At 42.6% G+C, this 576,716-nt stretch overlaps 15 protein-coding genes, 3 long non-coding RNA genes and 1 other non-coding gene across 54 annotated transcripts; 11 read left to right on the forward strand and 8 right to left on the reverse strand.

Annotated features, from left to right (window-relative positions):
* Positions 1-17,348: 17,348 nt before the first annotated feature.
* Positions 17,349-22,835, reverse strand: ACTRT3 (actin related protein T3). Of its 2 annotated transcripts, none has more exons than XM_045030383.1 (2): positions 22,603-22,835; positions 17,349-18,407 (listed from the first exon to the last, which is right to left on the reverse strand). In XM_045030383.1, the coding sequence occupies exons 1-2, from the start codon at positions 22,671-22,673 to the stop codon at positions 17,489-17,491; spliced, it is 990 nt and encodes a 329-aa protein (XP_044886318.1). In that variant the 5' UTR covers positions 22,674-22,835; the 3' UTR covers positions 17,349-17,488. The 2 variants fall into 2 exon arrangements, with proteins under 2 accessions (XP_044886318.1, XP_044886317.1); XM_045030382.1 differs by lacking the exon at positions 22,603-22,835 and adding an exon at positions 22,148-22,507.
* A 730-nt stretch (positions 22,836-23,565) lies between these two features.
* On the forward strand, positions 23,566-23,638 carry TRNAV-AAC. The gene has a single exon. It is a non-coding gene; the product is annotated as a tRNA-Val (tRNA).
* Positions 23,639-25,432: 1,794 nt separating this feature from the next.
* On the forward strand, positions 25,433-46,197 carry MYNN (myoneurin). Of its 7 annotated transcripts, none has more exons than XM_045029340.1 (10): positions 26,237-26,360; positions 26,965-27,257; positions 30,966-31,768; positions 33,606-33,765; positions 34,459-34,637; positions 34,990-35,073; positions 35,745-35,831; positions 40,210-40,386; positions 40,467-40,540; positions 44,701-46,197. In XM_045029340.1, the coding sequence occupies exons 2-9, from the start codon at positions 26,992-26,994 to the stop codon at positions 40,502-40,504; spliced, it is 1,794 nt and encodes a 597-aa protein (XP_044885275.1). In that variant the 5' UTR covers positions 26,237-26,360; positions 26,965-26,991; the 3' UTR covers positions 40,505-40,540; positions 44,701-46,197. The 7 variants fall into 7 exon arrangements, 2 of the variants coding, with proteins under 2 accessions (XP_044885275.1, XP_044885276.1); XR_006582041.1 differs by lacking the exon at positions 40,467-40,540 and having other exon boundaries at positions 44,701-44,833; positions 45,265-46,197; XR_006582038.1 differs by lacking the exon at positions 26,237-26,360 and adding an exon at positions 25,433-25,551 and having other exon boundaries at positions 40,210-40,535; positions 43,240-46,197.
* A 1,151-nt stretch (positions 46,198-47,348) lies between these two features.
* Positions 47,349-81,597, reverse strand: LRRC34 (leucine rich repeat containing 34). Of its 10 annotated transcripts, none has more exons than XM_045029364.1 (12): positions 81,579-81,597; positions 78,332-78,397; positions 66,521-66,641; positions 64,411-64,535; positions 57,199-57,263; positions 56,017-56,100; positions 54,647-54,775; positions 53,871-53,966; positions 52,413-52,567; positions 51,089-51,244; positions 49,092-49,218; positions 47,349-48,784 (listed from the first exon to the last, which is right to left on the reverse strand). In XM_045029364.1, exons 2-12 carry the CDS (start codon positions 78,351-78,353, stop codon positions 48,581-48,583), a joined length of 1,284 nt encoding a protein of 427 aa, XP_044885299.1. In that variant the 5' UTR covers positions 78,354-78,397; positions 81,579-81,597; the 3' UTR covers positions 47,349-48,580. The 10 variants fall into 10 exon arrangements, with proteins under 10 accessions (XP_044885299.1, XP_044885296.1, XP_044885291.1 ...); XM_045029361.1 differs by lacking the exon at positions 81,579-81,597 and adding an exon at positions 79,226-79,273; XM_045029356.1 differs by lacking the exon at positions 81,579-81,597 and adding an exon at positions 79,153-79,197.
* On the forward strand, positions 79,058-92,057 carry LRRIQ4 (leucine rich repeats and IQ motif containing 4). 11 transcript variants are annotated; one of them, XM_045029353.1, is made up of 6 exons: positions 79,058-79,310; positions 83,629-84,747; positions 87,884-88,057; positions 89,186-89,324; positions 90,310-90,431; positions 91,713-92,057. In XM_045029353.1, exons 2-6 carry the CDS (start codon positions 83,650-83,652, stop codon positions 91,860-91,862), a joined length of 1,683 nt encoding a protein of 560 aa, XP_044885288.1. In that variant the 5' UTR covers positions 79,058-79,310; positions 83,629-83,649; the 3' UTR covers positions 91,863-92,057. The 11 variants fall into 11 exon arrangements, with proteins under 11 accessions (XP_044885288.1, XP_044885289.1, XP_044885278.1 ...); XM_045029343.1 differs by having other exon boundaries at positions 79,060-79,310; positions 90,310-90,506; positions 91,713-92,055; XM_045029347.1 differs by lacking the exon at positions 79,058-79,310 and adding an exon at positions 79,323-79,393 and having other exon boundaries at positions 90,310-90,506; positions 91,713-92,056.
* Positions 88,514-115,179, reverse strand: LRRC31 (leucine rich repeat containing 31). The gene is made up of 10 exons (XM_045029355.1): positions 114,947-115,179; positions 113,398-113,547; positions 112,840-113,007; positions 106,504-106,671; positions 105,020-105,187; positions 103,451-103,618; positions 101,333-101,500; positions 98,583-98,750; positions 95,653-97,287; positions 88,514-91,778 (listed from the first exon to the last, which is right to left on the reverse strand). Exons 1-9 carry the CDS (start codon positions 115,134-115,136, stop codon positions 96,968-96,970), a joined length of 1,668 nt encoding a protein of 555 aa, XP_044885290.1. The 5' UTR covers positions 115,137-115,179; the 3' UTR covers positions 88,514-91,778; positions 95,653-96,967.
* Positions 115,180-138,914: 23,735 nt separating this feature from the next.
* On the forward strand, positions 138,915-154,916 carry SAMD7 (sterile alpha motif domain containing 7). Its single transcript, XM_045030082.1, has 8 exons — positions 138,915-139,017; positions 142,650-142,776; positions 144,159-144,295; positions 145,601-145,679; positions 147,194-147,876; positions 152,464-152,585; positions 153,346-153,456; positions 154,526-154,916. The coding sequence occupies exons 1-8, from the start codon at positions 138,915-138,917 to the stop codon at positions 154,796-154,798; spliced, it is 1,635 nt and encodes a 544-aa protein (XP_044886017.1). The 3' UTR covers positions 154,799-154,916.
* Positions 154,917-156,802: 1,886 nt separating this feature from the next.
* On the reverse strand, positions 156,803-166,662 carry LOC123377321. Its single transcript, XR_006582173.1, has 4 exons — positions 166,386-166,662; positions 160,002-160,055; positions 157,981-158,031; positions 156,803-157,760 (listed from the first exon to the last, which is right to left on the reverse strand). It is a non-coding gene; the product is annotated as an uncharacterized LOC123377321 (long non-coding RNA).
* SEC62 (SEC62 homolog, preprotein translocation factor) lies at positions 166,641-197,954 on the forward strand. Its single transcript, XM_045030083.1, has 8 exons — positions 166,641-166,786; positions 175,356-175,464; positions 180,998-181,103; positions 186,677-186,887; positions 187,167-187,259; positions 190,642-190,702; positions 192,496-192,615; positions 194,332-197,954. Exons 1-8 carry the CDS (start codon positions 166,751-166,753, stop codon positions 194,793-194,795), a joined length of 1,200 nt encoding a protein of 399 aa, XP_044886018.1. The 5' UTR covers positions 166,641-166,750; the 3' UTR covers positions 194,796-197,954.
* A 16,499-nt stretch (positions 197,955-214,453) lies between these two features.
* Positions 214,454-220,888, reverse strand: LOC123378073. The gene is made up of 3 exons (XR_006582450.1): positions 220,659-220,888; positions 215,904-215,966; positions 214,454-214,961 (listed from the first exon to the last, which is right to left on the reverse strand). It is a non-coding gene; the product is annotated as an uncharacterized LOC123378073 (long non-coding RNA).
* On the forward strand, positions 219,508-236,634 carry GPR160 (G protein-coupled receptor 160). Of its 2 annotated transcripts, XM_045031551.1 has the most exons (4): positions 219,508-219,770; positions 232,512-232,560; positions 234,487-234,594; positions 235,225-236,634. In XM_045031551.1, the coding sequence occupies exon 4, from the start codon at positions 235,288-235,290 to the stop codon at positions 236,284-236,286; it is 999 nt and encodes a 332-aa protein (XP_044887486.1). In that variant the 5' UTR covers positions 219,508-219,770; positions 232,512-232,560; positions 234,487-234,594; positions 235,225-235,287; the 3' UTR covers positions 236,287-236,634. The 2 variants fall into 2 exon arrangements, with proteins under 2 accessions (XP_044887486.1, XP_044887485.1); XM_045031550.1 differs by lacking the exon at positions 234,487-234,594.
* A 14,680-nt stretch (positions 236,635-251,314) lies between these two features.
* Positions 251,315-357,055, reverse strand: PHC3 (polyhomeotic homolog 3). 6 transcript variants are annotated; one of them, XM_045030534.1, is made up of 16 exons: positions 348,017-348,210; positions 342,033-342,180; positions 339,356-339,514; positions 336,045-336,122; positions 332,846-333,004; positions 329,531-329,629; positions 275,956-276,196; positions 273,613-274,487; positions 271,672-271,822; positions 268,816-269,069; positions 267,669-267,828; positions 262,687-262,801; positions 257,287-257,437; positions 256,964-257,195; positions 256,678-256,795; positions 251,748-251,876 (listed from the first exon to the last, which is right to left on the reverse strand). In XM_045030534.1, the coding sequence occupies exons 1-16, from the start codon at positions 348,055-348,057 to the stop codon at positions 251,855-251,857; spliced, it is 3,003 nt and encodes a 1,000-aa protein (XP_044886469.1). In that variant the 5' UTR covers positions 348,058-348,210; the 3' UTR covers positions 251,748-251,854. The 6 variants fall into 6 exon arrangements, with proteins under 6 accessions (XP_044886471.1, XP_044886472.1, XP_044886468.1 ...); XM_045030536.1 differs by lacking the exons at positions 256,678-256,795; positions 348,017-348,210 and adding an exon at positions 356,883-357,055 and having other exon boundaries at positions 251,315-251,876; XM_045030537.1 differs by lacking the exons at positions 256,678-256,795; positions 348,017-348,210 and adding an exon at positions 356,879-357,055 and having other exon boundaries at positions 251,315-251,876.
* On the forward strand, positions 281,355-284,077 carry AKAP4 (A-kinase anchoring protein 4). Its single transcript, XM_045030540.1, has one exon. The coding sequence runs from the start codon at positions 281,526-281,528 to the stop codon at positions 283,899-283,901; it is 2,376 nt and encodes a 791-aa protein (XP_044886475.1). The 5' UTR covers positions 281,355-281,525; the 3' UTR covers positions 283,902-284,077.
* Positions 319,411-322,199, forward strand: LOC123377514 (A-kinase anchor protein 4-like). Its single transcript, XM_045030539.1, has one exon. The coding sequence runs from the start codon at positions 319,540-319,542 to the stop codon at positions 322,006-322,008; it is 2,469 nt and encodes an 822-aa protein (XP_044886474.1). The 5' UTR covers positions 319,411-319,539; the 3' UTR covers positions 322,009-322,199.
* Positions 357,056-357,225: 170 nt separating the features above from the next.
* PRKCI (protein kinase C iota) lies at positions 357,226-412,197 on the forward strand. Its single transcript, XM_045029668.1, has 18 exons — positions 357,226-357,641; positions 371,499-371,620; positions 376,036-376,125; positions 377,941-377,991; positions 380,001-380,086; positions 383,678-383,818; positions 384,993-385,047; positions 387,594-387,652; positions 388,079-388,255; positions 388,548-388,645; positions 393,471-393,557; positions 395,363-395,498; positions 402,662-402,749; positions 404,432-404,557; positions 405,351-405,430; positions 407,277-407,366; positions 407,683-407,798; positions 409,286-412,197. The coding sequence occupies exons 1-18, from the start codon at positions 357,511-357,513 to the stop codon at positions 409,371-409,373; spliced, it is 1,821 nt and encodes a 606-aa protein (XP_044885603.1). The 5' UTR covers positions 357,226-357,510; the 3' UTR covers positions 409,374-412,197.
* Positions 401,645-428,444, reverse strand: LOC123377152. 2 transcript variants are annotated; one of them, XR_006582113.1, is made up of 6 exons: positions 428,387-428,444; positions 420,451-420,530; positions 408,378-408,467; positions 407,667-407,823; positions 404,154-404,199; positions 401,645-401,981 (listed from the first exon to the last, which is right to left on the reverse strand). It is a non-coding gene; the product is annotated as an uncharacterized LOC123377152 (long non-coding RNA). The 2 variants fall into 2 exon arrangements; XR_006582112.1 differs by lacking the exon at positions 407,667-407,823.
* A 223-nt stretch (positions 428,445-428,667) lies between these two features.
* Positions 428,668-464,932, forward strand: SKIL (SKI like proto-oncogene). Of its 2 annotated transcripts, none has more exons than XM_045029667.1 (8): positions 428,668-428,732; positions 430,353-430,447; positions 431,232-432,345; positions 443,881-443,978; positions 449,957-450,195; positions 450,436-450,671; positions 455,724-455,948; positions 462,784-464,932. In XM_045029667.1, exons 2-8 carry the CDS (start codon positions 430,398-430,400, stop codon positions 462,943-462,945), a joined length of 2,124 nt encoding a protein of 707 aa, XP_044885602.1. In that variant the 5' UTR covers positions 428,668-428,732; positions 430,353-430,397; the 3' UTR covers positions 462,946-464,932. The 2 variants fall into 2 exon arrangements, with proteins under 2 accessions (XP_044885602.1, XP_044885601.1); XM_045029666.1 differs by lacking the exon at positions 428,668-428,732 and adding an exon at positions 429,491-429,623.
* Positions 464,933-473,299: 8,367 nt separating this feature from the next.
* CLDN11 (claudin 11) lies at positions 473,300-488,771 on the forward strand. The gene is made up of 3 exons (XM_045029385.1): positions 473,300-473,742; positions 476,660-476,824; positions 487,624-488,771. Exons 1-3 carry the CDS (start codon positions 473,517-473,519, stop codon positions 487,854-487,856), a joined length of 624 nt encoding a protein of 207 aa, XP_044885320.1. The 5' UTR covers positions 473,300-473,516; the 3' UTR covers positions 487,857-488,771.
* A 17,451-nt stretch (positions 488,772-506,222) lies between these two features.
* On the reverse strand, positions 506,223-570,286 carry SLC7A14 (solute carrier family 7 member 14). 2 transcript variants are annotated; one of them, XR_006582030.1, is made up of 9 exons: positions 570,165-570,286; positions 545,627-546,088; positions 525,963-526,199; positions 522,645-522,862; positions 518,960-519,106; positions 517,797-518,005; positions 515,076-515,953; positions 513,070-513,236; positions 507,830-507,869 (listed from the first exon to the last, which is right to left on the reverse strand). XR_006582030.1 is itself a non-coding variant. In XM_045029328.1 (8 exons), the coding sequence occupies exons 2-8, from the start codon at positions 545,925-545,927 to the stop codon at positions 507,547-507,549; spliced, it is 2,313 nt and encodes a 770-aa protein (XP_044885263.1). In that variant the 5' UTR covers positions 545,928-546,088; positions 570,165-570,286; the 3' UTR covers positions 506,223-507,546. The 2 variants fall into 2 exon arrangements, 1 of the variants encoding a protein (XP_044885263.1); XM_045029328.1 differs by lacking the exon at positions 513,070-513,236 and having other exon boundaries at positions 506,223-507,869.
* Between the last annotated feature and the right edge of the window lie 6,430 nt (positions 570,287-576,716).

Consider the following 576,716-nt stretch of genomic DNA (forward strand, 5'->3'; position numbering starts at 1 on the left):
GAAAAAGATTATGTGGATAGCAACGGCACCTGTCTTTCCGTTTGCCTCAGCATCAAGATGGAAAAAACTTAAGTCTTCTCTACATTTTGAAAAATCTACTGTGTTGCAAGAGCTGGTTACAAGGTAGAGCTTGACATTGTTATAAAATCATTCAGTCTTGTAGTTATCCTGCTTTAACCGTGTTCCTGAACCAGGCAACACTCTGGGCAAGGCTGTAGTATAATTCAGGAATATGATTAAAACATGGTTTGAACCCATCTGTGCTGCAAGACTAAACCCTATTTCAAACATGTTAGACATTACAGTTTTGTAACCAAGTCCTACAAAACAGAATTTCATCATGCAGGGGTGACCATCAATTCAACAGACAACTCTATGGCATTATAGCACATATACAATGTTGGTACCACTGACTGAGAAACTTGAGTGTGGTAGAAAAACACTTCAAAATATGTCAGTTCTGCAGTATGTTGTGAAGTCCTTTTAAGAGCCTGGAATACCCAGCACTGTGTGTGCTTTGATATTTTCAGTGTTATGAACAATCATGATGCATGAAATAAATATTTCCCAATAAGAATTTACCATAGAATCAATAATTTGACCACTAATTCATGTATCTGTTCTTGAAGAGGGTATGATGCTCATTGGCTTTATAGAGGTCATATGAGACTTTTGTCCATAAGATGCAGTTATGCTATAGTGAGGAATAGCCTTTCCTGAGGGCAAAGAAATTGGCTATTTTTAAAAGCTTATTAATGTGCATTTATTTTAATTTTATTTATTTCATTTTGTTAGGAATAACAATTTCCATTTAAGCAGAGATGTTAACCATATTTTTTCATCAAATTAATTTGTCATAAAATGTAATTTATGATTAATTGCAAGGCATATAATTAATTTTTCATCAATTACTTCCAATGAAAAATGGTTTGTACAATGTGTTTTTGCGCAATGAATCACTCATAGAAAGGCCAACAGAAAAAGCATTTTCATCAAAACGACTGTCCTTACACCCCAGCCAATTATGCATGCAGTGCTTCTGTGGCTGAGCTATAATAAAGGATCCTCTCTCAGAACATGCCCCCTGAATGTCAAAGTCTGCACAAGGGGAGTTGTTCTCCTCCAGACTTTCTAGGTGCACAAATGCATCTCCTAATGCGAGCAAAACAGGATCTTCTCTCCAGGCAGCCCCTGGGAAAGGCCCCTTGCCCATTACTGTGGATACAATTTTGTCATGGTAAAATTAAGCAAAATTCATGGAACTGTCATGGTAAAAATGTACAAAATCAGGGTAGGGTCACAGCAAGGCTGACACTCAAGCCTGACCACAGGTGGCTTATGCCAGAGCCCGAGCCCCACTGCCTGGGGTTGACAGTCTGAGCCCAAACCCCACCGCCCAGGGCTGACAGCCCAAGCCTGAGCCTTGCCACCTGCGGCTGACCCCGCTGCCCAGAGCTGACTGCTCCAGCACCAGTTCCCTCCCCACTCACCCGCCTGCAGCTGACAGCCCCGGCACTTGGGGCTAAAGCCAAAGCAGTCACAGAGATCTGCTCAAGTCAAGGAATCCGTGACCTCCGAGACCAAATTGTGTCTACCCATTACAGTCTAACCAGTGACTCTTGAGTCCAATGCTCCTCTACTGCTGCTTCCACATCCCTGTTACTGGACCCTCTCTACTACCGTGTAAAGTTTTCTACTTGTAAATTATAAGCACATGTGGTTTTGATATGTACATTTTATACAGTTATATATTTTCTATTATGATTTTATATGTCTAATCTTTGCAAGCAGTAGTTATGGCTGAAATTTTCAAAACCGGCTAGGGATTTTAGGATGTGCAATTCCCACTGAAATTAAAATGAGTTATGCATCTAAATCCCCTAAGTGGTTTTGAATATCTTAGCCTATACATATAAAAGTTAAGCATTTATAGTCTACCGGGGAACACTGGTCAAGTCAGTAAATGGGGAGGAGAAAGTATCTGCCTAGGACTTAAAGCATGGGATGGAAACTGGCTGAGGGTCTTGGAAGCAGAACTGGCTACAAAGCAGCATTAGGGAAAACAGGGGACCAAGGAAGCAGTAATATCTGCTGTTTAAAACTCTTCTCTCCCTGTGGAGATAGTTTTAAATTACATTAATTTTTTCTCTGTTCAGCACTCAAAGCTTTCAGCCTGCTAGGCTCCTGCAGCTTCATATGAAAGTGCCAGACTGAGGAACCTGTAGCATCACTAAAGCTCTTTCCACCAAGGATGCAACGTTTTAAACGTTTTAAAGGGAGATAATAATTTGACAAACCCCCACACCCATCTAGACACTCTCACTAGCCGTTCAGCAAGTTTCCACTTCTGGGTGCCCAGCCTACATACGTATTATTTTAAACTCTAGGAAATTCCACCATACAAAAACATAATTAACTTGGAGTTGAGGTTTCCCACGCATTTTTCCTTACAACATAAGCTCTGAAAAGGAAGGAAATCATAAGTTAAGGCAGCACTCACACCCAATGCAGCACCAGTCTTCAGGCATTAGCCCACTACCATCATGACACTCAATCACCCCAATGCACTAACAACCTCTCTCAGACATTCACTTTCAGATCACCAGTGTTACCATCCTCAATACACATATCAAAGATCTGAAAACATGTTCATGTCATGTTTTTAGAGGAGTTAACTGTTTTTAACATGTAGCCCTCCTGGTTAAGTTTCTTTCTATAAAACAGAGATCCCAATTCAGTAAGCCTGTTTCAGGCTAATTTTTCACTGAAGTCCATAGGCGTTTGCATGAATAAAGAATGCATGAGCAGGATCCCAGTTTGCATTTCCCGATATTTATCATTCATTCTGATGGCTCCAAATGTACAGAAATTGATTGTATTATGGGTCTCATCCTGCTCCCATTGAATTCAATTAGAATTCTGCCACTGACCTCAAACTGTATAATTGAACTCCATAATTTAAGATAAAGGAATGTAAGTCATGTAAATGCAACTTTTCAAAAGTTTTTAACTTTTACCATCATCATGGCAAATCCCAAAGGGACATGGCTGCCTTGCAAATCAAGTACCACCCAGATCGATCTCTGGCAAGGTGCCTAAGTTGGTCTGGTTGTGTATTCAGTGTATTTATACCCATCAATCACACTCTTGTCGCACCACTGAAGCTTTTGATGCCCATGTGATCAGCAGCCAGGTAGTAGCTTTCCATGGTACACACACTTCAGAATTCATTGGTCTTCCAGTCTAATATGTCCATACTAAGAACGCCACCAAAACAGAGCTAGTGTTGATGGAGGCAGTTGCTGGGTTTGGCTTCAAATATCCTCATTTCTGATCTTGTCCTGCAACTTGGCAAGGAGCAACTGACAAAGACAACAAGAATGAAAACATCAATCCAGCATTCTTCAGCCTCTCTCAGCACCCAGATTTCGGTTCCATACAACACAGTTGATATAACCATGGTTCTATAGATCTGTGGCTTCATAGCAAGCTTGACGCCAACAACATCCCCACAGAAGAAGTTGAAGGGCCTGAAACATGGCAGCAGCTGCTGACACACAAGCATCTACATCTTTCGAGTATCTTCCAGTACTGTCTATGACACTGCCCAAATATTTGACACTGCCAAATGCTTGATGTTCCACCCAATTAGTTAATACTAAACTGGTTGTAATCTAGAGCTGGAGACTGTTTGATGGTAATGGTCAGGGACTCCGTTATAATAAGATGAAACTGGCAGAAGCAGGCCGATTTAACTTTCACCAACTATTATTAAACATACTTATAAGAACACAGACCCCTAAAACTAGTCTCATTTCAGCTGAATATTCTTGAATTTTAAGAAAATTGACTATATGGGAGCTTCTTCCTTTATTCACAAATTTCCAGTTAACTAGGTTCACTACAACATTATCCAAACATTGATGCTAAGCTTATATTCATTTCATATTTATTAAATGAATGGCCCAGCCTAGTGAGAGGCTGAATCCTTTCAGCTCCAATCCTAGACAACTCTGAGTACATTTTTATGCACCTCTTAATCCACACTGACAGAGATATACGTGCTTCAGGGGGACAGCTACATTTAAATTGTAGACGAGAGCCAAAAGAATTTATTATAATAACAATCAATTCATCTTAGCTCTCATCTTAAGCTTAAACTTGCTACTATACCAATACAGATGTGTCAAACTTTCAGGGTAACTGCACCTGTAACCCTCCAGGTACCATTCCAGAAGTTCCCAGTCAGGTCTCCTGCTATCACTTGACTCTGGGCAGAGACCCTTGTCCCTTCTGATTGTGGATTTTAAAACTTCACAGCCCCCTGACATACACTGTGATATCTGCAGCAAGCTAGTCTCCTGACAGCCAGCACCTGTGTGTTGCTTTCTCTCCAAGTACTACGAACAGTGTGTTGCCACCAATTACGGTTGCCACACAACTCTTTCTAAGCAAGCACATTTACTCTTAAGGTAAAAGCACTACATAGAAAACACAAAAAAACCCAAATGTTCCTATATGCATGCTAAAAGCTGCCAGAGGTCACCCATCAGTTTTATGGGCCCACTAGAATGTAGGACTGGAGCGCTCCCTAGAACAGAAAGTCCTGTCCATTTGCTAGATATGAAAGGAGGCCTTGAGCCAGTTTAAACTCAGCCTTTTTTATATCAAAAGCCCTTTATTTCTCTGCTGCTCTCTTGAAAACCTAGTTTGAACCAGCATATGCAAGCACACCCATGAGGCGGTACCTCTCTGAAGTTGTTTACAACCTAAGTGATTCACTTTAATCACACCCCACTGTTTTTGGTTCCTGGGGGCACTACACACAATCCCTGGCCCACAGTGATACATCAACTTAATACAATATGGTCCCCAAAGGCATTGCTTGTGGTTGCAGTATCTGTCACAAGATGGAAACTAAACTTATTCTTGGTCACATCTAATGAAAGAGCAGAGTGTGTTTAAACAATGCTCTGTTTAAATACTAAATAACATTTTAGCACATAGAAGCCAATAAACCTCTGCCCTTTAATGAGTCTTATGATTGTCTCCACTGAAAAAATGAGTTTTGTTATGCTTGTCAACTGTGTTGCATCACTGTCCTCTACAAATTGCAACAGCCACAAAAAACTCAGCAGCAAAACAACTACAAACTTTTCTGCTTAATCAGATCAAGATCAGACATGTCCTAGTCTACAGGTTTACCTTTTAGCTATAAATAAAAACACAGTAAAATTAACATAAGTACACAACAAAATTGCTATTCAATACAGCAGTGAGTATCCCTGTTTGCCTGTAACGCCCCTACTGTAATCTCTGATAATTTCTTGGGAGCAGAATCAAAGGGCTGTAGTATGTGACTTCAACGCTATATAAAAACCAGCCAGAATAAATGGAGAAAACACAAAAACAGCGATTTTCTGGCACTCTGTTTAAAAGGAAGAGTTAAATTAATACATGAAAAGATCTTATCAGCCACAATTCGTCTGAGTTATTAATTGAACACCTTCTTGGAAACATGTAGATAAAGAGGTGTACCTTAGAGAATTTGAGATAAGAGTGAAAGAAAAGGGAGGGAAATCAGCAGACTTTTGCCAGTTCACTCCCTTAATTGTCATGCTAAGCTTGTGCAAAGCTTCCTAGAGAAGCATAATATGAAATTGTAACTCGAATGTAAGCTGATGGTGCAGAAGATAAAAACTTCAGAATTATACTTAAACATACTTATCTTTAGACACAGAAGAGGACAAAAAGGCACCTGAACAGCATAAAGCTATTCTAAAACAAGACAAATGTATACTCTATGTGTTGTAAGCAGTTCAAGCTGCTTCCTGTGATGAAAAACATGTACTGTATGGTGGACACACTTAGTTAAATATAGTAGATCCCATGATACAGTTGTTTAAAATAAAATAAAATAAAATAAAATTAGTGTGATGAAAGGAGTGATATAATTCTGCTCTTTAGAAGGCTCTTAAGGCTGAAGGAAACAGAATTTAGAGCAAATACGGTAGCCTGATGGGTTTGTACTGATCCTGAGAATTTGCTGTTAGAAGGTATGTTCACATTATGAAAGGCATGACCTCTCAAAAATAATAGGGGTGTATCAAGTTTTTGCCCTGAGTCAGGGGGATTAAGAGAATAATATCATTAGCACTTTTCATCTGTAGATCTCAAAAGAAGGTAAGTATCATTATCCCCATTCTATGGATGGAGACACCAAGAAGTAAAGTACCAAAGGGCACAACAGGACTCAACAGAATAGCTGGGACGAAATCCTACATCTCCTAATTCCCTGTCTAATCCTCTATCCTCTGTACCATACTTTCCCCCTCACAGACCACAGCAAACCATTCAACTGTACAATTCACTTGACCCAGATATGCATCAAAAAGAAACAAAATCTTAAAGAAAAAATATGTCACCAATACAATATTATCGTTTCTGTGAATGATCCATAATTCACTATATTATCATCACACAAAAGTCTGGTCATCGTCTTAATAAAACTGCAATTCTTGAGACCTGTTGTCTGCTCAGAATGTTAATTATTTCAATAACTCATGAGAACTTTTGAAAATTTTATAACTGAAAACCAGTGCTGTGGAGTGGTTGTAATTTTGGGCGACAGACAGCGAGACCACTCACTCTCACACCTGACATGACTGACATTCACACTTGCGGAGCAAACCAGATATTCCACAGAGTGGAAATCAAGAGTGGAAATTCCACAGAGTGGAAATTCAATCAAAGAGTGAAATTATTTAAACAGTAAAAGAAACTGAAACATATTATATACCTGCATTGGCTTAATTTTTCAATTTTTTTCATATTTAAGTACTAAATAAAGTGACCTGATTTTCAGAAGTGTTGAGCAATAAAAGATCACTGAAGTCAATGAGAGCTGCAGGTACTCAGCACTTTTTAAAAATCAGGCTATTCATATTTAGGTACCTAAACAGAGATTTAGGAGCTTAACTTTAGGTACACAGATTCAAAAATTTTGGCCATTATCTATTTAGGTACATGGTATCCAAACAAATTATTAATCATAATGAGTGAAATCCTGGCCATTAATTTAAAAGGAGCCAGGATTTGAAACTCTTACTTCACAAGGTAAATCCTAAAGTTAAAGGTATAGAAAACATATTCTCCATTTTGCACATTTTCTAAGCAAATGTAACTGGTATTTGAGACAAAACTATTAATCATTTTACTTGCAATCAGGTGTAGGTGCTCAACCAAGATTCCTTAGTCTTTTACAAAGTTTAATGTAAGTATATATTAAGTATATATTAAAATATATGCTTATTCCATACTTCCATTGATTAGGAATGAGGTTTCACAGTGGTGTCCTGCTGCAAAGCTTAACAAACATCCATCAAATCAATATGAGAACTAGGAATCTGCAACAACTGCAACTGCAGTTTCCAATTTCACTGTAACCCCTCCCTGAGTTGGAAAACAAATAATCAGAATCTTAGCATATCAGGGCTCATGTCAATTGTTTCACTTTGAACCTACAACTGTAAATGATCATTTTAAGAATGATTCTATTTCACACTGTTGATATTTTCAGGCTTGTACATTAGGTTGTGTAATGTGTTGAATATTTGTGTTGGATTTTTGCTACAGGTGAATGGATGTTGCCATCTACTGTTCAAAAAATATATGATGGATCAGCCAAGATATATACATCTAGGACAAACTTGCTTCGGAGCACTGATTTAAAAAGCAAAAACAAAGACTTATAAAGTTATAGGAAAGAAACTCATTAAATATAAATCTGCATAACTGTACCATTCTCCTGGACAGAAGGAAGGAGAAAAAGGTAGTTCTGCTCCTAAACCATTATTATATTAGGGGCTGATACAAAACCAGCTGATACAAAACCGTCTCCTAAACCATTATTATATTAGGAGCTGAATGTCCATGGTTGCTTTTTTTGTGCCCATAAAACTGGGTACTCTTAATTACCATTGACTTCAAAAGCTGAAACTCCACTGAAGCAGATAATTAATGTTAAGATAACATGAGTCCTGATCCTAAACTTTTATTTTTATTGTTTTTGTTAGCAGCAAGCAGTAATTACATAGGAAACAATTCATCCCTGTGCTGTCTGTGCAAAGTTTACACACTACTGAAGTCTCACAAACATGCATAGACCTTGTTAGTACTCTGTACAAAGATGAATTTCACCCATAGAGAGGCAACTTGGTCTACTGGCCTGGGCAATAGGAACTCCTGATTTCTAATACTGGGTCTGGGACTGACTTATGTGGCATTAGGCAAGTCTGTGAACTCTGGAGACAACATCCTGGCCCCATTGAATTCAATAGGAGGTTTGTGTTAAACTCAATGGAGCCAGGATTTCACTGAGTTTCAGTTTTCCCCTCAGTAGAGCAAGGACAATACTTACGTTTGTAGTGCACTTTGAAGACAGAAGTTGTTAGGTGTTATAAAGATACAATAGTATTTTTATTTTACTTAATTTCAATTGGCTAGAGTAAAAGCATTAAAGTCATTTCATTACTTTTTGTTACAAATTCATATTTATCCAAATAACATGTAGACAGTAAATACAGGATTAATGAAAGACTGTAATTAGGTAATTCAAGGACCAAAACAAAACAAACAAAAAACCCAGCAATCCACAGAAAGAAGATTAATTTGAACTGTGAGAACAACCTGCACAGCTGATAGCATAATGGACCTACCGGAAACATCCAGCCCTCTGGCCTCAATTTCCTGAATCAAGCATGTCAACTTGAAAATGCAGATCTTTGCAAAGCAAAAAGGGATATATAAATATGAAAAGCCAGCATGTGTTTCAGTTCCTATTTTTATTAGTTATGCAGATTTGATTGAATAACATTTTACATATAAAGATTATTTCCAAAAATCAATACAACGGTTAAAAAAGCTACATCTCTCCCATTGCCTTTTTGCCAATTCATATCTGTATATATGACATCACACCTACATTTTAAAAATTTCCATATACCCTTAGATTAGTCTAGGAACAGGACTAGGTTAATTTCTATTAATGTTTAGCCAGATTCGTCAGTAGTTAATCAATCTTTAAAGAAAACAGTTCTTCGTTCTCTGATAACTATTATTCCTCGCCAGGACACTTTTTTGTTTGTTTGTATCACAAGTAAGGTCAAGCTGTTTTGTTAGACTTTATACTGTAGTTCAGTCTAAACTCTACCTTCATTTTCTTAGACAACCATATGAATATTAGTTTTTAAAAAGAAAATATTTTATTGGAATTTTCTTTAACTATAATAATAAATAATATGAATAAGTAGCCCTTATATAGTATTTTTAAAGCATAGATCTCACTGTTAGGCATGGTCTATACAAAAAGTTGTACCAGTTTACCTACTAATGGTGTGATTTTATATGATTTACTTTAACTGGTACAACTTTATGTGTGGACACCATTTTTATATGATTTAAACCTGGCTTATATTGGTTTAGCATGCATCAGTAAATTTACAGGCACAAACTAAACCAATATAGTTAATTTTAAACCAATAGGAGAGTTCACACATGCACACACACAAGTTGCAGCAGCTTAACTGAATTTTAGCTAAATCTGTGCAGCTTCTGCATATAGATAAGCCCTTAGGGCTTAGCCCTTAGGTGGTTACATATTATTATTCATATTTTACTGATGGGGAACTAAGATTCTGTGACTTGACAGAAGTCACATAAAATCAGTGGCAGACCCAGGCATAGAACATAGGTCCCGTCTCCAGCACAGTGTTCTATCCACTGAACCACTAACAAAACCAAAGTACACATTGCAAAACATGCAGAAAAAAGAGCATATTAAAAATAGAGGGGGGAATGTGCACACTTTTATGTCTCAAACTGAAACAGCACACACAAATTCTTCAGGGCCATCAAGATTCATTTTGTTTCCCTCTGTGGGTTTCTGTCACTTGCAGGCACAAACTGGGCCTTTGTTGTTTTCAATTAAAAAAAAACAACTTTTCTCCAAATTCTTTTACAGGAATTGATACCTCAATGCCTCAACCTGCAGCCCGTTCAAGAACCACACAGCTCTTGGGGGATACATGGGAGGAGAGGGACATCTGTGTAGCACTCTGCACTTGCAAACTAACTTTCTGGTCCCTTTCCTCCTCCAGCTCCTTGGCAGCAGCACTGCCATTTCCACTATCCTGAAAGAGGTATCCCACCACATAGAAGGTCTCTGAAGGAAATTTAACAACAGCCCCAGGCTGTACTTTTTTACAGATGCTCCACAGGGCTGGCGGAGCAATGGGGAATATTTCCCATAGCCTGCCTCTAGCCACAGCATCTCCCTGCCACTATGGAGAACATGCCAAGGTAAAAAGAGGCACAATACCAAAGGCAGCTACCCATCTGCCTTAAGTGGAACATCCATGCATAAATCACCAAGGCACAGTGGGGCCATGTTTTAAAATTAAATCCTAACATGATGCAAACCTTATGAAAGCAACTTCATAACCTTATTGTATGTAAATCCTTCTTTTCCCTCCTTGAGTGTTCTCTCTCCTTGTATCACATCATGTCATATCTATCCTTGATTATGAGGACCTCGAAGCAGTGATCATGTCTTTATTCTTTTTACACACAGCAAGTGTACATATGGCAGTGTACACAAGTGTTAAATAAGTCGTACAATAAGTTATGCTTTAAAAAAAGAATTTAAAACTTGAAACATGAAATGAAGCAAGGGACAATACGGCTGCAGCTCTGCTTCCCCAAGCTGCTCTCTCTCAAGCCTGGTCTACACTAGGCGTTTAAATCGGTTTTAGGAGCGTAAAACCGATTTAACGCCACAACCGTCCACACTAGGAGGCACCTTATATCGATTTTAATGGCTCTTTAAACCGGTTTCTGTACTCCTCCCTAACGAGAGGAGTAGCGCTAGTATCGGTATTACCATATCGGATTAGGGTTAGTGTGGCCGCTGATCGACGGTATTGGCCTCCGGGCGGTATCCCACAGTGCACCACTGACCGCTCTGGACAGCAATCTGAACTCGGATGCAGTGGCCAGGTAGACAGGAAAAGCCCCGCAAACTTTTGAATATTTCCTGTTTGCCCAGCATGGAGCTCCGATCAGCACGTGTGGCGATGCAGTTAAAAATCAAAATAAAGAAAGAGCTCCCGCATGGACCATGCGGACGTGATCGCTGTAAGGGCAGGCAAATCTGTTCTATCAGCGCTCCGTTACAGAAGACGAAATTCAAAATCATTTTTTTAAAATCTCCAGACAGAGCTCCAAATGCTTCTAGGGTCAAACACCGTGTCTGCGGTGGGTCAGGGCATAGCTCGGCAATTTTTGCCCCATCAGGCACTGGGATCTCAACCCGGAAGTTCCAAGGGGCGGGGGAGGCTGCGGGAACTATGGGATAGCTACGGAATAGCTACCCACAGTGCAATGCTCCAGAAATCGACACTAGCCTCGAACCGTGGACGCACACCACCGATTTAATGTGTTTAGTGTGGCCGCGCGCACTCGATTTTATAAAATCTGTTTTACAAAACCGGTTTATGCAAATTCGGAATAGTCCTGTAGTGTAGACGTACCCTCACAGAGGTTGCTGCTTGGTACCAACTGAATTTCAAGGGGAGAACTATCAAGTGTGATTTTCTTCACTTTCTGTGGTGGCTGCCACTAACAAATAGTTTTAAGTTCTTAAGGGGAAAACTTGCTGAGAGCTTCAGTTATTTTGGTTCCTGAAAAGCCACAGCAGTGCTCTTTTGAACCATTTCTGTGGTAAAGCACTAGTGCAGCTGGGAAGGCAGCACAACCACAACAGCTGAATCTTCCCCGATTTTTTTTGTAGAATCATCGGTAGTAACGCCCCAAGGCGGCCATCTCGCACAAAACTCTGCTTGCTGTCATACAGACCAATAGAAGTAAATTTGGAGTAATATACTTCCCAGTTTCCTAAAGACCTCAGTTCCCTAACATTTGTAAATAATTTGTAAACTCCACTAAAATGAGGTACACAAGGAATAGATTTGGCCCAGTGCTATTTTCACATGCTGGACTGAAGATCTGGAAAACCAAATTAAATCTAGTAAGACTAGGAGCCTAAGATTTAAAAAAAATCATGGATAATGAACGATGTAATGAATTTCCAATTTTATTTAAAATTGTTGAAAACAATGTTATCTTCTTCCCTTCTGTGGTCTTCAAGGCTCCTTTCTCTTTCCCTTGCTGACCAGAATGCCACAGATCATGTGGTGACGGATTGTGGTATCGATATGCAAACACACAATCCTAGATCTTTTTACTGCTCCATATGGACCATTCCTTCGCTATTAAACCGCCTAGCCAACATTTTTATGTTGATGAGACAGCTGACAAACTCAAACCAAGTACAACAGGTGACTTTCAGAGCAAAGTGGGAGTATTTTGAGAGTACTCAATTATTCAGGGAGCATACCCCTACTGGCCAGAGAGATGCAGAACCTGAAGAAAGGGAGAGAAGGAACATTCAAGGGTTGGTCTCTTGACTGCTCTCTAGAGATGTTGCTAAAGCAGTCAACTCCAGCACGTGCTTGAGGCTCACTCATTTCTCTTCTACAAAGATCTCACCACACTCACTGCCATCCTCAGGCTAGCCAACAGCAATGCCCACATCACTGAACTTTCCATGCAACTGATCTAGAGGCTGTGATCATTGCCGCACATGGCTGATATCACTCCTTTGCATAGGAATTACATCTGTCTCTGCAAGCTACAACTACCAACATAAAGCCTATCATCACCTAGGCCCCAAGTACTTGAACAATCACATCTTGCCCTAATCATTTTAATTTATAAAACATTCAACCCAACTAGTAAATCAAACCAAGGGTTGTTTCTTAGGCATTAGGTCCTGGCCAGACTGGGACTTTTCCAGTAAAGCATATTTGTGAACTTTTTTCTCCAATTCCACCTTAGGTGGTCCTAGGGCAGGGGTTCTCAAACTGGGGGGTCACAAGGTTATTACACAGGGGGTCACAGCTGTCAGCCTCCACCCCAAACCTCGCTTTGCATCCAGTATTTATAATAGTGTTAAATATATAAAAAAGTGTTTTTAATTTAGGGAGGAGGGGTCACACTCAGAGGCTTGCTATTTGAAAGGGGTCACCAGTACAACTGAGAACCACTGTCCTAGGGCATTTGGCAAGATCCCCTTGTTTCATCTGGACCCTTCTTTCCATCCAGGTTTGCATTTTTACACTTGCCATCTCCCTTTCACCTACCTTGACCAATGGCATGTCTAGAGGTATTTATTTCATCTAGTGCCAGATTTGTTTGACAAAAAGGCATGTTAAACATAAGACTAAACAGATGCACCTTGAGCTGTTCCCTGCTTACTTTTAACTTGCAGGAAATTTGAAAGAAGAAAAAAGTGAGGTTTTTTGTAGAGGGGATTCCAACTATTCAGCGACATGGCAGAGAGACACGTTTACTTTCCAGGAAAGTAAGCATCTTATAGCAATGAACAGTCAAGCAAGGACTGACACTTGTGTAGTTTCAGGTAGGAACCCTATACAATTCTATTTATTATTGTCAAAGGAGGGGTGAGGGAGAGAAAGCCTTGAAGGACAGCAGGGTAGGAACCCTTACTTGAAAATATTTTACTTTGGGCTGTTCTGTTGAGTGTGAGGAAATCTTGCCTTCTCTTTGGTTACCTGCAAGTCCCAAAAGCCATATTTGATAGATGTTAAGCTAAAGTTTAGATGAAAAAAACAAGAGATGATATTCTGAACTTCTCAAATAAAAATTAGTAATGCGGTTACTTTGAACTGAGAAATTGGACCACATGACAATGGTAAAGGGTTGTAGAGGTTTATATTTTTAGTAAGAACAAATTCATTAGATGTGTTATACATAACCTCTATCAAAATGGGAACATGTTTTTTTTTACCAACGAACAGGACACACACATAGTTTTATTACTTTTCTTTTGGCAATGGAGCATGTATTTCCCCACTCACTCCACCTTGCCTTAGTCTACCCCCATTTTACATGTAAAGAAAGAAAACAGCCACTAGGTGGTGCTGGTCAAACATCTATTCAGTTACTAAACTGCAGCTATACAATGCAGTTAGGCCTGCAACGAGTTTTAGGCCTGGTCTTCACTTAAAATATAGGTTGAGAGAGCTATTCACTTAGGGAAGTCAGCATAGGCTGCATCTACACTTTGGGATTATGCCAGCACAGTATAGTCCCATAGTGTTAACATGGCCTAAAATATACATTCATCCAAAATATGATCCTAAAACTTAAGTTGACCTGGCTACATTACTCACCTGGTTGTGAAAAATTAACTACATCTCACACGGCTGTGAAGTCAACCTAAGCCCCAGTGCAGACATCGTGAGGCTGATAGAATAATTCTTCCTTTGACATAGCTACCCCCTCTCAAGGGGATGGATTTACTAGAGCGACAGCAAAACTCCTTCTGTCACTGTAGTGTCTAAACTACAGCAGCACAGCTGCCACACTGCTTGAAGTGTAGATGTACCCTGCCTAAGCAAAACTCAGGCTCTGTAACAAAGAGGTAAATTAGAAGACAAGCCTGAACACTTTCTCCTACAGCCTCATCACACCTCCCATTGCACAGCCCAGGACATTATTTGCAGACAATTTTCCTTTGTGCTTGTATAGTCAGGATTGTTGCATTTCTCCCACAATTAGCCTCCATGTCAGTGATACTTAGGTTCAGGAGCCAGATTAGTGATCAAAAGAGCCACAGTAGTGTGAATTCATTGTTTCATTTACAATAGTACTATATATTCATATTTATAGAGATTATCACAGCAAAATGACTGACCAAGTATTATTTTATCAACTGCAACTGGTTAATAACATGGTTACTGCTTAATAATTAAATCAGTGTTTTAATATCATGAGCCTCGGTTTGAGTATCACTGCATGTATGTCTGAGTTGTAGCACTTAAAAAAATAAAAATCTTGTTTAACTATACATGGCAAGATTGATAGGCAAGTGAACTGAAATCAACTCCGACTTTATTTCCAGACAAAAAGAGGCTTCTCTAGAGACACTGAACATTCGAGGCCCCAGAATCCCTACTTTTGTTTCTACCTGCAGACCTCCTCTTGGATGCAGCAAGTCCACAGATAATGAAATTGCGTCTCTGTGAGCCTCCCTTCTCCCAACAACCCCTTTACTATGCTTTGACCCTGCTACGCACACACAGCCAAGCTGTGACCCTTCTTGCCATACTCACACACTACCAAGCATGGAGAGTCACAGAGTATAGCCCTGTGTGCCTGGGGGGAGGGGGCCAGAGGGGGAAGAGTAACAGATCATGGGTGTTTGGGGGGGGGGGCACACAGAGCAAGACCCTGTGCTCATGTTGGGGTCCCAGAGCAGGCCCCTGGGTGGCCACTGGTCATGGAGCAGGGCCCCAGGGGCAGGTCTGGGGGGGGGTTAGAGAGCAGGGCCACCAGCATGTTTGGGGGGACACACAGGGTAGGGGGTCCCTGGCACATGTATTTGGTGGGATGGGGTCACAGCGTGGGGCCCCAGGCGCATGTTGGGGGACAGGAATACGGGCTCCAGACGTGAGTGTTTGGGGGCAGGGTGGGGATTACGAAGCAGGTCCCTGGGGGGCCACGGGTCATGGAGCAGGGCCCCAGGGGCAGGTTGGGGGGGTTAGAGAGGAGGGCCCCCAGCATGTTTGGGGGAGACCCACAGGGTGGAGGGTCCCCGGCACGTGTATTTGGTGGGGCGCGGTCCGGGAGTGGGGCCCCGGGCGCATGTTGGGGGACAGGCACCCGGGCTCCAGACGCGAGCGCTTGGGGGAGGGTGGGAGTCACGGAGCGGGGCTCCGGCCGCGAGCGCTTGGGGGCGATGGCGGGGGGGCTCCGCTATCCCACCCGCCCGCCGTCGGCCGCAGCAGCACCGCGGCGCAGCCTCCTCACGGCGGAGGGAGTCCGACGCAGATTCCCGCGGCCCCTCGGGAGCGCAGCCAGACGGCGGCTGCGGCCAGGAACGGCCCATCCTCGGCACTGGCCAGCCCCGCCCCCTCCGCCCCCGCTCGGCGTGTCTGAGCGCAGCCCCGACCGCGGGCCCCACAGCTCGGGGAGGGCGGTTGCGCAGGGGCCGCCGCTCACGTTTGCTCTCCCGGCCGACCCGCCCGGGACCCGCCCTTCCACCCCGGCCGCCCCCGAGGCTGACAGAGACGAACTCTTCGCGGCAGCAGTGGCGCGAGCCGGCTGACCGCGGCCTCACCAGGGCGGGGCGGCGGGGACTTCCCTGGCGGGCCCCACACCGGCCCAGGTCGGCGTGGGAGGGGAGGGCCCCTCGCTGACGTTTTTTGGTTGGTGTCTCCGCCCGCTCCCCCCGTCCGCTGAAAGTCAGCGAGTAAAACAGCGGACGGCTGCGGCGGGGAGGGGCCACGTTCCGCTTAGGGTTAGAAAGACTGAGCCCCCCCCCGCCACCGCAGCGATCGAGCCCGCCTTGCGGCGCGTCTTATATACCTTCCACCGCCCCGCCCCCGCGCATGGATTGGCTAGCGGGAGCCCCCTCTGTTCCCATTGGCTCTGCGGGGCACGGAGGGGGAATGGAATCACTGGCGGGAGATTGGAGATGCCTGACTCCGCCCACAAACAAACCACGGGGCCTAAGAGTCTCTTTTCTTTGTCTAGTCTACCCCAGTTCTAGCAGCGGTATATAGGGTAGCCAGCTTGTAATGTTGTTTCCTGACCTGCGCCGTAGGCACAAAAATCACATGGCCAGGAAACCTGTTCTGTTCTCCCCCACAAAACCCACACACTCCAATAGCACCACGTCCCTATAGCCAGAGAGGCTATTGTCTCTTTAACATGGGCATCAAAGCCACATGGCCAGAGTTCTCTCCTCTACCCTATTCTAGGGAGAATTTTCCATAAGGAGGCAGGCCCTTAGTCTGACCTTAGTTCCACCCAAAGGAAAACAAAATGGATCTCTTTATTTTGTGTTCATAACTCAAAATAAAGGAGTTTCTGTTCTGCGAATATCTCCCTTCCAACTAGGTCACTAGAAAAATAATCTACCAAATATGTGCTTAATAACATCGCAATGGCCTGTGTCCCTCAGTTATTTCCTGCTCAACATTACATTTTAGTAACAGAAATGTCTGTTAGAAAGTGTGGGGATATTACACTTATACATAGATTCAGTAATAATGGGATAAGATTGCAAAAGCCATGTTGTAAAACTGTCAATTTCATTTACTTCACTTGTTTTCTGCACTGTTTTGTCCTTGTGTAAAAAACTCTCACTAGAAATCCAAAACATTTTACACATTCATAAAAATATATTCTAGAACAAGCACACCCAGAGTTATTATTTTTATTAGTCTTTCACCAAACAAATACTACTGGTATAGGCCTCCTAGAGTTTTGGGGTTACTATAATTTGAGGTTCTTTTCTTTCCCACAACACTTTCAGTAAGATCCTTTTAAAAACAACTGGATTTCAGAAGCATTTTCTATGCACTATGTTAGGCCCAATTTCCCTGTACTCTGCCATGGTAATCCACATTTGCTGGAAGGCAGAGAGGGAGGAGAGGATGGAGCCCCCCATCCAAACAGAGAGCTTCCTGTCAGGGGGAGCCATGACCTTCACCTCAGTGTCACTGGGGACCATGCGGATTATTTCTTTGGTGATGCGCTCAGCCATGCCAGGGAAGAGGCTGGAACCGCCAGACAGGATTATGTTGGAGTAAAAGTTGGTCCTCAGGTCAATGTCACACTTCATGATGGTGTTGAAGCAGAGCTTGTCAATCCCTGGGGCCTCCATGCCAATATTAGATGGGCAAAAAAGGGTCTCAGGGCAGCGGAACCTTTGATTCTGGACTTTAATAACCTGTCCATCAGGCAGCCTGTAGGATTTCTCTACTTCACTTGGTTTCTTAGCCAACTCCTCCTCTGGATACAGACACACATAACACAAGTTCTCCTTCATGTCTCGTACAATCTCCCTTTCAGCTGTACTAACCAGGGAGACACCGCTCTCTTTAAGGATTCTCATCAGGTAGTCTGTAAGATCACGGCCAGCCAGGTCAAGCCGGAGAACGGCATGGGACAAGCAGTAGCCCTCAAAGATAGGTACAGTGTGGGTAACGCCATCACCAGAGTCCATCACACAGCCTGTGGTAAGGCCTGACGCATAGAGTGCCAGTACGGCCTGGATGGCCACATAAAGGGCTGGTACCTCAAAGCGCTCAAAGAGAATCTTTGTCATATGTTCTCGATTGACCAGTGGGTTGAGCGGTGCCTCGGTGAACAGTGCTGGTCGCTCACTTGCCTTCATCTTCAGGTCATGGTCATAGACATTCTTCCACACAGCCTCCATGTCCGCCCAAGATGTGACAATCCCATGCTCCACTGGATACCTACATGGGGTTCAAGCAGACAAAAAACAAAGGCAGCATTCACCATTTACCAGGTTCACTTTGTCAGGTGTTTCCCAAATATATCATTTCATTAAGTGTACTGCATATAAAACTCTAAGTCACAAGTGTTTCCTTGAAAAATAAAATGAATAATGGCCTGGGCTAAAGAAAGATGGTGATTGCCTCCTGGAGCTGCTGACTCTCAGCACATCTAAGAAGGGATGTAGCACATTGCAGGATTAGGATCTACATTTTAAAAAGTATCTAAACATTATTTAAAAAATATTACTGAAAAGTTCAATATGAATCTTTACAATTTATTAATTTCACTATTGATAATGTATGTTTATTAAACATCATTGTGGGAGTATTTCTTCTGCCAGCCCTCAAAAATTCATCCAGTAGATTAGTAGCTAAGAGATTTACCTTACTCTCTGATAGCACTCAACAAGTATAGAGAGTGTAAAGGGTAGAGAAAAATGATTAAAGATTCTTGGAAGTCCCAGACATTAGCTTTGTCTAGAGAAGGACCTTTACATTGTCTAGAGAAATCTTGCAAAAATTCACCATCAGCGTTGGGAGCCTTAGCATACACTGGGTGCTGGCAGTGTTTTAAGAACCATGTTGATTAATTATGATCTGGAGAGGGCTAGATAACTAGGTATTTAAAACACCGCTGGTGGCAGTGGTCTATGGTAGTTCCCCCAACATTGCTAATACCAGTGGAGCTGAACTAGCATTAGCAGTGGTAGGCAGAAACTGAAGACCAGATTCTCTATTGGCCTGCATCTTGTACAGTCATCTACACCAGAGCTTAGTGACTACAACGTGGGTGCAAAATGCTACTTTTCTGATTTAGTAGAATTTTACACCTATAATGCACACCTTTTGAACTGGCACAAGTTGCAGTGCATGGAGAATCTGGCCCTATACAGTCCTCGATGTTAACACTGAAAAGAAGCAGTTTGTAGCTCTCTAAAGTTGTTTCAGGCTGGCTGGCTGGAAACACAAGGATGGCTGGTCTACTCAGAAATTTGCCTCATACTAATGTTATGCTCTGGGTGAAGCCTTGTTATGGGTTGAATTAAAAACTCATTGAGATTGATGAGTGTGAACACTCCCTTCACTTAAGATAATGATAAGAGTTATTTAAGAGGCCGCACCTAAAACAAAGCCTAATAAAGTCTGCCCAGAAACTAGCACCATGTAGGCGAAGGGTTCAACTGGGTATTGTGTGTATTGCATGTGGTTGTGTGAGAGAACAAACAGACCATGTCTACATTACCGAGATTATAGCAGCATAATCATGTAGTGTAGACTCAGCCTCCATCAATGTAAGGTTTTAATTCACCTCTTTTATTATTCCATGTAAAGTGTGTGTGCATGTGTGTGCGTGTGTGTATGTGAATTGCATGGAAATAACGAAAGGTATTCATTAAAACTAGTTTCATTATATCAGCGCAAGTTTCTGCATGGGTCACACCAAAGAGAGCCCAGCCTTCACATTCAAATTTTCCTTGCAAGTGCTAGTAACCTTTGTCTTTAAATTCCAATCCTGCTGAGGTTGTGGGTTTGTCTAGACTAGAGTTTGTAGTACTGTTTTCATTTGAGGGAATTGGTTGTTTGTGGTTTACCCTGGGCTAAGTCCTAAAGTAAAGTATCCAGAAAAAAAATGTCTGTGGAGTATTTAGTTTAGCACTTTACACCACTTTTGCTAATTTGAACTAATTGGTAAACTAGTCTAGACAAGCCCTAAGAGATCAATGTATTTATCTTTCCTTTTTCGGTCTCCTTTTTTACTCTTCATTGTGTCCAATTTTCTAGTCTGTTCTTTCTTTTAATTCTCCCCAATTTTTCTTGTTCTTCTTTTAGTGCTTCCTTTTCTCCACCAGATCCCTTGAATTCTTCTTTTCCTATTCCCTGCTCTCACTCCTCTCCCTGCTACTGCTCCCTACACAACCTTCCCACCTATTTGTAGGTGCATTGTCAATCAATAGCTTTATCTACATCAGAGAAAACTGCGGAACTGCTGTAAATTGTAATGGTGCAGTGTGCCCACAAACGAGCCATCTTGGCTAATACAAACCTGTTCAGCATGTCACACCACTCCTTCCAATCATTGTACTTCTACTGTAAAATGGGTGCAATGTTTCCAGCACGGGCCCCTAAAGCAGTGTTTTGTAGGAGTTATCCATAACTGGAGAAGTGCTATACCATTTAAAAGAAAACTGGAACTGTATAAGGCAGTATATTTCAATATACAAAGTAGCACATGCTTTATGGAAGCTTCTCTGTTTTTTTAAACAAGAAAACCATGAACATTGCATGCATCACACCTTATTAAACAGAAAACTCTAATGTGTAAAAATAATAGACGCACCAGTAATTTATCACAGGAATATAGTTTGAAATACAAGTGCTAAAGAGATTACAAAAGCAGTAGCGTATTATTGTGTGTAGCTGCAGCCTAGGCCTATGAAAAGGTGCAGCTGCAATTACAGCATTTTCTGTCTACATTAGCAGTGCAATAGGGAAGGGGGATGCAGGACACAATGGTGCTCGGGAAGTACAACTGCGCAGCAGTGCACTCCTGCCACTGCTTTTGTGTGTGGACATGAGGTGTGTTTCAAGCATAATAGGTGTTTGCAATGTTGCTTTCATACCCAAATGCACTAATGTAGCTACATGTCAGAAGAGCTTGTTTTGCACACTTCCCCATGCCCTTTGGAAACCTTCACACTGGCTGCAAAAGTGCATAAAGCTGCTGCAGTCGAACTGCACAGAATTTGAGATGCATCTTTCTCTGTCTCTACCCTCTCTCTCTTTGTTTCTGTGGCTCCCTTCCCTTCTTTTCTGCACTTCCAGCCTCCTCTGTTAGTCTCTACTCTTTCTTCCTTGTTTTGTTCTCCCTCCCACTTTTTGACCTTGTTTGGCCTTGACTCGTGTTTACCTTTGGGATACCTGTATTAGTCTGTGCAAAGCAAAAGCCAATAGCAACAGCCTTTCATTTGGAAAAGGCCCTGCAGGTTCCTTGACAATTTCCTTCTGCAGCCCCTTCTATGATCAAACTGGCACAGAGGAAAACTTTTCCTCTGTCCTGTACCAAACTCTCTCCATGAAGAGAGGCCTGCAAAGGAGACTGCTGTCTGAGGCAATGCTCCCTCCATGTTCAGATACCAGCTTTCCTTTCCCAGCTCATCCTGCATTCACTTAACTGCTGCTTCACAACCTTCCCTCCCACAAGGCTAATGGTACCTGATGGCAGGGCCTCCCCAACCCTGCTTGGCATGCTTCTCCTGTTGAGCAGCGATGGCTGCTCCTCCCTCCTCAGTACCTGATGGACACATTCTTCACTAAACCAACCCACCTTGGGCAGGGCCCCCATCATCTCCTTTCCTGCCTAAATAATATATAAAGATATACTTATCTCATAGAGCTGGAAGGGACCCTGAAAGGTCATTGAGTCCAGCCCCCTGCCTTCACTAGGCAGGACCAAGTACTGATTTTGCCCCAGATCCCTAAGTGGCCCCCTCAAGGATTGAACTCAATGCTGGGTTTAGCAGGCCAATGCTCAAACCATTGAGCTATCCCTCCCCCTCCCAATGAACAGGACCCCCCCCCCACTTGACCTGCTCCCTACCCACTTTCCATGTCCCTCTCTTTAGACCAGGTGGAGAGGACCCGCTCCTTGGCCTGCTCTCCCCATTTCCCCAGGCCTAGTTCCCACCACTCTCTGATACCTGATGGAGAGGATCCCCCGCTTGGCCTGTGCCTCATCCCCAAAGTAAAGGTCCTTCTGGCCTGCCCCCAGCATCACGGACTTGGCTTTAGGCCGGCCTGTTATGTTGCTGTAGATGAAACGTGGTTCCTTGTCCCCAGCTATGCCTGCCTTGATCAGGCCTGAGCCATTATCTATAACCACAGCCGGTAACAGATCCCCCATCCCAGGAGGTGGCTTTCTACCTGCCACTTCCCACTCAGGCCACTGGGGAGTGGTGGGGGCCAGCAACTTCCCCTTCATGTGATAATCCCCTCCTATTGTGACCAAGGCACATACAGGAGTAGTGCCCTTGTTGCTAAGACACCTCCTCAGCCCTTATCAAGCTAAGAAAAGTCCAGCCTGTTCACTACCTGCATGGGAAACTCCCTGACTGTTGGAGGAGCTGGCTTAGAGCCCCAGGATTTAACTTGCTACCTGTCACTGTAGTAGCTGAATGTCTCGTTGCATTCCCCATGAAGGGGAAGTTGCAGCGCGCAGAACTGCATGGGAACGACTACAGCCGTCACATCTCCACGGGCGACCTGTGGCTACGCAGCAGGCTCCTCCCACCCGCGCTATGACTCGGTTGCAATTAATTAGGTAGCCTTTGAAAATGCCAAGGCAGGGACATTATGCCCTTGTGGAGCCCTGCCCCTGGGTCTTTGCACCAAGCACTGGAGAGAGGAGACTGACGCTTGTGGCTGGGTAGGTGTCAGAGAGGAGCCCGCTGCGTAGCCACAGGTCGCCCGTGGAGATGTGACGGCTGTAGTCGTTCCCATGCAGTTCTGCGCGCTGTGCGGTCCCAAAGCGGGTACGGGGCGTGCTGCGGCTGGGCGCACGCTGCAGGCCCGATAAGGGAGGGAACCGGGGGGAATGTGCTCGCGGGGGAGGGGGGGGTGGAATACACACAACACACGTGCAGCGATCGCTTGCAATCCCCGTGAGGCCGGGTGCTGCCCCTGCTGCGCGCTAGGGTGCCGTGCCGTGCCGTGCCTGGGGGGTGGGGGGGACAGTGCCTGGACCAGAGGGGCCAGTCCATAGTCACAGGGGGGCCGTGCATGCTCCGGAAGCGCAGTCGAGTGGAGCCCTGTGGCGGTGGCCCGGGGAGCGCGATCATCACCCACCCACACAACGTGTTTTCACTGTGGTGCTTCGGGCAATTTTTGCATCAGTCTGACCCATATTTGTGTTAGGAGCTCCACTGAGGGCCTGGAGACCTGGTCAGATGCACCTGTCCTCCACGTCAATCTAGGCAGGGGTTGCTTCCCCAGTAAATGTGCCGGTTTCAGGCACTAACGTTGTAAATAAAGATCCCACATATTACAGCTCTTACTAGAACACGCAGGGTCCTCCAGCACATTAATAAAAGAGACAGTTTCAAACCTCTTTACCAGGCAAGTTTCCGTAGTGTAGTGGTTATCACGTTCGCCTAACACGCGAAAGGTCCCCGGTTCGAAACCGGGCGGAAACAGTTTTGTAAACGCACCTTGTTGTAATTTTGTGTTTTAAAACTTCTTTTAAAATACATTCAACTACATTGGATACTGTTGCATTCGAAAAAAAAGTGTACATTTCCAAAAGAGGCAGTTTAAAATCTCTTTGACTGGTACCATTTTAATCCTTTCATTTTGCCAGGATGAGATCTTCGAAAAAGTAAGTTAAATGTTTGATAGCATTGACCAGGCAGCTGTCTGGTTTGTTGTTGTTGTTGTTGTTTTAATAATTAATACTTGAATGTACACTAGTGAATCTGTTTCAAATTAATAGTTTTTTTAGATTATTTTTAAATGAGTGCAAAAATACACAATTTGCAGTTGATTAAAAGTTTTAAGCACCATTTTAGGTTTCAGTTATGTGTATTTTGTAATGATATCATACCTCATATATGAGAAGAGCATAAGGGCAATATCAAAGCCCTGAAAGTAGTGAATAATGTTAAGCAGCTTATTATGTTGCTAGTCTTTCTTTGTTAACAATGAAATTTGTCTCAGTATCAGAGGGGTAGCCGTGTTAGTCTGGATCCCTAAAAAGCGACAAAGAGTCCTGTGGCACCTTATAGACTAACAGACTCATTGGAGCATAAGCTTTTGTGGGTGAATACCCACTTCGTCAGATGAATGTAGTGGAATGTAGGGGAACGGGCACCAGGTTGACACCCAAGAGCTCATTTCTTCAAACTGCATTTAATATTTCTGTGCACTTCACAATTTTAATTATTGACCGTGGCCTCGTATCCCCAGTGTGGAGAGAAGCAACCGCATTCCCATCATTTACAGATAAGATAGCTGAGAGGTAGCATAAAGTCAGAAATAAAGACCTACAATTTCCCTTTCTAGATGAGGCAAAGGAGACCAAGAAGGCTGCACAATCATCTGAGAAGATCTAACTAACTAATCAGATTTTACTATCAAACTGTAACAGTTATGTGTGTGTGTGCACGTGGTTCTATGTGCATGTTTCTCTGTGCATGTCTGTGTGCCTGTGTGTTCTTGTTTGAATATATGTATGCATGTGGCTGTGTGTCTCAGAGGACATATTCCACACTGGAATCTACATCCTGAAACTATGTTTTAAAAGTTCTGTATGTTTTTGCTAGAGAAAGGGTTAAGCCAACCATCTGGAACCAGACTCGCTGAATCATGGCTTGAGATCTGGATCTTAAATTCAAGGTTGGCTCCTTGCTTTAAGAGGCCACGTCTACACAGGAAGGCCCCTGCTCCCGCACCAGTTTAAGGCAAGGTGTGAATTTTTCAGTGTTTCTTGGGAAGTTTAAGCTAACCTGAAAAGCCACTGGGACAGCAGAATGAGAGGACCCCTGCGGGGGTTATACCAGTGTGGCTGCATTGTGTAACTAGTAAACTATCCCACTTAGTCAAGGTCATCCGCAGCTTGGGCTCCTGCCCCTCTGTAAATCACACGTGGGACTCATGGGAACGAGCTGCCCAGACTTTGTAACACGAGCTGCCACATCTCGGCGTTGGAGGCCCATTTCTGGCAGCCCCATGACCCGTCACCCCCACTGACTAGAGGGGCAGCCTTGCCGGGACTACATTTCCCACCGTGCACTGCTCCACGCTGAATCGGGGCTCCCGCTTGCGGTGCTGCGGTGCTCGATGGGAATTGTTGTCCACGCCCTGCCCACCACCTCTAGTCCACCCCCCCGCAGCCCCACGAGACCGAGACCGGAGGATGACGCCGTGCCACTGTGGGAGGCAGGTCCTGTTAGCTACGTAACGTGGAGCCTGGTTGACTCCAATGCGGATGGGGGCAGAGAGCTCCGAGATTGAGACCGGAAGTGATATTCCGGAAGCGGGCCAGCGGTGCGTGGGCTGTCATCGTAAAATGGCGGCCTGAGGTGAACGGACTGGGTCTCTCCTTCCTCAGGTGTGTGTACAGTATCCCCCACCCCACCCGGGCCTGTCAGCTGGCTCCGCCGCTTGGGGGATGGGCAGGCGGGACCGAATCGACCCATCCTGGGGGCTGTGGGAGCGGACGGGACTAAATCGCCCCGCTCCGGAGGGGTGGTGGCAGCGGCAGAGGGGACGGAACCAACCACCCCTGGGTATATGTGGGTGTAAACAGAGCCGCGTCCGCCGCTCCTTGGAGGTGAGCGACTGGGCCGAGCCAGTGGGAGGCTGATGGGGGGGCGGGGACCGGACCGAACCAAGTAACGGAGGGGGGCGGGGGACGCACTGGGCAAGGGAACCACCCCAGGCAGCTGAGGAGTGGGGGGGAGAATGGAGTCGCCTGGGAGCGAGGGTGGCACGAGGCAGGTGCCCCCTTACGCCTCCCTGCTGCCATAGAAGCAAACAGCAGCCCCGGGCCCTTGCTACTTGGCGAAGCCTTGTCTACGCCGGGCGCTTTACTCCCCTCCCCCCCGCTGGGTCGGGGCAGGCCTGCCTAGTGCTGCCCAGCCCCCCAGGGGAGGGGGCACCGTCTGCTTGGGATCGAGGCTGCTTGCAAGGAGCAATTAGAAGAGTGAGATGCAGAGCCCTGGCACTTGTGCTGGCCTTAGGCAGATGTTTTCTTCTCTCTCTTGTTGCTGTGTTAACGACCCGCACTGACAGCTGCTACTGACTGTAGCAAAGTGAGAAGAGGGTCTAGCCAGGGCACTCACGTAGAGCCAGGTAAAGTGATTTTTTACAAAGAGTTGATAGGATCCCTGATCTTCACAGCACTCCTGTGACATAGCTGTAAGTAAACAATATCCCCCTGGTATACCCGGAGAAAGTTATGCACAGAGAGGTTGAGTCTTGCTAAGAGCCACCCACTTGCAGATCTGGCAGAACTCAGTAGCCCCTAGTAACCCCTCCCATGTTCTGTCCAAGGGGTGGGGGGGGAAATCTGTTTCTGTAGGGAGATGCTCCACCAATTAGAAACTTTAACATTCATCTTACAGGACCATTTCTGTAGAAGCATCAGCTTGATAGACTTGGAGCAGTGAATGATTCACCTAGTGTTCAGATTTTGGGTGCAGGGGAAAATTTATATATATATATATATATATATATACACACACACACACACACACACACACACACACACACACACACACACACACACACGTGTCCTTTTCTCTCCCACACCTTGTCTCTGTATGCGTTAAGACTAACCGGTCCCACATTGAGAGGGATCCAATGCTCTGTTTCTGTTTTTTATATTTTGTACAAAGGACACAATATTAAAGTGAGTTGCACTGCAGTGATCATGGGAACAGTATTGGACACTGTCCCACTTAACTTACTGTGTTGAAAGACATGAAATTACAGTTGTAAACAAGTTCCTTTGCTTCTTTAGGCCAAGACGCTCCATCCCTCTACCAAAATGCAGTATTCCCATCACTGTGAGCACCTTCTAGAGAGACTGAACAAGCAGCGAGAGGCAGGCTTCCTTTGTGACTGCACGGTAGTTATTGGAGAATTCCAGTTCAAAGCTCACAGAAATGTGCTTGCCTCCTTCAGCGAGTACTTTGGTGCATTTTACAGGGATGCCTCTGACAGTAATGTGGTTTTGGATCAGACTCAAGTGAAGGCTGATGGATTTCAGAAACTCCTGGAGTTTATATACACGGGAAACTTAAACCTTGACAGGTAACCTTTTTTTTTTTGTTTAAAGTTAAAGAGATCCAGCACTGATTTCTTTGCCATAATTTATGGCAGAACACATTTAATTTCAGATACAATACATACTAACGAATAAAGCTGTCTACTTGGCTTTTAAAATACTGCCCTGCATATGAACCAACTAGGGTTCCTTTATTATTTTCTATTCAAAGTGTGTGATAGTGTCTAGCTTGTTAAAACTGGTTTCCTATTTTCTCTCTTGCCAAGGTATCTAAACTCATTATTAGCCCTTACAATTGCTGTCGCCTAATCATTTTTCAGATTGAGTTGCTGTAGTTCTTCCCCCCCCCCCCCGCCCATCTACTCAATTTCTATACCAAAGCCTTTATGTGCATGCCAGACTCACCATGGTGACCCTGATCGCTCTATTATAAATATAAAAACAATTACAAACTTAGTTTGTGTAAGCCATCCAGAAGCCATTTAGAGTGTCTGTTTTTCACACATCTAACTACTTTGTCAGGGTAGTAACTAGAATCAACTTTCCAAGTGTCTATATAAATCTTCTCCAAACTATATTTGGTCAAATGACTTGCTGGTAGGAGTTTTTGTATTTGTGACTATGACTCTCTGGATTGAGATTAAAAAGATCCATCCTACTTAATTTCTGGGAGGAGAAGGATAACCCCCACAGTAATGTTCGTTATACAGGAGCCCATTTTTCCTCATATACATAGACAGACCTAGCTGCATAAGAAAGGCAAATACCAGCATTTGAGAGAAGATGTAACAGGGCTCACCACCACCAGAGCACCCTCCTGTAATCAACCATGATGGGTCAGGGCTAGTCCTCCCTCAATTTCTCCTACAATCTCCAGGGCTGAGTGAGTTGCCCATCTTTTCCTCCATGGATCACCCTGAAGATCACCTTTCCCCACCCAGGAAAGGACTGTCGTCCTTCTAGGTCTAAATGAAGCTCTTCTTAAAAGGTCTAACTTATTAATAGAATTTCAACCTCCAGCAAGTCCCTCTGAGTAATACAGTTCTCAAAAACCCCAAAATAAGGCAGGTTGAAATGCAGCAATCCTCCGGGTCCACACTCCTGGCTGCCCACACAAGAGTAAACAGTCCCTCTTCTCCAATTCCTATGCCCAGGCTGCCATATCTCTGCCACATAACTATTGTTTCATTTCCCAGGCTCCTTTGCTTGCAAGTCCTACCCTTCTTATGGGAACCTCCCTCTAGAATCAGTTGTCTAGTTCATGGGCTTGGCCTACTCTGAGCTAGTTCTTCCCCTTTACCTTGAGGCTTCTATATGAGTCCTCTATTTCTCAGAGTTTCTTCATCTGGCCAGTTCTTTCCAACAGCTCCCATCTACTTCACTCTCCCAACAGTTTTCTACATTTCTTTCTCTTCACAAGATACTCCCAACTATCACTGTCTTATGTAGCATTCTCCAAGTAACTCTGACGTGCTCCCTTTTCTGAACTGCTGCCATGGTATTTATAGAGGCAAGGTACCTTCTGTCAGGCCCTGTTGGGAGGCAGGTAACTAGTCACAGGTGAACTGGATCCATTTCCTCTTAAAGGGGCTATTCACCCTGTAATAGATAGTTTAGGGACACCATCAATTCAAAAATTGCACTTCTGTATGAATTTGTTTTACCTGTTACTGTTACAGGTAACACCTCTTATTACTGTACCTGAAAGTGATTAGAGAACAAATATCCGCATTTTAGTTATTAACTTTGTGCACTTTACATCACTTTGTGTAGTCAGTTTTTCCTGTTGTTTGTGTGGGGAAAGAAAACAATTGCTTCCATGCAGAAGTAGTTAAAGGATTGGAGCCATAGACAATTTCACTCTGCAATCAGTGCTTGAGAGGAAAACTTGTATAATACAAGGTATTCTAATCACTACCTCTGAGTACCAAAAATAGCAGTTTTTAGTTATTTAGGCTCTGATCCTGCAATTGGATCCACTCTGGCAGAAATTGAATGTAAAACTGTTAATACAGCATCTTGGTTGCACAAATAAAATGACAAAAAGTCAGGCAACGTGAGAGCATCATTAGTTCTGCCACACTGCACATATTTAGTACAGTGGTTATTAAAAATATGGATTTTTTTTTTACAGCACCACTGTATTTACTTTTTATACCATTGTATTTTTGGTAGTCCCTATTAGACCAGATATATCTCATGTACCATGATAAATGTCTAGTTTTTAATAGTTTCCACACTATTTTCTATTCTTTGTGTATCTTTAATATATATTTTTGTGGTAAAATCATGTACCTTACGTATAATAAAATTTAATGTTCCATCAGCAGTGCAGACAAGTTAACGCAATAGATGGAACCTTAGTTTTGTATTTCCTGGCCTATTGTGATTTGAACTGTGCAACCCTAATGCTGAACTAACTTGGGGGTTTGTGTTCAAGATATTATTCTGTAGTTAATATTATCTTTCTAAGCTATTACAATCAGTTACTGCAGTTTTTCTTTAAGAAAGTGCTTTTACAAACCACTGTAGCATCCTTAGAATGCTTCTGTAACTGCTGGCCTTGTCCTTAATGAAGAGAGGTAAAGAGAGGAAGAGGAGGAGAAAATAGATGGACAAGAAGAAAGACAGGAAAGAAAGACAGATAAGACAAGAAAGGAGAATGGGAAGGAGATAAGAAAAAAGAGGTTGAAAGAACACCTGTGGTAAATTCTGTTTTACTCACTTTAGTATTACATATTATTTCACATGAAGGAATATTCAGAATTTGGGCTGACCTTCTGAACTTCACTGCTTTTCTTTTTTTTAATCATCATTTTTTTCCCTTTTGCATTTATACTGAATGCAAGTAAGCTTAGACCAAGGTGATCTGTATAATTCTTAGTCATTTTATTGTTCTGAAATTGCTTTGTATGTTGTGTTGACGGAGAAAAGCTTTATTTAAAACCTGTCCAGTGGGTAACCTATTACCATACTAAAATCACTTTGTTTACCACTGATTTTGTATTCAAGCATTGTTAGGTCAGAGAGAGTTATTTTTTTAGAATAGTGTATAACCCATTTTTAAACTCTTTTTTTTTTTTAAATCACTGTAGGTTGACCTCTGTTCAGGTATAGCAAAAGTATAGTGGCCTAAAGCTATACTTCCTGGGTTTTACTCCTCTCTTTGCCACTGATCCACAGTAATGACCATTTGAAAACAATTTTGTCTGTAAAATGGGGCTAATACCTATTTCACAGAGGTGTTGAGGTTTTATTCATTGTCTGTGAAGTGCTTTGAGATCCTTGAATGAAACCACAATAGAATTATTATTTTTGTCAGCTTGTACGTCTCCTATCATATATCAGTGTTAATTAATCTCAAAATATCAAAGATATAAAGTTAGATTCTCCCCTGACGGTTGTTGTATTTTTTTTAACCATGAAACTATTTTTAAATAAGAGAACAGCCATGTAAAAATCTTAGTACAGCTCTACCCTGTTATAATGCCACCTGATATAACAAGAATTCGGGTATAACGCGGTAAAGCAGTGCTCCGAGGGGGGCTGGGCTGCGTGCTCCAGGGGATCAAATCAAGTTCGATATAATGCAGTTTCACCTATAATGCGGTAAGATGTTTTGGCTCCTGAGGGCAGCATTATATCGAGGTAGAGGTGTATTTATTTATATTGATTCTTAGAGACACATGTTTTCTTTGTCCAGAATATTGTCATTTAGCCTTGTTTCCTTGCAGTTGGAATGTTAAAGAAATTCACCAGGCTGCTGACTATCTCAAAGTGGAGGAGGTGGTCACTAAGTGTAAAATAAAGATGGAAGACTTTGCTTTTATTGCTAATCCCTCCTCTACAGAGATTTCTAGTATTACGGGAAACATTGAACTGAACCAACAGACTTGCCTCCTCACTCTTCAAGATTACGATAATCGAGAGAAATCAGATGCCCCTTCTGCAGACTCAGTTCAGCCACAAGCAAAAAAAGTGGGTTTAGAAAAGAAATCTACTCAGACCAGAAAGCGAAAAAAGACTTTTAACTCTCAGAAAAACATGAAGAATAAACCAGTGCAATATCAGAATGACATAATTGAGAACTCATCAGTCGATATGTTTTTAGATGCAAATAAACTGGCCACACAGATAACGGAACAAGCTGCCCAAGGCAGCGATAACTCAGAGCTACAGTTAGCGTCAGTGGTGGAAAGTGAGACTTTTGCAGCACAAGATGTTTTGGTTCAGACTATTACAGTGAAACAAAAACGGGGGAAGCCACAGCAGAACTGTGCATTGAAAGAACACAGTATGTCTAATATAGCTAGTGAAAAGAACTCTTACCAACTGGAGAGCTCTGGAGAAGAACTCGATCAGAAATACTCCAAGGCCAAGCCAGTGTGCAACACTTGTGGGAAAATATTTTCAGAAGCCAGTAGTCTACGACGACATATGAGAATACACAAAGGAGTAAAGCCTTATGTGTGTCAACTATGCGGGAAAGCATTTACACAGTGTAATCAGCTGAAAACACATGTCAGAACGCACACAGGTAAGCTGTGGTCTTGGTTTATAAGGACTTCTTCCATTTTTAATGATAGCATGGGGAAGCATAACTAAAAAGGAGCCCTGTTTTCTTCTAATATGTTGTTTCAGAAGCTTCGAATCTTCATGCTGACGTTCTGTATATTTGGATGGTAACTGCTGGTCAGTGCTCATTGCATTCCACCAGTCTGTAATATTTAAAAATAGAAACTATGACTGTGTCTAGAAAAATAGTATAGCTAGAAAGGATAGCACTGCAGTCAAAGCACTCTGTAGGGAATACCTTGACTTCCTAAAGTCTCAGCAGATTTGATTCAGTCCTTTATCCTTGTAAGGTAAATAAGTGGAGTGCAATGCAGAAAATGTCTGATATACAAGAGATCAGACTCTCCTTTCTTGCTATGTCACATTAATGGCATTTATAATTTATTAGTTCACTGGCTTTCAGATTTCCATGATGTACACAATATAGTAATCTGTGCAGCTATTTATGTCTGTCAAGTCTTGATGTACCAGAATGAGTTTGATAACATCAGGGGTTGAAAAATCCAATCTCCAGTGGCAAGTAGGAAGCTTCCACAGTGATATCTTGTTTATAGTGCATTGCTAAGCCATAAATTGTTACGGAATTTGAGCTTTCATTTAATTACATAAAGTTTATAGCACATGGTTATGAGAATAACTTTCCAAATATGAATTGATGCCGTGCTGTCTGCAAAGAGCCCTGGTGCCTTTGCTGCTGCTGCTCATAGCCTTCTCAGTAGGTGACAGAGTAAAATTGTCTACACATGGGTGCCTTTTACTGCTGTTATTCAGGACTCTAGGAGAGTAGTGAAACTTCCAAAAATGCTTTTAGTTTCATTATGCTCCTCTTTGGGCAGATTCAGGCAATGGAGCTATTTCTAGGAATCTCAGGACGGAGTAGAGTAGGGGGAAATAAGAGGCTGTAAGGGTGGGCCGAGGGAAGAACTTTTCTTTCCAGTAGTCAAGGGGGAGGGCTTCTTATCTACCAGACGCTGACTAGCCAGAGTCTAATATGAAAGTTGGAGCCCCTGAGCAGGCTTCAAAGACAGTGTTTTTGGGAGAAATATCAGCAGTGCATTTCCCTTTCTGGTTCTTGCACCTGGACTTTGCATGGATGGTTGGGAAACTTTGTCATTTGTATCAACCACTGGATGGCAGGTTTAGTCCTCTGGAGAGCAGGTGTCTGGTCATTTATTTTTTTGTCAAGCCTTGATCTATGGCATTATGTATTACATTTAAGGATCCCTGAAACCTCTGCCTACTAACAGATTCTGCACTACCATAGTAATATAAATTCATGTTCTCCTACTATAGTCCCATGAGACCTAGGAATAGTACTTAGCACATATTTATTAGAGAATGCCCTAATAGCAATTCAAAAATAGTGAATGGTCATGGAACTGCTGTTAGCATGCTGCAGCTGACCCTAACGAAATATTAGCAAGAACTGAAGAACATATTAGCTGGACAGACCAGATGACTTAACAGGTCTTCTCCATCTCAAATATCCAGGATTTTGCATAAGTTAAAATGATTCTCTGCCTACTGACAGTGCAGTGCTAGTATTAATTGTGAAGAATAGATTTTATTAAAACTAATAGTTAATTACCAGAGAATTTTCAAATGGTAATGCTTTTAAAAAATTATCTGCTGCAGTTCTCATAATGTGCAGGCTCAGCTGCTTGATTGTTGGGTGCTATGTGGCATCACTAAACAAAAAGTACAAGGGTCAACCTCTGAGTTTGGGTCAACTAACTTAACTGAAGGCTTTCTTACATAGACACCAAGACAGTGGAAGCGTAACAGTTTCTCTTTCCCAGGGGAGAAGCCATACAAATGTGAATTGTGCGACAAAGGCTTTGCCCAGAAGTGCCAGCTTGTTTTCCACAGTCGCATGCATCATGGAGAAGAGAAACCATATAAATGTGATGTATGCAATCTGCAGTTTGCAACTTCAAGCAATCTTAAGATCCATGCCAGGTGAGTGAAAGTACTAACTAAAGACTTGATCCTGCAAATACTTATGCACAAGCGTAGTTTCATGCATGTGAATAGTTGACTTAAACAACTACTTGTGCAGGAAGTTCAGTGTGTGTGCACGCGCATGCAGAATCAGGCCTAAAGAAATGTTGTACTTGTTTTTGTCATTCCCAGTCCCTTCCCTACTTTCAGTAGTAATTTGGAGCAGTCCATGTGGGATCATTCATCCTAGCGTCCCTGTTGCATTTGGTAATTTCTTCCCTTTCTAACCATACTGAGAGAAGAGAACTTCTCTGCCATTATTGTCTTGGTGAAGGGATGAATCCATTTATATTCTCTGGCAGGGGAGAGAGTACAACATATCTCTCTGCAGTGGCTGTCAGTGTTGGTAGTCAGCTTTCATAGTAGAGTGACACAAGTCTTGCTTACTTCTTAGGGTTGACCTATTGCCTGTGCAATGCCCTTAGCCTGATCCAGCAGCCACTGAAGTCAGTGGGACTCTTTCCGTTGACTTTGGGAATTGGAGCTGTCCCTGAGGGTGAGACACTTCCATCTGAAAACTATACTCTAATCTTACTCCTGTTAGGCCACAAAATATCACCACAGTGAGGCCAGATATAAGATATTAACTGGTGTAATACAAAGTTCCTTTCATCTTGTGCGGGATTCTCTAAGGCATGTGTTTCTTACTAGGAAGCACAGTGGTGAGAAGCCCTACGTGTGTGATAGGTGTGGGCAGAGGTTTGCTCAGGCCAGTACGCTGACGTACCATGTTCGTCGCCATACAGGAGAGAAGCCATATGTGTGTGACACCTGTGGGAAAGCATTTGCAGTGTCCAGTTCTCTGATCACTCATTCTCGAAAACATACAGGTGAGGATAAATGGGCTGCTGAGTGAGCTGGCATAAATTGGGGATCTGTCTTGGAGAGGGTTGGCTGCAGCGGAAGAGGTAAAGGGAGCAATTAGTGATATGGGAGTCTAAAGAGCTGGATTTGGGGAGGAGTGGAGTAATGGAGTCTGCATTAGTGGGTATGGAATCTGTATAGGAGAAAGTACTAGAGTCATGTCAGCTCTTTCCTTGGGGGTTGCTTAGTGTTGCAAATCTGAATTTTCATTGCGGTTTGGGGAGCTCTTCACAGCATTGTACACTGACTCTGTTTAATATGTATTTTACATACACATGTCTGTATATTGAAAAACTAACCACCTTGTGTACCCTTCAGGAGAGAAACCATATATATGTGGCATTTGTGGCAAAAGTTTTATTTCCTCAGGAGAGCTCAATAAACATTTTCGGTCTCATACAGGTCAGTTTCCAGATTTTTTTCAGGATGCTCTTTAGCATTTAAAATACAATGTTCTGTGCTATAATTGAGACATAAATTAAGAGGACGCACTGTGAATCTATGTTAACTCATTTAAAAATTGATAGTTTTTCTTTAAATAAATCTAAACTGTTGTAAATCTAAAATAACAAGACTTCAGCAGAGCAGGGAATCAAGAACTCTGATGCTAAAATGTCTCTGTGAGTCAGCATGCCACTTAACCTCTTGGAGTCTCTGTTTCCTCAACGGTAAAATAGAGATTATTCTTTTTTATCCATTCCTTGGATTATAAAGTGCGGTCTCTTTGTAAAGCATTGTAATATGGAGTAGCATGGGAATTATTTAAATATTAAAGAAAATATTTACGGTGCAGTATTAGTTTTCAGATAAACATTTGTACAAAGACAAGTTAGGTGTATGATCTGCTTCAGATGAAGCAGTCAGTCCTGTATTCACCATTTTCATCTCGTCTTTCTTTGAATGTTTTCATTCTGGATACTGTTTTTAGATGGGTTTAGTTCATAAAGCTGTTAAAGTAATTTTCATTGCAGTTATTTTGCCTTTTGTCCCATAGACAGCTTAAGAAATAGTTTTTCTCTGTTGCCATTTTGCAATTATGTTCTGCAATTCTAACTGTCAAACCCATTTTTCAGGTGAAAGACCATTTATCTGTGAACTGTGTGGAAATTCTTACACAGATATTAAAAATTTAAAAAAGCACAAAACAAAAGTTCACACAGGTAAGTGTTAGTCTTATAAAAATGAATTTTTGGGGTCACAGAATAACAATTCTGCTTTAGTGCTGAATAAATGTTTTTAAATGTAACACAAAATTAGATAAGAAAAGAGGTCTGGCTAATAGCTCTGTTTAATGCCTAGAATATGTGCTCTAATGGCACCCAAATCTTTCAGATGATAAGGATTGAAAAAAGCAGGCTTTAAAATGGAATGTCCTGGCGAGATGTTAAAAAAGAAAATACAGTGACTACAGTGTTAAGCCACTATTGTCAATAGGGAATGGGGGGCTGCTGACAAGACTATTTATGTTTAAAAATCTGGTCTCATCTAATAAAACTGAAAGATTTCTGCTCTAAGACAGCTGTGAAAGTCATCTGGGTCACACAAGACTTTTGTGAATCCTATTCAGTATGGCTCTACCCCACATTCTGATGGCTCTCACAGGTATAGATTTGAGGTGAATGAGACACCAGTTCCAGGAATTACTCTTCCTGATTCTTTGTAGGCCCATTCCTTTATGCAATGGTTAAAGATGGTGGGTTTGTTTGGTTTGGGTGGTTTTTTTTATATAGTCAAAGTTAATCCATATCTGAGCTGGATTGACAGGCACGCAAGCTCAGATAGACAGCTGGTGCAATGCTTACAAGTAGGAATTCTATCCTAAAAAAGACTTCTCAGTTATACCTAGTCCTATTCTTCCTAGATTTACATGCAAGTGTTTGAATGGCAGTAACTTTGGTATACAGATAGCTTACAACTCCTCCATGCTCAGTACTTTATGTGGGCAGTTCAGATGATAATGTAAACAGCCTCCCTCCAGATTGGCTCCACATGCTTTCTTACACTGGATCACATCTGTCCATACTTAAGTGCATTAATACCACAACCTCCTTGCCTCTAGTTGTATAAAAAAGAAATCACAGGGGCTGGCCCAGATAGTACAGGGGAGAGACTAGCAGAATGAGAGGAGAAGTACCGTGCAGCGGCAGCTTTGAGGATCACGGACTGGTGAAACTGCATGTAGAAGATGGGTGGGGAAGATCTAGTAGATAAAGGAAGGGAGTGTCAGGGAGAGACGAGCTGTAAGCTGCTGGGGAGGATTTGGTGGAAGTGGAGCTGGAAGAATAGTGAAGAGACGGGTTGGGAGAGGGATGTAGAGGCTGCCAAGCAAAGGAGGTCCAGGTTGAGGGAGCTGGAGTGTGGTGCAGGCTGAGTATGTGGACACATGGAAGATGAGGTGAGAAATAAGCCAAAGTGGTGGCAGGGAGAGAAGGGAGTTAAAGTAGCATCAACAGGAGAACTGCAAACCTTTGCTTTGCTACTCTGAAACTTTGCTTAGTGCGTGGCCCTTGCATGCTACCATAATATTGTATTAGCCTGGCACGATTAATTAATATCCTTATCTAGCCTCAGCAGGGCCTGACTCAAAGCCCTACAAGGATTCAGGGGCAGGGGAGACATATGTCAAAGTTTAATGGAAGATCTATTGTCACCCATTTCAGCTGAGACCTGAACAAAACTGAGTTTTCAAGTACACTTGTACTCTAGACAGTGACTGTGTAAAAACAATCTTCTCCTGCAAAAGTTTTGTTCTTCCTAACACTGTGTTAATTGAAGAGATAATGCCTGACATGCCCACGGTTCTACAGCCCACTGCTAGAATATTTCAGGGAATCCCTGCTGATTTTCCTCATAATTTCCCATTAACTGTGACATTAAGGATATGTTACTCTACTGTGGCCCAGATAATGGAGGCTCTGTTGTGATGTATCATTTCTCGAGCTGTCATGACCTGGACACAGGCACCAGGGACTTGATTATTTAAAGCTCAGACTGGGTTGGAAGGGACCTCAGGAGGTCATCTAGTCCAACCCCCTGCTCAAAGCAGGACCAATCCCCAACTAAATCATCCCAGCCAGGGCTTTGTCAAGCCTGCAGTTAACACACCCCTACTTATTCCGCAATGTGGTGCCATATAGACATACTGCAAAAGTGCTCAGCATTCAGGATTCAAGGCCACCATTTAGAGACAGCCCAAGAGGAGGTTTCAGGCCTCTTTGAGCTCTCTGCTGGCACACCCCTTCCTTGGATACAGCATATTCCCCCGGCAGGCTTGGGGGGGGGGGGTGCAGCCAAGCCCCCAAGTTCTCTTATCCCTTTGGGACACTGTGTACCCCTAGGGTGGAGTAGCCCGTGAACTCCTTTATGTGGAAAGAGCAGAACCCTGGGAAGGCACAGCCCCAGCTTGTGGCAAAGGGACCCACTTCATTCACTCGATCTACCAACCGTGGAGGAGCGGGGAGCGATGCAATGTGCAGCAAGGCAATGGAACTTGCTGCTGATATGAAACTGGGTGGGCCAGCCAGTATGAAGGAAGCGGAACAATGCATTTGGAGTATTGGGGCTTATTGACATCAACGTACTGTATGAAAAGGAATGAGTAGAGACGGGTCCGAGAAGCAAGGCTCTGACCCAGATCTGAACATCCTCACAATTCAAGGGAACCCAGAGTTTTGAGTCAAGCCCTTCTCTAGTAAATGAAGCTACAGAGAATTAAGGAGGAGGAGCAGCCACATAAACATTGAAGAAGTGGGGTTACGATGGCTGCTGTTCCTCATCAATACAATGCTTAGCAGCAGTAAAACAGACACTACAGAATAATAAAACAGGGACACAGACTGTACAGGAGGGACATTTTATAACTGCATATGCTACCTGAAATATCACATTTATAACACTGCATGCAAACAAAGGGGACCTTAGTCACTGAGATGTGCAGTATTCTAGAAGGAACAGACAGGCTGCAAAGCTACTTGATCTGGCCAGAGTGAAGGGTGTCAACTTCAGCTACACAAATTGGGCAATAAAAAGTCAGAGGAACTTTTTTATACAAGTGTAATCTACAGATTCCAGCTGAGGAATAGAACTTTATCAAGATATTGCGGTGAATCAGAATAAGGTCACAACTTCTTTCTACCCTAATTTATTCATCTTTCAGACAGAGATAATAAACGTATTGAACTGACACGAACAGAGCAAAGCTTAATTAACCTTAGGCATGCAGGAGTTTAACTAGAGGCGTGATTTAACACTCGTTAAGTGAAAAGTCTGTGTGGACACTCATTTTGATTTGAGTGGTTTATAGCTGTTTAGATTAAATCAACTCCTAAAGCCTTGTCTACATGGGAAAGTTGCAACAGTTTAACCTAACACAGGTGACAAACCTGTATAATTAAACTGGTTCATAGACACTTATTTTGGTTTAGGAGTCGCTTAAATAAAAATACCTATACTGGGAAGTGCACCAGTTTAATTAACCTGTCTCATAGGGTTGCCAATCCTACAGGATTGGCCTGGAGTCTCCCGAAATCGGCATTGATCTCCTGGTGACTATTGGAAGCAATCCAGGATATTTTAATAAGATATTTTGAGAAAATGACACTCTGTCCTGTTTGGGAGGGAGAGGAGAGGAGGAATCTCCCAGAATAACTTAAGTCAGAGTTGGCCACCTTACTCTCTCATGTAGACAAGCCCTTAGTTTCTCCAAGTGCTTTGAAAGGCATTATGGTAAGTGTTAAAGGCTAGTGTTGTTACACCATGAAATAAAATGAAAGGGCAGCTTTCCGAAGAAACAGTGGTAAAACTATAGGGTTTTGGGAGGCAGGGGGAAGAAGGGAGTTAGTTTTGTTTTTAATAAAAAGGGATGGATTTGCTGGTTTTCATCCATGCTCAAAATTCCCAAGTTACAGCTTTCAGAGAATCTGTCTGACAGAACTGGTATGACAGGTTATGTAACTCAAAACAAAACAAAAAGTAACCTTGTCGCCAAGTGATGGAAGAGCAGCAACATTATCTGCCTTGTTCAGTCACTGAAGGTTTTTGGTTTGTTTTTTTAAACTCTAACTGAATTACAAGGAGTGAGTTTCAGACACCCCAAATGCTTACACTTAGAGAACTCTTTTTTAAGCCTACCAGCCAGCCGGATGAAAGGGATAGCTTTGCAGTGCTGCAGAGCACCCTTGATTAATTTTGAGCAGTTCTCTATCCAGTCTTTGTTCCCTAGAAGAAAATACTTGTAATGAAGTGTTGTAAGGGGACTGAAGTAGGTGTACTTGTTCCTGCTTCCAGGGTGGGAAGAGAGAGAGACTGGACTAGATGACTTCTCAAGTTTCCTTCCACTCCTGCATTTCTATGATTCTATCATTTGATGGTGGGGGAGTGTTGAGGTTTTTTGACAGATAAAAAAGGTTCATATCTTAATTTACCTCACCCACTCAATTGTTTTTCCTGTCACTAGTGTACTTTTCCTTACATTAATTGCAGGCATTTTACTTTTTCCTCGTGAATAAATGTGTTAAATTTTGTTTGTTTTGTTTCGAGGATCCGAAACCACCCTTGATTCTAACACAGTTGATAATTCCTACAATGAACAAGAATCCATTCAGAATCAGAAAAGCCCTTTGTCAGAGTCTGCAGATGTGAAGCCTTCTGAGATGTCTTTACCACTTCCTCTTCCCATTGGGACAGAAGACCATCAGATGCTGTTGCCTATAACTGGTAATCAGTCTCCTTCTTCAGACACATTGCTGAGATCTGCTGTGACTGGATATTCAGAACCTCAGTTTATTTTCTTGCAGCAGTTGTACTGACTCTGTGCGATATGGGAATCAACTAGACAATCCTGATAGTGAACACACACATTACTGGTAAGGTGAACATCATCATCCAAGCTGTTGGACTTGCTCTTACTCATTCTTTTGAGTGAAGACATTTGGTAATGTATCTACCCTGTGCAGTGCTGTTTCTCACTTCTTGTTAAATTTTGCGAATCTGAAATCATATTTACCATATTGACCACTGACATTTCCTAGGAGGAAATATCTTTCCAGAGCACCTGCCTTAAGAATCGTCTGTTAAATAGATACGTAACTGTACTCTGGAGATCTCCTCCAATGCTCATGCAGAGCTAACATGTTAGTGTCATTTGTGAGCAGACTTTCAAGCCATATTTTTGTTAGTGGGTTTACTTTAAATACCTTAACTCACAGTTGGGATCCTTGTACACAGCCTTATTTTTAAAAAAAAAAATATTGCATGAAAAATGTATTAAACACAGGTTCCCAAACTCGAGGCCAATGTCAGAGGAGTATATGATGACAACTGGGCCAGTTCTCTGGTGAAATGTTTTTGAAGCATTATTGGTATTGATCAGAAGTAGCTTTTGCCAGTCTGAGACAAGATGGAAAGCTTTGGGCAAATGCCACTGACAGGTGAGGGAGGCTTTCCTTGAACAGTGATTTAGAGGCTAGATAGCACAATGCCTTTCCCTTTCCAAGGCCTGGATTTACATTCAGAAGTGACAAAAATGAGTTTGACCCTAGCTGTCATCTCTCCACATCCCCCAAACATCTCTTAGTTTGACAGAAGTGACAGTCTTCTGCTCAGGAGAGGTCAAAAGATGGAATATGATGAATGCTGTAGGTCAGATTGGATTAAGATTATTGTAAGTACGAAGGTGTGTTGAGTTAGCTGTGAGGTGACATGGGTAGCACATGTCTGACTTTTATCATCATAGTTATTAACATTATAGTAGCACCTAGAGCTCCTAGTCAGGATCAGAGGCCTTTTGGGTTAAGCACTGTACAGACACATCAGAGGAGACAGTTCCTGCCCTGATGAGCTTACAATAAATGAGCAATAAATTTACTCTTAAAAAAATTAAGTGAAAGCTAAAGATGGGGGTGTTTTAGTAAAGAAGATTGACCAGAGGCCCTAAACTTTTGGGTTACCCACAATAGGCTCTTACTATTCCATGCCAGAATTCAGGAGGGCATAATAGAAAAACATTTCCTTAAAAAAATAAATGCAGTGTTTATTTACTGCTTTATTTCCCATGCCAGTAGTGCAGTTTTAGGCAGTTCCTGTGGTTTGTAGCAAGACCCATGTGAAAGGTTTTTTTTTTTTTTTTAACAAACATTCTTGTGCCAGAGTTGGCACACAGGGCAGATATTAGGCTCTTCAATTCCTCTCTGTCTTTTGCTGCTGCTTCTATCTGCTCTATGGTGCTGAGAAACTATTCTGCCCTCCCTCTCTGCTAACGGTTCTTCTTAAGGTTTCTCTTGGACTCCTTATTTCCTCACACCAGTTGGTTTCCACTGAACAGCTTCATGTGAAGTTTTTGTGTTGATATCCAGAGTACATGCCCCAGATATGTTCAGGGCTTCCTTCTGAGTGTGGTGGAAATGAGTTGCTGATTGATGATTTCATGGATCTCTTCATTGGTAATGAAGTCCCTCACTCTCCAGAATCTTACATAGGCACTTATTTTCAATGATGTCTAGTTTTCTGTCTAACCATTTGGTAGATCTACATCTGTCACAGCCATATGTTAGCACTGAGATTACATTAGAATTGAAAATTTTCAGTTTTGGTCTGATTTTCTATATTAAGGTTAGTAAATGCTGTGGGTGCCTTTCCTATTCTTGATGTCACTTCCTTCTTGTGATGTCCATTGGTCAATATAGTGCTGCCAAGGTAGATGAATGGGTTTACTTTCTTGATATTTTTGCCTGTAATATCAATATTACTGCTTGAAATCTAGGTTTCAAAGATGTTTGTTTTAGCATGACTAATTTTGAGCCCTGCTTGGCCTGTCGTTGGCGGCGGCAAGGTTGTCTGTCTTTATTAGTAACTTTTCATGGGTGTCATTCAGCATGTCATCAGCAAAGTCTGGGCCTTCTAGACATTTGCCAACTCCCCCATGCTATACCAGTGTTAGTGTTGCTAATACACTTCTTCAGTAGTCAGTCTATGGCAATGCCAAACAACAGCAGTGATAAAATGCAGCCCTGTTTCACTTCAGTGTCCACACTGAACCATTCAGTTGTCTGGGTGTCCACCCTTGCAGAGCACTTCACATCTCTGTACGTGGCCTTGATGATGATTATGACTTTAGCTGGGATTCTATAAGAGTGAAGAATGAATAGTCCATAATGTATGTCTATCTTTGAAAAAAAAAATCAGTGAAATTGTTGAGGAGAGCTTGCCATTCTGTAATTTCTTCTGCGGTAGTCTGTAACTGAATATCTGGTCTACACAGAATCTTTTGGGCCTGAATCCAGCCTGTTTTCTACGCTTTGCATCCACTGCCTCTTTCATCCTGTTTAGAATCACACTACAGAAGGCTTTCCCTGCAACAGAGTAGTGTAACTCCTCTTCAGTTGTTACAGTCAATAAGATCACCCCTTTTGGACATTCTGATGATTCCATATTTCCATTGGTCAGGAGGCTTCTCTTTTTCCCAAACTTTATTGAACAGCTCTGAAAGTTTCATTAAGGTGATGGTATCAAATGTTTTTAGCATTTCTGCAGTGATTTGATCATCTGCTGCTGCTTTGTTATTTTTTTCAGCTTCCTGATTGTGGCCTGTACTTTTGTCATCTCTCTTGGACTGATGTTAACGTCAAGTTGGTCAGGTTTGCATGTTTAAATGGAAGTCTGGTGCTGAAGTCGACCTTGGTCTGTTGATTTCTGTGAATGCTCTGTCCATTTATTTTTTCTGTTCTACCTCAGTTGTAAGCATTTTTCCATCTTTGCTTTTTATTGGCCCATGTCCTATTCTGAAATTGACACACAGGATTTTAATCACTTGGTAAATAGCCCTGATAATCGCTTAATAGCAGCAGCTTCAGCTGCTAGATCTTCAGTGTATCTTCATTCTTCTGCCCTTGCGTTGCTTTTCACCACTCTGTCTGCTTTCATGCACTCCTCTGCTTTTTCCAGTACTCTAGTTGGTTTTAGCATTCAGGATTTTTCCTTTCGGTATCTTTCCTTCCTCAAAAAGAACAGGAGTACTTGTGGCACAAGTACTCCTGTTCTTTTTGCGGATACAGACTAACTCAAACTCCTTCCTTCCTCAGTGAGACGTCATATCTCTTGAGTTATCCATATCTTCTTCTGCCTCTATTGATATCCAACTGTGGCTACTGCAGCTTGAACCATATTGTCTGTAAGCCTGGCCCAAGGAGTTTACATTAGCTTTTTCTTTTACAAGCAGCGTTTCTGGTGTCTGACAGCGTCACTGCTTAAGGTCCATTGTGATTAGTGGGAGTGTTTTTATGCCTCACCAAGTCAATCTTAGACCTGTCAAGAATCATCAAATAAAGAGCCACAGAGGCATGTTTTCTCCAGTCAGACAAACAGCACCTGTGCTATTTTTAAGTGCATTCTTTGTTGGTTGGTTATTTGTTGATAATATTTTATCTGCATTGGTGCCTTGGGTCTAGGCCCTGGTAAACAGAAGAGCATAGAAGATGCCACTTAATAGAATTCCTACTCTACTCCATATAACAACTCATCTTCACCTTAATTAAAAGGGCCTTGTGAAAAATTTCATAGTGGATTTATCCTCTGCAAATGGATTCCTGAATCCTGGGCATGGCTCTGTCTTTTATTTGTTGCTTTCTTTATCCATGTGTCTGTTTTCCTCTTTGTCTGTACATTTTAAATGAAATAGACTTTTCATCTTTTGTTGTTTATAATTTTAAATGTGATGTGTAATACTGTTTTTGATTGTTTAATGCTTAATTACATGTGGTCGATTTGCTGTTGAGGCTTACTGGACATTATGAAGTACAACCAAGTCTCCCAAGAGTCTTCTTACTGCACTGAAGCCAATCCTTGCCATTGCTTCCTGACCTTCACTGTATTTGCTTTGCACTTAGCTCCATTACAGCATTTGCCAGCATCTACTGTCCTTCAGCACATGAGTGTAGGACACTGGATGAATCATTTTGGGTTGTCAGTGGTGCGCAGTGTGGCTTTTTTCATTCTTTTGAAATCTTTGTTTTTTTCCCCTCGTAATCTCTCAAGGATTCCGTGGCCAACTGGTAATTCTGTGACTGAAGAACCGCACCAAAAAGCAGGGCCTTGAATATAAGTGACAAAGGTCCACTCCATGTGACCAGATCTAAGGCTGCATTTTCTGACCAAAAATACAGCAAAGGTATAAGGATGAACGCAGTTTTAGTAATTAGTATTGCACAAAAGAAAAGCCGTCTTAAGCGCTCTGCCAACTCCTATGGTTACACTGCTATTTGGCAAGTTCATCTTTAAATGTACTAAAGTACATCTCTTCTGATGTGCTATTACTATTTTTTTTTTAAAGTTTAACTTGTTCAGAATTACTGAGTAATGCATATATTACCAGAAGAGCAAACTAACTCTGAAAAACACATTCCTATGTAGAATATGCATTCCATAAGAATGCTTGTTTCAACTGTTTTTATATTTCTAAAATTTTAGATTACTACAGTATTCTTACATTTCAGACTTTTTTAAAAAAAATCAGTGCTTAGATTTATACTGGATCCAGTTTAGATATTTATAGAAGTGACATTTGCTTTATATTACTCATTTAGTTTTCTTTATACACAGGAAGATCATCATTTTTACAAGACAACGGTTTTAAACCTCTCTTCACAGAATACACAGGTTCTGATAAAGTTGTTCTCTTGCAGCAATAATTTAATGATCTGTACTCTTGAGTACCAATTCTTAGCCTCAACTTTGATGAAAATGACTCAGCTGCTGAGTTCATTTCCCTTAAATATATTAATTTAATAAACATATAATGTAAAAAACGTGTAGGAGTGGTCCAGCTGGGTGCTGTCGAGCTTTGAGAGAGAGCTCTACTGCATATCTGTGACAATGCCAGGAGTACTTTCCATGCATCTCTTATGTGAAAGCGTTCTGCTCTCAAGTTCAATTTTGAGCTGGAAGTTATCAAGAGGATTGATGGTCCATGTAAAGAGTGAATAGGGGGAAAAACGTGGACATCTTAAATAGTCAAATGCCGTTAATAGTTAACCAAATTTCTCCTTTCTGAAAAATGAAAGCGAGAGCATTAACATTTCTTTAAAATTTTGAAAAAGACTTCTAAAGAATATCTCCAGTGTCCAAATCTCAGCAAGTCCACTAACTTCAATGGAAGTTTTGCCTGAGGGCTTGACTACTCTTGGAAATTTACCAAAATAGCTAGCTATTCCAGAATGGGGAGTTCTACCAGAATAGCTACTCTGCAATAATTATTTTGGTAAGTTCCAAGTGTAGAAAAGCCCTGAGTAAGGATTACAAGATTGGACTTTGTGAGAGGCTGTTCGTAAGACTTACAGAAATAGGTCTAGATAAGAACTAGTAATTGATTTGGGTTAAGTTATTTTTGAAGTATTTTTCCTGTATATACAAAGTGTTTTTCCTTCTGTTATGTATATATAGTTCAATTCTTTTTTTATAATCCCCTGTGGGGGTTTTGTACATACTTAGGTTGCAGTGTTTGTTAGGCTTTAATAAACTTGTTTTGTAATTTTCCCTCAGCTTCTGTCTGGTGTTTGTAATTACAAAGGGTAGTAATTAAAGGAGGAGGAGAGACAGTCTAACATAACCACCATCACAACGCACTACACTAGCGTCACAGAAGGCTCAGAGACAGCCCTTGGCACTGTATACAGCTGTATAAGGGTTATTTGAGAACAGCATCATTCATTACATTTTCCTTCCAACAGAAGAAAACACCCAAGTCCCTTGCTACAAGGTAATATTTTGGGTGTAAAGGAATAAAAACATTGTTCTAAATACACCTCTACCCCGATATAATGTGGTTGTGGGGAGCCAAAAATCCCTACCGCGTTACAGGTGAAACACTGTTATATGGGGTAGCAATGGCAGGGCTGCAGCGGTGATTTTTTTAAAGAGCCTGGGCTTCAGCTGCGGGGAGCCCCGGGCCCTTTAAATTACCAGCGAGCCCCGCTGCCACAGCCCCGGGGTAGCAGCGGCAGGACACCAATGCTGATTTAAAGAGCTCCAGGCTCCGGCCACTGCAAGGAGCCTGGGCCCTTTAAATTGCCAGCGGAGCCCTGCTGCCGCAGCACCGGGGTAGCACTGTGGGGAGCCTGGGCCCTTTAAATCACTGCCCTAGCCCCAGGGTAGCAGTGGCAGTCCTGGATCCTTTAAAGCGCTGCCTGAGCCCTGCTGCTGCAGTCCCGGGTTAGTGGTGGCAGGGCTCCAGTGGTGATTTAAAGGGCCCAGGGCTCCGCAGCCTTTAAAGCGCTGCCGGAGCCCGCTGTGAACCCATGTTATATCAGGTCGCGTTATAGCAGGGTAGAGGTGTACTACTTACTGTAATTAATTTTGAGCTGTGAAAGATTCAAAGCACTGTGCAAAACAATGTAAGTTTTCCCCCATGTTTTAAAGCAGATATAAACTACTTTGCAGTGAATGTCTTCTACAGAGGTTATCTTAATTTTTTTTTTTAAATATCACTTGTATTTTTTTCTATGGAGACAGTAGAGTCTGTTGGCTAAAGCACGGCCACTGACTTGCTGGGTGACTTTGGGCAAATCATATCTTGTCCCAGTGCCTCAATTTCCCCTTGTAAAGTGCTTGGAGTTCCAAAGATGAGAACTATGTAGCATTTTAGCTATTACAGTTTATTCACAGGAATAAAGTAGTAGTTTCTTGCCTATAGTAATTTTTTAATTCAGAAGTATACAAGATAACTTAGTCCTCAGACAGAATTTGTTATTTTGGCTATTTTATTTTGAAGAAACCTGCTGAAATAAGTACTATAATAGATTTAGAAGTAGTCTGGCCCAAGTCATTACAGTGATTCTGATCTGCATGGTATCTAATCTAGAGTGACCAGACAGCAAGTGTGAAAAATCGGGGCAGGAGCTGGGGTGTAATAGGAGCCTATATAAGAAAAAGACCCAAAAATTGGGACCGTCCCTATAATATCAGGACATCTGGTCACCCTAATCTAAACAGGCACAAAAACCCAATATCCCTCTCTCCACTTCCAGGGCTAAGGCTAATTTTGTGCACGCACAATCGGTATCAATACCCTCTTGGATATTTCTGCCTGATACAGTAGGGCCCTAAGTAGTCCCATAGCGCTAGGATAGCAATGTTGTGGCACTGAGAGTCCAACTAACAATAATACATAGTTGCTTTTTAAATGCATTGCTGTAGCTACTTGACAATTTTGCTTTATTTTAGAAGCCTGATTTTCTTGCCAATGTACACTCTTTCTATTTAAGGGCAGTATAATCTGTCACTTAAAAACCCCCACAACTTTCTGCTGTACCTGTGGAAGATATCAGTGCGAAGTACTGCTGTCATAGTTGGTTGTTCTTCCTCTGTTACTCTGTGGGAGGGTGGATCATATTGACTAAATGAGTAGGCACAGAAAGAAGACAGACGCTTGAGACAGAGAGCATCGTGTCTCCTTATATAAAAAATGACAGCAATTAAACCCATGCACTTTCATCATAAGAGTCCTTTAATCATAGTCTGGGCATCATCTACCGAACTTCTGTTTATCTACAGCAGTGGTTCTCAACCTGCAGCTCAATCAGCACACAGCTATGGCCCATATGACATCCTCAGGGCTATATAGGTAGTGTGTGTTGTGGGCCGCATCCACACAATATACAGAGAGAGCTGCATATATGGCCCACAATGCTAAATAGGTTGGGAACCACTGCCTACAGCAACAATATATACTACTATGTTAAAAAAACTCATGTTGGACTCAGTTTGAGTTGGTTTTATCTCTAGTACTTTTCAAAGGTATATTGGCGCACTCCAAAATAACTTTCTCAAGAAACTACATACTATCATTTTGACTTACAAAGAAATAAGACAGAAAAACCCACACGCTGATAGATATAAATGCATCAAGTTGTTACCTTGTTCACAAATGTTCTGCAACTGCTCCTATTGCAAGACTGGCATTAGCATATTTGTTATCAACCTCCCCATAACTTGGTGTCCAATAGTAATGCCTTTTAAGGCCATGAGAGAGTTCTGCAAGATATACATGCCCATCCACTTCATATGGATCCACGTCTGTACAATTCGGTTTCAAGCGGCCAGTTTTAATTAAGTCTGAAAATGCCTGAAATGAACAAATGCAAAGGATTTAAATTTAACATTCTTTAACATGTTCTACCTGCCAGAGGCTTAGAAAGTCCAAAGCAGAACAGTAGAAGATGATGCAGACTGGGTCAGCACTCAACGGCATTTTAATCATTTGTATATTTTTACTGTCCCATAATTGCTTGGTATGAGAAGACCATGCCACAACTACCATAATTTTACAATAAAATACAATATAAAGTTTTACAAATAGTTTTAGTGAGCATACTAGTTGTATACAATGAAGATAAGCTGTGGAAAAGGTCAATGATGAAGAAAACACTTACGACACAGGTGGCCTCATCAAATTTGTTTCCCCAAATATAAATGTAGGAAAGCACCATGTTTGTTTTCATTGAATCCGAAAGAGCAACAAGTCCTTTTCCACTTATATTGTTGCTCACTATTGCTAACCTAGTAAACAGAAGAAATAAAACAACAAATTATATAAGTAAATTCCAAGCCATTTGATTCCTACCTCATAAGTATGGTATTTGGAACAAATCAGCAACAAAAATTATTTTTATAGCTCAAATCTGTTAAGTCCTATATAATTCTAATATTCCTCAAGGCACTTCCTTGATTTGGGTGGCAAAGACTTTGACGATTCATTTCTTCAAAGCAGGTGACCCTATGCTTGGTGGCCGGCTCTCATATTTAGTCTGTTTTGAAGCATGGCCCTGGCTTCTAGCCAAGTTAAACTTTGATCCTGGAGCTAGGAGAGGTATTTTTGTATTGGTGAACCTGAAAGTTTTTCAGAGGCACCTAGCAGACCCTTTGATCTTTACTCCCCAAAACTAATGGCTTCAGGCAAACAGGTATGATCAGTGTTTACATCTAGCCAAAGGTATGGTTTTCTGCAAGACACAAAATATATCCTGTAGGAGAGATTAGACAATCTCCTGGTGAACCTGAAATAAACTAAAAAAAGGCTTCAAGAAAATCCTTTTTAAGACCTGAAACAACACACAGAGACCCTTATTCTTGCAGTGTGTCACACTGACTTAAATGGCACTGAGTGCAGCAATTAGGATTTTTGTTTGCAAATCCTCTGCAAAGCCTAGACAGTCAAGACACTAAGGGTACATCCAGACTACCCGCCCTATCGGTGGGTAGCGATTGATTTATTGGGGATCGATATAGTGCGTCTCATCTAGACGTGATATATCGATCCCGAACGCGTTCCCCATCGACTCCGGAGCGAGCGGCGGTAGCGGAGTCGACGGGGGAGCCGCGGACATCGATCCCGTGCCGTGAAGACCCGAGGTAAATCGATCTAAGATATTTCGACTTCAGCTATGCTATTCACGTAGCTGAAGTTGCGTATCTTAGATCAACACACCCCCTAGTGTAGATCAGCCCTAAAGGAAGCGAGACCCAGATCTGACCACCAATGTTCATTAGAGTGACTTGAGATGTGTACTGTGACCAAATATAATAGAGGAAAATACTATCAAATTAATTTTAGATTCATCCATAAGGGGAAAAGAAGAACTTGCTAAAATATCAAAAGTATGAGAACAAGCAGTAAAAACATTTCCAACAGAAACTACTGTTCTATAACAACAAATAACTTAAACCAAGGGGAGAGGGGAAACCAAGTAAAATGGAAAAAAGGGCTTTTAGTAGAATTGACCATAGGAAGGGTAAACCAGAAAATTTAGCAGCTTGGAAGTGTGCCTGGTGGAGGGAGGAGAGAGTTTGGGACTTTTGCCATGAAGGGAAGGGCTCGGCAGCAGTAGTGTTCCAGGGTTTAGTCACTGACGTGGTAAAGAGTTTGGCCTCCTTTTGCCACGTGGATGATCAAATTTAGGGGTCAGAAGCTGGATAGGGAAACTACTAGGGCTTTGTCACTGGTGGGAAGGGAGCATCTTCATGTTTTCTCCCTCTCTTGCCTCTCTTCCCTCTGCCCCTAGCCTTTCTTGTTTCTCGCATCCCTCCTCCCAAGAGCGGAGAGTCCATGTGACTTCCCTCCCACAGATTGACCCAGCAGTTCAACCCAGCCAGTCCAGACACTCAGGTTTGCTTTGCAGAGTGGGGAGCATTCCTTGGACTGGCATTTCACTGGTTCTGCCAGAGCCCAGGTGAAGCCAAGGGACTGTCATCATCAGTGTCCCCAGCTGTCCCCATCTATGTGTGATTTTGGAAACTGTTTGACTCTGCAGTTTGGATCACTAGCGTAAAAAAGTGATGTATTACATATACATATACTGCTGTGTCACATTTTCCGATTTTCCACTAGTTACACCTGCAATCTCTTTTTGGGAGTTTTATCTATACTAACGCTTGAAGAGTCCTGTTGTACAAAGCCAGGGCTTCACTCAGATAGATGGCTCCATCATCTTCTATCCTGTTTGAATTAAGATCTAGGATTTCCAGAGTTTGGTTCCGTTTCAGCAGTTCTCCCAAAAATTTCACACCATCACGAGTTATTTTATTACTGAAAGAGAAATATTTTTTTTTAAGGGGGGATACTATTGAGAAACCTGCAGTATTACTTCCTAGGCAGAAAATGCCTCATAGGCTGCTGAATAAACTGTTCTGAAATTTACAGCTGTTGAAGCAATGTACAATACATGTACTCTAACCAGATTTTTACTCAAACTGGCAACTATTAACACAAGCTAACAGATTAATGGGATTTTTAGAACCCATTCTAGAAATCCATGTGCAGGCACTTCCAATAGTTGCTGGATACCAGGATCAGGTCCTAAATGTCTTATGTTGTATTTTTCCAATGTTTGATTTTTTACATCTTCTGTAGAGTGGCATAATTTCACACACTGTCTGATTAGTATGTACCGTAGAGTAAGTGCTCTTTCTTCACTCAAGTGTACAGTACTACAGAATTTAAGGCCACAAGGGACCATCAGATTATCTAGTCTAACATCCTCTATATCACAGGCCACCAACACCACCTAGCTACCCTACCCCCACACCAAGCCCAACAACAAGAATTAGACCAAAGTATTAAAGCCCTCAGGAGACTAAACTATTGCGTGACAATGGGTAGAAAAAAAGGAGGGACTGAAATGCACTCAGGCCTGAGGCTCCTGCAAGGCAGGAAAATGATTTAATGAGATATAGCTGACCACTTAGGTTGCAGCTTGTAAATTTAGGATTAGACTATGGCATAGCCCTTAAGCAGCAGGGGAGGGGAGAGAGGGAGACCTCTCTTCTGCTCCTTCTGTAGCCAGAGTCATAGCAGAGTTGACCAGTCAGGCTGGGGAGGGTGGAGGATGCTGCACTCCTTAAAGGGGTGTTATTAATTGCTCCTCCATATACACAGAGGGCACTGCACCTCCCCGAGGCAGAATGTTTTCTGGTGCTCCTTCTGTGGTGGCATATCTCCACCATCCTCACAGCCAAGGCTGTGGCTAAATACTAGTTTATCCCTTAATAATGTTGCACTCCCTCCAACTACGGCTTCCACCTCAACTCTCCATTTCACCTAGAAAAATCACATTTTTTCTGGAGGGAATGGTATCAATACCATATAATACCTCTCATGCCTGCTATACTGATATTGCATTGTGTACAAATTTCACCAGCAACAATATACTCTATGTTTGTGTAATTTAAACAAAAACAGAGGGTGAATCTTTTACCAACTGAGGTCAAGATATCGCAGGCTGCAGTTTTCATACAATGCATGACACAGACGCTCCACACCAAAGTTCTTCATTTCATGTTTGCACAAATGCAGTTCCATAAGACAAGAGTTATTTTTCATCATTAGAGCTGTGTGAACTGTGGTCTCTTCCTAAAAATAAAATCTCAGTTAAACTATAATTTTAACGTCAGATCAGTTTTTAGGGTCAAACACCACTCTTTGGTGTTTGGCTCCAAGAACAAGTTCAACCTTCCCTGCAGTCAACGGTAGATGTCCAAGAGCAGAATTTGGCCTTAACTCATCTTCCTTCTGATGTATTACAACTTGATATACAAAAAATCAGGAAACAATTGCTTATTGTGATCGCTGGGAAAATAGTGAAAGTTACCAAAATGTGGCTGCAGATTTAAGGAACTGTATACCCCTGCAGTGTAAATCTCAGGCAAGTCAGTACTCTAACTACTAGTTCTCTCATCTACCTTGATCATTTCTTTTCCAAGTTTCCATGACACAACGTTTTAGGACTTGATCCAATTCCTATTGACGTCAATGGTGTGACAGAAATAGGTATCAACAATTATTTTATGAAGAGCAGAAGTCTTTGAAAGAGGGATTAACTATAGAAAAAACATATATCCTGCCTCTATAAGAGGCAGCGAATTGGTTTCAAAGTTATCACCTTTGGTTAAGACAATAATTTATATGGGGCTTCAGTCAGGTAGACACAATGGAGAAGCCTACAGACCAGAGAGGATTAACAAATGGGAAGACTCTGATAAACTTCAGTGGGTGTTGGATTGGGCCCTTAGTATAGCGTGGTGTTTATTCTGGTCCAGATTTTTTTCAAAAGCAGGAGACTAAAATTAGGCTTCTAAATCCATGGTTAGGCACCTACGGTGTTGTCTACACAGGGAAGTTTTTTCAGTAAAAGCCAAGGTGTGAATTTAAACGGATGTAGTTATATTGTCAGAACCCCCCAAATGGATACTTACCTCATTTTAAGAGTGACATTTCTTTGGTTCTGTTTATGTCACTTAGGAAAGAGTTTAAGCTAAACAAAAAAAGCCACTCTTACTCTGCAATTCCCATTTAGACAACCCCTAAATAAGGGCTGATCATCCAACTGCTTCTATTGAGATTAAGAACTGAGCACTTTGAAAAGAAGGCTGTTTCTTCATGTGCCTAAATTATGATTCAGGAGCATAACGCTAGGCAAGGAGGTATGAACATTTTGGCTCCTGAGTCTGTCTACAATCCTTTTTCTTGGTGTTCTCTCTTCCTTGGGCAGAAAGACTTAAAAAACAACCCTGGCAGCTCTCACACAAGCATATAAAGAAGCCCCAGAAAGTCACACTGTCCAAGACCATTATAGGCCTCCATAAAGCTATCAGTATTGCTTCTCTGTATGCGTATATCTGTTTAATTGAACTGACCCAACAGTATATACACATACCTCTTGGCTGTACAGTATAGGACGGTTTAGGTTTAGTGCTTTCATCGCTTTGTTATGGCTCATAACTGTTGCTATTGCTATTAGACTTTGTGTACCCTGAAAACAAAAACAGAAACTTTTTAGAAAAACCTGTTCAACATATAAATAAAGCAACATACCAAAGATACCATGCCTCCTTACAGAATGTATTTTTAGAAGATCATAAATATCAAATTGACACGAGTTAGAAATACTATTATTTTTAGCTCTATGTGTGTTGGAGATATTCAGTGGTAATCTGTCTCTGCAGTATTGCAATCCATACAAACATTTCCTGAAGATATCAGCAGGCAAAGGATGTTAAGAGAATGGAACTGAAATAATTGGCATGAATTACTATGAGACCTGCTGAAAATAAACAGAAACTGATACATTACGAAAAATTCTTCTCGTTTATGGGGTAAGACTGTTAGTAACATCATGGGTATGGAGAGCAGAGCTCCCCAGGTTCGGGATAGGGTTGTGGAATGCAGGGCTATCAGGGCTAAGGTTAGGGTTCAGGTAGGTGGGCCTCACTGAGCTAGGGTGAGGGTTGTGGAGGAGAGTGTTCTCTGGGCTAAGGTTAGGGTTGTTTTTAAAGGGACAGTCCCGTTTTTGGGGACTTTTTCTTATATAGGCGCCTATTACTCCCCACCACCTGTCCCGTTTTTTCACAGTTGCTAACTGGTCACCCTATTTATAATACACTTGAAAGGCTATTAGTTTTCAGTTTAAGTTGATAATTTTACTTTACTCACCAGATCACAGTCTCCAAGATCTAACTTCTCTAAGGTCGAATTAATTTGCAGCATTGAAGCAAAGTACATCCCACCTTTGTTTTCAATTTTGTTGCCAGTCATTCTCAGGTGTAGGAGCGTTTCATTCCTCTAGGCAAGAAAATTTAAAAGGATTTCCTTTGGCATAAAGACAAAATGTCATCTTCTGTAAGGAATACAGCCAACTGCTAACAGTAACTAAGTAACTGCCTATCTTTTCACTGGGACTAGTTGCCTGAGTAAAGTCTACGAAGAGCATAAGGGTTTGTAAGGGTGGGAGGGCTCTGAATTATTTATGGGTATCTGTGCTTCCACTATAATCTACCAATGTTCATATGTTTATTAAAGAATTCCAGACTGATATTTGTGTCCAAACTGCTTAAAAATAGAGTTAAATCCATTCATCATTATATTTTATTATAATGCCTGTCATTTCACATATTTAGCTAATAGCTGAATTTTTTAATTTAGAATACTAGAAGTTTGCAGGTCTTTCATCTGCCTTTATCACATGAGTAATCAAAGCCCACTGAAGTCACCTGACTTCAGTGGAATTACTCATGTGCAGACAGTTAAGCTTGTGTGCAGATCATTGCAAGATTGGCCTCTTTTTTGGCAAACTAAGGGCTTGATCCAAAGTCCACTGAAGTCAAGGGAAATATTCCCATTGACTTCAGTGGGCACTGGATCAGGCCCTAAGCATTTAAAGGATCAGGCCCTAGCTGTAATGTATACACAATCATTTTCATTTTTTAATTCCTCGGTGCCACTGTAACAGAAATTGCACTGAAAAATCCATTATGAGTAATTTAAATATGAAATTACAAAAAACACATTTTATAATGCTGCTATGTGAGATTATACAGTCATGTCCTAGACAAACTGATGTCAAGGCAAATAATGTCACCACAAAAAAAGGAAAATTTAAAAACAAAGACAAAAATAGGCATATAAAAGTTAGCAAGTTTCAGAACATAATGGAAAAATAAAAAAATTCTTGGCTATGTATGGAATTGTGTGAAATTTTGCCCCATTAAATTTTGATGAAATTTTTTGTTTTATTCTTCAGTTTAATTTTCACAAAGAGATATCCAGCTATTTTATAGCTGAAATCAATAAATATCAATGGCTGCAGAGGGCAGTTTTCTCTTCTTCTGAAAGATGATCTAAAAGTAGCAGAGATACAGTCTGTCTTGAGAAGACAAAGCAATCTCTTTGTTACAACAAATACTGGATATAAGGAAAGAAAAGGTGTTTTTCAGATTAACTTTGATGCTGATGTCCATCACAAGACACAATATCAAATCAGATGCTATTGTCAAAATTACTATAGTATATCGATTAATACTTACATGCAATGCTTTAGCTATCAGTTCTGCTCCATTGGCACCAATATCATTAAACATCAGATTGAGGTAGCACAGGGTTGAGTTTTCCTACAGTACACAAACAGGAAACCAACACCAAATTCAAAAGTATATTTTACAGAGCATTTTCTCATTTTAAAGAGCTGATGCCTCACACAGTTTTGAAAGACATTTTGTTTAGTAACTGTTTTCTCCGTAATTAATATATTGAGCACCAACCTTTAAAAACAACACAAAAATGAACACAGCAGTGATTAACCAAAAACTAACATCCTTATTAACCAATGCCCCAGCTTCAAACTGCTACATTTGCATATTCAGTTTTCAACATGCCAAAGGTTTTTGTATCTACAACAAATAACCTCATCACGGAAGATGACAAGGGGCAAATCAGAGGTTTAGGCAAATGGGGAAGTATTTGTTTAGATAACTGGGGAGGTGTGGGAGGCAGCTTGGGACTGGGGGGATACCAGTGCTAAAATGCTACTAAAATGATCATCAATAAAAAAGTTAATAGTGTTGATATTTAAATTGTCATCCTTAGGTTTCAGTTCAAAGCCCCGGGAAAAGACTGCAATAGTATATGCCTCAGAGGTACTGTTTCAGGCTGTCTGCAGACTCAGGAAAGCAATACTGCATTGGTTTACACTGATCACATTTTCAAGATTTTCTACACAACTATTAGAGCCAGAGGTATAAATTTTCTTTTTTAAAATGAAAGTTTAGGTTCGGAGCATGATTCTGCACCAATGAGCTAACTCCATAGATGTGGAGTTGCAGATTACAGGGATTTCTGTATATAGCTTGCTTCTGGCTGGCACTAGAAGCCTATGTCTTTAAGTTTCCATACATACTAAGGATATACATTATGTTTTTGTCCATTTCCATTAATTTTGTCATGCACAATATACTACCAAAATGCGTCACAAATGCCTCTTTTTCAGACTGTACTGTAAAAACCACATATATTGAACAACTGCAAAAAGTTTATGATGAATGTAATCTGATATTCTAAATTGATGGATCTGGATATGAAAAGCCAAGATTTCTGGAATTTTTCCAGAACAACACATACTGTCACCAATACATTGCACATAAATGTTATCATGGCCAATGAAACCACAAACTTGAGGTAAAAATCAAATATTTTGGCCCAGAGAAAACTACCTGAAGGAATTTTGCAGCATGCTCTGCTCCAACATCAGTTAATACATTATATCTAAGGTCCAGGCCTGTTGGACCACAGAACAGGAACGGAGTCTGACAGCCAAAAATGCGATTGTAAGCAGAGCTTCCTTTATTCTATCCCAGCATGCTTTTATACATAGTTTCATTCAGCAATCAGGTAATGATCAATTGGTTAATTAAGGTAACAGAAACAACTGTAACTAGTTGGGATAATTAACATCCGACACACCTGTCTAGCTCCTTCTCCTAATTACAGTTAATTAACTAATGAAAACAAACCCAGAGCCAGGTCTTTACACGCAGATCCAGCATAATTAATTTATCTCAGAAGCAAAACAACCTCAGTGTTTCTCATTACTTATCCCACATCTCCCCCCTTTATTCAAAATCAAAAAGAAAAAAGAGAGAGGAAACATTCCCAACTCATAATAACATAACGCTATAACCTATCACACAAAAAAAAAATAAGGATTAATAAAATCAACCTGTATGACCATACAATCCTTGGCATAATTCCAAAAAACATCAAACGAACAAAACAAAGACACAATAAACAGAAGATGAGAAAAATTCTACAACCCCCCCCCCTTTTTTTTTTTTTTTTTTTTTTTTTTTTTTTTTGAATTGTATCCCTCAGCTGTCAGGTGATCAAGCTGACACTGAGGGTGGGGGGTCTTTAAGAAAGACACATCAAATCACATGACAACACGACAACGATTCTGGCCAGAAAACAGACAACACAAAACATAACAGAGAACACAAAACATCATGGTACACTAAATACCTATATAGCCACACAAATTTTCTTTCAGACACAAATCATTCCAAGCGAGTAACTGATTCACGGAGGATCAGACTGAAAAAGTCCTGGCAAAGCTAACAAACAGCTCTCCTCCGGGGGCTCTGGTTCCGCGACGTCTGAGCGCGTCTCGTGAGGCTCCTCCGCATCTGCCTGCCGTCGCTCCGGAGGACGCAGCCAAGGCCGGACCCACTTCGCTGGTATCCACCTGGGACCTGTATCAGTGGCAACACACGCATAACCCCTGCCCCATGTTAGCAAGTCAACTGGTCCTTTCCATATTTGCTGCTGATAGTCAAACCACTTGACCAAGGGTCGGGGGGCCATACCCTGCTCTTCCCCAGTCATCCCGCTGATATGTTTAATTGCAGGGGGTACCTGGTTGTTTTTACCAACATGTAACCAGTTAAGTACATAAAGAGCTTTCAGTAAGCGAGCGGCAGGCGTCTTGTCCAAAGCGTCTGCCCGTTCACTACGAATCCCCCCTTTTTGTCTTAAGAGGAGCGCCTTCAAAGAGGCGTGAGCACGCTCAATAATAGCTTGCCCAGTAGAATTGCCAGGTACACCCGTAGAATGCTGCACACCCCAGTGGGAAAGAAACTGGGCAGTGCGATGAGAAACATAACCCCCGCCATTATCAGTCTTAATGAGGGCAGGAACCCCCATCACGGCAAAGCATGCTTGCCAATGCTTAATCACATCACGAGAGCTAGTAGAGGTCATAGCTGTCGCCCAAGTAAAGCCAGAAAAGGTATCAATGGTAACATGAATATTGCGCAAGGTGCCGAACTCAGCAAACGTGGTAACATCAGACTGCCAAACTTGAAGTGACAATAGGCCACGGGGATTAACACCAGATACAAGGGGCAATACATGCTGTTGACAATCAGGGCAGGAGGCCACGATAGCACGAGCGTCAGTAATAGAAATCGCAAACTGACGTGCTAAAGCACGGGCAGACTGATGAAAAAATTCATGGGAAATCCGTGCCTGGGCAAATGAATTCGGAACATGGGCAACGCCAACTAACTGATCAATCAGCGCATTGCCCTCGGCAAGACCATCTTGTAATCCAGAGTGGCTCCTAATATGCATAACAAAATAAGGGCACCGTCGAGCATTTAAGAGATGCCATAACTGAAGAAGAGCAGTCCATAAAACAGAATTCGTAACACGGCCCAACAGGGAGCGTTCTAAACGCTGAAGCACACCTACAGCATACAGAGAGTCACTGACAATATTCAAAGGGGCATCGGGCCATTTTTCAAAAGTGCGAACAATAGCACGAAGCTCTAGAACCTGCAGGGAGCCTTCAGCAAGAACAAACTCGTGATGCCAATGGCCGTCAATAAACCAAAGAAGTCCTGCACGCTGGGCACTGCCACTGGCATCGGTGAAAACGGTGAGACCAGCAACTGGACTAGATCGCAACATTAGGGCTTTTTCCAGAGGAAGCGTGGTAGCAAAAATTCGGTGTGAGGGAAAATGGCTACTAAAGTAACCGGCGTAATCCATGGTGGCAAGTACAAAAGAAAGGTGAGTAGCAAGCAACTGAGTCACAGTAACATCATCAAAGGGCAAATAAATGGTATGAGGGTCAATACCTGCAATGGCCAGCAAACGGCATCGGGCCATAGAAATGAGGTGAGCAATTGCATCAAGCCGCGTAGTCACAGTTGTGGTATAGTGCGAAGGTGGAAAAAGCCATTCAATGCCCACCAGTGGATCGGAAAGGGCCTCATGCCATTGAAAAAGTAAAGCTTCCAAAGAGGCATCTTTGGAAAAAATTGCCAAAAAAATGGGCAAGTCCGGATAAATACGCCCCGAATAACGTGTTGCAAGTTTATCTGCAATATTTCGTAAGGCAACCTGGTGCTGATTCTGCAGAGAGCGAGGTTCATCCGGAGCACGTCCACCTTGAAGCAGTTGAACCAAGGGTGCAAGATCCTCATTAGTTATACCACAAAGACCGCGAACCCACTGCAAATCGCCCACCAAGCGCTGAACGTCATGTAAATTATGAATATCCATCCGAAAGGTCAAATTCTGCGGGCGTACAATTGAATCCGTAATTTCCATACCAAGATACCGATATGGGGCTTGCCGCTGAAGTTTTTCTGGAGCAATTACCAGCCCAGCCTTTCGCAAAACTGAGTCAATTTCAGCAATCGCCACATCCACAGCAAAATGGGCGCCAGTAAACAAAAGATCATCCATATAATGATAAATAATCCAATCAGGGTGCACCAATCGCAGGGGTGCTATAGCCCAAGCAACATAAGATTGACAAATGGTAGGAGAATTTTTCAAACCTTGTGGTAGAACAGTCCATTGATACCGCCGGGCAGGTGCAGCCTTATTTATAGAAGGCACAGAAAAGGCAAATTTCTCGCGGTCCGCGGGATGCAAGGCAATGGTAAAAAAGCAGTCCTTTAAATCAACAACAAGCAGAGGCCATCCATGCGGAAGCATAGTAGGTGTGGGCAGCCCAGGCTGGAGGGCACCCATATCCTTCATAACAGCATTGACAGCGCGTAGATCTTGTAACAAACGCCAATGCCCAGACTTTTTGGGAATGGTAAAAATAGGGGTATTCCAAGGGCTAACAGAAGGTTCAAGGTGGCCCATAGCCAATTGTTCCTGCACAAGTTCATGCACCCGGGCGAGCTTATCTTTAGGCAGCGGCCACTGAGCGACCCAGACCGGCGTGGTGGTTGTCCATTCCAGTTGTAGGATCGGTCGCCCCTCAGTGGCCGCTAAGCAAAAGGTGAATTTTGCAACACAATGCCCCACTGACTTAAACAGTCCCGACCTAAAAGCCATATCGGAGCCGGCATTACATAGGGGCGAACTTTTGCGCTTGTGGCCGGATCTTCCACATCAGAAATGGTAATGAAATTTACACTAATGCGAGTCAATTGAGTCCCACCAATGCCGGTCACCGGTGTGGCGGCATCCCGCAAGGGCCAAGATTCCGGCCAAAACCGAGCGGGGACTATAGTCACATCGGCCCCTGTATCCAGCAAGGCGTCATGAATAATCTGCCGCCCATCGGACCCTTGAAGCCGAACAGTACGGGTGGGCTTGCGCGAAGTAATGTCCATAACAAAAGCAATTTGGGGAGGGCTAGTGGATCCAAATCCTCGGGACCCACGATCAATCGGGGTCGATCGGGGTACACATCCCTTGAAGGGTATTAGTTGAGCAATGCGCGTACCAGCAATTATAGTTACAGGGGGGCAGAGGGCACGTACCATTATCCCAATGTTCCCGGTATAATCAGCGTCAATAAGGCCAGGTAAAACAAAAATACCCTGTTTTGATGTAGACGAACGGCCAATCAAAAGAGCACTTAGTCCAAATCCTAATGGGCCATCAGTGTTAGAAGGAAGAATTTGAACTTTATCAGTCTCTAGAACTACATCTGATGCTGTGGCCAGGTCCACTCCGGCACTGCCACGGGTTGCTCCGGTGAGGTGTTCCAGGCAGCCGGGTTGGTAGGTGGAGGTACTTGTATCGTCGCGCTCCTCCGAGGGGCGCTCCGTGATCCGTTTCCCGGCAGCGGTGTTCCATCTTTCTTGTAACGCGCCCAGCAATCATTGGCATGATGTCCGAACTTATTACATCGTGCACAAGCACCAGTTGCAGAGTTAGGAGACATATCAGAGGTTCGCTGCCCAAACCTATTACGTCGTGTACAAGCGCCTGTTGCAGCTCTAGATGACATATCAGAGGTTCGCTGCCCATTTTGCATTGGGCAATCCCGCCAGAGGTGCCCGGGTTTTCCACAACTAAAACAAGGGCCAGCCGGCCGGGTCGATCTTTTTGCCCCCCATCGTCGCCCGAGCAGAGGTCGTAACGTCACGGCTAGTGCAGAGGCCTGTGCCTCAGCATGAATTGCTGCCTTATCCGTCTCCTCAAACATAGTGGCCTTATTACATGCTTCAATCATTTCCATTAGGGACGCAGTTTTGGGCAAAGTAGCTAAGATACGGCGGCAAGTGGGATTCGCATTCTGGGTGGCGAGATCAAGGCCAACTGCAGTCCTGGCTTCTGGCGTCAGATTAGGGGATCTATCAATAGCTTCTCGGAGACGATCCAAAAAGGTGGAATATGGTTCTGATAGGCCTTGAGTAATTTTAGCGTAGGGCGGGTTCGGCTTCCCCATCTGGGGCACCGCCTTAAAGGCAGCCAAAGCTAGTTCCTGTGATTGCTGCAGTATTCGGGGGTCCAGACGGGCTTGCAGATGTGGGTCAGCAAAACGACCGGCTCCCAAAAGCATCTCAGTAGTGGCCACGTGCCGGGGATCACCGTCCGGTAGATCCAGATTGTGGACAAGGGCCAAGTCGATTCTCTTGGCCCAATCATCTTTCCACAACAGTTTTTGCGTGGGTGTAAGAAGTAGATCAGCTAGTTTAATTGCATCATATGGACACATCGCCTGGCCCGTAAATACCTGTTCAATAAGAGACTGTACATATAGATTATCTAGTCCATAAGCCATAATTGATTTCTGTGCCTCACGGATCAATTTCCAATCCAAAGGGGCCCATTGTCGGTGATTAGGATGTTGAGGGTCTGGCGTAATTACTGGAAAGGCCTCAGGTGTCAGTCCTTCAAGGATGGCTTCCTTTATGACCCCATGCCAACGCTGTACTGGGTCCGGAGGGTCCCCGGGGTCAGGTGGGGCAGAAGGGCAAGTCGGACGAAAACACTCGTGAAGACTTGACCGTGATGATCCAGCTGGAAAACCTTGTTTTTGATCCAATTTGTTAAAAATGGCCTGCAGTTGTCGACCCTGGCGCTGCAGTTCCTCATAAAGAGCATCAGACCGGGTAAACTGAGTGAAATCAGAACATGGCTGTGATGGCATATGTTTCACCCGAGCCTCCTCTGCTTCCCCGCATTCATGACACCCCCAAGTCCCGTGGATACGGCACGGCTTTGAAAGGGGTGCATATGGCAAAGTTGTCTCCATAGGCTCGGGTGTATCAGGCGGTAGCGGGACCGAAGCAGGATCAATTATATCAGGGCCAATAGCTACGTTGGAGGGTAATGGCATCGTAGCAGAGGCAACATCGTCCATAGGGAAGGGGTCGGAAGCCAAGGGTATTACTGTGTCTTCACCACCAAAAAAATCCCTGGCTCCAACCGGCAAAACGGAGGGTATTCCGGGCGTTGGGTGACAAAGGTCTGAGAGAGCCGCCTGTACTCCTGCCTCGGCTGCAAAGGCTTCCACTATCTCTGTTGTCTTCTTCCATATTGGACTCAGGGAGAAGGCTTCCTTGTCACCCTGAGCCACTGATTTCCAAAGTTCACAGCCCATCCGCTCCCACACAGTTTTATCAAATATGGTATTGGGTGAAACAGAAAGTCCCCTTGAACGTCCCCACTGTAGTAAGCGGGATAATGCATCAGAGGGGAACTTTTCTCCCCGTCGCTCCGTGATGCGTGTCAGAATTTCATGCACCATTTTCTCCTCTGCAGACGCAGCGGCTCCCATTTTTAGTGCTCACCTCTAGATTCAGGTGTGCCCCGTTTTTTTTTTTTTTTTTTTTTTTTTTTTTTTTTTTTTTAAACGCCCTGCAGCTTACCGCTCGGCACTGGGCTTCAGGTGCTTCTCTCCGTTTGGACGCTTTATGGTTCCCAGCCGTACAATTCTGTTCAGATGCGTCCTTCTTCTTTGGACGCCCTGCAGCCGCCGCTTGACACTCAGGGGCGCTTTTCTTTTTCGGACAACCTGCGGCTTTTTTTTTTTGTTTTTTTTTTTTTTTTTTTTTTTTTTTTTTTTTCTCTCTCTCTCTCTCTCTCTTGGACGCCCGACGCTGAAACTTCAGGCGCGTCCCTCTTTTTCTTTTTATCAACTCAGGCCACCAACACTATCTTCAATCATCACATCGGGGTCACCATTTGTTGGACCACAGAACAGGAACGGAGTCTGACAGCCAAAAATGCGATTGTAAGCAGAGCTTCCTTTATTCTATCCCAGCATGCTTTTATACATAGTTTCATTCAGCAATCAGGTAATGATCAATTGGTTAATTAAGGTAACAGAAACAACTGTAACTAGTTGGGATAATTAACATCCGACACACCTGTCTAGCTCCTTCTCCTAATTACAGTTAATTAACTAATGAAAACAAACCCAGAGCCAGGTCTTTACACGCAGATCCAGCATAATTAATTTATCTCAGAAGCAAAACAACCTCAGTGTTTCTCATTACTTATCCCACACAGGCCTGAAAGGCAAAGAATACAGAAATAAATAAGACTAACACCACTTATTAATAACGAATTGATCTTCACATGAAGGGTAAGAAGAAAGAACCAAGACTCAAAACTGTTTCTTGTTTCCAATTTATAAAGAGATATGAAGTAATGAGATGACATACCTGTAACAAATGTGTTATTGCTTATGATGCAGGCAAGCATTCGAAAATCCTCATCTGTAACTTTCTGTACTGGCACCAAGCGGTTATTTCCAGCTATTTTTAATGTGATCCCTTTTGTCAATCTGCTGTAATGCAGAAATACTTTAAAGCATAAGAATGGCAGGAGAAAGAAACACTATACAAAGTATTACACCTCTACCTCGATATAACGCTGTCCTCGGGAGCCCAAAAATCTTACCATGTTATAGGTGAAACCGCGTTATATCGAACTTGATTTGATACGCTGGAGAGCGCAGCCCAGCCCCCCCCTCCCCGCCCCCCCGGAGCGCTGCTTTACCGCATTATATCCGAATTTGTGTTATATCGGGTGGCGTTATATCAAGGTAGAGGTGTAGTTCCATATGTGTCATAGGGTGGAGATGCAATAGTGCTTTCCCCCCACTAGTTTATTTATCAGGATTGTGAAATCTGGATAAAAAAAAATCCATGGAGAACAATGCTCTACTAGCTATAATTCATAATTGTTCATTTTGGCAGCCTGATACCCTGTACTGCCACAAGACCCCACTTAGAATTTTAGCAACAAAATGATTCAGGAGATTATTCTGGAAGGTTCATTCTCTCCTTTTTCCTTTGTTTTACTCCACCCCACCCTCAATAATTGAGCACAGAAGAAAGCAGCTCTCTTTCCATTTTCTCTACATCATCTTTCCTCAGACCACCCCAACACACAAAGAAATCTGTCATCTATAGCCAGCACCCTACACTGGAACCCTTATACAGTGCCATCAAACAACCACAACCCAGACTCAATCAGGACCCACCCCGACCTGAAAGAAATCTTTCCTGAACCTCCACTTCTGGCCTTCAAACTATCCCCCAACCTCTCCAAGCTCATCGTCAGAAGCAAGATCTCCACAGACCAGGATACACCAACTCAAAGCAGCATCAGACCCTGCCAGAACAACAGATGCAAAACCTGCAGACGTATCTCCACTGCCACAATGATCAACATACCTTTCAAGATCCATGGGTCCTATCACAACATGTGGTATATGTCATCCAGCGCACTAAATGCCCAAATAACAATTACGTGTGTGAAACCAGGCAATCACTATGCTCTCGAATGAACTCACATAGAAAAATGATAAAGGACAAAAACACCCTATCACCTGCGGGTGAACACTTTTCACAAAGTGATCACTCTATAACTAACATATCTGTCCTCATCCTCAAAGGAAACCTACTTTCAAAGATGAGCCTGGGAGCTTAAATTCATTACTCTGCTAGATACCAAAAATCATGGGCTGACCAGAGACAGTGGATTTATGGCTTATTACAATGATCTGTAACCCACTAACCCCTTCTTTTTATCCTATGACTGCAGAGGTGTTAACGGGCCACTCTACCTTGAATAAAGAACAGGAGTACTTGTGGCATCTTCTAAAGGTATTCAAACTGTGGGATGCAAAGAAACGTTCGGAGGGATGAGCGGCAACGCCAGGCCCGTCTGGGTTGGGGCGGGGGCACATTCAAAAATTGTAACTCAAAGGGGGAGCTCAGCTCAAATTTGGGTGGCCTGCTGAGGTGACTCAGGGTGGAGGTGGCGCTCCCCACCCCCAAGCCCCGCTGCCTGGGGCTGGCCCAAAGTGAGTCAGGCAGTGGAGGTGGCACACCCTCCCCGAGCCCTGCCAGTTGGGGCTGGCCTGAGCTGCCTGGCATCGCTGCTCACACCTCCCCCTCCCACCACATGAACATTCCTCCAGGGCATGCTCCAGTTTGAGAACCTCTGTACTAAATAAAATGCGTTGTCCGCCATTACAGGATTTTTCTCACATACCTGTTGACGAGAGCTTGCATAGTTTGGAAACTACTGCTCTGTATGTTTTGTACATTTTGAGTTTTCTGCCTGGAAGGAATATGCAACTACAGACTTTTGCCAACCTGTTGTCAACTTGAATTAAACCAGAACTCTTGCAATCTAAACCCAAAAAGAGGGATGTGTGTTTAAACCAGAAAACTCTGCTTTTTCATCATTCCATTCCTGGTCCTGTTACGCTGTCCAAAGCTTTCAGAAGTATTTAAAATATGCTATTTATTATTTCCTTACGTTATATCTGCTTTCTCAGCTTCTTCAAGCATGTGGGCAATGAAAGGGTTTTCTGGATGGCTTGACTCTTGGCAGGCTTGCAAATATTCTTTATGGAGACTTAGATGAGTTGACATGACAGCTTGAAAATAAAAGCAATTTAGTAGACAGTTTTATGCATTTCTAACGTGCCCATCATATAGAATCTGGGGCCCCTACGAAATTGAGAGGCAGCAGTAAGTCAAAGCACACTATAGACTTTTAGTGTCCTATAGGAGTTTCCATATGACCAGTTAGTACATAGCAGGCTAGAGCACTGTAGATTTACACTATTTCCCACACACTAACTCTCCATACAGACAAGCCAAGAGTCATCTTTAGTGTTAACACCAGGTAAGAGTGTGTGTTGCAATAATGCAATCTAGAGAATTCACATGCATGAATCTCTGTAACAAGGCCATAACAGAGGGGAATAGTTCAACCACTTAGCCATTTCTGAATGGAAAAAATGCATTTCAGGCTACTCCTTTTTGAGCATCTAGGACAAGTATTAGGATCTGGGACTATGAACCATCTTGACTTTTTGGCCATGTCTACACTACAAACTTTGGTCAACGCAAGCATAAAGCTGCCACGGTTAGTATTTTGGCTCCTTGCTTCAGTGCTCTGCATATTCACCAGGAGTGCTTGTGTTGATGCACAGCGGTGCACTGTGCATAGGTATTCCAGTGTGCGACTCACCATCATCCAGCACACTGTCTTTTGGGAAATTCTAGCAACGCCTGGTGGGGCAGGAATAAGTTGTGCAGGGATGACTGGGAACAAGGGGTCAAGTTCTCATTATGCAACTTTCTCTATCCCATAATGTCATTCATATCCCTTCATTTTGGTGCCTTTTTAAAAAATCCTACAAAACTGCACAGTATTTCTCACTGTCTGCCATCTCTGAAGTATGGAGCCCACAAAGCTCTACACTCTTATCATGAGCATTGCAAACACAAGGATGTATAATCCTCTGATATTTGCAGAGCTTCAAGAACTGCAGCAGCAGAGGATATAAACATTTATTGGAGGACAGATTATTGTGGGACATAGCAAGAACCAATTCAATGTTGTTGGTGGGGTTCATGGAGCAGCCGCAGACGGTGGAATGCCGCTTCTGAGCCCGAGAAACAAGCACTGACTGGTGGGATCATATCGTAATGCGGATTTGGGAAGACAAGGCTTGGCTGCAGAATTTTCTGATGTGAAAGGCCACATTCCTGGATCTGTATGCTGAATCCCCAGCCCTCCAGCACAGGGACACCAGAATTAGAGCTGCCTGGACAGTTGAGTAGTGAGTGGTGATCGCACTGTGGAAATTTGTAACACTAAACTGATTGCTACCAGTCAATGGGAAATTATTTTGGAGTTGGAAAATCCACCATGGGGGCAGCTGTCATGCAAGTATGCAGGGCCATTAATCGTCTCCTGCTACGCAGGACTGGACTTTTGGTAATGTGCAAGACATAGTGGATGCATTTGCATCACTGCAGTTCCCGAACTGTTGTGGGGTGATAGATGGCACGTATATCCCTATTTTGGCACCAGCCCATCTTGCCACAGACTATATCAACGGAAAGGCTTTTCTATGGTAATACAAGCATTGAGGGCTCACCGGAGACACTTCCCCAATATCAGTACTGGCTGGTCAGGGAAGATGCATGACGGTTACATCTTTAAGAACAGAGGACTGTTCAGAAAGCTGCAACCAAGGACATTCTTTCCTGACCAGCAGATTACCACTGCCAATGCTGAAATGGCAATAGTGATCCCGGGGGACCCACCCAGCCTACCACTTGCTTATGAAGCCGGCCATCTCAACAGCACCAAGGAAAGGTTCAACTAACAGCTCAGCAGGTGCAGAATGACAGTTGAATGTGCTTATGTTAGATTGAGGAGAATCTGGCCGTGTTTACTGTCATGATTGGATCTCAGTAAGAAAAACACAGCAAATGGTTGTAGCTGCCAGTCATATCCTGCATAATATCTGTGCGGCAAAGGGGGAAAAGTTGCCACAAGGATGGAGGTGGAGTGGCTGTCTGCAGAATTTGAACAGCCAGACACAAGAGCTATTAGAAGAGCTCAACATGGAGCTATGCACTGAAGGAGGCCCTGAAAGAGCCCTTTAAGAGTTAGCCACAGTACTGTAATGTGGTGTCGTGGACTGTGCTCTCTACCTGGTCCTGAAGTTTTGGGGGCTGCAGGGTACTGTGCAGTGGTTGATGTACATTTATGAATGTAACACTGTCTGTTAATGCACCTATTAATATGCAGTGATAGCTGTAACTTTATAATTATTACAATATGTTTGTCACTGATCCTATGAGTTCTGTCATCCTGTACAATAACAAGTAGTGGGTGCTTTCAGTAGACATTCTGTAGCATATGTTGTGAAGTAATAAAGATGACAAAAAATAGAATTCTATTGCATCCCAAAACTAGTACAAAAAAACTATGTGCAATTAAAAAACAAATACAATAAAAAATTCTGAAATAAATTAACAGAACTTACAAGGGGAAAATGTTCATGTCCATTTTAGTCGATTTTGCCTACACAAACAGCAACCAGGGCGCTCTCAGTTCAGTTTATGTTAAGCTGTTCTTACTGTTTTCTAGCATGGATTGGGAGCAATAGAGACACGGCTCCTGATGCCACATGGAAAGTTGGGGGTCTAGGGAGGTGCTAACATGGAGTTCTCCATTGGCTGCAAAGGGAGGTGAGCCCATGCTTGTTGAACCTGTAGGTCAAGAGGCTGCAGCATCTGTGTTTTCTGCTGGAAAAGCCCCATTATGTCCTGGTGCAGCTCCCTCTCTCTCCTTTTCCTGCTGGGACTCCTGGGCCTTTCTCCACGCTGTCGGCAATATTCACCCACCAGCCCCTCTGCTCACAGTCTGAAACGGCACTGTCTTGCAGGATCTCAGAGACCATATCCTCCTAAGTCGTCTTCTTTTTCCTCCTTATCCAGGTCAGGCTTTCAACAGGTGTGGAGGGGGACCCCTCCAGGCCACAACCGCAGAAGACAGAGAAAAAATACACAGTGGTATCGTTGTATTTATAAACTGAAAGTTAAGTTTCAGAGCTCCCTTCCCTTGCTCTCCTAAAGTTTTAAACAAGACATGCTTATTGACACTTCAGCTCCAGAGTGCCTGTGCACAGCACTGCTCTCCAGTTTCAGCCATGGTGAGTATGGCCCATCAGGGGCACGGGGTAAATGAGAGGGAATTGTTCTGTAGGATGAAACAATCAAATGTTGGTCCCCATCTCCATGGGTACGAATGTAGGGCAATGGTACTGAGTACTGGCACTATTTTCCACAGGCAGTGGTGATTGTAGCAGGTCTCTTGCTTCTGAGACTAACAAAGGCACAGAGAGCACAGCTGCTGCTGACATCCCAAAGCCACTTGGGCCCATATGCTGCTAGCCTATTAACCGCTATGGTGCCTGACGAAGTCATTGCGGACTGGCGTGGGAAAGTGTCCTACCGCAGAGGAAGAAATAAGACTGCCATCCCTAGAAAGCTTTGGGAGAGGATTGTGGAGATCCTCTGGAGGATCTCTCTGGAGGATTCAAGGGACATCCCTGTGTACATAAACAAAGTGCTCTCCATGGCCTCCCTTGCCTGACTCTACAAGGAAATGAAAACCAGACAACTCTACCTCTGTTTGATGTACCACTACCTCTTCTATTAGTAAACTAATAAAAGTCAATACCTGCTTCCTGCTGCATTGGGTCAGGCACCATCTATACATTTAATCACTGTAATGGGAACTGCATTCACACATTTACCCAAGGTTCCTTTCCCTACTCATCCGAGCTCTGCTGCTGGGACTGACTAGATGGTGGTGGAGCCTCAAACAGGTCCTGGCTCGCAGCATAGTTGGACACCCCAGATCGCATGCCCCCCATCCTCCTCCTCACTGTTCACAGCAGGGATCTGTCTCTCAGGCTCCTCGGCAAGTATGGCATGAAGCTCATTGTAACAGCAGCAGGTCTGCAGCTCAGCACTAGATCAACTGTCGGGCCCCCTGGCCTTCTGGTATGCCTCTTGCTGTTCCTTAGATTTCCCACATCATCGCTGATTCCTGTCATACCCCTTCACCTGCATCCCCCATGTCATCTGTCACATTTGTATGGCTGTTCCATGCCTGCACAGTCTCTTTTCCCCACAGGCCAAGGAGATCTGATACCTCTTGTCTATTCCATGCAGGAGTGTGTCTGGAGCATGCAGCCGGGCATGGTCGGTTTGGCAGTTGCACACAACAATGTGCATGGTGTATCCACAAGCTGGGCAATCAGGAAAAGGCATTTCAAAAACATGTGGGGTTTTTAGTGAGGGTGGGTGGGTAGCTTCGGATCTCTGTGACCCCTGGGCAGCAGAGTTCACACTACTGACCAAAGCAGTGAGTTTCAGTGCTTGTCTACACTGCACTCCATCACCACAGTACCATAGGCGGCAGGTTTGTATAATTTTTGGTGGGGCCCAGAATGGGTGTAATCTCCCTCCCCCCCCCCCCGCCCTGTAAGATGATATATATATTTTATTAAATAGTGTAAAAATGGATTGGAAGCCATAAGCATTTAAGTTTCTTTTTATTGCATAATATCACTATAATAAAAAATTATTTAACTAAGAATATCAGTAATTAATACTCTTTTGAATATGGAAACGACCATACACTGTTTATTCAATAATCCTCAAAACAAATACTTTCTAAAATTGCAACAAATATAGCCCCTTCTTTTGTGATGTGCTTTAGGAGGCAGCAAACACTTTTTGTCGTTGTTTGGTTCTTGAAATGAAGTCATCCAGGAGACTTGCAATGTCCAATTCAGAGGTAAAGTTTTTATGAACGTGCAGAAATGTCAAGTGATTTAGACGTTCTTGGCTCATTGTTGTTCGCAAATAATTTTTCAGTCGGCGCAAGCAACTGAATGATCGCTCAGCGGTGCAGGTTGTAGTCGGAATTGTGTAGAATAATTTCAGGAGAATTGTAACTTCTGACAACAGGTCACTTAAGCCTTCATTTTGTTTTAGAAATTGTTTCACTTCACTCACTGAAGTGAGCTGGCAATTTCTCAATCTGCAAATATCACTCAACATTTCTAAATGAAGAAATAGTTTCTCCATGTTGATGTCACCATGGAATGCTTCACTTATTTGGACAATGTCCTGTTTTGAGCCATTTGCTGCCTCAGTTATAAGCTTCTCCAATTTTACTGCGAATGTAAAGCTTTCTGTTGAAAACCTCTGTTCAATTGCAACTTTGCAAGCATCAATGATCTCAACATATTTTTTATGAAAATAATCTTTAGGGTCACTGAAGGTGTGAGGAAGGCTTCCATGGTCGAGCCATCTTGGAGGTTTGCGTTTTCTTGGGAGTGTAGGCTCATCTAAATAAAGATTTCTTGCCTTCTCTACCGTTGTTTCCCAAAAGCGATTGTATGATGAGTCAGTACGCATCCCACTCAACACCTCTTGCAATAGGCCAACTTTCTTCATAACGCTTGTCAATGACACATTTGGGCTTTGAATTTGTGCATTAGCTTCTTCTACCGGACCCATGGCTTTCACAAGAACTGTTAGTATAAAGTATGTTGAAAAAGATTGAAGTTGCTTTGAGAATCCACTACATTTTAAGCCAAATTCATCAGAAGAGTAACTAAGTTCATCTAGGCAGTTCATCATGGCCTTGTAGTTTTGGAGCAGTGATTTAATGCTACTAATCCTTAGTGTCTATCTTGTTGGGCACAATGGTCGTAAAGAAGGTTCTCCTTCACTCTGAAACTCTCTGAATGCTGCCATACGTTTTGGTGACTCCCTGAAGGCATTGATGAGATCTTTCACCATAAAAAACATATAATGACACTCTTGAATATTATGCAGGGCATCCTGCGTGGCAAGGTTAAGAGAATGTGCAGCACAATGCACAAATTCTGCTCTCGGCTCTCGTTCCTTCACTCTGGCTTGGACCCCAGTAAATTTGCCAGACACATTACTGGCTCCGTCGTAACACTGCCCCCGGCAATCAGAAAAGGGCAAATCACACCTGAGAAGTGTATCTTCCACAATTTTGAAAAGAGAAGCAGCATCCATTGTGTCAGTTTGGTAAAACCCAATAAACTCCTCATAAATCTCCCCGTCTTCACTAGAAAAGAACCTTAAAGAAAAACTTACTTGTTCTTTTCTTGACAAATCGGTAGTCTCATCCATTACAATGGCATAAAACTTAGAAGCCTTTATCTTTTGCACAATTTTTCTTAGCGCCATCATTGCCATCATTTCGATTATTTCATTAATAACCTCATGTGATATCCACTTGTATTTTGTGCGATTGAGCCACTGTCTCAGTTCCTCAGAATCTGTACTGCGTAGCAACAAGAGCTGCATCAAATTTGAATCACTGTCATTATGTCCACGTAGTGCTATTCCTTGTTGAGCTAAGTACTGAACACTGGTAAAAATGTTGTGCAGTGCAATCCTAGCTGACTGAGATTCTTTTCTGTAACTGGCTGACACTAGTGCAGAAACATTTACCTGTGATTGCAGAGCAGCATATTTCATTACTGCTTCCTTGTGACAGGAGGATTTTTCGTGTGATGTAAAACCACGCAATGCATGTTTCCAATTTTGAAATCCAGATGAAATAAATGTTGGTTCAGCCTTCGTAGAAAATATTAAGATCTTCTTTTCAGAACAGTTTTTGCAGACTGAGCAAAAAGCTCTGTTTAATTTGATATTGTACTCCAACCACTTAAATCTTGATAGCCAAGATTGCTGAAAACTCCTTTTCTTATCATCTTGTGGATTTGCCGCTTCTTTCTTTTGTATAACTTCAGTTTCAAAGCTGGGTGTTGAACTCAGGCCATCACTTGATGAATTACCCTTTTCTTCTTTTTCTCTGGGTAACTTTATTAAGAATTTATCCATTGTTGATCATTAATGGTCCTACAAATCAAGAATTTGTTGTTGGGATAAAATGAAGCTACAACACGTCGGTGCCACAAGATTACAAGGGTCAATTAAAAGTGGAAAGTCAGAAGCAGCACTTGCCTGCTTCAATATATTATACTTTGTTGTACCTGTTGTGATGAAGTGGGAATGTTCTTAATGTTTTCTCTGAATACTGTGTGAGTGCCTCAGTTTCCCCCGCAAGGTGCCAACTGAAGGTGTTGGGATAAAGAAATCAGGTGGCCTCCTGGTCTGGAAGAGACACAAAGGCCAGAGGAGGGGCTAGAGGGACTGTCAGTTTGGAGCTGGCTGGGGAAAGAGAGAGGCACCCAGAACTTGGGGCTGGGGAACCCAGCCCCAGAAGTGGATCTGACTGAGGGGTCCTGTTTTCTGTACCTACAAGCTCTGTTTTAGACTGTGTTCCTGTCATCTAATAAGCCTCCTGTATTACCAACTGACTGAGAGTCACGTCTGACTGTGGAGTTGGGGTGCAGGACCCTCTAGCTTACCTAGGAGCCCCACCTGTGCGGACAGCGCATGCTGAATGCTCCGAGGTCAGACCCAGGAAGGTGTAAGCTTCTTGCCCTGGAGACAGTATGCTCAGAGAGAGGAGGCTCCCCCAGAGTCCTGACTGTCTTTGTATGGAGTAGTTCTAGAGCAGGGGTCACCAACCTTTCAGCAGTGGTGTGCTGAGTTTTCATGCATACGCTTTAATTTAAGGTTTCATGTGCCAGTAATCATAGATTATTAGGGTTCGAAGGGATCTCAGGAGGTTATCTAGTCCAATCCCCTGCTTATGGCAGGACCAATCCCCCAATGGCCCCCTCAAGGATTGAACTCACAACCCTCCGTTTAGCAGGCTAATGATCAAACCACTAAACTACGACCCCAACCCTCCCCCCAATACATTTGACTGTTTTTAGAAGGTATCTCTATAAGTCTATAATATATAACAACTACTGTTGTATGTAAAGTAAACAAGGCTTTCAAAATGTTTCAGAAGCTATATTTAAAATTAAATTAAAATGCAGATCTTATTAGTTTACTGTGATCCTTGCCTTTGCTTTTCCTTGTTGAGTTTTCCAATGTCTGGTGGCACCTATTTAGATACTTTAAGTTGCACACAGGCTTCTGAGTTATAATTTGATAACTGGCTGGCAGGAGGTCAGAGGCTGGAACCCCAGATTGGCAGCTGCGGTGAGTGGAGTTGGTGGCTGGTAGGGCTGAGCAGGGCAGGGGGCCTGCGCTGAAACTCCAACTGGAAGCAAGGTGAGTGGGGTTGCGGGAACTCTGGCTAGTAAGGGCCAGCAGAGGGAACCCCAGAACGAGGTTGGGCTGAGCAGCTCAGCCTGCACCACATGCCATGAAAAATCAGCTTGCGGCCAACCCCTGTTCTAGAGCATCCCAGCATCCTCTTCTACACCATGCGCTTCCCGAAAGTCTGCACAGGGCACTGACTCTCCCTCCTCTCTGGCCTTTGTCTTTTTTCCAGGCATTAGGAGGCCACCTGATCTCTTTGTTCTCCAACACCTTCAGTTGGCACCTTGCAGGAGAGTGGCCCAGGCCATCAGTTGCCTGGAGGCAGGGTTGCAGCCCTTCTCTGTGCAGACACCATCACACTGGCCCTCTAGGGCTTTACAACAATCACACCCCTTTATCCCACCATCTAGAGCCTTAAGAAATACATTGGGGAAACTGAGGCACACAGACAGTATTCAGAGAAAACACCTGTATATGACCAGTTACATACTTTGAAGGGTGTAAAATAATCAAATATTGTGCTAAATACAATGATACTCCAAACTGACCACCAAATTTAAGTTGCATGTTTTTCCCCTCAGGTGAGGGTTCTGGGGTGGGGCTGGGGATGAGGGGTTCACAGTGCAGGAGCGTGCTTGGTGGTGGGGGTGCAGGCTTTGGGGTGAGGCAGGGCTGAGGATGAGGAACTTGGGGTGCAGACAGGCTGCCCCAGGGCTAGGGCCAGAGAGGACTCCCCATCACCACCACTGGCAGCAGCAAGCTCCAGGGGAGGGACCCCTCCTCTCCCCCCTGCCCCCCACAGCACACTCACTCTGCACCACAGTCACTGCATATGTTCCTTCCTAGGGCCCCTCAGGTCCAGAAAGCCCACTCACCTCCCCTGTGATGGGTACTAGGGGGTGGGGGTTGCCATCACAGGTGGCCTTCCATGTTGCTGCCCCTCACCATAACTTCACTGTGGATGGGGCTGCCCCTTGCCCAGCATGGGGCAGAAGTGGGGTCTGCATGGTGATGGCTATGGGGCAGGGGAGCAGGGTGTCATAAAATTCACCCAAGCCCCAGCTGCTCAGGTAGGTCTATGAATCCCCCTCCCCCATCTGCCCTGTGGTGGGTGGGTGCTGGAGGGGAGGGGCACTGCCTTCACATATGGCTTCCTGCCTCCCTGACCCCTGCTGCAGCCTGCAGCCCCTCACCGTAGCTTCGGGGGGGGGGGCGGTGGGAGGGGATGGCATGGGGCTGCCCCTTCCCCAGCATTGGGCAGGAGTGGGGGCTGGGGGGGAATCATAGGGTCAAACACGGAAGCCCAGGACCTGCTCAGGTGGGTGAGGTCAGTCTCCGAGTCCTGGCCGGAAGTGCCCTTTGCATCTCCTGCAGGTAGGGGGAGGGGAGGGATGCCAAACTTGGCCAGCCCCCTCCCCTCCCCCGGCCGGTGCTCCAGCCAGCAACAGCAGCCGGCAGCAGCAGCCGGCAGCAGCAGAGGCAACAGGCAAGGCAAGGGAGAGAGACATGCCTGCGTTTAAGCCTCCAGCCTCCGGGGTGGGGTAGAGGAGAGGGCTGCCACCAGCACGGCGGGCCCCCCTCCCCTCCCCTCCCCCTCCCCCTCCCTCGGAGATGGTACAGTCAGCAGCAGCTTGCTGTTGCTGAGACACACAGACGCAGCTGCCTGCGTTCAAGCAGTTAAGCTCTCTGGGCTGGGCCGGGCCGGGCCGGGCGGGGCGGGGCGGGGAGGGGAGGAGGGAAGCTCTCCAGCCCTGGCGGCGGCGGCGCGCTCCAAGCAGGGGAGAAAAAACATTGGTGGGGCAGAGCCCCTGCTTGGGATTTATTCCTGGGGCTAAAGCCCCAGAGCCCCATGTAAGTCAGCGCCTATGCACAGTACATTCACCATGGCTCAATGCCATTTGGGGAGGTGGTGTTACTGCATTGCTTTATCAGCAGGAGACAAATTTGAATGCAGACTCATGCAAAACTAGGATGACGCAAGGCGACTTACGTCAACCTAACTTTGTAGTATAGACCAGGCCTAAGAGGCAGATACTCAGAGAGTGAAATCAAAGTTCCTCAAAATGATTCCCCCAACTGATATACATTATTTCAGTCCTACCTGCAGTGAGCTTGAGATGTGAACTTTTAAAATAACTCAATTAAAAGTAACTGCAACTCTTTTGACAAATAAACAACAGAGCAATTCTGCCCCTGTGGGCTGAGGTTCAATAGGCAGCAGTTCTGATAGCAAGATTGATTCCATTTCCAAACTTGGGGGGAAAAACAAAAAAATACTACCTTGGTAGAAAGACTCTAGACTTAGCACTTTTAATCAATATTCAAAATCAGACAAATGACAGAGTAATACAGATGAAAGACAAAACAACCACTTAAGCATCCCACATCCAGTTTAGGGTTATATTTTGTCCTTGCATATGTACATATGTATTCATACACTTCCCTAGCACTCCACACAGGTCCTTGTCTTCACTGGGGGAAAAAAAGATGTGTTCCTACCTCGAAGTAAAACCCTACTGAAGACAAGGCAATTTGGAGTTTTTACATAAATTAACAGTTTGGCCTGTTAAAGGCTGTGTGTCAGACATTGGAGACAAGGCCCTAACTCACACAGGGGCTGACACAAACAAGCCCACAGAATCAGGAACCACTCCTCTGCTCTACTGCACTGAACAAATCTTGGATGCTTGAGAGAATCTTCCCATAATGTTTACTATAGGATTGTACATATAGGGTATGTCTACACTGCAGCTGGGAGCTACCCTCCCAGCCCAGGTAGACAAATTCATGCTAGTTGGGCTTGAACTAGCACAGGGGTAGGAAACCTATGGCACGTATGCCAAAGGCGGCATGCAAGATGGTTTTCAGTGGCACTCACACTGCCCGGGTCCTGGCCATCGGTCAGGGGGCTCTGCATTTTAATTTAATTTTAAATTAAGCTTCATAAACATTTTTAAAACCTTATTTACTTTACATACAACAATAGTTTAGTTATATATTATAGACTTATAGAAAGAGACCTTCTAAAAACATTAAAATGTATTACTGGCACGCGAAACTTTAAATCAGAGTGAATAAATGAAGACTCGGCACATCACTTCTGAAAGGTTGCCGACCCCTGAACTAGCATGTAAAAATAGCAGCGTGGATGGCTCTGGTGGAGATGCAGGCTAGCCACCCTAGCTCAGATCCAGGGGGTCGGGAGTGCTTGAGAGCCCAAGCCACAAGTTCCACACTGATATTTTTAGTGCGATAGCTCAAGCCTGACTAGCACAAGTCTGTCTGCCTGCTCCCAGCTGCCATGTAGACATACCCCTATGTTCCTCCACGGCAAAAATAACAAGCCCAAGTCTGTGAGTACTGAATTTTTTACTAAGCAAAACCAAGAGAAAGATTTCACTGTTGCAACATACTTGATCATCTTTAATCTACTTTTAAATTAGAACTATATTCTCAAAGGCCTGTATCTTATATTGATATTTCCTTAAATAATAAATAAAGTGTGTCAATATGCAGCAGTGGAGAATTTCAACACAAATTAAATATTAACATGGTATAACTTGTCTAGCAATAAAGTTACCTTCAGAGGTTTGAGCTGTCATTTCAATGTACTCTAGGTGCTTTCACTGATAACTCCGATGTCGCACTACGGGGGGAAAATAGCCTAATATTAAAAAAAAAATGAAAAAAAAATCTCCTTTTACAAAGAGCCAAACACACACACAGACATCTGTTTTAAAGGCTTTCCCCTTATTTCTGTTGGGCAAACAAGCGACTCTTACTAGGCAATTACAAGTGGATATTTCAAACATTAACTATATTCCTCACAGGTTTTAGTTTCAAAAAAAGCTTTTTTTAAAATCAGGCGCAGCAAAGCACGCCTCACATGCATCCGAGGAAGTGGCTATTCCCCCACGAAAGCTCATGCTCCAAAACGTCTGTTAGTCTATAAGGTGCCACAGGACTCTTTGCTGCTCTCACCGGTTAGGGGCCCGATCCAGCCGCGCCCGCCTCGCGTTCACGGCGGATGGAGGCACCCCCCAACCCATGACACCCACCAGTAAGCGCTGCTGGCAGAATGGGGCCTGGGTTAAGTTCCTGGGGGGTCCTTCCAAGCCTTGCCCCACAGGGCCGGTCTCTCCCCAGCACGGAATGGGCGGGGGGGCAGATCTGATCACGCCCAGAGACGCCCTGGAGAACACCCCCCCCCAACTTGCTTGTGCGCCCTACACGCCGGGGTCTCCCACCAGGCGCGGCGCACCGAGCCCCCCGCCCCGCTCCAGGCTGGGGACGGGTCTCCATGGCCGGCGGGCCCCTGCGCTCTGAATGCCTGGGGCTCCCCGGGGCTGAGGGTCAGAGCCCGGGGGCCCAGGCGGCAGCCCCCGTCCCCGCGGCGGCTACCTGCGGCCGTGGCCATGGGGGGGGGGGGGTTCGCAAGCGCTGCCCCGGCCGTGGTTGCCATGGAGACACCGACCGCACGCGCTTCTCTTGCCGCCCGTCCCGCCGGAGGGTTCTCCAGTGCGCCTGCGTCCCCGCATCCCACTCAGCGAGCGCCCCGGGTAAGGCTCGACCCTCGCCCCGCACCGGGCACTGCTCGGGAAGGAGCCGAGCGAGAGTCGCCCTCACGCGCCCCCACGCCAGGGTGACTCCGAACCCCCGCGTAGCCCTCCTTCTGCCAGCAAAGCCCCTCGCTTGCGAGACATGACGTGCATGGGCTTGGGGTATCCCCTGAGAGCCATGAAACCGGGGGTCCCTCCCGGTGAATGCATTGAACAGGAGTGCTCTGCAACGGGGTGAAACCGGGGGGTCCCTCCCGGTGAATGCATTGAACAGGAGTGCTCTGCAACGGGGTGAAACCGGGGGGTCCCTCCCGGTGAATGCATTGAACAGGAGTGCTCTGCAACGGGGTGAAACCGGGGGGTCCCTCCCGGTGAATGCATTGAACAGGAGTGCTCTGCAACGGGGTGAAACCGGGGGGTCCCTCCCGGTGAATGCATTGAACAGGAGTGCTCTGCAACGGGGAGAAAGCGGGGGGTCCCTCCCGGTGAATGCATTGAACAGGAGTGCTCTGCAACGGGGTGAAACCGGGGGGTCCTTCCCGGTGAATGCATTGAACAGGAGTGCTCTGCAACGGGGTGAAACCGGGGGTCCCTCCCGGTGAATGCATTGAACAGGAGTGCTCTGCAACGGGGTGAAACCGGGGGGTCCCTCCCGGTGAATGCATTGAACAGGAGTGCTCTGCAACGGGGTGAAACCGGGGGGTCCCTCCCGGTGAATGCATTGAACAGGAGTGCTCTGCAATGGGGTGAAACCGGGGGGTCCTTCCCGGTGAATGCATTGAACAGGAGTGCTCTGCAACGGGGTGAAACCGGGGGGTCCCTCCCGGTGAATGCATTGAACAGGAGTGCTCTGCAACGGGGTGAAACCGGGGGGTCCCTCCCGGTGAATGCATTGAACAGGAGTGCTCTGCAATGGGGTGAAACCGGGGGGTCCTTCCCGGTGAATGCATTGAACAGGAGTGCTCTGCAACAGGGTGAAACCGGGGGTCCCTTCCAGTGAATGAATTGAACTGGGGTGCTCTGCAATGCCGTGAGCCTGGGGATCCCTCCCCATGAAGAGCATATGGGAGCAGGGTCCCCCGACACACCTATGAAAATACCTCTCCATACAGAGGAGTTCTGTTCTGAAAAGCCATACACTTGAGGTTCCATCCACAGGAGGATGTTTGATTGGGGTCTTCCCTGCAAAGCTATGAACTGTCCACCTCCCTCTCCCCCTCACTTGTACAAGCCTTGAAATTGGTTGTCTCTCATCCTGTGATGGCATCAATTTGTCAGAACTATGAAATTGGAGGGTTGATGGGGTGCCCCTTACAGACTTCACTGGAAGAACTCTTTTTTCTGGTGCTCTGACCTGTTTTGTGTGTCCCTTTAATGGTTGCCTTACATGTTACTTAACGGAGGAATTGTTAGGAGGCAGTGTTTCCCCCTCCCCTGCCCCCACCCGTTTGCTGAAATAGCATCCTGCATAATTGCACTTTATTACTAGGCAATCTCTTTTCTTGTGCCCAGGGTTGCTGGATCATTAACCTACCACCCAGACTTCTCCCCCTCAAGGGAAATTCTCCAACACGGTGGAGCTGAACCCTTCTGAAACCCTACATCTAGGGCTAGCTAGGATTCTGACCCTTTGAAAGCTTCCCCAACCTCCCATTTTTGCTCTCTCCCATGTGATACTCCCACTCTGCTTAGGTCTCTCCCTGGATGATGGCCAAAACCACTTTACTCAACGTTGGGCTCCCACAGGCAGGATCTACAAGAGTGGGTCCGGAACCACCAGTCAATAATTGTCTCTGAGCACAACCAACAGGTAGCAAGGTCCTGTAACCACTGCACCATCTTCTGCACCCAACTTCACCAACCTGTGTTCTCCACCACATGTAGGCCACTGGTCTGTCTCCCTGACCTGGAGGGACTAATACCCAACACTCTCCAGGCCTCCAACTGAGCTTTCTCATCCCTTTATAGGGAGCTCCTACCCTTCCAGCACTGTGTCTGATAATTGAACAGGGCAGGTTGGTCCCTGGCTTCCAGACACCCTTAAAGGGGCAGACTGCCCTGTTACATATAGGTGTCTGTATCTGTCCCTCTCATTTAGTACATTTTTCTACTGTCTGTCACTATCTTAATATTACCCTTGTATACAGGACATGTGCTGCTGCCTTTCACAGGGCAGAAGCAGGGTGTATGACGGCAAAAACTTTGTTTCTACATCAAAAATAGAAAACTGGGGACACTCACTTTGTATTAGAAATTGGTAATCCCAACCTGGATGGTTATGATGGCTACTGCTTTGTCTCCAAATCTGAGCTCCTTTTCCTTGCTCCCCATCTCTTTTTCCATTCATAGGAACACAAGAATCACCATACTGGATCAGATATGTGGTCCATCTAGTCCAATATCCTGCTGAGACAGTGGCCAGCACTAGATGCTTCAGAAGAAGGTGCAAGAAACCCTGCAGTAGACAGATGAGGGATAATTTGCTCCCTAACAATTCTCCTCTTAGCCCCTAATAGTCAGAGATTGGTTTAAATCCCAAAGCATGAGATTTTATATGCCTTCCAAAACTTTTTTTTTATCATTTACTATTATAACTCTGGATATTCTTGTTATAAGTGTCCAATCTCTTTTTGAATCATGCTAATTTCTTGGCTTCAAGGGCATCCTGTGACAATAGTTCTGCAGTCTAATGTATGGTTTGTGTGAAAAAGTATTTCCTTTTATCAGCTTTGAATTTGCTGCCTTTCAGTTTCATTGGTTGTTCCCTTGTTCTTGTTTTATGAGATGGGGCAACAGACATTCCGACTCCAGTTTCTCTATACCACTTGTTATTTTGTATATTTTTCATTCCTCTCTCTTTCTGCTGGTGCTTGCAAACTGCTCATCGTTGAGATTATGACATCCTTTTAGGTGAGATTATGATGTAGAGGTAAATGAGTCAGCCACCAGCCTCTTAGTTTTTTCTCCCATTGCTTTCTCTGCTGCTGCTCTTTGACTTGTGGGATTGTGACATCCACCCCAGTAGGTTTGTGACATCAGATGCAAGTGAGCTAATCATCTCCTCTTCCTATTATTCCCCATTTTCCTTCATTCAGTAACATTCTGCAATCCTAGGTTCTTAAATGCATATATACATATGATTCAAATGACACTTAGCTTGTCCGCATTGGTCAGAAACGATAGAAGTAATATGTGTCATGTAAAATGGTGATGTCATTTGTAAAACTCTGCTATTATCGAATTATTATGTAATACAATAGTGGTCAGAGGCCTCATCTGAGATCTGGGGGCCATTGTGCTAAGGGCAGTATAATCATAAAACTATATCCAACATGATGCCTGTTACACAAAACCCATAGAACAACTCTATGGTCCTGATTCAGCAAAGCATTTAAACACATCCTTAGCCTTATATGTGAATAATCCTGTTCCTATTCAGCAAAGCACATAGGCACATGCTTTAAGTTAAGTGTTTTGCTGCCTTTGAGCCTATAAAGGCATGATGCTACTTGGGTTCATCAACTCCCACTGAAATCAAGGTCATGCCCCAGTTGAGCAAAAATTCCAAAGCAATAGTAGAATATGAAAATCGGGACACTTTAATGATAGAAAAGATCTAATTTCCAGGAGGTATCACTGGTGTACCAGTAAACTGGAAAATTTGAAAAAACACTGAATTTTGGGAGGAGAAATCCAAATTGATCTGTACTGAAAACATTTTAAGAATATAAGCACATCTCCTCTGCTGGTGTAAATTTTTATAGCTCAATGGAGCTATGCTGATTTACACCAAATGATGATGTGGCCCATAAAACTTAAATTCAAGACCTCTTTTGAAGTATTTCAAAACACACTATGTAAGAACTGTTTATTCAATTTAAAATCACTTGACAATATAAGGCCAAATTCTGCTCTTGGTTACACTTGTATAAATTGCAGTAACTGCTTTAGCTTCAATGGCATTACTCCAAATTTACACTGGTATAGCTGAGAACAAAATTTGGTCCATATAATTTTATACCGAGAACTTTCTGGCTCATTGGGCTAAATTCAGTCATGATGTAAGCAGATGCATCTCTGTTGACTTCAGTAGCATTTCATCCACTGAATTTGGCCCTTTGTGCCATTACCAATAGACTAAGGGCCAAAAAATGCCTTCATTTACATTCTTTCAAGCTTTGGATGTCAGTGAGTAACATCAGTTTCAGTGGTATGGGTGCATCTGAAGTCAGAATCTGTCCCTAAATATTGAACTATTTTATTGTTATTTAAGTGGGTTAAAGTTGGACTACTGCTGATTCCTTTTTTTTCTCTTTAGAGTTAAAAATAAGTAGCACAGATGGTTGAGTTTCAGCAGAGCCCTGATGCCAACGCAGTGAATGTTCATTTCTCAAGAGCAGATACCACAATTCTTGAGAAGGACAGTTCGCAGATTTCACAGGAAACACAAGTGACGAAAGAACTAGAGAAGGACGCTCTACCTGTCACAGATCGGATATTTTTTATTGATTTAGCCAATAAGCAACAGACAACTATCCCTTTACAAATCTTTGAACTGGAAGATCTGGAAGAACTGCACTTGGAAAAAAACTTAATTGAAAGCATCCCAGGAGACATCCATCATCTTAAGAAGGTGAAAGTTCTTTATCTGAATGAGAACTACATACACGACATCTGTGAAGAACTTGGGGAGCTGAAATATCTTCAGAGCTTAGATTTAAGTAGCAATCCACTCTCTTACAGTTCACTGCATATCATCAGCAAACTGCAGGCGCTCCGTCAGCTCAGGCTCTATGATGCAAACTTGGATAAGTTCCCAGTGGAGATCTGTAAATGCCTCCATCATGTTGAGCTGCTTGGACTATCTGGCAATAATCTAAGGTATCTGCCTAAAGAAGTAGTGAATCTGAGAAAACTTAAAGAGATCTACCTGCAAAAAAACAGATTTGAAAGCTTTCCCCTGGAGCTTTGTCATCTTCTTAATCTGGAAATAATAGATCTGGAACAAAATCTAGTGAGTTTTGTCCCTGAAGAGATTGTCTCTTTGGCAAACTTAGTGAAACTATTTTTAGCTTTCAATAACCTGTTATCAGTCCCTGATACATTGCATCACTGCCGGAGACTGACTGTGCTTGATTTGTCTAATAACCTCCTGCGTAGGCTCCCTCCTAACTTCAAGCAGCTCACAGAAATGAGCGAGCTTGGTCTGTCTGGTAACAACTTGGAAAAGTTTCCACGTCAGATTTGCCATTGGAAGTCCCTTTGCCTCATTTATTTGAAAAACACTGGCTTGCAAGTGCTACCTTCTTCCTTTACCAGATTAACCTGTATCAAGATATTAGATCTTAGTGAAAATTTCTTTGATGAATTCCCTAAGGAGATCTGTGCTATGGAAAATCTGGAAATATTGTCACTGGATGACAATCAAATATGTGAGGTATTGATTTCTTTATTTTTGGTGTGGGAGTCTATATACACTTCAAATTCACTAGGCTAATCTGCATTTCAAATGTAATAGTATGAGCCACTTAACTCTACAACATAGGGAGATAATAATATGTATGGTCTTTTGGGGCAGGATACATCTTTTTGTTCTGCGTTTGTACAGCACTTGGCACAATGGGGTCTTGGCCCATCACGGTTGTTCCTAGATGCTAAAATAATAAATAGTATTAATAATAATACAAGCCTGAATCCAAGGATGTGAGACTCAAGAATATATAACCCTCTAAAGCGTGCAAACCCCAGCAATCCTTATGCCAGGCAGCACAGCCAAATAGAGATGCCACTAGTTGGGGCAGCAGGAAACAAAGGATTCTGTTCCTGGCTCTGCTATTGTCCAGCTGTGTGATCCTGGGCAGGTCACCTCACCTCTCTTTGCCTCAGTCTCTCAATCTCTAAAATAGAGCTGATGATACTTACTCTCCTTTGCAAAGTGCTTTGAGATCTTTGGCTGGAAAGCGCCACTGTAACTGTTGAATATTATTTTTCAGGGAAGAGATCTACCCAATGCAGAAGCCAAAATGTTTTCAACCACCCATAGAGTGAGACTTCCTATTGTCATTTTTCTTCTCTCTTCCCAACAATACCAAAGCTGTTCTGCAACTTAATTTTTAATCTATTCAGATATCTACCGCTCTCTCTTCTTTAACACATTTCCAGGATGGCATTGAGCTATCTAAGGTTTTCTAAGGGATAGCTCAGTGGTTTGAGCATTGCCCTGCTAAACCCAGGGTTGTGAATTCAATCCTTGTGGGGGCCATTTAGGGAACGGGGGTAAAAATCTGTCTGGGGATTGGTCCTGCTTTGAGCAGGGGGTTGGACTAGATGACCTGCTGAGGTCCCTTCCAACCCTGATATTCTGTGATAATTATTCATTGTTTTCCTTTAACATTAATGGGAGTCTTGAAGCTATATCCCAAGGCATCAAAAATCCTTTCACCTCTAAGTACTCGATGACCCCAATTCGGTAAAAAGGTCCTTGCAGGTACTGGGGTGCAAAGCATGAACTTCACTAAGGGTGGGAGCCTAGATTTCCCAAGAATTATATGATATGGAAGAATTGTACTTCAGTGCTTTACTTGGAGGATATTTTCTTTGATGCTTGTGAAGTGTTTATTATAAGGCAGGGGTGGCCAAACTTACTGACCCTCCAAGCTGCAGACAATAATCTTCAGAAGTTTGAGAACCAGGACCATCCCTAGCTCTTCTGGGACCCTACGCAGCTCCCATGGGGGGTGGGGCCCCAGCCCTCGGGGGAGGGGGGGACGGACTAGCCCCAGTCCTCCACGGGGGTGGGGGGGAAAGACTGGCTTGGGGGGAACCACTCCCAGCACTCACTGGTGGCACGTCTGGGGCCAGGTCACTGCACTTCCCACCACCGGTGAGTGCAGGCCCAGCCCTGCTGCAGTCCTCAGGGGAGTGGGGGCGAGGCTGGGACAGAGCAGAGGTGGGAAGGGGGGGGGCTGGGGCAAGGTGGGTGCCCCAAATTTCCTGGTGCCCTACGCAGCTGCATACTTAGCATATGGGTAGGGACAGCCCTGTTGAGAACCCAGCGGGCCTGCCAGGGATTGAGGCTTCTGCCCTGTGGCGGGATGGTGGGGTCTCAGGGCTTCTGCCCTGCAGGAGGTGCCTGTCAAGGCTTGGGGGTTCTGCCCCAGGGAGGTGCCTACCAAGGCTCAGGGCTTCTGCCCTGCTTCTGTTGAAGCCCTGGCAGGTGCCTCCCACAGGGCTAAAGCCCCAAGACCTCTCTCCCTGCTGGGTAGAAGCACCTAGACGTGGGCAAACTACAGCCTTCCCTACCTGGCCCTCCATACAGTTGTGCAACCCTGATGTGGCCCTCGAGCCAAAAAGTTTGCCCACCTCTGCCCTAACCCCACCACCCCACTGTGGGGCTGAAACCCTGAGCTCCCCCCATCCAGTGGAAAATGTGGGGGATGACATGGTGGGCTCCGCAAGCTGCACTTTAACTATTAAAGACCCACGTGTGGCTCGCAAGCCCCGGTTTGGCCACCCCTGTTATAAGGCATTAGTACAAGCTGTTTGTGATGTGAGACACTGTTATACGCTACCCAAAGGCAGCAAGGTGCTAGAACAACACATTCTTAAAGCCATTGGAGCGGATGAGTGACGGTAGCTTAATTAAAATTGCAGTTAATAAAACTGATAGTTATTATGTTTACAACGTTTGTTTCCTAATGCTGATGTGCATCACAGCCTCACCACCCCCGGTAACCGATTGTCACTGACAAACAGATATTCAGCCAGGAAAAAAGGAACCAAAACCAAACCACTATAAAGTGAAAAGCTAGACATGGTAACCTGCTTTGAATAGTAGAGATTAGATGCTAAAAGGGCCTGGTTCTATTTATTCCTAATTTTTTCTGAAGTAATGGTCTGATAATTGCATTTGCCTAGGATCAATAAATGTGACATACTATTTGAAACAGAGCAGGAGGCAAGTTTACAATGGATGTACAAGTTGTTAATGCTTTTAGATCCATTATTTTATGCTAGCCTAGGGGACAATTATACAGCTGAAACCTGTCAATATATGAACAATAATGGGTGTCTTCCTCTTATGGCATCAAAACCCATTTCCCTTTTGTGATATAATGCAATCCTCCCCATCTTGTGCCAGGAGATCGTGATTCGTTTTATTTTTTTTCCCTTGAAGGCTACATTTGTGGAAGTGGTAATATATGCAAATGACCCAATATAACATTTTAATTTATGTAAATTAACTTATAATACACAGATACTATCAGAGGGATCGGGAGCACTGTTACATTTCATTCTCCAGGCAGCCACTTCTGGAAGGAACATATATATGCTAAGAATTAGCCTAATTCAGATTAAGTTTACACAGAGACACCTTTCAGTAAGGGAAAATAGCAGGGAAACATTTCAAAAATTTCAATCATAATGTGGCAATATTATAGAATGTGGCCAGCATGATATTCTTCGTTGATCTGTAGTAATGTGACAGTGTTTCCCAGAACAACAAATAACAAAACATAGCTATTTAATGGATATAAATTTTTTTTAAAATGTATGTTTTGGAACATGCCTAGATACCTCCAGAGGTGACGAGACTCTCTAACTTAAAATGCCTTGGTCTGACTGGAAACAGATTCAGTGTCTTTCCAGAGGAAGTCTTTCTCCTTCAGTCATTAGAGAAATTATATCTGGGACAAGATAAAGGGATCAAATTCATGACTCTTCCAAGAGACATCAGCAAACTGCAGGTAGGAAAAAGAGCAGAGAGAGGAGCTCAGTAATAACTCTGCCTGGTACCACAAAGAAGCACAGAAGAATTAAGCTGTTTGAAGAGAATGAATCCCAGTCCTACAGGCTTTCCACAAATGCACCTTCCATGGACAATGGGATTTGGTGCACAGGGCCTGTCAACAGCAGGTGCTGAGCACACTAAAGTCCCATTTAATTTGATGGGACACAACAGCTTGCAGAATTGGACCCACTGAGGTCTGGCAGGATTGGGTACAGGGCCAGCTCCAGGTTTTTTGCTGCCTCAAGCAGCAATAAAATAAATAAAATAAAAATAAGAGCCGCGATCACGATCTGCAGCTCTACCACTACCACTTCAGTCTTTGGCAGCAATTCGGTGGCAGGTTCTTCGCTCCGAGAGGGAGTGAGGGACCCACCGCCGAATTGCCACCGAAGACCCGGACGTGCCACTCCTCACCGTTGGCCACCCCAAGCAGCTGCTTGCTGGGCTGGTACCTGGAGTTGGCTCTGATTGGGTAAAACATTTGTAACAAACAGGTCTTGTTAAAGTTGATGGACCCAAAACTTAGATATCTCTATATTATATGTAACCTATTTCACATAGATTCTCTCTATTATTTCCATCTCCCTATGTGGAATAGGTTATGTATGTATATCTTTCTGATCCCCGGCTGTAACATTGTTAAACCCATGTTTTACTGGGTGATCAATCACCACTAAGCCCTAGGCAATAAGCCACTTTACAATTGCTGATGGAATTCATGTTTTCCCTTCTCTCTGCCTGCCTACAGAGCAGCCGCTATACCTTTCAAGAGGTTGCTAGCATGCAGGAGTGACAGAAGGACCACATAGTGCATGTGCATAACTATGAACCAAGGCAAAGGAAGTAAATCCTCAAGCCTTGATAGGTCATGCTGCACTTTAAAGAGATGCTCAAACACTGCTGGATAAATTTATCCAGTTATATCACACTCATTACCATAGTATCTGAGCACCTAACAATGCTATCACCCTAGTCGTATGTTTTGCATTTGCCAATGTTCAGTTGTGCATTGTTCAATGATCTCCCTAAGGAAACAAATCCTTTTTTTTTTTTTAAAATAGAAAATCATGCATTTTTTTTCCAGAATCTGAAAGAGCTGTACCTAGAGAACAATTGTCTGGAGTACCTGCCACCTTCCATAGGCTTACTGAGCAACCTAGAAATAGTTGACTGTCACAACAACCTCCTTAAAGAACTCCCAGACTCCATATGTCAAGTACAAGGTGAAAAAACATCCTATGCATTTCTGTCTGTAAGGGCACAGGTTTAAGCAGGGATTTCAGAGTTCAAAAAAATCTTCCTCTTTTCACCCAGACACCTTTTCTGGTCCAAAAAAGAGACTAGATTGAGTAATCAGTATTATTAAAAATTCTTATTGTTTGATGATCGGTTGAAGACTTTCCCTATTGAATAGATTCAGATCAATATACACCACGGGAAAGTTAATGATCCGCAGATATAAGTGGCATTGTTTTTTCAGATTGGTCAATTTATGACAAAGTAGAACAATTAACAATTCTTGCGGCTTTCTTACCAAGAAAGCATTTTGCTGCTTCACAAAACTCCGAGTCTGCGGCACAGATGCAGTGTGTAGGTGGTGTTTATGTAACCCACACCCACTCAGTGTGGCCTTCTCTCCTCCCCTAGTGGTGGTTGGGCCACAAATAGAGGTTAATAAGCCTGATTCAGCCTTGGCTAACAGACTGGTGTCTTTTAAGCTTAGAGGATCATACTTTAAGATCCCCAGCTCCCAAGTCTATTTCTCGTTGCCAGCGACCCACCTCAGGGTGTGGCGTATCATTTAGGAAATGAAGCTTTCTGTTGAGTGCTTCACTCTAGTTCCTAATTTTGGGGAAAAACAATTTTGTATTCTTGCAATTATCTTGAGCCGAAGCCTAAAAACTTATAAGTCAGGGCTGTGGAAGTAGAAAGGCACAACATCAGTAACACCCTTGTTGATATTTTTGTAGAAAAAAAGAATTTTGATCATACCATTAAAATAAACATATTGGTGTTCTTGAAATCCTGTGAAAAATCTCTTTATACTATAGAATGAAACAACCTATTGATGTGCTGGGAAATATTTATATACACAGAGTAAATATTTCACACCCCAGCAATACATTGTTTAATTGTAAGCACACCCAGGGGAACACTCCAGATTATTATTAGTCTGTGCATTGCAGTTTTGTGATTTTATTTGTTCAGGTTTGCAAAGATTGCTTGTTCAGAACAATCAGTTGTTCCAACTCCCAGAAAACTTGGACAATCTTCAGAAGCTGCAGCTTGTCTTGCTGGATGGGAACCCTATGACAGACCCTCCAATTGAGGTGTGCAGCCAGGGGAACTTGGCTATCAGGGAGTATTTACAGGAAAAGAGGCATCAAAAGGCCAAGGCTACAAAGGTACAAGGCATAAGAGATCTAATACACTGCACAAATTGCATTAATAACCCAGTGTTTTACACAACATTCTACAGGGCATGCATGCAAGGTCCTGAAGTATCTTAAAAATTCTGTCAGCTATGATGGGGCAGTAAAGCAGCAGATACCTCCTTGTGTTCTATGGAGTCTCTATCTCATTACCAAATGGGGAATTGGCAGGGGAATGGCCACTGGGTCCATGCACAATGCAGAGCCATTAAGCCAAATCCTTGCTTGGGGAAGAAGCTATAAACTGCATCCTTTAGTCCCAAGACTGTAGAACCTGGAGGCACAAAGATTCAGCCTGGAATGGCCTTAGATCAGTGATACTCAGACTGAGGCTCAGGAGCCGCAAGTGGCTCTTCAATGTGTTTCCTGGAGCTCTTTGTAGCACATATTAAAACAGTGATAATTAACAACCAATCAGGATGCTTGTACTATGTTATTAACCAATTGTAAAATACTTAGTTGTTTTGCTGTGAGATTCTAATTATATAATATAAGAGAAAGTGAAACAATTACTGTGGCTCTTTTGGGTAATAGTGATTGCTAATTTGGCTCCTGAACCACTGAGGTTTGAGTATCACTGCCCTAGATGGTTATTAGAAGCTCAGTGTACAGCACCAGTAGGCAATAGCATCATTTTGCTCAAAAGATGGGGATGAGGAACAAGGGGCAGGTCCTCAGTTGCTGATTCTCCTGTACTTCAAATTCTTCCCTTCCCCCAGTTATTGTCTCTTATTTCTAACACATTGCTACCCAACATCTGAAAGGAAACAACTTCCCTTTCATTGGATCCAATGTAGGACCATTAGCTAGGTCCAAATTGGCTGTAGGTACATGGGCTAACATAACAGCCAAATAGTGACATTTAAAGTTGGGAAGCTGACTTCTCCACTTGAAGTCCTTGCCTTGACCAAAGCGTTGAGAGAACAACAATGAGAGTGTTCCCTCCCTTAGAGAAATTTTAGTTTAATTTTAAAATAGCACATGGAAATAATCTGAAAAATATAATTTAGTTGGTTGGCACATCTTACTTTAAATTTAGTTTAACCATGAATTTAACCTCAGTTTACTCCAGCAGACCCCAATGCATTCAGCTTTTTGCATCAATACTAGCCAGCAGTGCTCAAGTCAAGTCACCCTCTTCTTCTCTAGGTAACAATATTGTTCCATCCTCTCTTTCAGATCCAGGCTTGGTGGCGTGGGCAGATGGTGCGGAAGGGGCTTGGAATTTTTGCTGAGATTCAAAAACTGTTAAAGAAAGGAAAGAAAGATAAGAAAGGAAAAGAAAAGGGGAAAGAGAAGCCTGGCAAAGGTGCAAAGGGCAAAAAGTAGTAATTCCGTAAATGATTTGTACATCAAACTGTTTAGAACTCTTGTACATTGGGAAGACAGATACTTTCTTGCTTCTCCCTGTAAGGGATAATCAATACTAAAATTTCCAGAACACTGAACATTACAATTAAAAAATAACGTAGGTGTTTTATGGCCAGTTTTGTGCATATGTCAAAATTTGTCCAGTTAAATGAGGTTAGATGGTAAAATTATTTATATGATTGCAAAGCACAAGGGCAGTTGATTAACTGGAAGTGAATTGTATCTGTGGAGCTCTGTGCTGACTACATTCTTTAAAATTTATGTCTTCTGTAATGAGAATGGTCTTACAGTGGTTTAGTGTTTTCATAACATCCCCACTGGGTCAGGCCAGTGGTCCATCTAGCCCTGTATCCCATCTTCTGACAGTGGCCAATGCCAGGTTCTTCAGAGGGAATGAACAGAACAGGCAATCACAGTCTACTCCCAGCTTCTGGCAAACAGAGGTTAGGGAAACCCAGAGCATGGGGTTGCATTCCTGCCCATCCTGGCTAATAGCTATTGATGGACCTATCCTCCAGGAACTTATCTAGCTTTTTTTTTTTTAAACCCTATTATAGTTTTGGCCTTCACAGCATCCCCTGGCAAAGAGTTCCACAGGTTGACTATGCGTTGTGTGAAGTAGGACTTCCTTTTGTTTTAAACCTGCTATTAATTGTATTGGGTGACCCCTCGTCCAGCTGCACTACTATAGAGTTTTAAATGTATGTATACTATTAGACAGCACTTTGCCTACCACTGAGGTGCAGCCACCTCTGGGGAAAAAAATACAACTGTAGCATCAAACAGAGCAATACTACACAAGAGTTTAATGAGAAGTGATGACTGCCTCACTCAGCAATACAAGAGGAATGTTAGGTGAAATATAATTATTCCCACCAGGACATATAAAAAAAGTCCAAAATTTCTAGATTTTTGCAAAAATGTCCCTTTTTAATGGAAAATTTTGAGTAGGTCTAGTCACAGCATTTAATAACTGCAAATTGTCAGGCCCTCAGATTTATGTCTAGTCCCAAAAACAATTCATGCAATTGCAAAATGTCTTCATATAAAAGGCATATTTGCAACACAGTGAATTTGCAAACTACAAAATGGTACTGTGATTTCTGGGTTTCACATATTAATGCCCCTGCTCATATAGAGCAATTTATGGATGTTTCTCGTGCGTTAGTATAACCCATTTACACAGCACGCCACAAACAGAGGGCCAAACTCTGAATCACTGCCTAGTATTGACTTAGTACTGCTCAGGCAATGCCTCCTTCCCTTGACTTCGCTGAGAGATTTATCTGGGTAAGGCCTGAATCCAAATTGAGAGGCAGGCTGTGACTAGCCCATATGCTGCTTCACAGAGCATGAGTGGGTGGTCTGTGTGAGGGGGAGGCAAAAATTGCAGTCCCACTCCCTCCCAGCATGTACTAGAGGTGGGGAGAAGAAGGTAGGGCGTTGGTCCTTCCCCATTGGCTCACACAACGGAGGGGTATGATAGGGTCACCATATTTCAGGTTCCCAAAAATACTGGGAACACTGCTATGGGGGGAGCTGGAGGGGTGTGTGTACTGGGGGTGCTGGACAGGGTACCTGGAGCCTCATTCTCAAGGTGAGGGGCAGTGTCACACCCTGTCAGGGTGACAGAGCAGCTGGTACAGACCCAGGAGGCAGTACCTCCCTGTGGGCCTCTCCCCCGAGCCAGGGCTTGGGCAGGTAGGATCCAGCAGCTGAAAGGCTGTGGCTGAAAGGAAGGGACCAATTGATGCAGAGAGACAGTGCTTTCTGAGTTGTAACAGCTGCGCCGCAAAAATCCTGGACATTGCCTCTTATTTGAAAAATCTGCCTAGGCTGAGGATCAAAAAAGAGTCCTGTCTGGGAAAACTCTAGATATGCAATACTCCCTGAAGGGATGTAGAAGCATGGGCAAATCAGATAGAGTGCTTCCATCCTGGAGCTTTCTATGCAGGGCTGGGCCTACGTTCCACAACTAAGGATTTGGTCAATAGATTGTTGACCTTCAAGACTCCCTGCAAAAGCCATCTATCTAATAGGTCTTCTGATGAAAGCAGGGGCACTTTGGGTGGAGTGGGATGGAGTTTTGCTGCTGTTTGAGTTGCATGCAAATACTTCCATTGTATTGGATTACTAGATGATATTTTAATGGATTGGGGGACATGATTGCTGTTAAGGCCCCTAGATCTTATACAAAGGGGTTTGGAGGTAAGATTTTTTTTTTAAACCAGAAGAACAAATAAATAAGGCATGTTTCTGACCCTTGAAAACCTTGCAGACTAAATAAAACAAAACATGACACAAGACAATAATTCAAGTTAGGGAGGGTACAGGACTGATTGAAGAGGGTGTTGCTGGAAGAGGGGGGGATTTGAAGGAAATCTAGGACATTTGGCAGATGTGAATAGAGACAGGAGGTTACTGTAATCAAGGGAAGAGACAACCTGCATATTGACAAGGGTTTCCACATTAGAAGTAAGATTCTCCTGGCATGATATTTATTGCTAGAAATGGACACATGCTCTTTGCTTCTTTTTAATGTTTGCATCATCAGAGTTCCATGCTCACCTTTACAGAATTTCTTTTCTGAAAACAGCTTTATGCCACGTCTGACCAAACATACAATTTGATCTCTGTTTTGCCTCCTGCGGATAGTAAAGTGTATTTTTACAATCAAGCTGTTACTAGAAAAAGGAAGTTCAGAGATGCCCAAATGAAATCATAGAGTAAACAGTGTAGTAATTCAGTATGGGAAGGGTAAACAAAGCAGCAGTCTATTTGGCAGTTACACATATTGAGCAGCCAGAAGAGAGGATTTTCCTCTACAGAAATTAATGCCCACAGTATAGCCGGTGCTGAAAGCTGCCAAAGAATCTTCAAAATACTAAACTCCTGCACAGAAGGGGTTTCCGGCAGAGGCTCCTTCCTGAGTAAAGTGACTTGGGCTGAGAATGAGCCTAGTGTGTCTTTGCCACTGGGAAAAGCTTTCTACATGGAGGCTCAGGGCTAATTGAGCAGTACTTTATTACTCAATTTGTCCCATGATTTCAATAGGACTCCTCACTTAAGGGGCAGCTTCTGATACTACCACTTAGTAACTGTACCTTACTTTACAAATAATCCCATTGAAGTCAATGGGGCATCTCGTGGATTAAGACGCTACTCAACATGAGTACATGTTGCAGAATCTGGCCCTTTTAAAGGCAGCAATTAACATGAGCAAGGGTGGGTGAATCTGGCCCTATCAAACAAAACAACAGAAGGGTTACTGAACATTCTAGTCAGCTCCTTAGTTTAATGGGTCAGATGGGCTGAGCTCAAGATTGGGGACCAGGAAATCCTAAACTCTCTTCCTGATTATTCTGCCCTGTATGGCCTAGAGTAAAGCACGCAACTTTTTTGTGCTGATTTTCTCCATCTGCAAAGCAGAAAGAATAATAATACTAACAGTACCTACTTCACAGGGTCATTGTGAGAATGTGATGGGAGGCTTGTGCTGCATATCAAACATGTAATACATGCCCTATGGGCCTAAGCCAGGACCCAGAGGCAGGAGCAGCAGAAGCTTCCTAAAAGTTGGGGCCCACTGGCATCCTTCCCCCAAACCCCTCACCACCACCCTTCCCCGGAAGCCCCATCCCTCTCCACCCATCACTCACCCTCCAGCCATGGCCCCCATCCCCCATTCCAGCACCCCTGCTTACAGGAGTCACTAGAAGGACTCTGTCACAGGGGGTGCTCTACTCACCACTGGATGGCACCTCCTGCTGGCAGTTAGCTCCAGCTGGTTCAGCAATCCCTTTCTTCTCTTCCCACATGCCATTCTCAATCCACTCCACAGACTTCCAACACAGCTGCTTTGTGACTCATCCATCCAGCCAGATTACACTGTGGTTTCCCCTTCTAAGGGAGTCTCTTAAGGTCTCTCTTCCACCAGCAGCATTAGGCAGGCCTCAAACCTGCTGTCTTGTCCCACAGTAACTCAGGCAGTCTTCCCATTCACTGCTCCTAGCAGTACCACTCTGCAGTAGATGGTAGGAAAACCCAGGCCCACACACTACTCTAGGTTCCAATTCAGGGTCCTGTAAAAAGCTATTAAGGTCTGTGTTTACACCCACTTTATTGCTCTCATCCCTAGACCCCTTCCTACCATGCTGCTTCTCCCTGGGGTAAGGGAGAAGATCTGCAAACTCATCTCTGTTGCTAGCTTCCTGGCTTTATAGAGGCCCTGCCTCTTCCCTCACAGTTGAGCTTCTTCCTAATTAGTGCCCTCCAAGCAACCTAAACCTCCCCCATTTGGAGCTTAATTGATGGATTGGGCCCACCTGTCCTAATTCAACTCTCTCAGGGCTGGTGTGAGGAGCACACTGCATCACAGAGTCCCATTGCTTTCAAGGAGCAGTGGATCAGACCCTTAATGCTAATGGCTAGACTCCATGGCTGTACCTACTGAGAGAGGCAACACAGAGTAGTCTAGGTAGAGGGCAATAAAGATTGTTGCAGGGGCTGAAGCAGACCCTCACATAAGCAGGAAGAGCCCCAAGGGATCCTGTAATTTGTTGCAGTCGTACCCAGAATGCCTATGGCTTGCTCTGCAGCCCAGCATTGCCATGGGAATTGTCCTTCAATCTGCTGTGGTCCTTTTATAGCCCCCATATGTCATTGGCATAGCATACAGGGGCCAGAATTGTGTGCAGTCCTGAATTATGAATAAGTGTTCCAACGTGCTCCAACCTTTCTATCAGCAAATATGCTTAAGGGCATTACCACAAATGAGGCAGAAGAGGCTCACATTTAAAAGGTAGCTTATTAAAAACAGTTAGATATGTATATAAGAAAGATAGACCTTCCTTACATACCCAGACATTTGGAGTTTATGTGATCAAATGGAGTTATCTGTGTATTTCACACATCAAATAACGTTGTGTAGTTGGGGACTATTTCAAGAGACACGATGAAAACAAATTTACTAGTAAAAAATAGGCTATTTTCTGAGTCAGAATCACACAATACATAATGCATGTGCTACTTGGAAAGGTCTTTTCATAAACCCAGGCCCTGCATCAATAGTCAAAGTGAACGTTCCTTTTGGCGTCCTGCTTAAAGCTTTCCAGTTGTCTCTGCTGTGATTCCAGAAGGGCCCACCTTTGCATCCCTATCTCTGTGAATGCAGGCAGCTTTGACAAATCTGTTAACAACTTGCTAAACCACATTCCACAGTCACGACAAGATGATGGCCGAAGACTGACGTCCAACTCTGAAAGTTCTTTGAGTGCAGTTAAGTCTTGAAAGAAAGTGGCCCATCCTTCATCAGAAACACTGTCATTATAACTCAGGTCTAGGGTCTGTAATTTGGCTAGATGACCAGCTTGGACCTCTAATGCTGAAAGAAATGGATATTGGAATACACAATGAATATATACTTACAAATATTGTTTCAAAAAGCATATGACTAAGAATAGTGCTCTTTAACTACCGTGTTATTTAAGGTCCTTTAGGAATAAAACATGGGAATGTTTGGTTACTAAGTGATATGAAACATGTTGCTCAAACTAATCAGAGATACTTGCTATTGGTCTCACAAACCCTATTTTATCGCAAAAGACATTGTGTAGTTTACAACATGCAATTCAAAGGGAACTAAAGGGATTACAAAGGTGTTAGGTTAAAAGTGTGTGGCAACCTCATGAAGGATCAGTCAGATGGCGTTTAATGTCAAGCATAGGATGAAACTGACAGGAAGATTTTACAGTGAGATTTGGAGAGAGAAAAATGTTGAAAGAGCCATGCCTAATTCTGGAAAGTTCATGGGAGTGGGGGCCACGGTAGAGTCTTGTCTACCCTAAGAAAATTAGGACCTGTAATTTACCACTGGTGCCATTTGGACAGTGGTAGCAATGGTGAAGGCTGTAGGGTCAACAGGGCTCAAGCATTTTTTACCATTGTGTGGTCTACAGGGACCCCAAAAGTTTTAAAGCAGCTGTTACTGTACTGCCAACTCCAAGCATTCAAAAGTCATGTGTCAGGCTCCCAAAAATCAACAGACTGACTTAAAAATCATGAGATTAAAAAAAAATTATGAGAATTTTAAATTTGATTTCTGGTGTTTGAAACTTCAGGGTTCACATTTTCCAGCATTTCTCAGCAACTAAGAGGGCTAGAAATTTACTTTTAAAAAAAGCTGATATTCTCTTCTAATAACATGACTCCAAGAGTTAGGGCTTTCACAAAAAAAAAAATCAAGAGATTTGGCACCACTGCAGTTACGTGTAATGCTGTTAAAATATAATTTAGCTGGAGTTACTGAGCCCAGAAATACTGGTTGTGCAATATAAAACTTCTCAAAAGTGGCTTTAAATCTAGTGTTTGCATTGTACATTTATATTTTTCTAAGTGTTGTATTTGTGAAGTAATACAAATAGCTCAGCTAAAATGGGTCCCTGCATATTTTTCCAGTATTGTCTACACTCTTCAGTTTTTGCCCCCTCGCTGTGTGAAGTACTGAGTAAATATTCCTCATCAGCAAGATGAAAATTCCTTGGTGGAAAGATACTGCCGCATTCTGCCTCCTGTCATCTGATTTATGCATAAATCTGCACTACCCAAGGAACAAGTCTCTGAACTGTGGTCTAAATGCAGCGGCTGCTTGCCTGCTAGTAAACATCACATTATACATACCTAAAAGAGTCAGATCCTCAGCCACCAAATTACAGCTGCTCAGTCTCAACGTTCGAATCTCCGTTGCCAGCTTTAGTGCTTCCAAAAGCAGCTTTAGGTTCCCACCAACGCATTTATTCCAAGAAAGGTCTAATATCTCCAGTTCAGGGAGGTGAAGGGCAGTCTCAGCTGAAAAGATTAACACCAGCAACTTCTGCTTACTAACAGAAATCATCGTGGCCTTAGCAGACATTTCACCATGTATTCACCTGTAAATAGGTTTTAAGTATGTTGCTTACTTACTTGTGCTTAGAACATAGGTTTATTGGATCTCAGTAAAAGTAAGACAAAATAAAATCTCGCATACTCCCTAAAGAGTTCAACATTTGATTTTTTACATATAGAATGGGTATTTAACAGACAAGACCTTGAGTTGTCTTTCTTAAAAGGGGTTGGGATGGTGTGACCCTATTGGCATCCCAGTGTCATATGGCCTGGAGCTCCCTGATATGTAGCAGTGATGAGTATCAGCTGGCCTGACCAGCTCAGTGCATCCAGCTGTGCTGGAAATATGACACTAAAATGTATTCAAACCAAGCATGTCAGGGGTAGTTGATAAACAGGTTTTTCCTGACAAAAAAAGCGGCTGACCCCTCAAGCCAGGTGTGCCCAAGGACAGTGGCCTATTCATTTGTATCACAGGTTGCAGGAAGATCATTTGCATTGTAAAAATCACAAGTGGGGGAGAAGCCAGCATGGCATTTACACCAGAAGCCTGGTGTCTACAGCCCCAGGGGAAAGGAACTTTATTAGGGGATACACTTCAGAAGAATACATTTCAGAGTTTTACTGGACTATAAAGGGAGTAGGAGAGAATCCCTAAATTATCCTTTATCTGAGCAGACAAAGAAACTAAGTGCTGTGAACGTTGTATTTGGATCCTGGCTAAGGACTAGCCATACTGGAAGAATGTCTATGGTGAGAAAACTATGAACAAATGACTAGTTTGTCAAGTTGTGTTTCAGGCTAAGTAAAGTATTTTAACTTTTGTTTGTTTGTAACCATTTCTATCCTTATTCCTTCTACTAGAGTGAGATCACTTAAATCTATGTCCTTTTGTTAATAAATTTGTTTTGGTTTTACTATTAACCAGCTTAGCACTGTGATTGAAGGGAAGGATATGTTAACCCCAGTTAAACTAATAGGCTGTGGGTTTTGTCTCTTGATAGGAGCAGCAAACCTGAAAAGGTTTTGTGAGTACTACGGTGCATGAGGCTGTGTATTGCAGAGTAGGGTTGCCAATTTTGGTTGTACGTATTCCCGGAGGTCTCATCACACCACATGATCTTTAATTAAAGATTAATCTTTCATTCCTGAAGACTCCAGGCCAATACTGGAGGGTTGGCAACCCTACTGCAGAGATATTTTTTCAGGGAGAACTTGGGGCTGGAAGGGTTGTTGAGACCCCCTAGCAGAGTAATAGGGAAGTGAAAGCCAAGATGTGATCAGCAAGCTGTTGGTGTCAAGTCTGTGGGCATACGAGATCATGTGTCCCCTCACAGATTCACTGCTTGGCTTGTATTGAGCATGCTCACATGGACTGAGCATGCTCAGGAACACTGCTAAAGCCAGCTGCCCTCACTCTGCCCCTCCCCACCCTCACTGTCTGCAAGCACAGGTCATTTCTGTCTGTGGGCCGCACAGCAGCAGAGCATTTAGGCACCCAGAGCTGCAAGGCAGGTGTTAACTGAACCCCTTACTGGCCTGGGTGAAACACCCAGATGGGTGTTTTGTTTTACATTAGCAATATTGGCCTGATCCAGCCCCACTGAAGTCAATTTAATGTAAAAAGAGCAATTTTGACCATTTTATGACAAATTAAAGGGAGCAGTTCTTGATGCAAACCCATGAATTAAAGGCAAGATTCATTACATTTTCTGACAATGCTGACTTCAAGATATCAAGAAATCACTATTCAATAATAATATTTTACACTTCTTTAGCACATTGCCTGCAAAGTCCTCAAACTAGTGCTAGCTTGATCCTGCTTCCTCTGAAGTCAGTGGAAATTTTGCTATTGACTTCAGTGGAGCAAGCAGTAATAAACAACAGGTTCTTTTTTCTGTATGCAACATTTTACTATAATCCCTTTTATAAGCTCTTGATTTGCACACTTGCTACTTACTTGGAGGCCAGAAAGTTTCTGTTGGTAACTAGAGATGAAAAAACTTTACTCAAATATAAAGGTATATGCTCACGACTATAGGTCTCTATTATGGGCATGTGTCAAGATCCCTTTGCACTCAGGAGTAGTAAATATTAAGACATCAGTATTAAATGGATAATTATTACAAGGTCTGCCCACTAATGATTAAAATTCCAGCGAAGTATGAGATCATATGCTGTAGCTTTCTTTTCTAAACTTAGTAAATACATTATAGTTCTTTGGAAGATGAAGGATTAATAGGACTACATTAAAATCGGGTATAATGTGGTCAGAAGCGGTTACAATGCACCTAAGTCCTGACCTATAGTACTCCTAGTATTCCACTTTCAGACTTTCCTTTGCAGACAGACCAAATTATGTGATGGTTTTGTGATGTGGGCAGACAGAGCCAAGGGTGAGACCGAAAGATACATTTTTACTCATGACCATAGCCAGAATTCCACCACAGATCTGCTGAGTCCCATCAAAGGACAATGCAAAACAACTGCATTATCGCATCTTGCTGCATACAGAGAATATATAATCGTTTAAAAATCATTCCTACCTAGTGACGCAAAAGAATCTTCCCCTAAGGAGCAACTGCTGACGATCACAGATTTCAACTTTGGTAAAAATCTGAGCCTGCTAAAAAGGTAGTTGGAAGACACTCCAATATTTTTATTGGATGATAAATTCAGCTCCTGAAGACTCGAGAGTAAAGGTATCACCTGTGCTTTAAAAATACACAATATTTATTAGTCATTGTGATCCTAAATTACTATATAGCTGTAGTTTTATTTGCTACAATTTCTTTTATTTATAACTCAACCCAAAACATATTGCCAGATTCTGACGCCCTTGCTCATGCTGAGTAATACTTTACTCCATAAATAGTCCCATTGTTTTCAATAGGACTACTCAAGGAGTAGGTACTATTTTGCGTTGAGTAAGGGTGTCAGAATCTGGCCTCCAATAGATAGAATAGCTGAGATTTTCAAAGCCAGCTAGGGGGTTTAAACACACAACTCCTATTAAAATTAATGGGGGAATCTATGTCCAAATCTCACAGCCTTTGCTAACCTCAAGTAGAATATGTTCATATAATATATACCAGTAGATAGTTATCAAAGTCCTATTACATGTGCATCAAATGAAAAATAAATCACTAGAATTATTACTTAAATGATTAAGTTAACTCTTCTCCTTACTAGTATTACTTCATCAGTAGCTTTTCACATTATCTTCCCCATCAGGAGGACCAAGCCTGTACACTTCAAGTCATGGGATTTTTTTACTCTAAAGGTTAAAATCCATGTCAAAACACAATGGTAACAGAAAACAAAGAAACCAAACCATCTCCTTGGTGGGAGGTGAACTGTATATTTACTGTAACATGAAGTGAAAATAGTGCTCTTGAGAGGGGTTTGTACAACAAGCCCTGGAGAATGAAGTCTTCAGTTTCTTCAAAGAACAGCAGTACAAGCTTCCCTAACACCACCCTGCCATTGTATTTCTGCCTTGATATGTAGTTACCACTATGGGCCACAGGGGAGTTCAATTTTCATGTGCATTCATCTCTTGGAGACATGCCAATTTACACCAGCCGAGGATCTGGTCCTTGGTTTCTCCAGTGTGATCAATTAACAAAACAAGATTGCCTAGTTGGTGCTAGTCAGGGCCAGCTCCAGGCATCAGCGCAGGAAGCAGGTGCTTGGGGCGGCTAACAGAAAGGGGCAGCATGTCCGGGTCTCGGCGGTAATTCGGCGGCAGGTCCCTCAGTCCCTCTCGGAGCGAAGGACCTGTCACTGAGTTGCTGCCGAAGAATGAAGCGGCGCGGTAGAGCTGCCGCCGAAGTGCCGCCGACCACGGCTTTATCTTTTTTTTTTCCCCCCACTTCGCCGCTTGGGGCAGCAAAAAAGCTGGAGCCGGTCCTGGTGCTAGTGTCTATGATGTGGACATTTGTCCAAATGGGCCTATGTCACTTGCATTGAGAAATGCCCCTTTAGTGTTGTGGCCTATCAAAAATAATATTCTAACAGTATTTTCTCTCCATTCAAGGGTCTCAAAGTACTTTACAAACATTAATGAATTAAGCCTCACAAAATCTCTGTGAGGCAAGTAACTGGTACTAGCTCCATTTTACGCATGAGCCTAAGGCCTAGTCTACACCAGAAAATTAAATTGGTTTAACTGTATGAAAAATCCACGCCCCTGAGCGGTATAGTGAAGCCGACCTAAGTCCCCGTGTAGACAGTGCTACGTCACCAGAAGAATTCTTCCGTTAACCTCTTGTGGGGGGTGAATTACCTGTGCCAATGGGAGAATCTCTCCTGTCGGCATAGGTAATATCTACTCTGATGTGCTACAATGCCTCAGCTGCAGTGATGCCGCTGTAGTGTTTAAGTGTAGGCAAGTCCTAAGGTTCTGAATAAGGGAAATTGCAGTTTCTTAGCACCTCTCAGGATCAGCCCCCATGTGACTAACCCATGATCATGACTCTCAGTCCTGTACCTTAACCAAAAAGCTAGTTGTTCTCCACAATCACTGCACTGCCAAATCTGCGTGGATAAACTAGTCCTGACTATTACAATCTGATGGAGGTGGGGTCCATTTTCTGCCTGTGAGAAGTTTTCAAAGTTAAAAACATTTATATTCTTAATGAATTTTCTAACAATGTTCTTACTGAGAACCACCATGTCCTCTTCTGTTACACAGCACTGGTGGAGATCCAGGACTTCTAGGTCTTTAAAACTGGCCAAATGAGCTGCTGAGTCCTTAAACCCTCCACCAATTTCTTTATTGCACGATAGGTCTAATTTGTTTAGCTCTGGTAAGTACTGGAAAGCCCTGTCTAAAAGGAAAAAGGCAGAATTCATGGTCACTGAATATTCTAACACATAAGGCAGACTGTGGACTTAACATTTGTTTACTCTAGTATTAATATTTGCGAAAGGTGTTGGAATGACAGCTCTGGAGAATGAGGTTTTCTGTGTAGTTACAACAGAAGTAAGTCAACATTGCAAAGCTCTTCCCACCAATGTCACTGAACCTTACTCTAAAAGAACCACCCAAAAGTGAGAGAGCAGCTCACCCTTCATACCCGTTAATACTAGTCTATTTACTGAGAATACCGTCAAGGGTGCCAAATAGCACCAACTGTGATACTGAGTTTTGTGTGGTGAATAATTAGTCCACTAGGAACTAGACAAAGATAATCTGGACAGACTTCAGGTGATGACTTTTAGGTTATGTCTATACTGCAATGTAAGCTCATGCTTGAGCCTGGGCATCTACATTATACTACAGTTGTGCTAACCCAGGGCTTGGACCCATGGACCCAGAACCCTGCAGGGCTGCAAAGTCCAAGCTCAAGTCAAGCTGAGGCCCAGGATCTGAGCCCTATTGCTTTACAGTGTAGTCACAGCCCTACTTGACTCAGGTCCCGGGAGTCATCCAGAAGTAACCCACAATTCCATGGGACAATTTACTTAGTCCTCTCTATCTCAACAATTTGCAATCACTCTATTGAAAATGGAAGACCCTCAACCTCCCCTCACCCCGCCTCTCCAGCAAATGGCAGCAGCTCAGGTCAGTGTTAACCCATTCTGTTCTGATCACCAATTTGCAAGCATACTATCAGAGAGCCTCCTGGGTTTGCAAAAGTGAACTGGTCAAGCCTTTTGCAAAGTGAGCTACTTCCTGGTAAGGTGCAGGCCAGGAAGTAAAGTTTCCCCACAGTGCACTACACTCCTAGGGCTAGAGCAGCCACATTTCAGGAGGTAGGGAGGGCGAAGCTCTAGGGACTCTGGGATATGATTATTTTGGCTTGGGTCTGCGCACTGCAGTGTGGATGCCAGAGCCCTAGGTTTGAGCATGGGTCACAAAAGTCTTAACCTAGGGTTAAAATACAGTGTAGATGCTCAAGCCTAGGGTTCCCTAACATGGGTCAGCTGACTCAAACCTCACTAACCCTGGGCTTACATTGCAATGTAGACATACCTGTGTTACTAGCCCCTTAAGATGACTTTGAACCAAGAAACTAGAGCTGAAAGTCTGTTTCCTTTACTAAACAACTTAGTCCCCAAACAGAAGAGAATAATTGTCTATCATTATTTTTGACATTGTTATGATTCTTATGATTTCTATCACACAAAATACCTATTTCATTGCCTGTAGCCTAGACATTTCTTTAGATGGGTTTTAGATTTAGATTTGGGATTCCAAATCTAAACCACACTAAATCTAGACTAACCTAAATACTGGAGGCCATCTTGCTTTAATCCACACATGTGCAAATGTAATTCTTTCAAAACTGGCACATTTTTCAATTCCTGAGCAATACTCTTCAGACTGCAGCCAATGTTTCTGTTAATAGAAATATCTAATACTTCAAGGTCATGGATGACATTTAGAACCTGAGCTGAAATAAAAGGAAAACAGAATTGATTAGTTACCAGATTTACTGAAAGGATATTGCAGAAAACACCACTATAAACAGGAATGAGCCAACTTGTTTTGTCTACATTCAAACACATTCTAACAACATGGGCTCAAAAGTTTGATTTAGATTAATTGGGTTCATGGCCTGCTTAAGAAATGCAGTGAACAAAGGAGTTAGGAGGGACCAGAGAAATAAAATCAGTGAAACAGTAGGGTGAGAAAATGGAAAAAATACAAAGAACTGTACAACAAGGAACAGTGAGGGGAAGAGAGAACACTCTAATGCAAAAGGATGAACTATATATATTGAATACAGACCACCCACTGGAGCTATTCTAGCTTTGGGGAGTGGGAAGAAGGTTTAATCCTTTATCTTTAGTTCATAGCACAAAAGTTTCCCTTTAGACAGAAAAACTCTTTCAAAATACAGAATCACTTCAAAAGAACACAGTATTAAGTCATGGGGTGGGTGTAGAGGGAAAAAATAAGTGTCATAAACTCAACTAGTTTTGCGAACCCCATGAATCCTCCACCAAAAAACCCACAAGGTTCAGGAAATGTTGAACACTGCAAGGATCATAAATGCCAAACTATGGCATCTTTCCACTGACTTCCACGGCTTTGGGTCAGGCCCTACAAGTGAATAAACAACATATTTCTAGTACCTTCGTCCACACTAGCACACTTCTTGGTGAAACAGGTATTCCTACCCCATTTTGGGATGGTAAAAACCATGGCACAGACAGACTTGGGCCAATTATACATTTGGGCCCTATTCATGTAATGAGCTTCACAGCGTTGGGGCTTGGGTTCCCAAATTTAGTCACATAAATATAAATGGCCTGATTTTCAGAGAGGCTTAGCACTTGAAGCTCTCACTTAAGTCTTTCTCTGTTTGAAGAGTCTCCAGACCTCTAAAAATCAGGCCATTTTTATTCACATGCTTAAATACACATTTAATTGTCTAACTGTAGACTCTCAGCTTGGAAAATTTTGGCCTAAGTGACTTGCCCAAGGTCACACAGGAAATCACTGGCAACATTGAGATTCAAGCCCAAATATCCCTCTTCCCAACCTCATGCTATAACCACAAAATTATCCTACCTCATATGGTTAGAAAAAAGGGCTTCTTTGGAAACCAATACAGATAATGTTATAGTGGCCAGCCAGAAATGTAATAACTTTCAATCAACACTAAGCTTAATATTGATTCTTGTAAAATGCCAAAACTGAAACCAAAACAGTTGCAGTTCTGAGGAGCCAGTATTTCAACATAGGTACATGAAATACACTTACCTAGAGATTCTCCATCTTTTGCTGTTAGACTGCAATCTGTAAATTTTAGGATTTTGATCTTGCAGCCTGTCTGGAATCTTTTGGTCAAGACGGATAGTTTTCCACCTATGCTATTATTCCAGGATAAATCCAGTTCTTCAAGGTGAGGAATGGTTTCAAGTGCCTCTCCTGTTACAAAGCACCCAGAAGTCTAAGATGAATCATTCTAGATACTATTTTCAGTACAGGATAAAAATACAGTTTAACACAATATGAAAGGATGTCACTAGTCATTTCATTCTCATTTTAATTATGCAGTTTTGTTGGGTTTTCTTCTTTGAAAAAGAAAGTGCAAGTCAGGAGGTGATTTGCTGTTGCATAAGTACACATACCTGGAAACACACACAACCCTCCTACTCTCCACCCTTGACACTTAGGTCTTGTCTACACTGCCACTTTACAGTGCTGAAACTTTCTCGCTCGGGGGTGTGAAAAAACACCCCCCTGAGCGACGCAAGTTTCAGCGCTGTAAAGTGGCAGTGTAGACAGTGCACCAGTGCTGGGAGCAGCGCTCCCAGTGCTGGTAGCTACTCCCCTTGTGGGGGCAGGTTTTTTTACAGCACTGAGAGAGCTGGTGGATAAAAAGGCAGAGACAAGCTAAAGGGAAAAAATATCCACTGGAACAGATAAAATATAAAACACACAAGAAAGAAAAGAAAGGTAGAGAGTATAAAAAAAGGAATGAGAAAAAAAATCAAACAATAAATTAAAAGCAGACTCAAGCTCATGCCATAGTTTGTGAACCTCCAAAATAATCCATAAACTTGCAGAGCCCCAACTCCACTGGGTTTGCCCTTCCTTTGTACGTACACAATCAACTCACTCACAGTATAAATTCTATGTTCAGTGGTAAGTGTTTGCAAGATCAAGGTCTCTTAGGGTACGTCTACACTACAAGACTATTTCGAATCTACTTAACTCGAATTTGTGGAATCGACCTTATGAAGTCGAATTTGTGTATCCACACTAAGTACACTAATTCGACTGTCTGAGTCCACAGTAACGGGGCCAGCGTCGACTTTGGAAGCGGTGCACTGTGGGAAGCTATCCCACAGTTCCCGCAGTACCCGCCACCCATTGGAATGCTGGGTAGAGCCCCCAATGCCTGCTGGGGGAAAAAATGTGTCGAGGGTGGTTTTGGGTAACTGTCATCATTGAACCGTCAATCACACCCTCCCTCCCTGAAAGCGCCGGCGGAAAATCTGTTCGCGCCCTTCTCTGGTCGGTTACAGCGTGGACGCCACAGCACTGCGAGCATGGAGCCCGCTGCGATCATCGCTGCACTTATGGCCGTTGTCAACTCCTCGCACCTTATCGTCCACCTCTTCCACAGTCAGCTGCTGAGAAATCAGGCGAGGAGGCTCCGTCAGCGCGGTGAGGACAGGAAGTCACAGAGTGGCGCAGACCTCTCACAAAGCAGGGTACGCCGCGCCGTGGAGATCATGGTGGCAATGGGTCAAGTTCATGGTGTGGAACGGCGATTCTGGGCCTGGGAAACAAGCACGGACTGGTGGGACCGCATAGTGCTGCAGGTCTGGGATGAATCACAGTGGCTGCGAAACTTCAGGATGCGTAAGGGCACTTTCCTTGAACTCTGTGACTTGCTGTCCCCTGCCCTGAAGCGCCAGGACACCCGGATGCGAGCAGCCCTGAGTGTGCAGAAGCGAGTGGCCATAGCCCTCTGGAAACTTGCAACGCCAGACAGCTACCGGTCAGTAGCGAACCACTTTGGCGTGAGCAAATCTACCGTAGGGCTTGCTGTGATTCAAGTAGCCCACGCAATCGTTGAGCAACTGCTCTCAAAGGTAGTGACTCTAGGAAACGTCCAGGTCGTCATAGATGGCTTCGGCGCGATGGGATTCCCAAACTGCGGTGGGGCTATAGATGGGACTCACATCCCTATCCTGGGACCAGCCCACCAGGCCAGCCAGTACATTAACCGAAAGGGCTACTTTTCTATGGTGCTGCAAGCACTGGTGGACCATAGGGGACGTTTTACCAACATCTACGTCGGGTGGCCGGGCAAGGTTCATGACGCGCGTGTGTTCAGGAACTCTGGTCTGTTTAAACGCCTCCAGGCAGGTAGTTTCTTCCCGGACCACAAAATAACGGTTGGGGATGTGCAGATGCCTACAGTGATCCTCGGGGACCCAGCCTACCCGCTAATGCCCTGGCTCATGAAGCCCTATACAGGCGCCTTGGACAGTGAGAAGGAACTCTTCAACTACCGGCTGAGCAAGTGCAGAATGGTGGTGGAGTGTGCTTTCGGACGTCTCAAGGGGAGATGGCGGAGCTTACTGACTCGCTCGGACCTCAGCGAAAAAAATATCCCCGTTGTTATTGCTGCTTGCTGTGTGCTCCACAATCTCTGTGAGAGCAAGGGGGAGACCTTTATGGTGGGATGGGATGTTGAGGCAAATCGCCTGGCTGATGATTACACTCAGCCAGACAGCCGTGCCGATAGAAGATCCCAGCGGGAAGCGCTGTGCATCCGGGAGGCTTTGAAAGCTAGGTTCCTCGGAGAGCAGGGTAACCTATGACTCTCCAGTTGATTTACAGAGAAGCTGAATCTCAGCCTGTTTCAGTGACTGTTGACTTCGATCTGCGGTTACATACCCCGTTCTCCAGGTTTCCCCCCTTCCAACACATGTTTTAAAATAAATTTAATGGAACACTGATTATTAACAAAGTTTTCTTTAATTATGAATTCCTGTTCAAGGGTTGAAACATGGACGCAGACTGTGGTGGGTACGGTGTGCACTGATGTACAGACCACTTCTACACTAGAGGAATGACAGGCTCCTGCTCCTACAGCCGTCTCTGGGGGGAGGACGGTTGCAGGTGGGTGTGCAGGAAGGGGTGGGTTTGCAGGAAGGGGTGAGGGGTGCCGTCTTTGGGACGGAGTTTGGATGCAGGCTCTGGGCTGGGGGTTGGGGCGTAGGAAGGGGTGAGGGGTGTGTGGGAAGGGTGAGTATGTGACCGTGGATGAGGGCTCTTGCTGGGGCTCAGGGCATCGGAGAGGCTCGTGGCTAGGGTGGAAGGGCATGGTAAGGGCAGCCTGCCTTGCCATTTGTGGATGGCAGGCGCTAGGACCCTGGGGCAGCATACACCTCACAGACTGACCCGGGGCAGCATACACCTCACAGACTGACCCTGGTGCCTAGTGACTGCAGTCTGTGTGTGTCCTGCTGTTGATCCTGCCCCCAAGTCTGTACCCTGGTAATGGAGGCTGTCCTATGCAATTAAAAAACCCCTCCCCCCCTTCACACAAAGTCTTCTGACAAGGAAAACGTGACGGAAACAGTGAATAACAACAAACTACTCTTAATACTCAACTACACAGTGGGGAGATGAAACTTGGATTTGGGACTGGGTGATCCAGGAAGGGAAGCACTTCTCAAAATTTATGGCATGAGAGCTGTTTGGTACATGAGCGCTCTGCTGGGGTGGAGTGACAGTTTTCACGGTCCCTAGCGCCCCTCCTTCTTGTGATTTTGGGTGAGGGGGGGACAGGACTTTGTGGTGGGGGAGGGCGGTTGCAGATACAGTTCAGGGGGGCTCTCTGCTCCTGCCTGCGGTCCTGCAGAACATCTACAAGGCGCCGGAGCGTGTCCGTTTGCTCCCTCATTAGCCCAAGCAGCGTTTGAGTCGCCTGCTGGTCTTCCTGCCGCCACCTGTCCTCCCGTTCGCTGTGTGAGCGCTGGTGCTGACATAGGGTCTCCCTCCACTGTCTCTGCTCGGCCGCCTCGGCTCTGGAGCAGGCCATCAGTTCCGAGACCATGTCGTCCCTAGTCTTTTTCTTTCGCCGCCTAATCTGCGCCAGCCTCTGTGAGGGGGATGCCGGGGCAGTTCGTGAAAGGGCCGCAGCTGTGTGATGGGAAAAAGGAAGTGATTTCCTTGAAAAGATACATGTTTGCGAACACTGAACACAGTCTACTCAGTTTCTGTGAACAAGACCATACAGGGCACCTAGTCTCACGAGCTCTCAGGACAAGTTCGAGATTTCGGAATACGCTTTCATTGGCTGCGGTCTTGCACAGGAGATTGGACAAGCGGGGCGGTACAGCTGAATCCGTGTAGCAGCCAGGCCTGGTAAGCACTACACTATAGGCTGCTTAACAGTTAATGGATAGCTGTGCCCTCCCGCTGAAGGCAATCTGGAAAGCATAAAGTCTGACCCTGTTCCAGCCCCTCGCGGCTTTGCCCGGGAAAGATCACTGTATGCTTTTCCTCTGCGGCCTCCAACACGTGGCTGTTAAACGAAGGTCATTGCTATGCAAAGTAAAAGTCAAGCATTCACAATAGTAACAGTACACTAATTGCCCTAATTAGATGCAGCAGTCGCCGAACGAGATTACCCTGAGGCGGGTCACTCGGAGAGAGAGAGAGAGAGAGGATGCTGCGAGAATCCCTGCACAGACCAGGACCGTATGCTGCCATGCTGGTGGAGGCAATGATTCCGCTGTACGTTAGGATGGCCTGGCGCGGAAGAGTGTGCTTCCACGGAGCACCAAATAAGGCACCTCTCCCCAGGAACCTCCTGCGGAGACTTTTCGAGCTCCTCTACGAGAGCTTCGTGGAAGTGTCCCCAGAGGATTTCTGTTCCATCCCTATATGTGTGGACCTTCTTTTTATATAGTTTTATATGGAAAAGTTTTTATATAGTTTTTATTCCTGTTTTTTAAAAAATAAATGTTTCCATGTTTATAGCACTTACCGACTGATCCTTCCCCTGATTCTGAGTCCGGGTTAACGGCCGGGGAGAGTTGGTAGGGGATCTCTGTGAGGGTGATGAAGAGATCCTGGCTGTCGGGGAAAGCGGTATTGTAAGCGCTGTCACCTGCGTCGTTCTCCACAAACCCTTCCTCACCTTCCCCATCGGCGAACATCGCCGAGGAACTGCCCGTCGACACTATCCCATCCTCAGAGTCCACGGTCACTGGTGGGGCAGTGGTGGCAGACCCACCCTGAATGGCATGCAGTGCCTCGTAGAAGCGGCATGTCTGGGGCTGGGCTCCGGAGCGTCCGTTTGCTGCTCTGACTTTTTGGTAGCCTTGTCTCAGGTCCTTGATTTTCACGCGGCACTGCGTTGTATCCCGGCTGTATCCTCTGAGTGCCATGGCTTTGGAGATCTTCTCGTAGGTCTTTGCATTCCGTTTGTTGGAGCGCAGCTCCGAAAGCACAGACTCATCACCCCACACAGCGATCAGATCCAGGACTTCCCGGTCTGTCCATGCTGGGGACCTCTTTCTATTCTGGGATTGCATGGACTCCTCTGCTAGAGAGCTCTGCATCGTTGCAGGTGCTGCTGAGCTCGCCCCGATGTCCAACCAGGACATCAGATTCAAAGTGCCCAGAGAGGAAAAGGAATTCAAATTTTCCTGGGTCGTTTCCTGTGTGGCTGGTCAGAGAATCCAAGCTTGGACTGCTGTCCAGAGTGTCAACAGAGTGGTGCACTGTGGGATAGCTCCCCGAGCTACTAAGTTCGATTTGCATCCACACATAGCCTAATTCGAGATAGCCATGTCGAATTTAGCGCTACTCCCCTCATCAGGGTGGAGTACCGAATTCGAACTAAAGAGCTCTCTAGGTCGAATTAAACGGCTTCCTGGTGTGGACGGTTGAGCGGTTAGTTCGAATTAACGCTGCTAAATTCGATTTAAAGTCCTAGTGTAGACCAGGCCTTATACAAATACCATCTCTAAAATGGGACTTCACCCTTTGTTGGGTGGCCTGTTGCAGCCAATTACAGCAAAACAGTGAGAGGACAGCAAATCTTGGCCAAATTTCTTCCAAAAAGCAGAGTGATCTTGAATGCTTACACTGAACAGACAGCCTGTCTGTTTTTAAGGTCTCTTCCAAAAGATATCAGTATCTTCATCTGCACGGAGCTCCCTATATCTGCTGCTGAAGGAAAAAGGCCTAAACTGATCGTGCTATGATTTGATCTTCCAATTCTGAGCAGTCTACCAGCAGGCATTTCAAGCTCGTTGCTTAAAATGTTAAGCCAGTTTGAGTAATTTTGTTGCACTTGCACAAATAGGCGCTGATTCTTCAACCATTCTGCATGTGAGTGACTTTTTGCCCATGAATAGCCCCATTGAACTCAATGGGACTAATCTTATGTATAAAGTTATTCACAAGTATATGTGTTTTACACTTCTTTATAGCTGAGAGTTTACAGACACAGATTGAGATTTTGGCTGCTGTGGTGTGATGGAAGTATAGATTTAATAGCTCACAATAGACCCTTGGTAATGAGTGGTTTGGAAAGTAAACGTAACTGCCATACTATACCTAAAGAAGTAACATCCTCAGCTGTCAACTTGCAGTTGTTTAGTTGGAGGATTTTTAATTTGCTCACATGATGGAGCCGAAGAGCAAGGGGTTTCAGAACCCCTCCCACAAAATCATTCCAGGAAAGATTGAGCTCCTCCAGCTCTGGTAGAAAAGGTAACACAGCAACTAGAGGTAAAACAAACAACAGCAAAAATAACCAACTTAATTTGTGAATGTGTGTGTGTCAATATGCCTTATTATAGACGTGCTTTTCTAAACTAATATGGTAACATGATACAGAGTGATTTGTCTTCAGAATAAACTGTGCCTCCGTTTCCCTATCTGTAGAATGGGTATAAGGCTATCTACCTGATTCACAGCATTGCTTTGTGGCTTAAATTGTTAATGTTTGCAAAATCCTTTGGGATCTTCAGATGAAAATCCTGAATAAGAAGAAAGTATCATTACCAGAGGGGGAGAGGAAAGGAGTGGGGTTGGACTATTTCATTGGCAAATGAGAATAGAAGACTTTGTTCCAGAAGCTTTCAGTAGGTAGGTGGGAAAACTTGTGCTTACCCAGCTCCAATAAATCTGTTGCATCTAATTCACAATTATTTAGGTCCATATTCTTGCTGTTGGGCTTCTTACCCAGTTTCTGCATGAACTGCTTAACGCTCCACATACCAGATGTTGTGTTTGTTTTGGAAATGAGATGTGGAGGTTTGTCTGCATAACCAAACAAACCAGGATTGTGGTTATCTTTAACAGTAATCTTATTGATGAGATTTTGTCTTGTGTAACTACAACTGTCATCTTAAGACATAATGAAACATACTGACCCTGGCAGAACTTGTGGAAATGGCTGCGTTCCCATTTTAGAGATTACTGGTGGAACCTCTGTACCATGTCAATTGTCCATTGTTACCCTGAGTAATGGGAAAAGGTTCACCATGCCCTGGTTGATGGTACCTGATGCCCTGATGTTGATGGTACCTTATGGTATCTGATTCTGTTAGTGTCAAAAGTCTCTAGTGAAGTCTTTGGGCTGGTCTACACTAGAGACTTTTGACACTTACAGCACCAGTTCAAGCACACAAAATGCTTGTAAATCACTAAGCGGATGTATTCTGTGTATCATTACCCCTTCACTAGTCCTGCACAAGTATTATAACCCCCTCAGTTCAGCCTGACTATTACAGTGCTGGTATAGTTTGGAAGTACAGGCAATGGAGCTTCACCAGTTCAATTAGTCCTTGCAGTGCAATCCCACAAGGCTTCTGCTCCGTCCTTCAGCGACAGCTCTGACCACTGTCTCTACCATCCGTTAACCTTGCCGAGTAGGTACTGAGGTGGCTCTTGGCGAGTCTTGGCTCTGCACAGCAACCCCTTTTTCATCTTATTTATTCATTCCAATTCGTACATAAAGTAACAGTGCACCTATCCTGGCCTTTAGGAACACTTAGCAAATATGTAAAAATACTCCTGCAGCAATTTTACTTAATACCCCTAGCCAAAAATGAGCAGCCAAAAGCTGCACAAAAGACAGTAACCCCGTCTTTCTACATTTTGCCTCTCCACCCCATCTTCACCCCTTTTGTAAACCTCACCTTCCACCAGCCTTTCAATAATAGCTTTATTTCTTCCGTGGCACAAAGGTTAATAGCAACCTTGTATACACACACAAATTAGAAGATTGATTTCCAGCCTCACGATATCAAGTGGTGAGAAATATCTGCTTTTGTTGTTGTCTTAAAATTGCTCTAGCAGCAGGGTGCGCAGAAGCTGACCTTGCACACAAGCAAACCAAGCTACCACTTGAGGTGCTGATGTCCCACATAAACTCTGCAACTGATGAGCTGACTCTGATATTGACTTCTGGCACTAGGAATCAAGAGTGAGGTAACTCAAAAGCTTTATCCCTCCAGCCTCAGCAACATGGGTCCCAGTTCTTGATTTATGTCCCTCAGATTATAAGGCACAGCATGATAATGGCTTAATCAGGAGAAAACAACACATACAAAATAAACTACCAACAACAAATCAGAGGATTCTGGCTAGCAGTAAAACCAAGCACTCATTCATCAATACATTTCTAATGCACCCATCACTGTGGTATCAGCATTACCTGCTACATGGGGAGCTTGCTCCTCATTCTGATTATCTGGTCTAGAGTTACTGATTTCTGCTCCTTCACTTTCTCTTTTGCTTTCGCCGTCAGATTTCCCAGTGTGTAAGCCCCTGAAGAATCTAGTGCCTGATGAGCACTGAAGTTTTCCCTTTTCCACAGAGGATTTCTTCCTTTGGATTTGGTTCATAATCAACTGAAATGGGGATCTCTTCAAGATGCCCTCTTCACATCTATCCTGGGAACTCTGGTTTGCTTCTTTCAGAGGATTGACAAACATAGGTAGAACAGTTTTTAGCAACATTTATTAATTGGTTACCTGCCCCCCCCCAATAGTGGATATTATCAGGAATTTCTTAGCTACTCTCACACCATTCTCTCCATGTCAGTATCAATAGTATACGATTCAGTGGACCAGATTCTGAACTCATTGCAATTCCTGTTGCCTTCAAAGGGAGCTGAGGATGTTTAGCAGTGGAGGTGCACAAAATTTTGCACAAGTGGATCTAATGATCCCAAGTCTCTGCTATATTGGTGCCATTTTATGTTAGTTCATTGGGTATAGTAGTCCTAAAAGCCAGTTTATCTCATCAGTGGAGGGGGATACCTGGATGGGTGGCCTCTATTTCACCTCCTGCCTAACAGTCCACATAAAAATTATTTGCAGACATCTCAGTGCCAAGTGTTGGGGATGACATTCTGGAAAGGCTCCCACTGGCTTCAATGGAGTTCGGATTTTACCCTCTGTATTTACACCAGCCAGAAAAGCCTTGTGATTTGCTTTTACCAGCTAATTTCAGGTACAGTGCAAGCATTACTTCTCTCAAAAGAAAAACAAAATTGTAAAGTAGCAGAAGAAACACTGGGTCCTTCATATATAGTTCTTATGCTATTTTACCAGCAATTAGGCTGAAGGAAGAAATGATAAAAACAAAGTCTGTTGGCAAACAGTCCTTTTACATACAGCTAATTTTTATGCCACTTTGTTTTTAAATGTTTTATTTGGTTTTCATGTCTGTGCAGAGGTGGGAAAGGAGAACTTTTAAATACAATTTATTTATTAGTTGATTAGTCACAACTATGTTTCTCATGACCAATGTACAAAACAAATGATATAATATAAAGCAGAATTATATATACATGTAAAGCAATGTTGTTTACATTTGTAACTTTTCATGCATTGGGACTGTAATATTTTTAATAGACAAAGTTACATACCTGTCTTTTCCATTTCTGGAATAAAGGATCCGTTGCACCTTTTAAAGCACTTTCATGGCTTGGAAAACAAATGTACCATGCTCTAGAAGTGAAGTTCTCTCTTCCTTAAATGCCAGATTTGTCTGGGTGGTTTCATTTTTTATTGTTGTTGTCTACCAGAGAGTTTCTGTCTTCACAAATTTGAAATCAGCTGCTCACTACAAACCGGTTGATCAACTGCAATTTGTTGGGCTGTTTGTTCTGCTGATTTTGAACTATCAGGTCTCGCAAAATATTTAGCAAAACCTCTTTTTGTAACCAGGTCCACGAATAATTCATTTGACTAGTCTTGTCAGTTTTCTTTTTAGAATAAATTAATAGTAAAAAAATGAGGAAGTCATTGCATGGACTTCGGTACTGAGCTTTCTACCTCCCACAGGCTGTTGGAAACAGCTGATTTTACAAGGGCTGAGTCAGTTTATAGATCAAATTACACGAGTATCTGAAGAAAAAGCTCTTTGTTTCCTCCACCTCTTCACTCACCCTCGGTACACTCCAAAAAAACTGCAGGAATGTGAGCAAAGCAGAGCATTTAAATAGTTTGCATACTTTGGTTGGAAATGTTTTAGTAAGAGGGATAATAGAGGCTAGCTCATTTTCATTCACCTTAGGTACTCGATTGTCTGGACTGTAAACTGATGCAATTCTATCATGGGCCAAACTTGAAATCCTTGCTCAGTCACAGCTCCAGCTGAAGTCAGTTTTGACTGAGTAAAGTTTGCAGGAGCTGTCCCTGTATATTTAACTGTATGGCAATATCAGTTCAGTTCCTAGTCGACAAGAGTCCACAAACCAAGACACACCACCATGACTACTACTAGCAGGGCCAGCCCTAGATCAAATGGCACCCCAGCCGAGGAGTGTCTTTGGCATCCTCACCCCTCCATTTGTTAAACGTTTGAATACCTTACAGCACCCCGAGCCCAGCACCCCAGGCGGTCACCTGGCTTGCTTGCCCCTAAATTCAGCCCTGACTACTGGTAAGCAATTGTGTCTACAGTCACAGAAGAAAGGCTAAGGACTGTATTACTCATGGAGACTGAACAACCCTCATCTGCAGAGGCAATTCTTCTGGGTCAAGGAGGAAGCATAGGGCTATATATGGAAGCTTGCTCTGCCATTTCCTGCGTTGTACAGACGCTCCCCGGGTTATGCAAACCCGACATGCAAATCTGCACTTATGGAAAAAGTTCTGTAAATTCCATAAGCTAGAAATTTTTATTAATTATTATTATTATTTTTGCATAATGGTCGGGTATACATTCCCAACTTATGCAAAATTCGAGTTATGCAAGGAGTTCTGGAACGGAACGCTTGCATAAGTCGAGGAGCGTCTGTATCTGTTTTGTGGGTAAACAGAGTACCTTCATCTCCAGGACCATGAGAATGGCCCCCTGAGTGAGCATTAAATCCATTCAAATAATACATTAATAAAAATTAAGGAATATGAGTTACTAAATCCCTCCTCAGAGGAGTCTGTGTCCCCAACACACAGAAAGCTACTGTGATCACAAACAGAGGCTCACTGATAATAAATCATGAACCCAGCAAAACCTACCCAAACCACCAAAGATACTGGCAAACCAGAAGGCATTTGGCAAAGAACAAAAAAATTGATCAGCGGGGCTGGAGGGACTGATTTAAAAGCAATTACATAGTTTGGCTAAAAGACAGGTGGTGTGGGTAAACATGATACCAGTCTGTAAATAGCTGCATGGTTTAAACACCAAGGCGAGGGAGGAATTATCTAGGGCGATGCACAGGGGTATAGCTAGGAGTAAACAGGATGAGATTAAGACAGGAAAAACCTGGAGTGAATATCAGGAAAATCTTCTTGACAGTATTAGATTGTGAAAAAGTCTCCCAGTTGTGCTTGGGATGGGGTGTTTACACTAGACTGGAAAAAAAGAATAGAAAACATACTGCAGTGAACTCACTACACTGCTCTGGCAGGGGGATGGAGGAGTTGGCCTAATAAGTCTTTTCCATTTCCAGCTACTATAATTCTCCAAGTAGGTCTCTACTGGCCTTTATCATTCTTTAGTATTATCCTACGCTAGGAATAGTAATGCTATCCTGACTCCCGATGCTAGTTTCTTTGCATGGGTGATGCTCATTCCGATTGGTCCCATTCTGTGAGCTACGCTTTTATCATCTCACTGTGTTCCATCTCATGTCACGTCTCTGAGCACATCATCTCATAGTTGCTGCCACTGTCAGATCAGTCTATCTGTCTCCAGTCTATCCGACCCACTGCTTTGCCTTGCTCTTTTCCTTCCTGCTTGGTAATCGAGTGGTGGGGGTTGAAATGTGGACAAGCTGTTCCCTTCTTTCCTGCAACAAAGGCTCAGGTGCTGATGAAACAGAATGCTGCACTCTCACTGCAATGCCACAGAGCCTGTTAAATTGCAGTTTGTGACAATCTGTGCTCCTGGCATTTGAGTATTTGTTTAAAGACTCATTCAAGTTCTTTAGCTTAAAGCTAACATTAATGCTTTGACACTAACACTTCATGGGGTGCACTGTCCGTTCAAAAATGCTTTCAGTGCTACAGGTTTTTAAAGGATTATGCAGAAAATCTAGTGCCACAGCAACAGCATCTAGAAATGCTGTTTGGCAGTGACCTAATTTCTTCCTCCCTTAGGGTATATCTCTGGCCTTACTTGCAGGAGCTATGATGGGAAAGGGGGCAGCAGAGTGATTCCAGTGCAGAGCAGGATGACTCTGGTCAGACAGCTGCAGAGTGGTGGAGTAAACACTAACATTGCTTTGGAATGGCCCAGTTTGTGCCCTGGATTAGCATGTGCTGCAGATTGCAGTGTATGGGCCTGGTCATGTTCTCCTTACCCAGCAGTGCAATGGTCGACTTTCCCTCCAATGTGCAGTCTTGTGTACTTGTTCTACTGCTGCACGATGAAAAGACTCTGTGTCTTCTTCCCTCAGTAGGGTACCCACACTGGACAGGGCAGGATTGGCTAATGAAAGATCAGATGTATCTCCCAGTTGCTATGCAGGGAGGTGGTTTGTGATCGCACCACTGTTTGAGTGCCCCACGTAAACACACTTGCATGTTCTTTCCACTGTGTAATAACTGGGGTGAGGATAGGAACAGAACCTGCTCTAGAACAAAGTAGTTAAAAATGCATCCTGTTCAGTATCCACTATAGAGAGATTAATTTGGATTTTTGTACTTTGCCTCATCGTGACTCCTTAATCCAGCATATATTCCAAGGGAATAATGCCATTAGAAGATTAATGCCACAAATTGATTTGAAAAAAGGATTTGCAAACACTGAAATCCTATATTCCATGTACTTAATCACTGAGTATCATTTTGGGGATTTTCTCTTCAGTTTAGTAATGCCTCTTCTAACATAAATCCACCCTCCCAATTATTTATTTCATGCACCTATTTTAAAAAATACATCTAGTTAAAATAACACAGAACATAAGTATAGTGGGCCAAATTCACCCCTATTCTTATTCCATTCCCTTCAATGGAGTTCCACAGGGATGAATTTGGCCCAAAGTCTATAGAAAATTTAAGGGATTTATATATTTAATAACCAAGAATTTAAAAAAAGTTATTTTGAATTCAGACTATAGCATTTAATGGCGATGGAGTCCTTTTTCTAATGTGGGCAACTTCTTAAGACAGAGATCCTGTCTTGTAGCTTTGCTCCTACATCTATTGAAGTCAATATAGCAAAGCTCCCATTAACTTCAGTGGTGCCAGATCAGAAATCATCACCTCATCTTAGCAAACAACATCCCAAAACTGGTCCCACACCTTATTTACAGCAATTTCAGGTTCTGGTTATATTAAAATGTTATGCTACAACACTGTTAAGGAGACTGGATGAAAATAAACTTGTTTTAATGTGATTATTATGGCTGCCCATTCTTCTCTCCCCTTAATTTGTATATCTGCTATTTTAGTTCATTTTCCTGGGACAATCTCATTGTCTGCAGCCTTCACTACTATAACCTCTTCATGCCTCTTCCCAGTTTGGTTCAAATTTGTGTGTTGGTGTCATCCACTAATCTGTTGCTGGCTACATTTAAACCAAGGGAACTCCTGCCAAAGACAGATGTGCATCAACTGTGCAAAGTCCTCCAAAAAGTCTTTGGAAACCCAGATAAGTACCCTGGACTAGGCTAGTTAGCAGGAAATGTCATTACTTGAAGATGGGTGCAGAGGAAGCAGCTCCATTGACCCTCACTGGCGTATCTCCATTGATTTCAGTGTGCATACATGAGGACTGAATTCAGCTGAAAGTTTTTGGAGTTTGGCCTTTAGCTGATTCTGCAAGACAATCTGTTTTCTTGGGTGGCTGTTTAAATCAGGTTTCATTGTGTTATGAAAACTTAAACCAACGCCTTATTCTAATATTTATCTAATGTCTTAGAATGACCAGAAAAAGAGTCTTTGAAGTTACACTGATTGTATTACAGAGAACATATCAAACACTCCCACAAACATGTATGCATAGGAGTAATTTTGCACAAGTAATCCCATTGAACTCAATGACACTACTCATGCATACAAGGGTTACAGGAATACGGCTTCAGATTTAAACTTTTCACTATGTTTTTTACATTTCAAAAATACCATTCAAAATGTTCTTTGCTAGAGTTTTTGTAATGTTTTGAAATAACGGTGCTGGTATCCTCAATATTTTTCTCCTGTAGAAGGTTACTGAGATGTTAATACTTACAAACTGAACTTTTTCTTCAGTCCTGCCCGTGACCTTCAAACTGTCTCAGTTAGGACACTGTAGTGGTTTCCTAAGAGTATGAACTCATTAGAGTGCTTATCTGGTCCTCCCAAAAGTTCACTGTAGCAATAAAGGTGCCAGGCATGCATTCTCATATACGTGACACAGGGGCCTTCCCAAAAGTATGGATTTGTAAGATTGGGACTAAAATTCATTCAATTTAAGTATTTTTTAAAAAGAATGGACCTTTTTGCTAAATTCCATTCCCAAGAATCCCATTGAGAATGTGCTTTGATTTCATAAAAGAAAAAAAGTGTGATTGACCATACGAAATGTATCTTTATATTATCATATTTGTGTTCTTCGTGCTTTGATATTAATTATTTTGAAAAATTGCAGGGCTAGAAAAATACATTTACAATTTTTTATACTGTATTACCATTTCCCAGTTTGTCAGAGTAGCTTTTCAGTGCTGGAAAATTCTTTTTGGTTGAACTTATGCCAGAAGTAATCCCCTTTCAGTTAATCATTTACATGAATGGGTAATCTGCTGAGTTCATGCAAGGCCTGTAAACTATATTAATTACTAGAAACCTAATTAGAAATCAAGAGAGTCAAAGGCTCAGTATTTCTTCCATACGGTACCATCTGGTATAACGGATCGGATCCTACAGGCCTCACTTCAGGAAAACTCTCCATTAAATTCTATAGAACTTTAGCCAGAATAAATATTACTGGATTGAGCATGTTTGTATTTGGTGATAAGCAATTCATTCTAAAGTACTTTTGATAGTCATCCTAAATAATGATGTCAGACTGTGTATTTCACTGCGTAGATGGGGAGGAGGGCAAGTCTTCTAAAAACTGACAAGTCTGAATTCATGGATATGCCATAATTTTAAACCCATGATTTTCTACCCTTTTGATTTAATGAGCTGTGACACAATCTCCTTTAAAAATATAGGTTTGGGCTAGAAATCTGGAGCCTCCATTTTAAATTGTAATACAGGTCAGACTAGATGATCTAATGTTCCCTCATGGCCTTAATATCTATGACTCTGTGAACTGCTAAAAGAAAGGAAAGGAACTCAAGTCCACTGCTCTGTGCTCAACCTCTGACCTTTGTATTTGGGAGCAGTCATGGACAGGTTCAATGGCTTCTAGGTATGGTTTTCCAGTTTTGTCTTTGGGTGGCTCCCATTCTTTGTTGCTAACTAGATCAAGTCAGATTTCCATTGAGACTGAGGCAGTTGTGTCATCAGACTATAATCCGCCACGTCGCTCCAAAACCTCCTTTAGTTGCTTTTGTAAACTTAGTAGATCTGCTTGCAGTATAACATGCATGCTGTGTTTCAGTGAAAGTCCAATATATATTCACTGCAAATTTCAACATACATACAAATGCAGAGACATAATCTTCCAAAGAGCTCCACTGAGATCATTGGGAGACTAGGGCATCTGTCCTCTTTTCACAATTAACCAGCTATGAGTCTGATGGTGATTCTGGAAGAATTTTTGAACCCCCACCATGTGCTCTACGACTCCGGTAGGTGTTACTACTTTCTCAATAAGGTTTGTGTTGAACATTGATGTGTCAGATGCTTAGGATGACTGTGTCACAACCTGGCCCAGTCTGACTAGAGACAGTCACCTGTCTGTTGCAAGTGGACCCAATTGCAGTGCCCCAAATGCTTCTAAGGCAACTGGGTCAGAGACTGGGTAGAGTCTAGTCACTGTTCCTAACTCTGGGATTCTAGGGAACACTTCCCTGGCTCAAACCTTCCTTGCGCCATGAGATTCCATAGTCCAGTCATCCTCGCTCCCAAAAACAGGGCCTCGCACCTCTCAAGCCCTTTAGGGTATGTCTACACTGCAATTAAAAACCTGTGGCTGGCCTATACAGCTGAATTGGGCTTGTGGGGCTCAGGCTAAGGGACTGTTTAACTGCAGTGTAGACGTTTGGGCTTGTGCTGGAGCATGGGTTCTAGGACCCTGCGAGGGAGGAAGTATGAGGGAAAGAGGTTTTTTGGTATGCCCAAGCTGAGAAGCTGCAAAACCTGCAGCTATAGTGACACTCCTGTTAGAAAATCCATTTTTCCATGGGATTGGGCTAGTAATTGAGAGACAATCAAAATTAATGTCTCTAGATTGCTCAATGATGGCTTCTCAGTGGTGGATCTTCAATGAGGTGTCAGGCACCTTTCTTGGGCAGGGTAGCTGTCTGGAGCACATCATAATAGACTTGCCTTGGGCAAGGTTAGACATGTGCTCTGCACATAGCTCAAAAATGGGAAGTTATGATTAGGGTGACCAGATGTCCCGATTTTATAGGGACAGTCCTGATTTTGGGGTCTTTTTCTTATATAGGCTCCTATTACCCCCCACCCCGTCCCGATTTTTCACACTTGCTGTCTGGTCACCCTAGTTACGATTCAAAGTGGAATTCACAATTGGACATATTTCACTCTGTTGCAGATTGCACGCAAGAAGTTCATTCTTCTTTCTCATTTTATTTTTATTGTCTTGAACAAATGGCAAAAAGCTTATTGTCACTTTCTTCTCTGCATTCGTGGATGGCACCTTCAGCAACTCAGACACAAAGTTCTCTTCTCAGAAGCAGTATTAATGATATTAAGTAGGAATGTTTGCCCACTGGTACGGATGCTTGCAGACTTTATCAGGCCACCTCTCATGTTTCATCAACCATCTTGCATTAATGTCAATAACAATTCTTTTAGTCCTCTCTTTAATTTTTCCAGTTCCTTCACGTTCAGCCTCGTATTTGCAAGTTTAAATCTCTCTGGAGGAGTCAGACATGACTCCTTAAAACAAATAACTGGTCTGTAGAAGGTGTGTTCCCCTCCTGCCTTTTTCACACCATTTGAACTAGCTTGGACTCTACTGGTTGTGTATCCACTGTGCCATTTATTTGAGTTCCCTACACCAACTCTTACAGTCCCATGCAATAATACTACTGTACTTACAATGTCCTCTGCGCTTTAGACCCTTCCCTCAGGAACTGAGAGGAGCAGAGGTCTCCCTTCCCTGAGGCCTCTGTGAGACTGGGTTCAGCTAGCACTAGTGTTAGCTGCACCTACCCACCTGCTGCACTTCCCACCTGTGTCTCTTTATCAATCTTGAGCTGATGGACTAATTAGCTCATGCGGCCTACCAGCCTGATTAGCTAATTATCTTTAATTACCTCAATCAGCTTTCTTGGAGAGGGAGGAGGGAGGGAAATACTAATTGGTGTCAGAGTGATCAGAGTGCAGGGAGTTAACAGGTTAGCCTGCACTCTGTCACATGGACTCTTAGCGCCATTTGACCTCTTTTACTGAAAGAAGATGGATTAAGGAAACAGACTTCTTTACACAAATTCTAATTATTGAAATTGTATCAGCTTTTCCATACTATCTTATGATTTATGAAAAGTCTTAACTGATCTTTAGCTTTAAACTCTCTTTTCTGTGGTTTATTAGGATAAAAACTTAGAGTCTGTTCTGGAACTAGATAATTAGACATATTCCACTTGGCATTTATGCTTGAGAATTTAAACTGCAATTTTTGTACCTTGCCTTGTTGTATCTTCATGGCTCACTCTTATTTCTCTACAATGGGGCCAAACTTGAGCATAACATCAGAACAGCCCTGAACTTTGGGAAAAATCTGAACTCCAATACAAATCTAGTTCTGAACTTAAAGGATAAGGCCCATTTCTAAATACAGTATGTATTTTAAATTTGCCTCTGCCCTGTTTCGTTCTTTCTTTTTCTAGCAGTGTGGTTATTCTGGAAGGATAGCAACTCCAGAAAAAGCAATAGGGCATACTACACTAACCTAATAGACACAAAGCACAAAAATTGCATTGACTTCCATATGCAATATACAAGAGTATCCTTAATGAGGCATGATCTTTGCATGTTTCTTGTACATATAGCCAGAAACACCCCGTGTAGTACATGTAGTACATGTAGTTCACGTCTGCACTACAATGGCATAGTGTAGACATACCCAGAGTTGTTAATTTTCATGGCTGGAAGTGCTGTGCTGCTTTTTTATCTGAGCTATCCACAAATCCAATTTCACACTGAATGAATTCACTGAATCTGTGTAACATAATTTTTTTGTCCTGATGCTTTTAATTGACTGTCAACTTTTTAGCAATGTCAATCAGAAATGCAAAGTACTCCTCCTGTGATGCACACCAGAAATACCCAGAGTTGAGAGTCACCTCAACACCACCTGCCCCTACCGTAAGGAAGTCTTGTCTGTGCGTCTAGTGGATCAGCTCCCTGAAACACCAGCCTCTGGCAGCACAGGCACTGCCTTCCAGATCTTTGCAACATGCCTCATTTTCTCTTTACAGGTTAGCAAGAAACATATACCAATCCCCGAATCCTCAGAAACCTTTAGTATATAAATTCTGAGGATTCTTAGCAGAACCTATATATTAAGTACTGTGGTGTTAAGCAAAGTGGTGAACCTGAATTCAATCCTACAGCTGGTGTATTCTGTTCCTCTGGCAACACGCTTTCTAGAGAGTAAACTTAGCTGACAAGTTACGCTCCTGTCTAAAGAAGTTTATCTCACCCAAAGTTCTCTCCAGCATTTTCAACTAAGCCTAGACAAGATCCCTCTTTCATTAAGCAAACTCGCTTTCCATTTACTTCCTAGGTGAAAGATGACAGGGTGTCTCCGTTGTGCCCCAAATATATAACAGCAAACCTTGATGTGCAACCAAGATAGGGTTCACTGCCCCACACGCTCCATGATGTTACCTTTTTCTCTTGGAAGTTTTCACAATCCTTCAGCAGCATTCAGTTCAGACTGGAGACAGGAGATCCATTGTGAACCATGCAAAACTTAATTTACATGTAAACAGGCAGATAGATAAACATTTCTTGTCTGACAGAAAACCTGTTTTTCATCTTTCCTGGTACCCAGACCATAGACACAGACCTTTAAGAACATACTTTTCAGTGTATATGCATGACTTCTTACACAACATCCATATATGCATTTCACAATGATATTGATGACCAGTGTGACACCATCTTTTATTTGAGACCTCACATGACACTCTTTGGTGAACTAAAATGTACATACCAGACCCAGGCAATCCCTATGCACCACTTCGCCAGTTAGCATCAAGAGGTTCTCAGGCCACAACTCCTTGTTGGCAAGATCATGTTTCTCCATTTCTTGATTCTATGATCTCAGGTAAAAGACTGAAAAACCTTTGCTAAACTCTACCTTGGCCCAACAATCTCATCTCATTTTGCGTAGGGGGAGACCTGGCTTAAATGGACTTGATGAAACATATTATTCATCATAATGTGCTGGCTGATAACTAAGGCAGTGATCATTTAGAAAATCAGTGTCCGGTCTGCAGCGTGTGATAAAACCTGTTTGGATCCAGTTAAAGCTGATGCTGCATCTGCTTACACAAACCAGGTCCATCGTTACTTTGTTGTAAATAACGTACTTCTTGAACTTTTAATAACTTCCCCTCTTGTTTATTTCTTCACGGGTGACTTTGTCCAATATCTCCCTTTACACTGCTATTTTCAAACACAAATATCACCAGCTGAGTCATGTCAATCATATCCATTGTTTCTGTCAAATTGGAGAAGACTGCTCTGCCTCAAATTATTTTCCCACTGTTGTCAAACCTATTGTGACAACAGTTTGATTCATCTCACCTTGTCTCTGTATTTGCAGCCGGTTGCACACCACCAGCTGAATTAATAATTCTTTGCCTATTTCTAAATTCTTTAAATGGAAGCTGATCTATTTAATCCATTGTTTCTTTCACCAGTGCACCATCACTGACAACCTGGTACGTTTTGCAGATACATGAGCATGTCTGAAACTTAAGACATACCGGGGCAGCCTTCTCTTTTGTAATGGCTTCAGAAAGACACTCTCTTGGGTTCTCAAGGCATCTTAAAGATAACTTACTTACATTTTTTGAAGACTGCTATTTTGTTTTGATAGTCCTCTTCAAATTTCTTATGATACATGATAAAGTGCCCCCCCCAAATTATCCTCTTAGATAATGGTGACACTGACATATGTGGCAGCTTACATGGAGCAGTACTGCTCATTCCATGATCTCTGCATCAGCCTTTAAATAGTTAAACAACAAACACTGAGAATTTGGCTGTCTGTGCAATTAAACAAGCAAAGGAACATAAAAGGTAACTGCTTGTTTGCAGCATTTTAAGCAAAGGCCATAGCCTGCCCTTGGAGTTCTGGGTTAGTATTCAAGCACTCAGTTCCTACACTAACCTCACCCAGCACTCTCCCAAGCAGGTGCAAGAAAGCCTTCTTAACTGGTTTACTGGCCCCTGATTGGTCAGTGTCTCCTTCTGGCCCTTCTAGTCCCCTGGAGGACTAAGTCTTGTTGGTGGCCTAGCCTGAGAGGGTTTTCCTTAAGCAGATGTCAGGGCACTGATGCCTCCAACAGGTGGCAAAGATGGACTGATAGGCTCAGTCACAATGTGACATAAGACGAGATTTCTTTCCCCCCACGTCCAGCTCATGATTACATTTGGTTCCATTAACCATAAATTCCCCTCCATTTCTTTTCTCCCTTCCACATTTCATCCCTTGGGTCTCTCTCGTCTCTCCTTGCTGCTCTCCCCACTTCCCCTCCAATGAAGATGTACAATAGGAGTAGTACTAGAAGCATAAAGAGATGTGAAGACCACTGCATGATTCAGAACCCTGTGCTTCAGGGCTGGTAAAATCAAGCCGAGACCAACTAGACTCACTACTGTTAGATGTGCTTAGTGACTCCTTCAGAAAATGATGTTATCCCACTTCCCTAAAGCATGCAATAATCCTGCTTCTTCTCAAGAAACCAACTCTGGATGCCACTGATCTTGCAAAGTTACTTCCCTATCTCTTCTGTTGCTAGGTAAAATCAAAGAAAAAAGTCATAATTATGTTGCTGATTTTGTTTCAGCCTGAGAGGGTCTTTTTGTCTGTCTGTATTAAACCCTCTTTTTGAAACCTGATTCATGTTTCCCAGCAAACTTTGTGAGAGACTCTTGATGCAAGACCCTGCTTTTGGTCTACTGGGGAAACCGGCCAACTTACCCAATGTTTCCTAGTTTTAGGCTGCGGCCATGCTACTTAAAAATTGCCCAATTAGGAAACATTTTTGCAGATTAGTTCAACTAATTACATTTCAGATGTTAAGGTTTTGCATGTAGGTACCTGGCTGGGTGGATGGGAAATGCAGATGGGGAGAAATTATTCTTGAGCATTAGGATGCTTCCTAGCACTGTCAAGGCTTGTATGGGTTGAACAACTGTATTTAAAAAAGTTTCTCAGTCTATGCCAGCTATTGCCTGCTGGGACAATTATGTTTGTGAAATGAGTTTCAAGATCCGATACTGGAAACTGTCAGAAGATTTTGGACCTGGCCTTCATGTTCTCACTCATCGTGAAACTACATGAAGTTAATCCAGTAACCATGACAATGTCCACAACAGGGAAAATTTACGTTATGCCAACCCCTAAAAAGCCTTCAAAATTAATGTCATAATACTCTTTAGGAAAAGGCATCATTAAAGGTAAATAACCTCTCTTTATTGGTGAAAACTTCTTTCCATGAGCAATGATTAGTGGGAGTGGCTCTGTGTTTTTCCAGGTTTAGCCATTAAGTTAGCAGTTTTTTGGACATTTTACTGTTGCTTCATTTAGGTTCTCTCCCTTCCCTGAACATTAATGCAAGTGCACAGGGGATTAACAGTCACAACAACATAAGCAAGTTTCCCGTTGACTGAGACTGACATTAGAAGAAACAAGTAGATGTCTGACATTTTAAAGTCTGCCCTTTACCATTCATTCACTCTGAGAGGTGTTAATTCACTGACTGAGAATTAAAGAGTAAACTGTCAGCTTGAGCAGTATAACCATCTGATCCCTGTGTTAGCCTCACAATATGCTTAACAGGATTGTCATCCTCTAGTTCCCCCGAATCCAATAGGATACATAATTCTGAGCTATCTGCTTGCCAAATGGCAGAAGTATGTAGCTTCTAAAAATCAATAGGGAAAAAAGTATTATAGATAAGAGCTGAGGCAATTCTGAACCTTCTCTTGTATTTCTTTTGGGAACAGTAAGATTTTAAGTGAATGCACCAAGCATCTTAAAGGCTAACAACAGATTAGCAGGTTAACTGTTGAAATAGGTTTATCAGATCAGCATGGTGCTCTTCTTGTAATTATGTTTTTACAGCCTCTTTAAGAGATGGTATAGGAGAAGGGCTTGTGATGTCAGAGTGGGTAGGGCTTAAAAAGAGGGATGAGAGCTAATCAAGATAAGTTGAATTTGTATTTAAAGCAAAGTCAGCGTTAGTTAAGACAGTTTTTTGACGTGTTAATCTTCATGTGTTTTAAAAGCTGCCAATCATGTGACTAAGGCAGCTTGAAATGAAGACTGATGGTGAACATACAAACTCTTGGATGTTCATGGTGTTCTCCTTTATCTTGAAACTAAGGTCTTCATAATAGGTGTAAGTATACATGTTAATGGAATAAAAAAATGCTAGTTGTTTTAGCATAATGTGGCAGTATAGTCATGGTTACATAATATCAGGACATGTATGATTTTTCAGACGGTGGTATTAAATATCCTCACATCACAACAGAAAAATCATACCTCTACTTAGTCTCCGTTATGGCAAATTTAAACCATGATAACTCTAGATACAGTAACTTTAGGAAGAAATAGGCATAGTATATGATAGTTAATACAGATGATAAATTATGTGTGTTGGGGCATTGGCTATCTGTTAGAAATATTCTCTTGATATATACTCCTTGCACATGTGGCTGGAAGCTTTAAAATTTTTACAAAATCAAACGGATCAGCTTGAAGATTTTTTCAAAATCTTTCATAAATAGAACATGTCCTGTTTTTCTAGATGGTTCATTGTTGCATATACATTTACTCTTCTAAAAAAATGCTGCCATGCTTAGCAGAAAATCTCAGACAGATACAATAGAAAATTGAATGCCACTTATCTTAACCCAGAGGAACTAAAAATATTTAATGATAAAATATTCCTTAAAATTAACTAGCTGTTAAGCGGCTACAACTTAGTCTTCATGTCAATTTCTCTTATTTGAAGTACAGTAGAAAATCTCAATTATTTGCACTAATGACTGGGAAACACTTTATGGACTATTCTGGCTACTGAACCATAAAATATACTTCATTGTTTTATTTTTACAAATGTAGTTTAGGTCGATCTATCTGAGATGTCTCTAGCATGTGTAGCCTCTTGATATCTAATGGGTCCTAATGCTACTATTCTGCAGGATAATCATATTTTGTACATCTTTATACATTGTATTATCTTTTGTAAAAATATTGAAGTCTAAGGTGAAACTTCCTTACATGCAGCTATTAAAGGGAGTGTGACCACTAAAACTTGAAGAGAGTTAATGGATTTGTAGACAGAGAAAGATTGAGGCTCTACTTTATTGCACTGTAGACTTAATATTTCAAGATCTCTGGAATTTCCTTAGCATTTTGGTGAACATGAACTACATGTTGTCTGTTTTCATGGTGAATAATTTCTCTCAAGACCATGGAAAATCAGGATAGTCTCTTCTCTCCACACTCTGTACAACATACTCGTATCTTCCAGTCACCATCTTATGGAGAGAGCACTGTACTTACTAAAGACAGTGTTGACCCAAGTTACCCATGTATGGGTCTGATCCTGTACAGTACTGAGCTGAAAGCCCTCAGCTTCTGCTGAAGCCACTGAATGTTGGGCTGCTCAGTACCTCTCTGGATCAGGCCTGAAGTCTGAGATTTTATGTAGTAATTTCACTGAATAAAATGTAGTTTGGTTTAAGTCTTGTGGCTATGCATATTAACTCAGAAAATAACACTAGTTGTTGTGGGCTTGGTATTTGATAACAGCAGCTTATATATAATCTAAAGTGATCTCCAAAGAATTTTTTTTGGGTTTGTTCCCTTTTTACTTCATGATACATAAAGAATGCCTGAAAAGTTTTTGTTTTGTTGTGTTTTTTTTTAATCAGCTTGTTTTATCTTAGACATACAAGAAATGTCAAGTTCAGTTTTCTCTGATTTTGCTGGAGAAGTTCTGGAAAGTTTTCGGGATGTTTATTGTGATCTCTAATACCTTAACTGAAGGGGGAGAACATTGAATATTTACCAAAGGCTTTCTTTAGTCACACTGTTAGTTAATCACTGCAGTTGAATAGGTGTATAAAAAAACCGCAAACACCAAACAGTTTTAATCAGGCTGAATAAAAGTCCCTTCCTCTTTCAGCAGCTCAGCTTTTATTCTCTTGGCTCTGGTGATGATATTATCTGCACTTGGATAGGATTTTCAAAGAAATTTAAATCAGATATCCAAATCCCAGTGAAATTCAATGGGATTTGGGAGCCTAACTCCCTTAGGTTCCAGTCTAGTTCTCCAGTTGTCAAAGAGTTTTCCAGCTTATCCAGGACCTATATTTCCAATGTTACAAAAGAGACAATATAAAAAACCCAAACTTTTCATGCCATCTTTATAAATCAAAAAAGTTAAAAGGTCACTAGGCTCCATTTTTTTTCCTCTTTGCTGGTCCCCATTAATACAGTAGACCATCTACTGCAAGGTTATAGGTCTGAGGCATTTAGTATGATGTACGAAGCCTGGTAATTATTATTAATTTGTTTTCACTGTATCACACCTTTATGTTTCTGAATAGTTTGTGTTCAGGAGCAGCTCCTTTATTGGGAGTCCTGGTGGATGCAGAATGCTAGAGAGGATGTACACACAGAGACACAAACGTACTGTGCTCTTATTTAAAATTAACTTCCATTAGAGGTCTGCTTGAGCCTAAGTTTATAGCCCAACCTGGACCTGATCTGGACCACAACCCATCTGATTGTACCCAAGTCCAAGAAGGTCATTTTTCACCCTAACCCCTGCCCACCAAATCTGAGTCAGCACCATCACTATCTCTGCCTGTTGGGTTGGCACAATGGCTGTGTGCCCCACTCCTGCCGCCATTGCTCTTTGCTGTGCTGTGGGTGCTACAACTCGTCAGCACACTCACTCCACAGCACACAGAGAGGCAGAGGCCAGCAGGAGCAGGGCACGCCGTTGCCACTGTGAGAACCCCATAGACAGGAGAAGGCCATCAGAACTGACCAGATCCAAGCCCAAGAGGGTCCAGTGGCTTTCTGTCCTGACCCAAACCCAAAATTTGTAGTAGGTTCCCTCTGGGTTTGGGTTGGGTTGCAGGGATCTTATCTTGTTTTGTTATTTCCCTTAATCTAAATATGTAATTCAGACTGATACTAGATTATACACTCTTAGGAGCAGGGCTTGTGTCTTCTTACATGTTTGTAAAGTGCCTAGCACAATGGGGCGCCTCAGATGAAGCCTTTCTTTGCTACCACAAATAAAAATAAATATTAATAGAGCTATGGTTGTGTGAAAGATGGTCCTGTGGTTAAAGCACTACATTGAGACTCAAAACATCTGGGTTGAAGTCCCAGTTCTGCCATGACCTCCTGTGTGACCTTGGCCAAATCACTTAATTTCTCTATACCTCAGTTCCCCATGTGAAAAATGGGAATAATAACTCTTCCTTTCTCCCACCTTTTGTCTGTCTTATCTATTATATTGTAATATCTTCAGGGCAGGAACGGTATCTTACTAAATGTTTGTCAGTATGTAGCACACGGGGGTCATGGCCTGATCTTGGTCATGTCTTTTAGATGCTAGTGTAATACATGTAGCTAAAGATTGCCTTAGAAGTGTGCAGAATAATTAGCCTGCTCCTACCTCCATTAACTTCAGTGGGAACAAAATCAGTCCTAATAATAACTACTATTAAAATCAGCCCCAGCATGTGGAAATTAAACTCCATTTACTTCAGTAGGGGATGCACCCACTAACATCAGGGTTGAATTTGGCTCTAGAATTATTTCTTAAGGCCACTATGCCTAAAAGACTAGATGAATGAACTACAGCTTACAATTTTGGTATTCAGATGGGTTAATAATGGTGTAACATGCTGATATTTTCTACAGTTACATTGTAAAAGTATGCAAACTTCATTGGCGACATACACAGAGTAAATATAGTTATTTTTCTTCCCTGAGGAGGAAAAATTATTCTCAATCCAGTTTTAGGACTAGATTCTAATCTCAGTCTCAGAGCAGTTTGCGCCCACGTATCTGGGATTAGAATTTAGCCCTCTAAATCTAGTCTGTCAATTTGTACCTTACCGCAATTAAAGAAGCATGTTTTATGCTGTTGTCTGATACATCAGCATATTTTTTTCTTTATTTGTTAGAACTGACATTTATTTTGCTAAGTGTGGACTCATGAATCCAGCACAATTTTGAACTTTAGTAGTTATAGGATAGTTTTAAGGCAAAAACAATACAGATTTCAGGTTTTACTGTTGGGACTAAATTTATTTCCTTTTAAACAGAATCTAAACTTGCTATAATTGAGGCAACCAAGAAAGCTTTTCTAAAAGAAGAGGCAAAAAATGTCAGGAGAGAAATATACAATATTTACATCAATATTATGTTGAATACTATTCAAGAATAAGATGTATTTTTTAAAAAATTGTTTCCTTTCTCTTTAACTTACTTGAGGATTTAAAAACTACACTTATGTCCTTCAAAAAGAGTAGAGCAGAACCATTGCAATGATATATTGCAAATTACTTTTTAAATGGTAATTCTGTATGCACATGAAGTATGTCAAAGCAGTATTTAAATTAATGAAATCTTAATTTATATAACTATAAAGAAGGACCGTCTTCCAACAAGTCCATATTATACATGATATATTGTGATTGTTAGAGTAGGTTTTGCCAAAAGCAGTAGATTGCTTTGAATAAATTGTCTAGATACATATGACTGCTATACACATTTTAACACTGCACATAACATGATTGAATTTGTGAGTGCTTTTAGTTCATGAAGTTTGTGTCTTGCCACCTCTTGCCTAATAATTTGAGACAGAATTAGCACTGGGTGAGTGGTTCTGCCTGCTGCCAAGAAGGGTTTGTTGAGGGTAAGAATCCAAAGCTAGAGATTAACTTGTCTTCATCCTTGTAATGTGCTGTACAGCCAGGATTTGTGCAATAGGATCAGAGAAGAGTCATACATGAATGTAGCACTGGACAGCTGGTGTGTATGCATTTTTTATATGAACCCTGCTTCAAAATTTTAAGCAGCCTTTCAGTTCTCACCAATGTTCTAGCTAATATATGAATCAGAAGTATGCTTTCCGTATTTTCAAAGTGGTTTTGTTTTATGTGGCAGTTTGTAATATGATAGCTGCTAGGCGGCAGAGTGAGCCTTTTAAAAGAAACATGAATTTGACCCATGATTTAGGGCACAAGCTAATTGCTGTTTGGTATGGGTAGGAATTTTCCCAAAGGAAATAGCATTACTGAGCTTGCCATGTACATTGTGTGTGTTTTTACTTCTCTCTCAGGCTAGGTCACTTCTAGTCTTGAAGCAGGCTGAACCTAGACAAACTACTGTTCTCTTTCAGTAAGGCAGTTTCTGTGTTTTCAGGTCAACTGAAACAAAACATTTAAGTTCTAATCTTCCTGCAGAGAGAAACCATATGCAAGATTGTGTCAAAATGAACATAGTCCAAATTCACACTAATGATATTCTGAAGTTCAGTATAAAGAATTAGATTTGGAATTTCAAAGACAAGCAACTGGGAAATTTTCCAAGTATAATCAAAAGAAAACCTAATGTAAATTACATGGGATTTATTCAGGCACCAGTAAAAAACAAAATGCCTTCATAGAGCCACTAACATGAAAAACTCACATATGAGTGGAATCTTCTCTCCGGCTTATAGATTTTCAAAGCCTGGTGTTTCACTAAAAGCATCGGGCTACAGCCTTTGTGGAGGAAGCCATAGATTTATAAATGCATCAAAAAGTCCTGTGGCACCTTATAGACTAACAGACACATTGGAGCATGAGCTTTCGTGGGTGAATACCCACTTCATCACATGCATCCGACGAAGTGGGTATTCCCCCACGAAAGCTCATGCTCCAATACGTCTGTTAGTCTATAATGTGCCACAGGATTCTTTGTTGCTTTTACAGATCCAGACTAACACGGCTACCCCTCTGATACTTGACACTACAGATTTATGTTGCTCAATTACATTAGTTAAGACCATAGTGACTTGATGTGGACAAAACCTAAGATTCCTATATTGAGTGTATCAATTGATACTAGTTTGGGTCTTGGTATTTGCTGATCTTTATTCAAATGATAACCACATATCTGCAAATATTTCTCATGCTTCATCAGATTAATGGAAGCTGAATTATTTGCGGCCATATTTCGAGAGGACATTTCCAGTGGAAACATCACCAAAAACAAAAAACAAACCAACAACCCAAAACAAAACAAAAAAAAGCAAAACAAAACCCATCCAAGTTTCCCTAACAGGTGCTTCAAGGCAGTATCTGAAATAGCCCTGGCACTAGCTCACAGAACAATTGTGCTATTTAGCAAGAACATGTTTGTCAGCAGATTGTAACTTTCTATACAATCCATGACCGTAGTTAACTTGTCAAAATCCAAATAATTTTATGAATGACATGGAAACTAGTGCTAATGGTCACCTGCTAACTACAGTCACCTTTACCTGGTCTAAACTGAAAAGTTTTAGTGGGCTAGCTATTTTGGTTAGGGATTTTTTTTGTTTTTGTTTTTTTTACTGAAATAGTTACACCAGTAAAAGTTCTAGTGTGGATACAGTTTATAGGTGATGTGGATGTGCCTTATAGTTATACCAATATAACTTAGTCCTTTTCCCACACAGGAATAGCTATGCCACAATAAAGCACTTTCATACCAATACAGCCATGCCCATGTTAGGGGGTTGTAATGCTTTATTCTGGTATAGGTAAAGCAGAACAACTTTCCAGTGCAGACAAATCCCCTGGCAGCTGTTAATATCTTATTAATGTCAGGTTTTTGTATATAGTTTTTCTGGTTTACTGAAAAGGAAAGCAAAAAGACACTTCCTAGTCTCCAAGCTCTGTCCCCACACCCAGCCCTTGCCACTTCACCTCCCATCTCCAAATACCCCGCAAGCCAAACCCTGAGGAGGTTACGACGAAGCTTCCCCTATAGGCAGGCTGTTTGGTAATTGCAAAGTTTTAGTGCTTTCCTCTGAAGCATCCAATCTGGCCACTGTCAGATATAGGAAACAAATTAGGTAAACCACTGGTCCAATACAGTATGGCAATTCTACATTCCCTCCCGCTAGTTACCAGCTATGCCCTGAGCCATTGTAAAAGTGGTTCAGTTCAGCGCTAAAGAGCTTTAGCACTAAGGCACCTTTGAAAATGCTTTAGCGTCTCAGAAGCACTTTGGCAGCTCAGGTGCACTTCAGCAAACATCCAGCATCCTAAACCACTTTATGACTCAAGTGCCCTAAAAAAAGTGAATGAAAACACATCTCAAGGTGCATGTTCAAACCCATATCTTGAAAACTTGAAAGATACTAAGCTATTTATCTTCAAATTTGTCTTGATTTTCCTCCTCCACAAGGACTACTGTCATGGTCAGCTTGGTGTCTAGTGTTTCAGCCATTTGTGAGTCATGAGACTTTTTTTTTTTAAAAGTAGGTCACATTTTTTCATGGTGAGAGTAATTCCCTCTCCTGCCACCGTATACCTCAAATGGCTGAATTAATTTAATTCACATTCCTTCAGTAAAATTCACTTTGGGACTGAGACCAACTATGGGAATTATCAGAAGATGGTAAGGTTTTCTGAGAAATGGGGGCTCGAATGGAATCCCACACTCATTCCGTCTCACTGAAAAGTATTTGTGATTCAAGCATGACTCAACTATGCATATACAATTTATTATAAAGTAACTAAGGACATGGTTACTCCCTTGTTTTGGAATTGGTTTGGAATCCACACAAATTCTAAGGATTGATTCCCTGAAAGAATATAGATATCTGATAATGAATTACCCTTTTAAAAGTATGATTTTCTGTGGAGAGTTTGTAGATTTTGGAAGTCCATGTTCATTGTCTCTCAAAAATTTCGATAGAAAGTGGGCTCAGTTTACAGTTGAACTGCTTACAGATTGTTTTTTCCTGCTTTCATGCCATCACCAGTGCTAAAGCTTCCTCCCTGGGCCAAATTCTTCCTTCAGTGACACCTGTGCAACCCCACTGTCTTCATGGACTTTGCACCGGTGTAACTGATTGGCCCTATAATTAGATTTTAGTGAAAAATTCTGTTGATGATGACCAGACATGAATAGAATACACGTCACTCAATTTATTGGCTCAGCAGGGATACAAGAATGGCGGGGGGAAGGAGGAATATCAGTAAAAAAACATTTTAATCTATGAAGTTAGCCAGTACAGCATGACTGAATACATGCAAAGGGGTAGATCTAAGTAAGAAGTTGCCAAGACATTTTTCAGAGGAGAATGGCACTTTAATATATCAAAACTTATCACCATATGCCAAAAATAAGTTGGTTAACAAGCCATATAAAATCAGATAAACCAAAGCCCTAAAATGGTTTGGGCCCTGCCTGCTTCAGAAACTATGTCCCTTCTTGTGTGAAAACATGGCTTCTGAGATTAACTGAGGTGCCTTAGATGCCAGCTCCCTGCTTAAATGGGCATGGCTGGTGGCAGGGGATTTTCAGTGAAGGTTCCTTTACTCTGGGGTTTACTTCCTCCACTTGGTCCAGCAGCACATGACCAAGACCTATTTCCTTAGCACTTTAGCACTGGCTAAATAAATAGTAATAGTGGCCTAAACCATAGCTGTAGTTTGACTACCATATTTGGAGGGGCAGCTCCAGTGAGGCCAATGGGGCTGTGCATAGAGAGGCAAATTCCATGCCTGCCCAAGGCTTGCAGTTGTTTTGGGGGGGGGGGCAATATCCCCCACACTCCCCCCCCCCCCCAAACTTTACCCATGGGCCCAATCCTGTTCCAATAGTAGTTATAGCAAAACTCAAAGTGAGTTTAATGGGAGCAGGATCCCTGCCTAATATGAGCAATACAGTATGGACTTAACTTGTCTAGCTTTGGGCTTCATTCCCCAAGGCACGGCTGTGAAGATCCTTGAGTTGAGAACTGCTGATTTAGAATGAAGTTGGTACAGTCTTGTGTTCACAGATGAGAGTGCGGTCTGCCGAGTTTTGATTCAGCACTAGTACAAATATTTTCTGTCTTGTTTTGTCTCCTAATGATAGAGCAGAAAACATCTGATCGTTCTGAAGACCCAGACCGTAAAAAACAGCTTGTGGCACCCCAGCAACAGGTAGGCACCTTAGAGTTATTTTTAAGGATAGCTTATTAAAAGTGTAGCCTAAATTTAGTTGTTTTTGTTTTTTTTTTTCCAAAGAACAGCAACTGTTGTGCTACTGAAGGCTTAGACTCTGGGACAGATTCTGATCTAATTTAAACTGGTATAATTCTGGGGCACCTTCCTTCACTGAACCTGATGAGGATGGACTAAGTTTACCCCATCTCTGTGTGTGTTTCTTTGCTTTATTACCTATGTAAATTTCATGATGTTTTGGTTCACTTCAAAAAATATCCAGGGGCTTTTGGAACACACAGGAAAATTAGTGTTGGTTTAAGTTGAAATTTTAAAAGTCTCAAAGATTTTTTTTTTTTTAGCTTTGGAAGGAAATAGTAGCACTAGAATTCTGGCACCTTTGACATGGCTACTAGTTGTGAAAAGATTCAGAAAGGCAAAATCCCACAATATCTTTCTGTCATATGCCCTATGGTATCTACAAGCATTGCATGTTGGCCTTGCAGATCTATCTGTTTAATAGAAAAACTATATGTGGGACCTGAGCTCTTTTAACTTGTTGAATATTTTATGATCTTCTTGGGCCCTTCTGACTTCATTCTTTACATTGGAAAAGGGAGGTCTGCTGCATCACTTCATAACATGACTCCCCGAGATCACATGAGAAAGATGTCTATACTTGGGGAACAAGGGACGTTGGACGAAAAGCACTTATACCGATTAGCAAGTGGCATGGCAGCAGGAGGTAAGCTAGAACTAAAACTTTCCAAGACCGTGTTTATAGTATTCACAACATGTATTCAATATGTGAGCAATAATGTCTGATAAGTCTAATGTTCTGGAAAGATCCCCTCCAGATTCCTGACCAGGACTTGGGAAAAACTGAATAAATGGCTTTCGAAAAGTTCACAACAAATTTTATATGGAGCCCCAGTGGGTCTTTGGGAGTTTAAAGTTTGATTCTGAGGTGCTCTAGCACCTGGGAGGGCACTGCTCCTGTAACTCCCATAGATCTAGGGCCCAATCCTGCAAGGTGCTGGGTACTGAGTGGAGCCCTGATCTTCCACCATTCAGTGGCAGCTTTGTCACTGACTTCAATGATTGTAGGATTGTGACTTACAGGAGGTACTTATTACTTTGCAGGATCAAGTCTTTAGTCAACTATGCGCAAAGCTGATCATTATGTTCCCCAATGCACAGTCTTTTCTTTGATTCAAGAAACTCCCAGAACTCTGGGACACAATAACAGGGCATGCACAAGCTGTGTGGTACAAACTTAGCAGCACAAAATGTGCATCTCTCTAATAATTTATGGTCATACAGGATTCTTTAATAATAAATATACTATTAAACAATGTTATTTTACTAAGATATTTTTGTTGGTTAATTTGTAGGGGGTAATAATTTTCCAGGGATTTTAAGCATATAATCTGAGGGGCAAATTTTCAAGGAATTGGTGTCTCTTATAGGTACACATTGTACTACACTCTGAGAATGCTCAAGCTCTGTGGGAAAACAGGCTGCTTACTGGTGAGCCCTATCAAGGGCAAGACCAAGTCCTGGATATGTACAGATGAGGGAATTTTGAAAGGAGAGTCTATGACTGTGCCTTTGCAGCCCCATCCTGGCAGACCTAAGAGCAGCAGAAGTGTCATTCAGTTGGTCCTGTTCTCTTCCTCAATTCTCCTTTGTTCCCAGCAGGCTGGTGGGGAGCTTGAAGTTTCCATATATTGGAATATGCCCCAACTAATACTCTGTATATAGTGCATTTGAACCAAATCAAACTTTAATGGTCCCATTTTATATTGGGGGTTCTGTTTATAAAGGGTTAACAAATGGTTAATAAATGTTATAAGCATGTCATAGACATGAGCAGCATATATTACAGATGGTTAAAAGCACATAGGTAGAAAGTGGTGTGGAAGGTTTATAAGCCATGGTTATAAGCAGCTTTTTGACCTGTTGGACTCTATAACAACTGATAACTATTTATTAAAACATCTATTAATCATTTACTATTACCCGCAATGAAAGTGTGACCACTGTAATAGCATACTTCAAATGCTAGCGTCAAACATTGCAACTATTGGTCCTGCAAAATAAATGAATAAGGAGAAGACCATTTCTCAGACCCTACATCTCTGCAAGAAAAAGCAGAGGAAAGAACATCAGTGGAGTTTAACATGACAAACAGTACTGCTGCAGATGCATGTCCTAGCAGCAGAGTAAAAGACAAGTTATATTAAAATCATCCTTTTCCCCCTCTCCACTGTCATCTGAATTTGAGTTTAGTTGAAGAAACTGATACTTCAGGTGCAAAGACTGAGGCTGATGATGGAATCAATCAAAAAACTAGCATCACCTCTCACAGGTTCTAAGGATGTGAAGGGTCCTTGGACCCGTGGAACTTTTAATTCATTTAAAATTTAAAAATAATTAAAAACAATCAAAACAAATAGGAAAAATATATTTCTCTTTTACCTGACTTCAGTGGAAGCCAAGGGTGCACTGAAAATCAAGTACTTATGTCCTATTCCAGAATCCATTCAAATAAATGTGAGTCTTTCCATTGACTTCACTGGACTTTGGATCAGACTCTTATGAGATGCTTATATATGGAATTCTGTATTTACCTTTCAACACCCAAATCTGAAATAGTTCCTGACTCAAAGCCCCATGCTTATTCCATTAGATTACGCTATTTCATATCAGGACAGGTTGGCGGTTTTCTTAGCTAATTAGAGTCTTCCATTTTTTCATAGATCTGCCCTATCATTAAAAATACAAATTTCCACAAACAGCACACTTCCTATACATCACTACTCCTTCATACTTTAATAGTGGTGAGGTATGCATCAACATGGACTGTATAAACTGTCACTGTGTTTACATGAGGCTTTGCACGTCTTGTTTATTTCTGGTGCAGTCAAAGATTGTATAATATTAGGACAGTTGGTTAATTGCAGTTAGCTCACATGATTAACTCAAAAAAATGAATTGCAATTAAAAAAATGAATCACGATTAATCGCAGTTTTAATCAAACTGATAAACAATAGAACACCAGTTGGAATTTATTAAATATTTGTGGATTTTTTCTGCATTTTTCAAATATATTGATTTTAATTACAACACAGAATACACAGTGTACAGTTCTTACTTTATATTATCATATTTGATTATAAATATTTGCACTGTAAAAATTATAAATAAAAGAAATAGTATTTTTCAATTCACCTCATTCAAGTACTGTAGTGTAATCTCTTTATCATGAAAGTTGAACATACAAATGTAGAATTATGTACAAAAAAATAACTGCATTCAAAAATAAAACAATGTAAAACTTTAGAGCAGGGGTTAGCAACCTTTCAGAAGTGGTGTGCCGAGTCTTCATTTATTCACTCTAATTTAAGGTTTTGCGTGCCAGTAATACATTTTAATGTTTTTAGAAGGTCTCTTTCTATAAGTCTATAATATATAACTAAACTATTGTTGTATGTAAAGTAAATAAGGTATTTAAAATGTTTAAGAAGCTTCATTTAAAATTAAATTAAAATGCAGGGCCCCCCAGACCGGTGGCCAGGACCTGGGCAGTGTGAGTGGCATTGAAAATCAGCTTGCGAGTCGCCTTTGGCACGCGTGCCATAGGTTGCCTACCCCTGCTTTAGATACTAGAAGTCTACTCAGTCTTACTTCTTGTTCAACCAGTCGCCAAGAGAAACAAGTTTGTTTACATTTGCAGAAGATAATGCTGCCCACTTCTTGTTTACAAGTAGGACTGAGTGGACTAACAGGCTGTAAAGTTTTACATTGTTTTATTTTTTAATGCAATTATTTTTTGTACATAATTCTACATTTGTATGTTCAACTTTCATGATAAAGAGATTGTACTACAGTGCTTGTATTAGGTGAATTGAAAAATACTATTTCTTTTGGTTTTTACAGTGCAAATATTTGTAATAAAAATAAATATAAAGTGAGTGCTGTACACTTTGTATTCTGTGTTGTAATTGAAATCAATATATTTAAAAATGTAGAAAACATCAAAAAATATTTAAATAAATGGTAGTCTCTTATTGTTAACGGCGTGATTAATCGTGTGATTAAATTTTTTTAATTGCACAATCACAATTAATTTTAATCGCTTGACAGCCCTATTATAATATGCTATATTGATCAATGAGATGCTCAGTGTAGCTAAGCGGGGGATATAAGTCTACATTTTTTAAAATGGCAGTAAGTACTTTGTGTCTTGTTTTCCTTATTAATAGGTGGAATATAAAAGATTATATGCTAATTATTATATTTCTGGTAAGGTTCATACTGGGTATAGAATCACTTACTGAACGTACAATAGAATTTTATATGCTTTGTGTTAGAACTGCGACAGCGACAAGAAGTGCTAATGAGAAACCAGATGATGGCAGTAAACCCTCAGCTAATGGGAGCAGGCCAGCAGAGAATGCAGCCAATTCCTTCACAGTTTGAACCTCGATTTGTAGACAGGTATTTCTCCCCACTTCTCCATTGGATTTAAAGAACGGCAGATCACCTTATATTCATGAATATGTGTAAAGTGTTAAGATTTGAGATTATTTTTAACACAGTCTCTAGTCTCTAAAATAGCCTTAATAACTAAGGGATGGATGAAGCTGTGTGTGTCTCCTTAGCTCTCCCCTATATTTAAATTTAATATCCCTGTCTTTGGATACAGAATACTACATTGCTCCTGCTATGCTACTATCCACCTTTGCGCATAGCCCTAAATTCCACATGGACAATTGCTGAGGCAACTGTCTAATACCAGTTACTCTGATTTGAAACATATTTATTAAGTCCCCCTCAAGTCCTAAGGTGAACATGGAACATTTTCTGACATAACTGGATGGCCTATTCCATCAGTACCCAGAAAGACCAACATTGAAAAGACATGCAATTACTGACTCCTACTGCTAAGGACAGGAAAGTGTTTGAGTTACTTCCCCAGACATAATGCCTTTCCTGACCACTATTGATACAGACCAATCTGCCAGGAGAGATGTCCAAAGGACCAATGGGCATCAAAACATTACACAAACAATACAAACCAAACAGGGCAGTAATTTCTTTGACAAATGTCTGCGGCATCTACTATCTTAGGCTGTGATCTATTCTAAGGAGACTTGTGGTATGTCTACATTGCGATTAAAAAAACCCTGGCATCAAGTCTCGGAGCCCAGTTCAGCTGATTTAGGCTTGCAGGGCTCAGGCTGCAGGGCTCTAAAATTGCACTGTAGATGTTCTGGCTCAGGCTGGAGCCCGGACTCATCTGAGCCCAAATATTTACACTGAAATTTTATTGCCCTGCAGCCCAAACCCTGTGGGCCTAAATCAGCTGACTCAGGCCAGCTGCGGCTATGCCACAGGTCTTTTCTTGCAATGTAGATATACTTTTTTGAGACTTAGCATCTAAAGAGAGTTGTGACTAGTCAGTACTTGCATGGGAGACCTTGAGGAAATGCAGAGTGTTGCTATATGTGGCATGAATGATTCAGTAGATCTTTCCTCTGAGTCACTTAAAAATCTGTGCTCGAGGGGAGTGTTATTGGTGATGCTGTTTTTCAGCTGAAAGGTAAAATTGAACCTGACCACTTCGGCTTGTAAAAACCCCCAAGGCCTTTTACATAAGAATTTAGGTCTTAATCCGAGTTATTTTATTACTTTATTACTTTTTAGCAAAAAATTTTGAGCAAATTCTGCAAATAGCATCCCAGTTCTGCCTCAGTCAAATGTGCCAGTCCTGTTAAAGTCAAAGGGAGTTGAACCAATGCAAGTGAGTGTAGAACATGACATGTTAAGTTAGAGCATATATTTTACATATCTAATTGTAATTTTCTCTCTTTCCCTAGAGATTTGTTGCCTTCCACTGAAATGATGGCACCAGCAGACCCAAGACAGATCCATGTAGCTTCCCACCTTGGACCTTCGGTCCCACAGCATGCAAACATGCCAAACATATTGTCCAATCGGGTTTATCCTGGTCCAGGTAACAGCCAGTTGAATGATCCTGTGAAGTAATAGGGTACTACTGAAAAAGTGGATACTCCTAGTTTTTCATCAGGTTTGTCACTGATGGCAATAAATAAGTTTTATTGTATTTACATTTGTAAAATAGCCTTGAGAAAGGAAGCGGCCTGCCTAGCAGAAATCCCAATCTGCACCAAGATGAGACTTCAGACATGCAAACTAGAATTTATTAGGCACATTGGGCTTTCAAGATCCATCTCCATCCTATATGCTTGTGTGTGTGTGCACACCCTCCCCTTGCTTTTGCATTTTCCAAATAGTATGGCATTTGTCCATCTCTCTCCATATAAGCAGAATGTTCTAGCCAGCAACATTTATCTGACTGGCAATGTTCTTTGTGTTACACACATTTAACTCTCTGTAACAGGATTTTTTTTTGTCTTAGCTGTTTTAAGGGGTTGTTTCACTGGTCACTTTCTTTGATCCTGTTGCCAGGGCCTATGTTACCTGGATATAATTTATTCCCATAAAATGGCTACATATTTGTTTTAATAAAGTTTAGCTTGTGGTGCTCAGTCCTAAAGCAAGGGGTGGATACAGTAGCAAATTTCATGGCTGCACAATTGTGCAACACATGTCATGCTGGAAATAAGAAGTTAATAATGGACCATATCTTGAGATTCTTACTCAGGTCTGAGTAAAAACTGAGCAAGGACCCCAGATTTGCTCAAAGATGAATAAAAAGGCACTAGAAGCCACGATGATCCAGAAACAGGAACTTTTGGCTTCAGCTTCTCACCCTTCTGTGAGTCTCTGACTTTGATTTACCACATTTGGGTCTGAAACAGTTCTCAGAGAGGAAATGCTATTAAAAAATTACATGTAAGACCATTGCAGCTAGCCTGTAAATAGACTTTTAAGGAGTGTTCTTACATTTCTTTTCCTTTTTTAAACTAGCAGTTATTATGTACTCAGTTGTTCCTCCATGTTCTTCAAAGACAGAAGTTATCTCATAAATGTCACTGCTCTCCCTTGCCTTAGAAGTATCGATGACAGGTATTCCTAAGGTCCTGACCCTACAAACACTTGATACTAGGCTTAGTTATTACTACTGTTAGTCCCATTGAAGAGAGAAATGTTTGCAGCATCTGGATTGAAGTTATACCAGTGACTCTGAAAAATATTCCATAGGCTACATTTTCAACAGGCCTTTTAACTGTTAACTTTTAACAATACTTTTAGGAGCATCCAACTATTTCAGGGAATGTCTGAAGTGTGAGTGCAATTCTAAACCTTTCTAACCATATATATTTATTTTTTCTAGGATATAGTTTTCTCCAGCCAGAATCCATGGAAGCTGTGGCCAGAAGGCAGGAGTTGGTTCAAAAACAAAATATTGCCAGGTACATGAATGTAAATTTTGCACTGAGGTGCAGGCCTGGAGTGGGGAGAAAGGAGGCAGACTGGGATGGTTAAGCTGCAGATTTTGTAATACACAACTTTTGGTGCCCCGTTAAAGGTAATTGCAGTACTTGTTCAAACCATCCAGATATATAAAAAATCCTCTGTTTCAGGAAGCCAGGGGCACAGAAAAACTTTCTGCTTCTCTCCCTCATTCTGCTTTTAGCTTTAAATAGCAGATATAAGATATAGGCCCAAGCTGGAACATCCAGAACTTGGTTAAAGATTGGATATGGATCTAGACTTTGCAGCTTGGAACTCTAGATTCAAATACCCTTGACCTTGGGAAAAGTCAGAACCGGATCTGAACTTGGCAGTTTGGACTCATCACTCATAGTATTTTTTAAATTTGGATTGGAGGGTTGGAAATCCCTACACCCTGTACAGGATGCCCAGATGTCCTGGTTTAGTGAAGCAGTCTTGGTGTCATGGATGATTATATGGAAATCTGGTGATTGGTCCCAGTTTCAATGTAATCAGCTGGATTCTTTTTCCCATGTAGCGAACCCCTCACCTTTATCTTCCAAGAGGAACTTGAATCCAAACTAGAGTTACCATAGTTCAGTTTCCCAAAAAGAGGACACTGCTAGAGGGGGGAGGGGAAATTGGGAGAGGTGCAGCTGGGGATGCTGGAGGGAGTACCTACAGTGGGGGTACTCACTGGAGGTGGGAGGGGAGCCAGTCACAGCTTCCTGCTTCTGCACTGGCCTGTCCCCCTAAAGGATCTAGTGCCAGGAGAGGACTGGTATAGCATAGTGGAGCACCACCTGACCATCAGCATCTACCTCCCTTCTCTGGCAAGCCACCCTATGCCAGATACAGTGGTGGCCGGCTGGTACAGGAACCTGTTCCATTGGCTTTATATCAGTGGGTAGTTCCCTCCACAAAGGTAATTCTCAGATTGTCATTTACTGTCAGAATACAGCCCTTTGCACCATCTGAGCATTAGACAGAGACCAAGGTGCATTGGAGAGTTGACCCAAGATCTTTACTTACTGTTAATTGGCTCTGGCAGTATAGTCAAGGCCCCATGCATAATACGATTATATTACTGTATCAATTGCCACATAAGTGCCCTTTTTCAAGGTGTTGTATAATTTTCTGCTTGGAATCTAAGCTTTTTAAGTCTCTAGCCCTTGTGGTGGTGAACTGAGTGTAATTGATGCTGGGATGGCCGTATTATCAACTTACAAATCATGCTTTTGTTGGAAAATATTTCATCCCTTATTGTCACAAGCATAATATTCTGTAAGTTTTCTTTCGTGCATTTGACAACACTTTGTGTATAGTCACTTCCTCTATTTCCTCTGTTGTTCATATGTTTCACACACAGCAACATGGGAAAGAAATATTTTTCTATTCATGTATTATATCGTTCTAGTTTAATCTGTCATTGAAAAAGAAATGACAAGAGAACTGATCAGTCCTCACTGCTAATGCTCTGTTTACCTCTTAGGATGGAAATGGAAATGAGTGCTATTTTTCAACAAAAAGAAATTGAGAAAGCTCATCGTAAAGGGCTACTAGGTTTGGAAGCACCTTTCCTCTACCATGGAATCCCAGCTAGCCCAGTTGCTTTCCGTGGCAGGCACAGACTTCCTGAAGGCCACCTTTCTAGCGACCTATATGTTCATCGAACCACCCTTGATGACCTTCATGGCAATACCATGCTCATGGCAACCAGCCCATATCCTCCAATCAGCAACCTGCAAAGGGAGAGAGGCCGTCGGCCAGGGAGAAGAGCTGGGAATCACAAAACTAGTGATTGCAATGCCAATGGTGCCAAAAGCCAAGCTGAAGACAAAAATGCAGACTCTGCTTCCACCACTGCTGATGATGAGAAAGAGGACAAGAAAGAAACAGAGCTTGAGATGCTGAACAAACATGAGCAAAGCAAAACCCATGTTGAGCCATCTGCTACTGCTGTGAAAAGCTGTAAAGAGTATGAACACAGCCTGAGAAAAAGTTGTGTTACTCATGAAATTTCCACTGAAACAAATGGCTGCAGCAGTGCAAATGAGAAGGATCCCAATAACTCTTGCACAGCCTTTGATGACAAGTATATGTATCCTTCTGCAATCCCATTCTCAGCACTGCCATATAGCTTCCCAGTACCCAGCAATCCATTACTGCCTCCAGGTTTGTCAAGTTGGCCTCTTTTTTTTTTTATTGATTAGCTTTCTCATCATCCTCTTTTTATTTAAACCCCACTTACAATGATAGAGTCAGGGTTTCAAAATGTGGACTTCATTAATCAGGGGCATATGCTGCAGCTAACATGACCTGATACGTATACATCAATGATGGCAAACATAGTTATTTCTCCCATTTATAGAGATCTCCACATGTTATTTGCTGGCATATGAAGGTTTCATTCTCTAAGGCAGCGATGTTCAATCTTGCAGAACCACGTGGGAAGTAGATGGAGTTACAGAGGAGCAAAGTCACAAAGTAACTTCCTGATGCAAACATCACAATAGTGTGTCATGCCATTATGTTGTTGCAAAATGATCTCATCACATGCTGATGGGATACTAACACATATATCATGTCAGGATAATTTTGTGGTTCTCTGCAACCCCATTTGATACATTCTGTCCCCACAGCTCCTCCAGGCTGCCTGGTGGGATCCTGGCAGCAACTGCCCATTTGAGCAACAATCCTATGTGCGTGTCAGGCAGCACAGGAAGTTCTCCTATCAGCTGCCCTCTGCTTGAGACCAAATTCATGCCTCAGGTTTGCTATGTACACATGATAGCTTACATCGGTGTAAATTATGTCACTCAGGGGTGTGAGTAAGGCCTTGTCTGCACTACACAATTTTGTTGATAAAACTCAGCTTTTGTCAACAAAACAATGGAAGTTTACACAATGAAATGTTCCTCTCATCTATGTAACTCCACATAATAAAATCACCTTGACGAATGGCATAGAGCTTTTTGCGACGTAGTTAGAGTGACGCAGCGGCAGTGTAGACACCTCACTTGGTTATGTCACCCTAACTCGCCTCCAGAAGGTGTTCCACAATGCCCATCATGACCACTCTGGTCAGCAGTTTGAACTCTGCTACCTGAAGGTACATAGGTATGCGACCCTCCTCTGTTTAAAGGCCCGGGATTTTTTGAAATTCCTCTTCCTGTTTGCTTGGCATGAACAGTTCACATAGCATCTTCCCAGGTGACCATGCCGGCTGTATGCAGCAGACGTGCTCCCATGTGGAGCACACCAGAGCTGTTGGATCTGCTGAGTATATGGAGAGAGGCAGCTGTGCAGTTGCAGCTTCACACAAGCCGTAGGAATTTCGATAGCTACGGACTGATTGCTAGAGGCATGCAGGAGAAGGGGCACGAAATGGACACACAGCAGTATGAAAAATCAAGGAGTTGAGGCAGGTATAGCGGGAGGCCAACCAAGACACGCTGCTTCCATAAGGTGCTGCACGCCATCCTCAGCGGTGACTCCACCTTCACTGTCAAGAGTCCCATGGATACTTCGAGGGCAATAGAGGCAGCGGCCAGCAGACTCAACTCTGATGAGGAAGTGATGGACGAGGAGGTGGAGCTAGAGAAATATGTGGAGCACACAGCCGGGTTGTCTGATGGTGTGGTGTGTCAGGACCTCTTTTCCACTCCAGAGGGGTCTAGCCAGTCCCAGCACTCCAGCTATGGCACGCAGGATGCCGGAGAGGGGAGCTATGGTAAGTGCTCATTTTGCTTTCATACTGCACGGTGAGAGGAGATTGAGCTCTCATGTACTTTGTTATATGGCAGAGGAGGGATAAGGGACAGAAATTAACACCAGAACTTTTCCATCTACGCCAGTGGTTCTCAAACTTTTGCACTGGTGACCCCTTTCACACAGCAAGCCTCTGAGTGAGACCCCCTTTATAAATTAAAAACATTTTTTGTATAGTTAACACCATTATAAATGCTGGAGGCAAAGTAGGGTTTGGGGTGGAGGCTGACAACTCACGACCCCCTGAGGTGTCCCAACCCCCCGTTTGAGAACTCCTAATCTACGCAGTGAGGCCATGGTGGGAACGTTTGGTAATATACACAGGGATGTCTCTGGAATCCTCCATAGTGATCTCTAGGAAACTTTCCTGTAGGTATTCTGCAATCCTCTGCCAAAGGTTCCTTGGGAGAGCTGCCTTGTTTCTCCCCCCACTACAGGAAACTTTCCCATGTCACCCAGCTCTTATTTCTGCAGGGGCCAATGCGGCACACAGGCCAGCAGCATATGAAGCCAGTCTGAAGCCACACAAATGCAGGAGATGCTCCTTTGCAGCCTAGGTTACCCTTAAGAGTGAGATATTGAGTTTGATTACCCTAGCCTGTGGAAAAAGTACCAAAATTCAGATTAGGCTCCCTACCACCTTATAATAACCCCCTTCACAAACCACCCTTTGTCCCTTCTTGTCCTTTCTGCCTTGCCCACCCCACCTCCCTGGGAACGCATCATAATTGGGACTTGCAGCAACCTGTGTGCTAGCCAAGAGGCGGTGAGAAAGAGGTGTGTGTGACTTTTCTGATTCACAGTTGTGAGCGTACTCACAATACTGTCTCTCTTCATTGTTTCTTTGCATTCTGCAGATGTGCCCTGGAGAACACACTCCTCCATGCCAGTGGAGTGCCTACATCAGATAAGGCAGCAAACCAGGAGCAGTAAGGAGGATATGTTTTGTGAAGTGCTGCAGTCAAGAGATGCAGCACACAGCCAAATAACAGCATGGAGGGAGACAGTGAAAGACTGAGGCTGAATAGCCAGGAAAGGACACAGGGGCAGAAGCAGATGATAAAGTTCATGGAGGACAAGACGGAGATGTTGAAGTCCCTCATTAGCTTGCACTCAGAACTATCTGTGCTCAACTCCCACTCCAACCACTACAGAACTCCAATCCATGCCCTCCGCAAACTCCCACACCGCATTCATCATGTGCTCCCGGTCCCTCACAGTACCCCATGCACTCCATGTCTAGGGACTGATTTCCAATGAAAATGGGAATTTCACCCAGCTGTGAGAGCCCTAACCACAAGACTGTTCCTCATTTTCATCCTGTTTGTTCAAAAGTTTGTGTTTTATCTCTTTATTAAACTTGAGTCTTTGAAATAAAATGAGTCTGTATTTGTGAAATACATACATCACTCAGTGCTAACATTGAAACACAGTGGCTATAGGTAGGAATATTTGCTCCTTGCAATTAACGCTCATGAAGCAAACACTACAGGGATAATTCATGGCAGCAAGTAAACATTGCCTGGTCAAATGCATCAAATAGACACATTACTATGAATCATTGTCAAACTGCTCCTTTAAACCCTCCATAATTTGAATTGCCTCCCGCTGCACTCCTCTAGTTGCCCTTGTATCTTGCTGCTCAAAATCAGCTCAGCCAAACAGCCTCAGCAGCCTATTCCTAGGGAAACTTTTTCCCCTTTGATTCACAAATATTATGGAGAGTGCAGCAGGCTGCAATAGCCATCAGAATATTTTCCTCACTGAGGTCTAACTGGCCACCAGTGACCTTTTAATCAGCTGAAGGCACATTCAATAGTCATTCGGCACCTGCTGAGCCTGTTGCTACAGCACTCCTTGCTGTTGTGTAGGTTCCCCGTGTAAAGCTTCATGAGCCATAGGAGCAAGGGGTATACAGAGTCTCCAAGGATCACTATGATCATTTGCATATCCCGCACTGGAATCTTCTAGTTTGGAAAGAAAGTGCCAGTGTGCCGCTTTCTACACAGTCCAGTGTTCCAAAAGATGCACCTTCCCTGACCACCCTGCATTGACATCAGTGAAATGGCCCTGGTTGATGTGCTCTGTCACATGATGTTTGGGGGCCAAAATTGGGACATGCATTCTATCCATTGCCATGCCGCAGTTAGGGAAAATCTGCCCAAATCTGAGGGCTTCAATCCTGGGTGGCGGGGCTCAGGTTACAGGCTCCTTGCCTGGGGCTGAAGCCTTTGGGCTTTGGCCACCCAGCCTGGGGCAAAGGGGCTTTGGCTTTGTCCCCCTCCACCCAGGGTGGTGTGGCTTGGGCAGGCTCAGGCTTCGGTCCCCACTCCTGGGGTCCTGTAGAAATTTTTGTTGTCAGAAGGGGGTCGCAGTGGAATGAAGTTTGAGAACCCCTGGTGTATAACATGCATTCTGAGCTTTGTTATATTTTTTATGAAGTGCTGTTTTGTGATTTTACAGAAGATGTCCCTAGTACAGTGCTTCACCTAGAGACTGATGTGCCTTCAAACAGTATAGAAGATGTTGCCTTTTAGTATTTACCTGGAGACTGACACACATAATGCAGTTCATGCTTCATCATGATATGAATGAGTGTGACACAGAGCACTGTTATCGGCTTGCCTGTTTGTTCACTTGAAATATTAGTCAGTCAAGTTAAAATAGTGGTAAGGTATAACAAATCAAAAGCATCAGATAATGTAGTCTTTAGAGAAAATGCTGCGGCATGGTAGGCATGTACAGCACCATCAGTAGAGAAAATAAAAGTAATCAAATAAAGGAAAAAACCAAACCCTTCAGAATTAGAAAGTGATGAGCGACTATTTAGTATGTTGCTTAGGACTATGCTATAAGTACGTGACCATATAGTATTGTTAGTATATGAAGTAGGTCCTGTAGATGTGTAAAAACTCTTACTTTTAATAAGGTTTTCTATTGTTTTGCCTGTTGAGATGATACAAACACAACATTTTTGTTTCCTTCTCAAAGGAGCGCATGGCCTGATTTTGAGTGGAGAAGATATTTCTTCCATTGAAGATATTCGCAAATGGACTGTTGATGATGTATACAACTTTATTATTAGCCTTCCAGGTTGTTCAGATTATGCACAGGTGACCACAAGTATTAATCATACTTACATTTTTAGATGTTTAAAGATACATGCTCTGGATTTAAAGTTCTGCTAACATTATTTTATCTACTGAAATTAAATTATTATTACTATTTATTATTTGCAGTAGAGTATCTTGAGGCCCCTTTGTGCTAGGCAATGTGTAACCATGCAGTAAAAGATAGCAAACAATGTAGGTTAATGCTCGTTTGTGGTTGTATGCTGCAATACAGAGTGTTCTATCATGGCGTAATATGAGAATGTTAATAGGAGAACAACTGTATAAGGAAAGTGTTTTAATACCCCACCCTCTGCCAGTATAGCACTTGCACAACTTTCAAACAGGCAGAAGCAATTGCATGGTCCTGTGATGTTAAGCAATGTTTTAAGCAATAGTGAAATTACTTCATTCAATTTCATGAAAAATCATAAGCAGTGTAAACAGGAGGCTGAAAATCTGCATATTCATGGATAAAAAATGAATGACTAAGACACGAGCCTCCCTGTAATTGATCACTTTTGTTAAAATAATAAAACTAAATGATGTTGCAACATTACACAGCTGGAACTCTGAGAGCAAGTGGATGTGCTGCAGGCACAGATGATGACAGCCACATCCATCTGCTCTCAGATTAATATAAAGCTGAATTACTTCCATGTTACTGTTTCCTTCCTTTATTGTCTGGGTATCAGGATTAAAATAGAAGACATAAAAGAGTCTGTTTTAACAAGCCATTGTGTGCATTTTATTGTTTGATAAGGTATTTAAAGATCATGCTATTGATGGAGAAACCCTGCCACTACTCACAGAAGAACATCTGTTGGACACAATGGGATTAAAACTTGGACCAGCACTAAAAATTCGATCTCAGGTACTGAAATGCTAAATGGAGAGAGAATGAAAGATTTGTGTTGCATGGGAAGGTGACAAAATTTTGTTGATTTTCTTTGAAGTTATAACACTCTTTCACTCATAAAATATCTGAAATAGTATTGTGACAGGGTGCACTATCTAGTCCCAGTGGACAGTGCATTAACTCCAATTCAGCTTCCCTTTTCTTTTCATGAGTGCCCCAGGGAAGAACTATGAACAGCTGCTTGAGAGACAGTGATGGAAGAGAATGCCTTTGGGAAGGTTGGGATCCATAGCCAGGGTCATAAGATTGGGTTGAAATTAGAAAGACTTGTCTGATCAATTAGTTCATCTCCCCTTTTTTCCCTCCCTCCTCTGACCAACAGAGGATTGTTCTCTCCTGTAGATTCTCCATTACTTTGACCTGTCCTTTAAAATAACCCAAGTGATGAAGCTTCCATCACTTTCTTTGGGATAGCATTCCACACTGTTACAGATCTCACTGATCAGAAGGTTTTCCTGCCCATCAGTTACAAATGTCCTGTTCTTAATTTCATCCACTGACTTCAAATTTGTTCTCATTTTTCTTTGTCTCATCTATCTTTCTCCTAACCCATGTTCCTTTTCTTCTTCTTCTTAACCCATGTATATCTCTCATTCTCCTCTTATTAAACCTATTTCTCTCTTCTCTTAATCATTTGTCTTATGTACCACCAATAGCCTGCATTATGCATGCTGAAGCGCACCACCTACTGGGAAGAAAGGAGCTTCTTGTCTAGATTCAAAGGGTGCTTGCTCTCCTTCCCCTACAGATTGCGCTGAGCACAGCCAAACCAATTCAGCAGAAGTTGGGCGTAGCTGAAACTGAGAAGCAGGGGCAGTGGAGGACATTTCTGAATTCTTGCTAACCATCCTTAGATCTGGCCCTATGAGATGGCTGGAGGCGATACAACCTGAAGGCTCTGAGGTCATGTCCCCATCAGCCCTGTGGATAATTTGGACCTACATTCAAATTTAAGGTTAAGATGAGCAATTAGTTAAATTGACATTATTTGAAGTAATTATTGTAATTGCTTATGTCTTTAAAGGTGTCTCGGCGGCTGGGCAATGTGTTCTACATGATGAATCTTCCTATGTCCATGCCCCTTCCTTCTGCTACAGGCAAACCATCAGAGCAGCCCTCCGACATGACCTCCCCTATGCACTGCAATAGCAGTGGTGATACACTGGGCAGTCCCTGCTCCCAAGACCCAGAAACTTCAAAAGCAGTGGAGCAGACTGTTTCAGAAAACAGGGAAAATCCATGTGACACAGCTGGAGCCCAGACTGACTTTCAGATGATCAATTTTCAGAAGAGCTGAGCTGGGTCCAACATGTACAATGTTTTCAGTAATACAGTAGAACCCCTATGTTACAAATGGTTTCAAGGAACATCTGAAACCTTCATAAAACCAGGGATAGTGAAATAACCTCCAAATGCAGCAGGACTCAGTAAGGTATTTTTAAAAGCATTTTTTAAAAAGTGCAAATACACATTAGTGCAATTAATTTCAAGTGCAATTCATACAAGTTAATATTAATGTAATTAAAGCCTAAATTTAAATCAAAACTCCAAAAGTATCATTCAGAACTGTTAGGATTCAAAGAAAACTGTCTTAGGGCTTGATCCCACAGGCTGCTGAGTGCTGAGGAACTAGCTGTTAGAGGGAAACGAATAACACTGAACAATTGGCTTTTGCTCAGCATCTCTTAGTGACTTCTGCTGAGAGCCCAATTCTGCTTTGCCAGTCAATGGCAAAATTCATATGGAATTTAATGTGAGTATATGGGAACAGTTTCAAACTATAGAGAAATTTGCCTAGTTCTCTGCAATTTGAGTAAATCTCAATGCCCTCCCTGAACTGAGCACTTGTGTGTAGTGGAGAAGCAGATGCAGGATAATCGAGATGACCCATAGAAGGTGTGAGGATACTTAACATGGGATACATGTAAGTATCCTTCTATGGGTCATCTTGATTTTCACTTCAAAAGTTTTTTTTCTCCTGCTGATAATAGCTCATCTCAATTGATTGGCCTCTTACAGTTGGTATGGCTACTTCCACCTTTTCATGTTCTCTGTATGTATAAATATCTTCTTGCTGTATGTTCCAGTCTATGCATCCAATGAAGTGGGCGGTAGCCCACGAAAGCTTATGCTCAAATAAATTTGTTAGTCTCTAAGGTGCCACAAGTACTCCTCTTCATGTTATATTATGTCTTTGGTCTTGTAGATCATACCTTTGTTCATTAGATAAAGTGTGACAAGATGCTAACAGCAGCAACTAAATGAAGAAGCTTATCTTACTGTATTGTACTGTTCATACTGTGTGGCCTTTAGGAGTATTCTCTTTCTGAAACAGCGAAGTTTTGGGCTAAAAAGAGTAGGGGCCTGATTCTGCTTTCAATGGGAGTTCTGTCATTGACTTCTATTGGAGCAGGATTGGACTCTAATACTGACATATTTGTGTATTTTCTCTACATACTAGAACTAGGGTTTCCGGTTTTAGGGCTAAATTAATAAAACCCAATAAAGCCTATCAATGCATATGTCTGATATATATAGCAAAATACCCCCAATTTGTCATTTTTGCAGTATTTAAAACTATTTATAGTGCTGATGGACCCTACAGTCCTCTCATACTCATGAGGGCCCTGATCCTAATCCTATTGAAGTCAATGGGAGTCGTTCTGTTGACTTTGGGTTTTAGATCAGATCTTTGGAGATCATCCCTGGGAGTAAAGGGCTACAAAGGGGAACAATCTTTGATATAATTCAAATAAAATAATGTTTTAAGCAGAGATTTAAAAAAACCCTCATATTGTTTACTTCTAAATATGAGTAAAAGATTCCCTAAAATTAAACACCTATAATGAGAAAAAAACAAAATAAAAACCTGAAGCCGGAAAACCTAAGTATAACTCCATAAGGTTCTCTACAAAAAAAACAAAACCAAAAAAACTAAGTAAGTGTTATAAACTTAGAATGGCAATTAGTTCGCTGTTCAATTTTTCTCAAATAACTTTAGCAAGTATTGACCTCTACCCTTTTCATTAACTTTTCTGTATTTTTCATGGCTAAAAACTTTCTAAGAAAGGATTTTGGGTTTTTCTGTAAAATAATCAAAATTTACTTTTAAAACTTTTGGATAAAAGCCCACTGTCAACTTAAAAATCACATTCTTCCTGAAACATCTTTACCTAATACTCGAGTCAGTAGTGCCTATGATTACTAAAAGTGAAAGCGATTAGAGTAAAAAATTATTCTTCATTCTTTCATTTGTGCTCTTGACAGCTCTTTATTCATAGTAAGTTTCACTGTAGTCACACATTCCCTTTTGTTTGTGTAGTTTTTCAACACAGCAACAGGAAAGACAGTTTTAAAAAAAATGCAATTGTAAAACCACAAAAATTGTCAGGGAGACTGAAGGACAGGTGTAGTACCTGAAGCTATTTTAAAATTATTTATTTTTTTGTAAAATTGACTACATTTCCAGTTGGCAGTATCCCTTTATCTTATTGAAAACAATTAATGCAATGGTCTTCCAATCCTCCCTTCCTTCTCATTGTATGGAACATTCCGTTTGTGACTTAATTTTAAGTTGCAAGACTTTCAAACTTGTACCTTCATGAAAGCCTTACTGTTTTTCTTTTTATATAAAAAGAGTTTACACAGTCCCCATGAAATTCTCCTCCACATGGGAGGGTAGAGCTCTGCTATTCTCTCAGGTCAATTGGTCACAAGATGTCACTGCAAAGCTAAAAGAGGCTAAGGTGACATCTCTTTGCAGCTGAGAATAGCACCTTTGCAGTACCTATTAAGGATAAGGATAGGAAGGAAGCCAGATTTATTTTTAAAGAAACCAGAGGGGAATTTAACACAATATATTCCATACCGTAGAATAAGATGATTTCAGATCTGGAGCTGAATTTTGGGGTTTAGGCCTATCTTTCTAAATGGGCTCAAATCTGAACAACTCCAAAAGGTGGGGAAAATTGGGACCTGAACTTTGCAGCTTGGACTGTGAAAGAAACATGATCATTTTGCACATATGGGATTATTCTGCCCATAGCTGAAAAAAAGAATTATTTATCAGTTTTCTATGCCTGAGAAATTTCACTTAGGGCAGCCAAAATATAATGAACACTGATTTGCAGGGTGGAAATCTGTGGTGGGATGAAGTGGGAAGAAAGAGGATTCGTATAAACAGACACATCCATTCTCTTTGTATACGAGGAGAAACCTCTAGTGGTGAATGTTCTCTTCCAAGAGTTCCCTAGCAGCTCCTGAAATAAGAATGAAAAGCAAAAAAAATTCTTCACAGCACTACTAGACAGGGCCACATATTCAGCCCTTGTGTGTTTATATATATAAACATTAGAGGCCTTATTGATTCTCAATACCTGCAAATTCTTTCTATATTTTTAACAAATATTACATGCTGCACCAAAGGTGTAACTAGCAGTCTCAAATATGTACCCATATTGGCTAAGCTTTGTAACTTACTGGTGTTCCAGTGTCCATGCCACCTCTGTGTTCTTTTGTTCTGATACGCCACTGAAATCACAATTGAACACAGATGATGCACCTGAATACGTGTGGTAGCACTGGCCATTATTTACTTAATATATCTGCCATATTCAGCAGCAGTGAAGCAGTTAATGAAGGGGTGTATGTCTTATATGTGTTCAAATTATTTTGCCTGTGTCTGCACTAGATGTGTAAGCTAGTAGGGGCAGGGACTGTGACTTTTTGTTTGTACAGAGACAAGCCCAATGACAAGGCTTAATAAATAAAATTTAATACTGGATGTGTTGAAAATCAATCTGTGCTAGGAATAACTGAATTAGAAATACTTCTGACAAGAAGAAAAAATAGAAGTTGGAAAGTCCATCAATACCAGTCTTCTCTCACCCCATATTGCAGAATTTGATTATGTGGACTATGCCCATATAGTCTTAATAGATGATTCCATTCTTAATAGTCTAGAGTAAGGTGAAAAAATCTCTAAAGGAAACTCAGTATGATCAGTGAGAGGAATTCCAACCTGACCCCAAATCAGATAATGATTGTAATTCAGTGCATCAAAGAAAGAACTGCCAGTTAAGAATTACCACTGATGTTTCAGGCCATGCAGTGACCAAATAATTGCCCATTTTTAAAAAAAGAAATCCTAGAATTGTGGAATAGTCTTCACAGGACAGAGAATTCAAAATGTTAATTTTTTTTTGAGTGTGGAGGGAAAAAAAGCATCTGAACTTTTTAACCTAAATTTATGTTTTCTGGGCTGTCCACATATTTTCTTACTGTAGCTTAGTTCAAACAGAGCCTCACCTAAACTTTTGAGGTCTCCTTTAAGTACTGTATTATGATCCCCATAAGCTTCTCTACAAACTCTATATGCTTCTGCTCACCAACCTGCTGTCACAGCTATGACCTTACATAACTTATCAGTTGAGCCGCTCTCCTTAGAATCTTCTCCAGAATTTGAGCATTCCCACAAATGTTTTACAGAAGGTTACTGAAAACTGGACACAGCACTTCACATGGTACTTCCCTCAGATGCTGTACAATGGTATAATGGCTTCTCTGGTTTTGTTTGTAATACTTCTGATGCAGCTCAGGAACTGACTAGTCTTCTTTGCTGCAACTGAATAACACCTTCCCATACAGCTGACTTGAATCCCTATCAGCATAGGCAGCTGGTGGCTAGGGCTAGAGGAGATCAGTCCCCACAAATTGCTCTCTGCCAGGCGCACAGGATCTTGCTGCTCAGCGTCTCTGCCTCTGACCTGTTTCCCCCTGGACACAGGATCAGTCACAGGGGGCAGAGCCTGGGACTAGGAGCAGGAGTCCATGCAGTGTCACCCACATTTGGTCTGGCTGTCCCTTCATCATGCTAGCAGGGAACAATCAGCCTATGGGGAGGTGCTAACTGGAGCTGGGTGGCATGGGGCAGAGTTGGACTCAGTGCTGATGGGAAAACAGAGCTGAACTGAATGGTCTGAGGGAGCAGCAACTTAATGTGCCCCTCAGCGCCCCTGCTCAATCTGGGGTTGCAAACCCCACCCCCTTACTTTAAGCACTTTCCTGGTGCTCAGATTTTGCTGGTCCTGGGTGCTAATAGGAATGGGCCATTGGCCCACCTGCGGCTATCCCCAACTCAGACCCAACCACAAGAATATTTGCACCAGTCATCTATGCCTGTCAGTATATTCCAGCTCTTTACACGGCATCATATGAGTTGCTTTATGATTCTTAGAACCAAAATGCCTCACTTTATATATGCATACATTAAAATCCACCAATCATTACTGATTAAATCTCATGGAATATACTACCAGTTTTACCATTGGTTGTATGTAAAATCTCACATATGGGATGTTACCCCCAATTCCTAGTACCTATTTACTTGTTTTTTATATGTAAAATTTGCCCAACACATTGTGTCCAAGTGCAAATATAAAATTACTAAAGTCATACACAATTTATTGACCAATATAAACAAAAGTAGAATAAATTCGCACCTCCACACTGTGAACTGTGTCCGTCCCTCAAAATCAGTTCCTTGAGATAAAAGCCTACGAAAATAGATCCTAGAATGGTCAACAAACTCTGTTTCTGTTAGACTAACAGAAATATACATATTAGAAACAAAGGCCCCAACTCCAGCTTCAAGATTTTTAAAGCTAAGGAAGTACCTGGCTTGCCTCGACACTCTGAATTACAAATAGTACAAGGTGTCATCTCAGTTAGACAGATCCCAAACAGGAGTCGTATATGGTTTTATAGATCAGGGGTTCTCAAACTGGGGGTCGGGACAGGGTATTACATGGGGGGTCACGAGCTGTTAGTCTCTACCCCATGCCTCACTTTGCCTCAAGCATTTTTAATGATGTTAAATATATTAAAAAGTGTTTTTAATTTATAAGGGGGGGGGGGTCGCACTCAGAGGCATCCTATGTGAAAGGGGTCACCAGTACAAATGTTTGAGAACTACTGTTATAGATCATTGTCAATAACCTTAATTTCACTTGGAAGCAAATAGGAAGCAAAATCAGACTGGAAAACTGGTGTTAAGTTCTCCTTGGAGGTGGTCAGCTGCTTTCTGCAGCTGTTGTAGCTTCTGAGTTGTTTCTTGAGGGTATCCCGTCAAGTGCATTGCAATAAGTAATCTTGGAGGAATGGGTAACAGCAGCAAGGCCTACACCACAGCAAATGGTTACAGTTTCGGTTTCCTAACCAGACTTGGACAAAAAAAAGCATTTTAGGCTGTAGATACCACTTGAGAATTCAGGAGGAAAGTTGGATCCAAAAGTTTCCTCTGCCCAAACTGCAAACCTCATTGACAAAATGTAGTCAGTCCTACTCAATCACGGAGGCAGGCATCACTCCATCTTGCCTTCTGCTAGATGCTGCTCCATCCTACCAGCATCAACAACTTGTCTGGATTGAACTGCAACCACCTCACCCTATCCACATTCAATCCTAGCCAGGCACTGGGAAATCGATACACTACTCCATCTACGCTCAATGAAAATCAGATATAGAGCTGTGTGTCACCTGAACACTGATGGCAGCATAGTCCAAAATTTCTCACTATCTTCCTGCAATGGCCTCACATATTGTACACATTAACCAGAGCAGTGACAGAATAGTACTGGAACAGTGGACCCCATCTGAGAGAACTTTTAGGCATGAACAATTCTGTAACCCCACAATTTAGGATATATTTGAGAAGAATAAAAACTTCCCATCTATCCTAGCCAGTATCTGCAGGTGTGTTAACAGAACTTCACGGGCACTGTTATCAAAAACTGCTGACAAATCTTTAAAAGAAAGAAAATGAAAAATCAGCTTCAACATGTAATTTGTCTATTTCTAGGAGATCATCAACCAATGAGACCACTCTTCCTGACATAATCAGGTCCAAAGCCAGACTGAAAGAGATCAGGGAATCTGACAGCAGATTACACCAAAGTTGCCCAGCTATAACCTTCTTAATAACCTTCCTGGAAAGAGAAGGTTAAAGACTGGGCACAATAGAGTATAATTCACTTGCAGTCATGGCCTTCTCTTTATATTTGATCTATACTTGTAACGCAATGCACAGTATGCATTTTAAAATATATTTCATGTTTTTTGACAAATCTGCATTTATTACTTCAATATCAAATTGCACAAGGATTTTTTTTTAATATGGAGGATTACTGTTTAGGTTGTCTGGATTCTCTGATTAAAGACTCCCTTTCTATACATTGATGCAATACAGCTTTAAAAAAAGCTGGTAAGGCTTAAAGTGCCAGTGATCTGCAGATCAAGTTGTCCTAAAGTATGTGTTACATGATGGACCATACTGGTTCCATTCTTTTGTCTGGGCCCTGTAGTGGGTTACTGGGTGACTTCTGAATCGTCCCTTTCAGTCAATTGTGTATTATTTGTCTTAAAGGATACAGAAAGCTGTGTTAGGATTTCCCTTAAAAAGAAAGACCAGTTTGAAAGTTTGTATGATTGCAAAAGCTTTACACCATGTATAATCTGTGAAATGTATTAGAAAATAGGTTTCTAACTAAAATGGACAAATGTATGTATATGTGTAGTGATAACTGTGACAGGTTAGACCCCCTTTTTGGGATGCCACCTGATGTACTGGGGTTTCACTAAGCCCCTCCTGCTCCACCAGCCTGGCTTCTCTCTCTGTTTTGCTGAATTAGGCTCTCTGGCCTTTTGCAGCGCACACACATAGGTAGGGCCACACCCAGGTGCAGACACAGACTTAAGTCAGCTCTGTGTGACAGTATTCACCTAGCACTCCTGTGCACACTCCCTTTGGTGAATAAGCCCAAAATAATATTGTCTTGCGCTGTATAGAAAGATCTGCACAGTACAAGCTCATAAAAATTCACCCTCTCCCTCAATGTGAAGAGAGATATGCACAACTTCTTGCCCCGCCCAGTTAGAAGTTGTACAAACTTGGTTTAATAATAAACAAAAAGTTATGAACTATAAAAGGCAGATTTTAAGTGTTTATAAGTGATAGCAAACAGAACAAAGCAGATTACTAAGCAAATAAAACAAAACACGCATACTAAGCTTAAGATCTTAAAGAGACTGGTTTCAAGAAGTAATTTCTCACCCTAAATGTTAGTTTAGGCAAGTTGCAGAGTTTCTGTAGCTTAGAGTTCCGGTTATTTATTCTTACAGACTGGACCCCAGTCTGTCTGGACTCACCCCTGCCTTTCCCCTCAGGTTAGTTCCTTTGTCCCTTCAGGTATTTTCAGCAGCCTTTCTTCTTGGGTACGCAATGAAGGAGAGTCCAGATTAACCCCCTCCCCAGCCTTAAAAAAGATTTACCCCAGGCAGGAAACCTTTGTTTGATCTCCATCTGCCTACAGAGGAAAAGTACCAACAGTGTCCCAGATGGTATTTTGTATCAGGTGATCTTATCAACTGGCCTTGCAGTGTCAAAGCAACTATGAAAACAGGTTTATTTGCAATGGCCACGGGAAGGAACTCCAGGCCTTATTGGAAATTCACATCTTCAAAGACTCATTGTCGTTTTCTAATGACCCATTAAGGCTGATTACTTACTGTCTGATGGGTGTTTCCCAAGTATAAACACAGATGTAATTGTTACATAGTCAATATTCCTAACTTTAGATACAGAAATGATACATGCATACAAATTTGATAATCACATTCAGTAAATTATAACCTTTCCAATGATACCTTATATGAGCCACCTTGCATAAAATATATCTTAGTTATGCCATATTCGTATCATAACCATCTTTCTATGAAGAATATGGGGTGTAGCGTCACAATAGGCATCTTGATTTTTAAGAGCAGTGGCATTTGTAAAATCAGAGACCCCAGTATCAGGGATTATAAAGAAGTCTGTAAACACTGGTTCCATAGTTGTGGATATTTTACAAAGACATTGTCTGTGCCCCATGCAACTTACTATCTAAATCAGATAGATACAATACAGAACAATCTTGACTATTTGAACATCACGCATCCAAAACCCACTTTGTAAGCTGCTTGTATTCCTGCTCTACTCCTAACACAATATACAAAATTCAGAACTTAATTCCTGAAGTCCTACGTTGCTGCCAGCAGATCCAGTCTCCTCCTTACCTACAACATTTCTCTTACTATGCCCTATTCAAACTCCAGCAAGGCAAGAGCATGATCCCACTCTCCTAAAGACAACAGGCCATTGGAACAAGGGAGATACTCACATTATGAATTGAGCCATCTGACTCCTTTTACTTGGTGGGAGATAACTACCACCGTAAGTTATACATCTGGAATTCACATGAACACAGATCACCTTGAAAGGTTCTGCTACCTGCAATCACTCAATTTTGACTAAGCCCTATCATACTAATGTCTGGACACACCCCAACTCCATGAAGGTTGATACCATCTCTTTCAGCTGCACTGACACAGGACGTCCCCTGGCAGCACTGGACTTTGTTTTACAGATGTTACAATCTCTTTCCATGGTCAGCTTCCACCATGGGAAATAATTGTTTTATATTCCACATATCCACCACAATAGAAGGCAATTATAGGAAAGGCCAATAGTTCCCTCCTCGATTCTTGGTATGCATTCCTATTCGATTCATTCCTCGTAGTTCCAAAGTCACTTCATTCTTCTCTGGGATGGCTCTACCATCTATTCAACTCTCCTTCAGTTCAAGGCTGTGGCCACAACAGTTCCTCTGTTTTGTTGGCCTTCAGGTAGTCCTCTGTTTGTTGCAGAGCCAAGTTCACCTACGTCTGCATTCTTCCAGGCAGACTTTCCAAGTACTGCTCCAATACCATGAATTTCCCTACGATACAGGTTCCAGAAATTGTGTAAGATGCCTTTTAATGAAAGATCAGTATGTAGGTTGAATTAAGAAACTTTGCTGTTCCACTTATTTAAATTCCTAATGTGATGATGACTCAGTTAACAAGTCTGCTGTTTTAACAGCAGATACATGCTACCTCACAAGCACGACAGAGAGGTATAGCACAGGACATATTTTGCTGTTCCAGGGAGTGAGAGCATTTTCTTTCTAAAGTGTTTTGTGTGTGTATGATTATGTCTCTAACCTGAGTAGCCAAAGCTTTCTTGCAGTATTAGCAGAATGCTTCTCATAAGATAGATTTAAGCATTACAACACATGCCATTTGTCATTATTCTGCATATCAAGTCATGTTTCCACTCAGTGTCCTGTTAGCACTTGTGCATTCCACCACTTCTATGCCAAGTAAAGTGTTGTTATCCTTGGTCATTCAGGAGACGGGCAAAACCTCTTTCACAGGAAAGTTAAACCAACAGCCTCAATTTGAACCTACTGTTTTTTAACTTCAAGAGCTAAGCACATTAAATAATTATTAAAAGTCTACTGCCAACGTAAAAATCACACTTCTGTCTGAATATATTTTACCCACTATTTTTAGAAGAAACACCTAATTTTACTCTATCTAAAATAGATTAAAACTTTATTTCCCTATATTTTCAATTTATTTTGTGTATAGTCCCCTCTACAGTCAGACAGTTTAACTTGTAGCTTGTGAGTTGTCCAGCACCAACGGAGAGAAAAACATTTAAAAAAATAGGAAATTGTGATTATAAAATCACAGAAGTGCACAGGGTGATTCAGGGGCAAGTATATCTGAAACTTTTAAAAACTTTTTACTGTTTTCAATTGACAGTATAATTTTCATTTGCGCATGAATACAAACTGAGACCGGCTGAGCGCTTCCAGATTAGCAGGAGTAACCAGGTACAACAAGGTTTGGTGTGAGTTGCATATTCTGAAACAGAACTAAACATGCTTTGCTAATATATATGGCCTATTAGTAAAAGCATGTGGTGAAACAATCTCAGGTAAAGAGGTATTTGATTTTTATGTAAGATGTATATCTGCACCTATCGCTTAAACTATGGGAAAGGGTCTGACTAACCTAAACTGGTACAATGCCTTCATAACCTGTGGACATATCAACAGGCATCTACAAACGGAGGCATGGTGCATCAACTACTGTATCTTTGCTTTAGTCTAATCTCTCATCTAGGAATGTGTAGTCAATTGTCCATTCTAAATGTATGTGCCTATATTCAAAAGAAAGGGTTATTACTAACCTAGCTTTGAGGCAGACTTTCAAGATAGAGAATAACGTCTATGACCATTTACAGATACTTTTTGGTTTGTTTAATCTATTGCCTGGCATAAAATAGTGTACCTGGCAGAATGTACCTGGAGTGCTGCCACACACATTTGGTACATCGTGACGTGCTTTGTATTGCACATGAATAAAACACATGAGCACAGTAGGCAGAGATGAAAACACCTGAGTAAATATAGATTTAGGAGCTTAACTTTGGGCACTCGGTTTAAAATTTTTGACCAAGGACTTTGTAGCCTTTTGGACCAAATTCTGGACCTTTTCAAAACAAGATGCCTCTAGCCGATGTGCAAAAATGCATGCACAATTGGGCACCTAAATTTGTGGGCTCATTTCAGGCAATTGTTCTAAATTGTGATAGCTGCATACATGAGTTTGTGTATGCTGACACAGAGTCGTAGTTGAAGGCCAGAAGAGAACATCCCATCAGATTCTAGGGTGACCTCCTGTTTATCACCCGGTTATCCCTTGAATTGAACCCAATAACCTGGATATTAGACTAAAGCGTTACAGCCCTCCACAGACCAAACTATTGTGTGGCACAGGAAGAGACTAGCAGGGACCGAGGTGCACCAATGCCCCAAAACGGTGGTGACCCTGGACACAAGGGTGAGAAAAGAACTCCAGGGATATAGCCACACTTGAATGGTTAATTAACGTGTTAATTAAGATGTGTTAACTAACACCACTGTGAGCGCTAGTGTAGACACCACACCAGCACCTACCATCGGTGTCCCGTCCAGGGGCGCTAGGTAAGATGCTAGCACCACAGCTCCGCTCCGCTCCCCTCAGGCGGAGCAGCGGCGGGGCGAGGAAGGAGCGCGCTACTGAAGAGAGACGCTAGGAGGCCGCCTAATACCCAGCGCGGTGCTCGCCCCCGCCTGGCTCAAGCCCCGCCGGGAGCCCGCCAAAACTGCCTCCGCCCCCGTCCGGCGAGCCGGGCCCTAGCCCAGCCCCCACGTCACCCCCTCCCGCCAGTCGGGAGCCCCAACTTAGCTACCAGCCAGCTCCGCCCCGCTTACATAAGGGCTCCCGCGGCCTCTCGCGAGACTCCCGCCCCCACGTCACCGGCAGACCAGACTTCGACAACATGGCGGAGCGGAGGAGACATAGGAAGCGGGTCCAGGTAGTGCAGCTTCCCTCGGGGACTCGTTGTGTCCTCCTGCCCTGTCTCTGCTCCCGCTCGAGCCCCCTGCGGCTGCCCCTGCTCCCCGCCTCCGGCCTCCCGCCCACCCTTGGGCCCCCCACTAGCCTCTCGCCCCAGCCCCCGTCTCCCTCCCTCCCGTAAGGCCCCTCTCCTCCCTGGAGCCCCCCTGCCCTTCCCCCGCCTGGAGCCTGCGCGCCCCGCCGCCTGCAAAGCCCAGCCCCGCGCAGCCCCCCTGGCACCCCGCATCCTGTCAGCCCGCGGGGACCCCTGTCGTGATCTCGTAGCAATACAGCACCCCCGCCCTGTCCGTGCTGGCCTGCGTGCACCCACCCACGCACCCACCTCCTGTGCATGCTCACGAGCCCCCACACAAGCACCCCTATGCAGAGATGCACCCCCCCCCGTGCGCTACACCTGTCGCAACAGCGCAGCTGTGCGCTGCCCATTGAGTTAATGGGAATGACAATTTTCTTCTCTTGGAGGAGGGGACAGAAGGGGTTTCCACATTTAAGAACCAGTATTTTATAAAGAACGTCTGAATTTCTCATACCTTCTTGCAGCTTAAAGACCTATTCAGTTGTAAACCAAAATATGTGGAAGGGATTTTCTTCATAATATGGTTTAAAACGTTTTGTAGTTTTTCTTAAAGAGACAAGGTGGGTGAGGTAATATCTCTTATTGTAACAGCTTCTTTCGGTGAAAGAGATGAGCTTTTGTGAAATTTAGACAGGTAAATGATTACTTTTGTGAATGATGGGTGTTCTTTCAGGTACAGTAAATCACCCCTCCTCCTTCCCCTCACCTCCCCCCAAATCCTACATATTTAAATGTTTATTTAGACAAATACTAATGGGGATGGTGGAGGAGCTTTTTTCAGTAAATATTCAAGTGGGGGAATAAAGTGTTTCTTACAGCTGGAACCATAAAGGCATCTGTAGTTCAGGTTGCCAAAATGTATTGGGTGGGATCCACAAAGGTACTTAGGTTCCTAAATCCCACTTTTGGTGCCACTGAGATCCATAAAACACCCACTAAATGCTGTAGGTGTCTAAACTAATTTGGCACCTAAGTTTTCAGGGTAAAAGTTCTCCTTTGTGCCTATGTTTATGTCTCTGAGAGTGTGCATGTCTGCTTTCCTCAAGGTGTTGAGACACCATCTCCTGCCTAAACCCCAGAGTGATTCACAAGCCTGGGAAAGATAGGTATGTGGCTGCCTATCTCACATGCATGGCCCAAACTGGTAGGTGGCCTCTGAATGTGCCTACCAGATTGGGTCCCATTCAGAATTTGGCCAGAGGAGGAGGAGATGGTGCTCATCTTATAACTTTAGCCCCATGGTTAGAGTATTCACCTGGGACGTGGGAGATCCCTGTTCAATTCCTCCTTCACTAGCAGAGGGAGAGGGAGGATTTGAACAGGGGTATCCCATATCTCTCAGGAGAGTGCCCTAATCACTTATGTGGGGTTCCCTCAAAGTCTCCTGCTGAAGCTGGTCCACTGTGGATAAATAATAAGTGAATGGAGCAGAGGAACTGAAGCTGGGGTCTCCAACTTCCCAGGTGGATGCCTTACCCACTGTACTACAGTCATTCTTTCCCTCTGTCTCTGGCCCAATGACTACATCTCTACCCTGATATAACATGAATTTGGATATAATGCGGTAAAGCAGTGCTGCAGGGGGCGGCTGCGCATGCTGGTGGATCAAAGCAAGTTCGATATAAAGCAGTTTCACCTATAACGTGGTAAGATTTTTTTGGCTCTTGAGGACAGCGTGTTATTGGGGTAGAGGTGTATTTAATGATTTATCCACTGTGGACCAGTCATTGAGTGAGAGTGTGTTTCTGAAAATTTACAAGTTATTTTGTTAAGTTAGTTTAAGTTAATTAAAGACAATCCTTTAAGAAATTAAGCAGCTATCAGTCTTTTCTCTGTCCCAAATGATCTTAACAGTGGAATAATTCAGGCATTTTAGACTTCCCATATAGTTAAAATTAATTGAAATCTTGTGCAGGAGCACAGGGGGAATCCTGGGAGCACAGAGAGTCACTGACTAAGATCTGTTACCCTCCTTCACCTATCACCAGTTTTGCTAATACAGCCCTCTCACTTAATAAGTCAATTGCAAATTAAGAGTCAGATTCTCCAGTATGCTTAATGCTGCTCTGATGATGCAAAGCAGCTGTAAAACCATCTTAACTAGCTGACGTGCTCTGGCTGTTTTGGTGTACTGGTGAATTTGCCCCTAAATTTAAAATTTAAAAAAAAGATTTGAGGTTGATACTGCAGATCTTCAAATAATTAGAAATGTTATATGGTAATATTCTTCTTAGGTTTCTTGTTTAGTATTCATGACTGAAAAAACCCTAGAGAAATTGAGACAAGAAACTGCATTAACATGGAATTAAGTTTGAGAATATATATATCAAATATATCAGTAACTTCTCAGTTGAAAACATTATAGAGAAGTTGTAATTATCGTATACCCATGCATTACAAACCCAGAAAATGATGCCAGGCAGGGAGGGGAATATGTGAAAAAAATCTGTCTTTAAAAATAAATTTAATCTGGGATCACAAATATTACATTACTTCAGGACAGAGATAAGGTTGTTTAGAGTTCTTCACCATGTATTTATTTTTTTTACCTGAATATGTTTGGAGTTCTTTTAAATGTAACCTTAACTCTGAATTTCCTGGGTTTGTAATGTATCTTTTGGGAATAATTACACCATCCCCATAATGTTGTATTACTGATATATACTCTCAACCTTAACTTCATTTTAGCATATTTTGTCAGGGAAAATATATGTGTGTATGCACATTTGTGAACTCATGGATGCAGTGTTCATGTAATGAATTGTAGAGTTGTACAATATGTGTATTTATTCACTTCGATCATCTCATGTGCCCTGTGCCCACTAATGTATCACACTGGGACTTATTCTAGCATGCCATGCCTGTGATCAGTGTCAAACAGCCACCATTAAAAACCACCACCACCACCCAGCAACAAAAAACTGTCAGAGAAGTGTTTTCTCTTTCTTCTTCCCAGTGTGGAATTTTCTGGGGAAAAAAAAATCATACCTGGTTTGAAGCCCAAGAAGGACAGGACTCATTCTTATGCTTGTGACCTATTCTTTTTTTTTAACTTTTAAAAAAATTACTATTAAAAAAAGAAGAAACTGGAAAAAGTATAGATAGAACAAGAAAATAATCAGGTGCTTACAAGTTAGAACTGCATCCATTGCAATAATATGGTACAATACTCTAAAGTGTCAGTGATTTGAATTATTCTTTATATAGCAAACAAAGTACAAACAGGATTTAATACAATCCAGGAAAACACTCACCAATAATAATTTACATATGACATTTAATGTCTGGTGTAATAACAACCTAAGGCTCCAATCCTGCAAACACTCATATGCGAATTTAAAGCATTTAAGAAGTACTCCTGAATTTAACAGGACTATTCACATGCTTAAAGTTAAGTATGTGTATAAGAGTTGGCAAGACCGAGACCTAAATTTGTAACACAAATACGTAGATAAACATATGTTGCCTTAGCAGTTTCTCCATCATATATCAAACAGAATGTAGGAGATGAGTCCACAAAGAAAGTACTCTTTAATTTGCAGAGTTCTTAATTGGCCAAAATGAGTCAATTGTTTTTCTTAGCTTCTTGGACTGTCTTGGCATAGTTCAAAAAGGATCACTAGTTTTCAAAGTAATACTGCAAGCTGCCTCTATTGGATAGTCAATTTTTCCATTATAAGGGTATATCACATTTTCTGGAACCAAGGGTGGAATCCATGAATCAATGTAGGCTCCTAACTTCTATTTAATCAGTGGAAGTTAGGCGCCTTAATATAAGTTAGAAGTCTACATTGCTTTGTGGACTCCACCCTAACTGTTTATTATAGGCCGGTGTTTAAACTTCCAATTATCTGCCAGTGAATAGCTATAAAAAAGCTTGACTTTAAAGTCTGGCATCTTGTGGCCTTGCTGGGCAGTAAGTAGGAGCTTTATCCCATTGAGAAGGGAGAGAGTCCCAGCAATGGGACATTAGATGCAAAGGTAACAGTATAGTCAAAACAATTTTATGTTTAGAAAAACTATTTAAAATAACTTCTTAGGGGGTTTTATGTGTCTGACATTGAATTCATGGTAATTAAGTCAAATGACTTTACACAAGGGGAGAGATGAGATGAAAACAAGCTCCAATAAAAACTTTTAAACTTCTGTAAAATGTTCTTAAAATAGTTCTTTGCTGGTAGCTTTCAATAGAATGCAAGGGCTAATAATATATATTCATAGGGTTTTAAAGAGGAGACTGCCTGGATGCATGGCATAGAGAACAATGTATAATTAACCATGGCAAACATTAAATGGATTAAAAGATGGCTAACTGATGGGTCTCAAAATGTAATTGGAAACAGGGAATCATCAAGTAGGCGTGTCTTTAGTGAGGTCCCACAGGGATCTGTTCTCGGCCCTACACTGTTTAACATTTTTATCAGTGACCTGGAAGAAAACATAAAATAATCACTAAAAGTTTGCAGATGACACACAAATTGGGGGAATGGTAAATATTGAGGACAGGTCACTAATACACAGCAACTTGGATTGCTTGTTAAACTGGGCACAAACAATATACATTTTAGTATGACTAATGTAAATGTATTAATCTAGGAACAAAGAATGCAGGCCATACTCACAAGAGAGGGGAACTCTATCCTGGAAAGCAGTGACTCTGAAAAAGATTTGGAGTCATGGTGGATTATCAGCTGAATATGATTTCCCAGTGTGATGCTGTGGCCAAAAGAACTAATACAATCCTTGGATGCATAAACAGGGGAATCTCAAGTAAGAGTAGAGAGGTTATTTTATCTTTGTATCTGGCACTGGTGCAACTGCTCCTGGAATACTGTGTCCATGGTGTCCACAATTCTAAAAGGATATTGAAAAATTGGAGAAGGTTCAGAGAAGAACCATAAGAATGATTAAAGGATTAGCAAAAGTGCCTCATAGTGATAGACTCTGGGAGCTCAATTTATTTAACTTAACAAAGAGACGGTAATGGGGTGATTTGATTTCAGTCCACAAGTATCTACATTAGGAATACATATTTTTATAGTGGGCTCTTCCATCTAGCAGAGAGAGGTATAACACAATCCAATGGCTGGAAGTTGAAACTAGACAAATTCACACTGGAAATAGGGTGTACATTTTTAACAATGAGAATAATTAACCTCTGGAACAATGTATCAAGATTCATGGTGGATTCTCTGTCATTAGTAATTTTAAAATCAAGAGTGGCTGTTTTTCTAAACAATATGCTCTAGGAATTATTTTTGGGAAATTTTAAAATAAAATAAATAATTGGAGGTATACCAATCTCCTAGAACTGGAAGGGACCTTGAAAGGTCATCGAGTCCAGCAGGACCAATTTTTGCCCCATATCCCTAAGTGGCCCCCTCAAGGATTGAACTCACAACCCTGGGTTTAGCAGGCCAATGCTCAAACCACTGAGCTATCCCTCCCCCTTGTGCTATACAGGAGGTCAGACTAGAGTACTACAGTTGTCGTTCTGGCCTTGGAATCTGTTAATCTAGACAGAACAATGAAGGAGGTTAGGCTCTTGACTTAGGCAAAATAAGAAAAAAAATAAGTTTCTCATATCCCACCAGGATCTATTTCCTTTCCATAGTTATGTAGTCTCTCATTTTCCCCATATGTAGTTCTGGTGTTTTTCTCCCTCTTGAAATCCCACCCTCATGTCTCCCTTTTTGCTCTGTTTCCACTCCGTGGTGTTTCCCTACCACACAGCTCTCTTCTGTGTAGTGTTCTGGCAGCAAGGTGAAATTTATAAGAATTTTGGTCTTTGAAGGATCAATAAAAGGGATTTTGGAGATAAAGATTCTAGTAAATCTTACTTGGGTGGCAGTTTAACTAAGGTAGTAGGAAGAGCACTATATTAAACAAAATATTGAAAGAGAAAATCTGGAGGGAATCAGATTGCTAAAAATGGTGTGATACTTAGTGATATTGAGGTTTCTGAAGACCCAAGACTTTAATTTCTCTGAGAAAGGTGTGTGTGTATGATGTATTTTAAAAAAATAAAAATCTTTTCCTTTACAGACTCCAGGTTAACATCTTTTTAAGAAAAAGTCTAAATACATACGGTCAAAAAAGAAAAACACCACCACAATAACCTTCCCTCCCCCTGAATACCTGTTACCTAAGAAACCTGATCCAAGGTGCTCTTTCATCTCTAGTTAAAAAAAACAAACATGTTTTATAGCCTACAATGAAAGTATTCACTTAAACACAAAGTCGTCTTAGTCCAGTTCATTTGGACAGGTGTTCAGTTGAACATCACAGCTGGCACTTTTTTGGCAGTTTCAGAGACTAAGCTGTTGACTGAATAGGCACTTAAGTTGAACTGCACTGGCCAAATTCTAAAGTGGATAATTATATGGTGCCTACCTGAAATTGTACCTATACTTTCATTTGGATAAATAAATAATACTTATTAAATGCCTCTCATCTTCGTGTCACTGTATTTCACAAATATTAGTAAATATGACCACTATTACATAGATGGAAAAACTGAGGCAACGGTTGTGGTTGGGCAATGGCTCAGTGGAAGTTGGTGGCAGACATGGGAATAGAAATCCAGATTTGACTTTGTCAGTTTCTCTAACCACTATACACAGGCTTTTGGGATTCAACTGAGGTCTTCAAACCGCAATTTGGGGACTTCAATAACTCAGACATAGGCTAGGGGTTTGTTATAGAAGTGGGTGGGTGAGATTCTGTGGCCTGCATTGTGCAGGAGGTCAGACTAGATGATCATAATGGTCCCTTCTGACCTTAAAGTCTATGAGATGAAAGATGTGTTGGTCGTTATTTTTAGAAGAAATTAACATCATAATCCTACAGTTGGTGGTTCTACATTTGGGTTGGAATCTGTGGGTAGGACATTGTACAATAGCTTGCACCACTGTTTCCGTGGTTTACCCGTTCAGTGGATGAATAAAGGACTGGTCTTCAGAAGTGACAATAGAACACTTTTTACTAAAACTAAACCAATTTTCCTATTTGCTACGGCTCTTTTCAGTTAGTTTCATGGTGATTTTTTTTAAAAAGCAGTCAGATGCTGGGTGAAGAGACAGGGAGAGAGAATGGCAAGAGAGAGAAGAGTGTATACGAGATTTCAGATAGTAGAGGAGGAAGAAAAAAAAGAACAAGAAAAACAGGAGAAGTAGCAAAACAGGATATGAAGACAACAATAATTTTTTCCATGATGAAAGCACTTACTGTCAGTCAGACAAGTAGTATGGTCTTCAAAAAATCCAAGTCAGGTGTGGGGAAGGGACCAAATCACCTGGCATAAGGTTAGGAGAAAAAATTAGGCATGACCTTTGCTTTTAAAATGTTGTCTCCTCCTATTTTGTCATTAATTATTAATTTTGAAATGTGATGCTTTTAGTTGTTGCACAACAGAATTAAAGCTATGACTGAATATAATAAATGATTTTTAGTGAGAGAGATTTATATGGGACACGTCAGTGATCAATAGTAGAGAGAGAGGAGTTTGGTGAGGTAATATCTTCAGTTGGACCTTTGGAGGAAGGACCATGCTATTCATTATTTATATATTGCCATAAAAAAACTTGGTGCTTTTTAAAGTAGTTGAGATTTAAGTTCAAATGAAACTGTCTTGGCTAGGGGTGAGCAAACTTTTTGGCCTGAGGACCGCATCGGGTTTCGGAAATTCCCACCCGCCCTGCTTCCCCCTGATCTCCTCTCCGCCCTGGGACTCCTGCCCCATCCAACCCCCTTGTTCCCTGATGGTCCCCCCGGGACCCCTGCTCCCTGTCCCCTGACCGCCCCCGGAATCCCCACCCCTGACTGCCCCCCGCTGCTCCATCCAACCCCTCCTCTCATTTCTGACTGCCCCCCGGGACCCTGACTGCCCCCCCCCGGGACCCCTACCCCATCCAACCACCCCTTCTCCCTGAGCGCCCCCGGAACCCCTGCCCCCCACTGCCCCATCCAACACCCCCGCCTTCCTGACTGCCCCCTAGGACTCCTGCATCCATTCAACCACCCTGTTCCCCGCCCTCTGACCGCCCCGACCACTATCCACACCCCCGCCTTCTGACCACCATCCTGAACTCCCTTGCCCTCTATCCAGCCCCCGCTGCTCCCTGCCCCCTTACCGTGCTGCACCAGTGGCTGGTGGTGCTACAGCCACACCGCCTGGCTGGAGCCAGCCAGGCTGTAGCCACTGCGCAGCACACAGCACTGAGTCAGGCCCGGGCTCTGCAGCTCTACTGCTTGGCCAACCAGAGCATTTGTGCCAGCAGTGTGTCGCGCTGAGGCTGCGGGGGAGGGGAAACAGTGGGGGAGGGGCCGGGAGTGAGCTTCCCGACCCAGGAGCTCGGGGCTGGGCTGGAGGGGCCTGCGGGCCATAGTTTGCCCACCTCTGGTCTTGGCTGTGTGTTTAAACCAGCATTAATTTTATATTTTTATATTATAGGAAGTTGGTGAGCCGTTCAAAGAGGAGAAAGCTGTAGCCAAATACCTACGTTTCAACTGTCCAACAAAATCTACCAACATGATGGGCCACAGAGTTGATTATTTTATTGGTAAGATTACTTGTAACCAAATAATGATACTGCATATTTACAAATATTATACTTTTTAAAAAATTTAGGTTACTAGTATTTTTAATTAGTAAGCTGTATATCATGTATAGCCCAGGGAAATTAACAAGGCACTTACTAGTCAGAAGATTACCTTTACCAACCTGAAGTAGATGCAGAAGACACAGTCAGGAAAGCAGAAGTGAGGTCCAGAGTAAGACACCCTGGTGAAAAGCCCTATCTGTCTTCAACTCCTATCTGCTGGTAAGGGAGGAGGACTGAGATTTCTAACAAGAGTTATCCCAGCACCCTGCTTGGGGGCTCTAATGTTCAAATCAGTCACTGAGTAGTAGGTGTCTGATAAATCTGACACCACATCCCACCTCTAGCTGCTGAAAGGGAGAAGTAGCTTTCTGTCTCTTTCCCCATCCTCTTGAGTATCCTGGTTGCTGTGAAAGGGACAGACTCTGCTACTTTACTTCCCCAGAGCCTTCAAGCTGCTGCAGGGGAAGTGGCAGCAAGTTCCCACTCTCTTAGTCTCCAGTTTTTGGGTCTTTTTTCTCTGTGAATAAAGAGCTTTCTCAAACATCAGTAGCAGCATTAAACTAACATGATTCATGATAGCTTCACAGTATTCCAGTAGGTTCTGAATGGAAGCAGGAAACTAACCAGAATCTTGTTAATTTCATTGTCTTGCTGCCTCATAGAGCTATGAGGAGTAGTAGAGGTACTGTGTGCAGACTTGGCAAGACAGTACTACATTGGCTATTCTATTCTTATCCGGAAACTTACCTTTGTAATGATAAGGGGTATAAATGATCTTTTAATATGAAATTGATGGCTTAGTCTCTCGTGATCGCCAGGGAAACCATCCCATGTGCCATGGCCAGTGATTTTTTTTTCAAACCCTATTTTTAGTTCGCTTTTCATTGTGAAGTAATGTTACAAAAATTCTGAGGTGTTTTGTGTGGCATTAGGATTATTAGACAAGAAGTCCTACTTCTACTTATAACTTCACACAGACTCCTTTCTGTAGCCTTGGACGAGCTTCTGGACCTTCCTGCCCTAGTTTCTCTATCTGTAAAATGGAAATGAAGGTAATAATTATGTACCTCAGATGGGTGTAGTGAGGCTCAATTAAGCTTCATAGTGTTTTTCAGATATAAAGGGCTATGTAAGAGCTATATACACCTCTACCCCGATATAACGCTGTCCTCAGGAGCCAAAAATCTTACTGCGTTATAGGTGAAATCGCGTTATATCGAACTTGCTTTGATCCGCCGGAGTGCGCAGCCCTGCCCCCCCAGAGCGCTGCTTTACCGCGTTATTTCCAAATTCATGTTATATTGGGTCATATTATGTCGGGGTAGTGGTGTACTTGTATTATAGCTTTCTTGGTAGTTTGAATGGTTATATTTTATATTTTTCAATCACTTATTTCCTTGTAACTTTTGGAGATGACACCCTATCCTCCTGATCTTGTATTCACTGGTAAAATTTTATACAAAAATGGCAGTAATATAACAGCAGATTCTACTCTCATAGAATGAAAGCATTTCTTGCTTGAGTGTTCAGTAAGTCATGCTGATGTTTAAAATGTTTATGCTAATTTTTTATTTTTTGAAGGGCATCCATCACTTCCTTTCTCCACCCCTTTCCCATCACCACCCTTAAAAGCCCCAAGTTAAGGTGACCTTCCTGGCTGAGGAGAGCTGGATTTTGTTTCCTTCCTCCAGGGGCTAAGGATACTACTTTCACTTGTACCCATCCCCTGCTGGCTTAGGGTGGTGTGGTAGCAGGATTACTCCACCTGTATTTGGTATAACGGTGCTGTAATACTATAGTAGTTCAAAGTCTCAGTTTTGCCTGGGTAGAAACAAAGTGCTCTGTTGTGTATCCCTCAGTATTATAAGGAAACCTCAACGTGGGCATCCTCCTGCTTCCAACATTAGTAGCACAGGCATAGCCTGCCTCAGTTTCCATTTCAGCCATCTATGCAAATGAGAATTGTCTCTCTCAACATCAAATTCAGGCGCTTTTATTCATATCAAGTGCCACAATCTTCACATCCCTCATGGTAAAAACAGCTTCTCCCCAAACCCCAAAGTAGAACACAGCATGCTTCAGGGTTACAACATAGCACTCTTCAATCCCGTTCAGAGGTCACCATTCTCTGGTTGCCCACCTGAGAGTCGTTAACCCTTCAACCTCAGTTTCTTTATCCCTGTTCCAGAACCCTCACTCTCCAAGGCATTCATCTGAGAGTTCCAAGACGAGTTTCTTTCCCACAAGTCATCTTCTATAGCCGCACATTAGATGCCTGCAGCATTCCACTTCCCAGGCCTCCTTACTTATGAATTTTACCTCTTGTCCTGCGGATCTTCCTCTAGAGTCAACTCCTTGCATCTAGGTCTGGCTTGCACTGATCAGACTGGTTCTTTCCCTCATTCCTAAGGCCTCTGCACAAGCTTCCCTGCAACTCATAAAGGTTCCCCGCGCTAGTCAGTCCTCCCAACAGCTTTCCTCCAAACTAGACACCAGCAGCTCACAGTTACTGTTTCCCTACTGTTCTTTCCCTCTAGCCACTCTTTGCTATTCTTTCGTTTCTCCTCTGGTCTCAGGCTGCTCATGCCTGCTGCCCCTTCCTGACTCTGACATGCTCACACTCTCTCTCTTTGTCTTAGTCTCCTCCTTTTAATATGGCCCTGCTCTGAAGCCCAATTGGAAGGCACAGGTGCAGTGGGTCCCTCTCTGTCTTAAAGAGGCAAGTCTCCCTGTGACTCCCAGAATACAGCCAAGATGATGAGTGTATTCCTAACTGTTTTTTAATTCTTTTACTTCTTACTGTGGGATATTAAACAGGATTGTAAATAGTTTGTAAAAAGGATTACATTAAAAAAGGACAAATGCAAAGTACTCCATTTAGGAAGGAACAATCATTTGCACACACACAAAATGGGAAATCACTGGGGAAAGGGATCTGGTGGTCATAGTGGACCATAAGCTAAATAAGAGTCAACAGTGTAACACTGTTGCAAAAAAAGCGAACGTCATTCTGGGTTGTATTAGCAGGAGTGTTGTAAGTACAACATGAGAAGTAATTCTTCCGCTCTACTCCACACTGATTAGGCCTCAGCCGGAATACTGTGTCCAGTTCTGGGTGTCACATTTCAGGAAAGATGTGGACAAATGGGAGAAAGTCCAGAGAAGAGCAACAAAAATGATTAAAGGTCTAGAAAACATGACCTATGAGGGAAGATTGACAACACTGGGTTTGTTTAGTCTGGAGAAGAGAAGACTGAGAGGGGACATAACAGTTTTCAAGTACATAAAAGGTTGTTACAAGGAGGAAGGAGAAAAATTATTGTTCTTAACCTCTGAGGATAGGACAAGAAGCAATGAGCTTAAATTGCAGCGAGGGAGGTTTAGATTGGACATTAGGAAAAACTTCCTAACTGTCAGGATGGTTAAGCACTGGAATAAATTGCCTAGAAAGGTTGTGGAATCTCCATCATTGGAGATTTTTAAAAGCAGATTAGACAAATACCTATCAGGGATGGTCTAGATAATACTTAGTTCTGCCATGAGTGCAGGGGACTGGACTAGATGGCCTCTCGAGGTCCCTTCCAGTCCTATGATTCTACGATTGACAGAATAGTTCAACAATATATTTTGCCATGAAGCTATTTTAGAGTTCCAACAAACTTGAATTTGGAGTAAGGACTCAATTGTGTTCCATGTGATTGGACTGGATTTTGGAAGTGTTTTCATGACATTTACACTTTACTGGTATGATGCTCTGGCACTGTATGGATTATAGTTCTATGACATTATGCTTTTTTTTTTTTTTTTTAAACCCTCAATAATAAGAGATTGTAAAACAAAATATACGTAATACACCAGACTAAAGAGTGGGAAAAACGGTAACTCTTTTCCTAGCTCTACACACAAACAGCTGCATTTGTGTTTTATATCCATTCAACCTCAAACTGGGAGATCACATGGTATAATCAATAACATTAATAGAATACTTCAGTAATGATCGGCTGAAAACAAAGGCTTTCAGTTCTGAAGGGATAAAATTGGAGTCCAGATTGGCAGCCTGTTTATGCGATAGCTATTGTGCTAAGTGTAAATATTAAAAAAGAAGGGGGAAAAGGATGTATGATCAGCTGTGCCAGAGCTCCAGTCAGTGCAGCTGAAGAGTTGGACAAAGGTAGTTCTGCTGTAAATTACCTTCTCACTAAACGCCTGACTGCAGCAGCCCCCACAGAGCCATTCTGTAGCCCAGGAGTACCAGAGCACAGCAGCACTCCAGCCAGGCCTCGTGTCCCCAAAATGCCCCCTACGATGAGACTGGGAAGCAATGCTATGGGGCTGGCTACAATATTTTTCTGCCATCTGAATATTCCACTATGCCAGAGAAATTTCCTTATACTGGTATCTGGTTAAATTGGCTTGAAGGCTGCATTGTACTACCAGTGCAAAGTAACTTTATTGGGGGCCAGGATCTGACCTGGAGCCTTTAAACTTCTAAAGTAACTAATTGGATCACTCAGAGTTGAGTTATGGGAGTTGAGGTTTTGTTTTGTTTGATGGTTTTAAGCTTTAAAATCTTCATTATGATTTCACACTCTTTCTGAGCCTGTGTGCATATGCTTACACCTTCGTACATGTTTGGACATTTGGTGTCTGCAAGCCAGTTATACAGAAGGTGTGGGACAGCAATTTCAGGGAACAGGCTAATCAGAATTGTCCAGGATAAACAAATAACTCTACGCTTGTTCTTTTTATCTTATCTGCCCCATGATTAGTGTGTTGCTGTTACTTTTAGAGCCTGGACATAACAATCCGTTTCATATTTTGTGCCAGATTTTTGCTTTAGATAGTCACATGGCTCCCTTTCATAGAATTTAACCAAGAATATTTAAAGATTTAACTGTAATGTTAAAAATCAAAAAATCATGCCTTGAAATAAATTTTAAAAATCTGACTTTTTTTTTTTAAACTACTTACATGTTGTACTTCCTGCATTTCAACATGGATAGTAAAAATGGACTAATCAGTTTAACTTCTTTATTTTCATTCACTAGCAGCACAAACTACTGTAGAGGATAATCTCTCTTTTTTTTTTTTTTTTTTTAAGGTTCCATTGGAATTTCTTAAACGGAAAATCCTCACTCCTTAGTTTTGGAATTATAACAAAATTCTTCTTTAGGGTAGGATTTGATCTTGCAATGACCTGTTAAAATTGGTTTGTAATATAATATTGTAAAAAGTATGCATCTGAAACTGGATTCTTTATGCAGGCAAAGTTCCCATTGGCATCAGTGGGAGTTTTGTTGCAACACCGTGGCCTCTCTCTCTAAGAGTGGGGTGTTTTTGTTTCGTTATGCAGGTAGGGTTGTTCCTGTATTTCGCAAAACCGAGAACTAATTACAGATTCTGTTTTTGTAGTATTTGGGTGGATCAAATATTGAAGTGAGCTCTTTCTATATTTTAATCACAGGTTTGTTTTTTCCCTTTTTCCTTTCAGCCTCAAAAGCTGTGGATTGCCTTTTGGATTCTAAATGGGCAAAAGCCAAGAAGGGAGATGAAGCCTTATTTACAACTCGAGAGTCTATAGTTGACTATTGCAACAGGTATGGCCTTTTAGTCAAGATAAATAGTCTTAATAACAAGTACAATTTTCAAAAGCATTAAAGTCCCATTTTCTGAAGGTCCTAAATCACTTGGGCCCTTTTGAAAATGGGACAGATTTTTAAAAAATATTTTTCACTATTTTTCTTAACCTTTTTTGTGTACATTATAATTACTTCAAAAGAGATGCCAAAGCAATGTATGTTTTTGATTAGAATGTTTGAAAAAATATTTGTGGCATTGTATCAATAACATAGAAATAATGTAGTTTAACGACTATACAATTACAATGATTAAAAATTAGAAGAACTTATTGGGTCCAATCCTGTAATAACTGGTGGCTTTGCCACTGGAGCAGCACCCCTGGAGGAAAAAGGAGACAGTAAAATAATAGCAAAGTAAGTATCTTTCTCCCAATTCCACAAACATTTTAATGTTTATCTAGCAGAATAGCTGCTCTTTCAGATGAAGAAAGTATTTCTTTACACAACGCACAGTCAACCTGTGGAACTCTTTGCCAGAGGACGTTGTGAAGGCCAAGACTATAACAGGGTTCAAAAAAGAACTAGATAAATTCATAGAGGATAGGTCTATCAATGGCTATTAGCCAGGATGAGCAGGGATGGTAACCCTAGCCTCTGTTTGCCAGAAGGTGGGAATGCGCAACAGGGGATGGATCACTTAATGATTACCTGTTCTGTTCATTCCCTCTGGGGCACCCGGCATTGGCCACTGTCAGAAGACAGGACACTGGGTTAGACTGACCTTTGAGCTGACCCATTATGGCTGTTCTTATGTAAGAATTCTTGTGGGACTGCTGCTCTGAAGACCTGGGCTCTATAACCCACAAATCTCCAGGAGCAGTCAATCAAGAGCCTATCGGCTGCATCGGAGGGCAGCAAAGATATATTTTAAGTTCCTACTTTATGACTTGTAGGAGCAAAACGAACCTTCCAGTAAAGACTGAAATTGGGAGAAGCTTTAAATGCCTTGTTGTTCAAGTGACTGTCCACATGGATTCCACCTTATGTACACCAGATTGGATTTTTTTGGCCAGCAGTGCTTGTTGGGGGTGGGCCTGTGCTCTAGATGTCATTCAGCCCCCGCATTCATGGGCATAAGGGCAGAGTGGGCCATACAGTTCCTCAGTTCCTACTTATCAGTCACGGCTCTACTGGGCTGCCTGGTGTATGCAACCATATGCCCTCAAACCAATGTCCTCTGCCCTCACGTCTAGGGTAAGATCGCCTTCCCCTAAGACGGAGAAGGCTATAACAGGCAGGGGTAGAGGAACAGTTGATCCCGGCAACAGTTTCATCCTCCTCCCCTGATATGGCAGCCAATCTCTCTACCTTGTCCAACAGATGACTTTAAGGCATTCCAAAACTGAAGAAATGTATGGCCAGACCCTTGACATCCCGCTGAAATTAGTGCAAGAGAAATTGCAAAAGCTGCTAGACATTCTGCACCCTTCCATGTCTGGTAGACTCTATGCTTATTAACAAGGGATTATTAGAACCTGCAGTGGACTTGTGACATGCTCCAGCATCGATACCTGCCACTTACAAAAGCGTGGATAGACAGTATGAAGGTCCTCGTAAGGGCTTCAAGTATTTTTATTTGCTTCTTAATAGGCATCAGGTTTAAAACAAATATAAGGAAGTTCTTCTTCACACAACACACTGTCAACCTGTGGAACTCGTTGGAAGGCTAAAAGTATAACTGGGTTCAAAATAGAATTAGATATGTTCATGGAGGACAGGTCCATCAATGGCTTTAAGCCAAGATGGTCAGGAATGCAAACCCATGCTCTGGGTGTCCCTAAACCTCCAGCTGCCAGGCGCTGGGACTGGATGACAGGAGATGGATCATTCAGAATTGTCCTGTTCTGTTCATTCCCTCTAAAACATCTGGCACTGTCACTGCCAGAGACAGGATATTGGGCTACATTTGTCTGACCCACTATGGCCATTCCTGTAGTGCCAAATTCACTTGTCATAGTGGCTGTTACAGAAAGATCCAAGCAGAAAGGGCCTCCAAAAACATCACCAAGGAAAAAGGATCCTAAGAAACTAGATCAGTTCAGCAGAAAATTTGTCTTCTCTGCCAGTCTCCCAACTATCAGCTTTTGGCAAAATATGACTATCTGAACTGGGACAAATTCTCTCTGTTTATGGAAAGACTGCTGCAGGAGCATAAGGAAGAATTAAAATCCATCATGCTAGAGGCGCAGCTGATGGCTTTAACTTCCCTGTAGGCTGCTTTGGATGTATCTGATACATCCACATGCACCATGATCACATTGGTGGTGGTTCAGAATTGGAGAGGTCCAAAACACTAATCAAAAATGGATGAGGCCCTCCACTGTTAAAGGACTCCTGAGTCGCTGAGTTCTCTGGGTTTGTACAGCTCAGCCCCAAGAAGAAAGCAAACCAGACCTCAAGATTCCCACATAATCGCTCTGCTCCATACTGTTATAACTTTCTGAGGGCATTGGAGCGAGTAAGGGAGAAACAGAGCTTCCAGAATAGACAACCCATCGCTTCTTCCTCTGCTACAATGCACTCAATGTCTTCCTCTCAACAGCAGTTTTCATGCCATAGTTGAGCCCTTTTGGAAACTGCCTTTCTTTTTTCGGGGAAGCCTGGGCTGGGATCACTGGACCAGTAGGTGTTGAGAGATTGTCAGCAAGAGGTATGGCATGCAGTTCAAGTTGCTTACTACCCTTCAGGTACCTTCTCCATTCCTCTTCTGAGACCCTCTCACAAGATACTGTTGAAGCAAGAGTTGTTTTTTCTCCTGCTTCTCTGAACAGTGGAAGGAGGTGCCCTTTAAATTCAGGGGAATGAATTCTTATTCACATTACATTTTCATTCCAAAGAAGAAAGGTGGCTGGTGTCCTGTTCTGGACCTTTGATGTCTCAACAACTTCATCCACCATTTCAGGCTCAGGATGGTGACTCGAGCCTCAATTAGATCCTCAAGACTTTCATGGCTCTAACCTTTCAAGACACCTATTTTTAGATATCCATACATCTGGCTTATAGGAAATATCTCAGATTTCTAGTAGGAACATTTCATTACCAGTACAGTATCTTGTCTTCTGGACTTTCCACAGCACCAGTACTGTTCAAGGACTTGGCAGTTGTAGCAGCTCACTTAAGGAGAGAAGGGATCCAGGTCTATCAATATCCCAATGATGGGTTGATCCAGGAAAGATCACCGCAACAAGTGACCAACTTGATTAAAGTAGCCTTAACTTTCTTTGCCACACTGACTCAAAGCAGAGAGTTCATAGAAGTCTTGTTAAATTTCAGGTCAGCAAGAGCCATCTTCCACAAAAAAATTTTTAAACTATTGTGGCCCTCAACAACTCTCATTTCAACTAATTGGACTGTTTACTAGACCTGAACCAACTTTGGCTTCCTATTATTTCCATAAAGGTTTAGCTAGCAATAATATCTGCACATCATCCTGTTATCCAGGGCCAAACTGTATTTTTTCCATCCTAGAGTAGCTAGATTCCTTAATGGCCCTATTCATTAGTTTTTTTGTGTTTGGTGTTTTTTGTTTTTTGTTTTTGTTTTTGTTTTTGCTCCTTCCAGTTCAGGAGTCACCTGCCTCTTGGGGCCTCAGTATAGTTTTAACAGGATTGATGGGTCTCCTTTTAGAGTCCTTAGGTGGTATAGGGAGCAGGTTGCTATCAGTGAAGACTGCCTTTTTAGTTGCCATTACATCAGCTTGAAGGGTTGGAGATTCAGACTCTTATTGTGGGGACACTTATTCTTTGGCAGAGGCTTCCAGAATGGATGCCTATCTTGGTAGGGCTGTCTTGCCGTTTTTGTTTAAGTAGGACAGCTACAAGCAAATGGATTGTTTGTTTCTCACCTAGTATAGAATCTGTGTGAACAATCACTGAAAGAAAGAGCGCTTACTTACCTTATGGTACAGTAACTGGTTCTTTTGAGATGTGTTGCCCAGGTGAATTCCACACCCTGCCCTCCTTTCTTGCTACTAGAGTCCTACTCTTCTGCGATTCTGTTTTGGCTAAGCACCATGATTGGGGTCGCACCACCCTGATGCCTCAGGTGGGGAGTGGATGGGAAGTGAGGACATCTAGGGCACAGGTGTGGCCTCAATGGACACTGCTGGCCAAAAGAGTCCAATCTTACAGGCATGAGGAACATGTACACCGAGAGTGGAATCCATGTGGAAAACACATCCCAAAGAACTTCAGTTACTGTAAGGTAAGTGACTTTTTTTTCTTTCTTTTGAATAAGGGGTTGAGGTCCTGATTCTACTGCCATTTTACATTAAATATTCCCACTGGCTTTAGTGGGAGTTTGTGTGCATAGGAACTGCAAGGTCAGGCTGAAAGCAATGTAGCTTAGGATCAGATTAGCAGAACTGGACTATTTTTCAAACATATTCTTAGTAAAGTTACTCTGCCTTAAAAAGGAAAAAAGAATGAAACCATGCTTTGCTTTTCTTTTCTTTCTATCTGTTTAATTTTTGTTGTGCCTCCAGCTGTGTGTTTTATTTTAATATCATTCTGCATATAGTTTTTCCAATGAAGTAGTTCAGCTGATTTCTTACCTTGTAAAATATTTAGGTAAATTAGCTCTGACAAAGGTACCTGATCTGTAATAATAATAGTTAAATGAAAGGATGAGAATCAGTTACTGGGTGAAGCAATGGCAACAATTCAAACTAACTAGACCACAAAATAAGGACCAGATTCTCTGGTGTTTTAATCCCTGCCTCCTGCAGCCCCAGTCTGACCTGCCCTTGTCATGGCAAAGGCTATGACCACAGTACTTTATGCTCTGGCTAGCTCAGTTGGCATATACACCTCTACCCCGATATAACGTTACCAAATATAACACGGTAAAGCAGTGCTCGGTGGGAGCAGTGCTCTGGCGGATCAAAGCAAGTTCGACATAACGCGGTAAGATTTTTTGGCTCCCGAGGACAGCGGTATATCGGGGTAGAGATGTACTTGGTTTCTCAGATGTAAAGGTCTCCCCAACACTTTCCCCCTCACTTGGCACCAAGTTTCTGTTTGGGACTGCACAGAATGTGGTTGTCCAAGTGTGTTACCTTGGTTCCAGTAGTACATCTTGGGTCAGCCTACAGCTCTGAACCACACAGCCTGGTAAGTTGTATGTCCACTTCCCATATCTCCTGCTGCTATGAGAAATGCTGACATGTAATTAAAGAGAAGTATTGAAAGGAAGTGTATCAAATGAAAGGGTGTAAGAAAAATAATTTTAACAATGTACCCGATTTTCCACTCTCTTGTTCCTGGTGGTGTCATTTACATCTCTGCAAAATGCAGCCGAATCAGGAAGGTAGAGGTTTTACTCCCACTTTGCACAGGCGTACAAAGAAGGCACACAGGTGTGAGGCAGAGGAGAATCAGGCCCACTATATTTATTAATAATCAGTCCTGCTTGGTGTGACACCGTTTTTGCATCATTCTGTCACAGATATCCAATAACATAATTGTGTTCTAAACATATAACCACACCAGTAACTCCTAAATGATTTAGTAATATAACCTTTTTATTGTAAGACTCCTAAAGAAACAGTTCTTTCACCGAGCATTGAAAGTGATGAAAATGAAGCCTGATAAGGACACAAAAAAAGAAAAAGAGAAAGGAAAGACTGAGAGTGGGAAAGAGGATGAGAAAAAGAGCAAGAAGGAAAGTGGCAAAGATGAAAAGACTAAGAAGGAGAAAGAGAAGGAAAAGAGAAAGGATGGTGAGAAAGAAGAGTGCAAGAAGGTAAGTGCAACCCAAAAAAGAAGACAGTCAAATCTATTAGCAGATACTACAAACTACTGTGGAAAACCTAGTTTTTAAAGGGTAAGGTTGTTCGATCCAAAATGGGGAGTGCTTCTGCAGTAGTATTCTTGTTACTCAGCACTCATAAGCAACTTTGTAATAACAATATATGGATGCAGCCAAAATTTCAAAATGGGACCTATGAATCTAGGGCCTTTTACAGTCTCTAAATTCATTTTTAATTATTTCTTCTGTTTCATGATTGATATATGTTCTTAGGATGAGAACCCAGGAACACCCAAGAAAAAGGAAACCAAGAGAAAATTTAAACTTGAGCCACATGAAGATCAAGTTTTTCTGGATGGAAATGAGGTGAGGTTTGTGTGTAACTTTTATTTCTATACTTCCTGTATTTATCGGTGACCAGTACATTGACAATAAAATACTGAAACTGATTAATTTCTCCAGACTTTTTCCTTCTGCCCTTTTGATAGTTACCAGCATGGGTAGAAACTTGCTGGCCTCTCTTGCTAGTAGGTCATGCCATATTGAAGTATTTTTAAATACTTCAAATTCAGCTTCAAATTCAGTTACAGGGAAGAGAGTCCAAAGTGGTTGCCATCTAGAAGCCTCATGGTCTGAACATGGGCCTGGGAGTCAGGCACGCCTGAATTCTAAACTAGACTCTGCCACCAACTTTCTGTGTGGCCTTAAGTTATTTAACCTCTCCGTGCCTCACTTGCCTCTTCTTTAAATCAGATGATTTACTTCTCTAATTATACCATACTGTCTGGATTCCTGCCCTTGCACTTACATCTTGAGACAAGAGGGAATTTCTGTACTTCTCAGTGATTTTACCCATTTAAACAGAGGGAAATGTGTCTCATACATAGACCAACTGCTGTGTCTCATTGGTCCCTGGAATGTTTCCTTAAATTCCTTTCTGACGGTGGTCAGCAAAGGAGTGTCCCGTTAGGACTGTGACTGTTATGACTGGTTCCAGTTCTCTGCCTATCCTGCAGACTATACATCGAGAGAAACTTTCTTCACAAAATTGGTGAGTACCTACAGTAGTGGGTTTGTATGTCTGGTATGCAGTTGACATAACGGTCACCTTCTTTTCAGCTGTGAAGGTCACCAGTTACTGCTGTCAGGTACTTTGAGTCTTCACTACTAGATGAAGATGGTATCTGGCTTTAATGACATTCATTAATCATACTAGTTCAAAGTATTCCTCACTTTGACAAGAAGCTTTTTCCTTAGGGTGAGTGAATTCGTGGTTCAAGTGGATTGTGTAGTTCCCATGAACACCTTTAGTACAATGTGATGCAACAGTGGGGATTAAGATGACACTGTACTGGGTATAAATTATTGCTCCTAATTGCCATTTGTTTGAGCCTATCAGATAGAACTTATCTCCCTTACCTTAGTTTATTCCTACAGTTGTCTTCTTTTGAGCCTCCTGGCTTGCTGTCTGTTTTCCCTTGATCTCTTTCTCCTGGGTGCCTCTTGGCACCTAGAGCAGTATATATTTTTTCCCTTTGGGAACATGAGTGAGTTTGTTTTTTACTGGAAGTTATTGCTTCATGGCCAGTACCTCCAAAGCTCCATAAACACTTTGATTTAGTGTTATTTCTGAGGCTTTCATTTCCGTGAGTCTGTTACCTAATGTGAACTCCTAGAGAAAACATCTTTCATAAATTATCCTTGGCTAAAGCTTCTTTTAAGAAGTAATGCTTCTAGGAATCCATTCCGGAAAGTGATTTTGTTGCTTAAAAGAAGGGAAAATTATTTACCTGTAATTCTCTGAAGATATCCTTTGATGTGTTCCTACTTCCTTACAGTTGGGAGATGAACCCTTGATGACTTGCCTTTTGTCCATTTAGCTAATTTTTTGCTCACAAATGATTCTTAGAGGTTAGAGAGCTCCATGCTTTCTACTCATTAAAGCATTACAAATGAATGCTCAAGTGGGACATTGAGGCACCACTGGTTGGTCAGTAAATGAGACAACTACCAGCACTGGAAAATGCCAGTCTTTGAGAGCTAGGGAAGTTAATGCCAGTCTCATGCTAAACTTCAAGTCCTAAGTAGACATATACAGCTAAAATGGTATTTTCAAATAAGCCAGATGAAAGTAACTTTCCTTTCTTTACCTCTGATGGAGCTATGAGGATTAATGTTTGTAAGATGCTGAAAGTTTAAAGGGCTATGTATTATTAATGGAAAATAATATACTCCTGGGAGAATTCTGTGCCACTGCACATGTGCAGAATTTATGTCCCCCGCAGATTTCTTTTCTTCCTCGCAGAAAAAATGACTTTCTGACGGGGAAGCCACAAGAGCGGTCATGCGAGACTCCCCAGCAGTATGTTTTGGGTGCCTAGGGCAGCTGGCACACAGGTAAAGCACTGTGGGGCAGAGGGTGGGACTGGGGAAGACCCCAGCTGGTGGCTCTTACCCTGCACTGGGCTCAGCTGCTAGTCTCAGCTGGGCTGGAGAGGACTTCCTCTTCCCCTGCATGGCATCTGGGGCTGTGTTAGACCCACCCCCAGATTTCTCCTCTGGCTGTAGGAAGCTCTGCAAATTCAGCTGAAGAGGGAGAGATCCCTGTACAGGGAGCTGCTCCCCCATGCATCCAACCCCCATGTATCCAGACCCCCTCATACCCAGACCCTCCTGCCAAGCCTCACTCCCCCCACACCCAGAATCTCAACAAGCCCCACTCCCCCTGCACCTGGCCTACCCCAACGAGTCACCTGGGTCCCCACCCTGCTGAGCCCAACCACCTTCACCTGGACCCCCCCTGCAGACTCCCATTACTGTTGCAACAAGAACCACCCCCAACAAGCGCCTGTGCACCCAGATCCCCCACGGAGCCGCCCGCACCCACAGTGCCCCACACAGAACCCACACCAAGCCCCTCCACACTTGGATCCTGCTTTGCTGCGCCTGCCCGCCCACTGGTGCACATGGCACTGAGGGGCATGGTTCTGGGGTGTTTCTGGGGCAGGCCCAGTCCTTGTGCAGTATCAGGGTTGGGTGCAGCCTCACTGCTGAGTCTGTGTTGTGGGTGGGAGCTGCACAGTGATCTCCCACGTCTGGAGCCTCCACATTTATTTGACAAATAAAATTTGCAGAATTTTAAAATACTGTGTGCAGAATTTTTAATTTTTTGGCACAGAATGCCCTCAGGAGTAAATAATACTAGTAAGTCATTAAAATATTTTAAATAAAGGCACCAACACACACCAGGGTGTGAACAATATATTCTAATAAGAACATTTATCAAATGCTGGAAGCTCCCAGCCTTCATCCTTGTGCCTGACAAGATTTGGCACCAGTGTAATATTAAATATTTATATTATACATCCTTCTCCAATAAAAGTACTGTGTTAGGCCTTCTGCTCACTGAGTCAGATTAAGATCAGTGCATTGCTGAGGCAATTTGTGTAGGCTTAAAGGGGTGGTACTGACAAGTTTATATATCTGCTTCTGCAGCTACTTCACTGAGCAGAATTGACATAGACCTTGGCTTCATGTCTCATCCAAAAATACGGAACCTCCAGCTGTACCGTGGTTCAGTGCTGACTTGGAGGACAGAGTGGCACCTGGTGGTGAATGTAACATAGTAGTAGAGTAATATGGTAATAAAGAAACATGCAGATGAGGAAACGAATCTGAAAGCTCTTACCAAAGATCTTTATTTGGGAATATAATTTGTTAATTTTAACCTGATTTATTCTTACTGCAGGTGTATGTGTGGATCTATGACCCAGTTCATTTTAAAACATTTGCCATGGGACTTGTTCTTGGTAAGTAAGAATAGATGTTAATGTTCCTCAAGACATCTGTCTCTTTCCCATGGACAAACCTTTTAGTGTTTACACTTTTTGCTCTAATTTGATACCTGCTTCAGCCTTGGTACCAATGAGAGAAAAGGTGCATGCAGTAAAAACCTCAAAATAGTGAGGCTCCTTTTTATTCTCTCAGATTCGGACACAGAATTAACATTTTTATCAATTTGCACCTCACTTACAGTTACACCTACTAACTGATCTGTAGATTTCAATTACTTAACACTAATAGATTGTGTCCTTAATAGGTACTGAACACTCATAATTGATACCCTTTCCCTTCCACCTCCCAATATTATTTATGTAGATCATTGGCCTAAGCAATTTTTTTTATTTTTTTTACAATCTGGATCAATTTTAATGTTTACACAGTGGTCTATTCTTCATTAGCTGCTGCTGTGTATGCTGTGTAATGGGGAAATGGAAAAAGTTAGGGCCTAAAAGGCACCCAACTTCCCTGAGTTTAGAAATCATGGTAGCACCTTTCTAGAGAATCATGTTGACACTTTATGCCTAACCACCATGGTGATGGGCATCTTGGAAATACCTAAGGTAGATGGATAAATATTTTTGATCAGTATATAGAGGTCCTAGCCATGTTACATGCTACAGCTGGTGGGGATGTTGTGTACAGGATGTTTTGTATATTAGATTCTGTCTACACTTACCAGGGAATACTTACTACTACTATGGTGCTTTTTATCTTGAGAATTATACAAATCATCTTTTTAAACCCTCCCTGAGGTAGGTGAATATTGTTTGTTCCAATTATAAGATGAGGAAAACTAAGCAGAGAGGTTAAGTGACTTGCCAAGGCAAGGCCACATGGGTAAGTCAGTGTCAGAGCTGGCATTAGAATGTAGGAGTTGCTGGCTCCCAGTTCCATCTTCATATCATCTCTCTATCAGCACAATTCTCTATGGAGATATAATTTATATGACCATGATATATTTAGGACTTTGAAAGGTAATGTGCTTAGCTTCTAAAGTGGTGTTGGGAGCCAGTTATGTATTTACACAATCTTGTAGACTTCAGCAAATAGCAGGAGGGCAGAAACTGTACAACTGTAAGGAAGACAAGGGGGGTGAGGGTGGCAACTGAAAAACAAGCAAAAAATGAAAGGGTGGGGATATTCACTTGCTCTCCAAACTTAAGCATGTTCTATTGGGTTTTTATGGCCTAAGCTGGTCATTTATATGTGTGTATTTGTGGGCCAAGAGAAATCCTACTGTTTCTGAATGGCAATCAAATAATGGGAATACCTGGCAGTGGTGTAGCCAGGTGGAGGGAACAGGGAGAGCGATAAAAAAGGTGCCACCCGCTGCGGCGCTTTTACTTACTCGGTGGCGTGCCAGGTCTTCAGCGGCGGGCCCTTCACTTGCTCTGGGTGTCTTTGGTGGCACTGAAGGATTGCCACTGAAATGCTGCTGAAGACCCGTGGAGTGAGTGAAGGTCCCGCCGCTGAAGACCCAGAGCGCCGCTGGGTAAGTAAAATAAAAGAGCTGCAGTGGGTGGCACCTTTTTTTTTTTTTAAATTTGCTCCCCTGGGTGAGTACAAAGGCTCCAAGAAATTGACAAGGCACCACTTGTGCTCAGTGTGGGAGTGGCCACTGCCCCGCTCCTCCCTAGCTATGCTACTAATGCCTGGTCAAAGTCTGTACAAACATTACTACAGGCAACAACACCAGACCACGATAGCCCTTTAATTGGTATCTTATCCATGTTTCTCAAACTCTTATCTTCATTTTTAGTGATTGCGGTTATAGCTGCAACTCTCTTCCCGCTTTGGCCTGCAGAGATGCGAGTAGGTGTTTATTACCTCAGCGTAGGCGCAGGCTGTTTTGTAGCCAGTATTCTCCTCCTTGCTGTTGGTAAGTGTCATTTGTTATCAGTAGAAGTTAGATGAACAGGACAAGCAGGGTAAAATTTTCAGATGTGTCTAAGTGACTTGTCTAACCTGTAAAAGTGGAATAAGTACTTGGGCTCCTAAATCTGTCTGTCAACTTAACGTTTGAAAATTTTACCCCTATTCTTTAAAATAGCCATAGACCAGTGGTCCCCCAATCAGTGAGGCATGCACCCCTTTGGGGAGTGTGGAGGAATGTCTGGGGGGGCCCAGGCCAGCTCCCACAGGGAAGAAAGTGCCACTCAGCCCCACTCTGCCCTCAGCTCTGCTTCCAGCCCTGGCTTGACCTCCCCACCACAGCCCTGCTCCTGGCCAGGGGACCGTGGACACATTCCATTACTGGTAAGGGGGGGCGATACGAGAGGAAAAGTTTGGGGACCACCACCATAGATGAATCTTATGTGAGTAATTGCTTAATGGCCACTATATGTCACTATTGTGGCATTGGAAAAAAGTGTTCCTCAGGGTTCATTTCAGTCTGCAGGCTTACACCAGGGTGCACTCTTGATCTTGCATAGTGGAGATCATAGTCCTTAGGATAGCACAAGCGCTCTGTCTTATCAGAGCTCTCTGGTCCACTGTTCGTGTTAGACCTCTCTTGCTGCTTCACTCTTGTTTTAGGCACTAGATTGTAGCAGTGGCTCTAATGTGAGACATGTTAGTAAGGTTGGGAGATGAAATAAAGGTGGTCATGTTGGTGGGGTCTTTAAACTGGAGGAGAAACAGTGGCCAAGGTGAAGAGAAAAAGTTTGAGACAACAGGGAGAGGAAAAAAGACCATCATCTACGAATTAGAGGCAGTGCTTCTTAGTCACAGAATGTGTGCTTCCTCCTGAAAAGCCAGTTCAGGCTTTTGGCAGAGGTGAAATCAGACCTAGAAACAGTGTGTTACTTATAAACTTATGGGCATTGCTTGTAGATAGAATACAAAGGAAAGTAAAACAGCTTGAGTCACATTCGGGTATGTATTGCATCTTGATATCAGAGGCCTGCATTTTGGCCACCTGCCTTCTAGGCAGAATTAGGTGCAATACCCTAAAGGAATAGCTCAGGACCAACCCATAGGCACTTGCAAAAGAAATAAAACTGAGAACATGACTCACCTGTTAAGGATTTGGGTCCAGATCCTCACATCTGAAATCAGTGGAAGTTAAGAGCTTAATTACCTTAGAGGAGCTGGATGCAGGTAATCAAGCTTGCTTTTTGACTTGAATGGTATGTAGCTGAGCAAAACAGTGCTTAAAAATGCAGATGGGAAATCACTGACCCTCTTTTTCATGGAGACTTACAAACTGTAGTAGAGAAAACTTGGTCTTTGGCTAAGATCAAATGATCGTATCCCATTGCAGGGGAATAGACTTTTCTGTCTATTAGCTGTTTACAGTTTCTAACTTTTATCATCAAACTTTGTATCAGACTTTTATTTTTGGGAGGGTGTTGAAAGATGGCACCTTTTAATTCTCCCCCTTGCCGCCGCCTTGATCACCACCATTAAGTATCAGAACATGCTGTTAGACCCATCCTTCCAGCTCAGGGATTTGGTTTCATTTGTATTTTGTGTGTTTTGTCTGTCCTCAACTTGATTTTGAGTACAGCAGGGGAGAGGCATCTACTGAACACAGTTATGTTACAAGTTATATGTAAATATTTATATAAAATATTTGGGCTTTCTCTCCTCACAGCCCGCTGCATTCTCTTCCTTATTATTTGGTTGATAACTGGAGGAAGGCATCACTTCTGGTTTTTGCCAAATCTGACAGCAGACGTGGGTTTCATTGACTCCTTCAGGCCCCTGTACACACACGAATACAAGGGACCAAAAGCAGACTCAAAGAAAGAGGAGAAATCAGAGTCCAAAAAGCAGCCGAAGTCTGACAGTGAGGAGAAATCAGATAGTGAGAAAAAGGAAGATGAGGATGGAAAAGTCGAAGCAACAGGCAACTCAGGAGCAGATGGCTCTGGAGGAGAGCGGCATTCAGACACAGACAGTGATAGGCGTGAGGATGACCGATCCCAGCATAGTAGTGGAAATGGAAATGATTTTGAAATGATCACAAAAGAGGAACTTGAACAGCAAACAGATGAAGGAGATTGTGAGGAGGAGGAGGAGGAAGAAGAAACTAGGCCTTTACATGAAAAATCCTAACTCACTGTAGTTTTGAGACTGTATATGTGCAAAACAATTGGATTTTCTTCATTGGCTGATCACCAAAATGTAGTTACAGTAACATTCTTTCCATTTGTTTGAAATACACGTTATCCAAACAGTTTTATATCTAGTTTCTTCATTTTAAAAAAACTATTAGCTTGATTACTTGATACAATCTGAAGTCATTAATACACATTTACAAAAGTTGTGTCAATTTGACAAGTTTTCTGTCAGATCCTATAATTTGTCTAGATAGTCCTCAAACATACCGAAGAACATAGTTTCCCTATTGTCATTTTCTGGTACTTGCATAACTTTTCAGTAAGTATAGCCTACTCAAAATAGCTTTGTAAAATGGTAAAAGTTGAATGACCAAATCTCACATTATTCCTAGTATATTCATTTGATAGCTAGTTAAGTAAAGCACTTCTTAGCTCATGGCTCTCTTGACATTCTTCTTGATTTTTATAAAATTGTAAGAAAAAAACTTTAAGACAACTAGTTTTAGCAGAAGGTAATTTTAAAGTATTTTGCTAGACATACAAGCTGGTAGTGCTTATTTGGCTGCAGTGTTTTCAGTTGTGTACAAATTGTGTACCACCAACTTAAGAAATCCAAACTGTTTTGTACATCTGGTTCAGAGAAAGATGTCATCTCGAGGAGGCAAAGGGAACAGCATAGTTTGGAAACTATGGCTGTCTTCTTTTCACCCTCACTTCCCCCACTATCATAATTCAAGAAGAAATTATTCTGTATGTAATTTTAAAATAAAGCAACCCTTTTTATTTTAACTGTTACTTATTATTTAGAAGTTTTATCCAAATTTCAATTTGTATAATTGAAGCCATTTCAGGGTGTGTTTATTAGAGAAATGCAAGATGGAGGACCTCAGAGAATCTGTTTGATTGGTAGATTTGTCCCAGGAGCTTTAGTTTCCTGCCAACATTTCATGTATTTGAGTGAGTAAATTGATCCTTATTAAACAAAAGCAGATAACACAGCTGTCTGTATGCCGTAATGTTAATCTTAACATTTTCTATATTCAGAAACTGGAGTACTATATTAACTGATGAGTAGGCATATCTTGAGAGTATTCACTTGTTCAGAAGTACAGATAACAAAAAAGCTAATTCAAAAGATGACCAAGATCAAATTGTTTTCAAAACTGCTGAAGCACTTTGAATGTTCAGTTTGTCTCTCACATCTCTGATTTGCTAGACTGTTGGAGGACATTTTGTGTTTAGTTATATAAGCATTTAAAAAGTTAAGACAATTCCTCTGAATCATTCAATTTCAGACAAATTGAAATAGTGAATACAGATATTATTCCTCCCTGACACCACTGTGAGGAAAGAATGCTAGTTGTTGCGTGAATTTTCACTAGTTGACATCTTTTTTTTCTTGAATTGCTCTTTTCCATTACCAGTGTTTTGAATGAAGATGTTAATTTTTCTGATTGTGCAAATATATACATTTTACATGTGCATTGATAAGGTCTAATTTGCATACTACTTCTGAATATTTATTGTATGGGGAACAGAAATTGGCTCTGTTATGCATTTTTCTATTGATACAGAAGAAATTTTTATTAACCTGTTCCCTGGCAAACTTTGACATTTGTGTGTTACTGGTGTTTACAGTGACTTTAACAGATCTGTCACTACCATCCCCTTCCTTAGATGTGCATGTGCAATGGGATAGTACACTGGCTCAAAACTCTTCTCTCCACTCAGTTTAGCAGCTCTTTTGAACAACACCCTGCCTTCAGGCAGAAGCTGATATCTACCATGCTTGCAGTTCCAATCTCCGTTGCTAGCATTGGGAACTGAACTGCAGTCCTTGGTGTACAACAGTCTTTAGCTATTTGGTTCTGTGTTGTATCTCAGTACCCCCCTAAACACCCCCTATTATCATATATAAAATGGTACACATGCGTCTTCCTTTCAGATGAGCAAGAACAGCACAGAACCCTTGCTTTTACTATAAAATGCAGGGTGGTAAAACCATTTTGTAGTCTACACTGAAGCTAAATTTGTGTCTTTATTCAAGTAAAACTCCCATTGAGTTCAGTGAATTAAAATCAAGACAGACTGACATTTGGCCTCTATCTAGTTTTTAAAAGCCAGTTGGAGAACAGCACCTGAAGTTTTTTTTTTAAACAAGTGTGTAATACTTAAGTTGAAGATGGTTTTACTAATATTTTTGAAAATAAGGTCCAGCATTTTTCCAAGTAATTGGGCGATCCCTGTTTTGAAGCCTTTAGGGCAATGAATGTATCTCTATGTCCTCAGCTAAAATGAAATGACATCTTAATAATCCTGTTGAAAATTAAGTTTAATCATTCTAAGTTGGAATAATATTAAATACCTTTTTTAGTAAAGCTGTCACCTGCTGTCTGTGCAGTGACCTATTTGAAATAGCCTGCCATCACAAGCTCATTTCCTAGTTAGACAGGTGTCTAGATCTCAAAACCCCTACCAACCCTGGCAGGAGAGTTCATAGTTCCATTTCCGTGCCAAGTTAAGCTATCTTCTAATCTACTGGCTCCCAAACTTTATTGGTTCATATATCACCTTTTAAAAAAAACTGAGCTGGATGGAACATCCAGCTCATGTACACATTGAACCCCTAATTACCCTTAACCCTAATTTGCAGTGCTCAGCTCTGAGACACATTGACGGGGTAAGACGAGAAAGAGTGCACTATTGTTGGGAGCTGTTCTGTGGACAGAAAGCATTTCATTGCCCAATTCTATTAGACATGTCCACAAATACTAAATTCACTGTACTTATTTTAAAAATTTTAGGGTTAGATAGGAGATGAGTGGCTACAATTTGATATGCCAGCAACAACTAAAGAGAAAAAGAATCAGTGGACATGTGACATTTTGCATACACACTTCCAAAACAGACACAGGGTCCAAACAGAGATATGGAAATAACAAAGGTACTGACCAGCATTCAGTTCTCTTAAGATATGTGGCTACTTTTAAAATCAAAGTATTTCAGAGTAAGTTGCCTCTACTCCCCTTACTGGTTTTTACTTAAACTTCGTAACTTATATGCCGGTCTAGTAGGATGACTTTAATGGGAACAATTTTATTTATATTTAGTGGAACATTTAAACAGTTACTCTATTAAAATTTCCTTATTGCAACAAAATGTTAGTGGTCTCATTGATTTTTCTCCCTATAGCTGTATAACAAGTGTAATAAAGTTACTCTTTTCTGATAAAATGTGATTAGTTTAACCAATTTTGAAAATAAATTATTAAACGTAAGCAGAAAACTGTGCAGGTCAACATCTAGAGGTGATGTTATACTGAAACCTGCTCTGGGTACAGGGTAGACTAGAATTTTCAACCTAATTTCTCTATCAACTAGTGCACATTAATTTTTTTCAGATCTTTATCTGGTAATGTATAAAAGACTCAAATATTCAATCAACTCATTCTCAAATCAGTACTGTATGCATTAGAGAGTATGGCAGTGGAGAGGAGGCTTACTAGTAGCTGTGGAAACTGAGCAAATATGATTACTAGAAATTTAGTAGAATTTTAATACATATTAGACAAATGGGACCATGACCATCCTGTGATGTGTGTCTCAGATTTTCTCAAATATTTTAAATATTAGTCTCTGTTGCCCCAGTTGAGGCCTGATCCAACTTCTAGTGAAGCCCATGGGAACTGGATTAGATCCATAGAGTGTAATGTAGCTTCAAGGAGAGACAAAAGGGAAGGGGAATGACTCAAATGACTGGTAAATTACACTTTAGTTATGAGCCTTTTTTTATGTCTGATTAGGGAAAGAGCCTAATGGCAGAGATGCTGTAGGAATACAACATTCTGACTCCCTGAACCTACAAGTTCATAATCCAGCTGTCTTGACTTAACGCAGCGGGTAGGTAACCTATGGCATGCATGCCAAAGGCAGCACAGGAGCTGATTTTCAGTGGCACTCACACTGCTTGGGTCCTGGCCACCAGTCCGAGGGGGCTTTGCATTTTAATTTAATTTTCAATGAAGATTTTTAAACATTTTTAAAACCTTATTTACTTTACATACCTTCTAAAAATGTTAATTACTGGCATGCAAAACCTTAAATTAGAGTGAATGAATGAAGACTCGGTACAGCACTTCTGAAAGGTTGCCGACCCTTGACATATCGCCTCAGCCTCCTGAGACAGCTAAGTTACTTATGCATTTTACCATATTATGCTAAAAATCTAGAAACTTATCGCAAGTAATTTAATTGTTGGTCATTTCCAAATGAGATTTCAAACTTGTGCTGCTGTGAGGTGTTAAAAGTGCCTGTAACAGTCCGGTGCGGGGGCTCGGCCCTCTCAGGTGTGGCCTAAGTTCGTGATCAGTCTCCGAAGGTCCAGGGGTTCCGCCCCTCAGGCAGGGGCTGAACAAAAGGCAAGCAGTCAATAAAGCCCACGCCCTCAGTCAGGGCGGGGCAGCAAACAATAGTTCAAGGGGCTCAGGGCCTTGCAGCAGGAGCTGAGCAGCAATAATAGTTCAGGGCTCAGGTCCTTGTCCCAGGAGCTGAGCAACAATAAGAGATCAGGGCTCAGGTCCTTGCATCAGGAGCTGAGCAGTAACAATCAGACAAGTGCAGGCCTCTGTGCCTGCGCGCTGGTGTGAGGGGGAGACTGCCACCCGTGAGTGGGGTGGCAGGGAAGACACAGGCCCACCCACTCCACTGTGTCCCAGCCTGGGGCCCTATTAGCGGCTATCACTGCCGCTGGTCAGTGGGGTCCTGACCGCAACACACTGACATGGGCACCTCGGTGCCTACAGCCTGACAGGGGTCGGCTACTCCCGGGCTACACTCCATTTCCCCCTCTCTGGGTACCTGCTCATCCCTGGGGTCGAGCGCTGGGTCCCACACCATGGGCTCCTCGCCAGGTGGAGGGCTGGCTAGTTCGGGCTGCTCCTCAGGACTCGGGTCGGGGTAGTGCTCGAACGGCTCCTCGGGGTACCGGGCTCGGGGCAGGCTCAGCCAGTCCTCCTCCGGATATTTGGCTTGGGGAAGGCTCGGTACGTCCACCTCGGGGTACCTGGCTCGGGGCAGGCTCGGTACGTCCACCTCGGGGTACCTGGCTCGGGGCAGGCTCAGCCAGTCCTCCTCCGGATACCTGGCTCGGGGAAGACTCGGTCCAGCAGGAGCGTGGTCCGAAGCGTCTGTCCTCTCCGGCCGCCGGGTTACAACTGAGCGTTGGGGCCGGGCCTTTATACTTCCTGTCCCGCCCCTTGACTTCCGGGGGGCGGGGACAGGTGGTGGTGGCTCCGCCCACTGAGGTGGCTGTTCTGGTTCCTCTCTCTTAGGTGTGGCCGGGAGCCAGGCCGCCTCACTACAGTGCCCATGCCTTGTTTCTAAGAAGAGGGAGTCACCCAGTGTCTTAACCAAACTATCCTCTCTCCCTTCCCTCTGCCATTGTGCAGACCACTCAGACTTTCGCCCTATTTTCAGATGTGTTTCAGGAGTGCTGTATTGGAAACCTTCAGGTTGAAAGATTTTGTGAGATTATTGTTACTGTCTGGAAACCCCACATGCTTAACTTTTTACATCTCTGTTAATTGGAACCAAATTGAATTTGGAATCACACTGGTATCAATCCAGAGTAGTTCTGCTGTCTTCAGTGTAGCTGAGATCAGGATTTGTATCTGCTCCTGCATCTCAGCCACTCTGCCTCCACCTGTGATGGACAGTCAGTGAATGCTGCTTTATAATTGGTCAGAGATTGGTGCCAAAGCTCATTTCTCTTGGAGGCAGCATGTTCATTTGCTAGTGTGGCTTTTTAAATAATTCCTAATTACATGGTTGACTTGAGTTTCATATCTGATGTCTTTTAGTATATCTTAACAGCAATCCCAGAAACACTTGCAGAGGTGCAGGAACAATTTTTAATAGTATGGTGCTGAAACCATTAGACACAACTGTAACCCCCTCTGCATGATGGAAACCATGCATTGAGTTGCTATTATTACTTCAAGCTAAGGGGTGTGTACACACACACACACACACACACACTCTCTCTCTCTCTCTCTCTCAATTTTGGGCTACTTGGAACTATAAACTCACTTGTGCTGTCCTTATTGAGGAATATTTATCAATCATCCAATGTAAGGAGAGTCTTTCTACAGGTATGATCCAAAAAAATAAAATCTAGTAGCTACTCTAGGTTGTAATATTTTGGATTATCAATGAACATTGTAGCATTATGTTTTGTAGGGGTTTTTGTTTTTTAATTAAAGGGTTCCTATCTCCATTGCTAGCATTGAGAACTGAACTATAGGCTTTTGTGTTCAATATTTTTCATACACATGGTACCTTACTATTTAAAGCTGCTGTCAAACCTTTTGAATCCAGAACAAAAAGGAGATAATTTCTATTCAGTGTTCAGAACTAGAAACTCCTGTATTCTGATCCCAGTTTTGATACAGACTCATTCTATCGCACCAGTCAAACTACATAGGGCCAAGTTCTCGGTCAACCTATCCGACATCATTGCAAGTTGGAGGCATGACTTGCAACTGCATTCCAAGTTATATATATGACTGATGGAGAAATAGAGTCTTAACCTCTCTACAACATGAGAGTAATATAGTAGTTATTTACCTGCCATACCGGGGCACTGCGGTACGAATCATCCTTTGTAAAATACTTGGAAGTCAAAATTCATTTTATTGCTGTGCACATTTTTATTTCAGAATTGGTATGTATGTGCTTTACGGCTGAACTCAGTTTATCGTTAATTTTGATCATGTACCTTGAAAAGTTTGTGAGGACAATGGAATAAAATGGTGCAAGGCTGCATTGTACACTGAGTTACACTGTAGTTTTCTTATTTACAGACAAAGAGCAGGACAAAATAACCCAAGCAATGCAAATGAACTAGTCTGTTTTCAATAGACTTCCTGTAACAGCTGGTATAATTTCACAGTTGCTTCCTGCTTTACTTAATGAACATTGGATGATTTTATTCATAGTGTAGCAACTGAACAAATATGAAAAGATATAGCTCCTGATTGTGTATGCAGTCCATTATTCCATTGGTTGATATAGTGGTCATTAGTGCTGAACTTATGTTAATTTAATGGAAGAAATGATTTCAAAGAACATTTATTGCCCCTGCAAAGAACTTTAGAAAAAGTGTTAGCGTTGGTGATAGAATCATGTAAATAGTTCCAGTGTAAGTCTTGAGGGGGGGAGGGGAGAGGGAGAAATACTATACACTTATGTTTCAGAGCGAGATCAAACCACTTCGCAAAAGATCATAAATGATCCTTATTTTACAAGATGGGGGGAAAAAAAGGCACATGGGGCAGATCCTTAGGCATTGCTCCACTCAGCATTGCAATGCCTAAATCCTAGGCAACCTGCCACTCAGTGGAATTTTCAGCCCCAGGGGAAGTACCCTGGCTCCCCCTATAATACACAGGGAGAGTTAGGCACCTACAGAAGGGATTTTTCACAAGCCAGCCAGCTGAGTGGGAAGCTAACCAGGAGTAAAATGTTGAGGAGAGGAGTTTAGGCACCTATGTTGCTGACAGACCAGAGACAGACACCTCCCTCTGTTTGGGGGCTTCAGCTGTGAACTCTCTCCTGAAACAGGGCACCTAAGCAGCTGAACTGACTTAGAGACCAATGCCCTAACAGCTATTTCTCTCTCTCCTGCTCACATTTAATACCTCTCACACTTGCCCTATGTTTCCCTGTGCCCCCAGCTTTCTTCTGTACAGTCCTCTGCTCTCCCTCTACCTAGTAGTGGCCTGCCTCCACTCACTTGATGAGGTGGCTGGTTGGTAACAGCTGGTAGGCATTCTCTGAGCATGCCTGCAGGTTCAGGCCCCTCTGGTGAGAAAGGTACTCTCCCACCCACCTTGTTTGAAGCTATAAGATCTCCTGGCCTTTGGCTTGTGGATCTTGATATAGCCAGGTGCTTGACAGGCAGCAGAGAAATGTGCAGAATCATTTATAATGAACCCAGTTTGCTAAATCCCTTATTATATTTCCAAGCTATGTAGTGCAAATCAGCCATGTATAATAAAATATAAAGTACACGTAGGGCAATTCAGCCTATCTGCTATACATGCAAAATTCTCATGTGACAGGATTACTAAAGATTAGAAGACAATTCTCATTTGGATCAACAGACAACCCTGCCTTATATCAGTGACGCACTGATTCTTCTTCGAGTGCTTGTTCTTGGCGATTCTAATCAAGCGTGTGTGTGTGCGGCACGTGCACAGTTGTCGGAAATTTTTTTCCCTTAGCAGCTCCCGTCGAGTTGGTTAGGGAGCCGCCTGGAGTGGTGCCTTCATGGCGCTCAATATATGACACTGCTAACCTGACCCCCCCACTTCAGTTCCTTCTTACCGTCTTTGGAACAGTGCTCAGCAAGTGCTCCCTTAGCTTTTGTTGTTAGATCTAATTGGTGTTTAGTTTTATTAGTAGTTTATTGTATAAAGTTAGATAGTAGGTGTGGAACGGGGTACCTCCCCAATCCCTATCCCTTCCCTGGGCTCTGGGGCATGCCGTGAGCCCACAGCTTTAAGGCATGCAACACTTGTAATAAGCCCATGCCCATAAGTAGACCCCGATGATTCTTGCCAAAAGCGTCTTGGGGAGGCACACCAAACTGAAAGGTGCAGAATTTGTAAAGCTTTTCTGCCAAGAATGAAGAAGAAGCATGACTTCTGCCTGACACAGCTTTTAATGGAGTCTGCTCTTTGCCAGCAACTGGCCACAGAGTGCCAGGATCCAGCACCGAGCGTGTCCCTACGGAGTGCTCCAGCATCTGTATGGAGTGCTCCGGCATCTGTATATGACACGGGGCTGAGGAAGAGACCCTCGGCACCAGTGGTCTCCGGCACTGCAACCGGGATCAGTGAGCTGGCACTGCTCAACTTCTCCAGTGCCAGTCTGAAATCCTGGCACTGAGCATTGGTACTTGGGACCTCTGCACCGCCATGGTACTCAAGATCAGCGTCAGCCGCCTTGGGTTGCGGCCGGGACATCTCCACCACAGGACCAGCCTCTGGTATCAACTGTAGTGGCCACAACCGTCTGTACTGACCAAGAGGAGGTCAGAGACTTAGAGGGACAGGAGGACCCCAGTACCTCCACTAGCCCCCTTGTCTTCTTCCCCAGACAAAGCTGTAGCAGGGGCATCAGCTTCGGGGCCACCTCCAATAGATCACAGGGCACACCAAGCCCTCTTCAGGCGAATCACCTGCAACATGGGGTTGAAAGCAGAGGAGGTTGTCAAGACCAAGAACCCCATGGTGGACATTCTCACCCCCGAAGGTCCATCACAGGTGGGTCTGCCCCTAATCAAGACTGTGCAGAACAATATAAAAACCTCTGTGGCAGACCCCGGCCTCAGTCCCGCCAACTGCTAGAGGCCTTGAGTGTCAATACTTCATCCCTTCCAAGGGATACGAGTATTATTTGTTCTCACACCCACAGCTATGCTTGCTAGTTGTGTTGGCGGTCAACAAGAAGGAGCATCAAGGATAGCAAAGGCCGGCCCTCAAGTCCAAGGAGGTGAAAGGATGGACCTTTTCAGCAGAAAGGTCTATGCCATGGGCAGCCTACAACTGAGGATAGCCAATCAGCAGGCTATCCTCAGTAGGTACAACTTCAATTCATGGACTACCATGTTGAAGTTCAAAGACATGATCCTGGTGGACTCCAGAATGGAATTCTCCACTATAGTTGAGAAAGGGAAAGCGGTTGCATGAATCAATCTGCAGGTGCCACCAGGGCCGCCCAGAGGGGGGGCAAAGGGGGCAATTTGCCCCGGGCCCCGGGCTCCGCAGGGGCCCCCCAAGAGAACAGCGGAGGCTCCCGCCTCCGCCCCTCTCCTGGAGCCTCAGCGCATCAAGCGCCGAGCCTCCGCCGGGGCCCCTGAGCCCCGCCCCGCTCCGAGCCGCGTGGTCAGGGGGCAGGGCTGGGAGCTCCAATGGGGCCTGAGCTCCCTCCACTTGGCGTGGAGCTCCCAGCCCCGCCCCCTCACCACGCGGCTCTGAGCGGGGCGGAGCTCAGGCCCCGCCGGCCACACGCTGCGGCTGTTCCGGCGAGGTGCTGAGACTCCGGGTGAGGAGGGAGCAGGGGGTAAGAGGCTGGGGCCGGGCGGGGGGGAAGCGGGACCTGCCGCTGAAGCGCAGCCCGGTCTTCGGCGGCGGGGGGCCCCTTCCGTTCCGGGACCCGCCGCCGAAGTGCCCCGAAGACCCGCGGCGGGGACACCCCCCCCCGGCCGAATTACCGCCGAAGATCGGGCTGCACTTCGGCAGCGGGTCCCGCTTCAGCGGTAATTCGGCGGCGGGGGGATCCCGCCGCGGGTCTTCGGGGCACTCCGGCGGCGGGTCCCGGAACGGAAGGGCCCCCCGCCGCCGAAGACCCCGGGCCCCCGGAATCCTCTGGGCGGCCCTGGGTGCCACTGGATTCAGCAGATTCATCCGCCCGTACCCTCTCCTCAGGAATAGGGATTCAATGAACATCATAGCTCCAGGCATCTGGGTTACCCCCAGAAGTGCAGCAAACCCTGCAGGACCTTCCCTTCGAGGGCGCAGGACCTTTTTTGGAGCAGACTGACTCCAAGCTGCACAGTTTGAAAGATTCCAGGGTGACCATTAAGTGTTTGGGGATACACACCCCTGCAACCACTTTAAGCCCCAACCACTGCAACAGCAACGCCCAATTCCTCCTTGGTCGCGGCAGGATTTTTATAGGCAAAGGGGCAGAAATCACAGACGCAAGCTTTCAAACCCACTTTCAAGGCAAGATCAGGGCCCAACTAAGCCATTGTTGGGCTCCAAACAAAGATTTTGAAGGGATGCCCAAGGACGGCGTACCCTCCAATATCCTGGATCCTTCCCGGTGCTTCCTGAATCGTCTGTCCCACTTCTACCATGTTTGGTCACAAATAACATTGGATTGCTGGGTGCTTTGCATGGAAGAAGTGGGATATTCTCTCCAGTTCTGCTCCTCCCCTCCCTCACCCCCCTTCCCTGTCACTCTTCAAGGACCCATCTCACGAGCAACTCCTTGTTCAGGAGGTGCAATGGCTCCTTGCCATAGGGGCAGTGGAGGAGGTTCCTCAGGAGCTAAGGGGAAAGGGATTCTACTCCAGATCCTTCACTTTGGGGATAAGAAAGTGAGGTCTCAGACCCATTCTAGACCTCAGAGGACCCAACCAGTTCATGGTGAAGTTGAAGTTCCGCATGGTCTCTCTGAGCATGATCATACCTTCCCTGGATCCAGGAGACTGGTACGCTGCCATCGACATGAAAGATGAGTACTTTCATATAGCCATTCGTCTGGCCCACAGACGTTGCCTGAGGTTTGCGGTCGGCCATAAACACTATCACTTAACGGTGCTCCCATTTGGTCTATTGACGACCCCCCCCAATTGTTCACCAAGTGCGTGTCGGTGGTTGTGGCCTTTCTCCGTAAGAGGAAGGTATAGGTGTATCCCTACCTCAATGACTGGCTGCTGTGTTGGCGCTCCAGGGAGCAGATGGAGCCCCAAGTCTGGTTAGTCAGACACCTTTGAGAGACTACGATTCCTCCTCAACGTGAACAAGTCCATGCTTTCACCAACCCAAAGAACAGAATTTATCGGTACAGGCCAGAGCAATTCTGCCAGAGTCCAGATTTCTAGCAGTGACAGATTATCCAGACTCTCAGACAGTATCCCACCAAAACTGCAAGGGGATGCCTGAGTCTCCTTGGTCACATTGCAGCCTGCACCTATGTGGTCAGACATGCTAGACTGAGGCTCAGGCTGCTCCAGGTATGGCTCGCCTCAGCTTATCACCCAGGTCAAGACAGCTTGGACTTGGTAGGGACAGTACCGGAGCAAGTTCTAGAAGCCCTTTGCTGGTGGCTAGACCCTCGCATAGTCCGTGAAGCGTCTAGCACCCCTCCATGACCCTAGTAACAGACACGTCAGCTCTGTTTGGGAGGCCCACCTAGGAGACCTACCGTCACAGGGTCGGTGGTCACAGGTCGAGCGCTCACTCCACATCAATATCAAGGAGCTCAGAGCTGTATGTCTAGCCTGCCAGACCTTCCAGGCCAGAATGCAGGATCAGTGCGTGGCAGTGATGACCAACAATACCACCACGTTTTACATAAACAAGCAGGGCGGAGCCCACTCCTCCCCTCTCTGTTGGGAAGCTCTCCAGTTGTGGGATTTTTGTATAGCCCACTCCATTCACCTGGAGGCATCCTATCTCCCTGGAGTACAGAACAAGCCTGCAGACCACCTCAGCAGGTGATTTTGTAACCATGAGTGATCCATCCATCCAGATGTCATACATTCCATCGTCCAAAGGTAGGGGTTTCCCAGGTAGACCTATTTGCCATGAGGAGAAACAAGAAGTGTCCAAAGTTTTGCTCTTTCCAAAAAAAGAACACAGTCCGGGCTCGATCTCAGATGCATTCATGCTACCTTGGGGAGACAGCCTAATGTATGCCTTCCTGCCGATACCACTCGTCCACAAGGTGCTGCTCAAGATCCGCAGGGAGAAAGCAGAGGTAATTCTGCTGGCCCCAGTATGGCCACACCAACATTGGTATACCACGCTTCTGGAGCTGTCAGTGGACACCCCGATTGCACTGCCGCTCTACCCCGATCTGATCACACAGTCCCTCCATCTCATGGCTTGGAATCTTCATGGTTAAACCCAATGGAGCGTCAATGCATGGAATGGGCGAGAGAGGTGCTGCTTGGTAGCAGGAAACCTTCCACCAGGGCCACTTACCTAGCTAAGTGGAATAGGTTCTCGTGCTGGTGTGAGCAGCGTCACGTACCTCCACTTCAAGCATCTATCCCGTTCATTTTGGAGTATACTGCATCTGAAGCAGCAAGGTTTGGTGGGATCATCCATCAGGGTACACCTCACAGCCATCTCGGCATTCCACCCAGGCGAGTTGGGGCGCTTGGTATTCACCAAACCTATGGTGGGCCGTTTCCTGAAAGGCTATATCCACAGTTCCAACCACCGGTACTTGCTTGATATCTCAATCTGGTCATCTCTAGGCTAATGGGGGCCCCATTCGAACCACTGACTACATGCAGTATCCTTTCTGTATCTCTCGTAGAAGGTGGCATTCCTGGTTGCCATCACATCAGCCAGGAGGGTGTCCGAGTTAGAAGTGCTAACCTCTGACCCCCCCTACACAGTCTTCCATAAGGACAAAGTACAACTCAGGGCGCACCCAGCCTTCCTGCCCAAGGTGGTATCCCAATTCCACATTGACCAAGACATTTTTCTACCAGTCTTCTACCCCAAGCCGCATGTGAATTCACAGGAGCAGACTTCACTGACTAGATGTCTGGAGAGCGCTAGCATTCTACACTGAGCGCAAAAAGCCTTTCAGGAAGTCGAATCAACTGTTTGTAGCGGTGGCAGACCAGGTGAAGGGGCTTCCGGTCTCCTCATAACGCATTTCTTCCTGGGTCATGGACTGCATCCGACCTGCTATGACATCACCAAGGTCCCAGCCCCAGCTATTACGTCCCACTTGACACGAACTCAAGCCTTGTCCACCACTTTCCTGGCCTAGGTGCCCATCCAGAAGAGCTGCAACATGGCAAACTGGTCTTCGGTGCACACGTTTACCACCCACTATGCCATCACCCAGCATGCTATGGAGGACACAGCTTTTGGCAGGGTGGTTCTCCAATCGGTGATTCCTTAACTCTGACCCCACCTCTGGGGGAGAGCTTGGAAGTCACTTGATTGGAATCTACGTGAACAAGCACTCAAAGAAGAAAAAACGGTTACTCACCTTCTTGTAACTGTTGTTCTTCAAGATGTGTTGTTCACGTCCATTCCAATACCCACCCTCCTTCGCCTCTGTCGGAGTAGCCAGCAATTAGGAACTGGGGGGGGGGGGGTTAGGTCGGCAGGGTCATATATTGAGCCATGAAGGCACCACTCCAGGGGGCTCCCTAGCCAACCCGATGGGAGCTACTAAGGGAAAAAGTTTCTGACGACCATGCATGCGGTGCGCACGCACCTGATTGGAATAGACGTGAACACCACATCCAGAAGAACAACAGTTACAAGAAGCCAAGTAACCATTTTTTCTGCTTGCAGTGGGTATAATGCAATAGATCTCAAACCAATCTATCTCAGTTCCTATATAGCACCCATCACCAGACAGCAACTTCAGAAACAAACAAGGAGAGAAAAGTTATTGGTAAACTAGTTATTTGAGTTAATGCTCCAGATGCTGAACAAACAACATTATAGATAACTGCACCTCTCATTTAGGCCTGGTCCACCTGCCAGCTCCATCTGTGTTTACCAGTATGATTCTCATGGCAGGGGAGGCAGAGACTTACAGTATGCACCTCTGCCTATCCATCTACCAAAGCCATTATGACCAGATAAAGACAAGCAGAGAAAACTGCAGTGTCATAACACATAGGAGCAATGGTTACATCACAGATGGGGAAACATACTGCAGTTATAAATGTTAAGGAAACTTGCTAGTTCAGTAAATGAAATACTGATCATGATTCAAGACTGGATTTGAATATGATTTGTGACTTGTGTGAAAGATGAGCTGCAACATGCAGCAGAAAAATACACCGATGTACAGTAGGGTTTACTGGTCTTCAACTGAGTATCTGGAAACAGTTTACGACTAAGAGAAGCTTTTTGAATTAAAAGTTGACAAAGGAAATTGTTGAAGTATCTACTTAAGAAAAACAGCCCAGGAACAAATGGTAGGAAATAGGTCTGAACAGGAGCCCTAATTAATAGCAATAAGGAATCCCTTAAGAGACAGATTATAAGAAACAGAAAACATCCCATTAATAGAATAGTAGTGCAGTATTTTTCTTAGATGTAACAATTTTTTTTTTCAAACACATGGCTCTTTTTTCTCTGTCAATTAAATAGTTTATTATGTTTACATTAATACAATAAAACCTTTATCACCACATACTGTCTCAGCCCAACCATTTTTTTTTAAATAAACATACTAGTTTCTCATACAATACTCCTGATAGAAGTTCCTGACACTCTCAGGTCCTTTCATTTCTCCCAGTATACGCTTACATTATTAATCCCTTTGGAAGCTTGAAGCTTAGATATGCTTCTGATCCTATATCTTGCTCCCTGAGGATCAGATTGTAAGATGTCCAATTGCGGGAAGAAGACTCTGTGAGCCTATGCTCACATCAAGGACTCAGCAGCAGCAGGGAAGTCAACTCGTTTCTACACAACAGTCAACAGGAAGCTGATCAACCAACAAACCACAGCTTTTCTCTTGCAACAGCCTTTTGTGCTCTCTGCACTCATTGCGGGACAATGACAGTTTTTAAAACCACCCAAATTTGAGGAAGCTGTGACATGAAATGCACTAGGGCCAGATTCACTGCAGAACCCAGGCTGTGAGCTCCCAGTAGCATGCTGTGCATGCTAACTGCAACCCTGGCTCTATCAGGGCCCTGCCTTGAGCCAGTGCAACAGTACCTGGATGATGCACTGATTCAGCACATCCCCCACTCTGCTGCTGGAAGGGTATTTGCTATGAAGCTCCAGCCAACATTTACAGCTGCTCTCCCCTGGCACAGGTGGCACCACTTCCTGCATGCCACAACCCTGGGTGAATTCCCTCTCCTGCACAGCTACCCCTAACTGCCACCACCCTAAAATGTTTCCACAGTTGCAAGCAGGTGTAAATGCCAACATCCTAAATCTGGAGGGGCAATCCAGCCCATTATTTACAATACTTACTGACAGATGTATAACAAAAAGCTTGTGGGCTTTGTTACATAGTTAAAATCAACATGTTGCTAAATAAAAGATAGTGAAGAAGGGGGCAGTCCTGTGCTACACTTAGGGCTCTCATCTCTCACTGCAATCAAAAGAGGCTGGCAGAGCTCAGCTCAGCTCAGCACTTCACAGGATAGGGCCCAAAATCACCTCTCTTCTCAAGTGCAAGGTATTTAGTTTTTGAGAAACTTTATTCTACATGATCTATTTGTTTGTTTTAAGCACTCTAACATGAGACACCACATTTGGAATAATAGCAATTACCAGATTAATTCTGGGGAGATTAAATAATGAGCAATAAACAAACTTTCAAGCACCTACCACAGTAACTGCTGGGGGAAGCGATGGATAGGGACCCATGGGAAGCAAAGTGGAAGCAGCCTTGAGGCTGCTGTAACCCATGCTGGGGTTATAGCACTTCCAAACAGCCCGAGAGTACATGGAATGAAAATGTGGCTTAAAGCCATCCTCCCTCGCCCCCAGCCACCAATCCATTCCTACACTCAGCACAGAGGAAGAACTGGGACCGAAGTCTCTTATGTAAGTTTTATAGCACACATTCTAAATACCTATACAGGTCACACGGATATTTCTCTCTGCAATACATAAGTGCCAGCTTGTAGCAATGCAAGACTCACCCCTGCGGCACCTCCCGCTGGTTTCTTCCAGGAATTAGCTCTCCAGCCTCCACAGCGCCCTCTGCAGGCCAGTGTCCCACTACCGCTTGGCCCCCATGTCCCTCCCAGGACCGGGTGCCCCTTTATCTGGGGCACTGCCCCCTGGCAGTAACCCCTCAGTCTTAGGGTCTCCCCTCCACAGGGAACCCCCACCCACTATCCCCACCTCGCCTCAGTATACAGCTACTGCCAGTCATTGTCTAGGCCCTGGGGCAGACTGCAGTATCAGCCTACTCAGAGAGAGACTGCTGAGCTCCTGGCTCCTAGCCTCTTTATACAGGCCAGCTGTGGCCTGATTGGAGTGTGGCCCAGCTGCGGCTGTTTCCCCAATCAGACTAGGGTTTTCTCTCTCAATCCCAGCCCTCTCCAAGGGCTGTCTTTAAACCCCTCAGAGCAGGAGCAAGTGACCACCCCGCTACACAGCTATATATTTCTGAGGCTCTGTGGCACCTCCCCTTAGGCTGGGGGGGGTTCCGTTAGCATGGGGCGGGCTCGCCCGCCCCATTTCCTGGAAACCCAATAGATACACAGCTATATATTTCTGAGGCTCTGTGGCACCTCCCCTTAGGCTGGGGGGGGTTCCGTTAGCATGGGGCGGGCTCGCCCGCCCCATTTCCTGGAAACCCAATAGATACACAGCTATATATTTCTGAGGCCCTGTGGAACCTCCCCTTAGGCTGGGGGGGGATCCGTTAGCATGGGGCGGGCTTTGCCCGCCCCGTTTCCCGGAAACCCAATAGATACACAGCTATATACCCAGAAACCCAATAGGTATACAGCTATATACAGTTAGCTCCTGCTCAGAAAATCCTCATTTGATTCCCAACTCTGTCAGTCTCCTAGTCCAGGTGCTGTGTCCCTATGCCCCAATTTTATATTTTCTTCCTTTCCACAATGACTGCAGCCTCTCCTAGCATGTAGGGCCCTACTTCATTCTTATGATGAGGCACCTATGAGCTAGATAGAGGGAGCACGGCAGTTGTGTGTGATTCCAAAGCTCAGAGCCAGGGTATCAAGCTAGAAGCATTAAACTGTCAGAACACTCTTCGGCTGTGATTTCCCTGAAGAGATCACACTGCTGCTAGCTGCCTTGTATAAATTAAGCCTTTGAGATGTCACCTATGCCACATCAGACAGATCTAGAGACCCAGGAGAAAGAGGAGAGAGGAAAACAAATGTCCAATATAACATTTGGGATTTTCATTTATACAGACAGCAGGGCTGCCGGGGGGGGGGGGGGCAAGTGGGGCAATTTGCCCCAGACCCCTCAGGGGCCCTGCAAGCCCTGGCCCTGGCCCAGCGGTCTGGGTCTTCAGCAGCATTTTGGTGGTGGGGGGCCCTTCAGTGCTGCTGAAGACGCGGAGCGACTGAAGGGCCCCCCGCCGCCTAAATGCTCCGTGAGCCCTGGCCTGGCGGCAGTCCGTGTCTTCGGCAGCGGGGGGCCCTTCAGTGTTGCCAAAGACCTGGGTCGCCGCCAGGTGCGTACAAGCGCCGCAGCTCCCTCGCTTTGCCCCAGGCCCCCTGAATCCTCTGGGCAGCCCTGACAGACAGTGACATTGAAAGGTCTGAATCTTCTCTTGATTCTGCACTGAGAAGAAGCAGGTTTTCAAACAGGCTCCTGTAAGTAAGGGAGATGTCTTGGTACCTTCCCTGTTTAGGGAGATAGAGCCATTCACCTCCACCATTTCAGGAGACCTGTAAAAAATCCACATCCAATTTTTATAACATTGTTCCTGAGACATAACACTCAAAAGCTTTAAAGAGAACCCCAGAAGCCTTACGAGATCAACAGAGGCTTCTATGGAAGCATGTGGCCTACATGGTGATAACCAGTTCACAGAATGAGCTGAGTCTGCCCAGCTCAACTCACAATGCATACATGAATGAGCAGAGAGGATTCCTTTTCCAAGAGGTTATCCATTCAGATCTAAAAGGGAGATGGGTCAGTAAGAATCTAAGTGATCCTCAAGATTTCTGTCTTTACAGAATCAATGCCTGACTGGAGGAAATGAGTAATGAGCGACTATCCAGAGACAGAGCTGCATTTAGCTTTTGTATTTTTCTAGGTCAAAGCCATCTGTCTTAGGTACATTCCTTGATTTCAGTTCTTCAATGACCTGAGCTCTCACCCCCACAGCTGAATAAGTTGCAAGGGACCCACTAAAGAAAAATCCAAAAGAGCCACCCAATCAAAGAAAGAAAATCATTTTTGTTTTAAGTATAAAGAAATGCTCAAAAAAAATCAAACATAAGAAACTAGTGGGTTTTACATATGCTGCATTTTATTTCCCTAGGATGGGGCAACACCTCAAGGTCATTCCATTCTGAGAGCACAGTTGAGCAGATGGGGATAGAAGATCAAGATAGTGAGTCATAGACAACAATAGTAAGACAAAGTGGAATATGAACTTAGTTCTCTTCCAGCTGAGTTAGTGACTTGGCTGGACTGGTGTGTGAAGGAAGGGGACATTTTCACTTGAGATTCTTTTTAAGGCGGGTTTTAAGTGCTTCTTTCCTGAGAGGGAGGATTTTGCAACACATTCCAATGAGACAACTAAAATCTCACTCATTCCAATTGTCATAGTTCAACACAGTGGCACACGGGTCATAATGCATGAGTACCTACTAAGTTATAAGATGGATAATACATGTGGCAGATCCACTGATCCGTTCCACTAGAAGGTGCCTTTCCTCTAACTCATTCCTCAGTGTACTGCTTTGTTACATTTTGAGATTTGGTAATAGGAAGCAACAGGAAATGTCACAATGCAAATAAGTCAATGTTTCAGGTGACAACAAGAAAAGCCACACCAATTCCTGAAAAGGAAAGTATCACCTCACAAACTTCCTCTGTAATTTGGTATGTTTTGTGAATTCAAGAATACAGAGAAAAAGAAACTGCGGTGAAGAGGTTTATTTACCCATCAGGGGATTTCAGCAATTTATTTACCCATCAGGGGATTTCAGAGTTCTGATCACTGCTGTCATCCATTACAGGACTTTTTATCTTTAAAGGAGTTAAGTATTTGTAAACTTTCCTGAAAAAATATTAAAATATTAATGTAATGGGTTAAAGACTCAGCTTTTAGCTGTACTAGAGTATGTTAAATAAGAGTTTGTGCTTAAAGAGAAGTCAAGGTTTCCATATGCACTGAAACAATCCCAAGAAGACTTTATTTCTGAATTTCTATAGACAATCCAAAATACTGTAATATCTTTAACATACCATATCAGCAAGTGGCTTTAAAAAAACACAAAAGTCAATAGCTTGATCTGGAAACAGGAAGAAATTGGTTAAGGAAAGTTCTTAACTCGATTTAAAAAAAACAACAGAAGCGACACATCAAAGATAATATGCAATCAAAGTCAACTAGCTTTAAATCTGACACATTTCCTTCCTGAGGTCATTGCAGGAGCTTTTGTGGATGTTCAAAACAAGCAACAATCTCCGAGCTTCATTACTAAAGAGTCCTTAATCTTTCAGAACATCGAAGATGGGAAGAGGCAGCTTGCTTTTTGTTTTTAATGCTAACCATTCCTCTTCTAAAGTTATTATAAACTGACCTCTCAGAGTAGTTATTGTGTTATAATTTGAAATACAGTCAAGGGTCACCCCGTCCCCAAATCACTGACTGGTATAATTTACTCGGCAGGTGAGAGATGGGTGGGTGTTACACTGTGAAAAAAGGTTATTTAATGGTTGGTAAGACAATACAACTGGTTGGGGTTTTTTTTAAACAAAAAAAACACATAACAGGGATTTTATGTAAACCAGAAGAAACAGAACTGGATTCCATCTATCTACAATAACATTAAATATATTAATAATATATATAATAAAAATTATTTGAATACACACACACAATAACTTACTACTAAGTGTACTTAACTATATATAACCTGGTCCCTCAATATATATGTGTATGCACAGGCTAATATCTTATAGATTATTATTATTAGTTCAAGGTTCCCCTTTTCCCAATCTTTCACTAGGTGCTCTCTAATGCCCAAATGAGTCTTTGAACCTCAAGCACTTCTCAGAACTTCCTGTAGAGATGGACTTGACTCCAGTGGTGTTTACTTAGAGGGGTACACAGTAGACTGAACCCATGGGATCTGAAGGACCTTTGGTTCTCCTGTTCTGGATCTCTGGGACAGTATGAAGCAGTCATAAGAGATGGCTGGATCTGATGCTCAAGGAACATGCCATCAAATATGGACTGACTTGATCAGACAGCTCTAAAACTGAAGGGCCCCTCTCCTGCATGTCTCTGTCTGCCCTGCCCCATCTCAGCCTCTCCATCCACTCTCGGTTTCTCTGTCCTGGTTTCCCTCTGTCCAGCCCCTCCCCTCACCCTCTTTCTCTCAGCTACTCCCACACTGTTTCTCTGTCTCTCTCTCTCAGGCGCCCCCTGCTTGCCTCTGTCCCTCAACTGTCCCCATTCTCCTCCAACTCACTTCCCTTCCTCCTGAGGGGAGGGGCCACCTCCTTTCCACAGAACAATGACATTGCATTTGACCTGAACACACCCTAAATCATATATCCCCAGCTAGAGTCAAGTCCCATCCCTTTACCATATTTACATTCTGTTAAAAGAAAGATTCCTGGGGAAAATACCTTCTCACTTGTATACACAGTATTGTTACATGTAAGGGGTTACCAGCTCGATATGACGTTCTCCTAGGAAAGAACAAATATGGTTATGAGATTAGATAACATATGCGCTGTACTATGGATATGAAAACATTCAATAAAAGCACTAAGTAATGTTAATAATTTAATGCCATTGTAACCAGGACACTAGGCAGAATTTCCAAATTTGTTTCCTGGTTTCTTAATCAGTCTTAAGTGTGGAAACATGGTGCAAAAAGGTTGACCTGTCAAGTATTCAGAGGCTTTGCTCTGTAATGGGGAACAGACTCAGGGCCCAATCCTGCCCTCTTCTCCATGGCTCTAATTCCCATTGACTACACAAGAATGACAATATCATGATCATCTTGGTCCAAATATATAGGGTGGGAACCAGTGTTATGCATTCTGGAAATCTTCAGTTAGATTTAGTTGCAATTCCTACCCAACACGCTGTAGGAACAGAAGTCCCTGGCAGTCGAGCTGCCACAGGCTCCCGTGTGCTGAGGGCAGGGGGATGTGGAGAGACCCATGAATGGGATAATCACCTCATGTGCCAGTAAGCCCAGCTGCCACACAGGAGCTTGGGGTTTGAGCAGGCAGATTGTTAATTACTAAGCAGATCCATTGGCCATATCCACTGTATACAAGACTTTCTTTATGGCAACTTAATTAAAAAGCACCTATTATGGGCTACAGGCACTAATATTGTATAGGGGGTATGTCCTCCACTTTGATCAATCACTGTGGGGTTTAAAATTGGTTTCTTTTCATTGCCTTCAATGGACTTTGGATCAAGTTCCTACTGCGCTTCAGTAATTACAAAAAGAACAGGAGTACTTGTGGCACCTTAAAGACTACAGCTCACTTCTTCGGATGCATAGAATGGAACACTATGCATCCGAAGAAGTGAGCTGTAGCTCACGAAAGCTCATGCTAAAATAAATTTGTTAGTCTTTAAGGTGCCACAAGTACTCCTGTTCTTTTTGTGAATACAGACTAACACGGCTGCTACTCTGAAACCTGTCAGTAATTACACTTTCAGGACAGGAAGCAGCTTTAGCAACATGGCAAGGGCCACTGAGAATTGTCTTTCCCATGTTTATGGCATTACAAAATTTTGCATTGAAAACATAAACTTTGTTTCTTGCACATTCATCTACTCTTACTACAGTGTTTATTTCCCATTTCAAGTTGGAATATTTTTGTTTCAAGGGAAACACTCAACCATCTGAAAATCATACAATTCTAACATCTGGATTATAAAATGCTTCCTAAAGTGTTGACAATGAGATTAGATGAAGGCTAATGGACACAGTTGACCTAGAGCTGACTGCACTTATTCTACAGACATGTTTCTGATAATAAATTCAAGATGTGCAGATGCCTAAATTGAGCAATTAGAGATTTGTAATTGTGGAGCTGCTGGTCTGGTTTTGAGGAACTACAGAGAGCTACCATGGGGCTGTTGTGGCTGTCAGGGATTGGCCAGTCCTAACGACTTTCTGGCTACATGCCTTATGCTGGAAAGAAACAATGGGATTGGAGCTGCTACACTGGCTTTATGTTTCCTGGTGATTTACCCCACCCTACTTATGACAACTTGTTTGCTTGCACTGTGAGAGCAAGAGCCGGGCTCTGGTGCCAGTTTTTTATCCGTAAGCAGTATTTGTAGCTTCATCTTTTTCATTCTATGGATCAATTTATAAAATAAATCTTTTCCTGGACCAACATCCTCATCCCTCACTGTTTGGATCTCAACATGTTTCACTGGCAAATGCTGGCAAGTTGCCTGCAGTTTGCAAGCTAAGGATCACTGTAACACAGTAGGAAATAGTATCCACATTCATCTAGAATTATCTTCTCTATCAGCTGAGTGCCTAGAAAAGGAATATAACAGCACATTAAACATTCAAACTCCAACAAAATCATTTCAAAACAAAACATGTACACTCCATATTCCAAACTTTAAAACTCCTGGAGCCTGATGCTGTAGGTTGCTGATTTCACTTGGACTTGACAATTCATTGGCCCCATGACTGACCCCTAGCCCACTGGTTCCCAAACTTTTTACTAAGGCTACCCCCACCTGCATTTTGTCTTTTATTGTGGCCCAGCCAGGGTCCAAATTCATAATGGTGGCCCAAAATCATAGGTCAGCGTCCTTTGCCTACTCTTGCTCCTTGCCCTGTCAAGGGAGCATCCACCATGCACAACAGCACCCTGTGCCTCAGCACTGCAACCCTAAACCCAGCCCACCACAGAGGGGAGGCCCCTGTATGTGGGGAAGAGAAGGGGGCGGGGGAGAAAGTGAGCTCATCCCACAGCAGCACTCACTCAAATGTGGCCTGTTTGCCCCTTCATCATCACAGAGGGGCAGTAGTGTAACCTTGTGCTTCAGGTTGTAGTACCTGGAGTGGGGAGCAGGACCCAGACCTCAGGACTGGAGCCACTGCTGTGGGGTGAGTGCAGGGCAGTCTTATTCTACAACTCCCCTTCCCTCCCAGTTCTCTCCTCCTCACTGGGCCTGTGACCCGTTGCCTAGTGCTTTCTGCAATCCACTGGTGGGTTAGGACCAACCTTTTTGGAAACACTGCCCTAGGCCAGGGGTAGGAGTGCTTGGTTCCCATCTCCCACTCAGGGAGCACAAGCACAGTCCCCAGTCTCTAACTTCAATCTACACAATAATACCTCCATCAGGCTCCCTTCACAATCTTCTCCTCCCAGTCCAGTAGCTCCAACAATGGCTTAGGGTCTCCCCCAAAAGACTGCAGCTACCGTGAACTCCAACCTCTGCCTCCCTGCGTGTGCTTATTGCCACTGCTCCAATGGCCCTGGCTGGGCATCGGAGAGAGGGGTCACCACTACAAGGGTAGTTAAGCTCTAGAACAGGCTTCCACCGAAGGTTGTGGAATCACCATCACTGGAGTTTTTAAGAGCAGGTTGGACAAAACCCCTGGCGCAAGGTTGGTGGAGGTTTAGCTGATTCTGTTGATGACTTCTCCAGGTCCCGGCCAGCCCTACATGTCTAGGAGCCTATGACTAGAAATTGGACAGCCCAAAGCCCTGTACCCAAACACCCCCGTGCCCTATGCTCTGACTTTTGGTGCTTGCTGGGCCCTTCTCTGCTCCTGGGACCTGAAGAGGTGCACAACAGTGGTAGGGTGACTAGATAGCAAGTGTGAAAAATTGGGACAGGGTGGGAGGGTAATAGGGGACCATATTAAAAAAAAGCCCCAACTATTGGGACTGTCCCAATAAAATCAGGACATCTGGTCACCCTAAGTGTGAGGAAGTTGGGCGCCTGTTTTCCCAGCATGGGGCCCTGGGGAGGGGAGAAACTAAGCAAACTATCTTTCCAGTCTGGGCCCCCGCGCTGTTGACCCCGGCCGGCAGGACTCCAGCTAGCTGGGGAACGGCGTGTGACGGGTCTCAACCCCGCCCCGGGTGCAGGGGGCGTGCGGGGGCCAGGCGCCCCCAGGGAGCGGCAGAGGGGCCCTGCGGTGCGGCTACACCCAGTTCTCGTCAGCCCCAGCTGGTTGTGCGGGCCCGCCCAGCGCCGCGGGTGCCAGGCAGGGCAGGGCTGTGTGCGCTGTTCCGCACCAGCAGTCCCCTCCCTGTGGGCGGCTGCTCCTCCGCCAGGCCCGTCTCACTTCCCAGGGCGGAGCCCGGGGGGACCCCGCCAGCCGCAGCGGCCCCACGGGGAAGCTGGGGGAGCAGCCCCGAGCCCCCCCACTCCACGCGCGTGGCCAGCGCGGCACGGGACAGCGCCGGCCGGGGAGCTGGGGGGGAAGGAGGCTGAGGCGCAGCGAGCCACTTCCCGCGGGCTGCCAGGCGAGGAGGCAGCGTCTGCAGGTGGGTTTGGCTCCTCCGAGCTCAGCGAGCAGGGACTTCCCACCACCGGCACAAACCGCCCGTCCCAGCCTTGGGCAGCCCGCCTGCCTTCCCTGCCCCGGCCGGTTGCGGGAGACCCCGGCTCGCCCCGAGACTCCGCCTCACCCGCCCGGGGAGAGCCCCCGCCCCGAGAGCCCCCCTCACCCGCCCGGGGAGAGCCCCCGCCCCAAACCTCGCCCCGGGAGAGACACCCCCCCTCACCCGCCGGCGGAGAGACCTCCTCCTCGCCCGAGACCTCGCCTCACCTGCCGGGGGAGAGACCTCCCCACCCTGAGACCTTGTCCTGAGACCCCACCTCACCCGCCAGGGGACCCTGTCTCACCCCGGGACCCCACCTCACCCGCCAGGGGAGAGACCCATCCCACCCCGCTCTGAGACCCCACCTCACCCGCCAGGGGAGAGACCCTTCCCACCCCGAGTCCTCCCCCCTCACTCGGACTCCAAGACCCCACCTCACCCATGTGGGGAGAGACCTCCCCACCCTCAGACCTCGCCCCGAGACCCCACCTCACCCGCCAGGGGAGAGACCCATCCCACCCCACCACGAGACTTCCCCCCTCGCTCTGAGACCCCACCTCACCGGCGTGAGGAGAGACCCCTCCCACCGTGAGACCTCCCCCCTCGCTCTGAGACCCCACCTCACCCATTGGGGAAGATACCCCCTCCAACTAACCTGCTGTGGCCAGCTTTTCCCACCTCTTTGTCCACAGACCTCAGCTTATCCACTATGAGAGACCCCTATCCCCCCACAACCCAACTCACCCAGCATGAGATGCCCCTTCCCCCCAGTCCTAGTACACCCGCCCTGAGAGATGTCCCCTTCCCCTCCGCCCCCAGAACTCAACTCACCCAGCTGCAAGAGATGTCTCCTACCTCTGCCATAGACTTCAACTCACCCTCTATGGGAAATGCCCCCTCTGTTCCCAGACCTTAGCTCACCCACTATGAGGAAGGACCCCAACCCCTCCATGCATAGGCGGCAGGTTATATACACCTGCGGTGCCCGGGCTCCAGGAATATTCAGGGCCGGGGGCCCTGCTCCAGTAATATTTGGAGCTGGGTCTCTCCCTCGGCCCTGCCTGGATCGGGCCCCGGCCCCCGTGGGCCTCCCCGGCCCGCCCCGCTGCGTCCCTGCCTAGAGCAGGTCTGAGCCCCCCCTGCCACACACCCTCGCCGCCGCCGCCCCCGCCTGACAAAAGGCAGCCGCGCCTCTCCCCTGCCTGCTGGAGCTGTCAGAGATCGGCTGTCTGCTGCCCCAGGGTCCTAGTGCCTGCTCTCCACTCATGGCAAGGCAGGCTGCCCTTACCCTGAGCCTCTCCAATGGCCCAAACCCTCAGCCCCAGCCAGAGCCCTCATCCCCCCGAACCCTAATCCTCATCCCCAGCTGGAGCCCTCATCCCCCCGCACCCTAATCCTCAACCCCAGCCGGAGCCCTCATCCCCCCGCACCCTAATCCTCTGCCCCAGCCCTGAGCCCCCCCACATCATGAACCCCTCATCCTCAGCCCCACAGCCCTCACCCCACACCCCAACCCTCTGCCCTGAGCCCCCTCCTGCATCATGAACATCTCAGCACCAGCCAGAGCCCTCATCCCCCCGCACCCTAATCCTCTGCCCCAGCCCTGAGCCCCCTCCTGCATCATGAATCCCTCATCCTCAGCCCCACAGCCCTCACCCCTGTACTCTCTCCTATCCCCAAACTCCCTCCCCAGAAGGTGCACCCCCTCCCCCTTCCCACACACCCCTTCCCAACCCCAAACTCCATCCCAAAGCCTGCACCCTGCACCTCTCCTACACCCTAATCCCCAGCCCAGGATCTGCACCCCAGACCTCCCCCGCCGAGCCCCCTCCCAGAGCCTTAGGCAGGTGGGAGTGGAGTTTGGGGGGGCGGAGTTGGGGGGCAGGTTCTGGGCACCACCAAAATTTCTACAAACTTGCCACCCATGCCTCCATGCACCTCTGCCCCAGCCCTCAGCTCACCTGCTATGGGGGATGCCCCCTACCTGCCACCTTCCCTCCAGATCCCAATTTTCCCACTGTGGGAGATGTCCCCTACCTCCCCCCGACATCTCAACTCACTCCTTGTGGGAGATGCCCACTGTCCCTTTTCCCCACACACACACACCCCCAACTCTCCTCTCTGTGAGCAAAGTGGAAGGAGGGCTCTCTGATCCCCCTGGCTTGGAGAAAGCAGGCGTGTGAGACTGTCAGCCCCCATCTGAGAGGATGGGCACGAGGGCTGGTGCAGCCTGGCGAGGAGAAGCATTGGTGGGTCATAGGAGGGAAAACAAACAATGGCACCAGGCAGAGAACAAACCCCCAACCAACACTCAGGCTTGTGGTGGTTCTGGGAACTGAAAGTTCAAGTTTAGGTCAGATATGAGGCTGACCAGCTGTGAGAGCAGGATGCTAACACGCTGGGGTTAGGGAACTTCAGAGCATAACTTCTGACCCCTAACCATTAAAGTAATATGGGATTATCAAGAAACACAGTATATGGGTAGCCCAGTGGTATAAAGTCCCATTAAAATAATGTTTCCTATTCTCAGCTCTGAGCTCCAGACTTTGGCCCAGTTCACTCATATAGTATGATAAATAGATATATTGTCCCCTCTGCAACCTGTTTGGGTTTCAGAACTCAGAGTTATGCTGAAGACAGACAAATCCTCCACATTTCAGTCTGGGCTCCTTTCTTATAATGCTGATTATTCGCTCCAGAAAAATTTCTCTCCTAAAATGGCAGATCTTTTGCCTCTCTTCATTATCCTCTGGCTGCACTTTCAGACACAGCCAATTTGTTTTCTTGTTTAAGGGGCATCTGGCTTTAAAAAAAAATCACACTTAGAAAGATTTGTTTACCCATTTTATTTTTAATATGCTAGATTATTAAAAGCAATTTTATAAATATTTTTTACCACTTCTGCTGCTCTTTCATGCTTGTATTTCAGCACAGATGTGAAAATAGACTTGTTATTTCATGTACTGGTTCTAGGCTTGATCAAGGATGTCTGAGTCCATGGCAGTAGAAAGTTTACAAAGTTTTAATTTACTATAATGATGTTTTTGCATTAGGACTTGTAAAATATGTAATCTGCTTTGGTGGCACACACTTCAAGGGACTATTTGTTAATATTGAATTTAAAATGAAACATTTCTAGTATCATATTTTGAAAAAGATTCTTTTTACAAAACCTAAAGTTTGGTTGGTCCATGGCTACAACATAGCTTAATTTATGTAGTGTGGAAAGGAATTGTTTCCCCATAACTGGGCTAAAACCTTGCTCAGTCATGTTTGATAGCCAGGTTTGATTCATACTATGAATTATAACAGTGCTGTAATGTTGTCACCTGACTTAGTTCTATTTGTAGTGTAGATGGGGCCTCAGAGCATTAAGGTAAGATGGCAAGCCAAGCTCTTTGCCTTTGGGCTGAATTTGAGAGAGGCAGACACACATACAGGGTCAAGGAAATTCACTATTGTTTCTAACTTCCCTCCAATCTTTTCCTTTTGATGCTGATTCCTTCCCCCACTCCTCCAAATGTGGCTGCATCTTCCTAGTAAATGCAGATCTAATTCACCACTAGTACAGCTCCACCAATTGTAGAATTGGTGGAAGGTGTAGTTGTGTGTAAAAACACAGCAGTCTTGTTGACTCTACAGTTTCTGTTATTGCAGAATTACAGCTACAAATCTTGTTTGTGTAGATGCAGCCCTGAAGACTGAAGTCTGTCTCTACAGTATAGATGCAGTACAAACTTTGTTTTGCACTTGTGCATCTATGCTGGACCACACCTTATAGATGGAAATACTTTCTAGCACCTGTGATTTCTAAGAGAAGCAATGTGTTTAACAGTCAGAACAGAGTATGCAATGGAACTCCAGGGTTTTACTCCCAGTTCTAGTGCTGATTTTCTGTGTCCAGTCACTTACCTGTGGGTTGGTTAGTTCACCCATTGTTTCTTCCCTAAACACCTCTCTCTGACCCATTACTCTCACTCCAAGACCAAGAAAAAGAAAATATTAAGTGTTCCTACTCAGTGCAACCCTCATCCCTTGTCTCAAATATATCTTAAAAAACAATGTTGTTTTGGTGGCAGTTATAATACAGTAATGTTTGTTTTAAAGTGTTTGGCAAGCGCAAGAGGGGAGGACTCCTGCCTCATACTGAGAAAGCAGAATGATCAGCGAGTTATCTTAATTGCCTATACACAAATGCAAGAAGCCTGGGAAACAAGCAGGAAGAACTGGAATTCCTGGCACAGTCGATGAATTATGATGTGACTGGAATAACAGAGACTTGGTGGGATAACTCACATGACTGGAGTACTGTCATGGATGGATATAAACGGTTCAGGAAGGACAGGCAGGCAGAAAAGGTGGGGGAGTTGCATTGTATGTAAGAGAGCAGTATGACTGCTCAGAGCTCCAGTATAAAACTGCAGAAAAACCTGTGAGTCTCTGGATTAAGTTTAGAAGTGTGAGCAACAAGAGTGATGCCATAATGAGAGTCTGCTATAGACCACCAGACCAGGGGGATGAGGTGGATGAGGCTTTCTTCAGGCAACTAACAGAAGTTACTAGATCACAGGCCCTGGTTCTCATGGGGGACTTCAATCATCATGATATCTGCTGGGAGAGCAATACAGCAGTGCACAGACAATCCAGGAAGTTTTTGGAAAGTGTAGGGGACAAGTGAAGGGTTTCTTCAGGTATGTTAGCAACAAGAAGGTCAAGGAAAGTGTGGGCTCCTTACTGAATGGGGGAAGCAACCTAGTGACAGAGGATGTGGAAAAAGCTAAATGTACTCTGCTTTTTTTGCCTCTGTCTTCACGAACAAGGTCAGCTCCCAGGCTACTACACTTGGCAGCATGGTATGGGGAGGAGGTGACCAGCCCTCTGTGGAGAAAGAAGTGGTTCAGGACTATTTAAAAAAGCTGGATGAGCACAAGTACATGGGACCGGATGCCTGCATCCAAGGGTGCTAAAGGAGTTGGGGGATGTGATTGCAGAGCCATTGGCCAATATCTTTGAAAACTCATGGCAATCGGGGGAGGTCCCGGATGACTGGAAAAAGGCTAATGTAGTGCCCATCTTTAAGGTAAGAATATGAAAACTGGCAATTGAGGGGAGTTTAACGGCTCCAGGCTCTTTGGCGGCGGGTCCCTGAGTCCCTCTTGGCCATTATTGCCGCCGAATAATGAATGAAGCGGCGGCAGCAGGTCCTTCCCTCTGAGGAAAGAAGAAAAAAAAAGGGAAGGGAGGGGGAGAAAAATGTGTTGGGGGGGGAGAGTGGGGGTGAGGAAGGCACCATATCTCTGGTAAAAAAACAGCTAACTTTTTTTTACATATGCTATTTTTTCTTGTGTTTTTTGTATAAATCCAAACTTTAAAAAGCAATCTTGGTTTTATTTTTTTGTTTTTTTTTTTAATTAAAACACATATGTAAACTCCCCTCAATTGCCAGTTTTCATATTCATACCTAGTTGTTGTTTTGGTACTTTAAAAACACTATTTTTAAAAGAACAGGCTAGTATCTTAAGCCTTTTTAGTTCACTAAACTTCTACAAAATATCCCTAAGAGGGGGCCTTGTTTTGTTACAGCTCAGGCAATACTGCTTTTTCATAATAAACTTTAAAAAAACATAATGCTTCAAATAGGCCTCACTGCATACAGAATATCCTTTTAAAAGGTCATGTTATGTTACATTTCAGTCAATTCTGTATTTTCATGTTAAAAACCTTTATATAATAAAACACTATGTTTAGCAAGTGTTAAAAGTATGGGGGAAAGTCAAGGGGTGAGGGTAGTCTTCAGATAGGCTATCTCTAAGCGTCATGCAGTCACAAAGCGATGGTTTTTGTCTTTTACAATCAGTAAATGGAATAAAATACTTATAACTTTCATAAAGTATCTTTCAATGCAATCTTGCCATTTTTTAAAACTTGAACAGCGTTTAAAAAGTTAGGAAAAAAGTCTGTGTAAAAAAACAAGCAAACTGAAGGAGTGACCCCTAGAGCCTTGCTAAGGCAGACTATAGTGCATGAAGCACTGGCTAGCCTAATTAGTCTTACCTGTTTTTAAAATGTAAAAAAAGCTCCAGCTCCAGCCTGTGTTGTATTATTTTAATAAAATCTATGAACCCAAAACAAACACAGGAGCTTGTACCTGTGTCTCAGCACATGAGTTGCAAACATTTAAAAACAAAAACATTCTAATAATGCAACAACAACAAAAATCACACTTAAATCTAAAAGCCCTAGGAAAATAAAAGCTTACTATAACTTTCACATAAATTTGTTAAAAAGTGGGGAGGAAAATAAATTTCTAATCCACTGGATTACAAAATAAGGGGAATATAAACTAGCTGTTACTAAGGTTCTGTGGTCTTCACTCTGGCGTGTTTTCTGCATGCTCTCTTTTTTTTAATTGAAACATGCATGTAAAAATGTTAAATAAAGGGCTCTGGGTTCATATAGGCTTGTCTTTTAAAGTGTTTATTCCTTTACAAAACTTAATATAACTTTCACTTGTATTTGTTAAAAAGCAGGCAAAGAAGCAGCCTTCTTATCTCTGATCTACTGGCTTACAGAGGTTGTTTTTGCTGACAGCTGTTTTGCTGCAAAAGCCTGCTGTCCTTACTTTAAAAAAAAAAAAAGACCAGTGCTAGCCTAAAACCTAGGGGGAAACTTTTATAAACAGGCTTTCTGTGTTTTTAAGCCTGGGTTGTTTCTGCAGGCTTACATGTTATTGAAACACCTATGCCTAAGGAACTAAATGAAGGTATGGGTCTTCAGGTAGGCATGTCTTTTCAAGTGTTTATTCCCTTAAAAGCCTTAATATAACTTTCACTTCTATTTGTTAAAAAGTAGGGGAAGAAGCAATCATCTTCTCTCTAATCAACTGGTTTACAAAATAAGGGGAATATAAACTGTCTGTCACTAAAAACCTGTGGTTTTAAACCTAGGGTGCTTCTGCATAATTTTTTATTACAACATATACAAAAGGGTTGTGTCTTCATATAGGTTTGTCCTTTCAAGTCATTATACCTTTGCAAAATTTAATGTAACTTTAATTGTGTTTGTTAAAAAGTTTGGGAAAGAAGCAGCATTCTTATCTCTGATCCACTGACTCACAGAGGCTGCTTTGCTAACAGGCGCTTTGCTGCAGCTTCACATTGTGCTTACTAAATAAATAACTCGTTAGTTTAAAACCTAGGGGAAAACTTTAAAAAATTGTTTGTTACTAAAAGCTTATGGTTTTAACTTTTATAAAAATCCCCCTGCTTGCTCTTTTTCATTGAAACACTTATGCCAAGGGGGTTAAATAAAGAAATGTGTCTTCATTTAGGCGTGTTTATTCCCTTAAAAGCCTTAATATAACTTTCACCTCTATTTGTTAAAAAGTGGGAGAAGCAGCAATCTTCTTCTTCTTTCTAATTCAATGGTTTACAAAATAAGGGGTTTATAAACTGTCTGTTACTAACAGGGGCGGCTCTAGGGATTTTGCCGCCCCAAGCATAGCAGGCAGGCTGCCTCCGGCGGTTTGCCTGCGGAGGGTCCGCTGGTCCCGCGGCTTGCGGGAGGTCCTCCGAAGCCGCGGGACCAGCGGATCCTCTGCAGGCAAGCCACGGAAGGCAGCCTGCCTGCCGCCCTCACGGCGCCGGCAGAGCGCCCCCGCAGCTTCCCGCCCCAAGCACGCGCTTGGCGTGCTGGGGCCTGGAGCCGCCCCTGGTTACTAAAAACCTGGGGTTTTAAACCTAGGGTGCTTCTGCCTGCTCTTTTTTTATTACAACACATACAAAGGGGATGTGTTTTAGGTTTGTCTTTTCAAGTCATTATCCCTTTGCAAAACTTAAAAAACTTGTTAAAAAGCAGGTAAAGAAGCAAACTCATTAAAAAGCAGGTAAAGAAGCAAACTCCTTCTCTGTGATCCACTGACTCACAGAGGCTGCTTTGCTAACAGGAGCTTTGCTGCAGCTTCACATTGTGCTTACTAAATAAATAACCCATGTTAGTCTAAAACCTAGGGGAAAAACTGTTAAAAATTGTGTGTTACTAAAAGCTTATGGTTTTAACTTTTATAAAAACTCCTCTGTAAAAGGACTACATGGTGGGAAAATGCTGGGGGGTTAATTTGCGTTGCCAGCAGATCGAGGGACGTCATCATTTATTCTTTAGATAAGAATAAAACAGTTAAAAGGGCGGGGGGAGAAAGGAGGAGAAGGGAAAGGAGGGAGTTGGCTCTTGTTTAAAATCTTGGGACTCTAGGATTGGTTCAGGAAAATGAATTCTAAGACGCTGCTGTAAAACAACCTCTAATTGGGTCGATCCAAAGGCGGTGATAACAAGTCTGAGAGGGTCTAAACCAGGGACAGAAAGTCTTAAAAGGTGAAAATTCTCTCTCTCTGACACAACCATGTGCTGTCTTTTGCTCTTTGCAAAGAGGGCTCTCTTTTCTTTTTTCTTACCCTGTTCTTTCTTTTAACCTCTCTTTTTTCTTAACCTACACTGGTATGCCTGACTAACCTAATTGCCTTCTATGACAAGATAACTGGCTCTGTGGATGAGGGGAAAGCAGTGGACATGTTATTTCTTGACTTTAGCAAAGTTTTTGATACAGACTCCCACAGTATTCTTGTCAGCAAGTTAAAGAAGTGTGAGCTGGATGAATGGACTGTAAGGTGGATAGAAAGCTGGCTAGATCACCAGGCTCAACAGGTAGTGATTAATGGCCCCATGTCTAGTTGGCAGCTGGTTATCAAGCGGAGTGCCCCAAGGGTTGGTCCTGGGGCCAGTTTTGTTCAATATCTTCATTAATGATCTAGAGGATGGTGTGGACTGCACCCTCAGCAAGTTTGCAGATGACACTAAACTGGGAGAAGTGGTAGATACGCTGGAGGGTAGGGATAGGATACAGAGGGACCTAGACAAATTAGAGGATTGGGACAAAAGAAATCTGATGAGGTTCAACAAGGACAAGTGCAGAGTCCTGCACTTAGGATGGAAGAATCCCATGCACTGCTACAGACTGGGGATCAAGTGGCTAGGCAGCAGTTCTGCAGAAAAGGACCTAGGGGTTACAATGGATGAGAAGCTGGATATGAGTCAACAGTGTGCCCTTGTTGCCAAGAAGGCTAAAGGCATTTGCGTTGCCAGCAGATCGAGGGACGTCATCATTTTCCTCTATTTGGCATTGGTGAGGCCTCATCTGGAGTACTGTGTCCAGTTTTGGGCCCCACACTACAAGGATGTGGAAAAATTGGAAAGAGTCCAGCAGAGGGCAGCAAAAATTATCAGGGGGCCAGAGCACATGACTTATGAGGAGAGGCTGAGGGAACTGGGATTGTTTAGTCTGCAGAAGAGAAGAATGAGGGGGGATTTGATAGCTGCTATCAACTACCTGAAAGGGGGTTCCAAAGAGGATGGATTCAGACTGTTCTCAGTGGTACTAGATGACAGAACAATGAGTAATGGTCTCAAGTTGCAGTGGGGGAGGTTTAGGTTGGATATTAGGAAAAACTTTTTCACTAGGAAGATGGTGGAATCTCCTTCCTTAGAGGTTTTTAAGGTCAGGCTTGACAAAGTTGAGGATTGGTCCTGCTTTGAGCAGGGGGCTGGACTAGATGACCTCCTGAGGTCCCTTCCAAGCCTGATATTCTACGATTCTATGAAAACAAAATGTTATGACTACATTAATTGAGTTTCACCCCTCAGTGAACCTTTTAGGCCTTTTGAAAATAGTTGTTTATAATAGAAATGCTGACAACTTAACTAGTAGCTGGATAGTTGAAAATGACAGCAACAACATTTGGGGCACGAGCTATGGGCAAAAGTTCTCTCTCTTTGAATAAAGGACTCTGGTATTATTGTTCAGGAGTTAATACCACTAACCCCTTTGATGCTGATTGACCACAGGTCCTTCCTCACATGTTCAGCAGGTAGGAGAATTGATGTATGCAGAATAGTACACATTTTTCATCCATTCATAAGTGCTTTCATTTATATTGTATAATGTTCTTTGCCTACATACACACAAAACTGCTCCTGCCTGACTTGCAGAGGCAGCTCTAGGCATTTTGCCGCCCCAAGCACGGCAGGCAGGCTGCCTTCGGCGGCTTGCCTGCGCAGGGTCCGCCGAAGCCGCGGGACCAGCGGACCCTCCGCAGGCAAGCTGCCGAAGGCAGCCTGCCTGCCGCCCTCGCGGCGACCAGCGGAGTGCCCCAGTGGCTTGCCACCCCAAGCACGCGCTTGGCGTGCTGGTGCATGGAGCTGCCCCTGCTGACTTGTGCACATGCAACAGCCAGTACACAATTACAGAGTGAACTCTTGCATGATATGCACTTTTGAAAATGTGGGCCATGTTGCACACAGTAAATTGAGTTAAAGCCAAAAGCAAAAGGAGCTGTACAGTGAAAGGAAGCTAACGATGCTACCAGATGAGATTAGAATAGAGGTGGAAAAATTCATGAGGTGGAATTATAGATCTAGTTCAGATAACATGAACTTCAGTAGAAAAAGCTCTTGCAACAACAGTGGCCAAACAGGAAGAAACTGGTACTCAAAGAGCAGAGGAATAGGAAGGGGAGTTCAAAAGACAGACTGCAGCAGAATCATAATTCTAGAATCAAAAGCAATATCTTGCGCGTGTGGTTTAAAACGGCTGAGCAACTGAAGTTCCCAGTGACTTCAGTGAGACTTATGGGTAATAAATAGTGCTGTCAATTAATGGGGGTTAACTCAAATTAACTAGATTAAACAGTAATCATGGTTAATCACAGTTTTAATCACACTGTTAGCAATAATGGAATACCAATTTAAATTTATGATAAATATTTTTGGATATTTTTCTACATTTTCAAATATTGATTTCAATTACAACACAGAATACAAAGTGTACAGTGCTCACTTTATACTATTTTTATTATAAATATTTGCACTGTAAAAACCAAAAAAAGTTTTTTTTCCAATTGACCTCATACAAGTACTGTAGTGCAGTCTTTTTATTGTGAAGGTGCAATTTACAAATATAGAATTTTTTTCTCATGAATGCACTCAAAAACAAAAGAATGTAAAAATTTAGAGCCTACAAGTCCAGTCAGTCCTACTACTAGTTCAGCCAATTGCTAAGACAGATAAGCTTGTTATATTTACGAGAGATAATGCTGCCCGCTTCTTATTTACGTCACTTGAAAGTGAGACGAGATGCTCGTATGGCACTGTTGTTGCAAGGTATTTATGTGCCAGATATGCTAAACATTCATATGCCCCTTCATGCTTCAACTTGCACTCTTTTTACACTGCAAATATTTGTAATGAAACGCAGTGAGCACTGTATACTTTTTATTCTGCGTTGTAATTGAAATCAATATATTTGACAATGTAGAAAAATATAATAAATTTAAATTGGCATTCTGTTGTTTAACAGTGCAATTAAAATTTTTAATCTTGTGATTAATTGCAATTTTTTAAAAATCATTTGACAGCCCTAATAATGAACATTTCTGAAAATCAGGACAGTTATACTTAGGTGCCGAAGCATGGCTTTAGAGCATAACTTTAAGTACTCATCACTGAAAATTTTGATCTGAAGGGCAAATTTTTCAATAGAACCAGCCCTCCTCCTAATTTTGTGCGTGCAGTTCTGAAAACACTATAAATCACTTGCATGCACCAGTGACTAAATTTGCACATGCAAACAACATTTCTAGGTGCAGGTGATGGTGCAAACAAAATTAAGAGCCATTTATTAAGATTGGACCTTCTTTTGCCTCCTGATTTAGCAGTTCACCTGTAAAGTATTTTCATTGCTGTTTGATTAAACGTGGAAAGATCTGTCCAAGTGTAACCAGGCTAAATGTGTCCCGAACTTGACAATATGCTTTCAAATGTACAATTATTTTAAAAGTATAGTATAAATGTGTGTATAGTATATTGAAAGCCTTATGGCCACCTTCTAACCTGAGGTATATATCCACTAGCTATCACTAAAGTGGGAGACATAGTAAAATTCAAGCTCCAGATAACCGTCTTCTCTTCCCATTGAGAGTAATATTTAAATTACACATAGTTCACCTATGTTGTCTATTTATGCAAAATGGTAACAAAATGTGGATGGAGATTTATATATGAATAAAGCAGGCATAAAAGAGAATGGAAGAATAATTCTTTATCTATTTACCTTAATGGCCATGACATGAGTTCTGGGGTTTTCCCCTGCAACAGTTGATCACACCAGCCTAATATAGGCTGAATGCTTGCAGCTCTCTTTTACCTGAAGCAGGTGAAAGTACTGACAGACAGATGAGTTTTGCAAGAGGAACATAATACACTGACTAAAGTCTTGGCAGGTAAAAAGTTTTTCAGCTCCCCTGGAAAAAAAAAAATTTTGGACCATAAATTTAACTTGTTAAAAATAGAATGTTGGAAGCAGAAGTTGGTCTGTAGCAGCTGAAAAAAATTGAGAACTGAAGAAGAAACCTCTGAGGGGACAATTGGGGTAAGGAAGAAGAGAGAAGGGTAAAGTGTAGGGAAGATGAATGAAAATGTTTCATGAAAATGTCTCGATCTGATATATGAAGTTATATTAAGATAATTATACATGTTACATTCGCAGTATAATAGAGACTGTAAAGATTTTCTTATTTCTGGAAAAATGCAAACTGATACTGAATGAAAAGACAACTTATGTTCTTTCTCTCACAGGGCAGCTATGGACCATGCTTTCAAGAAACGGGGCTCTTTAATAATGATGGTACAGTATTTATAAGCATCCTATTGCAGTTTAGTAATTCAGGATTAAGTTATAAAACTGCATATCACAGTTACTAAAAACATGACAAATTAATGGGATCCAGAGATGAAAGTAAGCCGGTACGCCCCAGGCAGCAATTTAAAGGGCCCAGGGCTCCCAGCAGCAGCTGGAGCCCCGGGCCCTTTAAATTCCCGCCAGAGCCCCGCTGCCAGCAGAGGTGGCTAGGACCCCCGGGGCTCTGGTGGTGATTTAAAGGGCCGGGGGCCCCGCTGTGGTAGCGGTGGCTGGGAGCCCCTGGCCCTTTAAATCACTGCTGGAGCCCCACCGCCGCTACCCCGGCAGGGCTCAGGTGGCAATTTAAAGGGCCTGGGGCTCCAGCCGCCGCTACCGCCCTGGGCCCTTTAAATCTCTGCTGGCTCCAGCAGTGGGGCTCTGGCGGCAATTTAAAGGGCCCGGGGCGGTAGCAGCGGCCGGAGCCCTGGGACCTTTAAATCGCCGCCCAGGGCTCCAGGCTCTGAAGCTGGTAGCTCTGGCAGTGATTTAAAGGGCCCGGGGCTCTAAAGGTCCCGCCCCCTTCTCAGGACTCCAGCGTACCGGTAAGTCCTTTAAGTTACTTTCACCCCTGATGGGATCCTACATAGGATGAAGAATGGGATTAGATAAATTACAATAGGGAGAATATCAAACAATCTTGGGAAAGTGGTATTTAATTTTTGTGTAAAAGCTGAGAAAGATATGCTTAAAGATGAGTTTAACTATGGAAGTGGTAGCATACAAGTTCTCTAAGGAAATCGAACCACTGTTATTAAAGGCCAAATCCTACTTACCTTACTCAAGTGAGTATTATTGAAGCTAATTGAACTAAAAAATCCAATTCAAAATTAATTGAAATCAGTGGGAGTTGAATTGGAACCTCACTCATGTGAATATGGCACACACGATTTGGCACTAGTATATGCCCACCTTTGCTGCCTCAGTTTTTTAACACAGGAAAATGCCTGTTTTCAAAATGGCCACAGCCTCCAACTGTCCCCAACAGAAATGAAACCAAGATTCCCTCAGAGTGATGGTGGACCCTGACACCCTTGAGGACAGTTGGTGGCTTTAGTCTCATAGTGAACAAGAGGAGGAGATGGCTGCCATTTTGAAAGAGGGCAATTCTTCATAGAATTCTCTATAGTGGAATATTATTCATCAGTCTCTGCTGAAGGAGAAACTGTTATGAAGAATAATGTCAAAAAGTTACCATTAATTTTCCCCAAAATTCTTCAAATGTAGCCGGATGCACAAAATTTGAGTTTTAATTATTTGAAGTGTCTTACTCTGTTCTGAAACCATTAGACACAAAAAGTCTGACACCCAATGCGAATTTTTTTAAAGGACCCACTTTTGATTACTTAACCTAATTAATGGATTTACTTGTAAATTTTCAGAAAATTAATTCTATATTCAAAGTACTGTAATTTAGGGAAGGATACGCTCTGTTTTTCATATGTAACAAAATAGTTGAACATTGGCTGAAAGTGCAAAACTTAACTCCACCTTAACTACAACTGGTACTGCCATACTACACATGCCTCTGTGCACAAGGGCCTAAGAGTGCTCTAGACTCAGGCTGCTTCAATCTGCAAGGCTTCCTCGGCAGATCAGGAGGAGCTACTCCTGGGGAAACTGTGGCTTAAAGCACCCCACACCCTATTTTCTCCAAGAGGCAGGCAGAGGAGAAGGCAAGCGAGCAGACATCACCCACAGGGTTGTAGTGGCTTCTTTGTAAAAGACTGGGTGAGGAGAGAGAGAGCCACTTTTTAAAAAAAAAAATGAAAAAGTGATAATTATTGGCTTTGTGGGATTAGGAAACAGATTTTTAAAATTATATGAGGTGGCAATCTAATTCATTTACTCTTATTCACTTCTCTAAACACACAGATAAGGACAGTTGATCTTACCACATCCTGATTCTCTAGGAACAATGGAGGAAAGCTAAATGACTTCTTCCAGAGGACAGCCTAAGCATGAGGATGTTACCATGCCGATGTAGGTGAAGCAGCCATCCCAGGCTCACTTTGTATAGAAATGAATGTATAAAAAGAAACCCAAAAAATCCAAATGGAAAACAAATAGTGAAATCGCTCAGTAAAAATAAAACCTACATTTAAATTATTTCAGATGACAGATCTTTTAATTCTCAAAACTAAGAACATGTACAGAAGATAAAGGAACTTGCTGTCAATAAAATGGTGTTTCATTTAAGCTTTATTCACAATCAAAGACTTGTGAAAATTCAAGTAGGAGTTTTATAACTGCTCGACTGACAACAGAGTTATGATAGTATGCAGTGTGGTTGTAGCTGTGTTGGTCCCAGGAAATAAGAGAGACAAGGTGGGTCAGGTAATATCTTTTTTTGAATCAATTTCTATTGGTGAGAGAGAAGTTTTGAGATTACACAGAGCTCTTCTTCAGGTCTGGGAAATGTACTAAGAGTGTCACAGCTAAATATAAGGTGGAACAGATTGTTTAGCATAAGTGGATAACACATTTCAAGGGACCATTGAAAGTCAAGTGGCTCGTAATATCCCTTCCAGAGGGGAAGTTATGATTGGCTGGAGAGTTACAACAGTAATCAGTTAATATACTTTCCAAGACTGTCATTAACTCTCTTTTCAGGTATGAACAACTGTGTCCTGTAAGATTTATTTTGCTGGCTCTTATCCTTGAAGACTGGCTGCCATGTCTTGTGCAAATTGTTCCCTTCAATACTACAACCAACTCAATCAACCTCTTGAAGCTAGCTGTATGCTGCTCCTGATTATGCTTGGAAAAGTGTCGCTCAATCTCTTCATGTTGGGAGTTAGAAGATGGGATGTAAAACAAAGTTTTATGGGATATTTCTGTATTTCACTGGCACTCCTTGACTTCACACTTCTGGTGAATATAGCTTTCATCTCCTATTTTGAGGACTTTGCACTTTGGGGTGTGAGATTTACCAAGTACCACATTTGTCTATTCACTCAGATAATTTCCCTTATGTATGGTGTCTTGCATTACCCAGTTTGTCTTGTGTCTGTTCTGGATTATTACATGACTATAGCTCAACCCCCTAAACCTGCTAGCATAGGTCAAAGACTACTTTATATACTTGCTGTGATTTTTATATGGATTTCAGTCCTCTTTTATATTCTGAAAGTTCCAGCTGTTTCTGCAGAGTTAGAAATACAGAACCACTTTTTTACATGCCCTTTCTATATCAGTGTTCAGAGCTACTGGCTATCATTAGCCATCCTGTTTGTTATAGGTGTGGCTCTTGTGATTTGTTGGTCGGAAGTTATAACTATGGTGCGGTCTGTCCGGATTATTTCCTTTACAAGTGTGACTGTTTTAATCTTTTCATATGCATCTGACTGTGATTGCACTGTCTGTAAAAAGCAGCTTTTGACAAGACTCCTCATCTGCTTTCTTGGCACTTGGACACCTTTTGTTTTCCTTCAGATGATCATCTTGTTGCTTGGTGCTCAGATTCCAGCCTACATGGAGATGAATGTCCCCTGGCTATACTTCATAAACAGCTTTCTAATCGCAACAGCATACTGGTTTAGGTGTCATGACATTCAATTGACAGAGGGGATGTGGTCTGCAGATCCATTTGTCAGCTGGAAATTCTGCTTCATCCCATTTAACAATCAAAATACAGAGCAAGCTGAAAAGCCAGGCACAGTAATCATCTGTTAATGAACTGCTGTGTGAAAAGAATACAAATAAGTGCTGTGCATCAGAGGTGTCTGACTATGCAATTTTGATGTCCTCTGTGAACACATGTAAATGGGTTATACAAGGAAATTCCTCAAACTACAATATGAAGAAAAATTCACCAAAATGGAATATTGCATTATAATGTGGAATACTGAACTGTTTTCCAAGCTAGACTTCAAATAAAAATGGGTGCTTACTGCACAAAATATTTTAATGGAATGTGTTATATTTTCAAAATATAGTTGAAAACAGGTAAATAAAAATGTCCAATACTTCTGCAAAAAACTGCCTGATTTTAACATTAAATGCTAATAAACAAAGTTGAGATTGTTTAAAATTGTCTGATTGTCTGATGCATGAACTTGAAAAAAAGAAGAGAGAGGAGTAAAATCTTTAGCTAACCTTGAGACTTCTACAACTATGGACAAGTATTATTAATTGTCAAATGTTTTAGCTTTAAACACCTCCTTTATAATTTATCAGTTCTAAAAAATTTTACTATTTCCTATTAAAAATTGAAGTTTCCCTCTTTGCTTAAGGAAAGAGAAACTGTCTAAAAGGAATGGATATAACTTTTACTACCTTCTCCCCCCAGAAAGTAAATATCATATAAACTATGTTTAAAACTGTCTACAAAAAAGGAAAGGTAGGTGAGGTAATATCTTTTATTGGACCAACTTCTGTTGGTGAGAGACAAGCTTTCGACTCACACAGACCTGAAGAAGAGCTCTGTGTGGCTCAAAAGCTTCTCTCTCTCACCAACAGAAGATGGTCCAATAAAATATATTATCTCGCCCACCTTGTCTCTCTAATATTCTGGGACTGACACGGCCACAACTACACTGCAAGAAAGACCAATAAGATGCACAATTACCAGGGTGACATTAAGTGTGACAGTTTAAACTTTTTGTAAGCACTAACTTATACATTCACAACATACAATTTGCACTGTAGAAGCAAGTGTTATTTATTTATGTTACTTCATTTCAGTCTTTACATTCCATATTTAGTGTTGCAGTAACTTTACCAGTAACATCAGAATGCAGTGGCTTTCCTTAGTGTGCAAATAAATATAGAAGCAGCAAAGAATCCTGTGGCACCTTATAGACTAACAGACGTTCTGCAGCATGAGCTTTCGTGGGTGAATACCCACTTCTTCGGATGCAAGTAGTGGAAATTTCCAGGGGCAGGTTTATATATGCAAGCAAGAAGCAAGCTAGAGATAACGAGGTTAGTTCAATCAGGGAGGATGAGGCCCTGTTCTAGCAGTTGAGTGAAAACCAAGGGAGGAGAAACTGGTTCTGTAGTTGGCAAGCCATTCACAGTCTTTGTTTAATCCTGAGCTGATGGTGTCGAATTTGCAGATGAACTGGAGCTCAGCAGTTTCTCTTTGAAGTCTGGTCCTGAAGTTTTTTTGCTGCAGGATGGCCACCTTAAGATCTGCTATTGTGTGGCCAGGGAGGTTGAAGTGTTCTCCTACAGGTTTTTCAAATTTGATGACAATATATATCTCCAGATCAGTGGCACCGCTATGGGCACCCACATGGCCCCACAATATGCCAATATTTTTATGGCTGACCTGGAACAACGCTTCCTCAGCTCCCGTCCACTCATGCCCCTTCTCTACCTATGCTACATTGATAACATCTTCATCATCTGGACCCATGGGAAGGAGACTCTGGAAAAATTCCACCACGATTTCAACAGCTTCCACCCCACCATCAACCTCAGCCTGGACCAATCTACACGGGAGGTCCACTTCCTAGACACTACGGTGCAAATAATTGATGGTCACATTAACACCACCCTATACCGAAAACCTACTGACCGCTATGCCTACCTTCATGCCTCCAGCTTCCATCCCGGGCACACCACAAGATCCATTGTCTACAGCCAAGCACTGAGGTACAACCACATCTGCTCTAACCCCACAGACAGAGACCAACACCTACAAAATCTCCACCAAGCATTCTCAAAACTACAGTACCCGCACGAGGAAATAAGGAAACAGATCAACAGAGCCAGACGTGTACCCAGAAGCCTCCTACTGCAAGACAAACCCAAGAAAGAAACCAACAGGACTCCACTGGCCATCACATACAGTCCCCAGCTAAAACCCCTCCAGCGCATCATCAGGGAACTACAACCCATCCTGGACAATGATCCCACACTTTCACAGGCCTTGGGTGGCAGGCCAGTCCTCGCCCACAGACAACCTGCCAACCTGAAGCATATTCTCACCAGTAACTGCACACCGCACCATAGTAACTCTAACTCAGGAACCAATCCATGCAACAAACCTCGATGCCAACTCTGCCCACATATCTACACCAGTGACACCATCACAGGACCTAACCAGATCAGCCACACCATCACCGGTTCATTCACCTGCACGTCCACCAATGTAATATATGCCAGCAATGCCCCTCTGCTATGTACATCACAATAGCAGATCTTAAGGTGGCCATCCTGCAGCAAAAAAACTTCAGGACCAGACTTCAAAGAGAAACTGCTGAGCTCCAGTTCATCTGCAAATTCGACACCATCAGCTCAGGATTAAACAAAGACTGTGAATGGCTTGCCAACTACAGAACCAGTTTCTCCTCCCTTGGTTTTCACTCAACTGCTAGAACAGGGCCTCATCCTCCCTGATTGAACTAACCTCGTTATCTCTAGCTTGCTTCTTGCTTGCATATATAAACCTGCCCCTGGAAATTTCCACTACTTGCATCCGAAGAAGTGGGTATTCACCCACGAAAGCTCATGCTGCAGAACGTCTGTTAGTCTATAAGGTGCCACAGGATTCTTTGCTGCTTCTACAGAACCAGACTAACACGGCTACCCCTCTGATACAAATAAATATAAAAATTTACTTTAATGTCAAAGGTTATCTTGTTTTCCATACAGTTATTTGGTACAAATAAATTAAACTGCTGATAGTATAAAAAATGTGAAAGAATGACGTATCAAAATGCACATAGTTGGTGTGAAAGATCTGCAGCTGTATGTAAATCTGCAGAAAGAATCAATGGATAAAATAGGAGCTTTAGCAGAAAAAATATTTTTCTGCACATTGTGTTGCTTAAGTAATTAAGTGGCCAGTGAGAAAAAAAAATGGAATATCTTCACAGAACATTAATAAAAACAAAATAGTGGTCAGTGGATAAAACACATGATTCACCACTATATTATAGTAGTGCTTAATGATACCAGTGCAGATTGTTCCAGGCACTCTGCAAACACATAGTAAGCACTATGAAGATCATCATCCAAATAGATTTCATGGACAAAGGAAGAAAGAGAAGTGACTTGGTTACAGTGACACAGTAGGTAGACCAATGGCATAGCAGATACTTACCTAATGTAAATTGTCAGAGCTGAAGATCTGGCCTCTGGTGTCCTGACTCTCAGTCTAGTGCTCAACCCACTGGACAACACTGCTTCTTTGTACTTCTGAGTGGAGTTGACATAAGAAACTTATTCTGCCTGTCCAGTATGTATGTATGGGATACTGTTCTGGGAAGGAGGAGTGCTGGGAAAAGATGGGGTCCAGCTAAGAAGGGGAAGAGCATCTTTCCACGGTGTGAAAATAGAATGAATTATATTGTAAAAATAAGAATGGATTACAGAAATGTTGTATGTACCTTTAAGCAGAAATAAGAAATGTTGAAATACAGGTGTCAGGAAAAGAAACATTAGGCATAAACAATGAGTCCACTTAAGCTAATGGTGAAACATTAACAGAAGATCAGTAATAGTAAGGAAATAAGAGATGCATGTCTAGCCCAGATAAACTTATCAGATTCTGCTCCCTTTGTTATCTTGTTAAGATCTCGCCCTTTTATCTGTATAAATAAGATAGTTTGTGTCTTGCATGGTGCTCACATTATCTGGGTGTTATTAGCAGAGCACTGTGCTAATAAAACAGAGTGGTCTGACAAACTGTGAGTCCTGAGTCTAACTTGGACAACGGTGACTCACCAAGCTAGTGAGAAGGAATGGTAAATTACTATAGAGTCGTATGAGCAACAGGATGGAATTAAGTGAAAGAGTATGGGGAACAAACAGGAAGAACTGGAAGTTTTAGAGCCTAATCTAAATTATGACTTATTTGGCATCACACATTGGTGGGATACATCTCATGACAGGAATGTTGGTAAACGGGTATAGCTTGTTCAGGAAGGTCAGGCAGGATAAAACTGAAGGAGGTGTTGCATTATACATCAAGAATATGTACACTTGTTCTGAGACCCAGAAGGAGGTGAGAGGCAGACCACCTTAAAGTTTCTGAGTTGAGATAAAAGGGGGAGAAAATAGGAGTGACACCATGATAGGGGTCTAAATCTGGAAGAGGAGGTGGATGAGGAATTTCTAGAATAAAACAGAAATATCCAAAACACAAGACCTAGTAATATTGGGGAACTTTAACTACCACAGATATCTGTTGGAAAAATGATACTGGAAAACATTCAGAAAAGCAATACTGGAGACATTCCAGAAGACTGGAAAAGGGCAAATATAGTGCCCATCTATAAAAAAAGGGAAATAAGGACAACCCGGGGAATTACAGACCAGTCAGCTTAACTTCTGTACCTGGAAAGATAATGGAGCAAATAATTAAGCAATCAATTTTCAAACACCTAGAAGATAATAAGGTGATAAAATAACAGTCAGCATGGATTTGTCAAGAACAAATTGGATCAAACCAACCGGATAGCTTTCTTTGACAGGGAAAAAAGCCTTGTGGATAGGGGGGCAGCAGTAAATGTGGTATATCTTGACTTCAGTAAGGCTTTTGATACTGTCTTCCATGACCACCTCATAAACAAACTAGGGAAATACAACTTAGATGGAGCTACTATAAGGTGGGTGCATAACTGGTTGAAAAATCGTTCCCAGAGAGTAGTTATCTGTGGTTCACAGTCATGTAGGAAGGGCATAACGATGGGGGGTCCTGCAGGGATTGGTTCTGGGTCCGGTTCTGTTCAATATTTTCATCAATGATTTAGATAATGACATAGAGAGAGTACACTTACAAAGTTTGCGGACGACACCAAGCTGGGAGGGGTTGCAAGTGCTTTGGAGGATAGGATTAAAATTCAAAATGATCCAGACAAACTGGAGAAATGTACTGAAGTAAATAGGATGAAATTCAATAAGGACAAATGCAAAGTACTCCACTTAGGAAGGAACAATCAGTTGCACACATACAAAATGGGAAATGACTGCCTAGGAAGGAGTACTGTGGAAAGGGATATGGGGGTCATAGTGGATCACAAGCTAATATGAGTCAACAGTGTAACGCTGTTGCAAAAAAAGCAAACATCATTCTGGGATGTATTAGCAGGAGTATTGTAAGCAAGCCATGAGAAGTAATTATTCCACTCTACTCGTGCTGATTAGGCCTCAACTGGAGTATTGTGTCCAGTTCTGGGTGCCACATTTCAGGAAAAATGTGGACAAATTGGAGAAAGTCCAGAGAAGAGCAACAAAATGATTAAAGATCTAAAAAATATGACCTATGAGGGAAGATTGAAAAAATTGGGTTTGTTTAGTCTGGAGAAGAGAAGACTGAGAGGGGAAATAACAGTTTTCAAGTACATAAAAGGTTGTTACAAGGAGAAAGAAGAAAATTTCTTCTGAACCTCTGAGGATAGGACAAGAAGCAATGGGCTTAAATTGCAGCAAGGGCGGTTTAGGTTGGACATTAGGAAAAACTTCCTAACTGTCAGAGTGGTTAAGCACTAGAATAAATTGCCTGGGGAGGTGGTGGAATCTCCATCATTGTGGATTTTTAAGAGCACGTTAGACAAACACCTGTCAGGGATGGTCTAGATAATACTTAGTCCTGCTTTGAGTGCAGGGGACTGGACTAGATTACCTCTTGAGGTCCCTTCCAGTTCTATGATTCTATCAAAACAGAGAATTCCCAATAAGTTCTTGGAATGTATTGGGGATAACTTTTTTTTCAGAAACTGGAGGAAGTAACTAGGGGGATAGCCATTTTAGACTTGATTCTGACCAACAGGGAAGAATTAGTTGCAAATCTGAAGGTGGAGGAAAATTTGTGTGAACGTGATCATAAAATGATAGATTTAATGATTCTAAGGCAAGGAGGGAGTGAGAGCAGAAGAATAAGGACATAGGACTTAAAAAAAACACTTTGTAAAGCTCAGAAAACTGGTAGATATGATCCCATGTGAAAAAAATCTAAGGGATAAAGGAGTTCAGGAAAGCTGGCAGTTTCTGAAGGAGACAGTATTAGAATCATCGACTTTAAGGTCAGAAGGGAACATTATGATCATCTAGTCTAACCTCCTGCACAATGCAGGCCACAGAATCTCACCCACCCACTCCTGTATCAAACCTGTGTCTGAGCCATTGAAGTCCTCAAATCATGGTTTAAAGACTTCAAGGTGCAGAGAATCTTCCAGCAAGTGACCCGTGCCCCACGCTGCAGAGGAAGGCAAAAAACCCCCAGGGCTTCTGCCAATCTGCCCTGGAGGAAAATTCCTTCCCGACCCCAAATATGGCGATCAGCTAAATCCTGAGCATGTGGGCAAGACTCACCAGCCAGACACCCAGGAAAGAATTCTCTGTAGTAACTCAGATCCCATCCCATTTAACATCCCATCACAGGCCATTGGGCATATTTACCACTTGTAGTCAAAGACGAATTAATTGCCAGCCCATCCCTCATCCTGCACCGCTTCCCGCCACCCCCATTGGCCTGGAGCAGCAAACCGTGGCCAGTAGGAGCCGCGATCGGCCGAACCACAGATGCGGCAGGTAAACAAACCAGCCCAGCCCACCAGGGTGCTTACCCTGGCAAGCTGCATGCCAAAGGTTGTCGACCCCTGCTTTAGATGATACTGATTTATAGATATGGGGAAGGCAGGCAGGCTGATGTAAGGATCTTGGTTGTACAGAATGGGTAAAGAAACTAGACCAGTGTTTTGTTATTTATGCCTTTTTTAAAACGATGCTCTCAGTGACATTTTTTAAGTGTTCCATGATTTGCCAAGATGTGTCAATATGCCTAGTTTATATGCACCAAAAACAATAGATATGTGCATACATTTAAAAAAGCTAAATTGCAATCTGATAGCAGTCAGAAAGGATAGTTACTTCCTGGTTAAAGCTAGAAGGAATATGAAAGCAAATGTTTTAACTAAAAATTATATTTTAAAAAGAGCTACATTAGTGGGAAAAATATTAACTTGTAACTGCTAACCCAACTCAAGTGAATAGATGTTGTTTGTTCTTCTCCTGTTCTTAAAGGTTTATGTAGCATTTGATTTTTAATTTTAAAGTGAAAAAGTAAAACAGATTAAATAATCAAAGTAAACAAATGGAAGTAGCTTTTATTTCTGAAGCACTGAACTCACAATACAACATAGTATTGAAATATAATGATATCAGTAAATGATGCTGTAGGTTGGCTAATTTTCCACTTAGACCCACAGGGAACAATGTTATCACGCAAGAATGTTCAAAAGAAAAAATGTGCAGATAACAAAAGGTGCAATTACAAACAAATTTAAGCAGCATAGTATAAGGTGCTTTGATTCAACATTTGTATAATCAGATTACCCATTCACAGACATGTTGTTAAAGGTAAATTTTACTTCACTCTGTTACAGACTAACAAATATGAGAATCTATAATTCATTCACATGCTAGCTAATAGGAAAGTGCTTTTTCTTTAAAAATGATACACAAAGTGAAGATAATATTTTACATAGATCACTGTGCTCTTCAACTCTAAAATTTCTTTAACTTAATTTTTGGATTAACATTTACATTATTACACTTTAATTATAGACACTGATATTACACTTTAATTATAGACATTGATCTAGGTGCTGAATTTGATGCTACATATGCTAAAACTTCTGGGTAAAGAAGAATCCAGTATGATATCACTCCATGATAAGAACAAACACATATTATTCTCTTTATATATATTAATCTAAAATTTGTTTCTGCAAACAAATTCCAATTGTCAGTTTTAATACATGACTTTACCTTGCATAAAGCTTCTCTCATCCACCGCATGCCACATCTTTCTGAGGTTTCAATAACCAAAGTGTCCTTTTTTTAAGATGTAACTAAAAGGAGGAGCAAAATTTTAAACATATGCAAAATGCTTGGGGGAAGTATGGTTAAAAAGCAAGTGAAATGACTGGTGTCATTTGCTAAATTACCAACAAACAGTTGCATTTTAAGAACTAGTGCAAATAGGAAAAGGCAATATTTAACAATATGTAGTTTGAAATGTTTGGCACCACAATCACAGCTTCATCCCTTATGCTGGCTTCCACAGCATGGAAACATTATTGTATTTGATGTTAAAAATAGGAAAATAACTAAAATACCTTCAAGAACAACCCTGAAAAACACCAACCAATACACTTAATTTCTAGATACTATTTGAAAAGATATAGGGCAAACCCTGCCCTACTACATTTCTGAACACTGTGTTTCTTCAGCCTCTACAAACTGGATACACATCTAAAAGGGCTGATAAAATATTTACAAAAACCCAATGGAATTTAAAAATCAGCATATATCGCAAATGTATTCATGCACCAGGCATTTAAAAAGATAATGAAATAAGTGAAACTTTACCGAATCTACAGGTATATGTATGAAAATACTTCATTTTAACTTCATATGACAATAGATGGAGATTATAAGGTTATATCCTGTCACACCCATTTTAGCAGCTCCTGTTTAATGAGGTTAATCTAATCTCTAGTCCAATAAGAATTCTGATACATCAGCTTCTCAAATGGAACTGGAACTATAGATGAAATTGTAAAAAGTTAGATAAGGTTGCTAACATATTGACAAGTCGGATTTGGCTTTTAAAATCTAGATCTAATAATACATTACACACATTTTTTCTGTCCTGAGATGGCAGCATTCTTTATATTTGCTGCGATCATTTTAAAGCTAATGGTAATTTTTACAGGAAAACGTGACATCATAACAAATCAATTTCAATTCACAAACATTATATTTCAAAGAACACTTTTAAAGCAAGATTTGGAAAACTTTAAAATAGAATAGTTCTTTTTATTTTACCCAAACACTTTGGGAAAAGGTATCAGATTGGCAGCCTGAAGGTTGAAATCCTATGTATCCACTGACCAGATAACAGCAGGAAGACAAACTTCCACATACCATCCTCCTACTGTGCTTTAACCCAGTGTTGGAGGAACCATCTTTAAATATGAAATGGCAGTTTTCTCTTTATCCCCATTTAATCCTTGTCTTCTTATTTAAAGAAAGCAATTAGAATGTGGACACATTGTTCACTAAACCCTAGACTGAGATCATAGACTCATGTCATATAGGATACCAGCTAAAATAATGATTTTTTTTTTAAATCATAGTTGAACCCTAGTGACTTATGATAAAACTATGTGTATGCCATTACCCTTCCACAAGATATCTGTGTTCAAATAAAGGATCTTCTCTCTATAGCCCATCTTCTTCTCTTAGCTGATACTACAGCGAAGCTACAATGCTGCATCTTTAATATAACAATACAACTGCACGCCATGATATGAACAGGGCCGGCTGTAGGTTTTTTGCTGCCCCAAGCAAAAAATTTGCCGCCCCAAGCTCAGGTGGGGCTGGGGCTCGCAGGCGGCGCTGGAAGCGGAGGGAGTGATGTCACCTGCTCCCAATGCCTGCAGGGGCTTTACCCTCCTCCCCCCTCCAGCCATGCAGAGAAGCCCCGATATAAGGGAGGCACAAGGCAGAGCAGCAGCCAGCGTGCAGATGAGGCGGCGCAGCCCCGGCTCCCCGGCAGGCCTCGCCCCCTCCTCCCCAGGTAGCGGCTGGGGCTTCCTCTTCCTGCTGCAGCCGGGGGGCACGGTGCCCTCGCCCCATCTAAGTGGCGCAGCTCCGAGAGTGCAACTGCCCCGAAAAAAAGGATGGCCAGAATGCCGCCTCTTGAAATGTGCCACCCCAAGCTTGTGCTTTCTTTGCTGATGCCTAGAGCCAGTCCTGGATATGATTAACAGGATTACAGATTCACTGCAGAATCCAATAGGAAGAGAAACTATGCTGAGAAGGTGGTAACTGCAAATATTTCAAATACTGGCAAAACAACAAGAGAAAAATCACTGACAAATAATGTGCTTTGTGCATTACTTTATGTGCATGCTTGTGTCAGCATTAAAGTCCTCCTTTAACAGGCCACATGCCATCCAAATGCTGTATAGTCATCTAGCCATCATTATTATAAACATCAAATAAATTCATGATGATGAAGGTGCTACCCTTATTAAGAACCTTCTGTACCCATCTCATCTTAGATTCCATTAAGAAACCAACGAATTGACTCAGATGAGACAGGCAGTGTAAATCTGCTCTTTAATGAGATATTCTATTTGCTTTTCAGCTCCAAATGGAAATATTAGGTACTTATTAATAAACCTTTTATTTTTCTTATTAATGCTAACCCACATCTCTCCTGGATCAAACTGGTTTCATCTGCAGTGCAGTTGTACATAACAGACCATTCTATACTTGTGTCAATTATTTTTGTGCTTCTATTCCTACTTCCTCATCAGGAGGCTGAAATATGCTGATTTATTATGTGTGAACAATGCTGTACTTTCCCACTACAGTTATATAAGAATACAGTACTTTAAAAATGTTCATTAAGTATGAATTAAACATTGTACTTATTTAATATTTATTATCATTGTGCTAATATTTGTGCTCAAATTATCATTCATATAAAAAATCTCTTCAAAAGGCTCCATTTCTAGATGTCTATTTCATATCTAGATGCTATTTTGGATAATTTAGCAGTAAGCAGCTTGCACTGGAAGTCAGTCTCAAATTTTCATTCATCCTCGCAATTTCTCTTGAAATATATTCACACCACTGATTCTTATGCATATGTTTTAAGAAAAGCTGAATCCATATCTATGTCAACTCCAAGTGAACAGCAAGCTTATTGGAAAATTTAAATAATATGCTGCTTTATATTACCTTTCTTCTCAGAATTTCAGCATTTCAACATTAAATTTCCCCCATAATAGCATATGAGATGTATAAATATTACACTCAATTTATAGAAGGGTGAAAACTGAAGTCTAGAGACGTTAACCAAAGTTACACAGTGATTTTAATGTAAGGGATTTGAATAGAACCCAGAGATCCTAATGATCAGTCCCTTGTTCTAATCACTACACAAGAGACACTGGTGCACACAGCCTACACTCATGATGTAAATATCACATTTTTTAATCTCTATGGTGATGCTTGGGGAGGAAATCTGGCATAGTTTAAAACTTCTCCTTAAGATGTGTGGTACGAGAAGACAGCACTATTTCTCTCACTCAGATATAATTATTTCCTAGAATCCAGAACATTTTAGTATTTGCAATGCAATAAGAACACAAATTAAACAAAGAGAGTCAAATTCTTCTCTTCCATAACCAGGTGCAACTCTAGAGAGTTGAATTTGCTTATGCCAGCATTGCCTAATTCACTTAATCTTTCAAGACAAATATTAACGTATCTAATTTTAGTCATTTTTTCCATTAAAAATAGTGAAACTCCCCTCTCTCTTTAAAAATATACTTGGCCATGTTCTCTAAATTACATTTAAAACAAACAACAGGGGGGAAAATTACCTTTTAATCATGTTTACATACAATTTTGGCAAAACTGATAAAACGTTCTTACCTTGTGGCTCAAACTTACCTGATAAGCACACTGCAAAACCTGGCTCAAACTATAACTTATTTCACTATAAATATATATACACAGAGAAATCTTCAACAATTAAGAGAAAAGACTTGCAAATACTACTAGTGAGATTTCTTGACTTAGTAAATTAAGGTTATTTGGTAGTGCACAGTTCAGTAGCACTTTCAAATCCTTCTCTGTTTAGCTTCACTGAAGACCTGATTCAGCACCCATTGAAGTCAAGAGGAATCAACCTTCAAAGAGTGATAGGCCAGCCCCTAAATGCCAAAAGGTACATCCTTTTAGCAAAATAAAGCACAAAACAACCAACTCATAAGTTATTGCAGTAGTAAACAAACAAACAATGCTTGAAAAAACCCTACTATAACTGTACTCACAACTTGAATGAAGGTGTTGACGGGCCCTACTGCATAATGAATAAAAAATAATATAAGAGTATGTCCAAAAATGTATTGAGCCTTTATAACACAAACATCTCTCCTCTGGTTCCACATAATTATTACACACTTAGGCTCAATACAATTTCCCTTGTCTCCAGAGATAGTTGGATCAGGCCCTCTTACTCTTAATTTGTAAGTCATTGGTATTCTAACACTTTAACTGTTTTCTGATGTACAGTGGAAAGGTTTATTTCATGTGCATCCTACTACTTTCAATCAAAATAACGGAGTTGTCTTTTAAAAGGCCTTGCACATGATAAATCAATAAAGCTTTTGTTAGTATGAAGATGCAACAACACCCCTCAAACATGGGTCTAACATTTCAATGTATAGAAGAATCTGAAAATGATACTGGGATTAAACTTTTTAAAATGCCCCCACATTTTCAAAGCAATCTGCAGGGATTTAACCACACAGAGTCTACTGGCGCTAATGGAAGTCACATAACTTATATCCATATTAATTCCTCTTAATATGTAGAAGTTTTATTCTATTTTAAATCTCTTTAAAATATTTCCAAACTGCAACTATAGCTCATTGTGCAAAAGTGACTTTTTTTAAAATTACAATTACTTCTATAGGAACAATAAATAACATTGAAGACTGAAAAATATGAATTTAGAGCTCTGTTCAGCCCCATATCCCAATCAACATTCAATAGTAATGATTAAAAAAAAATACTCCAAAACCACACATATTAGAGAAAACCATAATCTTCTCTTCCTTTTTGATCAACTAGTTTTGAAGCAGCATCAATTAAAAAAAATGGTCTTACTGAATACATTGTGCCAGGAAAAGCCCCGGTGGGTATGCAGTTATACCAATATTAATTACTGTATTCCAAGATAGTTTATTTCACTTTGCCAAACCAGAATAAGCGATATTTTTATACTAATATAACTGTATCTACACTAGCTTTTTTTATTTTGTGCTGCTTTAATTATGCCAGCATAGTTAAAGCAGCAAAACTTAAGTGTGGACCAGGCATACAATCCCCAGTTCTCCAATCCATGATATCTTAAAGCATACGTAGTGTTTTGTGGCTCTCCCTGCTCTATAAGGAATTATGCATAAAAGTGTAGCTCAGCAAAAGAGCCAGAATGAACGTGTACAGCAATCTGGGTTACTTTGAGCTCCTGGCAGTCTGTCAATAATTTGTCAACAAGGATTTATACATATAAAGACTAATATATATATAAAAATCCTTGTTGACATTTATACATATATATATTAGTCTTTATACACATATAACAGCTAACTGTAGAAGTGTTTTTTCTGAAAACTGTCCAACAATTCAAGATTAAAACAATAATGAAACTAACTGTAGATCTAGGATATATGCCTCACAATATAAGATCACACTTTCTAACATACCGTAAGTCATCATCAATTACATGTGTAACACATGTACTTTCTACATTGCCAAACAAAGAACACAATAATCAGACAAAGATTAAAAAATAACCAAGTAGTATTTTTGCATAATCAATCCTGTCTAGTTTTGACAAATCCAAGAGATAACTATCAACATATTTTTAGTCTTCTACTAGCTTATTAAACCAGCACAGAAAAGGATTAAAAAAAAAAAAGCAGCTAAGGAGAACCCAAAGTATCCATTATTTTACCACTGAAATGAACATCGCCAAATATCTGTACAGTACACATTCAGTTAAGGAGTTTGATTTAACCACACTGTGATTAGCCAGATTAGACTGTCTTCCCCACACCATGAGGTGTGCAGAAAAAAATAAATCTAAAAGTGCTTAGCAAAAAAACCCAGCTTTTGGCTGTGTATTTTTCAAAAACTTTTGGTGCCCCACAGGGTGTTAAGCTCTCACCATACATGTTGCATTAGTAGGTAACTTTGGGCAATCCTAACTTCCAGCTTCAGAGGCTGATAGAAAATATCAGAACAGAATCTTTTGAGAGAGTCAGCTCAAGAAGTTATAATTAAATGCAGTGGTTCTAATGCTGACCTCTGGTAGATATCGACAGAAAGTCTGCTGATGGAAACAAAGTGTTATGTCTACTGAAGGAAAGGGAAGTAGACATTTTTCTGCAGGTCCAATTTGCTCTTCAAGGTCATCTGTGAAATAGGAGCCAAATATCAGCACACCTTTGACTAATTCTTTTCTTTTAACCAGCAAGTGTGCATTGGTCTAGGTTAACTAGCAGCAAGCAAACTAGAAGTATAACAACTTAATGCCCTCTTAGTGCATACCAGCATACAAACAACAAAAGTAATGTATGTGCTTCAGTACTCTCTGGGAAGAGTGTCGTGCCATTTGCATGTCAGTAGCTCTACCATTGCGAATGTCAGGATTATGAACATCATACATACATTTTACAGAATGCTTCCAAACGAAGAAAATACTACAGTGGCAAACAGATAAGCTTTAGGCTATAAGAAGAAGAGGTTTGTTACAAATTCCCTTCAAACGATATGCTCAAGACTAAATGAAACTCAGAGAGTATGCCTAAATGCACAGCATTTTACCATAAACAGTGCTTCCATACACTTTGGCCTGGTCTACACTAGAGGGCGGGGTCGATGTAAGATACACAATTTCAGCTACGTGAATAGCGTAGCTGAAGTCGAAGTATCTTATTTCGACTTACCTCCCATACTCACGGCGCGGGATCAACGGCCGCGGCTCCCCCTGTCGACTCCGCTACCGCCGCTCGCTCTGGTGGAGTTCCGGAGTCTACAGGAGCGCGTTCGGGGATCGATATATGGCGTCTAGATGAGACGCGATATATCGATCCCCAATAAACCGATCGCTACCCACCGATCCGGTGGGTAGTGTAGACATACTCTCAGTGGACTCTTCTGTTATTCCATAGTCTAAAAAATGCTTCTGTGGGAAAATCTGTTTTTCTGAACATATGAACATAATTTAAATGATGATCAGATTGTGTTAAAAAAACCTTAATCTTGTATGATACAGACCATGGGTTTTTTTGGGGGGGGAGAATAGTATCATCTACCACAACATATACATTTTATATGTGCCATTCATCCTACCTCACCCTCTGCTTTATTCTAACGATTCCCCAGCATTGCTTATAAATCTGCTAATTACTGGAAGTTTTGGAGGATTATATGATGCAGCTGGAGGAGTAAATTTTAACGTCTTTATGTGAAAAAAAAGATATTTAACAAAACATCACAGTAATAGGTATGCCATAGTGTGTATCAGTCTGTTAGAGAGAGGCTACTGTCTAAAGCTTCCCACTAGGACTCCTTCAATGAGTTGATTCGTGCACAAATTTTCAGTGCAGGTCCCAGCTTAATGTTCATTGCACTCATAAGGTGATCCTCTTTCAGCAAGAGAAGGGCCTGTCCATCAATCTCTTGTGCTCTAAATTCATCTGCAATATCTTGACAACCTGCAGTGGAATAAGAAATAGTAGGTTAGAAATAAATGCTGACAGATGCAATGGCCTTGTATACACTGGAATTTTTCTGATTCATAATTCACAACGGCTGTATTTTTCATTGGTGGAAGTTGTAGTGTAGATAAGAATTAGACAATGATTGCAAGAGCTCCTGAGTTCAGCTGAGTCCTACCTACATTACATCATCGACTGGTGCTACCAATGGTGCAACTGTGCCCATTAGAAATTAAAAATTCTAGTATAAAACAAGGCAATTTTTTCCTATTTTGTTTACAAGAATGATTGCCATGATCTCAGAGTCCTTTGAAAGGATCTGAGATGCAGACTAAAGAAATGCCTATTAAATAAAAACAAAGAATACATCTGGGTTCTCTCCGGCAAGAAAAGATGACATTAGTATTCTGCAGGTGCAAACAGCTCAAATCTCAGAGGCTCAGAAAAAAATTACTTACCTGAAATATCCCCAATTTTTGAGTTCCCGTGTGCAACTCTGATGACTTAAATTTTCAGAATTTTTAGCTATGAAGTTTTATTAGAACTCCCCCAACAAAAATCATTAATATTACAGGCATTGATCGAAGCGCATACTCTATGTCCGAAGGAGGAAAGATACACCTCTACCCCGATATAACGCGACCCGATATAACACGAATTCAGATATAATGCGGTAAAGCAGCACTGGGGGGGGGGGCGCGCTGCGCACTCCGGAGGATCAAAGCAAGTTTGATATAACGCGGTTTCACCTATAATGCAGTAAAAATTATAGCTCCCAAGGACAGTGTTATATTGGGGTAGAGGTGTAGAAGATTGGCATGTCAATGGAGGTGAGCTAAGGTAGTTGGGTGCCTTGTTTGAGGAGAGCCATAATGATGCATTTCCCAGGTTTCTGTTTTGTTTTTTTTCCTTCCTTAACTAACATTCTTGAAAGGTAACAAGCACTCAGCTCACTGATACGTGGCTGCAATCTTAACACAGAAAACTAGGATGTTCAGTGGGAAAGACTGTTTCAAATAACCAACAATCTCTCCCACAGATTGACATTGGGGAAAAGAAAATGATTCTCTGAGAGATGTCCTGATGAACAATTTTCCTAATCCAATTAAGTGGGGAATTCTGTTATATTTCAACCTGACCTGCAACATCCCTGCTATTCCAATTCCAGCCCAGGCATCTGTTAAGCAGAAACTGTCAACTATGCCAAACTGTATGGCAGCTGTGTTCTATGGAGAATGTATAAGTGTCCTCTAGCACCTAGAAGGCCACTCATTTTCAATTGTGGCTTGAAGATTCTCCTTTCCCCTATAATTCATATTTTTATTGTTTTTAAATTAATAAACTTATTTTCTTAATCCACTTGTCTGACATGTCTTCTTCTAGTCTTTCAGATGTTTTCTCCCTCAACCTTCCACCCCCCCATTCCTGATTTTAAATTATTACTCAATAAGTTTTACTTTCTTGATTTCATTTAATGTTTTTGGCCTTTTCCTTTTATAAAGAATCTGTACAGTTAATGGGGAAATCCTCAACATGGAAAAGTCCCTATTTGTGCTCCCAACAGAACTGGGCACCATGGTCCCTAGGATGAGAGGAACTGACTAATTCTGGATTTAGTTGTAACTTCATATTTAAATTCTATAAAATAATGAATATTATCCTCTTTTCAGTCTGATTTATAAATGAGCAAAGGACAGGTAAATAGAAAGTGGTGAAGAAGTGTTAGTTCAGCTTGAGTGGAGTGTTATTGCATATGAAAGCAATAAAATACATGAGTTGAAACAGGAAGCCCTCTATAAAGAGTAAACCCACTTTCTACCTCTGTGTATAGAGTACTAAAAAGGATTTGGTTATGTACCAAATCAACTGACAATTTATTAAGGAGATGAATGAGTTATGGCCCAGGACGATGCAGATTAGACGAAAGTTGAGTTAAATAGTTAGGAAACAGGAATATCTTGATGGGGAATTCCATAGCATAAACTATGTCTTCAGAAACTTCAAGATACAACTCAGTATCACAGTAATTAAGATAGCTACTGTAAAATGGCAGACTGTCTTCTGTGTTAACTGTTTGTATAGCACCTACACAATGGGGCCTTGATACCGGATTGGGGTTCCTGGACACTAACAAGTATAGAGTGGCATAAAAAGGGGAAAAGAAAAATTAAGCATCTCATAATAAGGACTTATAACACATCAGAGAAAGGATTACATATTCTATTGTGTGCATCAAGTGAAAGAACAAGGGGTTTTTTTAGGCTTAGGTCACAAATTTATTACATAACTCCTACTACACCACTAAGCATTTCAGCTGTAACACAGTGATGCTTTTGTGGGCCCTATCTGACTAACAACTAGATCACAACCTGTATGCTAAGAACCATTGATGTAGTTATAACATACTTTTGCCATGGATCCTTGATGGTACAGACATATACAGAATAAAAACAACTTTTAAAAGCATCAGAAATCAACCTTTCAGCTATGAATTGAAGACAATGGCCTCAATAAGCAGAAATGAAATTAAAACAGCATAGACTACTGGTTCCCACACAAATGACTGCCAAACTCACACCCTTGATGATACAACTATTGCAGACAGATGTGATGTTTTAGACATCACTATAAAGTTCTTATTTATTGATTGAATGTAGCTAAAACTCTCACAAGTAAACATTTCTGTGAAAGGATATCATCCTATGTCTAGCATGGGATCTGAACATGGCAGTTGACAGACATTCACATGCATTTACAGAGATGGACAAGAGCAAATGATTATTTTAAAAAAAAATCCAGTTAGAAGAGATTACCTGTTTTTTTGTTTTTTTTATAAAGAGATTAGCTTTACCAGGCGCCCAGATAAGAGTTTTACTAAGAAACCTGTTTTAAAGTCAGTTTTGGAAAATTGAGGGATTAGAGTCTGGATTATTTCAATTCCCTTATTCAAATACATACTAGTATTCACAGCTGCCGAAAGAGTGAATATACTGTATACACCTTGCATTGCACCCAGCTGGTAATGAGCACTTGGGGTTATATAAAGACCACTAACCTTGGAACAGTATATGTGAAAGTGGAACATCTCTGGAGGAGCATAGCAGGTCCAACAGTTCTTCCTTTTCTCCAGGAGAAATTAGTGGCAGTAAAAATGTCACGGAAACCAACAGTCCTTAAAAAAGCTCCAAGGGAATTCAGGAAAAGCTATGTATTGAGGCCAGATGAGGAGACCCTATTCTGTGCTTAGATTTCAGTTCATGGATTCTATTTAGAAGGCTGTAAACCAAAAGGTATCTAATGGATTACCAAAGACAGAAACTGACAAATCAATGCTGTATAACAAGACTGATGGCCTGTATGGAGTGCATTAGATTCATAATCCAAAATAACACATGCAGTCCAATTACTATCCTGATACTTTCCTGTACAAAGGTCACTCAGCTTTGCCAATTCTGTTAGCAATCTAGGAAAACATCTTCTAGAATACTGCTTGAAAACATACTGAAGCTGTGACGAGAACCTGGAAGTGCCCAAAAAGGTAAGAAGTGTAGCCATATAGTAATAAGGAAGCTTTCTGATATGTTGAGACCATCATTTGGATATCTAGAAGACAAATAATTTCCAAGGGGGGCAGAAAACAAGAGCTTACACTGGACTGAAACGTAATGTTAACGCTAGAAAAAAATTTCTGAACAAGTCTCATTTAAATTCAGAAATCAACATGTTTATCAAACATATATGAGGAACAGATTCAGTATCCTGTAGAAACTTCCTCAGGTAATTGTTTCAAAGTAGAGAACTGTACATTAGGATTTTAAGAACAGTGTCCTTGTTTAACACAGTTGTACAGGAATTTCTCATGCCTAGGCTGCGCTGCATGTTTTAAAAACATACTGTAGGGTGATCCAAGGTAGACAATGCAGCTTAACATACATCCATATATTATAGTCACCAGATGGAATGTACATCAAGGGTAATTTCTGTGGATTTAAAACTTCCACCTCTGTATAGAAGCGTCACTTACTGTTGGAGATTAAATTCTTCTACTAAATTTGATTTACTTCATAAAAGACTAGTGGCAAAAAGGCAAGTTTTATCACCCAGGGATGAAGATACTTTCCCACAGAAAATCATCCTACTAAAATATTTGTGTTTCAAAAGACATTGTTTGATATCACTATAAATCCCAGAAGTAAGTAAGCCAATAAGAACAGAGCCAACCTGAGTTTCAATGCGCAGAGATGTAAGTGCCATGTTTTGGTGAGAGAAGAATCTTAGATTGCTTCAGATAGTGAGGTAGGCCTCATCACCAGCAAAGGGTAAGATATGTGCTTGGGGAAAATGACATTCCCAAAGGGGGAAGCAGATATGGGAGCTAGTCACAGAAGAAAATGCCAAACAAATGTAAAATCACAACTATGAACACTGAGCTAAAAGAGAAAATATGTAAATAACGAGACAGGAGACCCATCCTAGATATTAGAATGGAATATTACAATTGTCTGTATGATTTCTAATACATGCATTCTTAGAGGCTACATAGAAAAAAGGCTCTCTGTATTTCAGGTCCTCTGAAAAGTCATACAAAACTATGGATTTAGTTTTATATAGGAAAAAATTTAAGCCAGTCTTTTATATTATAAAAGATCTTTAATGTTAATCTTTCAATAATATATAAGGAAAGAAGAGCCCCTTTCTTGCTCTCTCTTTTAAATGAAGAACGAGTAAGGAGGGAAGAGAATAGAAAGAGAGAAGCATAAAAGGGAGGAAGTGTGTCTGATTCAATCTCTCTACTGACCTCTTGAGAGAAATCAGACTGAAGGGAGGAACACCTTTACTCTCCATCAGCTGGGATGCCACAGCAGAGGTGGGGCTAGCTCTATCGACATGGGGCTTGGAGGGGAAACCCGGTTGTGCTGAGGGAACAAGCAAGAGGAAACAAATCACATTCCAGCCTCTACTACCAATTAACTAGCATCTGAGTGCTGTTCCAGTACCTCTCCATCATAACCATGCTAAAAAAAAGCAAAGAGCTTTCCTGTTGCAAAACAGTAAAAAAAGTGAAAGTACTCTACATTACATACCAGGCAAAGAACGTATGAAGGCCCAAACTTCATCAACTGTCCACACTGATGGGTCAGCTTGTACAGATGGTAGCAAGTCAACATTCTCTGGCATTTTCCTCATTTTTAGTTCCCTAAGTTCACGCTCTCTTTCCCTCTCACTTTGTCTGCGCAGACGAGTGGTCATGGCAGCTGGCACAGCATCATCATGAGAAACCAAATCATCTTCTGCAGATGGATAAGTAATTGGAAGCTGGAAAATGCAATACAAATAAACAACAGTATTATATTTCTTTTGCAATTCCTAAAATGGTGCTCTAGTTTTAAGCAAGTATTCCACAGACCTGTCTAAGGAAGTGCTCTCGTGATGCCCCATCAGAGCCACTTGGTCGACGTGGACATCGTCCAAGACTTTGGCTATCTGACTTCCGATTCCAACGACTGTTCTTGTCTGATGTAAACAGCCCAAATTTTTTAGTGCAACTAACATTGTGCCTAAGGAAACAAAATATATTCAGTAGTGTCCTGATAACTCAGTAGAATTAAGTTAAAAAAAAAATCAATATAAACAACATTTTATGCTTCCTACGGAAATGTAGTCTGCTTGGTGGAACATGTTTGTTCCAATCCTGTTTCCCTAGAAAAGTTGGAGAGCTGTAATAGGGCGTGGCCTGCACACTAATACTTCAGTATTCCCTGAGCTAGCAGTACCCATTATTCAGATTATTCTTAACTTTTAGTAGGGGCAGAATGCCCACTGTGGCTGTACATATAATTGCCATTATCCAGATTACAGGCACACATTAGCACTGATTTTGCAGTGTGTACATTTTGGGGATAACTACACCACTTTTCACTCCCTTATCAGAATTTGGCCATATTAAAAAACAAACAAACAAACAAAATATTTTGAACAGGTGGCATCAAAAAAAAATATCATGCCTTGACAGCTTATGACCAAAAATGATAGGACTACCAGTAACTGAAGATCTCCAATATATTTTCTCTGCAGAGCCACACTGTAGGAGCCACAAACTTACTTCACAGATCATCGAACCATTGCCAGCAGTAGCAAAAATCATCAGTGCTCAGTGCATTTCCCACCCAGAGATGTTCTGGCAGGTAAATCTTGTCTACACTGGGAAATTTATAAGATTAACACAAGTGGGAGAAGTCCCAGTACAGACAATCACTGTCTACACTGGGGCTCCAACTGACACCATCTTTGGGTTTGAAAGGTCCTGCCTGCTAACTGTCCTTCTGTTTCTCTCAATTCAGAAGAGCCTAACACAAATTCCGAAGGTGGAGGGGAAAATGTCTGGGTCCAGTATGGAGTGGCAGAGGTAATATAATTGGAGAACTTCTGTTACTATTATGAAACATACTTTTTTCACCCCTCTCATGAAACCAGCTCCACAGATCAAACAGTGAATCCTCAAGACAAGGGCTTCATGGTACTACATGAACAGAGATAAAAGCACTGGTCCCCTCACATGAATATCCAACCTTGTCGCCAAATAGAGGCAATTCTTTGTAAAAGCAGGAACTGAACTTCACATGGCAGCCTTGCCAATTTTCACAAATGACATTAGTTTAGCCAAAGACCAGCAGCTACCATTCTTCTAGTGAAATGGGCTCTAATGAAAAAATGGACTCTAAGGTGTGTCTTTCCTGTGGCGGTAACTGAGTTAGACACTCAAGTTGCTTTTACTGAATTAGTTTAACATGAGTGAGAGTAGCCGTACTGCAAAATTAATCTCAAGTTGTTGTGTCCATATTAGCATTGCACTCGTTCATGTGTTGCACTAAGACTTGTAGAGGCATATCCCATGGTTCTTTGCACTGCAAAAAGCTGAGCTGCTCTGTGACTTCTTTCCCAAAGAATTGTGGAAGAACATGTCTAGTCTTTCTGGGCACAGGAGGAACTTATGGAATGCCACTGAGGACTAGTGACACTGAAGTGCAGTATGGACTCAGACTAGCTCCAGAATGGTCATGTTAGCAGCTGTTGTGCTAACTTGAGCTGTAGCATGAACCCCTGATGAGTCAGCCAATTCAAGTGAAAAGCACCACACTTGAGTTAAGGGGTTTTGTGTTTGCGCATGGATGGGAAATACTCGAGTTATAACTCAAATTAACAGCAGTGAAGACAAGCCCTAAGTCATTCTGGCACTGGAACACAACAAATCTGAATACATAACTTGATCCATTTTGATGATTTCTAAACTTCAACGGAGACTAGGTTTTCTCACCAATGCCACGAACAAATGAGGTGACTTATAGAAAGGTTTATATTTCTATCTAAATTTAAAAAGAGAGAGACAGCATCCTTGTAACATCTAACCGATGGATTCTGAATCTGGCCTCTCAACATAAATCACAAGGTCTAGGAAATTAAAGGTTACAAACAAAATAAATGGTTTGGGTTGACATTTCCTGTAAGGTACCATAAAGAAGGATCAGCCACAAGGGCATGGATTTATTGACCATTCTAGCCAAAGTAATGGCAATAAAAATGCAAGCTTCAAAGGATAATGGTGAAAGCAGCCACTTATCAGAAGAGCTGGTCAAAATAGTTCAAATTTTGATGAAAAATGGCAAAGAAATTGATTAAATGTTTGTGGTTCCTCCCCCCACCCCCTTTTTAAAAATAGCTCAATTTATGAGTACCCAAAAGAGTTGGTCGGATCAAATTAAAATCCTGAAGACTTCTACAGTTAAAAGTTAATAAATACAAGTGTGACAGCCCCTTAAGGAACAGTTTTTCAGTCTCTTTTCACTCCCTTGTACAGTAACCCACAGGTGCCTGGTAAACTTAAATGACTGCCAGATATACCTTAGACAGAAATCATACCATCTTTGTCATAAAGAGAGGGTAACCAAAGTAACTGTGATTGGACAAGTAGCAGGATCAACATTTTTAGGACTTGACTACTCCTTTAAACATTTCCACTTGGAAGTATAACAGTGCCTAGTGAAATGCTTTCTGGATTTCAAAATAAACTTTCCAACCTCTGTTGAGACCAAAGATGGAATTCTATGTAGCCTCTGAATGACTAGATTGTAAAGAGAATTTAGCCAACCCCCTAAAGCAGATGCATTAGAAGTCTCATAAATGGCATTATGAAAGTACAACTGCCTTTCGTAGAATAAGCCTTGAACCAGACAAGCAGGGATCCTTCTGGAATCCAAAGAAGCTCCTATGAATTGTTGCATTTGAGCTGGACTTAATCCAGACTTTTCTAAATATATCCTCAGCCCAAAAGGGTTGAAGAAGCAGCATGTTATCTTGCTGATGTGACTCAAACCTGATCTGACAGAATTCTTATGAGCCACTTGTCCAAATAAGGATACATCTGTGATCCTTAACAACAAAGGCAGACAGCCACAACTGCTCGAATCACTAGGGTGAGGAGCAGAAGGCTTTGGAGCCTCCTCAGCATGAGGCATCATCTGAGGTCAGCGGAATCAAGAGGTTGACAAATATTCCTCCACTAAATGGACTTTGAGCCTACAAGTTCTGTTGCCTCTAGCTTGGGATGTAAAACCCCAAACAGACTGTAGAGTTATAGTGTGTACACGCCTCACACAGACACCAGAGGTAGCAGTAGAACCTAAATTGACAAAAGAGAGAGGTAGAGGTCACATGGCAACCCTTGATGACAGAAAAAAGAACAGAGGGACGATTAGGAAGCCGGGCCTTTTACCCATACTGCTGTATTTCAAGAAAGTCTGGGGTACGCGTGGCCCTTAGTTTTGTTTCTACTGAAATGATTCAATGGCTTGTAAGACAAAGCAAGGCACTCCTAACAATGGGTATCTGCACAAGTAATTTCAAAAGGAGACCTTTCTGCTATGAAATTTTGTTTTTCCTCACTGGCAAAAGCTTAGTAGGGGGCTCACCTCAGAAGCTTTTTGTGAATGTTCATATGAATCTTTTATCAGAATCTAAACAGAATGATTGAAATTAGACATGGGAAAATCTATCTCCCACCCAGTGCAGGACTATTCCTTACAGTACATATTCCAGTGCTTTATTCTATATATTTTGAAATAGCTCAAGTACTGGGGCTTCATTCAGACCACCTTGGGAGACTATTCCGCAGACTAACAAACCACACCATCAGGCTATTTCCCTTGACATTCAAGATTTCTTTTTTACTTTAATCTCATGGTCCCTAACTATGCCCCCTTGAAGAACATCAAATAATTTTTCTCCTTCTTTGGCCTTCAAATATCTGTAACAGTTATATTCTCTTCATAATCACGGGTTAGTTAGCCAAGCTATACATGTCTAGCTCTTTTAATATTCCACCATAAATCATTCTGGCCAAGCTCCTTAATAATTTTTGTTGCTCTTCTTTCATTTCTCTGAAATTTATCAATACTATATCATTTTGGTAATGTGATGCTCAGAGTGTCCATTACTGCTTTGTTCCTCTGTGTACACTGCCCAAAAAGTGCATGGGACATTTTTCCTGCCACATCACATTTGTGAATTCATTTAATTTAGTTAATAAACCAAGTTCTCCCTGTGGCCCTCCCCCCGTGCCTCGGAGCCAGACCTGCTGGCTATGCCAGCACAGGAAGGGACTAGCCTGTCTTAGCCCCGCAGCACCGCTGACTGGACTTTTAACCACCCGGTCGGAGGTGCTGACCGGAGCCGTCAGGGTCCCTTTTTGACCGGGTGTTCTGGTTGAAAACTGGACACCTGGCAACCCTATTTAGATGCCTCCGTGCCTGGAATCCTGAATCCACCAGAAATCAAAAAGAGTTTAAGTTCTAGGAAAAGCAGAGTCACCAAATCTCATCTCTCCTTGGATCTATAGTACCTATGTCTAGCCTTGAGTTTAATAGATTCTATCTGTTTACTCAACTAATTTGTGACAGAAACTGTCTGACTTTTTTGACTCATGATGATCTCATTCAGTCTTCAACCATTTCAAAAGAAGATCAAATTGGAGAAAAATTACACATACTTTTCGGTTTTAGAACGGTCAGTGGATAAATCATGCTTTCCTCTCTATGCTCTGGAATTAATGAAAGCAGTTCTATGAAAACCTGCAGTAAAATGAATTTAGCTTACTTTTTCATTTTAAATTAAAACTGGTTTTAAACACTCAAACCAGCAAAAAACACAAGATAAAAACTTCTACAGCAAAAGATCACTAAAAGATTAATACCTCTAGCTAATTAAGTGTAACAGTGTAACTGTAGACTTCAATATTAAATTTTGAAGAGCTCACAAATGAAAGTTTGATTTTTTTTTTAAAACAAAGTCAAATATAATCAGACCAGAGAAGGACCTGAAACCACCTGTTACTTTGTTCTTTAAGTAAATAACTAACTGCTGTGCAGCTTGGTTTATTTGGAGCATCAGAGCAGCTTTGGAAAACACCAACTAAACTATACTTGCTAATTATATTTTTTATTTCTCTTTTATGTATGTAAGTAAAGACTATTCCCACTCAGTCTAATAAACAACTAAAGCCCTACCTATTCTGTGCAGCATTTCAGCTATGCCAGAACACATCATTCTATTTTCTGAATTGCTTTTTAATATATACACTGTATCCCCTCATCACCGTAGATTGTAAAATCTTTGGGGTAAAGACCCTGTTTGTTATTTAGCATGGATGGTTTAACTATTTTTCAGGGCCATATACAATTTTAGTGTTATACCCTGATTAATAAATAAATACATTAATAATAATAATAATAATAATAATAATAATGTAGAATACCTTTTGGCACAGGACATGGAGCAGAATCGCTTTGACCGTAGGAACTTATTAGCATATCCCATTTTTCCACAAAACTCACACTTCAGGAGATCATTTTCCATTTCATCTAGTCCCTCTAAAGAAAGGAGTGACACACATAAGAAGTCAGTTTGAACAATTTAAATATGATGCCATTTAGTTTCTTATCTCTTAAGGAGGCACAAAGTAAAATTCAAATATCAATATCAACACATTTAACTGAATGCCTTTAGAAAGGTAAACAGACAATTGATGCCAAACCAGTAGATTATACAAATTATTGTTTGACCAGAGTGAAGTGTTACTTAATTTATCTAATGAATTTAGCCTCTCTTGTTTTGTTTCATGTCATGAGCAGATAATGTCCTCAAATTTAATCAAGCTTCTTTCCCCTTCTATGAACCGATCATAAACAGTTCACTGTGAGCATTTGACAATCCATATTCAAAATTCAAGCTCTGTCACTTAGCTGTAATATGTCACATCATTACAAAGTACTATTTCTCTTCCCTGAATGGATGAGAATAACTCTTATCATCAGGAGCAGGATTGAGGAAGCCACTGAAGCACTGAATCTAATCTATGGAACAGATAGCAATTTAAGAAGAGAATAAGCCTACAGGAAGGGAATTAATATTATTAAGGTATTTTCCTTTTTAAGCCACACAGGCCATGCCCAAGCCAGGATTCCTAAAAATATTAGGCTACTGTAAGATGTATTCCCTATGTTTAGTTTATTTTTTCTTTTCAGATTGCATAATGTAGTGACGTGTGTGATCAAATCTTTGTCAGGCTCATTTGATTGTCTTTGTGCTCTGACAAGTGGTTCGGGGAATCCTGTTCTCTCCTGAATTAAGCAGTGTTCCCATCTTATATAAAATATACTTCATTTGCTGTTTTAATAATATTATTACTTCACATATTTTATCACCATAGTTATTAATGCACATTGATCACCACACTCAGTGATTTAATTATATGTGAATGCATGGTCCTAGTTACAAAAGGAGTGGTCAGAGCTGTTGAAAATTTAAACATTTTTCAGTCCTTTACTTTGATTAATTTCAACAGCAAATTTTCCCATTTACTGACACACAAGAAAACTTAATGCATAGAAATTATCCTTCATTATCCTTTAACTCCCCAAAATATTATAAAAGAAATCAGACTTTAAATCGTGCCTGGAAAGTTAACAAATCCAGGTTCTGCTGGAACCAGGAGGGAAGCAAATTCCAAAGATGAGGACCTGTCATGCTTTAGACACTGCTAGGTTGACCTAGCTACTGCCTCTTAAGGGGGTGGGTTTACTTAAGTGATGAAAAAATCCCTTCCATTGCTGTACCAAGTGTCTACACTATAATGCTGCTGCAACTGTGCTGCTGTAGCCCTTGTAATGCAGACACACCTAATGATGTGGTGACATCTGCCTGCTTTTGCAGCACTGGAAACAGCTTTTAGAGGTGCGATCTGCCCCATTCATCTCAACGGTATCCCGCAGCTCCTGGTCGCCACAGGCAGCGGGGGACCCTGGGAGCTGCAGGTGGCAGGGATATCCCACAGCCCCCAGCTGCTGCAGGAGGCTCCTAGCCCCTGCGAGCTGCCCTGCTTCAAGCAGCATGGGACCCACAGATCTCCATTTTGTCCAGGATATTTTTAGTAAAATCACGGACAGGTCACGGCTTCCATTAATTTTTCTCTTTTGCCCGTGATCTTTTACTAAAAATATCTGTGACAAAATCTTAGTCTTACTTATTGTTAGTACACAAAGAACCCTAGAGAGTTCTGTGAAAAATGAAACAGACAGTATTCAGTGTAACTACCAAATTTAAGATGACTTGCTAATTACTCCACTGAAACTGCAAACACTCTAAAGCGTACATCAAAAGAGAGTAAAAGCCCTTAATATTTTAAAAATATCTCACATGAAGTAAAAAATTACTAATTACTAATGAGTCAGGTAATTGCCATCTTGATAGTCTAACACAGGGGTCGTCAACCTTTCAGAAGTGGTGTGCCGAGTCTTCATTTATTCACTCTAATTTAAGGTCTCGCATGCCAGTAATACATTTTAACGTTTTTAGAAGGAATCTTTCTGTAAGTCTATAATATATAACTAAACTATTGTTGTATGTAAAGTAAATAAGGTTTTTAAAATGTTTAAGAAGCTTCATTTAAAATTAAATTAAAATGCAGAGCCTCCGGACCAGTGGCCAGGCCCCGGGCAGTGTGAGTGCCACTGAAAATCAGCTCGCATGCCGCCTTCGGCACACGTGCCATAGGTTGCCTACCCCTGATCTAACAGCTTAATATAAATCAAGAAGTAGAGCTCTCCACACACAAACATGAGGTAGGAGATTTACAAAGCTGTTACAAGGTAAGTTTTGTCATTTATTTGTCTAGAAGGGTATTGTATACAGTATTGTTAAATTAACAAAAAAAGTCACAAGTAACAGAACTTACCACATATAACAACTTTGAAAGCCTCCTGCCTCTCTTCTGATGGCCAGTCAGTAAAATCAGCAAAGAATCCTGTGGCACCTTATAGACTAACAGACGTTTTGCAGCATGAGCTTTCGTGGGTGAATACCCACTTCTTCGGATGCAAGTGGGTATTCACCCACGAAAGCTCATGCTGCAAAACATCTGTTAGTCTATAAGGTGCCACAGGATTCTTTGCTGCTTTTACAGATCCAGACTAACACGGCTACCCCTCTGAGTCAGTAAAATGGCAGCTCTCACAGAGATATTGGCACCATTCACAATTATGAAGACAACTAAACAGTGATAGATCTTTCTAAAAGCTTTTGTAAAATATTCTGTCACTTATCTTTTCTTTCACCATACTCCATATCCCTCAACTGTTAAGGGACATGCAAGACAAGGAGTTATGTCACTTTCTCAGGGAAAAAGACAGGGATCTGAAGAATCTTGCCTACATATGACACGGAAAGGCCAGAGGCTCAAATCTCATTGGTTGTACACCTTATAGAGTACAGAATGTTCCACTGATGACTACCAAATAGCTGAACATGGTGAAATGTCTGTGTTTTTTAATTTTTATTTTTAAAATATATAGGAAATGTAATTTAAAAAACAGCATTGAAAGAATGTTAAGGTTTCAAAGTGAAGTCCTCAAACATCAGGAAATTACTAAGTTAAGGCTGTCCTTGAAAAATGCAAAAAGGTTTTGGAGGACTTATGAGCCGTATCAGCAATTGTGATCTCTCAAACTAAAACAAGTCAGAAAACCTTGGACTGGAAGCTTAAAATTAATTTTGTATTTAATTTTTAGCTACCATCTCACGTGTTTTGACTTACAATAGGACTGCAAACTACTATATCTCATTTCAATAAAGTGTTTCCAAGATAAATAAGTTATCGATGTGGGTCTGTTCCAATGCGTTACTGAAATGAACTACTAAGATGAGAATTTACATGCAGTTGGAACCTCAAGGCATCTGGCCCCAAATACCATTTGAGCTGTGACCTGAATCTCAGGTTTAAATAAAAATCCAATAGTGATTAAATTTTCTATTATGTCACCATCAACAAATATTCCTCTTAGCTTCAGAACTGTTAGAAACACTATGCTTTTTCCCTCCCCAAACACCTGCAATTCTCCTCTCTTAAGCAGTGGCAAACCATGATAATAAAAACAATTCTAATTGCTAGAGAGGTCTCTGATGTACTTATGAGGAAAGATTAGAAAAAGATGCACATATGGTACAGCTTGGCTAACAAACAACTCATTTGGGGCAGGGGAGAGGACAAGGTAACAATATATGGATATTTGAAGGACAGAAAGGAATTATGGTACAAGGAGGTATAAACTAGAAGCTGAGCTGGAAAATAAAGAAAATCATAGGCTTAGTACCAAAAACAACTTCCTGACAGTGTCAACTGTATTAGACTGTGGAAGAGACACCCCCACCCCCCCAGAGGAGATGGTGGAATTTGGAACTTTAAAATTAGACTGAAAATATATTAGAAAATGCAAGGCAGAGAATAATACACCATTGACTGGGACCTGGACTAGGAGGTCTAAATCTCTTCTCTCTATATCATTTATGATGCTTTCCATACTAGGGCATGAACACAGAATGTTGATGAATTGGAGAGGGTTCAGAGAAGAGCGACAAGATTGGTTAAAGGATTGGAAAATATGCCTCAGTGATAAACTAAACAGACTGAACACCTGGAATCTAACAAAGAGGAGGCTCAAGGCTGACTTAATCACAGGCTACAAATATCTACCATGGGCAACAAATATTTGATAATGGGATCCTCAGTGTAGCAGACATAGGTGTAACAGGATCCAGTGGCGGGAAGTTGAAGCTATATAAATTCAGACTGGAAATAAGGCAGCAATTTTTAACAGTGAGGGTTATTAATCATCAGAGTAATTTAACCAGGGCTGTAGTAGATTCAGTCTTGATTTAAAATTTGCCAGTGATGGAGAATGTTTTTCTACAAGATATGCTCTCATTCAAATAGGGATTATTTTGTGGAAGTTTTATGGCTTGTGTTATGAAGGTCAGACTAGATGACCACAGTGATCCCGTCTGGCCTTTGAATCTATGAACCATGGTAGTAAAATAATCCAAGTTAAAAAAAATGTTTGATTACCAGGGTTCTAACAAAATTGTCTGTAACTGTTTTGCAATGGAAAAAGGAAAGGAAAGGAATTATTGTCAGCATGGTTTCTTTTTTGAGAATGGTGCTAGCCCAAGCTATGCTATTTTACTTAGGTAAGTCAATGACATAGTTTCTTAAAACAGCGTGCATCCATACTGAACACCATTACAATCTGTGTTTGGCTATAACTGTTTGAAAATAGTTTCAAACATCATCACTAGATAGAGTGTCAAAAGGATCTAAGATAGAGAAACAGTCCTGATGTACAGACTGCACAGTCTATGCCATAGCATGACTGGAATAATGTGTATTAAATTAAATCTACAAACCTTCTGTAATTATGTCCTCTATCTCTGTGTCTGAGGAGTTCTCTGCATGTTTTGTATTGTTCTGCAGCTCTGACTCAACACACATGACACTCATGACCTGACCCTCCATTAGGAGCCTTTTTTTCGCAGGCTGCTCAACCAGAAGAGATGAACGACTTACCTGTTATAATAAAAGCAGAGTACTATGAAACAACAATTAGAAGAAAATGGCACATGGTATTTAGCTGAGCCACAACAACAGTGTTTGCATTCTTTAGCCTGTTCATCGTTATGATACATAGTGCTACACATGCACACATCATTTTATAGACAAATAAAAGGACAGGTTCCTGCCCTACAGATCTTACAATCAAAACTAGACTTAACTATAGTAAACAAAGGGAGATGAGAAAGGTGAATGAGAGCATGAGAGTTATCCAGTAAGGTGATTAGCAATGCAGAAGACATCACACTTTTCAAAACTACAGACCCAGTAGTCTGAAACTGGACATTTCTGGCTTTAAAAGTTTCCAGTGCTTAGCAACAATCTGCTCTTACAGGGCTAACTCCTGTCAGTGTTTTGTCAGTGACTTCAATGGGATCAAAGTTTGTCCAACAATTCTTAACACCAAAGTCATAGTATAGGCAGAGCACCATCTCAGATATCTACACGCAGTAATTTTTCTATAAGATGGATAAAAGTAAAGCTAAATATTATAAACAATAATACTAAAATAATTTCATCTCACTATCTACTTCTCCTCACAAAAAACATATATACTTTTTAATAGCCCTCTTCTTTTTTTTTTTTTTTTTTTTTTCCTCAGAAAAATTTTCTGCTATGGTTCTTTAAAAACTAGTAACCTGCCATTCAATTATACAGCTGGATGAAAAAGTAGCATGAATTTGAACTATACACTTAAGATAAACCTGATTCACATATGCTGTAATACATGTAAATATGCATATAACATATGCATATATAAAATATGCTGTAAAAGTGCTGTAATAAATTGGCTATAAACAGAAGGAAAAGAAGGTCAATCCCAAAATTCTGAAAAGGTATTCAGAATATAAGGAACTTAACTATATAATAGCCACAAATAACTGAACCAGATTTGTTTGTCTTTTAAAACATATGTTAATAGCTTTTAACTTTTACACTTACAGGAAATGGCTCTAAACCCTCCTGAATCACAAAGCCCTCAATAACATGAGTCAGGATCTGTGGTTTAACGATAGCCTGTGGAGGTTTGTTTTCTAGGTTAGGAATGCTATTAGGCATTGATGTGAGGCTACTCCTTGTGGCAGCTGCTGGAAGCAAAAGAGGAGGTGGTGGAATAGAGGCATGTGAAGGGTCTGATGGAGATTTAATTACTGAGGCACTGACTGATGATGCCATTGCAGGAAGTCCCACTTGTTCTGGAAAAAAATAATTTAAAATATATTATACTTTTAATCACTGTGTCCAGATATTTTCACAGAGTAATAGAAAGCAGAGATGGAAAACACCTACATTAATGCATTCATGATCTTGTCAATGAAGATTTTTTTCTCCTATAGTTTATATTATAAACTTTAAATTATACCAATGATAGGACAACTTTACTTTCCGTGGAACAGTCTTCCAAGGAAAGTAAAGTTATCCTAATAGCCTGCACCATTAGGACATTTTTCCTGACATTCAACCTGAATTTCCCTTTGTTCAGTATCTCCCAGCTATACTCACCTTTGTCCACAACAAACATCTTTCAAATATTTGTATCATATAGCTCTTAGCCATCCATCTAGATTGTAAATTCACAAGGCAGGAACAGAGACCAACATTTAAAACTTGGGAGTCTAAAGCTGGGCTCCTAAAACCATATTTAAGCATTTCAATAGAAATGGCCTGATTTCCAGTTCCCACTGAGCTGCAAATTCATAAACACATTAGAAAGTCAGGCCACTTCTATTTAGGTGCCTAAATATGGATACAGGAGCCCAACTGCAGGCACCCGGATTTGAAAATTTTGGTCTGTGTCTCCTAGTGGCCATGTAAGATGTCATGCATGCTTATGGCATATAAATAAATTCACTATTATTATTCTAATCTTCATCTCAGTGGGTTAATTATTTGTTACAGTGCATCAATAATATTCACTTCGTCTCTTATTTTATACAAAACCCCCCCGCAAAAGTAACTCAAAACCAACAAGGTGTGCATATGCCTTAAACTAAAAAACCACAAGTGTATTGCTGTTTCCTTCGTCCTTCCATGCCCTAATCCCTCTTTACTTGTTGTCACCCTCACTCGCTAACTCCCTGATAAATTCAGAGGTGTAATGGTCCCCTTGCCAGATACTTCGTCTCATCTTTCCAGCCCAAGAAGCTGATTGGATTGATACAAATCTCTTAAGAGGGCTTAATTAAAATAGTAGAATAACTTGCAGTTAAACAGATTTGTAAATGTGTGATATATATTTGGATTTATAATTTACTCTGTGTTTAGAATAAAAGTGTTTGCTCTGAACTTTCTCATCAAACAAATGAAGGCCTGGGATAAGATAGGGGTTGAAAGTAACAGGAATTAAGTTAGGCATTCTGTACTGTAGAATACTGACACCTGGCTTGATACTTTTTGAGGTTCTATAGTGGCTTTATGCGAGAAACAGACCTGTGGCTCTGAGGAAGAACACAAAGAAATAGCTGAAGGGTTGGAACCTTCTGAATGAGTGGCACTGCAGGTTTGCTTATGTAATTAACTCTTGTGTTTACTAAAACGTGAGGAAAAACACGTACCTGAGACTATTTGGATTCCTCCAACAGACTCAGGCATGTCTGGGCTGTTTCATGACAATTATTCATAACAGTTATACAATACACACAAAGGCTGCTCTAGTTGGAGTGGGAGCAAAACAACAATAGGGCAGCCTGTACAAAATGACTTCTTCAGTCCAGGCAGGATCCCTCCTCGCTTTCCAGGAGGGCATACTATGCTGGCTCGTCCAGGCAGGAGTAAACTATACTTGTACCTGATGTTGGCTAGTATTTGCTTTGGACTGAGTAAATACAGTTACTGATCCTGATATCAGTCAGCATTCTCTCCTGGCATGTGGATGCAATAAATAAATCCTGTCCTGCTGCCTGAGGGAAGAGACTTTCTTATGCCTTCTTCTCCCTGTTCTATTCCAGGACCTGATCCTACAATGTGCCGAGCACTTCCTGCGATGTTCAAAATGCTCTGAACTCTCTCTGATTTAGAAAGGAATTGAGGGTACTCAGCACCTCATAGGAGTATCCATCTACCTGCAGGATCAGACGCTAGTGCAACAGACAAAGTGTATTCTCTATAATTAAACTAAATAAAATTATTTATTGGTTGCTTTTGTCTCACAATACACCATTCTCATGACCTACCAAAAAACAAAGTGAATTGTAATAATTACAATGCAGCTGATATCCTTATAGCATTTTCCAGCTAGAGTCCTTGATCCTGCAAGAAGATCAGCTTGTATGATCAGGGCTGCAGTGTGTTGGGGGCAGTTCACAAACCAATGAAGATTGCTACTGTTATTAATTAATTAATTGTGGTAGTGCCTATGGGCCCCAATCAAGATAGGTGTTCCATTTGCTAGGTGCTATACAAGCGCATGTGGAAGCAGAGTCGCTGCCACAAAGACCTTGTGTCTAAGAGGTCAAATGATATACAAGCTGTAAGTCATTTATCTTTGTTTGTTTTTAATATAAAAATCAATTAAATTTAATCAAAAAACAAACATTCTCACTATATAAATAGCTTTCTTAAAAATAAATATTGTTTTCATATATTTCTTTATAACTGAATACATCATTCTACCATCCTGCTTTCTAGTATATTTCACGAAGCTTCATTAATTGGAGAACTATCCCATTAAACCTTAAAAACAGGTGAAAGTCACATGCTTTTGCTTTAAATATTTCAAGCTAGGAAAAGTACCTGATCAGAAAGAGATTCAGGCAGAAAAGCTGACCTAATTCCAACAGTCTCTGCACTTGTGCTCACCTGACAAAGGCGCCTCTGAAGCAAGCTCCTCGCCATTTCCTAAGGTTATGATCGGTGGAGACAAGGTTGGTGGGGTAGGTGTTCTAACCATACGGACGCATTCAGACTCCTCTGGCATCTCTTCCTCACACACGTTCTCCACTTGGTAAATCTGCATTGAACAGATCATTGCTTTAAGAAAGATTTCCATTCTACTATAACACCCTAAAACAGATACATGAATGTAATCTTGACAAACAAATTGCCAACTGATTTTTAAAAATATACTATCACCTATTAATAATATACTTCAGTTTTTCCACACTACAGACACCCCTCACTCCCATCTATCCATGACTGGATTCTGATGATTAAATAAGCCGGCTGCCCGGCTCCAGCTCTGGCCGCAGCCCTCCCTGGCTCCACCCGGCCAGCCACCTGGCTCTGGCCGCTGGGCTCCCGCCGCATCCTCCGGCTCCGGCCGCGCGACTCCTGTCCTGGCCCAGCCACGTCCAGGCAGCACGGTAAGGGGGCAGGGAGGGGGTGTTGGAGAGAGGGTAGAGGAGTTTGGGGGTGGGGGGGTCAGAGGGCAGGGAACAGGGGGATTGAATGGGGGCAAGGGTCCGGGGGAGCAGTCAGGAAAGAGCAGGGTTGGATGAGGTGGTGGGGGCACTCAGGGACAGAGAGAAGGGGTAGTTGTATGGGGTAGGGGTTCTGGGGGGCCATTGAGAATGAGAGGAGGGGTTGGGTGGGGCGGCAAGGGGCAGTCAGGGGACAGGGAAGGGGGGGATGGGTCAGGGGTCTCGGAGTGTGTGTGTCAAGGAACATGAGGGGTTGGATGGGGCACGACCCCCCGCCCCCCGGAGGGGGGGGGAAGGAGGGAACCCGTTGTTAAAATTTTGGAGGGAGGAGGGAACCCGTTGTTAAAAATTTGGCAGCTCATCACTGGGTGCACATCAGGAAAACCAGATGACAAAGGCTCTAATCCAGCAAAACACTTAAGCATGGTCTTATCTTTAAACATGTGAGTAATTCCACTGTCTTCAATGGGACTACTCATGCTTACTGTTAAAAGCACATTCTTAAGTGCTTTTCTGAATCCAGGTCAAAACGAGTGAGCCACAACTGAAAACAACAACTATTAAAATAATAAGAGCTAAGACTAGCAAAGAACTACTTGGTTAGTGCAGTGGCTGTGAACACAAAGGGGGCATAAACATTCCCTAAATCTCTCTTGGTGGAGAGGCTTTTCAGTTACAGTACCAACTGAACTATCCAAAATTCAGTTACCCATAACTTCTTTTTATGTTCCCTGAAAATTCCCAAAGCCTTGATTAGACAAATGTATTTGAATATTTAAAATTGCACTGTATTTAATATAGAGGGCCAAAATTTCATAGTCTGGGGGGAACTTGACACTGGCATAAAGCTGGTGGAGGCAGCTCTTGCATCAACTGTTCCTCACCCTAGCATAAGGGGAAGAAGCGATTATGTTAATGACATTCCATGGGTATGGTGGAGCTACTGATTCCCTGCGGGACCTTATGTCAGTGGTGTAAGTTACAGCTGCTCCTGTGCAGTTCTGTGTCCCTCCACCTCCTTCAAATGCACTCAAGTGGAATTTGGGGTAGGATGGAGAATACGCCCCAAAACATTTTCTTCAAAGGATACAGTTTCAAAATGGAAAAGTCAGTTCTGCAAAGATAGTAATATTATTTGCTTATCCAGCAATAAAATGAATGTCAGACTGGGAGCCAGTTTTTCAACACATCGCTTTGTTTAGATGCCATGCAGCAATGCCAGTTTTACCAAACCTGTAAATGTTTTTGAGAACAGATTCTTCTTTCCTTATACACACACGAGATTTCTGTCATCTATGGCCATAATAGAATGTTAGTGGAGAAAGCGTTTTTCACTTTTAGTTAAATATCAAAACCAAAAAGAAAATTTCTGAGAGCTTACCACAGGGGTTTCAACAGGTACTGATGGTTGTACTTGAAGGTTTACTGCAACAGTCTGTGGTGGCGGAAGAGTCTGAAATGGCAGTTGGACCAAAGCTTCTGCAGCAGGAAGCTCCTCCTCAGAAACCAAAGTATTTTGCACCAAAACCTGGCCCTGGGATAGAATTTCAGGCTGCATTTGTAAAGATTGCACAGACTGCAAGGGCAGTTGTTGAATCTGGGTTGGAGATGTTGACAGCTGTGGAGGGGTTGCAACTGGGATTGGCACGGACTGTAAGGTCGGATATTGCTGATGTGGTGTTGGAGACACTGTCTGCTGGCCCGGGGACATCAAGTTTGGCTGATCTACTGGCCCAATGTGTACTACTGGGGAAGGTGGAACTGTAAGATGGGATGGAAGATTAAGCTGTTGTGCTACCGGTCGTACTTGACTAGTAGTGGGCTGCTGTGGGTTCTGCTCCGACTGTAGAGCTGATGGCATAAGAGGATGTGGTTGTGACTGAATAAGTGCTTGTGGATGAATTATTATGGTGGGCGACTGACTAGGTGAGTGAGCAGGCGTAGGAGACACCACTACTGACTGCTGAGCTGATGGGGATGGAGTAGGAGATATTGTTAAAGGAGGAGGATGGATGTGAACAGGTGAGCAATGTTGTGACTGGACACTATTAGGAACTGGAGGAAGACCATGGCTTTGGAGTGGAACATAGTGTTGTGATGGAGGTGGTTCCTGATTAGGAGGAGTCTGAAGTGTGATAGGCTGAACTTGCTGCTGTTGTAATATCAGCTGATGATGGGAAATCTTTGGAGGAGGTGAATGAAGAGGTATCTGCTGATGTTTTATTAGAGAATGAGGTTGAATTGCAGAATATGAAGCTGTGAGGGGGGAAAAAATGACAATTAGTATTTGTTTACATAAGTTCAAAGAACATTACAATAAATGTTTAAATGAGGAAAATTTTCACATCAGATGACTAAAGTCTGCACAGAACTTGACCAAGCCTTTCAGACGAGCACAACTTAGAAATGCCTTAGAAAATACCCTCTTCAACCATATACAGTGTCCTAAATGTAACACACAAATGGAATGCATTTATTTTGGTAAATTCCAAAGTGAAATATAGCACTGAACAATTAAATAAAACATGCTTGTTTTAGCTACACAAATATTTCTAGAGAAAGACATCTATCTTTCTGCCACCAGTTCTAAGACTATTGTTAATAAGACTTCTTTTAGTTAAAAAATACTACTCTCAACTTTGAAAAGAACAGCATTTGCCTGCTTTAAAATAGTTGTAATATAAAAGAGGTAAGTACTTTAGAGTCAATAAGGTTGGATTAAAATTGCTAATTTTATGTCAGTCAGTGCTATTTAAAAATAGTTTTTTAAAAATAATGGGCTCAAAAAGTTTTAAATTAGAACATTTAGACTAAGCCTGTAAAAACTAAGTGCCTAAAGTTACGCAACTAATAAATAATTAGGAACCTAAAAAGTGTTCTCATTTTCAGAGACGTACTCCCCTTCCTCCCAAAGGAGCCAGTGACTCCTTGTCATAACTGCCTACAATGGGAAACTGAAGTGCTTGAGATGTTCCTCTGGGGCACACCTTTCCTTTTCTCCATCCCTCTTCCCAGCCCTACCTGTTTTCTCTTTCATTTGAAAAATAATCATTTGAAAGCTAATTTTTTTTTAAGTAGGGGATGGATTACTTTCCTGATTGACAACAATGGGGGGGGTCAAAAATTCAAGAGCTGTCTGCCTTGCAGCCTCTCTCTCTCTCGAAGCCTGAAATTAAGCCGATGTGGCTCACCAGCCCTACTCAGCCCACTTACTATGGCAAAATTTCTACTCTTTGAACCAGCAGGAATTATTAAATTATGCAATAGCCAACCTAAGTGCATAGTCTTAGCTTGGTTAACCTTATCCTCTAGCTCCCCACTTTTTTTCCTTTTGTTTGCCACACTCATTTTCTTGACTTCTTGTAAACTAGATTATAAACTCTATGAGGCAGGGAGAGGTCTACCTATGAAGTTTATGCACTGCTGAGCACAATGGTGTCCTGATCATGACTGGGCCTTTGGGTGCTAATGCAACAGAAATATCGCAACTACCACCACTCTGGACAACACACAGACACACACACTCCTTTTTAAATTCTTTTTCTCTCTCTTCTGCCCTTCTCTCTGAAGGCATAGGAGAATTCTAAGATACAAATATTTTAAGCACCACTGAAATTAATTATTTATTTCCAAATGATTTATTGAGGCATTAGACACTTGTTTGTGGGCTATACATGACAGGGTGAACTTTAACAACCTTTTTAAAGCTAAAGGTTCATCGCACCTGGTGCTATTAACTGATGTATACTTGATGTCCGTGTGACAGATGTACTTCGACACTCAGACGTTGGGCTCTCTCCTTTTCTGTTGCTGTCTGGAGAATCAGGTTGGCTGGCCTTGGTACCGGTCACAGTTTTATTAGTACATAGAGCCAATGACTGAGCTTGACTACTGCTCTTTGGTGGGCCATTCTGTGAACTACACAATACGCCCAACTTCTGACTGCGCAATGTTAAGTTCTGAACCTGATAAAAGAACCAAATATGAAAAGTATAGATAGAAATCTAATACATTAAAGACAAAGATAATAATTATTATTGACTTTATATGATGCATTTCATCAAATGATACCAAGATATCTGTAAAAAAAAATAAAATAAACTACACAAGTTAGTATCAAGGTATTTTACAAATCCCATAATTTCAGGTAAGTAAGACGACTACCATTCAATTCAGCTTTAAACTGATGACAAAGGAAATATCTTCAAAGTGCTGATCTTTAAAAGCTTTATGGCAAAGGCCTCCATTCTTTCCAGTCTTTTGAAAAGAAACTGTAATGGTTGGAAAACAACTTTACTCTAATTTGATTTGGAGTCTGACAAATTGCTCCAATATTGCTGTTTCTTTACAATTGAAAGAGATACATTACTGCATTTTCTTGATACTGTAAAGATGCAATCACCAACATGCGTACATTAAGAGAGGTTGTTTAACTTTAGTCAGGGTCCTGTGTCATACAACAAGACCATATTCTTCTGAAAGTACTCTTAAATTTGGTCATAATTAAATACCCTTTATTCCCAACCCAAACCACAATATATACAACTATGTCTCATGAAACATAAAATTAGTCAATGATTATTGTCAAAATGATTATTTTTGACAATGGATTTTTCTGTTATGTTTTCTAGGTGGCCCTGTCTCAGCACAGATCTCAGCTCCCACAATGTTATCCAGGCAATCCAGCTCAGAAACTTTTTCTCTGCAATTCGTGCTGGAGAAGGGAGAGTTGGTAGCCAGCTTCAGTAGCTCACCTCTCCAACTCTCCAGTTGTTGGTTGCTGTGCCATTCTCCAGGCAACCAGCCAAATGCTCCCTGATTGTAAACTGGACTAACCTGTCTCCTCTATCCCTGGCTGCCTGGATACATGCAACAATGCAAGGAATGTACTCTGTAATCCAGAGGGAAAGCTAGAAATCAAGAGGCAGCTACAGGAAGGTCTAGGCAGGGCTGGGAGACAGAACAACACATCAGGCACATGGCTGCAGCAAAGTGGCCAATTCCATGACAAAAATGCCAAATTTTGTGGCATCTTGGAAAAATATCTGACTTTAAGGCTATGGAATCATAGAGGCCATAGCACCCTGACTGAGATTAACAGTCACAGCTCTGTAACCCAATGGCAGTTCACATTTCTCATAGCTATTTTTTCAGCTTCTCTGCACCAGACAAGCATCGACTTTAACTATTCGCTATTTTTGCCACCACGAGGGATAGAAACCATTTTTAAAAAATGAAGACAGATTCTGGAGCACAATGCTGCAAATGCCACATTTGCAGAACTGCAACCTTAATTCAGGTTTCAGAGTAGCAGCCGTGTTAGTCTGTATCCGCAAAAAGAACAGGAGTACTTGTGGCACCTTAAAGACTAACAAATTTATTTTAGCATGAGCTTTCGTGAGCTGCAGCTCACTTCTTCGGATGCATAGAATGGAACACACAGACAGGGGATATTTATACATACAGAGAACATGAAAAGGTGGAAGTATGCATACCAACAGGCAGAGTCTAATCAATTGAGATGAGCTATCGTTAGCAGGAGGAAAAAAAAAACTTTTTGAAGTGATAATTAAGATGGCCCATAGAAGGTGTGAGGAGAACTTAACATAGGGAAATAGATTCAATTGGTGTAATGACCCAACCATTCCCAGTCTTTGTTTAGGCCACAGTTAATAGTATCTAGTTTGCATATTAATTCAAGTTCAGCAGTTTCTCTTTGGAGTCTGTTTTTGAAGTTTTTTTGTTGCAAAATTGCCACCTTCAAGTCTGTCACTGAGTGGTTAGAGAGGTTGAAGTGTTCTCCCACTGGTTTTTGAATGTTATGATTCCTGATGTCAGATTTGTGTCCATTTATTCTTTTGCGTAGAGACTGTCCGGTTTGGCCAATGTACATGGCAGAGGGGCATTGCTGGCACATGATGGCATATATCACGTTGGTAGATGTGCAGGTGTACGAGCCCCTGATGGCGTTTCTGATTTGATTAGGTCCTATGATGGTGTCACTTGAATGGATATGTGGACAGAGCTGGCATCGGGCTTTGTTGCAAGGATAGGTTCCTGGGTTAGTGTTTATGTTGTATGGTGTGCGGTTGCTGGTGAGTATTTGCTTCAGGTTGGGAGGCTGTCTATAAGCGAGGACCTTAATTCAGTCTTCTTGTGCATATGCATAACAATACACTCTAATTACTTGACCACATACTATTTTTCTTCAGGAACTTGTTTCATTCAGTGCACAGGAGAGATGGCACTCAGTTAATAAGCAGCCTTTCAATATTTTTCTTCTCATTATTCACTGTGTGCCCCCCATGCCTTAGTTACTGCACACTATTCAAACCCTGCTCTAAAGACAGAATTATTAATTTCCTCCTGGGCTTTTCTATGGTGTTCATCACTATAATATCTGCATGCTTCACAAATAACTAATCAATCTTCACAACACCCGTATGAAGTGAGGGGGTGGTGGTATCCCCATTTTACAGGTGAGGAACTGAGGCACAGAGAGATTAAGTTAAAAGTTTCCATTAATTTTGGGTGCCCAATTTGAGACACTTAGGAATTGTGGTGTCAGTACCCAGCCCTGCCCACAGCAACACCCCAGTCCAGATTTGCCCTTTCAATTCTGCTTGGAGCAAGGAGACTCTTCGGGGAATTTGGTTGAGAAGCTCAAGCAAGTCTAGTGAGAAAGTGAAACTGGGATTATTTTCCCAAAGGCTTATACTTTGGCCAAATTTGAGTGGATTTTCACAGGGACAGCAAAAAGGTACATCCCTGATATAAAGATTACCTCCTTTCTAGACCCTGCTCCAAAGCATGTGTACTCTAGAGCATCTCAAAGAAAATATTTCTCAATAATTTTTTTTACTGTTTGGACTGAAATTTCAATGAGAGCAAGAAAGAGACAGAGACAGAGACAGACAGACAGACACACACCATGGAACATTTCAGCTCAAATGGTTAAAGTTTCGCAAAAGTTATAAGCAACTGAAACCAGGGTCTTGCAATGGGAAGTTTTATGCAACCTTAATCACAGGCAACATTACATCCCTACCTGTAATATCCAATCCTTTTGTGAATCCTATAAAGCCCTTAGCCTCAATAATATCTCATAGCAATTTTGAAGTATTTTCATTTACCTATTTCAAATGTGTTCTTTTTAATTCCATCTAATGTCTCCTTGTTCACACATTATGCGAAAGAATAAACAAACGTGACCAGTTTATCTTTGCTAAACAGTTCACTATTTTATACATCTCTGTGTTCTCTACTATTCTCCTCTAAACAATCCCAAACCTTTCAATCTCTCATCCTTCCAAAAGCATTTCCATGCCTGAAGTCAATTTGGTTGCCCATCTCTGAACCCTTTCTGCTACTGTGATATTTGTTTTGAGATTCATTATGAGAACTAAACACAGTATCCCAAACGATTAGGTCACTTGCCTAGCTTCAGGCAACCAAATTTTATCAGTTTGACATCAACCTGAAATGGATATATGCATGGTTACCAGGCAACGAGAGGCATTTTCCACATACGCAGTGAACTAAGGTATCAAAGAAAAGGGAAAAAAATACTACTTCAAAATATAAATAATACTTCAAATTATTTAATTTCAGAGAGTATTCAGTTATGTTAGTGCTCCCAGAATTTTGTCAGCTTTTAATTCTTATGGAAGCTTTTAGTTTTTTATCTCCTGGGTCTAAACTACTCTACTACCTGTACTTGACTAGGGTACCTCACTGTGAACCCTTTTCCTGCATCATCAACATCTGTTATCTGTCAAATGAACTATAATCCACATATTTAGTTGGTATCTGGTACTACACACTGAAAGTAGTTGTGAAATATTGGGCAATATTTCTGCACAAATGTTTTATACAAGGCAAATGGAGCTGGAAAAAAAATCACATAATGGAAGGAAAATTGCTGCAATGATTAATATTATACAAAATACTCAACTGCAGACAGTCACAGAGATGTATGTATGCAAGTATTATTTGTAGTATAATCATACCTAGAGGACCCAACCTAAACTGGAGTCCCATTGTGCTAGGCATGGTACATATACGTAGTAAGACACAGCCCCAAAGAGCTTACTATCCAACTAGACAAGACAGGCAAAAGGTGAAAAAAGGAAGAATTATCATCCCCAATTTACAGATGGGGAACTTGTAATTAAGAATCAGACTGTTTAAGTGACTTGCTCATGATTTAACAGGAGATCTGTTGTAAAGCTGAGAACTGAACCTAAATTTCCTGAGTACCAGTGCAGTGATTTAACTACAAAACAATCCATCCTTTCCAGAGCTACAAGGTATGAAATAATCTACAAACAGAAATGTCATCTGGGAGATTTAACATTAATCTCACATGCCTATGGTAAATATTTTATAGGGAACAATCCTGCACTGGCAGAGAGATAGATCAGATAACAAAAAGTCTTTTCTATATATAATTTCTACGATTTTATGATTTTTCAACCATCTGATAATAGGGGGGTTAGGAGCTAGTTTGGTTTTATAATCTCAGTCACACTGCCTGTGCTTAGATTTACAGATTTTATTTTATTTCAGAGTAGAGGGGAAAAGATAGATACACAGGCTAGTCAAAGAGAAAAAGGAAGGAAGAAAACAAAAGAAAAAATGGGGAAGAGAAAAAGAGAATGAGAGAAAAAGCAGGGAATGAAAAGAGAAAATAAGACACTTTTCAAGTCTAGAGGTTTTTTGTTCAGCTATTATTGGTGAGCGCTGATCTTTGTGATGTCACCACTTCAGGGAGAACATCATGAGACTACCGCCATCTTCATTCCCAACTCCCTCTTCTAATAAAAAGGTAACCTCTGTCTTATACTATCAATATATTCACTGTATATCCAGAAAATGCAGTTTAATGCTAGTTTCTTTGTTAAGTGGTGCTGACTCCTTGTTTATGAAAAAATGTTTTTGTTTATATAGAAAACAAAGACAGAATCTCCATTCCCTCAGCCCACCTATCGGAAAACACCCTCCAAAACCAAAGGGCACAGATTTAACACAGGCTAAAGGAAAAAATGTATAGCAGCCCACTGCTAAAGCATTGCCAACACATCATAGGTTGGTGGTGAAACTGGTTCTTTGTGATGTCACTGCTGCTATAGAAACCATGAGTCAACACAGGTGAAGAGCTCATCTGGCAGTAGAAGAGCATGGAAAGCTGAGAGAGGAGGCAACATCTTGAGTCTGGCAGGGTCATCACAGAAGCTCAACTGATAAAAGAACACTCTACGGTCCTGGGTACGGTCCTATTATCAACCTGCAAAGATGTCTCAGGAAGTTGACTGGTTACACAGTCAGGCAGGTGTGTGTAAAGTAGACCTCTACAACCCTGATGAACAGAAGGACCAGGACCGGAAAGTGATCTGTTTTGTTGACGTCTCCAGCCTGAATGTAAAGGACAAAGATTCAAAAGCAAAGAAAGCTGCTAGCCAGTCCAGCAGCATCTCTGAACCTTCAAATGAACTTGATCTGGGAAATCTGGAGGAAAAAGAAGTCATTGTAATAAAGGACAATGAGAAGCATGATCATTCTAAAACTGAAGGAGCGGTATGTCTTTTCAAACAAGGTTCAACTGATGAACTCAGCGTTGTGAGCTGGCTCAACAATGACCTTCAGAAATATGCAGTTGGATTCCAGCATGCACTGACCCCTTCAGATGCCCCTCAGAAACGCAAAGTTAGCGAAACCTTCAATGATCCATCATTGTCCCAGAACAGTGACACATCTTTAAAGTCTGCCGGTGCCCAAAAGGGAAAGAGAGATCCAGATGATGTTTCATACTATGTAAATAAGCTCTGTTCTTTGGTTGTTCAAATGGCACGAAAAGAGATCACAGATAAATTGGAAGGCACTGCCAGTAAGTTTATACGTCAGGGGATTCATGGTTCAGCTGGTGAAGGGAAAAATAACAATTCCCGTGGTTCTGTGAGCAAAATCGCATCACAAATGGTGAATGAAGCCGTTGAAGCAAGCACACAGGACCCCCAGGGTAAACTACCATCCCCAAGACCATCTCAAGAAAAGACTACCAAGAAGGAAGATACTTCAGGTTCTAAGAGAACATCACTCTTCTATGGTGAGATGTCTAATCAAAATGGTTGTAAACAGGGGGGAAAGCCTGGAGATAAACAAATGTGTCAGCAAGCAAAACAGTCTGGGCAGGATGATTCTGGTACTTCTGTAAGCAAAGGGTTAATGGTTTATGCAAATCAGGTTGCTTCAGACATGATGTTCTCATTCATGAAGACCATGAAAGTCCAAAGAAAGGATGGTAAGACAACCCCAGCTTGTGTAGTTTTGAAGAAAGTAATCCTCAAACATACCAAAGACGTCATATCAGACTTGATAGACTCAACCATGAAAAATCTACATAACGTCACCGGGGTGCTCATGACAGACTCTGATTTCGTTTCCACGGTGAAAAAGAATCTATTCAATCTAGGAAGCCAAAAGTCTACTGAAATTTTGGAAGCAATGGTGAAACGCCTGTTTAAAGCCCTAGCAGGGGATGATAAGCAGACCAGGTCTCAAAGCCTAGCATACACATCACTTAAAACAGGCTCCCAAGACAGCAAATCTCAAGGCATGCAATTTACAGCAATGAAAAGTGAAATGCATAATCAAGGGAAGGACAAAGACCGAGGAGCCAGCAAGTGTCAATCATCATCAAGCAAGGATTCGGAAAAGCATTGCTCAATGGATAAGTATGCAAAAGACCTCATTGTGACGGCATTAATGTTGATACAACAACATCTATTACAACAGACAAATGGCAAAGACTCAGCACGTGAATCGGGTGCCACTTCGTTTGGATACGTGTCTCGTGATTCTCATTTTGAAAAGGCTGGGAGCAGCCAAAGTTCCAAGTCCCTTTCAATGGCTGCTGGATCAAGGCACTCAGGGGCAAAGAATGACCACCAACAACTTGACTCCCAAAAGGGGGACATATCAAGTATCCTGTTATCAATCATCCAGAAGGTCTTACGTGAGGCTGGTTTCAATATAGATGACAATTCCAGTGAAACAAACAGGAATTATAGAGATCCTGCCACCACTGATAGCAAGTCCAGCAAAAAGTCCTTATCTAAACAGCCCAGTTCAGCCATGGATCAGTTTGACAATATGGATCAGGTGAACAAGCAATTTATTGATCAACTGGTGGAATCTGTGATGAAGTTATGTCTATTCATGGCCAAAAACAATAGCCCAGATTTAGCTATAGGTGACCTGTTGGATGAACAAAATGCATTTGGTGCTTCATCCTCAAAAACGCCAGCAGTACCCAGGAGAAGTTCACAATCCAAGGGTAACGGAAAACAGCTATTAGGTTCATCATCTGGTTCTGAAGTGATTGTGAACAACCAGAATTCCAACAGCAGCTTACTGAACAAAGAACTCCAGGCTATCCTCCAGTGGATGGCTGCTTCCCACTTCAACGTGCCCAACCTGTCATTCATGAATGAAAATGAAGGGGATTTGAAGAAGCTTCCTCTGTTGGCTGAAAAAGCTGCCAAGAAGGGCTACAGCGTTGGGGATATTCTCCAAGAGGTAATGAGGTACTTTGAAAAACAACAGATGGCTGCTGCTGTGGGAAACATGCCTCGTTGTGGGCTGATGGACTGGTTGCTTGCTAACCTGTAAGCAAGTGCCGACTCTTCCTCCCTCTCATGTTACTTTGACCCAGCCCAAGCGCCCAAATCAAATCTTTGCTGGCGCAACAAATAAGAACATCACAACCCATTTGCAAGAGACAACACTGCATTGAATTCAACAGGTTGTCATACACTAGCTGGGCAAGATCATCAATAAAAAAAATTTAAAAAAGGAAGACTATTTTATTAAGTACTTCAGCAGAGTGTGAGATATACAAGGCACTAGCCAGAGCAATAACCCTGCTTCCCCACAGGTAGATATGAAAACTAGAGTAGGGTGAGGATGAAATGAAAAGATAGGAGGCAAAGAGAAGCAGTAAGCAGGGGGGAAGGGAGGTCCATCTGGGAGGTCCGTTGTTAGAAGCTTTCCTAGAGTAGCTTGAAAAGGATAGGTGTTGTGATTTCTATCAAGGTGTTGTCTTTGGACACTGATTGGACATTTTATCTTTCATATCAACCTTTGACTAGTAGGTGTCTGATAAGATTGGAAACTCCGCCCTCATCTTAGACAGAAAAGGAGTTTTCTGTGTCTTCTCCCTTTCAAAGACTACTAGCTCCTGCAAGGAATAAGGGGGAAATGTCTCCACTTCGCTGTCACTCTCCCAGACTATTTTTAAAATTTTCCTTCTGAATGAATAACCCCAGTGCTTGCCTGTGCTGTTACTCAGAGCTTCCTCAAGCAGTAGTAGCATTAAATTAACATAATTTTTACCAATTTTACTGCTGTCCACTGTCTTCCAAATAGTAGTAGTGAAACTGACTATAGTCTTATTAATTTCTTAATAACTGTTTAGCAAAGTACATGTCTTCAAAACTTTAAGGGCTAGAAATTTCATTATTTGAAAAAAATGAAAGCTTAGATTCTGTGGAAGATGGTATAAGATCCTTTCACAGTAAGCTGCTCACTTGCCCTGGTGAGTCTCTATTTCAAATTTCTTACTTCTGTAGACAGCATTTATTGTAAAACACTGCAAAAATGGAGTTTAGAAACACATCTGAATATTGAGAGAGTGGAGAGATGAGAGAATGCAGAAACCGATTCCTACAAATCTCTGACGATTTCCCAAGTAGGAAATAATACAAAATAAGGATTAGTTCCTGCCTTGACTTTTAAAATTAGTTTATCAGATACTTTCTAAATACTGTTCCCTACCCTGACTACCGCCTTCAAAAATCCCTTCCACTGTGTTAAAGCTTTTTTTGTGTCCAATTTTAACATTTTCTTAGCACCAGAATTTATTTTTTATTAGTTAATTACGCAATGGATATTATCTAGTAGGCATCCAATTGGAATAAACCTGGAATACATGTTTTGTTTCTATCTTTTTGAACACTGTATAGTTGATATTTAGGAATGAAATTAGCCTATACAATTTATATTGTCTATTATTATTTATACTGTGGCAATACCAAAAAATGCTGGCCACTTTGCAAATACAGAGGAAGAGATAGTCCTTATCCTGAAGAGTCCCTACCCTTGAAAGACAAAGTGTGGGGGCATAGGATATATATCATGCAAGCAAAACTATCAATGGGAAAATAGGTACATGTCATATTAGTTAAAAGTTTTGTTTTCTAAATACTAAACACACTTAAATTCCCCTCCTCCCTCTACCATTCAACCTCCTTCTGATGGGATATATACCTCACACTTGCACTAAAAGGGTTAACTGGAGCTAGAAAGTTCAATTAAGGTACCTGGAGGGTGGGCCAGGCCCGACTGAAGATGCAGCTCAGCGGGGGAGAAGTTGGGTGGTGAGCATAAAGGAAGAAAGATGAGAAGGAGGCTTACAGGGAGAAAGGAGAATTTTGAAGTTCCTCTCTGGTTGCTAGAAAGTAGAAGAAAGATCTAGAGAGGCAGACACCAGTACGCTCACGATGTGGCTATGGGAAAGGGCCTGAAGACAGGCCAAGGTCGTAAGATGTCCAGGGAGGTAGAGAGGAGTCTGAGTGAGCAGAAATTAGTTATTTGCCACAGGTTCCTGGACTGCGACCTGAAGAAGAGGGAGGGTCTGGATTTCCCTACTTGTTCACTGGAAAAGGTGGCACAGAAACACCCTGGTGCAAAGGGGAGGACGACTACTGAGTTTGGAGCTGGGCCTCCTAGGATGCACTGCTCTGCACCCTGCAGAGCCTGGGAAAGGGTGAAGAGTCTGCAGGGGGTGAGCCCAGACAGAGGAGAAGAGCTATATTGTCTTTCTTTGAGTTTATTGGACTCTTTTTACCCTGGAAGGGGTCAGATTAAACATGACATGGACAGAGAGCTGAGTCATGAGAAGAGGCAGACCACCACAGGGCCAAAGCAGCTGTTGGCAGAGGTGGAAGCCTACAATGCCACTTACAGCCACAAGGGGGTGCACCAGCAGTTAAGTCCATACCTCTACACTCCTAAAGTTCCCTCTCACAAGTCCCCAAGGTCATGTCCAGTACCCTTATGCCCTTTCTCTCCAAACAAACGAGCAATTCACTCCTAAGATAAACAGATGAAAAAACACAGAGTTGAGATGATGTAATATCTTGTAAGTACTGTGAAAAAAATGGGACTTCTGGAAGGATTTAAATGAGGAAAGTGGTGGTGCTCAGGAGAGACATTCCATATATAGCGGCAGATATGGAAGTTTTAACTTTTTTCCCCTCCTCCAGCAGGCAGTGTACCTTTAAAAATTACCTTTTAAAATTATAGGAATCATATGTAAGTGCAAGCACCATACAAAAGTTTTAGGAAAATGACAAGACAACCGCCTACTGAATCCTGGTTTCATAACAAATTCCTTTATTAAAGCAATAGAATATTGATCATGTTCTCTTCTGTCTGAGAGATACCAAACTGTATAATGAGGCAAAATCATTAACTTTATCACCTGAGAACCAAAGTAAACACTCTCTCCAGCCTAACAACCATAGGTTATCTCTGTAAATATGATTCTTACAACATTTAAACTCTTAACAGAGATTGAAAGGAGAGATGCTAAAGGAAAGTTGTCTTGGAACTTGAGGTATTTTTCAATCCCATAAACCAGGATTTTGGGAAAAGTAAACGATATATTAACATTCATCTGAAAACTAATGTTAAATGAAATAGTTTTAAGAAGGTTGCCATTTAAGGGGGGAGGGATAGCTCAGTGGTTTGAGCATTGGCCTGCTAAACCCAGGGTTGTGAGCTCAATCCTTGAGGAGACCGCTTAGGGATCTGGGGCAAAAATTGGTCCTGGTAGTGAAGGCAGGGGGCTGGACTCAATGACCTTTTGAGGTCCCTTCCAGTTCTAGGAGATTGGTATATCTCCAATTATTACCTTAAAAGCTTTTCAAATCTGTATACCAAAGGGATACTTTCTTCCCAAACTTTCAGAACTACCCTCTCCCTGCCCCCTTCCCCAATAATTTCAAGTAAATTACACGTTTGCTTTGGTTCTGACAAGTTACACCAGTATCACCATTAACTTGACACTATACTTAAACTACTATTTGTCATTTGGAAAGAGATCAGAATAGCACTGTTTAGAGATGTTACATATGAGGAATAGTAAGCAATCATATTAATAAAGGTTGTTTAACTTTTTGATACATTTTTGTCCAAGACCTTTAATCCTACTTTAAAGAAAAAAAATCTCCATTTTATTAACTCCCTTTATTCTCATCTTTACGTTGCAGTACAAGTTGCTTCTCTGAATTGCAGGGAAAGAGAAAGAGCAACAGTAACAACATTTAATACAGCAAAAGCTCTTAGTTACACATTAAGCTGTATTTTCAAAACATCTGCACACTTAAATACAAAACACAAGTGTGAAGTATACCCACTGCACATTTTCAAAGAGAAGTACAACCAGAGTGTAGTCGGCAGCATCTGGCCAGACGTGCTCACTAGGAAGGAAAGCACAGGTAAAAACGTTGCAATGAGCTTCCTACAGCAACTCCTCATTTAACGTCGTCCCGCTTAACGTTATGTCCCTGCTCAATTAGGGAACATGCTCGTTTAAAGTTGTGCAATGCTCCCTTAGAACGTTGTTTGGCTGCCTGCTTGTAAGATTCTCTGGAAGAGCAGCGAATTTACAAGGGAGTATTGCACAAGTTCCGCTTCGCCACCTCCTCCTCCCTCCCAGTGCTTCCCCCTCCACCAAACAGCTGTTTAGCGGCACTTAGGTTTTTCTAGGAGGGAGGGGGAAGAGTGGAGACATGGGGCTTCTCCGCTCCTTCCCCTCCCTCCCAGCACTTCGCGCTTAGGACTTTCTGGGAGAGAGGGGCAGGAGCGGGAAAGCGCTGCAACTCTTCTCCTCCCCCTCCCTCCCAGAAAGTCCTAAGCGCCACCAAACAGCTTGGGGGGGCGGGAAGGATTTGGCATGCTCTGGATAGGAGGTGAAGTGGGGGTGGGAAGAGGTGGGCCTGGAGTGGGGACAGAAAGAGGCGGGCCTGGAGCATTTCCGACAAAGTCCAAGCCTGTCCTTCTCCGGGGAAGCTGCCGCTGATGCAGCAAAGGTGTTTCCTAGCATCCTTGCCTGCAGTGGGCTGGGCACTTCCCAACCACAGTACAGTACAGTACATAATGCCTTTTGTCTGCCCCCAAAATATTTCCTTGGAACCTAACCTCCCGCCTTTACATTAACTCTTATGGGAAAACTGGATTCGTTTAACGTTGTTTCACTTAAAGTTGCATTTTTCAGGAACATAACTACAACGTTAAGTGAGGAGTTACTGTACTTAGTGACCACTTCAAACCACCTGCCTTTCAGTGGTTTATTAGATTAGCTATTTTACACACAAGTCAGACACACAGTCATCAGAAAGCACATCATGGCTGCTGGGCACAGCACCAGCAATATCTTTACAGCTTACATATGGGCCAATCCCTAACAGGACTAGAAAGGAAGCAGAGATGAAAACTCTCAGGTCTTGTATTTGGAACAACATCCAACCAAACTCCTAGCAAGAGTCACCAAACACAAGTAAGCAGAAATAAAACCAGTTAAACTGCCATTTTGAGTTTCCAGGGGGCAGAGAGACACAAAGGATTTATGCTATGCCAGTCAGGGGGAGGGAAGGAGAGGAGCCATCACTGTATGTAGATAGTGATGAGAAGTATGACTAATATGTGTAACGAGATGGGAATTTGCAAGAAACACTGTTTGCATCAGAAACCATTTTATTTCCTTCATCTGCCTAGAACAGTTCAGGAGTTACAGTCCAAAGATACCAATTTATTAGGGGAAGTGTGTCAAAAAAAAAAATTAAGTCCAAAGAGAGTAAACTCATAGTGCAGAGTGGCCATTCAGTCCCAGGTGACACAGACTAAATTCATTTTTGCATCAGGTGACTTTTCAAGGACTGAGGAAACCTATGGGAGCAGGAAAGGGCTACTATCTATGAATATATAGCACTCTTGCAACACTAAACACCCAACACAAACAATGGCACAGATACCAGGAGCATGTCATGAGCAGAAAGCTCTCAAAAGGTAGACACTGTCATGGCAGTTGAACACCAGGGTGGTAGGGTCTGAAGGCTTATTAACATAATGGACTCTAGTCACAGTAGAATCCCTATGTGGGTTACCATTGAGAACAGTTTACCTCAGAAGAGAAATGATGCACAAGATACTGCTCATCCTTTAAAAACCGTGATAATTACTGTTGAATCACATCTTCCCCCCAGCAAGAGTCATTCTGCAATTCCACATACTCTGCAGTTCAACAACCCAATACTCTGGCTAGCTGCTATGTTTTGTCCTGAGGTTTCTATGTCAGAGGTGAGAGCAGGCCATTGTGGGCTGCTGCCTGGCCTGCTAGAAGGGATTTTGACTACTTCTGCAGGGACTTGCTAGCTATTTGACTTGCCTGCTGTTTCCTGAGATATATTTCTCAGAGGATCCCTCACTCAACACCTATTAGCCCTTACTCCTCTCATCTCCAGTGGCAGTTTTTCCTGGTTTGTCCATATTTGTTCTGTGATCTTTGGGGTCCCTTCCTTTCAAGTTCATCCTCCTCCACTGTACAGAACTGAGAAAGGGAGAAATGGTTAAACTAAGTGGAAGGTAGGCAGAAATGTAAAAAAATATAAACCATGTAAGTCACCCCAATATTCCCCTCAAAACTGAGGCAACAGCTGGTGCTGTGCCCTACAATAATGTACTGAAATAAAAGTATTTGTGGCTTGTGTAAATGAACTGCTTTAGAGGGATGTCCAAAGCAGTCTCACCATCTATGAACCCAGACCAATTATAAACTCTCAAATACAAGTGGCCTGATATACAGAGGTACTGAGCATTCACTGCTCACTCTGATGACAGTGAGAATTGCTCAGCATCTCTAAGAATTAGGCCACTTTTATTTGAGTGCCTAAACATAGATTTAGGTGCCTATATTTAGTTCTATCATTTTGGCCTCTGTCTCGAAGATTCACGCATAAAGGGTCACCAGGCAGAGTCATTTCTCATTTTAACCAGTTAACTAAGGTAGCAGAAAGAAAAGAAAGAGAAAACCATTTCAAAATATAAAATAATGCTTTCCACTATATTATTTCAGTGATGTGGGCTAGTAATGAGCACTGCACTGGGGGCTAGGAATACTGAATTCTAGTCTTGGCTCAAAGACACACTCCCTTAGTGGCCTGGGTTGTCCAGTCTAAAAACAGAGATAATACCAACCCTCTCCAAAGAGCTTGAGCAAGGGGAGAAGCCTCTAGGAGATCAGGGAGACAAATCTGAAAGTTCAGATAAACACTGAGCTCTTGGTGCCTATCTAAACTGAATCACATAGCCTTTTGAGGTTCATAGATTGCTATGTTAAAGCTTAAGTGGGGACAGAAGAACATTCATACTATTACTGCTACTAAACATTACAAAGAGCTTCACATGTTTTACTGACATATTACTAATGAGTATTACTAGTTAAACAAAGGCACAGCTGAGCCATTACTGAACACAAATTGTTTACCAATGACTCCCAATGCAGTGTATTTAGTCCAGTTAAATATCACCTCCTCAAGGAAAAAGGAATCTTTTCATCCTTGTGAGCATGTGGCTTTGAGCAGAAAACTGGTAAGCACATACACTAATTCAGATGGAAATCAGATACTACTGTTGACAGAAACTTAGGGTGTAGCCTAACCAGACTATGTCTCTGTAGAGCATTGAGTTTCCCCCACTCTCCTACTGAGGTGATGGCCATTAAAAAGGCTAACTTCACTGGCAGGTTCAGTGGAACACAGTTGAGCCAGGCCCTGTGGATGAACCTCCAGTTGGCAAATCAAGTGAAACTGCCCCTGGGGAGGAAGTGGTTGCTGGCGTCCCACTTGCACGTCACCTCAAACGCCTTGCCCTGGTCCAGCTTCTGCTTCACCTTTTCCACATACTGGCAGCAGATGGCATCCTTCAGGATCCTCTCTAGCATGGTTCTAGCTTTCAGAGTGAGGATTGGGTGGTCCGTGTTCTTCACCTGTTGCATCAGGATTCCCAGCTCCTGGCGTCCCTTGCATCACGTCCAGGGGCAACCGATACGCTTCTCCAGTGATTAAATAGCATTGCGGACACGAGTCCAGAGTGAAGCAAAAAGTCTCCCCCATCTCTTCCAAATTCGCCTTCCAGCAAGCTGCTCAGGTAGGTGGCAACATCTTGGTTGGAGGGGGTCCTGGTGATTCACTTCTTGATGACATCCTGCATGGCACTTTCTGCGATGTTCCTCACCACGGCATCCAGGCACGTCAGAAGGCGGAAGGTGCGAGTGATCACTGCAATGTCGCACAGATCACCCATACGAGGGATGTTGGTGCTGCCCTACCTGTGCGAGATGTACACCAGTTCATTGCTGGCTCTCTGGGGAAGAAACATCCACTTCTTCACTAGCTGCCTGATGGTGTTGCTGCCTTGTTCAGAGGTACCTTCACCATGGCAGATCCTCTCAGGATGAATGACATATGGGGGATCAGGAAGGTGTTCAAGGCATTGATCGTCTGCCATGGTGTCAGTAGGGAGGAGTCGATCCTGGCCACATCTCACAGGATCTCAGCGATGGTATCCTCAGGTGTCTGCTGGACACGCAACCCATGGGCATGCCGAGATGTTGGTATGCTTGCCCGTCCTCGAGGAAGATCATAGGTTCACCCTAGATCTGAAAAGGCGTCACCTGGACCAAGTCCCTTCTACTGCCAGCAATATGCAGGGATGCACACTTCCTAGCATTGAAGCAGAGTCCCATCCAGTTGGCAGCCTGGCTGGTGATGTCGAGCATTTGTTGGAGATACTCAAGGTTGTCTGCGATCAGGACCAGATTGTCTGTGTAGCCCAGGATATCCACACTGTTGCCAGACAGGTCGAACTGCCTAGACCACTGGAAATGGCTCGAATGAGGGGCTTCATGGCTAAGTTGAAAACAATGGGGCTGAGGGGACAACCTTGCTTCATGCCGCTACAGATAGGAATTTCAGGCCTCTCTCCTTCCATGGAGCAGATGGTGGTGGTGAGGCCTTAATAAAGTTCCTGGATCAGTTGGAGAAAGTTTTCAGGCATCCCAAACTCTCGCAATGTGGCAAAAATGTGTTGGTGGGGCATCGATCCAAAAGCATTAGCCAGGTCGAGCCAGGCTATGGCACATTGCCTCTGTGCCCTCCTGGCCACGTGGATGGCAGCCTGAAGGACAAAGTTGTGTTCATAATAGCCTTCGCATGACATGAAGCCTTTCTGGATGGAGCTGATGGCTCTTCCATTCACAGACCAGATGCTAAACATTTGTATGCCCCTTCATGCTTCAGCCACCATACAAGAGGATATGCTTCCATGCTGATGATTGTTAAAACAAATAATGCGTTAATTAAATTTGTGACTGAACTCCTTGGGGAGAATTGCTTTGGACTGTTATCGAGCAGAACCCGTCATCAGCATGGAATGATGGTTGAAGCATGAAGGGACATGTGAATCTTTAGCATGTCTGGCATATAAATATCTTGCGACCCTGGCTACAACAGTGCCATGAGAATGCATGTTCTCACTTTCAGGTGACATTGTAAATATGAAGCAGGCAGCATTATCTCCTGCCAATGTAAACAAACTTGTCTGTCTGAGCGATTGGCTGAACAAGAAGTAGGACTGAGTGGACTTGCAGGCTCTAAAGTTTTACATTGTTTTATTTTTGAATGCAGTTATTTTTGTACATAATTCTACATTTGTAAGTTCAACTTTCATGACAGAGATTGCACTATAGTACTTGTATTGGGTGAATTGAAAAATACTATTTTCTTTTGTTTTTTACAGTGCAAATACTTGTAATCAAAAATAAATATAAAGTGAGCACTGTATACTTTGTATTCTGTGTTGTAATTGAAATCAATATATTGAAAATTTGGAAAACAGCCAAAAATATTTAAATAAATGGTATTCTATTATTGTTTAACAGTGTGATTAATCACGATTAATTTTTTTAATCGCTTGACAGCCCTAATATAAAGGTAGTCCAGAATTCTTTGAATCATAGTTTGAGTATGGAGGACACTATGGGTGACCTCCCAGATGGAGGATTACTTCTACTTGCTCTTGTTTTCTACTATTAAGGAGGACATTCTGGACTGCCACTGAACAGTATGTGTCCTCTGTAGTCAGCCACTGATAAAACATGCTGTGACGTATAACACCTGAGGATCTGGGTGCAGCACACACCTGTGATTCTGAGTTATCAAGTGCCTGGTTAGCGACAATAGCAAGGGTTCCCAGGTAGACAGCTTTTGTAGATCACAATACCAGGGCTGCCTGAGCTACAAGAATCAATTTGCCTCAATCTTGTTTCAACCTGAGAATGTCTCTGGGAATCAGGGGCACTTGTGGATATGCATATGCATAGAAACAGGAACCATTCAAAACTGACCCAGTGCTATGACCTATTCTGGAACAGAACTAGAGAAATTTCCTGCTCTATTGAGTCACAAACATGTCCACCTTCAGAAACCACCATACAAAAAAACACTCAAGCTAGAACCACTGAGTTGAGAGACCATCTGTGGTCTCATTTGAAGTATCTGCTCAAGCTGTCCACCAGGCCATTTGAACACCTAGCAAGTGAGAGGCTCTGAGACTGACGGAGCTCCAATATACAGAAATTCCACAACTTGACCGCCTCCTGGCACAGGCTGTCTGACCTAGCGCACATAAACCACCCTGTAACGTTGTTAGAGAACCTGGACAGTCCTGAATGTGAGGCAGGAACTGCTCACAGGTACAGAATATTACACACAAGTCAAGAACATATGCGTAACCTGGCCTCGTGGGCAGTCCACAAAGCCTGAGCCTGAAGATCTCCCAAATGTGCTCCCCACTCATGGCTGAAGCACTGTTATCAAAGTGATTGAAGGGAAAGGTTGAGAAAACAGGACATCCCTCTTCCCCATATAGTCTTGGCTCATCCACCAGTTCAGAGACATTTACACTTTGCCTAGAATGCATACCAGCCTGTCCAGATGCTGAATCTGAGAGTGACAGACTCACGTTAGCCACGTCTACTTTTCCCTGAGGTAGAGATGGGCATGAGAGGTCACATAAGTACATGCTGCCATGTGACCTATGAGCCTGAGGCAATTCCTTACTGTGGTTCATGGCTGATCCTTGAGCAAAGCATAGAGGTCTACTACAATCTGGATTCTGGGGAAAGGCAGGAAAACCCTGTCAAAAATTGAATCCAGGACCATTCTAATGAACTCTATTCTTTGTAGAGGTGATAATGTTGACTTTTCAGTTTTCAGGCCCAGGATGCTGTATGTTCAGATTGTGCAATGGATAGCAGCCTCTACTTGGTGTCTGGAGTGATCCCAAAGCAACCAATCATCCAAGTAAGGCTACACAGACATCTTGCTGGCACAGATAGGCAGCTACCACCATACATACCACCATGGTGAAAACCCAGTGTTGATGATAGACAGAAGGACAGAACAGAATGATGAACTGTAATTATCTCATACCATCAACCTTAGGAACTTCCTGTGACTTGGGTGGATCGCCACATGAAAGTAGGTATCTTGTAAAGTTGAGAGTACCACACCAGTCTCCTGAATCTAGAAAAGGGATAACAATAGCAAGAGACACCATATGGAACTTTTACTTCTTGTTGTATTTATTTAGGTTCAGAAGATCTAGAATGAGTCTGAGACTGCTTTCTGGCTTTGGGTATTGGAAAGTATCAGGAATAAAAAACCCTGCACCAAAAAACATAGTATCTTTCACTTCTTGTCTTAGTAGAGACTGATGTGAGGGGGCCACAAAGAGGGACTGGGGTGGGTGGAAAAAGAGGGAATAGAAAGGAATTTCAGGATATGTCTCAATACCACAGTGCATAGCAGCCATTTGTCCAAGGTGATAGCCTACCATGCATGCAGGAAGTGGGACAATCTGTTCTGCAAGAGCAGGGAAAGAACAGCAAGCTCCTGTTAACAACACAGAAGTCAAACAGGATGCTTCAAGGCCTGTGGTTGCCCAGATGACAAGAAAGGGATAGAGAGCAGAGGCCTCCTTCTCTGAGACCTTTGCCTCCTCTTGAACTGATCAGGCTGCCTGAAGGTGAAATACTGCTGCCTCAGCTGGAACTGACAACAATATTTAGCCTTTTTTGTAGCAAGAGTGTACCGATCTAACAAATTTAGGACTGCTCTAGAGTACTTAGTGCGCATAAGCTTCATATATTTTGGATCAGAATAAGGCACATCCCTCGAAAGGGAGGTCCCTCAATAGTCTGTTTCACCTCTGAAGGAATCCCCTAGGACTACAACCAGGAGGAATGGCACATAGTCACTGCCATCCCCCTAGCCCTAGCCCCAGAATCTCATGAGTTCAAGGAAGCTTGCAGAGCTGAACGAGAGACCAACTAACCTTCTGCAACAAGGGGTTGGAACTGTTCCCTACAGCAGTGGTTTTCAACTTATGGTCAGTGGATCCCTGAGAGTCCGCAGTTTATGCCTAAGATTTCCAAAGGGGTTCACACATCCATTTGAAATTTTTTAGAAGTCCGCAAATGAAAAAAGGTTGAAAACCACTGCTCTCAAGCTTTCTAGCAGTTTATTTGCAAACTGAGAGATTGCCTCCCAAGTAGGAAACATCTATATTTCACACAGCAGCGTGTAAAGTACATACACTGCATGCACCTCTAGCGTGGGTATAAACATCAGTGAGGCACTTCTTAGGCAGATAAAGACATAGCTGTATAGGGTACATAGCTTAAGGGTTCAGCTCTCTACACGCTGAAGTAGCACCTTCCCAGTCTACACTGTTATTTTCAGCAGCGTAGTCTCCCAACTGCCAGAGTCTTGCCATGCCACAGAGAAAAGCTCCAGCAGCAGGGAAAAGCTCTGGCAGCTCCCGGCTGCTGGAGCCACTTCCTGCCACAGAGGGCTGTATGAGCCTTTTCCCACTGCAGGGAAAGACTTTAGCAGTGGGGAAAGTCTCTAGCAGGGGGAGGCAATGGGGAAAGAACCCACTCTGGGAGTCTTTCCCTTATGCCTCCCCCTGCCAGAGCCTTTCACTATCATGTGTAACTAAACACCAGTGTGGACACAGCCTGCTTTTTCACTCCCATGTGTAACTACACGTACCCTATTTGCCACTATCAGTTGTGTGCAGCATACATCTACCCTTAGAATAATCATATCTGGACATTAAAGCCCAGCGATTGGCAGTGATTGGAGTAAATTTGCTGTGGAATAAGTCTTTCCCCCAAAGAGCTCTAACTTCTTTGTATCTTTCACTTTGGGAGTAGCCTTAGTGCAGTCTTGCCGCTGCTTCTCGTTTACTGAAACTACTACTAGAGAGCCCAGCATAGGGTGTGAATAAAACTGCTCAAATCCCTGGGATGGAACCTGGTATTTACATTCCGTTTGTGGAATGGACAAAGAGGTATGGCACAGGGTCTTGATAGATCTACCCATAAATTAGGCCATCATGCAGCCTACCTTTCATGCCAAGGCCACATGTAAAATATCAGTTTGTGCAGGGGTTCTCAAACTGGGGGTCTGGACCCAGAGGGTCATGAGGTTATTACATGGGGGGTGGTGAGCTGTCAGCCTCCACCCCAAACTCCGCTTTGCCTCCAGCATTTATAATGGTGTTAAATATATAAAAAAGTGTTTTTAATTTATAAGAGGGGTTGCGCTCAGAGGCTTGCTATGTGAAAGTGGTCACCAGACCAAAAGTTTGAGAACCACTGAGTTTGTGGGTATTCTCTTCCACTAGCTTATGAAGAGAAACATCCATTCGCCAGAGGAGCTGGCATCCTTTAAAGTCATCTAGTATGGGAGAGCAGGTCTCTGGAACCAGGACCTCATCTGGTGATGAGATTGATGCATTAGAGGGAGGCAAGGGAGGAACCTCTTGAGGTTGGTCCTACAATGCTGGGGCAGGCTGCTGTTCCGAAGCAGGCTGAGTTAAGTCCAGCAATGCTGAGTCAAAAGGTAGATTGGCACCGAGCATGACTAGCATCTCTCATACATGATCTGCTCCTGTGAGACAGTGGAGATATTGATTTGGATCATGAGGGCATCCCCCCAAGGCATTCAATACAGCTAGTGAGGAGGCTGGTATGGCCCCAGATCACAGTTGTGCCTGCATCAAGTGTTGTAATCTCTGGCTCTAATCTCCTCATATCTCCTTTTGTGGGTATGAGAACAGGGCCTGGAGGAAGCCCTAGACTGTCAGTAGCATGAGACCCAAGAGCCCACCTCGGATTCTGACAAAGAAGTGGAATATTCTGAGAGCCAAGGTGGCACAGTACTGGGAGCAGGTATCGGAGACTGACCAGGATCTATTCCAGGAACTTGGTACCAGAGAAAGCATGGACAGCTTCCTGGTTGCTGGTATTGTGTGACAAAACAGAGATAATACAGAAGTGGAGGAGCCTGAAGAAAGTGTAGCAGGCCTATGGTTGATGTGTCCACAGCATACTGCCAGAGCGGATGAGAACAGTACTTGGAATGGTGCTGGATGAGGGTCTTCACCCTGAATTAACAGCAATGGTGGCCTGCAAGACGTAATAGGTCTCTCACTGCCACACAGGCCTCTAGCATTGTCAGTACCGATGAAGGCAGATGTTCCACTAGGATCAGAGATGCCGGATATAGTGTCAAAACAGTGGAAGTAGCCAGTCTCAACCGTCCCTTGGAGGACACCAGAGTTAACGTCTAAGGTCAATGAGAGTCAGTGTGAGCCAATACCAGAAAGTGGGGAGCCAAAGGGCATGCTCTACCATTGGCACCAGAATGAACCTCTGTGGAGGAATCTTGCAGCACAAATGTCAAAGAGCCCAATACCAACTTCTTCTTATACTTCTGAGGCGGGAATTGGTCCGATGTCTTAAACCTTGAAGATGATGGTCCCAGTGACAGGGATCTCCTATGGCTCCTATTTGCCAGTAAAATGGGAGGAGTACTCTGGAAAGGAGTCATCAGTTAAATACCCTTGGAGAACAAAGGGGTTTCAGATATTGGTCTAAGGGAAACCTCCATAAGAATATACTGAGGGTGCTCTTCCTGCAGCTTCTTTGTCCTGGTCTTGAAGCCCTGGCAAATTGAGCATCTGTCTCTTACAGGGCCATCATCCAAGCACTTAGGATAGCAGGAATGAGGATCACTGCCAGGCATCAGCTTTCAGCAACCACAACAAGGCTTGAAACCTGAGGACGTTGGCATGGGATCCCTCGGTACAGGGCAACAGCCTGAAGCCTGCCTTACTCAGAAAAATTAACAGAAAGCTTCTAACAAAAAGGAAAATAAAAAAAATGTGCAATGAACAAAAACAGAACCACTAGGAAGAATAAGTATGTATCCATAACTCTGTTCCCAAAGAACAAGGTGGTAAACAGACTGCTCTGACTACAAACGGTAAGAAGGAACGGAAGGAGTGGAAGGGTGTAACCATCCTTTACTGTCCTTTGGAATACAAGGAGCCTTGGTGTGGGTGGGGCTGCCTCTATAGCAACTGCTAGGGAAAACTCTCTGGCACAGGTGCACAAGACATGTAAATACCTCCAGTGTAATGGACATATGCAAGCACTCAAAGAAAGTATATTGTATTGCACAACATACGTGACAAATTGGGTTGGAAAAACAGCAAAATAAAAGGAAAAATACTGCAGTATCTGCTGTATGATATAAAATACTTAACAGAAGTACAAAATGGGTTATTGATATACAAGAATTTTTTTAGTTCTGGGCATCTCAGAATCTGGAAGAATACTGACAAATTGGAAAGAGTTCGGAAAAGAGCAAATTATTGGAAGGCTGAAAGAAATGATTTATGAGGAAAGATTAAAAGCACTAAATATGTATCTCTTGGCTACGTTAGACATCAGAGGAACGTGTTGTATGCAGTGTAGTTGTGTCTCTAATATCCTGGGACCGACATGGCTACAAGGTGGGTGAGAATATATTTTTTAATTGGACCAACTTCTGTTGGTGAAAAAGAAAAGCTTTTAGACCTGAAGAAGAGCTCTGTGTGGCTCAAAAGTTTGTCTCTTTAACCAACGGAAGTTAGTCCAATAAAAGATATTACAGAGACAAGATGGGTGAGTTAATCAGAGGAACATAACAGTTTAAGTGTAAGAGTGTCAACATCAACAAATGGAGAGGAATTATTTAGTGTGATGTAGTGCAGACTGGAAGGGATGTATTTTAAGAACTGTCCTAGACTACAGTTTTTGGTTGTACTGCAACTCGAATTAATTGGTTCCAGCTAACTCAAATTAGCATTGTAAATGCTAATCTAGACACTCTCAAAATATTTGTTTTTGGTTAACCTGAGTTACATCACAAACAAAATTTCAGTCTAGACAAACGGTGGAAATAACTGGATAAAATTAATAAAAGAAAACTCTAGGCAGATAACTAACTCCCTGACAGTGGCAGGTATTAGAATATGAAGTATGTATCCTAAGCTAAGTGGTATAAGCCACAGCATTTGAGACATTTCAAATGATCACTGAAGAGAGAGTACTATAATCAATAAGGAACAATCATGCATTGACAAAGGAAAGAACTAGATAACCGAATAGGTTTTGACTATCTGAGATTGCTGTGATTTACTACACCAAAAATATAACTTCACCAAGGCCTGGTCTACACTAGGAGGTTATGTCGAATTTAGCAGCATTATATCGAATTAACCCTGCACCCGTCCACACAACGAAGCTATTTAGTGCGACATACAGGTCTCTTTAGTTCGATTTCTGTACTCCTCCCCGACGAGGGGAGTAGTGCTAAATTCGACATGGCCATGTTGAATTAGGGTAGGTGTGGATGAAATTCGACGCTAATAGCTCCGGGAGCTATCACACACTGCACCACTCTGTTGACGCTCTGGACAGCAGTCCGAGCTCGGATGCTCTGACCAGCCACACAGGAAAAGCCCCGGGAAAATTTGAATTCCTTTTCCTGTCTGGCCAGTTTGAATCTCATTTCCTGTTTGGACATCGTGGCGAGTTCAGCAGCACTGGCAATGATGCAGAGCTCTCCAGCAGAGGTGTCCATGCAATCTCAGAATAGAAAGAGGGCCCCAGCATGGACTGATCGGGAAGTCTTGGATCTGATCGCTGTGTGGGGCGATGAGTCTGTGCTTTCGGAGCTGCGCTCCAAAAAACGGAATGCGAAGATCTACGAGAAGATCTCCAAAGCCATGACAGAGAGAGGATACAGCCGGGATGCAACGCAGTGCCGCGTGAAAATCAAGGACCTGAGACAAGGCTACCAGAAGACCAAAGCAGCAAACGGACGCTCCGGATCCCAGCCCCAGACATGCCGCTTCTACGAGGCACTGCATTCCATTCTAGGTGCGGCCGCCACCACTACCCGACCACTGACCGTGGACTCTGAGGATGGGATAGTGTCGACGGCCGGTTCCTCGGAGATGTTCGCGGACGGGGAAGATGAGGAAGGAGATGAGGAGGACGAGGCAGTCGACAGCGCTTACAACGCTGATTTCCCCGACAGCCAGGATCTCTTCATCACCCTCACGGAGATCCCCTACCAACCCTCCCCAGCCATTAACCCGGACCCTGAATCAGGGGAAGGATCAGTCGGTAAGTGCTTTAAACATGTAAACATTTATTTTTAACAGAACAGGAATATTAACAATGGAAAAGAAGGTCAATATGTACGGGGATAGAACAGAAATCCTCTTGGGAGATCTCCATGAAGCTCTCCTGGAGGTAATCGAAAAGCCTCCGCATGAGGTTCCTGGGGAGAGCGGCCTTATTGCGTCCTCCGTGGTAGCACACTTTTCCACGCCAGGCTATCCTCAGGTACTCGGGTATCATTGCCTCGCAGAGCATGGCGGCATAGGGCCCTGGTTTTTGCTGGCTTTCACGCAGCATGCGGTCTTTATCTGTCTCACTGATCCTCAGTAGGGTGATGTCACTCATGGTGACCTGCTTTGAATTAGGGGAATGTTAGTATTGGGACTGCTTGCCTGTTCCTTTACATAACTGTAACCGGCGGTTTACAGCCACGCGGTGGAGGCAGGACAGGGGCAGCATACAGGGATCTTTCCCGGGGACAGCCGCGAGGGGGTGGGACAGGGGCAGAGTTCATGCTTTCCGGACTGCCGGCAGCAGGAACTGGCCAACGCTAGGAGTATTGCTTTGACCATTAAAGGAGGGCACTGCTATAAATTAAGTTTTAAGCAGCCAAAAGTCTACAGCTTACCATGTCTGCCTGCTACACGAATTCTGCTGCCCTGCCCCGCTTGTCTGATCTCCACTAAAAGGCCCCAGGCACTGAATGCAAAGGCCGAAAAGTCGACCTTGTCCTGAGTGCGCATGAGATAGGTGCTGTGCATGGTCTTGTTCACAGAGACAGACTAGACTATGTTCATTGTTCGCAAAAATGTATCTTTGTAAGGAATTCACTCCCTTTTTCCCATCACACAGCTGCGACTGTCTCCCGACCTACCCCGGCATCCCCCTCACAGAGGCTGGCGCAGATTAGGTGGCGAAAGAAAAGGACACGGGACGAGATGTTCTCAGAACTTATGGGCTGCTCCCGAGCCGAGGCGGCCCAGCAGACCCAGTGGAGGGAGAACATGTCGCAGTACCAGCGCTCACACAGTGAACGGGAGGACAGGTGGCGGCAGGAAGACCAGCAGGCGACTCAAACGCTGCTTGGACTAATGAGGGAGCAAACGGACACGCTCCGGCGCCTTGTGGATGTTCTGCAGGACTGGAGGCAGGAGGACAGAGCCCCACTGCAGTCTCTCTCTAACCGCCCTCCCCCGCCACAAAGTCCCATACCCCCCTCACCCAAAGTAACAAGAAGGAGGGGCGGCAGGGGCCGTGAAAACTGTCACTCCACCCCTGCAGAGTGCTCAAGTACAAGAAGGCTCATTCCCAAAATTTTGATAAGTCCTTTCCTTCCCGCCTCACCCAAGCCCCCGTCCCAGTTTCATCCCCTAACTGTCTAGTTGATAATAAAAAATACTTTTCTGTTAATTACTGTTTCCGTCATGTTCTTTTAGAGGAGACTGTGTTTGAAGGGGGAGAAGGGGGTTGGTAATTGGACAGGACAGTCACCTTTACCAGGGTACAGACATGGGGGCAGGTTCAGCAGCAGGTCACACACACAGTGCAGTCACTAGGCACCCTGGTCAGTCTGGGAGGTGTTTTTCATGTTCTGTGGGGGGGGGGGGGCTATGTGACTGTGGTGGGGGAGGGCGGTTAGAGATCTTATGCAGCGGTCCTTATCCTGGATCACAGAGCCACGCAGCAGGGGATCTGTAACCGTCCTTCCCCGCCACAAAGTCACATAGCCCCCACACACAGAGTCCCGAAAAGGAGGGATGGCAGGCTCCGTTGAAACAACCAGTCCGCCACTGCGGACCGCTCTAGGAGCAGGAGCCTGTTATTCCTCGAGTTTAGAAGTGGTCTTTACATCACTACACACCCTACCCACCACAGTCTGCGTCCCACTTTCAACCCTTTACCGAGAAATCAGTAATAAAGAAAACGGTGTTAATTAACAAAGTTCCATGTATTTTATTTTTAAACATGTGTGGGAAGGGGGGGAATGGGGTGAACGGGGTATGTAACTGCAGAGGATAGTCAACAGTAACTGGGTAAAGAAACGGGGGCAGGTTCAGCTTCTCTGTAAAGAAACTTAATAGTCACAGGTTACCCTGCTCACTGAGGAACCTAGCTTTCAAAGCCTCCCGGATGCACAGCGCTTCCCACTGGGCTCTTCTAATTGCACGGGTGTCTGGCTGGGCGTAATCAGCAGCCAGGCTATTTGCCTGAACCTCCCATCCTGCCATAAAGGTCTCCCCCTTGCTCTCACAGAGATTGTGGAGCACACAGCAAGCTGCAATAACAATGGGGATATTGGTTTCGCTGAGATCTGAGCGAGTCAGTAAGCTTCTCCATCTCCCCTTGAGACGTCCAAAAGGACATTCCACCACCATTCTGCACTTGCTCAGCCGGTAGTTGAAGAGTTCTTTGTCACTGTCCAGGGCGCCTGTATAGGGCTTCATGAGCCAGGGCATTAGCGGGTAGGCTGGGTCCCCGAGGATCACTGTAGGCATCTCTACATCCCCAAAAGTTATTTTGTGGCCCGGGAAGAAAATACCTTCCTGCAGGTGTCTAAACAGACCAGAATTCCTGAAAACACGCGCGTCATGAACCTTGCCTGGCCATCCGACGTTGATGTTGGTAAAACGTCCCCTATGGTCCACCAGTGCTTGCAGCACCATTGAAAAGTAGTCCTTTCGGTTAATATACTGGCTGGCCTGGTGGTCCAGGATAGGGATGAGAGTTCCATCTATAGCCCCACCGCAGTTTGGGAATCCCATCACGGCGAAGCCATCTATGATGACCTGAACGTTTCCCAGGGTCACTACCTTTGAGAGCAGTAGCTCAACGATTGCGTGGGCTACTTGCATCACAGCAAGCCCCACGGTAGATTTGCCCACGCCAAAGTGGTTCGCTACTGACCGGTAGCTGTCTGGCGTTGCAAGTTTCCAGAGGCCTATGGCCACTCGCTTCTGCACAGTCAGGGCTGCTCGCATCCGGGTGTCCTGCCGCTTCAGGACAGGGGACAGCAACTCACACAGTTCAAGGAAAGTTCCCTTACGCATCCTAAAGTTTCGCAGCCACTGATTCATCCCAGACCTGCAGCACTATGCGGTCCCACCAGTCCGTGCTTGTTTCCCGTGCCCAGAATCGCCGTTCCACAGCATGAACGTGACCCATTGCCACCATGATGTCCATGGCGCGGGGTCCCGTGCTTTGTGAGAGGTCTGTGCCACTCTCACACTTCATGTCCTCACCGCGCTGCTGTAGCCTCCTCGCCCGATTTCTCACCATCTGACTGTGAAAAAGGTGGACGATAAGGTGCGAGGAGTTGACAACGGTCATAACTGCAGCGATGATCGCAGCGGGCTCCATGCTCGCAGTGCTGTGGCGTCCGTGCTGTCACTCACCAGAAAAGTGCGCGAACTGATTGCCCGACGGCGCTTCCAGGGAGGGAGGGCGGGAGTGACGGTTGAATGACGACAGTTACCCAAAACCACCCTCGACACATTTTTTCCCCCAGCAGGCATTGGGGGCTCGACTCCGAATTCCAATGAGCAGCGGGGACTGCGGGAACTGTGGGATAGCTGCCCACAGTGCACCGCTTCCAATGTCGACGCTTGCCCCGTTAGTGTGGACTCACAAAGTCGAATTACTGTCCTTAGTGTAGATACACACGTTCGACTTTGTAATATCGGTTCCACAAATTCGATTTAAGTAGAATCGAACTACTCTGGTAGTGTAGACATACCCCAAGAGTCACATAATCTTCCTTAGGCTATGTCCACATAGCAGCTGGGAGATGCGATTCCCAGCTTGGATTAACATACATGTGCTAGCTCTTCTTGAACTTGTATGCTAAAAATAGCAGTGTGACCACAATAGCCATGGCAGTAGCTCCAACTAGCCACCTGAGTACAAACCTGTCTGACGTTCTAGATATGTACTTGAGTGGCTAACCCAGGGGTGGGCAAACTTTTTGGCCCAAGGGCCACATTGGGGAATAGAAATTGTATGGTGGGACATGAATACTCACAAAATTGGGGTGGGGGTACAGGTTCCGGGGTGGGGCTGGGGATAAGGAGTTTGGGGTGTAGGAGGGTGCTCTGGGCTGGGACCAAGGGGTTCAGAGGGTCGGAGGGGGATCAGGGCTGGGGCAGGGATGTGGGAAGGGGTGCAGGTTCTGGCTGGGGATGCGGGCTCTGGGGTAGGGCTGAGAGGTTTGGGGTGTAGAGGGTGCTCTGGGCTGGGATCGAGGAGTTTGAAGAGCCGGAGGGGGATCAGGGCTGGGGGTTGGGGTGTGGCGCATGTCCTTTCTCCGGCTCCTATGCAGAGGCATAGCCAGGTGGCTCTACACGCTGCCCCATCCTCAGGCACCGCCCCTGCAGCTCCCATTGGAGTGCATAGGAGCTGGAGCGGGGCCATGCTGTGGCTTCCGGGAGCCGCGTGATGCAGCTCCTGAACCAGTGCCCCAGCCGGAGTGGGGCCAAGCCGTGTGGTCCGGCCCCTGACCCAGCGCCCTGGCCGGAGCGGGATCGAGCCGCGTAGTGCGGCTCGTGGGCCAGCTTAAAATGGCTCGCAGGCTGGATCCAGCCCGTGGGCCGTAGTTTGCCCAACCCTGGGCTAACCCAAGCTGTCACCATGGCCAAACTTCTGTTTTTAACATACTAGTTTGCGCAGAGCTAGCACATGTATGTCTACCTGATCAGAGAATCACACCTCCCAGACGCCATGTAGACATACTCTTAGGCTTTTTAGGACACCAGAACTTGATGAGCCAGACATTTCTGAAAAAACTAGGGAAGATATAGCAGTTCATTGTAACTGGGTTCACTGTTGCTATGGTCACTAAGAAACCAAATGATCTAACTCCCAATGTTCTTATGTCATAAAGCCAAATCTAACAGGAACTGGGCTCCGTGCTGGTAGTCTAATGAAGTCAGTCTTGATAACCATTATCTTCTCTATGATGGAAGGAGCAGATTACTTTCTTGCCTCTTACTGTTGCTTTGTATTGTATCGTAGGGTGGCATGGGTGAAGACTGAGTAGCAAAATTCTCTAACATGGTGAAGAGGAAGAGCCACAATAGCTTCAGCAATTCTACAACAAATTTAGCTTCATGTTGGGCATGTCAATTGAGAAGAAGGTAAGTGGAAATTGCTGTGTCACAGCCAGCATCATGTGCTATTTTGTCTCCGCAGCTGTAGTCCTGCAGTGGTAATGGGAGCTGGGATACTTTCTCACAGCCTGTTACATTATTCACTTTGCTCACTCTGGCATCACTCAAAATGCTACAGTATTTATCTTATGTCACTGAGAAATTGTTAGGACTTGATGATTGAGAACTAAGGATGTGACAAAGGGTTTTTACAGTTGCAGTCTAGCTAATGCATGGGTTGACATATCCATATACCTTTGGGCACTGTAACAACGTTTTCAAAAATTGTGAGAATATTTTATCTTGTAAAAACAAACAAATTAAAATCTGAAGGATGCCGTCAACATGCTGTGGCCCGTATGTAGGGAGACAGTATTGAGTCATAGGCCTTCAACAGAAAAGGCCAAGACTTCTGTTTGTGCAAGATTTTAATGTGGGAACAGGGGCAGCTAATAAACGGTCTTGTTTTTCTGCAGAAAAAAGCAGAATGGCGTAGAAGGGAGGAAGCTAGAGGAAGGAGAGAAGAAAAAGGATCAAGCAGCTACTGTGCAAGAGGGGCAGAACTACGTGAGTGATGCTTCATGGTCTATGGCTTTCAAGGAGAGTCAGGGTATGTCTACACTACGGGATTATTCTGATTTTACATAAACCGGTTTTGTAAAACAGATTGTATAAAGTCGAGTGCACGTGGCCACACTGAGCACATTAATTCGGCGGTGTGCGTCCATGTACCGAGGCTAGTGTCGATTTCCGGAGCGTTGCACTGTGGGTAGCTATCTCGTAGCTATCCCATAGTTCCCGCAGTCTCCCCTGCCCATTGCAATTCTGGGTTGAGATCCCAATGCAAAAACACTGTCGCGGGTGATTCTGGGTAAATGTCGTCACTCAGTCCTTCCTCCGGAAAAGCAACGGCAGACAATCATTTCGTGCCCTTTTTCCCTGGATTGCCCTGGCAGACGCCATAGCATGGCAATCAGGGAGCCCGTTTTGCCTTTTGTCACTGTCACCATATGTGTACTGGATGCTGCTGACAGACGTGGTACTACACTGCTACACAGCAGCATTCATTTGCCTTTGCAAGATAGCAGAGACGGTTACCAGTCATATTGCACCGTCTGTCATGCCATTGTAAATTAGCGATGAGATGACGGTTATCAGTCATTCTGTACCATCTGCTGCTACCATGGGTGCTCCTGGCTGGCCTCGCTGAGGTCGGCCGGGGGCGCATAGGGAAAAATGGGAATGACTCCCTGGGTTTTGTCTAAAAATAGAGTCAGTCCAGCCTAGAATATGGGGCAAGTGTACTAGAGAACCAGAGAGCACAGTCGCTTTGTGTCAGAGTCCCAGAGATCCCGCAGAAATGATGAGCTGCATGCCATTCTAGGGGGTGCCCCTGCAACAACCTCACCTGTTGCTTCCCTCCTCCCCCAACCCTCCTGGGCTACCGTGGCAGTGTCCCCCCATTTGTGTGATGAAGTAATAAAGAATGCAGGAATAAGAAACACAGACTTTTTAGTGAGATAAAATGAGGGGGAGGAAGCCTCCAGCTGCTATGATAGTCCAGGCAGGACATTAAAGGGTAGGGGGGAAGAGGAGACCAGCCTTCCGTTGCTATGATAGTCCAAGCAGTACAGAATCTTTTCTTTAGACATGACGGGGGCGGGGGGGGGCTGATGGAGCTCAGCCCCCAGTTGCTATGATGAGGACGGTTACCAGCCATTCTGTACCATCTGCTGGGAATGACCAGGAGTCATTCCTATTTTTACCCAGGTGCCCCCGGCCGACCTCACCGAGGCCAGCCAGGAGCACTCATGGGCTGATGATGAGAACGGATACCAGTCCTTCTGTACTGTACCATCTGCCACCGGGGAGGGGAGAGGAGAGGATGCTACTGTTTAGCGCTCCAGCACCCCATCTACCAGCAGCATGCAGTAGACATAGGGTGACATTAAAAATAGGCGAGAAACAATTTTTTTCCCTTTTCTTTCGGGGGGGGGAGGGTGTAAATAGACAACATACACCCTGAAACACCTGGGAAAATGTTTTTGATCCTTCAGGCACTTGGAGCCCAGCCAAGAATGCAAATGCTTTTCGGAGACAGCGGGGACTGTGGGATAGCTGGAGTCCTCAGTACCCCTTCCCTCCCTCCATGAGCGTCCATTTGATTCTTTGGCTTTCCGTTACGTTTCTCACGCAGCACTGTGCTGAGTCCCTGCTGTGGCCTCTGTCTATCATAGCCTGGAGATTTTTTCAAATGCTTTGTCATTTCGTCTTCTGTAACGGAGCTCTGATAGAACAGATTTGTCTCCCCATACAGCGATCAGATCCAGTATCTCCCGTACGGTCCATGCTGGAGCTCTTTTTGGATTTGGGACTGCATCGCCACCTGTGCAGATCAGAGCTCCACGCTGGGCAAACAGGAAATGAAATTCAAAAGTTCGCGGGGCTTTTCCTGTCTACCTGGCCAGTGCATCCTAGCTCAGATGGCTTTCCAGAGCGGTCACAATGGTGCACTGTGGGATAGTTCCCGAAGGCCAATACCGTCGATTTGCGGCCACACTAACCCTAATCCGACATGGCAATACCGATTTCAGCGCTACTCCTCTCGTCGGGGAGGAGTACAGAAACCGGTTTAAAGAGCCCTTTATATCGATATAAAGGGCCTCATTGTGTGGACGGGTGCAGGATTAAATCGGTATAACGCTGCTAAATTTGGTTTAAACGCGTAGTGTAGACCAGGCCTCAGCAACAAGAGTCTCAGGACCACTCAGCCTTTTTTCTCCACAAAAGACAGCCACTAACACAGTGCATCTCAGGCTGTGCCCAGAGAGGAGCAGGCGAAAAAAAAAAAAAAAGAGTACCAGGCTTGTACTGTGTCTTCAGAGGAAGAAGAGGACCTTAAGCAGTGGCAGGCAACGCCAGCTACCATCACACCCTACAGGAGTGAGGTAACAGACCCTCAAACATTTGTGCTGCTGTACTCTATTGGGAGCACTGCTGAGCAGTTGGTGGATGAAGTCTATCAGAGGTGGAGAGGTACGGTTTTTACATATTCAATAAAAAAGGGAATAGTGGATTTAGTGGATGAAATTAATGTAGTAAATGTAATATATTTGGATTTTATACAGTTAAACAATCATGGATTTGATATTCTCTCCTGAATTCATACTCAGAAAATTATGAACATTAGTTTGCGACAGTAAAAATGGTGGAATTTGGTACTGTACACTCAAATGCATCAAACTACAGAGATATAAATAGCTAAATAGCTCTGATGAGACAGCTAAATTCTGCACTCAGTATTGAGAAGATATTGACAAAAAAGGATTTCGGAAAAGAGCAACAGCAATGAATAAAGGACTAAAGGGAGAGGTTTGTGAGGAAAGATTAAAAAAATTAAATGTATGTAATTTGGCTAAACGATTAAAAAGGATAAATAATAAGGATATAGATTTTCTTGCATAAATATAACTAAAAGAAATTAGATGAAATTAAAAGAGAAAATGGAGGGCACAAACACTTCCTGCTAGTTAAATGATCTTGCAAGGGAAATATGGGAAGCCACATAAACTGAGAGATTAAAAATTATCCTGGACAAAGCCCTGGAAAATATTCTGAGGGCTCAATCCTATTTTGACAGAAAAATGGACCAGATGACATCATCTCCACCTCTGACATTTGTTTCTATGACTTTTCAGTAGTCTGAGAACAGGTATCTAGAGAATAAGATAATTTAATGTCCCAGTCACTGTTCCTCCATCCCTTTAACATGTTTTAAATTTTATATTGCCAGATTAAAAGAGAGAGTGCAGACAATGGAATTGCATTGTTAGGGCCTAGGAAATTTCTCTGAGATGTTATATTTGAGGTGTTGGATAAGGCACTCTGTCCACTCAGAGTACGCCTTCACTGATGAAAGAGGGAGGGGGGGTGTGTTCTTAACTAAGGCCTGGTCTCAATAGGAGTTTATGTCGAATTTAGCAGCGTTAATTCAATTTAACCGTGCAACCGTCCACACCAGGAAGCTAATTAGTTCGACCTAGAGGGCTCTTTAGTTCGAATTCAGTACTCCACCCCGACGAGGGGAGTAGCGCTAAATTCGACATGGCTATGTGTGGACGGAAATCGACCTTAGTAGCTCCGGGAGCTATCCCACAGTGCACCACTGTGTTGACGCTCTGGACAGCAGTCCGAGCTCAGATGTTCTGACCAGCCATACAGGAAAAGCCCCGGGAAAATTTGAATTCCTTTTCCTGTCTGGCCAGTTTGAATCTCAATTCCTGGTTGGACATCGGGGCGAGCTCAGCAGCGGCAACGATGCAGAGCTCTCCAGCAGAGGGGTCCATGCAATCTCAGAGTAGAAAGAGGGCCCCAACATGGACTGACCGGGAAGTCTTGGATCTGATCGCTGTGTGGGGCGATGAGTCTGTGCTTTCGGAGCTGCGCTCCAAAAAACGGAATGCAAAGACCTACGAGAAGGTCTCCAATGCCATGTTACTCAGAGGATACAGCCGGGATGCAACGCAGTGCCGCGTGAAAATCAAGGACCTGAGACAAGGCTACCAAAAAATCAAAGCGGCAAACGGACGCTCCGGATCCCAGCCCCAGACATGCCGCTTCTACGAGGCACTGCATGCCATTCTCGGTGGGTCTGCCACCACTGATCGTGGACTCTGAGGATGGGATAGTGTCGACGGGCAGTTTCTCAGCGATGTTCGCGGATGGGGAAGATGAGGAAGGGTTTGTGGAGGACGAGGCAGGCGACAGCGCTTACAATACTGCTTTCCCCGACAGCCAGGATCTCTTCATCAGCCTCACAGAGATCCCCTACCAACCCTCCCCGGCCGTTAACCCGGACTCTGAATCAGGGGAAGGATCAGTCGGTAAGTGCTATAAACATGGAAACATTTATTTTTTAAAAAACAGGAATAAAAACTATATGAAAAGAAGGTCAATACATATGGGGATAGAACAGAAATCCTCTTGGGAGAATTCCACGAAGCTCTCGTAGAGGTACTCGAAAAGCCGCCACAGGAGGTTCCTGGGGAGAGGTGCCTTATTGGGTGCTCCGTGGAAGCACACTCTTCCGCGCCAGGCCATCCTGAGGTACAGTGGGAGCATTGCCTCCACCAGCATGGCAGCAAAGGGCCCTGGTCTGTACAGGGATTCACGCAGCATGCGCTCTCTGTCTCTCCTAGTGACCCGCCTCAGGGTGATCTCGCTCGGCGACTGCTGCATCTATTTAGGGGAATAAGTGTAATGTTACTATTGGGAATGCTTCACTTTTCCTTTGCATAACAATAAGCGTCGTTTAACAGCCACGTGGTGGAGGCTGCAAAGGGGAAGCATACAGGGATCTTTCCCGGGGACAGCCGCGAGGGGGTGGAACAGGGTCAGAGTTTATGCTTTCAGGATTGCCTGCAGCAGGAGGGCACTGCTATACATTAACTTTTAAGCAGCCTAAAGTTTACGGCTTACCAGGCCTGGCTGCTACACAGATTCTGCTGTCCTGCCCCGCTTGTCTGATATCCAGTGCAAGACCCCAGGCAATGAAAGCGAATGCCGAAACTTCGAACTTGTCCTGAGAGCGCATGAGATAGGTGCCGTGTATGGTCTTGTTCACAGAAACAGACTAGACTGTGTTCAGTGTTCGCAAACATGTATCTTTGTAAGGAAATCACTTCCTTTTTCCCATCACACAGCTGCGGCTGTTTCCCGACCTGCCCCGGCATCCCCCTCTCAGAGGCTGGCGCAGATTAGGCGGCGAAAGAAAAAGACTCGGGACGAGATGTTCGCTGAACTGATGGCCTGCTCCAGAGCTGAGGCGGCCCAGCAGAGCCAGTGGAGGGAGACCCTCTCTCAGTACCAGCGCTCACACAGTGAACGGGAGGACAGGTGGCGGCAGGAAGACCAGCAGGCGACTCAAACGCTGCTTGGCCTAATGAGGGAGCAAACGGACATGCTCCGGCGCCTTGTGGATGTTCTGCAGGACCGCAGGCAGGAGGAGAGAGCCCCCCTGCATTGTATCTGCAACCGCCCTCCCCCGCCACAAAGTCCTGTCCCCCCCTCACCCAAAATAACAAGAAGGAGGGGCGCTAGGGGCCGTGAAAACTGTCACTCCACCCCAGCAGAGCGCTCATATACCAAACAGCTCTCATTCCCTAAAGTTTGAGAATTGCTTCCCTTCCTGGCTCACCCAATCCCAAATCCCAGTTTCATCCCCCAACTGTGTAGTTGAGTATTAAAAGTAGTTTGCTGTTAATTCCTTTTTCTGTCATGTTTCTTTGCAGAAGACTTTGTGTGAAGGGGGGGAGGGGTTTGTTAATTGCATAGGACAGCCACCATTACCAGGGTACAGACATGGGGGCAGGATCAACAGCAGGTCACACACAGAGTGCAGTCACTAGGCACCCGGGTCACTCTGGGAGGTGTCTGCTGCCCCAGGTCAGTCTGGGAGGTGTCTGCTGCCCCAGGGTCCTAGCGCCTGGCATCCACAAATGGCAAGGCAGGCTGCCCTTACCATGCCCTTCCACCCTAGCCATGAGCCTCTCCGATGCCCTGAGCCCCAGCCAGAGCCCTCATCCCCCTACACCTACTCACCCTTCCCACACCCCCCTCACCCCTTCCTGCAAACCCACCCCTTCCTGCACACCCTCCTGTAACCGTCCTCCCCCCAGAAACCGCTGTAGGAGCAGGAGCCTGTCATTCCTCGAGTGTAGAAGCCGTCTGTACATCACTGCACACCGTACCCACCACAGTCTGCGTCCCTGTTTGAACCCTTTAACGCGAATTCATTAGTAAAGAAAACTTTGTTAATTAACAATGTTCCATTAACTTTATTTTTAAACATCTGTTGGAAGGGGGGAAACCTGGTGAACGGGGTATGTAACCGCAGAAAAAAGTCAACAGTAACTGAAACAGGGGCAGGTTCAGCTTCTCTGTAAAGAGACTGGACAGTCATAGGTTACCCTGCTCTCTGAGGAACCTAGCTTTCAAAGCCTCCCAGATGCACAGCGCTTCCCGCTGGGCTCTTCTAATCGCACGGGTGTCTGGCTGAGCGTAATCAGCAGCCAGGCTATTTGCCTCAACCTCCCATCCCGCCATAAAGGTCTCCCCCTTGCTCTCACAGAGATTGTGGAGCACACAGCAAGCTGCAATAACAATGGGGATATTGGTTTCACTGAGATCCGAGCGAGTCAGTAAGCTCCTCCATCTCCCCTTGAGAGGTCCGAAAGCACACTCCACCACCATTCTGCACTTGCTCAACCGGTAGTTGAAGAGTTCTTTGTCACTGTCCAGGGCGCCTGTATAGGGCTTCATGAGCCAGGGCATTAGCGGGTAGGCTGGGTCCCCGAGGATCACTGTAGGCATCTCCACATCCCCAACCGTTATTTTGTGGTCCGGGAAGAAACTACCTTCCTGCAGGCGTCTAAACAGACAAGAGTTCCTGAAAACATGCGCGTCATGAACCTTGCCCGGCCACCCGACGTAGATGTTGGTAAAACGTCCCCTATGGTCCACCAGTGCTTGCAGCACCATTGAAAAGTAGCCCTTTCGGTTAATATACTGGCTGGCCTGGTGGGCCGGTCCCAGGATAGGGATGTGAGTCCCATCTATAGCCCCACCGCAGTTTGGGAATCCCATTGCAGCGAAGCCATCTATGACGACCTGGACATTTCCCAGGGTCACTACTTTTGAGAGCAGTAGCTCAACGATTGCGTGGGCTACTTGCATCACAGCAACCCCCACGGTAGATTTGCCCACGCCAAAGTGGTTCGCTACTGACCGGTAGCTGTCTGGCGTTGCAAGTTTCCAGAGGGCTATGGCCACTCGCTTCTGCACAGTCAGGGCTGCTCGCATCCGGGTGTCCTGGCGCTTCAGGGCAGGGGACAGCAAGTCACAGAGTTCAAGGAAAGTGCCCTTACGCATCCTGAAGTTTCGCAGCCACTGTGATTCATCCCAGACCTGCAGCACTATGCGGTCCCACCAGTCTGTGCTTGTTTCCCGGGCCCAGAATCGCCATTCCACAGCATGAACGTGACCCATTGCCACCATGATCTCCGCGGCGCGGGATCTCGTGCTTTGTGAGAGGTCTGTGCCACTCTGACACTTCATGTCCTCACCGCGCTGCCGGAGCCTCCTCGCCCGATTTCTCAGCAGCTGACTATGGAAGAGGTGGATGATAAGGTGCGAGGAGTTGACAACGGCCATAAGTGCAGCGATGATCGCAGCGGACTCCATGCTCGCAGTGCTGTGGCATCCGCGCTGTCGCTCATCAGAAAAGTGCGCGAACAGATTTCCCGCAGGCGCTTTCAGGGAGGGAGGGCGGGAGTGACGGTTGAATGACGACAGTTACCCAAAACCACCCTCGACACATTTTTCCCCCAGCAGGCATTGGGGGCTCTACCCAGCATTCCAATGGGAAGCGGGGACTGCGGGATAGCTGCCCAGAATGCACCGCTTCCAATGTCGACGCTTGCCCCGTTAGTGTGGACTCACAAAGTCGAATTAGTGTCCTTAGTGTGGATACACAAATTCGACTTCATAAGGTCGAATCCACAAATTCGACCTAAGTTAAATCGAACTACTCTTGTAGTGTAGACATACCCTAAGGTTAGCTAATCAGCCAACTCAGGTTTAAAACAGCAGTGAAGACATGGCAGCTCTGCTTTTAACTTGGGTTAGCAACTCAAGTTCCATCCCAGGCTCCTATATAGGTATTAACTCAAGCTGCTAACTTGAGTTAAAAGCAGTCACTGTATTGTCACTACTACTGTAACCCGGGTTAGCTAACCTGAGTTAGTTAAGAACATACTTGCCCCCCACAAAGTGAAGACATAACCTAAGAATCAGGTTTTTCTGCGATGTCTTGTTCTGTGTATCATCATCACTTATTGGTGATTGTGTTTCCCCAGGCACAAACCAGGAAGAAGATAGGAATAAAGAACTTGACCAAGAAAGCGTTCCAAGAATGGATGACATCAGCTCTGTGGATGGAGAACTGAGACACGGAATACTCAAGGAAATGGGGGGAATCAAATCATTCAAGTTGAGAGGTTCCTAAGCATGTGCTATAACTCCCAACATGAGCAACACCAAGAAGAGGTCAGTTCAAGCCACACAGGAACATCCCCATCACCCTTCAAGGAAGGATGCTCGGTGGATATAAATGAGGGGTACATCCCTCCTAAGGAACAGGAAAATCACCCATGCTCTCCAACATCAGTCTAATTGAGCCAAGGGAGGAAGCTTGTTGCACTTTCCCGCCATCTAACTTCCTTTCTGGTCTGTCAGAGCAACCCAAACGGTAGACTGCAGCAAACAAGCAAAACAAACACCATATCATCACAGCCATTTCTGGATACAGTGACAGAAGCAAAAGCAGAAACACTGAGGAGAGAGCATATGATGAACTCCCAAATCCAGTCCTCACACAAGATGAATAAAGAGGATTCAGATTTATTTGGCCTTTATCTGAAAAAGTTCAGATAAACATGCACTAGGGCCTGCATCTGAAGACCATATGCTCAGTGTTTTGCATATGCATACTTTTTGTATTTGCCATATTTTGTTTATTTTAATGAATGGCTGTCTCTCCACATGGCCTATGAAGAAGCAAGTATGCCTACCAGCAAGGACACAGCACCGCAAAACCATTCACTAGGGTCCCAAATCAGCAAAACTTAAGCACATGGGTAACTTTACACACAAATAATCCCATTGACTTCAGTGGGTTTAAAGTTACTCATGGGTTTAAAGTTAATCTCTTGTTTAACTAGGACCTAGAGCAGCAATCATCTCGGTGGTGGAAAATTGTGATAAGCGAGGCTTGCTATGCACATCTCTTCAAATGCCACCACAGGAATGGGTTTGTATTGGTAGATATCACTTAGTGTTATGTATATCCCTTTACCACCCATAACGCCTTAGACTTGTCATCCATGAGGCTGTCACAGCATTAGGCACACCAAGTGCATTTGGTGAATGAGGGTAAATATCACTTTATTATAGAAATAATTTATAACATCACAGTAGTGTTATGACATTGGCTTTTCCAACATGCACAGATGTCCTTTGTGATTCAGGTTGCATCTGCAAATGCACCTTTTTACATTTTGACAGTATATGAGAAATGCAGTGAGAAATCATTGAGTGCTATTACACCTTGCACACATTTTCTTTAGATTGCTACTGCTTCTGCAAATGCAGCCTGCATCACAAAGTGCATTTATGTGACTTGTGTTGTTCCTTATGAGATTATAAATCCCACATAATGTAATTATTCATTCATTATTTATTCAGCAAATACACAGTGTATGTGTGTTCATGTTGCTGCTGCAGGCATCAGAGATATGCACCCTGTGATCAGGTGAAAGGAGAGTGCTCATTTTCTGTTGCCAGTGTGTTTCACTGCAGCACCCAGGCCATTCCACATAGTTTAAGAGGCTCTTCGGGACTGTGCAGTTATCACGCAATATATCATATCATTCAGCAAACATATCACTACATATGTGGGCGTTGCTGTTGCTTCCTGCAGCAGTGTGCGTCTTTTATAAGTGATGATGACATTGTTTCATACTTGCATAATAAAAATTTTGGCTTTTTCAGAATAGGAAAAAAGGTATGTCAGAAAATTGTTCATCATTTCATCATCCTCACCTACAAATGAAGTGTGTATCACTGTGAATGAATGTTTAAGACTACACACACCATATGAACCCTGTAAACAACAAATTCATGTATTTCTGGATGTACGTTCATGAAAATAAATTGACTATTACCTTCTACCCAGATGATAATCATGGGCGTGTATTGCATAAAAGTATATTCTGGGTGTGCTGCAGTCTTTCCCCTACCAAAAGCTTTACCCTTTCTAAACATTTAATTTCATAACACACTGTACTAATAAGAAGGTATTGCATAACTGTGGCCAATGGCAAACTTTATATATCAAAATTTAACTGGCACTTTGTCTTTATGTACTCTGCACAGAGTACCTTCCCTCAGCGGCACTTATAAAACACATGAAAAAGCAGACTGGTCAAGCCATCAGTAGTATGAGATGAGGGATACCCCATCACAAGGAAGACCCTTGCCAGAATCTCCACTAGCAGCTACGGCAGCAGCCTCAGCCAACTCTCTCTCAGTGGGAGCAGGTGCATCCATGGCATGGTCTTCCTCCCCAGCCACATCATGAACAGGAGATTCTCACCCAAAATCAGAAGCAACCTATTCTTCCGAAAACCCAACAGAAGAAGGAAATTTGTCAGCACAGTCTCAAGGAACAATGGCTGACCATTGACAGAAACATTCCAATAAACCAGAAATGCCTCTGACTGGTCCTCTCTGTCTACACTTGCCCACTGCCCGATATCTTCAGCCAGCAATTTGTTTCCTCTCTATTTGCCGCCTGAAATTGGAAGCCACCTGAAGTCTGCACTTCAAGCTGTGCTGCGACCTTGCAAAGTAGCTATTCAGAGATATGCTATGTAATATGATCACTCCACATACACATCAAATTATGGTCCCAGAAGTTGATGGAAATGTCATCACCTAGGCAACATCTAGCCTCAATCCTCCTCTTGACTGCTGATCGGTATGTGTCTGCAGTATGAAACTGAGTGACAAAGAAGTATACTAGTTAGCCACAGGAAGAATTTCTTTCAGTCTCCCATAATAACTTCCTATCTAAGTAACCTGCCTACTCCCATACTGTTCTTAGACAAAGACTGTATATATACAGGGTGGCAGGAATGGGACTCCTCAGCAATGATAAAATGAATATGTTCATATGTAAACAAGCATATGTATAGTCATATTGAATCTATTCACTTGTATTCATTTCAAATAACATTGTTCCCTTTCAGAACTTTATCTATTCATGACAACTAACGGGCACTGATTCTGTTGAAATAAACCAGAGCTTTAGTATTGGTAAATGCCATATTTTAGTATTGGCTCAGCTCTATAAGAAGTATGCTCTACCTTGAAAAGTGACTATGTAAAAAGAGCACCTTCTTAATTAATGGATAAGCCAGTGTGTCTATTCAGTCACATCAGCTGACTTCAGTGAAAAAAGTAAAGGTTTGAAGGGTTGGGGTTTTCTTTTTGTGGTTTTCCCCCCTCAGCTTTTTACACACACACACTCACACACACACACTCTCCATAGCCTTGCAGAGGCAACGTAACTAAGAATAAAGATTCCAAATGTAAAGACCCCAACTGATTTTAATGGGATTTTACTTAGACCCCATGCTATCTTCCTCATCATTATAATTGTTTACCAAATTCAAAACAGGTACACCTGTGCAATCACTAAAGGCAGAGAGGCTGCACAAGGCATAATGTGAAGATTATGGGGTTGCACAAGCATCACAGAACATAAGTGACTCTTATTGCTAGTTGTTGTGATCAGGAAGGAAAGCAATCAGCTTGACTCTCAGATTCTAGACTCATTGCAGGACAGAGAGTTAGGAAAAAGCTTTTGACTTGGAAATTGAGCACATTTCATCTAGAATGAAAGTAAAACAAGAAATATAGAATCCCATAACCCCAGTCTTACAAAGTAAGTTTCAGAGTTGAACCGGATATTAATAATGCATGGTTGTTCACCATGTATTTTAAGCTAGATAAAATGAAAGCTTGTGTTTGAACATGCCATAAGTGCTAGCAGGTCTCATGAACATCTATCCTTTCAATACATACAGGAAAATCCTTAATACAACTGCCTCCCTGTTAACACCACAGCTACTACAGCAACTATACTATCTTGGGCACTTGCCCTAGCCCCCATTACTCGCTGAGTAGAGTAAGTAACAAGTATATTTTGCTTTATTTTTTGGGACTAATAAAAAAAAAATTCAGACTGGACAGGACAACAACATGTGTCACATATTTTAAAACATAGTCTCAGGAAAATATCTCCAAGGTGTTTGTCTCCAGAGGTCTCTTCTCCTTTTTAAAGCTGAACTCTGTGTTATACTATCAATATACAGATCCATATCTCAGGTGAAAGCATAAATATTTTGACAAAAAAAGCATTAAGCTGCATTTTTGCTGGAGTCGTGTTGCCTTCTTCCTTGGTTATGGTTCTGATAAGTGCTTCTGTTTATATGCTGAAATAGACAAATAGACCACCCTCTTCTCTTGCACCTCCTGTATCTAAATCCAACTTCCCCACAACGCAGGACAGACTTCTCACAAATTAAAAAGGAAATAAAAATTATAGCAGCTCCTTGTTAAATAATTGGAAACACACCACTAGTTGTGGGTAAAAATCTCTTCTTTATGATGTCACCACTACTATAGAAACGATGTGTTAACAAAAGGTGAAGATACCATCTGGCAGTAGAAGACCATGGAAAGTTGAGAGAGGAGGCAACATCTTGAGTCTGGCAGGGTCATCATAGCAGCTCATCTAACACAAGAACACTGGTTACAGTTCCATGTTTAACCTGTAAAGATGTCTCAGGAAGTTGACTGGTTACATAGTCAAGCAGGTGTATGTAAAGTAGATCTCTACAACCCTGATGAACAGAAGGATCAGGACCGGAAAGTGATCTGTTTTGTTGACGTCTCCAGCCTGAATGTAAAGGACAAAGATTCAAAAGCAAAGAAAGCTGCTAGCCAGTCCAGCAGCATCTCTGAACCTTCAAATGAACTTGATCTGGGGAATCTGGAGGAAAAAGAAGTCATTGTAATAAAGGACAATGAGAAGCATGATCATTCTAAAACTAAAGGAGCAGTATGTCTTTTCAAACAAGGTTCAACCGATGAACTCAGTGTTGTGAGCTGGCTCAACAATGACCTTCAGAAATATGCAAATGGACTCCAGCATGCACTGACCCCTTCAGAGACTCCTCAGAAACACAAAGATAGCAACACCTTCATTGATTCATCGTTGTCCCAGAACAGTGACACATCTTTAAAGTCTGCCGGTGCCCAAAAGGGAAGAAGAGATCCAGATAATGTTTCATGCTATGTAAATAAGCTCTGCTCTTTGGTTTTTCAAATGGCACATAAAGAGATCACAGATAAATTGGAAGGTGCTGCCAGTAAGTATATACACCAGGCAATTCATGACTCCGTTGCTGAAGGGAAAAATAACAATTCCCGTGGTTCTGTGAGCAAAACTGCATCACAAACAGTGAATGAATGCACTGCAGCGAGCACACAGAAACCCCAGAGTAAACTACCATCCCCCAGGCCATCTCAAGAAAAGACTATCAAGAAGGAAGATACTCCAGGTTCCAAGAGAACATCACTCTTCTATGGTGAGATGTCTAATCAAAGTGGCTGTAGACAGGGGGAAAAGTCTGGAGATAAACAAATGTGTCAGCAAGCAAAACAGTCTGGGCAGGATGATTCTGGTACTTCTGTGAGCCAGGGGTTAATGGTTTATGCAAATCAGGTTGCTTCAGACATGATGTTCTCATTTATGAAGACCATGAAAGTCCAAAGGAAGGATGGTAAGCCACTCCCAGCTTGTGTAGTTTTGAAGAGAGTAATCCTCAAACACACCAAAGACGTCATATCAGACTTGATAGACTCAACCATGAAAAATCTGCATAATGTCACAGGGGTGCTCATGACAGACTCTGACTTTGCTTCCACAGTGAAGAAGAACCTATATAATATGGGAAGCCAGAAATCTACTGAAATTTTGGAAGTAATGGTAAGACGGCTGTATAATGTCCTTGTAGCTGAGCAAAATGAAAAGGGACAGTCCAAGTCTCACAGCCTAGCATACACCATACTGAAAACGGCATTCCCATCAGATTCAAAATCTCAAAGCATGCAGTTTGCAACACTGAAAACACAAAAGAAGGATAGGGAAAAAGCAAAGCCAAAGAAGTTTACCTGTGCTGAGAAAGTAAGTGAACAGATAATTAAGGAGGGACTAACCATGTTGCATTCCAAACAAATGGCAAGCAAAGCTCCAGAAAAGGTAAGAGGGAGTCAAGAAAAAAAGCCAGAAAAGGTCAGCACCTCAATAGAGTCACTAGCAAAAGACCTCACTGTGACAGCATTAATGTTGATACAACAGCACTTAATCCAACAGACAAACAGTGGCAGAGATTCAATTGCTCGTGATTCGGGCACTTCTTCACTTGGGTTTGTTTCTCGTGAATCTCATTTTGAAAAGGCTGAGAAAAGCCAAAGCTCCAAGTCTCTTGCAATGAATACTGGGTCAAGGAATATTCCCCAAGAGGGCGATATATCAAGTATCCTCTTATCAATCATCCAGAAGGTCTTACGTGAGGCTGGTTTCAATATAGATGACAATTCCAGTGAGACAAACAAGAGTTTTAAACAGGTTGCCACTACTGATAGTGAGTCCAGCAAAAAGGCCTTATCTACACAGCCCAATTCAGCCATAGATCAGTTTGACAACATGGATCAGGTAAACAAAAAATTTCTTGACCAACTGGTGGAATCTGTGATGAACTTGTGTTTATTCATGACTAAATGCAACAATTCTGATTTAGCAATAGGTGATCTATCAGATGAGCAAAATGCAACTGGTGCCTCATTCTCAAGAAACAAATCCACAGCTTTGGATAAGGAAGGGTCAAGGGAAGCTTCACAAGTGAGGTCAAGTGGAAAACAGCTATCAGATTTATCATCCAGTTCTGAAGTGATAGTGAACAACCAGAATGCCAACAGCAGCACACAGAACAAGGAGCTCCAGGCTATCCTCCAGTGGATGGCTGCTTCCCACTTCAATGTGCCCAATCTGTCATTCATGAATGAAGAGGAAGGGAACTTGAAAAAGCTTCCTCTGTTGGCTGAAAAAGCAGCAAAGAAGGGCTGCAGCGTGGGGGATATTATCCAAGAGGTAATGAGGTACTTTGAAAAACAACAGATTGATGCCGCTGTGGGAAATGTGTCTCATTATGGATTGATGGACTGGCTGCTTGCTAACCTGTGAACAAGTGCCAACTCCTCCCTCTCGCATTACTTCAGCCCAGCTAAATGCCCATCTTAACTCCCTGCTGGAATAACAAGAACAATACAACTGATTTTCCTGAGACAACACTGCACTGAATTCCTCAGGTTGTTACACACTAGCTGGGCAATATCAATAAAAAAAATACCATCCCTATTGCCACTAATTCTTTTATTAAGCACTTCATCAAGACATTTAAAAACTGCCACACACCTATTAGCCTGAAGACAGTACTGGAACAAAGGTATATATGATAGATAAGGTGAGGAAGGTATCCACCAGCAAGATGCAGGGGCAATGCCCTAATGAAAAATCTAGCTCCCCTGCCGTAAGCTGCTGGGAAGTGGAAGGGTGCCGATCATGGGCTCTGCTCACAGGTTTGTCTTTCATAGCATCCTCAGATTAGCAGGTGTCAGATAAAAACTTATCTCCATCCTCCATTAGTTTCTGGAAAGAGCTTTCTGTCTCTTCTCCCTCCTCAGAACCTGCTGGATGCTGCAGGGAGTAGAGGGTGAGATTGAAGAGATCTGTGTTCCTGTAGCTACTTCCCAGTTACATTTTTGTGTCCTCTCCATTGAGTTTGCCTCTGCTCCTGCTTAGAGCCTTCTAAAACAGCTGTAGCATGGAATTAACACAATTCTTGTCAGTTCTGCTAGCCACAGGGTTCAGAACAGTAGCAGTAAAAATGAGCAGAGTCTTATTTATTTCACACTGCTGCTGTTTGGCAAAATTACCAACAGCAGCGGAAGCACTGGAGCCATCTCTTTGCAAAAAGATGAAGCAACAATAGTTTATGCTCTGTCCATATTTGAAAGTGTTTTTTTTTACAACTGGAAAGGCTAAAAAGGTTGGTAATTTTAAAATAAAAATTTAGATTCTGCAGAGGTTGATGGCTCCTTCTTGCCCAGAGTGAGTAGATTTACTTCAAGGGACACAGTCAACTTAAAAATAAAAAGCATAAATGTATCTGTAAAATATATATATATGCAATATTACAATAACTGAAAGTTTAGAGATTTTTTTTCCTATTTATTTACTTTAACTGTACAAAAATGGCTGCCAAATGAAGTTTCACTATAGACAGTTCCCCATTTGTTTAGATACAATGCAACTGTAAAACCTCAAAACAGGGTGGCACAAAGACAAATGTAATCCCTAACATTACTTTTAACTTTCTTTTCCCCTAAACAATTAATTGATTTCAAGTTGGCATTGTCCCTTAAAAGCAATACTGACATTTGCCCTGAGATATACACCAAACTGAAAAGAGAGATAAGGACTATTAACCCCAGTCTCACGGCTTGTCGTGATACTCTATACCCTACATGACTATCGAAGGAAACATTCCCCATGCCAGAGACAACAGACTATCACAGAGGAAATATTAGGGAGTATAATCCCAGAATTTAGGATCTCCAGGTATTTTTTCAGTCCTATAATTCCAGGATTTCAGGAAAAATAAGGAGAGATAAATAACTATTGTGATCAGTTTTCAGATGCATAAAGAAAATAAGTTCATGAAGGGTTTTCTTTACAAACATATCACATTTCTAAGCATTTATAGCAATGGCCTCACTTCTTCCAAATCTTTTGGACAGAGAATAACTTTCCACATTTACTGTGGTGGTTTACAAATTACTCCAATTTTGTTGTTTCTTTATGACAAAATATTAAGATAAATGTAGTATCCTTTTTTAAAAAAGGATTCAGAATTGCATTATGTAGAGATGCTTCAATGTTGCATTTTAATGTTTAACTTGGATTATTTTAGGTACAGGTGGTAACACCATCTATTATTAAGGTTGCCCAACACTTGCATTATAAATACCTTATTTTGAGTTGCATACAACTTTGTCAAGCTTTAAACAGTTTGAGCTAAATTTTTTGATGCCAGGTGTCTATCTCTGACTTTTTTGTTTTGTTTTGGGAAAAATTTAGCCAAAATTTTTCAGCCACTTCTGAAAGCAAGCCTAGGGGAAAGAAAATACATTGTTTTGCCTAAGTTAAAAAATTCTGGCAACTTTTTCTTGGAAAAACTCTAGTGTTTCTGTGTTTTGGAGCAGATACATGAAATTTGGCTAGAGAGTGGACTTTGTTTCAGGGTTGTGCCTTGTGCCCAAATTTGACCAATTTATCAGCCTCGGAGGAAAAAAATTACAGTTTACACATGCTCAGCTGACATGGCTTAGCTTTGAGCAGCTGAATTCCTCAAAGATTCCATAGACACTGGGCATACTCCAGCCCAGGGCTGAGTTGTAATTACGCTGCAGTTATAGCTCTGGACTGCTGCAGGTTATGCCAGGTCCAGATCCGAGCATCTGAGCTGAAAGCAGGGAGACTGTCTCTCCTGCACGGTCATTGACTCACCTGCTGGGTCCAGGCAGGTTGGAGGAATAAGTTGCCTGGCTCAAACGCAGAGGGGACAAGAGCCAGACCTGCAGGAGGTCTGGGGGAAGAGACTGGAATAAGGAGCCTGGGGGTAGGGGAACAGAAACTGAGACAGAATGAGAAAGGTGGGGGAATGAGATGAAGACAGATCTCACAATGAGACAGAATGATGGGGAAAGAACTGGGAATGGGTGGACAAGAAGCTGAGGGAGGGCATTCAGACTGAATCAGGAGCCCAGGGAGGGAGACTGGGACTAGGAGCCAGTGGGAATGAGGAATGTGGGCAGGGGGTGCACGTGAGACTAGAGTTGGGGAGAGACACAGATCACCTATGGGGCCGGGACGGTGGAATGGAAACTGGGAATGTAAGAGTAGGAGTGGGATGAGAAGCCTGAGGAGCGGCGTTTGGGACTGGCTAAGTGATGAAAATGAGACTGGGACAAGGAGCCAAGGGGGCAGGAAGAGACAAGACTGAAACAGCGAGACTTTAGAGAGGATGGGGCAGAAGGGATCCCAGTGAGGAGGGGATCAGAATCTGTGCCCACTGGGGAACATTCCCGTCCAGAGCTGTCAGTAAATATCTATGAAACCCACCAGCTAATTCCCTCCCCTTCTAGTGCTGCTCCACATAGCTGTAATAGGTTGTCATCCTCTATCAGTTATTCCTTAGCTCAACTGGCAGAGGTTTGTGTGGCGAATCTAAAAGTTCCATCCCTGCTGACCACCAATGATGCCAAAATGATGGGATTTTTTCCAGTGTTTTTTTTTAAACTAGGAAATTACATGCACAAACTACATTAAAAGAACATTAAGATTGCAAAATCAAGCACTCAAGTTAAAAAATGCCAGTATTAAGGTTGCCTGTGCAACCTTAATTCAGCCCCCTTGTGCACATGCATTCTGAGAGTCTTTAATTACTTGATCACATACCATTTTTTCCAAAGGACTCATTCAGTACACAGTGAAGTGAAGTGAAGGAGACTTTTGAGGCAGGCATCCTACAGACATTTGCTGGAAAAGTAGGAAGGTGCATAGTGAATGAGACAGGGAAGTGCAGGAAGAGAAAGGATGATCTCATGATTAAGGCAGCTGAATGCTGCCCTACAGAAATAAAGTCGATCCCTGCCTCTACCACAGAATTCCTATGCGATGCCAGTCAAATCACTTAAACTGTACTTTTCACAGGTGGTCACTAGTTATGTGTTCCTCATTTTCTGAGTGCCGGACTTAAGACCCTGCAGTCTGATCGGCAGAAGTGCTGAGCACACTCAGCTGCAAGTGAAGTTAATAGGAGCTGTGCTTCGAACATATGAAGTGCTATATAATTAGGCATGGCAGAAATTGAATTTTTTATAATTGTAATGGATATATCAATGTTTATTTTAAAAAAACTTTTTCAAATTTAACTATTTAATTTTTCACAATTGAGGAAATTATAGGGCGGGTCAGATAATCATTTGTCAGTAGATGTTGACATTCAAAAAGTTAAAGCTATATATCATTAAAACACAAATTTTCAGCATCATATGTCAAAATGTACGACGTAAATACCCTTAAAAAAATCACACTCTCATACAGGGGCTCTCAAACTGGGGGTTGCGAGGTTATTACATGGAGGAGTCATGAGCTGTCAGCCTCCAGCCCAAGCCCCACTTTGCATCCAGCATTTATAATGGTGTTAAATATATAAAAAAGTGTTTTGAATTTATAAGGGGGGTTGCACTCAGAGGCTTGCTATGTGAAAGGGGTCACCAGTACAAATGTTTGAGAACCACTGCTCTAATAAGTTCTCAAGCAGCATTTTTCTTACTTTGGTTATCTGCAAATTCCAATTACCAATATAAATGTTTTTGTTGGTTTGTGTGCGTACAGTGAAATTGACATTTACCAATAAAAATCTAATCCTTCCAAGCCTTATTATAATGCTAAGCATTCTGAAAAATTACCAACGGGCACCCAAAATAAGTGGATATTTTTCACAGAAATGTAGGGCTGGATGGCAGCTTGAGAGGTCACCACTAGTCCAGTTCCCTGTGCTGAGGAAGGACCATTCCTGACAGGTGTTTGTCTAATCTGTTTTAAAAACCGCCAGTGATGGGGGACGCCGCAACCTCCTTTGGAAACATATTCCAGTGCTTAACTATCCTAATAGTTAGGTTTTTCCAAACATGTAACCTAAATCTCCATTGCTGCAGATTAAATCAAATACCTCTTGTCCAGCCTTAACATATTTGAAGACTTATCAGGTCTTCCCCCACAATCTTCTTTTCTCAAGACTAAACATGATAGTCTAGATATTTTACCCATTCTTCACAGGTCAGGTTCCTAAGCTTTCTATCATTTTTGTGGCTCTCCTCTGAACTCTCAGTTTGTCCATATCTTTCTTAAAATGTGTGGCATCCAGAACTGGACACAGTACTCCAACTAAGTCCTCACCAGTGCTGAGTAGAGTGGGACATTTACCTCTCATGTATTACAATACAACACTTCTATTAATATACCCCAAAATGATATTAGCCTTTTTCCACAAGTGCAGCACATATCTGAATCATAGTCAATTTGTGATCTACTATAACCCCAGATCCTTTTCAGCAGTATTACTGCCTAGCCAGTTATTCCTCATTTTGTAATTGTGCATTTGATTTTTTTCTTAAGTGTAGTACTTTGCACTTGTCTTTATTCAATTTCATTTTGTTGATCTCAGACCAACTCTCTAATTTCTTAAGGTCATTTTCAATTCTAATCCTGTCCTTCAAAGTGCTAGCAAGCACTCACTGCTTGGTATCATCTGCAAATTTTATAAACACACTCTCCACTCCATTATCCAAGTCATTAATAAAAACGTTGAACAGTACCACACTCAGGATTGACCCCTGCAGAACACCGTTAGCTATGTCCCCTCAGTTTGACAGCAAAGCACTGATAACTTTGAATATGGTCTTTGAACCAGTTTTGCATCCACCTTATAGTAGCTTAATCTAGACCACATTTCCTTAGTTTACTTATAAGAATGTCATGTGTGACTGTGTCAAAAGCGTCACTAAAAATCAAGATATATCTGCTGCTTCCATCCATCCATCTCTCACCTGCCACACCCCACCCAAGAGAGGAGCAGAAGAAAAGTCCTCCAAGTGGCCTGGAGTGGCTGCAGGGGAAGCAGCCAATCAGAGGGGCTGCAAGAGTGGCCAGTCAGGGGCCAGGAGGGCCATATAAAAAGGAGCTGCAGAGACAAAGGCAGTCAGTTGCTGCAGGAGCTGGAAGAGAGAGGACTGTGTTCCTGGCTACTGAAAGTGCAGCAGGACCATGGACAGCTCAGTGTAGGCAGGGACCAGGGGAACTAAGAAGGGAATTCTGGCTGGCTATGGGGATTGAGCCAGGACTGAGCCTAGGGAGGGCTGCAGGAAGATAGAGTCTCCAAGGAAGAAGCCCTGGGGGTCTGGCCCCATACTAAGGCCAGGAGAAGGTAAAGACTGTATACTCTGTTCCACCTACAGACAATGTGTGTGACTCAGCTGCAGGGCTGAGTCACTGAAGACCCACCAAAGAAACCACTGACCAAGGATGGGAGGCATGCACAAAATCTGGGTGCCACCCCATTCCACAAAAACTGAGAGACTGCACGTGCATGCATCTGACCAGGGGGGCACTTGTGTGAGGTGAGTGGTGACCTGGTTACAGTAAATTAATCATTTTCAGGCCTTGAGTACTGCACAGTAAACAAGACACAGGCTATATGTTGAACAATGAGCAGAAAATAAAATATTGAATAGCTTCTCATTAAGTGAGTATTATCCACTCTGGACTAAATGATGCAGAAGTCCTATGGAAAAACAGAATGTGGTCATGTAATTAAAGACTAGTATAATGCATACACATAAGAGGGCTGAATTAAAGTTACATAGGTAACAAGTAACCTTAAATTGTGGAATTTGCTAACCTTTGGGTGATTGACTCTGGCACCTTAATGATGTTCTCACATAATTTTGTGTGTGCAATAGTTTATACAATTTTTTTTCAACCTTTCATGAGCTTGAATTGCACACAGTGTATAGAATGAGAGTGTTACATATCCCCAAGGACAAAAGCCTATTGTTTGAATTAACAGACATGTAGTCTGCTTAGTTCAGAGTGGTTATCCTCCTCTGCCTCTTTGGCTATCTTTTAAAAGCATTCTTTCTTGCCTTTTGCAAGAGTAATTCTTCTGAGGAATTACTCTTTATCATTGAATTCTGAGTGTGGGTTGTGGGTTTTTTTGAGAGTCTGTGGCAAGTCCAATGCAACATCAGAATATTCTGTAATTGAAAACAAGTTTTTCTTGACTATTGTTGAAACTTGAATTTTTATGTTCATTGTATGGTAAAATTACATCTAGCCACCCCCGAACAGAATAGGCCAAACAATAAATCTACCACCATGCAAGCAAGATCTTCTGGACATTTTCTCCAACCTGTTAGTAATATCCCCATCTTACCCAAGATTAGTTTCAATCAGCTCTGCCATTAACTCATCAACCTTGATCAGACAGGGAGAGGGTAATGAGGCTGACTCCTGGGATCTGAAAGGATGGTTCGAATAGATCCAGGTTCTATTAACATACTGACATTACTGAAAACCCAGCCACTTCTCAATTCTCTGTGGCTTCACACATTGAACAATACTAACACATGCCAATATGTAAATTAAAATTTGTAAGATGTAATAATCCTATTAAATTACTTTTTTTAAAATTAGGTCAGAAGTTATTGAATGATACAATGAATCTATGAAGAACTGTCAAATGTAAACAACATGAGAATAAAACAGTAAGGTCTTGATCTTTAAAGGAATGCATCTGCTGCAAAGCAAGACAAAACAATGTAACCTACAAAATAATTATTACTATGTCAGTTGCGGAAGACTGCAGTTAAGTTGTTTTGTTACAGTAATAATTAGTTATCTATGGTTTGTAACATCTTGAAAGCCAAATATTCAATGTATTTGTTATGACATTAAAAGAGCACATTAAGGACTTATAGACACTATTACAATATAAACACGGAAAACATATGCACATTGATATTTCACTTAGAGCTCTAGCTCAGTGAAGTAGATGTACAATAAATCCAGGCAAGCTCACCTGAGTAGCTGCAGACTGACAGGAAGAGGACGACGATGATGAGACAACAGGAATGTCAGACTGGACAGCAGCCACAGTGGTAGCAGGAGTAAAAATCAGCTGAGAAGACAGAAAAAGAAAACTGAAGAAAACACAATTCACAGATAAAAGAAAGTAGTCATGTAACAGTAAACCCTTTAAATTTATAGTAGGGAGGAAAATGTTACTTAGGGATGGATGAATGAATTCTAATTTAAATTCTCATTGCCTTTAACTCCACTTTATTTTTTTTAAAAGCAAATGTTTGTGGGATCTCAAACAATATACATTATATAAACATAAGTATTAATTTAAAAAATGTGTTCTGCTTTTTAAGGATAATTACTTCTGCACTTACATTGCTTTCCATCCATGTGTCTCAAAAGAGGTTTACTTAATCTTACTTTCATTTTCCAGAGCAGAGGAGGGGGTGAACAGAAGCATAAAGTCAAGCAACCAGAGTCAGATAAAAGATATGGAATGACGCAGCAACAGAACCTTACATCTCTTGACACCCAATAGTCTGCTCAGACAACTGGACTACACTGCCTCAAAATGAATTTTCAAATTAGAGAATATCATGTTTAGTAACACAAGTAAGTGACACTCTCTTTTTTCCCCCAAGTACACAAATTGAGTGTTTTGTGAAAACTGTCACAGCTAGAGACCAAAATCCTCTGTTCATTAAGATAACATATACCATACAGATAACACCAATGTAAGCTTCCCCAAAAAGCACCACCAATGTGTCTCAGTCATAACCTGCAAGGACTTTTTAGGGACAGTTTAGACTCTGTCCATTCAATCCTCTCTATCTAGGTGCTGAGATTGCCAACAAGACTGCAAATTAGTTCTAATGGTGGTGGGGTTTTGGTGTGGTATATTGTCAAGCTTACTTTAAAAATATTTCAGTTCATCCCACTGAGAGAGACAGAATAATTTGAAGGAGTAAGACTAGACTTGATACATGTGTTCCTCAGAAGAATTACTCTTGCAAAAGGCAAGAAAGAATGCTTTTAAAAGATAGCCAAAGAGGCAGAGGAGGATAACCACTCTGAACTAAGCAGACTACATGTCTGTTAATTCAAAACAACAAGATTTCATAAATATAAACAAAAATATAAGGGCCCAAATATGAGGCTATGATTCAGGAAAAAGTCTTCAAGACTGGGCCTTGTAACAGAGTCCTGGCCCTTTAAGGCCAAAGGAAGTAACGTGAGAGACCAGTCACCCCGTTCCATGTGTCTAGAGATGACAGAGGAAGGCTGAAGGAAATCCAAACAGCCACTGGGTCAGAGGAATATAGTCTCAGAATAATTAGTGTCTGAAGGGGGCAGGGATAGGAAAACTCAGGTCATTGCTCTCTATAGCAGCAGGAAGGCCCAGGACCATGAGCCTTGCAGAGGGGGAGGAGCAGGGCTACCCACCCACGTGTTTAGGATAATTAGACCCACATGGGAAAGGTCAAGGGAGCAGTCATATGATGGGGATGGATGACTCAAAAACAAGGTTCCAAGCCCAGTCAGGGAGAGCTTACTGAAGGGAAGATTTAAAGGACACAGTTCTACAAGGAAAGTTGTGAAAAGCCCTGAACTAAACAGGTGAGTTTGCGGATGAAGGAGGCCAGCACTTGAAGCACAGAGTCCCAGAAAGGAGGATTTTGGGGCCCTGAACCTAGGGTTGGATGAAAAGGCAGCTCTTTTGAGAGCTGGGTTATGTTTAATAAATTGGAACCCAAAAGAGTGAGAATATTGTTCCCAAAGACTTTGGAGTGTAAATTAATTATATCCAGAAACTGAGGTAGGGGACTGTAGTAGTAAGCCATGCTGCATGACGGTGTGCTTGGAGACTGTGCTCTCCTACAGGTCTTTATACAAACAAATAATATTTTACATTATAAAGAACTGTATCATAACTAAAGACATGAAAGTCATATGGCATCAGAATATCTTCTGCACTTTCCACATCACACCTGAATTTCCCAAGGTTCAGTAAATAGCTGTTCTCAAATATCTAAAAGGGAACTGAAATGGAAAACTGCTGATATTGTATTACTGCTGTATACTACAGTACGTTACATTATTTACTTGAATTGAGTGTCAAATGTTGAAATATCCAATACCCTTTATTTTTCGGCACACTGGAGACAGCTCTTTCCAGGTGTCCACAAAACACTGGTAGCATATACTAGATTGCTGCATCTACAGTTTTAACTAATTTCTCCATAAGTATGTAGGAAATTTAATAGGATAAGAAAAAGCTCTACCAGTGTATACCTATATTGTTTTACAAATCTCAGGGGGATGAGGGGATTTTCCATAAATATAATTATAGGTCCCAATTGTGCAAGTCTTATGCATGTACTTAACTTCATGCACTGTCAGTAGTCCCACTAATATCAAGAGCCCCTATTATGGAATGAGATCTGAAGTCAGTGGGGAGTACTCAGTGCACGAAGCACATGCATAAGTCTTTGCAGGACCTGGGCCATAGCTTGTAGGCAAACAATAGAAATATCTATGGCCCCACACCAGCACTGAATACCACCTGGATGGATCTGTGCACTTCTGCAGAGCCCCAATGCCTTCAGTGAGGCTCTGCACAAGGGCAGGGGTCTGCCCATGCAAAGCTCATTGCAGGACAGGAGCCTGTGTTTGCTGTTCACAGTGCATTAATTTTTTTAAATCTCTAAGGTTTTACAACCGTCTTTTACTGTAGAATTATTCAAGCTTTGAAAATTACCCTTTGTTTAAAAACAGAAAATACAAAACTGACAAGAAATTGCAAAAATCAAATGAATCCCAAATGAATTTTAACAGAATGAAGTCTATAAACCCAACTCAGTCTCCAGAGGCAATACTCCATCAAAGTATATTCTTAGTTAAATGTGAGAGCTTTAATCAAGAGCCTGTGAACTCTGATGCTAGAAACACATTAGAACATTCTGCTGGGAATACAAACAGCTACAGTATGTCTTGTCACACATCCACTAAGCAAGGACAGATGTTCTCTTCCTATTTTACAAGTGTTCAATCATCTCATTAATTACAATATGTACCAAACTAATAACATTGAGCTGTTTCTAAAGCATAATTTCTTTTTTCTGCTCTCAAAGGACTAAGCAGCCCCTTTGTCTCTGTGGCTCACATTGCTCTAAGAGCTATTTATGTACAAAAATAAGCTACCAAATTCCCAACACTGCCTGAAGCTAAAGATACCTGAACCATTTACAAAAACACAAAAAACAGTAAAACTTTCAAAAACCTAACAGTGATCACAGCAACTTGTGAAACTTACCATTTGTGCTCGGAGGTACATTTGAGCCTGGCTTGCACTCAGGGTAGGAGAAGTGCTCCCCAGCAACATAGTCTGTTGGGTTATACTGCTGCTAGTAGTGTTGGAGGTCTGTGAACGGCTTATTAATTGTGGAGGTGTAGGAGAGGTGGAAAGGTTAATCTAAGGAAGTAAAAATTTTACTTTGGTCAAGGCCCTTCATCCTGGGTTTTAAAGTCAATCAGCCTTACCAAATACATGAAGGCAGTTGTAGCATCCAAGCTGTAAAGACTTCAACAATATTTTGATCTGAAGTCTATGACTGCTACAGAGTCTCATCAAAATAAGTCAGCTACTGTGAACGCTCATACAGTACTTTTTTATAAGTAGCAATATTAATGTGGCAGTATTGTACATTTTCATTATAATAATGCAATTTACATGCAGCCATGCTTGGGCAGTTCAATCCATGAATTGAAGAGTTACTTGTCACCATAAGTTTTTTAGTTTTAGTTTTGCATTGAACATGAAACACAAATAGCTAAAGCATACACAATACAGAAATGTGTGGTCTGTCACTAGTTTAAGACACCAATTCAAATCAGTGACATCAATAATCCACATTGTAACACTATCTACTCCTTTTCTCACACCTTAATACTTATCTGCTGCCCCCTCTAAATTAGGATGGAAAACGAATTGTTTACATATCACTACTGAGGTGCATGGTGTTTATATAAATGAAGTAAACAACAAAAGAGTTCAGACAGCTACATTTTCAAATGAAGAAATTCACAGTATTTTGGTAAAATTCTAAACTAGTGAAGATAATAAGGAATGAAATTTTAGGCCAACGTTTTCACACAGTGTCAAAGATAACTAGCTTCAACGAATTGTGCGTTGGCATAATTCACCAGAATACAGGTTCTAAATAATTAATGATTTATGTGTACATAAAAAAAACAACAGTAAATGTGGGGCTTACGTTGCATAAATGTCATTTGGAGGAAGACAAGGCCAAGGCCATTACAAACAAATCCTTAAATACCACTGCCAATTTAAAATTTACACTGTGCATTGTATTCTTCACATGAAAATGCATAATTCCCCATAATGACTGTTTGGTTTAATGCAAAGCATTCTTAATGAATGATAAGCTTTGATTGTTGGATCAATGGGTGTTTTTTGAGTTGTGAATGGAAGTTCTAGCTACAGAATGAATGCACTGGAGAAGACAGCAATTAATTTATTATGGTTGAACAGAAACAAAACTAATTAATGAAAAGGTTATTTTCCTCTGAATAATTTACCAGAGTTACCATGAAATGCAGAAAAGATAGCATAGTTTTCATCTGATGAAGCCAGTTGTTTGTACTATCCAAAGAATTACACTTATTTTATGCTAAATGGCCACAGAACGTTAAAAGTCAAAGACTTAGTGTGAAGCTGTGTCAGTCCCAGGATATTTAGAGACAAGGTTGGTCTCTCTAAATATTTAGTAGTCTATTATAATTGTTAGTAATCCTACCAATTACTATAAATTAGTTTAATATAAAGTGAGTTACTACAAAGTGAAAAATAAGATTAGCGGCTCAGAATTAAGCTCACAACTATGAAAAACATTAAGATACAAATATTTTGCAAGCATAGTAATCTGTCACATCTAGTTTTTCAAAGCTATTCCATTATACAATATTCAAAAGTGGAACCTATTGAAATAGTTAAATCTGTCTTCCTGAGACTTACGATGTTTAGACTTTGAAGATGTTACACTTTCCGGCATTGCCACATTAAAATTTTGTTGTTCTTATATTGGCTTTCAGAGAATCAGAATCTTAAAATTATGTATAAATCACTTGTCTGATTTCTGTATACAGTTATCATGAATGCATACAAAAACCACGTATGAGAAGACTGGACAGTTAAGTTTTTGTGGCCAATCTGTATACCTAAATGCTCAATTTAAATTCACAATGACAATACCTAGTGTTACAAAATTATAAATGTGAAATTTGATGCAACAGTGGGCTTCTGAGATTTTGAAAAATTAAAACCTTATGTTTAATCAGTCCTCAGCATTTCCAATTAACAGATGCAAGTTAACAGACTGACAAGCACTTGTGTAATAGCTCCCTACTAAACACGTGTATTTTATGAGAACATAACTGCAAAAAATTGTATGTCATACAAATAAGGTGTGGTATTTTAAAGCAACAGCACTGAAAATCTGTAATTGTAGAGGCCAAACAAAGTGCTTCTATTTTTGCATTACACCAGTGCTTTTCAACCCCTGGGGGTCCACAAACTATGTCTAAGGGTGCCACAAAAGGTTGTGGTTACCATATAACAGTTGTTTTCAACCTGGGGTCTGCAGACTAAGACTTCTAAATGGGTCCACACCTCCATATGAAATTTTTTTAAGGGTCTGCAAATGAAAAAGGTTGAAAAACTGCACTATACATAGTGGCCTGTAATTCATAAATAATAATTGGGTATTTGTGTACTTTAACACTGTCTCAATCAGAATCTGAAACAATAATTAGCATAAAGGGTAATGTTGTGGAAATGGATTAAACAGCTACCACAAACAGATACTGACTGAATGTGGTACAAGCCAGCAATTAATATTTTAAGAAAAATTAACTTTAGACACCCAAATGTTACATGCCTAAATCCATATTTAGGCACATGAATAAAAGTGGCCTGATCTTTTAAGGTGCTAACTACTCACAGCTTAATCGGCAGCTCTGAAGATCAAGCAAGCAACTTTTATTTTATCTACCCACATATGGGTTTAGTTGCCGAATTTTAGATATTCAAGTTTGAAAATTTTGGCCAATAACTGTAAAATATTATGCAACTTAATGTTAAATTGTGCTTCCTAGAAATTGTACTTAATATTTTCTTAAGATAAAGGTTGAGATTTTCAAAGGGGAATTGGGCAACTAACTACCTTGGATTCCTTTGAAAATCCCAGACTAATCGCGATACTAGTTTAACAAATGATGTCCTTTTAGAGGAGTAATGAATGGATTCTATGATCTAATAGATCTTTTTACCTTTAGCTACTACAGTCTCATTATGTACCTACTTCTCATTATGTTGCAATAATTTTAGTCAGATTTATTTATTTTAAACATGAAAAATGTTTTTTCTTTACAAGAAGTTGCATTATAGCCATTGAAGGCTAGGATGGGATACAGAACCTTGTTTGATTACATACCGAGGTCTGTGATATGCTTGACTGCTGAGTGACGCTCCCAGTAGGGGATGTACACTGCCTTCCACCCGACAGGCTTGCCTAAATAGCAAGAACATGTGATAAATAGGTCATCTAAGCAGAAATAAAAAATGTTTAAATAACACTGGTATTATTACATGAGCCAACAGAAACCCACCTCTAGTTTTACCCTCTCTGAATTACCAGTAAAAATAAATAAATTTTACCCAGTAAAGTTAGGGATATGTTTACAGCATAGTGCACTCCAAACTATGGGCCCTAAACTGCATGGTGCCCAATGTCCTCAATTCACATTAATATGAAGGCACTCAGAATTTGCAGGCTTAGTACCTCTGAGAGGAACACAAACTAACAGAAACCAGGAAAGTGTTAATGATGGAGCTGGGTGTTTAGTCCACCACATACAGCACTGAAAACTTACATGACAGGCCACCAATCTTAAAGTGTAAAAATCAGTCCTCACTAAAATCCTTATGAAATTGATTTGCACTGTGATTAAAAATCCTCATAAAATACCTTCCAAAGGTAATTACGCATGCTCCAAAAACACTTCAGAGTTAAATGTTTGGTCATTTCAGTTATTTTTTCAAAAGAGAAAGCAATACAATAATTGAATGGCAAACTCAAACAAGTTTCACCCTCCATTTTTGTTTAGCACCCAAAACTATTTGATCATTTTTAAATGATAAATTCCAAAACACTAAAGGTCAAAATATTTTGAAATTTGAGAGGAAAGTTTATTTCCAGCAAGGCTTTGCATTCCTGGTTGCAGCAGGAACCAAATTTTTATGGCTAAGACAAAAGCCTCTCTCAATATGGGGTTGTGAACATCAGCCTTTCCATTCTAAATTATAAGTGCATAAGCATTTCTGCAATTGTATTCTGGATGATTTTACTGCCTTATAATTCTTAATACTAAAACTAAATCCTATGGAGACCCATTTAATGGACAAAAAACAAAATTAAGTTTTTCCAGTAGCAGATCAAGTAAGTAAATGAAGGTTTCCCTCAATTTTTACAGCTTCTGCCTGTCACAATTGCTTAAAAATTTTATTAATCTCTCTATTGTTGGCTACCTTTGAATTTGTTTACAAATACTCGCTTTTATTTGCATGGCAATCTTGCTTTGCTTTTGGGGGTGAGAGGAGGGTTACCTGCAACGTGGATAACAGCCTAAAACATATGAACAGCAAGGAAACAGGATCCACTTTCTAATTAAGAATGCAATCCCACTATGCTTACTCACATGAGAAGTCCCCCATATATTTTAATATGTAAGGATTAAAAGGTCAAGTCCTGTGTGGATTATATTTAATTGTCTTAAATTCAAGGTCCTTTATTGACCATGGATGCAACATTAGTTACCTTCTTCTGAGTATCTCAATTTTAGGTTGCGATCATGTGACTGTCTCAGGCAATCAGCATGATCCAATGGAAGAGGTACATGACTGTGATCCAGCAACTCCGAGTCCTAATCCTATGTCTGACAAAATGAAGCTGTATAGCCTTGAGGTCTTTAACTCTTCATGTCTCAGCCTCTCCATGTATAAAACAATAATTACTTCTCTCACCAGGATACCATTCCCTTTCCAATAACCACTGAGGTCAATGGAAGTCTTTCCATTGACTTTAATGAGCATTGGATAAGTCTTCTTGTGATGATTAATGCTAAAGCCTTTGCAAATGGGAACAGAATATGGCATTGTCTCATACTTTCTTTTCCAATTTCAGAATTACAACTAAAGGTTTGTTGTAACTTATTATGTACCCATATTCCTCAGCATGATTCACTAAAATTAAGTACCAAAATAAGATATAAAACACTAATTATTTTTATTTTATCTGTATTGGGGAGTACTATGTTCCTTCCCCACCTCATCCATATTTTGGGAAGGGGGGTTGACGGTTGGAAAAGTTTGGATTTTTTCTGTTAACATCAAGTCCTTTATTGTACCGAGTAAGTATCTGTACAGTTTAATATATGTAATGGACACCCAGAGCATTGGATGGGAACCTACTGAGATTCTTACAAAACTAAAAATATTCAAGTGGGTTTGCAGTCCACACAGAGAAAATTAAAAGAATAAAGTCACTAAAATACTACAATGAATTATTGTGAGATATTTAGACATGCACAGTAAAGCTGTTATTAGGTTTGGTAATGGTTTACGTTTTTCATCCTAAAACATTAGTTTTAGACATGTGATCCTGGGATCCCGCAATATCAACTAACAGAGGGCCCATCATACTGTAGTTCATATCAGGCCTGACACACACACAATGCACTGTTGTCATAATACGTATCTAAATGGTGTCTTGTAAGGTATCATATGTAAACTGATGACATGCTGGTTCCAAAAATTGTGTGATATATGTACAATTTGTGTACAAGGGGGGGGGGGGGGCGCTAGAAATATGTGCTTACGATGTGCTTGGGAGGCAGTGCAGTCACTAAGTTGACAGCCTAAACAAAGGAATGTGGATTTGCCTGTCTGACCATCTTGACTGCAGGCAAAGGAAGATGAAAGTAAATTTACATATAAGGTAAACAAAGCCATGAAGCTAACAAATGGAAGGAGGAGGTTAGTGAACTCACCAGGGGACAGAACGTGTACCCAGGGTGCCTTCCTGGCTCTTAAGGCAGAGATAATGGGCTTTGGGTAACATAAGGGGATCAAAAAGACCTTTTAGCTATCCATTACTTAGGGGACATAACATACAATATACTTCCAGCCTGTGAAAGTTGGATCCTGTCATCTGAAAGGTTGGAGACGCTGGTAACCCGATATAAATAAGAAAACTACTTAGGCAAAGATTGTATCTTACTAAAATTAAAGTTTTAGCCAATAGAAAGTATGTTTTGTATATAACCATACCTGTCTCCCTCTCTTGCTTAGTATCACTAAAATCTCTTTTAATAAACTTTCTAAATTTTACTAAGAATCCTCTCGGTGCCATTATACTGAAGTAAATGCAAGTCTTCAGCTAAGTTAACAGAATAATATGTACGCTGTCTCTTTGGAGGGAGAAAACTTAATTTCTGTGGTTGTCCAGTGAGAGACACCACACACAGAGGGAGGAACTGAGGTTCATTGACTGTTATCTGCAAGGCAAGATTAACGCTGGCAGAGTCTTGAGGAGTTTGCTGGTGAAGCAGACAAGTTGCTTTGGCAGGAAGCGGGGACACAGTTTAGTCTCCAGCAAAACTCACTCTTGCTGAGGCAGAGGGGTAACATGGTGGCTTGCAGTTCTGGGTGTCCTAAGCAGAACATCACAACATATTTAAGCCTCACCTGTGGAACAGCTGCCAGACTCTGAAACTGGGTACTGCTTAAGTGCTGCTGTTGTAGAGCGGCAGTCTGCAGCATTAAATGCTGCTGTTGGGCTGCATACATCTGCTGAAGATACTGAGCAGCTGAGCTGGGGGGACGATGCAAGGCCTGTTGAATAACCTGCAATATACCAATAAGTAACAAATCACAATTACCAAATATTAGGGCTGTCAAGCGATTAAAAAAGTTAATCGCGATTAATCTCACTGTTAAACAATAATAGAATACATTTATTTAAATATTTTGGATGTTTTCTACATCAAATATATTCATTTCAGTTACAACACAATACAAAGTGTACAGTACTCACTTTATTTTTTATTACAAATATTTTGCACGGTAAAAAAGAATAGTATTTTTCAATTCACCTAATACAAGTACTGTAGTGCAATCTCTTTATCATGAAAGTAGAACTTACAAATGTAGAATTATATACCAAAAAAAAATGTAAAAACTTTAGAGCCTACAAATCCACTCAGTCCTACTTCAGCCAATCGCTCAGACAAACAAGTTTAGTTACAATTTGCAGGAGATAATGTTGCCCACTTCTTATTTTTAATGTCACCTGAAAGTGAGAACAGGGGTTTCCTGGCACTGTTGCAGCTGGCATAGCAAGATATTTAAATGCCAAATGCGCTGAAGATTCATATGTCCCTTCATGCTTCAACCACCATTCCGAAGGACATGGGTCCATGGTGATGAGTTCTGCTCAATAATAATCCAAAGCAATCCAGACCAATGCATGTTCATTTTCATTATCCGAGTCAGATACCACCAGCAGAAGGTTGATTTTCTTTTTTGGTGGTTCAGATTCTGCAGTTTCGGCATCGGAGTGTTGCTCTTTTAAGACTTCTGAAAGCATGTTCCACACCTCGTCCCTTTGGAAAGCACTTCAGATTCTTAAACTTTGGGTCGAGTGCTGTAGCTATCTTTAGAAATCTCACATTGGTACCTTCTTTGCGTTTTGTCAGATCTGCAGTGAAAATGTTCTTAAAATGAACATGTGCTGGGGTCATCCAAGATTGCTATAACATGAAATATATGGCAGAATGCGGGTAAAACAACAGGAGACCTACAATTCTCCCCCAAAGAGTTCAGTCACAAATTTAATTAAAACATTCTTTTTTTAAATGAGCGTCATCAGCATGGAAGCTTGTCCTCTGAAATGGTGGCAGAAACATGAAGGGGCATATGAATGTTTAGCATATCTGGTATGTAAATACCTTGCAATGCTAGCTACAAAAGTGCCATGCAAATGCCTGCTCTCACTTTCTGGTAACATTGTAAATAAGAAGCAAACAACATTATCTTCTGTCAATGTAAACAAACTTCTCTGTCTTAGCAATTGGCTGAACAAGAAGTAGGACTGAGTGGACTTGTAGGTGCTGAAGTTTTACCTTTTTTTTGTTTGTTTGTTTTTGAGTGCAGTTATGTAACAAACAATCTACATTTGTAAGTTGCACTTTCACGACAAAGATTGCACTACATTGCTCTACAGTATAAGCCTGTTCTTTGACAATCCACATTATATAGCACCTTTCAGCTCAATTGTTTCCAAATTATTTTACAAATAAAATACATAATATACAGCCCTACTGAAATGCTGGTTCTTCTCAGGTGAATGACATATAAGCAAAGCAGATAACTGGCACTAAGAAATGTTACACAACAGCCGGGATTGGAGAGAAAAGACTGGAAAGAACACTGGGGCAACCTTCTACACCTACTCTTCGAAAACATGTCACAGGACCTTTAGGATAAAATTCTAGCTCCAATGAAGTCAATGGGAGTTTTACCGCTGACTTCAATGAAGCCATGATATTATTAATGTCTATGCATATTGGTTTTTAAAGGTCTCATCAGAAAAACCTCACATACAACCTTACAAAATACATGGTATGTAATTTATCTATGCAAAAGACCGGTGAGCTGAGCTGACCCTTGTCATGACAAGGCTGTAGTTCCAGGGAATCTAGATATTTCATCCACTCCACTACTTATGATTATGATAACAATTCTAGTCTGTATATTGTAAGATTCAAGTCATCAGCACTGTTTCTACCATTGAAAGTTTTTGTAGACAATCAATATTTCATGAAAACACTCAAACAAGCCAGACAGTAAGAACTAGAAGGGAAAACATGAGTGAAACTAGCATGCAGCACTGCCCACTTTATTTTTATAAGCCAGTACTGTTGCCTATGTTTGAGTTTTTAAATCAATAAACATTGGTTATGAATTTCTTTCCATTCCTCTGTACACTACATCAGAGGTTCTCAACCTTTTTCTTTCAGAGCCCCCACAACATGCTATAAAAACTCCCCAGCCCACCTGTGCCACTCAACGGTTTTTCTACATATCTAGTAGATTAAAAACCAGGGCCGGCATTAGGGGGTAGCAAGCAGGGCAGGGGCCACAGGGCTTTGGCTTCACATTTGGGCTTTGTTATTTGGGCTTTGGCTTCAGCTTCAGCCTCACATGGCAGGGCTCAGGCTTCAGCTTTCTGCCCTGGGCTCCTGCAAGTCTAACACTGGCTTTGCTCTCTTATTTTGGAGGCCTCCCTGAAACTTGCTTGTGACCCCCCAGGAGGTCCCAGATCCCTGGTTGTGAACCTCTGCACAACATCACAGCCCAGTACCTGTACAGCATGTCTGTCAGAGCCACTGTAGACAGATATCTGTGGTGGTTGTGTCCGAGAAGAGGAGGTGGTGGTGATGGTAGTTGTACATGCGGAACACGTCGTTGCATTTGATTCATTCTCCATAGCAGTGCAATGTTCTTTCAGTCTGGAAGGAAATTCAAGCAGTTCATTTATACTAGTACATGATGTACTGAATTTAAAGAAAAAAAATTAAGTTATTCCAAAAAAAATAATCATGGATAATTTAGATTAATTCCTAAGAAAAGGACTCATTGTATATCACTTGTGGACAGGCAGACATAGTTCTAAGCTTGGGAAGGTATTCTATTTCAAATTATTAGGTATAATACACGTAAGCTACATAAAAAACTACATCAATAATCTACAAAGAGTCCTGTGGCACCTTATAGACTGACGTATTGGAGCATGAGCTTTCGTGGGTGAATACTCACTTCGTCAGATGCATGTAGTGGAAATTTCCAGAGGCAGGTATAAATATGCAGGCAAGAATCAGTCTAGAGATAACGAGGTTAGTTCAATCAGGGAGAATGAGGCCCTCTTCTAGCAGTTGAGGTGTTCACACCAAGGGAGGAGAAACTGCTTTTGTAGTTGGCTAATCATTCACAGTCTTTGTTTAATCCTGAGCTGATGGTGTCAAGTTTGCAGTCTGGTCCTCAAGTCTTCAAAGAGAAACTGTTGATCTTCAGTTCATTTGCAAATTTAACACCATCAGCTCAGGATTAAACAAAGACTGTGAATGGCTAGCCAACTACAAAAGCAGTTTCTCCTCCCTTGGTGTGAACACCTCAACTGCTAGAAGAGGGCCTCATCCTCCCTGACTGAACTAACCTCGTTATCTCTAGACTGATTCTTGGCTCCATATTTATACCTGCCTCTTGAAATTTCCACTACATGCATCTGACGAAGTGAGTATTCACCCACGAAAGCTTATGCTCCCATATGTCTGCTAGTCTATAAGGTGCCACAGGACTCTTTGTCGCTTTTTACAGATCCAGACTAATACGGTTACCCCTCTGATACTTGACATCAATGAACTACTACTTTAGGAATCACCATCAAAACTGAGTACCACCAAGCTATACATTATATCACCATCCTCCAAAGAAGCACAGTGGGAAAGCTTGACATCTGTAGTATGTAAGGTCTTGGAAAAAATTTTGAAGGAGAAAGTAGTTAAGGACATTGAGGTCAATGGTAATTGGGACAAAATACAACATGGTTTTACAAAAGGTAGATCGTGCCAAACCAACCTGATCTCCTTCTTTGAGAAGGTAACAGATTTTTTAGACAAAGGAAATGCAGTGGATCTAATTTACCTCAATTTCAGTAAGGCATTTGATATGGTTCCACATGGGGAATTATTAGTTAAATTGGAAAAGATGGGGATCAATATGAAAATTGAAAGGTGGATAAGGAACTGGTTAAAGGGGAGACTCATCGTGTCGTACTGAAAGGTGAATTGGTCAGGCTGAAAGGAGGTTACTAGTGGAGTTCCTCAGGGATCAGTTTTGGGACCAATCTTATTTAATCTTTTTATTACTGACCTTGGCACAAAAAGTGGGACTGTGCTAATAAAGTTTGCGGATGACACAAAGCTGGGAGGTATTGCTAACACAGAGAAGGACCGGGATATCATACAAGAAGATCTGGATGACCTTGTAATCTGGAGTAATAGGAATAGGATGAAATTTAATAGTGAAAAGTGCAAAGTCATGCATTTAGGGAGTAATAAGAATTTTAGTTATAAATTGGGGACATCAGTTGGAAGTAACAAAGGAGGAGAAGGACCTTGGAGTATTGGTTGATCACAGGATGTCTATGAGCCGCCAATGTGATATGGCCGTTAAAAAAGCTAATGCAGTGTTAGGATGCATCAGGCGAGGTATTTCCAGCAAAGATAAGGAGGTGTTAGTACCGTTATACAAGGCACTGGTGAGACCTCATCTGGAATACTGTGTGCAGTTCTGGTCTCCCATGTTTAAGAAGGATGAATTCAAACTGGAACAGGTACAGAGAAGGGCTACTAGGATGATCCGAGGAATGGAAAACCTGTCTTATGAAAGGAGACTGAAAGAGCTTAGCTTGTTTAGCCTAACCAAAAGAAGGTTGAGCGGGGGATATGATTGCTCTTTATAAATATATCAGAGGGATTAATATTAGGGAGGGAGAGGAATTATTTAAGCTTAGTACCAATGTGGACACAAGAACAAATGGATATAAACTGGACACTAGGAAGTTTAGACTTGAAATTAGACGAAGGTTTCTAACCATTAGAGGAGTGAAGTTCTGGAACAGCCTTCCAAGGGGAGTAGTGGGGGCAAAAGACATATCTGGCTTTAAGACTAAGCTTGATAAGTTTATGGAGGGGATGGTATGATGGGATAGCCTAACTTTGGCAATTAATTTGGCAACTGATCTTTGATTATCAGCAGGTAAGTATGCCCAGTGGTCTGTGATGGGATGTTAGATGGGGTGGGATCTGAGTTACTACAGAGAATTCTTTCCTGGGTGTCTGGCTGGTGAGTCTTGCCCACATGCTCAGGGTTTAACTGATCGCCATATTTGGGGTCGGGAAGGAATTTTCCTCCAGGGCAGATTGGCATAGGCCCTGTAGGTTTTTCGCCTTCCTCTGCAGCATGGGGCACGGGTCACTTGCTGGAGGATTCTCTGCAGCTTAAGGTCTTTAAACCACGATTTGAGGACTTCAATACCTCAGACATAGGTTAGGGGTTTGTTACAGGAGTGGGTGGGTGAGATTCTGTGGCCTGCATTGTGCAGGAGGTCAGACTAGATGATCATAATGGTCCCTTCCTTCTGACCTTAAGGTCTATGAGTCTATTCACATCATTCACCTGCACCAAGATAAAGTTTCTGAAACAAAAATAATTGGTGGTTCACTTTTGCCCTCGGGAGACAAGACAGTGGGAAAACTGCTTTTACTTCTTTGCTGCCTTATAAAGAAGAGCAGTATTGTATGAAGGGAGTCTTCTTATCCATTCTGGCCTCTCTTTACCCACTACCTAAAATAGCAGATTCCATTCACTTAATGCAGATCTCCTCAGCTTTCCTAACCAACTTTTTTTTCTTTCTTTCTTCTGTAGAAGATGACTTCTCTTCATAGAAGTCTTGTTTAAGTAAACTCACTATTGAGTTTCTGGTGGAGTTAACATTTTTGTTCCATTTTTTGTTTCAGTATGGTCGGAGCAACAATAAAGAGCAGGGCTACTATTTTTGGAAGGAGCAGGATCATGGGAGAACATACTTTTTCTTTATGTTTTTAAGTGAAGGTAGCAGAGCACAAAAAGCAGTCCTTTAGAAAGTTGCAGACAAACTGCATTCTAAGAACATAACAAAGCTCTGTAGAGTGCTATCTTACAGCACATAACTTGTAATAATCAATAAATTCTAACAAACATGATAAGCTAGGACTTCACACTTGCCACTATGCTGCTTGCCATGGCCATTGGGAATCTCATGGCAGTAGTGGGAAAATAACTCAGAATTCTTGCTCCAAAAGCATAGGCCTCTTACCACTTGAGCTAAAAGAGAATCTCCATCTGTAAAATGGGAATAATTATACTTGTTTGCAAAGTGCTTGGAGATCTATTAATGGAAAAACGATATGTAAGAGTTAGGTGTTATGTATAGGGCTTATGGTACAAAGCTGACCAGTTCTGATACTCTCCAGCAGAGGACAACAGCCCTATGTGCACAGGCCAGTATCATTCAATATTAAGAAAAAAATGTAACAGGTAAGAAGGCAATTAATATAAAGGCAAACTGTACAGTATTGTATCTCCCTCCTGTGCAGGATCTTGGGTGCACTTCAATGAAACATTTTCATTTAAAATTTCTCTTTCCGATTTGAGCAGAATCTTGTATCATTCAACTAAGTTATCATGAATATAGGGAATCACTCAATGTTTAATTTTCCTAATTGATAAGTATTTTGGAGGTACAACACTGACTATGTGTGTGATGCATCTGCCTCTAGTGGCTAATCCACAAGAGGCCAAAAGGCTACTATTTCTGTGAGATAATAGTTACTCCTTTATCTTAAATAAGGGTAACCAGATAGCAATTGTGAAAAAATGAAATGGGGTGGTAATAGGCACCTATATAAGAAAAAGTCACAAAAAATGGGACTGTCCCTTTAAAAACAGGACATCTGGTCACCCTAGCTTAAATGGTTCCACTTGCTTAAAAAAAAAAAAAAGGAGCTTTATTATTCTTCCAACTTTCCCTAGCATTAATTTGTTGAAAATTAATTCAATAATTATATGAAGAAAACATACCATAATTATGCACAGTTTTTGTTATGTTTAGTTTGAGATCCATTCTTAAACCCACTGGGCACATTACTCACTCAAATCAACCCTGCTCTTGTATTTTTGCCACTGATTGTGTGGATAGGCCTTAACAGAACAGGGTCCTTCATTGGTGGCACCTAGGTGCTATCACATTACAAACAATAGTAATGGAAGCCACACTTGGACATTTTATGTGTGTATGAAAGAAAAAGAGAACACTATCTTCTCTATTGATTGGTTGCAGCACAGAAAGAACTACAGGTATTTCATTAGGCGACAGCTAACATGATTTTTTGTTAGCTCAAGTGACAGAGACCTATAATTTTTGAGAAATTTGTATTTTGGGGGGTGAAGAGGCTGGAATCCAGAATCAGTTCAGCAGGTGGGTGATAATTTATGACACAGAGGATAACCTCTCCATATTGAAGGTTGAAACCAAAGTCCCTTTATAAGACTGACTTGATCCCGTTTGCATAGAGCAGCTACATGAGAGAACTTACAATGGCACAGCTGCCTCGGTACAAGCTCTCTAGTGCAGTGGTTCTCAAAGCTGGTCCACCACTTGTTCAGGGAAAGCCCCTAGTGGGCTGGGCCAGTTTGTTTACCTGCCATATCCGCAGGTTCGGCCAATCGCAGCTCCCACTGGCCACGGTTCGCCACTCCAGGCCAATGGGGGCTGTGGGAAGCGGCGCGGGCTGAGGGATGTGCTAGCCACCCTTCCCGCAGCCCTCATTGCCCTGGAGTGGGGGACCGCGGCCAGTGGGAGCCACGATCGGCCGAACCTACGGAGGCATCAGGTAAACAAATTGGCCCGGCCCGCCAGGGGCTTTCCCTACACAAGTGGTGGACTGGCTTTGAGAACCACTGCTCTAGTGTAGACATAGCCTTAGACTAGAATTTGGAGCAACCCAAGCAACAAACAACTAAGTGAACCCATAAAATTACCAGAAGACAGAGGCATCAAACACCAGGAACCAGTAGAACCACAGTGTTAAGGGGACAGAGTGAAACCTGTTCAGTTATATCCGGTGGTACCTCAATTTTGCCAAGAAGATCCTATGCAGGTTAATCACAAACCCAAGTAAGCTTAACAGAGTCCATGAAACTGCCTGATGAGGCCTAGCCACCCCAGCAGTCTCCACCCTCCCCCACCCTCATGCCGTGCCCTCAGCAGATTGCCCTGTGGTAGAAACACACACACACACCCCGCCACTGCCCTCCCCGTGCCACCACCCGCTTTCAGACACACCACAGCGCTGCCCTGAGCCACCCACCCCATGACCCCAGCGCTAGACAGCGTCCCACCATGACACTGCCACCTCTGGGCCAGGCCACCCACCACCGCCCCCTCAGGTCACCCACTCTGCCACCGCCCCCTCAGTGGGGCGGGCTGGCCAAGATGGGGCCCCTGGTGGGGGCAGCGTGGCAGGCAGGAGCCCTAGAGCCAGGAGGGGCCCGTGGCCCAGCGCCCGGCGATGCCCCGCCTGGCACCCCCTGTCCCGTCTGACAGCGGAACAGCTCCCTGCATGAGAGTGGACCAAGGTCGCCGCGTTATCAAATCCCAGTTCCCGGCCCGGCCCCGCCCGCAGCCGCTTCCCCCTCCCCCATCCACCCCAGCAGGACCGGATTCGCCTCGACCGAATTACTCACTCCGCTTCCGCCATCTTCTCTCCTCCCTCACGGGGAGGCATTGCGCATGCGCCCCGCAGCCGGGCGCTGGGAGTCAGGGGGAAGGGGGAGTTGTGAGTCCCCGGCTCCAGACGTCCCGCCCCACGGCGGTAGGTACCACACCTAGCACCGCGGTCCTCGGATCTGTGTGAGCGCCATAGTGTGGCAGACAGCTGCTCCTCCGAGTCCTACTCCCCTCACGCCGCCCAGCCGACAGCTTGTGTTATCAATAAGCTTCTCCTAAGTCGCCACAGACTTAAAGGGGGTGTGAGAGGCGGAGGGCTAATAGCCCTGGCCCAGGATCATGGGCGTTTTTAGGGGACTGTTACCATTTTAATTAAGTCCCGTGTCCCAAAATTGCCTCCAGCCAGGGCCCATGAAAGGTTATCACGGGTCATGGTAAAATGGTGGCTGTGCTTTAGCCCAACACAATTAATTGCACTCCCTCCCAATGTTTGTTTTTGAGACTATCTAAAGAGGGCACAGGAGACAGGTTGCAGAGTAGCAGCCCTGTTGTTCTTTTTGTGGATACAGCCTAGGAGTACTTGTGGCACCTTAGAGACACGAAAGCTTATGCTTATGCTCAAATAAATTTGTTAGTCCAGGGGTAGGCAACCTATGGCACAGGTGCCGAAGGCAGCACGCGAGCTGATTTTCAGTGGCACTCACACTGCCTGGGTCCTGGCCACTGGTCTGGGGGCGTGCTGCATTTTAATTTAATTTTAAATGAATTTTCTTAAACATTTTAAAAACCTTATTTACTTTACATACAACAATAGTTTAGTTATATATTATAGACTTATAGAAAGAGATCTTCTAAAAACGTTAAAATGTATTACTGGCACACAAAACCTTAAATTAGAGTGAATAAATGAAGACTCAGCACACCACTTCCGAAAGGTTGCCAATCCCGGTGTTAGTCTCTAAGGTGCCACAAGTACTCCTGTTCTTTTTACAGGAGACAGGCTGGTCAGAATTGGAGGGTAGCTAGAGCATGGGACTGAGGTAAAGGGAAACCTGGATTCCATTCCCAACCCTGTCCTTGGCTCACATCGTGCACGTCACTTAATGCCTGATTTTCAGAGGTACCAGCCTTCACATCTCCCCCTGAAATTAATGAGACTTGCAAGAGGTCGACAACTCTGAAACTCATAGACTTTAAGGTCAGAAGGGACCATTATGATCATCTAGTCTGACCTGCACAATGCAGGCCACAGAATCTCACCCATCCACTTCAATAACAAACGCCTAACCTATGTCTGAGTTACTGAAGTCCTCAAATTGTGGTTTGAAGACCTCAAGCTGCAGAGAATCCTCCCGCAAGTGCTGCCAGGGGCCAGAGGCTGATGCCAGGGGCAGGGGGTGCAGAGAGGACCTGGAGGCGCTGCTGCCCCCTGGGCATTGCAGGGTTCCTGGCTCAGCCCAAGGCGAGAGGAAGGCCCCCAAGGCTTTGCACTCAGTTTCCCCATCATTAAATCTGTATAATTAAATGTTCCTCTCAGAGATGTTGAGGAGTAAATTAGTTAACATTTGTAAATCACTTTAATTTGTAAGGTTTCAGAGTAGCAGCCGTGTTAGTCTGTATCCGCAAAAAGAACAGGAGTACTTGTGGCACCTTAAAGACTAACAAATTTATTTTAGCATGAGCTTTCGTGAGCTACAGCTCACTTCTTCGGATGCATAGAATGGAACATACAGACAGGAACATGTTCTCTGTATGTATAAATATCTCCTGTCTGTATGTTCCATTCTATGCATCCGAAGAAGTGAGCTGTAGCTCACGAAAGCTCATGCTAAAATAAATTTGTTAGTCTTTAAGGTGCCACAAGTACTCCTGTTCTTTTTAATTTGTAAGTATTTTAAGATCCCTGGATAGAAGGCACTATAGAAATGCAACTAATCTATTTTTATTGTTGAACAAATGTATATAATATATTAATTTCCCCTTTGATATCACACATTCAGTGATGATATTTTTGTGACTCATGACCACAGAAAGAGGTGCGGAGTGCAGGAGGGGGCTCAGGGCAGGGGGTTGAGGTGCAGGAGGGGTGCGGCAGGGGGTTGGGTGCAGGTAGGATGCAGGGTAGGGCAGGGGGCTGGGGGGGACGGAGTGCAGGAAGGGTTCTGGGTGCAGGCTCCGGCCTGGCGCCGCTTACCTGGAGCGGCACTGGAGTGCAAGTGGCATGCACCAGGGCCAGGGCAGGTGCAACCCATTAGGCAGGTGCATAGAAGTGAGGGCAGGGCTGGTGCAACCCATTAGGTGACCTAGGCGGTCGCCTAGGGCGCTAGCATTTGGGGGGCGGCCTTTTGGGTCCTTCAGTGGCCACCGCAGTGGCTGGATCTTTGGCCATCCCGGTCATCATCAGCATTTAGGAGGCAGGACCTGGGGCAGGGGGTTGCAGGGAGGGCCGCCAGCAGCAAGTAAGGGAGGGCGCGGCCCACAGGGGAACGGCTCCCCGCCCCATCTCACTCTGCTCCACCTCCTCCCCTGAGCATGCTGCCCCGCTCTACTTCTCTCCCTCCCGGGCTTGCGGCGCCAAACAGCTGATTGGCGCCACAAGCCTGGGAGGCGGGAGAAGCGGAGCAGTGACGGCATGCTCGGGGAGGAGGTGGAGCAGAGGTGAGCTGGGGCGGGGAGCTGCCGCGGGGCGGGGGGCCCTCAGGGCAGAGGGATGGGGAGCTGCCACGGGGGGGCACCTTAGGGCAGAGGGCTGTCACAGGGCTGAGGGGGGAGGCGCAAGGTGGAAGTTTCACCTAGGGCATGAAACATCCTCGCACCCACCCTGAGTGAGGGTGGCAATTCTGTGACCCTCCTCCAACAACTTTCAACCCCTGCTCCCCCGCCCCATTATCCCATTTTGGGTTGGATCTAAACATCTGAAATCGTTAAACTGACTAATTTTTAAACTCTCTGGCCATGAAATTGACCAAAATGGTCCCTGAAGTTGGTAGGGCACTATTTATAGCTCTTCTAGCAGACTGACAAGCCTCCTAACAGAAATTGTCACAGCAGGGCCTTCCCCCGAGAAAGAATAGGCTATGCATATAGTATGTGGACCACTGCTTTGAAGCTAATCTTCTACTTCCTATGCATACCCAGGTAAACTAGTTACACTCATTCACATAAAGCAAGTAGCTGGTCTTTCATTATAACTAGGGCTGTCAAGTGATTAAAAAAATTAATCGTGATTAATCACAGTGTTAAACAATAATAGAATACCATTTATTTAAATATTTTTGGATCTTTTCTACATTTTCAAATATATTGATTTCAATTACAACACAGAATACAAAGTGTACAGTGCTCACTTTATATTTATTTTGATTACAAATATTTTGCACTGTAAAAAACAAAAGAAATAGTTATTTTTCAATTCACCTAATACAAAGTACTGTAGTGCAATCTCTTTATCATGAAAGTAGAACTTACAAATGTAGAATTATGTACCAAAAAACCCCTGTATTCAAAAATAAAACAATATAAAACTTTAGAGCCTACAAGTCCACTCAGTCCTACTTCTTATTCAGCCAGTCGCTCAGACAAACAAATTTAGTTACAATTTGCAGGAGATAATGTTGCCTCCTTCTTGTTTACCATGTCACCTGAAAGTGAGAACAGTTGTTTGCATGGGATTGTTGTAGCTGACATCGCAAGATATGTATGTGCTAGATTCGCTAAAGATTCATTCATATGTCCATTCATGCTTCAACCACCATTCCAATGGACATGCATCCATGCTGATGACGGGTTCTGCTCAATAATAATCCAAAGCAATCCCGACCAATGCATGTTCATTTTCATCATCTGAGTCAAATACCACCAGCAGAAGATTGATCATTTTTTTTGCTGGTTCGGTTCTGTCGGGTTCTGTAGTTTCCGCATCGGAGTGTTGCTCTTTTAAGACTTTTGAAAGCATGAAAACTCGTCCCTCTTAGATTTTGGAAGGCACTTCAGATTCTTAAACCTTGAGCTAGTTAGAAATCTCACATTGGTACCTTCTTCGGATTTGTGAAATCTACAGTGAAAGTGTTCTTAAAATAAACATGTGCTGTGTCATCATCTGAGACTGCTATAACATGAAATATATGGCAGAATGCGGGTAAAACAGAGCAGGGGGCATACAATTCTCCCCCAAGGAGTTTAGTCACAAATTTAATGAATACATCATTTTTTTAATGAGTGTTATCAGCATGTCCTCTGGAATCGTGGCTGAAGCATGATTGTTTAGCATATCTGGTACATAAATACCTTGCAATGCCAACTACAGAAGTGCCATGCAAATGCCTGTTCTCACTTTCTAGTGACATTGTAAATAAGAAGAGGGCAGCATTATATCCTGTAAATGTAAACAAACTTCTTTGTCTTAGCGATTGGCTGAACAAGAAGTAGAACTGAGTGGACTTCCAGGCACTGAAGTTTTACATTGTTTTGTTTTTGAGTGCAGTTATGTAACAAAAAGAAAAATCTACATTTGTAAGTTGCACTTTCACAATTGCACTACAGTACTTGTATGAGGTGAATTGAAAAATACTATTTCTTTTATTTATCATTTTTTAAAGTGCAAATATTTCTATTAAAAAATAATATACACTTTGATTTCAATTACAATACAGAATACAATGTATATGAAAATGTAGAAAAACATCCAAAATATTTAGTAAATTTCAATTGGTATTCTATTGTTTAACAGTGCATTAAAACTGCGATTAATCTCAATTTAATCACAATTAATTTTTTTTTAGTTAAACGCGAGTTAACTGTAATTAATCGACAGCCCAGTTTAACTATGTTATAATTAGAAGACAGTGTGGATAATATTATTATTTTCCTGCAGTATCCTACATATTTGGTCTTAAGGTTAACTGGACACAGTTGCATACATAATTAAGGTAATTAAGTAATGAAAGGAAATTAGCATCTACAAGCTCATCTGATTACATTGTTAAACTTCTAACAAGATATAGATAAACAGAGGCCTGGTCTACACTGGAAAGGGGATCGATCTAAGTTATGCAACTTCAGCTACGTGAAGAACGTAGCTGAAGTCGACATATTTAGATCTACTTACCGTGTTGTCTTCACTGCGGTAAGTCGACAGCTGACGCTCTCCTGCCAACTCCACATGCGCCTCTCGCCCTAGTGGAGTACCGGAGTTGACGGGAGAGCGCTCGGAGGTTGATTTATCATGTCTAGACTAGACACGATAAATCGACCCCCCACTGGATTGGTTGCTGCCCACCAATCCAGCGGGTAATGTAGACAAGCCCACAGACAAATACATTTAGTGTCTACCTTTCATTTCTTTTACTACAAATGAATGAGTTGATGATTGCTAGTCTAGTAAAGCATTTCTCAAATGTGGCCACCAGGGGCTTTTCTTGCAGCCACAGCCTCTTGGGCAGTGATTAGGGGGTGGGGGTGAGGTGCAAAGCAGTGGCCCCTCCCCCAAGGCTATCAGCAGGGGTTTGGCACTACCCCTCCCTCTGGAGCCACAAATGCCAGAGGAACAGGCATCCAGTGTGAGTTCCCCACCTTCCCAGGGGCAGTGAGGCTCGGGCTTCAGCCCTGGGGTGGCAAGTAGCAGGCTCTGGTCGTGGGGGTTTGGGCTCCAGCCCTGGACCCTGGCTGCGGGTGCCAGCCCTCAGCTCCCCCCCGCCACCACATACATAACCTCTGGCCCACACCTCCTCCCCTGCTCCCCATCCATTGCCTTTCGCCCCTGCTGTCTCCTTACCCACCTTCCCATCCAGGGCTTAATTTGTCCCCTTGCTTGCCAGGGCTGAGTAAGTCTACTGTGAAAATTGGTATTTGTATGTTTGTTATCACTTTTCACAGCCTCCCAGCTAGCTGGTAAATCTGCTGTGGAAGTTGATATACAGTACAAATTGATAACAAATATTACTTTTTGCAGCAGCAGACTTACTAGCTAGCAAGTCTTTTAAAAAAGCAAACAAAAAGCAAAATAAACAACAAAAGAGACAAGAATGTGCAAAACACCTTATTTGTGTTTCTATTCTGTTTAGGTCCAGTAAAGAACAGAGACAACTGTACATTATTTTTAATTATTGAGTCTGCAAAAAAAGCCTCTGCAAAAATAAATTACAATGATTTGGACATGTATATATGCATATTTATTTGTTTTTCCTAAAGTTAAGTATTTTAGGAAAAATTGTCAGAACGGCCACCAGCAAGAGTTGGTGGCTGTACTCTGAGGCCACCAAAAAATTTATTGTGAGAACCTCTGGTCTAATACATCTTGAAATTTACATACAAGTAGATTGACTTGATTACAATTGTAATGCCTTCTGTTAAATTGTTATGGATCATACCATATGGGTCATCAGGTTGGTTGGTCTGTCAGTGATACAATGATAGAGTGAGATAATTTAAGATTTTGCATTACAGAAGCATGGCAGGATGATTTTGTCTGGGTGCCTGGCAAGCCAAGGGTTAAAATCTTGTTCCAGGTAGTTAGCAACTAGATTTGTAATCATTCCCCAGGAAACAACTGTTTTCTTATCAAAGCTAATTGGCTTCAGTCACTTGATTCCCCTCCCAGAAAAGGTAGTAAATTAACAATAGAGAATGAACTAGAAAATAACATACTGGGAGCTTGAAGAAGCAGTAGATAAAGCATGTGTTTGACTAAGGGCTTGTCTACACTGGCAATTAACAGCGCTGCAACTTTCTCACTCAGGGGTGTGAAAAAACACCTTCCTGAGCACAGCAAGTTGCAACGCTGTAAAGCACCAGTGTAAATAATCAGAGGGGTAGCCGTGTTAGTCTGGATCTGTAAAAGCAGCAGAGTCCTGTGGCACCTTATAGACTAACAGAAGATTTGGAGCATGAGCTTTCGTGGGTGAATACCCACTTCGTCGGATGCGCATCCAACGAAGTGGGTATTCACCCACGAAAGCTCATGCTCCAAAACTTCTGTTAGTCTATAAGGTGCCACAGGACTCTTTGCTGCTTTTAGTGTAAATAATGGCTCCCAGTGCTGGGATCTACGCCCCTCATTGAGGTGGTTTTTTTCGAGTGCTGGGAGAGCTCTCTCCCAGCGCTGTGCCGTGGCCACACAAGGCACATTAAAGCGCTGCCGCAGCACTGGTTTAGCATTGCCAGTGTAGACTAGCCCTTAATTACATATATTGTCACCCTATATTATTTGAGGTCTAGTAAATGCAAATTTTAGGGAATGGCTATACTACAGAGGCTATATCAGCATAGCTAAATTGCTGTAGTTATACTGGCATTACCTTGTAGTGTAGATGCAGCCTACACCGAGGGAATGGGTTTTTCCCATTGGTGTAGGAACACCACCTCTCCAAAAGATGATAGCTATGTTGACAGAAGAAGACATAGCTGTGTCTACACTGGCAGTTAGGTCAGCATAGCTACATCAGTCAAGGAATGGATTTTTCACACCCTTGACCAATGTAACAATGTTGACCTAATTTTTAAATGTAGACCAGACCTTATTTGTTTGTTGAATGATGGTGAATGGAAGTTCTAAATTAGGTTAGGTCCATAGCTGAATGTGTGGATTCCCCTTTGTTTTTCTTCTGGAGGTGATTAACAAGTGCACTGACCGGCTTGTCACAAACTGTTAAATTATCCTATAATATTTCACTCCACCTACCTAAAAGCAGTGGCAGCAGGAACAAGGTCTGTAGCTGATTGTCAGGAAAGAAAAACAGATCTACAAACCTCTAATGGTAAGATTGCTTAAAAGAAATAATTTAGACAAAGAGCTACCATAGCTCTATGTTTCCTTGTGGTAAATTATTGATGACCTGTTTTGCTGCCTAAAGAAACAAGTTTAAAATTACACCCATATTAGTGTGTGTGTGTGTGTGTGTGTGTGTGTATGGGGGGGGGGGGGAGTTGGGAGGAATGAGAATAGATCACAGAGGCTTCCTGAGTATTCTACAGTACTGCAGAACGCTCCTCACCAAATTACTTGTCTCCCTTGAAAACATGAGTAGATTATCCTAGCAAATTGTTGCTGACACTGTATCCTGTTGCACCTGAATGCTGTAGTGAACAGTGTGAAACCTGCATGCAGGTTTCAATCATTTGTTGAATTCAAACCCCCATTAATTAACCATCACCTCAAAACAGTGGTAAATCATATCAGTGTGCTAAAAAAAGGATTTTTGCAGTGAGTTTCAGCAAGTGCTGCTCTAGGTGTCACTTCTGCTCCCAAAACAACTGATATATTACCATTAAAATACATAGAGAGATACAGGGCAGGTGAGGTAACATTTTTATTGGACCAATTTCTGATGGTGAGAGAGTGAGCTTTCCAGTTTACACGGAGTTTGACTCTCTCACCAACAGAAGTTGGCCCAATAAAAAAATGTTACCTCACTCACTTCATCTCTGTAGTATTCTGGGACCAACAAGGCTACAATGACACTGCATAAAGTAAGAATTGGATTAGGCTAAAATCCAGCAAAGCATTCAAGCATGTGCTTAACTTTAAACAACAGAGTGATCGCCTTGACGTCACACACCACATGAGTGACGAGGAGGAGGAAGTAGCAGTTGTTCTGGAACGACATACAAGCTCCCCATACTTAACTCCTCCAAGTGAAGAGCACTACAACCTTAAGAAACCTCTATCAGAGGCTGCTATTCCACCCCAGGCAGATCCTTCCCTATAAAATCCTAACACCCTCGACACACGTCACCCACACATACTACTCAACTATGGCAAGGATAGGGAACACCCGCAGCGCATGCCCCCTGATTCTGAAGCTTTGTGACTACAAGTCCCAGAATTCCGTATGGCTTTTGCCCGTTCCTTCGTAATACCCCCAGAAAGCTGTGGACTATACCAACTGCAGATAGCAGAGACATCAATGCTGTTGCGCGCCTTCGCGTTACAGGATGCGAGAGAAGGTGGTGAGAGCGCCTGTCTTTTTCTGCACAGTTGGTCTTCGGCTGAATCGCTTCGGTGCCTGGTTAAGGAGATTCGTGTTTGTTTCCCCCCCCGTCCGTCCTAAGAGCGTAGAACAGTCCCCTCAACAGGCGCGCACTGGAGGAGACGAAGGAGGCAATTGATAGGAGGATTGGGTGGGTGGTCTCTTCCTGCTCTCGCCGGAAGTAGTGGTGTGTGTCCCCCCCCCCCCCCCCGCCGCCGCCGCCGCCGCCGCCGCCGCCGCCGCCCCCAGTTGCTGTGGAGAGTAGGCTGATCCCGCCTCCTCCTCCCCTCACCAGACTGGTTTCTCCTCATCTTGCTTCCCTCCGAGAAATGGTTTGTCCCTGCCTCCCGGTAGGGGCCCTTGGCTCGGCCCGCCGCGGGCGGGGCTGACTCTGAGGCGCTCGTAGCGGCCGGCCAGAGGCGGGACGGAAGAGCTTCCAGAAGCCTGTGCGCTGCGCTGCGCTGTTTGTGCCACTACGGGGGCCGCTCTCGGAGTCGTTCGTTTCCTCCCTTACTGCTCCTCTGGCGCCTCGCGGGGCCGGGGAGATGCCGACTCAGCGGGACAGTAGCGGCGGCAGCACCAGCACCACCACCATCATGTCCCACCCGACGCTGGGCGGGAGTAGCCTCGGCGGGGATAGCGCCCACCAGGTCCGGGTGAAAGCCTACTACAAAGGGTGAGTGACACGGCCTGGGCGGGGTGCCTGGCGGAACGGAGCTCGGGGGCTGGGGGGAGCCCGGGTGAGGTGTCGGGGGTGGGGGGCTCGGTGGCTGGGGGGTGCGCGGGTGGGGTGACGGGGGTGGGGGGCTCGGTGGCGGGGGGGTGCGCGGCTGGGGGGCTCGGTGGCTGGGGGGTGCCCGGGTGGGGTGTCGGGGGTGGGGGGCTCGGTGGCTGGGGAGGTGCCCGGGTGGGGTGCCGGGGGTGGGGGGCTCGGTGGCTGGGAGCTCGGTGGCTGGGGGGGTGCCCGGGGTGGGGGGCTCGGTGGCTGGGGGGTGCCGGGGTGGGGGGCTCGGTGGCTGGGGGGTGCCGGGGTGGGGGGCTCGGTGGCTGGGGGGTGCCGGGGTGGGGGGCTCGGTGGCTGGGGGGGTGCCCGGGTGGGGGGCTCGGTGGCTGGGGGGAGCCCGGGGTGGGAGTGGAGTCTGGGGGGCAGGGGCTTGATTGCGGGAGGGCGGTGCCGGGGCGGTTGGGGGGAAGCGTACTGGAGTGGATGGGGGGAGGTCCGGGGGGAGAAGCAGCCTGAGAGGGGACTTGGGGGCGGGGAGCTGAGGGGTAGCAGCAGTAGGTGACATGTGTAGGGCCTTGGGGTGGTGGCTACCGGCACTGAATGGGCAGGTAATGGAACAAGGCCTCCGGGGAGAGGGTGTCTGGAGGGGGTGAGCCTACAGAAGGGGGTATCAGCAGTGTCTGAAGAAGCTTGGAGTGAGGGGAAATTTGGGGTGTCAGCAGTTGCCTGCAGTGATTATGGTGGGATTCCAGAGTTGCATTAGAATGGAAAATCAGAGGATACAGGAAGGAGTATCTACTGAAACTGAAGGGGATCTAAGGGAGATGGGACTATGTGGGGGGGACCCGTGTTAGGAGAAAACTGTGTTCAGGAGTTAGGAGAGAACTGTGTTCACACTGACTAGATAATGTGGACTTTTGGGCTGGCTGGCTTTTTGAGTCAGTGATTTGAAAATATTCATGTTTTAACATAAGAACATAAGAAAGGCCGTACTGGGTCAGACCAAAGGTCCATTTAGCCCAGTATCTGTCTACCGACAGTGGCCAATGCCAGGTGCCCCAGAGGGAGTGAACCTAACAGGCAATGATCAAGTGATCTCTCTCCTGCCATCCATCTCCATCCTCTGACGAACAGAGACTAGGGACACCCTTCTTATCCATCCTGGCTAATAGCCATTTATGGACTTAGCCACCATGAATTTATCCAGTCCCCTTTTAAACATTGTTATAGTCCTAGCCTTCACAACCTCCTCAGGCAAGGAGTTCCACAAGTTGACTGTGCGCTGCGTGAAGAACTTCCTTTTATTTGTTTTAAACCTGCTGCCTATTAATTTCATTTGGTGACCCCTAGTTCTTGTATTATGGGAATAAGTAAATAACTTTTCCTTATCCAATTTCTCAACATCACTCATGATTTTATATACCTCTATCATATCCCCCCTTAGTCTTTTTTCCAAGCTGAAGAGTCCTAGCCTCTTTAATCTTTCCTCATATGGGACCCTCTCTAAACCCCTAATCATTTTAGTTGCCCTTTTCTGAACCTTTTCTAATGCTAGAATATCTTTTTTGAGGTGAGGAGACCACATCTGTACACAGTATTCGAGATGTGGGCGTACCATGGATTTATATAAGGGCAATAATATATTCTCAGTCTTATTTTCTATCCCCTTTTTAATGATTTCTAACATCCTGTTTGCTTTTTTGACTGCCTCTGCACACTGCGTGGACATCTTCAGAGAACTATCCACGATGACTCCCAAGATCTTTTTCCTGACTCGTTGTAGCTAAATTAGCCCCCATCATGTTGTATGTATAGTTGGGGTTATTTTTTCCAATGTGCATTATTTTACATTTATCCACATTAAATTTCATTTGCCATTTTGTTGCCCAATCACTTAGTTTTGTGAGATCTTTTTGAAGTTCTTCACAATCTGCTTTGGTCTTAACTATCTTGAGTAGTTTAGTTTAGTTTCACCCCCTAACAGTTGGTGAAATGATGTGAATGCCTCATTTTTTGGAATGTTGCTCTTGGCTGGGAGGGAGGGGAGTGTGAATTCTGCCCATGCTGTTTCTTGTAACAATGTTCGGGGTGGTTTTCAATGCTAAACTTACGTCCCTTAGCTTATGCAATACATCTATAGACAGTGTTAAACTGTGCTGCAGCACTGGCAGTTAAGTATTTCTTTTAATCATCCATAAACCGCCAAAACTTGCCAACTGCAGTATTTTTCAGAAATGGTTCTTAAGCACTCTTTTGAACATAGTTGTAACCAACAGGGATTGTGCTTCAGGGAACATCTTGGGGGTGGTGGTGTCAGGTTTCACGAAGCTGCTTGTAGGAAGAGACAGTCAGGGGAGAAGTGAAGAGATGAACCCATGCTGGCTCCAGATCCTCAGCTGTGCTCATTGCAGTTGCATTACTCACAAATATGAATTTACCTGTGATAACCTTTCCCTTTTGCCTCTTCCCTCCCAAATACTCTAATCCATTTTACAACAGCTGACAACTGCACATTCTGCTTGATTTACTTACAGTATTTTTAGAAAGATTTGAATAATTTACTTTATGTACTAAGGTGGCAGTATAGGTCCCAACAGAGATTGTGACCCTATTGTGCTAAACAGTGAACAGACGTGCCCCACAGAAATCACAATCCAAATAGACAAAACATAGGTGAAAGTTCATTTCAGATAAAGGTACACATAGAGAGACCATCACATTTCTTGACAGACAGCTGGTTGAAGGTATAGCAGCAGTTTTGTTAAGTTTGTAGTGATTTCCATTCAAGAATAGTGAATATTTAAGGCATGTCTGCAGTTTCATAATTTTAAAGGAAAGTTAAAAAGTCATGTGTAGACTGAGAACTATAAACCTTTTCTGCATTTGTTAGTTATCACTCAATATCATTCCTGACCTAATATGTAAAGGAGTCTGTTTCTGGGCTTCTCTTGACCAAGGTCTGTATGTATTATACCAATTGGTGTGATTATTTGAACTGGCATCACTAACAATGAAATTCTTCTTTTTTTAAAGTCGTGTTTATTGACTTCTTACCTGAGTGGTGTTAATGCAGTCAGTAGTTCATTACTAAACCTAGAACTAAAACGACTCACACAGGAAGTTGGTTATAAACAAGCTATATGACCAGAATGCTTTAGTCATAATTTGTATTAAGGTCTTAAATTCTGACAGGGTTCTTTCATCATGGGATCCCCTATTTTGATTTCCCCTTCCCCACAGCCAAAATACTTTTGGCTAACCTGGCAGACTTTTCACCTTGCACCATTAAGAAACTGTTGTTAGCATGCAAGATATTACCTACTCCTACTCCAGGCCTCTGCAGGCTTCGGAGCTGAGGACCTGAAACTCTGAACCCCTGTGTGGCAGCATAGCTTTCTTCAGCAGTGACAGTAACTCAAGATAAAACAGATCTTTTACTCAAACACTTACTCGCTAGAGTGGTCATTGCAGTTAGAACATAAAATATTCCTAAGAGTGGGAGGTGGCAAGAGATACAACTGTTGCTCATAGGACTATGTGGCTATGTTAGGCACCTTAGCCATATTCTTATTTATTTACTAGTAAAAATTTTTACATAGCACTTGCACAGTGACATTCATAAGGAATTCAGCAACAACAAATTAGAAGAGCCAGCACCCATCGGTATAACCATGTGAGCTCTCATGTACATTTTCACCACTTTGTGTTTGGAAGTTTCTTGTGATGGGCCCATACTTTAGTAATTGACCTAATCTATGATAGCAGTTATCAGTGCTGTACAATAATAAAACTATATGATCTCAATACTGTAGAAGTAGATGAATAAATTATTAGTGGCATGGTTTAGAACAGCTAGAAAGAGGTAATGCAGTAATTATGCTATTGTATGCAATGATAAAGGCAAGTCCTGAGAAGGAACCATTATCCATCCAGCTTAAGATGAGACGGCAGGAAGTGCTGAGTAGTGCTTACCTTTAATGATTGGCGTAGATGGAGTGTCAGAAAATTCTTTGCTTATTTTTCAACAGCATAAGCTTTAATTTAGACTAGGCTTAGAGCACAGTTAGATGACAGGGTAAAGATACTTCGGGCCCTCTCAACTGTATAGCTTATACCAATGATGAAAAGTTAGATTCCCAGGAAAATTGGTAGTCAGTTTATAATAGATCATGAAGATCTCCTAAGTGAATGCATAGTAAAATAAAACTGAATTCTTGTTCTAGTATGAAGATTAATTCATCATTAAATACTGGGAATATTGGAAGGCCACAGAGCATAAGTAGTCTTGTCCCAAGAACAAGCAAGAAAATATTTGTATCATGAGCTTTGTGGTATGTGTTAACTTGCCTTTTCTTTTTTACATTAATATAGCAGCATTGAGTAGGAAAAGGAAATAACTGTTTAATATATAACCAGGGAGCCAAAACATAATTCAGCAGACACTTGAAATTGATTTATGTATCTTCATTTTAGAATTATTTTCTGGACTTTTAGTGGTATTGGGCAAATTATAGCACAAGTTAGTATGAAGTTAGTAGCCCAGAAAGTTTTTCTCCATTATCTTGACCAAACTTCTTATGGTCTTCTGTGGAGGAATATCTTAAGAGGAGTAAACCTTTTACTCTTTCTTTTCATAAATATCTGTCTGTGCTGTAAATACTCCACTGTAAAAATTAATCTAGGTAGGAGGATGACTGGGTTTTCAGGCATGGTTAGCAATTAAATCTCACTGTGCAGGAGTGGGTAATCTCCAGACCTGAAAGTGTCCATTATGAGAAGGGTTACTTTAAATCATGCTCTAAAGAGTTCTGATTTAGTACTTGATGAGAATATTGAAATAGCACACTCACTCTGGGAGTCAAATATTGTGTGACTTTCTGAGTGATGTAATTAGACCTCATCAAAAGCATAAATGTTTGACGTGGGAGCATGATAAATGTGTGGAGGAGTTTTTTCCAAAGCATCTAGATGTAAGATTCTGAAGAATTTAGTCTCTCTTCCCACTGTGCATAGTAGTTAATCTTAGGCTTCTATGGGAGACCAGTGGTATAATAAACAGTGGGATAAATGTATCCTTTATATACATCCTTTGATTTAAAAAAATAAAAAAATCAATGTTATCAGTTAAAAAAATTAACTGATAACATTGATTTTTTTTAACTAACACTGTGTGTGTGTGTGTGTTAGTGTGTGTGTGTGTTAGTGTGTTAGTTATATCAAAGGATGTATATAAAGTGACCTTTTAAGGATAATGAAGAAAAGCCACTTGATCTCGATTGAAAAGTGGGAGGGCAGCAACAAGGTGTACAGCATGCCTTTTTAGATACTATAACAAATTAGTCTGTTTTGAGTCTTTACTGCACTGAACTGCAGGAAAGACAATAGTGATAAACACAATTTTGCTGTAGCTCATGATTTACTAACTCTATTGGAGAGGCTACTCATGTGAAATGTTGCTTTAATTTTTTTCTTCCGGGGTGGAGCAGGCCTTTTATTTACTGCAGGGGGATCCTATTATCTTAAATGTTTACAAAGAGCTTTTGAATATTTGTTTTAAATGCAAGGTATTCAGGCCAGGGTCTCTCTCTGTACAGGTCCCTGTAAAATGAGTCCTTGATTTGGGCTTATGGATACTACTGAAATTAAAATAATAAACTCTGAAAAACAGAGTTTTTATAGTGGAGGTGTTTACACCACCATTAAGGGTTAGTAAATAATAGAAATATAGGCCTCGAAAGGGACCTTGAGAAGTCAAGTCCAGCCTCCTAAGCTGTGGCAGGACCAAGTAAACCTAGACCAGTGGTCACCAACCAGTCGATTGTGATCTCCAGTGGTGTAGCAGGGGTGCCGCTAAGGCAGGCTTGCTCCCTGCCTGCCCCAGCCCCATGCTGCTCCCGGAAGTGGCCAGTGTAGCCCTGGGTTCGGGAGGCAGGGATCTCCCTCTGCATGCTGCTCCTATCTGCAAGCACCTCCCTTCCCCCCCACCCCCCCGCAGCTTCCATTGGCCACAACTCCCCGTTCCTAGCCAATGGGAGCTGCGTGGGCAATGCTTACAGACAGGGGCAGCATGTGGAGCTGCGTGCCCCCTCCCCAGGGGTGGCAGGGGTGTATTGGCCCCTTCCGGGAGCGGCGTGGGGCTGGGGTAGGCAGGGAGCCTGCCTTAGTAGCAGCCACGCTGGGCTGCCAGCTTGGAACTGCCAGAGGTAAGTGCTGCCTGGCAGGAGGCCGCACCTCAGGCCTGAGCCCCCTCCTGGAGCCCACTTCTGTACCCCAAGCACCCTCTTGCATGCCAAGCCCTACCCTTGAACCCCCTTTCAGAGGCAGCACCCTGTACCCCCTCCTGCACCCCAACACTCTGCCCCAACCCAGAGCCCCCTCCTGCATCTGAACCCCCTCCCAGAGCTTACACCCCTCACCCCCTCCTGTACCCCAACCCCTTGCCCCAGGTTCAGCCCAGAACCCCCTTCCACACTGCGAACCCTTCCCGAACATCCTACCCCAGCTCAGTGAAAGTGAGTGAGGGTGGAGGACAGCAAGCGATGGAGAGAGTGGGGGATGGAGTGAGTGGGGTAGGGTTTTGGGGAAGGGGCAGGGTAGATCCTGTGTTGCCCTTAAATTCAAAAAGTGATCTTGCATGTAAAAAGGTTGGAGACCACTGATCTAGACCATCCCTGACAGGTGTTTGTCCAACTGTTTTTAAAAGCTTCCAATGATGGGAACTCCACGATCTACCTTGGAAGCCTATTCCAGAGCTTAACTTTATAGTTAGAAAGTTTTTCCTAATAGCCAACCTAAATCTCCCTTGCTGAAGATTGTCCATTATTTTCTTGTCCTATCTTGAGTGGACATGAGGAACAGCTGATCACGGTCCTCTTTATAATAATCCTAAACATATTGGAAGTGTGTTATCAGCTCCCTTCTCAGTCGTCTTTTCTCAAGACTAAACATGCCCAGTTTTTTAACCTTTCCTCATAGGTCAGGTCTTCTAAACTTTTTATCATTAATTTGTATACATTTTTCCTAAGTTGTGGTACCCAAAATTGGATACAGTATTCCATCTGAGGCCTCACCAGCGCTGAGTAGAGGGGGGGGGCAGTTATCTCCCATATCTTACATACAGCGCTCCTATTAATGCACTCAGATTAGCCTTTTCAACTGCATTACACTGATGACTCATATTCAGTTCATGGTCCACTATAACTCCTAGATCCTTTTCAGCAGTGCTACTGCCTACACAGTTATTCCCCACTTTGTAGTTGTGCATTTGATTTTTACTTCCTAACTACTTTGCACTTGTCTTTATTGAATTTCATTTTGTTCAATTCAGAGCAATTCTCCAATTTGTCATGGTCATTTTGATTTTTAAACTTGTACTCCAAAGTGCTTGCAATCCCTCCCAGCTCATTCTCATCAGTAGATATTATAAGCATATTCTCTATTCCATTATGCAAGACTTTAATGAAAGTATTGAATCGAATATCTAATACCGGAATCGGCAACCTTTGGCACATGGCCCGCCAGGGTAAGCACAGCCCATGCTGCTGCCCGCCTCCCCCATTGGCCTGGAGCAGCAAACACGGCCAGTGGGAGGTGAGATCGGCCAAACCTGCGGACGCGGCAGGTAAACAAACTGGCCTGGCCTGCCAGGGTGCTTTACTCTGGCAGGCCGCGTGCCAAAGGTTGCCTATCCCTGATCTAATACATTATAGTTTTGTTTACTTGGAGCATCTGCAGGCATGGAGCTCCTGAGCTCCCTGTGGCTGCGGTTCGTCGTTCCCAGCCAATGGGAGCTGCGGGAAGTGGCTGGAAACAGCAAACCGTGGCCACAGGGAGCTCAGGGGCTCCATGCCTGCAGGGGCTCCAAGTAAACAAAAAGTCCAGATCTGCCAACGCCTTACCCTGACGGGCCAGGACCCACAGTTTTCCAACCCCTTAAATATAGGGCTGGCTTATGAAAGGGTCATACAGTTTTTGCTGTTTTTACCTATCCATTTGAGGGGGGGGTTTGGCTTATAAACGAACAGGCTAATGAGCAAGTATATATGGTACTCTTTGAGTATGGTCGTGCAACCATTTGTGCACTCATTTTATAGCAGTGGTTCTCAAACTTTTGTACTGGTGACCCATTTCACATAGCAAGCCTCAGAATGCGACCCCCATCCCTTATAAATTAAAAACACTTTAAAAAATATATCTAACACCATTATAAATGCTGGAGGCAAAGCGGGGTTTGGGGTGGAGGCTGACAGCTCACGACCTCCCATGTAATAACCTCACCACCCCCGAGGGGTCCCGACCCCCAGATTGAGAACGCCTGCCTTATAGTAATTTCATCTAGATCACATTTCTCTTGTTTGCTTATAAGAATGTCATGCAGAACTGTATCAAAAGACTTAAATCAAGGTATATCATGTCTACTGGTTCCTCCTAGCCACTAGGTCAGGAATCCTATCAAAGAAAGAAATTAAATTGGTTTGGCATGATTTGTTCTTGACAAATCAATGCTGACTACTCCTTATAACCTGGTTATCCTTCAGGTGCTTACCAACTGATTGTTTAATAATTTGCTCAGTATCTTTCTAGGTATTGACGTTAGGCTAACTGGTCTATAATTTCCTGGGTCCTCCTTGTCCCCCTTTTTAAAGATAGATACTATGTTTACCCGTCTCCAGTCTCCTGAGACCTCTCCCATTCTCCAGGAGTTCTCAAAGATAATTGTTAATGGCTCAGAGATTGCTTCAGCTAGTTCCTTAAGTTCACCCAAGACAAATTTTTTGGTGGCCTCAGAGTGTGGCCACCAACTTTTGCTGGTGGCCACTCTCACTTTTCCCTAACATACTTAATTAACTTTAGGAAAAAAATAAATATGCACATATACACATCCAAATCACTAACTTATTTATTGCTAGCTAATAAGCCTGTTGTGAAAAGTGATATTAACAAACATGCAAGTATCACTTTTCACAGCATACTTACTCAGCAAGCCTGGGGACAAATTAAGCTCTGGGTGGGAGGAGGATGGCTGAGGGAGGCAGCAGGGGGCTGCAGCCTGAAGCCCCGTGGCCGGAGGACGGAGCCCAAAACTGCGCAGCCAGGTGCCCAGGTCTGGAGCCCGAAGCCCTGCGGCCAGAGCCTGTCCCCCTGCAACCTCAGGACTGAAGTTCAAACTGCTCCTGGGAAGTTGGGGAACTCACCAGGCTGCCTGCTTCTCCAATGTTGTGTCCCAGGTGTCTTGGGAGGGGGACCCCTGCTGACGGCCCCAGCAACCAGCACCAAGGTGGTGCATCTAGGACAGAGGTTCTCAAACTGGTGGTCGGGACCCCTCAGGGGGTGGTGAGGTTATTACATGGGGGGGATCGTGAGCTGTCAGCCTCCACCCCAAACCCTGCTTTGCCTCCAGCATTTACAGTGATGTTAAATTAAAAACACTTTTTAATATATTTATAAGAGGAGGTTGCACTCTGAGACTTGCTATGTGAGAGGGGTCACCAGTACAAAAGTTTGAAAACCACAGATCTAGGAGCACTAGGGAGGGGAAGGGGCCCCTGCTTTGCTCCCCCACAACAGTTCAGGAGGCGGTGGCAGCAAGAAAAGCCACTGGTGGCTGCATGTAGCCACAGTGGCAGCATTTGAGAAACACTTCCTTAGGATGGATTTCATCAGGCTCTGCATATCTAAATATTCTTTAACCTGTTCTTTCCCTATCTTCACTTGCATTCCTTCCCCCTTGTTGGCATATGTGAGAGGTGCCGCCCGTACTGGGGGGCATAAGTTAAAGGGGAGGACATGACCACCCTATGTGTCTCCTCCCTGCCCTGCCCCCAGCCCGGGGCACTGTGCTCTCTCTGCCCCCTCCCCGTCACACATTACCTGCTGGGGAGTAAGGAGGGCCTCTGTCCTCCCGCTGCACTGGCTTCCTCCTCCCCACCACCTGTATTCAGTTGCAGGACGGAGCTGTTCCTGGTCACTGCTCTGCACAGCATAGCCAGCTGCCTGGGAGAAAGCCTTCCTGGGGAGGGGTGTCAACAGCAGCCTGCTTCCCCGGGCTCGCTCTGCTTTCAGGGACAGGGGCTGTGTGTGCCAGGAAGGAGAGGGGGAGGGCTCTGGCTGGCTTGGCCACTGCCCTCAGGACTTGAGCCTAGGTGGGGGTGCGGGTGCGGCAGCCTACCACAGCTGCAGCCAGGTGCTGTCCCAGGCGGCTGGAAGAGTCTGTGGCCTGGCCCCACCGCTTCTGGGATGGCTGCTGGGGGGGTATTTGATCCTGCATTCCCTCCCGCCCCATGCATCACCTCCCTTTGTGAGTATTAGTTGTGTTGAGCATCTGGTCATCATTAACCTTTTAGTGAAGACTGAAGCAAAATAGGCATTAAGCACCTCAGCTTTCTTGATATCATCAGTAATTAGCTTTCCTTCCCCAACAAGTCAAGGACCTTTCCTGTCTTTCTCTTGCTCCTAATGTATTTAAAGAACCTCTGCTTTTTGTGTCACTTTTTTTGTGGCTTTGCTTTTCTGATTTTATCCCTACATACTTGTGCTGTTCTTTTGTACACCTCATCAATTTTACCCTGTCTCCACTTTTTGTAGGATTCTTTTTTGATTTTTCAGGTCTTTAAAGAGCTCCTAACGCAGCCTGCGTTAATCAGGTCTTTATTTACAGGTTTCATGTTCAATAGCACCACCATTCTGTAGGAAAATGTTCCCAATTCTAAAGCACCTAGCCTATAAGTCCTGTCTTAGTCTATTTTTTCAAAGTAGTTTAATCAACATTTACCTTGTTGAACAAGATAGCTGAAGGAGTTAATCATCAAAATAGCGACAGAGTCCTGTGGCACCTTATAGACTAACAGAAGTATTGGAGCGTAAGCTTTCATGGGTTAATACGCACTGCATCTGACAAAGTGGGTATTCACCCACGAAAGCCTATGCTCCAATACTTCCGTTAGTCTATAAAGTGCCACAGGACTCTTTATCGTTTTTTACAGATCCAATCATCAAAATGTTCAGTATATCTTAAATTTGTGGACATCTTGTCAGAATACTTTTCTCTGTTTAATGTAAACTGCAGTTACGCTAGTCTGAGTCTTTTGGATTTTTAACCTCTAATTTTGAGCTGCCTCATGCACTCTTTCAAATGGAGTGTCTCATCTTTTCTTCTAAATAATCCCTTTCCATTTCCTGCTTTTCCTGTTGCTATTGATGGTTCTAATATCTCAGGTTCAGCGTCTCATCTAAACTTCTTTGCTTTTCACTCTCAAACATCCAGTTGCTCAGCGACTCTTGTCACTGCTTTAATATTAGCAAAGAGAGGGTAGGTTTTGATATCTCCACAACTTAAATCCTTAGTCAACTTTTTCTGTGGTCTTTCCACTTCTTGCCTCTTCTCTAGTCTATCAAAAATGCTGCAGTTGAACTCCTCTGCTACTCTGAATGTTGGAGTTCGCTTTAGCTGCTTGTCTGTTTTGGGGTTGAAGTGAGTCAGATGTTGGTATGCAGAGCTATCACTTCTTAGTGCCCCCTTCATTTCTACAGAATTTAATCTTTCATTTTAAAAATGAAACAATAGGTTTCATAGTCTTTATATTTGCAACAAACTTTTCAACTGTAAATCAATTAAATGCCATCAAACTTTGTTAACACAGAACTAACAAAGTGCTCAGTGGTGCCCCTTGCCCTTCCAGAATGCGTAGAGCTGCTCAAATGTAAACCAGGAAAGGCAGAGTTGAAGCATACGCAACCCCTGCAACGCAACTTTAACTCTGCCCTTTGGAACTGACAATAGCTTTGGAAGTGTTTCAGTGAGGTTGATGCTATAGGTAGTAGACATGAAGCACTGTGACAAGGTATCATTGTTTACATTACATTCCAGATTAAAATTGCAGCATTTATTTGCTTGCACTCTTGCAGCATTCACTCTTGGGTGTAACTCATAAATCGTGGCAGGATTAGTTAGAGCAGGTTGGAAGATTTGTCACTGTGAGGAGAAGAGGTGCACCTGTTACTTTAGGACTCAACTATGCCTCACTTTAGCAGTGAGTTCTGTAGTTTGTTAGTGGTTCACAGCAATTGTCTTGTCATGGAGAGTGTCAGCAGTGTGGTGGCATTACATGGTCCCTTTCCACCATCCTTATCCAGCCTCCAGAAGTGGGGGAGTTCTGGGTTCTTTCCTCTCATTGGGTAACAGCAGAAGGAAGGGGACCCCTTGAACTGCCTCCCTTGGCCTGGTGGGTAGTTGAGGGAGAAGCTGCCACAGATGGAGGGTATTTGTGGGTGAGAGGCGTGGTGCCACAGGTGTGCCACTTCCCTGGTCCACCCCCCCCCCCACTGTGTCCTTGAATGGGAAGTTCATAGAATCATAGAATCTCAGGGTTGGAAGGGACCTCAGGAGGTCATCTAGTCCAACCCCCTGCTCACGGCAGCGCTTTGAAGTGCAAGTGTAGCCATAGCCTCTGTGTGTCCGCTCGAGCAGTTATACTGGCATAACTTCAGTGGTTTAAATGCACACTCTACTTTGTACCAGTATAACTTTTCTGGGTAGACAAGTCCTCAGACTGGGGCCACATTGTGCTAAGTACCATAGGTTGTTCCTGTCGTGAAGAGCTTAAGGTCTAAACAAGGCAGAAAAAGGGTAGCAGAAGGTGATGGCTTAAAAATTTAATGTTAGATCATTAATATATAGAAACCACCGACTTACGTCCACAATTTATGTTTGTGGTTGCAGTGCTATTAGTTGCTGGTCATTTTAATAAAAATACTTTGGCTTCTCTGGGATTGCAGGTAGAGCCTTGTTACAGTACCACCACTGTTTCCTACCCCAGCTCTTCACTGACAATGACTCATGTAATTTTTTCTTGCATCTTTTTCCTGCTACTCCCCTTTCTCCCGAAACACGCCTTTTTTGTTCCTCCATCTGTGTTTCTGTTCTTTGCTTCACTGCTTCATGCCCTCCCCCAAGCTGTTTCCAGTAGTTGGAGCTGGTTTCCCACCTATCTGATAGGTTACCCATTTCAGATACCTTCTTAGAACCCACTTACTTCATGAATCCTTCCTTTGCTGGCCTCCTGCCCAGTTATTACTGGAATTGTTAATGTTTTGTTTCATCTGTCAGTATTAGCTCAAAAAGTAGGGGCAATGATTTCTTCTGACTTGTCAATTGCCATGTACATCTACAGATTACATGAACATTTCATAACTTGTTACACATTTATTGCAGAAAGAATTTATAGATTTTATTTCACTATAATATACATTAATGAAACAAACAAGCTTCTTAATATACTGCTTACCTAACCTTAACAGATGTGTGGGTTTTTTTGTTTTTTTCTTCCTAGCTATAAATTGTAGCATTTCCCTCTTAATCCGGCTTCTGTTGATACTGATTACTTGCATGTATAGCTAAAATCTGTTCTGTTCTGTTGATAAGTGATTGGTGTTTTAATGATGAAGCATGTCGCTATACATCTTAATCTTTCACAAGTAGATGATTACTCTTTCAGTTTTCAAACGGGTAATAAAATCATTTGAAGCCCAGGTTCTAAATTGCAGAAAATAAACCGGAGTGCTCATTAATTCTGTTTTAATGGCTTACAAAGGCCAAATTATTTCCCTAGCACTGGTGTATCCATGTTACACATGGATTATAACAGTTAAGAGTACAAGGAAGCACTTTAGTATGACCAACTTTTTTGGGAGACTTTTTTGGCATTGGCAAACAAAAAGCAGTAGAGTTCAGGAAATGAACATCTCTGTAGTCCTGTATACAACATTATAGTTTGAGTTTGAATAATTTTGTTAAACTTATTTCTCATTCAGGGACATCATGATAACCTATTTTGAACCTTCCATCTCGTTTGAAGGACTATGTAATAAGGTTCGAGACCTGTGCTTCTTTGACAATGAACAACTCTTCACTATGAAATGGATTGATGAAGAAGGTAAAGTGACATCAAGTAGTTTTTGTCTTGTGGAAATTTAGATCTCCATCCTTCTCCTACATAAATTAAGAAGGTGTAACTGAGTTCAGAAGACAGCCAATCATCCCTTTCCTCTGTAAACTTATTTTCTTAATGAAAGTATTTATTTAAAAAACATCCATTATGGTGGTATCTGGATTCTATACTAAATAATTAGTTCCAAATAAAAAACCTTAAATTCATAGCTACCACTAGGATCAAATGTTGCAGAACCTACCCACCTTCTGTTCTCCAACCCTAGTCTTAAACTATGGAAATGGTCTTAAGCATCTTATCCACAATGTCTTAATGCAACATATAAATCCTATTGAAGTCAAAGAAGAGGCACCCCCCCATTGTTTTCTGTGAGCTGTCAATCAGACCCTTTGACTCAAAACCTTATTTCTTCAGGGGAGAGGAGTGGTGCTGTAGAATGAAGGAACGTTAGTAACAGTTCAGCACATACATCTTTCTGAGGAGCAGACTTGTAGAGCAGTAATATACCTCTACCATTATACTGATGTGGAAAGTTTGCTGCTTCCATGCTGGGGACACTAGTGACTATGACTACAAATAATTTTCCGTGTTCTTTTTAAAGAGAAATGGACTCTGTGCACAAATATCTATAGCTGTATGTACAAACTAAATAGATATTTCCATTTTGAAGAGAAGGCCTGAAAAAACAACTTTTTCCCCCCCCAAATGTGCAACGGGAATAGTTTAATTTCTGCATATAAGGAATTTACTTGGAACTTAATTTTTGTACTCAATCTGAATTGTAATATCAGTATTTTCTGCCAATGGTCTTTATCCCTATCCTAAGTTAGAGAAGGGTGAAAAATTGGGCTTCTTAATGGTGCTGTGGTTATGTTGAAATCTTTTAGTTTCATATATTATGTACCTTAGTACATATAAGGTGGGTTTTTTCAAAAGCGTTCAGCATTGGCCTGACCACTGACTTCACTGGGAGCAAAGTTTGTCCGATGCTGAGTGTTTTTGAAAATCTCACCCATATGTACTAAGTATAGCTCTTCAGTACACATTGTTTGCCTGCCTGCCTGCCTGCCAAAGAAAATCCTTAGTCATGTTAGTTTTCCTAGAAACTTGTAATTTAATTTATTGCTTAAAAATTCCTTTCCCAAAGCTTTTTTTTTTAAAAATACAGCTTGTTTATTCTAGTATGTAAACTGACAGCTTATAATGCACATGCTTTTACTTTCAATTATTTTAGACTAAATTATTCATGCTTGTTGGGAATATAATACAGGAAATATGGCGTTTAATAAGCAAGCAGTGAAACTATGGCTTAAAACTACCCGTTGAGTAAACAGTTTTATTGGAGACTCACACACACATGCGATTTTTTTTTCCTTTGTTTACTAGGTCTAATTTTTTAAGCTCTTGTAAAATAAAAAGCTTGATGCATTGTAACTTCTATTTTTTTCCACACAGGAAGCTAGACCTACCTTAGCTGCTAAATGAGGAATTCAAAATGACTATTTCTAAAGGGTTTATAAATGCATACTGTTATACAATTCATTACTTCCAACTTTCTTTGAATGCATACAAAACAGCAAATGTTGATGTTACTCCACAAAGGGTACTTGCTGCTTATTCCCTGTAAAATCCATCTCCTTTTTTTTTTTCCTCCTTCCTGCATGGCTTTGTTCATATGTGCTCTTACGAGATTTCCTGTACTTATCTAATAGCACTTAATTGAATAACCTGCCATGTTTCTTAGCGTTGGGATCACACAGTTGAAATCTGTAGGTCATGTCAGAGCTAGCATAATTTTTTTCAGAAAAATTTACTCACTGTTAATGCTCTGTTAGTCTCTCACTCTAGACCTTGGGTGTATACGAGCGGACGGGTGACCTATTTATGTTGTGGTGGAATAAGTCATTATGCCCTTTTGTGAATGAACACTTTTATTGTTCCCTTTAGAATTTAAAGGAAAGATTGTATGTGAATGTGATGGGGAGGACAGCACATTGTATTTCCCTGGCACACCTAGAAAAAGCTATTAGTACAGGTTTCTAGAATGAAACCTCTATCTCGAGCATTATAGGCATTAAATCTCCATAGAGATATTTAATAGCATCTGCCCATTTTCTTGTATTTTTGAAACCTGTGCCACAGTTCTCTGTTCCTGCTTGGTGGTAGAAAAACTGGTTTGGTTGGTGTTGCAACACCATTGAATAAAAATAGTTGCTTTTTTTTTTTTAAGCCTCTGGAGCACATGCATTTATGCAGTGAGTGGGCAGTTCCATGTCCCACAGAACTAATTTCTCACATTGGATGTAGTGACACGTGACAAAATCTGGCTTTAAAGAGCATATACATTATTTTAGTCTTGACAGATCATAGCTTGCAGGAAAGAGAAAATTAAAACAGAGAGCTTAAACACTTGCTGCCAAAACATTTTAGTAGGTGATCACTAACAACAAAAATTGCAAAGGGTAGGGACATTAAATGCCATATCAGTGATAAAATCACATGATCATGAGAACTAAAATTAAAATATAGTAAAATGAACATTTTCTGTAGGTAAGTGTAAGGCAAAAAATGGTCAGGTCAGTTATGATGTCTTGCAGTGAATGATTTATGCCCTTTCTGTTCTCTTACAATAGCTAATTAGTCCCTGTACAATTGTGTTAACATTCGTATTACGGACTTGCCAATGACATTGCATTCTCATACATTTGAAGCAACTAGCCATGTTAGTAATATGAAGTTTTATATAGCTTTTTCTAATCTTCAAAGCATTCTAAAAATGTTAACTGATCTTCACAATCTCCTTGAGAGTTAGATTAATATTGTCCACATTTCTCAAATGTGGAATCTGAGATAGAGAGCCTATAACTTGCCTGTAGTTCAAAAAGAAATCTGCCAGAACTCAGGAGCTCCTGGCTCAGAGTCCTGTACTTGGCCTATCTAACTTGATTTCTCCCATAGTGTTAGGCCTTAGTTATAAGAGAGTTTCAATAGTTTAACTTAAGATATTGGCTTAGTCACACTGGTGCAAACCTCTATGTGGGCTCTTATTTCTTTAAGAGAAAGCTAAATCAGAATAAGCCATCTCTGTACATAAATAAGAGTATGCACACTGGTATTTGCACCAGGGTAAGTAATCTATCACTTTTAGTTAAACCAGTGCAACTTTACCATGTAGATAAGGCCTTAGATTCGTTCTAAGTGCTGGTGTGTGATGATTTTTCCTTTTCAAAGTTTTAGAAAAGGCTGCCTTTATTAAGAATAAACTTCATTCAGCTGTGATTCATGCTGCAAAAATTAGGGCAAATAGTCCCTTGTGGGCAAAGGGAGGGAGAACAACTACACATTTATCATCCTTCAGATTTTGGGTTTAAGACTATCATTCATTTTATATCTTCATCCAGGTTAATCTGAGGAAAGTACTAAAGTATTAGCAGCCTGTTTTTTTCACTTTAAGATTTTGTGTCTGATAGGAAGGATGGAGAAAATATAAAGTGAACCCAGTTTTAACATTGTGCATTTATGAAATATTTGTGTGAAATCTTGAGCGAAATCTTATTAATTTCATGTGGTGAAATAGTACATACTCAAATTTGTGAACCCCAAAACCACTCAATATTTGAGAGCTTTAGTGTGCCTGCCTCTTACTGGGCATCCCTTTTGAGGCTGAGGCAGCCCTGATTCTGATGGAAGTTGGAAATGCACATACCTGCTGTAGGAGATAGTTCAATATGGGGGGAAACAAGACACCAATTTGTTGAAGAAAGATCTAGAGATAGGAGACAGCCTTCCTATGGGATTCATAGCTCCCTTGAAAGTAATGCTGTGCTACAGGTAAAATAATCTTTTCTAGCATCATAGACACCAGATGTATGTGCAAGAACAGCATGATGTTTAAGAAAGAAACTCAGGGTTTGTCTACGCAGTGCCAGTACTGTTTGAAACATGACCATCAGTGCGCACTAGGGAACTTTTTAGTGCACACCAACAGGGCCCACATGTACAGTTAGTGCATGACACACTGGTGCACACTGAAGTTTACATCCCAGTTGGTACACACTAATGCACAGTGTAGACAAGCACTCAGATCTGTAGCTCACATTTAGTCCTACCCAGTCCAAATGGGTGTGATGACAGGTCAAGTGTGTAAAGACTTGTAAGTCAAAATAGTTACTGCGTATATAAGTCTGAAATTCTTATTTATCCTGGAGGGAGTTCAGATGCTGTCTCTGGAATATGAGTCTTTCAGAATGACTGTTGAAATATTAATATTACAGGCTAATATTAATCTAGATACTAGCATAAATATTCATAGTATTACTGTGATTTGAAATTAAGTGTCGTTATCTTGGGAAGACTCCATAACAGTGCTGAATTCTAAAATTGAATTGATTCTTTTTTAGGAGACCCATGCACAGTTTCTTCTCAGCTGGAGTTAGAGGAAGCCTTTCGGTTGTATGAACTAAACAAGGATTCAGAGCTTCTAATTCATGGTAGGATAGATCTTTGTCTTTCTCCTTACATGCATGGACCAGTACATATTCTTTTCTATATACGTTGGTATTTTATGGATTCCTAATGTTAATCATCTTCACTATGTGAAGGCATAGGGAAGAGGGAAAATTCCATGTACTTAATGTAGTATCTAGCATTCACTTCTTAGAGTATCTGTAGGACAAGAAGTAATGGGCTTAATCTGCAGCAAGGGAGATTTTGGTTAGCTATTAGGAAATTGCAAACTGTAAGTGTAGTTAAGCTCTGGAATAGGCTTCTGAGAAGGTTGTGGAATCCCCATCATTTACGGTTTTTAAGAATCTTTCAGGGATGGTCTAGATTTAATTAGTCCCGCCTGAATGGAAAGAGCTGGACTTGAGGACTTCTCAGGATCCTTTCTGGTTTCCACTTAGTTCAAATAGATCATTACCCAAGTCTTTGCGTACATGGTGACATACTGTATTCAACCTTTCCAGACTACTGTTCCCTTCCCTGTCTGATTTGTCTTGTGTACCCCTGAGTTTCCCCTCACTTAAACTACTTGCTTACAAAATAAGATAAGAATACAAAAGTGTCACAGCGCACACTTATTGAAAAATTGCTTGCGTTCTCATTTTATCATATAATTATAAATCAATTGGCATATAAATATTGTACTTACATTTCAGTATCTAGAGCAGTATAAACAAGTCGTCTGTATGAAATTTTAGTTTGTACTGACTTTGCTAGTGCTTTTTATGTAGCCTGTTGTAAAACAAATATCTAGATGAGATGGCATACCCCCAGGAGTACACGTATCCCTGGTTGAGAACCACTGCTGTAATATGCTTTCCCTTCTGCCTTGACTCCACTTCAGTTGTGACAGGCTGAAGTGATTAAACTAGCACCATGTCTAACTCTACTCAGTGGTCTACACTAGTGCTTCCTCTGTTACTATTTCCAGTGTAGAGTCCCTAGTGCTAGGTAAACTGAGAAAAGTACTAGTGTAAGCAAGACCATAAATGCCTGGTTATTAAAGCACCATGACGTGGGTATTTGTGGTTGAGGTTCCCAGACTCGGGTCCAGGGCTTGTGGGTGGTCTGTAGAGAGCTGGCTGGTTACATGGTGCTGGCTTCTCAGTTACTGTTGCTCATTTACCTTATTTGACATATAAAAAATACACTAAACAGTTTCCTAATCTTACTTTGCCATGTAGGCAACTGTTGTAGCAGCCACATGGACACTACAATTAAAAATGAGTTGAGAAGTAGCCATCAAAAATCTGTTACAATGTAGTTCATCTTATAGAAGAAGTTTGGAAAGTCTGATCTATAGATTTGGTAGCAATACAGCTCCTCTGATGAATACTTGAAGCCAGTTTTTGTGTCCATGATAATATCAGATGAACAAACTTGCATTAATCATTCATGCTCTTGTGAGGGAGGTATTGTAATCCCCATTTTACATGAGGAAATGAAGCCAGAATGGTAGTTATTGCCAAAGGTCACAGAAGAAGTCAGGATAGTCTTAGAATGTGGAAGTTCCTGGCTCCAATTCTTTGCTTAAGCCTAGTCTCTAGCATAGCAAGAGGTCTGCAGTGGACTAATTCAGTACCGGGTGGCTTACGGAATGCAGGAGACTTCTCAGGCAATTGTTTAAAAGAGCCTTTTTCAACGAACCTCATTGGCTGTACACCATAGATCTTACATTGACCTTGACATCTACTTTCTTCCCAGATGATACAAGTACTTTTGGTAACTGTTGTATATCTTGAAAATGTATCTTTATATCTGAAGTAAAAGATTAATCTGGAGCATTACTGTTTACCTTACAGTGTTCCCTTGTGTACCAGAAAGGCCTGGCATGCCTTGTCCAGGGGAAGATAGTAAGTAGGCATTTTTGTAAAATACTTTCTGTAAATGGTCATTGCACGGTTATCCAATAATACAAGCTGAACTGATTAAAATAGTAGCTTTTTGTTCTTCCTCTTGATAGGTTCTATATCAAAGCTTATCTAAGAAATTGAAACTGAAATGTGGCTATTACGCTTCTAGACAGGCTATCCGGTTTTCCCCAAGGGTGAATAGCCATGATTACTAACAGTGCTGTCCCGTCTTATTAGCTGAAATGGCCAAAAATCAAACTACGTTTCAGGGACCTTTCAGGCCCTCTCCCATTGCTGTTTTTCCATGGACTCTGAAAATTGTATATGGTGCTGAAAATGCTTTACAATTCAATGAAATGGTGGAAGAGGGAATTACTGTTACCTCTTAAATTATACTCTTGGGAATTCCTAGTCATGCCAATTGAAATTACTATTTCTGTTAAGATTGGATTTGCCCAGATAACTTTTGAATGGATTATGCAGCTCGGGGGGGGGGGGGGGGGGCAGGGGCTTTCCTTCCCCATGCTCCCCAATATATTTTATTGTAAAATGGTTTGCATTCAACCGTTGCTCTTAAATTAAGATTGCAAACCTGCCCATTTATCCTTGGATGTGGTCCCATGAGGTCAGGCTTGTCATGTTCATAAGGCAGTGTGAGGAATCTTAGTGTTGCTATGATGACATACCTCTTCTCTGACACCACAGAAGACAAGTCTCCCAGAGATTGGGACTTTCGCACACATTCCTACACAGGTTACAGAAAACTAGGAGTTTCTTGTATTTTACAGTTAGCTTCCTGTGCTGGGAAACTCTCATGAGAACCAATTAAAACCTTTACAACAGAAGTAAACCCACTTGATGCACTTTGCGTGTTTTCACATTGAGTTAATATTGTAAGTCTTGCTACACTCAAAGTTGTGCTGTGTTTTGTCACTCCTGGATAAGCATTTACCTCATTTATAACCACTCATGCCTCTTTGTATTGCTCCTGCTTGCTCCATAACATGACAATTTTCTTTTACATGTCAGCTTCTCTTGGACAGCTACCATTTTGCTGGTTGACCATTTGTAGTCCTCGTCAGAGTAATGAAGTGTCATGTTTTTGTCTTCCTGGGTACATCAGTGGTTGTCAATTTATAGACTCAATTCAGCTGCTGCTCTTGAAATTTGAGGTCATGTTACCCAACTGTTGCTAACTGTTAGTTCTCTACTAGTCCTTAAGAAAAGCCTCAGCTTTAACTTGGGTGCTTAAAGCTATAAAAAAGCATGCTATTTGTACAAATTTTGTATAGGAAAGTAGCTATATTTTTAGCTATCAAGATATTGACACTGCATTGACAATGTTAGCATGATATCTGAGCCCCTGATTGATTGAAACACATTTAAAATAATTTAATTTGCTTGACTATACACATGGAGACTAAGTGTGACACCAGTCAGTTTTTTAAAAACTGACATTGCCAAACTATAAGTGGGTTTGAAAAACAACTTAAGATGCAGTTCTTTGTGGTTCAGTGTTAATCCATTGAGTTCCTAATGTGGTACTGCCAGTGCAAAATGCATTGTGTGGTGGCAGTTGTGGGCCTAAAATATCAGAGGATTATAGTGCAGCAAAGCGAGTGCAAATCAAGGCACTCCTCTTTTATTCTTTCAATTTAAATAAAATAGTTGCTTTTTTATCAAATATTTGTAATACCTGGACAATCTCCCTTCTCCTGGCTCAGTCTTGAATGCTTTTAGACAATAGCAATTACTTGTAATTACCATCAGTGTTTTAAGGGTTTTGATTAGTGGGGGCAGCACTCACCTCAGTGAAGAGGTTTTAGAGTCCCAAACTGTAGTTTCTGTTCATGGCAAGACATTCCCATTGACATCAAATTCTGCTGGAGTAGAGAACTACAGGATTGGGCCCTTTATTTGTAAATTAGTTTGTATAAAGTGTCCATGAATATGTTGTATGGTGTAATGTTCACACTTGCATGGATATAATTGTATTTTACTTATCTTAGAATCCATTTATCGTCGTGGTGCCCGGCGGTGGCGGAAGCTCTATTGTGCAAATGGTCATACTTTTCAAGCTAAGCGATTTAACAGGGTAAGACTTTCTGTGCGTAGTTGAATGCAATGTTAAAACCTTGATGCACTGCCCGTCTCTTCGGCAGTTGTACTATTACTGCCTCCAAAGATTAAAATGTAGATTGTCTAGAGAAAATGGACTTTGCCCTCAGTACATCAAATAAAGTGGTTCCTTTTATATAAGTTCTGATAACCAGAAAGTATACTGAAGTAACTCAAGTTTACATTTCTAGCTTCAACACCTCTCATTTATTTGTCTATAGTATAAGTAGTTTGGTTTTTTTAACTTAATCTATGGCGTTTGGTCTTTTGATAACCCTGTGCTTTCAGTAAAATTTGCCACTTGGGCTATTTAAATGTTATGCACTTAAATAGGTAAATTATAACCCAAATTCACTGATTATTTTTTTTAATCCAAAGCACACCAAAAGAGCTACTACTTATATCAACAGTACATAACACTGATATTCTTTTAATTTTGTTTGCAGACGTTAGATGCCAGCACTGATTTTAAATGGCTGTGAGCTGGCAGAGCACTCTGGGTACTGAGCTCCCAATAGGCATTGTCAGTGTTTTGAGCTCTAGGAACAAACAAGTTGGCATCCGACGAAGTGGGTATTCACCCACAAAAGCTCATGCTCCAGAACGTTTGTTAGTCTATAAGGTAACACAGGACTCTTTGCTGCTTAAACAAGTTTGAGTCACTTGTGTTGCAGGGAGTTCTCTTTATGGTTTGCCAGTAAGAACTGAGGTGTTCAGCCAGCCTCCATATGCTGGAGTAGGAGCAATCAGAAGTAACAAGCATGTATTTGTCATATTAACTGTAAGAAATTAGATACTTTTTAGGTACTTTTTTCAGATTTGTTTAAAACGTGTAACAGGGTATAAGAAAATCTGCAATGTGTAATGAGTAGTATTTGTATAATACAGGTCCATACACAATATATCTTCTCCACCTTCACCACTGGACTCATTAAAAACATGGAGTTTCTCTCCAACTCCCTCCTTGACCCTCTCCAAATCTGGTTTCTGCTTTTCATTCCACTGAAGCAGCTCTTTCCAAAGTCTCCTGAGTGACCTCTAACTAGCCTCCTCTATGGTGGTTTGTCTCCAGTTGTTTTGTTAGCCTGGTTTTGTGGATTGTCACTTTGTGTATGGCCCAAAGCTCAGTCTGAGGCCCTCCTACAAACACCTCTAAGGCTTTGGCTACACTTGCATTTCAAAGCGCTGCCCCGGCAGCGCTGCCGCGGCAGCGCTTTGAAGCGCTAAGTGTAATCAAAGCACCAGCGCTGGGAGAAAACTCTCCCAGCGCTGTCCGTACTCCACTTCCCTGTGGGGAATAACGGACAGCGCTGGGAGCGCGGCTCCCAGCGCTGGGGCTTTGACTACACTGGCGCTTTGTAGCGCCGCAATTTGCAGCGCTGCAGAGGGTGTGTTTTCACACCCTGCTGCAGCGCTGCAAATTTGTAAGTGTAGCCAAGCCCTAAGTGTACTGAAACTGCTGCTTTATGTTAAGTTTTATTGCTACCTTGTGCTACTCGGGGGGGGGACCCTCTGTGCACAATATTTTAAAATTCTGCATATTTTGTTTGCCAAAATAACACAATATAATTATGCTAGTTTCAATTATTTTGGTAATTTATTTCAAAATACCTGTCAACAAGTATGTCTGTAATAATACAGACAACAACAAAAAAATCAGGAAATGTTTTTTGACAGTTTTCTTACTAGGCATATTAATACAGAACTTTTAGTAATCCATTTAAACTGCAATACAGAAATGTATTTGCTGCACCCCTCAAAAGCAGTGCAAAGGGAGTCAAGGATAATGAGGGCTCCAGCTTGGGGTGGGGCCAGAGATGAGGGGTTCAGAGTGCAGTAGGGGGATAGGAGTTGGGGCCAAGGGGTTTGGAGTGTGGGATGGGGCTCCAGGCTGGGGCAGAGGGTTGGGGTGCAGGAGGGGGTGTGGGCTCTGGGGTGGGGGTGGGGGGGAGGGGGTGTGGGCTCCAGGAGGGAGTTTGGGTTTGGGAGGGGGCTGAGGTCTGGTATTGTCTAATGTGTGATTTTTAGGGTGCACGCTCCAGGTGGTGTTTACTTCAGGCAGCTCCCATAAGCTTCCAGCATCTCCCTCTGGCTCCTAAGCAGAGGCGTGGCCAGGCAGGTCTGCACACTGCCCCTGCCTGCAGGCACCTCCCCGGCAGCTCCTGTTGGCAGCGATTGGCCAATGGGAGCTGCAGAGCTGGTGCTAGGGATGGGGGCAGCACATGAAGCCCCGGTGGCTGGCCCTATGCCTGGGAGCCAGAGGGAGATGCTGATAGCTTATGGAGCCGTGTGGAGCCATGCAGGCACCCTGCCTGTCCTGCTGCGGGCAGCCCACCGGACTTTTAATGGCCCTTCCAGTGGTGCTGACCGCAGCCATCAGGGTCCTTTTTTGACTGGGCGTTCTGGTTGGATATCTGGCAACGCTCTGAGGGAGAGGGAAGTAATTTCTGGGAAGGAGCCTGGGAGTGAGCCTAGAGGGTGGTTGGTTGTAGGTGGGAGAAGTATGGAACAGTTTTTTTGGGGTGAGGGAAGAGGGATTGTTAGAGTTGGGGTGCCTCCCCCATCCAGACCCTGACTGACCCCTATCCTCTCCCATTCAGTTAGGCGCATCAGCCCTTGTCCCCGTCTGTCCCCCCCACACTAGCTCTCCATATGTGCCCTCCTAGCAGCCCCATGTGACCTACTCTGTCTGGTTCTTCTCTCCCCCACCACACACATCCCATGCCGCCTCACCTAGCACTGCAAGTGGAGCCTGCTGTGAGGAACGCAGCCTCTCCTCCCTATTGGCTGTTGACTGCTGTGGCTGAGCCAGCTTCCCTCTGTTCCAATGCCAGAGCCAGCCCCTGCTGGACAAAATGCATAACTGCAGCTCCTCTACAGCAGAATATATTTTCTGCAGAGGAAAAAAAAAATCTTCAAGGGACATGAATTCTGCCCATCGGTAGTGGTGCAGACTTCCCCCAGAAGTATCGCTTGTTTACTCTTGTCATATACTTAGATTGAAAGCTATTTGTTGCCGAGATCATCTTTTTTTAAGAGTACAGTGGCAAGTCTGATGGGGCCCTAATTCGGGTTTGTGTTCTACTGAAGAGGTTCTCAACCTTTTTCTTAGGCATCTTTCTCCCCCCTCTCCCTCTCCCCCTCCCCCCCAACGTGCTATAAAAACTCCACTGCCCATCTGTGTCACAACTATTTTTTCTGCATATAAATGCCAGAGCCGGTGTTAGGGGGTAGCAAGCAGGGCAATTGCCCGGAGCCCCATGCCACAGAGGCCCCCACGAAGCTACAATGCTCAGGCTTCGGCTTCAGCCCTGGGTGCAGGGCTCAGGGCCCCGGGCTTCAGCCCCATGCAGTGGGTCTTAGGCTTTCTGTCCTGGGCCCCAGCAAGTCTAATGTTGGCCCTGCTTGGCAGACCCCCTGAAATCTGCTCACGGCCCCCCACGGGGGGCCCAGACTCCTGGTTGAGAACCACTGTTCTACTGTAATATAAACAATGAAAATGCTGCTGGTCGCTTTCCTGTTTCTAATGTTCATTTTTAATCTGAATTTTGTTGATTTGTTCTCTTAGCGAGCTCATTGTGCCATCTGCACTGACCGAATTTGGGGCCTGGGGCGTCAGGGATATAAATGTATCAACTGTAAACTCCTTGTTCACAAGAAGTGCCACAAACTTGTCAACATTGAATGTGGCCGCCACGCACTACAACCAGTAAGTGAAATTATCTAGTAACTATTCTGAAACAAAACTTTATAGCGTAGTGGAATGGTAACTAGGGCAATGGTCCCCAAACTCTGCAATGCTGAAGACCTCAGTGGCAGTTGGACAGGAGCCTGATACCTGCACCCAACTTGCATATCTATATATCAAAAATAAATGTACACCCCTGCCTGTTGCTTGTATCTGTATCTTAATTGATGCTACTTAGTACTTCAAAATGCTGTGGGGGGGAAAAAATGGTTTCCACACATATCACTGAGTGGGGAAAGTATAGCTCCCATTTTACAGATGGGAAAATCTGAGGCACAGACGTTGCAGTTTGACCAAAGCCACACACTGAGTCAACTATGCTTAGCCCATTATATCATTATAAGTAGGATTACCTGTCAGACATCATCAAAACATTGCAAATCAGTTTGTCTTCACCCTGCTATTAAAAAGGAGACAACTAAAGCCACATCTTAAGAATTCAATAGGCTGTATTTTGGGCATCCCTGAACTAGTCAAATGACTAGAACGGCCATTTGAACTTTTCTGTCTTTCCCATTCCCACTGCTGTATTTTTCTCTACTGAAGTGGGTTGCTATTTCAGTATCTCTGAAGTGTGACTAAATCTAGATCTATGTAGAATAGGTCCCAAGTAGTTGCCTTCTTCATGCATTTCTGATGTACATTTTTTGTAGTGAGGATAATTAACCATTCAAACAATTTACCAAGATTCATTGTAGATTCATCACTGACCATTTTTAAATCAAGATTGGATGTTTTTTTTCTAAAAGATATGGTATTGGAATTATTTTGAGGATGTTCTATGGCCTTTGTGTACAAGAGATCAGACTATATCACAATGGTCCCTTTTGGCCATGGAATCTATGAATCTGTGATAGCTATTTGAATTATGCCAGTATGGATGGTGTTTAGTCTAACTTTTTAAATTTTAACTAGATTATGTTAATCAGATAAAGATCGTATATGGTAGTGTAGTTTTTAAAGTAAAATGTGAAAGGAATAGGAACTGGATTTGCCTGGTTCAACTTCTCTGTCTGAATTTCAGACTTGAAGGGACAAATGCCTCTGCTCTTCCATGTTCAGTCATAAAGATATAGTTAATTGTTACAAACTGTAATAGGCAAGAAATGAACCATTACTGTGAACATTTTTGTAGGAACCTGTGATACCTATGGATCAGTCATCAGTGCACCCAGATAACATAGAACCAGGTAAGATGAATAAATGTATTTTTATGTAAAGTTTTTGCAATTTCAAGTACTTTGAAATAATATATTAATTCAGTTTAGAGTTGATTATGATTTGTTAAAAAATTTAAAACGTTTCATGTGAACAAACAGAATAATTTTATGTAGTGTCGTTGTAGCTGTGTTGGTCCCAAGATATTAGAGACACAAAGTAGGTGAGGTAATATTTTTTTATTGGACTAACTTCTGTTGCTGAGAGACAAACTTTTGAGCGGAGTTCTTCCTCAGGTATGGGAAAGGTACTTAGGGATTTTCTTCATGTATAGCAGCACAGCTACACTAGTGGACCTGCGCCACTGTAGCACTTTAGTGACGATGCTACTATGCCTATGAGAGAGTTTCTCCCATCAGCGTAGTTAATCCATCTCCCTGAAGGTGGTAGCTATGTTGACAGAAGTTCTCCCCTCAACATAGCATAGTCTACCCAGGTGGTTAGGTTGTATAACTACGTTCCACAGGGGTGTGGATTTTTAACACCCTTGAGCGAAGTAGTTATACCGATCTAGGTCTGTAGTGTAGACCTGGCCTTAGAATGTTACGGCTAAATACAAGATCAAACAGATAGTGTAGCATAAGTAGTTAGAATATGTGCTAAGGGGCCATTGAAGGTGAAGTGGCCTATTAACACCCCTGTAGTCATAGGACAAAAAGAAGGGGTAACTGGTTACAGGTTATCGTAAGAAGCCATACATCTGCTGTCTTAAGACCATGCTTCTTTTTTAAGTGTCTACAAAGTTATGAATTTAAGCTCCCAGGCTTGTCTTTTGAAAGTGTTATGCAGGCTTTCCGTTCAGGATGAGGACTTATAGGATGATCAATTTGTGAATTGTTCACCCACAGGTTTTTTGTCTTTTATCATTTCTTGTGATAGTTCATTTGAGATCAGTGATTGTTTGGTTTCACCCAAATAGTTGTTGTTGGGGCATTTAGTTCACTAGATGAGGTGTGCCATGTTGTGATAGGCATGTTTAGGACCCCTGGATCTTGAAAGATGTGTTGGGGGTGGTGTTGATTATTGTAGCAGTGAAAATGTCTGCAGGTTTTGTATCTGTTCTGGCAGGGCCTGGTGCAGCTTTGAGATGATGTGTCCTGGTCTGTGGGGAGCTTGCGTCTGATGAGGTTGGGGCATTGTTTGAAGGCCAGAAGAGGAGGTTTAGGAAAGTGCGGGGTGGTTTGTTTTTGTTTTTTTCCTCCAGGATGGGATTCCCATCATATATTTGATCTGTTTGAATCTATATAGGGAAATCAAGTGTGGGGTGGAAGACGACAGCTACAGGTGTGCATTTGGAGGGGTTTTTATTTCTGAATTGAAGCAGGTTGTCTTGGGGTATTTCAGTGGAGTGCCCTTGTTTGGTAAAGGTGGCTTTGAGTGTATTAAGGTATATTCCCTGGACTTTCTCCTCAAAGCATATTCTGTGGTATCTGAGTGCCTGGGTGTAGATAACAGATTTCTTGGTATGTTTGGGTTGGTTACTGGATCTATGAAGGTACATCTGAGGGTTTCTTGTATATAGCTGTCTGTATGGTTCCATTGTTGAAGCTCATTGTGTTGTCCAACTTGATGCTAGTGTTCCAGAGAGAGTTCCAGAGAGAGTTTAATGGGTGGGTGGTAGTGGTTGAAGTTGTGATGGAAATTTGAGGGAGTTTGTCATCTGTCCAGAGCACAAAAATATTATCCATGTATCTCAGGTGTCTCATTGGTTTCATGGTACATTTGTGTGGAGTATCATAGCTTGTAGTTTGATACTTGATGGGGACCCCATTTTGAAAAGCTATTAGGAAAACATCCCTTGCTCTGTTCCGTTTAGAGAGAGAGGCCTATTTTTAAACCTGTTTGTTTATATGCATGTGTACAGATCTTTGTATTACACCTTAATCTCCTATCCTGCTGTTTAAATCAAAAGTTAAAGATGGCGAACAAATATTTCCCTATGTTTTAGATTTACACTTCTCTGTAAATAGGGTAGCTCTTCAAAAGAATGTGGTGGTTGTGGTTTGATCTGTAGAAAAACAGAATAAAGTTAACTAGTTAGCATCATGGCAATGTCTTTTATACAGAAATCAAGTTGGAGGGGTAGCTAAGTAGGAGTAGTAATCTTCACTTTCAAACTTGGATCTATTCTTACCAGTAAAACCAAAATTTACCAGACACTGTCTTTTTTTCTCTTTATCATTATCTGTCTGCAGAATTCACAGTTTGCATCATCTGGGCTGATCTCATGCAGTCATACATTTTAGAGGTTCAAATTTTTAACTTGCAGTCTTGTATTCATTATGAATGGGGGATTCTTAAACAATGTGGGAGTGAAATAGTGTCCAAAGGTTTTTAGCTGGTAAACCAACTTTTAAATCAATATACTCTATTTATCTTAAAATATTTGCTGAAATCTTTTCTGCTACACTGTAATCCTCTTTTTTTTTAAACTCCCATGCACAAAAATAGAGAATACCTGTCTGTCCTTCATTTAATAGAGTGAACACCTTCATTTTTTTTTTGCTTGTTCTTTTAGTGATTCCATATAATCCTTCTAGTCATGAGAGCTTGGACCATGTTGGTGAAGAAAAAGAGGTAACATGTTTTAGAGCAGTACACCTAACTATTCAAAAGTCTGGAAATATATATCAGTCCTAACTTTAAAATCTTAACAGTTTTAAATGACACTGAGACTTAGCACATAGTGACCTACGTACAGATTACCTAATTTAACTCTTGTACAAACTCAAGTTAGTCCATTTGTGAGACACAAAGTTTGTGATCAGATACAGAATTCAATATGCAAGTAAAACTTTAATATGAAACTGACAGGAGAGATTAAGCATTTTAAAGTACAAAGCTGTTCTTAAAAAAAAAAAAATGGGGGGGAGGGATAATTACTACTGCAGCACAGTAAATGAGCTATTTGAATCCTCAATATCCTAAAAACAAATCTGCAGTTACCAATATATTATAATATTGGCAAGGTTGCTCACTTGCATTTAAAATCTTTATTTATAGGCGATGAGTATTAGAGAAAGTGGCAAACCTTCCTCCAGTCTGGGCCTTCAAGATTTTGATCTGCTCAGAGTTATAGGAAGAGGTAGTTATGCTAAAGTACTACTGGTTCGATTAAAGAAAACGGAACGCATTTATGCGATGAAGGTTGTGAAAAAAGAACTAGTCAATGATGATGAGGTAAGCAATGTTTCTACCAATGGACTAAATAATTCTTCCTTCAGAAAGAACTTGCACATAGTACCCATAAGCACTAGATTTGAAACCTTACTGTAATCACACTATATATTATGCATAAGGCTGCAAGTTTGTCACGGAGGTAAATTGATACAAGTCTGTCTTAATTTAGCCTAAAACTAGATGTAAGATGTAAACATTTCAGTGTGTCTGACTGATACAGTTTAAATAGTATTTCACCTAAGAAATGCAAAGAAGACATTGTTTTCTAAGCTTGGGATGTTTTTATAAATAGGATATTGATTGGGTACAGACGGAAAAACATGTCTTTGAACAGGCTTCAAATCATCCTTTCCTTGTTGGACTACACTCTTGCTTCCAGACAGAAAGCAGGTAAGGTCAGAAACTAACAGAACAGAAGTGTCTATTTGTGACACTTCTTTGTGACATTTTTTATATTGGTAGGTATCCCAAAGGGCTATCCAAATATTGAATGCAGAATAATTACTAAAAACTATAGCACCGTAAACAAAAGGATTCTGAGAAGAAGGGAATTTGAAGGAGGCATGCTTTGTTAAGAAGGAAACTGTCCTAAGCACAGGAGACAGTATGATAGAAGACAAAGCCCAGTATAGGAGAAAAGAAGTGGAACATAGAGGATGAGAAAGAGTATGAAGAAATGAGAATAGATGTAATAAGGGATGAGGTTACATGAAGCTTCGATGAGGGAAAGGAGCTTGAATATGATACAATTAAATAGGAAGTGAATGAAGGAATTCAAAAAGGAGTGATGAGGTGGTAGGAGAGATTATTTTAGTAGTGGTATTTGATAGCTTGGATATGAGAGAGAAGGTTTAAAATAATCAAGGCAAAAGATGGCCAAGATGGCTTAAGCAGCAAGGATAGTGAGGAAACTGCATTTTGTTTATATTGTATTAGAGGGACCTTGTGGGAGACTGGATATATGGGTGGGGAGTAGTCATATTCAGCACTGGATAAATGAAGTTATCGTTGGGTTGTCAGTTATGGGGAATCATGAGGAAACAAGTTCAGCTTTGAAGTGTGTGATTGCCTCAGACATCTCAAAGGTTATGAGAGGCACAGCTGGACTAAGTGGTGGGATTGGGTGTAGAGAGGTAGATTTGGGAACAATTCACATAATTGGTGGGAGTGGGTAGTTCAAACAGAGCATTGGTTGTTCACTGGTAGAATTCTTAGTTCAGAAGGAATTATTTTGGGAAAGTTCCACAGGAGGTCAGACTGGATGCTCACAATGGTCCCTTCTGGCCTTGGAATCTGAATAATTGTTTTTGTATAACACTTATAAATGTTGTTAAAGGGCTTGGCTACACTTACAAGTTGCAGCGCTGGTGGAGGCTTTCCAGCGCTGCAACAACACCCCGTCCACACTTGCAGGGCAGTTGCAGCGCTGGCTGAAAACCCATCCCGGCAGGGGTATAAGGAGTGCAGCGCTGGTGATCCAGCGCTGCCCAGCAGGTGTGGACACTCACCAGCGCTTTACCTGTCCTCCAGGGAATAAGTAGTTATCCCAGAATTCCTGTTCAGCCACTCTGCACATCAGTTTGCACTCTACTGCTCTTGCCTCAGGTGACCCGCCCTGTAAATGCCCCGGGAAATTTAAAAATCTCCTTCCTGTTTGCTGCAGCCAGGTGTGGAGTGCAATCAGTTTTAATCAGTTACAGGTGACCATGCCTCCACGCGGCAAACGAGCCCCAGCATGGAGCACTGGTGAATTGCAGGACCTCATCAGTGTTTGGGGTGAGGCATCTGTTCAGGCACAGCTGCGCTCCGGCCGTAGGAATTACGATATCTTTGAGCAGATATCAAGGGCCATGCTGGATCGGGGCCATGATCGGGACGCAGTACAATGCAGGGTGAAAATTAAAGAGCTGCGGAGTGCCTATTACAAAGCCCGAGAGGGGAATCGACGATCCGGAGCTGCTCCCACGACCTGCCGTTTTTACAGGGAGATGGATGAGATACTTGGGGGTGACCCCACTGCCAATCCCAGGATAACGATGGACACTTCTGAGCAGGCTGGGGGACAGGAGGAGGAGGCGGAGGAGGCGGCGGAGGCGGAGGCGTGGGGGGGGGAGGAAACCGCGAGTGAAGCTCCTGGCATGGGGGAAGAAACCGCAGATTCCCTGGAGGCATGCAGCCAGGAGCTCTTCTCAAGCCAGGAGGAAAGCACGCAATCGCAGCAGCCAGCAGTTGCAGAAGGACAAGCAGAGGAGCGTGTTACCGGTAAGCGGCTTTTATTTTCTGGGTGAAATGTTTCTGGAGAGGAGGGGGGGTTATGGATGCATGCATGCCAGCCTCTAGATGTGGAATAGCCCGTTGATGTGGTCTATCACGTCGCGGTAATCTGCCTCAGTTATCTCAGCAAAAGCTTCATCCAGAGCGTGGGCAATATGCCTGCGCAGGTTTATAGGCAGAGCCACTGTGTCCCTTGTCCCAGTGACGGTGACGCGTCCGCGCCACTCTTCTGCCAGTGGTGGGGGGACCATTTCTGAACACAGGCAAGCCGCATAGGGTCCCGGGCGGAATCCACATTGCTCTAAAAGAGCCCCCCGCTGTTCCCTAGTGACTCGCAGTAGGGAAACATCTTCCAGGATTAAGTCCTGTGAAAAATGTTGGGAGACTCTTTAGTGAAGAGATAGGGAGATAAGATCACCCCTGCATCTGCATCTTCATTTCACTCAACCCCTCTAGCACTCCAGATTACCCGAAGCAACCAGCTCCCCTCTTACACCCAAGCCCCACTTCTCCCCATATAAGCACTGCTCACTCACCATGTCGTGGCTTCTGTAGTGTTATGCGTGTGGGTAAAAGAATGCTTAAATAAGAACTCACTCCCTCAGTGTAACAATTCATGTCTGGAGATAGTGGATACAATGCTGCCCGTGTTAAATGTTGTCATTTCTGTTTCTACAGTGACCTTGACTACTGGACTGCCCAGATGTTCAACATCACAGAGGCTTCAAAATTTGAGAAAAAATCCCCGAAAGAGGAAAGAAGACATGCTGAAAACTGTTCTTAATCAGTCTGCTCGAGAGAGTAAGGACTTGAAGGATTGGCGAGAGAAAGAAAGCAGGACACGCAAGAGAAATGCAGTGGCCAAGAGGAAAACCACGGAGCGGCTGCTAAGCATCCTGGAGCGCCAAGCGGAGTCTATAGAGTCACTCGTTGCCATGCAAGCAGAGCACTACCGTGCTACTCCCCCACCCGCCCCGTCCTTTGTGCCTTGTGCCCCAATGTCAGCTCAAACCACCTTTCCCCAGCATCCAGGTTCTTACCACCACCAGCTGCCTCCAACACCTGTACGTTCCCCAACCAGCCCTGATACCTACCACCACCCTTACCCTCTGCATTCAACCCCCATCACCATGCAGTATATGAACCCTGAAGTGCAGGATTCATTAAACAGCAATCCAGACAGGGCATATGCAAACTTGTGACTGTACAGTTCACCAACCCACACCCCTGCCCTCTTGTGTTCATGAAATGTTGTGTGTCTGTCTGTCTGTCAAGGAAGTTTTTTTCTTTTCAATAAAACAATTCTTGGCTTTGAAAACAGTCTTTATTATAGCAGATAGTGAAAGATACCTTAGCCCAGTAAAGAAAGGCACTACAAATCATATTATTATTATGGATAATAGCATAACAGTGTAAGCAGTGCAATTCACTCCCATGCAAGGCAGCAAACATTATTGTTGGCTTTCAGCCTCAAATTCTTCCCTCAAGGCATCCCTAATCCTTGTAGCCCTGTGCTGGGCCTCTCTATTAGCCCTGCTCTCTGGCTGTGCATATTCAGCCTCCAGGACTTGAACCTCGGTGGTCCATGCCTCACTGAATGTTTCACCCTTCCCTTCACAAATATTATGGAGGGTACAGCAAGCGCATATAACCGCGGGGATGCTGCTTTCCCCCAAGTCTAGCTTCCCATACAAGCAACGCCAGCGGGCTTTTAAACGCCCAAAAGCACACTCCACAGTCATTCTGCACCGGCTCAGCCTGTAGTTGAACCGGTCCTTGCTCCTGTCAAGCTTCCCTGTATAGGGTTTCATGAGCCAAGGCAGTAACGGGTACGCGGGGTCTCCAAGGATCACAGTGGGCATTTCGACATCCCCTACTGTGATCTTCCTGTCTGGGAAAAAAGTCCCTGCCTGCATCTTCCTGAACAGGCCACTGTTCCGAAAGATGCGTGCATCATGCACCTTTCCAGGCCAGCCTGTGTAAATGTCAATGAAACGCCCGCGGTGATCCACAAGCGCCTGGAGAACCATAGAGAAATACCCCTTCCGATTAACGTACTCTGATGCCAGGTGGGGGGGGCCAGAATAGGAATATGCGTCCCATCTATCGCCCCTCCACAGTTAGGGAAACCCATGTGTGCAAAGCCATCCACAATGTCCTGCACGCTCCCCAGAGTCACGGTCTTTCTTAGCAGGATGCGATTAATTGCCTTGCAAACTTGCATCAAAACGATTCCCACGGTCGACTTTCCCACACCAAACTGGTTCCCGACCGACCGGTAGCTGTCTGGAGTTGCCAGCTTCCAGATTGCAATAGCCACTCGCTTTTCCACCGTCAGGGCAGCTCTCAATCTTGTGTCCTTGCGCCGCAGAGTGGGGGCGAGCTCAGCACACAGTCCCATGAAAGTGGCTTTTCTCATACGAAAGTTCTGCAGCCACTGCTCGTCATCCCAGACTTCCATGACGATGTGATCCCACCACTCAGTGCTTGTTTCCCGAGCCCAAAAGCGGCGTTCAACGGTGCTGAGCATTTCCGTAAATGCCGCAAGCACTTTAGTGTCACACGCGGCAGGCAAATCCATATTGATATCATCGTCGGAATCCTCAAAGTCACTTTGTAAGTGTAGCCAAGCCCAAAGAAACTTAGAAGCCCTGGTGGTTTGGGAGCCTGGGAAGGGTTAATTACCTTCCTTTAGTAAATAAAGGAAGGCCCAGGACAAATTTTGTTGAATATTCATTGTTTGACTATTGAGAGAGGCCCTGAAATATGGAGACCTGAACATAAGATGTTGGAATGGGAGTAACCCATTCCAATCCATATTATGAGAGATGGAAGGAGAGTTGAGAAGTTATCAAGCTCCAAGGACTCTGAGGGTAAACGGGAAGATCAAATGTAAAGTTGAAACAATCCATTTTTGCAAAATATACCTTTTGTGTTTCAGATTATTTTTTGTAATAGAGTACGTAAATGGAGGCGATTTAATGTTTCATATGCAGCGGCAGAGGAAACTGCCCGAGGAGCATGCCAGGTATGTTTAATTTGAGATGTTCACATGAAATCTGCGTTTCTGACATGATGCAGCAGTGCAGAGTTTATGTTGACACTGGCCTCCCAACTCTTGCATTCCCCATATGGAAAGGAGTTGAGATGGAGATATTTGAGTCAAGAAATTCTCCTTTTTCCGTGAGATGAGTTCCTATAATGTACCTATTCCATTTTTAGTGCTGCAAGCTACAGATACCTTTTTAATTCAGAATAAAGACAGCAATATTAACCAGAAGTACTTGGTCCTGTTCACACTACAATCACCCTGAAGTCTAAAGAGTGACTCTGTAATTTTAAAATTTTAGAGAATAGAATTGGAGAAATGTAATGCTGGAAAGGACCTTGAGAGGTCATCTAGTCCAGCCCTCTGTGCTGAGGCAGTAAACCTAGACCACACCTGTTTGTCCAGCCTGTTCTTAAAAACTTCCAAAGATGGGGATTTCACAACCTCCCTTTGAAGCCTATTCCAGTGCTTAACTAATTTTAAAATTACATAGTTTTTCCTAATATCTAACCTCAATCTCCCTTGCTGCAGTTAATCTTTCAATTAAAACTTGTCCTATCTTAAGTGGACACTGAGAACAGTCAATCACCGTCGTGTTTGTAACAGTCTTCAAATACATTAAGAGCTATCATCAGCTCCCCCCTTGCATTTCTTTTCTCAAGACTAAACATACCCATTTTTTAACTTCTCCTCTTACATCAGTTTTATCTAAACCTTACTGGTTTTTTCGCTCTGCTCTGGGCTTTCTCCAATTTGTCCACATCACTCCTAAAGTCTGATGCCCAGAATTGGACACAGTAGTGCAGGTAAGACCTCATCCGTGCCAAGTAGAGCATGACAGTTACTTTGTGTCTTAAACCCCCTGAACATTAGCGTTTTCTGCAACTGCATCACGTTGTTGACTCTCATTCAGTTTGTGATGCACTGTGATTCTCGGAGATCCTTTTCACATTACTACCACCTAGCCAGTTATTCCCCATTTTGTAGTTGTGCATTTGATTTTTTTTTCCTTCCTATGTGAAGTACCTTGCACTTGTCTTTTATTGAATTTCATCTTATTTCAGATCAATTCTCTAATTTGTCAAGGTCATTTTGAATTCTAGTCCTGTCCTCCAAAGTGCTAGCAACTGCTCCCAGCTTCATATAATCTTCAAATTTTATGTGTGTACTCTCCACCCTATTATCCAGGTCACTAATGAAAATATTGAATAGTACCAGACCCAGAACTGACTCCAGTGGGATCCCACTAGATACACCCTCCCAGTTTAACAGTGTTGCATATAGATTGCATATTGATAAGATAAATTTATTCCCTTTACAATCAAAGGGTGTGTGTGTGTGTGTGTGTATATATATATCTTCCCAACTTCCATCTCTGTAAACTACTTCTGTGATCTGAGGATTCAACGGAGTTCTTTCTGTTTATGTATCATCACTACTAAGAAAATTCTTCAGCCCCAATTTACATCTGTGCAGCTTCAGTGGGGTCACAGGTTTGATTGAGGTCAGACTTTGTCACTGAAGAATGAACTTGGTCAATAATTCTGATGTGCAAAAGGAATAGAATCCAATTCACTCTTAGCCCTGCAGAGCCAATACATTTATCAGTAGTGAACATATTTTTGTACTTATAAGCAGCTATGACTGAATAAATAGTACGGGTTTTCCGAGTAGAATTACACTAAGGACACTTCATTGCTGCACTATTTATTATGCTGTAGTTGTAAATCTATTTTGCAAAACTAAGGGACCTTGTGTCATCAATGTATCTTACTTCATTCTAGGTTTTATTCTGCAGAAATCAGTCTAGCATTGAACTATCTTCATGAGCGAGGGATAATCTACAGAGACTTGAAACTGGACAATGTGTTACTGGATTCTGAGGGACACATTAAACTCACAGACTATGGCATGTGCAAGGTGAGGGAGAATTATTTCTGAACAGATAAAATGTGAAACTTTCTGCTTGGGTACCTTGTAACTTACGGTAGCTTATTAACTGACTCGGTCTGTTATCAACTTGTATACACCTCATGTGGAAACAGAAGGCTTTATCCCATCTGCAACTAAAAGGAAGAACAAGAAATGCTGAACTGCTCAGATGTGTAAGAACACTCCTGCCTTCTGGTTCTACAGCCCATTGTAAATTGGGATCTAAAGCTTATTGCAGAATGTAGCAGGCTAAAATAATAAACTGAAAATGGAAAAACATAAAATGAGAGAATTACCCCAACCCTCTGCCCATGAATGTTTCAGCCTTGTGTTATTTTAAACAGATGAACCCTAATACATGAATTCAGTGTACATGTAGATGGGAGTAACAGCTTTCTGTGTCTCTTAGCCAGGAGATGTGTCCACTCAGTCTTCTGAGAATGGGAAAGAAGTCCACTTCTATGAAGGGCCTTGGCCGCCTCTCCCATATCCCAGTGTGCCTCAGCCCAAACAGAAGGGACAACCTTTTGATGTTTGTCTTGAAGGCAGGTTAGGAGCAAGGCCCTTTCTAAAATGATCATCACTAGGCTGCTGGTCATTGCTTCCGCACCACAAGAGAACTGCCTTGTGTAGTTTTTCCCCACATTTTCCAGAGGAGTTAAATATTCAGACCAGACTGAAGATAACTCCAGGGAAAAAATTAAGGCACTACTTTGCTTGCAGGCAAAGCAGACAGGTAAGTATGCTTGGGCTACAGAATGAGCATAACAATTCTTTCAGACACTTGAGGGGAGAGAGGTCTCACCCTAAAAATAGCCGGAAAATAGGTCATGTAAGGAATATCAGCATGTTTCTTAAAGACTGCTTTGCTCTCCCCTTTCCAAAATAGCATTGTCCACTTTCATACTGTGGATGTAATACTGAAACATGAACTTCTCTTTCCCATGTTGTGCACTTTTCAGTTGTCAGCTGATTGTTAGGCGTTGGAGAAAAATAAGTTGCATGTTAGGTACTTGGCAGGGAAATACAATCACAACTCATTACAAAGTGTGGAATTCAGCTTTCAAAATGGTCTAGTTTACTTCTGATTTAAATGATGTTCTTATAAAATGTTTAGGATCGAAAGCTTGTGTCTGCTTGCATGAATTTGCTCATTCAATTAAAGTGATAGGCAATTAGAATTTCCTCATTGAGCACCATAATGGGCCAATTCTCCTAAACTGGATCCTCATCTCAGAAAGTTTTACTTGTGCTTTTCAGGTGCTTCAGTTTTACAGGGTAGAGCATTCAAGTTTCAACTATCTTATTAAAGGCCAGGAGTAGAGCTCCGCATATGTGCCATTTAAGCTGGGCTCAGTGTGTGTTTTTTTCAGGGAGGAGTAAGAACTACATTGTCTTAAACATAGTATTAAAAGCTTTTAAGATTGGCATTTGTCTTCCAAATCTATGGCACTTTATAAAAGTGTTCTTTTGGCTGACAAGTCATTGTTTATGGGGAATGTCTCTTATTGTGGTGTGTCGATTTAATGTATATAGAATCTTCCATCAAATCTAGATATATGTAAGACAAGCTTTCCTAAAAGAGTCATGAGAGCCTTTCCTTCATCTTTTTGACAGTTGAAGCTGCTTAATTTTTTTCATGAAACTTTTGTTTCAGTGGTATGAAAGGTAGGTGCTTCCAACAAATTATTGAAATTTGACTAGAACTGCTACTCAGCTGTTAACTTTTCAGAATCACTATAAACTGTTGTTTGACCATTTTTTCCTGCATTTTGGCTGTCTATTAGGCATTAAATGCCTGGTTGAAATGTTTCACTCCCTTACGCTAAAATCCTCCTCCTGTTTAACAAGTATAGTTGTGAATTCCTGTTCTAGTGCAGTTTCTTGTCCCTGTCTTGTTTAGACTTTGTGTTCCTTGGATTGCTTTTTAAGGTCTGTTAGAAATTTGCCAGAGTTCATCACAAATATACCTGTTCTCGCTGTATTCAAATTTATTAATATGTTGGTATTTCAGAGAGCATCCCTATAAATCATTAAATTTAGTAACCTCAAGAGAGTAAAGGACAACTACTTGAGTTTTTGTGAAATCTTAACCTGATTAATAACTTGAAATAAAAAGAGCAGCTTATGTTTGGGTTGCAGGCACTCAGGTGAATCTTTGTTTAAATCCAGACATTTGTTCCTGAATTGCGGTGAGTCTTCAGGAAGCCTAATGGATTATAATGCAGTATTATATAACACTTGGACACCTATGAAGACTAACTTGATTTTCAGCACCTGTAGAAAAATGAGCCAACTCAACATTTTATCCTGTTTACATAGTAAAAGTGTGGAGAATTGTCAGCCCTTTGTAAAGAACAAAATACAATGGGGCAGATTGTAAAGGGGCAAATGGCTTACACAAAGTAAAGAAGCTCACTCTGTGGGGCCTATTTAAAATATCACATAACTATTAAATAAATTACATATCACTCTTAAGGTATTTCAGTAGTAAATCTTGCATTTTATATATACATATATCAAAACAAAGCCACAACAGAGCAAAGTAAGCATGGAAAGCAGCTTCATTTAAAAGGGTTTTTTTATTTCTGTGCCTGATTGTCACAGGGCAAGTGCACCCCGTACCCTTTTGGGGCAGAGTGAGGGTAATTACTTCCCCACAGCCACATCTTTACAACCACTCCTTGTCTTGAGGTAGCATGGCCTAGTGGTAAAAGTCAATGTGGCTGCTCTCTCTCAAGGTTGTATGGACTGATGGCTGAAGTCAGTATAACTGCCCACTTCAGTAGGTCTGTGTGGCCTACTGGTCAGTCAGGAGAGTGGACCACTACCCCAGGATGGGTGGCAGCTGGGTAGGGGGACCCGGGCCATCCCCCGCTCCACTGGCTCATAGCTCAATGCTTTATTACTGGCAAGTATGTTTGCCACTGAATCAGTGGGGAATCCACCAGAAACACACTGACCCCACTCGGCACAATAACTAGTTCCCCTGAGCTAATTCCTACCCTGTCCCTGGTGCAGCAGTTCCATGGTTTCTGGGCTTCTCAGTCTGTGTGGCTCCCAGCAGCTCTGTCATTCCTTGGGCATCCTGAGTCTGTGTCTCTGGCTTCCGCTTCTACGGTTCCCGAGATGGAGCTCGCAGTGTGCGTCCTCCCTCTTCGGCAGTCAGCCCAGAATGAGCAGAGTTTCTCCCTTTTATACCTAGTCTCCAGCGGGAGCATGCCCAGCAGGGCCGAGGGGGCCGTGGTCTCCTCAGTCCAGAGAGTAAAGTTACACTCGCAGTACTAGTGCGGGGCAAATGTGCCCCATCACACTGATCCTCAACCTCAGCTACAATTTCAAGTTTAAACTTAGTTTTGAAACATATCAAGTGTTTGGCCCATATAATGTAGTTCAGAAAGTGAATGTTTATAATATGGAGAAAATAGTGTCTGAAACTGGAAGTAAAAACTGTTTAAAGGATTAATTTTATGTCTGAGACTTCTGTGGACTAAAGTATTATACTAAATCTCTTACATTTCCAAGAGGCCTATGTCCAGTTGCTTAGGGTATGTCTACACTACCAGATTAGTTCGATTTAACTTAATTCGAATTTGTGGAATCGACCTTACAAAGTCGAATTTGTGTGTCCACACTAAGGACACTAATTCGACTTTGTGAGTCCACACTAACGGGGCAAGCGTCGACATTGGAAGCGGTGCACTGTGGGAAGCTATCCCACAGTTCCCGCAGTCCCCGCTGCCCATTTGAATTCTGGGATTTCCCCACAATGCATGCTGGGGGGAAAAATGTGTCAAGGGTGGTGTTGGGTAACAGTCATCATTCAACGTGCTTTCGGACGTCTCAAGGGGAGATGGAGGAGCTTACTGACTCGCTCGGATCTCAGCGAAACCAATATCCCCATTGTTATTGCAGCTTGCTGTGTGCTCCACAATCTCTGTGAGAGCAAGGGGGAGACCTTTATCGCGGGATGGGAGGTTGAGGCAAATCACCTGGCTGCTGATTACGCTCAGCCAGACAGCTGTGCAATTAGAAGAGCCCAGCGGGAAGCGCTGTTCATCCGGGAGGCTTTGAAAGCTAGGTTCCTCAGGGAGCAGGGTAACCTGTGACTGTTCAGTTTCTTTACAGAGAAGCTGAACCTGCCCCTGCTTCAGTTACTGTTGACGTTCTTCTGCGGTTACATACCCCGTTCACCACGTTTCCCCCCCTTCCAACACACGTTTAAAAATAAAGTTAATGGAACATTGTTAATTAACTACGTTTTCTTTATTAATGAATTCGCGTTAAAGGGTTGAAACAGGGACGCAGACTGTGGTGGGTAGGGTGTGCAGTGATGTTAACACCGCTTCTACACTCGAGGAATGATAGGCTCCTGCTCCTAGAGCAGTCTGCAGTGCCGGACTGGTTGTTTCAATGGAGCCTGCCATCCCTCCTTTTCGGGACTCTGTGTGCGGGGGCTATGTGACCTTGTGGCGGGGGAGGACAGTTACAGATTCCCCTGCTGCGTGGCTCTGTGGTCCGGGACAAGGACCGCTGCATAAGTTCTGTAACCGCCCTCCCATGCCACAAAGTCACGTACCCCCCACCCACACAGAACATGGAAAACACCTCCCAGACCGACCAGGGTGCCTACTGACTGCACTGTGTGTGTGACCTGCTGTTGATCCTGCCCCCATGTCTGTACTCTGGTAAAGGTGACTGTCCTATGCAATTAACAACCCCCTTCCCCGCCCCCTTCACAGACAGTCTTCTGTAGTAGAAAAACTTGACAGAAATAGTAATTAACAGCAAACTACTTTTAATAATCAGCTACACAGTTAGGGGACGAAACTGGGATTGGGGCTTGGGTGAGCCAGGAAGGGAAGCACTTCTCAACATTTAGGGAATGAGAGCCTTCTTGTATTTGTGCACTCTGCAGGGGTGCAGTGTCAGTTTTCATGGCCCCTGTCGCTCCTCCTTCTTGTTACTTTGGGTGAGGGGGGGTTTGGGACTTTGTGGCAGGGGAGGGCGGTTGCAGATACAGTGCAGGGGGGCTCTATCCTCCTGCCTGCGGTCCTGCAGAACATCCATAAGGCGCCGGAGCGTGTCAAATTTTCCCTGGGCATTTCCTGTGTGGCTGGTCAGAACATCCAAGTTCGGACTGCTGTCCAGAGCGTCAGAGTGGTGCACTGTGGGATAGCTCCCGGAGCTACTAAGGTCGATTTCCGTCCACACATAGCCTAATTCGACATAGCCATGTCGAATAGTGCTACTCCCCTCGTCGGGGAGGAGTACAGAATTCGAACTAAAGAGCCCTCTAGGTCGAACTAATTAGCTTCCTGGTGTGGACGGGTGCACGGTTAAGTCGAATTAACGCTGCTAAATTCGACAGACTCCTGGTGTAGACCAGGCCTTAGTGTACCCCATATTTGGAGTCATCTTTTAAAAGAAGTTACGTAGTATTGCTGTACTTTTCTAGAAATAGGGATAATGTTTGACTGCTTCTCAGGAGTTTTGTGAGGATTTGAGCTGCAAGGCTCAAGGTGCAAAGATGTATTAAGTAGGTTATCGTACCAACTCTAGTTGCAGCAAAGGTGTAAATGACTGACACTTAGGGCTTTAATTCCACATTTGTTAGCATAGGATTGCCCCACCCTCAATACTACTGCAGGTGGAATCAGCTAAGAGAGCACATAGAAATTTTTAAGAATCCAAATGATAAAATATTCAACTTTCTTAGATTTTTGGTCCTTTGGAGAAGTTATTGGTGGTGACAAACAGCTGTGCAGAGCTGCCTTCCCTCTGCTTGCCTTCTCTAGAGCATGGTCCAGTGAGCGTATTTGCCTTCAGATTAAGCAAGTTTCAGTCTTAGGGTCTTTCCTTAAGGCTATCGGATGCCCAAATAGCCATGGCAGCAAAAAACACCCTGTCCATGTGTGACTGACCAGAGGATTGTGCTCCAATCCATTGGACGGAAATCTGGACATGGCAATCAGGGCTGTTGCCTTCAAAATCCTGAAAAAACACTACTTTTTTTTCCTTTGTGTTTTTTTCCTCAGTTGGGAAAATAAAAGGCTTTATGAAGTGAAACACAACACATACTATGACTTAACACTATGTATTTATTTATACATCAAAGGTAAAAATGCACGCACTTTCTAAAACAAAAGATAATTCCCAGTCTATTAACTAGTTAAATCTGCCACTCTTTTGTATCAGCTCTTGCATACCAGTACTTTTTCTATTTACTTGTTCAAGCAGTAGACCGTTAGTTTCACCCAAATCAATACAAATGTGCTAAAAGCGCACTCTGATGCTGAACTGGCTGGAGAACAGTTGCAGGTCAGAATTTTGATTTAAAAAAAGAATTCAGTGGTGGTCTGGTCAGGAACATCACTTCTACAATTTTCCACCATTTTGATGCAACCAGTTGTGATATACCATTTCTGCAAACAAAGGTTTGGGATAGGAATCTGGAATCTGTTTTAAATGCTAGAAGGAGAAAACAAACTCATTACTTTCCCTCAGCCATACTTCAACATGTTCTCCCTGTCCTGGGCTTAACTTCTGACCTTCATTGTTTGGATCAATCATGCTGACTAGTAATAGGAGGAGAAGCTTCTCTGAATTGTGTTTTGACTGTCATTTTGTGGTTTTTAGCTTTTTTTAAGATTAGATGAAGCCAGATTTCCATTGACACTGCAATTGCTTTAAATTGTTTTAGATCTGAGTTGTGCCTTGCATGCCATGAGAAAGCACTACAATCCATTATACCTAAACAGATTTCTGATTGGTAATTAAGGTATTGTTGCCTAAAACATGATTTTTAATGAACATGCATTTAACATAGTGGTTTATTGTATCTTAAACAGCTACTGTGCTATAAAGGGAATATATCATTTCATTCTTTGACCATTATTAGAAAACAGTGAATGTAGACAGGTGCAGTGAAGACATAGCTTTTCTTAGTGCACTGTACACTCTGCATACAGATCTATTTTTGTTTAAGAAATATAGTGCTTTGCATGCAGATTACATGCATAAGTCTAGTAATTTATTTTGGTATGGGTCACTTCACAAAGTATAGTTGTTTTATAATGTGACAGCAAGTAGAAGGAATTTTTAGCAAATGGTGTAAAACTTTTCCCCTCTGTTTTCTTTTCCTTTTTTAGGAAGGATTAAGGCCTGGAGACACAACCAGTACTTTCTGTGGAACTCCCAACTATATTGCTCCTGAGATTTTGCGAGGAGAAGATTATGGTAATTTGATTTCAGTGCTGTCATAAAATACTTGAGCTGTAATGCATTTCTGTTAAAACTTGCTTGTAAAATGATTTGTGGAAGAAAATAAGAATCACCATACTAGATCAGACCCATGGTCCAGCTAGTCCACTATTCTGTCTCCAGCAGTGGTCAGCACTAGATGGGGCAAAATACCTCATTTTATGCAGATATGGGATAGTCTGTTCCCCCCCCCCCATTAGGTAGTGGTTTAATCCCTTATAATTAGCATTAAACCCTGAAGCATGAGGTTTTAATATCTTCCACAGTTTATTAACATTAGCTATTATAACTTTGGATTGTTATCCATATAAATGTCCAGTCAGTCCCTTTTCAATCTCGTTAACTTCTTGGCCTCAGTGACATTTTGTGACAGAGTTCCATAGTTTAGTTATGCATTTTGGGCGGGAGGGGGGATTCAGTTTTGAATTTGCCACCCTTTCATTTCATAGAATATTCTCTTGTTGTGTCATGAGACAAGGAACAGAAACTCCTAATCTACCTTCTCTATACTATCCATTATGTATTTTCATCACGTCTCATTTTATTCATCTCTCTTCTAAGGTAAAGAATCTATTCTTCTCTGGGTCTGAGATAAATTTGCCTCTCTCCTATCTCTGTGGTAAATCATCCGTTAGCTTAGAACTCGATCATTTGTTCCCTTTTTCCCTGTAGCTCTCTCTCTTCTAACTCTAAGTATTGGGTCGCAGATACTATCAAGTAAACAGGTACTTAAGCATTTTAAAATGCTTTATCCATATAAACATGAAGAAAATGTATCTAGTGACCTGTAATAGCTATTAAAATGTATACAAACACAGTATGTACAAGTTCTATTGTAGGTGTAACTTTTTTTCAGGATTAATTTGGCCACTTTTAGTTATACAAATGCAAAAGGGTATTTTGCTAGTTGCAGACAGTTCTGGAACATTGCATTACTTGGGTCTTATATTTCTGGCAAAAGCCTGAGGCTCACCCTATGACCTATCATAGTTGCGTTCCTTCCAGAAGAGGGAGGTGGCTTAGTATTGTCTTCAGAACTAGTTAGGTGTGCTTAATTTTCAGTGACACAAGGCCCTTCCTCTTTTCTGCCAGATTCTCCCCAGGCTAAGCAGACTATCTTTATAGCAGTCCTAGCCTTGAGGAGAATCAAGATACTAGAACTGTTAATTGATCCCTGTCTTCAGCAGTGAACAATAGAACGTGTGATGTCACCTGCATAAATAACAATTTTTATTTATTGCAGTGTTTGACACTAATAACTGTGTAGTCTTCCACCAAAAAATGCTGTTAATACACAGCTGAGATTGTTTTTTTTATTCCCCCTTAAATACTAAAATTTCTATTTAAACTTATTTAAACTTGAGAGGTTCCAGCACCAACCTTTTAAGTCTCCATTCCTTCTCCTTCCCGAGTACTGCCTTCCATCCTGCACATAATGAACAAGAGGACTCCTATTGCCATTGTCACACCCACCTTAAACGTACAGTAGTCTTTAGGTCATAACTTGACCATTGCATGCCTTTCTGACAGTCAAGATATCTGATTATTCATTAGTAAAATATACCTTGTTCTTCATATAGTTAGCACTGATACTTATTAAAATAAGTCCTCTCTGATAAAATAGCTTATATTCTGATTTGTATTCTTTAAAATCCTAGGCTTCAGTGTTGACTGGTGGGCATTAGGTGTACTTATGTTTGAAATGATGGCTGGCAGATCCCCATTTGATATTGTCGGAAGCTCCGATAACCCCGATCAGAACACAGAAGATTATCTCTTTCAAGGTGAGTAGTGGTGAGGTTTTAACGTACAATAGATTCTGCTTATTGGCAATCCTTTGGCTGACAGCAGAAAGTTACCATTATCTGGCAGTTGCCAAAAAGAAGTTAGGTTTGCAGGGCTGCAGTTGGAAGCACTGGAACGTGCCTTCCCTGGCTGCAGCCCTGCAAATCTGTCTGTGGGGAGTATGGGTGTAGCTCAGATGCCAGGGCTTTCCCTGGGGAGGGAAGGCCGTGGCTAGGGCAGCAGTGGGGGTGCTGGAGGGCCACTGTTCTGCACAGTACCTGTCTCCACTGCTGTCCTGCCCACAGTCTCCTCTCCCAGTCCGCAGCACTGGGTCTCTGACAGGGTTGTGGATGTGGGCATCTCTGCCCCTTATCTCCTGTGCAATCCCTAGGCACAGGCAGTTTGCGGGACTGCAACCAGGAAAGGAAGCACTGGTACATGGCAGCACCAGCTGCTGGCAGAGTTTTTGGGGTTGCTGCCAGGAAAGGCACCTTCCAGTGCTTCCTTCCTGGCTGTAGCCCCACAAATCTGCCTGTGGCTGTGGCCTTTCTACCCCCACCCCACCCAAAAAACAAAAATATTCAGTAAGTGGCATGCCATTGCCAGTATCCAAATCCTATTAACATTAATTAATGGATGGGATTGACTCCAGGAGGTTGTTTATACTGGGGTTGCTATTAAGCGGCATCCACTTTATTTAGTGTGTTGTTTTCTCTACAAAACATTGTTTTACAAAGAGAAGAAACTTTAACCATAAAAAGTGCTGATGTCTTAAATTCTCTATTCTTCTAGTCATTTTGGAAAAACAAATCCGTATTCCACGATCCCTTTCTGTTAAAGCAGCAAGTGTTCTAAAAAGTTTTCTTAACAAGGTAAGAGCTAAAGCCCTATATTTGGACTAAGGTTTTCAAGAGCTCCCATTGTCAACTTACATTTTACAAGGGTATAACTGAAATTAAAATTGCCCCTAAACTGAAGCTCAGCAGACAAGGTCTGAGCCTGGGATGGGCTATTCTAAAACAGAAATCTTAATAGATGGAACTGACATGTTTGGCTTTTTTTATTAATTGTTTTTAAAACCTGAAACTTTGCAGATATTCAGACCTAATGGGTAAACCACAAAATAAAAGGCCTAGAAATGCACAGAATGGCCATATTGACCAGGCATTGGGGAAACAGATGTTTTTACTATTATTTTTGAAACATCGCTTCTGAAATTCTCTGGTACTTTATGGTCTGCTAGATCATAATTATTCTGAATGGTTGGAAGTAGGTGGACTTTGTGTCTGTGGAATTTTGCATTGAAACAGAATTGCCAGAATATTTCAGAAGGGAGCTTCTAAGAGATCACTTAAGGCTTATTTCAGAACAAAATGCCTCACCCCATGGTAGTTAGTGAAGGACTTGAATGCTTGTTTCTGGGCTTGACAAACTTCACTTTCAAATGTGACGACAAAGTCTATCTCATTTGGAGATAGACTTTGTCCAATGGAGGTAAGTGCTGCCCGGCGGGAGGCTGCACCCAAACTCCCATCCCTGATCCCCCTCCTGAGCCAGCACCCCAAGTCCCAGCCCTGACCCCCGCGAGCCCACACCGTGCACCCCAACACTCTGCCCCATCCCAGAGCTCCCTCTTTCACCCAAACTCCCTCTTAGAGCTTGCACCCTTCACCCCCTCCTTCACCCCAGCCCAGAGCCCCCTCCCACACTGCAAACTCCTCAGCCAGAGTGCCCCCCCCGAACCCCAACCCCCTGCCCCAGCCCGGTGAAGGTGAGTGAGGGTGGGTGGGGTGGGGCTTTGGGGAAGGGGCGGGGCCTCAGGGAAGGGGCGGGGGAGATCCTGGGTTGCCCTTAGATTCAAAAAGTGATCTTGGGCATAAAAAGGTTGGAGACCACTGTGCTCTAGCATTGCTGCAGCTGACCTACAACTAACCCACAGATTTGTTCACAAACTAGGCTTGTTAGGATTGCTTCATTTAAATTTGGAGTATTACCAACTCATCTGAGCTATGGACGTTTTGTTATACAAAAATGGCTGTGGAAAACTAGAAGAAAAACACACCTTGATCCTGACTTTTGGTCTTCCTTTTTTTTTTAAATCTTTTTGTTTAAATTATTAATATTTCAGTGGTATTACATTGGAGGTAGCCATCCTTAACAGTACCCAACTAAGCACTACTTGACTTAAGTAATGAAGCATTTTTCAGGGGTTGCTATTATCCTTTGAAGTTCCATTGTCCATCTCTTTCCCTCCTCCTGTCCTATTACACTTGCTGTAGCATGGTTGTCTCTGAGCCGGGGAAGTCTATAGGAGACTCCCAGTGAAACCAGCAATATAATCTTCCATCAGTTAACTTTATCTGTAAGCTGGGGTCTTCTAATGGGATTGTCAGACATTCTCCACCTATGAAAATTCCCAAATTAAACCCAGTTGTGACCTGGGTCCCAAGCATGCAATATATTTTAATGTTTGCACATCTTAACTAAAAAAAAAAAAAAGGGGGGGGGGGAGAGGCGTGTAACTAAATGCAGAAGCTTGTAACTGAATTACAGCGTATATTAGGCAATTCTTATTTCTGAAGGCAGAGTAATGCACCTTACAGCTTTGACATGAGTGTGTCTTATGAAATCTATAATGAGTAACTTTATCATTGTGTGCTAGAGATCACACATTCTCCAAATGATTTTTCACTTTGAAACATTTTCATTCTTCCATAGGATCCAAAGGAGCGTTTAGGCTGCCATCCTCAAACAGGATTTGCAGATATTCAGGGACATCCATTCTTCCGCAATGTTGATTGGGATCTGGTATGTAAACACTGATGGGTTTGTTCTGTTATATGCGGTATAACCCTGATAGCTTGTCTTAACTGAAAGTTAAAAGGGATGCCAAATTTGATAACTTCATAATTTTTTAAACTATACTGTGAAGAGAGGATGTAGATTCCATTAACCCTTTTACACACAGTAACCATAGAAATGTAATTAATTAATTTGCTGGAATATTTGTAAGAGGTACAAACGAGAAACTTAAGTAATCTTTTCAGAACTCAGTTCTTTTTTTAAACATAAATATAATCTCTGTGATAGGCTGTTACTCATACTTACTTTAAATTATTTATAGATGGAACAAAAACAGGTGGTTCCTCCATTTAAACCAAATATATCAGGTGAATTTGGTCTGGATAACTTTGATTCCCAGTTCACTAATGAACCTGTCCAGCTCACTCCAGATGATGAGTAAGTAACTCAAACTTAAGAAAACCTTTTTTAAAAAAGTTAGTAAATTATAAAGGTGCAAAGAGACATTTTGCTAACACAAGCACAGGTGCTGACTTTCCAGTGTGCTGGGGGGTGCTCGACCCCTGGCTCTGCCCTAGACCCTGCCCCAATTCCACCCTTTCCTCCAAGGCCCTGCCCCTGCCCCCTCCCCCAGCACGTTGCTCCCTCACTCCTTCCCCTCCCTCCCAAAACCTCCTGCATGCCCTGAAACACTGATCATGGTGGGGAGGGAGGGAGGAGGAGGTACTGATCAGCAGGTCCTGCTGGTGGGCCACAAACACTGACGGAGGCAGGGAAGGAGCTGATGGGGGGGCTGCCAGTGAGAGCTCAGCAGCCACTGAGTAGGTGCTTATGAATACAAGCCATAATTTGCAGTATGGTCCATCTTTTAAAACCAAGATTTTGGGGTAGTTTTAATTTCATCATTTGATTTCTTGGGACGCTGCCGTCTAAGAATTTGTCTCTCAAACACTCTTGGTATTTGACAGGAAAAAAGGGTGGTGTTTTTTTTTCCAGTCGTGTTAGATGTAGAGTTACCTTAACAGGATTGAAAAGTCCCATTCAGATGCTGGTTAACTCAGATGAAGCTGACAGTGTAGCTTAGACTTCCCTGCTGTCCAGTAGGGCCTCTTTATTTTAGGAGCTTGAGGGCTTTCTATAGTATTTAATGAAATAACTTTGGAACATTATGCATGAGTAACTTGTAAGCACTATCAGCTGATACAAATGTTCCATAATGATTATTGTTCAAATATTGAGGACGTCTTAAAGACTGACAGCCTGACTCTCCCCTCACACTTATTGTAAATAAGTATCTTGCTTGAGATAGTTAAGTGAAGATACTACTCCTCTCATGAGTGTAACTAATTTCTTAATTTTTTAAGACACCATCCATTCTAGAAGGGTTTAACCTAGCAGACCTAGGAAGAGAGCACTGTGCCAGAAGGACTTAAGGGAAGGAGTAGCAAAGTCAGCTCTCCTAAATGGAGCCAGCCTCATACCTTTTTTCCTTCAAGTTTGGAACACCATCTCTGTATGCAGTGTCCAGCCCCCACCTCTCTTTGGTAAAGAGCAGGGACAGCAGCAGCCACTGGGAGGGCAGAACATGGTTTGAAGCCAGAAGTAACTTTGTGTTTAGAGGCTGGCAGAGAACTAAGTTAGTGTGAGACAATTTTGCTGCACTGAGATTGAGTGGCTGGGCCTACTTTGGTGCCTGGATGAAGATCAGAACAGGGCTGTTGCCTGTGCTCGCTTCCCTGCAACTTCTTGACTCCAGTTCCTCAGAGGACTATGAAATAATGTTCTCCTTTGGGTTCTAAAGTTTAAGACCAACTCTTTATGCTTTAGTTTCTTAATCCTTTTTATACAACTTTGATATTCTGAGCAATATTGCAAGGAGCAATTTTGTGTTAACGCAAGATACTAACTAGTTTTTATTTTAACAGTGATATTGTGAAGAAGATTGACCAATCTGAATTTGAAGGCTTTGAATATATTAATCCTCTTTTGATGTCCGCTGAGGAATGTGTCTGATCTTTCGTTTCTGGACTGTGCCATATATTGCATCTATCACTTGTTTTCTGCATGGATAAACAACTTGCCATTTGATTGCACTTGTATCAAATGAAAAATATTTTACCCTTGCCACCAGCTGTGGAGTCAGAGATTTTTAATCTTGATTGTTACAACTTGCTATCATGCTGAACTTTTTGTTAGGTTGCAAAAAAAATGGAAATGTTAACCTACCAGCAATCTTGCCAAAGTCTAATTTTAATATAGAAGCAGCCATTGGTTGCTAACTCTCAGCTAGTGGATTTTTCGGTTTAAACTGCTGTAAGTAATGTAGCTGTCTGCTTAGAGAAAAATCCTCTTACTGCTTTAAGAGCATGTGTTGCATTAGGGCACATAATGAAACAGCATTAAAAGCCATTAATACTTGCATTTTAACAGCAAGACTGACAAGACTTCTAAAGCCTCTCTCCTCCAACCGTGCTATGTACACTGATCTTTCCACGTTTACAGTTGAACCTGTAGTGTTTTCCCCATACACTCAAATGACAGTAGGACAGCAGTTCTTTAAAGTGGGTAGAGCGAAGGAGAGTGGCTGCGTTCTTGGACTACGGAACATTGATTCTGTTCCAAGAGAAGATAATGCACATGTAATTGAATGAATAGATTCCACTCCTGAGCTACTTCTGATTGATAACCGGGGGTAACGCACACACTTTGGTATGTGAAAAGCGAGTGCCTTTCCAAGCCTGTCCCTTTCAGCAAGGGCTGTAAGTGATGTAAAGTATCAGTTTAAATGAGTGGAACTCACTTTATACTTTTTTTGAAAGGAAAAAAATCTGCATAGAGCATTCTTTTTAGCAGAAATGGGCAGCTAATATTCAAGAATGTAGGACCTCATGCTATTTATTCCTTAAGTTTTGGTAGATCTGAAATGGTTATCTTACAGCTACAGCTTAGCTAAGGAGAAAACAGTAAAATTAATAGAATCTTATTGCCATGCTGTTGGAAAAGCATTCCATCTTCCCAGTGGAAAAGAGTGCATGTTTTTTATTCGTGTAACCCAGTATCTGAAAAGTGGAAGGGCTAGCCACAGTGACTCCTGAACTTTTTTTGGTGTTTTTCAATTATGAATAATCTCTTCCAAATCTTAGGTCTCCACAATGGACTCGAACTAACTGGCAGAAAAATTGGAATAAATTAAAGTAATTTAAACAAGAAGTGACTTGATCGGAAGTGAGACTCTTATAAATGTCCATATGGATAGCTAAATACTCAAATTATTTTTTTGAATCTTTGAGGGATATATTGGCTGAAGAGATGCCAGATATATTTTATACTTGATTTTAAAACATTTGTAAGGAAAAGGGATGTTAAGAGACATTGAGTCAAATCTATATAAATTCTCCTATAAAAGGCTTAAGCTAAACTGCTAAGTATTAGTAAAAGCAGACTTAATAGAACACTATTCTGAAAACACAACATACCTTAGGGCTTGTCTACACTGTGCTGGCAAAGCACATTGGGGGTGTGATTTGTAGAGTGCACTAATATTCTGCACTGTGTACACCCTGCTGGCGTGCTCCAAAAGGTACCTAGTTTGCATTGATGTAGTTGCAAGAGCCATGTAGACAAGCCTTTAGCAAGAGTTACCTAAGGTTAATGAGCTTCCCCTCTGCTGCTGTTTTCCCTTGAACGCTATAGTGCATTGACACTATAATTTCAGTTTTGGTGTTGTGAATTCTCTTCATTTGTATACTTAAACTGTTTCGGACACTGACTTAGTAGCTTTAATAAAAGAGATTGACACTACTTGGTACATGCCCATAGTACAGTACCTAGGCCACTTTTGTTTACAAGATACATTGTAGGACTAATATTTAAAAAAATATATTAGGCTACATTTTCAAAACTGACAAGCTGTTTTGGGTGCCTCAACTTTTGGGAAATACTGAGTTTGCCCCCTCCCTCCCCTCTCCCCCCCGCCCAAAGTCTCATGAAAATAATGTTCCTGTAAGGTGTCTCAAATTGGGCCCTTAAAATCAGAAGCTGCTTTTTAGGCTTTAATCTATTTAAATCTTAAAGGGTTTTTTTCACTACACAATTTGGGATAATCTTGAAGTATTTAGCCTTTGACTTGTGAAGTCTGGAATAGAAGTCTGGAATTTGTTGGTATTAAACTCAGGCTGCTATCAATAAGGAATGAACTGAGCTCTGTACAGTGACTTAAATTCATAGGATATCCAGTGCAAAACAGTTTTATGTAGGGAAGTGTATTTTCAGATTTTCATCGTATACATAAAGATAAATGGAATTCTCACTTTGAAGTTTTTGTGCTTGATGCAAAAACATTTTTTATAGATAATGTTACAGAAGATACACCTTTTTATTTATGTATTTTAACCTTAAGATCTGCCTTCTGTTTTAGTATCAACTTAGTTAACAAAAAAGTGATAAATATTTTAAACAATTGTCACTGCAAGTCTTTTTACTTTCTCTTCTAAACTCTAAGTGCCATGACATTAACTGTTAATTTTTTTAAGTTGTTAAATGTGTAGTGACTGTCTTTGCATATTTAGCAGGGAAATCAGGCATGGACAGTCAAGTACAGTAGGTTATTATATCTTGTAAAGAAACTGTCTACATCAGGATCATGATGTGTTTATGTGGTGTAACCTCATTTTTGTATACAAATTGGATTCTGGGTGCTCTTCCAGTTTAATACTGTTGCTACTGTATTTTTCTGCTTCACCTAGAACACTATTTTGAACATTATACTGTAATCATTTCCTGTATTTGTGCACACACTTTTTTTTTACTTGTCTTTAAATAAAAAATTTATATTAGGGCTCTGAATATTGTATTAACACTAGTATAACTCGAGGGATGATGGATAGTTTCATGTAACTGGATTGTATGCTGTAGTTGGAACCTCTCTATAGTTTTATCCAAGTCTCTTCTGCAAGCAGTCCCACAGCACACTGACTTGCATTTCAGAATTATGTAGCCATAAACCTTCACCCAGGGCAATCCTGAAATAGTGACCCAACAAAAGAATCAAGTTTGTGTGCAAAAGGAAGGAGCAAGGCTTAGGAGTACTTAGAGTGATACTAGCCAGTGAATGAGCTGCTGGCATATATGACAGGTTTGGGATAAAATTTTGACACTTTCTGATTTGAAATAGCACTGTAAAGAATGGGATACGTTTGTAGCTCTCATATGGAGATAATGTAGCAACTGTAACCAAACAATTGATTAGTGCTGTTTACAAAAGGGATAGCTCAGTGGTTTGAGCATTGGCCTGCTAAACCCAGGGTTGTGAGCTCAATCCTTGAGGAGGCCACTTAGGGATCTGGGGCAAAAATTGGTCCTGCTAGTGAAGGCAGGGGGCTGGACTCAATGACCTTTCAAGGTCCCTTCCAGTTCTAGGAGATTGGTATATCTCCAATTATTACCTTTAAGATATTATGGCAAGGATATTGTGTTTTTTAAGACTGCCAGATCATATTCAGTTCAGCCCAATTGTGTGCTTGGGTACATCCAAGGGCACCGCAAACAGGTTTCATTCTGCTACAAGGAAAACATCTTTTTCTGGTTTCTATGTGGACTATGTTGCAGTAAGGCCCTTGGAAGATTTTACTTCTCCCTAGGTGAGTGCTGCAGCCACCTCCTACACCACCTAACTGCCTCCACTATACACCATAAAAGCAAATAGTATTCTTTCTCACCAGGAAAGCATCACATTCTCAAGATAGGTCTGACCAGCTTCTCCTAACTTGTGAGGCCAAAACATAGTCCAAGCCTATGTCCCACCTATCCTCAGAACCTGTCACTTTCCAATATTTGAAGTTGAACTTTGATGCTAGAGCATTTCCCTGAGTTTTAATGAAGGGATCAAAAGACACTTGCCCTCCTTGTGTGATCCTATGGTTGATTTCTCGAGTGTGAGGTGGTCAACCTGGGTCTTATGACCACCACGCCCTTCCCACATTATTAAATGGAAGAGGGGTTCTGCAGGGGTCCTATTGTGGAAAAAGTTGAGAATCATTGCTCTTGAATTTCTTTTTAGGTGTGATTTTGAGTTGCAATGACATCAGCTATCCAAGGATAGGTGAAACCACAGATTTTCCTGCAAAATTCTATTAACTATATTTTGCCATGACACATAACTGGTGCTGAGAACTGATGCAAGTACCAAAAAACCCCTCCGTGTTTCACATTGATCAATTCCTCCTGTCCTGGTGTCCCATCATGAAATGAGATAAAAGGATATACATCGGTATCTAAACTCAGGCTTCAATCATTTTGCTAAAAATAACTTACTGTATATGATTCACATTGAAACAACCTGACATTTTCTCCTTCACAGGTTTTTTAAAAAGTCTTTTTAGATTGTCAAATGGCTGACACAATTTTATATGTGAATTGTAACATTCTAGTTACTATAATTTATCAAATATTTAAATTGTGTGAGATTGTTACATTGCCTTCTGAGGGGTGGCTTGCAAAGAATATCAGGCTGTACGTTGGAAATGCACACAACAGAAAACAAGTAATGCAACTGTTCCAGATTTCTATTCTAGATGGACTTGTGAAGATTTGTGCATGATTTGTCCTCAGAATATTCTGTCTTCTGCATAGATATATTGGCTGTGCTGTCATTTTTCCACAGATGAGGAAATTGATCTAAATGACTTGTAAAGGAAAAATAAGCTTCTATTTATTTTTGCTGTATCTAGAGAGAAAATTCACCTACAAGTTTTGTTTACTTTAGAAATTCACATGGACTACCCTTGAATACTTCTATGGCTGATGTAGTAAGATTGACATCAAATGTCAGCACTACTAATTAAAACACATGGAATAATTAAAGTTCTCTGAGCTCAACACCTGTTTTTCAATTCAGGGCTGCATGTTCCTGCACACATTTGAGATATCCAAGAGCCCTCCACCAAGAAAGACAGATGACACTTGACCTTCCTCGTATTTCAAAGGGGAAGAAAGACATGTAGAGCAATCTTTTGGGGGACACTAACAAAATGAAAATGCATATTTTTGTCCTTTGCCTCTGTTCAATTAAATTTTATTTTTTGGCAGTTTGAGACTATGTATCAGGAAACATTAGCAAATGCTAAATTTCTCTGTAGAAAACTCCCTTTGTTCACAAATGTGCCACTTGAATGGAATCTGATTCAGAAAACAGTGTGACAAGATTTTTTTACACACTTAGCAGTTTGACAAACAGTTTTAGTATGTGTGTTAACCAGCTCACTTGAAAGATTATTTTATTTTAAGTCTTAGTACAACATTAATTGACACGTCACTTTGCAGGCAGTAATTTGGAATTAAATTTTTCACTTACGCATTAGAAATGCAAATCAGTTGTCTCACTCTCTCCCCTTCTTATTGCGTGGGTGAGAGGTATCGCCCACCCGAGACTACATTAAAGAATGTTAAAGGTGACCTGTAATGGATTTTAAAGTGTCCTTTTTTACTTTATTATATTGAAGACCTAAATTTTTGTGGGTGTGCTCTGCTTATTTTTATTTTAGAAATAGCAGGAATGTCATCTCTTGCCTTTATGGCTTTTGTAGGACCTGTTGGCTATCTTAGACATGGATCCGTTATCCCACTTCAACTGAAAAGTAAACACCCCTTTCAGGCTATATTGATGCATCATAAAATACAGAAAAAATCCCCTTTATGTATTGCCTTTAAAGGTCTCACATAAAAACAAAAAAATCAGTTGAGGCTGCCTTAGACTTAAACATATCAGTATTTTGAATACCTGCGGGTGTCCAGTTTTGCATTGCACTGTAAGACTGCCTTAAATATGAGTTTTCTTAGCATCCTAAGAACTTGATTAATTTTAGTTTGCACACAAAGAGGCTAGTGGTAAAAATAAAATTCTCCTTGTTTTTTTAAAGCAACTCATGAACAAGAACTGTAGGCTAATAATGTCTTAGTTATGTAGCACCATTTGTGCCAAAACACTTTACAAACTTTTATATGTACAGGAATTAACTTACAGATAAAATGTGATGGCCAGGCTGTAACGGTATCTCCCATAAGGCTATGTGGAAATATTCTTAGAATGTGTTTTATGCTACATATGCCATGTAACATATCTCCATAAAGGTTATGTATGTATTAATCCTATTTGTATGCATGTATCATATTTGTATTCAATGTTATGAATGTTGGCTGTGTACTGGCTTGATTTCTAAATAACCTTAGTAGAGCATTTGGTCAGTTCCTGGAGAAACGAGTGTTGAAATTAAGTACCTAATCAAGAAACACTTAAAGGACAATTGATCTTGGAATGCTCCAATCCACATAAGAAGTCTACTTGAGGATGTTCAAGTTAGCATGTAAACAATGGATGTGACCTGTAAAAACTGTGTCATTCATGGACATGTGGCTTGCCCAGGTGACTCCTAAACTCCATCTTGGAGCTGGACTTTGCATAGGAGTGAGGAGAGGGTCTCCACCGACAAGAGAGAGTCTATTTAAACCCCTTGGAGACCCCTCCATTTTGTCTTCAGCTGGCTAAAGAGGGAGCCTCTCCACCTCCCAGGATATTTGAAAGAAACTGGAACAAAGGACAGTAACTACAGGGGGTGTGAGTGTTTGCTGGACCCAGGCTAAAAGGTGATTAGCCTGTAAAAGGGAGCATTCTGGAACTGGCGAGGATCTTATCTGTATTCAGTTTGATTAGACATAGATTTGCGCATTTTATTTTATTTTGCTTGGTGACTGACTTTGTTCTGCCTGTTACTACTTGGAACCACTTAAATCCTACTTTCTGTATTTAATAAAATCACTTTTACTTATTAATTAACTCAGAGTATGTATTAATACCTGGGGAGCAAACAACTGTGCATATCTCTATCTGTTATAGAGGGTGAACAATATGAGCTTACCCTGTATAAAGCTTATGCAGGGTAAAACAGATTTATTTGGGTTTAGACCCCATTGGGAGTTGGGCATCTGAGTGTTAAAGACAGGAACACTTCTGGGACCCCAGCACCCTGTCTTGCTGAGCCAGACAGGCCTGTCTGCTCCAACAAAGACCCAGGGTCTTAATTACTTGCCCCAAAGCTGCTTTCAGGTAAACCTGCAGCTTTGGGGCAAGTAATTAAGACCCTGGGTCTTTGTTGGAGCAGACAGGCCTGTCTGGCTCAGCAAGACAGGGTGCTGGGGTCCCAGGCTGGCAGGGAAAGGAAGGGGCAGATGTAGTCTTGGGACATCAGGTGGCAGCTCCCAGGGGGTTTCTGTGATCTAACCCATCACACAGGCATCCAAGTGAACTGTACAATAGGATAGAAGGCTAGAGAAGTTTTGGACAAGGTCAGCACATGCTAACACTTAAAAATTCATGCAAACTAATGTCCAGGCAGGACAGTTCCCATACTCAGTATCCTTCAGGCTCAGCCCCAAAGACGGGTAGATCCAAAATGTTTCTAGTTGATATAATCCATTGCTATGGCCCTGAATCCCTACATGTTACATGAACACACAGTATTAGTACTATTTCAAAGTTCCCTCCATAGATCTAATTAGTGTCCTAGCCATAAGAATTTACCTAATGAAGAGAAATAAAAAAATTAAATGGGGATGATCTCCATCTTTTAAAAATGCTTTGAGATCATTAGATGCTTTATAAGTGAAAGGTGGTGGAAGTAGTATTTCAGTGTTTTCCTTTCTCTGCCACTTTTTCTGAATTCTGTTTTTCTTTTGTCAGCTTACATTCACTTCACTTAGGAAGGAAGAATCATGCACACAGCTACAAGATGGGGTATAAGTGGCTAGGTGGTAATACTGGGATCTGGGGCTTATAGTGGATCACAAATTGAATGAGAGTCAACAATGTAATACAGTTATGGAAAAGAATAATATTGTGGGGTATATTAACAGCTATATGTAAGGCATGGGAGATAATTGTCCTCTTCTAGTCTGCACTGGTGAGGCCTCAGCTACGGTATTTTGTTGAATTCTGGGCACCACACTTTAGGAAAGATATGTCCAGAGGAGACCAACAAAAATGATAAAAGGTTTAGAAAACCTGACTTATGAGGAAAGGTTAAAAAAACTGGTCATGTTTAGTTTTGACAGAAGACTCAAGGGGCACCTGACAAATCTTCAAGTATGTTAAGGGCTGTTCTAAAAAGGACTGATCAATTGTTCTCTATGTCCACTGATGGTAGGACAAGAACTTATTTGGCTTAATCTGCGGCAAGGGAGATTTAGGATAGATATTAGGAAAAACTTTCCAACTATAACGTTAGTTAAACTCTGGAATAGGCTTCCAAAGGAGGTTGTGGAATCCCCATCATTGGATGTTTTTTAAAACAGGTTGGACAAACACCTATCAAGTATGGTCTAGGCTTACTTGGTCCTGCCACAGTTCAGGGGGCTGGACTTGATTTCTTCAGGTTCCTTCCAGCCCTGTGTTTTTATGATTCACATCCCATGCTGCTTTCATATTTAACCTTTTCTTCAGCCAGTCCCTAACATACTCTTAGTTAGAGAATATGACTTCTTACTGCCATGATTATAAACACACAATTGTTTAAGAATGTGTGTTCTGATGTGTGTACTACTGCCCTCTACTGGAAACAATATGTCTAAGCTGTTTCTGCCTAGATTCCCTCTATAGCATGAGTTAATCTTGCTACTTTATTTCACTGGTGGCTGCAGTTGGGAGCAGAGGGAGAGGAAGCGGGTTGATCCAAAAGCCATCTTGAATTCTGTCCTCAATGTTTTCCTATACAGCTATCTGATCTTGGTGTCCATTTTTATTGGTGTCCATTACTCCAGTTATTCATTAGATGCAGTGACCTTTCTGAACACTTTTTAAAATGCCTGCTATAAGGATGCCCCTTTCCTATATGGGTTTGTAAAGAAACTTTAGTTGCAATAGTCATCCCCAGTAACCTAATTACTGGTATTATTTGGAATTAAAAACTTTTAAATTTCAGTGGTAACAGTTTTAACAAAAATCTGTGCAACTTCAGTTTTGGAGATGCATTCTTTGGAACTTCACTAATTCTTAAACTTTTCCCTTGGGCACCGTAGGCGTATGCACAACAGATTCATGACTGCCACATTCCTGTCATCAGATACAGCACTGACGGATGCTATAGAAAATCCCCAAACAGATTGTGCAAACTCTTAAATTTTCCTGCTTTGTGGAATATTTTCCCTGCTGCAGGTAAAAACTAAACCTATGGAACAGTGGTAGGCAACCTGCAGGCTGCACATGGCCCACCAGGGTAATCCACTGGTGGGCTGCCAGATAAGTTTGTTCACATTTGTATGACTGCCTGCAGTTCCCAGTGGCGCAGTTCGCCGTTTCCTGTCAATGGGAGCTGCGGGAAGTGGAGCAGACTGCAGGGACATACTGGCTGCCGCTTGCGGCAGCTCCCATTGGCCAGGAACGGTGAACCGTGGCCACAGGGAGCTGCAGGCAGCCGTGCAAATGTAAACAATCTGGCAGCCTGCCAGCAGACTACTCTGACGTGCTGCGTGCAGGCCGCAGGTTGCTCCCCATTGCTATAAGTACCAAACATGTAGGTGTATACTGTGCCTCAAAATTTTAAGTCTCCTGGTCTTCTTACCACTTAAGCCGTATCTTCGGTTATTTATTCAGTGTCCTATCATTTTCTAGGAGTTGGTGTGGGACCACATCTGCAGTAATGTTATAGTGTTGCTCTGTCTTACTTGGGTTGTTGTTAAGCTTCTGTATGGTTATCCATGCTTTCTTACTGTTGTGGGTCATGTCCACACACTCAGTGAGATTCTGCCATAACTTGTGTTTTTCCTCCTTTAGTGCAGAGACCAGTTCTACACCTGTGATGGTAACTTCAGCGAATGGGTCTGCTTCAAACTTCTGCTTGTATTTTGCATAGCAGGCCAATAACTCTTATATTAGGCAAATAATTTGTTTTGTGGCCTTGTGGAATATGCTTCTTCAAGACAATGCACACAGCATTGACAAACTGGTCATATTTTTCTGGCATTGTTTTGATCTCTCTTAGAATGGCTTCTAGGTCATTGGTGAAACCCTTCTATTCCAGTTTCTTAAAATTAAAGCAGCATTGGAATGGTACTGGGCATTGATCTGGATGGTGATAAGCCAGTGCTGTGAATGCAGAATCGGACCCAGACTAAGTTTGTTACACACTATGTATGTTGTTGCTGACAAATGCCAAATGAGAATTGAAGCCCCATTTCCATCACCTACAATTGAAATAACCAGAGAGCTTAGGGTTGTGAATTAAGCTCAAGTGGCATCCATCTGCCCATGATTCAACTAGTTCACCATTTTCATCAGTTACGTTATAGCCCCATTTGATGCTGTGACTTAGTCACTGATGATCACCTGGTGTTTTGTCATGTTTGATGTTATGTGGGGTAGCAAACCTGAAGCTGGAAAAGAATGCAATGGAGCCAAAGAATTTCAGACCTATATCACTACTGTCACTGCTACAAACTGTACAAGTGTCTCATCCTAAATTGTCTATCAGCACTCATTGAAAATCACCTAATCCCTGAGCAAGCTGGATTTCCCCAGGCAAATCATGCACTGGTCAAATGCTGAACATCACTCAATACATCGAATATGGCTTTGAAAAGATATGATAACTGCTGCCATGTTTATCAACCTATCAGCAGCATACAACATGGTAAGTCACCAAAGGCTCCTCACTAAAATATACAATATGACAAAAGATCACCACCTTGTAAGACTGATACAATCTCTGCTAGAGAACCAAAGTTTTCACGTCAAAGTATTTGGGAAGCATATCCAATGACAGCAACAGAAAAATGGCCTACCACAAAGAAGTGCACTCTCGCCAATACTCTTCAACAGTTATATGAATGATCACTCAATCCACCTCAACACAAGAAGTTTTATCTATGCCGACAACTTGTATGTCACTGTCCAAGCCAAGGATCTTGCCCAGTTTGAAGCTATGTTAACACTGGCACTGTCTGGGGTCTCAGTTTATTACACCAAGACTCAATCACACACCAACCCAGTCAAAACACAGAGTCTCTTCCATTTTTAGAATCATGAGGCCAATAGACAACTCACCATCATTTGGAATAGGGTGTCACTTTCCCTCTGTTGGAATCCAATCTACCTTGGAGCGACGCTAGACCACTCTTGCTCCTCTAAGGCACATGTGGAGAAGACAAAAGGCAAAATTAGTGCCCACAAAAACATACTTAGGAAGCTTGCAAATTCAAAATGGGAAACCAACACAACAACACTAAGAGCCACCACATGTGCACTTTGCTATTTTATGGCCAAATACACATCTGGTGTCAGAAAGATTGGCTCATGCAAAGCAGTTCGGCCCTGCCCTGCATGATAGCTGCTACTACATCACAGGATGTCTAAAACCAATGAACATGAACAGCTTTGATGTGCTTGCTGGAATCGCTCCACTGGATATCAGGAGATTGGTCACAAGCAAAGATTGAAGGTACCAGACATCTGTTACATTACCAACCTTATTATCACTTAGCTTTTCTTGAGACAGCACTCTTGTGATTGCTAAGTACTAGTGTTATGGTGGGATGTATGTTTCCTCCCTTCTCTACCCTACCCCCATTTCTCCTTCACGGGCCCATTGCTTCAGCCCTTATTCATGTGAATGTAATGCAGAACACACGGGTGGGATCACAGTAGTGAGCTCCAAACCAGGATGTCTGGCTCTAAAAGCATGAGCCTATACTACCTATACCAAAAGATTGAGTTTTGTTAGCTCAAAGGCTAGAAAAACTCCTACATTTCTTTGGGATCTAGCCACTAGAAGTGGAACTGAGTGCCAGATTTTATATACACGAGGAATATTTAGTCTCATTGACTTCACTGGGACATAAAGAGGAGTTTCATTTAGTTTTGGATATGCCCCTTCCCTACAAAAAGTACATCTCCTTCTCCCCGTCCCATATTCTCTCTTCTTTACCCTCTTCCCCCCCCATATTTCATCAGTTTTGTCACCTTCCTCTTAGAAACTCTCATGGCAGCCCTTCAAAGCTGCAGTAGTCAGTTTGGCTCTCCTTTTGGTGGTGGTCTCTTCTCTCCTACAATGTGGTCTTCAAAGCTACATCAGTCTCCTGAGCTCTACACTGACCAGGGCCCCGGGGCTCTTCAGAACTGCCATAGCTGCTTCACCTGCATCTCAGCTGTCCTTGGAACAGCTCAATTCACTTCTGGTGGCGGCTCGACAAGTTCCCGAGTACACCAAGGATGAGAATTACCCACACATGTATTGGCTGAAGGATCAGTCCCTGACTTCTGACTTCTTTGCTGTTTTTCTCTGCTCTTTTCCTTCAGAGTTTTCTTCTATCTTTCACACTATTTCTTTACCTATTATTATGATGTGTATCTTCCTCTCCCTGAGAATTCTTCTCTTATGTTGTTTCCCTTCTCCTTCTGAGGTAGGTCTAAGGAAAGTTGGTTGCTGGCAAGGGAGCAGTGTTGTGCAAAATGGTGCTCACATGTGACAAAGAAGAAACCATCCCCACAATAGGTATAATATCCTGTAAGTTTTCTATTCTTGTCAGAAAGTGGATGCTTCTCTCAGTAATGATGCATGTGGAGAACACTGAGGTTCACATGGAGAATTGCAAATGGGATTTTTGTGTATTTCAGTTTGCAAGTACATCTCATTGACTTTTGTTTTTTACTGATACTTGAAGAAGGGCTAATATGACCTATAGCCAGTTGGGAAGCAGCAACTCAGACACTGGTGTCTAGCCATTCTGGTTCCATACCTGGTTGGCTTCTAATGTTGCTGGGATAGTCCTGCAGTGCTTTCACATTGGCAAATCTGGATAATTTCAATTTGCTATGCATTCTATTTCTGTTATCTAATATTAAAAGTCCTTCCCTGCCCCCTTCACAGGAAGAAAAAAATATTACAAGCTCAAACATTTTACTATATTAATTAAATTGTCTCTTTGGGCAATGATAGACTCAGCATTTCTTTGACTACTTTAAGCCCCCTGACACTTTCAATTATGCTAGTTTTTTAGCCTGCAGCAAAACAGTATTACTCAGGCCTGTGTATATATGCTCTTCCTCTACTGGCTCCTGTACTGAGCACATATATTTCTACAGCACCTCCTGCTTTCCCAAGGAAACAGTCCAAGAGAGGTGTAGCTTCACATAGTGTAGGCGAAGGTAGATAGGGGTATATCAGTCTATTGTGCATATACTTACATCTTCTGCTTGTGTTCTTCCACCACAATCGTAGATTTTTCTAGTGTTGGGCACATGGTATGGTTCAGTCTATAGCCCTGGTGAGATCTTCCATGGTGCACAATTCCTCCAGGAGCTGGCAGACCAACAGAGTTCCATGGTGTGTGTTTCACTGCTATCATGTTTCTAGGTTGTTGGAATAGCCCCGCTTCTGCATATTGGCTTTTTGACCTGCCAACTCTTGTTCAGAGGTGATTTAAACATCTCCAGGTTGACAAATCCCTCTCCTCATGTGCAGGAAGGCGTTCTGCAACATCAATGTGCATTTTAAAATCCTCGTTGAGTATTTTGAGACATGTGCACTACATTTCCAGTTGTGTAGGTGTTGGTTATGTTTTAAGTGGTTTTGTTGCAGCTAGGAAGATTTTCTGTGATTTCAGGTTACTAATCAGGTGGATGAACAAACAAGAAGAAGTTAAAAGGACAAAAAATGATGAGTGTATTCAGTGGCTGTTTTCTGCACTACAGAGGTAAGAGGTTTTGGTAAGTTTTCTTCATTTCTCTTACACACATGGAATGGAAGGAATTCACCCCATGAAAAAGGGAAACTCTTTTTGGAAGCATTCAAATGTTTGTGGAATGAATCTGTTTCAAACATGGACGGTTGGATGCACATAATATTCAATAATTTGGAGGTTTAAATCCTTTGGCAAAGTTAAGGCTTTGCTTTGGCACCTCTTCAACCATAACTTGCTGGCAAGTTAAAAAAGTATGGATTGGATGAATGGACTATAAGGTGGATAGAAAGCTGGCTAGATTGTTGGGCTGAATGGGGAGTGATCAACGGCTCGATGTCTAGCTGGCAGCCGGTATCAAGTGGAATGCCCCAGGGGTCCATCCTAGGGCCTGTTTTGTTCAATGTCTTTATTAATGATCTGGATGATGGGATACATTGCACTCTCAGCAAATTCGTGGATGACACTAAGCTGACATTAAAGTAGATATGCTGGAGGGTAGGGATAGGGTCCAGAGTGAACTAGACAAATTGGAGAATTGGGCCAAAAGAAATCTGATGAGGCTCAAAAAGGACAAGTGCAGAGTCCTGCACTTAGGATGGAAGAATCCTATGCACTGTTACAGGCTGGGGCAGGGACGGCTCCAGACCCCAGCGCGGCAAGCACGTGCGTGGGGCGGCCCTTTCCCGGGGGGGCGGCAGGCTGGGCTGGCGGACCTGCCGCAGTCATGCCTGCGGGAGGTCCACCGGAGCCCCGGGACGACCGGACCTGCCGCAGGCATGACTGCGGAGGGGGCACTCGTCCCGCGGCTCCAGTGGACCTCCCGCAGGCATGACTGCGGACGGTTCGCTGGTCCCGCGGCTTGGCTGGACCTCCCGCAGGCATGCCTGCGGCAGCTCAAGCAGAGCCACCGGACCTGCGAACCGTCCGCAGCTGCGGGATGTCCAGCCGAGCCGCGCGACCAGCGGACCCTCTGCAGTCATGCCCGCGGGAGGTCTGCTGCTCCCGCGGCTCCGGGGCGCCTCCTGCGCATGACTGCTTGGGGCGGCCAAAAAGGTAGAGCCGCCCCTGGGCTGGGGACTGACTTGCTAAGCAGCAGTTCTGCAGAAAAGGACATGGGGATTACAGTGCATGAGAAGCTGGATATGAGTCAGCAGTGTGCCCTTGTTGCCAAGAAGGCTAATGGCATATTGGGCTGCATTAGTAGGAGTATTGCCAGCAGATCGAGGGAAGTGATTATTCCCCTCTATTTGGCACTGGTGAGGCCACATCTGAAGTATTGCGTCCAGTTTTTGTCCCCGAAGGATGTGGACAAATTGGAGATAGTCCAGCAGAGAGCAATGAAAATGATCGGGGCTGAGGCACATGACTTAGGAGAGGCTGAGGGAACTGGGCTTGTTTAGTGTGCAGAAGAGACGAGTGAGGGGGAATTTGATAGCAGCCTTCAACTACCCGAAGGGGGGTTCCAAAGAGGATGGAGCTCGGCTGTTCTCAGTGGTGACAGATGACAGAACAAGGAGCAATGGTCTCAGGTTGCAGTGGGAAGGTCTAGCTTGGATATTAGGAAACACTACAGGACAGGAGATGAGTTTAGAAGTTGCCTCCCACTCCTGGCCTGTTGATGGAGGGGTGGATATAGGGAGTTTCCTGCCAGGGAGCTATGTTCACCTGGCTCATGAATTACAAGTTTCCACAGGATGAGGTGAGCTTGAAGTATCTGCTTAAAGGATAGCCTTGTCCTTTATAAAAAAACAGGTCTTCTATGCAGTTTGAGGCAGGGCCTAATTTGCCATTTCCCTGTATCTTCCCCCCATCCACAAGGCTTGTTACCCTGTCAAAGAAAGCTATTAGGTTCATTTGACACTATTTGTTTTTGACAAATCCATGTTACTGACTGTTACTTATCACCTTATTATCTCTGAGATGTCTGCAAATTGATTGCTTAATTATTTGCTCCATTATCTTTCCAGGTACTGAAGTTAAGAGGACTGGTCTGTAATTCCCTGGGTTGTCCTCATTCCCCTTTTCATAGATTGGCACTATATTTGCCCTTTCCCAGTCCTCTGGACTCTCACCCATCTTCCATGACTTTTTGAAGATAATTGCTAATGGCTCAGATATCTCCTCAGTCAGCTCCTTGAGTATTCTAAGATGTATTTCATCAGGCCTGGGTAACTTGAAAATATCTAACTTTGTTTAATGGCAGGTCTACAATACTGCTTATGTTGATATAAGTTATGTCACTCAGAGGTGTGAAAAAGCCATCCCCCTGAGCGACGTAAATTACAACAACCTAAGCGCTGTCCACATGAGTGATATGTCGGAGATGGAGTAATTATGCTGATGGGAGGGCTCTCTCCTATCAGCACAGAGCATCATCACCAGAAGCACTACAGCGGCACAGCTGCATCAGTGCAGTTATGCCAATGTAGCACTTCTAGTACAGACTATCCCTAAGTAATTTTTAAAGTATTCTTTCCCTATTTCCTGGCATTCATTAAGTTAGATGTTCAATTGCTACTAAAATTTTTGGTGCAAACTGAAACAAAAAGTCATTTGGCACTTCAGCCATTTCCACATTTTCTATTATTGTTTCCCCGCCTCATTGAGTAATAGGCCTACCCTGTCCTTGGTCTTCCTCTTGCTACTAATGTACCGTATTTTCCGCACTATAAGGCGCACCGGATTATAAGGCGCAGTCTCAATTACGGGATCTATTTCTGTACTTAACCCATACATAAGGCGCACCGTATTATAAGGCGCATGCTAAAACATACGGTCTACAAAAAAAGGTAACGGTGTTCATAGTGTAGTAAAAAGGTAACGGAAGCAAAACAGTGAGTTTAGTTGAACTTTATTCTACTATTTAACAATACACTCACATTATTTTTTAATCAATCTTCTCCCACAAATCCATCAAAGTCATTGATGTTGAATTCTTTCGCAGCTGCTCTATTCCCATTTACAACCGCGTAACTGATAGCCTGTAGTTTGAATTGTGCCTCGTAAGCATGTCTCTTCACTGGTGCCATTTTCGGGGGGCCTTAGACAAACAAATGTTGTTTTGCAGCATACCGGTAGTATACCTACCGGAGGAGTGGAGAAGGTAAACGTACGTACTGTACGTATTACGTAATGTTCTCTGATTGGTTTATCGCTGCCAGCGTACATAGTTTACGTATTACGTCCCTGTGTCAGCGAAAAATGGTCCGACAGTCAATCAAGCAAAGCGCTTACCAAAGTCGCACAACAACATTTTTACAGATTTTGGAACTCAGTGCACACATAAGGCGCACCGGATTATAAGACGCACGGCCAATTTTTGAGAAAATTTAAGGCTCTTAGGTGCGCCTTATAGTGCGGAAAATACGGTATTTTTAGAATGTTTTCTTGTTACTCTTTATATCTCTAAGTAGTTTAATCTTGTTTTGTGTCTTGGTCTTTCTAATTTTGTCCCTATGTACTTATTTTTTTATATTCATCCTTTGTAATTTGACCTATTTTCCACTTTTTGTAAGATTCTCTTTTGAGAATCATTGAAGATCTCCTGGTTAAGCCAGGGTGGTCTCTTGCCATACTTCCTATCTTTCCTAGTTTGCTCTCGTGCCCTTTTCTCTTTGAAAAACTGCCAACTCTCTTGAACCGTTTTTCCCCTTAGACTTGCTTCCCAAGGGATCTTACCTACCAGCTCCCTGAGTTTTCTATGTCTGCCTTCTGAAATCCATTTTCTCTATTGTGCTGTTTTCCCTCCTACCATTCCTTAGTATAATGAACTCTATCATTTCATGATTACTTTTACCTAAGCTGCCTTCCACTTTCAAATTCTCCCATTTTTGTTAAAAGCAAATCTAGAACAGCTTCTTCCCTACTGGCTTTCTTTACCTTCTGAAGTAAAAAATTGTCTCCAGTACATCTTGGTTGGATAATCTGTGCCCTGTTGTGTTATTTTCCCAACAGAGGTCTACATAGTTGAAGTCCCCCATCATCACCAAGTCCTGTGCTTTGGATGATTTTGTTAGTTGTTTATAAAAAGCCTCATCCACCTCCTCTTCCTGGGTAGGTGGTCTGTAGTAGACCCCTACCGTGACATCACCCTTGTTTTTTACCTTTTATCCTTACCCAGAGACTTTCAACAAGTGTCTCCTATTTCCATCTCACCCTCAGTCCAAGTGTATACATTTTTTATATATAAGGCAACACCTCCTCTCTTTTTTCCCCCAGTCTGTCCTTCCTGGGCAAGCTTTATCCTTGTATACCAATAATCCAGTCATGTATATTATCCCACCAACTCTCTGGGATGCCAACTATGTCATTCATGTTTATCAACTAGCACGTCTAGTTCTTTCTGATTATGCCCCATACTTCTTGCATTAGTATATAGACATCTAAGATACTGATTTGATTTCCCCCGTGTTCTCTCTTCTCTCCCCCTTATCCCTGCTGTAATGGCCCATGCTCCCCCCAGATTCCGACGCTTCACCCAGGTCTTCATGTTTGTCTCATAATGGAAGAAAAGGAGAGCTGCATTGTATGTGGGGGGGAAGTAAGGAGGGGTCTCTTTGGTAGAGGGGAAGCATCTCTGTGAGGAGGGCCCTGGAAGGGCTTCTGGCTGCTTGTTGCCATGAGCAGTGGGGAGGGAGATGGGCTTTGTTTAGGAGTCAGAGGGAAGGTCACTGGGTGGGGAGACTCTCTATGGTGAAGTAGGAATAGGCGCTCTGCGAAATAATGGGGGTCTTTGTGAAGGCGGACTCTCTGGACGGAAACACCTGGGGGAAGGGACTCTATGTGGGAGGTCGTCTCCCTGGGGGTGTTGCTGAGAAGTGAGATATCTGTGAGGTGAGTCTCTAGGTGGGGGAAGGTTGAGACCTTCTCTGTGGGGTGAGGGGCTTCTGAGGGAGGGTAGGGCTTGAGAAGGGGGTCTCTGTGGAGGCAGGGGCTTACTGAGCAGTGGGAGGTGAGGGTGAGGTGCTCTGGGAGCGAGGGAGGAGGAGGGCAGAAGGCCACCCTGGGGGATCGATTCACTGTGTGGCAGGAACCCCTGAGAGACCCATGAGGAATGAGGAGTCCCTGTGGGAGGATGGGGGTTCCTCACAGTAGGGGGGGGGGCTCGGGGAGCATGGGGCTCTCATGGAAGGAGTGGGATCTCTGCCAAGGAGGGGGAGGGTGTGCGAGCGTGGGGGGGTCTCAGAAGGGGGTGTGGGCCCTGTGAGGGGTTGGGGGGGGTCCCCGTGGGATCTTTCTCGGAAGGGGCGGGGTCTCTCAGGGGTGAGGGGATCCCCACAGGGAGCGCTGAGGTCACTCACGGAAGTGGGGTGGGTCCCTGGGGGAGCGCGGGGTTCTCTCAGGGAAGGGCCCAGGGCTCACGGGAGGGCGCGTGGGGGGGCGCGTGGGGAAAGCGCTGCGCACGGGGGCGGGGAGACGGGGGAGGAGGGACGCTCTACATGACACCAGCTTTTCGCTGTGGGGGGAGGGGGAGCAGCTCGCAGCCGCCGCGGCGCTACCCCAGACAGTAGGCGGGGCTGGAGGCGGGGGCGCGCGCCCGCCGGGTTGGTGCCCGCGCGCCGCCGTCTCCGCAGTGAGGTCACGGGTGGGCGGTGCGTGCGCGGCGTCTGCTCCACTGTTGGGGTGTCGGAGACCCCATGATGCAGGGTGAGCAGCCGGGCGGCGGGGTGAGGGGACCTGCTACAGACGCGGCGGGCAGAGCGCCCCGGGGGTGGCGGGAGGGGGAGTGCGCGCGGCGGAGAGGGGGAGGGGGGTTATTCGTGAGGGGGGTAAGTCCAGGGGACTGTGTGGAGAGGAGCCGATTGTGCCTGCGGTGGGGGAGTGTCTGAGGGGGATGGGGGTTTAGTCCATAGGCGTCTGTGGGGGAGGGAGCATTGTGGCTAAGCTGGGGGAGTGTCTGTGGGGGATGGGGCTTAGTGGGGGGGAGGGGTGTTGTTTCGTGGTTGGGTGTGCGTTCGGGGGAGGGGGACCCCATAAGGAGGGGGGGTTATAATGTGGGGAGTCACTGAATGAAGGGAATTGTTCCTGGTTGGGAAGGGTGGGTTGTGTGTGTCCCCTGGGGGTGGGGTTGTGAAGAGTTGGGAGGTGGGTTTGTGTGTGGATGGGGCCGAGGAGAAGTTGTGTGTGACGTGTGCCGTTGAGAGGTGGGAATCAGGGGGCTACACGAGAACTGTCAGGGGGTTGGAAGAGTCAGTGGTAGGTCTGGATGCGGGATCACTTCAGTATTGGGGGTGTCTGTGAAAGGAAGGAGGAAAGGGTAAGTCCTGTGTTTGGTGGAGTCCAGTCAGAGGAGAGCCTGGGTAATGGTTGAGTGAGTGATGTAGACTGAGGTGGAGGTGAGTCATGGGCGGGCGGGGCAGGCTAGTCTGGGTGGAGCGTGAGAGAGACGGGATGGTGGTGAGTGTTGGGGTTATTCCAGGAAGGGTCAGTGTGTCAGAGGAAAGCATGGGGGAGGTGATCTCAGGGAAAATATAGCACATGTGAGCTGTGGAAAAACGCATAATAAGTATAGAGGTTGGCTGAGAGGAAGCAGTAGTGGTGAGTGTTGCATGGCATCTGGTGTGGGAAAGGGTCTAGGCTGTTTGTTTAGTTATGTTGGATTTGTTTGGATGGTATTGAATGTAAAAAGTGTGAGAATTGAGGTTAGGAGAAAATACCTTCATTTCATGAACATATTCAAGGAAAGAGGGGTTGGCTAGTTGTCCCCTTTCCTTGTGTTAATCTTCTCTTATTTTGCAGCATATGGAAGAGAGATGTGGGGTAGCTCAGTGGTTTGAAGATTGGCCTACTAAACCCAGGGTTGTGAGTTCAATCCTTGAGGGGGCCATTTAGGGATCTGGGGCAAAAATTTGTCTGGGGATTGGTCCTGCTTTGAGCAGGGGGTTGGACTAGATGATCTCCTGAGGTCCCTTCCAACCCTGATGTTCTATGATTCTATGTGGTAATCCCTTTTTTTTCTGGATTCTGTCCCTGGGCTTTACAGAGCATTGAATGGGGCGAAGGAATAGGTGATTTCCCCTCTGCGTCCCCTTTGCCACATGTTTGCAGCACTCTGAGTTACATTGCTGCTGCAAGGTTTATGCAGCTGCCATAATAGGGTTTATGATTTTAAATCAAAGCTCTCTGCAAATTAGTTAGTTATTTAGGGAACATATCCCTACCTTGCTATATTGAATCCATTTAAAAATTGAGAGACTGTTTTAGACAAAGATTGTACTCTTCAAATAAATTTGAATGATGATTACTGATCTTTTCCTCTTTTTACAGGTTATATAAAAGGATTGACAGAGATTTGTATTACTAGCCCAAAAAATGAACCTTGCCGGTGGCCTGGATCTTATTTTCATTGCCAATAATTTGGGGTAGGAAAACTGATACATGCTAGGGTAATTTTTACTGATGCTGACACTATAGGGATGTTTAGTTTCCACCAGCAACCCTGTATCAGCCTTTAATTTGTGGATTTATCACTGAATTACTATAATAAATTTCTCCACCCCTGGAGGTGTGATTTAAATTTGGCTGCACAATAAATAAATAAAGCAGCTAAGCTCTGTGCTCGATCCTGTGAGTTGAAAGGGATGTGCTGCATAAAGTATACACACAACTGAAATTATCTTTTGGAAGATTTGCATAAACACCAGCACTGCTCAGTGAGAACTAGTGATAATTTTTGTATTTAATACTTAAATGCAAGCATATATATGAAAAGCCAGTATGTTTTTTAAAAGAAAAACTTGATCAAAACCAGACTTTTTTTGCACCAAACCGCAATTTTTCTACTAGATTAATTCATTAGAATGATCTATAAATAAATAATGGTGTAGGGGTATGAAATTATACCCTTTTGTATGCACATTGTGCTGTCCATTTAATAAAAGAGAGCTGAACAAATATTTTTAAACCCAAAATAAAACTCTTGTTAACCCTTCCACTCTTGAATTTGATGCTGCTACATGCAAAACGGATTACATTTGTAACTCTTGAGGTCAAAGGATTAAATCCTCACTTTAAGGAGGTGGCACAACATTTGCTGGGTGTGAGATAATTAAAATAGTTGGAAACTGGCATGTTTTTAAGAAAAACAAAACAAACACACAACTAGGAAGATGCACATTTCAAACTTATTTATTTAAAATTCTGCAGTTCAGTGATGGAAAGTCCACAAACAGATTTCTCTGTAAGTCCAGGTTCTGAGCAAAAAGAGAGTGAGGTCCAAGAAGATGGCAGTCCACCAGTAAAAAAAGTAATGACAGAAAAGCATGTCAATAGCAAAGTACAAGCTGTAGTAAATAAATTGCCAACAATAAAGAAGGAAAATGTGGATGAATATGAAGAAACTCCCATGGAGTCTGATGGAGAAAATGCGAAACCAAACAGTACTACATTATCTGAGTCTTTGAATTTAAATCCTGGTTTGAAACACACATTGGCACAGTTCCATTTAAGCAGCCAGAGTTCACTGGGTGGACCAGCAGCTTTTTCAGCTCGTTATTCCCAAGAAAGCATGTCACCTACTGTCTTCGTGCCTCTTCCATCACCACAGATACTTCCTAGTCCACTGCTCATTCCTTCAGACAGTTCCACTGAGCTTACTCAGAGTATATTGGAGGGAGAATCTATTTCTTGTTTTAAAGTTGGAGGGGAAAAGAGACTCTGTTTGCCTCAAGTGTTGAATTCAGTGCTCCGAGACTTTTCACTACAGCAAATTAATACAGTGTGCGATGAACTGTATATATACTGCTCGAGGTGCACTTCCGACCAGCTTCATATCCTAAAGGTTTTGGGAATCCTTCCATTTAATGCCCCATCCTGTGGGTTGATCACACTGACTGATGCTCAAAGACTATGCAATGCTTTACTACGTCCTCGCACTTTTCCTCAAAATGGCACTCTGCTTCCTGCAAAAAACACATTGGTCCAATTGAAAGAGACTGGCAGTGCCTTTGAAGTAGAGCATGAATGCTTGGGCAAGTGCCAGGGTTTGTTTGCACCTCAATTTTATATTCAGCCGGATGCTCCATGTATCCAGTGTTTGGAGTGCTATGGAATGTTTTCACCCCAGACATTTGTGATGCATTCGCATAGATCTCCTGACAAGAGGACCTGCCACTGGGGCTTTGAATCAGCCAAATGGCATTGTTATCTTCACGTTAACCAAAAATATTTAGGCACTTCAGAGGAGAGAGAACTGAAGCATCTTTTGGAGGAAATGAAGGAGAAGTTTAGCATGAAAAACCAGAAAAGAATTCAATCCAAAGTAAGTTAAACTACTTTTGAAAAACTTGTGGATCAAAGATGAAATATTTATTTTTAAAAGTATGTTCATTTTTATCAATATGAATAAGTATCAAACCAAGTATAAGTTAAGTCCACTGTAAATCTTCAATACAGATAATACAAAGCAGTAATGAATATTCCTTTCGTGTTGGAGTTTTTATGGTGGTAGGAAACTTGCCAAAAAATGTTTAGTCTAAAAGCTAGGTTTCTTTTTCTTTAAACTGGCAAAAGCTAGGCACTTTAGAGCCATCATGAAAACACTGCAAATTTTCTCATTTCAGTTATCAATTTTGTGTGATATTCCATGTAGTGTGTGCGCCATGGCTAAGCAAAGCAGGAGGGAGCCTAAGAATGGAGCGTCAGCTTTAATTCTGTTTTTGTCAGTTAATTAGCTGTCCAAACACCCAGTAGCATGTCATGTTTTTTCAATTAATGTAATGGTGCATTGATAAGATACTATTTAAAAATGGAAGACTCTGATAATGTTGTTTTTTTCTTTCATTAAACAGGTTATATATAATATAGATATACCATAAATGGTTTTTTAAGCAATCTAACTAACAGTTCTTTATGCCAGCACATTGAGATACTATGAAGGGACTTGTAATAAAAATATGCAAATAATATTGCTATATGTCTATACATTGCTTCACAAACATAAAACTGGTTTGTGCCCAAAGAGCTCATAATCTGAATAATAAGACAAATATTATCCAAAATATTAAACAGTCCTAGTGAAGGAATTATTAGTGCTTGAAGAAGTGGGTTATAAGAGATTTGGAAGAGAAGTAAGGGTAAATGATGGGTGAAGAGAGGAGATTGTTTGAGGCACTGGTTGCCTTGATGTTTGTGTGCAACTACACCTCTACGCTGATATAATGCGATCCGATATAACGCGAATTTGGATATAACGCGGTAAAGCAGCGCTCCAGGGGACGAGGCTGCTTTACCGTATTATATCCGAATTTGTGTTACTGCACGCGGTTCCTCTGCACACACCTCCCTCCCCTGTTACTTGCTGCAGCCCTCTCTGGGCCCCACCCCCCAGCTCACCTCCGCTCCATCTCCTCCCACGAGCGCGCCACTTCTCCCCCCTTCCTCCCATGCTTGCCACGCCAATCAGCTGTTTTGCACGGCAAGCCTGGGAGGGAGGAGAAGCGGAGCTGAGCGGTGTGCTCGTGGGGGGATGAGGTGAGCTGGGGCGGGGAGCAGTTCCTCTGTGCCCCCCTTACTTGCTGCGGCCCCCCTGCCCCAGCTCACCTCTGCTCCGCCTCCTCCCATGAGTGCGCCGCACAGCTCCACTTCTCCCTCCCAGGTTTGCCGCACAAAACAACTGATTGGCGTGGCAAGCCGGGGGTGGGAGCGGGGGGGGAATACGGATCTGCAGTGTGCTCGTGGGAGGAGATGGAGCAGAGGTGGGCTGGGGTGGGGGGGGCCCTGGGGAGGGCCGCAGCAAGTAACGGGGGGAGGGAGGAGGCAGAGGAACCCCTCCCTGCTCCAGCTTATCTCCGCCTCCTCCCCTGAGCGCGCCACTGCCGCTCTGCGCCCCCCCCCCCACCTTCCAGGCTTGCCAGGCCAAACAGCTGATTGGCGTGGCAAGCTGGGGGTGGGGGTGAGGGAGGGAGAGAAGCTGGGGCCGGAGGTGGTAAAAGCGGTTCCTCTCCCTACCCCGATGTAACGCGGTCTTACCTATAACACGGTAAGATTTTTTGGCTCCCGAGGACCACGTTATATCAGGGTAGAGGTGTATTCATTTCTCTGTAGAGAGAGTTTCAACTTTGAGGGTTTGAAATGCTTCCCTCTTCCTGTTGGGTTACATTGTGTTCTTTGAAGCATTTACCTGTCCATTTTCAAGCTACAGGCCTGATCACACACCCATTAAAGTAGGTGCAAGTTTTTCCATCAAATTCAATGGGAGCAGCAGCTGGCCATGAACGTTAAAGGTAGTTGGCACCCCTTGGAATCAAGTCCTGAGAAACCATCAGTGCAGGGACCCAGGGGCTGCCCACTTTACAACAGTAATGTGACAGTTATTAATAGGCCCATAGAGAATTTTAACATTATAGCATGCCTGTAACACATCCTCCTTCTACACATATGATTATTACTAGTGTGCACAGATGTTCATAGTATGGTTGGTGGTGTGCTTGCTCCTAGAACGATTAACCACTACATCGCTCTATCATTGCAGTGCCACACACTGGTATAGCAGCTGCAAAAGTACAAATATTCTTTCTGTGCTTTCTACCTCTCAGTGAAAGTTTTGACAGTCAAAAGCACTGGCTCTGTCACTTCTCAAGCTGGCTGTATGCAGGCCCAAAAGTAACAAGGGCAATGTTCAGGTGGTCTCTGCTGGGTCTAGTCCATGAAATCTGCCATCTCAGAGCATGTCTGAGGGTGGCAGAGGCAGTATTCAGTTTGTGTTGTCTTTTCTTGTTCACCTTGCAGAACTCTTCTCCTCCTCCCCCCAGCAGAGGAGGACATGGAAATAGAATGATAAATACAATTTTATGATAACTTTGGACTGCCCCACTCCTCTTTCTTGCAGCTAAAGGGAAACAAAAGAGAATGAAACATAAGGCACCTGCAGAACAGGAAAACAATAACACAAACTCAATTTTAAAAATTACTGAATAAAGAATTGAAAGTTATAAAATCAAGCTCCTTGAGCACTGCCACTTCCAGACCCCAAGTTGCCTCACTTTTTTCTTCTGAACTTTTCACTCTCCAGATTCATTCTCCTCACAATACAAGTATGCTTTGATCTCACCTATCTTAAAAAATAAAACACCCTCGACCCAAACGATTTCACCAACATTATTTCCCTTTTCCCCTTCACCTCCAAGCTAGCTGAATTGACTGTCTACAGCTGATGTATTGACTTTCTCTCATTCAGCTCAGTTCTTTGACTCTCAACAATCCAATTTCCACTCTCTCTATTCCATTGAAACTGCTCTCACTAAACTCTCTAATGATCTCTTCAGTGGCACGTCTACACTACAAGTGCTACTGCACAGCTGTGGTACAGCAGGTATGGTGCTGTAGCATAGATATTTGCTATAGCAATGGAAGGGGCCCTCCAAGATATATATTGGGACCAGTGCTGTTCAGCATAAATGATCTGGAAAAGGGGATGAACAGTGAGGTGGCAAAATTTGCAGGTGATACAAAATTATTCACGATCGATAAGTCAAAAGCTGAGTGTGAAGATCCCACTAAACTGGGTGACAAAATGGCAGATGAAATTCAATGTTGATAAATGCAAAGTAATACACATTAGAAAAAATAATCTTAGCTATACATACAAAATGTTGAGCTCTAAATTAGCTGTTGCCACTCATCAAAGAGATCTTGCAGTCATTGTGGATAGGTCCCTGAAAAGATCTGCTAAATGTGCAGTGGCAGTCAAAAAAGCTAACAGAATGTTAGGAAAGGGGTAGATAGTAAGACAGAATATCATAATGCCACTACATAAATCTGTGTTATACCCACACCTTATAGGTTGCATTCAGTTCTGGTCCCCCATCTGTAAAAAGATATATTAGAAGTGGAAAAATTTCAGAGACAAGCAGTGAAAATGATTAGGGTAGGGAACAGTTTCAATATGAGGAGGGAGAAAAAAGACTGGGACTGTTCATCATAGAAAAGAGACAACTAAGGGGTGGTATGATAGAGGTCTATAAAATGATGAATGGTATGGAGAAAGTGATTAGGGAAGTATTATTTACCCTTTCACATAACACATGAACTAGTGGTTGTCCAATGAAATTAATACAATTTAAAACAAAAGGAAATATTTCTTCACACAGTGTACAGTTAACCTGTGGAACTCATTGCCATGGGATGTTGTGAAGTCCAAAAGTATAACAGTTCAAAAAATAATTAGATAAGTTAATGGAGGATAAGTCCATCAGTGGCTATTAACCAAGATGGTCAGGAATGTAACTCCATGCTCCAGGTGTCCTTAAACCTCCAACTGCCGGAAGCATCTGGCACTGACCACTGTCAGAGACAGGGTACTGAGCTAGATGGATCATTGGTCTGACCCAGTATGCCTGTTCTTCTGTTCATATGTAATCAAAACTGAGCTGGCATCTCCCCCAAGCCATTGCCTTCCTTTCCTTTCAGGAAGGCCCAGGTAGCCTGAATGTCATCACAGCCCTATCTCTGGATCCACATATATAGTCAGTGTCTAAATCTTGCTGCTGCTTATGTACCAGTTCAAAGATCTAACAACTGTCTATCTAGGCTGATAAATTCTTGCCCTGATCACTGTGATCTCCTCTCTGGCCTTGACTGCTGCTGTCATCTTCTCACCCATCCCCACTTTGGTCTGCCTTTAGTTCATTCAGAATGCTGGTAGGATCATTTTAGTAGAACATTGCTCTGACCACCTGACCTCTACCTCTTTGCATCCCTCCATTGACTATGCTTCTGATGAATGATTTTAAATGTAAAGACTATTTAACCCCACCTTACCTAGATCTATTATACTGTTGACCTTCACCATTGCTCTGTCCATGATCTCTGTTTTGATTGCCTGCTAGTCTGCTTTTTCCACAAGTGCCACCACACTGCTCAGTAGGAATGGGGAAAACTCCCAGCCACAATCTGCAGAGTCAACAGTTTTCTTGTGAATCTCTCCTTAAATCCTACCTCTGCAGTAGTACTTAAAAACAAACCAACAAAAAACAACCAACCAACCAAAAACAAAAAAACCCCATTCAAACCCCGTCAGCTGATAATGGCTAAGTAGGTTATGAGCTGAAACCACTACCTACTACGCTCATTTAACTGATACCTTGTCTTCCCACTCCATTACATCACTATTTGTCTTTCATTCATGTGTTATGGCTTGTTTTACCTTGTGAGCTTTTTTGGGACAGAAAGGGTCTGAGTTACTTGTTTGTACAGTACCTACCACAGTGGTCTTCAGATCCCTGACTGAGGCCCTAGATGCTACCATGATACAAATATAAATACATTTCTTCATTTTATATTCATACTTTTATTAAGTTTTTGGCAATGACTTTATTTGTTTTGGTTTTTTTAGAAAAGAGCCTGGAAGAATTTGTTTTACGTAAAAACGATTTTTATATAGCCTTTACAAACATGAGTAAAATGAGGTCAAATTTTAGGCTTACCAGCTTTGATGAGGTCTGTTTATGTATAGTATATTTAAATATTCGTTAACTACTTAAAATCTTTGATTTGGTTGGACGTGCTTATATGTGCATATGCAGTCTTTATTTAAATGAACACTTTCCCTCAGGGTCTGAAAATGTTATTAATAGTTTGGTTTAGAATGGCTGGACCTGGACAGTGAGTGAGAGAAAATGTTTTTAGGAAAACATTTCAATTATATATTTAAATATATCTGCCAGAGACTTTACCAAGTAACATTTTCATTGTATTTGGAATAATTCTGTTGTGAAATAGACACCGAAGGAGAACATGTGCATTAAGAACACTGGTCTGATAGCATAGTAATGTATAACATAATTGAATAAAAGGTCATCTGTAAATTAAAACATCTGATATATAAGGTGGAGATAATGTAATCCAGAAAAGGTAAAAGTAAAAATCATACTGTACAATAGCCATTATATAAGTAGAAGAATGAATATAAAGTATTTAAATTATCAGAATGACCTCACTAATAGACTGGAATCCAGCTTCTCAGGCCATTTGTGTGGAAGTTATGTGTTCTCTGTATTTCAAATCCTTTACATTTAAGGCAGTATTTATTGTCTTAAAAGCTTTTACCATTCCGGGACCTAGGGTACGTCTACACTACAGGATTATTCCGAATTTACATAAACCGGTTTTGCAAAACAGATTGTATAAAATCGAGTGCGCGCGGCCACACTAAACACATTAAATCGGTGGTGTGCGTCCATGGTTCGAGGCTATCGTCGATTTCTGGAGCGTTGCACTGTGGGTAGCTATCCCGTAGCTATCCCATAGTTCCCACAGCTTCCTCCGCCCCTTGGAATTTCCGGGTTGAGATCCCAGTGCCTGATGGGGCAAAAATCATTGTCGCGGGTGGTTCTGGGTACAGCCTCACCCCTCCCTCCCTGAAAGCAGCAGACAACCGTTTCGCGCCTTTTTTGCTTGGTGAACTGTGCAGACGCCATAGCACAGCAAGCATGGACCCTGCTCAGCTCAATACCGCAATCGTGGATGTTTTAAACACCTCGCGCACTCTCGTGCAGTATATGGTGAACCAGGACCTTCAAACCGAGGCGAGTAAGAGGCGGATACGGCAGCACGGCGATGACAGTGATGAGGACGTAGACACAGAATTCTCTCAAACCGCGGGCCCCGGTGCTTTGGAGATCCTGATGGTAATGGGGCAGATTCTATCCATTGAACGCCGATTTTGGGCCCGGGAAACAAGCACTGACTGGTGGGACCACATTGTGTTGCAGGTGTGGGACGATTCCCAGTGGCTGCGAAACTTTCGCATGCGTAAGGGCACTTTCATGGAACTTTGTGACTTGCTTGCCCCTGCCCTGAAACGCCATAATACCAAGATGAGAGCAGCCCTCACAGTAGAGAAGCGAGTGGCGATAGCCCTGTGGAAGCTTGCAACGCCAGACAGCTACCGGTCAGTCGGGAATCAATTTGGAGTTGGAAAATCTACTGTGGGGGCTGCTGTGATGCAAGTAGCCAAAGCAATCACTAAGCTGCTGCTACGAAAGGTTGTGACTCTAGGAAACGTGCAGGCCATAGTGGATGGCTTTGCTGCACTGGGATTCCCTAACTGTGGGGGGGCGATAGATGGAACCCATATCCCTATCTTGGCACCGGAGTGCCAGGGCACCCAGTACGTAAACCGGAAGGGGTACTTTTCAATGGTGCTGCAAGCACTGGTGGATCACAAGGGACGTTTCACAAACATCCACGTGGGATGGCCAGGGAGGGTTCATGACGCTCGCGTATTCAGAAGCACTACTCTGTTTAAACGGCTGCAGCAAGGGAATTACTTCCCAGACCAGAAAATAACAGTTGGGGATGTTGAAATGCCTGTCGTTATCCTGGGGGACCCAGCCTACCCCTTGATGCCATGGCTCATGAAGCCATACACAGGCAGCCTGGACAGTGGTCAGGATCTGTTCAATTACAGGCTGAGCAAGTGCAGAATGGTGGTGGAATGTGCATTTGGCCGTTTAAAGGCGCGCTGGCGGACATTACTGACTCGCTCAGACCTCAGCCAAACCAATGTCCCCTATGTTATTGCTGCTTGCTGTATTCTCCACAATCTCTGTGAGAGTAAGGGGGAGACCTTTATGGCGGGGTGGGAGGCTGAGGCAAATCACCTGGCCGCTGATTACGCGCAGCCAGACACCAGGGAGATTAGAAGAGCACACCAGGAAGCGGTGCGCATCAGAGAAGCTTTGAAAACGAGCTTCATCAATGGCCAGGGTACAGTGTGACTGCTGTGTTTGTTGATGAACACCCAACCCCCTTGATTGACTCATTCCCTGTAAGCAACTCACCCTCCCCCTTCGAGTACAGCTTACTTATGCAAATAAAGTCACTCTCGTTTAAAAATCATGAATTCTTTATTAATTCATTATAAAAAGAGGGAGAGAAGTAAGGGTGTGGTTTGGGAGGAGGATAGGAAGGATGGAGAAGGCCATTAAAAAAATTTCACATTAACGACAGCCTTCTGGTTGGGCTGTCCACGGGGGTGGAGTGGGCGGGTGCACGGAGCCTCCCCCCACACGTTCTTACACGTCTGGGTGAGGAGGATATGGAACATGGTGAGGGTTGAGGGTGGTTATACAGGGGCTGCAGCGGCACTCTGTGATCCTGCTGCCGTTCCTGAAGCTCCACCAGACGCCGGAGCATGTCAGTTTGATCACGCAGCAGCCCCAGAGTTGCATCCCGCCACCGCTGATCTTCCTGCCGCCACCTCTGATTTTCCTGCCGGTCTTCCTGCCGCCACCTCTCATCTCGGGTGTCTCTCCTGTCCTCACGTTCACTGGCATCTTTCCTGTAATTTGATACCACGTCCTTCCACTCATTCAGATGAGCTCTTTCATTGCGTGTAACTTCCATAATATCCGAGAACATTTCATCTCGCGTCTTCTTTTTCCTCCGCCTTATCTGTGCTAGCCTTTGGGATGGAGGAGGGATGCTTGAAAAATTTGCAGCTGCATGAGGGAGAGAAATATTTTAAAAGATACATTTTACAGAACAATGGTTATACTCTTTCACAGTGAACAGCACTATTCACCTTACATAGCACATGTGATTTCCCTACAAGGTCGCATTTTTCATCTTAATAGTGAGTGCCTGCAGCTCTGGAGTTACAGATCTCACAGACACAGGTCCAGGCATCAGAATTCAGCTTGCATGCGGCCATGGTAAGCCACTGTCTTTCGGCTTCTGCAGTGATTTACCCCTCCCCCCAATGCATGGCTAATACCACGCTAGCTCCCTGCTAATCAACACCCTTCCCACCTCCCCACCCACTGCGTGGCTGGTAGCTTGGGGAAGCCCCGCTGACCAAACAAAAAAAAGATCATCGGCATTTCATTCCTCCCCTCCCCCCGCTTGGCTATGTGGAGGAAAGGATTTTTTTTTAAGCTGCTGCAGTCCACGAACCCAGTAGGAAAATGGCCATCCCACTTACTTAAATTCCTGATTTTTAACCAGGTTATCCTGAACGATATCACTTTGCTGAGGATAACACAGCGAGATAAAGAACGGATGCTTCTTGAATGCCAGCAATCACCGGGACCATACGCTGCTATGCTTTGCCATGCAATGATACCTGATTACTTGCTACATGCATGGCGTGGTAAAGTGTCCTACCATGGTGGGCGGAACAAGGCTGCCTTGCCCAGAAACCTTCTGCAAAGGCTTCTGGAGTACCTACAGGAGCGCTTCATCGAGATGTCCCTGGAGGATTTCCTCTCAATCCCCGGACATGTTAACAAACTTTTCTAAGTAACTATACTGTCTGTGAATGCATCCCAAGTCCTCAGGGCAAATCAATCATTAAAAAACGCTTGCTTAAAAAACAATGTTTGCTATTTACAAAGGTACACTCACCAGAGGTCCCTTCCATGGCGTCATTGTCTGGGATAGTTGCTTGGGAGGGCTGGGAGGAGGGTAATTCCGTCAGGGTGATAAAAAGCTCCTGGCTGCTGGGCCTCACGGAGTGCTGTGTGCTCTCTGCTAGGTCGTCGTCCTCTTCTTCATCTTCATCTTCCCCGTCTGCATAACCCTCAGCCATGGCAGAGATTACAACGCCCACCTCGGAATCCACGGTCAGGGGTGGGGTACTTGTGGCGCAGCCCCCTAAAATTGCATGCAGCTCAGCATAGAAGTGGCATGTTTTTCGACCTGCCCCGGACCTTCAGTTTGCTTCTTTGGTTTTCTGGTAGGCTTGTCTGAGCTCCTTAACTTTCACTCTGCACTGCACTGAGTCCCTGCTGTGGCCTTTATCCGTCATAGCCTTAGAAATTCTTTCAAATACTTTTTCATTTCGTCTTTTGGAACGCAGTTCTGTTAGCACTGAATCCTCTCCCCATATAGCGATCAGATCCAGTACCTCCCGTGCAGTCCATGCTGGGGCTCTTTTTCTATTCTCAGGAGACTGCATTGTTACCTGTGCAGATGAGCTGTGCGTGGTCACCTGTGCTGATGAGCTCTCCACGCTGGGGAAGCAGGAAATGAATTTCAAAAGTTCGCGGGGCTTTTCCTGTCTACCTGGCCAGTGCATCCGAGTTCAGAATGCTGTCCAGAGCGGTCAGTGGTGCACTGTGGGATACCGCCCGGAGGCCAATACCGTCGATTTGCGGCCACACTAACCCTATTCTGATATGTTAATCCCGATATTAGCGCTACTCCTCTCGTCGGGGAGGAGTACAGAAACCGATTTAAAGAGCCATTAAAATTGATATAAGGTGCCTCCTAGTGTGGACGGGTGTGGCGTTAAATCGGTTTTACGCTCCTAAAACCGGTTTAAACGCTTAGTGTAGACCAGGCCCTAGCTCCTTTGGGGCCTACATCTTCCTAGTGTCCTGTCCTGAGATCAGTAGGGAGCATTCTTGATTTTAGTTCCTAAGATTGAACTTGGTAGACTGAAGATTCTGATTGGAAGGTTGTTGGCTACGGAGCTTGCTCTCTGTCATGATCTGTTAAAGTTCAAGTTTGACTCTACAGGGCGAAGTGCAAAGTACGCTTATCTAATCAGGTATTCTCTCAACAGCTAAGGATGTAGTTATGAGAACTTATTTTTGGGATTCCTACTGCAAGGTTGTTATATACTGGTAGATAGATGTGTGCACACTTTTTAAACAAAATTTTCATAGGTGTTAAAATGTGTGGTGTTCATGTGTGTATCAGACTCTCTTATAGTAATATTACTGCTTTTTGCACAGTGGAACATTGAATATTGCCAGAAATTGATAAGGAATGTTTGCCAGGCTCCATATTCTTGAAACAAAATGAACAAGAATTTCTATTCAAATATGAAATGAGGAAGGCTTTTAAGATGTCACTCCTTAGCAATATCTAAAGTATGTCAGTATTTCAAGATAACCGTGTTTAGTCTTGTTATTGTGGTGAATCTGTCCCTTCTCTATAAACAGAAATCTATGACTAGTAAATCCCCTAGTGTGTGATTGGAGTAATTTGCTGCTGCTTTTTTTTTGGTAGACTTCATTTTGCAATAAAGTATGTGACAACTGTGTAAAGTGAGGTGAACATTTCATTGCAGCATGGGCCCTGTCCTTGCCCCCATTAGCAGTCCTGGGTTCTACTTCCCTTTACTACATATAATTATAGTATGCTTCTGGCAGAAATTCGGAAAGCCACTGAAATCTTTGTATGGATTTTTAAGGAGTTTTCCCATGCAGTTCAGTATGAAGACTAGGCTCAGGGATAAAGTGCATATTACTACTTTTTCCCTCTTGCTTTCTAGGTATAGCTAATAAAGATATTGTTAAAGTTGAATTTATGTGTAACACAATACATTTCTAAAATAAATAAACAGCATCTTTCTTTTTAATCAAGAAGTTAATATCTGTAGCTTTAAGGTATATATTTGCAGTGTAGACACCCATTCTGTTTTTTTTGCATGCCATGTTTCAGTGTAAGAGTTATCAGTTACTGAGATGCCGTATGTGAAAAATAATCCATTTGTGTTGTGTTTCTGAGCCAATTTTAAACTAGCATTAGTGAATGTTCTATGTTTATATTTAATGCAGTTTCATCTTTACCCATAATTGGATGGGACAAATTAGAGGTCATGCAGCTTTCCTTGTCCCACATTGCTGCTCTTCATTGGCCTATATTTCCTTTCTCCTCTCTTTGTTCCCCCCATCCCCATCTGCCTTAATGCTGCCTAGCTTGGAATAAAATGAGTTTATTGTGTAAATGCCATTAATAATTGAATAACATTTTTACTAACTCTTTAGCAAAGCTGACTTCTTAGAAGTTGAAAGATGAGTAAAAACAACCCTAAATTGGTTTTATTTATTTATTTTTTCTTCAGGCAGATCCTCAGCAAAGCCTAGAATTGCAGCAATGGTATCCAGTTATAAAGCATGAAGCAGACCCTGTTACTCAATCACATTCATTCGTCCATCCCAGGTAACTGAACATCTTCTACAGAAATGTGTATGTTCAGTATAATAGTTCTTTAATGATTCAAAGATTATTTTAGGTTTTAAAATGTAATTATAACTTGTTAACTGAAATTTTATGGGAAAATTGCAGCATATTGCACAAGGATAAGTTAAGTCCACTGAATTTTTTTAGTGTAAGGTAGTGAAGTTGTCATGCTTAGTGCTAATAAACAAATGATACATCACTTAATAGTAACTTTGTTTTGCTTAATAGAGATGTTTGAGCATTGTTGAACTGGAAAAAATTGGAAAGTGCAATTACAATGAGTCACTTTTCAAAGTAAAAATGGCTTTGTGGTGGATGCTAAATTCTAACCTCTCTGTAATTTAATGTGTGCGTAGAAAGCCACATACCTCATTAATGCCATAATTGAAACATAATTTTCATATATAACTAGGACCAACTCTTTCCATAGTTTGTATTCTACATTGAAGCAAGGTGAGACCTCCCGCTTCTGATGACATGTCTGTAAAATGCTGACTACTGCAGTTGATTAGTTGGTTCCTTGATTTCACAAATCAAGCACATTTCTTCAGTATAGCACTCACTTCATCCCCATAGCAGTCAGAAAAACAGTGTTTTTTCTTTGAGTATGTGTCAATGTAGATGCATGTGTGCTTCATGTGCGTGAGATAAGATTCCTTTGAATAGCCATGTTTATGGGGGCCACTCATGCACCCTGTGTTTCTGAGTGAGGGGCATAAAGGATGGAGTGGCCATGAACCTCCCTCAGTTTTCTCTTACTGCCTGTGGTAGTGAAACGGATTTTAACAAGTGTCCAAACCGGTACTCTTGAGAGCTTCAAAACCTCTGTTTTTCACAAAAAATGGGTGAAGAACTTCATCTTCTTTACCTTTTCATGTTGGATGTTTCCAAAAGAAAAGAAAAGAACTCCAACATCAATGTTCTTCCCCTCTGCCAGACACACTGTTATGGCTTGGTCGCCTCTTTTCATGGTAGACTAAGCTGTCAGGGTTCAAACCCTGCTTGTCCTTTGATGGCCTCATCCCACTTATGGATGGACACAGTCTATGCCTTTCTCACTTGGGAGAGAGCCACATCCCAGACAGGTGCTCTATGTGCTGGTCTTTCCCCTCAAGGATTCACAAGTCCAGTGACGCTCAGCTCAGGTTACAGCTGTTAGAGCAGTCTATGCAGATCACTTATGACCCAGAGGAGATGCTAACGGCTCAACCTGAGCCAAAGAAATAATCTGCTAGCACTCCTCAAGCAGACACCATACTCTGGCGGTTCGAAAAAAAGAATACATTGAAGAAGGAGCCAATAACATTGGTACTGATAACATCAGTGATGATAACTTCTATACCAACTACCTCGGCACCAACTCTTACAAGTTCAGCATGTGTGCCACTAACACCAAAGGGAGACTCTGAAAGGCAAGGGTGGATGGAGCGCAAGCACTGTGCCAAGCACCAAATCAGACCACCTCACAAAAAGGACTCAAAACCCTACTTCTCCAAATGTAAAGCTTCCAAATTCCTATGGCTCCCAAATTAGACAAGAAAAGCCAGTCAGCTGACGTAGCAAGTGGTAAGAAAGTCCTGGTGCTGGCCTCACCATTGATCTCAGGACAGGTAGCCAAACCTGTCAAGGGTTTGAACTATACGTAAATGGAGGATCTAGAGACATCCACTGCTCTAAACAGCGACCAGTGCAGGCTCTCCTAGCACTTGGATCATGCCACTCTGCAGCCCTACTGTTAGAGGAAGTATACTCCACTGCCAAATCATTCTTGCCGATGTTGAATAGAGATCTCTGTCCCCTACTATTGGAGAGTGGCCCTAGGGAGAGTTCTGGAGGCTACCAGTTCTGGGCCCCACCTCCGGCAAGCCATGAATGGCACTGGGACCACCACCCTTAACCTGGCCAGCACCCTTGTAGCGTGTCACCTTGGCCATTCTGGCCGTACTGGGGACCAGTGTCCGATATGTTCTGGAGCAGACATCTCTCTCATACATTGAGGCAAAGGACATCTTACTTCCCAGTAGCATCATTAGCCAGGCAACTCACTCCAGAACCAGAGGTCTACATCCAGGAGAAGGTGACAACTGAGGGACAGCAACAATCTCACTCTCCACCTAAGGAATCATTTCTGTCATCAGATTTTTGTACCAGTTTCTGTACCAGTAGCAGTAGCACCAGCAGTCAACTTTGAGGCTTTTTGGGACCTTGTGTCCCAGATCACGGAGATCCTGGACATTGAAACCACAGTCATCCAGGGAAAGTCCCACAAACTTTTTCATATACTGAGCTCTATAATTCCATCCAGGATTGCTTACCTTTCAAAGAGAGTATAGCTGAGCTGGCAAAGGGACTTTGGCAAACACTGTCTACTTTTCGTCCCACATCTAAATGAATGTAAAAGAGATACAGGGTGCCCCCACACGGCTTTGAATCTTCCTATGCCCACCCAAACACAGGGCACAAAGGATACACCTAAAGGTAAAGACCATAAGAAACTGGAATGCTCTGGGTTCAAAGTATACTCTTTTGCCTCACTGCAGTTCCAGGTTGTGAACTACCAGACCCTGTTTGCAAAATAACTTCCTCACCTGGGAAAGGGTCACTCCCTTCCTAAGATCCCCAGGAGAATAGGGAAGAACTAAAAAAAATCAGTAAAGGGTCAAATGGTTGCTGGAATGGCATTGCAAGTGGCCATGGACACAGCTGATATCAGCATGGGGTGGGAGATCGATGGTCATGGCCATCATGATGAGGTGGTCCTCATGGCTTTTAGCATCCGGTATACCAAAAGAGGTGTAAACTACCATAGGGAACATGCCCTTTAAAGGGTTGGAGCTCTTATAGCCACAGAACAAAGTGCTCCCTTTATCTGCGGTCATTAGGGATTTACACCTTGGCACCCTCCTGAAAAACATAAATACCAGCCCCAGAAGTAGAGGACGCTGTCCTGTTCTCAAGCTTGACAACCTGAATGCCTGCCAAGAGATACCTACCTACTCCAAGAGATGCCCATTGTCAACCTCTTTAGTCACGCATCTGGCAGTTGTAGAGACAGCAGGTTTGATAGGAGTGTTGAGAATGACACTGGAGCCAATCCAGAGCTTACTACCTTTGGGAACCCCTTGCGACTGGGTGTGGGATGCTATAACAGCCAACAAATGGGTGCTAGATATCATCTAGGCTACCACATCCATTTCTATTCCTTGTCTGCACCCACCTTTCTTCCCCATCCCTCTGCAGGGACCCTTCGTGCGAGAAACTGGTACAAAAATAAGTGTCTTCACTGTTTGTCTAGGAACCACAAAGCTAAGTTTCCTGTAACTGTGCAGCTGCACAGCAGGCTATAAAGGGCTGTGCAGGTGAGGAGAGGTGCCCCTCCCCTGGCCCAGCCTAGGCCCATCGGAACTGCTGTGGCTGGGGAGAGGAGCCCCTCCCCCAGCCCAGTCCAGGCTCTCTGGAACTGCCACAGCCAGGGAGAGGAGCCCCTTCCCTGGCCCAGCCCAGGCCCCGGAGTTGCTGGGGAGAGGAGCCCCTCCCCTGGCCTGGCCCGGCCCAGCCCAGACCCGCCGGAGCTGCCAGAGGGTGGAGCCCCTCACCCGGCCCAGCCCAGGCCCGTCGGAACTGCCAGGGTGAGGAGCCCCTCACCTGGCCCAGCCCAGGCCCGTCGGAACTGCCGTGGCTGGGGAGAAGAGCCCGCACTCCAATCCCCTCATCCCCGGCCCTATCCCAGAGTCCACACCCCCAGCCAGAGCCCTGAGCCCCCTCCCAACCCCCGAACTCCTTGGCCCCACCCCCACCATGCATAACCTCCATATTGGTGCACATAATAAAATTCATTCCGCACATGGACATAAAAAATTAGAGGGAACACTGCCACAGAGGTACCACTTCTAGGATATAGGAGGAGGTTTCTACTCCCAATATTTCCATATCCCAAAGAAGAAAAGGGGTTGGTCTTTGTTCAGGATCCAGAGATCTAGGATGAACAAATACGTACACGGCCTCATATGCAAGATGGTGACACTTACCTCCATCGTTCCATCTCTTCAGGCGCTTTATTGGTTCATTGCTTTTGATTTACAGGACAGGTACTTTCACATAGCCATCAACCTAGCCCACAGAAACTACTTGAGGTTCACAGTAGGGCCAGATCTCTACTAATACAAACTACTGCCATTCAGACAGTGGTAGTGGCGCACCAAGAAGACAGGGCATCCAAGTCTATCCTTATCTGGACTATTGGCTGATCAGAGACAGGTCCCAGCAGGAGATGACGATAAACCTCAAATATGCACTCTCTGTTTGCTCAGATGAGCCTCCTAGTGAACTATTGAAAAATCATCTCATATTCTATCACATGATAGAGTTCATGGAAATTATGGTCAATTACAGGTAAGAGAGAGTGCATCTTCTCAAGGACAAATTCCTGTCATTGCAATTACTACTACTCAAGGTAAAAATGAAGCTTGGCTACAATGATACTGGCCTGCCATGGAGGTTGGGCCATATGTCAACATGCACATACATGACGCTGCTTGTCAGACTTCTTCTGTGGTTTCTATAACTCTGGCTTTTGTCAGTCTACTTTCTGGTGATATGCTGGATGGACAGGAAGATGTTGCCACCTCATATTGTTGCAGAACTAGGATGGTTGCTAGAACTCAATAGAGGCTAGGAACCCCTCCCACACTCCAAACCCCTCAGCCCCACCCTTGCCACACATCATCTCCATATTGGTGCACATAACAAAATTCATTCCGCACATGGATGTAAAAAATTAGAGGGAACATTGCACAAGACCTAATAGTTAAGATTGGTGGGAAGAAGTTTTCTTCTGAACTGAAAATGTAATGCTCATTTAATTATGATTCTTCGAAACTGTATGACTATAATGCTTTCCTTCTGTCTTTTTGCTGTCATCTAAGATGTGAATTCTTTCTGTGAAAAAATATATTTGCTGTGTGACTGATGTATTGATGATTAAATATACATTTATTTTTGGTACTGAATGAAGTAAGTTGGGAGATTCCAGCAGTGCATTGTACATAAATCTGGCTCTCAAAAATAATTTTCAGAGAAGAAATGACCCTTTTAACATCCCACTTAGTTAAGGAATATGATTAATCTCAGAGTGCAACTGCTGATTTCACCTTGGTAATCTTCTCTAACAACTTATTACAGTGACATACTGTTAATGAAAGAGTTGTAAGAGTTCTAAGGTGTCTTGTAACAATCTAGAGACTCTGAACTCAGTTTTTAAAAGAAGAATCTTTAATGGGATTTCCATATCCAACATTTGAATCCTCAGATTAATACTTGAGAAACTAAAATGGTCATTTAACATGCATAAGTGCCTTTATATTTTTAATTTTATTTTTTGCATCCAAATGAGGAATTTGTATGTCATGTTAAAGCAATCAGTTGAAAATTGGATTCCTCCCCTTGATTTGGTTCTGAAGAGCCTAGATTATGTAATCACTGTATAAAGATTCAGTAGATAGCTATGCTTTCTATTATACAAGAACAATTTAAAAAGGGAACATAAGAACAGCCATACTAAGTCAGACCAAGGGTCCATCTAGCTCAGTATCCCATCTTCCGACAGTGGCCAATGCCAGGTGCCCCAGAGGGACTGAACAGAACAAGTGATCTTTTCCTTGTCGCCCATTCCCAGCTTCTGGCAAACAGAGGCTAGGGACACCATCCCTGCCCATCCTGGCTAATAGCCATTGGTGGACCTATCCTCCATGAATTTATCTAGTTATTTTTTGAACCCAGTTTATAGTCTTGGCCTTGACAACATCCTCTGACATTCATTTATTTTTTCCTTTGCAATTTTTTTATACTTATAAAACATTTGATATTTGAAATCATCTTAAATATAACTTACTGCTGCTTTAATTCACTTTTGTTAAATCTTAGTTTCTCTTGTTAATTTTGCTATTCTACTCTTTCAGCTATTACCTTTACATGTGTGATAAAGTGGTTGCTCCAAATGTATCCCTTACACTGCAATGTAAAGAAGCTACAAAAACAGCAGTCAAGATTTCAGAAGTAATTAAATCTTTACCTGGACAGTCACAGAAACAAGTCAATAGTGTTAAACACAAAAAAGCTGCCTCATATCCAGAGCTCTCTCTTGAAGAGCAGGAAAAAATCGACTTAAAAACTAGCACAGAACTGCATAAAAGTGTGGGTGAGTAGATAATGAAATTTGAAACTTGCTTTTATGTTCTTTCAGTTTTTATACCCAATAATATTTATTTTAGTAAAGATCAAAGGTAAGCCAATTTTGTAATTTTCATATATTACTTCATTCTTTTTCTACATTCTTATGCATTTTACATAATCTTATAGGTTGCTTTGTATTTTTGCAATCTGGAATTTCAACAAACAAATTTCCACAAGTGTTTTGCTACCTTTTTGTCTTTTAAAGATCCACCTATGTCAACTAATTCTACAAGACGAGGGAAATCTGAACATGCCACTTCCAAAGCCAATGCAGAATCTAACAAGGTTGAAATAGGCAATGGTGCCTCATCCCCAACTACTATCAAGGACATCAGTTGTGAAGATGACAAGGGAAGAATCATGGAGGAAGTAATGAAAACCTACCTTAAACAGCAAGAAAAACTGAATACTATTTTGCAAAAGAAGCAGCAGCTTCAAATGGTATGGTACCAACCTTTGATTTTATTACCAGAAAACTGTTGTTCCTGTTAGCTTCTTGGTCCTAGAATCAGTACTACTATTAAAAATAAAGCAGAAGTGATATTTCATATTAGGAACCTGACATTCACTATATTGTCTTTCTAATGTAAGTTATGTTAACATTTTCAGTATAAACTATAAAACCATTTTTAATGGATTTTACCGATTTTCAGATCTTGGTACATGTGTATTGCCAAGATCACTGCTTGGGAGAAAAAAAATCCATGTGCTTCACTTTCTAATTAATTTTTGGTGCTTAGATATTTCTTTCAATGTGCGTTACATATTTTAATAGAATTCTTTAAGTATAATTGTAAAAATCCATTTTTTAACCAAAATAATCCATAGGTCCTATATGGTGTTAATTTGTAGGTTTGGAGGCTAATATAGTATAGTATATGACCTTAATAACTGAAGTATAGCTTAATAGCTGACTGTATTCAAACCCTGTTTTTTCTATCACATGCCAGGTAGTTTAAGATCTTGCTGCTGTTTGAACCATTACCGGAATAGAAACTTCCTTCCTTTGTCTAATACTGTTTCACTAGCAGTTGACATCATTTACTCTACATTTAACTATTTCAAATGAGCAGCAAGTTGCTAGCTACTGGAACAATAATTATTTGACTCAGTTTTAAATAAAATTTAAGATCACCTCTCACATACTGTCAGATCATGTCTTAGGCTTTTAACCTATTCAGTAAAATTAACAAAAGGGAAGAATTCTTAATGAATAAAACTATACTTTGAGTTTATATCTGTGGTAGAAAAATTGAGGAGGTTTGTTCACTAGAAAAATCTCAACCTTCTACTAGCTATCATTGGCATTTAGGATTGACAGATAACAAAAGCTTTGCCTTTTATCTTTGCGTGTGGTACAATATGGTACACTTACTTTTGAAATAATGTAGCAATGCTGCATTCATTGATAGCTAAGATTTAATTCAGCAATAATAAAATGTCATTTCCAGAGAAGTGTAATATATTTTTAAAACACAGTTCAGGTACTGTACTTAAATTTATTTTTTACAGGATATTTCTGTTGTTAACTAGAATTAAACAGCATTGGCATTACAAAAATAGTTACCTAATATTCCTGCTAAAGTTGTATTCACACAATTTTTATGCATGCACACTACATTTGTATACCAAATTTTACTCTAGGCCTTATGTACGTGAAAATATAATTTAATAGTAAATGAGGCTGAAATTCAGCCCACTGCAGAGGTTAAGGGCTTGCATGGTGCCCAAGGCTTTGTGTAGGCCCTCTGCAGTGGGGTGAATTTCATGCTTATTTAGTTTAGTATGAAATAAAGTTTTGTTTGTTTATACCTGAAATTTGCATCTACATATGCACAAGGACCTTTGCTCTACTTGAGTCCCTCTTAAACCCTGCAATAAAGTTTAGCACCGTCAATGGTATATAGGTCCTGTTGACACTGTGGTAATCTTTACTCTGAATGAATAAATATTAGCACTGATCCTGCAACTGGTTCAGTGTGGGCAGATCCTTGTTCCTACACAGAGTAAATTGCAAGATCTGGGCTTAAGTAACTTCACTGTGTTAACTCTCTAGTTCAGTTAGCAGATAAATACATACTCCACAGCCATCTTCACAGAATGACAGATTAAGACCACAAAGGACCTTTATGATCACTTAGTCTGACAAAACATTGAACTTCACCCAGTAATTCCTGCCTTAAAGCCAATGATTTATGACTGAACTAGACCATATCTTTTAAGAAAACATCAAATCTTGATTTAAAGACTTAATGTAACGGAGAAAGCACACATTTGATAAGATGTTCCAATGGTTAAGTACTTTCATTGGTTTTTCCTTAAAAGTGCATTATTTCCAGTTTGAACTTTTCTAGCTTGAACTTCTGGACTTTGGAACTTGTTAGGCCTTTGCCTACTAGATTACAGAGCCCACTAGTACCAGGAGTCTTCTCCCTTTGTGTAGGAACTTACAGACTGTGATCAAGTAGCCTCTTAACCCTTACTTCAGTAAAATAGATTGAGCTCTTTAAGAGATCGAGTCTCCCTGTGTAAAGCATGTCCGCCAAACCTTAAATTACTCTTGTAGCAATTCTCTGAACTTTTTTCAATTTTCAACGTCATCTCGAGGTGTGAACATCAAAACTGAACACACTGTTCAGCAGTAGTGCCACCCAGGCCATATGAAGAGATAATGACATCTTCTAATTTCTATTTGAGATTCCTCTTTATACAGTCAAAAGGATTTTGTTAGCCTTTTACCAATGCATAACAATCGAAGCTCATGTCAGTTAGTCTACCCTGACCCCCTAAATCCTTTTCAATGTCACTGCTTTCCAGGATACAGTCCCCCCAATCCAGTAAATATGGCCTACATTCTTCCATCCTGGATGTAAGATCTTGCATTTGGCTGTATTAAAACTCAAGTTGTCTGTTGTGCCTAGAATACCAAGTGATCTAGAGCAGTGCTTCTCAAAGTCAGGCCGCTGCTTGTTCAGGGAAAGCCCCTGGTGGTCCGGGCCGGTTTGTTTACCTGCCGTATGCGCAGGTTCAGCCGATCGTGGCTCCCACTGGCCGTTGTTCACTACTCCAGGCCAATAAGGACTGCGGGAAGGGCGGCCAGCACAACCCTCGGCCCGCGCAGCTTTCCTCAGCCCCCATTGGCCTGGGACAGCAAACTGCGGCCAGTGGGAGTTGCGATCGGCTGAACCTGCGGACATGGCAGGTAAACAAACCAGCCCAGACCGCCAGGGGCTTTCCCTGAACAAACAGCGGACTGACTTTGAGAAGCACTGATCTAGAGTGTTCTGTATAAATGATGTCATTATTTCCACTCCACTAATCTTTGTGCCATTTGCAAATTCTATCAGCAGTGATTTTATCTTTCTTCCAGATCCTTAACAAAAATATATACTGAAAAGTATAGTGCTAAGTATTAATCCCTGTAGAACCCTAGTAAAAACATGCCACTCATTGATGATTTCCTACTAACAATTGTGTTTTGACATTTCAGCCAGTTTTAAATCCATTTAATATGTGCTATAGTGATTTTTATAATGCTTGTTTTTTAATTAGAAAGTTTGTTAATTTTAATCTTGATTTTCTTCTTCAGCACCAAGAGTTAAAAAATAAACATTTGTCAAAAACTATTGAATAGTGTTTCAAACCCCAGTAGGGTTCAGTCACTTCTCAGTAGGCAAGTCTCTCTTTTCAGGTGGATTGAGCACGGAATTCAGCAAAGGATTGAGTTGCTCTAGGTCATTGTTCATCTGTTATGATTTTGTTCTAGATTTTTGTGAAATTTATTCCAGGATTATTCATTTGTGGCTAAAAACACTGCAATTGATTGTCCTGGGCCCCTCTTTGGCCTATATACGTTCTGCTCCTTTGTGCTCCAAACCATCAACTTTTCTGTTTAGTTGGTTGTGGTTTGGCTGATCCCACAAGGTTTTTTACCACCAAATGATAGCTTTTGAAATATTGACTCTGATTCCATGCACCACAATATAGTTTTTCACCAGTCCTTCCCTCTAGTGCCACAGTTTGGTAAATGTTTGATTTTTATAATGGGCACCAGCACCAGGTACAAGACTTGTTTCAGAGTTGCAGGGAAATTTTATGGTTCAATGTCTAGGGCACCAGACTTGGAGTCAGGAGGTTTGGGTTCTGTCGTAAGCTCTTTCACTGTCTCACTGTGACCTTGTGCAAGTCAGTTTACTTTTCCATATTTCAGTTTTTATATCTGTAAAATGGAGAAAAATGATGGTTATCTACCTTTGTAAAGTGTGTTGAGATCTGTGGATGAAAGATGCTATGTGTTGGTATTTAAACAAAAATAAACTTTTGTGAAAGTATAAATATTATCTTCCTCTTTGGTTCCATGTAGTACTTAAGTTTTCAGTTAACTACTTCTGCCAGCTTCAAATATGTTTATTTTTACTGTTTAGGCTGCTTACAAAGATTTCCCTTTTATAGTAACTTTCTAACTAAATATTCCAGCTAGGTTTGTCTGTTTTTCCCCTTGCAGCAGAAAAATATCTCTCCCCTTGAAAGTATATTGTCATCACCAGTTTGGCTGTGCTTCTTTGTTAAACTCAAATCAAGGAAAAAATAATTTAAATACAGAAGATTTCTTTCCCTTCTATTTGTGGTAGCAGAGACCTCTGCAGCTCTCCATAGCTAGCCTTAAAACCCTCTCTTCCATAGATACTTATCAGAGAAATTGTACAGGAACTGAATTGAAGAAAAAGCTAAATATAATTATCTTAAGCTCTAACCACAAACTAAAGTCTGTACACTTGAGGCCCCAAAGCAAGATGCCACTTGCATCAGATTGGCCATATCTTCACAGTATGATTCTCTCTCTTTCATGCATGCTTTGCATGCATTTATGTCAGTTGATCGTTGTCTTTGTTTCATGTGTTCTTTGACCAGCAATAAAGTAAATTCCATTTTAACATTGGTATAATTAACTTTAGAATCAACACAACTGAGGTAAAATGGGATAACTCATGCCTCCCAGATCTGCTATTTCAGGCTGCCTGCAGACTCTGGTATATATCACTAGTTTGATTACACCTAGTTCAGAGACTTAGCTTTCATTTAAAAAAAATATTAAAACTAGAGAGGAAAAGATGGCAATATCCAGAAAAAAATACTGACTTGCTAAGCTGCCACAAGCCAGCCCATTTTGATCTCTGCATTTTCATATAAAAGAACAAATGTAATATTATTATTATTTTAATTGGTTTACAAAATGAAATGGCTGCTCACATAGGTTCACTTTTGTGACCTGTGAGTTGGTTTCTGGAAACTCTGGGTGTTTGACAATACCACTTTGTTATATTGCATAATTACTACAGAATTCAACACTCCTATTTACAGAGCAGCAAAGTGGACAATCTGTTTGTTTCTCCTCAGTATTTCCAGATACCCATTTAAATTAATAGAAACACAGATTTTGATTGTAGTGATTTTAGAATCACTCTGTGTATAATCCTCATCGTTTCTTGACAGGAAGTGGAAATGTTAAGTAACTCTAAAGTTATGAAGGAACTAACTGAGGAGCAGCAGAATTTACAGAAGGAACTTGAATCTTTGCAAACTGAGCATGCTCAAAGAATGGAAGAATTTTATGTTGAGCAGAGAGACTTGGAGAAAAAACTGGAACAAGTGATGAGGCAAAAGTGTACCTGTGACTCCAACTTAGAAAAGGACAAAGAAGCTGAATATGCAGCACAGGTAAGGAGAAAAAATATTGTTTGAAATCTTGTGTTTTGTCCAGCACCACCTAGTTAATTATGAAATTGCCAAGTAAAGTGAACTGTACTAGGCTGTTGCCAGCTCAGCTTTTAAACTTTATGATGAAGTGTGTTACCTGTACCACTACCAGCTTTCATCATCTTCTTTGGCCTTTTCCCTCTTGTTCACCTAATGGCAACATAGCTCATGGAGATAGGACACCTCTGTACATGCCTGTTGACCAATGTTGAAGGGGACATAGGGTACAGAAACTCTTTACCTGTCAGTATCTCTCCTTAGAGGTTATGCAGTTCTCTTCTTTTTGGGGATGCCTGCATTAAACCATACCACAGTAATTTAATAAAAACAAGACTTTTTAACAATGAGGAGAAAATGCAGTTAAAACAAAAATGGTTTGCTTAATACATTTAGATTTGCACTTGTAAGCTAAACAAAATAAAATATTCTCATTTTTAGTTGTAGAGAAAAAAAGAATGCTTATATTTCTTGAAAGCAGCCACACTTTGGTTAGACCAGGGGTAGGCAACCTATGGCACGGGTTTCGAAGGTGGCACACGAGCTGATTTTCAGTGGCACTCACACTGCCTGGGTCCTGGCCACTGGTCAAGGGGCTCTGCATTTTAATTTAATTTTAAATGAAGCTTCTTAAACATTTTAAATACCTTATTTACTTTACATACAACAATAGTTTAGTTATATTTTATAGACTTATAGAAAGAGACGTTCTAAAAATGTTAAAATGTATTATTGGCATGCAAAACCTTAAATCAGAGTGAATAAATGAAGACTCGGCACACCACTTCTGAAAGGTTGCCGACCCCTGGGTTAGACTGACAGCTTCCCTTGGTGTCAGAGTCCGCTACAGTATCAGGTGAGGCCACCTCTACTTTTCATAGAAGCATTTGATTAAGAGTCTTCTTGGAGAGGAAGGCCACAGTCTGGTTTCCTCAACCCATGATTGTCTACTGATTCATTACCTCTGGAAGTTCCCCCAGCTTTCCTGTCTCCAATGTTGCTATGTCAAAAGCTGTGGTGACTTTCACCTCTTTAGACTAAGAGTCCTGTGGCACCTTATAGACTAACTGACATTTTGGAGCATGAGCTTTCGTGGGTGAATACCCACTTCGTATTCACCCACGAAAGCTCATGCTCCGAAACGACTATTAGTCTATAAGGTGCCACAGGACTCTTGGCTGCTTTTACAGATCCAGACTAACACGGCTACCCCTCTGATTCTTTAGACTAAATAACTTTTATTCTATATCATTGTTCTTTTCTATAGGAGCTAGCGTCTGTCATCCTGCTAGATACATCAGCAGGTAGCATGGATTCTGACTCTTCTAAATATTTTGTTTATTAATTTTGCTTACCATGAAACTTGAATTATTTCAGGTCTCAGTCCTTCTGTCATAGAGATCTAGTCATCCTAATTATTTAAAAACCAATTCTAAACGGCCAAATCAATAAGCTTTGTGATCAACTCATCAATAAAATTATATTTTCCTTTCTATACTAAAAGTACCACAAGATGAAAAGCAGCTACTGGCTTGTCACAGAGTCCCCGGGCGATGCTCTGGAACTGCTCCCTACGAAGCCAGTCAGGACTCTGGTGAAGTCTCTTCTCTGTGAGCAGACTGTCTTCAGGGCAAGAAGCTCACATGGCTTCACCTTCCTGGGTCTGACCTTGGAGCATTTAGCATCCTCTGCCCCTCCGTGCACTTCCCACAGCAAGTCTGCCCAGGCGGGGTCCTGGGGAAGCCAGAGGGTCCTGCACACACCCCCACTTCGCAGTCAGACGTGACTCTTAGCCAGCCAGTAAAACAGAGGTTTATTAGATGACAGTAACACGGTCTAAAACAGAGCTTGTAGGTACAGAGAACAGGGCCCCTCAGCCAGGTCTATTTTGGGGGGCAGTGAGCCAGACAACCACGTCTGCACTTCACTCCACAGGCCCCAGCCAGCTCCAAACTGATTCACCCTCCAGCCCCTCCTCCTCTGGGCTTTGTCCCTTTCCCGGGCCAGGAGGTCACCTGATTCCTTTGTTCTCCAACACCTTTAGCTATCTCCTTGCAGGGGGTAAGGGCCCGGGCCATTAGTTGCCAGGAGACAATGTGTTGGCCATTTAGGTGCACTGGCCCTTTGCTCTGCAACAATTACACCCCCTTATCCCACCATTTAGCGACTTAAGAAATGCATAGGGGAAACTGAGGCATCCCTACAGTATTCAGAGGAAACATTGAGAACAGTCCCACTTCGTCACATGGCTGAATGAAGAAGTATTTGGTTTAGGATCAGAAATCCTTTCTGTTGAGCTTAATTTCATGACATTCTGCTCAGTAGGATTCCTAACCTCTGCTGTCAGAAATAATCCTTTCTATGTGTAGTCCGATTTACTAAACATCTGGTACAAGCCCCATTACTGCAGACAACAGCATATTCTGTTTTATGAAGATAATTGTGTTCAATATGTTTTTTGTGTAGTGTACATTCTTTGGAGGGCACAAGCAGTAAATTATTCTCCAAAGGGTTTTTTAAAAAGTTAGATTTATGAGGCTAAACACATTTCTTTCATATAAACTTCCAGTTGTTTAGCTGTGTGGTTCAACTGGACAGTATAGCTTATTCAAGCGTTTTTCTCTAATTATTTCTATGTTACTAGCAATTGATTTTGGCAATACCTGTCAGCATCAATCACAGTCACACCTGAGTGAAATATGATTCTTTTGAACAGTAATTTCTTCAGAGGCTGGATGTAGCATTCCAGAGATCCTGAGTTCACTGTTTTTATCATAGAAAGCATCTGCAGGCTCTGCTCTCTACCTCTGAGAGCTTTAAATTGTGAGAAATGACCCTCTGCTGGGAAGCCAAGAAAAAGCGGAATTCAGAGTTAAACTGGATCACTGTTCTTCCTGCTAGACCAGCCTGAGGGTGTAATGGGTGCAAGTCCCTTCTTCCTGGCTCCCTCAGTGAGTGTAGCAAAATAGTCTAGTCTAATCTGCCATTTTACCACACTTGCCACCAGTTCCCTACAAAGTACGGTGGAGCAGTTTAGCCAGTGTCACTAGCCTGCCAATGGATCCTTCTAAATGGCTGGAATCCTGCAAGAGGCTCTCTTCCTGGCTCCTGCACTGCATACATCACAGTGTCATTATGCATATTATTTCATTGCACCTGTTACCTGCTCTCCACAGAAGCACAGTAGTAGAGTCAAGGAGTCCATGCTAACAGCCTGCCACTGTCAAAGGACCATCTAATTGGCCTCGATCATGAAGAAAGAGGTCAGTACTAAAGGGGAAAGTGCCCCAAATGTGGCATGGTTCTAAATTCAAAGCAACTGGGTCTAGCTGTGCCTGGCACACTTCAGAAAAAGTAGAAAATGCTTACGCTTGTGTAAATGCCCAGCTATCTGAATCTCCTACTTTGCTAATCCTGTTCTCCTTTATCCCTCCAAGACATTTGAGTCTGGGTGGGCTACCCACAGCTGTAGAGGTAGATGAGTTCTCCAGATTTCATTAGGCCCTTTTGCTATAGATAAATTATTGGATTATCAATATACATGAGTCAAATAGGGAGCTGGAGTATAACTGTCATCACTGTTTAAGGTACCCCTCTGAGCAACTTGGCTGAGCTCCCACAAAAAAAAATCAAAAAAAAAATCAGCAGGCTTCTCCAGTTCCCACTTCTCTCCTAAAAAGAGTTTTGTGGAAGGAGAGGAATGGAGGGGAGGAAAAATCTAGACTAAGACACCTTGATCGTTCCTCTGGGGGGGGGAAGGAGTTTGAATGTAAGAGACACTCTAACCAAAACCCAAATTAATGTTATATTTATATTACAATTCTCTACTAGATGGCTTCAGTATTTGATTTATTTCTCTCATTTCTCCTCTTTGTTTTTACTGCATTAGGCTTAATGTCACTTAAAAAATGCATCCATATCTGCTGTTCCCACCACCTTCTTAAAAAATGAATGGGGAGACTTAGGGATAAATTAGTTCAGTTCAGAGATCTTTTCAAACCAGTTTAGACTCATTAGGACACAGTGGATATGTTTTCCTTTGTTCTTAAAATGTGAGCTCTTAGAGCCACCATCCGGCCAAAATTATGGTGTAAATGCTTGGTGTATGTTTTGTACAATTTTTATATGTACCTATGGATACTAAAGAGCTGCTTCAGACAGTTCTAGTTTTACAGGCACTTGGCTGTGAGTGCTGTAGTTCTACAGTCTCAGCAGGGCAGTCTTATTTGCTTCAGATATATTCCCTGTACTACTAGAAACAGAAGAAATTTTAAAACATACTACATGTAAAGGTAATTTAATTCCAAGCCTTTAAAAAGCTGATTGGAAAATCATCTGGAAAATCTCTTGGGAACCTATAGGAATCCTCCAAACATCATAATTTGTTTCCAGAGTGTTGGTCTGGTATGTATATAAAACCCCTACATAGGAATTAGACATACTCCAGTGGCTGAAATGGATAATGAAACATTCACCCTTTTAATGGTCCTTGAACCAGTGGGGCAAACTTGTACATTTTTTTCTCCTTCTGAGTTGGTTCCACCTCTGAGAGACATACTATAGAAATTATATTAAAAAGTGGTACTTCATGGAAATTCAAGTGGTTTCTCCTCTTTTTGACTTTTTTGTCTTGTATATTAGCTGAGTTGCTTTTATATATAAATCTTTCCTTATCCAAGATCTTTAAGACATGCTGAACTGAATTTTCAGAAGTGACTGATGATTTTGGGTGCCTAACTTGCAATATCTTAAAGGAGCCTGATTTTCAGAGGATGGGTGTTTAGCATTTTCTGATAATCAGGCTTCTTAAGGTATCTCAGGTTAGGTATCCATAAGTTAGAGCCCTGTATAAATCACATTTTTTTAAAATAGTGAATTCACAGCAGTGTGAATGGCAAAGTATTGAATTTCCCAGAGTTTGCATTAAATGAGTTTTACAAATACATTTAGTCAGTTTTAAGGATAGAATTAATTTTACAAGTGAGTTTAATCAATTGATTCTGTCCCTGAAATTGACTAAATTTAGTTGTGAAACTCATCCTTGAAATTGACTAATATTCACAATTGGGGGGAATTTTTACAATTTCTGTGCTCTGTGAAATCATGATTTATGCAGGGCCCTACCTATAATCAGTAGTCATTTTTGATAATTTAGGCCATTAGCCACAATCCCTTTACTGATGTTGGTGCATCATTAGTCTCTCAAAACAATATTTCTTCATCTTCTTCCACATCACCCATTGTACATGGAACACTATTCCTTAGCAGATGGGGAAAAAAGGCCTTCAAAGATCACCAATTACTAACTCTTTGGAAAACTGAAAACAATGCAAAAATGTCATGTTTTTGTCAAAATGTTCCAACCAGCTCTAACAGATCATCTCCTCAAGCTATCAGATCAACAAAATTTTCATCAGTGTCATTGCCAGAAATGAACAAAGAATTCTATGAGAGAACTTGTAGCTTGGCATTATCATATAATTTGCATAACTGGTCATCAGGTTCTTCAGTTTAACTTCAACATTAAGTAATAAAATATATTGAACATATTGAATTGATTGCTAAGGAGAGAAGTGTGTGTATGCTCATGGCGACCAGGTTAACTTTGGGTATGAGTTTCCAGCATGATCGACATGTGACATTGAAATTATAGTATATAATCCCAAGAGTATAGTGTATACACTAATCAGTTTGCCAAGAATGATTTGGTATGGGGGTCATTGTCTTTGCAACAATAGGTAACTTCATGTAGCAAATTAATTTAAATTATCGCTCTAGTGAGTTTGAACTATAACTCTGAATTTCTTGGCTTTGGAGTATTTTACAATATATTTTTCACTTAGCATGGCTTTCTTAGTGAAGTAAGCACATTGATTTTATATTATTCAAACTATTTGTGCTATATGTATGCTCATGTTTTAACTTATACATATATATGTAGGTTTCAGAGTGGTAGCCAGGTTAGTCTGTATCAGCAAAAAGAACGAGGAGTACTTGTGGCACCTTAGAGACTAGCAAATTTATTAATTTAAATAGTCTTCTTCTCTTTAGTTTGCAGAGTTCTCTTTGGTTTGAACTAAAGGTAATCATACCTGACCATCCCATCATGTCTTATTCTGGTGACATCCTTAGTTATAGAGGCACATTAATGCCTACGGAATAAAGTAGCGTTTTGTCAGGCAAGGCAAATAAACGGAGAGAACAAAAACTATGGAATATGAAAAGCATCTGGTATTGACCACTGGCAGGGACTTAATATCTGATTACATGTACTAATGATATGATGTGTTATGGCAGTTTATATACTAATATGAAAACATATATAAGTACACCGGACCTTCACTAGAACATGCATCTATATAGCGCGAATTCGCATATAACACGGTCGTGGCCATGGATCCCAAATTTAATTACTTTAATTGCAATTCATTTTAACGTGGTCCCCACGTTAACGCGGTACCGCACATGGATTCATAATCCTGCGTTCTAGCAAAGGTCTGGTGTATACACAATGTGGGGATCTACTTGTATTGTACCACGGTGGGTATGCATGTATAGTATTACATTGTTGCCATTAAATAGCGTACCAGTACATTGCAACTTTTTGAAAAAGATTCTTTATTTTAAAAAAGGCTGTGTGAACTAACCTGAGACACATTGTTCATCTGAAATATTTTTATCTGATACTTACAACATTAATCAGCTGGCTCATTAAATGAATACTTGGCTTTTACAAATATATATGTTAAAATTAGAAAAAGAAAAATTGCTCTCTCCTTTTTTTTAATTATTTGTGCAGTTGGCAGAACTAAGACAGAGACTGGATCATGCAGAGACAGATAGACAAGAGCTCCAAGATGAACTGAGACAAGAACGAGAAGCAAGAGAAAAGTTAGAGATGATGATTAAGGAACTGAAGCTTCAGATTTTGAAATCTTCAAAGAATGGAAAAGGAAAATAGAAGTTGGTAGAGGGAATCTCGGTTGTTTCCTTCAAGCTGGGTTGTTTGTAGTTTAATTGTGCACAGTTTACCTGTATGATAAGACCAAGTATTTGTAGTTCCCAAAACAAAAACCAAGGTGATGATATATATCTTGATATACATTTTTAGATTTTCTTAACTAATGAAAATCTGCATTTATTTGTACTGGTGTTTTTTCTCAGACAGCTATTAACAATATGAAACCTTTTGTTTTAGAACAATTTCTGCCTATATTTCTAATGCAGGCTTGAGGACTCTGCACCTTTTTAAAGCAGCATTGTGTGTTTAAAATATACTGTGGTCATTTTTATTTTGCTACCTATTGCATATCCAGTTATAGAAATATATATTTTTTAATTTTGATCTTTTCAAAACCTAAAATAGAAAAACAGAATTTAGGTTGCAGTGAAAAATTCAGTGACAATAAGGGCAGCTTTTCATTTGTAAATTAATGCTGCATGTTGGCACGCTGATAAAAGAAGATTGACCATCAGAAATTTAATAGCCAGAGTTTTTTTCCATAATTTCATCTGTATGAATTTTCAAACTGTTATTTTTAATAGTTGCTATTAAATGTCTATTATCAAAATGGAAGAATTTCAAAATCTAAGTTGTGGTATTCTGTGGGCATTTTGGAGGATGATAACATTATTATGCATTTCAGTGTGAAAAGGAACAACTGAAACGGAATCCTGTGCATTTTAAAGTATAAAAATCTCCTTCCCTCTGCTCCCCTCCCATCTCCCCCCTTTCCTTGCTCTCTCCCCCCCCTCCGCCCCCAGCCTTTTCAGGTAACAGCTGTTGAAGAAAGTCTTTAAAAAAAAAAATTGGGGGCTATATTGTAGAAACCCTGAACATTTGGATTATTAACATTGTTTTGAAAATATTAATGCTCTGGAGAATAACAGTTGTTATCATTCATATGTGTTAGTTACTTTGATATCCAAAAGTCTCTCTTCTCTACAGATTTATTTTAGTATGTAGAAACAGGCCTTATTGACATTTAGGTAATTAGTAAAAAGTTAAAGAAAAAAAGTGAGCTATGACGCTTCAAAAGTAATTTTGATACTTTGTATGGTTAAATAACATTGGAAATATTACCATAATCTGCAAAAGTACTGCATGTTCAACCCATAATATTTAAAAATGGATAGAAGTACAGAATCCCTATATTGGTGTACCCGACATTAATGTTGAAAAATCCTGGTCACAAAGGGTTAGATTTAGAATGCCTTATTATTAGAATCCTGACATATTAAAAGCATTATTACAAAATTGGGTGAAAAAATACAGTCTTTTACTTCTTTCCAAAAAGTTTGAAGGATCTCTAATGACAGACTTTAGTTGTTGATTAGAAATATTTTTAGTAGTTTCATGTTCCATGTTCCTTACTCTGAATCCACTGTTAACTAAAATTGTTTTGCTATGGTGTTTGTGTCTTTGTTGTTCTCTCCAGGGTTAAACTAGTGTTAGATAAAACCATGAATAAAAATGTCTGCTTCCATTTTTGTTCTGAGTGAGCTAAAATTAAAAACTTTGCCTGCATTTTAATTTTTTCACAATCTATTTCAATGAAATAGGAAATATTGTACAAAGAAAGATTAAGTTGGCATATGTGCCATATACTGCTTGTTCAAGTTGGGAGAGGTAAAATTAAGAATATGTGTTGGACACCCTTTTAGAATTTTAATAAATTCTTAATGTCCCATCTACACTGAGGATTAAAGCAGGTTAAATGAAGCAGTTTGAAACATTGTGTCCCTTGCCATTATGGATTACAGAGCACAAATTTTTCTCTCTGGCATCTTTGGATCATTCTTTTAAAAATGGGCAAACCTATCTAAACTGGGCAAGTCAAACTATTTAAAGGGGGCTGCGGGGTGGGGACAGAAATTCCTGTTTGCTCCTTATATGCTTTTGTATTCAACGTCACGTCTGTTTGCTTTAAAGACCAAAAAAAAACCAAGTCTTACTACTGTATACATAGTCAATACAGCTATGGGAGAGTGAGCTGTGTTCTAGTCTAGTTTACATACCAAAAAAACTGTTGACCACATTCCAACTGCAAAATCCTTATTATTGGATGTTGGCGCCTGAAAGAACACAGCTTGGCTCTCAGGCCTCAGGCTGTGAGTGCTAGTTGACAGCTGGGAAAATACCCCATCTTCTCGTAAACTGAAAATGTTTGATCTGAATGTCATTGAGGTAGTAAAGAATCCCATTATACCATTTTTACTTACTTTTCAGAGCGTATCTTGCACTACAAACGATGTTGGCTCACGTAGTTTAATCACCAGTGTAGATAGGGCCTAAAGGGGTTGTTTAATAGTCTTGAACTAGCTGATTTACCACAGTATTTCATGTATTAGTAGTTGAATGTGTAGAGTCCTCACTGGATAATTACAGTAGTAGTAATATATTCAGTTTTCACTTTTAGACTCTGTCTACGCTAGGTGATTTCTGCAAAATTTCCCATTATTGTTGCCACTGGTTCAACTTACCAGTGGTAACAACAGTGGGAGTCCAGTGCTACTGTAGGCAGGGCTCCATGGATGTCCCAGCATTGTAAGCACGTGCTATCTAACTCTTTTCAAAACCTGTCTATATGACACAGTGTTTAAAATGCTAGTGGCTACAGTCTGTACTAGTATTCTCATTACTGTAACCAGAGGTGGAGCTGTGGTAAGTTTTAGCAAAACAATTCCAATTGCAGATAAGGCCTCTTAATTATAAAATAATTGTCTCAAAAAGCCACTTAAAATTGATTAAAATCTTTTAAAAGGTAACTTTGTAAATATACCATTTAATTCTAAATTTACAATATTTTTAAATTACTGTAATCCTCCTACATTGAGTAAAGAAATAATCATTTACATAACATAATTTCCACATGTGTAAACTTAATTTTATACGGATTTGAAGTAATAAAATATATACAAATGTGCCATAGGTTTTGTGTCCATAGTCATTGAAAGATAGTTTCCTAGTACATTGTAAATACTGTATAAGTTCTAGAATAAATAGTTTTATGTTGAGCTGTTTTACTGACTTAGAGTAATTATGATGAATTGCTTATTTGACAATGTATACAGAGACTTAGAATGCCCATTTAGAGAGACTGGTGGCAAAAATTAATCTGTTAATATGAACTTAATCTCTTAGTCTTATGATCTAATTTTATATATTAATAGTGAAGTTTGTTTTGATTCTAGTTTCTGTGTGTTGGTCTTTTTACACAGGAAGTTTGTTTCCCAGATTTTCCTAATATTAACTTTTTTAGAAAAAAACTAAAATATTCTTAATTTTAAAAGCTTCATTAATGAACCCCTAGAAGCAAAGTTGCCTAGAGCACTTTTGGAAGAAAATAATTAATATTCAACACAAATACCTAGTTTATTAATATACATTTTAATTTAAAGGAAAACTTTCATATACTAGGTGGACTCGACTCTGCAAGAAAAATGTAATGACTTTAGAAGAGTAGTAAATCTTTTGTAATTTTGGAAGCTGTAAAATCACCCAGATTCAAAAATGCAACCATTTAACACTAGATAAATAGAGGTTAGCAAAATCTTGAAGTTAATTCAAAGAAACTTTGCTTTACTTTTTGTTATCCTTTAGTTACCCTTTAACTTTAGTATCTGGCTAAATATAGTGGTTATGTTTTACATTCTTGAAGTAATTTTATTCTATATTTAATATATTAATAGCTTAGGTGTAAAATTATTTGTATATAGTAAAGGTAAAATGCAGTTAGCAAAGTAGGCAAAGTTAGAGGGTGTATAAAGCTACTGGTATGTTGGCCTGTCAGGCACTGCTCAGGCCCACCTTTTAGAAGTCATGAACAACTTTTTATTCATACATTCTTGGCTTTAGTTTGAAAAAAGCATTAAATTAAATTTGAAAAAATAAATTTTCAATTAACGATAATGATGGGATATGAAATTTTAGAAACATTTTTGTAGGATTAGTTGTGAAGTTGGCCTTGAAATACTTTTCATAGTCAGCTTCCTAAAATTTACTTCTTGTTAGTAGGGTATATATTTTGACTAGTCAGTAAAAATATTGACTTTGTATTTTTTCCCCTGCACTTAATCCATGTAATTAATCCACATGACAGAACTTTTTATAGTAAGGTAAAGTTAACAAAATACTTTAACACACCTATCTGTAATTCTGGGCTTGCAATGGCTAAGTAATTTTATCTAAGCTATCAACAATAAAATATTTTAGTACAAAAAGCTGCAGATTTCGGTAATGTTACATTTGTTGCATTTTTAGTATGAGAGGCAGTCATACATTTTCCTTACTGGAATGTTGGTTCTAGTATTTTATGTTTGTTACATTTCTCCTTTAGTTCAAAAGGACAGTCAGTTTTCTGCCTAGTAGTCACTTTTGTGAAAGTAAAGGTCACCAACTTACCAACTGCATGGTACATTTCATATGTCTCCATTATTATTAAGGATAGAAATTTTGTTTTCTGTTACTATTTCAGTTGGGAAAACTCTTGAAAAATTGGTGAGTTGAGACATTTCTTCATCAAGCACAGCAAATCAAAAGGTTTTAAAAATAAAGCAAAACACTTGAAAATCAGCTAAATGTAATAAAAATCTATTAAAATATTTTTCTTCAAATGTAGATACCTCACTTGAAAACAAGGAAAGCACAGTTGTACTGTATTTAAAATAATTCTAGGAAACATAAAAGTTTGTCTAAAAATGTTTTGCTGCAATTATGTTGCCTTCCAGGGTTATAAGGTCTGTGATTGACCAAATCTATTTTTGTGTTTTCATGCTCACTGTTGGAAGTATTTATTGATGCTGACATGGCAGTATAATTAATCTTTCAAATACAAAGAATAACTGATAAAACATTGTAGAATCTATCTCTAATCAAGGCAACAAGTGGAATAACTATTCTGAAATTAGTAAAAGCCTGAGATAAAATGATCAATGCATTCAACAATTTTTAATTTTCTGCCAATGATGTACAGTTTTATGGTTAGCATTGCTGTGGTTGCATTACATGACATGCAAAGCTGTCCTCTACCTCACGTGAGATTAACCAATATTTTATATGGTTTTAGTAAAACAAGATGCATCTATCTGGTCACTTAGTTTACAAATTTTGAATTATATTTATTGAAACATGACATACTGTGCTCTTAGCTTATACCTCAATTGTATTTTGTGCTGTTTTCCATTTTCATGCCTTGTAAATATTCTGTATAGATTGTGCATTCAAATACAAATAAAGAACTGTACTGTCAAAACACTTGTTTTCATGGTATTTATTTACAATGCTGTGTGAACTTAACCATTGTGCAAGGCCTTTCTGAGTATTACAGTTCTACACAGGACATTGGAACATTCAGGGCTTGTTTTCAAAAAAACACATAACCTTCCTGCTACAAAATACTTAGGTTGGGTTTTTTTGTTTGGTTGTGGTTTTTTTGTTTTAAATGCAAGGGCTGAAATCCAGGCCCCCATTAAAATAATAGCAAAATTCCCATTGACTATAGTGGGACCAGGATTTCATTACTAAAACTTTTGCATTCCTAAAACTTGTAGGTCCACTTTTTCATAACTGTCGCTGCCCTTAGCATCAGTACATTACCGTGGAATTATGAAGCCAAGAGTCTATATACCTGGAAATGTATATGTATTTATGTAAATAAAACCTCCTATGTGTGCTTGGCAGATTCTGTCAGGAAAACAGGCCTTTCCCCTAGCTAGCTACTGTAAAAATACAATGTACCGGTAGTGCAAACACGAGCAAATTTATTTTAAAAGAAAATTCCACCCCTTTCTTTGCAGCCTGAAAGTGCACAAGGTAAGCACACGTCATCATATGAAATATGTTGGTGACAAAGGAATTTAAAATCATAGTTGGCATTTCTGAATTTTCTGATGCTAGGGAGCCATTATGCTGAGTAATAATTTGTATCACTGTTAATGTGGGAGTTGTAGATCAGTTTTCAAAATACTTTAAAAATAAAAATATATAAATTCTTTCTATTTTAAAACCAGTATTAACTATTAAAATTATTTTTAATTTCAAGATCATGTCTGATTATAGTCTAACATGGTCTCATAAATCAGCGTCCTGAATGTCAGTCCTCAGCCGTCAGAAAGCTCAAATACAAGTAGTAAACTTTAACATGTTGGGACCTGTTCCTGCAAATCCTCTATGCCCAGTTCTCCTATTAAAGCTGAACATAATCCTATTGCAACATTTAGGGCCTGATTCACACAGCCTGTTGAAATCAGTAGGACTCTTTCTGTTGACTTTAATGGGCTTTGGGTCAGGCCTTTTTATATACTCCTGCAGTGACTGAAGTTAAATGATTTTACTTTTTTTTAGTTAAATAAAAATTGTATGTTTTCAGTTGACAAACTATGGAGAATTTCTAGCTGATTTTGCTCTCTTGCTGAGGAAACGTTAAAATATATATGCTGTCTAATAGTTTTGCTCTTGTGAGAGAGGAAAAATGTCTTGTGATTATGGCACTGGACTAAAACTTGGCAGATCTTGACCAGCACAAAATTTTAGTGTGATTGTGGGCAAGTCTCTTAATTTTTTATTGTAAAATGAGGTACTTCCTTATCTCATAGGGATAAATTCATTAATGTTTGTGAGGAGCTCTGACATCAGAGTAGAAAAAGTGAATAAATAGCTGTAGTTAGATTAATGCAACCAACAGAGTAAACCTGCTAGCACATACACTTTTGGGTATGTTTACACTACTCGCTGGATCGGCGGGCAGCAATCAATCCAGCGGGGGTCAATTTATCGTGTCTAGTCTAGACGATAAATCGATCCCTGAGCACTCTCTCATCGACTCCTGTACTCCGCCGCAAGAGGCTCAGGGGGAGTCGAGAAGACGCCACGGTAAGTCGATCTAAATACGTCAACTTCAGCTACGTTATTCACATAGCTGAAGTTGCGTAACTTAGATCAACCCCCCACCCCAGTATAAACTAGATTTGTGTTTTTGCATCTTGTGAGCAGTCAATATACCTGTTGCATGCTTTTGCTTTTGTTTGGTTTCTAAACCCCAAAGCCAGTCAACCTACTTTTCATCAGTGTTTCAATAGTAATGCTCAATATGTTTCTGTCTCTTCAATGGCCAAAATAATATCTTGACCTTCCCATAGATGCTGTGGCTTCCCTTGAACAGTTGCAGAGTCATTGGGGGAAGGAGCTCAGGGCAGTTTTTCCCACACCCATGCAGGAAGTAGTTAGAAGATGGACACAGTGTTTCTTGGAGCACTAGGTCTTTTGGCTAGCTAATTCCTTTGAAGGAATGTTTTGCAGGATTCCATAGAATTTTCCTGTTTCCATGTACCCTTGCATGGCTTTCTCCATGTAAGAGATTATTCTGTCCTCTGAAAGGACTCCTGTTATCTTGCATCATGCCCTTCTATTAGTGGGAGTAAATGAAGGGATGTTAATAGCTACAGAAGATTGTCTTGTCAAAATCTTTAGAGATCTGCATATGGTAACCTGCAGCTGCTTCTTATAAAAGCAGGTTTGTGCTGCACCCAATAAGGGACCATGTTATGGATCTGGAATAGTATCAGACCTAGGTTCTACCCAAAGCTGTGCCAATGACCTGCTATGTGACTGTGGGCAAGTCACTTCACCTCTCTGACTCTTTCCCCTCCCATCCTTTGTCTTTGTCTAATTAGATGGTAAATTCTTCCAAGATGAACTGTCTCTTACTATGCATTTATATGGTGCCTGGCACAATGAGACACAGATCTCAGCTGGGGACTCTAGGTCATAATACACATAATAAGTGTTTCAATGCCAGAGCCTTGTCTATGTGAAAGCTACTTTAAAACTGGAAGTATGTTATCCTTTCTTTATGATCTCAGAAGAAGTTAAAAGGATGTCCTATCAAAAATGTCTTTGGTATCTCCTACCTTTTAACACACTTTAGGAGAATTTAAAGACTGCCCTGGGAAACTAAATAGGAAGGACAAAAACCCAGAGAAATTAATCCTGTTAGCTATTGAGTCAGAAACGTGTTGGTCACTGAAGCTTCCACATTACCAGCCTTTCTCAGCAAGGTGATCACTAGCAACAGTAGTCTCAGAAATGGCAACTACTCATACCAGGAAGACAATCATATATAGGAAGGCTATATACACGCTAAGGACCATATCCTGCAAATATTTACTAACGTGCAGTTCCTACCATGAGTACTCATGGGTCTACTCACTGAAGCTTTTGCAGGGTCGGGGTATAAAGCTGTATTTTTATTATTGTGTGCAATTCTGGGCTGCTCATCTCCTAATGTGACTTTCCATTTTTTAGAGTTTACTCTCTTTCATAACAGATCAAAGAAACCTGTGCATGTTTCAATTTTTTTTTAAAGTCTATAGTTTTCAGGTTAATTTTCCTGTAGCTTCACAAGTCCCATCTAATAAAGAGACCACCACCACATAAGGATTTCTTTTAGAAGGTGTGGTCTTCTTGTGCTCTGACTCCTTTGTAACCAACATTTTTTTCTCAAATTCTTATTTTTTTATGAAATCTACCACAAATTCTGGACAGCATACAAACAAGAATTCATACTTAGCCATGTCAAAACAAACAACGCAGAAATCCATATGCAAAAGCTTTGTTAATTTAAATGTACCAAAAAAATAAGTATTTTTACTAAGCCCCCCTCATTCTGAACCTTATATTATTGTTTATATAGTGCCCACAATGTGCTAGCAGCTGTTTTACAGACAAAGCCCCTGACCCAATGAGCTTTAAATCTAAATAACATACAAATAGGAGCTGGGATGTAATAAAAAGTAAAGTGAATGACAGGAGAAGGTTAGCATGTGTCTTGTTAGTTCTTGTGCTTTTGTGTAGTTCATTGCTGCGGTGTAAGGCTGAAAGAACTTTTAGAAGAAGACTTGAAGTTCTAATATTTTTCAAAGCTGAAAAATAACTATCTGACAGGGAAAACATTTCATTTTAATTCTATCTAAAATAATTATCAGATTCATGTTTTCTCTCTTTTTATACTTATTTCTAAGATTTGAAAAATGAAGATTTTGGAGGTGAGATTCTTGTTAGAAGTTGACTAGTTCATTTCTTTTTATTACCACGGGGCATGATTTCTCACAAGTTTGCAAACACTTTAACAAACTATATGTCAAGTAAGACCTGCTCTGATCAATCTGAATTCATTAGATGAATCTGATTTCTCCACTGGAATGACAGTGATGAGCAGCCCCTGGCTGCTATTTATTATCAGTATCTTAATGGTAGGGAGCAGCTTTCAATGCTTTCCTTTAACAGCTCCAAACACAAATTAAGAGGAGAAAGCATTTGATGTATCCTTACTTCACATTAGATTCTTCCCTTACACAGTGCACTGGTAAAAGAATTCCACTAGTGGTCTCCACAGGCACATTTTATTTGTACAGACGCAAAGCATTGCAATTACACTCAAATCTCTTTGACAGATTCCAAACATTGGATACTGCAGCACTATACAATTTTGCTAGAACTCTGCTGGCATTGGAAATACTTTATGCTTTTTTGCAAATAAGGATAAGAATAGGAAGATCTCCTGTCTCTCTCAACCCTTCTTTACCCTGGTTCAGACTAAGAAGGAAAGGTGAATTTTTATTTTTTTGACATTAAAAAAATGTATTGCTGCTCTCTTTACAGAATAAATAATCTGAAATGCACAAACCTAAGTAATTATGAGAGAAAAATCAGTTATTCTGGGTGTCATGATTCAGAAGCAGAAATAAGAAGATGCTGTAAAGTGGATCAGTGAGTCATTTTGAGTCTGAATTACAAAGTACTTTGAGAACTGGGGCACAGTAGAGGTAGTGCAGGAACTTGTCTGTTCTTTCTTTCCATCTACAGAGAAGGCATCAGAAAAGATCCCAAGGAAAATATGACTGATCTTCACTAGGCTGCTTACTACAGACAGCTTCTGTTTTGGTAAGAGGATCAATTTCTTCTTTCCAGTAACTCTATCTGCCAACTCTATTCCCTCCCTCCCCACTCCATTCCACTTTTATTAGTTCAGTTAGCGAGTGAGAGAGAGAGAATGTATTTATAAAAATGCAAAGCCACACTCAACTCTATTACATTCTGATGGGTTTAGTTCTCTGACAGTAACATCGGACCCCCAAGGGAAGGTAATAGGAATAGGATAAGTCTACATTTCTGTACCCTTCTCTTCTCCACCCCTTCCTGCACTCCGATGGGCTAGTTTGTCTTTCAGCTCCTTCTTGATTAGCTGGAAGAAGTAGGGCTCCCTGTGTTACTCCTCCCCTCTCTGTCAGTGGGGCTGGCAGGAGTTCCAACCACTCCCAGAAGCTGAACTGATCAGAGGCATCCCTGCCACTAGAGCACCACTCAGGATCTGCTTACACCAAACTCCAGTCCTATCTGCTGACAGCTTAGGGCAGGTCCCAGCACTTGTTTTCTTCAGCACCAAGGCTGCTCCAGCTTACAAAGCCCAGTCATCTCCTTTACTCTTTACTTTTTGTGCTTTTCCTTTCAGCTGCCTGGCTTGACAGCTTAACATGGTTGCCACCTGCTTGCACCTAGTTGGATTTGTCTCTAGTTTTGTCGGCTGGATTGGTGTGATCGTGGCAACAGCCACCAATGAGTGGGTCGTGACTTGTGGCTACACCATCACCACTTGCAGGAAGATGGACGAGCTGGGATCCAAAGGGCTGTGGGCAGATTGTGTCATGGCAACAGGGCTCTATCACTGCAAGCCACTAGTGGACATCCTCATATTGCCAGGTATGGGCTCCTTGCTGTCTCCCTTTTGATACAGAGATGAAGGGAAAAGTCCTGCTCCAGAGTGAGACCATGGCAAAACTCCAATTGATTTCAACAGTGCAGGATCTCACCCACTAATTATAATACACATAGAATTCAAAATTCTGTTAGATTGATACTATCCTATAGTTACAGCTAATATTAAAGAGAGATTATGGCTAATATTTTAATTATGTTTTAGGTATGATTCTAGTTTATTACACTGTCAATGAACTATTTTATTTTTTATTCTTATTTGCTATCATTCTTGATACACTAATTCTCTCTCTCTATCTCTTTCTGTCTCTCTCTACAACTGAGTCTTCTGAGTGCTACTGCCATACAAACAATACATTATAATAATAGGATATGGCCTAGAGTTTTGAATTATACAATTATTTCTATTAACTTTATTATCTGAAGTCAAAAACTAAAGTTTTTTAAATAAATAAATAAGCTGTTCTTACAAATATAGATCTATTGTATTAACATATTGATGAGTATAATTAATTTTTAATACTAGATTAACACAATTGATTTTAATTTAGAAGACTATGTCTTGATATTCAAGTGCTTTCTGCTCCTATTAAGACTATACAATATAGAACTTTTAATTATACATTTATGCCTATTTGCTATATTTAATTACTGTTGATATTTGCTAATTGTGTAATTTGCTAAACTAATTTCACACTAAAGTCCAACTTAAACATGATGTGTCACTAAGTTTGAATATGTCCTTTTGTGCTAACCAAACTTCTGGACCTCAGCATATGGAGTCTTCTTACAATCTTGGCATCTGTAAATAGTTTAGCTAGCTGGTAGCGTTATCCATTTCCATCACCATCAATTTTGTAATACTTCTTTGTTGTTCTGTGACTTTGGCTGTACTGTGTGTAGCTACTCTGACACCTCCTCCCTACAATTCTGGAGGGGTAGGAGGAAGTCTGCCAGCCACTTTTCAGTGAATTGTTTTTCCTTATTTGTTAACATTTTTAAAAGGTGCTCTGAAGAGGGTTTCAGTGAAGGTGGAAAGGCTCTGGATTTGTTTCAGATATTGTCAGTCAGTCAATGTTGCAGAGCACTAAATTTTGCTGATCACAGGGTTTCTTGTAGTGTCCACCACCATAGTAACTAATTAGACTCAGCTTATATTTCTGTTTATTTTCCTGTGCCTTAGTTTTTAGTAAATTTTACTTCTTGTTTATTGCTAGTATAGTGCCAAACTGCCAACAATATGCTTGCTGCTGTAGAAGACACTAAGAAAACCCCTGCCTTGAAGAAAAAAAGTTGTACAATTAAACTTTCATTTATAGGTAAATACATCTTTTAGCAGCAGAAAACAACTCTTCAACAAAAATAACATATCACAGCCCAAAATACTTCTTGCAGTAACTTCTTTAATACCAGTGGGTATATATCAGGGACTGATTTGTCTAGTAGCTGAAATTCACACAGTACCTCTTACTGAATGAGTTAAAAGGATTTAAAATGAATGTGTGTGTACGTATGTTTAACTGGGATCGATTCTACTGAAACCACACAGGGCTTTTCAGTCTCATTTACCATGCACTTTTTAAAGAGTTTGTTTTCAAGCAGATGTTCAAATGTACACAGAATCTACATGTCCAAGAAGAGGAAAATGCTTGAACCCTGGTTTCTCATCTGCATGATAATTAATTCTTTGACTCTTGATTCAAGGCACTATTTGCAGATATACTGTGTGGTATAATCAGAGTTCCTGAACTCATGAATCCTCTCTCCTATGGCAGTGCTGTCATTTCCTTCTGTTGGACAGGATGGGAATGGGAGCTGGGAGTATATGTGCATTTCCCCTAGAACCTCCCTATCCCATTAAGACTGTGTCTGGAGCAGATAAGAGACTTCCCAACAATAGGAACAAACTTTGTACCAAAGCCAAACAGGTGACCCTTTTAACAAAAGCAAATTTTAGGATTATTATGATGTATGTAATTACTTTGTTAGTTATAATAGGAGCGTATGGCACTTCACAGACAAATATGAATGACAAGTGCCTTGTCCTGGGACGCTTACATTCACAAGAGCTCTGTGATCTCCTGCTGTCTTGTGTTGGGCTGTTGTTGCCTAGGTGACAGGAAGCTCAGTAGAGGACATGGTTTACCTGCCTGCTGAAGTGGCAGGGGGTTCAGCCTATTAAACCTTTGAATCCCGTGATATCCATATTGGCCTTAGGGATTTGTGGAATTCCTGTTTGTTAGAACTGGTGCCCATCTGTCAATCCACCATCTAGCCTGGCTGATCAAAGCCTCTAGATGTTTGCCTCCACTGTGTGTGGCGGGGCTTCAACAGCACTGGAATATTATACAGTGAAGTACAGAGTGGAGCTATCTACTGAAGTTCCATTGATTTGGTGGGGGGTCAGTGCCCGTCCTCACTGCTGGAAGTCCAACCTCCCTAGATACCTCCTAGGAGAGGCTACCATAGGGTTATGAGAAAGAGATTTGATGTTACAGAGTTGATCATTTCCTCACTTTATGCTCCTTTCAGGATCTATTGGGTTTTATCCCATATCTCAGCTATGTCGGGGTGGTTTTATATCCCTAAATTAGAAGAATGTAAATGACCCTGAATGCGCTCATTTTGCAGACCACCCGGATGGGCTTTGTGGTGTGGACCATGGACCACTGTCTGAGAACCTCCATTTTAAATTTCCACTGTTAACCAAGTTCATTTCTGTGTTAGGGCTTGGGAACCTAGGAAAATTCCTCCCACACCAAATTCTTCCCTTGCTGTCCTCTCTTCTGCTCCCCAGCTTCTTGGAGTTAGGTAGTTAGTTATATAGGAGTGTTTGGCTGAATATCTCCACCTGTTGTTTTTGTTTATTAATCGAGACTCTGCTTCCTGTCCTTGTCAACAGGCTATGTCCAGGCATGCCGAGCACTGATGATTGCTGCCACAGTGCTGGGCCTCCCTGCTGTTTTCTTGCTGCTGACTGTTCTGCCCTGTATTCGGATGGGCCATGAGCCTGGAGCTGCCAAGTACCGGCGTTCCCAGCTGGGAGGAGTCCTGCTCATTCTCTTGGGTAAGGTGCACATCTGGCCCCTGGACATACTTCCCTTCTTTAAGGATAACATGTTGTACAAACTGAATAGGCAGGAGATTACCTGATCCGTCGCTCAGAAGACATGGCTGTCTGGGCTTGGCTAACTACATAGTCTGTTGGAGAAAACAAATGCATAAACATGAGGAGGAGAACAAATAAAAGAAGCAATGAATGATGGCAGGGGGAGGAGAAGGGTTTCACAACCCTACTGTGCATTGTCTTAAGGAGTCCTTTGGCATCTTGCTCCAAGTAAAGAACCCAGCACAAGTCTACAGTAGGGTGATCAGTAGTGACAGACACACAGCTGCCCATGGGTGATTGATTTGGCTAGCTAGCCTGCAGTAGTGTTATTATGTTTGTGGGATAAGGGAGGGGAGAGAGGGGACATGAATTAGATTCTCATTGCCAGGGATGCTGGAACTGGGGGTGCTGCCACACCCCTGGCTTCAAGTAGTAATAACAAACACCAAATGCCTGGTTTTCATCATCAGTACCCGCACTGTAAAAATTGTTCCAGCACCCCTGCCCATTGCCCCAAAGTTGCCTAGAGAAAAAGACTAGCCCCAAATTCTCCTTGTCCTAGCTCAGTGCCTGTGAAGCATCACAGGTGCAATCACATAAAAATAAGTTGAGGTGCAAGGGTGAGGAAAGCAGGATTAAGAAGGTACAAGTCTTGCAGACATACTGGCTTCAATAACAGGATAGAGTATAAAGTTGAGGGCAAGGACATGTGCCCGCATAACTCAGCAGCTCTTTTCTACATGCCCTGTCAGTCTTGCCCTTTTCCCCTTGACTCTGAGTTACTCTCACAATTTTCCTCCCTTTCTCTGTAACTGAGTGGGAGATTGTTTTGACCAGAATCGGACTGTGAAGCTCATTGTCCCAAGTGTAACACCTGTGTATTCTTGAGGCTTCGTCATCTCGACAACAGCCTTGGTGCCTTGTTTTTATCAGTTTGTTGAGCAGAGGAGGCGGGGCGAGGGAAAGTGGCCTCTTTGTGCAAGCTCTGCCTTGTCGTTGGCTTTCTCAGCGTGGCAGACAGCACTGACGTCATGCAGTTGTTGAGGGTTTTTTTTTTTATTAAAGTGAACACTGGGTGTAGTTGCCACAGCAGAGGTAGTCAGTGCTGGGGCTTGGGAACTGATGAACGGCTGCAGCACATGCCAGGGCTGGAGATTTGAGCACAAGGGTTAGTCAGTTAAAGAGGAGTGAGCACAGCAGAACAGCTCCAGTCACAGGCCTCTCCAGTTCTGAGGTTAGCCTTTAGTTTGCTATTCATTATGTAAATCGTTCCAGCAACTAAAAACTAAGCACCTATAAAAACACCATGTGACTTCATGTTTTTGAAGAGCACTCTGGAGAAGACCTTTTGAAGTCCTTGGAAGAGGGGCAGCTCCTCTCATCCCTGACCTGGAGGGAATCCCTTCCATAACTAGACTGAGTCTCCATGCCTGCTCAGTCCTTGGGCTCTCTCCTGAGATTTCCAACAAGGGTATGATGGTAGGTTTTGCCCCCGTGTGGCACACTGGGAACTGGGATGAGTCCCCAGAGTCATTTAACAGGCCACTGGTCAGAGGGTAATAATGTAATGTATAGTGAGACTGATTCCATGCCTGTGCTACCGGGGCCTATAGCAGTGCATCTGGATTTTAAAAGGATGTTGTCATGACTCGTGTCCCTAAAATCAGATATAGAGGCCCTGTGTGGGTTTGCCAGACCATCCCTATTGTAGGCAGTCAAAATAGAGGGTTAATGTAATGTGTGAACTTATCACTGACCACAGTCTAAAACCTTGAGCACCAAAATAGCCAAGCTTGGCAGCGCGGGATCCTGGTGGAGGAGAGGCAGGAGGGGCGAAATAGTCCTGGCTTGTGTGTCCCAGCTCTGTGGGGTGCAGTGGTTGGTTGATCTGAGTAGAGATGGATCCGCTAGCCCTACCATAAAATCGGGACGAGAGAGGTCTGAATAATGGATTTTTCGGTTCACTACCAATTCCAAAAAGTCAGCACAAAAATTTGTTTGGGCTCAAGCAGATGTTTCCCTGACCTGAAACAAAATGTTTTGTTTAGATTGGAACATTTTTTAATGTTTTTAGATTTAAAAAAATAAATTAAAGGAAAATCTCAAAACAAAAAGTCATTTTGTATTGAAAAATCAAAACGCTTCATTTTGAAAATGCTAAAACAAAACATTTCAATTTTTTTTTGACCAAAACAATTTGGCGAAATTGACACAAATTTGTGAAATGTTTCGGTGTCACCAATCTGCATTTTTCACCTAAAAATTTAGCCTCACTCTCATTGGGACACAGGAGTCCAAGCAGAACTGGATGTGAATGATTGGGTAGGTTCCAGAAATCCTGTGGCTACATCAGGATCCTCTGGAGCTGCAGATGATGAAAAAGGGTCTGGCTTATAATTCTTTTCTTCTCGAGATTTCAGTTACTTTCTCATATTTGTGAGGAGTTTGTTCCAGCTGAGTAGCTTACGCCAGCTGACTGAGTGATAGGATTTCACTCAGAGAGCAGGGGACAGACAAACGGGTAACAAATTACAATGACAATGTTATGTTAGCCTATGATGCAAAGAACTGAAATCTCTTATTGTAAACAGTGCTGTGCCATGTGCTCATAGGTGGGCTTCCTGGGCCCAAATCGCTACGCACTGATACTGGTTTTACATTGGTGTAATTCCACTCGATTCATACCAATATAAATGAGAGGAGAACCTGGCTCCTTAAATCCAGAGAAAAGCAAAATACATAGCCAGAGAAGCACCCACCGCGATACCACACTCTCAGTCATAGTAAATAGGGGTATGTCTACACTGCAGCGGGGGGTGGCTTCCAGCCAGGGTAGACAGACACAGACTAATTGTGTTGAGCAAGTGCTCTAACGATAACTGTGTATTTTGCAGCACGGGCAGTAGCACAGACTAGCCACCTAAACACAGACCCGGGGATGGGGTGGGCTTGTAGTCAGGTGACTGGCCTATGCCATCACCTGTGCTGCATTGTCCACACTGCCATTTTTAAGCATGCTAGCTTGAGCTGAACTAGCATGTGTTATCTACCCTGTCTGGAACGTACACTCCCAGCTGCAGTGTAGACATACTGTAAATTTCCAACCTAGCAACTCCTTTGAGAAAGAAAGTGTTAATGTTCAAATGACATGGACCAGTTAATACTCATTAGGCATAATTCTGATCGCTCACTGACTTTTCTCCATTGAGACCAATGGAGTAACTCCTTATACACACTCGTGTACATGAGATCAGAATCAGTCCCACTGTCTGTAAGGGCTCAGTCCTGCAAGGTGTTGACTACCCATGTCAATGGGAGTGGAGTGTGTTCAGGAGGAGCGAGCCCCGAAGTGCCTAGCAGATGTTTGGTGCTGTATAAATAAAAATAAACAAATTTCCTAACCCATGTTACCAATAACACTATAGCTGATTAAAACTGAATGTATTTGCTTTCTACTTCTCATGTTGTCTGCTCTAATCCCTTTGGCCCTAGTATAGCACCTTACAGTACAACGTTGCTTACTCTGTGCATTTCACTGTAGTCAGTTTTGCTTTTTATTCTAATCAGTTTCAAATCACTCTCACTTTCTGGCTCTCCTGCAGTAGCACAGTGCTGCAATGTTTACATTGTGGGCATTGCAGGGAAATGCTTAAAATAAAACTGCTTCAGTTAGATTACAAAAATCATGAATGCACCATAAGCTTTTTTTAACATTAATTTTTACAACACCTAAATTTGGCCAGGCAGTGTCCTTGGAATATGAATATTGGACACCAGTCCGTGACTTTGATACTACTGCAGTTTAATGATTTGTCCTCTGAAAAACAAATATGGTGTTGCCAGCCCATAGCATTCAACAGTCATGAGTCAGGCCCCAAAAATCATGAGATTAGATTAAAATGGTTGTTTTTATTTGCAGTCGGATTATTGAACCTTTGTGGTTCATGTTTTCAAACTCTTTTGAACAACCATGAAGACTAAAAACTTACTTTTTTCTTAAATGAAGGCTGAAAAAAATCTCACGTAGTTACCTGACTCCTGGAACATAGACTTTAAGAATAATACCAAATATGGTGAAACTTGAGCTGAAATCACAAGAGTTGTCAACACTGTAAATATCCCTATTAATTTAAGAAATTGATGTGCGTTTAGCACTGAAATTGTTAAAAAGAAAAACAGAGGTTGTGATACACACTATGGAATTTAAAATAACTACTGAAATCTTGCCAGGAAAATAGTGGGTTCAGATATTCCATTGATTTAATGTCCACTGAAAATAGCAAGGCTGCAGTAAGAACAATTGTACATGTGCACACCTCTCTATCTTGCATGCTGACGTATATTTTTATGTCTGCTTTAATCTTGTCTGTACTAGGGAATTGATCTATTGCTGCAAACAGCTGTCAGAAGTGATTGACTCTGATTCAGTGCTGAAAACAGTTAAACTGCTAGTGTTGATGGAAAAAAAACAGACTAGCAGCCAAACTGTTGACACTTGTTTTGTGGGGACCCATTGCTGATAACAAAAGGTCAATTTCCTAGTGTACATTGGGTGGAGTCTGAAATAAAGGATGCTGAAAAAAAACAACCCCAAACCTACTATTCTGATATTGAAAATTAAGACAACTGAAAACCACATTGGTTATTTTATACATTGAATAATGGAAAGTCTGCAAAAGATTAAATTGAGGTCAGCCAGTTCTCTCATAATAGCCCCATTCTTGGAAGTCTGATAGTTTTGAATGTTATAAAGTCACATTTAAAATAAAATTATCACAGTCAAGAAGGAAAGAGTGCCTTTTATTTTTTAATCTCAAATTTCTGCTAATCCTCTAACAAACTCTAAAGGAAAACTCCAGATTGTTTCCCCTTTGGGAATCCAGAACCATTTCATTTTGTTGTAAAAGAAGTTTTTAATATAAAAAGAAACCCCAAAATTCTATTAAGGAACTGGGAAGCTGCCATTTGAGTAGAATGAGGATCATGGAAACTCGCTCTGTATAACACTGAATAGGAGAGACCAGGAGACATATTGAGGCAGATTTCAGGGAAATTTCCCTGTGTAGTGACATGCTCCCTCCTCAAGTATAACACTGTTTTAATATACACTGTCTTTACTTATTTCTTCTGCAGATACTTTCCAGTGCTTTTAGAGTAAGGCAGGTAGTGGGGACTCACTCCCCTTGACAATATGTCAAGCTAGATTCACACTGCTCTATCCTCCACACCAGCCTCCAACCCCCTTTTATGCTTCCTGTTTAGATGAATGTACCACCCAATTAAATTAAATTTATAATGCAGAAGATTAAGAGTTTCAGTGCTGTGGTCTGAACCCCTGCAGGTACATGTCCAATCGACATTAATGGCATGGTTGGGTTTTAATGTGGAGGATATGACAATGTGAATTAATAGTCGCATGATGGAGCAAGTATAAATATATTGTGTGTCAACGCCCAGTCTCATTTGTGAGGGGTCATGGGCTGGCTTAGTCAAAATCCTAGGCAGTATTAGCAGGAGAAGAGCAGTAGGGGCAGTTTATATTCAGACAGCTTGTAGGGAAACCTATTTCAGTAAACCCTGAATCCTGCCTAAAAATTACCTCCAAAAACTCCTGCCTTTTCCTTGCATTGCTATACAGAGCAAGTTTTCTTGAATCCTACTCTCTGTCACTTCCAGAGTAAAATCAGAGCCCGCTGACTTGTAGAAATATTGAAATTGTGCCATGTACTTTCCCAATATTTCTTGTGGGATTTAAATTGAAATGTTACTCGTGCCAAGTATTGGAAATCCAGCAGAGTTTGAGCACATCACTCATCAGGATCAACAGACTCATTTAGAACTGGTGGCAGCTGGTGACAACCAAATGGGGGGAGGTGAAACTGACCCATAGAGTGTCTTTGATTGGCTTTTGTTGCACAGTTTCCCAATGTTGTCAACATCAAAATAAGGTGATTTGCACACAGTTTAGCCACATATACAAGAGATGTTATTGTTTTGATGACCCTGAGAGCTCTTCTCATATCAGAGCAAGTGTTTTCTTCTGTCCTGTGTTGTGGGGGAGAGGTCTGGAAGGATAAGGCTCTTATAGTCTATGGACATAAATATATTTTTTTTACCCAGTGCTGACAGAAAAGAAAAGATGATTGTACCCTTTGTGGGCAACAAAGAAGCTTTTTACATGAGCCATCAGATGGCTTTGCAGATTCTCAGTTGAAACATTCATGTTTGAAAACATTAGAAGCTCATGGATTTTCTTGTTTGTAGGAATCAGATAAAGCTGACCTACATGCAGGACAAATTCCATTTTTTTCCCCAAAAAATGTCCTTTAAAATCCACTGGGTCTTTCTCTTTGGGGAGGCTCAAAATTATTATTGGCTTTATTAGCATCCTTCAAATGTTCCTCTCTTTTCCATAAACAAATATTTTCTCTAATAATAACTGCAGCGATTGGGGTTGCAATCTCTGCTTTCCTGGACAGAGTCACTCATTAGTTCTCTGTTTTAACCAAACAGTTTTCCTTTTTCTTCCCCCCCATCTTTCCCCTGGCAACTTTAATTTTTGACACAGCCTCAAGATATCTTTTAACACGGTTGGTGGAAATCTGTAACTCTGCCATAGGCTTGTTATTGTTTTGCTCTGATTCCCTGATAGCCACAAGGACCGAGTCCAGCACAGCTTGCTCCTGCAGGAAATAAAATATTGGCAGGTTGATTCTTCTCAGATGTATGAGCCATAAAGAAGTATTGTTTTAGGGTCCAATCCTGTGAGTGCCTTGTATCATCAACTCCTATTGCCTTCACTGGATGTTAAGAGCCCTCAGTGTTTGCAGGATCAGTGATAGACCCTTAGTGAGAGTGATTATTATGAACTCTCCTAGAAATGAGCATGGTCAGAATGCAGGGGCATGTTTTCTCACTGCTCTCAACAGCCACGATCATATTATGCCGAGCTGTATTTTTTGACCCTGGTTGCCTATAAAGTGCGGCATTGTTTTTCAGTTGGTCACTGCTGGCTTTTAAAGCCCTTAAGGGTGTAGCCTCTGGCTGTATGTGAAACTTCCTCTATAACCTGGGGACATCTGCGTTCACACACCAACTGCTTCATAGGCATCACAATCACGCTGTAAGCTGGAAAGCCATTGTACCATGCCTGCAACTTTATGAAGAAATCCTATAGAATTTAATTTTTAAAAACCCCTCTGCGGTAGAATTTAATAGATTTCAATCCTTGTTATAGAATCCTACAGGATGGTTCAAAAGCCCAGAAAAAGAATCTCATTTTGTTTAATTCTATAGGTGTTTAGAGTAACTTCTATAGACCCCTGTTGGTTCTGTCCCTACTAAAGTCTATAGACCTTCCCCCACAGGGGAAGCGGAATTTGCTTCCCCAGTTAAAATCTGTCTCACCTTTCTCTGACCTCTTAAAAAAGTCTGAGCTTTTTTTCCCCAAGCTATTTTTTAACCTGAATATTGTCCATCTCTCCTCTTATCTTTCCCATCTCCATTCCTTTATTGGACTTTCTCCCTTACAGCTGATTCCTTCTTGTTGCTTATTCTGATTTTTCTGAGAGTGTTTTTAATTTGCCTATATTATGTTTATGTTGAAGTATGTTTTATGGTGCCCTGAGTGGTGAGGCACTTCCTAAATGCATGTGGGACCTTTCAAGGGAGAGTATTATAATAATAATGAGAAAGGGGCCCGCGTCTCTGCTCACTTACTCTGGGGTGACTCTATTGACTTCCCTGTAATTGCTCCTAGTACAAACAAGAAGAGAATCAGGCCTAATCTGCATAGTTGATTTATTTCAGCTGAGGATCTGACACATACATTTTACTTGCTTACCAATAGATATTGCTTTTATGTTTGAACTGGAGATGGGTTTTCTCTGCCTCCTATGGAATTTTCCTTATTTCTGAATACCTTCAAATCATCCATTCCAGGGATGACTTTTGTCCTTGGGCCATAACTATACTTAGGTTTTAATTTTTATTTTAAATCATTTTAATGGGCAAATCAATGTTTATTTTTAAATATTATTGTCAATTAAAATTTTCACAGTAGCTGCAAAATGATGTGTTTTAAGCATTTTTTCAATTTTTATCTATTTAATTGTTCACAATTGTGGGAAATTACGGGAGGCTCAGACAATGTGGGGTCAGACCATAATTATTTAATAACAATAGACCTTGAGATTCAAAAAGTTAAAACTTTATAACTGTTAATACACAAATTGTCAACATCACATCAAAATATACAAAGTAAATATCCTTAAATCAAACTCTAATATGTTGTCAAGCAGCATTTTTTGTACGTTTCCTCAATTTGTGGATTTCTGGTGAAACTGGCATTTACCAATAAATACCTAATCCCTGCAGTTCTAATTAAACTTCTGTATGTTGCCTTTAGAATGCATCGGATTGCACCAAATGGCAAGTGTTTTTCTGGTGTTCTTTAAATGTCTGTGAGGATATTCCTACTTTCTCTCTTCCACTCCGCTCAGATCTCTCCTAGAAAGCTTTTATCCTCCCACCTTCAGTTTCCCACCCCTTCTGCCGGTTACTTAGTTCAAATACTGAAGAGAAGGTTCATGAGAACCCACAGAGGGACTGAAGGACAATGGGGGAGGGAGGGCACACTCACTGTTTTCTCAAGGAAAAATAGGCTGCGCCCGTCACATCTAAACTACGCACATTGAATACACAGACAGCGCAAGTCTCTGGTTTCTGCAAAAACAGCGAGGAGTCCTTGTGGCACCTTAGAGACTAACAAATTTATTTGGGCATAAGCTTTTGTGGGCTAAACCCCAGTTCATCAGATGCATGGAGTGAAAAATAGAGTAGGTGGGTATATATATTACAGCACATGAAAAGATGAGAGTTCCTTACCAAGTCGGGGGTCAGTGCTAACGAGGCCAATTCAATCAAGGTGGATGTGGCCTATTCCCAACAATTGACAAGAAGGGGTGACTATCAACAGGTTTCTGTTATGCAAGTGCATAGTGCAAGTGAAAAATATTCCTTCTACTATGCAATATAAAAGGACTATGAAGTATCTGCATACTCTAACCTCTATGGTGCGTTTATGAAAAGGTCCCATTTATCATCTTTTCTAATTGGTAGCAGTGGTTTTTAACATCTGTATATATCACAATAGCGTCATTCTGCATTCTGTTTGATCCTCCTCTCACTGAAGTCAATGGGAGTCTTTCCATGGACTTCATTGGGAGCTAGACCTTGGAAAGTAACTGAAGTATTGAATGTGATCTTTAAAATCTTAAACATAGCCTTAGCTTGGAGTAGATAAATGAAGGGAAGCAGAGAGAGAATTAATTTGCCTACCCTGTCAATAGCCCATGGAGTCTACGCACAAATGTATTCTATGTGCACTAACTGTAAAATACTCAGGCTAGTTACACTTTATTTGTTGATATGGATAATAGTTTAGAAAATCATACTTATTTACTAGTGATGATCTGCACCAATTGGAAACTCCCTGCATAATTCATAGCGTCATGTGCCTCAACCAGACCAATCCCAACTGGCTGTATTTTGGGAGGATGGTTCTCATGTCAGTAGTATTGCTAAATCTGCTGAGACACTAGGATTGGGATTGTGTATTTATTTACATCGGTGTAAAATGGGGGCCATTCTGATCTGGTAGCACTTTGCTCTGGTGTACATGAGCTGCTGGGCAATGAGTGTCAGGCGCCAAGTGTTTTGCTATATTGAGTTCTGGTTGGATTGTCTATTGATATTATGCATTTTGATGCCATTTTACCAGTCAGATGCCAGTGCCTTTATTTGTTTTCTTCAGCACTAAAAACAACAAAGTAAGGCCTCAAAAGCCACTTTCCCCCGCCCTTGCCAACCCAAAAGTTAACTTGGAAGAATGGGTAGTTCACTGCTTGTCTTTAGGGGTTATTGGAGTCAATTGCAAGAAGTCATTAAAGTCAGAAGTCATTGACTTCTGTGGGGCCAGGATTTCATACCCTCTGTTTCTTCCTCTGTTATTGCGCTTTTTAAACTTACTGGCAAGTGACTTTCATTAGTAGCACTTAATGGTTTGTAGATAGGCTTGAAAGGGTTAAATTTGAACTCATAAGTATTGGTAATGTCTGTCCGCCCCACTGGATCATAACCTGAGTTTCATTGTTAACCATCAAAATAGATAGAGGAAGCAGCGTTAAATGATAGGAAGAGAGAGTGAGGACCTGAAAAGGAATTTGCTATTCCATCCTGCTTAAAACCAAAATATTAAGAAGTGAATATTGTGATCTATAAGTTTATTCCTGAATCTGTTGCACATCTTGACATTCATTGAATGTTGATTGTTAAACAATGGTGAGTGACCCTGAGGTCTTAAGTCTCCTGCAAAAATGTGCCAATGGATAAAGATCTCTAGCAGTAAAATCTACTATGATCTGCCGGGTCCCTAAAGGACTGAAAACAGAATCCTTCCAATCTTGCCATGAAGTGCCCCATACCATCCTGGAAGGTCACTGATGTCAGTGGAAGCTAAGGGCACTTTCTGTCTCCCAGGAGGTACCATACAGGATCAAGACTCAGTGCTCGAAGTGCTAAGTACCTTGCCATTTTTATTGACTTCGGTGGGAATTGTATTTGCTCAGTCTGTCTTGTGATCAGGCTAGCTGCAGAAGCCTGTGCCTCACATTTGTTTAACGTAGTTCACATGACTACATCTGTGATTGGACTGGATTTATGTGCTGCAATTACTATTGTTTTTAATGTCTCCCCAGCATTGTGTGGTATCATCGCAACTATCTGGTTCCCTGTGTCTGCTCACCGTGAGACCACAATTGTGAGTTTTGGATACTCCCTTTACACAGGCTGGATTGGGTCTGCCCTTTGCCTCTTTGGTGGCTCCGTCATCGTCTGTTGCTCAGGAGATGCTCAGTCGTTTGGTGAAAACCGTTTCTACTACGCGTCGGGATCCAGCTCTCCTACCCATGCTAAGAGTGCTCATGTATAAGCAACCTTGAGACTCCCAGAGCCTTCATCATCACATGCTTTTACTGGTGGACTTGGGTGCTTTGGGTTTGCTTGTACTGTCACACACCATTGCCAAGCTCCACAGTAGAGGATTTTTAAAAAACCATCATGAGTGCGTGATAAAGCATGAAACCCCCACTTTTGCCTTAAAAGAAACCTCTAGCAACTCAGACCAGGCCATTCCCCATTTACTTCTTGCTGATTATCCGTCCTAAGTTCTTGCATTCATGATGCTCTTGGATAGTTCCACGTTAGCTGGTGGTTGTTTAGTTATTCTTTTTTTCCAGCTCCCCTGATTATGGGAGTGTTGAAGAAAAGAGACACTTTCCCACTGTTAAAGTGACTCAGATAGCTTCTCTGAATGCATTACCGTAGGCTTCTCCCCCACTCAAGGTCACTTCTTTGGCAAAGTTAGGATGGAAAGGGCAGGGACAGGGAGAGACTCTGTGCATTCCAGGCACACAAATGTTTCTTTTTTGTAAGATTGGGGGTGGAGGGAAGGTTGTTTGCCTTTCTCTGTAAATACTTCTTTTGGAATTTGATCATTTTAGTAACAATGTTTTTCTAAATTCATCAGTATGAAGGAAATGAAACCCAAAGGTTTGAATTACAAGGTAAATGGTGCATTTGTGTATAGCTTTAAATGACATGAGGGGGCTCTAATCCCCACTATCCATTTTATTTTTTTGGTACAGATCGGTTACTAAAAAAATGTATTTTTACATTGATTTTTTTTAAACAACTTACTTTTCTTTATTCCAATTAATTTGTGTTCTGACTTGCATCCTTGAAGTGGAAGTTTTTTTTAACATGCAGTATAATGTACCAGTTACAAACACAGTAAATTCCAGTGAATACTGATGATGCCTTTGTACTTTAAATGAAATATTGTACAATAAACAACAAAGTATGTGCAAACACTGCCTTTTTCTTCCTCCCTGTGTGTCTGCAAATATCTACTCCCTGTTATGTTTTTATTCAGTTTTCTCAGTGATTCTGAAGGATTTTCTTGGTGATTCAGGGAGAGTAATTCTACTCTGTAGTTGGTCTGTACTGCTCAGTATCGTTTTGACGCTGTGTTATAATTATCAAAACTAAGTAAGTATCATACTTCCTGTGCAGAGGGTATTTACAGTACCGTTCATTCCTTGTATTAACGTTCCAAATGGTAGCTCGAGTCAGCATAATTATCAATAATCTTTTCTATGTCTGGAAAACAGAAATCAATATTGTTAAAGTGATACAACACAGTACCGTGGACATAGTTATACCATTATAAAAGTGCTTACACGGATATGGTTTATAAGCTATACCAGTAGAAGCACATGTAGAACAGAGTAAAGGCATGAACTTGGGCCCATAGAAGTCAATGTTATAGCTCTCATTGATTTAAATGGTGCATGATTAAGCCCTAATTACATCCGCACTGGAGGCTGTGCTGATTTAACTATTTTGTTAAATCACATCCTTATCTGAAATAGTTGAAACAATTCAAAAACTGCGTAGACCAAATCTTGAATCTAGAAAAGGGAATAGCTCTGATATTAGCAAAAGCAGTAGTGTGTTCTTAACTCAAATTACCTACCTTGAGTTAAAATGGTAGTGAAGACATGGCAACTCTGCTTTTAATTTAGGTTAGCAGCTCGAGTTCAGTCCCAGCTCCACTATTGGCTTTAACTTGAGCTGCTAATCTGAATTAAACACCAAGTTGCTGTGTCTTCATACCTGTTTTAAACAGAATTACGGTAAGAACATACTTTTTCTGCAGTGTAGACATACCCTTAGTGATTGAGGGTCTGATCCAAAGCCCATTGACGTTAACTTCAGTTAAGGCCCCCACTGACTGCGATGAACTTTGGATGATGCCATAGATAAAGACCTTGAGCTGGATTGTTTTCTTACATCCCAAAATGACTCCACTGATTTCAGCAAAGTTATTCCCAGTTCATCCCTGTGTCAGTAACAGGAGAATCTCTCCCACTGTGTGTGTCTAAAAATTCCCTGAGGGCCTAATGCTGCAGTTCTTAGAGTGCTAAAGCAAAATCCCGATTGAAATCAATGGAAGTTTTGACTGAGCGAAGATTAGAGAGTGTTGGCCCTTCATGTTTTATTAATGTACCCATTGGCAGCAACACCTTTTTTCATGTTCCTGAGACTCCAGTGCAAAGGAAATGCCTTTTTGAAGTACTCAGGGAAATCAAATCAAACATTTTGGGCTTTTTTTTCTCTTTTGGCTGGTATACATTAAACAGAACATGGAGAACTAAACTGAATTATTTTATTGAGGGAGAAGGAATCCTAACTATTTCAAGCAAATAGGTGAGAGCAATATGAATTTTCTTGAGCACCAATTTACTCCAATATTTTTTACCAATAACTTTAAGATAATAACAGGCAACACTTTTCCAAGCCATTTATTTCATACGTGGTATAAGGCTAAACATTGATTGGAATGTTAACAATGTGAGGTGCCTTCCTTTTAGAACACACTGCTAATTTCTGTTTTGATCATTACTGGATAATCTTTGACTGCAGGCGATTTCACTTTTACAGATCTGCATTCCTGACTCCAGCCTAGGTTGACTGATGTACACACTGCTAAAAATTTCCTTCTGAAGAATGATGGGGAAGGACAAGTGCACTGTCTGGTCTATGCTGGCATTTGACTTGCTTGGGAAGACATTAAAAATAGAAGGGAGGGGGTTGATCAGAGCACAGGTCTGGGAGCCAGGAACTCCTGAATTCCAATCCCTGCTCAGACACTTGCTTTCTTCGTGGCTTTGGGTATGTCACTTAACCGCTCTGTACCTCAGTTTCCCTGTCTATGAAATGGGAATAATAATCCTTCCTCATAGAGTTGCTGTGAGGCTTAATTCATGTTTATGATACTCTGGTGTGAGGCACTGTAGAAGTTCATATTATTACAGTAATTTATTTATTATTCACTAGTGTTGACAGTGGAGATGGAAAGGCAACTGGTGCTTCCTGACTGACCTCAGGAACAGATCTGTCAATAGGGAAGAGCACTAAAGAAATCATGCATGGTCTACATAGTAATGAAAACAAATGGTAGCTATTGGCAAAGGTAGTGAATGGGGACTAGACATTTCCTGATACCGAAACACTGAATGGTCCTGGGGGTGGAGTGTGGCACAACCCTTAGGATCCAGGCTCTGCAGTCAGAGAAAGCAGAGCAGAAAGCAGTGGCTAATCTTGGCCAGTTGTTTGCACAGATGGGGGTCAAAATGGCTGAACGTGTCCCAGCTGAAGACTCAAGAAGGGGAGAATTTGGAGTGTCCAGCTGGGGGGGAGGTTATATGATAGAATGGGAGAAGAATGTTCAGAGGAGGTAGGGTTGGAAGTGGGGAGGATTAGGAGGAAAGGTTGTTCATGTGCCATTAAAGTTTTGGTGGATCTGGGCCTTGCTGTGCCTTAATCCTTCTCTTCCAAGGTACTTAGAACAACACGGCTCACGAGGATGGGGCACTGGCCTCTTCAGCTCTCTTCCCCCCTTCTCCTTTCCTGCAGAAAGCCATGCTGGAAGGCTTAAAGGGATTGAAAATGGGGCATGGCACTACCAGGTGACTGTACGGTTCCCACTCTCAGACTTTAAATGGTTTTTTTTTAACGTATTGATTAGAATGAGGCCGAAGCCATGACACACAGGCTGGAGCGGAATTCCCACAAGCTTTGGGGGTGGGGAGTTCAGATCCAAAGCTCTATTTCAGCCTCCTCTCCAGGGCTGACTCACCACAAATAGTGTTGGTACTGAGCTGCCTTTGGGGCCAAGCAGATCCAAATGTGGTTTTCTCTCACGGCATTTTGTTGTGTTGTATTGTTCTGTACAATGTACACAATGTGAACTGTAACGCCTCAGTTCTTTGGCAGAACACTTGTGCTCATTACCTCACAGGCCGGGCACAGTCAGTTGTTGTATACAGCGCAATAAGTGCTGTCTTTGATATGTGGGCACCATGAAAGAATGTGTAACACACAGATGTGCAGCGTTGTGGAGACTGGCCTGGGATTGTGGATTGTGCGTTGGGGAATGCTGCTTTATGCTGAATAGCTCCTCTTCAGAGAGCCAAAGGAGGTGATTGCCTCTTGGAGAATTCCCACAGCAAAGACTGGTGGAACACCAACCTACAAACCAGGTAAACCCGGAGACCTGTTGATTCCCAAAGCTTTAACCAAGCTCCCATTCAAATTGTACTTTTTCTGTGAATAAAAATGTCTCGAGTTGTTGAAAAGTAAATTGAGGAATAGAATACAGGGTTACGCAGCTACATCCTGGGGCAGGAGGAGTGTCTCTCTACTAGGTGACACAAATTGCAGCACAGATATGAATATTGAAATGTAAAAGCTAAATAGGGACATTCAGCAAGAGCTTCCCATTGAGGGTTGGGCTCATCATTCCAGGTGGAGCGCCGAGAGGCATGGTTCCTCACAGCAAGGACCTCCCACTACCTTGAGTGGCGGGGACATTAGCTGCTGCCCTGTTCCTCCACAGCCAGCTACTAGTGTTAGATTGCAACAGTCCTTGTGCTCAGGGTCTGCAATTTCAGCTGCCCCCATGTGGGTGGCACAAGGGCATGGGGAGGATGCATGTGTCTCATTGCTTACTCACACGGGTTGGTCATAGTCTGGCCTGAAATGTCTTTGGTTTGGAGCTAGGTCAGTGACCTCACTTTGCTTCATCCTCCACATTAACCCCCTGCCACACCTTTGCTGCTCCTTTTTATAGGCACCTGCGTAAAGCACACACTGGCAATAGTTCTACTCTGTAGCCAATTGTGGTCCAGGATAATGGGTGCAGCTGTCTGACAGTCAAGAGATCCACTTTCTATTCCTGGCCCTGCTACTAGCTCATTGTTTGAACCTGGGCAAAATTCCTTGCCTGTAAGTTGGAGAGAATGTAAGGTGTGGATGAAAAGTATAAAGTGCTAAGTATCTTTATTCCATTCGAGTACAGGGCATCTCTTCAGTTCAGTTTTGTCTTGGCCTTTGTTTTTAGTAAACCTAAATGCATGTCATTAGTACAACAACAGTTTGCTTTGAAAAGCACCTGTGCATTTCATCTACTCTAATTTTTCACAAGATAAGAGCCAAACCAGCAGTGAAAAATGAGACTTGTTCCTTGCAAAGCTCAGAATCAGAAATACCCTGCATGCAAAGACTTATGGCCCACAGCCAGTGCTAATTTAATTTAGTGGCTGTTGAATGTTGTCCAGCTTTCTTTGCTTATACTAAACTATAAGTCAATTAGTAAGATCTTCTTAGTGCTCTTAGTAAAATATACAGCAGACCCTGCAGTCAAATGGCTCCCCTGGACCCTCCTTGCTCTCACTGGTGTGATTAAGTCTCTGCTTTGCATAAATGCAAGTGTCATGTCTGCTCTGGGCTTCAGTTCAGCTGAAGGCTTCAATCTCTCACCCGACTGAACTGCTCAAAGGCAACTATTCCATGATAGTCCCAGACTGCAAAGCACAAAACTGTTATTGGTCACAGCATAAACGTGGGTGAGTATTTATTTTCACAAATCCTGCCTCACATATCTTTACCTTTCTCTCTTTTTACCCTGTTTTCATCATGTGCAGTGAGAGGGAGCAGCTCAGGCTTTTAACTTCCATTGCGGTTTAGAACTGTTAAAGGGATGGTTTCAATTAAAAGATGTTTCTTGGTTGATGGATGCTTAAGTTTGTTTTGGAACATCAGGATTTTAAATCCAGAATTTTTGATTTGACTGATTGCAGAGCTGGAGCAAAACCTCTAGATGTGGATTTGGATTCTGAATCCCCCCACCTGCAGAGTTTGGAGCTGTCTGGATCTAGATTTTTGGGTGTGGCTATTTCCATTACGGCTGTGTAAAACTTTCATACTCAAAGCACAGACCATCTGGTTTGGTTTCAAGTTTTATTACAAACACAAATGTCAGGCCCTATTCACCAGTTGCACAAACCTTTGTAGGCCGAGTTTCAGGGAAAGCCTCCACTGAGTTTTAGAGTGAATGAAGAGGTGGAAAGGGATGAGTTTGGCCCAGTTTCAAGTGTTGAAGGCCAATTTACTGTTAGGGGTGGAAACCGTGAAACACTCTGCTGCTACATCTGAGTTTGACATTGAAAATTGGGTTAATTCGAACACAAACTCACAGTAAAACTTGGAGTCAGTTCCTCTGATGGTGGCATACAGTAGATGTACCCTAGCTAGTGAATCAACAGGCACCAGAATGGAAAGAGAAGGTCACACAAGGCAGAACTACTGTCCTCTTTCCAGGCACGCTCCAGTCATTGCAAAGGGCTGTATTTGCATTTTCTTGGTTTATAGGTTGATGGTGTTTGATCCCAAATCTAATCCACAGAAGCCCCAGGGAGTCAGTTCTGATGCAGGAATAAAGTTTGCTACAGGGAAGAAACAGACATAGTCAAAGCAAAAAATGTGAATCTCTGTAAACTCCAGTGTCCTGCCAAGTGGTTGGCAGGATATTAGTGTTGGCTGAGGTAAAGGGACAGCTATTGGAGGCACCACAAAGGATCAGAGCACAAATACCTGTTTTTCACACTTCCAAAGCCTCCCTCTGTTCTGGCAGGATCTCCAGCTCCTACATACCTCTGGGCTGCATGGGCCAAAGATTGCCTTTAAGAAACATTCTCATCTCTTGGCTCTTATTTACTGACCTAACATCTCAACATATAATTTTCCTGGGTGGAAGAAGAGCTCCATATTGGGTGTAATATCAGCCTAAGAGCTAGGCAGTTGTGTTATTCACTTGGTCGAGGCTGCCCTCATCACACAATTAATGATTCTTGGTGCAGCTGGGAGGTCAGAGACGCAGTGTGACCTACACAGCAAGAATCTCTCTCTGCTGAACACAAAACTCCATGCCAGGGTTTCTCTGAGATTGTGCCAGATGCAAACCATTACCTGTTGGGTATGTCTCCCGGCCTGAGTAGAGTAACTCTCACTAGCAGGGCTTGAGTTAGCATGCTAAAAATAGCAGTGTGGATATTGTGGCTCAGGCTGGAGCTCAGGGTTTCAAGCCTAGGGCATGATGGGATTGACAGCCTGAGCTACAATGCTATTTTTAGTGCACTAGCTTGAACCCAACTAGTGGGACTATGTCAGTGCAGGCTGGGAGGTGCTGTGTAATAAACAGTAGAGATGACAAACCCAAGTAGGGGAGGATGTCCTAAAATGAACAGACATGCAGTTATCAGTCTAGAAAGTGGATGCAAGGATGAGGCTCCAGCTGAAATGAAAAAGCAACAGAAGGCTCAGGTACATAGCAGAGCTCGGGCAGGTTGGAAAACCAGTGAAATATTTCAGGAACATTTTATGAATTTAGGTTTAAGATATTGATGAATTTTTCAATTTCAGCAAATTCCAGTCAACTCTAGAGCTGCTTCAAGACAAAAACTACTTGATTATAGGAATGTTCAGGGTTTTGTCTTTATTTTTGTTAAAATGAAATGAGAAAAACGGGGACTGATTCTGGGCAGAACAATTCAAAAGTAGAGCATGGCCCCCTGGCCTGCAGGAGCACCTTACCCCACAAATTCTGAACCTGTGGGTCATGACCACCAGGGGGCATCATGAGCAGATTTCAGCAGTTGCAACCATCTTTATGGCTAGAGGAGAGTGTGAAACATTTTTTCAGTTGTAACATGGGGTCACAGAATGGAAAAGACTGAGAACCAGCAGCCCTTTGGGCCTTTTACACCCACCTCTTATTAATACAACAGCTAGGGTGACCAGGTGTCTAGGGGGGACAGTCCTGATTTTGGGGTCTTTTTCTTATATAGGCTCCTATTACTCCCTACCCCCTGTCCCGATTTTTCATTTGCTGTCTGGTCACCCTAGTTCTCCCCCGGCGGGTGAGGTGGGGTCTCACAGGGAGGGGGGAGGTCTCAGGGTGGGAGGGGTCTCTCCCCTGGTGAGTGAGGTGGGGTCTTGGGGCGAGCCTGGGGTTCTCAACAGCCCAGGCCCCAAGTACCTTGACGAGGCCTTTATCCGAGCTTGTGAACCTGCTGCTAGCATATGGTTTGAACGGGAGGCAGAATGGAAAGAGACAGACACTATAAACTCAGTGAGCAAAGGGCAAAACACCCAGAGAGTGGTGTGTTTCTCTTGCAAACACAAATCCCGACAAGGCTTTTTGTGTATCCTCTAATCCTGCATGCTCCCAGCTGTGAAGAGGAAGGGGTGGGACCCACAACTGCCACTTTGAATTTACTGGTCTGAATCAGGGCTGATGCAAGTGGTCTTGGTTGCTGGAGGGGAGGGTAAAAGAACTGGGCTAAGAGGCAGAATATGACACTGACTGTTTGATACTTAAAACTTTAATAGTCAACCTGCTGTCATTTTCTCAGGTTTTTATTGTGTAAACTAATAACCATTTTTTCACAACAATGCAAGTAAATTCCAAAATCAGCCCATTTAAATGTTTCTTCTACAGAGGAAATTTTGGAGCACTTAAGGCAAAGTTTGTCTATATTTAACTTCAATTTAGCATTGAAAAAAATATCAGACCTTCAGATACTGATCAGTTTAACAAAATTTATATGGGATTTTTTTTCATTCCTTTTTTGGTGTAGTCTTTCATTTAAAAGCTTTACATTATTATGGAAATTTATACTAAGACACAGTTTTCTCTGGCTTCCTTTATAAATTCATTTTTTAAATGTAAAGGCACACAATAAAGCTTTATGCATTTATTAAAATATACACATTTTGGTAAATTTAGATTTCTTTTCTTAGTATTTTGATAAGTCTCTATATATAATATATATATATTAGTATCAACAACACTCATTTGAAAATAAAAATCACTCCATAACACATCTGCATATTTTTTTCTTTCTTCATGACACAGCACAAGTTCCCATTGTACAGTGCACCAATGGGGTTTTGGAAACCACAAATAAAATAAAATAATAATATAACAAACTTGTTAACAAATACATCAATTCATACCAGAACTGTAGAGAATTGTTACACCAGAAAATACCATCTGCATAAAAGCAAGTTATACATCATAAGACCAAACAAAATGGAAAAAAAAGTAACCATCGTTTACAAGCTGAATTTATAACATCTGATGTCAGCGTGTGATTTATTTTCTGCAGTGAGGATGCTAGAATGCTGGGTCTTGTAATCAAATTGTTGTAACCACGTGCTGCGAAAAAGTTGCAGAGGGACTGAAATCTGAAGTGGGCCAACAAAAGTTGAAGTATTTATGCTTCATCAGTATAATATTCTGGTTCCTTTGAAAGGGAGGGATTATGATCATCAGGATGTAGTCACCACTTGAACAGAGGGAATGAAGTGTGTAACTTCCATTAATGTGAATTGGAATTATAGGGTATGTATAGGTTTGCATTTTCTAAAAGTGCCCATTAAGTTTGGATGCCCCCATTTCCGAGGGCCCAATCTGAGACACTGTACATGGAATTCGGAAGTGCTGGACACCCACATCTCCCATTGACTTCACATGTTGGGTGTGCTCAGGAACCCCTGAAAATTAGGCCCTTTAAGTACCTTAAATTGGCCACCCAGAATTAGTGGAGACTTCAGAACATTTTGGCCTTGATTTTCTCCCTGCACATCAAAGAGCCGCAAGATTCTGCTACTAGGGGAAACGTAGATGACCTGCAACCAGAGATGGACCTGGACCCCAACTTTCAGGGGTTCTGAACTTTCCTCCAAATTCGTGGTAGTTGGATCTAAGGTTTGCACTGAGGCCCATCTCTGCCGCAAATTGGTAATTTCCACACTTGCTTAGATGCCTGTCCATTGGTAGTTTTAATTGTTCGAATAAGGGAAAATATTATAAACCCTAGGCTAATATCTAGGCTGTTTTCAGCTTGACACTGGACTATGCTAATTGTTTCTTAATCTACTCCTAGGAGTTATCAAGGAGATTATAAATTTTATTAATCTGTGCAATATCTTTAGAAAGAGCCTATTCTTATGGAACACAGCCCTCCAGTTCTTTCATTACAGTTTTATGTGTGTTTTATGCTTTCCATACACATAAATACGGCTTCATTATCCCTAATGCTACCAAAGTCAATACTGCAGCACAAATTTTCTTCCTGCATAGGCTCTTTTCTTTTTCTTTTCTAGATGAGAGTAGAGTGGATGATTCCCTCTAATAGCCCATGACATAAGAGGTGATTGTGAACAAAATGTTCAGAATTTACAGAAATCCACAAATCTGCCTGGAAAAAGAAGGGATGGTGGATATAGGAAGGCTAGAGTCAAGTATAGCGATATTAATAGCCACAGGGTTGTATCCAATGGGCCCTGGATCAGTTACACAAGTATTATTAGTGATTGCATGATAACAGGTATTGTTACTGGTGACTACTCCGGTACAAGCTATTTAGACTGCATGGGAATATGATGATTCAGCAAGGAACGTTGGCATGTGTTTATGGCTAGGCACATGCTTAACTACCTTGCAGAACTGGGGCTACAATGACTATTTTAAAATATTATCTAGTTCAGGAGCTGGCAGGAAAATAAGGCATATTCTTTCTCCCTGAAAATGTTGGGCCAGACCTGCGTAGGTGCCATCTATCTGTCTAAGGTATTTCAAACACATTTATCACCATGATATCTAAGCACCAGATTTCGGTGAGAGATGATCTTTTCAGGAGATGCTCAGCACGGTTCAGGATCAGACCCACAGAGAGGATATCAATGCTGATTAAATAGACAAACACATTGAAAATACAGATTCTCAGTGGGTGGGAGCCCAGGATTCTTCCTTGTAAATTGTAATATATATATATATATATATATATATATAAAGTGGGTACCTGATGTAGATTTATGGGGTTGTATTTTCAACGGCACCTCAAACTGCACCTGCAAAATGTACCGCCCACCCCACCATGCATCTGAGCCGCATCTGCAAATACAAACCCTGATTAGGTGCTCATGCCACAGGCACCAACAGTGGCACATGCACGTTGCATGCATGCAACAAGGTGCATGTGAAAATTCTGTCTCCTATCCTGTCATCTTTATTAAGGGCAAAACTCCCATTGGGATGTTTGCCTATGTAAGGGCTGCATTTTGTGGGTGCTCTATATGAAGGCCCTTTGGAAATGTACTCAGATTTTCTTTTGGACAGGGAAGAACATTTGTGGAAGATCAAACAAACACAAATACATTAAGTTAATGAGGTAAAGAGTTAAATAAAAATGTGAGTTTACATTAAGGATGTGATTTTGTTGATATTTCAGTTTTTAAAAAAATACACCCAGCCAGTATATATTCAGAGGCTGTTTTTATCACAGGACTCTGGTGACATACAAATCATGCAAGCTTTCCTCTTCCTTAAATTCAAATCAGACATCCTGGATGAAGATACAGCCATATATCATTTAAGAAGAGTATATAGTCTCTCTCTCTCTCTCTTTCTAATAGACTATACTATGTATATGTGTGTACAGATGCACACAGTAACTTACACAGAATTTTAAAAGCATGGTAAAAAACAAGTAAAAACTAGGAGATTCAGAGCCTACATCCTTCCTCCCAAATCTAAATATAAATGTGCTTGAGTCTAGCTGAGGTCACATTGGGGCTAGATCCACTCTCCGATACAGCTTTGCAACTCCTGTTAAAGTCAATGGGTATCTGTGGGTAAAACTGGGGCCACTTTGACTTGCCTCAACAGATGAAATTATACACAGAACATTCCATCCTTCATTTCCTTGCTTTTACTATTTATTTCTCATAAATTGAAGGTACTTTTAGATTTTCTGTATGAACTCAGGTGTTTGTAAAATCAATTAGAATTAACTACATTCTATTGAACCCAGTCCTCTAATAATTAGTCACATGAGTAATTCTTACACACATAAGCAGTTCTGCTGACACTGAAGGGCTAGACTCTTATTGCAGCCACACCAGTATGTAACTTAACTGGCAGGAACTCTACCGAGATCATTGACGTTATTCTGGATATTTACTGGTGTAACTGAAAGCAGAATCTGGCTCCCAGGGGCTACTCGTGTGAGTAAGAACATAAGAACAGCCATATTGGGTCAGACCAAAGGTCCATCTAGCCCAGTATCCTGTCTTCCGACAGTGGCCAATGCCGGGTGCCCCAGAGGGAATGCACAGAACAGGTAATCGTCAAGGGATCCATCCCCTGTGTCAGGGATGTAAGGATTGCAGGATCGGTCCCATTGGTTTCATTGAGGAAGCTGTTGTGAATGAATGTGTATGTGTGTATTAAAACACGGCTCCCATGCACTTCGAGTGCACGTATCCAAAATCTATCAGAGTTTTTATATGAATTTTTTTACGGTGCATATACAGCCACTTTTAACTGCGTAGGTGAATTTGGTACAGGATACAGCACTGAACGGAGCCTGGCCTAGTATGGGCAAGTGCTGTGCAGCCTTCGCACAGATCTGCCTTTGGACCTCAATCCTGCTCTACAACCCCCTACCCTGGCATAGTTTGCCAGTTGGGCTGTGGACAGATGCTGAACAGAGACTTGGATGAGACCACAACATTCACTTTCATTTGTTACCTATCCCAGGATTTTAACCTAGGTCTCAGGAGGATAAAGGCTAGAACATAAGATTGGTCATATTGGGTCAGACCAGAAGCCCACTATCCTGTCTCTGACAGTGGCCAGTGCCCAGGGGCGGCTCCAGGCCCCAGTACGCCAAGCGCGTGCATGGGGCAGCATGCCGCAGGGGGCACTCTGCCAGCCGCCGGGAGGGCGGCAGGTGGCTCTGGTGGACCTCCTGCAGGCGTGCCTGTGGAGTGTCCGCTGGTCCCGCGGCCCCCGGAGCCACGGGACCAGCGGAACCTCTGCAGGCATGCCTCCGGGAGGTCCACCGGAGCCGCCTGCCGCCCTCCCGGCGGCTGGCAGAGCGCCCCCCGCGGCATGCCGCCATGCTTGGGGTGGCAAAATGTCTAGAGCCGCCCCTGCCAGTGTCAAATGCTTTAAAGAGAATGAACATAACAGGGCAATTGTCAAGTGATCCATCCCCTGTCATCCATTCCCAGTATCTGGCAGTCAGTGGCTCAGGGACACTCAGAACATGGGGCTGCATCCCTGACTATCTTGGCTTATAGCCATTGAGAACCTATCCTCCATTAACTTATCTAATTCTCTTTTGAACTCAGTTATAGTTTTGGCCTTCGCAACATCCCCTGGCAATGAGTTTCCTAGGCTGACAGGGCATTGTGTGAAGTCTAGTGCATTAATCCACTGTACCATTTCAATCTTTCTGACATACACACTCTCTCTCCCCCACTAACTACGATTTAAAGAACATCACCACTACTGCAGTATGGTTACTCAAAGGCACTAACCCACATTATGGCAGGAGCATCAAAATCTGTATCTGGAATTCAGCTATTCCACCAAAGCTTTGTCATTTACCAGGTAGTTGAAATTGACAAGTTGATGGCAAGAGCCTGTTATATTGGAAAATCTCATACATCATTAATTTTTAAAGGCCTCTCTGAACTGATAGGTGAAAAGTTTTAAAGAGTGAGTAAAAGTTTTGGAAAGATCAGTTAGCCAGTTTTGCCCCCAGATTTTTTTTTTGTGCTAAAAAGTAGTAAAGCAACTGAAAGAAAGAAAATAAAAATAACTGTTGTGCCCCAAAGATGCCGCCCAGAGACATTTTTATGACCAATTATTGAAACAGCGGATTAACACAGAAGCTGTAACATTCAAATTCCACCCAAATGTGAAGATATTTGGACACTGAAGGAATTTGGTTGAAGTCCGTCTCTGACAGAAACTTTCATGGCGCTAGTGAGCTCAGCTATGCAATTGTAACAGTAACACTGGAGGCATATCTGGGCATCTAAAGTTAGAATTTCAAATAAGTTCCTTGTCCTAGTTACCTTTTTCAGTGAGCTCTTTTCACTTATTAACTACAGCCCAGTGCATAATTGATTTTTTTTTTGTTTGGTGACCAAACTGAAACATTTAAAAAAAAAATCAGTTTTCAGTGTAGCTCAATTTAGTTCTTTTAGTTTTTATGGTTTTTCTTAATTATTTTGGGGTGTTTTTGTTTTTTAAATAACTGAATGAAATGGAAAATCCAAACATCATTTTGAAAATGTTGAAACAAAATGTTTTGACTTTAAAATTCCATTTTTGGGGGCCAAAATTCACCTAGTTCAGGCCAAATTTGTGAATTAATTTGGTTGACAGGAAGCCGCATTTTTCAGTGCAAAAACTATTTGCTTGAAAAATTTTACCCAGCTCTACTCCCTACTGTTTGATCAGCCACTTATAACTAATGGACCAACCCTGAAAACCTTCCTCAGTTCTCATTAAGTCCTTATGCCAAGAAAACTCCCACTGACATCAGTGTTTTTTCTGTGTAAACTAAGGGACATAACCTCCCTTCCTCTCCCCTTGACCTTGTGGAAGCCAGCGGGTGTTCTGCAGGGTTCCAGCACCACAGAGTTTATTATTACAGTATATAAATTGTTTGTATAGCACCCTGAGCACATTGGCTGGGAGTCACGGTATAAATAAATGTGTTCTTGTTTATGGAGAATTCTAGTGTTATTTGATTTCTTGTGCAGCCATCAGGAAAGGATCTATTCCTCTTTGCAGTTTCTTGCCATGTGTCTTAAGTTTTTAAATGTGATGGCCGGTGGCATGCCAAGGTGTCCCATTTAAATTTCAGCTTAGCTGTGTGATGATGTTAGAAAGTCATAATGGTGACTACAATCTGCGTCCAGCTGGGCTTTCATCTCAGAGGGAAAAGAGAGAGAATTATTGCAGTTTAACTTGGAGGAGTGGAAGCAAACCACATGCTTCACAAGAGAAAAATTCAAGGAGGACAAGTGTGACTAGTTAGCTGGCTAAGGTCGATCAGGAATGGGTTTAGTGCTTGTGCCATACAGTTGCTGATCAAGAACTTTTGTGACCTGTGCTGCATTGAGACTGTGCCACCCTATTGCACTGCTGGAACCCGTCATCTGCTCTTGTGTTGGTAGCTGAGACACGTGATGTAAATCTAGTTTCAGGATTTGCTGAGTGATCATAGCAATTCCTCTGCCTCTGTCTAGAACTCCATCTTCCTTGGCAGGAAAAGGGGCTGGTTTTAGTGTCCAGATTTTACAATGTTCCTTTTCCCCCCGGAATGTGTAATTTTTTGAAGTGGGGGTGGGGAGGGAGAGAATACTCTAATTAGACCCTTCCTCTGGCTTTTCCAAGTGTTGTCCATCTTTTCCAACTGCACATTTTCTGGGGCAGGGACTATGCCTCATACAGTGCTGAGCACAGCTGGTCCTCAACAAATCAATGATACTAACCAGCATGAAAATGGTAAGGAAGATTATTTAAATCCTATAATAAGTAGATAGAACCTTCGCAGCTGCATATGTATTTAGACTGTAAGCTATTTAGGGTATGGATTTTGTTCTGCGTTTGTACAGTGCCTAGCACAGTAGAGTCCTGCTCCATGACTGGGGCTCCTAGATGCTATGGCAATGCTACTAATAAGTAATAATGCAAAGGCTACTAATACTGGCCAAGATCCTAGATACTTCTCTCCCCTTCAAGGGAGAGCTGCCCTGGCTTAGGTCTGGGAGATCAGGCACAAGGAGCAACTGATACATGGTTTGGAGCCCTGGAGCCACCCAACCCCACAAATGAGTTCTACCCATTATCCCTCACTGGTCACTTGTGGATCTTTTATCTCCCGTGCACATGGTCTGCACATCCTGCTGCAGACCTGGGTCTGCAAAATGGTCTGTACCAGTGAAAGAGAGGAGGGCTCAGTCAGACCTCTTGAGCTACTGGGCATGGGGATGAAGAGCTCTGTGCTGCCTCTTGCCCCCTTCTCCCCACCCCCAACCACCTGGGGGAATATTTTGGGTTTGTTTGCTGATGGGCACCCTTCCTTGTGGAGATGTCGGCCATCTCCTGTATGTGGGGGGAGATGGAGGCGTGCTTAGTGCCCTCTGGCTGAGCTCCTCAACTGTTGGTCAGCAAGTGAGACCTGCCCCTTATGCAAGGACATGGCCTCTTCCTAGCACCCGTACTGCCTTACATGGCAGGAGGGCAGTGGAGTCACAGGCCTTGCCCCCAGAAGGAGAGGGTGGAACTGGGCACAGCTTTATCTTGATCCAGAGGGTGCTCTGGGTCTGGGCTCAGGCCAAGCTTCACTCAATCTGGAGGGCCTGCTCCTAAACTCACCCCAGGAACCTCCCTGATTTCCATGGAACTACCCATGTAAGTAAAGACCATTCACATGTGTGTTGTGGTATCAAGCCCTTACTTCTCTGAATTACTGTCTCTCTCAAGCCCCAGCATTATTTACTCTTGAGTCTCTGTGAGTAAAAACTTGCTAAATGCACCACGTTCGTGCTAATGTAGTGCAAACGTCTTCCCATTCAAATGACAAAGTGACACAAGTAAATTTCACCTGAATATGCACCATGGAGTCTGACTTTGCTAAGCATTGGTAGGGAATGTCTGGGGGAACTGTGGTCCTGATTCTGTTCTTGATTACACCAGTGTACATCTGGAGCAATGCTAATGAGGTCAGTGGAGTTTGCTGGATTACCCTGGTCAGGGGCGACTCTAGACATTTTGCTGCCCCAAGCACAGAGGGTCCGCTGGTCCCGCGGCTTTGGCGGACCTCCCGCAGGCGTGCCTGTGGGAGGTCCACCGAAGCCGCGGGACCAGTGGACCCGCCGCAGGCAAGCCGCCGAAGGCACCCTGCCAGCTGCCCTAGCGGCAACCGGCAGAGAGCCCCCCACGGCTTGCCGCCCCAGGCACGCGCTTGGAGCGCTGGCGCCTGGAGCCGCCCCTGACCCTGGTGCAACTGAGGGGGCAGAAATTAGCCCTGTAGCTTTCAGCAGAGACTAGTCGGTCTCATGTATTTGATATGATCTCTGTTCATTAAAAATAGGTTTTGGATAAAAATCTTTTTTCATGTATTGCAATAATTTAAAACCAGATCTTCTATATAGGCCATTGAGCTAGGAATGGATCACCTGTGTGGAAGCTGCTGATCAATAATTTACACTAGAGATGCCACCCCATGCTCTGAGTGTCACAAGCCTGTTTGCCAGAATCTGGGAGTGGATGACAGGGAATGGGTCACTCTGTGATTGACTGTGCTGTTCATTCCTTCTGAGGCACCTGGCATTGGCCACTGTCGGAAGACAGGACCAATTGGTCTGATCCAATATGGCCGTTCTTATGTAAATACACAGTGTGATAAGAACCATAACAGATGGTTTTTAAAGGGAAGAGACAATAAAACATTTCTTTTTGGCTCTGAAAGTTATTAGAATCCAAATGTGCTACGAAGAGGACATTAGTTCTATATGGTATGGGTGTGAGCTACATCAGAGACAAATGGGTGAAATCCTAGTGCCATTGAAGTCAATGGCAATGCTCCCATTGAGTTCAATGGGGCCAGGATTTTCAACCAGACTCTCTGCTTCTGCATTCCAAAACTCAAAGTCAGCCAGGACCCTCCAGCTGATAGTTTTGTAATTCAGGGGGCTGGTGGCAGATTGTTCTCAGAAAGGGGGCTCTCAGCCCTGGAATGTACCCCTCTGCTGGTCTAGTGGAACCCAAGTTTGCTGGCTATCAGGTCAGGCTGCAAGGCCTGCTACATACCCTCTCTGAGATTTTCAAACCTGCCTAAGGGATTGAGAGACACAGCCCATTAATTTTAATATGATTTGTGCATTTAAATCCCCAAGGCTGCTTTGAAAATCTTTATCTCCAGCTTTGTCCTGGTGAGGTGAGCGCCAGTTTGGGCGGGTGGTGTTCCATGATGACTCTGTATCGCTTTAGGGTTTAATGTGATGGAATATTCTGTACATGTGCCCAGTAGTGCTGAGAGGTGCATTTAGCATATTGCAGTTAAGTTACTAAATAAACAAAAACATGGCTTGGAGAAAGTGACTCAGAAATGTCCAATTTCTTCATCAGGCCAATTCCTACCAGAGTTTAGTTAACTATGTTTCTTTTATATACTGAAGGAAAAGACATAGCAGGCCAAAGTCATCCCTGGCATAACTCTACTGGCTTCAGTGGAGTTACACCACAGGTGAATTAGGCCCAGTGTATTTGTGATTAGATATGTGGAGGCTGTGTTATTCCTATTGGGTCTGATCCTGCAGTCCTCACTCAGGCAAAACTCCCATTCACATCACTGGGAGTTTTGCTCAGGTGAGAGTAGGAGGATTGGGCCAGTTCTCTACTAGTAGCCAGTGGATTAACTATCAATAAACATTCATCGCTTAAGAATCCCTCCCTTGTGTTACATGAACTCCCCTCTCCCTTTGCCTATTCCATTTGGTTTCAAAGTGAGGTGCGATCCTATGGAATTTCATTAACTACAGTAGCTAGTTGCACTTCAGTATTTTTCATAGTAGCACCCAACAGTCCAGTGGTTAAATAGCTCAAAAACATATACAAGTTAAGGATCCTTAATACAAAGTATAGTTTATGGCAAGGAATGAGATTTCAGTGGCCTGGTTATCTACAGTTGCCACAAATATTGTCCAGTGACGACCTAAAGTTAATGACCCATGTGACATGAAGTAATAAATAGAAACTTCATCTGAAGAACTGAAATCTGAATGACAATCTGGACTGTGCCCAGCGGGAATTATTAGGGATCAGTGAATCAGCAGAAGACACACAATGATGGAAATGGAGTCCAAGCCTTGGTACTTATGGTACCAAGAGAAATGGAGTTTGATATTTAGGAGTATTTATAGAGGAATGAATTAAGCCTAGATGAGGAGTGGCCCTCATCATGATTAAGGATGGGCCCAAACCAGAAAGCTTAGATCCAGATGTGAGAAATTCAGATGTGCTGGGATCTGGTCTGTCCTAAAGCATGGTGCAAGCCATGAAGGTTGCATTTTAATCCCAAAGCTTGGAGTGTTTGGATTCATGAAGTTTGGTTCAGGCCCATCCCTAGCCATGGTGTTTGCAGTGAGTGCCATGGTGCTGAAATGGAGGATTAAAATGTTGCTCTGTGAGACCAAGATCCCTGGATCTCCTTTCAATCTACTCCCGAGATTCCCTTGGGAAAGATTTTACTGCTTCAGTATGCTTACACCTAGCTAGCAAAGGTTTTCTTTCTATAAATTCAACGAAAAAATATACTTGCTAAGAAAATGCCAAATACGTTGCTTCACACCAGTATATTCACGGGGTAAATATTCTCTCTGGAAAGCACAGAGAATATGTCTCATGCCCCCACCAATTCACCTGGTCATGTAACTGCTCTCATGAAACCCACCCTATTTGGCACATGTCTCATTTAAATCACATTGTCAGTGCTGCCAAAAGAGGTCAATAGGATGCTTAATAGACATAGAAAGAAATTTCCAGTCACCCAATCCATCCACGTGCTGGCCCACTTGGTAACATGCACCAAGATAGGCCATGCTGGTGGACTCCAAATGGGTCACTTGCTTGTTTTGTTCAATGTGACAATCTCAGAATTCAGGATAAACTTTTTTATAGAACTATCCTGAAGAGTAAAAAACTGAGTGAGTAAGTGACGTGATTCTGGGCACTGAAATTTTAGGAAGGATGGAATTTAAAATGAGAGCCAAAGAAGCCTTCACATTCTAGCCCAAGGGTTAGGTTAGTGAGAAATAGCATTGTGGTTTTGTTTGTGTTATGCCTATTCTGGTGAGTAGTCAAGCTCATCATTTGCAATCAGGGCCTCGAAGTTCTGTTTGTGTTTGCCTTTGCTTTTCGATTTGCTACTCGTCCGACTGCTTTCCTTTGCCTCCGACATCTGCTGGTAAGAGAAGCCTTTGTCTTCTGAAGGCTCCCAGTCCTGGTAGTTGTCACTCTCATTAGCATAGGAAAAGCCTTCTTCGACTGAGAACGGGTCAACATCCACATCATAGCGCTGGTATGTGCTCTGATGAAGGACCTCTTCCCGGGCGCTGATCTCAAGTGTGCTGTTCCACATGCCGTAGCCAAAGTAAATGAGCAAGCCTGAGAGGGAGGTGGGGGGAGACATCGAGGGGTACAACTGTTAGCTCTCTGAGAAAGGAAACACTTTGGAATAAATAAATAGTGTGTTCTAGTTAGTCAAAGATTAAACAGTTAAACACAATGATCTTATAAAATGGATAGTGTGATGTTACTGCACAGCTGTTTGTCTCTCTATTAGAATACATGGAATACATATATTTTAGAGTGGCAGGAAGAGAAGAATAAGAAATACACAGTCACTGGAGTTAGGCACCATTGCTCCCCCTGGGATATATGGGTCACATATTTGGGCCAGATCCCAGCTAGTGTAAATCAGTCTAGCTCAAGGGACATCACTGAAGTCAATGGAATGACACTGATTTGCACCAGCTGAGGATCTGGTCTATGCAATATCAGACCTCCAAAATCATGAGATGGGTTTATAAATCATCATGAGATTTTAAAATAATATAATTTTGGATTCTTTTCATTTGCCTTCTGGTTTTTGAACCTTTGGGATTCACGTTTTGAAGTTTCTCTCTGCAAACACAAGGGCTAGAACTATACGTATTGTTTTAAATGCAAGGTGAAATTCTCACATAAACTCATGACTCCAGGATCTGGGATTTGAAGAAAAACATCAAATATCATCGGGCTCACGATAAAATCCCCAAATTGCATTTTCATACCTTTATCCTCCCCAGCTACCCTTTCTCTTCAGTCTGTTCGGTGTTCCCTGCATTCCCACTCTCTCTCTCTCATACCGTTCGTTGCACAGAGCCAATGTGCTTCACAGTCATCAGGTTAAATATGTTTGATGCTAAAATGATACAGAAATCCTGCCCTCCTGTTGCTGTTAATTTCTTTTTAAGCTTTTCTTTCTCACTCTCTTCTCATGTGACAGTACACAATCTCTCCCTCCCACCTACCATGAATGTTTTTTTCCAGAAGCCAAGGTATATGGAGATTTAAGATCCTTAATTGGTAATGGATTCAAGAATCCATCTACTGCAGATGTGTTCCTGCAGGAATTTCATTGGCTCGGGCCTGTCTGAGCTCTGGCAGCAGTTGACATCATCATGTGAGATAACAGAAAATTCGCACACCACTACTGCAAGTCTGACACAACAGCAAACTGTACCCACTTCAGCTCTTTACCTCAGAAGCTGCAGGGGAAATAATTAAATTTAAGAGAAGCTGCCTTTCTTTAGTAATTGCCTGTGGCTGGTAACTGAACTGATGCCATGTAAGCCACAGGGGAAAGTTAATTAAATCTAGCAGACTTTGTTGCTGTTTTGAAGTCACCCTTGATTTAAAGCTGCAAGAGGAAGTCATTATATTTGACTGGAGCCGCAGCTTCTTAAGTGACAGGGTACAGTGTATGGCTATTTCTCCTGAGAGTCAACAAACATTTGTGTGTGTGACCTCCACCCTCAAAAGCATGTGTAGCAGCTACTGCAAAAGAGCTATATTTTGTAAAACAGGCTCCTCCGAGATAGACGTCTCATGCTCCAGGGTGTGAACTGCCTGCAAAGGTCAGGAATAAATGATCTCCCATAAACAACTGAATATGATCACAGAATTTCTGAAGCAACTGGGTGTTGGCCACTGGCAGAAGTAAAGTACAGTAGAGTCAGGGCTGGCGCAACCCATTAGGTGACCTAGGCGGTTGCCTAGGGCGCTAACATTTTGGGGGCGGTGACCGCGGTGGCCAGATCTTTGGCCGCCCCGGTCGTCGGCGGTATTTCGGGGGCGGGACCTTCCGCCACCTCTATGGGGGGCAGCATTTTGGGGGCGGGACCTTCTGCTGCCTGGGGTGGCAAAAAAGCTGGCAGCGCTCCTGAGTAAAGTAGAGGATTGCCAATCATAAGTGTTCAAAAACAAGGAGTCAGGTCCACAAAAAAAGAAAAGAGAAGAAATCATACGACTGACAAACATCACTAGACTTACAAAATAATAATTTGGGGGTTCTTTTTATTTGCCTTTTACCTTATAATTTTTTAATCTTTAGGTGTCATATTTTCAAGCTTTTCTCTGCAACTCTGAGGCTAGAATCATAAGTCTTGTGCTATTTGGTGTTTTTTTCTTAAAGTCCCAGCTCCTGGAGTCAAGTGATTATGTGAAAAGCTCAGCTTTCATTTAAAAAAAAAAGTTTCTAGCCATCATGGCTGTGGAGGGAAGCTTGATAATGTGAACCCCAAAGGCTCCAGCACTACAAGCAGGGGTGAAAGTAATAATAAATTCTTACTGGTATGGGGGCTGGCGCCTTGGGCAGAAGGGGCAGGGTTGGGGGGGTCAGCCTCCCCCCGCCAGTCCATCCGAGCTGCCTGATCCCTGCCACCCGGGACTCCGGTAGCGATTTAAAAGGGCCTGGGGCTCTGGCCACTGCCATGGTAGCAGCGGCCAGGAGCCCCAGGCCCTTTTAAATCGCCAGCCCCAGGGCAGCTGCCCCTCTTACCCCTCCCCCATTGGTGGCCCTGCTGGTAGGGTCCCTTCTGGCCGGGCCGCTGACAGGGGGAAGGGGCAGCGATGTTAAAGCACTGCTGCAGCAAAGGACCCTCCTTAAAGTGCTGCTCTGGGCCGGTACCGGCTTCTTACCGGTACGCGGTACCAGCCCGAACTGGCTCACTTTCACCCCTGACTAGAAGGCAACTAAAAAGAGCCCAGAATATATTATTTTCCTTAAATCTCATGGTTTTTAAGCCAATCTCATAATTTTAGGGGGCCTGACTCATGATTTTTGAATGCTTGGGGTTGGCAATATTTAAAATACTGAAAACTCCACTGACTCCTGCTTGCGTAAGCTCAGAATTTGGCTGTTTTTACTAATAGTCTCACATGAAGCAATAAGGATTTCTGTTCCTGCCACTGAGTTCCTCATCCCCAGTCAGCCTGGAGTATTAAAAAATAGATGAGCCAGGGTCCTAGATATCTCCTGATATGGTTGAAAATTATGGATCCTGCACCGCCAGATGGTCTGTCTGTTCATAGAAATTTAATGAAGCTGCAGTTCTGAGCCCTGGGAAGTGCTAGTCTGCACTCAGTCCAATTAAATCCTAAAAATACATCTTGTGAAGCTCTTTTGTGAAGCCCTCTGCTTACTTTACTGCTCAGCTGCATAGGGCTGCTTTGAAATAAAAAAGCCAAAGCAAAACAAATTACATTGTTTACCACTATTTAGATTCTGGGTGAGTGCTGTGGAGCTACAGAATGTACTGCACTATTTCTGGAGTGCAACAATTATGCAAGTGTGCCTGATTGGGAAGTAGGGAGAGAGAGAGCACCTTTGGGACAGGACTGCTTGGTTCTCAGGGCTCTCAGGACTCAGGGGAACCTCTGGGATTGTACGTAATTGACCTCTTTCCCAAAGAGTCTGTATAGTTCCCCCTTTCTGAAGAGTACAGAGCAAGAGGGCGCTCTCTCTGCACAATACACTCCAGAGCTTAGGGAAAGGTTGAGGTTTTAGGATTGTCACCTGCCCTCTTATCGGCTTTAAAGCTGAGGTCCTTTTTTTTTTTTAAACCACAGCTCAGCTGGAATTCCCATCCAGAAGCCGAGAGCATGGATCAATACTCCACTGGCTCACTTTCCAGTGAAAGTGAATAAAGTCTCACATTGCAATTAGGAACATAGAAGCCACAGGCACTGCCATATTGGATAAGCCGAGTGGTCCTTGTATCCCATTAGAGGTGCTTCAGAGGCAGGTGCAAGATACCCCGTTACAGACAAATCATGGAATAACCTGCACATAGGAGAAGTACTTTGCAAGCCCCAGGCAGTCAGTGACTGTGTTATGCTCTAGAGCATAAGAAGTCATATCCCTTATGCTTATTTTATTTTAATGTAAGGTAAATGTGGCTGTTCTTGTTATTCATACCAATGTCTCATTCTTTTTAGATACTGTTAAGTTCTTGGCTTCAGTTATTTCCTTTCCCGGTTTTAAATGTGTTGCCAATTATTTCATTGGTGTCCCCTTGTTTTAGTGTTATGCAGGGGCAAATAGGAAACATCTAATGCCCTTCTCTGCACGGTGTCAAGTATCAGAGGGGTAGCCGTGTTAGTCTGGTTCTGTAAAAGCAGCAAAGAATCCTGTGGCACCTTATAGACTAACAGACGTTTTGCAGCATGAGCTTTCATGGGTGAATGCCCACTTCTTGCATCCGACGAAGTGGGCATTCACCCACGAAAGCTCATGCTGCAAAACGTCTGTTAGTCTATAAGGTGCCACAGGATTCTTTGCTGCTTCTCTGCACCACTCGTTAAACACTTCTATCATATTACCTTTTATTTGTCTGCTTTCTAAACTACAACTCTGCACATGGAGGTCTTTCTATTCCTCTAGCCATTTCTGCTGCACTTCTCTGTACCCGTCCTGTTTCTGTTATAACCTTTTAGAAATGAGTGACCAGAACAGAACCCAGCATTTTCCTATATCAAGAGCAGAAGGGCTGGGCTTCATTGCAGAGGTAACTTGATTTGTAAGTTGAATGGAATGTTACTCCTCACTCGAGTTCTGTCCATACACAAAACTCCTTAGATTGAGTGTGGTGATGCTTTCAGCTCTAGCTGGCTGGCCTGTCAGCGGGTGTAGGCTAAAATGTCTTACTGCTAACTTGGATGCAGCTTAGCTCCATTTGAGTGCTGCTAGTCCTCCAATGCCTTCCAACAAGTTCTTCCCAGATTCACCAGGAAAGGCTCAGGTTCCTGCAGAACCATGGGGTGTGCCCCCAGGAGTCTGAGTGCCATGCACAAGTGATTGCAGTGTCAGTGAAAACACAACAGTGTGAGAGTTATTTTGCACTGTGGCTGCGCTCCCGTGAGCCAGGCTAACTCAAGAGGAGAGACTCGAGCGTAGCTATCTCCCATTAACTCTGCAAGATGTACCCTAAATGGTGCAGTTAGTATGAAGTCTGGCCTGAGACAAGGAATGTTCAATCAACTCCTGATAGCATGGGAGTGGGCAGAATATGCTATTGGTGAAGACCTTTTGGAAAAATTGAACCCAAATCTGGGTTCAGTAACAATTGTGCTGACTATGATCCTGATCCTGCAATTTGACCCACATGATCCCTTGTGCCTATGGAGAGTCCCACTGAAATCAATAGGACTTTGCAGGCGCACAGAGGCCCATCCATGTGGATCGGGGACTATGACTAGAAATGTTGGAAATGAGCTGTTACACTAAGTAACACAAGCTTATCACTTCTGCTATGTGACTTACCCAGCTAGTCTGCAATGAAGAGATCAGGACAGTGCTTAGAGCCAGTTTAATTTGGCTGTGCCCTTCAGCAACTATGGAAGGGAGAATAATTCATTTCACTGACTAAACCGATTTATCTCTAGCCATCGCTCTGGTGCTCTTCTCCTGGAGGACGTTCCATCAAACAACTTCAGGGTTCATTTACGAGAAACCAAAATTTGAACAGGTACCCAAATTAGTTATGGAAAAAAACTATTAAAAATGAGATTTAGTGCAACATCTAACTCATAAAACAGGCAATTTACTTGCTAGGGAAATCAGCCCCCAAACTATGCAGTGCAGGTGAAAGAGCAGCTGCTGAAATCTGCCCTGGCCCTGCAGTTCTGTGATGACAGATAAGGGAGTGAGACCCACACAGCTTTCATGGAGGGTGGGATAACCGGTCCCTCTGGATTCTTTTATAAACAGGAAAACCTGCCTGCTGCTGATAACATATATGGACGGGTTTTTCATTGTTGATTGTTTTTCACTTTTAGTCAAATGGAGTAAATTTCTACCAGTAAGAGCCATTGATAAGGCCAGACTTTGCAGCTGCCAGCTGGAATGGAAATATTCAAGTGGAACCCAGCAGCATCACTGTGGTAAATGCTGAGCTGCTCTTCTCTCCCATCACAACCCCTGGTAGGGATGCTGATGATGAGAAGAAGACTGCTTGAATCTGGATCAGGCTGACACATGGCGGACAAGCTGTCGGCTCAGATGTCAATCATTGTTCCTCTTTAAAAAAGGCTTTATCTTGTAAGCAGAATACCACTGAGCATACAGCTTCCCAGCTCTCACCCTGTGCCATGTGGCCACAGTTGCAATCAGTGGAGGATTCTGAGCTCTGATTGGATTGGGAAGGGGGCTGTTGGCAGGACATTTGGGGCAGGAACGGTCTTTTTGTTCTGAGTCTGTACAGCACCCTAGCACTATGGGGTCCATGACTGGGTCTTCTAGGCCCTATCATGATACAAATAATAATATTCCCCATGAGGGGTCCTTGACTCTGGTGGTCTTGTCCTGCTTTGGTTCTTTATGGCCCAGATTTGTTAATCTTCTGGACATGCTACAAGGCCCATTTTTCCCCCTGGGCATTTGGAGAGGGTGGGTTGGTAGATGTGGGACTGTTATTACGATTGTGATGATAGTGGGGGGTAGTCATGGGGGGGGACGGGACGAGAAATGTAAATATTTCAGTGGTGGGAGAGGAGTTTATTGCAGAGATGATCATTTTAATGTTGCTACCGACTGTCTGAATGTTTGTAGACGTGCCTGGACAGCAGGGTGGGAGATGGGGAAAAAAGCAACCAGAAATAAATACACATGAATGCTAACCGTTAAGCGCTGGCTTTAAGAGATGGTGTTGTATGATCGTTAAAATGGGAGACTGTGAACCAGGTTTCCTGCCTTCTAGTCTCCAGCCTGACACTGGCTCACCCTACAGCCTGCGTAGCTGGAGTGTCAGTGTGGTTGGCTGCATAGATGGTCAGATTGCAAGTAAGGCCTGGATTCTATTCCTGATTGTGCCTCTGCCCTGCAGGGTGACCAGGGGCAAGGCACTTCACCCCTCTGTGCTTCAGTGTCTCTGTTTGCAATGTGAGGATAATGATGCTAGGCCACTTCCCAGGGGTGCTGAATTAATTTGAGTTTTTAAACGTGCTTTGGGATTACAGCTGAAGATGCTGCAGAAGGGAGGAGGATTGTGATGTACCCTAGCTGACCACTCACACCGGTTAGAGTGACAGCATGGTCCAATTGTTCTAATTAGTAAAGTTCTCCCCTCCCCCTTTATTTTGGAATTTATATTATATTCAAAAAATCTCCCCCAAATAAGGGGAGAACATGGAAAAAAGGAAAAAAAAGGGGGCAGAAGAACAGAAGTAAAGAAAAGGAGGAGAGGGGGAAAAAGGAGAGTGACATCTAGGTTTCCATCTGCTAGAGAAGTTACTTTTACAACAGACTAACTTAAAAAATCCAAGACTTACCCACAAAACACCAGACAGCAAATCGGACCCATGTAATCGTGGAGAGCTTCAGCATGAGATAAATATTCACCAACATGGCAAATGCAGGGACGAAAGGGAGACAAGGTGCCATATATGGCAGCTTTTTGGGGTTTTCTGGCTGTTGCAAGATCACAAATACCAATGCAATGATGAGCAGGACCATCAAAACCACCAGGAGAATAGCCCACCAGCTCTCGTCATAGATATAGTCTGCACCGAAAATGATGAAAGAGCAGAAGATGAACATCAGGACGAAAAGCAGGAGCACACAGGTGGTGACAGTGCGGCCAGTAGCTGCAGTCGGGCGATCCATTTTCCCTGGCAGTCCCAGGTGAATCCTCATTGTGTAATAACGTGGCCCTATTAACTTCTTCAGCTTGATGAGGTAAATGTTTTCAGACTCATCTGCCTCGATTCCTGAGGTCATGTTGACTGTGCCATAGTTGGGGTGGTTGATGTTGTAGGTGGGTTTATCTGCTTTCCCAATGAGCATCTCGTTGTCACCCAACGATGGCAGATTTTTTGCACCGCACGTGTTGGTGAGTGGGCCAGCAAACTCCTCCCCTTCGCTCACTGGAGAGCAAACCTCCTTCTCACAGTCAGCTAGAATCCCTTCCTTCTTCTTGGTGTGTTCCTCAGAGAGGAATTTGACAAAACCGTCAATGTCACTCTCTGGCTGGTACCGGAGAAGCAAGACACAAACAGACACCAAAGTGTAGGCCAGGAGTGTGCCGATGGACATCATTTCTATCAGGTCCCTTAGGCTGACCAACAAGGAGAGCAGTGCTGCTAGAAATCCTGAGACAATACAAGCCACCACTGGAGTCTCCGTGTAAGAACTCACATGGGACAAGAATCTAGAGTGTGAAACAGTCACAGAACGTTAAAACTGCACCCAGTGGAGGCTCCCCTGTGACAGTAACACTTACCTGGATGCAAAGCCGCGGTACTAGGGTTTGGAGCTAGACTCAGATCTAGTATAATTGCTTCTCTGGGTAAAACTCCAGTGCCTGACCCTCCCAAAGAAATGACTATAATGACAAGGGAGCCCACCCTGAATTTTGGGTAGCTTGTAGCTCCAGGCTACAAAATGAATGGAGGAGAGTGGTTGGTGCCTTATGCTCCACAGGGAGTGAATAAGAAGAAGAAGTATCTCCAGGCATCTCAGTATGATCTGAAGTGCACATCAGATCATTTAGGGTGAAACTCCCATTGACTTCAATGAGAGCAGAGTTGGGCCAATGATGAGTGTTTTTGAACATCTCCCCTATAGGACTTGATCGTGCATTCTTTGCACACCCCAAACTCCTATTAGTTCACTAGAAGCTTTAGGTGCACATAGCACAGAGGAGAGAGCTCACAGTCATACCGACTATGGTTATATCTACTATTGAGTTTGCTAATATGGATAGCCCCATTGACCACAGCTGGGATTCTCATGGTAGAACCCACCAAGCTTGGTAATGTTTGTAGGATTGGGCCTATTACAAACACGTTTACAAACATATCCATACGTGTTTAACATGCCAAGGCCTACACCTGTCTGTTGGCCTGTGGTATTTATATAGCATCAGGAGTTAATAGTCTAAAAGGCTGATCCAAAACTCACTGAAGTCAATGGAAGGACTCCCATTGACTTCACTGAGATTTGGATTGGGCCCTAACTACTTGTAAATTCAAAGTGGTAATTCAAAGCTCTGCAGTGCAAGTGTTTTACAGCAAAGGTGCTGTGACAATTGGAGTATATTTAATTCTAAGTTACAGTAGATGTATTACTCCTTTTCTTTTATAAAACAAGCAAACACAAAGTTCAGTAGGTTTTACACTCTAGATGTGAGTTTATTCTAGGGAAAATATTTAGATTTAATTTCTGTACAATTCTGGCTGTTTCTTTTACTCTCTTTCCTATGAAAAAACCCAGAGTGCATTTCTCAGTGGGGAACGGTATCTGTAATGATGTTGGTATAATTTAGGTTGCTGTGCTGAGTAATGAACCAGGAACATCTGAGGCAATTTTAAAAATGACTTTTTGGGAAAAGCAAAAGTCTTAAACCGAAGTGTGACTTTGGCCTTGATATTTTTACTTTGAGAGGTGTGTGTTTGTTTGGTTTTTGTTTTTGATAGGTGAGTTATTGCCCATTTACTCCTCTGTGTGTGAACAGGATGCGATCATTTTGAAAGACATAGGCATGAGTTACTTTGTTTAGACTATTCACCCCACCCTCAGACATGAAGACACACATTCCCTGTGTAAACTCTGACATCAGCTATTGCACTTGTAGATCCCTCCTGATTTCCCAGATTATAGGCTTTGATTTGTGCTCGCATTCCCATTGCTGATTTTTAAGCTAAGCTCCCATTGCCCCCGTGTTCCAACCAATGGCAGGTTATGGCTCTCAGAGCCTGGTGAAGTGTGGAGAGAGGGTATCCCACATAGTTCCCTTCCTCTTTTAGACCTTCTGAGGATTCCTAGCAGGCCTGTGCTGCTGTGAAGCCTTTTCAAGGTATCACTGCTCCCCTGACTTTGCAGCTTTCTGGCTATTTGATCCCATACGTGCTAAAGGACAAATGCAGCCATTAAACTGAGAGGTTTCCATAGAGAAGATGAAATGACTGACTTTGAATCAATCATTTTTAACTTGAACTTAAGTCACAAAGCATCAGGGGGCAAAAATAAATGACAGCAAAAGCACAACTCACCTGAAGAGCAGCCCATCACCAGCCATGGCATAAATGACTCTTGGCATTGGGAAAAGGGAGCCCAGCAAGCTCACTGTCAATCCTGCTACAGATCCGATGGCAACAATGAATTTAGCGGTATAGAATCCGTGGGCTACAAACATTTCCATCAAAGGGGATTCAGAATCAATGGCAGAGTACGGCACCATCAGAGTTAAGATTACACTCACCTATCAAAGACAAAAGAAGACACCGCGGTAGGAGTGGAGGAGTACAGAGGGTTGTTTTTGACTGCAGCATATATTTCTGCCAAGGACCCACAATGGACGAGATCAGTTTCTCAGTTTCTCAGTGATGAAAGTCAGAAATATTTAAAATGTGGCTTCAGAAATGGCCACGTGCCCTAGGTTTCTTATTTAGCATACTTAAACCATTATTTGCAAAGGACAAAATATGGTCTTCAGTGAAGAACAATTATCTAAATGAAAAATAAATAAAGGGACTTGGCTGGTAACTGCCATGATTAAAGAAAGAGGATAGCCTGATAGCCTTTGGATAGGTTTTGGATAAAACAGTCAGAACAACATTTTCCCCTATGACTCACTCAATTTTGTTCCATTATCCTGAAGACAGAGGTGTGTTTATTTGGATGCAGAGAGGCAGAACAATGCTTCTGCCATTTCTATGCTTGCCACCCACACCTGTTATTGCCTATGAGCTATGATCCGTGCTGCCTTGGGCAGCGTCCCGAATTTGCAGCAGTGGAAGTGGTTCTTCTTCCAAAGACGCAGCTCGGGAAATGTGTCCTTCATCTCTGGTGCTCTTCTTTGTTTTGCTGCAGTCTTAAACACTGACCTCCCCTTTGTATCGGAGGATGTAGATTATGCACAGGGAAAAGACAGGCTGTCACATGCTGTCACATGCTCCATGTAGCTGGCACAGGAAATGGGATACCCCTCAGAATGAAACTATCTGAATCCTCCGCCTGGAAACAACAGACTGGGAGGTCAAAGGGCAGCCGCAGAAAGACACTGATGTAGTCAAACACATCCACAGCTGATGTAGTCGTGCACATCCACCAGAGAAGGAAACATTTGTTACATGATCTCACTGGCACATTATCTCACTAAAGAAAGCAGCACAGAAGCCACAGTAGAGAAATGTTGTATGTAGTTGGTACTTACAGATACATATGCCGTCAGGCATGTGACCAGTGAAGCCGTGATCGCATAGGGAATGGAGGTGTTGGGACTCTTAGCTTCTTCTCCTGTGGTGGCGATTATGTCAAAGCCAATGAAGGCATAGAAACAAGTAGCTGCGCCTTTTAGCACCTGCACAAATAATTTACTTAATCAGATACGTGAAGGAAAACTAGCAGAATGAGAGATGCCTCCTTGTATTCCCCGCCCCACCCCCATCAAGGGCTGGAAGATCCACTTTACTTTTACCTGGGGGTGAGGAGAGAAGGGGCACCACGGCCGTGGAGGCCTCCAGTAGCAGCCACGGAGAAGTTCCATTACCAACTCAGTGGCCTAAAGGGAGGCTTTCCCCTAATACTTCCTCCTACAGAGTTTCCCAGTGCCGAGCCGAGTTATTCCTGCTGGGGAGTGGATTTTGGCTTCTGTGAGAACATTGAAATCAGTGCCTATTGGACCAAATCCTACCCCCTTTAACGTGAGTGGAAGTCAATAAGCCTATGTAAAGCAAGGCAGATGTGGCTCAGAGTGTCTCTAAGTTTTCAAACACGGATGCTTAAGCTAAGGAACCTGGTTCCATTTCATCTGGTCTTTTGGACACTTAAAGGCTGATCTGAGTGCCCAAACTGAGCATTCTGATTTGGGCCCAGCCTGCACCTGGGAGAACCAAGAATCCAGTGATTTAATCTAGTGCTTCTATTTCAACATGCCACTTGAACATCACGCCATACAATGAAATATCTAGCAATAAAAGAGCATTCAATAACATTAAAACAAAAACATTAAACTAAGGCTAGGCGATCCATTGGATTTGAGAATACTCAGTTTGTACTCCACCCTTTGAGGCAGGAGTCGGGCTTGGGTTTTCACTAAAAGAGGGTCATTTGCAACTTACTAATGCTTGACACAGGTCTGTAGTTATGCAGCCCCTGAATCTGTTGACAGATCCTGACAGTGACAGATAAGACAATTAACCAGTTTTATATAGTCACTTTTATATAGTCACTTGCTTTCACGCTATTAGAATCCAAATCTGATTAAATTAATAAGTATTTGTAACATTCTCACACATTACATATTAGCAAACTTTTTAATGTGACAGCAAAATGTGCTAATAGACGGACCAGAATAGATATAATCAGATGTGAGGAGCTTTCAAAATAACTTCTGTTTTGTATGGAAACTGCAGATGGGCTAGCAGCACCCACTGGGAACCCTTGGATGAAGAATTATTTGTACTGTTTAAATATTTCATTGTGTTTATTTTCTTTAAATATACAATATTATCAAGGACAGTTATCAAACTGAGGAAACAAACACTGAAGCATGTGCAATGGCTGAAAATTACATAAATGGCAAGTTGCGAGTCAAACTGAAAGCAATTCTTTATTTAAATACAGAGGTGGAAAGAATTGGCCTTGGCTTTCTGTAAGGTATTTTATGCAAGACAGACAAAAAAGGAAGTGATTTTAAAGTGTTGGTATCTCAGAAAGACACAAGAAGTGGGTTAGTTTGCAGTGTGTGTGTGTATATAATATTAATCTATATAATCTGTCTATTTAGCAGCGCACTAGATGGTAAAATTCACCTCTCGGCAGAGGGCCTCTGCACCACTTAAGCCTCATTTAAATCCTATTTTAAAGGACTTCGCTGGTGCAGATGCCTCATGGTGGCCCTCTGCACAAGAGTGAATTTCACCCTAAACACAGCGACTGCGTGATTATTTTTACAAAAGCTAAATTTTGGGGCCAAATTTAGGTTGATCCAAAACCCATTTAAATTAATGGGAAGGCTCCCATTGACTTCAATGGGCTTAGATCAAGCCCCTTATCCCTTTAAATTCTGTACTTTTGCCTTGAGTCTTTTGTAGGTTTGGATACAAGAGAAATGGCTGGTTTTTCTCTATTTCTCTTTGTTTATTGTTCCTAATATGTGGCATAAAAAGGCCAAGCAGCTTCAAAAGATAAATGCAATATATGCTCTCAAGGGGGCTTCTTTCTTCTCTTTAGGTTTTATCTAGCAGAAAATATTGATTTATTTAAGAGAAGAGGGAGGAAAAACATCAGACAGCCCAGGATCTGCTCCGATAACCAAGAATCTTGGTTTACTTTACTTTCCTGCTTATTTTTCTGTACAAAACCTTATGGAGTTGAGCAGTGTAAATCTGAGAAATTATCTTGGCCTTAGTCCAGCCGAGATATTTTCAGTCTCTGCTCATCCTTGGATAAAAACCAGTTCAAGCAGGCTGAAAAAGCCAAATCTGTCCAAATTCTCAGTAAGCTGTGAGCTAACATCCATAAAACAAGCACTGGCAGGTGGCTTTATGAAGTGCACAAAACAAACAGTTTAGAATATTTTTACTGAAGACCAACCAAACCAAATATCAGTATGTTTCCCCCTCTTTATAGAAACGGCACTAGCCCTCCCTTAACTCCTTTTCTATCCATGGCTACTGTATTTTGGTATAACGTTATAACAACATATCACTTCAAATGGTTGGCTCTCGAGCTTAGAGTTATGAAAAAGTTCTAAGCTTATTCTGATGGAGTGGGGGAAGACTGGACCACAAGTGACTTTTTCAAAGATGGGCAAAGGTTGTCATTTGGGATTTGGTTATGCAGATACAAAGAGGGTTTGGATACAGATCCCAATATAACCCAACTCAGCACGTTCAGCTGGGAGAGAGCAGGGCTTCAGTAAAACACCTTGAGTAAAAGGTTCAAAAGCACTTAACTCACTCAGGAGCCTGATTTCCATTGAAAAAAAAATCAATGGGATGTAGGTTCCTAAATCACTTAGGCACTTTGGAAAATCTTACTCTTCAGCTTATCCCTGTCAGTCTAGTTGTTTGAGGTGGGTCAGGGTTTGGTCTCTGGATCAGAGCTGGGACCTGGATTCCGTATGGTTTGGACTCTCACGGTTTGAGGGGGTTTGGAAGAATGGTGCCAGTTATTGCCCTGTAAATCTGTCTCTGGGAGTTCAGTATACAGCAGCGCTGGCCTTCCCTTTAGAGAGCTCAGGCAGCTCCCTCCCCACCGCTGACCAGACTTCCCCTCTTTCTCAGATGTACCCACAGGGCACAGAAACTACCTCAGCTGCTCCTGGTTACCTGTGCTCCACCCCCTCCCGCTGTGGGGGCCCTGCCCAGAGTCCCCTGTTTATCAGGCCCTATGACCTCTCTACATGGCCCAAGGAGTCAGGAGATGAAACCAAAGTGGTGCTTTCTAAGAAGGAAGCAGGGTGGCTAAAGACTTCCATTGTTACATAGCCTGAGGGGCAATATGGGCCAGTGACTAGGGCCCTGGACTAGTTACCAGGACACCTGGGTTCTGTTCCCTGTTCTGCCACTGACCTGTTGTGCGTGACCTTGGGCAAGTTGCTTCACCTCAGTTTTTCTCCCACCCTTTGTCGGTTATGTTTTGTTAGTCCCTGCTGAGAAGAGCTGATAGTTTATCTCTTGCGATGGATGTGTACAGCACACTGGGGGCTCTGATCTCAGTTGGGGCCTCAGTGTGCTATGTAATACAAATAAATAATGATGACCTGCTAGCACAGCAGATGGGAATTGGAGTGGTGCGGCTTCTATGGTGTGGGCCCTATGTGACCAGCTAGGATGCTTCAGTTGAAGGCTGCTGCTGCCCATAACATACCAGACTGTGTGTAAGACACTTACCCCAGACCATCCAAATGGCAAGAACTGCCCTTCAGACCAGTTGTTGCCATTGACAAAGAAAAGCCCAGCGATCATGATGAAGAGCCACACTACCAGGTTAATTGCATTGAGCACGTTGTTAAATCCCACAGAGTTCTTCACCCCCATGGCCACAATGATGGTTACAATGACAGCAATAACCAGAGCGAGAAGATCTGGATATGATTCCTCTCCATTCCCTGGACAAACAAAACAAAATACATGTGTAACTTTTCATGCACAGCAAGTGAGAGAGAGACAGAGAGAGACAGAAAGAACCTCAGGAAAATCCCCTCCCCTGCCTTCTGGATTCTGGAGCAATATAAAAATTTGTAGCGCTGCTCTGATCCTAATGCAAAGGATTAACGGTTATCAATAGTTAATGTGCAGCAGGCCCTGGTTTAGGAGGCACAAATCAAAGCACCTCTGCTTACATTAGCTACGATACATTTCAAAGATGTTCACCCCCAGGCTTTAAGGCACAAAATGATTATTAGCTAAGGTCAGGAAGACATTTACTCCCATTTCATAGAATGGCACAACAACCAGGTGCCTTACAATGTTTTAGCACTTTCCTTGTAAGAACCAGGATACTGGACTAATGGTCTCTTCTAAGTACGGCATTTCCCAGTGCTTTCAGTTGTGTGTCAAATTGTTTACTGTGAATGGATTGCCATTTTTCATTCGGGATAAAGGACCCACCCTCCATTCCTTGCCCTGAAGTCAAAGGGAATTTTGGGTGAGCAAAGAACGAAAGATCAGGTCCTAAACTGTATGACATGCCTCCATTTCCCAAAATCTAGTCATCCACTCTGCTGGCCTCCAATTAAAAATGAATCAAACATTAAATTTTGTATGAAACATTTATCAGAACTATGATCTATTGCTATTCATTAGCATCAGCCACAGAGTAGTACTGGGGCTACTAGACAAATAGGGAAATCACAGAAATTAGCAAGCAATTACTAGATGTTTGTGCTCCAGGCAGCTGGTTGGTCCCTGTAGAAGGAAATCTAGACGGTAATGATTAAAAGTGGCTCTGCAGCATGGTCCCTGTCTGCGGAAGCCATGTTGCTGAATCCCTGAACCCTGAAAGCCCTCCACTGGCTCACAGACTGCCATCTGCGTCTGGCTAGTCGCTCGGCATTGATGATAATGAGGGAATGTAAAATTAAACAGCATAATGTATATATTATGATTTGGCTCTAAAACTGCCATTGGCTGGGTGCTCAGAAATGTTTGTTTTCATTACATTTCAGATGCAGCCCATCTGATTAACCAGGAATTGGGGTCTGGAGAAGTTGCTTTGATTGCCAGTTTACTAACACAGCATCCGTGCATGCACTTTCTCACCTGCTGCTGTACTAGAGTGGAAGCACACTGCTTCAGCTAGCAGTTATCTTCATCAACATGTGTGTATGGGTGATAGGCACCCCCCTGAAACCATGTAGTGTCCTTATACCCTAGTAGTCAGAGAGAACTTTAGCAAACGCAGAGAATAAAACACAGGTTGTTTTCCAGGTGATGAGTATAAATTAGAGATGGGCTCAGACAGAAGCCCCAGACCTGTTCTCCGCCCAAATTGCAGGGAAGTTCCACTCCAAATGCAGTTTCCAGCTTCACTTCTTGAGCCTGTCTCTAAACCAAGTTGAACTAGAACACTGGTTTGGAACAAGCCAAGCTCTGAGACTGTTTGCATTTGGAGCAAAACATGCTGCTTCAAACCCATTGCTAGCACCAATAAAATGATTTATTCTGGCCCCTCTGACTGCGTCAAAGAATGCTCCCTCCAGCCAACGAATGTTTTCCAGTTGTGTCACCAGACGGAGAACTCCCCTCCCCCCCGGCAAACACCAGGCCCTTTTCAGAGGACCCCAGATTGTGTGGCTTTTTAAATACTGTCTCCACTTTTACACTGCGTTTTGTGAGTTTTTAAACTGCCCTGTGTCTGAGAAGCATGCAGTGTGTATCAGCAGGAGAGAGTCACTGTGTGAATGAAGGAATTAGCAGCAGTATTTTGACATAGTCACTCACAAAGGTCTTTAACTCATGGATTAAGGTTCCTCCATCATGAGCCAGTGAGGAAACAACAGGCTCCCACTTCCACCTGTTTATCTGCATTAATCAGTAAGGGCCTGATCTTGCAAAGTGCAGATTTCAGTGGAAGTTGAGGGAGCTCAACACCATGCAGGATTAGGCCTTAGGTGAGAAGGGAAGACTCACCAGGATTGGTTGGCAGTTTCAGACATCCCTCCTGAAAACCCACCTGTCACATCTCATCTAGAAGCAAAACCAGGCATGGGCCAAAGTCAGGCTCAGACTCAGGCCCCATCTATGCCTGGTTTTTCTCCTAGGTGACTATATGCTACAGCAAGGCCTGATGGGAAGGGTGAGACAGGGTAAAAGACAAGCCCTCCTTCCTGGTGTAAAGCGGGAATGGGACTTGGGTGGCTCCCCTGTAGTTAGGGCCTGGTGGTCCCCGGCTGATAGGAAGGTGAGGAGAGCCAAGGGAAGGACAGCAGCGGGGTAAGGAAGCTCTCCAAGGCTGGAGGCCTGGTCAGCGCTGGTGTCATTCCCTGCTGAGAAGAAGCTGGGAAGAGAGTCCAGGAAAGAGTCTAAGAAGGTTCAGGGTGATGTAGGGGAAGTTGTATGGAAGACGCACTGGGAATTGTGAGCAGGGCAGTTTGGAGTGGACAGGCAGACAGCCACTGCATGGTACAGGGTCAGAGGGCATGAGTCTGGATTAGTGAAGAGCCTGGGCTCCCTTACAGTGCCCTTGGGGTGATGGGAAGCCCCTGAAATGAAGGGAAAGGATTCAGAGAGAAGTCATGGCCTCGTGAGAATGAAGGATGGGTTGGCCCCTGGTACAAGAGGAGAAAGTGATGCCTGTAATTAAGGAACAGGACTTGCAGGTCGCACAGACCCTAGGCAGAGGGCTGCTGCCCAAGGAGGGTGCTGGACTTGTTTTGGGCAGCTATTAACTGGGCTTTCTTTTGAAAGACTTGTGCTTTAGCTACGGGGCTCAAGCCCCCAAACCAGAGGAGGGCTCCCTCCAGAGGAGAGAACCAGAACCACAGAAGGAGGGGACCTTGGGCATGGCAGCACACCTGATGTCAGAGAGGTAAGCTGCCGCCTCACTCCAACTCTACTGGGATGCCCGCAAGTAACTACAAGACTGCCATTGGCAGAGGTGGCCGGGTGGTAAATAGTGAACAGAGCACGCAATCCTTGTCTGATTTCCAAGGAGGTTCCACTTGCCTTCAACACATTACATGACAAGAGTATTAATCTAATTCTCACCCAGTCCATTTAACGTTCCAACACTGTCAACCATCCAGCGGCTGATGGTGTGATTCGCCAGGGAGTCAAACATGCTGCTCAGGGCACTTGCGCCAGCTGCTGTGCCAATCAGGTACTCCAGGATCAGGTTCCAGCCGATGAAGAATGCCACAAACTCCCCCACTGTCACATAGCTGTAGGTGTAGGCAGAGCCTGTGGTTTTCGGGACACGCACTCCGAACTCAGCATAACAAACACCTGTTTAGAAAGCAGAAATGGCCATGAGAAAATGCAGAGTGCTGGACAAGGAGAAAGCTAAGTATGGGCTGGGCTGTGCCTGGCTCTTACATGGGTGTTCAGTGTAGGGGAGGGCAATCAGCTTTCCTCACATTGCATGGCCTGCATAAAGACCCTGGGCGCAGTTACAGTCCCTCTGCTCTGGGGAGTGCAGGGACTACTCCTTCCCTAATCCCCTTAGGTGCAGAAAGGAGTGGGAAGACGGTTGGGCCACAGCTGCTGGCCTGCAGAGCAGGAACATGCTTAGCATGTTCTGGGCACTACCACACGCTACTAATATAACCAAAATAATACGCCTAGGCAGCTCAGTCTGGAAGGGTTAGGTGGAATTTTGTGTCCACACTCTCAGCAGGCTTTAAGGCCAGAAGGGACCATCCAGCCTGACCTGCTCCTAACACAGGCCAGAGATCTCCACCCAGCTAGTCATGATCTCAGGGGCACATGAATGTGAATTTGTGTGGGCAAAGCAGGAGGCTGGCAGCAGATGAACACTTGCAAATGCAATCTGTGCATACATATCCCACATGTGTGTGCGCATGCCAAATGTGGCCTCTCTCAGAGAGTGTGGCAACCCCTGGGAGCTCAGAACGGAGTCCATCCATAAGTACGGCTAGTAAACACACAGCATGGAGGGTCAGGGTCTTTGGTTGGCTCCTGAGATAGATAAATATTTCCAAGCATTTTTTCAACCAGGCAAAATTAGATTAAAAAAAAAAGAAGAAATCCAATGTTAACCATCTGCTTCTCCCTTTATCTGTGGGCTGCGACAGCTCTGAGAGCTGGTTAGTAATTTACTATGCTGTCTATTGCTTGTACTGAGCACGAGTATCTGGGATACAGGTCTGAGGAACCGTCATCCACCCCTACTATCTGCGAGGAGCTGAAAGAAGATAAGGAAAGTCAGACGTTTGCCAAGCCCAGGTCCTGGCTGCTGCTGTTAGAGTAATAATAGCCTTAGGCTTTTTAAGTAAGATGCTTCTCATGCAGCTTTGGGTATAACAGGGATCAGTCAGTGAAACATTTCTTGCTGTGTCTCAAGAGGACTAATAATTATGTTGTAAATAAGAGAGAGACAGTGTGGGGGGGAGGGCAGTGAGAGCGACTGAGCAAGTCATGCTAGGACTGAGTGACAGTGTATTCCCGTTATTTATTGAGTGATGACTGAGTGCTAGCCCTGACCAAAACCAGCAGAGGACAGGGTCCCTGCCCAGAAGCTTCCAGTCTCAGGGCCTGATCCTCAGAAGTGCTGAGCACCTCAGGCCTGATGACGTCAATAGGGCTGGGCTCCCTGCTAAGCAGCTGTGACTCCCTTTGTGCTTGTTTATGAGCATCTGTAAAAAACAATGAGTGAGAATAAGGAACCATTTTACTTGCTTTCCATGCAGCTCCTGTGGTGATGACGACTCTGGCACTGCAGGGGCAGGCTCTTTAAGAGAGTCATTGCCCTTACCTCCAACTATCTGTATTCAGCCAGGATGGTGTAACAGAGACAAGGAAAGACTGTCTCCAAGGGGTGTAGCATTTTAAATTGAAAATCCATTTTCCATTTTTTTAAAAGGGGGAGGGAAAGTCAATGGCAAATTTTCAGCCAGCCCTCATAAACAGTTCAAAACACCATCGGCAAACCCATAGACTCCCCCACAAGCACATGACGCATGCACACACGGTGCCAGACTTTGATCATGTGGCATTCTAACAAAGACTGAGGCGCTCTGAGGCTTGTGGAGGGTTGTTCTTCGGTTCCTCTAATGGGGGCAAGACATTACTGACATGCTGCACTTTATATGCTGCAGCCCTGCTGTTAATTGTGGGTTATCTCAGATGAACCATGTACCATGCCAAAGAAAACAGAGGTTTAAAGACCAGCTGCCTTGTAACCCAGGAATGGGAAGTGCTTATATATATAAAGTGGCTCAATGCATGAACCGTACGACAGTGTAGTAGTTTTGGTGGAGATAGAATTCTCCCTTCTTCCTCATCCCGTCCAAAACAATGTGGATTCTACTTTCCCCTCAAAAAAGTCTTATTCCTAGCCTCTATTTCCTAAGTTCTTTTCTGCATATTACTAACCGTAGCAATATACTGCAATGCCACCAGTACCTGTGGGCCTTAGATGTGTGCATAAATACTAGTCAAGCTAATGTCCTGTTTGTGCATAGGAGGGCAGAAATGGTTTATTTGTATTTCTTACAGGCCCTGACCACCGCAGTATTGGGGGTGCCCTGTGCACGGGTAAACAGAGACCAAGGCCTTAGACAGATCAATATCCCATGAGAATCAGCATCCACTTCAGAAGGAGGAAGAGGAATGTCATTGCCAGCAGGCTAGGTGAGAGGGGAGGCAGATTCAGAAATTATGAAAAAGCCTAGACAAAGCAGTGAACTTTATGGTTCTGTCTGAAAGTGGCCAGGTTTGTGCTCAGGACCGTTTCTGCAGGGAGCAAATTCCAGAGAAGAGGGCTTGCTGCTGAGAATGCCTTAGCCCCATCCAGACAAACACAGGTTGAGTGGCGGTCTCTGACATTTAGGGCTTTGTAGGTGGTGACCAGAACCTTGAATATTAATGGAGGGGTTTAACTGTCAGCCACCGATGGAACTCTGAGCACAGACATCCCCCTCAAATACGTGTACAGGCAGACACCGAGGGTGCATGTGCGTTCTCTATGGCAGCAGATTACTGGTGCTATCACTGATTCAGTGCTATTCTCTCTCTGTTACGACGGACAACCTGTTATTAACCCCACTTAGACTAGCAGCACTGGTGCCACTCTTGTTGTCAGAACCTTATTGCTGCAGAACATGCTTCCAACTCTGTTTTATTCCAGTGTTTACTGTTTCATAAGCAGTCACACGCCCTTGGTGAAATCCTGGCCAGGCTGTCTGTCACAGGGTACTCTCCGTAGCACCCGGGGAACTGAAGAGGCTGCAATACTGGGAAGACTGCAAGCTTGAGTGAAATTAATTGACCAGTTTCTCTTGGCATTGCTGACACCTGGGTGGTAGTTGCTGGGCTAATGAGACAAGTGATTCAGTAATTGGGAGAAGATATAACTGGAAGGAACAAGCAGTAAAGGGGGATATTTAGAGGAAGAAAATTGTGTGGCAGGTTCCTCTTGCTGTGTACCTGTGCTAAATCCTGCTTGGAAACTTAAGGATTAAAGGTACCTATGGTAGAAAAGAAACAAAGTGTGCTTGTAATAGGCCAGGCAGTGCTCCTCACTGGAGAGCTGATGAGATAGCACCATACTTTGGGCACCTGCCAGAGACCCCAGCCACTGGAAAGTAAGCATGAGGACAGAGGCTGGGATATTCAAAAGTGCCTAAGTGAGTTAGGAGCACAAGTCTTATTTCAATGGACTGCAGGCTGTCTTCAGAATCCCACCCAGCAGCTTTCTGCTCCACTTCTGAGTTTTCTCCAAGCTTACAGAAAGGCCAGGCCAAAGAGTGCCCTGTAGTGAGAGCCAGAGGAGAGAGGCTGAGATTAGGGGGTATGGTGTATGACCTTGTGTATGGCAATAACCACTGTGTGCCTCACACCCAGGCAGGCAATTATTCCTATTTTGGAGCAAGAATCTGATCAGGCTGGAGCTGTGTGTGAGATGGGTGTACAATAATGCTGCTTTCGCAGGGTTGTGTTGGGTTGTGTTCTGTTGTGCTTCATGCTACAATTAAAGATCGTTGCTAATGGTTCTGAGATTGCTTAAGTATCTTAGGGTGAATTTTGTCAGGCCCTCCTGAGTTGAACATATCTAACTTATCTAAATAACATTCTTTAACCTGTTCTTTCCCTGCTTTATTTAGCTTGTTCCTTCCTCTTCACTAATATTATCATTTCACCTCTCTCTGCTTTTGTTCCCCTTCCCACATCTGTTATATGTAATTTGACTGTCTGCTCTTCTGGGTAGGGACTGTCTGTGTGTTTATACAGTGCCTCATGGAAATGGATCCCAATCTCAGCTGGGCCTTCTAATGCTATACTACAACTAATAGTAATAACTAGACCCTTAACTGGGCATTTGCATGAGTGTTCTTCAAGTCTGACACAACCGTAGTTAAGATCCGTGAACAAAGGTCTCCCAAGTGCACCAAAGCTACATCCATTGGGGGAAAAAAGTCCCCATTCCCCATAGACCAGAATCTGGCAAATTGTCTGAAGGACTGACCTGTGTAGTCCTTAGAATGGCTAAGGTAGCTGGATGCTGATTGGTGGGAACTCTCTTCAGCATCTTCCCAAAGTGTCTAGATCCAAGGACACCACTTATTATTTATTATTTTATTTATACTTCTGTTCTGCCTTCTGTTCAATGGGAGTGGCATGGTTGTGTCAAGAGCCAGGATCACAGTTCAGTGATCAGAAGGGATTTTCCTGCAATTTACAGCTTTTCCCCCAAAGTAATTTGTACCAACTTAACATTTGAGCTATGACTTTATTTCCATTTAGCATGAACTTTCCTACATAGACCCTACCAGGCTGCTGCTTCTTCCAGCAGTGATTCATTTGAAAGAGATCTCTTGGAAGGAATACTTTATCACTTTCATCCATCACCTCTGTGAATGGAAACAGGACTACCTCCATACAGAGTCATAGCATTTAAAGCCAGAAAGGCACAGGTGCTGGAACTAGGGGTTCTGGGAGTGCTGCTGCACCCCATGGTTTGAAGTGGTTTCCATCATATACAAGATTTGCAGTTTGGTTGAATGGCTTTCAGCACTCCCACTATACAAACTGTTCCAGCACCACAGCAGAAAGGACAATTAAACCTAGCTGGGCCTCCTATATATCACAGGCCATTAAATACTACCCCTGCATGCAGCCTCTCAACTAGAATTTTAGAGCAAAATATTGCAGCTCTCAGGAGATTAAACTATTATGTGCCACAGGCAGAGAACAGGAGGGATGAAGGTGCATCACTGCCTGAGGCCTCCACAATGCCAGGGAGCTGAATAAGTTTTGGCTAAGGCCAGTTGCATAAAGGGGCATGTGGAACTGTTGGCAAATCAAATGCAAGTAGTCTGCTTTTAATAAGAGATGAATTTCCAAGTCCACCCCACTAGAACAGCTCGCCACACTCTGCATATCCAATTACAGCCCAATCTTGCAAGCCCTCAGCTCAAACATTTCTTGTTGACTAGAATTGGAGTTCTGAGGGCTTATAGGATCAGGCCCCAAATGACCATCCAAACTACACAGAATCATTTTTAGGGCTTTCCCGTGTCTCTTTAATGTCACACCTGTGATGTGATACTGTGGGCTCTGGAAGGTTCCATAAGAGTAGAGTGACCAGACAGCAAGTGTAAAAAATCAGGACAGGGGGTGGGGAGTAATAGGAGCCTATATAAGAAAAAGACCCAAATATCAAGACTGTCCCTATAAAATCAGGACATCTGGACACCCTACATAAGAGTGGTAGGGTCTGGGAGCTTTTTGTCTGACCTGGTGCTGAGACAGCTGGAATGCCTTTGTTGGCATGGGAGAACCACTGCTAAAACGAGAGGTTAACACCTTTCACAAGAAGGAATCTACCCTTGGTGTCCATAGTCCAAAAGTTGGTACAGATGGGAACACTGTGTTCCCTGCGGGCAGCCTGGCTTCACTCCCACTATGATCACTAGGAGCCAGTGGCCATTGTGAAAGAGGGCAGTTATGTTTTCCACAGAAGAACATTATCTGTTAACAGAGGCTGAGGAACAATAAGCTTTCAGTTATGAAAAATAACCGTGACAAACGGCCACTAATCACAAAAAGCAAAAAAAGAAGTCTTCAAATGTAGTCGGTGTAGGAGACTTCAGTGAGCTTTCACATACTCTTCAAGCTTCCCATATTATTGTTACATTAAGATCATTGGGGACCAAAAAAATAAGATAGGCCTGATCCAGGGTGCTAAACTTTGTAAAGAACTCCTTTAAAATTTGTAACACGAATTAACAGATTAACTTGTAAATTCTTAGAACATTCATTCTGTACTCAGAGTAAGTGTTGTAATTTTGGGAGGGATATGCTGTATTCTTCATATTTAACAAACCGAGTTGCTGCTTTAAATTTAAAATTCATCTCCCCCTTAACTGTGTAACTGCCATCTGTGCTTCCATAATAACCATAGTACCATGTTTTCCTTGAGGGGTTTAACAAGTAAAACATGACGTATAGCCATTATTGAGCATTGTGTAGGAAAATGTATTTAATGTTTTACCAGAAATTACTTTTCTTTGCAAATTCAGAACAGTGTTTTGTTTTTAATCAGTTTGGTATCTGAAGGAAAGTGGCTTTATAAAATTACAAATTCAATGCTCTGTAATAAGTGCAGCTTTTAAACATTCAGTGTAAATGGAAAACTGTTGATTCTTTACGTTAAATGCAATGGCACTTGTACTCTTGTTGTTGGAGTTTTTGTATGTTTCACACACTTTTTAACTTGCAGAGATAATAGTGCTTTTGAAAATGATACTTGAGTTTTTCTGACATGCAGTCCAAGCTGCAAGAGCAACGAGAAACCCTAATCATCTAGCCACATATAAAAAGTCATTATTCAAAGCTGATTAAAAATGCATGCAATCTGCAAACGTAAGACATTAACAGATTACTACATGCCTGAAAGGTTTATGAAACAGATGACTTAATGGGGGGCAGATATTCTGTTTCACTCTCTGATGGCTTTAAAAATTATCATCCTTCTTTGAGGTTAGCCAATGAAAAGACAAAGTTCAAAGAAGATTGTGCCAGTATGAGTATGTATCAACAAGAGTGATGACTTATTAATATGACTAGATGATCTGAGGTTTTAATTATTCCACTAGAGTTGCCATATGGGATGATAATATATTCTTCTATGCATTGGTTGTATGCATCATAAATATACTCAAGTATCAGAGGGGTAGCCATGTTAGTCTGGAGCTGTAAAAGCAGCAAAGAGTCCTGTGGCACCTTATAGGCTAACAGAAGTTTTGGAGCATGAGCTTTCGTGGGTGAATACCCACTTCGTCGGATGCATGTAGTGGATGCATCCGACGAAGTGGGTATTTATCCACGAAAGCTCATGCTCCAAAACATCTGTTAGTCTATAAGGTGCCACAGGACTCTTTGCTGCTTTTACATAAATATACTGCCATTCATAAATACACCCCCCCCACACTCACTGATTTCAGTGGGAGCAGGACTGAACCTATGTTTATAGGATATGATCTAGCGGATAAGGTAGTGGAGTGGGATACAAGATTTGGCTTTGCCATTGGCTTTCTGGGCATTTTAGGAAATTCCTTCACTGCTCTGTGCTTCAGTTTCTCTGTATATAAAATAAGGCAAATGATATATTTACTGCCTTTTATATAGTGCTCTGAAATCAGTGGAGGAAAAGAATTAACTTTCTATTATGATTTTGTGCCTCTACCTTCCACTGGATAGAATTGGAATGGATCAAGCAGGCATCAAAAGCCCGAGGCTGCTCTTTGGCTTGAGAGGTAGCATCCTGTGCGTTGGGAGCAGGATGGTCTGATCTCTAACTCTGGTGTGCAGCAGACTGGAAATGTTCAAAGTCCTGATTGGGTACAGAATGTCAGCTCTTCAGAGCTCATCTAGTAGGTGGATGAGGCAGCATCAGAGTGATCTGTTGGCTATTGCCAACTTCAAGAGATCAAAAATCACGAGTCAGGCCCCCTAAAATCATGATTTTAGCCCCAAGAATCAAGATTTTTTTTTTAAAAAGATCATTCTTTTCTTTTGGTGAGTGGTTTTGTTTGTTTGTGGGTTTTTTTGTTTTATTTTTGTTTTTTGTTTTTTGGAAACCTCCTCCCCAGCCCTGCCATCCCCAGCATCTGTGTGACAATGAGTATTGACACTCTCCCAAATCTACGGGGTAAGGTGCCTTTGGCCCCTGTTGCAGAAGCTCTCACCTTCACATCTGTCCATCCACCTGCCCAGGGATTGATCCCGTCCCCTGTCACCCTCACCACTTCAACCCCCACCTCTGCTCTTCCTAGGGTTCTTCATACCCTCTCTGAGGCTGGGGTTGCAGCGTGGTCCCCTCTCCCTTTGTAGGCTGGGGGTGGCAGTTCCAGGGGCACTTCATCCCCCTCTGCCCCTGTCCAAGGCAGATGGGGGAGGAGCAGCAGAGCTGCCCTGTCGTTGTTGCTCACGGGAGGGGAAGGAGGGAGCAGAGCTGTGCTGGGCTCTTTGCTTCCTCCCCCTGTGAGAATGGTGACTGAAGGGGAGATGCCTGCTGGCTTCCAGCAGGGCTCAACTTTGCGATGGGCATGGAGCATCTCGCGTCATCGCCAGATGAGCTCCAGCACCCGCTGAAACCCCGTTATTCAAGGAAAACATCAACAGTTGACAATATTGTGCGTCATCTGATGCACAGATAGGTGTCAGCAGCAAAGTGGCTAATATGTTTGACCATATCTGAAATATATGAAAAATGATGGGGAACACAATATGTGCATGACTCCAAACACACTAGTTCTTGCCACTAGAATGTCGGGTGTGAGCACTGGCTGTTCCAGAGGAAGTGGAACTAGTGCACAGGGGAACCTTTGTAGTGGCGGCTGGAGTGAGGGGAACCAATGAAAGCTGCTGTGCTCTAGAAGAGGCTGGCTGCAATGACTGATGTTTAAGGAGTGGCCTGACTGGGGACCAGCTAATAAAATGGTTTCTAATAAGCTTCTCAAGGGAAGTGCTGAGCAAAAGTCCTTAACACCCACATGAGTTTAGTTTCCACTAGGAAAGCACAACTATGAAAACCATGCTTCTCTACAGGTTGTCCTGCCCCCTTACAATGATGCCCAGGGGAGATGAGGTCACGGTAGGCTTCTCTGCTGGCTCCCTCAGCAGATGGAGTGGGTCAGTTGGCCACCTCCAGAAGATCTTGGAAGGAAAGGATTCAAGCCATAGGCAACCCAGAAGACAGCAACAGGTAAGTGAAAGGCTCTGAGGCTTGGCGAGAAGATCAGGAGGGGAGGGGAAGAAAAGGATGAGGAAGCCAAATCAGGGAATGTCACCAGGTTTGTTGGGAATTACTGGGGTTCTCATCCCTCTAAATCTCCCAGTGACTGGAAAGAGCTGAGAAGTCAAGTGACCCAAACATGCTACTTCAGCTTTGCAAAATCTATGCAAGCAGAAGTGTTTTACATAGGAGCTGCGTCTGCCAGTTAAACACCGTGCAGTGGTGTTCTTCCCCCAGTGTAAATCAAGAATAACACTTCTGAAGCTAGTTAAATTACACTGGTGCAAAAATGGTGTATGAGGAGATTAGTTCCCCAACCTCCCCTAGTGTTCTTCTCTCATTTTGTGTGAGGTCATGAATGTTGTGTTAGAAGCATTCTATCAGGACAACTTAAGCCTAACACTTCCGTTTTGCAAGATCAGGGTCTCGTAATCATTAAAGTATTTGTAGAAATTAGGTTGGTTTTTTTGTGTTTGTTTTATTGTACTTAACCTAGACATTGCAACGTCTTTCTAATGCAGGAGACCCAGAAAGTGCAACTAACTAGAAACAAAAATCCTTTTGGATCATGTTTTCCATAAATATAGTCAGAGAGGATCACTTATGCCCCAGTCCTCCAGACAGTTGGCATATGGTTAACTTTACTTGCATGAATAGCCCCACTGAATTCAATAGGACTCTTAAAACTGATTCCCAAGTGTAAGTGTTTGCAGGATCGGGACCTTGTTGTTTGGCTTTTGTTTTGATTTACAAAAATTACTTGGTTCCTAAAATAAAAAAAACTGCCCTTTGCAAAACACCTCCCTGAAAGCAACCTAGTATCTCCATCAGGTGCTGTTTACCTTCTCATTGCTAAACAAGTTTCAGAGGGGTTCCCAGTACTTGTGGATTATAGACTTTTTCCACAGAATCCAATTATTTTGCCCCTAAGCCATTTTGTGTACGTGGCAGGAATACAGTTCCGCATTTAGTGCGTAGGAAACATTCATGCAGACAAAGTCGTGCTCCAAATTTGTAAATGGAGTGTTTGCAAACAGAAGACACGGTACATTTCCCTGCAATATTTCTTTGAATTCTGAATTAGATTTTTTTCCAATGAGGAGTGATTGCTGGCTTTCTACAGAAAACATACCCACAAAACAGCTGGTTTGGAAAACAATCTTTTTCACAGAAACCATTTTTCTTCCATCCATTATTTTCCCCCCCTTGAATCTCAGCTGCAGTGTGTAATTAGTATAACAATCATTACACTGGTACAATTATATTGTTACTGATATTATTCAGGAGCAAATAAACACAGCTGAGTGGTTTGGGTTTTCAGCAGATAGGCTGTTTAAATAGTTGGGAACTATTTTATAGCTTTATTTTTAAATCTCCATTCTTTGACTTCTTGTTTGGGCTAAACCTTAGATGAGGCAGCCAGCAGTTTCACATCGAGCATCAGAGGTACCGTGCCTTGCAGTAAACAGTAGCTCAGGATGGATCTGAGCTGTTGGGGCAGGGTGCGTCTGGCACAGGTGACCTCCCGCTTTGCAGCACAGAATGGCTCAGGATGGGCTGTCTCAGCACTCTGCTAAAGTGCTTTCCTGCTTCTCTGAGTTAAAGCAGTTTGACACCCAGCTTCTGTTGCTAGCTATTCCATGTAACTACTGGAAACAAACATGTGTTTAGCTGGCTTGTGGGCTAGACAAGCAGATGATGCCCATGGATCCTGCTGCCTTTGGAATGTGTTGTCCTCCTTCCTTGCTTTCATATGGGGGATGGCCTGAGACAATTTGAGTTAAACATTCATTCAGATCTAAGCATGCTGAAGAAGTCACCAAATAGCTTTGATGCATCATAACTGAGACTCGCTTGATTTTAACTGGTCTGGATGTTGAGGGCTGAATGCTCAAAAGGAATTAGGCTCCTAATTTCTATTTAAAGTTAGGAACCTAATTCCTTTTGAGTTTTTTCGCTTGCTTATCAGCAGGTGGTGGCCTCTGTTAGTGCTAGTTAAGGGGGGTGGACTGGTGTGTGTGTGTGTGTGCGCGCGCGCGCACTTTCTAGGTGATGTTCATACTAGAGGATTTTATATACACACAAATCTCATGGAAGCTATTGCTGGTTCAGCTGATCCCATGTTAACATTGGTGGGAGCCCAATGAGTAGAAGAGGCTCCTGGCTTCCATGAGACAGCGGCAAAAATATCTAAGCTCTGTATATACCAGTATTTATCTGGTTGCTACCGTCAGTGTAACTGCACCCAGGGGTGGCTCTAGGAATTTTGCAGTCCCAAGCACGGCAGGCAGGCTGCCTTCCGTGGCTTGCCTGAGGTCCGAAGCCGTGGAACCAGCGGACCCTCCGCAGGCAAGTCGCCGAGGGCAGCCTGCCTGCCGCCCTCGTGGTGCCGGCAGAGCGCCCCCCGCAGCTTGCCGCCCCAAGCACGCGCTTGGCGTGCTGGGGCCTGGAGCCGCCCCTGACTGCACCATTGCTGATGGTGGCTGTGATATGAGTACTGATTTTTCTAGTGTACAGAAAACCTAAGACAAACAAACACACTAGCTCGGAGGCAGGGCGCTGACTACTTTGATATGAAGAAAGCGATGTCTTGGACAGTGTTGGGCATGTGAATACTTTTAGAACTTCTGCTTTTGCTCACCTGACGCTTACTCATCTTGACAAATGGGAATACCAGCCACAGACACTCACGGTTCAGTATGAATTTATTACCAGCAGTGATGGAGGAAGCACTAAAGCATTTATGCTACAATATTTGTGGTATGTCTTTTCATCAAGCGAGTGCAATCCTGGTACATATGGCTGGCTAGACACTTAATTCCTGCCATAAGGATCCACTTGAGCGACTCCTAGCTTACTCCTATCCAAATGGTCACTGCACTCAGATTCCCAAGAGGGAACTCTATAAATAAGACATGCATAGAGAGATCTCCGTCCTGCAAAGACAGGACAAGTGTTGCTAGCTATTAACACCAATGCAGGTCAGTTGGATAACTGGCTCTAACAGGCTGTATCATGCTTTACCTGCAGGTAAAGTGGCACTGAGGAAGTATGGAACTCTTCCTTACTTCTGAACACAGCAGAGCACCCAGCTGTGTGTTGAGGCAACACCAGCTGTTAGAAGTCTTTGCATTATGCAGCTTTATGATGGGGTTTGCTTTTATGGGGGTACTGGGTAGGAACCTGCATAGCGGGGGAGGACTTTAATATGACACACTGACTGCAGATACAATAAAATAATCTCACTCAGCTTTTAAAAAACGAAGGCCTTTTTAAAAAAAAAAAATCAGTTATTCTCCAAGTGCAACTGAACTTTGAGCTAAATTCTACTCTCCCTTATATTCTCGAATGAGGTCACTGGTGTAACTCCTGTGAACAGAGACGTTTCACCCTATATTGTAAGGTGTTCCTAGAACCACCAGAGAGGAATAACAGACCTGGGTTCTGGCTTCTTAACATCATTAGAACCAAGTTCTGCTCTGTCCCCCTGGTTTAAATCCACAGTAACACAGGGGATGTTGATACATTTACTTCTAATGTACTTACCGGTCAGTGCGGGGGTCTTCTTTTGTATAAGCCAAAGGCTGAACCAATTGCTGTAGCAGGCTTTGCAAACTAAGGGCTTGTCTACACTAGAGATTGTTGCACAAGTGCAGCTGCACTAATATAGATGCCTAGTGTAGGTGCACTGTATTGGTGAAAAATAGGCCTTGCAGGGGCGTGACTTATTTTAGTAAGGGAGAACCTGCACCGGTTGTTGCAGAACTGGGTTGTAACTTGGGTTCCTGTTGGTTATAGGAAGCCATTTAGCATCCCTTGGAAACAAATACACTGAAAACCCAGCAGGGAGCAGCCTGCCGACTAGAGGATCAAGTACTGTTCATTGCTGAGCCAGCTGATCCACTTCACTAGCACACACCATGTTTGTGCCTTGAGGTCCCTCAATAATACTGCTACATAAAGGCAAAATACTACTATAATTTATCTGTCACCCATGCACTTTAGGAGTTCTGCTAGATGGGACTGGGTTCAAAACCAAATCAGCCCTCTTTATCTAGAGAGACCTCAACCAAATCCCTTGTATCTGATATGATCAGCCTCAGCCTCTGGAAAAGTTCAGATTCTACCATTTGCTCATCCTGAAGCTGAACCAATGATTTTGTATCAAGTGGAACTACACTGATTATGGAAGCCTTCAGGGACTTTGGAAGGGAGCTTAAGAAGAAGAAAGCTCATGAGATTTTTCAGAGATCCTTCCAGTTCCATCAGCAAGAGAGGAAAGCAGAAAACACTGGAGATGAACCACTAGCTGTATGACTGGTGAAAAGCTGAAGGTTTTGGTTTTGTGGAGCATTAGGCCCCTTCCCAAGGGGAGAGAAGGCTTTTTTTTTTTTTTTTTAACTTGCACTCACAGGTAGGCGTTGGGTAATCTTCTCAGCTGGAGAGTAGCAGAGGTCAGCCAGAAGGGTATTACACTAACAATACAAGGGGAGGGTGCTAAGAAGACACATGCAGTTCAAGCTCAGCTGTTACAGGCAAATTGAATCAATGTGACAGAGTGTGAAAAGAAGTTTCAGTTGCTTATTTACCACTAATAGGAGACAAGAAGAGTGGACAGTCTCATTGATGAGAAGAAATCTGAGATGATTGGCATTACTGAAACCTGGTGGGACAATTTGCATGATTGAAATGGTAAAATCATTGGTTATAACCAGGGTCGGCTCCCAAGCAGCGGAAAAAAAAATAATAAAAAAGCTGCGATCGGCGGCGCTTCGGCGGCAGGGTCCGAGAGGGACTGAGGGACCCGCCGCCGAATTGCCGCTGAAGACCTGGACGTGCCGCCCCTTTGCATTGGCCACCCCAAGCACCTGCTTCCTGCGCTGGTGCCTGGAGCCGGCTCTGGTTATAACCAGTCCAGGAAGGATAGAGTGCATACGGAGGAGTGTGTGTGTGTGTATGTGTGTGTGTGTGGGGGGGCACTCTGCATTAAGAGTACCTTTTCTAGAGTTTCTGATAACTCAAAAGTGCAGGATCTTGAATGCATATGGATCAATGTACTGATTAACAAAGCCCAGGAGGAGTACTGATGGCAGTCTGCTACAGATCACCTAATCAAGCCAGAGAACGGGATGAATTGTTACTTAGGCATCTTTCCATAAGGTGTGGAAAGAAAAACTGTTATGGGGGGCTTCTGTTTAGGAGACCTATGGGCCACATGAGGCCTCCAGCGTAGTAAAATATCAGAGTTTCTAAAAAGTATAGATAATTTTCTAGCACAAAAGGTTGTACACCCAACATGAGGTAGCTATTTTAGACCTTATGATGGATAAAGATGAATTAATCACTGGACTGGAAGTTAGTGGCTGCTTGGGACCAGTGATTATGACCTCCTGACATTCAATAAGGGCAAAGAGAGGCAACAGTAATATATTTGGTGCATCGAAAAGGGCTAACTTCTCAAAGCAGAGGAAAAATTTTAACAGAAAACATGAACAAAAATTGGCAGTTCTTTAAAAAGTTTTAGATAGTCAAAAAGCCACAATTCCAAAATCACAAAGGACAACTTTGGCTTAAAGCCCATCACAGGTGTGCACAGCACATTTCATTAGTGTGTGCACCCAGGGAATTTTTTTTAAAAGGCGAACATCATAAAGGTTGGGGTGCGGGAGGGAATGCGGGGTGTGGGAGGGGGTGCAGTGTGCAGGAAGGGGCTCAGGGCAAGGGATTGGGGCAGAGGAGGGGTGCAGGGTGTATGGGGGGCTCAGGGCAGGGGGTTGGGGTGCAGGAGGGATGTGGAGTGCAGGAGGGGGCTCAGGGCAGGGAGTTGGGGTGCAGGGTGCAGCAGGGGGCTCAAGGCGGGGGTGAGGTACAGGAGGGGTGCAGGGTGTGACAGGGGGCTCAAGGCAGGGAGTTGTGGAGTGTAGGAGGGGTTCGGGCTTTGGCCCAGTGCTGCTTACCTGCAGCGGCGTGCTCCCTGCCTGCCCTGGCCCCGCGCCGCGCTGCTCACCACGTCCCTGAGTGGCCATTGGGGTGGGGGGGGGAGGCACAGGGTTCCGCGCACTGCCCTTGCCATGCCTCCAGGTACCTCCCCCGAAGCTCCCATTGGCCACGGTTCCCATTCCCAGCCAATGGGAGCTGCGGGGGGTGGTGCCTAGAGCAACACACGGAGACCTCTGCCTCCCCCATCCCCTCCCAGGGACGTGGTGACGTGCTGGCCGCTTCTGAGAGCAGCGCGGGCCCTGCAGCACCACGGGGGGCAAATCCCACGGCTGGATCCAAAGGCCTGAGGGACCAGATCCGGCCTGCGGGCATTAGGGTGTGCCTGGGCACACCCAGCACACCCCGTGTGCATGCCTATGAAGCCCATCTTGATTCAGTAGTGAAGTGAAGGCAGCAATTAGAAAAAAGTAATATATAACAAAGGGGGAAATAGATAGCAGTTGATAACTTTCTGCGCTTAACTTGAAATTTATAAGGGAAGCTAAAGACATCAGGGGAAAAAAAATCTATGGTTAGTATGGCTAACGACAAGAAGAAATATTAGGAACAAATAGGAAAGATTAAATATATTAGGAACAAAAGAAATCCTAGCACTAGTATACGCCTTAAATTAGATTGAAATGACAAAATGGTTAATGATGCAGAAAAGACAGCAGTGTTTAATGTTCTGCATTTGGAAAGAAGCAGGAATGATGTATTTGTATCATATGAGGAAACACTATTTCACTAGGAGGGTGGTGAAGCACTGGACTGAGTTACCTAGGGAGGTGGTGGAATCTCCATCCTTAGAGGTTTTTAAGGCCTGGCTTGACAAAGCCCTGGCTGGGATAATTTAGTTGCTGTTGGCCCTGCTTTCAGCAGGGAATTGGACTAGATGATCTCCTGAGGTCTCTTCCAAACCTAGTATTCTTTGATGAAGTGCATGCCAGGCAACTGGTAACAGAGGAAGATCTACATTAAATCTTTTTAAAATCAACACGTCCAGATAACTTGTGCCAAAGAGTCCTAAAAGAGTTAGCGGAGAGAGTTCTCTGACCTGCTGATACTTTTGAATAAATCTTGGAATATTGGGGAAGTTCCAGAAGACTGGAGGAGTGGTAATATTCAGAAAGGGCAAGCAAGATCACCCAGGTAACTATAGCCCATTTAACCTGACATCAATTCTGGATAAAATTAATGGAAAAACTGATATGGGATTCTGTTAATAAAGAATTAAAGGATAGGGATATAAATAATTCCCTGAAAACTAAACACAAATATCTGAGTGCAGTACCTTGTATGTTTAGAGCACTGCTAAATGTTAAGTGAAAACTGAACCAAAATAACCAGCTACATATACGGCCCTTTCTGGCTCCTTCGCCCTCATGCAGCTTTACTTTCCAAGATGGTGTTGCTGTTATAAATAACAGAATTGTCAACAATCAAACAAGGAAATGGCTGAAGAGACTATCAAACTATATTCAGATTCTTAGGAAAATGTTTTCCCAGGGCTACAAAAGCAAGAAGAACAGTAAATATGGCAGACTACATGTAAATAATATTAAGGTTAAGACATAATCCCACAGAAAGTTGCAAGAGACTGCACTCTTGTACCTAGGGGAGAAAACCCACTTTGAAGCAAGCATGCGTTCACTCTCCAAACAGACTTATTTCAAGCTCTCCAGGCTTTTAAGTTTACTGTGGCTGAGGCCGCATGATTGAAAAAGTCTGAAGAAGAAAATGTGGACATCAGGAAATAATAAAAATACCAAATGCTAGCTGCTATCTCTGAGAAAAATAGACAGTTAAGCTTGTTGTTTTATTGTGGTGGGGGGAATCTGTGTCTTTTTTGGTCTCAGATAAACATTCAGATCTTCCAAGAAAAAAGCCTGCATTTAATCATGTCTAGTTTATATTTGTTCTGGGATCCCACTTTTTTTTTTTTTTTTTGGTCCCAGCTTTCTGTCTTTAAGGGAAGGGGAAATGGTAACTTCCAGAAAATACTGCACTTGAATGGAAAGTTTTTATTCATGTTAGTATCTTGTAACTTTCTATTATCTTGTCTGCCGACAGAAAAGATATCTGCATTGATGGTATATGTGAAATGAGATGGCTGACTTCAGTGCAGTTTCTAGTGGGACAGAGTCACACACATTAAATATCTCCACTGCAAAGGGCCTTAAGGCCGGACTTTCAAACGAGCTCAGCCTGGTGGTGCTGAGCTCTTCAAAATCTAGCTTCAACTATGGATACAAGGCATTTGAAAATCTGTTCCCTACAGGGCATTCTTGTTTGCAGTCTCAGTATTGAGGCCAAGAAATGGATGAAGTATGAGAACTGAAGAAAGGAGGTACTTACGGTGGTAGTGCTGGTTAGGACTGAGATACATTGGAAGACATAGTGATGAGGGATATTGTAGGAAGTACCCATGTGACTGTCCTTCAGTGTTCAGAACTGCCAAGCTAACACCCTTCATGAGCACTAAATCCACACACACAATTTAATACTGAAAAACATTGTTACATTTCCATGACCAGTAAGAGTTCAATTTGATGGTTCTTATTTTAGGTAGGTAGGGGTGTGTGTGTGTGTGTGTGTGTGTGTGCGTGCGCACCACTCCCCACTGCAAGATGGAATTGCATCTGCTAAGTGTACGTGATTGTTGCCTGCTTGGGTTAGATTCACAAGGGGGACTTGGGTGTTGCAATGCCTAGCTTTTAGGTGCCCAACACTTCTTGGCATTCATAACCTCAAGTTAGGCACCCAGGCTCTCCATATTCTGTGTGTGCCTAACAAAGACTCTCAGCAGCCAGCATGCTGAGTATGGTTAGCTTAGGCATCTCCCCAAAGAAATACTGAAGAGAGAGGTGCAGCCAAAGCCCCACTCCTGAGAAGGACTTAGCATCTAAATTTGGGCCAGATAAAGATGACTCTAGTCAGAGTTCACAGCTGTGAGTCCTCGTCTAGAGATAGACATGGAGGTAAGTCCTGTAGAGGCCTGCAAGTTCTGGTGTAATTTACATTTACTGCTGATTTACACCAGTGTATCTGTTACTGTGGATTTTAACCAGGGTGACGGAGAGCAGAACTTGGCTGTAATGTTAAGAAACCAGAACTCAAATCGGCTATTCCTCTATAATGGTTCCAGGAATGCCTGACAATATAGGGTGACGTTCTCTCTAACACTGATGTAAACCTGTGGCCTTCAGTGGGAGCTGCAGTCTTATAAGAAAGAGGAAAATTCAGCTCAAAGTGTGGTTGCAATGGAAGAGAATAAAGCTACTATTATATTTTCTAAGGCTTTAGTTTTAGAAGCTGAGTGAGATCACTTTAATATGATAGCAACTGTAAATACAATAAGCCTTTGCCACTTCTTGCCATTTTTTACCCAACACCCATATAAAAACAAAACCCATCAATATTCGATTCTGCTATATAGTGCAAAGACTTCTCTTAACAGCTAGTGTTAGAACATCTTTACAGTTCAATGGTAGTGAACAGTCAAGGACAAATACCAAAAATAATGAGATCATGTAGAAAGCACAGATCAATCCATATACCTGGCTGGATTCATTCACTTCTCTTCCTTCTTGAAAGTATCCAGCCTTCTTTAGAAGTGTTTAAATGACTTATCACAGGCTTAGGGTGCTGCTTTGTCATTAGTCTGTGCCTGGTTTATGAATTATGACATGTAAAATTCCAGCTGGTCTTTTAAACGTAATGGCTGAGCACTTCAAGTCTCCCGTATACAGGCAACCAGCCACATATCAAAAGGGAACTAAGTTTGGTCATTACCATCTTATTCAGGATACACCCCAGCAACCTAGAGATTAGATGAGAGGCTTTATCTCCTCCTTGCAATTCCCCTAGCTCTTCAGCCACTCTAAAATACTTTCAGCTTGAAAGGCTGTTTAGACTTTTTCTGTAATAAACACAATGGCTAGTTTGTTGTTTTCATGTGGTTCTTGTCACACATATGGTGAGACAATGGATGTTCGGGGTCAGATTTTCACAGCTGCATGCCTAATTTGCATGCACACCTGAGGTAAACGGGCATGCAGATACTCCCCCAAACAACCCAGAGGTTTGTGCAGTTGCCAAGATGGGCCCACACTCATAGCAACTGCATGGACAAATGCATGGAAAAGGTTTCCGCTTCTCCCGTATGAATTCTGACAATCTGGGTCTTTGTCTCTTGGTGACGTGATCCTACAAGGTGAAATGGATGCCCTCATTTGCCAGTGGCTTCAGTGAGAGTTGCCTAGGCTCAGCACCTTGCAAGCTTAGACCCTCGGTTATTAAAAATAATTGCATCCTTAAAGCAGAAGGCAAAACATGCACCATTAAATTAGGGGCTCAGCTCTCCCTGACTGACTTCAATGGGGCTATACACAGGAGTAAGGGCTGCAGGATAAAGCCCTAAGTAGAAGCCACCATTTATTTTTATCTCTTACAACTGATCTGAATGACTCACCTGACAAAATGGAGGCAACTGCTGCAATGATGAAGGAAACAATGACTCCAGGCCCAGCCATCTCCTTAGCAACCAGCCCAGACACTACATACATTCCAGTGCCAACACAGCTTCCAACTCCAAGGGAAACCAGGTCCATTGTCGTGAGCACCTGGGCCAGCTTGGTCCCATGAGAGGTGGTGGTGCCCGTCCCCTCCAGCATTGACTCCACAGGTTTGGTGCGTAGGATCCTGGAGTGCATGGCGTGCCATGTGGCACCCCACTGGATCCTCCTGGGGTCCAAATAGGAGAAGAAGCTCATTGTACTGGTGGGGTATTGAGACAAGACAGGAGACTTCAGCAGGGTTCAACAACAAACTTCAACAGCAGCAACTTTGGCTAGTAACAGCCCTTTTCAGAGAAGGTGTAGCACAACTTGAAGCCACATTCTTGCATTCAAAGCTTTTAGTTCGCTTTTTGGGTCTGTAAAAGAGAAGAAACGTACTCACTCACACAAAAGTTTAGGGGCACTCATAGAAAAACGATAGGATCAGCCTTCTCTAAGAGTCAGATTGGGACTCAAGAAGTCGGGGCTCAACTGGAAGCTGTGCTACAGATTTCCTCTCTGACCTGGGGAAAGTCATTTAGAGGGGATTTCAGAAGTGCTCCGTGTTAGCCTAACTGTGCTCCCATGGAACTCAATGGGAGTTTTACAGTTGACTTTCATGGGAGCAGAGTTAAACCGACACTGAGCATTTCTACAAATCCCCACCCTTAATGCCTCTGTCTTGGTTTCCCTAATTGCAAAACGGGGACAACGCTACCCCCTTTATCTGCCCTGTCTATTTAGATCGTACGCTCTTACTGTGTGTTTGCAAAGCACCTAATGCAATGGGGCATTGATCTTATTTGGGACCTCTAACTGCAACTCTAATATACACTAGTGAGTGCCTGAGACTAGATTTGTGTACCGCTGCCTTCCAGTGGATGGGAAAAGACCTGCTCAGCTGTGTTTCCTAGATCCAGTTCTGCTAACAGCTAATGTAGAGTCTCTTTTAGCTCAAGAGGTAGAGGCCTGTGCTTTTGTAGCAAGTGTGTTCATCCGTGTAGTCACTGTGGAAATTCCCATCAGCCACAGAATGGAGCAAAGTGATAACCGAAACTGTGTAGCTGGCCATAGATTTGGTACACCATTCACCAGGTGAATGCTTGTTTTTTTAATTAGAATGTGTGTTAATTTTAATCTTGACTTTTTTTCTTCAGCACCTAGAGTTAAAAAATAAACATTTGTCAAAACCTATTGAATAGTGTTTCAAACTCCGGTAGGGTTCAATCACTTCTCAGTAGGCAAGTCTCTCTTTTCAGTTGGATTGAGCACGGAATTCAGCAAAGGATTGAGTTGCTCTAGGTCATTGTTCATCTGTTATGATTTTGTTCTAGATTTTTGTGAAATTTATTCCAGGATTATTCATTTGTGGCTAAAAACACTGCAACTGATTGCCCTGGGCCCCTCTTTGGCCTATATACGTTCTGCTCCTTTGTGCTCCAAACCATCAACTTTTCTGTTTAGTTGGTTGTGGTTTGGCTGATCCCACAAAGTTTTTTACCACCATATGATAGCTTTTGAAATTTTGACTCTGATTCCATGCACCACAATATAGTTTTTCACCAGTCCTTCCCTCTCGTGCCACAGTTTGGTAAATGTTTGATTTTTATAATGGGCATCAGCACCAGGTACAAGACTTGTTTCAGAGTTGCAGGGAAGTTTTATGGTTCAATGTCTAGGGCACCAGACTTGGAGTCAGGAGGTTTGGGTTCTGTCATCAGCTCTTTCACTGTCTCTCTGTGACCTTGTGCCGCACCATGAGAGTTCAATCTGGGGAGGTAATCAAAAAAAGATGGAGAGGTGACTTGACCACAGTATAAAGTCCCTTCACCTTTAGGAGATATCAGCAAAGAAAGGCATAAACAAGAACTAGTAGCTGGAAGTTAAAGCCAGACAAATTCAAACTGGAAACAAGGCACACATTTTTAACAGTGAGGGTGATTAACCATTGGAACAAAGTACCAAGCGAAGTGGTGGTTTCTTCTTCATCCCTTGATGTTTTCAGATCAAGACTGGATGCCTTTCTGGAAGAAATACATTAGTCAAACACAGGTTATAGGGCTCAATACAGAGATAACTGGGTGAAATTGTGTGGCCTGTCTTATACAGGAGGTCAGATGATCTAATGTTCCCTTCTGGCCGTAACATTTCTGAATGTTAGAGTATCTGTTTGGGCTGCCCAAAGCCCCTAAGCTGTGAAGTGCAGCTGCATAGGCTGCTCTACATTCCAAGGTGCAAGTACCCTCTTTCTAACCGACACAAAATGCCTCCTTGTTTGGGCTGGACAGAATCACAGACCCCATCCCAGGCACCGTATATTGCAAATGGGTTCTTGGGAATGTCCCTGGAGACATAGTGAGCATGCTCCTAATGTTAGGGGCAGGTCCTTCCGTGGCTGAGAATTTAAAGGGGGCTGTGACTGAATATGGCTGTAGGTATGTAGCCTTTCATACTCAACGTATGTCAAAGAGAATTACAAAGAAATTTGTTACATACTAATGTTGTAATGATCTCCGAGGTGGAGACAGTGACCTTGTCCAGTAAGTGTTTTATGTTGTTACTATAATGAAAGTCCTGATAAAATTATATTCAAGTGATATAATATACAGACACTGTAATTAACTATCTACTGTATCTATCTTGTGTGTGTATGTCTACCCCTGGCTTTTCCTGGGTGGTATCAGAACTTCTCCACTGTGTTTCATAGGCCCCATAGTGATTTCAGCTAATAGAGATTATCCTAAATTCTTTCATTGCTATTACTAAGTGTCAGCCATGAAGTTCTATGCAACATCAGGTTTTTTATAATCCTTTTAAGAATCGTTAAGGAAGAAAGTCTCAAAGTACTGAAATGCACTAACTTTTGATAACTGCAGTTATGATATTGAAACATCTGGAAGCGTTTCAGATAAGCACTTTAATTAAACTATATCAGTACATTGTTTCTTTGCAGACTTAAAAGCTTCCCTTTGTCCCACTTGAAAGCCTAGAAAAAAATCTCATGGACGTAAAACACTATATGAAGCAGTGACAAATAGCTCATTTCTGCTCTGCCCCACTAATTTCTTATAGCCTGCTATACACAGTTAAAATAACAGATAGTCTGGGAAGGTTTGCTTTGCTCTATGTTGTGCTTTGATCATTTCTGACCGGCAGAATCCCCTACCTCCAAATAAGGCAGATCAGCATACTACATATCTTGGGTATATAAAACTGTAGGTCTTAAGAGACTTCTCTTCATCCAGAGCCAATAAGAAAGGTGCTCAGATGGCAGGATATGACTCCTGGCTATCATCCTCTCTTTTAATTATAAAACCTGAAAGCTCAGGAGAGCCTGTTTCAGTGTCAACACCAATAACTTGCAGCAGAAAGCAAACTCTCATTCGGTGAGTTCTAACTGGATTGCCAAGCCATATGCCATTAAGCAGAATGTCTGCATTGCCAACCAATCTGAGTCAATTCTTCCAGCCTGCATTCTTATGAGCTAACATTTACTGCTGCAACCACACGCTTATTAGCAAGTGGTGTTTGTACTGCAACACTCTTCTTCATTAGGGTAAATTGACTAAAACAGCAATCAAATCAGCACTATCGGTCTAGGAATTTACAGGCACAAATCTTCTTTACCTCATGGATACATTTGCTGAATTATTCATAATGCAAATCTCATTGATAGCCTCATTCACTGTCTTGTCTGTCCTTTTAATCTTATCAATGGGGTGGATTGTGCCCCTGTGGGCCCCCTCTACATATAGGTCTGCCCTTCTCTGGCAGAAGGGGGTTGCTGCTTTCACAGCACCACTCTCACCTTTGCCCCATGCCAACACGCCTCCCTTGGAGCTCTGTGCAGACAGAGTTCCTGACAGTTCAGAGGATGGGGTGAAGGAGTATGGGGTGTTTCAGGGGAGGCTGCTCTTTTTGAAGGCCCCCTGGATTTGTGCATGAAAATCGTGTGAGAGCTGTAGAACCTCCCACTAGGTCCCTTCTGGAGCTGGTATTGCCCAGGGTCAAGGTGACCCATCCAATGGTAGCAGTCTGCTGAAAGGGACTGTAGTGCCAATGAGCAGAGGAGGCAGCAGCAGCCGTCCCTGTCTCCCAGCCCTGCCGGGGGCTCTTGTTACAGCATGGAAGGGGTTTTCCTTCCTCATAGATCCCTTACATTCACAGGGTTAGGATGTGGAGAAGCCACCAAAACCTGCAGCCTCAAACCTCTCCCACCAGAGAGGATGCTTTCAGGACCACGCCAGGAGCTGAAACTTGGAGTCTTCCTCTTTCCATGGCCCTGGCCTGGCCCCATGCATTTTGCTTGCGGGAGGGGAGTCCGTCTGATCCTGTGTAACGAACAGTTTCAAAGGAACTGGTACAGAATGAGTCTAAAAAGGAGAAACTCAACAGCAATAAAGACATCAAAAGGCCAAATCATAGGGGCCTTACTCACGTTTTTTACACTGAAGCCAATTTTGAGTTTGCCTGAGTAATGTTAGAAGGTGGGTTTATTTTCCCCCCTGTCGCTTCCATGAATGGAAGGAATCCTCTGCACATCTCTCCTCCCCGTCCTGTGCAGAAGTGGGGCTCAGTTACCTCCAAGACACCTTCCCCTCTACCACTCTCTTCCTCTGCAAACCCCATGGAGGGTGCTCTGGAATCTGCCCTGTGGGATGAGGTGGGGAGGAGTTGGGGGCAGAGATGAAGGGGTTATATTCAAATTATATAATTTGGTTGGGGGCAGGGATGCATATTCTCCATCTGGCCCTTTGGAGATTCCCAAGAAAGATAACGAAGCCTGGGGCTCTATTTTTTTTGTTCTGGGCTTCTTCCCAGGGTATGTCCACACTTGGGAAAAGGGTGGTTTTCTCCCCACCCTGATAACTCTCACGAGGTAAAATCCTAGGCAGCTTGCAGTTTTAACATGTGTTAATAGGTCGATGTAAAGACTGGGGCAGGGCGAGGGGAGCTTGGGGTTTGCTTCAACCAGCTAACGTGTGAAAACTACAACTGCCTTGTCCACAACAGGATTTTACCATGTGGTAAAAATCCAGCTTTCTTCCTAGTGAAGACAAGGCTTGAGTGGCCTTGTAGACAGTAGTGGCCAAGGAAGAGCACATGGTAGCCTGGCTCCATTTGAATCCCATTGTGGGGGGCAGAGGGGAACCACAAGGGGCTAGAGCCAGTGTGGATCTGTGAGGCCAAGTGCTATGTCAGCCCTGGCATCCCACAGATTCTGGGAGAATGCTGAGTGTTAAAGTCCCCAGAGAGTTCAAATGGATCCTCAAATAACTCTTCTGGTGGAGTCCTAGAGAATGTGGTAGAAAATGGTAACCACCCTGTAGAATTTTTTGAATCACCTACTGCATTTAATAAAGATTTAGTTTGTTTTTTGTATCTCTGCTACAGAATTTTTTAGGATGGTTCAATAGTTGAATAGAAAGGATATCGTTCACTAACAATTTCATCTCTATTAAATTCTAGCTCTTTTTACCCTTGATTCTCTGTCTTCTGCTCTCCGTTGGGAATGACTGGGGTTTCAATGCCCCTTTTCATATGTTTCCCTCGTTCCAGTGGGGCTGTCAAAAAAACGACCATACTCAGCACTTGTGAGAGCTGGCTTCCATAGCCCCACACAGTGCTGAGTGCTGGCTTGTGGACTGTGGAGCTAATTAGGAAACGGTTGTGTCTCAGGCACTGAAGGAGGCTTTGGCTTCCAGCCCTGAGCTAGTTGGTGCAGACTGACACTGTTCCGGGAAAAAACATGTCCCCTTCCCTGCACAAGAGCAGGCCAAGCCGCACAGCCAGGAAAAGTCATTGCTTTCTGCCATGCTTTGTCAGCTGCTCTGTCTGTGAATACTCACAATAAAACCAACTTGCTTCCCTCACCGGGGGAATGTCTGCTAATGTAAAGCTCAGTATATTGTAAGTGCTCAGCTTGATTATTCGTATCTTCCACTTGTCTGTGATTCAAGAGGAGAGGAAACAGCTCCGTAGGGACTTAGAGCATAGCAGGGCAATAAATGTGTTCCCACAGCGTGGCTGGAGCGGGGGTTGGATCGCTATTCAGGCCTCAATCCTACAACGGGCTCCAGATAGGTGGACTGCCATTGTTTCCACATGGGGCGGGGACCCTACTCATGGAACTCATTGCAGGATCAGGGCCTTTAAATTACTAAGACAAGAGGCAGGCCGTACTTCTATTGATTTTTCAGATCTAAATTCCCTGCCTCTCCCTTCATGCTGGTGATTCAAGGAAAGTAGAATGTGGATCCAAACGGTCTGGTTCTCATTTTGCAAAACTATCTGCTAGCCTCTCTCTGGCCCTATTAGCCCCTGCTACATCTGCCGCCATTATAGTAGTGGCTCGAACAGAGGCTTCTCAGGTGGATATGCCAAAAAGAAAGTTTGTGTGTGACCTTGAGCTTCAAGACTAAATCTAAATATGCAGGGTGACCAGACGTCCCAACTGTCCCGATTTCGAACAGTTTGTCCTGCGACCCGACCAAACTACGGTTGGGACGCCAATTGTCCTGATATTTTGTTTCGGGCCTTTTTTTTCTTTTCACTCACCCGTCCGGGTCTTTGGCGGCAATTCGGCGGCGGGTACTTCTGTCTTTAGTGGCAAGGTTTATTACCCGCTGCTGAAATGCCGCCGAAGACCATCAGCGACCGAAGGATCCTCCTTCGAATTGCCGCCGAAGGCGCTCCCCCTGCGGGCTGCGGTGATCCCGATATTTTCAAGTTACCATCTGGTCACTCTATAAATATGAGGCAATTGAGAGAGTCTTCAGTGCCTCGCTGCTGGCTAATAGCAAGAGACTGATGAGAGCTCTTTAAGGCTGGATCTCTGCTGGTATTTTACTTAAACTCTCCCACTGTTGCACTAGTATTGGTGCAGCGCCACCAGTGGTAGCATTGGTGAAAGCACTAGTATAGACCAGGCCCTGGCATTTTTAGCACCAAGTCATCTAAGCCTCCCCTCAGCAGGTTTAAATGCCACAACTACAGCCACCGCCCATCCACACTAGCGCTTCCTTTGTTATTAACATCAGTGGAGCTACAACAAGGGGAGATTTTAAGGGGGGAAAAGAATAGTGCAGACAAGGTTTGTCTGGTTAATGATTCCCATTAGTTCCAGTCACAACAGGCACTGAAGTAGAGGGGCTTTAAGAGGACATTTTGTTGTTTTTTAAGTGAAAAGTATCAGGGATGCAAAAACAAAGCACCAAAAAGAAACCAACTGATGATAAACTAAAAATGACAACTCCCACTGCGATTTCCCCACTAATCCTAGCAGGGAGCCAACCAGGGGCTCTCCTTAAGATAAAACGGGTTGGATTTCCCCTAGTTTTGCACAATCAATCGTGTTATTACAAAAGTAATTATAAAAAATCCTAATTATGCTACACTGTAGTGCAATAATCACCCCCACACACTGAGTGCTTTTTTAAAGAGACAGCTATGCCACAAATATTACCTGTAATCTTCAGACTACCTAGCATCAGAGAGAGAGGTGCTCTGCACCATGGTATGTTTTAAACAAATGCCATTTTGTCATGTGTGGGGGTTTGCAAAACTAATCTAAAAAATTCAGAAGGGCTCTGAAGAATTTGAACAAAACACCATGTCAGTATCTTAGGGCTATGTTGATCTCTGGTGCTAGCAGCAGCTGACCACATTTGGATGAAGCAGATGGTGCAGCATTAAGACACAATGGACCCCAGTTGCTACGAAAGCACTAGCCCTGAAATGAGGCGCATCAGAACACAGCAAATGGAATTAGCTGGAGTCGATAATCATAGACTCTGGGCGTGCCCCTAACACTCCCTCCTGCCAATGGGCGTTTTGCCTGCTTTAGGACTATAGGAACAAGGCAGACGCTTTTCCCAACCTGCTCTCAGACACAGCCTACACAGTCTGTTGAATTCAACCTTGCCCTTTTCCTGGACCCTAGTTTTATTAACAGAGATTAACACTAAGATAACACAGTCCACCTCAAACCTTCTCCCTGGGCTTAGCTGGGAGTTGACACATTTTTTGGTGATTTTTCAAGACCCACACCCTTGTCAAATTTAAGTAATGAAGGACCCACCCACCCCTAATACATTATGTAATTTATGGACAGCCCCTTAGCACCTGTCAGGATTGCAAAAATGGAACTGCTGAGAGGTATTATTACCCCGATCACTTTGCTTGTATGTTGCAACACTACACCACCCTTTGTCTCTTTAGATTGTAAGCTCTTTAGGACACGACCTTTCCTTTAACATTGTAGTGCCTGTCTGTTTGTCTAGGTGCCTAGCACATTTTGGGTGCTACTATAATATAAATATTAATAAGGGCTTTATTTTTCCCTTGAAGAATGATTTGCTCTCATGGATGTTCCTTACAGCGTTATCTGGTATTCTTTTTTTTGTGGACCATTGACTGCACAAGGAATGTAGTACCATGTCTTTAAAATGCGAGCTTGAAATGTTAAACCAGACTCGAATGGACTACGGACTGCTTGCTGAGTTAGCACAGCTCGGACCTGAGATGAAAGACAAGAGAAACAGAGAGGAAGAAATGCACCAGCTAGGCTTCTCTCCTCTTTATTAATTATTAGCCTGGTGATTGTGATGCAGGCTGATTTGAATGAATAGAAGCTATTGACTTCAATACATCTCCTAAAGCAGGGAAAGTAATGACGTCAGTAATGCAATTCAGTTTGCCCACAATACAATTAAGTGAGTCTGACAGCAGTTATGAGCCACTGTAGATAAGGTAGATAAGGTGGAATGCTTCTGGTGAAGATGCTCATCAAGCTAGTATTTTCCCTTCTTACGTATCTTTTAAATGTAATCTGATTTGGGATTTAATATGTTTGTTTTTTTACTATGTCAGTGCCTCGCTGTGATACAACAATAATAGTGTCATTGTTTCCATTATAAACCTCTCTGTTAAATTAAGGCAGTGGTTTTCAACCTGTGGTCCACGGACCCCTGCGGGGTCTGCAGACTATGTCTAAGATTTCCAAAGGGGCCCACACCTCTATTTGAAATATTTTAGGGGGCCACAAATGGGAAAAAGGTTGAAAACCACTGAATTAAGGGATTTATCACCCAAGGACACATCCTTGAAATCAATGGGGCTCCAGGCAGGTGCGGGGCTTCATCCATACAGTTCTAGTTTCAGGATCTGGCCCTGAGTGCTTAACATTGACGTGGGGCTGAATTTTGACGTATAAATTCTCAGCCTGAGTGGAGTTGTTGTTTGCTTTTAAAATACAAATTTTGGTTGAAATTGAGCTAGTGATTTATTTTAAGCTCAGTCAAGTTTTGTTTTCCATCAACTAAAACTTTTTTTTTTTTGTTAATAGTAAAATGAAATTTTGGGGGATTTAATAACACTTTGTGCTTCGATAGCACCTTTCATTTCAGTACCTTTGTGTTTTACCAATGTTAATGCTGCTGTAAGGTGGATGGGTATTATCCCCATTTACAGATGTTGAAACTGAGGCACCGAGGGGTTCAATGACATGACCAGAGTCACAAGGCAAGTCAGCAACAGAACCAGAAATGGAACCCAGGAGTCCTCAAAACCTGTACTGTATTCCATTAGTAGTCAAAATAACATGCATGAATTGTTAACTTTAGCAGATTCTTTTTTCTCTCTCTCTCTCTCTGTCACTTACTTTTCCCTCCACTCCCCACCAGTGAGTTGCCTGGGTTAATCGTTATTCTGTTTGAAGGAAGCTGGGTTAACTAATTAAAGCAGATTTTTAAAAAAAAGCAGTTTCAGACACCTGAGTACTAAAATGAGCACTAGGAGGGGGAATCTGGGCAACTAATTACAATGTCCGAGATTAAAACTGGCATTTTCCGTAAGGTGCTTGGTGGTGAAGGCCATTAAGTACCTACATCAATTGCTGGTTTAACCTTTCATGCAATTAGACGCTGCCCAAGTCACAAACAATTTGTCCAGCCTACATTGGTTCTTTACAATAGTCTGCATTATTGCTATAATAAAAATACCATGTCGAAAAGAGGGTAGGCATTGTGAAATTCTGACGGAAGAGGCCAGAGCTCTTGGAAGCAGTGAAAGTTGGATCCTTCAACCATGTGGGCTGAAGTCTCTGGGAACTGATTATAGGTTAGAAATTGCTTGAGGCCAGGATTGTAATCTGTTAAGCTTTAGACACCAGAAAGTATGTTTTATTTTTTGTTTGTAACCATACCTGTCTTTTCCCCCCTCTTCCTTAGTATCTCTTAAATCTCTGTTCTTAATTAATAAACTTTTTCTTAGTTTTATTATAAACTAAGTGCTGCTTTGTTAAAGTGACATGTGAGGCTGCAGCTAACCTAACAGGCTGGTATATGCACACTGTATCTTTGGAGGCAGCAAACGTAACAATTTCTGTGAGAGGGACTGGACACTACAGAGAGATATCTCTGGGGAACTGGGGTTCACTGACCATTGCCTTGAAGGCAAGGTAAAGACTGGCAGAATCTCAAAGAGTTTATGGGTGAGGTGGGGTGGCAGGGAGCTGACTGACAATCTAATCTCCAGCCAAACTCTCCTATTAAGGCAGAGGAGTAGCACAGTGGCTCTCAGTCCTGAATAGAACATCATAGGCATGAATATTGGCATAAGGTGGTATCTGCACAGACAACTCTGTCAAAGAGCCAATGGCACATTCTCCAGCTCATCTATATTAACCACTGCTGACACTTAAGAAAAAGCAGCTCACAGAATTGGGCTGACAGACAATTTGCTACTTTATTCTATCCTAACATGCTTAATGTATTCTGAGGTATCAGTAACTAATAGGTCTTACTACATCTGCCCAATAATATAAATTGACATTTTATTAGAAGCATTTCTGTAATGCTCATTCAAATAGTATCTTTACCTCCCAGTAAAACACATCCCATATAACTCTAAGCACCAGATTCTCTATTACCCTGAGCACTGTATAGTCATTTACACTTGTGGAAATCTTGTTTAAAATTCTGATTTGATTGCATTTTACACCGGGGTTCACACCCCCTTTGCACAGGTATAAATGACTACACAAAGTGTAGAGCGGTGCACAACCATGCATAGTCTACTTAAGATAGACTTAAAAGATTGTCTGAAGACTGAATACGTTCTAAGAAATGCAGTATGCTTAAAACATTCCATTTGAATTTGCAACTGAATATTTAGTGACAAAAAAGGAATCCGAATGATAGATACAGTGATAGTCAATTTACACATTTGTTAAAAAGGTCTAATACGTCATTGGTGTCTGAGATTGCAAAATAAAAGCCTTAAAAGTATAATAGTACTGCTAATGAACGTACATAAAATAGCACTAGAATAATGGTTTGAGTTTAGAATTGGGAACCAGGAACTTCTCAGTGCTACCTCTGATACAGAGTCCCTCTTTGATCATAGGCAAGTCACTTAACCTTTCAGCCTCAATTTTGCCATCTGTACAATGGAGACAATTGTTATCTTGCAGGGGTGCAGTTAGGATTAATTAGCTAGTGTTTGCAGAGGAGATTGAAGCATCTCAATACCATATCAAACACTGTAAGGCTTTACCACTTATACTACATTCTATTTAGGAAATAATTATAACAATTTTTTATACTTTCCAATTTTCATTTGCCACAGTTGAGTGAATTTGTATTCCATATGTAAACATTACTATCATTGACAACTGTCAAATACTGCAGCCCTATACTTCTCTGTGATTAGGAGTTATAAAAAGAATAATATTTAAATGAACTGATCAAGATTTTCAAAAGAACTAGTGATTTTGAGTACCTCAAGTTTGGTGCCCAATGTGAGATACCTTAAAGGGGCCTGATTTTCAGAAAGTGTTAATGGCAAGATTTTTAAAGGTATTTAGACACCTAACTCCCCTTGATTTCCTTTAAAAATCTGTCTCTAAGTGCTAAAAAGATGGGATTTTCAGAGTTTAAGTTATCACACGTGGGTCACCCAAATTCTGAGGCACTAGACTCAAACAATAGGTTTACACTTTGAACCCACCAGCTCTACTTGGGGCATTAGAGATTCTGTACCCTGTAATGCAGAGACATCTGAAAAAAATCAATGTGTAATATTTTCTCATATGAAGTATCTTCATAGTAAGCAATCTGTTTTCAATTAAATGTGTGTACGATTTTAGTGGCACAATTGCCATTAGCGTTAATTAGGGATGAGTAGCTAGAGCTTTGTGTGTTTGGAACTGTGGGCCTTTTGCTATTTGTCAGGTTATACTATTAGTAATTATTGTCTTGGTGAGAGCTAATTTTATATAACACATCTCACTATGCCATGGTGGTCAGGCTGCCATTTGGTAGCACTGATCCAATCATTTTAATAGTAAGAAATAATTACTTAGACATAAGTGTTCATTTTTTAAAAAATAAGTATTTCCTTTAATAATATGCAGCATGAAGGCTTTATAATTACTTTGCTGCTCTTTTCTTTGCAGATCCTTTTTTTCTCCTCATCTTCAAATGAAAACCATTACAGTTTACTTGAGGCTAATCATGAGAGCTGTTTCATTTGACATAATTCACAAAAGTTTGTTTATTAATGTGTGAAGCATTCTAATTACATGGGGTGGATTTCTACTTTTACAAAGTCTGTATTGGCAGTGCTGGCTGATACATCATAATGACAGCTTATTTCTTTCCTGGACATAGCGAATTTCAGTGGCAACAACACAGTTTATCTTGTTCAGGAAAGAACTGGCATGACACTTTGACATTACACCTTCCAAACAAGAAAAGTAATGATCAGCATTTAAAACCCAGGTCTGATATCAAGAGGGACCAAATACCTACAATTCCCATTGAAATGAATGAGATTTGCAAGTGCACAGCACCTCTTAGAATCTGGTCTATATGACCAGTCTTCTCCCCCCACCTCGCTTCTTATACTGACCTCACTCTTTGAGTAGCTTTATTGAAATTAATAGCCAGCAGTTATGGCCTGATATAATACAAAATACCCAGTGTTGCCAACTCTTGTGATTTATGAGTGATTTTTCATGAGCCTTGAAATATTTGGTCCATTTCTTAAAGCCCCAGCTCCTGGAGTCATGTGATTATGTGAATAATCTCAGCTTTCTGTTTTTTAAAAAGTGAGATTTTTAGTTCTTGTGGTTGTGAGAAGTGGTTGAAAATGTGACTCACCTTCATCCAAAAAGCCTCAACCCAGAAGGCAAATAAAAAGTACCCCAAATGTATTATCTTTAAAAAGCTCCTTTATTTTAAGCCAATCTCATGATTTGGGGCACCTGACTCATGAGTTTTGAACAACTGGGGTTGGCAATACTGTGTATCTATGGCCTTCTGGGCAATACAAGCTCTTGAAGACCAAGAATGCTGGAGACAGGCAGAATTATTCAAGGGAAAGGTTGACCTGTTGTGGATTATTCCATCCTGAATAACCCCACAATGGTGATACGTGGAAAAAGCACATGCAAACCTGCTCCTTGCATTCAGGAGTTGTCTGCAATTAGTGAAAGGGAAAAATACCATTCTCCTTTACCTTAGTGGTGGTTACCTCTGGCAGCTTTTGTGCTTGAGAGGGCCTGTCTGCCCCACTCAAACTGTCAGTGTCCTGAGTGGGCCTTTTGCTTCCCCCTGACTCTTTATCATTGATGTGCAAACTAGAACTTCTGCAAATAGTCCTTACTCCCATATGTAGTTTCATTAACTTCCATGGGACTTCTTGTGAGAGTATGGGCCTCTGGCAGGAATAAAAGTTTGTGGGATAAGGGTGAAGATGCTAGAACAGCTGAAGTTGTTGCTGTTTAACAAAGATAGTCATGTCAGTTTCAGAACACACTAAAAATTATTTGCAAAAAGGAAAAGATTGGAGCTGCTTAAGATTGCAGCCCTTTCATCTCTAGGTCACCAGTTCAAAACCCATACTGGCCTGTATTACCCAAAATTCATTATTGTGAGATTATTGCTTACAGTACATGTGATATCTGGAGAAAGCAATTTGTGCTCCAAGAGTTGAAGACATTATAGTAGTGTTGGCAGGCTGTTGAAATATGACTATTCAACAGAAAGATTCAATCATCTAAAAATGGAAAGAAACCAGTGAAAACTCCCCATGTCCTGTTTAAGCCCCATGCTATACTCTGAAAATTTGTTTAAAAAAAACTGTGACTCTCTTTTCTTGAGGTTAAGTATTTTGTTTTCTTCCTTGCTTGACAAAGGCTCCCACTTTCCAGTAGCTTTTCACCCTCTCTGTTAAGTTCCCTCTGCTCAGTAAATGATCTGAATCTTCTCAAACTGTGAACACATTCGCCTTTCAAAAGCAGTTCTCTTCTTGCAGTTTTCAGATGCATTAGTCTTTTTTTTGTGCACGCATGGGGCTTGATTAATTGGTTATCGTGTTCTCTCATCGGTTATACAACTGTAATTGATTATGTCTTGCTGCCTTATTTCCATGCTTTTGCTAATCAACTAATTAATGCAAGAGATGGCTGAAGAAAGGAAATTCCTGAAAACATAATAGGAAAATGCACTTTTTCATATTTAGCCTATTAATTTCCCTAAAGCAACCATATAATACATGCTATATTGCTGGATGGTTATGTATTTCATACAAGAAAGAGCGAGGCTGTCTCTATCCCTGTCTCTATTTCTATTCTGCCATTCTGCACAGACATGGCTGTTGGCCCGAATATGCCATTTTTATCTGAGATTGCCACTGGGCCAGCAGAACTGGACATGAGTATATGAACGGCCACCGCAAAGGGACATCACAACACTAGTCATGGCAAGTCAGCAGGAACTGTAGGTGTAAGTGTTTTCTTCTGGAGGCAAGCGGCTCTTCTTACAGGACATGTATATTGCTTATTTGCGCCTATTGGAACCATTGTCAGCCTTGTGTGCAGCAGGTAGTTTTCATCCGTCATAGCTCTCTATGCAGTTTTAAGGGTGATGGCATCTCAGTGAAGATTTGAGGGAGCTATATGAGCCAATACCTATCAATTAGACATTAGTGTGTGGCTAAGGCAACCTCTAATGATACAGGTGGTAGTGTTTAGCTCTGAACCAATGAGATGCATATGCTGACTTCTTCCCAAAGTACGACACAACATTCTTCTGGAGTGAATACCGGCCCTAGGACTGAGGTTTGCAAAACAGTTGCCTCTGTTCCCCAGGAGGTTCCCGCTTGCTTCTGAACAAAGGCAATCCGAGAGGTGATCTTTTTCTTTAAGTGTTCTAGATGGGACTGGTATGTTAGACTGCAATATAGTTTGATTCCTAAATAAGTGAAAGCTGGCTGGAAAAGAACTAGAGGATCCTCAACACAGACTGTAAGGGGTTAATTGGCCAGGCGATTGCTGAGATGGAAGGTTGTGGCTGCTGTCCTAGACTCACTTAATGAAAATGACCTACGTCAGTGGAGATTTTCATTAAGTGGCCTGAGAACTCGTGTCCTGGCTCAGTGACCCTTCAATATTGCATAGAGTGTGCTGCAGGCATACCTCCAGATTGCAGTGTAGCAAACCTCCGAATGGGAGAAGGATTGGGTCCAAGAGCTTGTATTATATGTCTGCAGGATTAGCCAAATCCTCCTTGCCCACTCACCTAGTCTCAGTGATTTCAATGTAACTGTTCACATGAATACTGTGAACAGGAGTTGACCAAAGATGATGACTGATAGTCAGGGGCAGCTCTAGCCATTTCGCTGCCCCAAGCACGGCAGCACGCCGCAGGAGGCGCTCTGCTGGTCGCCGGACCCGCGGCTCCGGTGCACCTCCAGCAGGCGTGCCTGCGGATGCTCCACTGAAGCCGCGGGACCAGCGGACCCTCCGCAGGCACGCCTGTGGGAGGTCCTCCGGAGCCGCCTGCTGCCCTCCCGGCGACCGGCAGAGCGCCCCTCACGGCATGCCGCCCCAAGCACGCGGCATGCCGTGTGTTAGTCATTTATCTTCATAAGTTAAGGGATGGATACCTACGTAGTATGTAGCATGAGTAAAACCCAGGCAGTAGCATGAGTGTGTTGTGATATCTCCCAGTAAATGAATTATGAACGCATATCTAAGACTAGGATGTTTCTACAATAGCATTGTTGGTCAAAAGACAATACCACAAAAAAAGTAGGAGCAATATTATTTTCTTGAAACCATGCAGGCAACCCCCAGGGAGAGTTATAGGTGTGGAAAGAGGACCATCTATACCTATAAGTATGATAAAAAAATATTGCTGCTGAAATATGACTTACAAAGGTTCTTGCTTCTGGTGGAACTTTCAGCCAAATGAACTTACAAAATTCCCGTGTTCTGTTTTGTTCTCTCATGTTTCCCTGTTATGGTATTACATACATGATTATGTAATTGGTTGTTCAAAACTGAAGATCTCATGGCCCCCACTGCTCTCCATATTTCACTTCCTTTCTTGTATTACCAAAACACGCTCCTTGTTCTATTAAAGCTGAAAGAATCTTGCCACAGAGGGCAGATAAGAGGCAATGGGTTCAAACTACAGCATAGCAGATTTAGAAAATTTTTCCTAAAATTTAATCTAACTGTAAGAGCTTCAGACAGCTGTGTTACTTTGCATTCAGACTTTGTTTCCTTTTCGCTTTTCATTCAACTCTGACAACTCAATTAGATGACCCGGTTTCACTTTTGTTTCTAATTAATTTCACTTTCATGCACTGAGATGCTTGCAAACACTGCTGGGGGAGATTGAGGGGTATGTGTGTGTTTCTATTTGAATTTTTTTAAAAATCATGGAAGCATTTTCATTGGTATAAAGTTTATTTTTACACAGCTTTAAAAATTGGGCTAAACTCAACCCCAAATTGTTTCTTTAAGACATACAAAATCTTCACTGAAATTCTATACGAGGTTTTGAAACGAATGTCCAGTGATACACACAAGTGTTGAAAAAATGTTCGCTTGACCGCTTTTTGCACCAGCCATCTATTCTGCTCTTATGGGATTCAGCAGTTACAGGTGCAGTTATTAATCATTGTGTGTCTGTCTGAGACAATCAATGTCAAAACATGCACTGACTTTAATGGGAGCAGAAGAATGGCCTAGGTACTGTAAATACCTTATTCAGTAGTAACCAGTTGTCTGTCTGTCTGTACAGCAACTACTTCTAAAGTTTTAGGGCTAAATTCATTGCTGATGCAAATAGGAAAAACTACTGAAGTCAAAGGAGCTGCACTCTTTTACAGCAGCAGGGAATTCAGCAGCTGACCTGATTAATGAACAAGGAAGGCATCATCTGAATTACCCATTGGCAATATTGTCTGAGAGATTTTTTTGACTGGTGTTGTAAGAACTAGTACTTAGCAGGCTCTTTAACAAACAGGACTTCAGTGAACTGAAGTCCATAGTATCATATGACAGCTGAATTATCTCTGATTATCTCAATCCCATCATACAGTAATGAGCTGACTCTGAAACTGAGGCAGAGGGTCAAATATAAGGGCTTGTCCACATGGGGAAGTTGTGCATAATAGCTATCGCGGTCATTACTGAATAGAAGCAATGAGCTTAAATTGCAGCAAGGGCAGTTTAGGTTGGACATCAGTTTAGGTTGCAACAAGGGCACTTTAGGTTAAGCACTGGAATAAATTGCCTACGGAGGTTGTGGAATCTCCATCATTGGGGATTTTTAAAAGCAGGTTGGACAAACACCTGTCAGGGATGGTCTAGATAATACATAGTCCTGTCTTGAGTGCAGGGGACTGGACTAGATAACCTCTCAAGGTCCTTCCACGTTCTATGATTCCATAATAGTCTAAAGAGCTGCGCTGAACCTGATCCAAACCCTGGCCAGCAAGACTGCTGATTAGTGCCTAAGGGGTGGTGATGTGGCACTGGGAACAGGAAGGAGACCGTCAATTTATTTCATATTGGCCACTAAACATGGCAACACATTGCAGTCACTGCCAGAACAGGCTGTATTCAAAACGGTAACCTAGAAATAAGAGGCTTTATATACCCCATTACTCACTACCTGAGCCAATTTAATACACATAGGGATAATTTTGCAGCCTTTACTCTGGCAATAATCCTTTTGAATCTAGTGGAAGTTTTGACTCCATTAAGGACAACAGGATTTAGCTTTGCTTTCAATTTAATATTTTATTCAAATTCAGAATGCCACAGAGTTATCTTTGCATTTTAATATCAGTGATGTTCCCTTAAAGAATCAGTCTTGGTGCTCCATATACCGGCTCTGCTCTACTGAGCTTATTTATGGGTCAGTTACTCATTTTGAAAAACACTTGCATAAAAGATTCAGCAACTAAATCCCCCCTACATGCCTGTAACATAATAGCAATAACTATTTTATTCAGCAATAAACTACTTCCCTGCTAAGAACAAACTACTTGGCTCTGTAATTTTAGAATGGCTCATGAGTTAGAATGCAGTGTTTGAAAAGTAGTGCCGTAAAAGCTGTTCTTTTGTTCACCTGCCAGGTAGAGTTAATTTATGGTATTATGTCTTTCAGTAAATTATTGATATAAAAGTAATGCAGAATGACAATAAAACAATAGAATCACGTGGCTGAATGTCAGTCTCCTGCATGGCTCCATCTCACTGTTTATTTTCTATAAATGCCTGGGCTTCACTTTGATGGTTTTATTGCAGGGAAAAACAATGATCTAGTAACAACATTCCAGTCGAGCCAATATAGAAAAGGGAAGAAGTGTCAACATTAGCAGGGCCCACAGTCTGTGTTGAGATCTTGCTCAATAACCATATTGCCCAGAGTTGACGTTAATAGTGAGATGCGGGAACCACACGTCATGAAAACATTTCCTGAATACTAGCAACATTGTTCTCAATTAACATTCATAACTCAGCTGTATCTCACTGCTTGAGTGAATAATATTTAATGAATCTCTTCTTTTTGTGACACTAGGTCAGAATCTGCTCTCATTTATACCAGGAGTAGCTCCAATTATTTCATGGGAGTTGCTTTGAGTTTACATTGTGGTAATTAAGATGAGTATCTGGTCGTCTACCATTAGGATTTTTCCAGGCTTTCCATTATAAATCTTATTTTCAGAAATTAGCCAAAAAATTGCCATAATTCTTGATTTTGCACCTTTGCATGCCCTTGGCTCCCACAAAGACAGCTTTACTCACAAAAAGATGGTAGGTTCAGGCCTACATATAGCCTTGAACTTTACAGTTCAAGATCCAGTGTGGGAGTTAATTTATTTAACAAGTTTGAAAGACACAAAAATTGCTCTTTAGTTTGAGGAATCCCACCACCTCACCCAAATGAGAAATGCTTGATTCTTGTTTGCATTCTTATTACTAAAGAAAATATTTAATAATTTAAACAGAAAATTTCCAGATAATTTGTTTTACAATGGACTGATATGTTTGGGTATTTCAAGGTTGGGGCTGGGAGGGTCTGAGTTAGTTTATTTATCAACTATTTTCTGCAGTCTTTTCAATTAAAATGTCATAAGGATATTTAGCATGGAGCCCTACAGCTATATTCAACTCTATGGCCACGTCTACACTACCTGCCAGATCGGCGGGTAGTAATCTATCTATCGGGGATCGATTTATCGTGTCTCGTCTAGACATAATAAATCGATCCCCGAATCGATGCCCGTACTCCACCCAGCAGGAGGAGTAAGCGGAGTCGACGGGGGAGCCGCAGCGGTTGACTTGCTGCCGTGAGGACGGCCAGGTAAGTCGAACTAAGATACTTCGACTTCAGCTATGTGAATAGCATAGCTGAAGTTGCGTATTTTAGATCAACCGCCCCCCACCCGTGTAGACCAGCCCTACACAGTTTCCATCTCTCTTATTTTGAGGCAGAAACACCCTCAGATCGACAGGATGTTGTAGGTTTTGGCTTGGATGTTGTTTTTTTGTCATTGTACTTTTAGGTCAACTTTAACGACTGGACTGGACAAATAGTCAAACTGGTTGGATTCTCCTCTCAACCTACTAATATAATGCATATTACACCTTTTCACTCTTTAAATGGATTGGTTTCAAGTGGCGGGGGCGAGGTTAGGGATAGTTAGATATTTTTATTTCAGGTTCTGAAATGTTTAAAATCGTATTTTGATTACATCTTATATTTCTTCAGCATTAAAATGTACAACTTAGAGATAAACTGGGATGACAAAAGATCAAAACGTAAATACAGTGGCTACGTTAAAAACCCAATAATAAACAGTAAAAAACTGTAATCAGGTGAGGTTTGCAATAAGCAGCAAGCATATTTTACACATTTTTGTGTGTGCCTTTGCCAACCCACTAACTTCAGGGGAGCTGCACCAGTTTACAGGGAGCAAAGAATTTGGCCATTCAAGCTTGGCCCCGCTCTCACTGAAATCACTACCAAACTCCCATTGTCCTCAATGGGAGCAGGATCATGCCCTTATTGGGCATGTGCACCCCCTGGATTAAGAAAACAGTTTTTTATCCAAAGAGGGGAGAAGTTTCTTGGGTCAGTAGTTTGATATGTGAGCAGGATTTACACAATAGACTACAGGCCACTATGATCTACGGTGTCCAAAATAAACGTTGCTTTTAAAAAAAGGAACATAAGATTGTGTATACACCTTTAAAACAAATTCTTCCCTGGTGCACTGAAGTCAATGAAGCTGGACTAGGGATGAATTTGCACATTGGTCAGATGAGTCTAAGAAGTTATTTAGATCAGTGTAAAATGTGTGTTCGCCCAAGAGGCATGTAAGATTTGTTTGTCTTTGATGCATACAAAGAAAAGTTCCTTTTAGGCAAAGTTAAAGTCTTGAGGCAGTATGAAGGAAAAAGGCAATCAAAGTTGAGGTGGCTTCTCACTCATTCTCTTCTCAGAGTATGTGCTGAAGTTCCTGCAGGGAACTGAGTGTGTGTATGCAGCGGGGATTTTTTTACCCTGGGGCCTGATTCATCGATTCATAAAGTTTAAGACTAAAAAGGACCATTAGGTCATCTGGCCTCCTGTATATCATAGGCCTTTACATTTCCACTTACTTCTGTATTGACCCCAATAACTTGTGTTTGACTAAAGCATAACTCCCAGAAAGACATCTAGTCATGATATGAAGAAATCAAAGATGGATAATCCAACCCTTTTCTTTGTAGTTTGTTCCACTGGTTAATCACCCTCACTGATAAAAATTTATGCCTTATTTCTAATTTGACTTTGTCTGGCTGCAGCATCCAGCCATTGGTTCTTGTTCTGCCATTCTCTGCTAGATTAAAGATCCCTTTAGTACACAGTATTTTCTCTCAGTGAAGATATTTATACACTGTAACCAAGTCTCCTCTCCATCTTCTTTTTGATAAACAAAACAGATTGAGCTCTTTAAGTCTTTCACCATAAGGCATTTTCTCCAGCCCTGGAATCATTTTTTTCATTCTTTTCTGCACCCTCTCCAATTTTTCAACATCCTTTTGAAAATGTGGACACCAGAAGTGGATACTGGAATAGTGCATCAGTCTCATCATTATTTACTGCTCTGCCAATCTTTGTGTCATCCACAAACTCTATAAGCAGTGATTTTTATATTGTTTTCCACACTATTGCTGAAATGTTGAGAAGTGTTGGGTCTAGTACTGATCCCTGTGGAAACACACTAGAAACACCCTCACTCAGTGATTCCAAATTTACATCTATTTTTTGAAACTTGTCGGCCAGGTCTTAATCCATTTAAGGTATGCTTTGTTGATATTGCTAATGCTAATTTTTTAATCAGACAATCCTGCAGTACTAAGTCAAATGCCTTACAAAAGTCTAAGTATATCACATCCAGGTGTAGTTATCTTTATCAACCCAACTTGTAGTGTCAAATGACAAATTTTGGCCCATTGAACATATATCCTGCCATGGTAACATACTTGTGTACTGTTGAGGGATATTGAGAGGATTAATTCATTAATGGGCCAGATTAATGCAGTTAATTTGTGTCAGAGGGACACTGTTTGCCCTTCTTAGAGTTTCTGCAGGGTTTGGGAAGCAACTTTAATTCCTACTGTGGGTTCTGCAGGAGCCCTGCTGACACCACCCTCAGTGGGGATGCACTAAGTCATGGTATGTAAACTGACATTTAACAGGCAATGAAAACCGCAGGGGAATGTGGTCCACTGCTTGTAAAGTGGCTTAAAGATGGTTGGATATTCAAAAGTGCCTAAGGGCTTGTCTACACAGTGATTTAATGTGGTCTACAGGGGTGTGATTTTTAAAGGGCACTAATGTGTTGCACATTAATTGGTCCATGTGGACGCTGCTAGTGTGCGCTAAAGGCTCTCTAGTGCACTCTAAAGTAGTACTGCTTGAAACAGCACTATGTTAAAGTGCACCTAGGGTCTTAATGTACCAATTAATGTGCAACATGTTAGTGTGCTTTAGAAATCACTCTCCCATAGAGCATATTACTCCACCATATAGACTAGCCCTAAGTGAGTTATGAGCTGTGGCTTAAATGCTTTTGAAAATTCCACCTGAAGAGTGGTAATGAGTACTAAATAATATAGAATCATGGAATTACTCCAGGCTTGACTGTGAACCATTGTAGCTCTTAAAGTCAATGGGAGTTATGAAAATTGATGGGAGGGTCAAGCCCTACATTTGGGGACATATCCTTCTCTTAGTGATGGCAATGGGTTTTGCAACGATAGATCAGGGATAGTATGTGACAGTCATAATTTTGATGCCTTGACTTTTTCCAGCTTCAGTCATAATGTTTAATGCAAGGTGGTGGTGGTTGTTGTGTTTGTTGTTTTTTAATGCCTGCATTGTCACTATCTAGTTGATCCTTTTGCTGATCCAAGAATGGAGATTTCAGCACCTTGAACAGCACCCGTGCTTCTTGCTGTACTACTGTATAGAACTCCTGGTTTTTTTTTCAGTCATTGGGGTTTGTTAATAATACTTAGCCCTTAGATAGCCCTTTTCCCCCTTCAAAATGCTGTGCAAACATCAACTAATCCTCATAACACTGCTCCAATGTAGGTAAGTTGTTATATTCCCATTTTACACACCCGTAAATTGAGACAGAGAGAATTCACAGCTATGACGTGCATAGAGTTAAACCCATCAGTAAAACCCGGCTCTTAGAGAAATGGATGAATCACTTTCACAACAAGCAAAATTAGCCCCCTTTGGCTAAGGTTCTGTGTTTCGTCAACAACATCTAATGTGATGATGACGTCCAGTTCCTTTCTACAGTAGAGACCTGTCTGATGGCAAAGGAGATCACACTGATCCTGTCAGCTATCTGCAACCAGCTACTCACTCACTTAATTTCCTTCCTTACATTTTCTCTTTCCCTCATCCAATTTGCATCTTTTATAACCCCCCGCCCCTTACTCCCTTCGGTCCCACTAGTCCCCTGTGAGCGTGCTCTCTCTCTCAGAACCTGTAAGAAGAAAGCTTTTCCTAGGTTCATATTATTTAATTCAGATCAGTCTGTGTTTGTCCTTTCACTTTGCTCTATCTCACTCTCTGTCTCCTATTAATCCTGAGCTCATCGGACCCCCATCATGTCTTCTGCTCCCCTTTACAGTATAGGCTCCTAGCACTTTTAAAAAATACAAATTTCTCCTCTAGAATCAGTCTGGCTAGGTCATTAAGAAGTCAGTTTGGTTTTCCTCATTTTTGTTTCCTCCTAGCTTGTAACAGGAGTAGGTACCAAGGCAGCACCTCCCCTTCTCTAGTGTTCTGGCCAAGGCTAGAAAAAGCTATGCAGCAGAATGGAAGGGAAGGAAAACAATATCCCAGCTGAATTACTTCTCAGCTCGTGCTGGATTCTCATTTCCCAGCATTAGGGAAGCTCATATCCAAAGCCTTGGCTGTCTGCCTCTTCTCAAACGGTGATGCTGCTCTGCTCTAGGCGTGCAGGGCCTCGGCATCCCTTTAGTACATGGCAGTATCTAGGGCAGCTCTTACAGGGGGGGAGGTGAGAAGTGAGGGGGGACCCTCACTTCCAAACACCCTGACCCTGTTTCCCTCCCAGGCCAATGAGCACCCAGGTGGGGGCAGAAGAGGAGGGCAAAAAGCCCAGACCGTGTCCTCATTACCTCCACCCCCCATACACACCTAGACACCCCCCAAAAAAATCCATTTGTGAATGGCTCCTCCTCCGGGGACCAGACTGTCCCTCAACGTCCCATGGGCAGGGAGGAAACAGCATAAAGAGAGGGGACCCCCAAACACCCCAGCACCATCCCCTCCAGGGACGTGGGCAGCCTCTGAGCCTCTTATGGAGGGTGAAAGGGGCAACTCCTAAGTACCAAAGCATGAGAAGCGATGCCTCACCCCCCCCCGAGGGCTGCCCCCTCCACCCAGGAGAACAGGCTCCGGCTCCTTCCATCCCCTGTCTCCCCCCTCCCGCCCCCGTATAATCCTAATCCCAGGCACTGCTGAGGGCAGCCGGCGCGGAGGGAGGCGAGGGGGGACCCCCCAGCAGAGCCAGCAAGGCGCTGGCCATGCCCGGGGGCTCAGCAGCACTCACCCACGGGAGGAGGACGCAGCCCAGCGGGTGCGGGGAGGGTTGGCAGCTCCGGGCTGTCTCCGGGGGAGGATGCAGGAGCTGAGCCCGGCCGGGGTGGGGGTTGCAGCACCTGCAGCCCAAGGATCCCGAGGCTGGAGATGGGGCGGGTGGCGGAGGCAGGGTTGCCGCTCCGATCTCCTGCTGCCCTGGCAAGCGGCCGGGAGGGGGCCGGGCTTGCAAAGCGCCGCCCGGGGCGGAGGAGGCGGCAGCAGCAGCAGCAGCAGCTGGTGGCTGGAGCGGGGCGTTAGCCGCTCCCGAGTCTGACTCCCGCGGGCGGGGGAGGCCGCGCGCTGCAGCGCCTCAATTATTCAGCGCTCCCCATCCCCATCCCCGCCCCGCCCCGCCGCCACGTGATCCGCGCGGCGCGGGCAGAGCCGCCGCCACAGGCGTGATGCGGCCGGGCGCCCCCGCGGAGCAGCAGCGGCGGCAGCGGCCCTGGGGGACGGGTTCCCGGGGGGATCAGCTGCTGCCCCCATGGGCGGCCCTGCACCCCTGAGCCCCCCATGGGGTCCCCTGCTTAGCCCCCCAGCCGCAGGGGCGTGGGGGTGGGAGTCCCTGCCTGAGCCGCCCATGCAATGGGGAGGGGGGGCTGGGATGGTGGGGGGAATCCCAGTGGATTCCCACCCAGTGGGAGGGAGTCTGCAAGGGGGTGTGATCCTGCCTCTGTCCCCACCCCATCAGCCTGGGGAAGCCTGGCGCTAGGGCTGGGAGGAGAGCAGAAGGGAACAGGGCCAGGAGTTTTACTTGTCCCTGGATCATGCTCCGACCTCAGATTTCTCCACTAACCCCCTCTGTGAGCCAACCTCCTACCTCAGGAGTGAACCATGTCATCGCTCATGCTGTGATACGCTGGGACGCTCAGTGCTGTACACTGCCTCCACGAAGCAAATGCTACGCCCTGTATAATCTCTTCTCACGAAAATGGCCATTCATCATTTCCCCCACCAATCACAGGTTTCTGGGCAGCATCTGATCCCACTGAAAATGCCAGTGAGAATTAATGTCTGATACATTTCCCCACATACATTGATACTTAGGGCTAAATCCTGTAGGTATATACTGTAAACACCCACTGAAATCAATGGAGGATTTCCCGGGTAAGGACTGCAGTTTTCTATAGCTGCCAAGGTGTGATGGAGTCTGGCATGACAACTACCGTAGAAGAAATCCCATAGCCTGCTGCAGAAAGAGCCTTTTCCAAATTAACTTGCAACTGAAAAACGGTCAGGGCTATAAAACGTACTTCCCAGAGACTGGCTAAAAGTAGACAATTCAGATCAAGATTTTGAACACCTCAAACATGGGGAAGCGTTTGGTGAACATAAGAATGGCCAAACTGGGTCAGACCAAAGGACCATCTAGCCCAGTATCCTGTCTTCTGACAGTGGCCAATGCCGGGTGCTTCTGAGGGACTGAAAAGAACAGATGATCAAGTGATTCATCCCCTGCTTTTGGTATTTGTGTAACAGCTTGCCAAATGTGTCTTTGTCCCCTCTGGTGCCTGTAGTACATGAAGAGGTTTAGCAGTCTGCTGCTGCTTGAGCTAAAGGTATACTCCACAATCATAGCCAACTCTACCCCTCAGAATCCTATCAGAGTCAAATCTCTTCAAATGGTCTAGGCACTAGAGGGGAATGTTGTAGGCCAGTGTGTTACTTTTCAGTCTGGTTAAGCCTATTTTAAAGATAGGGGCCATCTGCAAAATTATATTTTGAACACTTGAGGGGTGTTTGGGGTTATGGCTCAAGCTTATCTCTAATATTTCCTTTTCCAGTTTTCTTGATCTAAATTCTGTACTGAGTTGTCGCCACACTCCTTGGGTCTCCCCATAGACTTCTCCTTTCCATTATTCAGAGCCTTGCCACTTTGACCTAAGATCTAAGATGAAGATCAGTGCTGATGCTAGGAAGAGCAGCAGAACATAAGAACAGCCATACTGAGTCAGCCCAATGGTCCATCTAGCCCAGTATCCTGTCTTCCAACAGTGGACGATGCCAGAGACTTCAAAGGGAATGAACAGAACAGGACAATTATCAAGTGATCCATCCCCTGTTGTCTGGTCCCAGCATCGGGCAGTCAGAGGCTTAGGGACACATAGAGCATAGGGTTGCATCTCTGACCATATTGGCTAAGAGCCACTGATGGACTCTATCCTCCATGAATTTACCTAATTCTTTTCTGAACCCATGTTGGCCTTCTCAACATCCCCAGCAATGAGTTCCACAGGTTGATTGTGCATAGTGAGAAGAAGCACTTCCTTATGTTTGCTTTAAACCTGCTGCCTATTAATTGGGTGACCCCTGGTTCTTGTGTTATGTGAAGGGGTAAATAATTCCTTATTCACTTTCCCCACACTATATTCATGATTTTTATAGCTCTCACGTTCTGTTCAATCCCCTTTGTACTTTGGGAATGTTTACAAATGTCAGTTTTCATCAAAATGCTCTGAATTCTAATGTCATCCATTCCCAGCCACACATGTTGGATTGGTGCCAGAGGTAAGGAAGTGAAGAGGAGTTGCTCTTTTTCCTCCAAACTCTGAAAGAAAAATAATTCATCAGTAAACCCAAGAATGTGGCCTTTCTACCTCGCCTCCCTTTGAGAAACCAGGCACTTGCCTTGCTGAATAAGACCTGCTGTTCCCTTGCTGAATAAGACCTGCTGGAGGCTGTCTTAGTGCCAGTGGCTCTCAGCAATTAGCCTAAGTGATCCACTGGCTATAGATATAGCTTTCCAGTGGTTCTAGAGCAGGGGTAGGCAACCTCTGGCACGTGTGCCAAAGGTGGCACACAAGCTGATTTTCATTGGAACTCACACTGCCCAGGTCCTGGCAACCGGTCCGGGGGGCTCTGCATTTTAATTTAATTTTAAATGAAGCTTCTTAAACATTTTAAAAACCTTATTTACTTTACATACAACAATAGTTTAGTTATATATTATAGACTTATAGAAAAAGACCTTCTAAAAACGTTAAAATGTATTACTGGCACGCGAAACCTTAAATTATAGTGAATAAATGACGACTCGGCACACCACTTCTGAAAGGTTGCTGACCCCTGTTCTAGAGGTTGTAACACCATAAACTAAGCAGTATTCCCTGTGGCTGTTCAAGTGAAGGCCATTATTTCACAACCCCCCACCAATCCCACAGCTCGTGTCTCCCTTCATCAGTCCTGAAATTCCCCCTCTTCTTCCTGGCTTTAGCTCCCATTCCCCAAACCCGCAAAGCTTCATATTGCAGCCATCACTCTCCCAACTAAGGAACACTAGACCGGATTCCCTTTCAGGCCACTTGGGCAGCTGGAGATGTCATCACTGAGTGACACAAATCATTTCTTTCCTGCAGCACTACCAAAACCTGTGAGATCAAGATGCATAGAAGTTTGGAACACTCAGCCCACTCACAACTGGCAGTTTTGCAAACACTGGTGGATTTTGTTCTCTCCCTTATTCTTTGGTTGCACTAGAGCAAACTTCAGAGCTGGAGTTGCCACTCTTTCTGCGTCTCTATTGTTTCCCTTGCTCTCCCATTCCATGTTGTGTCCCTTCCTGTTTGTTAATTGTTTATTGTTTAAATATATACACCTCTTTCTAATGCACCCCTCCCGCCCCAGCTGTTTTGCTCACAGTATGGACAAGAAAGTGAAAATATACTGTATACAATTGCTGGTCCCTGATCTTGTCAGTTACACTTTCCTGCTTCTACTCAGACTAGTGTAAAGCAGGAGAGGAACAAATCCAAGTGAATGAAATGTACTTCTCCTCTTGGAACTCTGTATCAATATGCAGCTCTTCTAACAGTGTTGTGGATTATAGCGCATAGTGTGTCTTTTATGCTCATGTCAGATTCCTTTGTGGCTGCTCAATGTGTGACTAAGTGCTACTAGGATATGTATTTCTTCAAAGATTATGTTATTGTCACCAGTTCAGTCCACATTCTGCTCTGAGTTTCCCTGAGTATAAAGCCAGAGTAATTCCACTGAGTTTAACTAAATTTCTCTAGATTTAGGCAGGGCCGCCCAGAGGATTCCGGGGGCCCGGGGTCTTCGGCAGCGGGGGGCCCCCGCTTCGGCGGTAAGTCGGCGGCGGGGGGTCCTTCCGTTCCGGGACCCGCCGCCAAAGTGCCCCAAAGACCCACGGCGGAGACCCCCCTCCGCCGAATTACCGCCGAAGCGGGACCCGCCGCCGAAGTGCAGCCCCCACTGCGGGTCTTTGGGGCACTTCCGCGGCGGGTCCCGGAATGGAAGGACCCCGGAAGGACGAAGATCCGGCTGCACTCCGGCGGTGGGTCCTGCTTCTGCGGTAATTCGGCGGCGGGGGGTCCTTCCGTCCCGGAGAGGAAGGACCCCCGGCCAGCGAAGACCGGGAGCGAAGAAGCTCCAGGGGCCTGGGCCCCGCGAGAGTTTTCCGGGGCCCCCGGAGCGAGTGAAGGACCCCGCTCCAGGGCCCCCGAAAAACTCTCGTGGGGGTCCCTGCTGGGCCTGGGGCAAATTGCCCCACTTGCCCCCCCCTCCCTCTGGGCGGCCCTGGATTTAGGCTGAAGTAAGAGAGAGCAGAATTATGGCCTCAGAAGGCCCCTTGCAACAGTATATTTTTTGCACCCTTGGTACATTTCAGTTTGGTATGTTTGGTTGAAGTCTAAAAAGAGAGACCATTCTATACATTTTAGGGCCAAATCCATATAACATGTGAGTTATGGATCATTGTCCAATATCTGATCATTTTTAATCCTAGTCCTTCTGTGCCTGCTCTCTCCCATTGCTTTCACTCTGTTGCACAGCAGTTCTCCAGTCTCTCTACTGCAATTCAGTTCCTTGTCTGTTTCCTGTACCTTTGCCAGTGTTTCATCCTACACTAGCTATGACTAGCTATCCAGACCACCACTGTATGCTGTTGAAGGTGTGAGGGCTTTGTCTGAGATCCAAGGCCCAGTTAAGATCTTCCTGATTAAAACTTTTAATTCCTCTATTTTCTTAACTTTAAATTTCATTGGAAGCTAGAATTTCTCTGGCTGTCTCTTAAGGCTGCAGTGGTCTGTAAACTACATTTGGCTCTGTCAGGCAGATAAGAATGTCCATGCTAGTTCAGACCAATGGTTCCTCTAGTCCAGCTTCCTGGCTCAGAGAGTAGTCAGTAAAAGATCCTTCAGTGGAAGGTACAAGAATTCCCATAATGGCCAATTATGCACTAATATGCCTATGGCAGAAGTTTACTCTTAATCCCAGGTAGTTAGCAATTTATGTCCTGAAGCATGATTTCCCTTATACATTTTTATCATATCTATTGTAACAGTGGATAATATTTTTCCCATTCACTGAAAAAATCTAATCCTTGTTTTGAAGTCTACTCAGCTATTGGCCTCAATAACACCTTGTGGCAGTGAGTTCCAAGGGCTAACCAAGCATTTTGTCATTTTGTTTATCAGGTTTAAACATATTGCCTTTTTAATTTCATGGGGGAGGGGGCCTCCTTGAAATTAAAAAGGATAAACCCGAACATCCAGTTAATGTTCTCTCCTTCATTCATTATTTTGTTTACCTCTATCATGTCTCTTTTTATCTGCTCCATAATGGAATAATCCTAATCTTTTACATCTCTCAGTACCATCAACTCTCTAGATTATTTACTTGTTTTATTAATTTAGGGCCACACAAATAATCTTAGCATGTTTACCTTTTAGCTCCTCAAGGCCTTTCGGTATCCTCTCTTCCCAGAGCCTCTTTCCCTGAAGGCAATTCCTCAGTCCAAGGACTAGCCCTGATTACTTCAGCCTGCTCTCTCTACCTTGGAGTGGTTGCTTTGAGTTACTTATCATCAAAGCTGACCAGCTGTTCCATATTGGCTCACTGTTCATTGAGCTCTCTCTGTTAAACTCCACTGATATTTTTCCTCTTTTGGTGACAGCTCCTCTCTCCTCCACATGCCTTAGAGTTGTTTTCTTGCACCCATTCATAATCCAGACCTGTCTCAGGACTCGGTGCCTTGATAATCCTTTTGCTACTGTTCTGGCCTGCCTCACCTCCCACTTCTTACTGGAGAAGCCTGATGCAAGGGTGGAGTGATAACATAAACTCTGTTCTACTCCCAGTTCCACACTGAATGAAATGTTCTTACACTTTATTATAAATAAACTGGAGGTTGGGGGAGTTTTGCATTGGGATTTGAGACCTACTCCTGTGGGTGCCCACTCGTGGTGCCAGTGTTTTCTAAAATACCAATATTCAGCACGTGTAGATTTCTTTACATTTACAGATCTCAAAGCATTTTTTGGGCTGGGAGTTTCAAAGAAGCCTAAATGAGTTAAGTGCCCTGCTCCCACAGAATTGTGCTTTGACAGTAGGTTGGGAAAGGTGCTCCATGAAGAACCCTCTGTGTCTGTTGGTTTTTATACTGCCACCCACCCCCATAATATCTGTTTCAGCACAGATACATTTGCACCATTTGAACATATTCTCATGAGCCATTTTAAATGAGCATAGAGAAATAGTTCAACCATGGGGCCAGGCCTACACC

This window comes from Mauremys mutica, chromosome 9 (genome assembly GCF_020497125.1).
Source record: "Mauremys mutica isolate MM-2020 ecotype Southern chromosome 9, ASM2049712v1, whole genome shotgun sequence".
Taxonomy (NCBI): domain Eukaryota; kingdom Metazoa; phylum Chordata; order Testudines; family Geoemydidae; genus Mauremys; species Mauremys mutica.

What these genes read in the sequence shown, in the direction of transcription:
- ACTRT3 (XM_045030382.1), bottom strand. Translation starts at nt 22,428, where the DNA reads ATGAAGGGGAAGTTGCTGGCCCCCACCACTCCCCAGTGGCCTGAGTGG. An exon ending in CGGGGGATCCTCTCCATCAG is followed by an intron (nt 18,408 to 22,147) that starts GTATCAGAGAGT and finishes AACCCCATGTAG; the next exon opens with GTATCCAGTGGAGCATGGGA.
- MYNN (XM_045029340.1), top strand. Translation starts at nt 26,992, where the DNA reads ATGCAGTATTCCCATCACTGTGAGCACCTTCTAGAGAGACTGAACAAG. An exon ending in GGAAACTTAAACCTTGACAG is followed by an intron (nt 27,258 to 30,965) that starts GTAACCTTTTTT and finishes GTTTCCTTGCAG; the next exon opens with TTGGAATGTTAAAGAAATTC. An exon ending in AATCTTAAGATCCATGCCAG is followed by an intron (nt 33,766 to 34,458) that starts GTGAGTGAAAGT and finishes GTTTCTTACTAG; the next exon opens with GAAGCACAGTGGTGAGAAGC.
- LRRC34 (XM_045029364.1), bottom strand. Translation starts at nt 78,353, where the DNA reads ATGACAGCTCAAACCTCTGAAG. An exon ending in GACAGCTCAAACCTCTGAAG is followed by an intron (nt 66,642 to 78,331) that starts GTAACTTTATTG and finishes TTTATTTTCAAG; the next exon opens with CTGTCATGTCAACTCATCTA. An exon ending in ATGCTGCAAAATTCCTTCAG is followed by an intron (nt 56,101 to 57,198) that starts GTAGTTTTCTCT and finishes TGTGTACTGTAG; the next exon opens with GAAAACTCAACCCTGTGCTA.
- LRRIQ4 (XM_045029343.1), top strand. Translation starts at nt 83,650, where the DNA reads ATGGTTGAGTTTCAGCAGAGCCCTGATGCCAACGCAGTGAATGTTCAT. An exon ending in CTCCATATGTCAAGTACAAG is followed by an intron (nt 89,325 to 90,309) that starts GTGAAAAAACAT and finishes TTATTTGTTCAG; the next exon opens with GTTTGCAAAGATTGCTTGTT. An exon ending in AAAAGGCCAAGGCTACAAAG is followed by an intron (nt 90,507 to 91,712) that starts GTACAAGGCATA and finishes CCTCTCTTTCAG; the next exon opens with ATCCAGGCTTGGTGGCGTGG.
- LRRC31 (XM_045029355.1), bottom strand. Translation starts at nt 115,136, where the DNA reads ATGAACCAAATCCAAAGGAAGAAATCCTCTGTGGAAAAGGGAAAACTT. An exon ending in TGAGGATGTTACTTCTTTAG is followed by an intron (nt 106,672 to 112,839) that starts GTATAGTATGGC and finishes GCTTTGTAACAG; the next exon opens with GAGAGGCACTTGAAACCATT. An exon ending in TGAGGATCTGACTCTTTTAG is followed by an intron (nt 97,288 to 98,582) that starts GTATGTATAATG and finishes CATTTCTTTCAG; the next exon opens with CATTAGAGGTCCAAGCTGGT.
- SAMD7 (XM_045030082.1), top strand. Translation starts at nt 138,915, where the DNA reads ATGACTCCCCGAGATCACATGAGAAAGATGTCTATACTTGGGGAACAA. An exon ending in TCGGGTTTATCCTGGTCCAG is followed by an intron (nt 144,296 to 145,600) that starts GTAACAGCCAGT and finishes TATTTTTTCTAG; the next exon opens with GATATAGTTTTCTCCAGCCA. An exon ending in CAATCCATTACTGCCTCCAG is followed by an intron (nt 147,877 to 152,463) that starts GTTTGTCAAGTT and finishes TCCTTCTCAAAG; the next exon opens with GAGCGCATGGCCTGATTTTG.
- SEC62 (XM_045030083.1), top strand. Translation starts at nt 166,751, where the DNA reads ATGGCGGAGCGGAGGAGACATAGGAAGCGGGTCCAG. An exon ending in GACATAGGAAGCGGGTCCAG is followed by an intron (nt 166,787 to 175,355) that starts GTAGTGCAGCTT and finishes TTTATATTATAG; the next exon opens with GAAGTTGGTGAGCCGTTCAA. An exon ending in TATTCTCCTCCTTGCTGTTG is followed by an intron (nt 192,616 to 194,331) that starts GTAAGTGTCATT and finishes CTCTCCTCACAG; the next exon opens with CCCGCTGCATTCTCTTCCTT.
- GPR160 (XM_045031551.1), top strand. Translation starts at nt 235,288, where the DNA reads ATGTCTTGTGCAAATTGTTCCCTTCAATACTACAACCAACTCAATCAA.
- AKAP4 (XM_045030540.1), top strand. Translation starts at nt 281,526, where the DNA reads ATGTCTCAGGAAGTTGACTGGTTACACAGTCAGGCAGGTGTGTGTAAA.
- LOC123377514 (XM_045030539.1), top strand. Translation starts at nt 319,540, where the DNA reads ATGTCTCAGGAAGTTGACTGGTTACATAGTCAAGCAGGTGTATGTAAA.
- PHC3 (XM_045030533.1), bottom strand. Translation starts at nt 348,057, where the DNA reads ATGCCTCCCCGTGAGGGAGGAGAGAAGATGGCGGAAGCGGA. An exon ending in TCCATGTCCTGTGCCAAAAG is followed by an intron (nt 257,438 to 262,686) that starts GTATTCTACATT and finishes TTGTTTCCTTAG; the next exon opens with GCACAATGTTAGTTGCACTA. An exon ending in CTTCATACGTTCTTTGCCTG is followed by an intron (nt 251,877 to 256,963) that starts GTATGTAATGTA and finishes ATTCCACTGCAG; the next exon opens with GTTGTCAAGATATTGCAGAT.
- PRKCI (XM_045029668.1), top strand. Translation starts at nt 357,511, where the DNA reads ATGCCGACTCAGCGGGACAGTAGCGGCGGCAGCACCAGCACCACCACC. An exon ending in AAGCTAAGCGATTTAACAGG is followed by an intron (nt 380,087 to 383,677) that starts GTAAGACTTTCT and finishes TTGTTCTCTTAG; the next exon opens with CGAGCTCATTGTGCCATCTG. An exon ending in TAAAAAGTTTTCTTAACAAG is followed by an intron (nt 405,431 to 407,276) that starts GTAAGAGCTAAA and finishes ATTCTTCCATAG; the next exon opens with GATCCAAAGGAGCGTTTAGG.
- SKIL (XM_045029667.1), top strand. Translation starts at nt 430,398, where the DNA reads ATGAACCTTGCCGGTGGCCTGGATCTTATTTTCATTGCCAATAATTTG. An exon ending in AGAAAAGAATTCAATCCAAA is followed by an intron (nt 432,346 to 443,880) that starts GTAAGTTAAACT and finishes TTTTTTCTTCAG; the next exon opens with GCAGATCCTCAGCAAAGCCT. An exon ending in AGAAGCAGCAGCTTCAAATG is followed by an intron (nt 450,672 to 455,723) that starts GTATGGTACCAA and finishes GTTTCTTGACAG; the next exon opens with GAAGTGGAAATGTTAAGTAA.
- CLDN11 (XM_045029385.1), top strand. Translation starts at nt 473,517, where the DNA reads ATGGTTGCCACCTGCTTGCACCTAGTTGGATTTGTCTCTAGTTTTGTC. An exon ending in GGACATCCTCATATTGCCAG is followed by an intron (nt 473,743 to 476,659) that starts GTATGGGCTCCT and finishes CCTTGTCAACAG; the next exon opens with GCTATGTCCAGGCATGCCGA. An exon ending in AGTCCTGCTCATTCTCTTGG is followed by an intron (nt 476,825 to 487,623) that starts GTAAGGTGCACA and finishes ATGTCTCCCCAG; the next exon opens with CATTGTGTGGTATCATCGCA.
- SLC7A14 (XM_045029328.1), bottom strand. Translation starts at nt 545,927, where the DNA reads ATGAGCTTCTTCTCCTATTTGGACCCCAGGAGGATCCAGTGGGGTGCC. An exon ending in AGTTGCCTCCATTTTGTCAG is followed by an intron (nt 526,200 to 545,626) that starts GTGAGTCATTCA and finishes CTTTCTAAACAG; the next exon opens with GTGTTTGTTATGCTGAGTTC. An exon ending in GCCTGACGGCATATGTATCT is followed by an intron (nt 518,006 to 518,959) that starts GTAAGTACCAAC and finishes TGTCTTTGATAG; the next exon opens with GTGAGTGTAATCTTAACTCT.